Here is a 523157-nt window from a genome sequence, read left to right as displayed (position 1 = left end):
AGAGCGCCAAGGGTGGTGGTAAGCTGGGGCTTAATATCCCTTTGTTTCCCTACATAGAGAAAAAAAAAAAAAAGCAATCAAACAGCAAGAGAGAGAATCTGTCACCACCAGCCCTGCCCAGCCACTGGGTTTGCAGTTTAGGCATCTTTGCTGGGGATTTGATAGCAACTGGCTGGCAAGAGAATTCTGTGAGTTCTGATTTCCTCAACTCTTGTGACAGAGGAGAGGCCTGAAGCCCAAGAGGTACAATACCAGGCAGCTGCTGGAAGGATATATATGGCAAAGCTCAGCTGGAGCCTCTACAGGAACATTTGGAGGGTGGGGGAAGGAAACTCACCAGGCTTTATGGGAAAGTGTGAAAGTATTAAAAGAACCATGGGGTTTCTGGATCAGCAGATGTCTTCAGGCATTGTTACAGCCCATGACAAGGCTCAGCCCCATGCTTCCTTACAAGATGCAAGGCTCACTGTGAGAAGCAGCTGAAAAATGCTCCTGTTCAGCTGGGTCACATCAACGGCCACTTTCTCTCTATTTCATCGAGCAAGATCTAGCTGAGGCTGTGGCTATTGTAGCCACAGTTCTTAGGCTCTGGGTAGGGGAAGATGGCCAGGGCCAAAATTGAGGGATTTTAAAACGTGGGCGCAAATCTTATTTGAGTTCTCAGCTACTCAAATTGAAAGATTCTTTACTGATCTGTGCTGTGTTCTGTGACTGAAAGACCAAATACTTCAGATGGATATCTAAGGCCTGAATCAGGGTCAGGAGTATAATTCTCTCAGAAGCTCATAAATCCACAGTATGGTCCAGCTTGAGAGTGCAGTCTCACAAATATTCTGCTTTTTTTTTTTTTATTAATTGGTGAAGGCTGCTGTCTATAAACAGGAGAAGAAGCCTTGAGAACTTCAGTTCTGGGGCTGCCTGAGAGTCCTGTTTTGCTAACCTTTAGAGCACCATGCCAAACTATTCTCAATCGAAAACATTAATAGAGAAGTTTGCTACACAAACTCAGAGGCCCTGAGGGCAGTAAATGTGATTTAAGTTAATGTAATAAGTAAATGATGACTAATAGAATTGCTTCTTTGATTGCTCAGCCAACTTGTTTCCCAGGTTGAGAGTTAGGGGAGGCAAGGGGCATGTAAGTAGGGGAAGGAGAAGAAAGAAGGGGGATGGCAAAGGGGAGGAGTCTTAAGGAATGCATAAAAAGAGACCAAATTCCTTAAATAAAAAAGAAGTACCACATGTAATCATTTAGATGGCACACAATTGAGAAAAATGGCTATTCCTTCAGTTGGTCAAGATTCTCTCAAACCCTCTTTCTTGAGATCATTGCCTGTTTAGTAAATTCCAGATTCTGCCTGACTCCTTTGTCATGTTTTTTGTTTTGCTTTGTTTTTTAACCTTAGCTCGGCTGCTTGGAGTTGACATTGCATACGGGTGGTTCAGGAGCTAGCCAGAGATTTGGGCAAGAGTTTATATCCGGAAATTGGAGCTCCGCTCTTCTGCCTCTCTCCCTTCGTGGATTTTTCTTCTCACTTTCCAGCTGCTGTGGTTGCCATGAACTCTGTACTTGGGTTCTTTGAGCCAAAAAACTATATCTCTCCTTAGCCAAGATGCAAACTGGGGTCTGCTCCAGGCAAAAGCTCTTAAAAACAAGAAACAAATTGAGGTTCTCCTCTTCCAGAATTAGACCCCACGAGGTTCAGAATCTGCCTTCTTTGGTAGATTTCTCTCTTGGTCAAGTTTTGACCTAAGGGAAAAAGGTCTAATGCAAGTCGCTTCGAAAACTAAACATCTATCAAGCTCCGGGCAGTATTCTGGAAATAGTGAGTATGGAGAAAAGATAACAGTCCTTTTCTTTGAATTGTTCATATTCTACCATGACAGACAGACAAGAAAAAGAACTTGTGTAACAGAGGCTACATCAGGAGCAGATGCAGGGTCCTTTCCAAGTACAGAGGAGGAAATTAGAAGGTTTAAGGTGCCTCTATGTGTGACTGGAAATTAGCCATAGAGAGTAAGAGGGAAGGGCATTATAGACCCAAGGAGCAGCACGTGCAACTCTCCAGCTACATGAGACAGCTTGCAAGTGGATGGTGGGCCAGTAGCTCAGGACGTCTGTAGTATGGAGTGTGCTGGGACCAAAGGCAAGAGAGATGGGTAAAGGCTGAAGATGAGGCAGAAGGGCTACTGGAATCCGAGGCATGCATGACATTACAAAGAATTTGGACACTATTCTAAAGATTATGATAAGCCACTGAAAGACCTTAAGGGAAGATGTTTGCATTTTGTATAAACATCTCTACCATAAATTCCTTATGGATATTTATCTAGTTCTTCATCCTCTGCTGGAATACCTTCAGGGCTGTAGAGCTCTTAACCTCCCAAAAATGTCCAGTTAATTATTAGATGATGATAAATTTTGGAAGGTTCTTTCTTACACTGAGCCGATGTTTGATGAGGCACTCTTCTTAATTCCTACTCATTGTGTCTAGTTGTGCTGTTTATAGCAACACATATGAAGTCATTGAAAAAAATATTTGAAGATATCTATCAAACCTCTCCTTAGTTTATCAAACCTCCCCTTAGTTTACAATTTTCCAAGGTAAGTACACACAGAGTTCTTTTGTTCTTAGTTTATTTTGTTGCTTCTGGGCTCACCATCCTGGCCACAGCTATCTGGATAAACATTATCAATGAATGCATCAATGCACCTTTTAGAATCTAGCACTAGAATTTCTCATCAAATAGGCTCTAAAAAACATGGAGCGCAGTGCCACTATACTGTTTCTTTTGAGCTGGACACTACACAACCAGCAGTGGTCCCAATGGTCCTTTGTTTGTTTCCAGTCATGTCTCACTGTTTTTTTGTTTTTTATTGTGGTAAAATACATCCAATGTACAATTTACCTTTTTAACCATCTTAAAGTGTCCGGCTCAACGGCATTTAGTACATGGACAATGTTGTGCAACCCTCACCATTATCTAGTTCCAGAACATTTTCATCAGCCCAGAGGAAACCCGTACCCATTAAGCAGTCACTTCCCTTTCCCCTTTCCCCAACCCCTGGCAACCACTAACCCTGCTCTGAATATTTCATATAAATGGAATCATACAATATGCGGCCTTTTGTGTCTGGTTTATTTCACTTAGTGTCATGTTTTCAAAGTTGCTGCCTGTTATAGCATGTATTAGAACTTCATTCCTCTTTATGGCTGAATGATATCCCATTGACATATATACTACATTTTTTTTTTAACCCATTCATCTGTTGATGGACACTTGGGTTGTGTCTACCTTTGGCTATCTTGACTAGTGCTGCAATGAACACTGGTGTACAAGGATCTGTTTGCGCTCCTGCTTTCAAGTTTCTTGTTTTTGTTTTTGGTATATACTTAGGAGTGGAATTGCAGGGTCATATGGTAATGCTGTTTAACTTATTTAAGAGCCGTCAAGCTGTTTTCCACAATGCTGCACCATTATACATTCCCACAAGCAATGTATGAGGGTTCCAATTTTTCCACATCCTCACTAACAGTTATCTCCCTCCTCCCTTTTTCTAAAATTATGATCATCCTAGTGATGTGGCCCAAAAAAAGCCTAAACCCTCTGCCATGGAGTTGATTCTAACTCATAGCGACCCCATAGGGTTTCCAAGGCTGTAAATCTCTAGGAAGCAGACTGCCACGTCTTTCCTCCCAAGGAGTGGCTGGTGGTTTGGAACCGCCAATTTTTCAGTTAGCAGTCGATCACTTTAACCGCTGCATCACCAGTGCTCCTTCTAGTGGTGTGAAGTGGCATCTTATTGTGGTTTTGATTTGCATTTATTATTAGGGAAATGCAAATCAAAACCAAGTGCTTCGGCTGCTAACCAAAGGGTCGACAGTTCAAATCCGCCAGGGGCTCCTTGGAAACTCTGTTGGGCAGTTCTGCTCTGTCCTGTAGGGTCGCTATGAGTCGGAATCGACTTGATGGCACTGGGTTTTTTGTTTTGTTTTGTTTTTTTAACTAATGTGGCGTAGTGGTTAAGAGCTATGACTGTGTTAACCAAGAGCTCGGCAGTTCGTATCTACCAGGTGCTCCTTGGAAACCATATGGGGGAGTTCTACACTGTCTTTTAGGGTCACTATGAGTCAGAATCAACTCCATGGCAACGGGTTGGTTGGTTTAATGACTAATGGTGTTGAGCATCTTTAGATGTGTCACTGTTTGCTTTCAAAGCCTTTGATTAACTGAAGCTTCCAACTCCTCTGCACATTATTTGGACTTTACTTTTCACTTAAATTTTACCTTGTCACTTTGAGACCAGCATTTCATCTTTTTAGGTTCATTTAAAACGTCTGATTCTCTTATCTATGATATTAGTGGGTGTTCTGGATTGAATTGTATCCCCCCAAAATGTGTGTTAGAATCCTAGCCCCCATACCTGTGGGTATAACCCCATTTGGGAATAGGGTTTTCTGTGTTATGTTAGTGAGGCCATATCAGTGCAGGGTGTATCATAAACCTAATCATTTCTGAGTTGTAAAAAGAGCAGATTAAATACAGGAGCAATGACAAACAGGGGAAAATAGATGTCACAGTGAAGATAGCCAAGGAGCCAGTGCCCTGAATTTAGAATTCTAGCCTCCTAAGCTGTGAGAAAACAAATGTCTGTTCTTTAAAGTCACCCACTTGTGGTATTTCTGTTATAGTAGCACTAGGGGACTCAGACAGTGAGCCTCCTGGCATATTTGGTAAACATCTTTGTAGGTTTTAAACCAATTCACTAATAAAAATTTTGACTAGGATAAAACTTGATAGCATTAGAGAACTTCTTCCCGTCTTAGCGTCTGCTCAGAAAGCTTCGGTTTCGCCTAATGGTCCACAGGAAACCCTGGTGGCATAGTGGTTAAGTGCTATGATTGCTAACCAAGAGGTCAGGAGTTCAAATCCGCCAGGCCCTCCTTGGAAACTCTATTGGGCTGTTCTACCATGAGTTGGAATTGACTCGATGGCAGTGGGCGGTGGTGGAGGAGTAGTCCACAATTCTCAACATTATTTGTGATGATAACCTTTAAGATTTATTAGACACTCTGTTTAAATGAACATACATTGCATTTGGCATTTTTTCCCATTCAAATCAAGAATGTATATTGTTGACTTCCTATCTGTATTAGGTGCTGAGGGTACAAGAATGACCAAGATACTGTTCTTTTCCTAAAGAGCTTACTATCTAGCACAGGTGACGGGCATATATATAAAATATACCAACTACAAATCAATGTATTTATAATTAAGTATGTATTACTTCTAATTTGCATTATATATATAATACATATATATACATATATTTGCTATAAAAGATAATATAACATTATATCATATTCTATGTTAGCAGTATGAATGAAGGATATTGAGAATCTAGAGAAAGGGGTGGCTAATTTCACCGGGGAAAAGAGAAAGGAAGGCTTCACAAAAGAAGTGACATTCGATCTGGGCCTTGAAGGATATGTAGGATTTTTGTGAGCTAAATGGGGAGTGGAGATGGGAAGGTATTCTGGAATAAAGAAACAGGATAAGTAACCCACAGAGACATGAATGTCTTCAGAATGATTCAGGAACAGAAAACAGTCCAGTGTGAGTGGAATGCCAAGTTCAGGGCAGTGAGTGGCAAGAGGTGAGGCAGCGTGTGAAAGGCCTTGAACGCTGTGGTAAGGAATTCAGGTTTTATCCTGCAGGTGGTGATGAGAAGTCTTTAAGCAGGAGAGTAAGCAGCATAATCGGTTTATCAGCTTCATAACTCTACACAACAGAATGAATTCAATTTAGCAAAACTTATTCTTAGTGAACCCATGTGGGCTCTAGTATTAACAACTTTAAAAAATCAAACCCATTGCCCTGGAGTTGGTTCTGACTCGTGGCAACCCCATGTATTACAGAGCAGAGCTGATCATAGGATTTTTTTGGCTGTGATCTTTGGGAAGCAGATCCCCACAGGCCTTTCTTCTGAGGTGAGTTAGAACCACCACCGCTTAGGTTAGTAGTGCAGTGTAAACTGTTTGCACCACCCAGGGCCATGTACTATCTGTAGCCAAAACCAAAAACCAAACCCACTGCCGTTGAGTCAATTCCAACTCACAGCAACCCTATAGGACAGGGTAGAACTGCCCCCTTAGAGTTTCCATGGAGCGCCTGGTAGATTTGAACTGCTGACCTCTTGGTTAGCAGCCGTAGCACTTAACTGCTACGCCACCAGGGTTTTCGTATTATTATCTCTAGTATGTGTTAAATGAACAGTCTTTTTTTTTTTTTTTTTTTTGGTGTATTTGTTTTCCTACTTCTTCAACACTTATGTGTTTCTTAACTGTAGCTTTGAACTTTTGACCACTTGCCTTTCTTTTCCTTAGGCATTTTTGTTTTGCATTCTTTTGACCTATTTATTGACCCACAGCTTGCTCTGATCTTTACTATTTAATGTGGACTCTGCCTCTGGCTTGATTAGTTGATACCGAGCCGTAGAGACACCCTGGCCCTCAGTCCTAGATATGGCTCCATTTTGGACTGCTCACCTGATTCCAGTTCCCCAGTTCTGCAGTGACCCCTGGAATCTCACCTGGCTTCATCCTTTGTGCTACCAGTCTTGCCCCAGCTCTTCTGTCTCACTTCCTGACCTGTAAATTGTACCTGTTTGCTCATTTTGTTTCCAATTCTGGTAACAAAAATGTTATCTTCTCTTTCTAGTTGCTGTGGTGTACCTGAGGATATAGGACTAACACATAAGAAAATATGTAAGTTTTGTTAAAGTGTAAAAACATCACAAAGTTTACTAAAGCAAAAAGAAAGTTTTATTCAGCATATATTCAAAAAAGGCAAAAGTAGGAAAAAGATAAGCATGCTGCTACACCCATTTCTGTCCAAGTTCAGGGAACTATTACAGAACAGACAAAAGCGGAAAATCAGACAAGCATGCTGCCACAGCCATGTTGCCCAAGCCAGAGGAACGTTACAGAATCATCAGTATATATTAACATCACAAATGGGCAAAACAATTGAAAGCTTCACCTTTTCACAGATTGGCTAGAAACTGCTAAATCTCCTTAATCCTACATTTTGAATTGTCTCTCGTAACAATCATTGGTGCATGTTTCTGTAATGACAGTCAGGAGGTTCTTCATTGCTGTTTTATTAGTTTATGTGAAAGATTCCTGAAAAGATGTTTTCCAAGATGGTCCTAGCTATTATCTTTATAACTCAGGGCCCAGTTGATTTGTCCTAGTGGGCCCTTGTGAGTCCAGCTCCAGCTGGGTCACATCCTTTATGCTCAAGGACAGGGAATAATGGCTCTAATTTTAATCTCTTAAATCAGTTTTAAGTGACTGATAAATTGGATGTAGTAACTAAAAGTGTAATATGAGTTTAAAGAAAGTATTAAATTCAAGAGCCTTAGAAGGAATGTTTCTTTCCAGGCAACTCCCTTTTAGAAAAGTTTGGATATTTGGGACACAAGCACTATCTTGGAGGAGAGGAAATGTAGGGCGGGACTTCCTCCGAACTTTCGTATCATTGGCTCCAAAGCTGCCTGTCTCAGAGGAGCTTCTCCTGTCTATGCCCTCTAGTGGTTACTGTCACCAGAACCTTTCCCGCCTCAAGGAGAGAGCAATTTAACGCCATTTCCAACTTAAGCACCATATCTACGGGGCGTGAAATTAGTTCCAGCAAGCAGCAAATTTGCTGCTAATAAAAATATTTAGCGATTCACTTGTCTTTAAATCAGCAGCAGAATATTCTTTACTTGCATCAATGCTTGTTTCTTCGAATTCTAATATTTGAGAATCAAGCTAGAGTTGTTTAGCTAAAGCTATGAAATAGCAAGTTCTTCAACTCTGCAAAAATTTGGGTCTCCTGAGCAGGAATTTTTATCTCCTTCTGTTTTAGTCAAAAATAGGCCTAACTGTTCTTTGGATCATGGAGATGTCACAGTTTCACTGGTTTGGGGGTCTTCGAAATAAGCCTTCGTTCTCTTGTCTGTCATCATTATCTTTTGAGTCGTTACATGTGGAGAATCTGGGACACTGAGAAGACACAATTTCTATTTCATATTTAGACACATCTTTACTCTGTCTCAGTGCCAAGCTTATTTTAATTCTCTTCTATTTCTTTTAGCCTCCATCTTTTCCAAGTCAAAAAAAAAAAAAAGCATTGCCGTCAAGTTGACTCCGACTCATGGAGACTTTGTACACAACAGAAGGGAACATTGTGTGGTCCTGTGTCATTCTTACCATTGCTGGCTAGTTCAAGTCCATCGTCGCAGCTAATGCATCTCACCAAGGGTGTCCTTAATCCTCACTGGCTCTCTACAAAACACAATGTCTTACTCTAGCTATTGACCCGTCCTGATGATATGTCTAAAGCAAGTGAGTTGTACAATGTTCTGTGTGGTCCATAGATTTTCACTGGCTAATTTTTGGAATGTAGATCTGCTAAAATCTGTCCACCTCAGGTGACCCTGTTGCTGTTTGAAATACTGATGGCACCGTTTCCAGCACCACAGCAACATACAAGTCATCACAGTACAACGCACTGACAGATGGGTGGTGGACCTAAGCAACCACATACTCTACTTTTCCTTATGGTAATACATTGGTTCATAAAACAGGCTGGCCACTTGATAGAATTTCTAAGGTGTTAGGTTGCTGGTCTTCATTAAAATTAGTTATCTAAGGGGTCATAGAGCAAGTGCCTGATTTCTCTCTGAGGAAAACTTAACCGACTCCTCACCTTACCATCAAGGATATGGATGGTTGAAATCAAGACTGGATCCCACATACTGAGAGAAGGAGTTATATGTGGTACAGGACTGTCAAAAGAAATGCCTCTGCTGGTAGGACAACCACACTCCAGAAATGGGAGGTCATTTGAAAAGTGTCAAAATGAGAAAAAGGAAACAATGCTTAGAGTCCCCTAAGGCAGCATGGCATTGTATAAGACTGCAGGCACTTGTGTCAAACTGTCAGGGTTTGAATCTCCGCTCAAGTCCTTACTGGCTGTGTGACCTTGGGCAAATTACTTAACTTTTCTGTGCTTTTGCTTACCCATCTGTAAAAGTAGAAAAAAGTTACTTACCTCAAAGTTTGTTTAAGGCAATAAAAGTCAGATATTAATACCTTTAGTAATCCATTCATGACAAATGTTTGTAAAGCTCTTCAAAATATCTATGTATATGAGTGCTCTCTGCTTGATGTGGAAACCCTGGTGGGCTGCTAACCAAAAGACTGACAGTTCAAATCCACCAGGGGCTCCTTGGAAACACTATGGGACAGTTCTACTCTGTCCTACAGGGTCGCTATGAATCAGAATCGACTCGACGGCAATGGGTTTGGTGTTTGGTTTTCCCGCTTGATGTAACTAGAAAACTTGAAATTCCGTACCAGTTGGATTTACTCTTCAGTTTATGCTGTTTAAGCATGGGTTGGCCTGTGCAATCCTCCTACCCATATCTTGTTGACTTCTTACTGAATTCCCTTAATAGTTGTTCTAAAGTAGGGTTTCTCAATAGCAGCACTATTAACATTTGGGCTGGATAATCCTTTGTGATGGAGGCTGTCCTGAACATTGTAGGATGTTTAACAGCATCCCTGGTCTCTGCCCACTAGATGCCAGTAGCACCACCTCTGAGTTGTGACAACCAAAAATGTCTCCAGACTTTGCAAAACATCCCCAGATGGCGAAGTTACCCTTGGTTGAGAACCTTGTTCTAAAGTTTTCCTATCTTCCTCAAACTCATGACCTCACCTTCCAATACCTACTTTCAGTTGGTAATTTTGCCTCCTGCTTTTCTGAGGAGAGCATCAGATCTAAACTTTTTAAATATTCCTTTCTTTCTGCTCAAAATTCATCTGGATTGACACCCACCCTTTCTTCCTCCCCTTCAGTCTCCAAGTGTCCTCTTTTTTAAGACTAGCCACTGCACTTAAACCTTTTATTAAAGTCCATGCCAGCTCCTCCAGTCTTCACTTCCATCAGTCATTGCTTTGCTCTCTGCTCCTTTAATCATTTTTCTGCTGAGGTCTTCACTTCTGTCTAGATGTAGTCGTAGTGGTTAAGAGCTCAAGTGCTAACCAAAAGGTCGGCAGTTCAAATCCACCAGCTGCTCCTTGGAAACCCTATGAGGCAGTTCTACCCTGTCCTATAGGGTTGTTATGAGTTGGAATCCACTTGATGGCAATGGGTTTTTAATCACCAACTTGGAGCCTCTGGGTGGTGCACACAGCTAATGGTACTTGGCTGCTAACTGAAAGGTTGGCGGTTTAAGTCCACCCAGAGGTACCTGAGAGGAAGGGACTGGCAATCTACTTCCTAAAGATCAGCCATTGAAAACCCTAAAAAAAACCCTATGGAGCACATTTTCTACTCTGACACACATGGGGTTGCCATGAGTCGGAGTCGACTCAAGGGCCACTGGAACTGGAAATCACTAACTCAGCTCCAAACTTTGCAGGAGAACTATAAAATTCCTCCCAGGATGGTCATGAATATCAGGTAATTTATCGGTTCCATATCTGTTCAGTTTTATTTTGTTTTTCCTGAGGATAGGCCACCTAAATCATCCCTCTTCCTACTCCAGTCTAGACTGGTTGATCTTTAGGCCTATGGCACTTCTTTGCATCCACATTTTGGGAATTCCTTTTGCTCCCCTCTTTTGTTGAATCTCTTATTTCCTGGAGTCTGTGTCTTCTTCTTTCTTAATTTACTTTCTTATTTTGATGAAGCAAATTTTCTCTAAGCTTTTACACAAAAAATTCACAGGAGATAAGTATCTTTTAGTGCTTGAATTTTTAGAAATGCCTTTGTTCTCCTATAGTTGATTGATAATTTGCCAGCATATAGAAATATAAGAAGTACCTCAGCGGAGCAAATGGTTAAGCACTGGCCTGCTAACTGAAAGGCTGGTGGTTCAAACCCACCCAGAGGTGCCTTGGAAGTAAGGCCTGGCAATCTGCTTCTGAAAGGTCATAGCCAGGAAAACCCTATGAAGCAGCTCTACTCCACACAGCTGGTATCAACTCAAGGGCAACTAATAACAACAACAAATAGAAATATTAGTTAAAAGTCATATTCCCTCAGAATTTTGAAGACATTATTCCACCATTTTTTTGCATCCAAGCCTGCTTTCCAGAAGTCCAATACCGTTCTGATTCCTATTCCTTTGTATGTGAATTTTTTTCCTCTCTGGGAGTTTTTAGGCAGTTCTACTCTGTCCTACAGAGTCGCTATGAGTTGGAATCTACTCGACAGCAGTGGGTTAGTGGGTGGTCCTCACCGTCTTCCTCTTCTTCTTTGTCATCTTCTTCCTCTTTTTCTCCTTCCCTTTTTTAAAAATGTAACAACTCTACTGAGATATAATTCATACAATTCATCCATTTCAAGTATACAATTGCATGGTTTTTAGCATAACAGAGTTTTATAACCATCACCACAATCAGTTTTAGAACATTTTTATTACCCTGAAAAGAAATCCTGTGCTTATTTCCCCCCATTTCTCACCAAGCCCTCAAGCCCTAGGCAACCACTAATCTACTTTCTGTCTCTATGGATCTGCCTATTCTGGACATTTCAGATAAATGGAATCACACAATATGTTGTGTACTGCAACTGGCTTCTTTCACTCACACAATGTTTTCAAGATTCATCCATTGTGTAGTATATTATTCCTTTTTGTTGTTAAAAAAACATTCTGTTGTATGAATATACCACATTTTGTTTATCCATCCATCAGTTAATGCACTTGTTATGAATAGAATTTTCTTTTATCCGTGGTCTTCTGAAGTCTCACGATGACATTCTTTGGTGCTGCTTTTTTTCACTGTTATACTGGGAACCCAATAAATCCTTTTAGTCTAGGGAATTATGGTCTTTAGTTCTGGTAAATTTCTCATGTTATTTCTTTGATAATTTCTTTCCACCAATTTTCTCTCTTCTCTTTTTGTGGAATTCCTATTAGCTGGATTTTGAGCCTTCTAGATTGAGCCCCAGATTTTCTTATGGCCCTTCTTTTTCCACTTGTTTTCTTTTCTGGGAGACTTCCTCAGTTCTTTCCCAACTCTTCCATTTAATGTTTTATTTTAATATTAAAAAGCTCTTTTTTGCTCCCTGCTTTTTCATAGTATCCTGTTCTCTTTTATGAATTCAGTAAAGCAGAAAAACCAAACCCAGTGCCATCGAGTCAATTCCGACTCAATATCTCCTCCTAATTCTCTGACAGTTTTAGTTATTCTATTTTTAATGTTTCTTTTTCTTTCTGCAGTGTCTGTTTCCTCAAAGTTCCTTTCGTTTTACCTCTGTCATTCATATTAGCTATTTTCCTCAATTTTTAGTGATTGTTGCCTATCCAATAGTATTTAAAATCAATGCCCTAAAAAGCAGTTCAGAGATTCTGTGTGTGTGTGTGTGTGTGTGTGTGTGTGTGTGTGTGTGTGTGTGTGAGCGGGGATAGCTAGGTGACTAGTGAACCTTATAGTAAAGGAATTGGGCAGGGATCTGGACATTCAGTTGTTTAGTCTTATCTCCTGAGCTGGTAATTTCCCCCCAAAAGAAATTCTCTAGACTTCTACCTGAAGAGGTGAGTTTAAGCCTGGCTGCTGACCTTTTGAGAAGCTAGCCAGGTAAGAGGACTAGGGAATCTCACCGTTAGGTATGTCATCACTCCCTACATCCCTCTGGTTTCTAATTGGCACCTCACTTCCACCTTCAGCTCTGACTGTTGACTCTGCAGCCTGATCCTCTCTAGTTCAGTCTCTCTGAGGATGTCCTGTCATCTGCTGGATATGGGGTGTGAGGTGCTAGGCAGTTACCTGGTTGCCTGTTTCCGCCTCACCCAGCAACTTGACCCTCAGAGGCCCCTAGTGCTTCCAATTCCATGTCAGATTGTGTTGACATCTCCAGTCTGCTGTTGTCTTCAGTCCAATATCCTTCGCCTTTGTGGGTTCATATCCTTTTTATACATTTACTATCATTTTAGCTGGAATTTAAGAGGGCATGCAAATAAACAAGTATGTCCAATCTACCATGTTTAACTAGATGACTTAGCTGCTTTCGACTGAGCGATTCCATCAACCTCATGCTCATCTCTGTTAAGGTTATTCCTCCTTTGGTTCAGTCTCTGGATTTCTGACAGGTTAATCTTTCTAAAGCATGGCTCGACTTATATCATTACTTGGTTAAAAATCCTGTACTGCTCCCCATCCTGCTACAGGATCGTAACATTAGAAAAGGCTTTATACTTTCTTTGGACCAGCTCCCTGTGGTGCTGGAGAGAATGCAAAGAACAAGATATATGCCTCTGTTGATCTTGGGCTGTTCCCTACCTAAGGTGGAAAAACATTCCTTCTGTTCATTCTCTCTCTCTCTCTCTGTCACACACACACACACACACACACACACACACACACACACACACACTATACCACTCCACCCCACATACACTACAGTCTTTTATTTCGACCTTCCCCTACTGGGTGGGGCGTAACTGTCTCTCTCATCAACTTGCAGCAAGAATAGACTTGAGCCAAAGCGGGTCCTGGCTCCCTGATTTTGGGGGGCTGCCCCATGTTACAAGGGTAAGAAAATGTAAGTCCTTGCCCATGTATCCCCTTCCCTCTTTTCTGAGTTCATTACTTGCTCTCCACTGGCCTGCAGACAGAAGATTAGCTGGTGTTTCCTTACAGAGAAGTGTGAACACAGAAGGGGACAGCTGGTGTCCTGTCCACCCAAAACCCAAGCCAAACCCAGTGTCGAGTCGATTCCGACTCATAGCGACCCTATAGGACAGAGTAGAACTGCCCCATAGAGTTTCCAAGGAGCGCCTGGCGGATTCGAACTGCCAACCCTTTGGTTAGCAGCCGTAGCACTTAACCACTATGCCACCAGGGCAGATGTTACGTGTTCCAAGTGTTTGTTTTGTGTTTGGGACTTTGGGGGCACATCAGTGAGTTGATCATACTCTTCATTTCATGGCATTCCCTCGTCAGTGGTTCAGTGAGATCTCTTGGTCAATTAGTGAATTCTTACTTTCCCCTCCCATTCCCCACACGCCCTTTTCTTGTCCATACCCAGGCTGCCATTCCTGAGTATTGAATGCATTTCTTAGCTAGGGTTTCTTGGAAACAAGCTCTAAAACAGGGAGCTGTATGCTGAACGTTGATTCAGGAGTGCTGGCAGGAGATACACACATGGAGGCAAGTGAGGAGGGCAGGACTGGACTGAAGGTGAAGTTGATCCCCATTGTGGATGCAACTGAGGACTCAGCTGGGCCCACAGAGCTCTGGGCCTGTCATAACCCTTCAGAGTTATTCCTGTATCAGCCAGCCATTGGCCACTGGCCCTACCCTAGGAGGGTCATAACCTTAGGTGAGGCAAAGGGCAAGTCCCCTGAGGAATGCAGCCTTGAGCTGCAGCAGCTGATATTTCTAGCAACTGGGGTGTGGTACATTTTCCACCCCCCACCCCAAAGTCCCAGAGGGGATCTAGATGGAGCGCCACCAACCAAACCAAACCTGTTGCCGTCCAGTCGATTCCGACTCATAGCAACCCTATAGGACAGGGCAGAACTGCCCCATAGGACTTCCAAGGCTGTAATCTTTATGGGAGCAGACTGCCGCATCTTTCTCCCCCAGAGCCACTGGTGGGTTTGAACTGCCAACCTTCTGGTTAGTGGCCGAGTGCTTTAACCACTGTGACACCAGGGCTCCTTTGAACATCACAGTATCCACTATAACGCATGTCCTTTTAATCCACCTTCCATAAGTTTATTCACCTACATATATATATAGGTCCTTGAAACATGTAGTGTTGCTTTGTGCCATTTAAAAAATGTATGCAAATGGTGGTGTACTATAAATCCATTCCTTTTTTTTTTTCTTTCCTTTTCCCACTCAGCTTTGTTTTTGAGCCCTATCCATGTTGCCATAAGTGAATCTATTTTATTCCTTCTTACCACCGCATGGAGTTTCATCATTAGTATTTACCCCAGTTTACCCTTCTATTCCCATGGTGCTGGACACCCAGGTTGCCACCACCATCAGCGATGTGATGAGCGGTCCTGTGCTTGCAGGGTTTTCCAGGGTACACACACCCACAAAGTGGCAATTCTGGGCCATAGGTGCTATGCATTCTTCACGGGACTAAAAACCAAAAAGCCAAACTCACCGCCAAGTCAGTTTCGACTCATGGTGATCCCACGTGTTACAGAGTAAAACTGCTCCATAGGGTTTTCTAGGCTGTAATCTTTACAGAAACAGATTGCCGGGCCTTTCTTCTATGGCATTGTTGGGTGGGTTGAGTGTAAACTGTTTACACAGCCCAGGGACCTCTCATTTCCCTAAGTACTACCAAACTGTGCTCCAAAATGGCTGCACTCGTTTTTGCATTTGTCGGCTTTCCTTGCCAGTGCTTATCAGGTTTTCCAATTCTTGCTGTTCTGTTGGATGTAAACTGGTATTTTATTTTTGTTTAAATTTGTATTTTCTGGTTATTTATCAAATTAAACATCGCCTCATATACTTGTTGGCCATTAGGTTTCCCTATGAACTACCTGTTTGTATCCTTTGCCCATTTTTCTATTGTTTCCTGTCTTTCTCTGAACATTTCCTTGTGATTGTTTTCTTCCAGGCATTACCCATTTGTTAACACTGTCAATGGTGTACTTTGTTGACCAGAAATCCTCACTTTCGATGTAAAATCCATCCGTTTTTCTTCTTATGGTTTTGCTTTTTTAGTTCTTGTTTAGGAAACCTCCCACCTCACGGTCACAATATATGATCATATATTTTCTTCTAACAGTTTATGGTTTTACCTTTCACATCTAGGTATTGAATCCACATTGAGTTTATTTTTGTATTTGGTAAGGAAATAGGCATTCAAATTTATTTTGCCATTTATAAAATAGCTCATTTTTCCTTTATGAGGCCAGATTTATCAAATGCCAAGTTTTTGTGCATTCATGTCTGCTTCTGCCTTTGCCCTTCCATTTCACTCATCTGTGTATCTGTTCCTGTGCCAGTACCACACTGTTTTAATAACTATAGCTTTGTAATACTTTTCAACATCCAGTATAGTGTATTCCTTCTTTTTTAGTCATGTTAGCACTAGTGGACCTTTAAACATTCTCATAAGTTTTAGAATGTTTGTCAAGTGATCTTCCCACCCACCCTCTGCCCCAAATTAGACTTCCCTCCCCTCAGCCAAATCTACTGGGATTTTGACTTGAATTAATTAAAACTACAGATTAATTTAGGGAGAACTGACTTTTTATAGGGTTAAGTCATCCTTTCCATGACTATGATAGATTATTCCATTTATTCAGGCATCCTTTTATATTTTTAAATAGGGGTTTAAATCTTCCTTCATAAAAAGTCTTGTATATTATTTGTTAGACTAGTTTTTAGTTATTATACCACTTTTGTTGCTATGATAAGTAGTATCTTATTTTACATTGAATTTTTTTTACTGATAAAAAGGAATGTGTGTTTTATTCTCTCTTGGTAAGGTAGATATTTCATGCAGTAGGGGTAGATACTGAAAAAATACGATAACTGACTCTTAACATTCGGTGTCAAATAATCACTCTGAAATGAGTGCTGAAGTTCTGGGAATAACTAGTGTCTAAGACATCACTAATTTATAACTATGTGCTGTTTTCCAAAAACTGCACATGTTTAATTGGAGCCAACATGCACCTCAGTTCTCTCTGGTCCTGCTTCCTTTCCTCCAGGGAACTCATATCCCAGAATATCTGACTGCGCAAGATCTGCCTGGACTTTACTTAGGTGGGTCCAGCCTTGACTGCAATACTGTTGATCGCAGAGTCGGGCCAGTGCCAGCGCAGGAAAAACTGACAGCCCTCTTCCCCAGACGCCTTTCCCAGCCTAAGTCAGAAGGGGGCCCTGGAGGGCACAAGGATGAAGAAAGCAGAGCTGGGCATGAACAGAGCAGCAGGGCTCTCCACATCAGCACCACCAAGGAGCAGGATTTGATAGGAGCCCTGTGGTATCTCGGAGGCTAAGCAAGGCACCAGCAGGCTAAATATGTGCTCCCTTTTGTACCCCTGAAAACTCTGGTGGCACAGCGGTTAAGCACTACAGCTGCTAACCAAAGGGTCGACAGTTCAAATCTACCAGGCACTTCTTGGAAACTATATGGGGCAATTCTACTCTGTCTTATAGGGTCGCTATGAGTCTGAATTGACTCAATGGCAAAGGGTTTGGATTGGTTTGGTCTTGTATCCCCTTCCTTCTCCTCTGTAAAGTGTTCTAAATGAACTGCTATTGAGTTGATTCTGACTCATGGCAACCCATGCGTGTCAGAGTAGAACTGAACTCCATAGGGCTTTCAATGGCTGTTTTCAAAAGGAGATTGCCAGGTCTTTCTTCCATGGCACCTCTGGGTGGACTCAAGCCAACAACCGTTTGGTTAGCAGCTGATTACGTTAACCTTTTGTACCACCCAGGGACTCTGAAGCCTTGTTAGGTTAAATGGTAAGAGAAGTGACAACTTTTTAAATCTCATTGGGTCTAAGCATGCAAATCCAAGAACCACCTGCCCCAAATTAGATTCACCCTTTATTATGCTACTATGCAAAAACCACTTTACAGCATTTTTAAAAATTCTCATTTTCGTTCTCGCTAATCCTCAGAGCCTCCCTGAGAAAGAGAAAAGCACACGTGTCACCCCTATTTTGCAGTTGAAACTGAGTCACAGACACGTCCAACGCAGCACAATGAATTATGTTCGGATTAGGCCCTAGAGCCTTCTGACTTTCTAGCCCAAAGTTCTCCCATCCTACCATGAGAAGCATGTTTCTCATATCTGATTAATGTTTGGAGCTCTTTTGAAACAGGAAACAAAAGTCTCTCAGACATCTAACATTGTCCTAAGTTATTTATATCATAATGCAACCTAAAGTTACAAACAAAAATAAGCATTACTTCCTAATGTTTATAGCACTTTTACAACTAAGAATTAATGAAATGTGAACAAAATTCTTAAAAAAAAAAAAAAAAAAGGTAAATTAACAGTCTCAGTCTAATTTGAACCATAATGTTGTCATCCTGGAACTGAATCGTGCTGTGGGTGAGCATCTGGTCCAGACCGCTCCGGAGGTTCTTTTTCAGTGCCGCGCCTGCCTCCTGTGGGCCTCGCCAGTCTTCTGTATGGGAACTTCTGAAGAATCTTTGCTTGCTGAAAGCACTCATGGCAACTTTTGGTCTTGGCTGGCCACGACTGCATCATTTCAGCATTGGATCTTCCTCTCTTCCTTGAGCTTTCAAAGTTGATTCCTTCTTAAGGAAAAAGGCAACTAGTAATTCTTATTAAAGCCAGCTTTCCAGCTTGAACTGTGGTAGGGCTGACCCTTTGCCTGATGCAATCGACCAATCCTCATAGCCAGAATTAAGCATTTCTAGATTTGGGGTATTAAAAAAAAACTTGTCGGATTTTTCTCTTTGAGGAAGAGTTATGAAAAAAAAGAGGAAGATAAATACTGAGGAGTTCAATTTGGCTCTGTGAAGGCCTTACTGATAGAGGAGACTATCTAGCAGGGAGAAAAATAAAAAAAACGCTCAGCACCAGTTGCTACCCTGATGAACCTCATCCAATTATTCAACAGGACACTGCCGCGTAGGCTTTTATTTTATTTTATCTTCTCTTGTTTGTCATTCCATTGTAAAAGTTTTGTTTTTTGGATAAAAACCCTATTTTGTGTCTATTATTTTTCATTTGGCAACTTTTTTTTTTTTTTGGCTTCCATATTTGTAACTGAGTTCAAAATTAATGTCGGATTTATTATTGATTTATGCATTTATTTCTTTACTTTCCTACTGAAATGTAGCAGCTTAGATGCCCACTTCTGAAAAGGATTTCTAAGGAGCGTCTGTGGCAGAGTTCCAGGTTGAATAAGAAGAATCAGGCAGAATGTGTAAATGTAAAGTACTTTAGGAAAATGTTAGTTACATTCTCCTTTCCTGACGGTGTTCTTTTTTTCAACATGAAGAATTGAGGCAAGGTGTTCTCCCAGGGGAAATTCCTTCAGACTGGTTTAGGCCAAGCCTCTGGGATTCCAATGAATGCAAAAAAAAGGAGGTGTTTTTCCTTGGGAGAGTCACTCTGATCCTGCCAAGCCCTGCTTCCTTCCATCTTAAAGTCCTTGACAGAGATAAGAGGATCTGCCTGTATCCCCCACAGAGCCCAGAGCCATTTTACAACCCTACCCCACAGCTGGTGTATACTGGTCTGACACTGGTGTGGTCAAGCTCTTTGGCATGTTTAGCTCTAGGAAGACATCTTCAGCCTGGACAGGCTTCCTGGGCCTGGCCAAGCTCATGACACATGCCTCCTCATCACTGCCCCAACCTCTCAAACCCCAGGGATAGGAAAAAACAAAAAAAAACCCAAACCCAGATAGGGTGGCCAGATAAAGTATAGGACAGCCACTCAACTTTGAATATCAGTTAAATAACTTTTGTAGTATGAGTATGTCCCAAGTATTGCATGAGTTACACTTATGGCCATGTTCTTCCCTCTCCTCTACCACGTACTCCCGGAGTTTGACTTTTCCTCTTCTTGCTCCCTTTTTCCTTCAAGCTTCTAACCTTCAGCAGTCTTGGATTCCTTACTTCTTTCCATCTCACAGGCCCCTTCCTGTTCAGGGTCACTGCTGGTATTTGCAGGCCAGGGCAAGGGTACATATGGAAGCCTGCCCTTCCCCACCCCAGCGCCTTTCTGCTCCTCCAGGAGCTTGCACACCCTTGGCCCCAGTCCCAAAATCTGTTCACACATTCTGTGCCCTCCCTCCCTGCCCAAACAGCCATCCCTTGGCTGGCCTGTGTACCTAGAGTGTGGTCTAGAAAGGAGAGAAGGACTTCCTGTGGAATGTCTCCTTGGACACGCCTGCCCCTTGTCCACAGGGAGAGACACGACTGGAGTAGAGCCAAAGACGGCTCTTATAACGTGCAGGGTCCAGGCAGAGACCTGGGAGTGGGCCCAAGGGTGGCACTACCTATGCCACAATCCTGGAGAGCTTACGTGGACATTCTTTTGGCCTTGGGACTTGTATTTGCTGGATTTCTGCATTCTTTCACAGAAAGTCCTGCTGGGATGTCTATGAACACCAAGGCATCCAGCTTACTATCTTGGCTACCCTGTTCTTCCCTCCCCCCTCCTTCCCTGGCCTCAGCTACCATCTCCCTCCCTCTACCAGTGTGGCAGGCTTTGGGATTCCTTTTCCTTGTACAACAGAACATTGCAGGGTAGGGAGGTGGAGTCGCCAAATTTAATTGAAAAGTAAGAGTTTTAATTTAGTGTATTGTAGACAGCACTGGGTTGGTTTTTTTTTTTTTTTTTGTGGAGGGGAGCAGGGAGGAACAGGTATGAAGAAGAAGTTAGCATGGGGAGAAGATTGTTACTTTGGAGAGAATTCAACCAGTTGTTTTTTACCCCCTACTCCCTTCACCCCCTGCTTTGGGTTGAATTCAGCTAGTGATTTTTCAGTCTGGTTGTGTGTGTAGACATACCCATAGCATCTCTGATCCCCTCCTTCCTAACAGACAAACTGCTGCCAAAGCTGAGGGCTTCATTCTCCATGGTGACCAAGCCCCTCATTTCCATTTCATCTCAGCCTCCACCTCCTCTCCACCCACCCCTTCACTTCACAAATAGCCGGGTTCTTTCCTTTCTCTTGTTTCATTTCCCTCCTGTCTCACTTTTTTATCCCGCACCTAGCAATTTTCTCCAGCGTTTAAGGACTCAGTGTCACCATGTCACTGGCTCCTTCCTTTATCTGCCCTCCTCCTTCTCCTTGCCCCTTTTCTCCGCTGACTCCTGACTCTTTGCTCTGCCTCAGACACATTCCTTCTAGTGCCCCCTGCCTGCTCTCGCCTCTGGCCTAAAGGACTGGAGAGGCAGAGGAGGGAGGAGGAAGGAAGGCACCCTGCCCCTCCTCCGTCCTTGGCTCAGCCAGGACTCAGGATTTTCCCTGGGGGGAGACGAGTCTGCAGCACCATCTCCTGGTCCATCTCCCACAGCTGGGGGTGTGGGGTCTGTGAGGGGTGGGGGTGTGTGAAGGGCTGGGAGGCAACCCCCTGACTTCTGTGGAATGATCCCTGGAATCAGCGGCCACTGGAACCCTCCCAGATGCCTTCTTCAGCCATTCTCTGTCGGAGACTCAGAGGCCTCCCCAGTAGGATAGTCAAGGAAGAGAGACCACCATTGCACCTTGCCTGGACTGTGGAATTCAACTCACGTCTTAGGTCTCACTGACAGGTTTCGAAATTCCATTCATAGCTAGCTCCTCTTTGCCAGGAGGGAGGCCTTCCTACTCTAATGGACACGCATCCCACAACTGTAAAATGGCACTTGTCCTTAAGCACTGTTTTTATGGCCCATTCCTTTACAGCATACAAAGCATTCTTACCAAAATTATCTTCTTTAATCCATTTGATAATTAATCAATTCATCGAGGAGTTGCTGGAAGCACTCAGCTACTAATTGAAAGTCTGAAGATTGAAGTCCACCCAGAGGCACCTAGGAAGAAAGGTCTGGCGATCTACTTCAGAAAGGTCACAGTCGTGAAAACCCTATGGAGCACCGTCCTACTCTGACACACATGGGTTCTCCATGAGTAGGAGTCCACTCCATGGCAACTTTTTAAAAAAAATTTATTGATGATCACGTGATTCTGATTTGTAGGTAAACTGAGGCCCAGAGGCGTTGAATAATACATTACCCAAGTATGTGGAGGAAGAAGTAAATGGTGGAGCTGGGACAAACACCGGACTTGTCATTCCTGGTTCATCACCCCTTCTTTTCTTTAGCGGTCTGTGAAAGGAAGGGGGGAAGGCCAGGGCGCTGCCCACTGCACCCACCCGAGGAGAGGTGTTAACAGGAGGGGTGAGTCTCAGTGGTTTCCCTTCTGCCATGTCCCTTCATGTCCAATTTGCATTACTGTACAGAGCTAATTCGTAACGTTCTTGTTAACGTTTCTTTATAGACGTTTTAGTTGTGCCTGCCCATATGTGAGCCTGATTTTTTTTTTTTTTCTTAGACTGTGAACTCCTTGTGGGCACTTTTCACTGCCCGACTGCCCACAGGGAGTTAGTTCCGGGGTCCACACGCGTCCAGCATAGTGTAAACAGTAGGAACACTGGGGCAGGGGGAGACCCGGCTGACTCTCTGGCTTTCCCTTCTTCCTGTTAAACTTCAGCCAGGTTTCCAGCCTCCTCGTTAGCCTTCGAGAGAAATTCAAGTTCCAATCATCAAATCAGCCATTGTAAATTCCCTTGAAGCAGCTCCAGAGCTCCAAGGAACTACCAAACCCCAGACCCAAATCCATGTCAAATTTCATAGATACAATTTAAGCAGGGATCATGGACCACACTAACCTAGTAACTAAAAAAAAAAAACTAAGGCTGCTCAAAATGCAGAGTTTATAGTCCATCTGCCACTCTGCTTCAGGGAGTCTGTATTAAATTTATTGCAAAGTAAAACAAATAAACCCAGGCAAAGGCAGGATGGAAATCTGCATACTCGTCAAAGAATTAGCGGTTCTCTCTGTTTTTTTTTTTTTTTTTTAGGAAGGCAGCTTCTCCATTTGCATCTCTAAGGAGTTGTGACTGGGCTGGATGGAGGCTGGGATGCTCGGGGCAGAAACGAGACTGGCTGCAGGACCGCCCCCTCGTGGCGGATTGCTGAACTGCTCCCGCTTGACCACGGTGGAGGCTGAGGTGGGGGCTCAAGAAGGCTTTCTAGAAAGAGAATCTGCAGCTGAAAAAACCTGAGAAGTGAAAATATTGGGAAAGAGTGGAATTGGAAGAGGAGGTAGCAGAGAGAGGAGAGGGAAGGGCACTGTGGGGAAGAAATTTCGATTTCTAAACTTAAGATTTGGAAATAGGGAAGGGGAGCAGGGGTGGGAATACACAGGTATGTATCTGCTATATTCTTATGTAACCATAGGTATCTCATCCTGTAATGTCGTGTGCCGTTGAGTCAATTCTGACTCATAGCAACCCTTTAGGACGGAGTAGACCGCCCCCTAGTGTTTCTCCTAGGCTGTAATCTTCTGGTTTTTGGAATCTTTGTGGAAGGTGCCCTGGTGATGGTAAAGTGGTTGGTGCTAAGCAAAAGATCTTTGATGCAAACCCACCAGCCACTCCGAGGGAGAAAGACTTGGCAGTCTGCTCCCTTAAAAATTGTTATTGCTGTTGTTAGGTGCCATTGAGTCAGTTCCAACTCATAGCGACCGTATGCACAACAGAACGAAACACTGCCTGGTCCTGCGCCATCCTTATAATCTTTGTTATGCTTAATCTCATTGTTGTAGCCACTGTGTCAATCCACCTCGTTGAGGGTCTTCCTCTTTTCCACTGACCCTGTACTTTGCCAAGCATGATGTTCTTCTCCAGGGACTGATGCCTCCTGACAACATGTCCAAAGTATGTAAGACGCAGTCTCGCCATCCTTGCTTCTAAGGAGCATTCTGGTTGTACTTCTTCTAAGACAGAATTGTTCGTTCTTTTGGCAGTTCATGGTATATTCAATATTCTTCACCAACACCGCAATTCAAAGGCGTCAATTGTCTTCCTTATTCATTGTCCAGCTTTCACATGCATATGATGCGATTGAAAATACCATGGCCTGGGTTAGGCGTACCTTAGTCTTCACGGTGACATCTTTGCTCTTCAACACTTTAAAGAGGTCCTTTGCAGCAGATTTGCCCAATGCAATGCATCTTTTGATTTCTTGACTGCTGCTTCCATGGCTGTTGATTGTGAATCCAAGTAAAACGAAATCCTTGACAACTTCAGTCTTTTCTCCGTTTATCATGATGTTGCTCATTGGTCCAGTTGTGAGGATTTCTGTTTTCTTTATGTTGAGAAGCAATCCATACTGAAGGCTGTGGTCTCTGATCTTCATTAGTAAGTGCTTCAAGTCCTCTTCACTTTCAGCAAGCAAGGTTGTGTCATCTGCATAACGCAGGTTGTTAATGAGTCTTCCTCCAATCCTGATGCCCCGTTCTTCTTCATATAGTCCAGCTTCTCATATTATTTGCTCAGCATACAGAGTGAAGAGGTATGGTGAAAGAATACAACCCTGACGCACACCTTTCCTGGCTTTAATCAGTATCCCCTTGTTCTGCCGGAACAGCTGCCTATTGGTCTATATAAAGGTTCCTCATGAGCACAATTAAGTGTTCTGGAATTCCCATTCTTTGTAATGTTATCCATAATTTGTTATGATCCGCCCAGTCAAATGCCTTTGCATAGTCAATAAACCACATGTAAACATCCTTCTGGTATTCTCTGCTTTCAGCCAGGATCCATCTGACATCAGCAATGATCCTTAAAAATTACAGCCTTGGAAACCCTATGGGGGCAATTCTACCCTTTCTATACGGTCACTACGAGTAGGGATTGACTCCACCACAGTGGGTTTAATTTACGGGAGCAGATCACCAGGTCTTTTCTCCTGTGAAGCCGCTGGTGGGTTCAAACTGCAACAGAGTTTATAAACAGTGCACCACCAGGGCTCCTTCACTAAGTGGATTTGAGAGTAACTTTGGAAGTGGACTTGAGCTCTTATGAGGTAGTCGAAGAAGTGAGAGAGATGGAGAGAAATAGAAAGTCAAGGATGACGCCCAGGTTTCTGGCTTATGTGACTGGGTAAACAGTACAGCCAAAACTTAATCACCTTCTGCCGCCTCATTCATTTGTCCACTCATTCTTTCATTCATTCAAAAATCTGTTGCCATCAAGTTAATTCCTACTGATAGTGACCCTATAGGACAGAATAGGACTGGTCCGTAGGGTTTCCAAAGAGCGGCTGGTGGATTAGAACTGCTGACTCTTAACCATTGCGATTCAACAGATGCTTATTCAGAGTCTGTTGTGGTTCAGGCACCTGGCAGGGAAAAGCAGGAAGAAAAGAGCAAGTAAATACTGAGAATGACCATGACGCTAGCCCCTTGCCCCTCCCCTCATCCAAGAGCTCAAGGACTTTATGGGGACGCTGTGGATACATATATAAATAAAACAAAGAAAGGAATGAGGTGATACAACGTGATCAAAATTTGGCTGTACTGTTTACCCAGTTGTACAAGCCAGAAACCTGGGTGTCATCTTTTTTTTTTTAACTTTTTCTTGTGCTTTAGGTGAAAGTTGGCAGAGCGAATTAGTTTCCCATTCCATAGTTTGTGCATAATGTGCTCCATGACGTTGGTTGCAGTCCCCACACTGTGTCAGCACTCTCCCAGTTTCCACCCTGGGCTCCCCATTTCCTTTTGTCTGTGTTTTCTACCCCTTCCTGTCTTCTCGTCTTTGCTTGTGGGCAAATGTTGTCTTTTTGATCTTGTAGAATTGATTGTTCTAAGGAACACATTCCTCTCAGGTGTTACTGTTTATATTACGGACCTGTCTATGGTTTGGCTGAAAGGTGGTCTCCGGGAATAGCCTCATTTCCAGAAGGGTGTCTTAGGGCCATATTCTCGGGGGTTCCTCCAGTCTCTGTCAGACCAGTAAGTCCGGTTTTTTTGCGTGAATTTGATTTTTATTTATTTATTTTAAGTGTACTTTAGATGAAGTTTCACAGAGCAAATTAGTTTCTCATTAAACAATTAATACACGTATTGTTTTGTGACATTGGTTGCCAATCCTGCAACATGTCAACATTCTCCCCTTCTGGACCTTGGGCTCCCCGTTACCAGCTCTCTTGTCCTCTCCTGCCTTCTAGTTCTTGCCTCTGGGCTACTGTGCCCATTGAGTCTCATTTTGTTTTATGGGCCTACCTAACCTTTGGCTGAAGGGTGAACCTGAACCTCAGGAGTGACTTCGGCACTGAGCTAAAAAGGTGTCCAGGGGTCATACTCTTGGAATTTCTCCAGTCTCTGTCAGATCAGTAAGTCTGATCTTTTTTGTGAGTTAAAATTTTGTTCTACATTTCCCTGCAGCTCCATTTGGGACCTTCTCTTGTGATCCCTGCCAGACAGGTTGGTGGTGGTAGCCGGGCACCACTAGTTGTGGGGATTCAGTCTGAAGGAGGCTATGGTAGTTGTGGTCCATTAGTCCTTTGGACTAATCTTTACCTTGTGTTTGGTTTTCTTCATTCTCCTTTGCTCTAGACGAGGTGGGACCAGTGGATTATTTTATATGGCCACTCACAAGCTTTTAAGACCCCAGACACTACTCACTTGTGAATTTGATTTTTTGTTCTACATTTTTCTCCCGTTCTGTCCTGGACTCTCTATTTTGATACCAGTCAGAGCAGTTGGTAGTGGTAGCTGGGCACTATCTAGTTCTTCTGGTCTCTGGGGCATGTAGGCAGTGGCTCATGTGGTCCATTAGTCCTTTGGATTAATTGCTCCCTTCAGTCTTTGGTTTCTTCACTCTTCTTTGCTCCAGACAGGAAGAGACCAATAGCTGTGTTTTAGATGGCTGCTTGCAAACCTTTAAGATCTCAGCTGCTGCTCACCAAAGTAGGATGCAAGACATTGTCTTTATGAACTATGTTATGCCAATTTACATAAATGTCTTGAGTCTATGGTCCTTTGCCTTCAAGCCTAGGAACTTTGTCCCACGAGGTGTTTGGTTATGTCTAAGAAGTTTCCATGACTGTGTCCCTTGTGTGCTCTATTGTCTATATTAATATACTTGCAGCACCTACAATTATGTATCTAGAAATATCCACAACCAAACCTGTATCTGCAGGTGGGTCTACTCGCTTACACCCTCCTACACCTCTTTAGCATACCTATCTACCTATGTATCCATTTGTAAATTATTGTTTCTTAAAACTCTTGTTGCGGGGTTAGAAATTACTGTACCCAGCTGCCCTTTATTCTTGCCTTCTTCTCAGTGTTTTGCTTTGCCTTGGTCATGTTGTGCTGACTTCCACCATATTGTGTTTTGCCTTTCCCTTCACCAAAGTTAACACGTGTCTTCTGTCTCCCTCCCCCTCCCATCCCTGATAACCATCAGAAAAAAAAAAGGTGTAAAACTTTTCTTATTTTTTTATGTTGGTGGTATCATACAGTATTTGTCCTTTTGTGATTGACTTATTTCACTCAGCATAAAGTCCTCCAAATTCATCCATGTTCTGAGATGTTTTACAGATTTATCATTATTATTTATTGTTTCATAATATTCCATTGTGTGTATGTACCACAGTTTGTTTATCCATTCATTGGTTGGTGGGCATTTAGGTTGTTTCCATCTTTTTGCTATTGTGAGTAATGCTGCAGTGAACATGGATGTGCATATGCCTATTTGTGTCATGGATCTTATTTCTTTAGGGTATATACCTAGGAATAGGATTGCTGGATCATATGGTATTTCTATTTCTAGCTTTCCAAGGAAGCGCCATACCATTTTTCATAGTGGTTGTACCATTTTACATTCCCACCAGCAGTCTATAAGAGTTCCAATCTCCCCATAACCTCGCCAACCTTTTTTTTTTTTTTTGGTTAGTGTCATTATTTTGGGGGTGAGATGGTATCTCACCATAGCTTTGATTTGCATCTCTCCAATGGCTAATAATTGAGAACATTTCTTCATGTATTTGTTAGCTGCCTGAATGTCTTCTTTGGTGAAGTGTCTGTTCATATCCTTTGCTCATCTTTTTTAATTGGATTGTTTGTCTTTTTGTTGTTGAGATGTTAAAGTATCCTATAGGTTTTGGAGATTAGACCCTTGTTGAATATATTATAGCAAATTTTTTTCTTAGTCTGTAGGTTCTGTTTTTACTCTTTTGGAGAAATCTGTTGATGAGCTAAGTGTTCAATATTTAGGAAGTCTCGTTTATCTAGTTTGTCTTCTGCTGTTTGCTTTTTTAGCTATGTTTGGTATTTTGTTTATGCTAAAAAAAAATTTTTTTTTTTTTTTATATATATTAGGGCCCCTAGCATTGTCCCTATTTTTTTTTTTTTTCCGCATGATCTTTATAGTTTTAGGTTTTATATTTTGGTCTTTGATCCATTTGAATTAGTTTTTGTGTATGCTGTAAGTTATATGTGTATGGGTCCTATTTTGTTTTTCTACATCCAATTGGATAGATATCCATTTTGCCAGCACCGTTTGTTAAAGGGACTCTCTCTTCCCCGTTTAATGGACTTTGAACCTTTGTTGAAGATCAGTTATCCATAGGTGGGTGGGTTTATGTCTTGTTTCTCATTTCTGTTTGGGTGTTATCCTTGGCTTCCTATTTCTCTCCATCTCTCTCTTACTTCTTATTCAACTACCTCATGAGAGCTCTATCTAGTCTACCTTCTAAATAACTGTCAAATCCATCTGCTGCTTCTTTATTCTCTCATGAAGCAGTACGTTTAAGTGGTTAAGAGTATGGACTCTGGAGCCAGAAAGACCTGAATTCTAATCCCAGCTCCAATACTCAAATTAGCCACAGGAACTATGGTGTCATTATTTAACCTCTTCAAGTCTGAGTTTCTCTGTGTTAAAAAAATAAAAAGACATTATATGGTAGTGGTTCAGAGTATAGATACCAAGCTATACTGCCTGGGTTTGTTTTGTGTGTGTGTGTGTGTTCTACAGTGTTTTTTTTTTTTTTTTTTAGTTGATTTTATTCTATTTTTTTGTTGTTGTTGATAATATACATAGCAGAACATACACCAATTCAACAATTTTTACATGTAAAATAAATTACATTTTTCAAGTTGTGCAACCATTCTCACCCTCCTTTTCTGAACTGCTCTTCTCTCATTAACATAAATTCATTGTCCCCTAAGTTTCCTAATATTTCAAATTGCTGTTGTCTCTTTGATCCCATACAAATAGCTCTTAAAAGAGCACAATGCTCAAGACAGATGTTCTACACTTGTTAAACTAGACTATTGTTTGGTTTGCAGCCCTGGTGGCACAGTGGTTAAGAGCTTGGGTGCTAACCAAAAGGTCAGCAGTTCAATTCCACCAGCTGCTCCTTGGAAACCCTATGGATTAGATTTTGTCATTATGAGTTGAAATTGACAATAATGGGTTTGGTTTTTGATTTATTGCTCGGTTAAAGATGACTTCAGGGAATATTTTTGGTTTAAGGTTTAAAGGTTATCTCAGGGCAATAGTTTCACAGGTTCATCCAGCCTCCATGGCTCCAGAAATTCTGGATTCCATGAAACTTTTTAAAAATTCTGTTGTACATTTCCCCCTTTTGAACAGGATTTTTCTATAGGCTGTTTGATCAAAATGTTCAGTAATGTAGCCAGGTATCAGACACTTCTTCTAGTCTCACGACAAAGAAGGCAATTGTTCACAGAGGCAATTAGCCACACCTTCTATTTCCTCCTCCTACTCTTGACTCTCCTTCTTCCTTTGTTGCTCCAAGCAAATAAAGACCAACTCTTGCACCTTGGATGGCCATTTGCAAGCTTTAAGACCCCAGGGACTACCGAGTGAACTAGGGAACTAGGAGGTGGAACAGAAGCACTGAACACGATATTAGGCCAATTAACTGAGCTGTCCCATAAAACAAAGAAACCAAATCCCATGAGGTGTTTGATTGTGCATAAGCAGCCTCAGAAACTGCTTTTGTTGTTGTTGTAACTATATCACACAACATTTGCCAACTCAGCTTTTTACAGGTGTACAACTTATTGACATCAATTACATTAATCATCTGTGCAACCCTCACCCTTAATCAATGCGGTTTTTCCATCACCATAAACCAAAACTCAGAGCTTCATAAGCAGCAAACTTCCTCTTACCCCTCTCTCTTATACCTGATGTCTTAGTTATCCAGTGCTACTATAACAGAAATACCACAAGTGGTTCGCTTTAACAAACAGAAATTTATTTTCTCTCAGTTAGGAGGCTAGAAGTCCAAATTCAGGGCAAGTCTTTATGTTTCTGTCAGCTCTGGGGGAAGTTTCTTGTCTCTTCAGCTTCCATTCCTCGGCTCCTTGGTGATCTTCATGTGGCATGACGTCTATCTTCCCCCATCTCTGCTTGTTCACTTGCTTGTTTCATCTCTTTTATATCCCAGAAGGGATTGACTTAGGACACACTCCTACATTTTCGTACTGTTTCATTAGCATAACAAAGAAAACCCATTCACAAATGGGATTATAACCACAGATATAGAGGTTACGATTTAAAACACATATTTTGGGGGGACACAATTCAATCCGTAACCCCTGGTAACCACTAGTATACTAAAAAAACTACCCGGGTTTTAATTCTGGCTTCTGCATTTGTTAGCCGAGTAGCCCTGGGCAAGTGACTTAATCTTTTGTGTTGGTTTCCCCATCCTGGAATTAACAGGATCTACTTTACTTTAAAGGTTAAGAGTTAATACACATAAAACCCTTAAAATAATACCTGGTACATGGCCAGCATTAGCTAACTCAGTAAACACTAAGTGATCATTAACAAAAAGCAAAGGAATTTTGCCAGAATGAAGACAAGCACCTGAAGAAGCGGTTGTCCCAGAAGATGCTGAAAGGCAATTAGAAAATTTATTCATGAAAAAGAAAAGCCTTTCTACCCAAAATGTATGCAGATATGCGAAAGGTAGATTTAACTGACTAGGGTGGCAAGAAAAACTGGCTACTTCTCTTTACCTGCAGAACCCAAGTTGAGTTTTTTTTTTTTTCATCAGAATCAGAAGCATCAATGGGGTGAATCCAAAGTTTTAAAAGGTATAGCAGCTTCATGAACAACTGCCTCCTTTGCCATGAGACCGGAAGTACTGGATGATGCCAGGCTACCATTACTGAATATCTTGAGCAAAGATTCCATAGCAGAATCCTGATCAAAAGGGGGAAGTTGCAGAACAGAACTTCAAACTCTCATAGAATCCAGAATTTCTGGAGCCATGGAGGCTGGATGAACCCCTGAAACTATTGCCCAGAGATAAGCTTTAAACCTTAAACCAAAAATATCCCCTGAAGTCTTCTTAAAACCAAACAATATTTTATCTTAATTGTAAAGAACGTGTGCCTTCAGCAGTGTGCATTTTTTCCGGATCTATCTAAATGAGATCAAATTCACAACAGCAACTTGAAAATGGTGAGATAGGAGACTTAGAGGGCAGTGAGTTTATGTTAGAGAGGGAGAAACAACTCAGAAATGGAGGGTGAGAATGGTTGCACAACTCAAAGAATGTAATCAACTTCACTGAATTGCACTTGTAGAAACCGTTGAGTTGGTGTTCTTTTGTTCTTTATATATATTCTCAACAACCACAACAAAAATAAATTATTTTAAAAAAGAAGGTATAACAGCTTGTTCTCCTTCAGGGTCTCCAGGGGAGTGTTCACTCCCCTTACCCACTCAACCTTGCTCTTGCCACTCTTCCTTTGATACCCCAAGTTCCATAACCGTATCCATAATGAGATGTGTTTAGCTCCTCCAGCTTGCTCTGTCTTACCTCAGAGTCATCACAAGTGTAGGTGTCCTACCCTGATCACTCTTCCCCTCTTTTCACCTGATTAATCCTCCTGACCCTTCCAGACTGAATTTAGATGTCAAGTCCTCAGAGAAAGCTTCTCCCATCCCATCGACTGGGTAAGGTGCCTCTGCTCTCTGCTCTCATAGCACTGTGGCCTTCCCCTATTTTATCACTTATCACAGTATATCGTTATTGTGTTTTAAACTGCCTATCTCCCCCCATTAGACTATCAGTTCCACAAGAGCAGGGCCTTGTCCATCGTTTACTTACATGTTCCCCACCTTTCAGTCCTCACCCATCTCCTTGCTCATAGCAATGACTCTTGCATATTTGTTGAGTGAGTGATGAACGAATACATAAATTGGCCAATCACTTGTGATGATCAAACAGGTTTTAGAAACATAGGCATTTAGATATTATCTAGTTTAGGTTCCTCATTTTACAAAAGAGGAAACCGAGACATAAGGATACTTGCTAGTTAGTGGCAGAACGAGGATCGGAAGGCAGGCTCCCTCCATACTGCCTGCTACTCTAAGCCCAGTGCTCTTTTTCACTTGGAAAAGGGTTGTCAGACAGCTGTATACACTGGTGACCCTATTTAAACTCATGCCCAGTTTCCTTGCAAAGAAAAGTTCTCTGGTCTCGTATTGACAAGCAAAAACGCTTCCTCACTGTGTCACCACCCATCTGTCAGCTTGTCGCACTGTGGCGGCTTGAGTGTTGCCGTGATGCTGGAAGCTATGCCACCAATATTTTAAATACTAGCAGGATCACCCATGGTGGACAAGTTTCAGTAGAGCTTCCAGATTAAGACAAACTAGGAGAAAGGCCTGGAGATCTACTTTCTCAAAAATTAGCCAGTGGAAACCCTATGAATCACAACCATTTCATATTGTCTGACATAGTGCTGAAGATGAGCCCTTAGGTTGAAGGCACTCAGAATGAACGGTGGCAGCAGCAACGGACTCGAGCATGCCAGCAATCGTGAAGATGGTGCAGGACTGAGCAACATTTAGTTCTGTTGTACATAGGGTGGCTGTGAGTCAGAGGACACTCAACTGCAACTAACAACCACATGTCTCACTTGTCACACTTGCAGGTTTCTTTTCATCCTGGTAATCTTTAAAAAACCAAACCTGTTGACGTTGAGTTGATTCTGACTCATAGCGACCCTGTAGGACAGAGTAGAACTGCCTTATAGATTTTCCAAGGAACATCTGGTGGATTCGAACTGCTGACTTTTTGGTTGGCAGCAGAGCTCTTAACCAAGTACTTTGAATACTTTCCTCTTTTATTCTGGTGAGGAGTGAGCTTCTTGGATCAGGTGGACACTTGAGACTGTTGGCATCTCCTGCCTGGAGGGGAGATGAGAGGGTAGAGGGGGTTGGAAGCTGGCAAAATGGACACAAAAACAGAGAGTGGAGGGAGGGAGTGGGCTGTCTCATGAAGGGGAGAGCAAATGGGAGTGTGTAGCAAGGTATATATAAGTTTTTGTGTGAGAGACTGACTTGATTCATCACGTTTCACTTAAAGCACAATAAAAATTTATAAAAACAAAACTTTCCTCTTTCCCTTCTGGTTAGGGGCAGCCACACTTCGTCTGCTTTAGGTCAGGGACTTCCTTACCATAGATTTTCATTCCAGGCTGACAACCAGTGTGAGGTTCTTTGGATTTCTGCTACTTTGCTAATGGAGTTTGTTAATTGTCATTTGCTTATGCAAATCTACTTCTTTCTGCATTAAAATGAACCCAATTATAAAGGGAAATTTCACAATTAAACCACTTAGTGAAGGACATTAAGGGACCAGAAGGAATTGATTTGTGAAAATTTCAGCGATAATTACAAAGTATTTCTGAAATGTGACTAAGTCCTAGGTTTTCCTTTAAACAAACATACGGACTTGCACATTTTTACATACATACTGCACAGACACGTGTGCATATTTTCACACACCTGGTTTCCATCTTCTCACTGTGGGACTTATTCTTGCCCCTTCTCTGGGTCTAAATTTTCCCCAAATAGAGGAAATTCCACCAGCCATCAGATCATGTCTGCAAAGTTCTTGGAAAATTTCCAAGAGAAATGGCCACTGGGCTGAGGAAGCTGGGGTAGGCAGGAAAAGGGAAGAAAGTGTATTGGTTTTAATAAAGTCTCGTTGCCACCTTGGTGATTGATGGATGTGTTTTGGCATTTGCTTCCCAGCTCTGCCATAATCAATAGCAGTTATAGACCGAGGAGCAGGAAAGAGTGGGGATGTGGAATGGGGCTAGTATTGATTGGTCTTTACAGGAAAGAGCGAATACAGCGCTAGGGCCACTAGAGACTGGACCTCCCTGTGCCAGGGATAGGTTACCTAGGCTACCTTTCCTTACAGCTCCCCAGCAAGAAGGTAGGGAGTTTAGAAGCCTGGAGGTGGGTAAGGCCGGCTGGGCATCCCCCTAAAAATCATCCTTTCTAGTATTTGAAGGACCAAAGTCATGCTTACCTTCTGCATCACACCCACAGTTAGAGGGTGAGCAAGACAGTCTCCTGGGGTGGTGCAGGGACAAAGTGGGAAGGGTCTTTGAAGTTGAGGGGTTATGATATGCTTGTGGATAGGTTCCAGGTCCAACTACCTTGGCAGCATACTTCATGCTCATGGAGAGGTGACTGTAGCATAGACTCTGGAGCCAGATTGCCTGGGTTCAAACCCCAGCCCTGCCATTCCTGTGCAACCTGGGGCAGCTGTCTTAGTTTCCTAGTGCTGCTGTAACACAAATACCACAAGTGGGCGGCTTTAAAGAACAGACATTTATTTTCTCACAGTTCTGGAGGCTAAAAGTCCAAGTCAAGGTCACTGTGTGATTTCCTTCCTTGTTGATAGCCCAAGGTGTTCCTTGGTTCCTTGGCGTCTTTGGCTTGTAGACCATCCTCACATGGCATCTGTCTTCGCCCATGTGCATGTCTCTGGGTCTATTCTGGTCTTTTCATAACTCAGAAGTAATTTGGTTTAGGATCCAGCCTACACTGGATGACCTCATTAACCAACAAAAGAAAACCCTATTTCCAAACAGGATCATATCCACAGGTACAAGAACATATTTTTGGAAGACACACTTCAGTTCATAACAACAGGTTAATTAACCTTTCTGTGACTTGGTTCCCCATCATCAAAATGGGGCATATAACAGTACCCATTTCATAGGGTTGCTATGATAGTTATGAGAGTTAATGAATGCAAGGCACTTGGAAGAGTCCTATCATATAGTAAATGCTATGTATGTGTTACTATTATTATCTGATGGGGGCGGACACCTGGCCTGACATCCATGATTTATGGGTGGAAACTTAAGGGTACGAGTTTCTCTAATCAAACAAGGTCATCGCAGCATTTGCCTTCTTGAGACGAGAACACAGGGCTGAGGACCCACCATCTGTTAAATAATTCTCTTAGTACGTCAGCTTATTAGCTACAGGGTTTCTCAACCCTTTTTAGATTAGCATTTTTTTTTTGAAGCATTAAAAAATAAGGACCAGGTCTAGATACACAGGAATAGAGGGATAGCTTCAGTACCTAAGAAGTGAGAAGGGGGAATGGATAGCTTCGTTGCTCAAGAAGCCCACCTAAGAGAAGTATTTATTCGTTCAACAAACGTCAGACTCCTACTATGTGTAAGCCAGTTTCAACTGATGTGATGAATTCTGTCTTGTGAACCCAGACTTAATACTGTATGTTCAGGTGTACGATCACCTGTCTGCAATGTCATGAGAAGCACCTTCAGTGCGACTGGGGAGCTAGCCCTCTGTCTAGAACAATGTGCTCAAAATGGAAAATGGTTTGTTTAAGAAAAAACATTTGCCACTTAACATTTTTATTGAAAACATCTTCATTTTTGAAAGATGGTTTTATTTTCTTTTATTGACATGGATTGGTTTTTAGTTTTTAGACATTTATTATAACACATGAAGTGACTTTGGGGTTTACTTTCCTTCCAATCTTAGAACTGGATGCTGTGACTAGTAGGAGCCAGCAGACTGGCAGGCAGGTACTAAGAAATCCGTGTTGAGAAAACCAGGGTGAGCCCCTGAGTCATTCACTGGGCACTGGTGCCAACACATTGGCAGGGTAGCAAGCAGCTAGGATTCATCGGTGGGCCATTTCCTGAGCCAGTGGGTGAACTGTCTTTAGGTAATGACACCCCTGGTGAAGTCACTAAGATTTCTGATAGTGCTTCTAGTCAGAGAATCTTTTATGTGCCCCCAACAATGGGTCCTTGCCCCCTCCATAGGGTTGCATGACTTATTTTCTTTGACTAAGATGTCCTGCAACAAAGTTGGAAAATTTTCACCTTCCATTATGGCCTCATTAGCATTTGTCCTCTTGTTCTTTGCCATCCTGTGTTGTTAGGATTTTAATCCTAAAAGGTTAGAAATGGAAATGGACCATAAAGAGCATCTATGTAGTTGTTCTACTGCTGTACTGGTTCATTCTCTTCATTTTAAAGATGAGCCCAGGAATGTGGAATGATTTTCAGGGCCTCAACTAGAACCTCGGTCCCTTGACTGCAAGCCCAGTGCTATTCCACATACCATGAACTAGTTGATGTCCTCCCTCCCCCCAACTCTGTATCAGGCCCTTTCCCTTTTTCAAATCTCATCTGTTCTCAGGCTTGTATATTAGGACAAGTTGTTATTTGACTATTCAGTTCAATTCAATGAGTGGCAAGCATTGTGTTAGGTCCAAGCTACAAAATAATACGTGAATACCACCCACCATCAAGGAGATAGTAGTAGATGATATTATCGTAACCTATTATTTGCTGCCTCTCCCTCTGAAATGATTATACTTATCTCTGCTGTTGACATCAGACTAAGTCATATGACTTGCTTTGGGCAATGAAATATGAGTCATTTCTAAGCAGAGGTTTTTAGGGACACTTTGTGGTCCTACCAACATTTTTTGTTTTCTATCTCGCAGGACAGCAAGATAGAAAGTCCATCCTTCAAATAGGGGTTCAAATAGGGCTGTGCTTCCAGCTTGTTCCCACCATGAAGAGAAGATGTGGAGTGGAGCCAGAGCCACAGCCAAGAAATCAGCCTTTATGTGGGGAGCCACTGGGATCTTGTGATTCTTTTTCCTGCAGCATAACCATCAGAAGACTATAGAGAGGATCAGAGTCCCTGCGTGGTGCAAATGGTTAACATGCTCAGCTGCTTTAAAATGGTAGCATCTGAAGTCCTCTAACTTCACTAAAACCCATTGCCATCGAGTTGACTCCATGTGCCTATAGGACAGAGTAGAACTGTGAATTTGAACTGCTCAGCTTTTGGTTACCAGCTAAGTTCTTAACCACCAGGACACCTTAACTTCACTAGGGGGGAGGATAATCACTATCAGCCCAAACCTGATTCCAACGAGGTGGAAGTCAGACATACCTCCAGTCTTCAACCTTTTTACCAGTTCCGACACCAGCCACCCCTCCCACGGCACTCTTTACTTCTCTCCTGTTTGTTGCAACAGCCACACAGAACTCACAGACCACTCTCAAAATTATGAGGTTTATTAGGGAAGTATCAGGTTACAATTCAGGATCAGGATCAACTTGGAAGTAACAGGAACAACTCAGGATCAGTTTGTCAATCAGGTCAGCTCCCAACCTCTCAGCTCCTTTTCTACCATGCCCACAGGAAGGCAGGTCTCACTCTCAGCCATGCCAGCTCTTGGCCTCTGCCCTGCTCGGGCAAGTGTTACAGCTCTTTAGCTGTGCCAATAAGTGCCCAGAGGCACCCCACTCTCCCAGGAAGCCTCCCCCCAAAAGGCGCTTATCTGTCTTGTTCTGTGGGTGAGCGGAGTCTACTGCAGCCATCTTGTTCTGTGGGCTGGGAAGCCCACTGCAGCTGTCTTGCACCAGTCTCCTGATTCTTGCCTGTTATGCCCCTACCATCTCATGCCACCACCAGTGTTACAGCTCTGTCTCCCTGGTCTAGGAGGTTCTTAGCATAGGGACTCCAAGTCTAAAGGACATACTCCACTGCTGGCTGTTCTTGATGGTAGTAAGGTCTCCCTCACCTTCTGTAGGATTGGCTTTTTTAAGCCTAGCAGGATGGCAAAACCGACCAATCCCATTGGTAGGCCACAGTCATCATATTTACATAGTTGCTGTCCAATCCCTGCAAGAGTCTTATACACTTTATTTGCATAATTCCAGCCAATCTTTTATGGGAGTTACAAGACCATGGCTAGAAAGACCAAATAGAAGCAATTCGCTGCACATCAGCTGCTAACCAAAAGATTGGAAGTTTGACACCAACCATAGGCACCTTGGAAGAAAGGCCTGGTGATCTACTTCCAAAAAACCAGCCATTGAAAACCCTACGGAGATCAGTTCAGCTCTGACACACATTGGATAGATTTTTTTTTTTAGAGGGTCATAGATTAGTTAGAGACTTTGTTTATAACTGAAACGTAGTGTGATGGGTGCTTTGCTAGATGTACACATAGAAGATTGAGAAGTAGGCCAAAAGAAGGAACAATTAACTGTCTGGGGAGACGGCATCAGGGAAGGCTTTCTAGAAACTTATAACTGATAACTTAGAAGCATTTTTTAAAAATAATATTTCATTGTGTTTTAGGTGAAAGCTTACACAGCAAACTAGGTTCCCATTCAGCAATTTTTACACAAATTGTTCCATAACATTGGTTACATTTTCACAATGTGTCAGCATTCTCATTATTTGTATTCTGTTTGTTCTGTTTCCATTTATCTAGTTTCCCTGCCTCTCCTTACCTTCTCATCATTGCTTTAGGGTAAATACTGACTGTTTGGTCTCATTTAGTTGATTATTTAAGGGAGCACAGTACTTACAGGTGATACTGTTTATTATATAAGCCAATCTATTATTTAGATGAAAGGTGACCTCCAGGAGTGGCTTCAGTTCCAAATTCAAAGTGTATCTTAGAGCAGGAGTCTAGGCGGTTCCTCTAGTCTTTATTGGTCTGGTAAGTTTGGCCTTTTTTTTAGGTTTTGAGGTTTGTTCTACATTTTTCTCCCATTCTATCTGGGACCTTCTATTGTGTTCCTGGTCAGAATGGTTGGTATTGGTAGCTGAGCACCATCTAGTTCTGGTCTTAGGCTAGATGAGGCCATGGTTCGTGTGGGCTATTAGTCCTGTGGACTAGTTTCTTCTTTGACTCTTTGGTTTCCTTCATTCTCTTTTGTTCCAGAAGAGCAGACAACAATAGTTGTGTCTTAGATGGCCGCTACCAAGCTTTTAAGATGCCAGACGTTATTCACTAAACTAGGATGTAGAACATTATCTTTTTGAACTATGTTATGTCAATTGATCAAGTTGTCCCATGAGACTATGGTCCTATGCCTTTTAACCCAGTAAACCAATCCCATAAGGTGTTTAGATATGCCTAGGAAGTCTCTGTAACTATGCCCCCTATATCTTTACTATATGTATGAATATATATGCAGCACACACAAACATGTATACCTTTGCCTACAGATACACCTATACACGCACATGCACATAGTCACATATCCTTTCTATCCACATATATACATACATGTCTACCTATGTAGCCACACATATGTTTTTTGGTTGTTGTTACTGTTGTTGCAAAATTGTACGTTATAACATTCATCAAAATTGTCCCTTATTCTTGCTTACTTCTTGGTGTCTTCATTTACCTTGGTCAAGTTGTGCAGACTTCAGCCATATTGGGTATTGCCTTTCCCATCACCAAAAATAACAAGTCTCTACTTCTGGAAGGTGGTTCCCCCTCTCTCCTCCACCATCCATGGTAACCATCAAAGAATGTTGCTTCTTGTGTGTATATCTATTCTTGATTTTTTATAAAAGTGAGACCATACAGTATTTGTCTTTTTGTGATTGACTTATTTCACTTAGTGTAGTGTCCCCCAGATTCATCCATGTTATAAGATATTTCACAGACTCCTAATTATTTTTTATAATTGTGTAGTATCCCATTGTATGTATGTACCACAATTTGTTTATCTGTTCATCCGTTGATGGGCACTTGGGTTGTTTCCATCTTTTTGCTATTGTGAATAATGCTGCAATGAACGTGGTGTGCATGTGTCTATTCACATCACTACTCTCATACCTTTAGAATATTATATCCAGGAGTGGGATTTCTGGATCATAAGATATTTCTATTTCTAGCTCTTTGAGGAAGCATCATACTGTTTTCCATAGTGGTTATACCACCTTATAATCCTACCAGCAGTGTATGAGAGTTCCAATCTCCCCACAACCTTGTCAACATTTGTTGTTTTCTGTTTTTTTTGTTTTTTTTTTTTTTTATCATTGCCATTTTTGCAGGGGCGAGATTTGGTACCTCACTGTTGTTTTGATTTGCATCTCTCCTTAGAAGGGTTTTAAAGGCTGAAGAGAAGTTCACCACATTTGTGAGAGTGAGAGATTTATTTACTGAGGCATTCTAATTGGAGAGACATACACAGACAGTGAGACATGAGATATCATGCTATGTTTGAGAATTTCCTATAATGTTCGTAACTGTGGTTCACGATCAGATTTCTTTATCTTTGAATAGTATTGGCCAACAACCACCATGTTAGGTCCCCAAGAGGTATATGTAAACACTGAAATAAAGATAACCCAGACCAAGATGCCTCATTTATTTTGGTCAAACCTTTGGCTCAAATCTTCATCTGACTGTGTGTGAGCCATAAGCACCCTTTTTAAAAAGTGTAATTTTAATTTTAATCGAAAAATACATACATATAGTTTAGAAATTAGTAGTTGCCTTTACTCACCCCTCCATACTTCCAAGTCCCTTTCCCCAGAGACAGTCATCATCAACTCTTCTAGATCATTTGTCTTTTGTATTTATTTTTATGTTTCCAAATAATACACTTACACTGCTATTTCTTGATTCACCAATTTTAGAAATTATTGACTTCCTGCCATGAGAGAGGAGGGCTCAATTCTCCCACTCCATTATCCCCCAACTCCAACGCTGCTCTTTCCCTTCTATTATCTCTCTAATAAATTTATTGTTTCCAGTATTTTGTGTTTACATAATAATGACTATGCAAATATGGTGGCTCAGTGGTTAAGCACTCAGCTGCTAACCAGACGTTTGGTGGTTTGAACCCACCAGTGGCACTGGGGGAGAAAAATGTGGCTGTCTGCTCTCGTGAAGATTACAGCCTTGGAAACCCTATGGGATAGCTCTACTCTGTCCTATAAAGTTGCTATGAATCAGAATCAACCGGACAGCAATGAGTTTGGTTTGTTTTCTTTATGCAAATGGTATTCATTACTGGGCCAAGTGTCCTCATTCCATGTGTTCTTTTTTGTACAACCATTTTTTTCTCCTGGAGTTAATAATTACCTCTTTTTTTTTTTATTAATCTGTTTTAGGCTTTCCTTACGTATCTGGTGATTCTTGGTTGTTTATTCATATTTAAGAATCAGGCACTGTCTTGGTTATCCGGTGCTGCTATAACAGAAATACAAGTGGATGGCTTTAACAAACAGAAGTTTGTATTCTCACAGTCTAGTAGGCTAAAAGTCCATATCCAGGGCGTCAGCTCCAGCAGAAGGCTTTCTATGTCGGCTCTGGAGGAAGGTCCTTGTCATTAATCTTCCCTTGGACTAGGAGCTTCTCCACACAGGAACCCTAGGTCCAAGGGACATGCTCTGCTCCTGGTGCTTTCTTTATGGTATGCGGTCCTTCACACTCTGCTTGCTTCCCTTTCCTTTTATCTCTTGTAAGATAAAAGGTGATGCAGGCCACACCCGAGGGAAACTCCCTTTACTTTGGATCAGGGATGTGACCTGAGTAAAGGCATTACATCCCACCCTAATCCTCTTTAACATAATCTGATCTTGCCTTATTAACCACAGGCTGAGATTAGGATTTACAACACATAGAAAAATTACATCAACACAAAATGGGGAACAGCCACACAATACTGGGGATCATGGCCTAACCAAGTTGACACATATTTTTTGGGGACACAGTCCAATCCATAACAGGCACTCAAGCCTGATTTGGGGAACTTGGCACATAAGTGGGTAGAGCTTGTTCACTGGTGGGCTTCACATTGGATGATCACGTGACAAGCCACCTTTTTATCAAGGGACCCTTGGATATCAGTAACTGAAATTCTTCTTCTCTCTGGGGCTGTTCAGTTCTTCAGAGAAGAATTTTCCAGTCTACTGGCTAGGGTTGGTGGTATGGAGGAGTTGCTAGCAAGGCCAGACAAAGGGCTGAAGGTCACATAGTTCAGTATGCATCTCCTTAAGTTTTCTCTTCCTCCGTAGTACTGAGTGTGCCCAAATCTAGTATTATTCTTACACAGTTTCAGCAAAGAAAAAAAAAATGTCTCATTGCCTGAGGGGTAGAGGGGGGTTGTTGACGGGCTGAGTGGGGAGGGTGGAGGACCTCCTCTATAAACAGCCTTTCCTCCAGTCTCTCTTGTCCACTCAGGTGCCTGACCCCAGCTGCACAGAGCTTGGTGCCGCTGAGGACAGAACCTCTCAGAGTTCTGCAGAGGGAGTCAGCCCCACCACATGCACTTAGCTCGTGACCTCCTCTCCCTGCCGGGCCAGTTACCACTCTTCCCTCTGCATTCTGTCAGAAGAACAATTGTGAAACTCTTTAGTTCGCTGCTTTTTCCTCTCCCCATCTTGTTCTTGATAAATGCCTCTGTGATCTCTAGTTTCTGGAGGTTGGGCTGATGATTCACAGGCTTTTCTGGGGTAATAGCCACAAAGCTGGAGGAGAAGCTGAACGCGTTGATTGGGTACCTGCGGTGCACTGAATTACTTAATATGGCCCTTCTAGCCATAGCTTTGTGACTCACATGCAATGATTAAGTGGAACTATGATTTTTTTTATGCAAATAAAGTATATGGAACCCTAACAAGGGGATTGGTCAGTTTTGTCATCCCACTAGGCTTAAAAGGATTTATCCCAGAGGCCGGAGGGGAGAATCCAGCCACCACCAAGAAGAATAGCCAGGAGTGGAGTATGTCTTTTGGACCCTGGATCCCTGTACTGAGCAGATCCTGAACCAGGAGACCGAGAAAGACAGACAGACAGAAAGAGAGCGGTAACACCGAAGACAGCAAGAAGCAGGAGCCGAGAAACGGTGGCAGCAGAACCACGAGACTGGCAGGATATGGTCTGGCCCATGGAGACAGCTGAGTGCCTTCAGGCAAGAGGCTTGCTGAAGGAGTAGTGTACCTCTGGGCACTTGGTGGAGCTAGGTTTGCCAACCCAAAGAGCTAGCATTGAGCATCTTCAGGTATAGGCTTACTGGCAAAATGGGGTGCCTTGGGGGCACTTACCAGGAGAGCTAAAAGAGCTTTGTAACACTGCCCAGGCAGGGCAGAGCCAAACACCAGAGAGAGACCTGTCTGTGGGCATGGCTGAGAAGAGGCGGTCCTGATGGAAGAACTGTATCCTGAGCGTCCCTGAACCTGAGTTATAACCTGTTACTTCCCTAATAAACCCCACAACTTCAAGTATGGTCTGTGAATTCTGTGTGGCCATTGCAACGAATTATCGAACTCAGTAAAGAAGGAAGTAGAGAGTGCCATGCGAGGGAGAGTTGGTGTCAGAATTGGTAAAGATGGCAGAGAGAGAAGGTATGTCTGACTGCAGCCTCATAGGAATCAGCCTCGGGCTGTTGATCTCCATTCTCCTTCCCCCTTGTGAATTCAGAGGAGATCAGATGCCACCCCCACGCCATTTTTACAGCATCATTCTGGGTCTCACGGCTCTCTAAGGCATGCCTCAGTTTTCCTTGCAGGCGCCTCGTCTATGCGCTACCCCTTAAATATTGATATTCCTCAGGTTTCTGCCCCATAAAGACTCCTGTTGTCCCTTTAACATAAGCTGAAAACTGGGGGCAGGAGCATGATCTACTCCTTGACCCCCTTTCCCTAAGATCACATTCACTCCTGGACTGGAAAGGAGGAAGAAGAGAAGACAGAGAAGGCAGGGCTGGCCTATGCAAACTGCTGAAGACCTCTGGACCTTAGCTCCTTTGTCCCTGCCTTGATGCCTGCCTGGTCCTCCAGTGGTTTTGCCTGACCGCATACAAAAGGGTCCTAGTATGGCTGAATTACACAAGTCACGTGGGAGGGCAGAGATGCAGAGAACACCCTTGTTTCTTGGTCCAATTCTTTTCACTCATTCCAGAATAAGCCAGACACTGCCCTAGGTGCTGGAATTATATTTATGAGCAAAATAGAATGGATTCCTACCCTCATAGAACTTATAATGTAGTCCCAGGGAAAATGATAGTGACAGCAATAACAACAAGAGTAGCAAAACAGAAACACGCTACCCTTTACCCCATAGCATGGACGCTCTGCTGTGTCACTGACACCCATTGGCTTCTTAACCATTACTGAGTTCTTGTCTCTTAGGACTGGGATGGGTGGGGTAGAGGGGGTCATGGGAAGGGTAGGGAGGTTTTGAGTAGGTGGTCAATACACATCATGCTATTTCATGTTTCCATGTCATTTTGCACATGTCATTCCCACTAGATTAAGTTCCCACTCCTTGTCATTTTGTCCAATGCCATTCATTATTGAAAACTGTTCAGTGATCTCTTCCTATGCAGTCTTGCCTGTCCCAGCACTCAGAGTTAACTATGTCCTCCTCTGTACCCCTCCATATCTATAAAATCAATGGCTTCATGAGTTAAGCACTGCTTCAGGTGTTGAAGACACAAAGATGAGTGAAACTCTGAGCAGTGGTCAGGGGAACAGGCATGCGTCTGGAGCCTCACTTTCTTGGGTTGAGTCCCAGTTCTCCTACGTACTAGCTTTGGCCTTGGGCAAGTGACTTAACCTCTCTGAGCCTCACTCTTCTCATCTGTGAAATGAGAATAATAAAAATCTACCATGAAGCATAATGGTAGAGATGAAATGATTGTAACTTGTCTAAGAAACTAAGCCAGCTGTCATCTAGTTGATTCCAACTCAAGGTGACCTCACATGTGTCAGAGTAGAGCTGTGCTCCATAGGATTCTCAATGGCTTATTTTGTGGAAGCAGATGGCCAGGCTTTTCTTCAGAGGTGCCTCTGAGTGGATTTGAACCATTAGCCTTCCAGTTAGTTAGTAGCCAAGTGCTTAACCATTGGTGCCAGCCAGGAACCCCAAAAGTGCCTAATGGGAGCTTATGATTGGCCATTGGCACTTACCGACTATTAACTCCCTTTTACCCTTTAAGAAGCTTCTGGCCTAATGAGGGGAGAAAGACAAGCAAACTAAGACATGTAGCAGCTTTTCACATGTCCTGTGATAAAGACGTGCATGATAAAGGATCATTAAGTACTTGGTACTGATTGAGTCTACTTCTCTGTCTGACAGCAGGCCCAACGATTCTGCCCTACACAGCCCTGTGTCTCTAGCATCTAGCACAGTGCTTGGCTCAGAGTAGGTGCTCAGTAAGTGTTTGAGTAGATGAGATGAGAATAACTCCTCCCTTCATTGATCACGGTTTGATGGTCAGAACCACGGCCAGCATTGCCTTTTTTTCTTTCCAGCAGCTCTCACTTTCTGTCTCACAGAATGGAAAAGGATGGTTTCAGCTACCAGGGTGAGAATCTTCTCTCCTCCCTAGAGGATAATTTTTTCAAATATTCTCAAGGTTTGGGATGTGAGCAACCCCCTATCCTTGTAACGTGGGCATGGATGTCTGCCAGAGATGAGGGGCCGCTCATCTCCTAGCCTCCGGTGAGTGAGGCTGGCCTCACTCTGCCTCCCGCACTCTGAGCATCCAGACAGGCAGACTTCCAGCAGCTTATCCATCCTGGTCAAATGAGTCTGTCTCCCAAGAACCAAACATTTTCTCTCACTGGCACTGACTTGAAATGAAACAACTTAGCCCATAGACAGTTTTATGGTCCCTCGCCTTCCATTCTTCTTGTAGAGTTATCGCATTGGTGCGAACCCAGCCCAGGCCCTGATTTATACAGCTCTCCCAGGCCCCTGTTGAATTCCAAGTCTGGAACAATGAGACAGGGCTATTCATCACCCCTTTGCACAGGTCTCCCTGGACTCACTGGGAAGGAAGGAGGGGTGGGTGGCGGAGAAGACAGCCTCAGGGCTTCTGCCCAGAAAGCATTTGTCACATTGATCGAATGTGCAGAAGGGGGGAGGATGGAGGCTTTTTATCTTCCCCCAGGCCTACCCTGTGACAGCTAGGGACCAGGGTGAGAACATGCATAGGAGGAGGGGCAAGAAGGGAGTTAGAACTCAGAAGGCTGATCCTGACTAAGGCTGATTCTCGCCCCACCTGCCCCAGCTGGGAATGCAGCAACCACTGGTCCAACCATGTTTGACTACCACCAGCTTATCCATCCTATTGTGCCTCATGGTACCCCAGCACCTAGTACAGTGCCTGGCTCATAGTATGCATGCAACAAAAGTGTGTATTTGCTGATTAATTAAGCCTCTGTTACCTCCTTACTCCTTCAGGTAAGTCCCTACACACTTAAGCTTCCTGCATCTGTGCGTGTGTGAAAGCATGAGTGTGTGTGTTGTTTGTTTATATCTGAGGAGGGCATGTGTCTGCCTGCTGGCCATGGCACAGGTGTCCACAGGATCCCATGTAATACGCAGACCTTCCTGAGAGTCAGGGTTCTTCAATTCTAGAGTGGATGGCCCAAGGGAAACCATGACTTTGGCTTCTGGGCAGAATTGAGTTATCTAAGCCTGGGGCTGGGAGAGGTGTTACTCTGCCAGGGAGGGAAAGAATGAATGGGCTAACCTCTAAATGGCCTTCTATGCTTTCTGAGCTCTGCTCAGCCAAAGCAGAAGGGGGCCGTTAAGTGCTTATCATCTGTAAACAACTTGACATCGCCTTTCTGAGAAGTCCCTGCTCCTTTGAACTTGGGGAGTACTTCCCCAGAAACAAGTTGCGGTGGGGATGGAGCCCGGAGATTTGAGAACAGTGACTCCCTCAGCACCTCCCCACGGAGAGGAAAGACTCAAAAACATGTTTGCCACTTCTAGCAGAGTGCAAAGACCCAGGGGAGAGCATTTTGGTTGTCAGGAAATTAGAGGCTTTGCTCAAAACTTGGAAAAGAAAACCAACGCCCAAATCTAGGAGGGGAAGAAAAGAGAAAGCAAGGGCCGTGGCACATTTGTGGCTTTGTTATTCTTTTTCTTTTAGGGCTGTCGAAGCAATAACATCTAATGACCTGAGCACCGCTGCCTTTCTGTTGCCAGCTGCCTCCCAGAGCTTGGGAAGTTGGCTGACCTGAGGAGAAGCCAAGGGTGGCTAATGAGTCATTAAGAGTCTTTATCGAATTAGGATTATAATCCATCTCAACATGCAGTGGAAAGTGTTTCAAATTATCTACTTTCTTAATTGCAACTCGAAGATTTGGCAGGCAATTGTCGTGAGAGATAAAGTCTGGAAATTGACGGATTGTGCTGGTGTGTGTCTAAGCTTCTATAATAGCTGGAGAAGCCATCCTCACATATGTGCACATGGTTGCACTGATCTTGTACGCACATATGCCCCTGCCACACACACACACACGCAGAGTGATGTCTGTACACAGTAGGTCAAGGTGCCAGCATTTGTTAGGCAATTTAAGCAAGGTGACATTGCTACCAAATGCTGAGCTATTGGGAAGGAGAAGTTAAGATACAAAAGAAACAGTTCAAAATCTAGTCAGAGAGATAATGCATAGAGTGGACATTTAAGCACAGGTACCCCGAGTGGTGCAAATAGTTACCCAGCTCAGCTGTTAACCAAAAGGTTGAAGGTTTGAGTACACCCAGGAAGAAAGTCCTGGCCCTCCACTGCTGAAAAATCAGCCACTGAAAACTTGATGGAGCACAGTCCTACTCTGACACACATGGGGTCACCACGAGTCAGAGTTGGCTTGATGACAACTTTTTTTTTTTTAATTAATTTTTATTGTGCTTTAAATGAAAGTTTACAAATCAGGTCAGTTTCTCATACAAAAATTTACATACACCTTGATATACATTCCTAATTGCTCTCCCCCTAATGAGATAGCACAGTGCTTCCCTCCACTCTCTCTCCTCATGTCCATTTGGGCAGCTTCTGGCCCCCTCTGCCCGCTCATCTCCCCTCCAGACAGGAGATGCCAACATAGTCTCATGTGTCTACTTGATCCAAGAAGCTCGTTCTTCACCAGTATCATTTTCTATCCCATAGTCCAGCCCAATCCCTGTCTGAAGGGGTGGCTTTGGGAATGGTTCCTGTCCTGGGTTAACAGAAGATCTGGGGACCATGACCTCTGGGGTCCTTCTAGTCCCAGTCTGATCTTTAAGTCTGGTCTTTTTATGAGAATTTGGGATCTGCATCCCACTGTTCTCCTGCCCCCTCAGGGGTTCTCTGTGATGACAACTGTTTTTGTTTTTAACAAAGCAACATACAAAGTGCATACTACTCTAGAGGAAATGAGAGTTCATAAATTGAGAAGGCTATAGGACATAGGTGTCCTGGATTAAATGGAGTTTCTAGAGTGCATGAGTTCTGATTTGGGAGTGGACATTACCACGCTGTGTTGTGATAATAGCCAATGGACATGGGGGCAGAAAAAGGCATATTGAGTCCATTGAGAAGACCCAGGTAGCCAAGCAGTGATACAGCGTATCTGCAAAATCTCCAGGATGGGTGGGGCCGGAGAACAAACCCTGGCTCCAGGTGAGAGAATCCAGGCTGACACCTACTTGCCCATTAAGTCAGGAGAGATATGAATTTCTCTCCTCCCTTGCTCCTCCTACCAGGCCTCAGTTTCTCTGCCTGTGGAATGGGAGTGAGATCTGAAGGCAGACTTTGCCTTTTCCATGGCTCTCCTGGCCCTTGAAAACCTGTAAGATTTCTGCCTGTGAGATGTCTGTGAGTTCAGGGATTGTGGCTGTTCATCTTTGCGGCCTCAGGGCCTACCGCAAGCCTGGCCTTCTGGATGCTGAATAGGAACCAATGAGCTGGTGTGTTTCCAACAGGCTCTCACCATGTGTATGTTGAATGAGTGAATCCGTGAACGAATTAATGAATGAGGGGGTGAGGGAGTGACGAAGCAATACACAACAGTGGTTTGGAGTGCCGATTCTGGAGGGAGCCGTGAAGATTTGATGAGGAATGCATGCCATGCATTTAGCACCATGCCTGGCACAGAGTAACTATCAACACATATTAGCTATTGTTACTTCATTTTGTTTTTCTTATTAAGTAGCCCATGCTCCCTGTGCCAGGTAAGCTCGGTGTATCTTGCTCCTTCATTTGGTCACTCCTTCTCACGCTTCCCACACAACTGGATAAGACAGGACCAGCTGCTCTGGGGGATGTGTTGGTGCTTGATGCCCTGCGCCCTGCATTCTGGCTGCTGAAGGCCACGGCTGCCAGACGGAAGTTGGGAGCCCAGCCATGCAAAATCCTAGGCTCAGGAGGGCTTAGAGGTTGGATGCAGCATCAAGGCTGAAAATGCTGCTAGGGTCATCCCTGGGGACATAGGATGAGCAGGAGGATGCAGGGAGGCTCTGTAAGAGGCAGTGATGGTGAGGGTGGTAGGAGTGGGCATAGGGTCAAGGAAGAAGACAGTGATGGTAGGGATGATGCCTGTGATGAGGATGAAGATGCTGAGGAGGAAATGGGGATGAGGCTCAGAATGGGTCCCCTAGTGGGGATAGGAAAGGAGGTCTTTATTTGCAAGGGTAGAGGTGTCAGGGAAACCCTGATGGTGTAGTGGTTAAGTGCTACAGCTGCTAACCAAAGGGTCAGCAGTTCACATCTGCCAGGCACTCCTTGGAAACTCTGTGGGGCAGTTCTACTCTGTCCTGTAGGGTCGCTATGAGTCGGAATCAACTGGACGGCACTGGGTTTGGTTTTTGGGTTTTAGAGGTGTCGGAACCCCATGTAACCCTGAGGCGGGGCTGGGAGATGGTTCTCAGCAACCTCTGTGGCCTGGGGGAGGCACAGCATGTCCTGATGGCCATGCTGTCTCCTCAGCTGATTCTGTGTGGTGTTGGTGGGAAATGGAAGAGACTGGAGAGCTGGCGAGCCAGAGTGATACATAACAAATGATAAGTGCTTCAGCATGCAACCATAGCCTATATCAGGACAAAAATGAAGCCCGAAAGAGAGGCTTCAACAAGAATAGAATGCAAGTCATAGAGTGATTTAAAATTTTCTGGTAGCCACATGAAGAAAGAAGAAGAAGGGCACATCAGCCCAGGGGCAAGGACTAGAAAGCAGGAAGGGACAGGAAAGCTGGTAACAGGGAACCCAAAGTTGAGAAGGGAGAGTGTTGACATGTCAAGGGGTTGTTAACCAGTGTCATGAAACAATATGTGTACTGTTTAACAAGAAACTAGTGTGTTCTGTAAACCTTCATCTAAAGCACAATAAAAACAAACAACAAAAAAAGAAAGTAAAAGAAGTAGGTGAAATTAATTTTAATAACACATTTCTCTGTAACACAATGTATCCATGATTTTATAGTTTCCATATAAAAGAGTATAAAATAATTATAAATAAAATCATTGACATTCTTTAATCTGCTACATTTATTACACTTACTGCATATCTCAATTTGAACTAGCCACATTTCAAGTACTCGGCAGGTACATGTAGCTAGAAGCTACTGTACTGGGCAACATAGGTTTTTATCTTCCCTTCTCAAGTTTTTGTGGTCAGACGTTTGGGATGCCAGTTCCCAGAAGTGACTCTTTTTGGAAATCATTGTAAGTGTCTCCTCTTCTCTTCCTGAACAGTCCAGATATTCACTCCTTCAATCTTTGTCTTTCTCAGTTCTTTCAAGCCGGGCTGTAAAACTTCCCATCTCTTGTTGGAACCTGGAGCAAACTACTGACTCAGTTAAAACTCCTGTCTTTCCTTTCCAGCCTCCTCCCAGGGAGGAGCCATACCTCCTTGAAGACCCCTCCTCTGGAACTGAGCTGCAGGGTGGCCCTAAGATGGGGCAGCTCCCACCTGAGTGCCTGAATATTTGGAGTGTGTGTGTGTGTGTGAGAGTGTGTGTGTGTGTGTGTGCGCATGTGATGGAGCCCTGGTGGGACAGTGGTTAAGCACTTGGCTGCTAACTGGAAGGTCGCTGGTTTGAAACCACCAGCTGCTCCATGGGAGAAAGATGTGGCAGTCTGCTTCCGTGAAGAGTTACAGCCTCAGAAACACTATGGGGCAGTTCTGCACTGTCCTCTAGGGTTGTTATGAGTCAGAGTTGACTGGATGGCAACAGATTTGAGTTTTTTTTTGACGTGTGTGTGTGCACATGTGAAGGTCCCTGGATGGCACAAATGGTTTGCAGTTGATTACTAACCTAAACGTTGGCAGTTCGAACCCATCCAGTGGTACTGTGGAAGAAAGGCACGGTAATCTCCTCCCATAAGGACTATTACCGTGGGGTTGATTCCAAATCATGGTGACCCTATGTGTTAGAGTAGAGCTGCTCCATAGGGTTTTCTTGGCTGTAATCTTATCAGAAGTTGATTGCCAGGCCTTTTCTTCTGCCAGGTGGGCTCGAACCAGCAGCCATTAGGTTAGTAGTCAGTGCAAATGGTTTGCGCCACGTAGGGACCTTCCATAAAGATTACAGTCAAGAAAGCCCTATCGAGCAGTTCTACTCTGTAACACACAGGGTCGTCGTGAATTAGAATCAGCTCCACAGCAATGGGTTTGGTTTTTGTTGTTGTTGTTGTTGTGTGTGTGTGTGTGGAACCCTAGTGGCACAGTTGTTAAGTGCTCAGTTGCTAACTGAAAGATTGGCGGTTGGAACCCATCGGCTGCTCCATGGGAGAAAGATGTGGCAGTCTGCTTCCAAAAAGAGTACAGCCTTGGAAACCCTGTGGGGCAGTTCTATTCTACTCAAAATAGACTCCACAGGAACGAGTTAATGGGTTACGGGTGTGTGTTTGTGTGGTGGTGGTGGTGGTGGGGGTGCTTGGAAAAAGTAAGGCCTGGGGAGGAGACGGTGCTTGAATAAAGTTCCCATAAGTACATCGGTACCCTAAGATCGGTATTTTGAAAGGCTTTGGGGTATTAGCAGAGCCCTCGTGGTGCAGTGGTTAAGAGCTCAGGCTGCTAACCAAAAGGTCAATGGTTGGCGCCCATCAATCGCTCCCTGGAAACCTTATGGGGGAGTTCTACTTTCTCCTATAAGGTCACTGTAAGTCGAAGTCTACTCAGTGGCAGTGGATTTGGTTTGGTGGGACAGTGGTTAAGAGCTCAGGCTGCTCCACCACCTGCTCCTTGGAAACCCCTTGGGGCAGTTCTACTCTGCCCTATAGGGTCGTTACGAGTCAGAATCGACTGGACAGCAATGGGTTTGGTGTTTTGGCTGGGGATTATATTGCTCCTGTATTAGAAAATCTGGCTGGAAACATGACCTGATTGACTGCTTCTTGCATGCCCAGAGGACAGGCTTCATCCTGTTACTGGAATAAGGCTCTTGACTCCCACTGGTCAAGAATGAGCAGGTAAGGCACGTAGTTTTCCACACAAGCAAAGCTTTACTGAAGAGGCTTGCAGCAAGCACAGACCAGGAGGACCTAGAGCAACGCATACCCTCATCTCACAGAACAAAAGATAGGCCTGAGTTTTTAAAAGTTCTTGGGCAGGAGAAGATTCATGTTTATTCATAGGCACAGGCAGGGGTATGTTAACCAAGGTGTTCCCAGCAGCAGCTTTCCAAGATGGCTCCTGTCCTGGTGGCCTCTGGGATTCATAGCAGGACTTATTATGGGGTGTCATGCCTGCACAGCCTCTCGCTCCCTGGGTTCTATTCCCTGGCTGGGGCTGTAGCCCCTCACTGCCCCTGGTGGAAGGTCACCCAGAGGTCACAGGTGCATGTTCTGCACATGTCCCTGGGCCTGGTTTTCCCCAGCTGCTTCTGAAAGGCAACTTTAAAGAAGTTTGTGGGCTATTTTTAGATACCCTGTCCTATTGTTCTCGGAAATGGCTTTGTTTCTGTGCCCTGGTCCATTTCTTGTTATTTTGTTTGCAGATTTGGGGGCCCCTCTGTTCCCTGTCTTACTAAGTCTCTAGGTCCACACTCAACCCCCTATTACCTCCCCTGTAGTATGGTCTATTTCTGTTTTACTTGTTTCTCCTCTAAACACACCAGTCTCTGCTATTTCTCAAACAGACACCCTCTGATCTCAGGGCCTTTGCTCCCTGTTTTAATCCCCCATGTTCTGCAGAGTGGGAGTGTAGTGGGGAGCAGAGAGGCTTTCCCAATGTAAAAAAAAAAAAAAAAAAGAATCAAAGATGAGCAAATGACTTAGACATCCTGACTTCCACCTCAGCATAATCCTGGAGCCCAACCATTCAGAGGATTTACTGTCTGTGAGTTTCCACACCGTGCAGCCTCTCTCTCCCTCCCCGTCCCTCTAAGGGACGCGCCCTTACGCGTTTAATCAGGAATGGAATCTTCCTCTTTCAGCCTGGCTCCCTTTTGCACCACAGTCTCACCTGGCCACAGGGTCAGGGTGAAGGGAAAGGTAGAGAGTAAGCGTCTCCCTTCCTCCTGTTCCTTGTTTCCGTTATCAGTGTTTACAACCCTCAGGGCCTGTCATTATCTGTAAACAGTCTCTTTCTTCCTCAGGCCAATTAAATAAGCAGTATAATAAAAGTACCAGGCAAAGTGCTGTGGAAGGCCTGGGTAAAGGGCTATTAAATCTAACGTTGTTAGGTGCCATCCTGTCAGTTCCCACTCACAGCGACCCCATGCACAACAGAACAAAACACTGCCCGGTCCTGCGCCATCCTCACAATGGTTGCTATGTTTGAGCCCATTGTTGTCAATCCATCTCATTGAGGGTCTTCCTCTTTTTTGCCCACCCTCTACTTTACCAAGCATGATGTCCTTCTCCAGGGACTGGCCCCTCCTGAGAACAGGTTCAAAGTGCATAAATAGAGTCTTGCCATCGTCCCTTCTAAGGAGCATTCTGGCTGTACTTCTTCTGACAAAGATTTGTTCTTCCTCTGGCAGGCTGTGGTATATTCAATATTCTTTGCCAACGCCATAATTCAAAGGCATCAATTATTCTTTGGTCTTCCTTATTTATTGTCCAGCTTTCACATGCTTATGAGGTGATGGAAAATACCATGACTTGGGTCAGGTGCGCCTTAGTCCTCAAAGTGACATCTTGGCTTTTTAACACTTTAAAGAAATCTTTTGCAGATGATTTGCCCAATGCCATATGTCATTTGATTTCCTGACTTCTGCTTCTATGAGCATTGATTGTAGATCCAAGTAAAATGAAATCCATGACAACTTCAATCTTTTCTCTGTTTCTCATGATGTTGTTTATTGGTCCCGCTGTGAGATTTTTGTTTTATGTTGAGATGTAATTCATCTAAATAAATCTAATGGCCACCATTTATTAGAGAGCCTCCCATGTGCCAGGGACTGTGCTAAGCTCTTTACTTTTATTTCATCTCCATGGTCACATGAGCAGGGTACCATTATCATCTTCATTTCACAAATGCAGAAACGGAGACTTAGAGAGTATCAGTAACTTCCCAGATACAAGACTATTTTGTAACAAATGAAGATTTGAGCTAGGTCCACACAACACCAAAGCTTGTGTTCTCTGCTGGAAGATCCAAGGAGGCTTTGAAAAGAGGTGACATATCAGCTAAATCTTGAAAGCAGGCAGAACTTTGGAAGGTAGAGAAAGCGGAGTGAAAAATCAAGGCTACAGGGCCAGTTGGAGCAGGAAGGTTTGAGAATGAAGGTTGGTGTGTTCTGGGATCCAGAAGTACTCTGGGGTTGCTAGAATAGAAGTCCCCAAACTTCTCAGTGGCAGAGACTTTAAGAATACAGATTCTTGAGCTCTTCTCCAGACCTACTTTCCCCAGGGGTGGTACTGGGACTTGAATTCTCCAGGTGATTCTGTTGCAGGAAGTCCATGAAAGCACTTGGAAATACTGGAGGGCAGTAGATTGGCCTGAAAGGCAGATGGATCAGGGCCAGACTAAGAGGAGGAACTTGAATACCATGCTAAGGAAAGTGACCTTCAAAGCCCACCTATTTATCATATGACCCCAAACAACCTTTCAGGCTAAACCTTATAGGCAATGGAAGGCAACTGAGGGTTTTGAGGGGACATTCACAGTGTGATCCAACCTTTGTTTTAGGAAGAACATTGTGGAAGGATTGGGGAGACTGGAGACAGGGTGACCAGGTAGGAAATCATCAAAATATTCCAGGTGGCTAAACTAGGACAGGGGCAATGATGGAGAAATAAGTTCCATTCAGTTTAATTCAAGAAACATTTATTTAATACGTCTTCTGAATTGGCACTGTACCTGGTTTTAGAGATCCTAAGATGAAATGCGAGCCCTGGTGGCACAGTGGTTAAGAGCTCAGGCTGCTAACCTAACGGTCAGCAGTTTGAATCCACCAGCCACTCCTGGAAACCCTATGGGGCAGTTCTACCGTGTCTTGTAGGGTTGCTCTGAGTCGGAATCGACTCGACAGCATCTGACGACAAAAACAGCAAGACGAAATGAGGGCAGTGGTAGAATTCTCGCCTTCTACACTAGAGACCGGACTTTGATTCCAGCTGATGCAACTCACGCACTGCCACCACCCATCTGTCAGTGAAGGGTTTCCATGTTTCTATGGTACTGAACAGGTTTCAGTGACGCTTTCAGACTAAGATGGGCTAGGAAGGAAGGCCTGGCGATCTACTTCTGAAAATCAGCCAGAGAAAACCCTATAGATCACAACAGTCCGATCCTCAACCCATCATGGGGATGGTATAGGACCGGGCAACACTTCATTCCATCATGCATGGGTTCTCCATGAGTTAGGGGTTGGCTTTATGGCAGCTAACAACAACACAACATGATAAAATAAGATGTTCTCCCTGTTCGCAAATTGATCACAATCTGTCAGGTTTCATTAAAAATAATTAAGCTGAGAGTAAAGAGAACTGGTACTTGGACAAGTTTTAAATTTTTATTCATTGGAGGATACAGGCAGGATTCAGGTTAGGCTGTTCATTGTACAGGTCTGGAGCTCGAGGAGACAGCTGGGCTGGCGTGGGCTGCTTATACGACCAAGAAATGAAGCACAGCTACAGTGAGAAGAGGGGAGGGAAGCAAGCCTTATGAATGCCAAAGTTTAGAAATGCTAAGATTACTAGTCACTCCTGTTTGGTTATAAGGTTGATGCGCTGATGACATAAGACATGTACACGCCTCTCCACCCTCTTCTTCATCCTCAGAAGGGTGAAGGGGAAAGGACTGTAGAGAATCTAAAATGAGCTCTCTAATTAATGAGACATTAACGACTTAATTTGTGCTCTATCGCTTCTCTCCTCACTGACAGAGCCAATATTTAAAATATTGGCTACTTGTGTTCATGAACTATATATACTGGCCTGTGTCACCTATTGGACTTTTTGTATTATTGTCATGTAATATTCTACAGGTTGTGACATTGTCTTCCTCAACAGAATGAAAGCTCTTTGAGGATAGGAGCCAAACTTGAGCTTCTTTGCTTCTGTCCTTTCTCCCTAGAACTATTACTTGGCTGAGCTTCCCGTGGGTGCAGAATATTTGCCTCGAATAATTGTAAAAAAAGATGGTTGCCTTCTAGGTAATCATTTGTCAAACTTTTGCAAATTGAAAAAACAGTCAAAGCAAGATATAGATTTATTTAAAATTGCAATGTACATTTAAAAAAAAATCAAAAGTGGAAATCATGGTATATTTAAAAGAGTCCAACAAATCACAGTTCATGGCAATGGGTTTCCCACATGAAGAAAGAGTTGGGCACCAAACTGGATTTCAGAAAACGAGGGGCCTGACAAGTGTGAATCAGTGATGCATGGCTGTGGCCTGCAGTACTATTTATGGCTCACTGACACCTCCCTGATGGGGTTAAGTATTTATATGCAGCCTGAATCTCCCTTCTGACTGCAGCCTACAGCAACTCACCAGAGCCATGGGAAAGAGAGAAAGGCCTCCTTCCAGGGGTCCTGGGCACGGGCAAATGAGCCTCCCTTCCCCCGCCTGTGTCTGAGGAGAGCTTCCCTCTGAGAGTTTATGGCAGCCTGACCTCTAGCCTCTGGCTTGGAAAATCAGGTGGCTTCTCTACTACGTAAAAAGGGCAAGTGCATTCATGATTATTCTATTATTATACAATGTATAATATAAAATAGCAAATATGCTGTCAGCAGCCAGAGTCTCTGACCACAGATCAGAGGCTGGGGTAACATAAATCCACCAAGCGAAGTCTTTGGAGGTTCGATGTGAAGGTGAGCGGCTTCAACTCTCACTGTAACAGGGGCAATCAGTGAGGAATTTGGGCCACTTTGGAGGGTGAGGTTGCGGGTACTGGTGGGATCTGGCCAAACAGTAGTTAGTATATTTGGGATGTGATACAAAAGAGATTCTAATGGCTCCTCCCCCCAAGCCATGGAACCTGAATAGCTCTCATCCTTGCCTGTGACTGAGGCAGGTGAGGAGTGACCTAGAGGCTCAGAGAGAGCTAAGGGGCAACCTTCAACTTCTTGGGTCACATTCTTTACTGAAAACCTGGACTGCCTGGGTTTCACTTGCTGCTTTCCCTGCTTACATTAGCTCCTTTGTCTGGGCTTTATCCAGGCCCCCTGCCTGATCTGAGGTCAGAGGATCAATCGCTGCCTGACTGGCTGAAATGGCTCCTCTGTGAGCAGAGGGGAGCAGACTTCAAGGGGCAGAAGGGCTTCTCTGTCCTTTTATGCAGAGAGGCGCGTGCTAAGTTGTAGAAGCAAGCAAGCCTTCGTTTGTAGATGGCTGTGGGCCTATACCTGGCACATAATAGGACTGTCATCTGCTGAACGAATGAAGATACATGCCTGCCTTGGTCTTCTTCTGTAGGAACATAACCAAACAGGGAGTTACTCTAAATCCTCACTTAGGTGAGGAGCCAATTTCACTCCCTGAGGTAGATGAAGCCACCCCACCAGGCCCAGGCCGAAACAGTCCAGCTGGTCTTTCCTTTATATTATAGCACCCCAGCCCCGCCCTCCACCCCCACCCCCAGGACTCACTGGTTTACTAAGGACTTTTTAGAATGAAAATAGCAGTAGCTTGGAACAGGCTTGCCTGATATTTGCAAAGAGGTGATTTACTGACAAAGCCTCTACGCCCTTTCATCTCTCCCCTACCCCATTACACTCTCTCCCTTTCTGCCAACCTAACGCCCCAGGAAGCCCACAGCAGAGAAAGCTCTTGAGAATAGGAATAACTAACCAGAGTGTCATCTGAGCACCTTCTCTGGGGCCAGGGTAATGAGAATTATTCAAATGCAATCATAAAATGAGGCCAGGCTGGCAGGAATGGGGGGGGGAGGAGTGGGGGTAGAAGGAAGGCTTCCTCGCTAGTCTAAAGTCTTATAATTTCTTGGGGAGTTCTCTTGGGGTCCACAGAAAATTTCACCTCATCCCTGTCCCCTCAGCGCAAGGATGTCTTGAAACCCTGCCTGAATTGTTTGCTGAGGAGGACTTAGAATGGGGAACAGTGCTCCTTAGTCACTTGGGGGTCCGCTGCGCTCCTCCCTCAGAGGCAACCCTCACATTTTGAGCCTTTTCCTCAGGGTGGTTCTTGCCTCCCCGCCAGCAGGAGCAGGCCGGCGTCTGACGTCTTAAACGAGCCTCCAGTAGAGGGAGACACTCCAGCAGCGCCTCCGACTTGGAAGCGGCCGGGGCCGGGAGTGGGTGGGGGTAATGGGGGGTGGGGAGGAAAGGGGGAGTGGGGAGAGGGGAGGTGTGTAAAGGGGGGCCTCGGGGGGCGGGTCCCTGTGCCGCTGACGTCCCGAGCAGTGCTGGGAAGTATAGGCTGTGTTGTCACGCCGGTGTCAGTCTGATGAAGATTGGCATCAGGTAAGCTGTCATTCATTTCCATGTCAGAGACGCTTTTGCAGGCGGCGGCGGCGGCGGCGGCGGCGGCGGCTGCTGCTGCTGCGGGCGGCTGCCTCAGAGCGCGTGTGTTTTATTCCAGTCCCCAAGCCAGAGTATTATTCATTGCGACAGGGCAAGGAGGAGAGAGGGAGAGAGGGAGGCAGCAGGGAGGAGAGAGAGGGAGGCAGCAGGGAGGAGGGAGGCAAGGAGCAGAGAGAGACGGCGGAAGCGTGCAGACAGAAGCTGGGGGAAGCGCCGGGAGAGCGCGGAGCGAGGCAGCGCGAGTCGCGGCGAGGCCGGGGGAAGGAGGCGGCCAGAGACGCGCCGCTTGCAGGCGCCCTGGCCGGGCGAGCGCGCAACCCTGCAGCCGCAGCCGCAGCCGCCTCCGCGCCGGGCGCGCATTGTCCGCGGGTGCGAGGAGTCGGGCTGCGGACTCGGGCGACCGCGGGCCCAAGAAACCGTAGTGGAACGGGCGGGGAGCTGCGCACCGGGAGCGTCCGGGGGACCCGGGACTAGGGGCGGCGCGCGGTCGGAGCTCGGAGCCCGGGTTGAGGAGGCTCGGGCTGGGCGCTCCGTGGGGCGAGGCTGGGAACAGTCGGCTCCAGGTTGGCTTTCTCCGGGCTTCGGACGTCCTTGGGGCCGGCGCTTACTCGGCGCCACCAGCCTGGAGCTGCCTTCGAGTGGCTGGAAGCCGGAGCGGCCCCAGGCTGGGGCCGGGTGATAGGAGTCAAGGAGCGGTGGCCAGCCAGGCCTGGGGAGCCGGGACGAGTGGGAGGTTGCGGGCAGGCCGGTGAAACCCGGGCCAGTGAGCTGTAGCGTGGAGAAGCCAGGCTCCGAGAAGCCACTCTCAGGGACGCTCGCCCCGGGAGGAGCGAGAATCTGTACGGTCACTGGCTTTCAGCGGATTGCTGGGGGGATTTGGTGAGGTGGGGGGAAGCGGAGGGGCCCGTGACCGAGGCTTGGGAATTGGGAGCTCTCCTGGCTCGAGAACTAGGGGATGAGTTCGTAAAACAGGGGGGTGAAAAGCACCCTAACAGCAGAGAGCTGAGGGGGATGGGGTAGGGTCCTGGGTCTGCCGCGCAAAGTTTGCGTTTCTTTCTCTCTCTCAGCTCCCGGCCCCCAGGAAGAAACAAGCGAAGCAGGCCGCCTTTTCTCGGGGCTCTTAACAGGAGAACCCGGGGTTCCCGCGCGGTGGGGAGACCCGGGCTGGGCATGGCGGGGGTGGGTTGTGGATCAGCCCTGAATTAAAGCTGGGCTTTAGGGCCAGGCTAGAGTTTGGCGTATAGGATTCAGGCTGTTTTCAGAAGCGGAATTAAAGGGTTGCTGAGTAGTTTAGGGATCGAATCCACACCCCGGCGAGATCAGCGGGCTGGAGGTAGGAGTCGGGTGCCCGGGCTTAGATCTGAAGCTGGAGTCGGAGGAACGGGTGGCGTTTTTAGGGTTCGGTCTCGGGATCACGGCTCTTTATTGAGGTTGAGGCAATTGAAATTTGGGGAGGGTCGCGCGCGCGCTGGTCTTGACGCTCGGTGGGTGGGAAAGCGTTTAGGGAGGTGACGAAAGTAGTTGATCCGAGCCACGGCAGGGGAACCCCGAATTCCTATTCCTTCTCCCCGAAAGCGGATCTTTAGGAGGAGAGGGCTTAGGGCCCGCGGAACCCAGTTTTAGGAGAAAGATTCCGGGAAGCCGGCAAATAGAAGGGACGTTCTGGGCGAGTGACTGGGCAGCTGGAGGGACTCGGAGTGGATCCTAGGATGATCCGATGTCAGCTCGGCGGGCCCCGGGAGCCACTTGCGGGCTGCGGGCGCAGTGCGGTGGGGCGGGGGCGGGGGCGGGGGCGGGTGGCCCGGAGGGGCTGCGGCCTGCGCTGGGGTGGCTCTAGCAGCGAGTTCCAGCATCCTGCCCAAGGCAGGGCGGACTCGAAGCTGGGCGCCCTGGAGGGAGCTGCCGCCCCTCAGCCGACAGGCGCTGCCTGCTCTTCCCTTGGCCGGCCCTGGAAGCTCACACGCCCGCCGCCGGTGCGATGTTCCGCCTGGTGGAGCGGGAGCTCAGGATTCCTACTCTCACCCCACTTGATCCAGGACTCCGCCAACGTGTTGTTGACTTTTTGGATTTCAGATGCTCCCAACTAGTGGAAGTCAAGAGCCTCTCATTTTAGGCAGGTTTAGGCTACTTCCCCCAGCCAAATCTGAGAAAATGATGGTGTTCAAAAATAACATGATGTTAACCAAAGCCCCAGCCCTTTGCCCTTCCATTTAGCCCGCCATTCTGGCCTCCCCAAGGCCTCAGGACCTTCGGGGAAGGGCGATCTCCCGTTTCTGGACTCATCTCCCATTCGAGCTGCACCCCCATGGCTCGGGCCTGGCTCGGAGGTGGGGGAGAGGTCTCGGATCCGGGAGGGAGGTATCCCTCTGATCATATAGGGAACAGTGGGGTAGGAGGAAGGTTTGAGGTTTCTTCCTCGCAATTTTGAACCCACCCTCCCTGCCCCCGACACTCTCGCTGGGCCAGCCAGGCAGCCCTTCCGGTCGCAGAAGACGCGGGACCCACGCGAGGCCCTGGAGGTCCCGGGAGTCGCGATCCGCCGCGGCCGCGGAGCTCCAGGGCTGTTGTTTTGCAGGCTTGGAATTCGTGCGCTCCCTCTCCCGCCGAGAGCCTGAGGAGGGAGGGAGCCCTGACCCCTACGGAGACTCCCCGGTCACCGCCTCCCTTTGTGAGCTCGAAAGGAATGAAAGCCAAGAGAAAAAGAAGCTACTCAGAATAAGGGGCAGGGGGTTACTGGAGGGAGATAGGCCCGGCCCCCGCTCACAGTAAAATGCCTCGTGCAAATTGCACTGAAGTGTACCCAACTTGAGACTGGCTGTTTTATGATCCTTTCTGGGAGTTTACTGCTCTCTGCTTTTAAGTCTATAGATTGCTTTAAGTTAATGAAAGTGCCGCTTTTAAAAGGGGCTTTTATGGTGTGGCAGCGGTCTGTCCAGTACCTCCCCTTTACTTTTCCAAAATGGGCATGTTTAGAAAGAAGGAACTTGCTGGAGTTCCCACATGGACTGAGTGTGGAGGAGGAAGCCATGTGACAATAAGGATTAATAAAACCCAATGTCTCTAATTCAGAAAGATGAGTTTTCTTCTTTTCCCGTCCAGTTTCGTCTGTACATTCCTGTATCACCTCTCGGGCTTTCACTGAGTCTGTTACTTTACATGTTGCTGGGTGCCTCACCCACGCTCCCCCACCCCCAATTCCTAATATGTAGGCCTGACCTTGTTCAATTAAACCCGAACTGGATTTCAGTATTTCAAACCCAGTGCCAATTCAAACAGCAACTGAAATATTTACTTGGGGGATTTGGGGAGGGGCTTTGCCTTGCATTTGGGAAGACAAATGTGTTAAAATGGCAGGGAGAAAGGCTGGGCACCTTGCTTGAGAAGGAACATGGCAGGCTGTTTTTCAGCTCTTTTTTTTTTTTTCTTTTTCCATCTATTTGGCACAAAAGGTGAGATGACAAGGTTTTTGAACCAGGTCCTAACACAGAAACTACAGTGGGGCTGGCCTGTGGCTTTGACCGCATGTCATAACCATTTAAACTGTGGTTACTTGTTCAAAGCTCAAAGCTTCTCCAAGCTGGGTTTCATTAACTCTACACCAGTTGCCTGGAAGTTCAGTAGCAATAAATTGTATAAACACATTTGAAGTGAGTTAGTGATGAAATAAGGAGAATTACTGTCTTGTGAGTGGAGAATCCTGAATTCATGGTGTTCTAGCTTAACTGGAAACATACCTTCTCTCCCTTGGCTTGATGTTTATGGGTGCACCAGAGTGTGTGTTAAATTTCTTTCTGCCATGTCCATCTTCAACCTGGGACTGCAACTCATTAGAGACCAGGGCATGCCGAGAAAGCTAAAAGGCAGAGTTTTAAAGGGGCCTCTATTAGCCTGCTTTAGGAACCAACTCACACTGATCAACCTGACTTTCTTATCCCACATGAATGCAATGTGCAACCTAAACAGCAGCAGAGCAGAGGCAAATTAGATTTTTAAATGTTAGAGGCTTAATACTGCTGTGTTGTTAAAATTTGAATTTGTTGTTATTAAAGAAACAACCTATAACATTTATAGGCTTCCAACCAACGTGTTGCTAGATTTAGCCTCCCCCCCCCTTCTGAAATTCTATCTCCAATATCAGACTTTTGTCCCTGATTTATTTAATCTGGAGCACATTTTCTAAATTAGCTGGAGGAAGGTGAGAAGGGCCGTTATAAGTTTTCCGTTTCCTATGCTGCATGGCACGAGGACTGGGGTGCTCTAAGATATATATAAACGTGTGATGCAATGGCAAGAGGGGAAACGTGTGATGCAATGGCAAGAGGGGACGGCACGTGAAGCAAAGTGTCTAGATCAAACAAAATGTAGCTCAGAGTATTGAGAGAGTGAAAATGATACCACCCAAGAAAAACAGAGGAAGTTATATGGAAAAGGGAATCAAGAGCCACCGTTAGCCTTGATTCTAGCCAACACACTGTGCTTTGCAAAAAACACTTGACATGAGATCCGTGGCTTATGGCAGATTGAATTATATTGAGATGCAGAATTTAGCAGGAGGGGCTGCACTCACCCAGGCTGTGTGGCCAGGATGTGTTGCAGTGGGGATCTGCTAATTTAATTAAATTTAGTACCTGGTGGGAAGTGGCCAGGAGATAATCCAAGTTGGCAGATCAGCAAGCTGAGCTAGTGTATAGACTGAAATTTGGGGACTTGGTAATTTTATACCCTTTTACGGCCTGGCTTTGTGACTCCAGTGGGCCTTCAGCTTCTGAACCTGGGTTTCTTCATCTGTAAAGTGGGATGTGTCTGTTACACAGATTCTTCATTAGGCTGTGAGGAGTGAAGGACACAGCAGAGTCCCACACAGGGTTCACACTACATAACAAAGGACATAGGAGGCAGAAGGATTCTCTGCAACAAAGTCACACCCTTGGGTGTGTTTTCTTTCCCTGCCTGGTCCCAGAGCCTTTCCCCACAACTCTCAGGAGTTCTCACCTTGGTGAAGGGGCTGAACTCTGGCCTTTCTTTGCATACTTGAATTTGGAAACCCTCCTGTGATTCCCAAAACCACCTGCACTCTATCAGTTGGGAAAATTAAGGCTGAGTCGGGGAACCAGGCTGCTTATTCCCAATGGTGCTCCCTTGAGTAGTTTTCATACATCCGCTGAACATCAAATCGGACTTACCAGAAACCCAGCCCCTTTTCTTTGTGTCACTGGGGAGGCCTGAACCCTGACTGTTATGTGACATTTAGTCAGGTTGTGGGGACGCATACTGGTCTGGAGCTAGCCGCAGCCTGGGCCTTGCTTAGCAGTCTTCATACTGGCAGATCAAAGCAGATTCTGGGCCAGAAGGCCCAAAGAGTTACACCCAGCATTCACATCAACATGTACACTGCACTTATACGTAGCCTCCTTTCGTTCCAGTCCCTGATTTTTAAAAGCCACCCCTGATACTGCAGACGTAGCTCCTGTGGAATGTGTTTAATTCTCACTAGTCCACGGTGACTCCTATGGGTCAGTTTTTTGTCCACACACTTATCTCGTTGCAGGCCACATCTTAGTTTCCATTTCGACTGCAAGTGGGAGCGAGCGCCTGGGGTGGCGGGGGTGGGGGAGTGGTGGTGGTGGTGGTGGTGGTTATAGACAGACTTGGAGGGGGGATAGAAAAAGCAACAGTTTTGCTGAGACGATGCATGACAGTAGGGGAAGAAAGACCCTCTACCAGAACTTGGATTCTCCTTGATTCCAGAGCCTCCAGGAGTGCAGGGAGCAAGCGCTGGAGCAGTTCAGTGCATCTCATGCCGGAAAGAGAAGCTCGAGAAGAGCTTGCTGCAAACGTGTTGTCTTCTGGGGGATCTGCTGTTTGGCTTGGATGCCTCCCCGCAGGCCTGCCTGCCTGGGTTTCTAATTACAAGAAGGACGTTTTCTGCTAAGACCTATCTCACTAAAAACACATCCCTGCGTGTAATAAGAAACCTTAAACCAGGCAGGATATTTTAAAACTGAAGCCATGAAGATTAGATTAAGTCTCCACCAAACAGCTTCGTTCTCGTATTATTTTTGGCTGGAATGTGGAGAAAAGCAGCTGGCCCTGGGGCCCACGGCAGACTCTTGAGGCTTCGGATGGGGCCGGACTGGGTGGCGTAGCTGTTCATTTCTCTGCCTAATAGGAACGTGGCCAATTTCAGTGTGGCTCAGTCGAGGTAGGGGGGTGCCCAGTGGCGGATGAGGGAGGCTGGGGGAAGGGACCCATTCAGATGGGCCAGACAGCGGCCCCAGAATCAGGTCACAGAGCAGCAAGAATGCTTTTAAATCACCCACCCAATGAGTTCTTACTCTCTTGTGTTCAGCTTTTCCTTCTCTTCCCACCCCCCATCCCATTCCTAGTAAACCCAGCCATCTTCCAAGTGGCCTTTGACGGAACCTTAAAATATTGGGTATTTGTCTGGGTGAAAAGAGGGAGCAAATAGCTGTTCAGGATTTCCTGCAAGTAAAGCCCAGTAACCTTGCTTCCTGGGCCCTTGTCCTGTCCTGCTGGGGACACACAGTGGGCAGCATCCAGGCCACAGTGTTGACTGACCAGTTGCTCAATGTTTGGTGATGGTGTCAGTGACCTAAGGAAGGGCCCACACCAAGCCCTATGGAAGCAAAAAACAAACCACATCCTATGGAAGCCACAGCATGGTATTGACTTATTCCTTTGTTCCTTCACTCAGCAAATTGGCGTAGAGTGTCTTCTATGGTCCTGGGACCATCCTAGGTGCTGAGGATACAGCAGCAAAAACAAAGCAGATACATATAGCTGGAAGTTCCTGTCCTCAAGGAGCTTCCTGGCTGTGGCCTAGTGGAAAGAGTACGGCCGTTAGTATCTGCCAACACTGCATTTTGAGCTGAGTTCTGCTATTTACTAATTGCATGAATTTAGACAAGTTGCTTAACATCTTTGATCCCAGTTTCCCCATCTGTAAATTGGGAAATGAAAGTACCTAGCTCTTAGGATTGTTGTGAATGTCAAGTGGAGGGAGACTTTGTAAAGTACCTAGCAGAGTGTAAGGCACATAGTGGACTCCATCTTGGTAGACTCTCCTCCCCCATGCTGTTTGGGAACTGATGGTCCAGTTAGTGGATTATCCAACTTGGCCTTTTCTTTTTGCTTCCATAGGATGTGGTTTGGGCCTTCCATTAGGTCACTGACACCATCAGATGACCATCACCAAACATCAAGTAAACGGCCAGTCAACACGGTGGTCTGGGTGCTGCCCACTGTGTGCAGAGCAGGGCAGGGGCCATGAAAGAAAAGAGATACAGGGTCCTTGCCCTCAAGGAAGGTGCAGCTTGAGGGTAGTGGTGGACAAGCCCAATACACAAATGCATGGGAAAGGACATGTGGACACGTAGAGGTGACATAAAAAAGGAATGAACCAATTGTCACACAAAAAAGGCAAAAGAGGGGTGGAATGGTGCCCAGTAATCAGAACAGAGTGGAGGCAAGCTCCGTTAGAGGAGCGGAGGAGAGGGGAGGGCTGGAAGAGCTGGGCTGCAGGGGGAGGGGTGAAACATGAGACTCCTCTGTCCAGTCATGGTGCTCTGGTGTTGTCATCAGGGATTGCTGGGGAGCAGCTTGAACTAGAATGAAGATTTTGGCCCCCTCTGACTTCTAAGTGGCCAAAGTGGGCTGCCATTGCTTCAGGAGTACAGCCTGGGCCTCCCTATTGGGGATTGGCTTCTTTTACACATTGAGGGATTTCTCAAAGGACTTTTCTGTGTTGACTTCTCAATGGACACAACTTAGGCTAATGATTTAGTCTACAAAGCAAATGAACTAATTTCCTTCCTGACTACAACACAGCTATTCTACCCAGTCTCCTTGCTTTTCCTAAGCTAAGAGAGCAGAGACTATAGGCTCCACATCTGGCCCTTTCATCTTTCAGGGACCATAAGGCTGGACAGATGTCAGTGTGGTTGGGATGTGGCAAGAACAGGAGTCTGTGCTAGAAGGCAGAGGGCAATGGAGTCTACTCTAGACTCTGTGTGACCTTCAACAAGCGACTTACCTTCTCTAGATGTTTTCTCCTCACCTATCCAATAACGGGCTTGAACTTGCCCTCAGAGGTCCCCTTCAGCTCAAAGTTCCATGATTCTGTGTTTCGTACCAACTGGATTGCTTCATAAATAGTCAGTCATTTAAACAACCACTACCTCAGGAAAAGCAAACAAAAGCAGACTGCAAGTGCTTGTTCCCGGGGTTGACTTGTGTTTTAGGGTCTCAAGAACAGTGAGAAGTTGGGCTTTGACTTACTTGGTGGTCTTCTTGAAGAAAATAGATGCACCCTAGCTATAGAGGTTAGCTCCATGAGGACAGCATTTTCAGTCTGGAGACTCACCTGCCTGCTTATAATAATCAACATTTGCTTCTTTTGTTTAGACAGCCTCGTGTTTCGGGGAAAGAACACAGGTTTTGGAATCAGTGTCTAGGTTCTGATCCTGCTTCTGCTACTAATAAGTTGTGTGTCCTTGGGCATATCACTTAACCTCTCTGAGCCTCTGTTTTCTCAGCTATAAAATGAGGATAATAATAACACTGAGCGTGTAGGACTGTCGTCAAAACTCTGAAGGAAAATATGTAGAAGTGTTTGGCACAAGGAGAGCTCACGGTGAATGTTAGTTTTATTTCCTAATGAAGCACGCCCTCACATGGGCTCTCATTTGATCCGTACAACTTTGTGGAGTCGGTAGAATGGGTATTGTTATACAGTTTTACAAATGAGGAGAACTGAGGCTCAGAGAAGGGCTCCACCTATTCCTTTTTTGAGAATTTCTTTAAAGGAATAAACTGAAATTCCGTGGCCCCCCCAACCCGTTACCCATACCTTTGGTTGGCAAATATCTGGGAGAGCTACTGGCTGTTATGGAAACCAAAACCTAGAAGAAGAGCTATTTTTTTACTTCCACAAAACCTTCAGTCACAGGTGGGGGCTGGGCTGGACAGCACAAAGTGGTAGAAGTAGATTTAGGGGCACATAGGTGTAGTAGCCATGATGGTGGCGGGGGGGCAGGTGGCAGAGCAGTATGGCCTTTGCCCTTCCTTGATCTGCCCACCCAGGCTGTAAGCTGGACTGGGAGCCCCATGAAGAGAAGCCCTTGGGGGCCCACACCCATGGTCCACTGGCTCAGAATTCTGACTGACACCAAGGATCACTTAGCCCATTAGTGGTAGGGCTTGTCTGGGTCCTGTTAGGTGAAGGGTGGGCACAATCTCCCTCCACTCAGGGTAGCACAACGGGTCTGTGGTAGAGTAGGGGGGCAAGCCCCACTGCAGAGGTTCCTCTACCTGTCCTCACTCTAGCAGTTCATGTTTACTGAACACTAATTCCAAGGCCTGTGTTATTAGGCCTTTGGGAGTACAGCATTGAATACCATATGGTCCCTCTTAAGGAGCCCTTCCTGCCCATTTCTCAGGTGAGACCGCCCTCCACGAAGACTGTTAGTTCCAGCTCCAGGTCAGAGGCAGGGAACAGCCCAGAGAGACCCCAAGGGTATGCCCAGGGGCCCCATGATGACAAGTGCTGGTTCTCACCCCTGAGTCCTCCCTGTGGGTCCATCCACCCGTCAACAACCCTGGCCTGAGTACACTATTTAATTAATGCCCAGTAGTGTGCTATGTATGGAGCCCTGGTGGCACAGTAGTTAAGCGTTTGGCTGCTAACCAGAAGGTTGGCGGTTCGAACCCACCAGCAGCTTTGTGGGAGAAAAATGTGGTAGTCTGCTTCCATAAAGATTTACAGCCTTGGAAACCCTGTGGGGTGGTTCCACTCTGTCCTAAAGTGCTGCTGTGAGTCAGAATCAACTCCACAGCAATGGGTTTAGTGTGCTATGTAAAGAGCCTGTTGACTGAAAAGTCCACGGTTTGAACCCACCAGCCACTCCCCAGGAGAAAAGACTTGATCTGTTCTCATAAAGATTTCAGCCTAGGAAACCCTATGGGACAGTTCTAGTCTGTACTATAGGGTCACTATGAGTAGAAATCAACTCAATGGCACACAACAACAGCAGCGTGCTAGGTATTTCTAGGTGATGCAAATAATTAACGCACTTGGCTGCTAACTTAAAGGTTAGAGGTTCCAGTCTGCCAGAGGCTCCTAGGAAAAAAGGCCTGGTGATCTACTTCTAAAAAATCAACCACTGAAAAATCTTATGAAGCAAAATGGAATGTGTGGCTAATCGCCTCCATAAACTACTGCCTTCTTTGCCATGAGACTAGAAGAACTGGATGGTGTCCAGCTACTACTACTGAATGTTTTGATCAAAGATTCTATAGAAGAATCTTTGGTCAAAAAGGGGAAAATGCAGAATGGAATTTAAAATTTTCATGGAATCCAGACTTTATGGAACCATTGAGGCTGGATAAACCCCAGAAACTGTTGCTCTGAGATAATCTTTAAGCCTTAAACCAAATATATCCCCTGAAGTCTTCTTAAAACCAAACAATAGTATAGCTTAATTAGTAAATAATGTCTGCTTTGAGCATTGTGCTCTTTTAAGAACTGTATATATGGGATCGTACTGACAACAGCAGCTCAAAAGATTAGATAGGAAACTTAGGGGGCAGTGAGTTTAAGTTAATGAGGGAGGAAGAATTTGGAAAAGGAAGGTGACAATGGTTATACAACTTGAAGAATGTAGTCAATGTCGCCGAATTGTGCATGGAGAAATTGTTGAATGGCGTAAGTTCTGCTGTGTGTATTCTCAACAACAACAACAAATTATAATAAATTAAAAAAAGAAAACCTTATGGAACACAATTCTACTTGGACACATATGGGCTCACCATGAGTTCAAGTCAACTTGATGACAGCTGGTAACTGGTAACTTCATGAAAGCATCCATTATACCTCGGGAACCTGGTAAATACTTACTGAAGATTTCTAAAGTAAACATTCGAAAACTGGAAAAAAAGAAGTTCTATGGAGCACAGTTCTATTCTGACACACTAGTGGCCACCATCAGTCCTAATCAACTCAATGGCAACTGGTTTTTAGTGTGCTGTGTGGGACTCAGAACCCTATTCTTTTGTTGGGGAGACTGAACTAATGCACATCAAACTGACAACAGGCAGCATGACTTTTGAGAGGTCTCAACTTCTTTGGGTCTCAACTTCCTCACTTTACACAATGGAGAGATTAGGCTAGATTAACTTCGAGTCCCTTCCAGGTCTGCTATTCTGACTCTTTGGGCCGTAAATGCTAGTGTGTGGCCAAGACCATCGGGCTCCTCAAGTTTAGAGAAGGTTTCTTGGAGGTGATAGGACAGCTGGGCCTCCCTTCTTTAGATGCAGGGGCCTGGGAAAGCTGCAGAGAGAGACCCTTCTGAATCCTCCAGTTACCAAGAGGAATATTTGCCCCAAGGCCATGGGAACAGAAATCAAGCAGGAAAGCTCTGTTGGGGTAGAGCTCAAGAGCACCGTTCCCCCATGGCCGGGGTAGCAGTGGGGTGGCTTTGCTCGGCTGCCATGCAGAGAGCCCCTGTCCTCACAAGTCCAGGGAGCCAGGCCTCCTCTCTCATTGTGCCTCTCCCTGCCCTGGGAGGAGATCACTAGACTCCTAGTGGGCAGCAGTCCCCTGGGGACCCTCCTCATTGCCGAGTACCATTCTGGAGGAAAGCCAGGAAGCTTGGTGGGATTCTTTAGCGTTCTCTGGAGCCTCTTCCCAGGGAAATTGACTTTGGTTCTTGCACTGGCATGGCTCTTCTTGGGAAGGCACGCTGTTCATTACAGCCTCTCAGTTGCAAAGAGATGGGCACTGCTAACGCCTGCTGGCTTCCAGATTGTTGGGGAAGTCACCTTCCAAGCTGGACATCTGGTCTCCTGGAATACTTTAAAAAGTCATTTCCATTGGATTTGGAAAGGAAGAATGGAAGGAGAATTCAGTCCTAGGCTACTCTGGGGCATGCCTTTAGCTGCTGGCAGGGACACCAGGAACTTCTCCAGCATTCTTTTTGCACAGAGTGCTGGCTTTGGTGTCCTGGCCTGGCCCATGGTGGATCTGCATCCGGGGAGGGAGGAGATAGGCTGCCACAACTAGCAAAGGTAAAGGCAGGAGAAAGTTTATTTCCTGAGCTCCGTGGTTTCTGGAGAGCTGTGGAAGACTGCGCGCACAGAGGCCACACACAGCAGAGACTCCTCCACTACAGTGTGCTGGGCCCTGGGCAGGGAGCTCTCACCCTTTATTTTACTGCGTCACCACCACAGACTGAAGAGGGAAAGTAGGCTCAGAGAGGTAAAGACAGTTAGACCAAGGTCATGCAGGTGGGTTTTGTGTGACTCTAAGTCTTTCTAGCACAGCTTGCTGGAGCTCTAGTTGTACATTTTAGGAAAGCTGCTGGCTTCCTTGGTCCCTTCTTTCTCTATCTCTCATCTTCCAACCCCAGACCTCACGCTTTAGTTCCTCTGCTGTAGCTCAGTGTAGGATGCAGGACCCTGGATTGGCTAGGTCATGTCTAATGGACTGTGGTATAAGAGGATAAAGTCTGGAGATTGAGGCAGAGTCGTGCAGAGCAAGACTCTAGATTCGATGCCAAGGCTTGGGGTTGAGTCTTAACTCAACCATACACACAACTGTGTAACCTTAAAAGCTAGCCTCAATTTTCTTGTCAGTAAGATGGGGATAACAATGCCTCCTGTAGGGGCTGTGGAGAAGATCAAATGAGTTGATGCGTTTGGATGAGTCACACGCGTTTTATAAACATAAATGAGAGCGCCTACACAGTGCCCTACATGTAACACATGGGGGAGAAATTGGCTCGCACAGAGATATGTTTCTTATTAGTTTAAAATAGAGCACAGACACAAACACACACTCCCTGCCATACTCATTTGCAGAGTGATGACAGCCGTGTTTATGTGATTAAAAGCTGGCAGGGTGGCCCTTCGTGACTGTGCCCCACAGCTGGGGCCTGATGGTCCCCTCTGGGGCCCCTGAGTACCTGGTGGTTTTTCAGATTCCAGCTTAGAGTCAACATACCTGAGCTGTGTGCTTACTATGTGCTCTGGTATGGGTCAGCCTCTGCCTCACAGTCCTGTCAACCTGAACCAGCCTTGGGTTCCTCACTGCTGGTGACATTCAGTAGACTTTCATTGATCACCATCTATGGGTCAGATCCTATGGAGGCAGTAGGGCTATGACTGTGAATTAGACAGATGGGATCCATCCTCAGCAGAGCTTATAGCCCATGGGGGAAGGCTGTGATAGGAGCCGTGAAGAAGTCCAGGAAGCTGTGAGAGCATATCACAGGGGCTGTAACATATTCCACAGAGTCCCTAGGTGGTGCAAATGGTTAATGTGATTGGCTTCTAACTGAAAGGTTGGAAGTTCAAGTCCACCCAGAGGTGCCTTGGAAGAAAGGTGTGCTGATCTACTTCTGGAAGGTCACAGCCATTGAAAACCATCTGGAGTGCAGTTCTACTCTGACACACATGGGGTTTCCATGAGTTAGAATCAGCAACTGGTTTTTAGCCTACATTGGGAGCCTTGGGGAAACCCTGGTGGCATAGTGGCTAAGTGCTATGGCTGCTAACCAAAAGGTTGGCAGTTCAAATCCACCAAGTGCTCCTTGGAAACTCCATGGGGCAGTTCTATTCTGTCCTATAGGGTTGCTATGAGTCGGAATTGACTCGTCTTCGCAAAGCACGAGGTTTAAGCTGAGGTGTGAGGGTAGAGGAGTTACAGTGAGGTAGGTGAGGAGTTGGAGCAAGAATTCTAGATACCTTGTGGGCTGGCCTTGCCTGACCTCAAGCTGAGTTTTGTCCCTCAGACAAGGACCTTCCCAGAGAGACCTTTGGTCAGCCCCTCCATCCCTGGCAAGGCAGAACAAGGTGAGGGGAAGACAGCCGGGAGCAGATGATGTGTCCTGGGGATTTGCCCTCACCTGAACATCTCTATACCAGCTGCCTGGCACAGTAGAGTGGTTGCTGTTTCCTGCCTCCCGCCAACCCACCATTCCATGCTCCCAGAGGCACAGCTTTCAGAAGGAGCCTTTGGAAAACATAGGCATCCCTGCCTTGTTCTTCCTGCAGCCCCAGCTAGGCCCTGATGACATCATGGGGGTACCTGGTGCTGTTCACATGCATATCTTACCTGAGTGTGATTTCTGGAAAGCCATCATGGGCCCTGCTTTGAAGTTGGGAGGGATGACTCAGCCCTTCCTTCTCAGTACCAGCCATGGATAGGACTGTTTATTTGAAAAATACAGAAAATTAAAAAATATTGTTCAGTGACCACGAGACCTAGGGCACTCATTCATTCTTGCATTCAATTACTCTTCAACAATTATTTATTGGACACTTCTCGTGTGTGCCAGGCATGTGTCAGTGCTGGGGATAGGAAACACAGATACAGATACAAGTGAGTTTACATCTGACTGTGGGCATTGATTGAAAAAAAAAACAATCACACAAATAAACATGAGAATGCAAGTATAATAAGAGCTTGGAAGGGAAGAGTGTTCCAGGCAGAGGGAACAGTAGGTGTGAAAACCTGGGGGAGAGAGGAAGGATGACGTGTACAAGGGTCTGGAAGATGCTGGGCCGGCTAGAGCAGAGTGGTTTTGGTGTGAATCACAGAGCTGTGCCTTGGAAGAGTTTGGGAAAGAACCAGGGCTTTGGACTGGTTCATTCTGGTTCAAACCCCTACTGAGGAATTTGCATTTCCACCCCAGATATACTGAATCAGAGTCTATATTTTAAAAGATCCCCAGGTGATTCTTATGGATAATAAGTTTTAAGAACCACTGCTGTACCACTGGTTTTCAAAATTGGTCCCTAACCAACCGTATTAACATCGCCTACAAATTCTCAGCCTCTAGTCTAAATAGTAATACAAGACAGAAATGCAAGACACATCATGAGGTAGTGGTGTGAGGTCAAGGGAGGGGGGTTCACTGAAGGCTGGGGTAGCCAGGACAGCTTCCTGGAGGAGGTGCTGCCTGAAAGAAGAGGAGTGTGGATAGCAGGAGAGAGGCTTAACCCTCTTGGTTCTCCATCCTCATGTGGAAAGGAATGGTGTTTAGGAGTGCCTTGTGAGGCACTGAGGTAAAGATGTGCCTCCTCCTCCCTTTATATGCACAGTTGGAGAGGACAGACAGGAGCAGGTGCCTACCAGCTGCCCAGTGAAGTCTGGGAGGAGAACCTGGTACCAGCCTTAACTCCTTCCCTCATAGGACAGTTCTCCATGGGCTTGTGTCATGGGGACTACCTAGCTCAGGTGAGGAGCCTCCTGGGCAAGATGCTCAGAATGCAGACTTATTAAATGCTTGGGGGATTCCAAGATTGTGGCTGTTCCATCTGTACAGTGAGGTCGTATTCCCTCTAGTATGTGGTTGTAGTAAACATTTGATGGGGGCAGTATCTATAAAGAACCAGCTCATTTGGCTTCAGTTACTGAGCTTGTCCTCCCTTCCATCTGTGTCCCTCCCCCAAGCCCCAGCTCAACCTAGATTGGTTACTCTTGGTCTTAGCCTCAAGCTGGGACACAGAGAGGAAAGTTCTATTTGATTCTGTGATTCAGCCTTTTGGGGCTGTGCTGGGGACAGGCCTAAAGCAACTCTGCTCAGAGAAGGAGTTATTGATAATGTCCTTTGATTATGTTTGCATTCTGAAAATATATTTACTCTTTTGGGAGCCACAAAGAATAAGGATGCCTCAGTCACAGGGTGACCAACTGTCCCGATATGTTTGGAGCCATGCCAGTTTTAGTGCTGAAAGTTCCATGTCTGGGGAAACCTCTCAGTTTTGGTCATAACCAGAGTGGTTGGTCACCCTACCAGTTGGCCAAGAGGAAGCAGATGCAGTGGGACTGAGGACTTGTCCACCATTGAAGGCTATCCCATTGCTTCCTTCATTTGGCATCTGAATCTCCCAGTGATAGAAGCAGAGGAGCCTAGTTGAAAGGGTCAAGGCTCAAATCCCACATCTGCCATGTACTATTAGCTTGACCTTGGCCAAATGTTTTAACCCAAGTCTCACTTGTAAAAATGGGGATAATAGTAACTATATCTGAGTGTTCTTTTGGGACTCAACAGGCTTAATGCATATAAAGTACCTGGCACACCCGTTAAAAAAACCCATTGCTGCCGAGTCTATTCCAACTCATAGTGATCCTATAGGACAGACCTGGCTGGTTAACCACTAAGCCTCAAGGGTTTCTACCTGGCACACAGTACCCAAAACAAACCAAACCTGTTGCCGTTGAGTCAATTCTGACTTATAGTGACCCTGCTGGGCAGAGTAGAACTGCCACACAGTATTTCCAAGGAGCTTCTGGTGGATCTGAACTGCTGACCTTTTGGTTAGCAGCTGTAGTGTTTAAGCATTACACTACCAGTAGGTGGGTACACATAAAGGACTAAGCCATCTTAGCCACTACTTTTATTCCCAATGTTGGGGATGGTGTGGGAAGGAGTAACTACTTCCATTCCCTCAGAGTGTCTGGGCTGAAGATAAAGCTTTCCCAGTTTCTTTGGCCTGCTCCATGGGCTTGTCCTGGCCTGGCAGCAGCTCCAGAGAGGGCCCGGTGAAGTACCCATAGCTTTGTTTGTGGGGAGAGAGATGAAGACAGGCGACACGCTGTTGTCCCTGTCCTTGAGGCTGGGCTGATGGCCAGACTCCTGGGGCTTTAAATGTGTCTTTTCCCCTTTCCCTGACTCATTTGACTTTCTGGCAAATAGGAAAGTTCATTACTGTTTGGAAGCAATGAAACTTGCAAGAGGGACCTTGGAGAGCCTCTAGTCTAATTTGGCCTTCTCTCAAATAAAGGCCTTGAGGTCCAGGGAGGGCATGACTCATCTAAGGCCTCACTGCTGGTTAACACTCAGGCACTCCCAACCCCTGGCCAGAGTGCCTCCTTGTCCCATACTCTGGGGACATCCTCTAAATCCTGAGGGATACAGTGCATGACAGTTTCTGCTGTTGTTGTTAGTTGCCATCTAGTCAATTCTGATTCATGGGGATCCCATGTGTGCAGAGTGGAACTGCTTCATAGGGTTGTCAAGGCTGTGACCTTTTGGAAGCCAATCATCAGGCCTGTCTCCCTAGGACGACTCTGGATTGGTTTGAACAACCAACCTTTTGACTAGTAGTCCAGTGCTTAACTGTTTGTGCTCCCAGGGACAACTGCAGCGGGCACCGAATCTGTTTTCCCACAGTGGATCACCTGCTTTCTGGATCATGGGTGACATATTTACAGTTGCTGGCCAACTCTCTCGGCCACTTTAGCCTTCTCCTGGGCCACCTCTCCCTAATGCAGGGTAAGCTGTGTTCATGGGACATTGCCTTTTTTAAAAATAAACTTGTATACATTGACTTTTTTTTTTTTTATTTTGTGTTTTCAGTGAAAGTTTACAGGGCAAATTAGTTTCTTGTTAAAAAATTTAGACACAAATTGTTTTGTGACATTGGCTGTAATCCCCACAGTGTATCACCTTTCCATCCCGGGTTCTCTGTGTCCATTTGTCCAGTTCTCCTGTCTCTTCTTGCCTTCTTGTCTTTGCTTTTGGGCAGGTGTTGCCCATTTGGTCTTGTATAATTCATTGAACTCAGAAACATGCTCCTCATGTGTTCTTGTTTGCTTTATAGGCCTGTCTAATCTTTGGACATGTCATCAGGAGGGACATCATGACATCATGCTTGGTAGAGTAGAGGGTCAGAGAAGTAGAGGAAGACCCTCAGAATAAGATGGATTGACACAGTGGCAGCAACAATGGGCTCAAGCATAGTAAGGATTGTGAGGATGGCGAAGGACCAGGCAATGTTTTGTTCTGTTGTACATAGGGTCGCTATGAGTTGGAATCGACTCGATGGCACCTAACAACAACAACAACAATCTTTGGCTGAAAGGTGGACTTTGGGAGTGGCTTCAATTCTGAATTAGCAGGGTGTCCGTGGGCCATAGTCTCTGGGATTCTTCTAGTCTCTATCAGACCAGTAAATCTGGTCTTTTTTTGTGAATTTGAACTTTGTTCTACATTTTCCTCTCACTCTGTCTGGGACTCTTCTTTTGTGATCCCTGTCAGAATGGTCAGTGGTGGTAGCCGGGCACCATCTAATTCTTCTGGGCTTAGGCTGGTGGAGGCTTATGTGATCCATTAGTCCTTTACACTCATATTTTCCTTATGTCCTTGGTTTTTTTTAATTCTTCTTTGCTCTGAATGTGACAGGACCAAGAGATGTATTATTTTTTCCTTTTCTTTTTTTATTGTGCTTTAGATGAATGTTTACAGAGCAAGTTAGTTTCTCATTAAACAATACACATACCGTTAGTGACATTGGTTGCCAACCCAAAGATGTGTCAACACTCTCACCTTCTTGAACTTGGGTTCCTCATTTCCATCTGTCCGGCTTTCCTGTCCCCTCCTGCCTTCTCATCCTTGTCCCTGGGCTGGTGTGCCCATTTAGTCTTGTATACATGGTTGAGCTATGTGTATTATTGTTTGTTTTATGGGCCTGTCTAATCTTTGGCTGAAGGGTAAACCTCAGGAGTGAATTCAGTACTGAGTTAAAAGGGTGTCTGGGGGCCATTCTCTCTGGGTTTCTCCAGTCTCTGTCAGACTAGCAAGTCTGATTTTTTTTTGTGAGTTAGAATTTTGTTTTACATTTTTCTCCAGTTCTGTCTGAGACCCTCTGTTGTGATCCTTGTCAGAACAGTCACTGGTACTAGCCAGGCAACATCTAGTTGTGCTAGACTCAGTCTGTTTAGTGCTGTGGTGGTTGTGGTTCATTAGTCCTTTGGACTTATCTTTCCCTGTGTCTTTGGTATTCTTCATTCCGCCTTGCTGCAGACAGGGTGGGACCAGTGGAGTGCCTTAGATAGCCACTCACAAGCTTTTAAGACCCCAGACACTGTTCACTAAAGTAGGCTGTAGAACATTTTCTTTATAAACTATGTTATGCCAGTTGAGCTAGCTGTCTCCAGAGACCATGGTCCCCCGCCCTCAGCCTAGTAATTCAGTCCCTGAAGGAGTTTGGCTATGTCTGTGAAGCTTCTATGACTTTGCCTTGGTCAAGTTGTGCTAACTTCCCCCATATTGTGTGTTGTCTTTCCCTTCACCAAAGTTAATACTTGCCTACTATCTAGTTAGGGATTTCTCCTCCCCACCCCTCCCCTCTCTCATAACCATCAAAGATTTTTTTTTCTGTGAGTAAAGCTTTTCTTGGGTTTTTATAATAGTGGTCTCAGAAATATTTGTCTTTTTGTGATTGATTCATTTCATTCCACATAATGCCCTCCAGATTCATCTAGATGTTTCGTGAATTCATCATTGTTTTTTGTTGTTGCATAGTATTCTGTTGTGTGTATGTACCATAATTTGTTTATTCATTCATCTGTTGATGGGCACTTAGGTTGTTTCCATCTTTTTGCTATTGTGAATAATGCTGCAATGAACATGGGTGTGCACATGTGTATTCATGTATTCATGTGACAGCTCTTATTTCTCTAGGATATATTCCTAGGAGTGGAATTGTAGGGTCATGTGGTATTTCTATTTCTAGATTTTTTAAGGAGGTGCCATATTGTTTTCCATAGTGGTTGTACCATTTTACATTCCCACCAGCAGTGTATAAGAGTTCCAATCTCCCACAACCTTTCCAATATTTTTTTTTTCATGCCAGTAATGTTGGGGTGAGACGGTATCTCATTGTAATTTTGATTTTCGTTTCTCTATGGCTAGTGATTGGGAACTTTTCCTCATGTGTCTGTTAGCCACCTGTATGTCTTCTTTGATCAAGTGTCTGTTCATATCCTTTGCCCATTTTTTAATTGAATTATTTGTCTTTATTGTTGAGGTGTTGAAGTATTCTATAGATTTTAGAGATTAGACCCTTGTCAGATATGTCATAGCCAATTTTTTTTTTTCCCCGTCTGTAGGTTCTGTTTTTACTCTTTTGGTGAAGTCTCTTGATAAGCATGTTGTTGTTGTTGTTAGGTGCCATCGAGTCGATTCCGACTCATAGCGACCCCATGCACAACAGAACGAAACACTGCCCGATCCTGCGCCATCCTTACAATCGTTGTTATGCTTGAGCCCATTGTTGCAGCCACTGTGTCAATCCACCTCGTCGAGGGTCTTCATCTTTTCCTCTGACCCTGTACTTTGCCAAGCATGATGCCTTTCTCCAGGGACTGATCCCTCCTGACAACATGTCCAAAGTATGTAAGACGCAGTCTCGTCATCCTTGCTTCTAAGGAGCATTCTGGTTGTACTTCTTCTAAGACAGATTTGTTTGTTGTTTTGGCAGTCCATGGTATATTCAATATTCTTTGCCAACACCACAATTCAAAGGCGTCAATTCTTCTTTAGTCTTCCTTATTCATTGTCCAGCTTTCACATGCATATGATGCAATTGAAAATACCATGGCTTTTTTTTTTGGGTCAGGCGCGCCTTAGTCTTCAAGGTGAGATCTTTGCTCTTCAACACTTTAAAGAGGTCTTCTGCAGCAGATTTGCCCAATGCAATGCATCTCTTGATTTCTTGACTGCTGCTTCCATGGCTGTTGATTGTGGATCCAAGTAAAATGAAATCCTTGACAATTTCGATCTTTTCTCCTTTTATCATCTTGTTGCTCATTGGTCCAGTTGTGAGGATTTTTGTTTTCTTTATGTTGAGTTGTAATCTATACTGAAGGCTGTGGTCTTTGATCTTCATTAGTAAGCGCTTTAAGTCCTTTTCACTTTCAGCAAGCAAGGTTGTGTCATCTGCATAACGCAAGTTGTTAATGAGTCTTCCTCCAATCCTGATGCCCCGTTCTTCTTCATATAGTCCAGCTTCTCTGATTATTTGCTCAGCATAGAGATTGAATAGGTATGGTGAAAGAATATAACCCTGACGTACACCTTTCCTGACTTTAAACCAATCAGTATCCCCTTGTTCTGTCTGAACAACTGCCTCTTAATCTATGTAAAGTTTCCTCATGAGCACAATTAAGTGTTCTGGAAACAAAGTAAAGTATTATAATGACATGTGCAAAGAGCTGGAGATGGAAAACTAAAAGGTTTGGTATACGCTTGGTATTTCTCAAGCTTAAAGAACTGAAGAAAAAACTCAAGCCTCGAGTTGCAATAGTGAAGGATTCTATGGGGAAAGTATTAAACGACACAAGAAGCATCAAAAGAAGATGGAAGGAATACACAGAGTCATTATACCAAAAAGAATTAGTCGATGTTCAACCATTTCAAGAGATGGCATATGATCAGGAACCGATGGTACTGAAGGAAGAAGCCCAAGCTGCTCTGAAGCCACTGGCGTAAAACAAGGCTCCAGGAATTGATGGAATATCAATTGAGATGTTTCAACAAACAGATGCAGCGCTGGAGGTGCTCACTCGTCTATGCCAAGAAATATGGAAGACAGCTTCCTGGCCAGCTGACTGGAAGAGATCCATATTTATGCCTATTCCCAGGAAAGGTGATCCAACCAAATGTGGAAATTATAGAACAATATCATTAATATCACACCCAAGCAAAATTTTGCTGAAGATCATTCAAAAACGGCTGCAGCAGTATATTTACCGTGAACTGCCAGAAATTCAGGCCGGTTTCAGAAGAGGACGTGGAACCAGGGATATCATTGCTGATGTCAGATGGATCCTGGCTGAAAGTAGAGAATACCAGAAGGATGTTTACCTGTGTTTTATTGACTATGCAAAGGCATTCGACTGTGTGGATCATAACAAATTATGGAAAACATTGCAAAGAATGGGAATTCCAGAACACTTAATTATGCTCATGAGGAACCTATTGATAAGCACACGTGTTTAATTTTTAGGAGCTCCCAGTTATCTTTTAGTGTTTGTACTTTGTTAATTATAGTTTGTATGGTATTTATGCCATGGATTAAGGGCCCTATGATCTTTATAGTTTTAGGTTTTATATTTAGGTCTTTGATTATTTTGAGTTAGTTTTTTTGTATGGTTTGAGGTGTAGGTCCTGTTTCATTTTTTTTACAGATGGACATCCAGTTTTCCCAGCACCATTTTTTAAAAAGACTTTTTCCCATTTAATGGACTTTGGTCTTTTGTCAAAAATCAGCTGACTGAAGGTGGATGAATTTACCTCTGAGTTCTCTACTCTGTTCCATTAGTCTATGTGTCTGTCGTTGTACCAGTACCAGGCTGTTTCGATACTGTGGCTGTGTAGTAGGTTCTGACACCAAGGAGTGTGAGGCCTTCCATTTTGTTCTTCTTCAGTAATGCTTTGCTTATCTGGGATCTCTTTCCTTTCCATCTAAAGTTGGTGATTAGTTTTTCCATCTCATTAAAGAATACTGTTGGAATTTGGATTGGGATTGCACTATTCCTCTAGATCACTTTGGGTAGAATTGACATATTCCCAATGTTGATTCTTCTTATCTATGAGCATGGCATATTTTTCTATTTATATAGTTCTCTTTGGGTTTCTTGCAATACTGTTGTATAGTTTTCTTTGTATAGGTCTTTTACATCCCTGGTTAGATTTATACCTAAGTGTTTTAGTTTTATCTTTTAGGGGCTATTGTAAATGGTATTACTTTCCTAATTTCCTTTTCGAAGTTCTCTTTGTTGCTATATAGGAATCCAACTGATTTTTTATGTTGATCTTGTATCCTGCCACTCTGCTGAGTCTTTCTAATAGTTCCAGTAGTTGTCTTGTAGAATCTTTGGGGTTCTCTATGTGAAGGATCACATCGACTGTGAAAAGGGTTAGTTTTACTTCTTCCTTTCCAATTTGGATGCCCTTTATTTTTTTTCCTGCCTTATTGCTCTAGCTAGGACTTTCAGCAGAATATTAAATAGGAGTGGTGATAATGGGCATCCTTGTCTTATTCCTGTTCTCAGGGGGAATGCTTTCAGCCTCTCTCCATTGAGAATGATGTTAGCTGTTGGTTTTGTATACCAAAAAATCCAAACCCAGTCCCACTGAGTAGATTCCAACTAATAGTGACCCTATAGAACAGAGTAGAACTGCCCCATAGAGTTTCCAAGGAACACCTGGCAGATTCAAATTGCCGACCCTTTGGTTAGCAGCCATAGCACTTAACCACTATACCACCAGGGTTTCCTGGTTTTGTATAGATGTTCTCTATTATGTTGAGGAGTTTTCCTTCTGTTTCTATTATATCGATAGCTTTTATCAGGAGCGGGTGTTGTACTTTATCAAATGCCTTTTCTGCATCGAGATGATCATGTGATTCCTTTCTTTCATTATATTCCTGTCGTGGATTACGCTGGTTGATTTTCTAATGCTGAACCATCCTTGCATACTTGGTATGAATCCTACTTGGTTGTGGTGTGTATATATATATATATACATATATATATATATGTATATGTATATTTGATATGACACTGAGTTCTATTGGCTAGAATTTTTGCATCTATATTTACCAGAAATATTGGCCTATAATTTTCTTTTTTTTTTTTTTTTGGTGTCTTTGCCTGGCTTTAGTATCAGGGTTATGCTGGCTTCATAGAATAAATGTGAGATTATTTCTTCCTTTTCTATCCTCTGAAATAATTTGAGTAGTACTAATGTGAGCTTTTTTCTGAATGTTTGTTGTACTTCTCCAGGGAAGCTGTCTGGGCCAGGGCTTTTTTTGAGGGGATTTTTTTTTTTTTTTTTTTTTGCCTCTTTTGCCTCTTCAATATCCTTTCTTGTTATAGGTCTGTTCAGATTTTCTATGTCAGTTTGTGTTAGTTTAGGCAGGTGTTGTGTTTCTATAAATTTGTCCATTTCCTCTAGGTTCTCAAATTTGTTGGAGTACAGTTTTTCATAGTATTCTGTTTTGGTCTTTTTTATTTCAGTTGGGTCTGTTGTAAGGTCTCCCATCTCATTTCTTATTTGGGTTATCTGCTTCCTCTCCTGTTTCCTTTCGTCAGTTTTGCCGGTAGTCTCTCTGTTTTGTTGATCTTTTCAAAGAACCAACTTTTGGTCTTGTTGCTTCTATTGTTTTCCTGTTCTCTATTTCATTTCTTTCTGCTCTAATCTATTATTTTCTTTCTTCTGGTGCCTGTGGGCTCCTTTTGCTGCTCTCTTTCTATTTATTCGAGATTTTTGGCTAATGTTTTGATTTTGGCCCATTCTTTTTTGATGTGTACATTTGTTGCTCTAAACTGACCACTGAGCACTGCCTTTGCCATGTCCCAAAGGTTTTGGTATGATGTGGTTTCATTCTTTGATTCTAGAAATTTTTTGATTCCCTCTTTGATTTCTTCTCTTACCCACCTTTTTTTTTAAAGCGAGGTGTTATTCATTTTCCATATACTTGATCTTTTTTCCTTGAAAAAAAAAAATTTTTTTTTTCTTCCTGTTACTGATTTCTATTTCTATAGAATTGTGATCAGAAAGAATGCTTGTTTTATTATGATGTTTTGGATTTTGTTGAGGATTGCTTTGTGGCCTAAAATGTGGTCTGTTCTAGAGAACGTTCCATGTGTGTTGGAAAAGACTGTATAGCTTTCTGCTGTTGGGTGGAGTGTTCTATATATGTCTATGAGGTCAACTTTGTTGATTGTGGCTTTTAAATCTTCTGTATTTTTGTTGAGTTTCTTTCTAGATGTTCTGTCCTTTACCGAGAGTGGTATATTGAAGTCTCCTCCTATTATTGTGGAACTGTTTCTTTCTCTTTTCAGTGCTGTTAGAGTTTGTTTTATGTATTTTGGAGCTATGTTTTTGGGTGGGTAGATATTAATTAGGGTTATGTCTTCTTGGCGGATTGTCCCTTTAATCATTATATAATGTCCTTCCTTGTCTTTTATGGTTGATTTTGCCTTAAATACTATTTTATCTGAGATTAGAATTGCCACTCTTCTTCTTTTTTCATATTGTTTGCTTGATGTATGTTTTTCTATTCTTCGTTTTTTAATCTATTCATGTGTTTGTGTCTAAGGTGTGTCTCTTGTAGACAGCATATTTATTGGTTGTACTTTTTTAATTCATTCTGCCACTGTCTCTTTACAGGTGCATTTAAGCCATTTATATTCAGTGTGATTATTGATACGTATGAGTTTATTGGTGTCATATTGTGCTTTTTTTTGGTTGTGCTAACATTTTCCTTGTTCCTCTTATTTTCCAGTGTTGAGTTCTTTTTGTTGTGAGTTTTCCTTTCTGTTATTATAGATTTTGTGTTTACTGTGTCTTTATGATTTTCTTCTTTTTTATTTTGATGAGTAGGTTTGTTAACTTTCTTTATGGTTACCTCATAATTTACTCTCATATTTCTAAGTTTGAACCAGTCTTTTATTTCTCAGTATTGCCTTGACTTCCTCCCCATTTCAAAGTTCTATATCTGCACCATTTATTCCCCCTTTTACTGCTTTGACTTTGTCATTATTTGTAGACTGACATTTCTGTTTCCCTATTTCAGCTTTTTTTTTTTTTTGTTATGAAGAGTTCTTTACCTAGGTTGGTATCTGGCTGATGCTGTCCTGTGTCCTAGACTATGGTTGTTGTCTGATGTTGTTGGTTCTCTTACCAAAGGACTCCCTTTAATATTTCTTGTAAGTTTGGTTTGGTTTTTACAAATTTCCCTATTTCAGTTTATCTGAAAATGCCATAATTCCACCATTGTATTTGAGAGAGAGTTTTGTAGGATAGATTATTCTTGGTTGACAGTTTTTTTTGTTTCTTTTGAGGTCCTATATATGTCATCTCACTGCCTTCTTGCCTGCATATTTTCTGTTAAGTAATCACAGCTTAATCTTATTGTTTCCTCTTCATAAGTGACTTTTTGTTTTTCTTGAGCTGCTCTCAGGATTCTTTCTTTGTCTTTTGTCCAGGTGGGTAGGAAAGCAGCAGCAGGTTGAACCCACTTTGCTGTACACTGGTTTGGCGTGGTGGCTGAGGGTGGACTGGATGGGCATTGTCTGCCTTCTGATGTTGGTCCAGTGGTGTGGGAGCATTCAGAGCCCCTCTGTGATAGGTGGGGGCGTCATACGGTGAGTGGTATGGGCTCATTTCCCTCCTTTCAGCAGCTGGTGGATGGTGTGAGGGGAGAGCCAGTACAGGCCAGGGATGCTCTAGCCATGGTGGCAGGGTAGGGCCCAGTGGGAAGATGGGGTGGCATATGGGCCTAGTTGGGGTAGGGAAGAAAAGAGAGAAAGAAAAAAAATAAAGGTAGCCAGTGGGTGGGGTGGGGCAGACTTGGAGACTAATGGGAAGAGGGACAGATGATCTGTCTCCTGTTGGGAGCTTCATGAAGTTGACTTCTCATACTCCTTATCTATGGTCATTGCTGGCTGTGTTCCACAGTGGCGACACTGTGCTATATTAGTTGGCAGGAGACCTCCACTCCATATCTCTCTTGGTTCTTTGATTTCCATTAGTTTCTTCTTCCATTTGGTGTTTGATCTAGTTCTTTATCCTTTCATTTAATGCTTTGGATTCCAGGATTGACGTTTCTATCTGTTTTATGTAACTTTTCAGATCTTGGAGGCAGATGGTTGGCATGGTGCGACTGTCTATGCTGCCATGTTGGCTCCCAGGAGTGAGTCTGCATTGACTATTCTTGATGTTCAAACTAAACTAAGATAATAAACATAATTTCAAAATACATCTAAACTTTACAAACAAAAAGAGGTGCTCCCCCCCTCCCCAGATAAACTATTTTCCTGGATTAGCCACACTACCATTGACCCTAATGAACCAGGGACATCAGTGAGTTTAATTTGTTAGTGAATAGAGTGTTCATTAAGTGCCCGTATGGCAGGGAGCTGTTACATCCAGAGCAGAAAACATGAATGGGCTGTTACTCTCAGAGCTGAATGTGTTCTGCTTCCTGTGGGGTTTTCCCCTGTTGTCTGCGGACCCTCCATTTGCCTCAGATATATTTTCAATTTATTTAGCACCCACTGTGTGCTAGCCACCATGGAGTAAGACAAAAGATGACAAAATTTGGTCTCTACGTGAAGGAACTTACAGTTGAAGTGGGAAGATAAGCATGAAAACATGGAAAGTTAAATGATATTGGAGTGGCTAAATAATAATACACAAAAGTATATTAATAACAAATAATAGCACATGAGAGTATATATTACATAGAAGGAGATGTTACAAGGCAGATGGGATTAATCATCAAATGAGTGAAACTATTAAGAGGGAGGTTTGTAGAGGAAGGAGAGATCAGGTGGGCTGTGGGGACCAAGGGAGACTTCACAGCAGAGGTGGGTGTGCCAAACCCACAGCAGACTAGTAATGGACAGTAGAAAAGGTAGGGTGTCCTTAATTAATTTTTCACATAAAATGAAATGGAACCCAGAGAGTCTAACCAAACAATTGAATCTAAACTTCTTTCAACTTTGAACTCAATATCTATAAATGTTGTTATATGTCTAAATACTACAGTTAACTCAGTGGTAATCAACACTCTTGTGGTGATTAGCTTTATCAAGTAACTCCACCCACAGGGGCCTAGATAATTCATAGTCAATGGTTACTTTCTTCCTCAAATTTCTGGGTCACTAGAGCTGTGTAAAATCCTCTTCTGGACAGTGTTATGAGGCCGGCTAGATGGTCCATATGTCTCCCCTCATCTTTTTTTAAAAAAGAAGTGCCTGCATGAGCCTGGACCAGAGACTCCCAATTGGCAGGGGTGGCCACCAGTTGCCATTGAGTCGATTCTGACTTTTGGCAAACCCATGTGTGTCAGGGTGGAACTGTGCTCCACTGGGTTTTCAATGGCTGAATTTTAAGAAGTAGATCACCGAGACCTTTCTTCCGAGGCACCTCTGAATGGACTTAACGCTCCAGCCTTTCAGTACCCTGCAGGAAGTCCTCAGGTGCTCTGAGTCCTGGTGCTGCGTGCTAATCCTTGCGATGGATAGCAGAGGTTGCTGTGGATATTTGGACCAGGAGACTCCTGCACACAAAAGCCCAGATCAACCCAGGGCAGGGAAATGTCTGTGTTTTTGCTCTCTTGATTGCTTAGGTTGACTTTCTTCTTTCTTTTTGCATCATTTTCTGCATTTTAGTTGGGAAGAGGGAAATGGATGAATCATTTCCCTGTTCCTTCTGTCCTGTTGGAGTAGTTTCATTGACCTTCCACTGGCAGTGTTGCCATTAGGATGCCACTTTCATGTTTTCCACACAGATTAGAATCAACCGTTCATGATGAGACTTTCCCGAGCTGCAGATGGCCGCAGGACAGACCCACCAACGGGTACTTTTATTTTATTTAAAATTTAAGAACAAAACCACGGGAAGTGGATTAGATCTGCCTTCTTTTCTCCCAACGATCAGTTCTTTTTAGAGCAGGGCTTTGAAACAGTTCGTTCTGGTTTGAGCTCCAGCTGAGAATCTGTGTTCCCACCCCCAGATATACTGAATCAGAATCTACAGGTTAACAAGACTCCCGGGTGATTCTTTTGTATAATAAAATTTGAGAACCACTACTCTACTAGTGGGTCTCAGAATTGGTCCCTAGCCAGCAGCATCAGCATCCCCTGGGAACTTGTTAGAAATGCAGAGTCTCAGCAGGGATTCGAAACGGAATGAATGGGTTTGGAGCCCTGCTTTAGCGTAAATTTAGCAGGTTTTTTTTTTTTTTTTTGACTCAGTTCAATGTAGTAAATATCTTTGTGCTAACTCAGATAAGATGCAGTTCTTGTCCTCAAAGAATCCAAAATCTGCTGCACCACTCAGCTGCCACAGATACTGCAGGTCCCTTTCAGGCCTTACTTCTTTGTTGCTCAGTGCCACTTCCTCCCTTCATCCTCCTGCCTGTCCCCCTAACTCCCCAATTTTCCTGTCTTGCAGGCTTGAAACCTTGGAGTCCACCTTTGCCCTCCGTTCCTTCATTCTCTGGTCTCTGATACAGACAAACCATACATCCCAGGCTGCTGGGGACAGTTCTGGTTTCAGTCTGCCTTCCCAGTGTAATTGTTAATAGCTCCTCTTTCACTCTTGAAAGTGTCCAAGTTTGGACAATACATTAAATGGCCAATCTCTAACCTATCAGAGGCCAAGGCTGTCCCCACATCCTCACTGCATTCTCGCTGCCATTTGTCACTTCCTGCTTGGATTACTGCAGTTGCCTTCTCTCTGGTTTCCTTACCTCTTGTGCCTCTCACTTCCAATCCGTTCTGCAAATCATTGCCTGATTAATCTCAGAGTACAGTATTCCACAGCTCACTTCATCGGTTCCTTACTGCTTATGGATACAATTCAAACGTCTTAGCCTCACACTTAAAACCTTTTGAAGCCCAACCTCTGCTTCTGTCTACTGCCTTCCTTCTTTCTGTTTCTCAGCATGACATCTCATTTGCACTTTAATCGATTATGCTCTGTCCTCTGTCCCTGCCCTTTGATGACCACCTGTAGACATTTGCTTGCAAAAGTCATGCACTGGCCATTTCCACAGATGCAAATCCAATGCATCCTTCAAGCCCAGGTCCAATTCTCATCTCTTGAGTACAGTGTTCTGTGACCAGCGCATCCTTAGCACTCTCTCCTCCTCTGAACTCCACAGCCTGGAGCAATTATTGTCTGCACAATTCATTTGATATCTAATCATGTGCCGCCTCATAACTTTTCATATATTGCTATCTTGAAATAGCACCAAAAGTATTTACTGTAATTTCACTTTTTGTTCTCATATGCCTTTCTCCTTGATTAAATTGTAAGTTCCTTGAGGACAGGAGCTGTGTGTTATTCGTCTTTGTCTTCCTCATGGCACCAAGTGCTTAATTATGCATAAAATAAGTACTTCCCAGAAAACCTGAATAAGTATTTACTTAGTTTTAGTAATCCCAGGACTGGAAAGACCCTTATAATTATGTGGTTCAAACTCTTGTTTTGAAAATGAACAAAAAAAAAAAAAGAGAGAGAGGAGACAGCAGAAGTTAAGAGACCTAGTTAATGCAAACGGCAGAGCCAGGACCATACACAGACCTTGTCATTCTAAGCCCAGGGGTGTTGCCACATCACCAGGCTACCTTCTGTTCGTTGATTTCATTTATGTTAAATTGCATCCACTTTCGAGGATGATAAATAGATAGATAGGTAGGTAGGTAGGTAGATGATAGATAGCTGATAGACAGACAGACAGACAGATAGATAGATAGTTGCTGTTGAGTAGACGCCAACTCATGGTGACCTTATGTACAACAGAACAAAACATTGGCCAGTCCTGTGCCATCCTCACAATCGCCAGCATGTTTGAGTCCATTGTTACGGCTATTCTGGCAATCCGTCTTACCAAGGGTCTCTCTCACCCTCGTTGGCCCTCTACTTCACCAAACATGATGACCTTCTCTGGCAGTTGGTCCCTCCTGATGACGAGTCCAAAGCAAGTGAGCCAGACAGTGTCCTATTGTCATCCATAAGGTTGTCACTGGCTTATTTTCAGAAGTAGATTGGCAGGCCTTTCTTCCTTGTCTTAGTCTGGAAGTTTCGCTGAAATCTATCCATCATGGGTGACCCTGCTGGCATTTGAAATACCAGTGGCATAGCTCCCAGCATCATAACAACAGGCAAGCCACCACAAATGTGACAAACTGACAGATGGATGGTAGGTAGAAATTTAAAAACCAAGAGGATGGAATGGCATTAGTGAAATCTCAGAGGTGGGAATTTGCTTGGCATATTTTTTGGCGATAACAATTAGGTCAAGATAGTTCATATGGAAGAGGGTTATTGAGGAGAAGTAGATAAGAGAAGACCTTCAATCCCATGATTTTGGGTTTGGGTAGTAGGATGTCTACCACTTTCCAGTGCCTTAGATAAATATCTCACTTCTTGACTTCACTCTTCAGAGGCTGAGGTGGTGTGTGTGCTTGGGGCGGGGGATGGAGTGGACAAGTCAGGAGGACTTGGGGACGTGGGGAAAATGCTTACTTGGAAGTACCAGGCTTTTACTTTGGTTTGTAATGAAATCTGACTTCAGTGGCATTGGAAAGCACCACCAGTTATGCTGTTATATATAGCTTTTGACTTTAATAAGCTGTTGCAAAACTGAAAATACATGCACAGGCAGTCCCCGGGGTTACGAATGCCCGACTTACGTACAACCCGTGGTTATGAACCAACCCCCATAAAGCCTATTATATTAAAAATTTGAGGTATATACGATGGTTCATAATACCAAATACGCATCAAAACATTATTATTATTATGTTAAAGATGTTTTAATGTATCTAGAAGCGTTTCATTAATATTTTTATGCATAGAAAGGTACACTACCAACTAAGACATTTGACTGACATTAGACATGAACTTAAGTACTAAGTGTTGAGACTTATGCACAAATTCAACTTCAAGACAGATTTAGGAATGGAACTCTGTAACCCGGGGACTGCCTGTAACTAAGACCACATTTCACTGGAAGCTTGCTCTCAAATCCCTCTCTACTGCTCCTGTGTGGTGCTTTGTGCTGTCAATACAGCTGTTAAAGCACAATGGAGTGTGGGTAATCGTGCGTTATATAGCTTTTGTTTTCCGTTATGAAATATTGACATCTGAAAAGAGAGTGGCATTATTGTGGCGAAGGGCACAGTGAAAGAGACACAGGAGGGAGGCTGGTGGCTTGGGCCGGAGTAGCGAGAGTAGCGGGAGTGAGTGGGAGGGGAGGAAGCTGGGCTTCTATTCCAGAGGGACCCTCAAAGCCTTGGTTTTTCTAGCCATAAACCTGAGGAAATTCACACATCTCACTGATGTGGAGAGGCTCTGAGCTGATAATCAGGGTTAGCAGAGGACTCTGGGGCCCTGGCATAATGGTGAGAGGCAAGGGCAGGGGCTGTAGGCTCATTCACGGCACAGCTGGCTGAAGAATGTGTCTGAAGGCAGCTGGGGGAGACAAGCGAAAATGAAGTCAGGAAACAGGCTCTGGAATTGTTTCCCCGGTAAAGCTGGGCCAGTGTGTGTCCCCGTAGCCCAGATGTCCTTTCACCTGATGCCAGGGGCCTGGCCTGAGGAGGGTCTGGAGAAGGTGGAGACTCCGCCTGGGTCACACTGTTCTCCCCCAGCAGGAGCAACAATAAAATCATAATAGCCACTGTTTATGGAGTGCTATATGGCAGGCGCTTTACATAGATTTTCTTATGTAGTTCTTGCAAGAGCCCTGGAAGGGAGGTGCTGGCCTCACTTTCTGGGTGGGGAACTGAGGCCAAGTTGGAGGCTTCTCTGCTTTGTCTCCCAGGTCTCTAGCCCTCCCTGATTCTGAGTGCCAAGCGCAGGGAGGGGCACATCGGAAGCACCTAGGAAGCCAAGGTCAGCCAGGTTGAAGGGCTTTGGCCTTGTTTTGGGGGAAAGAATCAGCAATGGTTGGCAGGGAAATTGACCATGAGCTGTCAATGGGCTATGGTGGTTTCTGCAAGGGGAAGGCTGCCCTGAGGTGACCTGAAGGCAATCCAGCCTTAGGAGAGCCTTGGAAGCACAGGGGTCATCTGGGACAGTCCCCTGCCTCCATACAGGTGAAGCATTTGCTGGGGTGGGTGCCTTTGGGGTGATTTCTCTCAGATGTGCGGCATCGCAAGGTCTGCCATTGAATTTGAGGAACGACCTCTCTCTCAAGATAGATTACATTTGGTTTGCTCAGAAGGCATTTATGGCTTTATAAAGCTCTTCAATTGGCTTTTTTCCCCCCTTCAAAACATTTCTTCAAGCTTACAAGGCCAGTTTTAGAATAGCAATTACCAGCTCCAATATCCCCCAGCAAACTCACGCTGTGCTGTTGTATATAAACTGCTCGGGACATTTGTAAGGCTGCCGCGCTCGGCTCTGCATGGCCGAGAGCCCCATCTGTGCAGAGGACGCCATGGAGGCCCTTCCTCAGCTCTGATTTATGGGCCACATAAAACTCGGTGAAGTTGCCCTGCATTTTTCTGAGGCAAAGTTGAGGTTTTTTTTTACTCTTTCAAGCTGCTAATTTTTTCCAATGAAGCCCAGCCTTCTGTCCCTGCCAGCATACATGTGTGCGTACAGGTTGGCTGCTTTAATTTATGTGCCTCTCTCTCTCTGTAATGCTCGTAACTTTCAAAGATGCGTAATATACAACCAGTTCTTCATTATTACAGGAGACGTGTCTGCTTTGTCCTGGGTCTGTGGTAAACTGGGACCCTCTCTCCACCCCGCTCCCCACACCCAGAGAGGCCGCCCCAGTGTGGAGAGGGACACTGGCCTGGGAACAAGAGATAGCAGGAGCGCCTTACCTGTAAAATGCCTGGCCTCATGAGAGGCAGCCCTGCGGAGTATAGGGGAGGAGACTTGGAGCAGGGGACTAGGCTTTAAGGCCAAAATGTAGCACATTCCTGATGTGCTAGCTGGGGCAAGCCATGTAACCCTTCTAAGCCTCAGTTTCTCCACGTTCAGAACGGGGGTGGCATTATCAATTTCTCACTGGGGTGTTGTGTGTATGAAGTATGCTAAGGACTGTGAAGGCCCTTCCTAAGCTAAGGCAATATCTGAGAGTGGGTTGTAGCTATTCCAAGCTCTAAACTGCTGGCAGGGCCCCCTAGGAGGAGAAACAGCCAAGAGCAATGTGATGGCTCAGGGTTTTCCAAAGTCAAATCTCAATGCCTTTGGATGAGCCCTGCCTCCTGCAGTCTCTGCTGAGCCCAGAGTGGAGAGCCCTTGTGTAAAGCAGGGCAGGAAACGGAAGCTCAGCTGACCCTGCTCCTCCTTTACCTTCAGGGCCCTCCAGGCTCAGAGGGATTTCTTATCCCTCCACATGAGCACATTGCCACCCCCTTCCCTATTCCCAGGCCAAAAACTACCCCTAACCTTTCTCAGGAGTCCCTGGGTGGTGCAAACAGTTAACTCACTTGGTTGCTAACTGAAAGGTTGGAGGTTCAAGCCCATCCAGAGGTGCTTCGGAAGAAGGACCTGATGATCTACTTCTGTTGAAAGCCCTCTGGAGACAGTTCTCCTCTGATACATATGGGCTCGCCCTGAGTCAGAGTTGACTTGATGGCAACTGGTTGTTAAGCTTTCTCAGGAGCAAGAATCCTTTCCTGGTCTTTGCTGATGCATCTCATTAGGAGATTACACAAGCTGGTTTTTATAGGCGTCTCCTGGGTTCTAGGCCCAGGAAATGTTCAGTAGGTTGTGAGCGATTCCCAGGCAGGGAGGTTTGCAGCTCCCAGTCCCCCCATCCCCACAGGAGGACCCTTATCCACAGCAGGGGAACTTTCCCCCTGGATTGAAATTAAGCCAGCTGATAGAAGAGAAGTTCAGTCTCTCCTAGGGGTTTTGGCGAACCCCTCAATGCAGAGGATTCCCAGATCCCACTCTTCAATGTCCCCCAAGGCCTCATTCCTCCTCTTTAATTGTTTGCTGCTGGAATGCTCCCACTTGGATATTTTGCCACTAATGCAAACTCTACGAGTTTAAAAACAGACTAATTCAACCCATTTTTATTGAAGGGAAAGATGCTGTCATCTCTTGAGCATTTACTATATGCCAGGCGGTGGACAAGGTGCTTTATGTGCTCCAGATAATTTCGTTCTCACCACAAGCCCTGCTAGGTAATAATAATATAAACGTATTCAGCACTTCCTATCTGCCAGGGTGCTGAGAGCACTTGGTGTCTTCTGAGAGTACTTTGCTGGAACTTGATCGTCACAATGCTCCTGTGAGGAGGTGCTATTAGTCCTCTTTTACATGAAAGATGATAAAACTTGCCCAAGGTCACACATCTAGTAATATGGGGAGCTGGGATTAGCACCCAGGTAGTGTGGTTCCAAGCCTGAACTCTTAAGCACCATATAAGAAATACTGCTACTTCAAGGAAGGTATTTCTTCTTTTTTTTTTTTTGTATTTTAAGTGAAAGTTTACAAATCAAGTCGGACTCTCATACAAAAATTTATAAACGCCTTGCCATATACTTCTAATTGCTCTCCCCCTAATAAGACAGTACACTCCTTCCCTCCACTCTCTCTTTTCATGTCCATTCGGCCAGCTACTGACCCTCTCTACCCTCTCATCTCCCCTCCAGACAGGAGATGCCAACATAGTCTCATGTGTTTACTTGATCCAAGAAGCTCATTCTTCCCTGGTATCATTTCCTATCCCATTGTCCAGTCCAATCCCCGACTGAAGAGTTGGCTTTGGGAATGGTTCCTGTCTTGGGCTAATGGAAGGTCTGAGGACCGTGACCTCCGGGATCCTTCTAGTCTCAGTCAGACCATTAAGTCTGGTCTTTTTATGAGAATCTGAGGTCTGCATCCCACTGTTCTGCTCCATCAGGGGTTCTCTGTTGTGTTCCCTGACAGGGCAGTCTTTGGTTGTAGCCAGGCACCATCTTGTTCTTCTGGTCTCAGGGTAATGTAGTCTCTGGTTTATATGGCCGTTTCTGCCTCTTGGGCTCATAATTACCTTGTGTCTTTGGTATTCTTCATTCTCCTTTGCTCCAAGTGGGTTGAGACCAATTGATGCATCTTAGATGGCCGCTTCCTAGTGTTTAAGACCCCAGACGCCACTCTCCAAAGTGGGGTGCAGAATGTTTTCTTAATAGATTTGATTATGCCAATTGACTTAGATGTCCCCTGAAACCATGGTCCCCAAACCCCTCCCCCTGCTACACTGGCCTTCAAAGTGTTCAGTTTATTCAAGAAACTTCTTTGCTTTTGATTTAGTCCAGTTGTGCTGACCTCTCCTGTATTATGTGTTGTCTTTCCCTCCATCTAAAATAGTTCTTATCTACTAATTAGTGAAAACTCTCTCCCTCCCACCCTCCCCCCTCTCGTAACCATCAAAGAATATTCCCTGTTTAAGGTATTTCTCCAGTTCTTATAATAGTGGTCTTATGCAATATTTGTCCTTTTGCAAGTGATTAATTTCACTCAGCATAATGCCTTCCAGATTCCTCCGCGTTATGAAAATGTTTCGGGGACTCATCATTGTTCTTTATCGATGCGTAATATTCCATTGTGTGACTGTACCATAATTTACTTATCCATTCATCCTTTGATGGGCGCCTTGGTTGCTTCCATCTTTTTGCTGTTGTAAACAGTGCTGCAGTGAACATGGGTGTGCATATATCTGTTTGTGTAAAGGCTCTTATTTCTCTAGGATATATTCCAAGGAGTGGGATTGCTGGATCATATAGTAGTTCTATTTCTAGATTTTAAGGATGCGCCAAATCGATTTCCAAAGTGGTCGTACCATTTGACATTCCCACCAGCAGTGTATAAGTGTTCCAGTCTCTCCACAACCTCTCCAACATTTATTATTTTGTGTTTTTTGGATTAATGCCAGCCTTGTTGGAGTGAGGTGGAATCTCATTGTATTTTGATTTGCATTTCTCTAATGGCTAATAATTGTGAACATTTCCTCATGTATCTGTTCGCTACCTGAATGTTTTCTTTAGTGAAGTGCCTGTTCATATGCTTTGCCCATTTTTTAATTGGGTTATTTGTCTTTTTGTGATTGAGTTTTTGCAGTATATGTAGATTTGAGAGATCAGACGCTGATCAAAAATATCATAGCTAAAAACTTTTTCCCAGGTTTTTTTTTTTATTAACTTTTATTAAGCTTCAAGTGAACGTTTACAAATCCAATCAGTCTGTCACATATAAGTTTACATACATCTCACTCCCTACTCCCACTTGCTCTCCCCCTCTTGAGTCAGCCCTTTCAGTCTCTCCTTTCTTGACAATTTTGCCGGCTTCCCTCTCTCTCTATCCTCCCATCCCCCCTCCAGACAAGAGTTGCCAACACAATCTCAAGTGTCCACCTGATATAATTAGCTCACTCTTCATCAGCGTCTCTCTCCCACCCGCTGACCAGTCCATTTCATGTCTGATGAGTTGTCTTCAGGGGTGGTTCCTGTCCTGTGTCAACAGAAGGTCTGGGGACCATGGCCGCCGGGATTCCTCTAGTCTCAGTCAGACCATTAAGTTTGGTCTTTTTATGAGAATTTGGGGTCTGTATCCCACTGATCTCCTGCTCCCTCAGGGGTCCTCTGCTGTGCTCCCTGTCAGGGCAGTCATCGATTGTGGCCGGGCACCAACTAGCTCTTCTGGTCTCAGGATGATGTAGGTCTCTGGTTCATGTGGCCCTTTCTGTCTCTTGGGCTCTTAGTTGTCGTGTGGCCTTGGTGTTCTTCATTTTCCTTTGCTCCAGGTGGGTTGAGACCAATTGATGCATCTTAGATGGCCGCTTGTTAGCATTTAAGACCCCAGACGCCACATTTCAAAGTGGGATGCAGAATGATTTCATAATAGAATTATTTTGCCAATTGACTTAGAAGTCCCTGCAAACCATGTTCCCCAGACCCCCGCCCTTGCTCCACTGACCTTTGAAGCATTCATTTTATACCGGAAACTTCTTTGCTTTTGGTCCAGTCCAATTGAGCTGACCTTCCATGTATTGAGTGTTGTCTTTCCCTTCACCTAAAGCATTTCTTATCTACTGATTAATCAATAAAAAACCCTCCCCCACCCTCCCTCCCTCCCCCCCTCGTAACCACAAAAGTATGTGTTCTTCTCAGGTTTACTATTACTCAAGATCTTATAATAGTGGTCTTATACAATATTTGTCCTTTTGCCTCTGACTAATTTCGCTCAGCATAATGCCTTCCAGGTTCCTCCATGTTGTGAAATGTTTCACAGATTCGTCACTGTTCTTTATCGATGCGTAGTATTCCATTGTGTGAATATACCACAATTTATTTACCCATTCATCCGTTGATGGACACCTTGGTTGCTTCCAACTTTTTGCTATTGTAAACAGAGCTGCAATAAACATGGGTGTGCATATATCTGTTTGTATGAAGGCTCTTGTATCTCTAGGATATATTCCCAGGAGTGGGATTTCTGGGTTGTATGGTAGTTCTATTTCTAACTCTTTAAGATAACGCCAGATAGATTTCCAAAGTGGTTGTACCATTTTACATTCCCACCAGCGGTGTATAAGAGTTCCAATCTCTCCGCAGCCTCTCCAACATTCATTATTTTGTGTTTTTTGGATTAATGCCAGCCTTGCTGGTGTGAGATGGAATCTCATCGTAGTTTTTATTTGCATTTCTCTAATGGCTAATGATCGAGAGCATTTTCTCATGTATCTGTTAGCTGCCTGAATATCTTCTTTAGTGAAATGTGTGTTCATATCCTTTGCCCACTTCTTGATTGGGTTGTTTGTCTTTTTGTGATTGAGTTTTGACAGAATCGTGTAGATTTTAGAGATCAGGCGCTGGTCGGAGATGTCATACCTGAAAATTCTTTCCCAGTCTGTAGGTGGTCTTTTTACTCTTCTGGTGAAGTCTTTAGATGAGCATAGGTGTTTGATTTTTAGGAGCTCCCAGTTATCGGGTTTCTCTTCATCATTTTTGGTAATGTTTTGTATTCTGTTTATGCCTTGTAATAGGGCTCCTAGGGTTGTCCCAATTTTTTCTTCCATGATCTTTATCGTTTTAGTCTTTATGTTTAGGTCTTTGATCCACTTGGAGTTAGTTTTTGGGCATGGTGTAAGGTATGAGTCCTGTTTCATTTTTTTGCAAATGAATATCCAGTTATGCCAGCACCATTTGTTAAAAAGGCTTTCTTTTCCCCAATTAATTGACACTGGTCCTTTGTCAAATATCAGCTGCTCATACATGGATGGATCTATGTCTGGGTTCTCAATTCTGTTCCATTGGTCTATGTGCCTGTTGTTGTACCAGTACCAGGCTGTTTTGACTACTGTGGCTGTATAATAGGTTCTGAAATCAGGTAGAGTAAGGCCTCCCACTTTCTTCTTCTTTTTCAGTAGTGCTTTGCTTATCCGGGGCTTCTTTCCCTTCCATATGAAATTGGTGATTTGTTTCTCTATCCCCTTAAATATGACATTGGAATTTGGATCGGAAGTGCGTTAAATGTATAGATGGCTTTTGGTAGAATAGACATTTTTACGATGTTAAGTCTTCCTATCCATGAGCAAGGTATGTTTTTCCACTTAAGTATGTCCTTTTGAATTTCTTGTAGTAGAGCTTTGTAGTTTTCTTTGTATAGGTCTTTTACATCCTTGGTAAGATTTATTCCTAAGTATCTTATCTTCTTGGGGGCTACTGTGAATGGTATTGATTTGGTTATTTCCTCTTCGGTGTTCTTTTTGTTGATGTAGAGAAATCCAAGTGATTTTTGTGTGTTTATTTTATAACCTGAGACTCTGCCAAACTCTTCTATTAGTTTCAGTAGTTTTCTGGAGGATTCCTTAGGGTTTTCTGTGTATATAATCATGTCATCTGCAAATAGTGATAACTTTACTTCCTCCTTGCCAATCCGGTTACCTTTTTTTCTTTGTCTAGCCTAATTGCCCTGGCTAGGACTTCCAGCACGATGTTGAATAAGAGCGGTGATAAAGGGCATCCTTGTCTGGTTCCCATTCTCAAGGGAAATGCTTTCAGGTTCTCTCCATTTAGAGTGATATTGGCTGTTGGCTTTGCATAGATGCCCTTTATTATGTTGAGGAATTTTCCTTCAATTCCTATTTTGGTAAGAGTTTTTATCATAAATGGGTGTTGGAGTTTGTCAGATGCCTTTTCTGCATCAATTGATAAGATCATGTGGTTTTTGTCTTTTGTTTTATTTATGTGATGGATTACATTAATGGTTTTTCTGATATTAAACCAGCCTTGCATACCTGGTATAAATCCCACTTGATCAGGGTGAATTATTTTTTTGATGTGTTGTTGGATTCTATTGGCTAGAATTTTGTTGAGGATTTTTGCATCTATGTTCATGAGGGATATAGGTCTATAATTTTCTTTTTTTGTAGTGTCTTTACCTGGTTTTGGTATCAGGGAGATGGTGGCTTCGTAGAATGAGTTGGGTAGTATTCCGTCATTTTCTATGCTTTGGAATACCTTCAGAAGTAGTGGTGTTAAGTCTTCTCTGAAAGTTTGGTAGAACTCTGCAGTGTAGCCGTCCAGGCCAGGGCTTTTTTTTGTTGGGAGTTTTTTGATTACCATTTCAATCTCTTTTTTTGTTATGGGTCTATTTAGTTGTTCTACTTCTGAATGTGTTAGTTTAGGTAGGTAGTGTTTTTCCAGGAATTCATCCATTTCTCCTAGGTTTTCAAATTTGTTAGAGTACAATTTTTCATAATAATCTGAAATGATTCTTTTAATTTCATTTGGTTCTGTTGTGATGTGGTCCTTCTCGTTTCTTATTTGGGTTATTTGTTTCCTTTCCTGTATTTCTTTAGTCAGTCTAGCCAATGGTTTATCAATTTTGTTAATTTTTTCAAAGAACCAGCTTTTGGCTTTGTTAATTCTTTCAATTGTTTTTCTGTTCTCTAATTCATTTAGTTCAGCTCTAATTTTTATTATTTGTTTTCTCCTGGTGCCTGATGGGTTCTTTTGTTGCTCACTTTCTATTTGTTCAAGTTGTTGGGACAGTTCTCTGATTTTGGCTCTTTCTTCTTTTTGTATGCGTGCATTTATCGATATAAATTGGCCTCTGAGCACTGCTTTTGCTGTGTCCCAGAGGTTTTGATAGAAGTATTTTCATTCTCATTGCTTTCTATGAATTTCCTTATTCCCTCCTTGATGTCTTCTATAACCCAGTCTTTTTTCAGGAGGGTATTGTTCATTTTCCAAGTATTTGATTTCTTTTCCCTAGTTTTTCTGTTATTGATCTCTAGTTTTATTGCCTTGTGGTCTGAGAAGATGCTTTGTAATATTTCGATGTTTTGGACTCTGCAAAGGTTTGTTTTATGACCTAATATGTGGTCTATTCTAGAGAATGTTCCATGTGTGCTAGAAAAAAAAGTATATTTTGCAGCAGTTGGGTGGAGAGTTCTGTATAAGTCAATGAGGTCAAGTTGGTTGATTGTTGTAATTAGATCTTCCGTGTCTCTATTGAGCTTCTTACTGGATGTCCTGTCCTTCTCCGAAAGTGGTGTGTTGAAGTCTCCTACTATAATTGTGGAGGTATCTATCTCACTTTTCAATTCTGTTAAAATCTGATTTATGTATCTTGCAGCCCTGTCATTGGGTGCATAAATATTTAATATGGTTATGTCTTCCTGATCAATTGTCCCTTTTATCATTATATAGTGTCCTTCTTTATCCTTTGTGGTGGATTTAAGTCTAAAGTGCATTTTGTCAGAAATTAATATTGCTACTTCTCTTCTTTTTTGCTTATTGTTTGCTTGATATATTTTTTTCCATCCTTTGAGTTTTAGTTTGTTTGTGTCTCTAAGTCTAAGGTGTGTCTCTTGTAGGCAGCATATAGATGGATCGTGTTTCTTTATCCAGTCTGTGACTCTCTGTCTCTTTATTGGTGCATTTAGTCCATTTACATTCAGGGTAATTATAGATAAATAAGTTTTTAGTGCTGTCATTTTGATGCCTTTTTATGTGTGTTGTTGACAATTTCATTTTTCCACATACTTTTTTGTGCTGAGGCGTTTTTCTTAGTAAATTGTGAGATCCTCATTTTCATAGTGTTTGACTTTATGTTAGTTGAGTCGTTACGTTTTTCTTGGCTTTTATCTTGAGTTATAGAGTTGTTATACCTTTTTGTGGTTACCTTATTATTTACCCCTATTTTTCTAAGTAAAAACCTAACTTGTATTGTTCTATATCACCTTGTATCACTCTCCATATGGCAGTTCAATGCCTCCTGTATTTAGTCCCTCTTTTTGATTATTGTGATCTTTTACCTATTGACTTCCATGATTCCCTGTTATGTGTATTTTTTTTTTTAATTAATCTTAATTTGTTTGTTTTTGTGATTTCCCTATTTGAGTTGATATCAGGACGTTCTGTTTTGTGACCTTGTGTTGAGCTGATATCTGATATTATTGGTTCTCTGATCAAACAATATCCTTTAGTATTTCTTGTAGCTTCGGTTTGGTTTTTACAAATTCTCTAAACTTGTGTTTATCTGTAAATATCTAAATTTCGCCTTCATATTTCAGAGAGAGTTTTGCTGGATATATGATCCTTGGCTGGCAGTTTTTCTCCTTCAGTGTTCTGTATATGTCGTCCCATTCCCTTCTTGCCTGCATGGTTTCTGCTGAGTAGTCTGAACTTATTCTTATTGATTCTCCCTTGAAGGAAACCTTTCTTTTCTCCCTGGCTGCTTTTAAAATTTTCTGTTTATCTTTGGTTTTGGTGAGTTTGATGATAATATGTCTTGGTGTTTTTCTTTTTGGATCAATCTTAAATGGGGTTCGATGAGCATCTTGGATAGATATCCTTTCGTCTTTCATGATGTCAGGGAAGTTTTGTGTCAGGAGTTCTTCAACTATTTTCTCTGTGTTTTCTGTCCCCCCTCCCTGTTCTGGGACTCCAATCACCCTCAGGTTATCCTTCTTGATAGAGTCCCACATGATTCTTAGGGTTTCTTCATTTTTTTAAATTCTTTTATCTGATTTTTTTTTCAGCTATGTTGGTGTTGATTCCCTGGTCCTCCAGATGTCCCAGTCTGCATTCTAATTGCTCGAGTCTGCTCCTCTGACTTCCTATTGCGTTGTCTAATTCTGTAATTTTATTGTTAATCTTTTGGATTTATACATGCTGTCTCTCTATGGATTCTTGCAACTTATTAATTTTTCCACTATGTTCTTGAATAATCTTTTTGAGTTCTTCAACAGTTTTATCAGTGTGTTCCTTGGCTTTTTCTGCAGTTTGCCTTATTTCATTTGTGATGTCTTGAAGCATGCTGTAAATTAGTTTTTTATATTCTGTATCTGATAATTCCAGGATTGTATCTTCATTTGGGAAAGATTTTGATTCTTTTGTTTGGGGGCTTGGAGAAGCTGTCATGGTCTGCTTCTTTAAGTGGTTTGATATGGATTGTTGTCTCCGAGCCATCACTGGGAAACTAGTTTTTCCAGAAAATCCGCTAAAAAAAAAATGCAGTCAGATCCCTATCAGAGTTCTCCCTCTGGCTCAGGCTATTCGGATGTTAATGAAGCCGCCTGGGGAGGGTGGGGGAGGGGACAGAGAGATAGGAGAGTAGCACCTCAGAATATAGCCAGAGTTGCTTGTCTTGCTTGGAATGACTATTATATCTGAGATTCCCGCGGGGCACGTCGCCTATGTGTGCTGGCTGTGTGGAGATTGCCCCCGGGGGGTCTGGCCCGCTGGAGTTAAGGTCAGATCCTCCACTTCCAGCTCCACGCCCAGCTTCAAGGCTCCCCTACTGGGATGGTGCACTCTCGACTCCAAAATCAGTCGCTGCCTCCTGGGGACTTCTCGTCCCTCCAGCCGCGTTGCCGTGCCGCCTCCGCGAACCTGTTGGGCCGCCTCCCGGGGTTAGTTCAGGTGGGTTGAGCAGCTCCCTGTGCTTGTGCCGTGACCGAGTGTCCCGGCTGGGACGCTGTTCTCCCCGCTCCAATACCAGTCGCTGCCTCCCGGGGACTTCTCCTACCGGCTGCGTCCCACGCCGCCCACGAGAAACCGGATGGGCCCCCTCCCGGGGTTAGTTCAGGGGGGTGGAGCAGCTCCCTGTGTTTATGCTGTACTTGCGTCCAGTCCAAATCCCGGCTGGATGGTTCCCTGGCTGGGACGCTGCTCTTCCTGCTCCAAGACCAGTCACTGCCTCCCGGGGACTTCTCCTACCGGCTGCGTCCCACGCCGCCGGTGGAACCGGCTGGTCCCCCTCCTGGGGTTAGTTCAGGGAGGTGGAGCAGCTCTCTGTGCTTGTGCCGTATCTGACTGGTACGCTGGCTCCAGGCTCTGAAAACAATCGCTGCTTCCCCATATTAGTTCGTTCTCCATCTCTAAATCTGTGTTTGTTGTTCAGGGTTCGTAGAGTGTTATGTATGAGATCGATTCACTTGTTTTTCCGTGTCTTTGTTGTAAGAGGGATCTGAGGTAGCGTCTGCCTAGTCCGCCATCTTGGCTCCACCCCCTTTTTCCCAGTTTGTAGGTAATCTTTTTACTCTTTTGGTGAAGACTTTGGATGAGCATAGGTGTTTGATTTTTAGGAACTCCCAGTTGTCTGGTTTCTCTTCTGCATTGTTAGTAATGTTTTGTATAGTGTTTATGCCATGTATTAGGGCTCCTAGCTTTGTCCCTATTTTTTCTTCCATGATCTTTATAGTTTTAGATTTTATGTTTAGGTGTTTTGAGTTAGTTTTTGTGCATGGTGTGAGGTATGGGCCTTGTTTCATTTTTTTGCAGATGGATAAGGAAGGTATTTCTTATTGTCCCATTTTATAGATGTAAAAATTGCTGTCCACAAGGTTTGAGGAGCTTGCTCAATAACATGTAACTAAGAAGAGGCAGAGCCCAAATTTGAACCCAGGTTGGTCTGGCTCCAAAACCTGTGATCTTTTCCTTATACCCTCTATCCTCTTGCTTATTAAGGAAAAAGACTTGGTGATCTACTTCTGAAAAATCAGACATTGAGAACTCTGTGGGGCACAGTTCTGTTCTAACACTCTATGAGTGTTAGAGTGGCAATTGGATCTTTTTACTTTGTAGTAGTCAGACAATGAGAGGAGAGGCAGTGAGGTCCAGGTTAGGGTAGAGGGAATGGAAAGGAGAGTGGGTTTAAGAGCTGTTCTGAAGAACCGGTGGAACCTGGTGATTGAACAGACACTAGGAGTCTAGTTTTGGGTGGAATCTCCAGGCTGAAAGGCACAGTGGATTGACATTCCATTTATGAAAATTAGAGAGATGTTCTTGTGGGGAAAGTGTCTCATTTTCAAAATAACTGAGTTTGCAGTACCTTGGAAACATCTAGCAGAGAAGACTTGGCAGATGGCAATGCCTGATAGTTTCTCCAACCTCCAAATGTATTTTAGGGGGTCAGAGTTCTTACGGCACGGGGTTTGGGTGTAGAGTTCTTAAAGTGTTTGGGCCATGGCCTCTTGGAGAATCCGATGGAAGGATGAGTTCTTTCCCAAGGAAAATGTGCATACACGCCATTCGTTGACAATTTCCCAGGCCCTGGAATCCCTCAGGCACAGGGACTCCAGGTTAAGAACGCTTGGTTGGGAGCCTCTGTCCTGGCTAACAGCATTCAGGCTCCACCACCACTTGTTGGAACACTGAGAGAATGGGCATCTGAGTGGTGCAGCTCCATCTCTGGGTACTGGGCATGGGGCCTGTGTCAAAATCCTTGGGTGTGCTGAGAGAAGACCTTTCCATTCCAAAGCATGCGCCTGGAAACAGTACTGGTGGAATCTCCTCTCTGACTCTGAGTGAACAAGAGGATCGGCTGAGTCAATTTCCCCAAGTTCTTGTTTCCCTCTGTGTGCCCCAAACTTGGCCCTGAGGTTTGTTCATTTTCCCTTTCACTCATTCACTCTGCTGAATGCCGACTGCTTGTCAGGGGCTGGGCTAGGCGTTGAGCTGGTTTCCCGTTGCTTTCTAAGGACTGTAGCTCAGAGTGGGGTCTGAAGCAGGGCCTGGGCAGAGGAGACCACCCCCCGCTATGTTGAGCTGCCTTCTGTGCACTGGGCTTTGACTGGTGAAGCCCTTCTATCACGGGGTCTCCAAAACACATCACCCTCTCTCCCAGACTGACTTGCGTATTTCCCTCTCTGTTGGGCTCCAATGTGTGCATGTCTAACCATGCTCTGGGGTGGGGGGATCAGGGTGGGAGGGTAGTTGTAGGGGGGAGTACTGCTATTCAGAGGCCTTCAGGGAAGGAGGGAGGTCTTGGTGCCAGTAAAGTAAAACCCAGACTCTGACGGTCCTGCAACAATTTCTTCTATAACCTTGGACAAGGTGCCTCCCCTCACTGGGTCAGAATCTTCTCATCAATAGGACAAAGGGGCTGGATCCAGTCATGTCCAAGGTCCGGCCATGTCAATCTTCCATGAGACGAAGTATTGGTATAGAGCTGCAGCTGGCCTATAGGGTTTACAGGAATGAAGTAGCTCTGCTCACTAGCAAGGATAAAAAAGCTCCCCTCATCCTGAGCAGGATGCTGGCTGGATTTTAGCCTCCGCTTCTTCCCTCAGTCAGTCACCTTTTTGTGGGCACAAACAGCACAGCTGTAGGTGCTGGGCCTTCTCTGCTTCCACCAGTGAGGAAGAAGGGGCCCTTGTGCTTTATCACATAGACAAACAGCCTTTGTACTAGTGCTGTGTAGACATGAAGAAGGCACTTACCTGGGACCAGTGGATCTTATCCTACTGGGTAAGAAGAATATAGTAGCCACTAGCTACGTAGCTATTTAAATTTAAGCTCTAAAATGAAATCACATTAAAAATTCAGTTCCTCAGTCACACTAGCTGCATTTCAAGTGTTCAATAGCCACATCTACCACTGCAGAAAGTTCTACTGGACAGTGCTGCCTAGAAGGTAGCCCCAGCCAGTGCTCCGGTTTCTCTAGGGGATGAAGACCTTGCTTGGTTTGGGAAGGCAGGTGTTTGCAGTAGTTAAGTAGTGATACTTTGGAAGTCCTTAAAACCAAAAAAGCCAAACCCATCGCTGTCCAGTGGATTCCTACTTATAGCAAACTTACAGGACAGGGTAGAACTGCCCCGTAGGGTTTCCGGGGAGCACCTGGTAGATTCAAACTGCCAACCTTTTGGTTAGTAGCTACGTTCTTAACCACTGCACCACCTGGGCTTCTGCTCCTTGTGTAATTCATTAAGTCTGAGATGAGAGGGGAATGATCAGAAGCCCCCAGCTCAGGGAGCTGAGATTTTTCGATTAATTACAGCCACTTCAACCTTCAGATTCACTGAATTAATGAAGTTTTGGGGGTGATGAGCAGCAAACCCAGGGTTGTACTGGCACCCCAGGGACTACACACATGGATCAGCTGGCCTTCCAGGTTCTTGAAGCCAAGGATCAGACCTCCCAGACCCCTGACTGGAGATCTCTCTTTCTGAACCCCTATTTGGCTGTGGCCCCAGAGAACTCTTTTTTCTGCTCCACAGGTGCCTGAGAAATAGGCTTTTTCCCCTGGGCTTCCTTGGGTATCCTCAACTTCCTGTCAAGGCTCCTCTGAGGTCTCAGGTTGGGAGAGTTCTTATGCTGGGGATTTCATAATAGTAAGTAACTCTACCATAACCCTTTCTCCTGCCCCAAAAGCAGGGAAGAAAGAGGCAAGGGCTAAGGCTCTGATGGAGCTGTTTCAGGAGCAATAGTAGGGGTGGGCTGCAGGGTCCCAAGGGAAAAGCGCACATCCCCAGGGTCCTGGGTTGCTATAAAGTTGAGGTCAGCAGGGGAGCTGGTCTTGTGCAGGCAGCAGCTTCTTGTGCATAGAGCTGGTAGGACTCCTGGAAAGGAGTCAAGGTAATATCAGGGTGGGTCATGTCTGCTCCCCCTCCACTCCCCCCTCCACACAGATGCTCTGCAGCTCCCGCTAGTTGTGAGAGAGACTCAGAATACTGTTATCTCTGTCAAACAGTGTGTTTAGCACTCGCTAATGCTTGGAAGGGGTCCCAGGGTGATGCAAACATTAACATGCTTGGCTGCTGAGATTGGAGGATCCAGTTCACCCAGCGGTGCCTCGGAAAAAAGGCCTGGAGATCTATGTCCAAAAAAATCAACTCATTGAAAACTCGGAAAAAAGGCCTGGAGATCTATGCCCAAAAAGTCCACTCATTGAAAATCCTACGGAGCAGAGTTCTACTCTGACACACATGGGGTCGCCATGAGTTGGAACTGACTTAATGGCAACTGTTTTTTTGGCTTAGATGCTTGGAACACACCATCTAGTACCAAAAGTTAAAAAACTATAACACGGCTAGTTGGGAGAGAGTCACTATGGTGTTATTCCAGTCAAACCATGTGTTTAGCACTCTCTGGTGCTAGGAACACGCTGTCTAGTGTGAGGGGCCTCTAGACACCACAACAACAGCTGGGGTCTCCCACTGGAAGTCACTGGGACATCTGGATTTCAGCTCCCTATGAAACACGTTGGAAACCCTGGTAGCATAGCAGTCAAGAGCTACAGCTGCTAACCAAAAGGTCTGCAGTTCGAATCCACCAGGCACTCCTTGGAAACCGTATAGGGCAGTTCTACTCTGTCCTATAGGGTCGCTATGAGTTGGAATCGACTCGACAGCAATAGGTTTGCGGTTTTTTTTTTTTTTTTTTGGTTATGAACCATGTTGGCCACATAACCCTTGGCCTTGCAGGATCAATAGAGGGGCCTCCAGCTGATTTTTTATTTAGCCCCTAAAGGCAGGCCCTTTGATGGAGAGGAGCTTGGGAGGCACTGAGCTTCCTTGACTGCATCTCCCAGCCCCATAGCAGGGGCATTGACCTGGATGTTCATCCTCCTGGGACTTGTTGGGGGCTCGCAAGTCTACCGACCAGAGAAGAGATGAGCAGAGTTCCGTGCCTAGAGTCCTACTTGCTTCCATCAACTTTTTTATAGCAAGGCCAGGAGGGCAAAGGTGGGGCTAGGGGGAGCATAAACACCACACTCAGTCAACCAGAGTTTTCAACCTTGAGTTCTCTCTTTGTTTGGCAGCACCGAAAGGGAGGGGCCAATTCTTCCTTCAAAAACTGCTTTCTGGTTCTCCTTCAATGTATTCATTTCTCTTTGTAGTAGTGTGGTAATTTGAGTACCACTGGGCATTGGTTGGTTTAGTGGTAGAATTCTTGCCCTCCATGTGGGAGTCCCAGGTTCTCATGCATAACTACCACCGGCTGTCGGTGGAGGCTTGTGCATTGCTATGATGCCAAACAGGTTTCAGCGGAGCTTCCAGACTAAGATGAACTGGGAAGAGAGTCCTGGTGATCTACTTCTGAAAATCAGCCAGTGAAAACCCTGTAGGTCACAATGGTCTGACCCATAACTGATCATGGGGATGGTGCAGGACCAGGCAGCATTTAATTCCATTGTGCATGGGGTTACCAAGAGTCAGGGCTGATACGGTACCAGCTAACAATAATTTGAGTGTCTAACTAAATTTTACTTCAGGACAAGTGAATTTGGGGGTCAGGCTTGTCACCACTGAGCAAATCCACCAGAGTGTGTTCATTTTTATCCTTTGAGCCCCTTTTACTTGTCACAAGGGTCTGCTCTGAGATGACCTTGAGTCCCGAGCCTGTCACCTTACCTCTGGACTCCTCAGACAGACAGTCCCCCATACCAACACATTCCTCCCCTCCTTCCTGTTCTTTTCTTTCTTTACAGATCCTACTCCCTCTCTTCTCCCCATCCTCTTTCTCTTCCTCCTTTTCATTGCCCCCCATCTCCTTCTCTTCCTTTTCCTTTACCTCCTTCTCTTTCACCTCCTCTGTTTCCTCTCTCTCTCCTCTTATTCATGGTTGTCAAGGTCTGTACCCCATCCTCTCAGCCCTTCCCCAAGTGGCACTTGATGGTACTTCTGCTCAGTTGACCCTCACAACTCACTCCTGTGTTTCTGAAGCGGCTCTCCCAGCCTCCAGGTCTACTCTAAAGAGGCGGAAGAGCTTCTGTGGAAGCAGAACATTCCTTTGTTCTCATGTTCACTCAGGTGCAGGTGCATCCCCCCCCCCCACTCACTTAGGTACAAATTAAGTTCATTATCCATCCAAGAAAAACCAAACCAAGACGTTAAATCAGTGATTGAAAAAACAGAACAATGTGATGCCTTTCCTTACCACAGATCATTGATCTGGGGCTTCTTGGCTGTTTAGGACTTTCTGGGTTTCTCCTTGTTATGGACTCGGTAAGATAAGCAACGTCAGTCTAAGAGTAAATCCTGGAACCAGACCACTTGACTTACAGTTCCAGGTCCAACACCCATGGCTGTGAGAACTCGGGCAGGTGGTTCAACTTCTCAGTGACTCTGTCTTCTCATCTACGTAATGGGGACAATTATGGCCTCTTAGAGTAGTATGTGAGGAATGCACTTGTATTGCTATACAGATATACAACACTGGGTCCTGGCTGCAGGCATCGCTATATCTCCCAAGAGGTAACTGAAGCAGGAGCCAGAGGGTCCCATGGCTAGTCCATTTTGTTCTCCATTCCCACAGTCCCACGAGGAAATAAGAAAAATGGATGAGCAAAGAGTTTTTCCCAAGGGTTGGAGTCAGGAAAGAGAAGAGAAAGGACCAGAGCAACTTGACCTCCTCTGCTCTCACCTAAGTCTGCCTCCCCTATCTCACCAAATAGCAGAAGATTCACCAAGTTACTCGAACTGAAAGCCTGGGCATCACCCTTGACTTTGATCTGTCCCTCATTTTCACGAAACCTGTCCCCAGGCTTTGTCAATTCTACCTACTCTATAAGGTGAATCTTGAATGTGACCACTTTTTGCCATTCCTAGCACCATGACATTAGTCCAGGCTTCTGCCCTCACTTGCCTGGCTCTTGCAATACCTGCTACTGGTGTCCTTGCTTCTACTCTTTTCCTTGATCGGTCCTCTCCACTGAAGTCAGAACAGTCCTTCGTACCCTGTGTCTTAGGCTGGGTTCTCTAGAGAAGCAAAACCAGTGAGATGTATACATACATACATACATATATATATAACTAAAAAAAAATTTTTTTTATATAGTTGTCTGTTATTATGAGGTGCTGTTGAGATGGTTCCGACTCATAGCCACCCTATGCACAACAGAATGAAACACTGCCCGGTCCTGCGCCATCCTCACAATTGTTGCTATGCTTGAGCCCATTGTTGCAGCCACTGTGTCAATCCATCTCTTTGAAGGTCTTCCTCTTTTTCACTGACTCTCTATTTTACCAAGCATGATGTCCTTCTCCAGGGACTGATCCCTCCTAATAACATGCCCAAAGTATGTAAGACGCAGTCTGGCCATCCTTGCTTCTAAGGAGCATTCTGGTTGCACTTCCTCTAAGACAGATTTGTTCATTCTTTTGGCAGTCCATGGTATATTCCATATTCTTTGCCAGCACCACCATTCAAAGGCGTCAATTCTTCTTTGGTCTTCCTTATTAATTGCTCAGCTTTCACATGTATGTGAGGTGATTGAAAACAACATGGCTTGGGTCAGGCACACCTTAGTCCCCAAGTGACATCTTTGCTTTTCAGTACTTTAAAGAGGTCTTTTGCAGCCGATTTGCCCAATGCAAAGCATCTTTTGATTTCTTCACTGCTGCTTCCATGAATGTTGTTTGTGGACCCAAGTAAAATGAAATCCTTGACAACCTCAATCTTTTCTCCGTTTATTATGATACACAGACAGACAGACAGACAGACAGACATTCATACTATATATATATATATATATATATATATAATATAAAGAGAGAGAGAGAGATTTATATCAAAGAAATGGCTCATGCAGTTGTAGAAGCTAAAAAGTCCCAAGTCCATGGGTCAGATATCAGACTGGAGGCTTCTCCTGACTCAGGTAGCTGCAGAGGCTGACGAACTCAAGATCAGCAGGCCAGATGGTAGGCTGCTGGCTCAAGGGCTGCGGAGGCTGGCAAATCCAAGATTGGTAGGTGTTTTAGTCATCTAGTGCTGCTATAACAGAAATACCACCAGTGGATGGCTTTAACAAAGAAAAATTTATTTCCTCACAGTAAGGTAAGTTAAAAGTCCAAAATCAGGGGGTCATCTCCAGGGGAAGGCTCTCTCTCTCTGTCGGCCTTCTCATCAATCTTCCCTGGACTAGGAACTTCTTCGCGCAGGGACCCCGGGTCCAAAGCACGCACTCTGCTCCTGGCAGTGCTTTCTTGGTGGTACGATGTTCCCCTGTCTCTCTGCTCGCTTCTTTCTTTTATATCTCAAGAGATGGCCTCAAGATACAGTCCAATCTTGTAGATTGAGTCCTGCCACACTAACATTACTGCCGCCCATCCTCCCTCATTAACGTCGTACCCGTAACCCATAACCCATTGCCATAGAGTCAGTTCTGACTCATTGCGACCCTATAGGACAGAGTAGAACTGCCCCATAGGGTTTCCAAGGAGCACCCGGTGGATTCGAACTGCTGAGCTTTTTGTTAGCAGCTGTAGCACTTTACCACTATGCCACCAGGGTTTCCCATTAACATCATAGATGCAGGATTTATAACATATAGGAAAATCACACAATACTGGGAGCCATGGCCCAGCGAAACTGGTAACACACATTTTTGGGGGGACATAATTCAAGCCATGACAGTAGGTAAGATGGCAGGCTGCTGGCTCGAGTCCCAAGAACTGGAGTTCAGATGATGATGAGCTGAATGCAGGATCCAGAGCAGAGCTTTGCCAGAAAGTCCATATATATTGGATGCAAGGCCACACTCCCAAGGAAACTCCCTTTCAACTGATCGGCTGCTCCTAGCAGATCTTATCATGGCGGAGATTACATTATATCAGATCTCATCATGGCGGTGATGACATCACTACATCACTCAAACCACTGAGAATCATGACCTAGCCAAGTTGACACACAACCTTACCCATCACACCCTGTATTTCTCCTCCATCAAGGCCATCGCAGTTTGCAGTCATATTTATTTGTGTGCCTTGGAGTTTACTACCTGGTTTGCCCATGAGACATGCTGCAGAAGGCCAGGGACAGTGTTTGTGTTGGTCATCCTTGCATCCCCACTGCCTATGATAAGTAACTGTTGAGCAAATGAATGAGTGATCCTGCCAGGCACTTGTTTTCTTGCCGTCTGTTGCCTCTCTTGCAGAGGAACTCCCCATCTGGAATGTGCGCTACACGTGGGCAGGGGTCTATCTATCTCTTTTGTACATTGATGCACCCTCAGAGCCTGGAGTGCCAGCTCATTGAGGATCTCAGTGAATTTATGCTGAGCGAACTGAGGGTCTCTGAACCAGAAGGCTTGACGAGCTCACTGAATTCAGACCATTCATCCTGGGATCACCTTCTCTGCAACATCATCCCTCATTCTATCTCCTTCTCTGGCCTCCCAGAGCCTCTCAGCTTCATGAGTTGAGAGTTTAGGCTGAGCTTAAACCCAGATTGCTGTTTAACCATGTCCCTGCTGCCACCCAAGGAGGCGCCCCTGCGTGGGGCAAATCCTTAATGCATTCTGCTGCTAACCAAAAGGTTGGAGGTTTGAGTCCACCCAGAGGTGCCTCAGAAGAAAGGACTGGCTATCTACGTATGAAAAATCAGCCACTGAAAATGCTATGGAGCAGAGTTCTACTCTGACACACATGGGGTCACTATGAGTCGGAATCAGCTCAGGGCAACTGGTTGATTTACTGTCAAGGAGGATCTTCCCTGTCACTTCATGTTTAGGACTGGAAGATGGGGGAGGAGTTCTGGGGACACTTGAGTGAAGTGCCATCCTTACTGACACCTGGGCCCTTGACCCGATAAGCTCCTTGGAGACCTCTGTGCCCCTCTGGAGCCTGTGTCCTGTGCAGCTAAATCTTTCCCACCTCTTCCTTTCTTCTCTGGTAGAAAGAAAAGCAGTATCTCTCCAAACCCCGTACAAAGTCTTGGAAACTCTTGGATATATGGAAAATGTCCCTAAGGATTTGACTACAAGAGAGGGGAAGCCTTAGAGTGTCCGTGCAGTTGTTGTTAGGTGCCACCATGTCGGTTCTGACTCATAGCGACCTTATGTACAACAGAATGAAATGCTGCCCTGTCCTGTGCCATTCTCACAATTGTTGCTATGTTTGAGCCCATTGTTGCAGCCACTGTGTCAGTCCATCTCATTGAGGGTCTTCTTTTTCACTGACCCTCTACTTTACCGAGCAGGGACTGGGTCATAAGTCAGGGAAGCTTAAGTGGCCCTATGGCATTGTGTGGTTCACACGTCTCAGTCCCTCTCTCAGCTGTGGTTTCCATCTGTGAAAGGGAGGCTGTGACACCTGTGTGGCTGCCAGGCCAGAGAGTATCAGAGATTCATTGGGAATGGGAGTCTGACAGCTGGAAAATGGCTATTTTTCATCTCAAAGTCTCAGGACACCCCAGACTTAGCCCCTTCCCTCTCTCCTGTTATTCATGGCCCCTTGGACCAAATTCCTCAGCCTTACTTCCTCAGAGGATTTCTCCAGAGCCTTATCTTCAGAGCTCCCCTCTGCCTTTTCATTCCTCTCCCGCTGTGTAGGCATTTCCCCCAAGAACCTGGCTAGTAGAGTTTAAAGCTTTGGGTTGGGGAAGGTGTGTGTTTGGGGCCGTGAGCTCGGCTGGGAGGCTGGGGGTCGCGAGCTGCCTTGTGGCTGCTCTGCGGGGTTTGGCCAAGCCGCTGCCTCTGGCTGTGACATACAGCCCCCTTCATGGAACCAGACAGAATTAAGCCTTTTGTTTCCTGTTTGCTAGGCTGGCTTAAAGAAAACACAGAGAGTCCATGAGGCTGGGGCTTCCAACAAGACGGCCTTTGTATTCATTTAATTAATCAGTTCGCTGAGGGGAAGGAGAGGAGGGAAGTTCATGTTATAAATACATGTTTTCTTTGGCTTTTTTTTTCTTTCCGAAAGACATGGCCTGAATGGCTTCCCCAAGAGAGCCCCCCTTCTCACCCCAGACATGCTGGGGGCCAGGGCTTGCCAGGCTGCAGTGGAACCTCCTTGCTGTTTGCCCCCCGCCCTCTTCCCTCGCAAAGGATCTCTCTGGGTCCTGGGGAAATATTATAGAAAAGGGGGAGATGGCTGCTAGCTTCCAGACCCCATTTCCTCCAGTCCGCACCTCCCCCCTCAAGCCCTGCACCCTCCTACATCCACCAAGGGTGAGGTGCCTGCACTGCCATGTGGGAGAAGTGGTCTGTCCCCTAAGAGAACTGTGCATACTGCAGGTGTATGGTGGAGGCGGGGGGCATGCTTCAGTGTGGAGTGATCTTGGTGCTTGCCCCCAAGGGCTGGAGTTGCTCCCTTTTCTTGGTGTTTCAGGCAGGGGCGGGTTAACCAGTAAGCCTGGTATGCGCCAGCTTGCATTGAGCAAGGTACTCGCAGGCTTAATTGTATTTACTTGCTAAGCTGTAGTGAGCAATTTCACATGGGTTTCACCACATCCATGCCATGGTGGGGGACAGGTGAAATTGTGCAGTGCAGATTGGTGGGAAGGCACAATTGGGCCCGTGTGTACCTTGCTTATTGGGTAATCTGGCCCTGGTTTTAGGCCTACTATAATAGAAATGGAGCCCTGGTGGCGCAGTGGTTAAGAGCGCAGGCTGATAACCAAAAGGTTGGCAGTTCAAATGTACCAGCAACTCCTTGGAAACCTTATGGGGCAGTTCTACTCTGTCCTATAGTGTCGTTATAAGTTGGAGTCGACTCAACAGCCACAGGTTTGGTTTGGTTTGAGTATAACAGAAATACCAAGGATGGGTGGCTTTCAAGAACAGAAACTTACTTTCTCACAGTTCAGGAGGCTAGAAGTTCAAATTCAGGGTGCCATTTCTAGGGGAATGCTCTCTTTGTATCTACTCTGGGGGAAAATCCTTGTCTTTTCAGCTTCTGTTCCTGGGCTCCTTGGTGATCTCAATCTTTCCCCATTCAAGTTTTCTTTTCTGTGCCTAATCTGCTCTTTTTGTATCTCGAAGTTGATTGCTTAAAACACATCTTACACTGATATGGCCTCGTTAATATAACAAAGAAAACCCAATTCCCAAATGGGATTACAGCCACAAGTATAGGGGTTAGGATTTACAACACGTGTATTTTTGGTGGTCATAATTCAATCTATAACCACCCACCCCAAATTGTTATGGGCACAGCACCCAGCAAGCTCCCAGGGAATGGATGCCTTTGGCCATCCAGGGCACGTTGTCCCTGTGCCTCATTTTGAGCCTTCTGAAGTGCAGGGGAAAATGAGGTGAAGAGGTCCCATTAGGACTCTTGGGGAGAGGCTGTGGTTGAGGAAATGTAGTGAGCCCTCCCACTTCCATCTTCTCAGAACTTTTTCTTTTTTAGAGACGGGCAGATTCACTTACTTTCCCTCACCCTCCTCTCTGCCATGTGTTTTTAGAGCTTAAAAACATTTCATTACGAGGTAAAATATTTGTAGTCTCTAATACGGCCCTCGTAATGTAATTTCACTGGGGTAAAGTTTTCCTCATGTGCCTTTCATTTCAAGTTTCAGCTGGAATGCTCTGGTACCTGGGAACCATGACGCTAGGTCTTCTGGACACAGCTGCCCAGAATTTCCCCAGACCTGGCCCAAAGGTAAAGGATCTAGCTAGGGCCTGGGCCTTGCCTCTGGACTCTAAGTGTTTAACTCGTCTCCTCAGGCCAGCATCCAGTGCCCTCTGAGGAAATCTCCACAGCCCCGACCTCCTCTCTGGCCTCTGTTTATGAGGACAGGGCACTGCCTCACAGACAGCACAAAGCCCCTGCTTCCTTCCTCCACCTCTTCTCTGGCTTCCTTGTCCCTCAGTGAAATGGGAAAACAGCGGTGGGCAGGAGAAGGGTAAAGTCTGTAAAATGCTCTGGAGGATAGGACTGCCAGGCCTTGGTTTTCTCTTCCCCAGCTTGAGCATTCTTCCCTTCTCAACCACTGGGGAGGCCCACACTTACAAACCACAAACCCCAATGACCTCCCTTCTGGTCTGATTTTTTTTTTTTTTTTGGAGCACAATCAAGCTAGGCGGAGCCCTCCAGGTGGCATGGTCTTTCTCTAGCGAACCATCAAAATGTCTGGAGTCATGCATGACTTGGGTTAGCAGCCTGTACTCAATTTACATACTATGTGCCCGGGGTGCGTGTCTGTGTGCATGTGCCCCCTGGAGCCCAGCACCCCAAGAGCAATGAATGAGGCTCCAAACCAGTTGCAGTCAAGTCAATACAGATTCTTGGGAACCCCAAGTGTGTCAGAGTAGACTTATGCTCCACAGGGTTTTCAATGGATGATTTTTTAGAGTAGATCACCTGGCCTTTCCTCTGAGGGACCTCTGGGTGGGCTTGAACCTCTAACTTTTTGGTTAGCAGCCGAGTGTGTTAACTGTTTACATCACCAACTCCAGACTCCAGAATTTCTGTGCCATCTTGTGTGTGTTCTTGTATCAGCCCCTTTTCTTCCCAATTTTTTATTTTCCCAAACCAATGCCTCACCTGTACCATCTGAGTAGGGAAAAGTACAACCCTGGTGGGTTTTTCTGACATGAGAGTAGGCCATAAGTTCAGGAAAACAAATCCATGTTGCCCTCTGCCTGGGGCCCTGGAGCTACCTTTTACTAGAGATCAATCTTTCTTCATGCCCTCCATCGTGACTCGCACACAGTGGGTTGTTAATCCTTGGAAGATAGGGCCTTGTCCTGTGTGCTCCTGCATTCCCAGACTCAGCACGGTGCCTAGCACAGAGGCAGTGTTCATTTCATGTTCATCACATGTGCATTACACATTACCCCTGGAAGGAGGAGTGAGTTAGGACATGCTCAGTGCATATTTTAATTATGAATGTTCTTTGCAAGCTGGGTTCTTGCAATTATTTCTACCTGGCACAGACCAGGGCTGGGTACTTTTTATTTTTAATGAGAGCATGCTCTTGGGCGTGGAGTCCCTTCTAAAAGGGAGGATGAGAGTGAGTTCTTGTGAAGGGCCCCAGTCTCAACCCGAGACTCTAGTGGGCTCTCTCTCCTCTACCCCATGGCCCACTGCCTTCCCTGATGGTGTCTTCAGCCTGTGGAGGGAGCATTAATTGACTATGGCCTTCAGTGTCCTGCAGGCTAGGCAGGTGGCTTCATGGCTGAGGGCAGAAAGTGAAATCTTTGGTTTTTTTATGCATATTTTATGATCTCCTTTTTCTGAATCCAGAGTTTTAATTCTATATTTTATTACATCCAAATAAATACAAATTCATTTCAAAGCCACTGGGTGACTCTCCTGCTGTGGGGAAGGATGAACAGAAACTGGGTTAAGCGCCTTGAGCACCAAATATTTTGCCCATCTAAATAGCCTCTATTTTAAAATCAGGGTATCTTCCCTCCTTTCCTATCATGTCTCCTACCCAAGCACACATACTGCAGCTCCACCTCAACTTTTCCGGATTGTGTCATATTAAATCACCATACACTTATTGGGCACATAAGACGTCCAAGGCACTTAACCCATTGCTGTCGAGTCGATTCTGACTTATAGCGACCCTATAGGACAGGGTAGAACTGCCCAATAGAGTTTTCAAGGAGCGCCTGGTGAAGTCGAACTTCTGATAATTTGGTTAGCAGCCGTGGCACTTAACCACTACGCCACTAAGACACTTAAAAGAACCAAACCAAAGTTGTTGTCATTGAGTCGATTCCGACTCATAGCGAGCGTATAGGACACAGTAGAACTGCCCCATAGAGTTTCCAAGGAGCGCCTGGTGGATCCGAACTGCTGACCTTTTGATTAGCAGCCATAGCTCTTGGCCACTATGCCACCAGGGTTTCCCCAAGGCACTTAGGAAGATAAAAATGCAAATGAAGCCTAGCCCCTAACTTGCACATTCAAGGAGTTTCTCCTCTAATTGGGGAGGTGGGTCATGAAAAGGAAAGTAACAATACTAGAGTTAAATAATAATAAAGATTACAATGGAAGCAATGTCACAAGATGGGACAGGATTAATTAATTACTGAATAAGTGGCAAAGATTCTACGTGCTGAGGGTATTCAGGGAAGAAAGAAATGGCTGTGTGCACTGGAGTGACCTGGAATGACTGGGGCCAGGCCTCAGCTGAGGTGGGATGGAGTAAGCCAAGGAAGGTAGAGTTCAGTAAATTATTTATGGAGCACCTGCTATGTTCCAGGCACTGTGCTAAGCTCTGCAGATACAGAGACGAGTAAGAGATAGTCCTCACCCTTGATGAATCTGTAATCTAGAGGGTAAGGAGTGTGGGGGCATCATAAAGGGACACTCAGCTTAGGCTGATGGTTCTTGGGAGGTTGGAAGGAACTGTCTTCTGTGACATCTTAGCTGACTCCAGTAGGAAGTAGTTAGGCAAAAAAGTTGGGCGGGGGAGGTGAGGGATGCTGTTAAACAGAGAGATTATTATGTGCAAAGACATGGATTCATGAACCAGCGTGGTGTGTATGTGAAAAGCAAACAGTTCAGGATCTCTGGAGCATAAGGCATGGTCCAGGGAGCAGCAGGATGTGAGTGGAGAAGCAGGCAGGGGCCAGGTCATTCAGAGCCTTGTACCCCTTGCTAGGGAGCTTAGATTTTTCATCTGGTCTGTGGGAAACCCTGGGAGAGGCAGTAGGAAGTAGTGGCTAAGAAGCAGACTCTGGAGCCAGATGCCTACCCTGCTCTGCCACTTGCTAACTGTGTGACATTGGACAAATTACTCAGTGATTCAATTGCCTCATCCGTAAAAGGGAATAGCAGCAGTGCTTGTTGGTAGTTGCAGTCGAGTGGGCTCCGACTCATAGTGGGTCTTACGTATAAAAGAACAATCCTGCGCCATCTTCATGATCCTTGCTATGCTTGATTCCACTGTAACAACAGTACTTACCTCACAGCTAATTAGCATCAAGGGTTTACAGGAGTCTTAGAGCAAAGAGAACACTCAGTAAATTATATCTATTGTTATTATTAAAGGCTTTTAGGTGAGTGAGTGACACAGGCAGATTTGTGTTTTAGAGGAATGACTCTGGTGGTACTGAGAAGCCTGGGTGAATGTAGGGTAACCCACTAGATGCAGGAAAACCAGTTAGAAGTTATTGCAGGACTTCAGGTAAGCAATGATGGGGCCTGGATGGAGGCAGGAAAGCTGTGGATAGAGGAAAGGGCCAGATTCCAGCAGTATTGAGAAGGAAAGATCTGCAGATCTGGGGAACTGAGCTAGAGATGGGAGGGTAAGAGAAACAAAGACTCCAAGGAGACTGCAAGTCTTTACCTTATATACTGGGTGCATGATGGCTCCAGCAACTGTGATGGCAAACACAGGAATAGGTCTTCTTCCCTCTTTTTCTCCCTTTCCCACTTCCTTCTTCCCTTCCTTTTTCCTTTTCTTTTAACATATTGCATTTCAGTATCCACAGGGCATTTAGTTGAAGGTGTCTATCAGGGAATTGAATATACATGTTAGAGGACATGGCTGGAGATAGAAATATGGGAGTCATTAGCCCATGGATGGTGGTCAAAACCATGAAAGTGAATGGGCTTATCTGGCAGGGTGTGTAGAGGGAGAAGAGCAGTGGACAAAGACAGGATCCTGAGGAATACAATATTTAAGGATGCTGATAGAGAATTCACAGAAGAGACAGAGAAGGTAGGAGAGTCAGGAGGAGAGTCTGGAAAGGGTGGTATCACTGAACCTGAGGAGTGGGAAGTTTTGTGATGGAGAATGAGACCACTAAGTTAGATACTACAACAAGAACAACAAAAATCCAGTAAGAGAAGGACTAGAAGAGTATTCATTGAATTTGTCAGTTTGAAAATCGTTGGCACCCTGAGGAGAATAGCTTTAGTGGCAGGTCGGGGTGGGAGACAGATTGGAAAGGGGTGAGGATGAATGGAAAGCGAGGAAGTGTTGGGAGCAAATGTGTGTGGGGCATTGCAGATTGCCAGTTGCCAGTGTTGACCTGGTTTGCCACAGGACTCTTGGACAGTAGGGAGCAAGTCCTGCATGTGGTTCTTGAATTGGAAACTACCAGTTAGACTTACTAATTTAGTAATTCAACAAATACTTTATTGTATAACTACTATGGATAAAAAAAAAAAAACTGCTCAATGTAATTCAGTAATGATATATGTTCAGTAGAGGAGATAGGATAAGGACATGGATAATAAACATCATAGACCACATGCTGTGAGTTTGGATAAGGAAAGATTACTTCCCTCTGGGATGACCGGGATATTTCAGAGGTGAGATGACTTTTGAGCTGACCTTGAAGAAGTAGGGTTCTAATAAATACTAGTGGAAGACAGGGATTTCAATAGATGGATGGGATGTGCAAAGGCCCTCGGACAGGTAAATATGGAACAAAACTGGGGAACAAGAAATATTCTAATTTATTTAGAGTGTAAGGTTGGCATAGAGGTAGATTGGAAGTTGAGGCTGGAAAGTTAGGTTGGGGCCGTGTCATAGGAAGCTTCCCATCCCAGGCTTAGGACTTTACGCTTTGTTCTACAGACCATGAAGAGCCATTGCAGATTTTTGATATAGTGGGTAACAAAAGCAAGCTTTGCCTTAGAAAGATCTTGTTGACACTAATATGCAGCGTAGATTACAACAGAGAGGGGTGAGTCAGGGAACTACTGTATTTGCCTGGGAAGGAAACATAATGAAGGATTAACCAGCATGTTGGTAGTGGGAAAGGAGTAGGTGAATATGGGAGACATATATTGGAGGAGTCCCTGGGTGGCACAAATAGCTAAGCACTGAATACTAATCAAAAGGTTGGTGGTTCAAACCCACCCAAAGGCACTTTGGAAGAAAAGCCTGGCCTTCTGCTTCTGAAGGTCACAGCCATGAAAACTCTATGGAACACAGGAACTCTATGGAATTCTGCAACACATGGGATCGTCATGAGTCAGAATTGACTTGATGACAACTAGTTTTTGTTTTGTTTTAACATGGGAACTGGACCAATTAGAACTTAAAAACCTGTGTTGGGTCTGGATTAGATAGGTGCTGAAATGGGAGTTAGGGGAGGAATATATTGAGTGATGGTGTGAGAGAAATCAACAAGGATTTCAAGGTTTATATATAGATGATTGGAAGAAAAGTGGTACCATTAGCAGAAACAATAAAGGCAAGAACATGAGCAGGTTTGAGGGAAGGAGAAGGGACAAGTGTTCCATTCTTTGGACATGTTGAGTTCATGTACGAAATGTGTGGCTGGACATGACTTGAGAAAGGCAAGGTTATGGAAGCTTCATAGACACATCCAAACCCCCTGAAGGACCAAATTACTGGGCTAAGTGCTGGGGACCATGGTTTCAGGGGACATCTAGCTCAATTGGCATAACATAGTTTATAAAGAATATGTTCTATATCCTACTTTAGTGAGTAGTGTTTGGGGTCTTGAAAGCCTGTGAGTGGCCATCTAAGATATTCTACTGGTCTCATCCCACTGGAAGCAAGAGATAGTGAAGAAAACCAAAGATACAAGGGAAAGATTAGTCCAAAGGACTAATGGACTACAACTGCCACCACCTCTGCCACACTGAGTCCAGCATAACTAGATGGTGCCTGGCGAGCACCACTGACAGGAATCACAATATAGGGTCCCAGACAGAGCTGGAGAAAAATATAGAACAAAATTCTAACTCACAAAAAAACACCAGACTTACTGGTCTGACAGAGACTGGAGAAACCCCAAGAGTATGGTCCCTGGATATACTTTTAACTCAGTACTGAAGTAACTCCTGAGGTTCACCCTTCAGCCAAAGATAAGGCTGGCCCATAAAACAAACAATAATACATGTAGCTCAACCATGTATTCGAGATTAAATGGGCACACTAGCCCAGGGGCAAAGACAAGATGGCAGGAGGGGACAGGAAACCTGGACGAATGAAAATGGGGAACTCAAAGTCGAGAAGGGGGGAGTGTTGACACGTTGTGGGGGGCTGGCAACCAACGTTGCAAAACAATATGTGTATTAATTGTTTAATGAGAAACTAATTTGCTCTTGTAAACCTTCATCTAAAGCACAATTAAAAAAAAAAAAATGTGTGGCTAGAGCTGGGGCTGAGTGTGTGCTATTCTCCTGGAGCTGAAGGTATTATTTGAGGTCCTGGAAAGAGTGGCAAGGGTGCCATTGGGAGTGTGAGAACAGCAGGGCCAAGAATCAAGGGCAGATCATTAGAGAAGCCACAGTCTGAAGGGGCAGAGGATACCGGGAAGGTTCCTTGGTGAACAGCCTCACCAAGGTCAAGGGAGGAAAAAGTGGGGGGAGGGGCACTTGTGTCAGATGCCAAGAGGGTCAAGGAGGGCTGTGACTGAGAAACAGCCATTCAGTGGGTGATTAGAAGTACTTGGTGAACTCAAGAGCAGCCTCACTAGAGTTGTGAGGTCATAAGCTGGGTTTCTTGAGATGAGAGAGAATGGGAACTGAGGAAGCAGTAGCTGTGACCACACTTGCTCTTTCAGAAGTTTGGCGGTGAAAGGAAAGAGAGAGGTTGGAGGCATAAATCCAGAGGGCTAAGAAAATTATTTGAAAATTCAATAACTCTTTGCATTCACATTACAATTTATAAAATACTTCAAGTCTGTTATCTTACCTGATCTTTAGAATATTTAAGAGAGTCAGGGTAGGAGCTATTACATCCATTATACAGATGGAGAAACTGATTCCCTGTGGACACAGGGCCAATAAGTGTCCCAGGTGGAATTCTGCCTCTATGCCAGTACTCTCCACTTCATCATAATGCCTATAAGAGCCTCTGGATGGAATGGTTACCCATCTTGACTGCTAACGAAAGGATGAAGGTTCGAGTCTACCCAGAAGCATATAAAGAAAAGCCTGATGATCTACTTCTAAAAAATCAGCCATTGAAAACCCTATGAAACTCAGTTCTACTCTGATACATATGAGGTCACCATGAGTTATATTCAACTTGATGGCAACTAGTTTGGTTTTTTTGTTTTTGTGTAATGCCTAGGGTCTAGGGGGACCTCTGCATGCTTGTAGATCACAGAGCTAGGGTTCAGGCGGTGGGGCGGGGTGGGTAGTTGAAGTAGAGGAAGAGATTGAAGACACACATAACACATACGTATAGTTGATGATGTACCAGGGATGGAGGGTCAGAGTCCAAAATAGGGTCAGCCTTGAGAAACAGGACAGTTGAGGCAGAAGGAAAGGAGAAGGAAGTTAAAGATACAGCATGTTGAGGAAGAATGGAAGGAAATGAGGAAAACTTATAAGACACAGAGCCAATGAACACTGAAAACACCCAAGGGAAAAAGTTGAAGAGCATTTAAAAAGCAACACCCCAACAAGCGTAATAATGAATGGGTGTGGGGATGGAGGGCAGAGGAGGAATACAGCAGGGTGTGGGTACCGATAGGTGAGCACCATCTTTGTAGTGGATGAACAAAGGAACGCAGGAGCAAAAGGGCCCCTTCCATATGGCCCTAGAAGTAGAAACCTTGAAGGCAGAAGGGAGTTATAGCCTATACAGTTCCACACTCTACCTCAGTGTCTTACTTCACTCCACTGTCACCTTTACTGGCTCTCTGCTGAGGTTTTGGGCTGCTGTTTATCTTATTCTAGCCCTAGCCCCAGGGAGAGGAATTCCATTAGCACCCACTCAGAGTCAGAGGTGATCCAGGATGGAGGTTGGCGGTCACTAGAGGTGAAGCATGGTTGGGGAGAACAAGGCGGACCCTGGACAGGTCTTCCCTATGGAGGCAGGAGAATGAAGATACACGGTAAAGGTTTTGCTGGCTGAAGAGAACCCCACGGAAGTGACCTTTCTCTCCCAATCTGTGCCTTTGATCTGGGAACCTGGGAGGGTTCATCCCAAAGGCCCTCTGGTACTTCTTGGTAACTTATTGGCCATTCTGAATTTTCCTCTTTGTGTTGGGGGAGGGGGTGTCTGGCTAAGAATGAAGCCTCATTGACTGGAATTCCAGGAATCCGCCCTCCTTGCTTTGGGGAGGTCATCTCATCCTAGTGATTGCAGTCCCTTCAGGGGAGGGGCCTACACTGTTCATACTCTGAGGCCAAAGTCTGCATCCAGGACAAAGGAGAGCCATGATGCCTCATAAGGTTGTGACCCCCTCTGTGCAGCGTGAGCTGGAACTTGTGTGTCTTGCCTGCAGAGGCAGGCATGGTGTTGGACTACATGCTGCCATGTGGCACAGACCTGGCTGGACCGTCCCCTGACTACAGATGGGAAGACGCGAAGATGTGCTCCTTCTAAGAAACCTGGGCACCCCCATGGTCTTTGGCTCAGTGTCCAGAGTGTCTAGCTGTGGCTGCATCCCACCTTAGATAACCGCCTGTTCCAGTTTGCCGAGGACTGAGGAGTTTCCTGGGATATGGGGCTTTTAGTGTTAAAACGTGAAAAGTCCCAGGCAAACAGGAACGAGTTGGTCACCCACCCCTACTTCTGGCAAAATGCAGAGAGGCCAGTATCTCTAAATCCCCTGCTTGCAGCCTGGATTTTCCCTTGGGCTTATCAACCCAGAGGAACAAACTGTAAAATCAACCAATGATTTTATACACATAAAATGATACTCTGAAATGTGGAGCCACCGTGTTGTGTAGATGTGGCTTTGGAATCTGTAAGCCAGGGTGGAAATCTCCTTTCTGTCACTTCCTAAGTGCACAAGTTAGGGTGAGCCTCAGTTTCCTCTTCTGTAAAATGGAGATAATATCAGTGTCACAGTGTTGCTGTGAGGATGCAGTGAGACAGTGTATGCTAGGTGTAGCACAGTGCATGGCCCTTGCAGGAGATAGCACCATCATCCTCCCTGGACTCTACCTCTCCTTCCTTGTATTGGAGTAGCTGGTAGGATGACTGATATCCATTCTGCAAATGGGGAAGTGAGGCTGACGAGCAGGCATAGTTTATTCTGGGTCAGAATGACAGCACAAATTAGAAACCAGAAACAGTCCTCCTAGCTCTGAACTGCCATTTTCCTACTTTGGAGTAGTCCAGGGATCCTCTTTTGGCAATGTTCCCTGCATGAGAGGAAAGGGAAGATTTTGTTTGCTCATTCATTCATTGATTCATTCAGCAAATATATGAGCCAGGTACTGTTCTAAGTGCTGGAAATACAATTGTCAACAGAATACATAAAGTTTCTCCCCTCATAAAGCTCGTCTTTGTTTTTGTGTGTTGTTGGGTTGATTCCAACTCACAGTGATTGTATAGAACAGAGTAAAACTGCCCCATAGGATTTTTTAGGCTGTAATCTTTATGGGAGCAGATTGTCAGGTCTTTTCTTCTGTAGAGCTGCTGGTGGGTTCGAACCATTGACATTTTGGTTAGCAGCCAAGCACTTAACCATTGCACCACCAAAGCTCCTTCAGGAAGCTTACATCCTGGTTAAAAAACAAACAGAGGCACGGCCAAGATGATAGAGTAGTCAGACGCTTCTGGTGGTTCCTCTGACAATAAAGACCCTAAAAAACAAGTGAATGGGTTATATATGACAATCTAGGAGACCTGAACATCAAAGGCAAAGTTGAGGAATTGGACTGAGTGGCAGGGGGAGGGAGAGATGGTTCAGAAGCAGTGAGGAGTTCCAGGCCTGACCTGGAGGGAACCAGCACTCTGCAGGCCAGATCAACTGATGAGCACGGTGAGGCAAGCAGTGGTGTTCAGGACATGTTTTCTACATCAGGAGAGACCAAGCAGTGGAGAGTCTGCTCAGCCCTCCAGAACCAACAAGAAGCAGCCCTCAATCAGCAAAAGATAAGTACCTGCGTGTAACCTACCTTGCAGACGAAAAACACCCTGTTTGGGAAGAACCTCTCTCCCTTCTCCCTCCCCACTCTGCACCTGTCCTGGCTGGCTTCAGTGATTACCAATTGCTGCTTCCCCTGGGCTGGAAGTAGGGCCCATCCCGCACTCTGAGCCATTCTCCCGGCATAGGAGAGGGAACAAATTAACAAACAGGAAAAAATAATCTGCCAGTTCCCCTAAGTGGGAACTCAGGGCAGGTACAGCTCTTTTGTCTAGGGACAGGCATAAGGGGTCCCTGGACTTTGAATGCCTTTCATCCCTGCCTAGACCTGCGTGGGTCCATTTCAACAGCAAAGGCCCTCAGCACAGTACAACACGGTATATACCTGAAGCCTAACTTCACAGTATCAGCTGTACAGTAGAGTGGCAGGTTTCTGACATTTGATACCACTCTGCCCATTAAGCAGAGTCCTTAGCTACCCACATCAGGGGCCTGAGGACTGGTGGCTCCATCCACACCACCTAGCCACCTGCAACAGGGGTCCAAGAATAAGTGGTGCCTCCCAGTCCTTACATCCAACAGCACTGAGTGGCCATAGGCCAGCTGCAAAGCCTGCTCACCTACGTACTCTGGGGAACAGGGACATGGTTTCCTCCCAGACACTCAGGGGCAGACATCAGCCCCCTACCTTGCTCAGTGCATGACCCCATATTGCAGCCAGATACCTGTGTGTACTCCAATCACCCCTGCCCATCTAGGACTGTAGGTAAGAGTCTGCACCACATGCTTGGTGACCAACTATCTAGATACCAGAGCTGAATCCATACAAGACAATTAAATGGACTTCTGGGCTCACATAAAAAACCAAACCAAACCCAGTGCCGTCAAGTCAATTCCAACTCATAGCGACCCTATAGGACAGAGTAGAACTGCCCCATAGAGTTTCCAAGGAGTGTCTGGTGGATTTGAACTGCTGACCCTTTGATTAGCAGCCATAGCACTTAACCACTATGCCACCAGGGTTTCCTGGGCTCACATGCCTAGTAACAAATCTAACCACCTGGTGACAGGACATTAGCACTTCAAAGGCGCCAATAATCAAACTAGCTCACATGAGCAGCCTAGATGGGCATATCAAAAAAAAAAAAAAGAAGAAGCTAGGACACAGTAAGCAAACATAAAATAAATAAATATAATAGCTTATTTATGGCTCGGAGACAACAGTCAATATGAAATCACATAAAGAGGCAGACCATGATGGCTTCAACAAGGCCCCAAAACAAAGAATCAAGCAATCTTCCAGAGGAAGAGAATTTCCTGGAATTACCAGAGGTAGAATACAAAAAATTAATATACAGAACTCTTCAAGAGATCAGAAAGGAAATCAGGCAAAACACAGAACAAACCAAGGAACATACAGACAAAGCAATAGAGGATCTTAAGCAGGTTATATAAGACCACAGTGACAAATTTAACAGGCTGCAAGATTCCATAGAAAGACAGCAAAGAGAAATCCAGAGGATTAACAATAAAATTTCAGAATTAGACAACTCAGTAGAAAGTCAGAGGAGCAGAATTGAGGCAATGGAAGTCAGAATTAGTGAGACTGAACATAAAGCACTTGACATGAACTTATTTGAGGAAAAATCAGTTAAAAGAATTTTAAAAAATGAAGAAAACTTAAGAATCATGTGGGACTCTCTCAAGAAGAATAACCTACGAGTGATTGGAGTACCAGAACAGGGAGGGATAACAGAAAATACAGAGAATTGTTGAAGATTTGTTGGCAGAAAACTTCCCTGATATCGTGAAAGATGAGAAGATATCTATCCAAGATGCACATTGAACTCCACATAAGGTAGATGTTAAAAGAAAGTCACCAAGACATGTTATGATCAAACTTGCCAAAACCAAAGATGAAGAGAGAATTTTAAGAGAGACTAAGGATAAACGAAAAGTCATCTACAAAGGAGAGTCAAGAAGACTAAGCTCAAACTACTCAGCAGAAACCATGCAGGCAAGAAGGGAATGGGATGAAAAGCCTTGAAAGAAAAAAATTGCCAGCCAAGAATTATATATCTAGAAAAACAGTCTCTCAAATATGATGGCGAAATTAGGACATTTCCAGACAAACAGAAGGTTAGGGAATTTGAAAAACCAAACAAAAATTATAAGAAATACTAAAGGAGGCCTCTGGTTAGAAAGTCAATAATATCAGATAAGAACCCAAAACTAGAACACAGGACAGAGCAACCAGATATCAACCCACTTAGGGAAATCCCAAAAATAAATCAAAGCTAAAATGCTCAAAACAGGGAAACAGAGATGTCATTATGTAAAAGATGGCAACATTAAAACAAAAAAGAGGGACTAAAAAATATAGTCATAGATCTTTTATAGAGAGAGGAAGTCAAGGCAACATAAGGAAATAAAAGATTGGCTTAAACTTAGAAAAATAGGGTAAATATTAAGGTAACCACAAAGGAAACTAACAATCCTACACATTAAAATAAAAACCAAGAATAACATAAAGACTCAGCAAATACAAAATCAACAACAATGAAAAAAAAATACATAAAGAAAAACGACTCAGCACAGAAAATTAAGTGGAACAAAGAAACCATCAACAACACACAAAAAATTACATCAAAATGACAGCATTAAACTCATACCTCCCAATAATTACACTGAATGTTAATGGAATAAATTCACCCTTAAAGAGACAGAGAGTGACAGAATGGATAAAAAACACGATCTGTCTATATGCTGCCTATAAGAGACACACCTTACACTTAAAGACACAAACAAATTAAAACTCAAAGGATGGAAAAAAATATATCAAGCAAACAACAATCATAAAAGAGCAAGAGGGGTAATATTAATCTCTGACAAAATGAACTTTAAAGAAAAATCTACCACAAAGGATCGGGATGGACACTATATAACGACTAAAGGGTCAACACACCAGGAGAACATAACCAAAATAAATATTTACACACCCAGTGACAGGACTCCACACAAAAACTCTAACAGCATTGAAAAGAGAGAGAGACAGTTCCACAATAATAGTAGGAGACTTTAACATACCACTTTCGGTGAAGGACAGAACATCCAGAAAGAAGCTCAATAAAGACACGGAAGATCTAAATGCCACAGTCAACCAACTGGACCTCATAGACATATACAGAACACTCCACCCAACAGCAGCCAAGTGTACTTTCTTTTCCAATGCACATGGAACATTCTCCATCATAGACCACATATTAGGCCATAAAGCAAGCCTTAACAGGATCCAAAGCATCAAAATATTACAAATAATCTTTTCTGACCATAAAGCCATAAAAGTAGAAATCAATAACAGAAAAAGCAGGTAAAAAAATCAAACACACAGAAAGTGAACAACACCTTGCTCAAAAACTACTGGGTTATAGAAGAAATTAAGGACGGAATAAAGAAATTCACAGAATCAAACAAGAATGAAACCACATCTTACCAGAACCTTTGGGACACAGCAAAAGCAGTGCTCAGAGGTAAATTTAGAGCAATAAATGCACACATACAAAAAGAAGAAAGGGCCAAAATCAAAGAATTATCCCTACAACTCGAACAAATAGAGAGCAGCAAAAGAAGCCCTTGGGCACAAGAAGAAAGCAAATAATAAAAATTAGAGCAGGATTAAATGAAATAGAGAGTAGAAAAGCAATTGAAGAGTTAATAAGACCAAAAGCTGGTTCTTTGAAAAGATTAACAAAGTCAATAAACCATTGGCCAAACTGACAAAAGAAAAACAGGAGAGGAAGCAAATAACCCAAATAAGAAATGAGATGGATGATATCACAACAGCCACAACTGAAATTAAAAGAATCATAACAGAATACTATGAAAAATTGTACTCCAACAAATTTGGAAACCTAGAGGAAATGGACAAATTTCTAGAAACACACTACCTACCTAAACTAACACAAACAGAGGTAGAACAACTAAATAAACCTAAAACAAGAGATTGAAAAGGTAAGTAAAAAACTCCCAACACAGAAAAGCCTGGGCCCTGAGGGTTTCAATGGAAAATTCTATGAAACTTTCAGAGAAGAGTTAACACTACTACTGTTAAAGGTATTTCAGAGCATAGGAAAGGATGGAATACTCCCAAACTCATCCTATGAAGCCAGTATAACCCTGATACCAAAACCAGGTAAAGACACCACAAAACAAAAAAAAAATTACAGACCAATATCCCTTAAGAATATAGATGGAAAAACCCTCCAAAAAATTCCAACCAATAGAATTCAACAACATATCAAAAAAACAATTCACCATGACCAAGTGGGATTCATACCAGGTATGCAGGGGTGGTTCAACATTAGAAAAACAATCAATGTAATCCATCACATAAACAAAACAAAAGCCAAGAACCACATGACCTTATCAATTGATGCAGAAAAGGCATTTGACAAAGTTCAATACCCCTTCATGATAAAAACTCTCAGCAAAATAGGAATAGAAGGGAAATTCCTCAACATAATAAAGGGTGTTTATAATTTTTTTTTATACAAAGCCAACAGCCAACATCATCCTAAAGGGAGAGAGTCTGAAAACTTTTCCCTTGAGAATGGGAACCAGACAAGGATACCCTTTATGATCACTCTTATTCAGCATTGTGCTGGAGGTCCTAGCCAGAGAAATTAGGCTAGAAAAAGAAATAAAGGGCATCCAAATTGGTAAGGAAGAAGTAAAAGTATCTATTTGCAGATGATATGATCTTATACACAGGAAACCCTAAAAAATCCACAAGAAAACTACTGGAACTAATAGACAATTTCAGCAAAGTGTCAGGATACAAAATAAACATACAAAAACCCGTTGGATTCCTTTACACCAACAAAGAGAACGTCAAAGAGGAAATCACCAAATCAATTCTGTTTACAATAGCCCCCAAGATGATAAAATACTTAGGAAAAAATCTAACCAGAAACATAAAAGATCTATACAAATAAAACTACAAGACACTACTGCAAGAAACCAAAAGAGACCAGCATAAATAGAAAAAGATACATTGCACATGGATAGGAATACTCAACATTGTGAAAATGTCCATTCTATCCAAAGCGATCTACCGATAAAATGCACTCCCGATCCAAATTTCCAATGGCATTTTTTATGAGATGGAGAAACAAATCACTAATTTCATATGGAAAGGGAAGAACAAATATGGAAAGAAGAACAAAGTGAGAGGCCTCACACTACCTGATTTTAGAACCTATTATACCACCACAGTAGTCAGAACAGCCTGGTACTGATACAAAAACAGATACATAGACCAATGGAACAGAATTGAGAATCCAGACATAGATCCATCCACCTATGAGCACCTAACATTTGACAATGTCCCAAAGTCCATTAACTGGGGAAAAGACAGTCTCTTTAACAAATGGTGTTGGCATAACTGGATATCCATCTGCAAAAAAATGAAACAAGACCCATACCTCACGCCATGCACAAAAACTAACTCAAAATGGATCAAAGACCTAAATATAAAATCTAAAATGATAAAGATCATAGACAAAAAGGAGCCCCAATAAGTGGCATAAACAAAATACAAAAGACCACTAACAATGCACAAACATCAGAAGAGAAACTAGACAACTGGGAGCTCCTAAAAATCAAACACTTATGCTCACCAAAAGACTTCACCAAAAGAGTAAAAAGACAACCTACAGACTGGGGAAATATGTTTGGTTATGACAAATCCAATCAGCGTCTAATCTCTAAAATCTACAAGATACTGCAAAAGCTCAACAACAAAAAGACAAAGAACCCAATTAAAAAATGGGCAAAGGATATGAACAGGCACTTCACCAAAGAAGACATTCAGGCGGCTAACATATACACAAGGAAATGCTCACGACCATCAGCCATTAGAGAAACGCAAATCAAAACTACGATGAGATACCATCTCACCCCAACAAGGCTGGCATTAATCCAAAAAAACACAAAATAATAAATTTTGGAGAGGTTGTGGAGAGACTGAAAAACTTATACACTGCTGGTGGGAATGTAAAATGGTATAGCTACTTTGGAAATCAATTTGGTACTTCCTTAAAAGCTAGAAATAGAAGTACCATGTGATCCAGTAATCGTACTCCTTGGAATATATCCTAGAGAAATAAGCGCCGTCACAAGAACAGATATATGCACACCAATGTTCATTGCAGCACTGTCACAATAGCAGAAAGATGGAAACAACCTAGGTGCCCATCAATGGATTAATGGATAAGCAAATTATGGTATATTCGCACAATGGAATACTATGCAAGATAAAGAACAATGATGAGTCCGAGAAATACCTCATAACATGGATGAATCTGGAAGGCATTATGCTGAGTGAAATTAGTCATGAAAGGACAAACATTGTATAAGACCTCTATCATAAGAACTAAAGAAAAGGTTTAAACAGAGAAGAAAACATTCTTTGATTGTTATGAGGATGGGTAGGGAGGGAGAGGGGTATTTACTAATTAGATAGTAGTAGACAAGAATTATCTTAGGTGAAGGAAAGGACAACACACAATACAGGGGAAGTCAGCACAACTGGACTAAACCAAAAGCTAATAAGTTTCCTGAATACAACCAAACACTTTGAGGGACAGAGTAGCAGGGGCAGGGGTCTGGGGACCATGGTTTCAGGGGACATCTAGGTCAACTGACATAACAATTTATTAAGAAAATGTTCTGCATCCCACTTTGGTGAGTGGTGTCTGGGGTGTTAAAAGCTAGCAAGCGGCCATCTAAGATGCATCAATTGGTCCCACCCCATCTGGAGCAAAGGTGAATGAAGAACACCGAAGGCACAGGTGAAATATTAGCCCAAGAGACAGAAAGGGCAACATAAACCAGAGACTCCATCAGCCCGAGAGCAGAGCTAGATGGTTTCCAGCTACCACCAGTGACCACCCTGACAGGGAACACAACAGAGAGCCCCTGCTGGAGCAGGAGAAACGTGGGGTGCAGAATATAAATTCTGGTAAAAGACCAGACTTAATGGTTTGACTGAGACTGGAAGGACCCCGGAAGACATGGTCCCCGTACTCTCTGTTAAGCCAGAACTGAAACCATTCCCGAAGCCAACTTTTAGACGAATATTAGACTGGACTACAAGACAGAAAATACTTGTGAAGAGAGTGCTCCTTAGCTCAAGTAGATACGGAGACTAAATGAGCAGCTTCTGTCTGGAGGCGAGTTGAGGAGGCAAAAAGGGACAGAAGCTGGTTGAATGCACATGGGAAATCCAGGGTGGAAAGGAGTGTGCTATCTCATTATAGGGATAGCAACTATGGTCACGTAGCAATGTGTCTGTATGTTTTTGTATGAGAAACTAACATGAGCTGTAAACTTTCACTTAAAGCGTAATAAAAAAAATAACAGCTAAAAGACAAACAAGCAAAAACCCATCTTGTTGCTGTTGAGTTGATTCCGACTCATGGCGACCCAATGTGGTACAGAGTAGAACTGTTCCATGGGGTTTTCTTGGCTATAATTTTTACCGAAGCAGATCGCCAGGCCTTTCTTCTGTGGAACTGTTGGGTGGATTCAAACCTCCACCTTTTGGTTAGTAGTCAAGTGCAAACCATTTGCACCACCCAGGGGCCTACATCCTGGTAGTGGAGATAAATAATAAACATCTATATATTATAGATACATACTATAACTGGTTTGGTTTTATTTTTATCTAAAAAAAAGAAAACTCTCTTTTCTTTTATATAAATTCAGTTGCTATTAGATCAATCCACCTCATGGCAACCCCACGTGTGTCAGAATAGAACTGTACTTGATAGGGTTTTCAAAGGCTGATTTTTCAGAAGAAGAGTGCCGGGCCTTTCTTCTGAGGCACTATATACTATATACAGCCATATTCTATAATGCAGAGTAGTCATAATTGCTTTTGAGGGAAAACAAAACAGGTTATGATGCTAGGAGGTGTCTGGGGCATGGGCATTGTTCCATATGGTGTGGTTAGGGAATATCTCCCTGAGGAGTGGATGTCTTAGCTGAGCCCTAAAGAATTTGGTCAAGGCCCAGAGGTGGGCCTGCCCTCCCTCATCCTGGAACTCCCAGCTCAGGCCCAGCTGCCCCAGGGTAGAGTCAGCTGCTGCAGAGAGATAGTGGGTCCCTGATCTGGGCTGAAGTGGTCGGTGAGAGTGCAGCTGTTTTCATCAGCTGTCCTTCCGCGGTGCTGACCCCAAGCTGGAGAACAGTACTGAGGGTCAGAATGCAGACGAAAATGATATAAACGGGATGCTCTGCCCTGCTTGGAAACACTCTACATCTGAGGACAAATCACAGTGCATTGGGTTCCCTGTATTGCTCTATTTCTTTGGGATTGCCGTTTCCTTTAAGAAAAAAAAAATGCACCCGTGTTTGGATTCCGTGCTAAATGATTTATGAACGTTATTCTTCTTCGTTAGTTCTACCTGTAGGAGCTGCAGCCCTCGCAATCCTTTTCATGTTGATTAAGTACATTTGAAAGCAAAAGGAGACCGTCTGAAATTGCTTCATAGTATTGACTAGCGGCTTCTTTGGGCCCAGGAGGAATTCCTCGTCTTCCCTTTGAAAGAGTTCGTTTGCAGCTGGTTAAGCAGGAGATCAGTCCAGAAACACGTAACCAGCCTGTGTGCCGAAGGTGGCAGAGGAATCGTTTTTGTCTGGAACTGGCGATTACGGATTTGAGATCCCAGAGTCATCCTCCAGGCCCTCCCTCCAGGAGTGACCTCACCTGGCATGTCCCTGGCAGGTCCACACTGGTCAGGAGGACGGGAGGGTGTTCTTAAAGGGCCTGTCAGAGCTCGGGGTCATCAGGGGATCCCACTGAATAGGAGGGGAGGGGGGAAGGAAGTCAGAACATCACAGCCCTGTTCTCTGAATGTCCCCCAGGCTAATGGAAGGTGCTGGGAGGGGAAACGTAACCCCCAGTCAGCTCCCTTGGCTGGTTCTACAGTGAGGACAGCTCTTGCTGCTAGGACAGTGACCTTCCCTAGTCTCTCCTCCACCCCTCATTTATTACTGGGTGTTGGACATCTCAGGCACACACGCTGTAGGTCAATGGAAAATTAAGGTTGTAGGCTCAGAATCCACTTGGACTTTGCCCAAGTTAACCTATAAAGGAAACTTCAATAGATTCCATTTCTCCCACTTATTCAGTCTCTTGCACCCCAGTCTGGATCAGTGCTCTCTTCTGCAGCTCTTCAGGTCAAAGGTGAAGGTCGGACAGTTTTCCCTGAACTCCTAGTCTATGTACACTGTTCCCTGTTCCCTGCCTCATTGACCCACAGCTGCTGTCAGCATTTGGTCTTCCAATACCAGACTCTAAAGGGGTAATGGTTAAGCACTTGGCTGCTAACTGAAAGGTTGTCATTTTGAGCCTACCCAACAGCTTCATGGGAGAAAAGACCTGTTGATCTGCTCCTGCAAAAATTACAACCTAGAAAACCCCATGGGGCAGTCCTACTCTTTCCTATAGGGTCACTATGAGTTGGAATAGACTCATCGGTACATGACGACTAACACAACAAAGTTTTATTCTCTCCCTTCTTCAAAAAGTTATTCTTTGTGACTGCCCTGTCTTTATAAGCCCCAGGTATCTTCCCATCTGACACCTCTCTGTGTCCTTTTCAGGGTGGTGTGGAGGTTATGTCTGCATTAATAAGACATGGTTGATAGTGAGAGAACATGGCATGGGGCCAGGAACCGAAGAGGGTATCCAGTCTTATCTCTGTTGCTTGCCTATTGGGTGGCTTTGACGAAGTCACTTAGTATCTCTGATCCTCAATTTCCTGACCTGTTAAATGGGAGTAAGACCACTCGAGGAACAGGTGACACTAGTTTTGAAAAATGCTTTGTAAATTGTATGTTATTGTCTTCTCAGGACAGAAGTTAAGGTAAACACTCACATACTTGAATCTGGTTTCATTTGGGACCTTCAGTCCCAGCTAGACTGGAATTACAGTCCAGCTATCTGGGGGAAGGGTAGGTGCTGCTTTACTGAGATGATATGCACTCAGGAAAAACCCAAGCTATTTGTATGGAGACATAAAGACAAGCACTGATTCTGCTAACTCTCCATGAATTCTCACAAGGGGCTTCTGGATTCCTGGCTTCCACAGCAGGGAGTGGGGAGGGGAGGGGAGCTGCTACTGTGTGCCAGACTCCCCGCTTGGCTTTGCCTCTGTTGTCTTGCTTCTTCCTATCAGCCTTAAGGTGGGTGTTGTTCTCCCCATTTGAGCAGATGTTGGATGGGAGACCCAGAGAGGCTAAGTAACTAGCCCAAGGTTACAAAGTTAGCAAGTCGTGGGGCTAAGAATCAAGCCCAGCTCTGCCTGACTCCAGCACCCATGCCTGTTCAATCGTGGGTCAGGACCCACTTCCTGAAGGGGGCCTCTGAGGAGAGCTAGACTCCCATCAGAGTGGCCTCCCCACTCTATCACCCCTGAACCCCACCTATCCCTTGAGCCTGTTGTTTTACCCTCAGCAATTTATCCCTCAGAGCTAAACATTTCCTCCTCTGGTTCTCTCTTGCTTTCCCTCTTGTTCCATTTCCCCGTCTCTTTTTAATGTACTCACTCATGGGGGGTTGCTTGGAAAGCATGGATTAGTGTTATTAGCCCCTTTTCTTTTGGCTAGAGAAGACAGTGGTTGTTCAGCGGGAGAATTCTCATCTGCCATGCTGGAGACCCAGGTTCAATTCCCAGCCAATGCACTTCATGGGCAGCCACCACTTGTCAGTGGAGGCTTGATGTTGCTATGGGGCTGAACAGGTTTCAGCAGAGCTTCCAGACTGAGACAGAGTAGGAAGAAAGGCCTAGCAATCTACTTCCAAAAATCAGCCAATGAAAACTCTGTAGATCACAATGGTCTCGTCATCTTGTGTGGGGAGATGGCTGAGAACTGGGCAGCGTTTCATTTCACTGTGCACGGGTTTGCCGTGAGTTGGCCGCTGATTCAATGGCAGCTAACACCAACAACTTCCTGGCTAAGAGAGACAGACAAAGTAAAATCTCTAAATCATGTACCAGGGAAGCAGCTGGTCCTGAAAGGGACAAACAGGAAAGTGGTGTCCATCTAAGACAAACCTAATCCCTTTCTCTGTCCTGCCTGGACCGGCCCTGCCTCTATGCAAGCTGAGCTAAGCCTGGACTCAACCTTGGTGATCCACACCCTGCCATCTGAGCCTCTCAGTAGCACCCCCACCGTGGGGAGGGGGGCACCCCCATGCCCATGCTTACGTTCAAGGCACATGCGCACACAGTCTCTCCTCTGGCTCTTGCTCTCTTCCCTCCCCCACCCCTGGATGTGTAGGGGTCAGCCTCACTGAAACTTGTGTCCACTCCGAGAGCCCCCCTCCCCTCTGAGTGGCTCAAAGGGCCTTTTGAGTGGGTAAACGGGCAGTCTGTGGGCCTGGGAGGAGAGAGAAAGGCACAAGATCCCCCGAGGTCCCGTAGGGTCAGCAGGCTACGTATCTGGTGACTTCTGAATGCAAGCCCCAACAAAGAGAAATCTATGGTGGGAGAGCCTCCGTGAAGGAAATAAAATCTCCATGAAAACAAACTTTTGTTGGAAGCTTTCTCCTCTTGTTTTGGCAGTGTTGCTAAGGCCTGGAAGGGGAAGACCACATCTTCCAGAGCAGTTGGGTAGGCTCTCAGATTATCCAAATATCAGCCTGCTACTTGATGACTGTTCTTCTCCCACCAGGAAGATGGGCTTGAGAGTTAGTACAGTAATCACTGGATTTCTAATCAAGGCGAGAATGATTGAAAGAAAAGCTGGGGCAGTGGAAAGAGCTCTGGAGTGTGAGTTAGGAGACTTGGAGGACACTAGCCACTCAGCAGGATGGTACTCTGTGACTTAGGCAGACCCTGCAATCCCTTGGTACCTCACTTTTCTCACCTGTAAAATGGAAATAACTTGCTTCACCCAAGGTCATTCAGCTAGAATAAGAGAGTCCGAGCCAGGATTTAAACTGCTCCGAGACCCTGTGATTAACGAAAACAAGAGGGGAGGTTAAGTGTCTTCTACAGGCATCATAAGACCATGGGAAGGTTTGATGTTGATGATTCTTTTGACCCATGGCCAGGTGGACACGTAGCATGCTCAGTCGTTTAGCTTCTATGTTGCATTTTGCTAACGTCAAAGAATCTTGCTCTTGGTGTGAGCTGTTGAGTCCATTCCAACTCATAGTGAGTCTATAGGGCAGAGTAGATTTGCCCCAGAGGATTTCCTAGACCGTAATCTTTATAAGAGCAGATTGACCGGTCTATTCTCCTGCGGAGGTGCTGGTTAGCAGGCAAGTGCTTAACCATTTCACCACCAGAACTCCTTTCAAAGAAGCTAGGGGATGATTAAAGAAGGGTCAGACATGCGTAGGTGTATCTGTAGGCATATATACACACGTTTGTGCATGCTGCATATGTATCCACATATGTAACAAACCACATAGGGATACAGTTATGGAGGCTCCCTAGACATATCTAAACAACTCATGGGATTGGTTTACTGAGTCAAAAGTCTTGGGACCATAGCCTTGGGGCACAACTTAGTCAATTGGCATAACATAATTCACAAAGATAATGTTCTACATCTGAGTTTAGTGAGTAGCGTCTGGGGTCTTAAAAACATGTGGGCAGCCATCTAAGATACAACTATTGTTCTCTACTCATATGGAGCAAAAGAGAATGAAGGAAATCAAAGGCTCAAAGAATAGTCCACAGGACTAATAGCCCACATGAACCACAGCCTCTTCTAACATGAGATCAGAAGAACTAAGTGGTGCCCAGCAACCACTACCAATTGTTCTGACCAGGGACTCAATAGAAGGTCCTGGATAGAATGGGAGAAAAATGTAGAACAAAACTCAAATTCCTAAAAAAGGCCAGACCTACTGGGCCAGTAGAGACTAGAGGAACCCCTGAGACTATCACCCTAAAAGACCCTTTGAACTTGGAATTGAAGCTATTTCTGTAAACACCTTTCAACCAAATAATAGATTGGCTTATAAAATAAACAATACACCTGTGAATAATGTGCTTCTTTAAACAATTAACCACGTAGACTAAACGGTCAACAGTTACCTAAAAGCAAAGATGAGAAGGCAAGGAGGCAAAGGGAAGCTAGATCAATGGAAATAATGAGAATGCTGACACATTGTAAAAATTGTAACCAATGTGGCATAGAACAATTTGTATTAAAATTGTTAAATGGAAACCTAATTTGCTGCGTAAACTTCCACCTAAAACACAATAAAATATTATTAAAAAATAAAATTAAAGATCACAGGTTAATCTTTAGTGATAAATTGGTCAGCTACGTAACCTCTCTGTAGATTGATATGGGGACATTGGGTACTCATGAGGTTTAGGGGATGCAGAAAATGAGGCTCTCCCCAGCTGCTGGGATGGTTTTAGGTTAAATAAGTATGGAAACCCTGGTGGCGTAGTGGTTAAGTGCTACGGCTGTTAACTAAAAGGTTGGCAGTTTGAATCCGCCAGGCGCTCCTTGGAAACTCTATGGGGTAGTTCTACTCTGTCCTATATGGTAGCTATGAGCTGGAATTGACGTGACGGCAGTGGGTTTGGTTTGGTTTTAAGTTGTTGTTGTTAGGTGCTGTTGAATTGATTCTAACTCATAGTGACCCTATGTGTGACAGAATAAAACACTGCCTGGTCTTGCGCCATCCTCACGATTGTTGCTATGTTTGAGCCCATTGCTGCAGCCGCTGTGTCAATCCATCTCATTGAGGGTCTTCCTCTTTTTCACTCACTGTCTACTTTACCAAGCATGTTGTCCTTCTCCAGGGACTGGTCCCTACTGATAACATGTCCCAAGTATGTGAGATGAAGTCTCGCCATCCTCACTTCTAAGGAGCATTCCGGCTGTACTTCTTCCACGACAGATTTGCTCGTTCCGGCAGTTGATGGTATATTCAATATTCTTCGCCAACATCATTATTCAAAGGTGTCTATTCTTCTTTGGTCTTCCTCATTCATTGTCCAGCTTTCACATGCATATGAGGCAATGCACCTTTGTCCTCAAAGTGACATCTTTGGTTTTTAACACTTTAAAGAGGGCTTTTGCAGCAGATTTGCCCAATGCAATGCATCCTTTGATTTCTTGACTACTGCTTCCATGGATGTTGATTGTGGATCCAAGTAAAATGAAATCCTTGACAACTTCGATCTTTTCTCCGTTTATCATGACGTTGCTTATTGGTCCAGTTGTGAGAATTTTTGCTTTCTTTAAGTTGAGGTGTAATCACACTGAAGGCTGTGGTCTTTGATCTTCATCAGTAAGTGCTTCAAGTCCTCTTCACTTTCAGAAAGCAAGGTTGTGTCATCTGCATAACACAGGCTGTTAATGAGTCTTCCTCCAGTCCTAATACCATGTTCTTCATATACTCCAGCTTCTCGTATTATTTGCTCAGCATGCAGATAAGTACAAGGATATTTTTTCTCTCTGGAGTCCAGAGAAAAGGGTAAGAATTTGTGTTGGGCCCAGGCCCCATATGATTGTCATCTTTTGCTCTGCTCAGGGAGAAGAGTCCTTGCACAGAGCTCAGAGGGATATGGAGCAGCAGGCAGTGGGGGATCCAGCAAGTTCTGTGAGCAGAGTTGTGATTTCTAATTCTCTCTGCCCCTGACAGGCAGCATGACTCTGGGAGAGGTGCCCCTCCCTGGCCCTGTTCCTTGCACCATAAACCCATTACTGGAGAGTCAGTTTCGACTCATAGAGACCCCATAGGGTTTCCAAGGCTTTAAATCTTTACAGAAGCGGACTGCCACTTCTTTGTCCTATAGAGTAGATGGTGGGTTCAAACCGCCAATCTTTTGGTTAGTAGCCAAGTAATTTAACTACTGCACCACCAGGGCTCCTTCCTCTCACCATAAAAACCCATAAAACCCGTTGCTGTTAAGTTGATTCCAACTCATAGCAACCCTACAGGACAGAGTAGAACTGCTCCATAGGGTTTCCAAGGAGCTGCGGGGCTGGTGGATTTAAACTGCCTACATTATGGTTCGCAGCTAAGCTCTTAACCAAGGCTGAAATGGGAGGAGTCCTTCTGGCCAGCAGCCACTTCCATCCACATCTGAGGGAGAAGTCCTTGTGGCAATAGTGCAGCTGAGGAAGGCCTGAGAGGGCTGGCGGGGGCGGCAGAGGGTGGAGGAGGGGTGTGGAGGCCCGGAGCCAAGCTGCCATCCTCCCTCAGCTCCCCTTTCCTCCTTCTTCCCCAGCCTGTCTCCCATCCACTAGCTCCAGGGCCAGGGCTGCTGTTACTCTCTTCTTCAGGAGGGCTGCTTATCAGCCGCATGTGTGGGTGTTTTGCCCGTGCTGTGAACGTCACTGAGAGCTGAGAGATGTGTCTTCCCCAGAGTTCTCCCTGACCAGAGGGGCCAGGATGTGTCTGGATTTGGGAAGGCCCGTCAAGGAAGGCCCTCTCTTCTTCCCTTCTCTGTCCATTCAGCAGCCTTCCCTGGTCAGTCTTAGGTAATAACAGAGACAGTAATGGCCAGTCAGAACTGCCAGCAGCAGGGGGGCATTGTTAGAGGTAGTTAATAGGTGAAGTCTCCTACTGTCAACCACAAACGGATTCCACATGGGGTGTGTTTAGGCTTGGCCTGGCTGACCAGGATGTGAATGTGTGGAGAAGGAGGCAGGAAGCCAGTTTGTGCTAGCTTTCCTCCTCCTATCCTACACACACAGACACACACACACACACACACACACACACACGGAGTCATGTATACATATAGGAGTATGTACGTACACTCTCATGGTGGCAATAGAGAGAAATATTTTCTAAGAATTTCTTTCCCCTCTCCCATTTCCTCCTTTCACCCCTCCTTTCCTACCCCTAGAGCTTCCTTCTCCTTGTTCCCTCCTGGAAACCCTGGTAGCATAGTGGTTAAGAGCTATGGCTGCCTACCAAAAGGTCAGCAGTTCAAATCTACCAGGAGCTCCTTGGAAATCCTATGGGGCAGTTCTACTGTGTCCTACAGGGTCGCTATGAGTTGGAATCAACTCAACAGCAATTTTTTTTTTTTTTTTTTTTGTCCCTTTCCTGGTCACCTCCTCCAGTTTTACCAACACTGAACAGAAGTCCTGGATTTTTCAGGCCATCCTTCATTTCAAATAGTTTGGAGGTACCATGAAGCAATAAAAAGAGCCCAGGTTTGAGAACCAGAGAGATCTGGGTTCAGATCCCAACTCCTCCACTTAAATGGGTTTATGACCATGGACAAATTAGGCAAATTGCTTAACTTCTCTAAGCCTTAGTTTTCTCATTTATAAAATTGGTCTAAAAATACAGCCTTGGAGGGTTGCTGTGATGAATACTCGTGCTAATAAGTATGAAGCAGTTAGTACAGGCCGGCACACGGTTATTGTTGTTAGTTACCATCAAGTTGGCTCCAAGTCAGGGCGACCTTATGTATAAAAGAACTTTGTCTGGTCCAGTGCCAGCTCCATGTTGCTGGTATGTTGAGTCCACTGTTGTGCCAATCCATCGCACTGAGGGTTTCTTTCATTTTTGCTGACCCTCTGCTTCACCAAACATGACATTCTTTTCTAGCTATTGGTGGTTCCCACCTCTCCCCATTTGCCCCCATAAGTATATTTATGCCTTATGGTTACCATATTGGTGTTTGAGGTAGAAAAGAGGCCATCCTAATAAAGTATTTGGTCTCTAAGTAGATTTTGTCTCATTTATCTGAGAGACTCATTATCTGATTTCTACTTTAAGGGGGAAATTCTTTAACTAACATTTATTGAATACTTCCTGTGTGAGACATTTACACCCATCTCATGTTCACAATAGGCTACCCCATCCCTTTTTCACAAATAAGGAAGCTGAAGCACAGAGGGGTTAAGTAATTTGTCCAAGTTCACACAGCCAGTAAGTGGCTAGGAATCCAGCCCCTAACTCCTAATTTTGTTGAAGTCGGTTATTTGATATAGTATTAGGGCTATTGGCATGGAGCCTGTCATAGTCTGGGATCTCTAGAGGAGCAAAATCAGTGAAGCTTATGTAAATATAGATAGAGAGAAATTTCCTTCCAGGAAATTACTCATGCAGTTGAGGGGGCTGGGAAGTCCCAAATCCATGGGTCAGGTGACAGGCTGAAGATCTCTGCTGGCTCAAGTTGTTCAGGGGCTGATGAACCCAAAATCTGCCCTTCAAATGGCAGGCCAGACATTCTTGTGGGCTTACATCCCAAGAACCGGAGGTCAGGTGACAAGAATAGTACAGAGTCCAGAAAAAAGAAAGCGAACTTTGCCAGAACATCCATTTATATACCGGAGGCAGACCACACCCCCAAGGAAACTCCCCTTTCAACTGATTGGCTGCTCACATCAAATCACAAAATGGAAGATGATTACATAATGTCTTCCAAACCACTGAGAAGCATAGCCTAGCCAGGATGACACATAGCGTTAACCATCACCGAATCCATGCCTAACATAGACCGCATTATTTAGTCTGGTAATTTAACAAGTCTCCTGCTGCTCTTCTTTGAGCAGGCCCACTTAAGGGGGGCCTTTCCTCTAGTCTGTATATAAATTGAGGTGGTTTGGGAAGGTTTGGCCCTGAGAGCCTGGTAGGGGGTCTGAGGGGGCATCTTTGAGAACAAATGAGATGAGGACAGGATGGCTCCATTCAGGCTTGCAAACACCTATTGGATACCTGCCATGTGCTGGGCACCAAGCCAGGTACTGGGGATACGGAAATGAAGAAGACGTTGTCTCCCTACCTTCAAGGGGCCCATGAGGAAGTGAGTGGAGCGGGGCTCAGGCATGTACAAAGGTGTACACACATGAGGTTAGTACAACCATTGAGGAATGTCTGACCTCTGCTTCATAGGAATCAGCCTTGGGCTGTCGATCTTGATTCTCCTTCCCGCTCTTGAAGTTAGTGGAGGTCAGATGCCATCTCCACACCGTTTTTACAGACATTGTCAGATTTATGTTTTAGGAATACTGGCCTTAGTAGCAATGCGAATGGTTTAGAGGGACCAGACTTTTGCAAGAAAAGCATTTGAGATGTGTAGCAGAATGCCTTTAACGTCTGTCTTAGTCATCTAGTACTGCTATAACAGAAATACCACAGGTGGACGGCTTTAACAAAGAGAAATTTATTCTCTCACAGTCTAGTAGGCTAGAAGTCCAAATTCAGGGCGTCAGCACCAGGGGAAGGCTTTCTCTCTGTGTCAGCTCTGGAGGAAGCTCTTTCTCATCAGCCTTCCCCTGGACTAAGAACTTCTCTGTGCAGGAACTCCAGGTCTGAAGGACGCGCTCTGCTCCTGGTGCTTCTTTCTTGGTGATATGAGGCCCCTCTGTCTGTTAGCTTCCCTTTCTTTTCATCTATTGAGAGATAAAATGTGGTACAGACCACACCCCAGGGAAGCTCCCTTTATATTCTATCAGGGATGTGACCTGGTAAGGGCGTTACAATCCCACCCTAATTCTTTAACATAAAATTATAATCACAAAATGGTGGATAACCACAGAATACTGGGAATCATGGCCTCACCAAGTTGATACACACATTTTTGGGGGGACATAATTCAATCCATGACAGCTGTCATTAACAATAAATCCAACCCGAAATGGCTTAAAGGGCAAGGAATTAATTTTCTTAAGTATTGTGAAGTTCGGGACCAGGACTGCTCTAAAAAAACAAGCAAACAAACAAAAAGTGGATTTCAACTCAGAGAGGCCTGCTAGGACAGAGTAGAACTGACTCATAGGATTTTCAACGAGCGACTGGTAGATTCGAACTGCCGACCTTTTGGTTAGCAGCCAAATGCTTAACCACTGCACCACCAGGGCTCTAGGACAGCTCTAGGGTGGATAAACTCAATGGATTAGTGATGTTAATGAGCACCCAAGTTCTTTCTCTGTCATCCTCTAGATATCAGCTCTGTTCTCAGACTACATTCCCTCTGGATCACAAGATGGTGATGGAAGTTCCGGGCATCACACCAGCATCCAAACTGGAATTAAAGAGTAAAGCAAGCAAATCTGTGAGGAGTAGTGGAGACTGCAGCATTCAAACTGAAAAATTTAAGAAGCATTGGAAAAATATTATAAACAAAGTCAAAAATTAAAAAATAAACGGGGAAAAGTCTTTTGCAAATCATATCACAAAGAGTTCCTAAAAATCAACAACAAAAAACACAGCCCAATAGAAAAAATGAGTGAAGAACACAGACTAGTCACAGAAAAGAAAATGCTAATGGCTCTTAACATATGAAAGGATGCTCAACCTCGCTCATAATAAGAGAAATGCAAATTACAATTATCCTGAAATACCATTATTTATTTACCTCTTAAATTAGCAAAAGTCCAAGAAGTTTGATGTCACATCCTATTGGCAAGGCTCTGGGTAAACAGACTGTCCTATAGTGTAACTCAGTACAACTCCTTTGGAAGGCAATTTGACAATACCTATCAAAATTACAAACCGACATACCTTTTGATCCGGCAATTTCGTATTGGGAAATTGATCCTAAAGATATACTTGTACGTACCTGAAATAATGTATGTACAAGTTTATTCTTTGCAGCAACATTATATGTAGTAGGAAATGATTGGAAACAACTCAAATGTCCATCAATTGAGGGAACAATTAGTTAAAACATGGAAAATCTTGACAATGGCATACCATGTACTCAAAAAGAGAAAAGGGGAAGTTCTCTTTGTACTGATATGGAAAGATCCCCAAAATACATAAAGTGTTAAAAAAAAGAAATTCACCAAGGTGCAGAAGAGTGCATATAAAGAGAGAAAAAGAATGTATATTTGGGTCTGCTTGAGCTGGTTGGGGACAGGAGTGGGAGGAAGACATTTCAGTGTATACCTTTTTCTGTTTTTTTCAATTTTTGAACCATGTGACATATTACCTTTTAAAAAAACCAAATCAAACTAAAAACATTGCATAAATATCACAAAACACATCTGGGACTGAGTTCTGCCAGAGCTGCTTTCAACCTCTGGGCTCTGAATTGCCCAGTACCGGTAGAAACGGAAAGGCACAGATTTGAGAAATATTTTTTAGGAGTGAAATCGACATGGGTTGGTTGTGGGGTGAGAGAGAGGGCAGAGATAGAGTCAAAGATGGCTCTCAGATGTGGCTAACTGGGTGGAAGATGGCACCATTCTGAGACGAGGCAGCAATGAGGCAACTTCAGGTCACCAGGGCCATCTGCCCTGGAGAATCATGTCACCTCTGGAGCTCAGTCTCTTTGCAATTCTCCAGTCACTCAATTCCTGGTCCCCTGCTTTGTCCTATTTCTCCATCCATCCGTAGTGGCAGTATTTCCTGGCTGCAAAAGCAGAGGGGCCATTCTTCCAAAGTTTCCCCATTTGCTAAATTCTACCCAAACAGAGACATGGGACCCACTCGAGGATACAGACTTCTGGATTGACAGTGGCATTCCCTGCTCCTGCACACACAGCCAGCACAGCCCCTAGGCGGCTCTGGGCTCTGCCTCAGCGTGTGGCCTCCCAGGGAATAGTGTCTGGAGCACTGAGAACATAGAGGAGGCCCAATTAGTGGGCATGAAGACAGGCATCTCAACCCCTTCCCACATTCCCCACGGCCAGAAAGACCTAGAGAAAGGGCAGGCCTTTGTGTTCCCTTTCCCAACCTCTTTCTAGTTCTCTTTGGCTCACCATCTTCTGTGGGAAAGAATTCTCTGGGGCTCTGAGCATGGTGCTTGGGCATCCAAGGAGACAATGGCCTGCATCCTCCCAGAATTAGTGGATACCCAGTGCACGGTGAGCCTGCACCTGGTACTGACAGCAATGGGGAGGAGGGAGGGAATGGGAGCCCAGAGGAAGGGCACTGTGTAGGCCAAATGAACATGTTTTGTGTAGCACTGATGTGAGAGGTACGGTGGTATGGGATATGTTTGAGGGGACATCGCTCCCTTTTGTGAGGATAGCAGTCCCCTCAGCTCCTTGCTCTGCTGCAGCCCATCCACAGAGTTGGGGGCCAGAATGAAAAATGGACTTAGTAGTTAATGGCAGCTGTGCTGTTTGGCGTTGGAGGCATTATGAGCTGGTATGTGAAATATGGCCACACTCTTGGTTTTACTTGTAGCTGGAAAGGATTAGAAGACAATTATAAATCATTTAGTGCCTTGAGTTTAAGTAACTTATTATTATGGGCTGCATATATTTATTATGCTTCACCGAGCAACATTGGCAAATTTCTTTTGAACGTCACACAATTTGTATGCAATTTGTTTCAGAAGGTTTTTTTTTTTTTTTAATGCATATATAAATTATTAACCTGCATTCCTCAGGACAGACTGCCAGACCCCTCCCTCACCATCCCTTATGAGTGTCATAAAAATTCCCTGTCCCCTAAATGCTGACAGTGCTGCATCCAGCGGCCCACTGTATAAGGGGCAGGGAAGAGGATGAAGGGTGGCTCACTCTCTCCTTGGATTAGGTAGAGACCTGAAGAGGTTATGAAGAAAACAGACACAGGGTTTGGGGTGATTGGCTAGAGGCTGGAGAGGAGCTGTTGATCAAAATCCTTTTTTTTTTTTTTTGATGAAAATTAAAGAAATCAGGTTGGCCGGGAGGGTCAAGCCCAAAAAACCTATTGCTGTTGAGTTAATTTCAACTCATAGTGACCCAATAGGCCAAAGCAGAACTGCCCATAGGGTTTTCTTTTTTTTTAAACTTTAAGGAACCAGACTGCCACATTCTTCTCCTGATGGGTTCAAACCACCAACCTTTTGGTTAACAGATTAGCGCTTAGCCACTGGGCCACCAGTGCTTCTTAGGGAGGGTCAGCTATTGAACAAAACTGGGAACCCACTGACTATGGGGCTGAAAGGATTTCAGCCACTGATGGCTCCAAACTGCTCACTGTATAGATGTGGAAAGCAAGGGCGACAACTTGCCCCAGGTCCACAGTGAGTCAGCGACATCGCTGGGCGATTCCTTCTCCCCACCCTCAGCTCATCCCTCCCTTACCTCTTCTGGCTGTGATTTTTCTGAGGCTGGTGTGGATGCCCCTCTTTCAAATTTTGTATTAGATGAGCTGAAGAATCTTTCTCATATTTTTCCAGGCCTGATTTTTTTTTATCCTTTTATTGTGGAGATATATGTATATATATATCTCTGTGGAAAGAGACAATGGAAAACCTCAATATCATCAGCCAGAACAAGGCCAGGAGGGGCTGACTATATGACAGATCATTAATTGCTTGTATGCAAGTTCAAATTGAAGCTGAAGAAAATTAAAACAAGTCCACAAGAGCCAAAATACGACCTTGAGTATATCCCTTCTGAGTTTAGAGACTATCTCAAGAATAGATTTGATGCAGTAAACACTAATGACCGAAGAACAGACGAGTTGTGGGATGACACCAAGGATATCATACATGAAGAAAACAAAAAGGTCATTAAAAAGACAGGAAAGAAAGAGAAGACCAAAATGAATGTGAGAAGAGAATCTGAAATGTCCTTTTGAACATGGAGCAGCTAAACAGAATGGAAGAAATGATGAAGTAAAAGACCTGAATAGAAGATTCCAGAGGGTGGCTTGAGAAGACAAAGTAAAGTACAACGACATGTGCAAAGACCTGTAGTTAGAAAACCAAAAGGAAAGAACACACTCAGCATTTTTCAAACTGAAAGAACTGAAGAAAAAATTCAAGCCTCAAATTGCAACAGTGAAGAATTCTATGGGCAAAATACTGAATAACACAGGAAGCATCAAATGAAGATGGAAGGAATACACAGAATCACTATACCAAAAAGAATTGATCATTGTTCAACCATTTCAGGAGGTGGCGTATGATCAAGAACTGATGGTATTGAAGGAAGAACTCCAAGCTACACTGAAGGCATTGGTGAAAAACAAGATTCCAGGAATCCACAGAATAACAACTGAGATATTTCAACAAACGGATGCAGCACTGGAAGTGTTCACTTGTCTATGCCAAGAAATTTGGAAGACAGCTATCCGGCCCACCAACTGGAAAACATCCATATTTGTGCCCATTCCAAAGAAAGGCAATCCAACAGAATGTGGAAATTATCAAATAATATCAGTAATATAACACAAAAGTAAAATTTTGCTGAAGATCATTCAAAAGCGTTTGCAGCAGTACATCAATAGGGAACCATCAGAAATTCAGGCTGGATTCAGGGAACCGGAGATATCATTGCTGATGTCAGATGGACCCTGGCTGAAAGCAGAGAGTACCAGAAAGATGTTTACCTGTGTTTTATTAACTCTGCAAAGGCATTCGACTACGTGGATCATAACAAATTATGGATAACATTGCAAAAAACGAGAATTCCAGAAGACTTAATTGTGCTCATTAGGAACCTGTACATAGAACAAGAGGCAGTCTTTCAAATAGAACAAGGGTTTAAAATTAGGAAAGCTGTGCATCAGGGTTGTATCCTTTCAGCATACTTATTCAATATGTATGCTGAGCAAATAACCTGAGAAGCCGGACTATATGAAAAAGAACACTGTATCAGGATTGGAGGAAGACTCATTAATAACCTGTGATATGCATGTCATACAACCTTACTTGCCGAAAGTGAAGAGGACTTGTTTGAAGCACTTAGTGATGAAAATCAAACACTATAGCCTTTGGTGTGATTACACCTCAACGTAAAGAAAACTAAATTCCTCACAACTGGGCCAATAAACAACATCATGATAAACGGAGAAAAGATTGAAGTTGTCAAGGATTTCATTTAACTTGGATCCATAATCAATGGCCATGGAAGCAGCAGTCAAGAAATCAAAGGATGCATTGCATTGAGCAAATCTGCTGCAAAAGACTTCTTTAAAGTGTTAAAAAGCAAAAATGTCACTTTGAAGACTAAGGTGGACCTGATCATGGTACTTTCAATTGCCTCATATGCATGTGAAAACTGGACAATGAATAAGGAAGACCAAAGAAGAATTGATGCCTTTGAATTATGGTGTTGGTGAAGAATTTTGACTATACCATGGACTGCCAGAATGAACAAATCTGTCTTGGAAGAAGTACAACCAGAATGCTCATTATAAGCAAGGATGGTGAGACTTCATCTCACATACTTGGGACATGTTTTGAGGAGGGACCAGTCCCTGGAGAAGGACGTCATGCTTGGTAAAGCAGAGGGTCAGCAAAAAAGAGGAAAACCCTCAAGGACATGGATTGACACAGTGGCTGCAACAATGGGCTCAAACACAGCAAGTATTATGAGGATGACACAGGACTGGGCAGTGTTTTGTTCTGTTGTGCACAGGGTCGCTATAAGTTGTAATTGACTTGACGGTACCCAACGACAACAACATATATGTATACGTGTGTATATACATATATATGTGTGTATATATATATTTGTATGTACATAACAAAACATTTGCCAGTTCAACATTTTTACATGTACAATTCAGTGATATCAATTACATTAATCACCTTGTGCAATTGTCACCACTAGCCTCTTCCAAATTATTCTACCACCATTAGCAGAAACTCAGTGCCCCCTAAGCAAAGACTACCCCTCTCCTCCTTCCTCCTACCCCTGGTTTTAAAAAAAAAAAAAACCTATTGCCCTAGAGTCAATTCTGACTCATAGCGACTCTATAGGACAGAATAGAACTTCCCCAAGGAGCACCTGGTAGATTTGAACTGTCGGCTCTTTGGTTAGTAGCGAAACTCTTAACCACTAAGCCACCAGGGTTTCCCCTACCGCTGGTAGCCACTAATAAACTTTGGTTTCTATCCATTTGCCTATTTCATATAAGTGAGATCATACAGTATTTGTCCTTTTGTGTCTGACCAATTTCAGTCAACATGATGTTTTCAAGGTTCATCCGTGTTGTAGCATGTGTCAGGACTTCATTTCTCTCTATGACTAATATCCCATCGTCTGTATGTACCATCTTGTTTACCTGCTCATCTGTTGATGGACATTTACATTGTTTCTACCTTTTGGCTGTTGTGAACTGTGCTCCAATGATCCTTGGTGTACAAGTCTTATGCTGTGTTTTGTTTTGCTTTGTTGTCATGTTTTGTTCTGTGCAGCCGTTCAAAGTTTTTTTTTTTGGTAATATGACATTTTTACTTGACTCCTGAATTGTTTTAGCCCTTCTCTCCACACCTTAAAGATTCCCCCCAAAATACCTAGATACTGAGTTCAAGGACACTCTGACTGGCTTATTCTTTTTCTGTCTAGATGCTTTTTCTAACATCTGTACAACATGCACCTATTGGTCACCTAATGTGCACTAGATGCTCCTGGTGTGTGTCTGGCTGTGTGTGTTTGTGCATTTGTGTGTAAAAGCCCCTGCCTTCATCATGCACATGCATTGTCGGGGTGACCCAGCACCCACAGGAGCCAACGCAGGTTGAATAAACGAATGAGCCAATGAGGAACGGTCACAAGCAGCTTAGGAACAACCACAGGACAACCTACAGGAAGAACTCAGCAGCTTGGAGCCATTGAGAAGGGGACTCACTTGCTGTTTTCCAAATAGCTAAAGGGTTACCTTTTAAAGTATCCCAAGAATGTTTTAAACATTACCTGTGGACGTCCTCCCTGGGTTCTTACGCAAATTATCCCGAACATGTTTGAGCTCTCTTCTTGGTCGAGACTCCAGGCCCTCTAGTCGTCCAAGCCTCTGTGTGACTTCTGGAGAAGCCCAAGCCACCTTCTCTTTTATTGCTTTTAATTGCCCAAGATACCAGATAATATAGCCTGTTAGAAATACTTTTAAAGTCAGAGTAAAGGAGCCCTAAGTAAAGGGCTGAGAGTTTCTTTTAGAAATAAAACTCATAAACTGTAGTGTAAGGATGTTGTGACATGTATTTTGACTGCTCAGAGTTTTTTAAAAATTTTTATTGTGCTTTAAGTGAAAGTTTACAAATCGAGTCAGTCTCTCATACAGAAATTTATACACACCTTGCTATATACTCCGAATTGCTCTCCCCGAATTAGACAGCACACCTTTTCCCTCGACTCCCTATCTTCCTGTCCATTCGGCCAGCTTCTGACCCTCTCTGCCCTCTCGTCTCCCCTCCAGACAGGAGATGCAAACATAGTCTCATGTGTCTACTTGATCCAAGAAGCTTATTCTTCACCAGCATCATTTTCTATCTCATAGTCCAGTCCAATCCCTGTTGCTCAGAGATTTTTAAAAACTGTTTTCTTTCTAGTATCTTTAACTATGTTGGATATATGAGGTTGTTGAATAGCTACGTCACATGCTGGTTGGGAAGGTATTTTTGTAATAGAAACTATTACCTGTCTGCTGGGAGGAGATAAATATAAGGAAATGGTAGGGCTGGCAAGGGAAAGCTCTTTGAGGCAAGGTATTTCATCTACTAGTTTGTGTTCAAGATGGTCATACTGAAAGTTCTCTGATTCAGCTATTTTAAACCACAAGAAAGCAATATAACTATGAGAAGGGCCCCTTGCTTATTGGTGATTTTGTACATCAGTCTTGAGAAACCATCTGCTGCAGTGGCCTTGTTCATCACCTCTTCCTCTTTGCCCCTGGAGGGTGTAGCTCTTCACTCTGTCGTGTACAGAGCTTCTTTTGGGTCTTCTGATGGGCGTCCTAGGCTGACCTTACTGCAGCCCAAAAAGAGCCCTGGAAACTAGCGCTGCCTCAGGAGACCTTTGCGTCCCCATCTGCGCCTGGGGAGAAGCGTCTATGCCAGCCAATGACACCAGTGAGCTCTTTTGCTGGCAGGTGCCATGTGGAGATAGTCAGGTGCTCAGGAGAGAGATTGTTCTGGGTAGTTACAGCTAGCAAGGGACACCATTTTATCTACCTGCCATCAAAATAATCTGCTCTCTGCTGGAGGCACCTCAGAGGAGAGATGAGCAGGTGAGGCGAGGCAGATGCCTGCTGCGCTCGGGGCGACAGCTGGCCAAGGGGAAGCTGCAGCCAGCCCTGCTCTGGTACTGCTAGGAGGCAGGGGGATGCGCTCCAGGTGAACTCCGGAGCCTCTCCCACTGCTTCCCTTCTATGTGGTAAAATGGAGTCTCCTTTAGGAAAGGCACAGTTTTCCTACTCTGTTTGTACTCAGACTGGTGTTATACCCCGGAGCCAAATTAGTGGCTGAGAACAATTGGAAACAAATGCTCTTTCAGCATCCTGCTGTGACTCCGAGATCCAGGTGGGGACACCAGCCGTGTTGTGTGGTTGCCTTCTCCACAGAGCCACCCCTCCACAGAGAATCAGCATCCCAGACCCATTCAGCACAGCCAAATTCCCTCATAATCAGCCTTTGCTGTGCACATCTGCCTAACCTCAGTTAAACAAGCTGGAGCCCTGTTAAGTTATTTATGAAACAATATTCAGGACCAGCCCCGGGAGGCGAGTTAGGGGATAATGAACGGCAAGTGCCACGGTGCTGTGCTCGGAGGCTGCTCACTACGGGCTCTGGCTGGCCTGCTGGGGGTGTGGCCGGATTTCCCCAAGGGTGCTGGTACTCCAAGGCTCCTTTGGGGTGGCTGCTGTGGTGCTACCCTTCTCTGAGCTGTGAGTGGCTATTGGCTTGCCTGGGGTTTGATAGTGAAGTTATTTCTGCTACCTCCAGCACCTGCACAAGGGAAAGCTGTGAGCCACCCGCCTCACCTGTTATCCTGAAGGGAGATTGTTAATATGAGGCTTTGCAGAGCTTTGGTGGGACAGCCTCCTCTGGGGTCCACACATACCTGCTGGATTACGCTGACCACCCAACCGCCTGATTGTCTATCTTCCCCATTAGACTGGGCCCCTTGGGGGCAGGGACCCTGATGTTCATCATTGATCCCCAGAGCCTAGTAAAGGGCCTGGCACTCAAAAACATTTGTGAAGGAATGAAGGGAGATACTGGTCTGACTTCCAGCCCTGGACTTGCATAAATACATGTCCATTTCTCTCTAAACCTGTTTCCTCAAAAGCAAAATGAGGAAGTTGGAAAGATGGTCTCTAAGGTTCTGTCCGGGAATCCTTGGGGGGTGCAAATGGTTAACATGCTTGGCTGCTAACCGAAAAGCTGAAGGTTCGAGTCCACCCAGAGGCACCTTGGAAGAAAGGCCTGGTGATATACTTCTGAAAACTCAACCCCTGAAAACCCTATGGAGCACAGTTCTACTTTGGCACACATCGGGCCACCATGAGTCAGCATTGACTAATGGCAACTGGTTTGTGTTTTTCTGTTTTTTAAGATTCTGTGGGTCGCAATGAGTCAGAATGGACTCGATGGCACTAGGTTTTTAGGTCCAGGTCCAGTAGTGCGCCTGGCTCTAACATGGAGTCGTGCACTCAGCTGGCTGCAAAAGCTTTGCTCCCTTGCTGCCTCTGGGTGGTCCCTCCTGGATTTGCACTGCCCATTTTAGCTACATTTCTCTGCATCCTGGTGACCCTGGCTTAGCCATTATGCCAGTTTCCAGTCTTAGTCTTGGTATCTGGTGGCCAAATGCTGTCCCTTGTTACATCCTGGTCTGTCACTTTTCTGTCACACGGTTGAAAATTTCCTCTCAAGTAAAGCCAGTTGCGAAATGAGGGCTTGTTGCCACAAAGAGATGCGTGTATTCTGCCCTGGGCTGTACCTCCGGGGGAGACTGTATTTACTTTTTTCCCTGGGCTAGACACCTCTCCACAAGGGGAATTAAGGGCCTCTTCATTTCCAATCAAATGAGTAAAAGCCAAGGGGTCAACCTGTAGAGCATCGGCTTCTCTTTTCATGTGGCCTTTCTCCCTTTGTCCAAGGAAATCATGCTGAGACTCACAGAAGGACCTGGCTTCTTTCCACCTCCTTAATGCCTGGCACAGAATTCCTCCGACTTCCTGTGAAACAACAACAATGACAATAATAATAATATTTACTTTTCATGACAGGAAATTTTAGCTTTTCAAAGTAGGTTATTATTTCATCTTCTTTTTGTAACATCTCTGTGTTGCAGGCAAGGCAGGAACAAACATCTTGATCTATTTGAGGCTCAAAGATTTATTGGTATCTAGTCCAAAATTTCTTGGAACCTTAGAACTTTTGAGCTGACTGTGAACCTAGTGAATATCTTAACGTCTCTGGGGACATGGACACCCTTGAAATCTTGGTAAAATTTGTAAGCCTTCCCGTAGAAAAAGGTACACACAGATACCATCTTGGATAAAATTTCAAGGGGATCGTGAACCCTGAAATCTTTATATTCCTCTTGTTCCAGGCCAGCCACTCAGTTTAATAAATTAAGAGATTGAGGCCCAGAGGGTTGATGCAACACGCACAAGGTCGTGGAGCTGTGGGGACTAGGACCTGTCCCCTAGGTCTTGTCTACCACTCTCTCCCCACTCTAAGCTGCTCACTGCCACATCAGATGAGGAGACCAAATCCCCTCAGCAGTTTTCAGCCTCCTGTTCCCTTCGCCTTTTAGAGTCCTTGATAGTCTTTCATTTCAAACTAGAGCATAGGTCTCCCTTCCCCCTTCTCCAAGTGTTTTCTTTTTCTTTTATTTCTTGTCTTCTTTCATTCCCTTTACTTTAAGTCATTTCTCCAGCATCAGTCCTCTGCAGTCTCCTTGGTTCAAATGCTCCCACTGGAAAGTCACTTTCCCTGTTGGCAGGCTGCCGGGTGTCCTCCTGTGAGGCGACCGGGGCCCCAGGAGCCTTAGTCCCTTCTCCTTGCAGCCCTGCTGCTCCCTCTTGCACTGTGTTTTCAGAGCCTCTGGCCCCCTGCTCACTCATTCACCTCCCTTGGCTCTCTTGTCCTCTGCTATCCTTCAAGTCTATTTTTATTGTATTCTTAAACTAACATTTTTTTTAACAATTATCACACCGTTTGTGCTGGATCTGTGGCACACTCCACAAAGGGCACTTCCTTGGAGAGACTGGGGAAGCTTTCTGACCCCTCTATTTTTAAAATACCCACCCCTCGCCTTTCTGGCTACTTCTGTCCCCTCACCTTTACCATCAAAGCACTTATCATCACCTGACATATATGTCTTTTTCATTTTTTTGTATTTTGTTTTCCCCTTAGACCATGAGCTCTGTGAGAGCAGGGACTTCTCTGTTTTATCCATTGCTTTATACACATACACAGTGCCTGGAATATATGCCTGTTGTGGTTGCTAGTTGCTGTTGAGTTGGTTCTGACTTGTGGTGACCCCGAGTACAACAGAACAAAATATTGCCCAGTCCTATGCCATCTTCATGACTGTCGGCATGTTTGAGTTCATCGTTGGAGCTATTTTGTAGTGCTTGTTTTTTTTTTTTTTTTTTTTGTTCCAGCCTAGGGGGCTCCTCTTTTTCCACTGTATTGGACAATATACTGCTGTGATCCATAGGATTTTCATTGGCTAATTTTCCAAAGTAGATCACCAGGACTTTTTTCCTAGTCTTTTAGTCTGGAAGCTTATTCTGAAACCTGTCCACCATGGACAGATATTTGAAATACCGGTGGCTTAGTTTCCAACATTGTAGCAACACAGAAGTCATCGCTGTAGGACAAACTGACAGATGGGTGTGGTATATGCCTAAAAAAACACAAAAAACTAAACCTGTTGCTATCAAGTTGATTCTGACTCACAGTGACCCTATAGGACAGAGTAGAACTGCCCCATAGTGTTTCCAAGGAGTGACTGGTGGATTTCAAGTGCCAACCTTTAGGTTAGCAGCCGTAGCTCTTAACCACTACGCCGCCAGGGTTTCCTATATATGCCAAAAAAAATTAAAAAAAATTTTTTTATATATGCCTAGGATACCATTAATAAGTGAATAAATAAATGACTGAGTGATAAATAAACAAGGGACTGTCCATACTCACAAGGAACTTAGATTCTGGTAGGGAGACACACATCAAAATAGTAATGTAAGGCAAAATACAGGGACCCTGAGAGGTATACAGTAAGATGTTATGAGAGCCGAGGAGGGTTGATCCAGGAAGTACCTCTGTGTACTGGGCAGGAAATTCCCAGGACAGTAATAAAACCTGCACTTTGCTACCACGTGATGATGCTTTAAATTCATTTTCCCATCAGTCTCCTCCACAGCCCTACAGTATAGATACGATTATCACCAATTTCCAGGTGAGAAACCAGGACTGAGAGAGGTTAAGGAACTTGCCCAAGGTCATACAGCTAGCAGAAGGCAGGCCTGAAGTCGGGTCTGGCTGCCTCCAAAGTCCAACCTCTTTTTCTTTCTTACAAAAATTAATTTTCTTTATTAAATTTCTCTTCAAAAATGACAGAAGCAGCAGTGCTCACTGCAACCAGTGAGACAAGGCAACATAATGAAAAATTAAAAAAAAATAATGAGCTTTTATCCCTGTTTCTGTTCTCCCCCACCCCCGCATCAGCACCAGTATTAACACTCTGGTGTGTATCCTTCCAGTCTCCTTGTTTGTGCCAACACGTTCAAATGGACACACTCATATTCATTCACTCAGTCATGCATTTAATCACTTGTTGGTGTCCTAGGCACTTGTGGGAGAAGTGATGGGTATCTCCATGTTCATGGCAACACGGTCAAATGGACATACTCACACTCATATTTAGAGTTTTCTTTGTTTTCACAAAAATGGAATCACACTCATTTTTCTACTGCTTACTTATCTTACTTTGAACATTACGGCCATCTCCTGTGGCAAAAGATGGTGATTTAACTCAGTCTTTCTAACGGTTGCATTTATTTACAATATAGTTGTACCATAAGTTATCCAGCAATTCCCCTACTGATACCGTATTACCTTATGTACTGGTCGTTCCTTCTGCAGGATAGATTCTCATGTTGGGGTTGCTCAAAGCATTCGTGTATTTTTGATTGTAATAGATACTGCCATACTATTTTCCCGAGAGATAGTAACAATCAAATGTCATGCTTTCAACTACTGCGGAGTTTCGGGCCCTGCAGACTGCCCCTCACTTCTTCCCTTCCTGCTTCTCCTCTGGATCAAGCATCCTCCAGGCTTATCCCAGCCCCTTCTGACCTAACCCAGGACTCTGCAGAAGTGCTGAGGGGATGCCTCTTCCTCTTCTCACCCTGTGGCCATTTATTGACCCTGGGAGTTGCTCTGTCCTCTCCTTGGCCAGTGAGGACTAGTCGTCAGAAGACCTGGATTGTAGTCCTAACTCTGTCACTAACTAGCCATTTAACCTTGAGCAGTCTTTTGGTTTTTGCCTGATTTTCAGAAGTTGATCGCCAGGCCTTTTTTCCTGGTCTTAGCCTGGAAGCTCTGCTGAAAACTATTCAGCATCCTATCAACATGCAAGTCTCCACTGACAGATGGGTGGTGACTGCTATGCCAGGAATCAAGCCCAGGGATCCTGCATGGGAGCTGAGAATTCCACCACGGAACCACCAATGCCCCCACAGATGATCTCTAGGCCCTCTCTTTCTGACTGGCCTTGCCCTGTTTGTACACCCTCAGAGCTGGCTCCTCCACCTCCTTCAGACCGGAGCCTGTGACTGAAGTAGAACACTGAGGTCTGTGCTCAGAGACGGTGACCGCAGAGGACAGAAGAGCCTTTCTCCAGCCAGCTTCCCTCAATAGTCTGAGGAGCACCTCCCTGCTGCCTCTACTGCTGGTTCTCTCAGGAAGTAGGGTACAGGGCAACAACCCCAGAACCAGACTGACCTCAGCAGAGAACCTTGGGCAGATTGCCTCACCTCTTTGAGCTTTAATTAATAATCTGTTAAGTGGGAATATAGAATGGCCTCAGGGTTCTAGAGCAGTGCTGTCAGTGACAACTTGCAGTGATGATGGGAATGTATCTGAGCTGCCTGCCCAGGACCGTAGCCACTAGCCATAATGGCTGTCGAAGCGCTTGAAATGTGGCCAGTGAGACTGAAGACTGAATTTTAAATCTTTAATTTTAATTAATTAGAATTAGAATTTAAATAACTACATGTTCTAGTGGCTCCCTTATTGGACCATGCAGCTATAGAAGATAAAATGGAACATAGCTTAGCACGGGCGTCTGGCACATAGTAAATGTTTGCTATCATTAGGTACCATGTGCCTTGCTTCCCTGCCTTCCACACCTGAAGGCTCTCAATGACACCCCACACTGGCCGTCCCAGGGTCACCTGGGTGAGGGGGAGGGCAGGAGCGAAGGTGTTGCTGCAGTGGTGCGTGTCCGTAATGAGCCTTGCACTAAATGTTTCTGGCCTGCTACTTTCCCTGGAGGGTCATGTGAGCTAGAGTGGTATGTGGCCTGCTTTGCAAGTGATTAACATGGTGTAAGCAATCTGCATAGAGAGAAAAAAATCCTGGGCTGGTATTCCATTATTCTATTAGAGTTTCAGAGCTGGGATTAAGTGGACATGATTTCTTCCTATGGGCCATTAATTTTGTTTTATTGCTGGTCTGATGGCCATTACCCTTTTTTGCCAATGCATTCCCCCATTAGGTTTGTACAATTAACAAAATATGTGCTGTTAGGGCTTTGATAGGAACAGAGAGATGGAAATAAAGGGGGGTGGGGGCAGCAGCCACAGAGCTGGGGGTGGGGAGAGGCTAGAGCCAGGGGTGGGCCTCTGAAATAAAGAGGGGTCAGACGCTTCAGCACCTGCCTTGTGGCCATTGCATTCCTGGGTAACTGCTGGGAAACCCCTTCTGAGCTCTCTCCTGGCTAGGAGCTGAGGAGCTGATGAGGTGAGAGGGAAGGACACCTCTGGGGGCCAGGGTGGGAGCCGTGCCGGCCTTTTCCTGTTCTCCTTCAGCCTCTGGCCAAGTACAGTGCAGCTGAGAACATAATGTGGCCTCTCCTCCACCCCCATCACCTTAAACCTGAAGCTCCTCAGCAGGCAAATGCATTAGCCTCCAGGAGCCTGGCCTTGTGATGGGAGACCTTTCTCTGGGGGCCAGCAGGAGGACCTGTACAAATCACAAGGAGGTGGCTGAGACTCAGCACTATCCAACATTTACCATGTAGAAGTGTAGGATTGATGCGTTAGGTCATCCAATATTTGGAGAAAAGTTAGAAATCTGGGTTTTTAAATGTGAAATTCCCAATTTTTAGATGTTGGCAGAGTTTATAAAAACACCGTATAGGTAAGAGTCAACCGAGGGACTGCCAGCTTGAAACCTCTGCCAGGCAGTGAGGAGTTCCTGGAGGATTTTCAGGAACGGACGTGATCAAATTTGTGTTTCAGAAAGAGCATGGACGGGGGAGTGAGTGTGACTGGTGGGCAAAAACGGGGCGAGGCTGGTGGACAGAGACCAATCAGGGGCCTTTGCAATAGTCAAGGAGCCCTGGTGGTGCAGTGGTTAAGCACGTGGCTGCTAACTGAAAGGTCGGTGTTTTGAACCCACCAGTGGCTCCGCAGGAGAAAGATGTGGCAGTCTGCTTCCATAAAGATTACAGCCTTGGATACTTTATGGGGCAATTTTACTCTGTCCTTTAGGGTTGCTGTGAGTCAGAATCGACTCGACAGCAGTGGATTCCAACAGTCAGGAGAAAAAAGAAGACAGCCTGGGCCAGGGCAATGATAATGGGCATGGGTAGAAGAGCAGTGAGATTGCTGACGGTGAATTATCAAGCTTGGGTCTTGGTGTAGTCACACTGCAGAGTATGTGCCCAGGGCCAGGGAGGCTCACCCTGTAAGTAGGTCCATCATGCATAGGGTTTGCCCCTGCAGAGGGCTTGCTGCAAGTGCTGTATTGAAGTCTTCCTCTTCTCTGGCTCAGAGGGTAAATCTGCTGTACAGAGGTCATTAGCTTTTCCAATTCCACCTCCCATATAGGAAAATCATTAGGATTAGCCACAGTGCCAACATTCCTTCTCCTTACAGGATTTCATATTCAATACAGGCCCAAGATTAGAGGCTTGGGTCTGGGGAGGACTTGGGGACATCACGGAGAGGGACATTTTCCAGGTTCTCTGCAACTGGGCACCCAGTGCTGCCTGTAGCCCATGGGGCTGAATCTGGAATTAGCACCCTTACTTACCAGGCTTAGAGAAAGGCTGTGCAGTATCCCTCAGTGCTGGTGGATGAGTCTCTTGAAGCCAAGTATTCGATGCCAGGTAATTATATCTTTATTAAATAACCCGTTACTGTGTAACTTAGAGCCTGGTGTTCAGGGGTTACAATGTGACTGACAACCACATTCAACAAATGCGAACAACTGGAAGCTGTGGTCAGGTGGGGCGGAGAGGGGACTCAGGGCCATGAGGGGGAGAGACGCAGGACACACTATCTGGAGGGGCAAGTGGGCATTCGGGTGTTTCCTCCTGGAACAGTCTATCTCACTTGGATTTTTTTGTTTAAGTTGTATTTCTTTTCTGGAAGTTTTGCTCATATGCTTATAGAGGGCTTTTCAGAGAAGAAGAGTGTCCAGGGGCACTCTTGGTGCCCAAATATGTGATGGTACAGTTTGGTCCTCATCCCAAAAGTCTGACTTGGACAGGGAAGCTTGTCACAGGCAGTGGGATAAATGTAGAAGTCCTCAGTCTTCTTGATTTGCCTCTTCTTTTTCCCTTTCAGTTCCTGCCAACTCTTACCTCATAACACTGAAAAACAACCCAGCAGCATTTTTGTTGTTAGCTGCCATCAAATTGGACTCTGACTCACGGCGACCCCATGCACGGCGGAACAAAACTCTGCCCAGTCCTACACCATCCCCATATTCGTTGCAGATTGTTCCATAGGGTTTTCGTAGGGTGATTTTAGGAAGGAGATCACCAGACCTTTCTTTCTAGTTCATTTTAGTCTGAAAATTCCCTGAAACCTGTTCAGTGTCATGGCAACACACAGGCCCCCACTGGCGGATGGGTGGTGGCCGCACATGAAGTGCCTCGGTCGGGAATCAAACCCTGGTCTCCTGCTTGGAAGGCCAGAATTCTACTACTGAGCAACCAATGTCTCAACAACAGTAAAACCAAAAAAAAAAAAAACCACATTGCCGTTAAGTTGATTCCAACTCCTAACAACCCTATAGGACAAAGTAGAACTGCCCCATAGGGTTTCCAAGGCTGTAAATCTTGACAGAAACAGACTGCCGCATCTTTCTCCCACAGAGTGACTGGTGGGTTCAAACAACTTTGGGTTAGCAGCCAAGTGCTTAACCATTGAGCCTCCAGGGCTCCAGAGTAACAATAATAGCCCCTGCTTATTAAGTTATTATCCTGTTCAAGGCATTGTGCAAAATATTGTCCATGCATCATCTTGTTTAAAAGTACTACTCTCATCCCTCTTTTGAAGAGGAGAAAATTAAGGTTCATAGATGATAATGTTGGGTAAGTGATGGACATAGGGCTGAACTCAGAACTGTTTGATTCTATCATCATTACTCAACCACAATGATACACTGAGCTACTTAGGAAGAGAATTAGAGCTTTCCCTGAGGGATTAGTCTGGGCAACCTCATAGGTGTGGAATTTTGTTTTAAGAATCATCTAGTAGTCCACCCTTATTCATTTTCCAAATGGGGAAACTGAGGCATAGAGTAGTTAAAGTTTCTTGTTCAAGGTCATGTAATAAGTTAATGACAGAGTCAGAGTGTGAACCCAACCCCTGTCTGGTGACCCCCAGTTTTGTGCTTTCTCTGTTAGACCCTGTCTTAGTCATCTAGTGCTGCTATAACAGAAGTGGATGGCTTTAACAAACAGAAGTTTATTCTCTCACAGTCTAGTATGCTAGAAGTTCAAATTCAGGGCGTCAGCTCCAAGGGAAGGCTTTCTCCCTCTGTTCGCTCTAGAGGAAGGTTCTTGTCATCAATCTTCCCCTGGCTTAGGAGCTTCTCTGCACAGGGACCCCAGGTCCAAAGGATACGCTCTGCTCTTGGTGCTGCTTTCTTCGTGGTATTAGGTCCCCCATCTCTCTGCTCGCTTCTCTCTTTTACATCTCGTAAGAGATTGGCTTCAGACACAATCTAATCTTGTAGATTGAGTCCTGCCTCATTAACATAACTGCCACTAATCCCATCTCATTTAACATCATAGAGATAGGATTTACAACATATAGGAAAAATCACATCAGATGACAAAATGGTGGACAATCACACAATACTGGGAATCATGGCCTAGCCAAATTGGTATGCAAATTTTGGGGGGACACAATTCAGTCCACGACAGACCCCATGGCTATGCTATGCCCAGGCTGATCTTCTTCCATCCCCTCAACTTCCTAGGTGTGCTTCCCGGATGCTCACACAGCAATCCTTGAGAACAGAGTCGATTTCCAGTGTCATGTGCGACTTCCTGTGGGAAGCTTTACTCTGTCCCTCTTCTCATCACTCTTCCAAACAAGCACGAGCATTCAACAACTCCCTTCTCATTTGCCATTTTATATTTATGAATGTGAATGATCTATCTCATTATGATTCCACTTTATTTTCATGGCGAATAAGACAGACTTGAGTTTAAACTCTGGTTGCATTATTGTGTGGGTGCTTGTGTGAAGGCTTTTGACATGATCATTTGCCTGCCAGGATCACAGCCTCCTGGCTTTGAAAGGCCCTAAAATATCATGAACATGGATGGTTCCCCAGCACACATCCGTGGAAGCCATTTCAGTAAGACTTTTCCACTGGTGAAAAATAAGGACAATGTGGAGACGGTGTGTGTGAGAGAGAGATGTTTTATTTATGGAAAGGATGGCCTTTTATTCTGAGATTTCGTTCTTCCTATTTTTGTTATACTGTGGTGGCTTGCATGTTGCTATGATTCTGGAAGCTATGCCAATAGTATTTCAAATACCAGCTGAGTCACTCATGGTGGACACGTTTCAGCAGAGCTTCCAGACTAAGATAGGCTAAGGAGAAAGGTCTAGTGACCTACTTCCGAAAATTAGTCAAAGAAAACCTTATGGATCACAACAGAACGTTGTCTGACTTTGCTGCCTTGAACCTGTCATGAGGAAGGATCAATTGCTTGAAGAGGACATCGTGTTTGGTAGAGGGCCAGCGAGGGCAAGGGAGACCTTCAGTGAGAAGGACTGGCCAATAGCTAGAACAATGAACCTGAGTATGCTGGTGATGTGAGGATGATGCAGGACTGGACAATGTTTTGTTCTGTTGTACATGGGGTCGCCACGAGTCAGAGCCAACTTGACAGTGGCTATCTATCTATCTACTTTCGGGGGTTGAATTACTTTATGAAATGATGGTGAAGAAGACACTATGAATATTTAATCAAAATTTAAGTTTGTCAACCCTATCAGTCTTCTAACATTTTTCAGCGTTTTACTGCTGGGTGAAACCCAAGTCTGGGAAACCACTGCTCTGGAGAAGCTTCTCACCCACTGCAGGATTATCCTTCCAGCGTCAGGGTGTTCACTACCTCTCGAGAAAGCCTAACTCATATTTGGATGGTCTTCATTGCTAGAGAGTTCTTTCCTGTATTTAACTGAAGATTGGCTTCCTCTAACACCCACCAATTTGTCTTAGTCCTAGCCTCTGTAGCAATGCAATTCTTCTTTCACATAGTTTCTCCGAGTATCTGGAGGATGGCCCTGAGGGAGAGGGATGGTGTTGCTTTTTTAGTGAATAGAGCTAGGACCAGTGGGTAATATCAGAGGGGAACAAATGAAGAGACATCTCTATACTCTTCCCATATCTTCTACCTCACAGCCTCCTAGTAGTAATGAAGGCAATAACAATGACAGCTAACATTGAGTGAGTGCTTATTTTGTGGGTGGCACTGATCTAAGCACTTTATAGTACATTAATTTCTTCAATTCTCAGAGAAACCTCTTTTTAGCCTTCTGTCATGGATTGAATTGTGTCCCTCAAAAATGTGTGTCAACTTGGCTAAGCCACGATTCCCAGTATTGTGTGGTTGTCCACCATTTGATCTGATGTGACTTTCTTATGTGTTGTAAATCCTACCTCTATGATGTTAACGAGGCAGGATTAGAGGCAGCTACTTTAATGAGGCAGGACTCCATTTATAAGATTAGGTTGTGTCTTAAATCAATCTTTTGTGAGATATAAAAGAGAACAGTGAGCAGAGAGACGGGAGGATCTCATTACCACCAAGAAACAAAAGCCAGGATAATAGAACATCCTTTGGACCCAGGGTCCCCACCCTGAGAAGCCCAGGGAAGACCGATGACAAGGGCCTTCCCCTGGAGCTGGCACCCTGAATTGAATTTGAACTTCTAGCCTCCTAGACCATGCGAGAATAAACTTCTCTTTGTTAAAGCCATCCACGTGTGGTATTTCTGTTATAGCAGCACTAGATGACTAAGACACCCTCTTTTACAGAAAAAACTAAGGCACAGAGAAGTTAAATGATTGCTTATAGCCATACAGCTAGTAAGGAGGGAAGCTGGGATTCAGGCCAGTGCAATCTGATTCCAGAGCCTAGACTTGTAAGCACTAGAATTTTTTTTTTTTTACTTGTGGCAAAATACATACGTAACAAAGCGTTTGCCATTTCAGCCATTTTCTCGGGCACTCTTCTTGGCACTAACTACGCTCACCATGTTGTTGCAAACATCACCCCTATTTGTTTCCAAATTTTTCCATCATCCTGAAAAGAATCTCCATGCCCCCTAAACAATGACTCTCCCTTTCCCCTTCCCACCCACCCCTGGTAACCACTAATAAACTTTGGTCTCAATGCATTTGCCTGTTCGAGGTAGTTCATACAAATGGGATCATGTAATATTTGTCCTTTTGTAGCTGATTTATTTCATTCTGCATAATAGTTTTATTCATGTCGTAGCATGTATCAGGACTTCATTTCTCTTTATAGCTGAGTAATAGTCCATTGAATGGACTTACGACGTTTTATTTATCCATTCATTTTATTCATCCAAATGGACATTTGAGTGGTTTCCATATTTTGGCTATTGTGAATCATGAGACAATGAACATTGGCATACAGGTATCTGATTGCATCCTGGATTTCACATTTTTAGGGTATACACCTAGGAGTGGAATTGCTGGGTCATTTGGTAATTACATATTTATCTTTTCGAGGAACGACCAAACTGTTTTCCATGGTGACTGTACCACTTCACATTCCTACCAGCAAGGGATGAAGGTTCCAATCTCTCCACATCCTCATCAACACTTGTGGTTTTTCATTTTCCTAATCATAACCATCCTGGCGGGGGTGAAGTGGTGGTTTTGATTTGCATTTTCCTAATGACTAATGACACTGAGCATTTTTTCATGTGCTTGTTGGCCATGTCTTCTTTGGAGAAATGTGTGTTCAAGTCTTTTGCCCATTTTTTGGTTGGGTTATTTATCATTTTGTTGATGACTTATTGTTCTTTATATATTTTGGATATGAAACTCTTATCAAGTACATAGTTCCCAAATATTTCCTTCCATTCTGTAGATTGTCTCTTCACTTTATTGATAACCACTGTGCTTTTAACTCATACTTTAATCATTAGATCTCTTCTCTCACCTCTTTTTCTACCCATTGCTGTCAAAAGTTTAAAAATATGATGCCAGAGTTATGGTACCTATAAAACTAATATGGAAAGGGCCACATAAATCAGAGACTACATCAACCTAAGACCAGAAGAACTAGATGGTGCCCAGCTACAACCGATGACTGCCTTGACAGGGAACACAACAGAGAACCCCTGAAGGAGCAGGAGAGCAGTGGGATCCAGACCCCAAATTCTTATAAAAAGACCAGACTTAATGGTTTGACTGAGACTAGAAGGACCCCGGTGGTCATGATCCCCAGACCTTCTGTTAGCCCAAGACAGGAACCATTCCCAAAGCCAACTCTTCAGACAGGGATTGGCCTGGACAATGATAGAAAATGATGCCGGTGAAGAATGAGCTTCTTGGATCAAATAGACACATGAGACTATGTTAGCATCTCCTGTCCGGAGGAGAGGTGAGAGGGCAGAGGGGGTCAGAAGCTGGAGGAATGGACACGAAAAGAGAGAGCAGAGAAGGAGTGTGCTGTCTCATTAGGGGGAGAGCAATTAGGAGGGTATAGCAAGGTGTGTATAAATTTTTGTACGACAGACTGACGTGATTTGTAAACTTTCACTTAAAGCACCATAAAAATTAGAAAAAAAAAACTAATATGGACTAATAAGTCCAGAGTAGAGGGGTTCTTTCACCCCTTGGTTGGATACCATATGACCATTAATGCAACCTAAGATCACTTTTAGTGGTTTGGGGCAGCAGCATTGAACCCTGGACTCATACTGAGCTTACATTTAACTCAATAACCCAGATCTTTCTTTCTTTCTTTTTTTTTTCCTTAGCCACAGGTAAACCAGGTCACTCCATCCTGTGTTTTTACAATTGATTTTTTTAATGTAAGAGCAGGACTTGGTGTATATCTTCTCGTCAAATTTTTTTTCTAAACTCTGTGCAAAATAGACTTGTAGACAGAAGATGTGATAATTTGATGGTTTGGAGGGATGCGATTATGGACAATTTTTCCAAATTATTTCATTTATGACTGTCATGATGTTATTGTGCTAGAAATAACTGGTAAGGGGGGGGGGAAAACTGACTTTTTAGTTTTGGCCAATCCTTTCAGGTGGTTAAGAGCTTCTTTACAACTTTGAATCAGTCTTCCCAGCAGAGAGAGTGTCCTTCCCAGCTTTGCATCATGTACAAAAGGGATAAGCAAGCCTGTCACGTCTTCTCAGTTGTAGGTGTCTTAGACGGACCCTTCCCAGAGGGCAGGCTTAGGGCATACAGCTCTCTGTAACTTAATCTAGAGACTTCTTGTCCTGGGTTTATGTAGCGCTCAGTATCTATGTGTGAAAAGTTTAAAATTATACAAGGTGAACCGTGTTGCTGGCCTGGGCCCGGTGCTGAGGTGCTGGTTGTGGATTCTGGTGGGAATTAACACAGTCCACTCTCTAACATTCAATAGACATTTACTGAGAACCCTCCATGAGCTGGTCACTCTGCTAGGTCTACGTGATCCTTTGTCCTCAAGGGCTTGCAGGCCAGAGGTATTGTCTCTGAGGTACCTCCATGAACTACTAGCCTGCATCACACAGATGTTGCTAGACAGCTCCAGAGGAAGCACCTCAGCCTGGTGGACACGACTGTGAACAAGAGGGGCATTTTCTTTCCATAAACACATTTCATGCCTGAATCTTCCCAGTGAAATTCCACCTCTTCCAAGAAGCCATTGTGCCTTAATTAACGGAAAAATGCTAAAGGCAGAGGAAAGCTCTTCCACTACGTTATTTCCTTGTTGAAAAACCTTCCCTCGTCCTCTGAACTCACAGCCCAAGCCTGACCTCTCTTGCCTGGCACTGCCAGCCCTAGATGCCCTGGCCCCATTCTCTTACTCAGCGTTATCCTCTCTTTAGTCTTTTTCAAGATTCCTGTGTGGTGCCAAGGGTTAATGCGCTGAGCTGCTAACCTTTCAGTTTGGAGGCTCTAGTCCACCCAGAGCTCCTTAGAAGAAAGAGCTGGTGGCCCACTTCCAAAATATCAGCCATTGAAAACCCTATGGAGCACAGTTCTACTCTGACACACATGATAACTGGTTTAGTCTCCTTCAGGCAGCCTCCACATTGTTCAAGGGCATGTCCTGTTTTTTCTCTCCTCACCCTGATTCAGATAGCTTCCCTTCCTTGGAATGTCTTCTGCCTCCCTTCCACCAGCCAAATCCTGCCTGTCCAGTCCTCCAAGGAGCCATTAAAGTTCTACCTCCCCCTGAAAACTTCCTTGACTGCTTCAACTCATGCTGACTTTGCTTCTCTGCAGAGAGAGAATTTATAGTCTCTCTCTCTTTTTTTTTTTACTACACAGCTTAACACCCCTTGATATATAATCTTGTCTTCTCTGATGTTGCTTCATATGGGTAATTTTATTTCCCCAATGACAGGGCAGCACCTGTGTAACAGGGCTCAGGTATTATATCCCTATCACACCTACGAGTGTAGATCATGGAGTGGAACCTGATGAATATGTTCTCGATGTGTTTGTTTTTTATTGCTTTATCTCTGAAAGAGAATTAAAAGCAATCGGGTTTTTTATCTTTCTAGTCTCGACCCATCGTTTTTCTCCCTGCATTCTGTGCTTCCAGTCCAACTGGACTCTACTTTTACTTGAAAGTTCTCTCCTGCATCAAGATTTTCCATAATCTTGCCATGTACAGTGCCATCAGTTTTCTTTGTTTGTTTTCAATATTCCTTATAGGGACCGTAAGCTTTCTCAGGGGCTCCTTCCACCAGGTGGGCAGCTCCAGTAAATGAATATGGCCTTGGTCAGCTCAGGGCACTCAACAGCCATGAGCTTTTGTTTCTCTGGGATTCCTGTAGGGAAGGGGATGAAATTAATAAGAAATTGAAGTACTAAGCAGGTAGAGGAGTGTTTGGCCCTGGCTCTCTATGCTGGTTAGATCTCGAAACCATAATGGTTTTGCACCAGAAGTTCCTTGCTCAGGAAACTTGCCCTGGCTTTGCTCCTGAACCAGGCCCACCTCTGGGTTTACCCCACCCCGACCCTAGCTCTGACTCTTAGCAGAGTCATGCACAGTCTATAAATATGCTTCGTTTTATCAACAGGTGAAGTCTGGAGCAGGACTCTGGGGTTCTCTGTCCTCCGTGCTGCTCACCAGAAAAGGGACTGTGAATTGTAAGTAACTTTGATTGGCATTTTCCACACTGACTCAAGAAGGTTATGGGCTAAAAGACCAGCCCTGAACCCAATCTTTAACAGCCATGCATTGTGCAGGGGAAACACTCAACAATGAACTAGTGAGAATGTAAACTACACGGGAACTCTAATTAGATTATGTCTGAATGTGACAAAGAAGCCCTGTAATATGACATCCTATTTAATTAGACTTTATTGATTGTGCATTACGGTAGACTCTATGTGTTACGTGTGTCAGGAGTGCTGGAGAGGGAAGCTCTTGAGTTTGCGAGGCCACCCGAGACCCTAGCCACTACTATCTGTGGGCTAAGCTTGGGAGGCAGTAATAGGAAGAAGTGCCAGTGTCAATTCCAAAGCTGGTCCGAGTTCATAGCTTGCAATTGCTTTTACATCTGGTTATATCTGGGAAGGTGTGAAGGAGGGAAAAGGAAATATTGCTGACCACTTCCTTTCCACTGACACAGTAATAGCTGTACCTTATACCTGTAATGGAGTCTCTGGGTAATTGAATGCTAACCAAGAGGTTGGTGGGTTGAAACAACCCAGAGGTGCCTCAGAAGAAAGGCCTGGTGATCCACCTTTGAAAAATCAGCCATTGAAAATCCTTTGGAACACAGTTCTACTCTGACATACCTGAGGGTTACCGTGAGTCAGAGTTAAACTGAAGGCAACTGGTATACCAGTAAGTAGCTCCACCTTATGCCTGTACTTATTTGCTCATATTGGTTCCCCTACTCAGCAAAAGCCTACTCATCTCTAGGACCTGGTCTAAGCCCAGCCTCCTTGGTGAACCTCCTCTGACAACTCCAGCTAGAAGCAAGTGATCTCTCCCCCCTCTGAAACCCTGCAGCATTCCCATACCATCTGGCTCTCCAGCGAGGCCGTGAACTCCTGGAGGGTCCAGTCTGGGATTCTCACTTCTTCATTTCCCCGTTGCCTCTTCAACCTGGCTGGCCACTGTTCAGTAAGTGGTAGCCGAATGGCTGTGTTGCCCTGGGCCAGCACGGCTTCTCCGTCCTGCTTCTGGCAGCACCGGAGGCTGTGCTGCTGCTGCAACTTTGATAGTACATTGGCTTCCAACCAGTCCATGGAATTATAAATGATTAACCGTTATCAGTGCACATCTTCACCTCTGTGTAAAAATAGATTGACTGTAATGAGTATTTGAATAAATCATAAGAATGGCCACCCCGCGATCGTCTAACATCCTGCCTATGGCTGCCCGGTGAGTGAGCAGGGCGCCGGCCCTCCCGCCTAATGGCCTGCGATTCAGTGCTGGTCGCCTCTGTGATTGACGGGCCTTAGCTCGCAGGGTACCTCCTCTCTAGCCCAGGCTCTAGAGTGGTCAGATCTCCAGGCTGAGGAGGGGGGAAGGTGCCTCCCTCCATCCTGTTCCAGGAAAGCCAGACTTGGAGACGGGAGGTGGGGGAAACCAGAGTAGAAGATAATGACCTTTGTGAGAATCGATGTCTCCTCGCACCGGAGGTTAGAGGGACCTCATAAGTCAAGTCAAGTATGAGAAAAGCAAGCTGAGCGTGAACCTTAATGAGAGAGGAGAGAATAAGGGAGATGGGTCTGCATTCCCTCCTCGTCCCTGAGGGCAGCTGGTCACTCACAGGAACACCCATACCTGGGGAAATCTCCCTCACAGGGAACGCACTCTCGGACCTCCACTGAGGAACTGGTTTCTGGGCTCGGACCTGGGAAGACTCAGTCTTTCAGGGAGTGGGTTGCCAAGACCCCCTCAGGCATGAGGATCCTGCTTTTTGGAGGAGGAGGAGGAAGAAAAGGAGGAGAGGCAGGTCTAGAGGAGCTGGGGTCAGCTGAGGAGGGAATAATCTGAAAGTCTGAAGTCTCAGAGAAAAGATCAGTGAGGGAAACAGCAAACATTCTGATTTAATTTCATGGTGTTCTAGTTACTGTGGCTGTGTAACAGACCACCCCAGAACGTAGTGACTGCAAACAACAGCAACTTTTATGCTCATAGATCCTGTGAGTCAGGAACTCAGAAGGCACAGAGGGGACACCTTGTCTCTGTGCCGAGATATCTGGACTCTCAGCTAGGGCAACTCAAAAGCTGGGTGCTGGATTCATCTGAAGCCTCATTCAACTGTAATTTTGTGGTTAGTGTAGTCTCAGCTGTTGGCTGAGACCTTACTGGGATTGTTGGCCAGAAGACCTACATTTGGCCTTTCCATGTAGCCTGGGTTTCCTCACAATATGGTGGCTGTGTTCCAAGGACCAGCCTCCTGAGAGAGCAAGAGCCAGGTGACCTCCCCTCAGAAGTCAAGCAATGTCCCTTCCACCAGATTTTCTTGAATGAGGCAGTTACAAAGGTCCAACTGGGTTTAGAGGAGAGACCACAGACCCCACCACTACTGCCCTCTCTCAATGGAGGACTGTCGGCATCACATTGAAATAACATGACACATAGGATATTCATTGCTGCAGCCATCATTGGGGACTGCAGTCTACCACAACTAGTATTGGTAATGTATCTGCCAGTGGCCTGGCACAGAGCAGCCTCATCTATTTCCCAGAGAGAATGAAATGGACCCTTTCTAGGTCGTGACCTGCTCCCCTGAGAAAGACAGGCTAAAGAAACCCCTGTCTTAGAAAAATCAAGCTGCCCCTGATTTCCAAGGGCTATTTCAGAGGCCAGGCTTGCCTTCATCCCAGGCAGGACTCCCCTAGGATACACCTGTGTTCCTGAGTTGTTGCTAGAAGGTTCTGCAGTCAGTGGAACCCCCTACATCATAGTCCATCTCAGCAGGAGTGGGTTTTGTTTGAAACCCACAGCTTGAAGTGCCAGGACTGGACGGGGACTTAGATGTGTGACCAAGGAATCTATAAGCCCTGAGCGCTTTCTTTGCTTTCAGGGCTTCCCACAGCCCCATCTCCATGGCCTTCTAAGCTGGGGAAGGTTTCAGCCAAAGATCAGGACTTATGAGGCTACAAGGGGAGTGTCCTGGGGCCTGGGGAAGTCTGGGTGGCCCTCTCTCACCCTCCCACTTCCACAGCTCCTTTCTTCCCCTCTGCCACAAAAGGAACCAGCTTCCTTCTGCTCCTCCATTTTCTTGACCCAGATGCAGCTACATTTTGGAAAGGAATCTGAGTGTCCTGGATGTCTTGTTGTGACTTAAGGAAATAGAAACAAAACCCAAGCAACCAAAGAGTGGAAACAGAGCCAGCCTACCTTCCCAAAGGGCAGAGATCTGAGAATGGCTAATGCAGAAAGGGAAGGGACGGGGAAGAGCGGGTAAGTGGGCATGCCTTTGTTGAATCTTGGGTTGGAGGAGAAGTTTTGGGTTCTTCCACAAGTCAGCTTAATATCAATATTTATCCCATTAATAGAAGACTGAGCACTTACTGCATGATAGATGCAATGCTAAGCACTTGTTGTGCATTTTTTCATTGAGCCCTTACACTACTTTATGAAACACTGTTATTATCTCTGTATTACAGAAGAGCGAAGGTTCAGAGAACATGAGAAATACCCTAGTAAGTAATAGTGTTCTGGTGGCACAGTGATTAAGCACTCAGCTACTAACAGAAAGGTCGGCAGTTCTAAACCACCAGCCGCTCAGTGGGAGAAAGATGTGGCAGTCTACTTCTGTAAAGGTTGTTTTTGTTTTTGTTTAGATTGTACTTTAGGTGAAGGTTTAGAGAACAAACTAGCTTCTCATTAAACAGTTAGTACACATACTGTTTTATGACATTGGTTAACAACACTGTGACATGTCAACACTCTCCGTTCTTGACACTGGGTTCCCTATTACCAGCTTTCCTGTCCCTCCTGCTTTCTAGTCCTTCTCCCAGGGCTGGTGTGCCCCTTTAGTCTCGTTTTGTTTTATTGGCCTGTCTAATCTTTAGCTGAAGGGTGAACCTCAGGAGTGACTTCATTACTGAGCTAAAAGGGTGTCCCAGGGTCATACTCTCAGGGTTTCTCCAGTCTGTGTCAGGCCAGTAAGTCTGGTCTTTTTTTGTGAGTTAGAATTTTGTTCTACATTTTTCTCCAGCTTTGTCCGGGACCCTCTATTGTGATCCCTGTCAGAGTAGTCAGTGGTGGTAGCTGGGCACCATCTAGTCGTTCTGGGCTCAGTCAGGTAGAGATTGTGGTAGTTGTGGTCCATTAGTCCTCTGGACTAACATTTCCCTTGTGTCTTTAGTTTTCTTCATTCTCCCTTGCCCCAATGGGGTAAGACCAGTGGAGTATCTCAGATGGCTGCTCACAGGTTTTTAAGACCACAAATGCTACTCACCAAAGTAGTATGTAGAACATTGTCTTTATAAACTGTTATGCTAATTAAGCTAGATGTTCTCTGAGACCATAGTCCCCACAGCCCCTCAGCCTAGCAGTTCGATCCCTCAGGGAGTTTGGATGTGTCTATTGCTTCCGTAAAGATTGTTGTTGTTGTTAGATGCTGTCGAGTCATTTCCAACTCATAGCGACCCTATGTACAACAGAACAAATCAACACCCAATTCCTGCACCATCCTCACAATTTTTGCTATGTTTGAGCCCATTGTTGCAGCCACTGTGTCAATCCATCTCATTGAGGGTCTTCCTGTTTTTTGCTCACCCTGTACTTTACCAGGCGTGATGTCCTTCTCCAGAGACTGATCCCTCCTGACGACATGTCCAAGTATGTGAGATGAAGTCTCACCATCCCCCTCTTCTAAGGAGCATTCTGTCTGTACTTCTTCCAAGACAGACCTGTTCGTTCTTTTGGCAATCCATGGTATATTCAACATTCTTTACCAATACCCTAATTCAAAGGACTCAGTTCTTCTCTGGTCTTCCTTATTCATTCTCCAACTTTTACATGCATATGAGAGAATTGAAAATACCATGGCTTGGGTCAGTTGTACCTTAGTCCTCAAAGTGACATTTTTGCTTTTTAACACTTTAAAAAGTCTTTTGCAACAGATTTGCCCAATGCAATATGTTATTTGATTTCTTGACTGCTGCTTCCATGAAAAGATTACAGCCTTGGGAACCATCTAGGGCAGTTCAACTCTGTCACGCGGGATTGCTATAAGTCAGAATCTACTTGATGGCAATAAGTTTATATAACAGGGAACTTATTAGCAATGCAAATTCTCAGTGGGGGTTTGAACCAGAATGAAAGGGTTCGAAGCCCTGTTTAGTAAGAGTTGGAACTCAAACCTAGGACTCTCTGATTCTAGAAACTTAACCACTTCATTGTGTTGCTCCAAGAGCCTCAGTTTACTCTCCTGTAAAATGAGGACATCTGATGACATCATCTCCAGTGTCACCTTCACATCTAAGATTCTTAATGTGCAGAAAGGATTCTGAGAATTTGCTTGGATATATTTAAAGCAGAGCCCCATGTTATGGAGATGGGTCTATATGAAACTGTAGAATGGTTTCCTGTTCTTTCTTTTCCTCTTTCATGGAGCTTATGCAGGAAACAAGTGTTTAATTTGGTCAGGTGAAGGAAGTAGATACATTTGTATGTATTCTCCAGGCTCTGACTTGGGAAAGGATGTTGAATATGAAGTGCAAATCTCATATTTGAATTCTAGCCTAAACTTAGCATCTTTATGACCCTGGACAAGTCAGCTAACCCCTTTGGCCTTTGGATGCCTCATCTCGAGAATGGAAATGGGATCGGATATACTTCCCCAATTACTCTGGGCACTAAAGGAAATCCAGCATGTAAAGGCACCTAGAGTTGTTCCTGGCATACAATCGGTACTCAATAATGAATCAGACATTCTTTCCGGTAGTACATACATGAAAAGTGGAGTGGGAAAAGAAGAGGATTCGTTTCCATTGCTCCTAAGAGAGATGGTCAAGAATCTTTCCTTTAACTGAACCTACCATAAAAGTTCACTCATAAACTATTGATATTTTAATAATACACATTAGCATCGTGCCCTTTGACAAATGAATATTGAATAAGCAATAACGAGGCAAAAGAGTAACCCGGGTATAAGGCCGCAGAGAGACTGGAATCGTGAGCAGTTGTCAGAGGGAATGCCCCTCTCCCTCTACCTTGTGACTCACCTCGCTCCCTAGGGGCCCCCAGGAAGCAGCTCTGAGGGAGCTCACATCCCAGCCCAGCCCAGCCCAGCCAGAGCAGAGTTTGTCCTAGTGTTTTCTTTCACTGGCTAGAGGGGACTTGGGAGAAGAGAGAAGAGGTTGTGAAAGAGCTGCTGAAAGGATGGATATTTCACCCACCTGTGAAACACCTTGGCTCTCTCCTCCAGCTTTGCTAAAGGTGTGGGTGTCTTCATAAAGTTGTTGTTAGTTGCCATGGAGTTGATTCCAACTCACAACAACCCCACGTGTGCAGAGTAGAACTGCTCCATAGGGTTTTCAAGGCTTCGAGCTTTCAGAAGCCTATCACCAGGCCTGTCTTCTGAGGCACCTCTGGGTGGGTTTGCACTGCCAACTTTGGTCTTGTAGTCGAGGGCTTAACCATTTGCACCACCCAGGGATTCCTACTCCATAAAGTAAATGTCTACAATTAGACAATGTGCCTGAAATAAGTTAGGCACCAAGCCTAGAAAGAACTCAGACCAGTTCCATCCTTCTCTCTCCTTTCTCTATCAGGTCTTGATGGGAGCCTATGCTTGGGGTGTGTGTTAAAGTTCACAAGACAGATTTTCTTGCTCCTCCAGCCCTACATCTGAACCTTCTTTTAGCTCCTTTGCCCAAGCCCACTCTGCAGACTCCAGTTTTTCATGGCCTCTGTCTGGGCGGGAGAGTCCTTGAGTGTGCAGAGAGCAGGGACAGGGACTCTTCGTTGGTCCGGCTTAATTGGTGTGATTTAATGGTGTTTCTGGTGGATTCAGATTTATATGGCTTTTTGAGCTGCAAATCTGCTTTCTAAATGTAGAATTTTTGTGGAGTGGTAAAAAATAATGGCTGTTCTGTGATTCCTGCCTCCCGAGCTAGGAGATTGCAATTTACATTATGCAAATAGACATTATGCAATCAAGGCACTTTAGCAGGAATCTGGCGGCAGCGAGGCCGCTGATGAGCTGCGAGGTCTGCAGCCCCCATTGGAGGGGCTCTGGAAAGTGGGTATGAAGTGGGGGTAGGGGGACAGGCGGGAGGAGGGAAGGCGTCTGTTCCATGGACCCAAGGAAGCAAAGTGGAGCCTGCCCGGAGATGAATACATCCAGGGAGCTGCCAAAGCGACTCTCTCAATTAATGGCTTTGTTTAATCATACCCCCTGTCCAGAGGAGTATTGTCTTACGGATAATTTCGTTTGCCTAACGAGATTTTGCTAATTAAATCTCCTTTCAGTTGGTGTGACTATGCCTGCCGGAGAGGGGCTATTTGGAGTCTTCTCCATAAACCTTTTTCTGGAGAGGAGCTAGGAAGGAGGGGAGGGGGTGGGGAGGGAGAGAGAAGGGGAGGGAGACCCTTCCCTACTGTGAGGAGGCCTGGTGAGGCTCTGAGCAGGGTTTGGAAACTGCTGGGGGATGGAGGACAGCTGCCACCCACCCACCTTTCCTCTCCCTTGTTCACTGACACCCAGAATGCAGGCACTCATAAATCTTTGTCCAGCCAGAAGGGGTTTCCCTCTATTTTCTTCCCCTGTGGCTTCTGTCATCTCCACCATTACCTGTGCTCAAGCTCTTCCCAAAATCTCCAGGGAGAGAAGAGTGAGGCTTATAAGGAGGTTCTGATGGATTTCCAAGTACTGCTCCCAGCACACTGGCTGGAGGGGGGTAGTGGTGGTGTGGGAATCAGCTTTCCTCCTCTTGCCTTTGCTGTTAGCCAGCCAGTCTGGCTCTTCAGAGAGGAAAGATTGTTCCCCAAACCAGACATTTCTTCAGGGTTAGTTGCATGAATCAAAGAGGGGAATACTTAGTCATGTTCATTTATCCTCAGAGTCCTTCAAGGGTCTCCTTTTTTGTATGGAAGATCCTAGCACTATGCCTTTTGATAATAAGACCTGAAAGAGAAATGAATGTTGTTGTTAGTATCTGACCATGTCACTCCCCTCCTCAGCTACCCCAGTGGCTTCTTACTGTCTACAGGCTCAAGGTCAGCTTCCTTGGCCTGGCTGACTTGACCATGGGCTTCATCATTCAACTCTGGTCTACTTTTCTTTTCATCTCCCACCAGCCCATGCCGTTCCCTCCTCCCTGTTACGTACAAACACTGAGACACACAGCGACGTGCTTACTCCTGATAGGCCACATATTCTGAATTTCTCAATTTCTCCCAAATACTCTCTGCTTTCGCACCTTAGTGCCTTTGCACATGCTGCTCCTCTACCTGGAATAGCTTCAGCCTGGAGAACCCCTGCTCTTCCTCTAATACCAGATCACATTTCTCATCTGTGAATACCTTTTTACAGATCTTCTTTGCCCTCTCATCCCGCCTGACACTGATGTACTCTTTTGTTGTCCTATATGTCAACACAGGACATCAAACATATCTATTTGTCTATCCAAGTTAAGGACCGAATCTTACTCTTCTCTTAACCCCAGTACCTTGAATAGTCCTGGTCACCACATGTACCCTACAAAGTTGGTTGAATGAAAGAACAAATGAATGGACCAAGGGGAGAAGGGGGAAGTGATAGAGAGGCACTCTCCAGGAAGCCTCCAAAACCCTGGTGGCCAATGATGGTGGTGAGGGACCAGGATGCAGTTCTCTGTTGAGGCTGTTCAGAGTTACCTGCCCATCCTTTACCTTTATTTCAAGGACAGGCAGGGTTGTTTGTTGATTCCCTTCTGCATGCTAGGCCCTGCAGTAGGTGCTCTGTGTCTCATTGCACACATTTGCGCACAGGCCCTGTGAAATAGATGTTATTTCTGCAGAAGGAACTGAGGCTCATTGTCTTAGTCATCCAGGGCTGCTACACCAGAAACACCACAAGTGGACGGTTTCAACAAAGAGAAATCTATTGTCTTACAGTCTAGTAGGCTAGAAGTCTCAAATCAGGGCATCAGCTCCAGGGAAAGGCTTTTCTCTCTCTGTTGGCTCTGGAGGAAGGTCCTTGTTATCAACCTTCTTCTGTTCTAGGAGCTTCTCTGTGCAGGAACCCATGATCCAAAGGACACATTTCATTCGCAGAGCTGCTGTCTTGGTGGTATGAGGTCCTTCTGTCTCTCTGCTCACTTCTCTCCTTTATATCTCAAAAGAGATTGACTTAATACAAAATGTAATCTGGTCAATTGAATCCTGCATCATTAACATAACTGTGTGTAATCCCACCTCATTAACATCGTAGAGATAGGGTTTACAACACACAGAAAAATCATGTAAGATGACAAAATGGTGGACAATCAGACAATCCTGGGAATCATGGCCTAGCCAAGTTGACAGATATTTTTGGGTGACACAGTTCAATACGTAACACTCATCTACTTTCCTCAGAGGGCAAGGCGGTATCTACCTGTAACTGGTCCCGCTCGCTGGTGGGGCTCCAACAGGGTCTCCCCTTAGAGAGGAGGAGAAAGCATCTTTGCACCCTAGCCTCTGCTCCTCCAAGCTGTCCCTCCTTCTCTCCATTCCTCCTAATCAGAACCTAATGGTCTAAGACATGCATCACACTTTTGTTCCCCATGGTTCCAGGGCTCACGCGCATGCTGGAACAGTTGCACTCTGAGTGTGTCCGTCTGTCTCTGTGTGTGCTGTGGGGTGAGGGGAAGCACAGGCCCCACAGGGTGGCCTTCAAAGTGGCTGCTGGTTCTAGACTGTTGCCCAGTCAGCAGTGGGATGTCAGGGGTGGAGCAGTCTGCATTCCATGCCTTGGAGGGGATGCCCAGGAGAAATGGCTTAGATCTTCATGTGTGATGTATGTGTGTGTGTACAGGCTGTCACGTGTATGCGTGCACGTGTGCATGAGAGAAGTCCATTTTTTGAGGAGAGTGGGTATGTATTTTTCTTGGCCCCTGAGTTTCAAGTGCTCTGCCTTTTGCCCTTGTTTTCTCCCTTTGGTCCAAGTCTGTCCAGTCGTTGTTTTGTCTCTTCAGACTTTTAATCATCTTAATATCCTTACCATGCTATGCTCTGAGTATATAGTATTTCTAGGTACACAGTAGTGCTCACCAAATGCACAAGTCAATGGCTGAACGAGCATGAACTTTGGTGCCAGAGAAACTTGGGTTTCAGCCCTGGTTCTGTTATTTAATAACTGTGACCTTGAGATTTAATTTTCTCATCCAAAAAGCAAGAATAACCCTACTTATTCTCTCTTTCTCCAAGGGTTGGTAGTGGAGGGTTATAAGAAATACGTGGAAATGTTTTATAAACTATAAAGCACTATACAAGTATAAAAAGTTATTATTATAATGGTTATTACACTTGAAGTGATCGTTGTGTTTGAAAATTAGGGATTCTGTTTTTAGGAATATAAAATCATCTAGGCCTGTGTCTTAGTCATCTAGTGCTGCTATAACAAGTGGATGGCTTCAACAAACAGAAATTTATTTTCTCACAGCTTAGGAGGCTAGAAGTTCAAATTCAGGGCGCCAGTTGTAGGGAAAGGCTTTCTGTCTCTGTGGGCTTTCAGGGAAGGTCCTTGTCTCCTCAGCTTCTGTGTCCTGGTTTCTTGGAGATCTCCATGTGGCTTGGCATCAGTCTTCCCCATCTCCTCTCCCTTGTTTAATCTCTTTTCTGTCTCAAAAGAGATTGACTCAAGATACACACTACACTAACCCTACCTCATTAACACAACAAAGACAACCTATTCCCAAATGGGATTATAACCACAGGCATAGAAGATAGGATTTATAACGCATGTTTTTGGGGAGACATAATTCAATCCATAATAGCCTGGTTTGAACTCTGAGACTTCTACTGGAATTGTTATAGGAACTGACTCCAGATTTGCCTCATTTTGGGAACTTTCAGGGGCTGGAGTCTCAGGGGCGACTGGCCTCTCCGCTCCCCCATGGGTTGTCACTGGGATTAGAGGCAGGCTCTAGGAAAGTAGCCCATTGTTTTCAGTCCACCTGTCCCCCAACTGGGACTATGTAAATGGCTTTCCCTGAGTCACTGCAGTCACGTAGCGGTTCATGCCTCATTACCTTTGCATATGCTATTCCCTCTGCCGGAAACCCTTTCCCTTTTTCTCCACAGGTCTTTTGGCCCTTTCATGCCAAGTTGCAATGCTCTCCCCAGGGCTCTAGGGTTACCAAGTATCGCATTATGAGGGCATTTATCACAGTGTATTGGTGACCATTACTGCCCATGTGTACCTCCAGGGCAGGTACTGAGCCGTCCTCATCTCTGCAGACCCAGGGCCAGGTTGATGAAAGGACAGATGGATGAAAGATGAAGGGAACGGCTGAGGCTTGGTAGATGCCCAGCATTGGAGCTTCTGAAACATCTTAATCTGAGGGGAAGGCAGGGAAGCAGTTTCCGAGAGATTAGCACTGCCTTGCAAATAACCCCCGGAAGTCTGAGATATTTCCCACCTACCGTCAAGCCCCAAAGATCAAATAGATTGATCATCTCCTAGGGTCATCTGGGCCTGGGGACCCCAATCCCATCATGGTGGGCAGTGAGGCCTCCATATTGGAGTTGAGCCTAAGGATGGGAAGGCATCTGTCTGTTGCTGACCCTACAGGTGAGCCTTACCCACATGGGGAGGCAGCCATTGCCTACCCCATCCACTATCCTTCCAGATTGTCTCTTGCCAGGTTTGGAACCAGCTGGCAGAAAATTTGCTGGAAGACTTCCCTGGGACTTGGCCTGCTCAACTTTTCTCTAGGTTTGGTGGCACCTTGTCCCCTGCATGTTTTGGGCCTCTTTTCCCATGCCCTGCCCACTCTCACCAATTCTCCTGGAGCCACAGGCAGCTTCAGCAAAGTGCCAGGGGGCTGGGAGGCTTTTCATTATCGAATGCACTGAACCTGTTTGTGAGCGTTTTGCAAAGTGTTTAATCCAAGGTGTTCCCTCAATTAAATTAGAGCAAACATCTGTGTCCCACATCCACCTCCATTTGCATTCTGTGCCATTTATTACAGTGGGAAATTGGAAAGCACCTCAGGAATACTTAGGACCGAATTAGGCTAGGTTGAGGTGGGTGTCTGGGGGAGGGAGGGGTGTCTGTGAGGCTGGTCCACAAGGCAGATCTGTTTCCAGTCTGGGACGTGTGGAGAAGCCACTTTCTGGTGCAGGAGAACACGTGGGGGAACAGTCAGGGCTGGGGACCACCTGGTCCAAGGGGGAGGCTGGGTGAGTTTAATTAATGCCCTGATGCCCGTCTGGGACCAAGTACCTGCGGAGGCAGGAGGAGTATGCTGCTGGTGTTTTATAACTTTAAATCCAATTAAAAAAAAAAAAAAGTGTATCACATTCAAGTGCCCCTCCCGGCGCTTCTGCTGGGGGCAGGGGCCTACCTATGGAAAATAGCACCTAGGGCAATTAGTGTTAAATTGCTGAATGATCTCTCCCAGCTGGTCACGGAAACTGTGATGGGCCATCGAAACTGCTCTTGGCGTCCCAACTCAAGCGGCGCCAAAGGCACGTGCCCCCTGCTATATGTTAGTGACACCCTTGCCCAGGGGAGCCCTTTCCTCCTGGAAAGTGGTATGTTTTCATCCTGGCACTACTCAGCCTTGGTGACTGAGCATGGGCAGCAGTGTCTCTTCCCTTATACCATGTGATGCTTCTGACCGTCAAGCACCTTAGGAGTGCTACCATTATGCTAACCTGGGAGGGATAGAGGAACAGTTTCTACTGTATGGCAGCCCCTGTAATAAGTGCTTCACGTGCATTATCTGTTGGGATCTCCCCACCAAGCCCCTGAGATAGGTCTTCTAAAAAAAACCCAAACCGGTGACCGTGGAGTTGATTCCGACTCTTAGTAGGATTGAGTAGAACTGCCCCATAGGGTTTCCAAGGAGTGGCTAGTGGATTTGAGCTCTTAACCACTGCGCCACCAGGGCCACCACAGGATAGGTCCTTTAATGAGAACAAACCAGGGAGCCACAGCTCAGAAAGGTTAAGCAACGTGCTCATGGTTTCACAGCTGGAAAGTGGAGCAGATTGGGTTTGAACTGGGCTCTGCATGACTCCAGAGCCTATGTGTTTTCCACTACTCTCAAACATCTCTCTGCAATATAGCAGCTGGGATTGGCCTTGAGTCAGGGACTTTGTCACCTTTCCCAACTCCCTGACCAGCACACCCTGGCCCAGTTGGACCTGGCCGGCCTGGCTCAGTCTCCTATACTCCTGTTAGGATGGCTTAGCCTGGGACTCTCAGGGGCGTTCAGATGGGTCACTCAGCCTGCAGTTGATAGGAGCCCTGGCTTTTGTGGGGTGGGTCAGGGGGTAATAGGACAAAGGAAAGTTTAGGGAGTGAGGAAAAGGCTCACAGGCTACTGAAAGGGACCACAGAAATTGCTAAATTCTTTTCATAGTACTGAGAAGGTAAACTGAGGCTCAATGGAGGCAATGACCTGCCTATGGCCATGGGATTTAGTTGGTGGCAGAGGCTGGACTGGAACTTAGGGCTCCCAACTTCTGGGTGGGGAATGATGTCAGGGCTTGGGAAGGTTCCAACAGTTTTGTAGGGAGGATGCTGCCTTCCTGGATGCAAAATGTAAAACCAGGCTGGAACAAGGAACCAGGGTAGGAAAGGCATGGGAGGCTGCTGTGGCCCTCCTCCACCCAGAATTCTCAGCACTCTTAACTGAGAACCTTCCGGCTCCTATAGAGCTGCTGGCCTTCTCCAGCCTGGGTCCTGGGGTACCTAGACCCCAACAGAAAGGTCCTAACTAACCCCTGGAGTTCCATCTAGGGACATCCAGGAGGAGGCAGAACCTGGGGAGGCAGAAGGGTACTCAGGATCCGGGTCTGCACATCCCCTTGCTGGCATCCATCTTCAGTTCCCCTCTCATTTGCCCTGCCATATGGGGCAAGTGAGTACAATGGAAGGATGATGAATTTGAATTCAGACCCCTGTCTTCCCACTTCCTCTGTTTGGGGAGATATGACCGTGTCTCGGCCTTAGTTTCCCCATCTGTTAAAGGGAAATGATAATCTCATCTCACAGGATTGTTGGGTAATTAATGGAAATAATAGGCAATGCTTGACCCAGTTTAGGGACCCAGTATACTGTTGTTTTGTTTTGTTTTCCTTTCTTTCCTTACTCTCTTTCTTTCTCAGACCCTGTGTGTCTGGATCCTGGGTTATTGGGCGGGAGGTGCTGTGGAGGTGAGGGTGGACAGCCTGTTTCAGGTCTTCCTCCCTGTCTCTCCTCTCTGCCCCTTCCTCCCTCATCAGAAGACTTTAATAAATGTTCCCAGCATGTGGCACTGCCTGGGGCTTTCTAAGAATGAATTGCTTATCCCAGCCCCTATTCCTTATAAATGACAATCTACAATCAGCAGACATTTATTAAATACCTACTGTGTATAGTGGAGCCCTGGTGGCACATTGGTAGACAGCTCAGCTGCTAACCAAAAGTCAGCAGTTCAAATCCACCAGCTGCTCTTTGGAAACCCTGTGGGGTGGGTCTACTCTGCCTTATAGAGTCCTAATGAGTTGGAATTGACTTGACGGCTATAGGTTTGGTTTTGGTTACCATGTGTAGTACTCAGCACTGAGCACAGTGTGATCTCAGGGATACTTCCAGCTTAAGAGCAGACCCCAAGGGCCTCTTACTTCTTGCCAGTACCTGAGTGGTTCCTGCTCTCTTTGGATTGGTCGGATCCCAGGCCCAGGAAACCCTGGTGACGTAGTGGTTAAGAGCTACGGCTGCTAACCAAAAGGTCGTCAGTTTGAATCCAGCAGGTGCTCCTTGGAAACCATATGGGGCAGTTCTACTCTGTCCTATAGGGTTGCTATGAGTCGGAATTAACTTGACAGCAATGGGTTTTTTTTTGGATGCCAGGCCCAACCGCCTTTACCACCGGGGTGGGGCCTTCTGTACTCTTGTGCCCTCCACTTCTACACATGAAGCTCTCTCTGCCTAGAGTGCCCTCCGCCACCTTGTTCCCTGGTTAGAACTCAGTTTCTGGGTGACAATTAGCTCTGTGACCACATCTCAGGTAGAATTTATCTTCCTTGAGCTTCCAGTGCATGCTGGCACACCTTCTGTGACCATTTGTCACACTGTATTTCAACTGCCACTTTACCAGAGATGCCCAGCTCTTCAGCTCTCCAGCTCTCCAAAGGTAAGGAGTTCACAAGTGTAGAACCCTTGAGCTAGAATGGGCCCTTGGGGTTGTCCGTTCTGTCTCGCTGCCTCTAGGCCAGATCGCGCTCAGTCCATCACCAGCAGAAGAGAAGGCCCAGTTATTAGAATGCCTTCCCCTCCCATTAGCCTTTGGCACTGCATAAATGCATGTTTTGTTGAGCGACTTCAGCAGCCTCCGTCACCACTGGCAAGTTTGAAGGGAGCCTGTCATAGCAGGCCTCCCTCTCTGGTTTCCAGGATGTTCAGTCTGAGAGCACTTCCCTGTCTCTTTTCTTTGCAATTCTAGTAAGTATTCTTCCCTCTCCCACCCAGCCTCAGGATATGGGATCTCCAGATGGCGCTGAGGGTAGGCAGAGAAGAATGACCCCCTTAATTTACTGCCCCTGTATCTTTGCCAAGGACATTTCCTTTTCCTGAAAAGTCTTTCTTCTTCCTCTGCGAGGCCGAACCTTACCCATTCTCTCCAGCTCCTGTGCTTTCTCTTCACAAAGTTTTCTTAGATCCCTCAGGAAAAGCAATTTCTCCCTTCCAGGGCACCTGGCCTGAACCTCCAACACTGACTGGTGTCCACCTGCATCCCAGGTGTATCCAGGCTGAGTTTTTTCGCCAAGCTGCATCAGTGCAGTATTCACAGCAGCTTTGCTCCTGTGTCCCTCGGTCCACCTGGCACTGTGCCTGGCACATGTGGCATTTATAACTATGAATGAATGAGTGAATGAACAAATGCACAAGACTCCTCTCTCAGAGGGAGTTGTCTGGGTTCTCCTCTCATCTTCCCCTTTGACTTTTCTGCCCCAGGTTTTAATGGACCTGGAGGTGCACATTTGTCACCAGTTACTGGAAACTAGATGCTCTGGTCGCAAAAGAAAAACAAGTGTTAAATTCTGCATGGTGTACTGAGCAGACTGGAATTACTTCTGCAGGGCAAACCTGTCAAGTCCCAGGATATAGTCTACACAGTAGTCTGCAAAACAGAGTGAGCAAGATGACCCACTGGAATAAGAGAAGAAAATATTACTTTATTTGTGCTTTTATCTCATCTTGTTTAGATTTCTTTTTTTGAATGTGTGTCATAAGACATATAATATATTGGTAGAATGTGTCTAATATATATACACTTTTTTTTATACATATATACATGCATGAGCATATATATATGTATGTATATCTTGAGAGGAGTCCCCAGGTGGTACAAACAATTAACGTGCTTGGCTGCTAACTGAAAGGTTGGAGGTTCGAGTCCACCCAGAGCATCTCCGAAGAAAAGCCTGGTGATTTACTTTTGAAAAATTGGCTGCTGAAAACCCTATGGAGCACAGTTCTACTCTGACACACATGGGGTCACCATGAGTCAGAGTCTTCTCAATGGCAGCTGGTAACAGGTATATCCTGAGAATGTATTAAAGTTGTTTTTATTGATACAGTTGTGAAAACATCTGGCTACCGTGAACTGAGGCCACAGGTCCACTGTTCGGGAGGTGAAACAAATACATATTTGCTAGTGTCTCTAGACACGTGTCCCACTTTCTATGGTGGCCTCACCTCATATCTAAAGCCTTACAGTTTGAGCCTCACTAGATGGCAAATTCCTTAAGGAAAGGAACTGGGAAACCCTATTCATGTGTGAGTCTCCAGGCCTGGACACATAGCATAGCAGGCACCCATTAAATAAGTATTGCTTGAATTGTATTTAATTGAATTGATTGAAACAACCTGATAATCTTTTGAAGTTTTAAAATGTGACTTTGATTTAATCATCTATTGTCTGCTTCCAAACAGTAAACTTGGTGACCAGAACCGTTATATAATAAATAAACAAGCATGTGCCTACCGTGTGGCAGGTCCTGAGCTAGGTCCTGGGGTGACAAACCCTGCTGGGGTAGTGGTTAAGAGCTATGGCTGCTATCCAAAAGGTCAGCAGCTCAAATCCACCAGGCACTACTTAGAAACCCTATGGGGCAGTTCTACTTTGTCCTATACGGCCACTATGAGTCAAAATCTACTAGACGGCAACAAGTTTGGTTTTCTGGACCTCAAATTACTTATATTCCTTTTTTCAAAAACAAACAAAAGAACCAAATGAAGTTTTTTATAATATAAATTTTCAAGCTTATTTTAAAAAAAGAGAACAAATAGTATAATGAACTCCATGTACTCATCACCCAGCTTCACTATCAACACTCCCCTCACCAATGGGGTTATTTTGAAGCAAATCCCAGACCTCATATAATTTCCTATGAAAATACTTCAGTACTCACAGCCTTTTAGGGAGAGACCAAAAAGCCCAGTTACAGTGGAGTTGACACTGACTCTTGGTGACCCCACGTATGTCACAGTGGAACTCTGATCCACAGGGTTGTCTTTGGCTGATTTTTCAGAAGTAGATCACCAGGCCTTTCTTTCAAGATGCCTCTGGGTGAACGCAAAGCTCCAACCTTTAGTTAGCAGGCAAGCATGATAACCATTTGTACCACCCAAGGACTCCATTAGGGAGAGACAGACCCATCCGCAAATGCAATAATGATGCAAGAGCTGAGCTAGACCGTTCTGTGCACGGCCAGGGCCCAGAGCAAGCCGGCAGTTACCCCCTGGGAAAGTAGAGTGGGGTCAGAAATGGTTTTTATATAGATAATGCTTAGGCTCTGTCTCTAGGCTTAATTTCTAGGCTCTCATGTTGAAATTTCAGAACCAATGAGAGGACCTATCGGATAAGGAGAGAACAGGAGATGAGGACACACCACTAGAGAAAGATGGGCAGGCCTTCACCAAAGACAAATCAAACACTCGAGTTTGACCTTAGAGACCTTAGAGTTCACCTCCCTAATTTCAAGACAAGAGAGCTGAGACCCAGAAAGCCTAGGTAGGCCTCTTGTTCATGGTTGCTCCAGAGATCAGCCCTGGGGCTCCTTGGCTGGGCGGGGCTCCTTGGCTGGGCTCCTCCCTCTACCTCCTTTCCGCACATGGAGGACTTGGTCTGGAGAGCCAGGCTAGGCTGCCTTCTCACACACCCAGGCTTCCGTGGCCAGGAATAGCACACACTGGGCCCCCAGCAGGCTCCGGGCTGTGCTCACCCTTCCGCCCTCCAGCAGCTTCCAGAGGGGGCCTGCGGCCTGCAGCCCCAATAGTCACTGTCTGCATGTTCCCTCTTCTTTCTTTCTGTACAAGTTGAGCACTTGCCACCCTGCTGTCTGTTTTTCCTTGCTAAGGTTCAGTTCTAATTATGTTGATTTTCTTCATCCCACCCCCTCCTGGAAGCTTATTAGGTTGAATATTTTTATTTATTATCATTTCGCCCAACTCCTGCCAGCATTTCCAATTACTCTCCCCGCTTCCTTGTAATTGTCTTTCTGTAATGGCTCTGAAACAATTGCGCTAAATGAGGTGTCTCCTGGAAGATGAGAGTTTCACTTCATTAAAGGCTAATGTATTCTCAGCTCCAGCTCTGTGGGGCTAGCTTGGAAGGAAGACATTTAAACAGCTTCTTTTATTTTATAGGGAGCAACTTTTCAGCGACGGAGATGTCTGTGGGGTGGATGTGTGTGTGTGTGTGTGTTGCCTGATTTTAATTTAAAGAAAGTTTATGAAATAGCATAAGTCTCCTTCCTGATGAGACCTTCTGTTGGCAGGTAGCTGAGATTTATGCAGATGGGGCAGTAGGCTCTGGCGCTGGGCGGGAAGGGGCAGTTGAAAAGGGTATTCTAATGCCCTCCCTGCCTTGCTGCCAGTCCCCAGCCCTTCCTGCTTCAAGCTTGCCAGGATTAGCCCCCAGACCCCTTCGTGCCTGCACCCTGTGTCTCTGCTGCCCACGTTACGTGCTCAGTGTCTGCTGTGGGGCTGGCCTCCTATTACGTATCGCTTTGTAGGAATCAAGTTTTTTTCAGTTTATATATTCAAATTCATTCATTCCTTTCTTGCTTGTCCATTTGTTATCCATTCAATACATGTTTCTTGCCCACTATGTTTTGGCATGTGGAACATTGATGGTTCAGTGGTAGACTTCTTGCCTCCCACGCAGGAGACCTGGTTCAATTTGCAGCCAAGACACCTCATGTGCAGCCACCACCCATCTGTCAGGGGAGGCTTGCATGTTGCTATGATGCTGAACAGGTTTCATCGGAGCTTCCAGACTAAGACAGGCCTGGTGATCGACTTCTGAAAATCAGCCAATGAAAACCCCATGGATCACAATGGTTGGATCCAAAACCAATCATGGGGATGGCCTGGGACTGGGCAACGATTCGTTCCTTTGAGCACGGGGTCACCATGAATTAGGGGCCGAACTGATGGCAGCTAACAGCAACAACGTGTTCAGGCATCTGTCTAGGAGCTAGAGCTCATAATGCAGCAAGAGGCAGAGAGGAATGACAAGTGAGCAGACATTCATCATACAGTATGATAAACACTGTGATTGAATAAGGACGGGTCACTCTCACAGAGCATAGGTGGGTATTGAATAAACTCTTGGGGGGCCGGGGAAGGCTTCTAGAGGGAGAAGGGTCTGGGTTGATACCTGAGGATGAGGAGTTGGCCAAATGATGAGGGAGTAAGGGGAAGTATTCCAGGCAGAGGAAACTTCATGAATAAAGTCCTGGTAGCTAGAGAGAGGAGTCCCTAGATGATACCATCAGTTAATGCTTCTAACCAAAAGATTTGAGGTTCAAGTCTACCCACAGGTGCCTTGGAAGAAAGGCCTGGTGATTGACTTCTGCAAAATCAGCCATTGAAAGCCCTATGGAGCACAGTTCTGCTTTGACACACTTGGAGTCGCCATGAGTTGTAATCAACTTGACGGCGACTGGGAGCTAGAGAGAGCTTGGCACATGAGGCAAGATGTGAAATTCCCATCTGGCAGGTGTGTTGTATGGAACAGGGGTCCTGCTGATGCTCCTCAACAGTGGAGATCACAGAGGGCCTTGAGTGGCAGTCTACTGAGTGGTCCTGAGGGCTGAGGTGGGACACCGAAGAGTTTTAAGCAGGGGGATTATAGTTTGGCCAGATTTGTGTTTTTGGTAATGTTGTTCCTGCTTCAATACGTAGAATGGATTGGAGGAAGGCAGAAAAAGAGGAGAGGAGACCATTTAGGAAGCTGTTCCAAGAGATAATGATGTCCTGCTTGCAGCAAGTGGCAGTAGGGAAAGAGAGCTGTATACATTTGTGGATGTTACAGATGAAGAAATGACACCATTGGAGCAGGAGGTGGTGGTGCGGGAGAAGGAGGCAGCAAGGATGAGACTCGGGTTTCAGGCTTGGGGTCCTGAAAACCAAGACATGCCTTTACACTCAGTGAGTGTTCCACATGGCTCCTCTAGGGTGTGGGACTAACAGGCTCTAATCCCAGCAAATGCTGGACACTCTGCTGCTGTCACCAATAACAGCTAAGGCTTCACCGCACCTTCACCAGCAGGGCCTCGTGGTTGCGCGTGAGCTCTAGCTAACTCCTTTGAGGGGTCAGAGACGGTTGTACCCATAGAGGTCTTTAAAGCACCCAGATGCTCTGAACTGAACAGGCCACCTCTTGGACCTGACTTCTATCCCAGGTAGCTACCATGCTAAAGAGCTGCCTCTTCTAAAGGGTTTTTCATTTCACAACCAGGAAAGAGCAGGAAGTCCTTCCGCATACGTTTGGTTTGAAAGTGAAGAATTTAAACTTACACCACGGAGAGAATCAAGTACAACTAGAAGTGTCTTTAAGCCTCTGAGGCATTTTTTTAGAGTTCCTAGAAGCTCCCTTGGACCTGAAAAATGGTAGTGATAATAGTAAAGATAACAGTTTTTCTCATTTATCGAGGGACTACTATGTCCCATGCGCTCTTTTAAGCACTTTCATGAAAACCCTGGTGGCGTGGTGGTTAAAAGCTGCTGCTGCTAACCAAAAGGTCAGCAGTTCAAGTCCACCAGGTGCTCCTTGGAAACTCTCTGGGGCAGTTCTCCTCTGTCCTATAGGGTCGCTGTGAGTCAGAATCAACCCGACAGCAATGGGTATGTATGTAGTATCTCATTTAGCTCAGTCCTCCACTTCCTGTTTCTCTTACTGCTCTTCACACCTATGTGTCTTTCAAGGCCCTGTACAAATGCCACTTCTGGAGCGGAGAACTAGTACTCCCTGATCTCTGGATCCCCACGACATATGCATTTCTTGATTGCAGGACTGCCAATTGGTAGTTATTTCTTAGCCTGTCTGTCACCTCAGCTCTACTTTGGGTTTTCCCAAATATGGGGTCTTGCATTACCCTTTATATCCTTGGCATCCAGCACTGAGTCTGCTGACACATAGTAGGCTTTCTGTGAATAAATGATATTAGGGATGTCAGGATGTCCAGAAGGGCTCTGGATGACTGTCATGGATTGAATTGTATCCCCCCAGAATATCTGTCAACTTGGCTAGGCCATGATTCCCAGTATTGTGGGATTTGTCCACCATTTTGTCATCTCATGTGATTTTTCCTAAGTGTTGTAAATTCTGTCTCTATGGTGTTAATGAGGTGGGATTAGTGGCGGTTATGTTAATGAGGCAGGACTCAATCTACAAGATTAGATTGTGTTTTAAGCCAATCTTTTTTGAGATATAAAAAGAGAGAAGCAAGCAGAGAGACAAGGGGACTCTATATAACCAAGAAAGCAGTGCAGGGAGCAGAGTGCATACTTTGGACCCAGGTTCCTGTGCAGAGAAGCTCCTAGACCAGGGAAAGATTGATGGCAAGGTCCTTCCCCCAGAGCCAAAAGAGAGAGAAAACCTTCTCCTGGATCTGGCACCCTGAATTTGAACTTCTAGCCTCCTAGACTGTGAAAGAATAAATTTCTGTTTGTTAAAACCATCTACTTGTGGTATTTCTGTTATAGCAGCACTAGGTAACCAAGATAAGATCAGAATAAAAGAGGATCCCTCATGCCCCCTCTCCATTTCAGGAGGAGCAAGCTGTCCAGGTATGTCCCAGATTAGACTCGATTCCCCAGGGAGACGGCCTGGCAGTAAGTGGGCAGTTGTTAGGAACAAAAGCCTCCCTCTACATTCTGGGAAACTGAGGGGGGTTGAGGTTAGTGCTCCTCCAGGGTGGGAGGCCGGAAGGAAGCGCTGCTCACTGGATGTTTGTTCTGACGAGGTGCTTATGTAACACCAGGCGTCCTTGGGCTCCCAGGGACTGAAGAGTGCACACGCCAAGGAAACAAACAAACTGAGGCTGCAAACCACTTGTGCTGTAGACGTCTCAAGTGACAAGGCGTACACAGCTGACATCTTCAGCAGAAGTTTAACACCAGGACAATCTCCAAACAGCTTTTTACAAAGAATCAAATGTGTTTTCAAATAGTCAAATGCAATGCAAGAAGTCACCCCTCTTGTTCTGATCGCTATTCTTCTCAGGCTGGTGCAGGGAGATTCTGCCCTCAGGGGGGACAGGGGTTGCCTCTTCAGCAGCCCTGGCCTCAGCAAAATGGAATGATGGCTCTGTCCATAACCCAATGGCAGCGAGGACCCCGGGAATGGAGGTGGAGAGCAAGGCGTCCTGGCTTTGAGGCCTAGTCACTAAATAGCTATGTGACATTGGGCGAGTAGCATAACCCTTCTGAGTCTCAGTTTCCATATCTGTAAAATGACGAACATAGTCAATTCTGCCCTGTCTAACTCACAGGTTGGTTTTGAGTATCTGAGCCTAGTACCAACGCACCAATGTATGGGATCATTATCACTTTGTGATGCTGTGTCTCATCCAAGTTGGGTGATGGGTTAAAGTTGGGTAACACAGAATTTCCTGCCTGCTCTGGCCAACTCTCTCTTCTGGAAGCTCCAGATTTGAGCAGAGTGTCCCTGCCTCACTTTCCATAGCATCGAGCACAGGGTCTAGCTGAATTCTAAGTCTGAGGCCCTGTGGGTCTCTTGGAGACAACAGACAAGTCCTCCTGGGTCCAAGGGAAGTGGGAAACTGACCTGTGTAGTGTAGAATGACGGGCAATTTATGTTAAGGAATCTTAGGCTCCTAGAGTGGTAGCTAGACAAAACATTACTTTGTTCATGTAATAAATATTTATTGGGCACCTACCATGTGCCAGACATTGTGTTAGCTATTGATATGTTGTTGTCATGATGTGCCCTTGAGTTGATTTGAACTCATTGTGATCCCATGTGACAGAGTAAAACTGCTCCATAGGATTTTCTAGGTTGTAATCTTTTTGAGAGCAAATCACCAGGCCTTTTCTTCCACAGAGCCACTGGGTGGGTTTGAACCATCAACCTTTTGGTTAGCATTTAACTGTATAAGGGCTGTGAAAGTCATGCTCGGGGTGATATGCTAGAGTTCTCACTATCAGGGGTGGCGGATTTGGGGATGGTGAATGGGGGTGTAGGGTTGTGCCCTTCTGGAAATTGCCCTGCCAAATGAAACAGGATTTTGGTGAGTTTCTACCCAGCTCCATAACACCAGAGTCTCTAAGCTCAGCATCCCAAAGAAATGGTATCAATACTGACAGAATCCCTACCCTACCTAGTTCCCTAACCCACAGCTAGAAGGCAACCAGCATAGGCCACCTCAGTTTCCATCCATATCCTCTTTGGACTTGTGTGACCCTGATCTTAGTTACCAGGTGAGTCCCTTAGTGGGTGGCCTCAGGACTGCAGGCACCCTGGAACCTCATCAGCAAGGGGCTGGGATCCCCCAAGCTACCTCATGATTTGGAAGCAACTAGACTCAGTCTTGACTGCACCTCAGGGCCCAGCCAAAGTCAGGAGCCTTCTTAGGGGCTGGACAAGCATACTTGAAAAGGCAAAGATCTGAACAAACCTGATGTAGGGACTTGATGGTCCACAATTCTGGGTTCCTCATTCCTAGGTGTGCCTGGGACATGAAGGGGTCACCTTTTCCTCCCCCCTTTTCCAGACAGGAATTCACTTACTCAACCAAGCAGATGAAAATCTCTCCTGTTCCTAAAAGCACCCATTCACAAAGTCTAAAGGCAGGCTCCACAGAAGGAATTTGATTGGGGGGTGGGGGGCACACTCAGGGGGAGTTCAGAAGACAAAAAAACAGGCCCTGGATTCATAGGGAGCTGGACTTCTGGATATGGGACCCCACTGAGTCTGCCTCTTCAGAAATCTGCCAGGAGCCCCTTTTGAAAGAAACATTTGGCTCATAAATCGAGTGTTCTCCCCGATCTGGGTCTCCTCCCCACTGCCTCTGAGTCCTGGCTCTGCAGCTAGGGGCAAAACTGGGAACAAAGGAGACAGTCCTGAGTGGGTGGCACTCACTGTGTGTGCAGGGAGGTGGGGAGAGCACTTCTCAGACACCGTGCAGCAAGTACCATGGCGTCTGCGAAGCCAGTCCTAGAACTGACAAGACCTCAAGCTCCTAAGGAGGCTTGCACAGCTAACTCCTGAATTGTCAGCTGAGCCTTCCCCACCAACGTTCTAATCCTTGGGCGCCAATCATTCCAGTTCCCTTTTTGTCCACCAATCCCCTGACTTGGTAGCCCCCCATGGAGACAACGCCTCTTCCCAGGTAGTTTGCCACTTCCCAATTTCTCAGCAGATAAATCCTTCTCCGGCTCAGCTGCTGTTGAGGTTGCAGATTTCTTGGTAATGATCTTCCTCCAGGATAGGGGTGACAGAGGGGTGCTGCTGCTGCTGGGCTGCCAACATCAAAGCCCTCAGCTTGGCTTTGGTAGAACGTTAAGAATTGAGAGATAATTAAGTTGCGTTTCTGTGCATTGTTTACTGTTGCTCTCAACCAATCGCTATTCCATAGGGGCTAATCTATGTGTAGGCTTTTTTTTTTTTCCTTTGCAATGCCTGTTTGTACCACATCCTTCATTATGCTTCAGTTACAATTTTAATTTTACTATTATTAAATCTTCCCCAAAGCTGTATTATTCGGCTCTTCTGAGCTGGAATTCCTGATTTGGGGACTGTTTGCATCTGGGCCTGTTCACAAATGATTGTTCTTGTTTACAAAAGAACAGACATTAAAACTCAGCCCTGGAGGAATCCTGGCTCCCTGCCCTCCTGCCTGCCTCTGGCTCACCTGGTTGTAGGAGGCAGCGGAAGAGGGGAAGTGGGGAGCAGAGGGACCTGGTGCTTCCTGAGGTTTTGCTATTGAAACATGGTCTTCATGGTCTAAAGTGGTGGTGGCGAGCTGAGGCTCAGTTTTCATAGCCTGCAGCAAACCAGTAGTGAAGGAGCTGCAAGCTTCTCCCTATAAGGCAGTGTGGTCACATGGATAGGAGCATGGATTTTAGAATCCGACAAATCTGGCTTTGAAACCTAACTTCTTCACCTACTAGGGATTTGATGTTGGGCATTCATGTAACTTTTCTCAACCCGTTTCCTTGCTTCAAAAATGAAGAAGATGCTGCTGCTGCCCCCAGGTAAGGATTAAAAGGGATAACGTTTTAGTACAGTGCCTGCCACGTAGTAAAGATTTAGTAAAGCGTAAATAAGGTTATGTCGTTGTTACCATCATCGTCATTATTATTATATCTACTATCTGTGTTGCCTCCTCCATCTCCTGTCTGAGGCTTGCTTGCTTACTTGGCTTTGCGTAGAGGGCTGAGGCCCAGCCCAGCCCAGCCTCTGGCCTCTATGTCACCACTTAACCAGCTGAGTGGAATAGGAAGCACTTTCCATGTGCTCCCAATGACTGGGTAATGGTAGGAATTCCTTACCTGCCTCTCCAAGAAGCAAAGAGTGGCAGGCTCTTTGGGGACCTGAGCTTGCATGTCCCAGGCCAGGGGAAGGTGGTCAGCTCTGGAGTTTTGAGAGCTTAGAGCCAGCTGCCAGTCCCCCTGCTGTCCCAGCTAGATCGCTGGGCCCCAGCAGACCCAAACCAGCCAGTCTCTCAGCTCTCTCCCAGTGCAGCCACCCCCAGCTTCCCTGCAGCCTCACCTTCCTCCCCGCCTTTCCTTAGCTTCTTTCTTCCTCTGTCGCCCCTGTGTCGCCACACACACACTAAAACCATAACTTTTTCCCCCTTTCCCATTATCTCTAACCCATATACTCCAGGAAGTTTAATTTGTTCTTGGTAGTAATCACCATTAACTAGAAATTGTCTTTCTCTGTGTAAACACGTCATTAGTGAAGCTGGTTTTCTGCAGGGTCCAGATTTCATTTTTATTAAAATGAAACACTTTCAGGCGCCTCACTGTGTCCAAGGAAAGAGAGTATAATTTTAACCCATTGGGTTGGCCACAGATAATTGGGCTGGCATTTGATTGGACGATTAGGGAAATATCTTCTTTGCATGCAGTATAATTTGCATTTTTTCCCACTTATATGAAGCTAAGTCATGCTTTCTTACACAGGCAGTTTTAATGAGCATTATAAATCCTAATGAATATATTTTCATGTTCATTTTATTGGCTTGTTTTTATTACTAGAGGTCTGAATAACAGGGCCAGTAAGGGAGCACCAAAGAGAGAGGCTCTGTAGCAGGCTCCCCCTCCCCGCCCTTCCCGCCTTCCCCAGGCTGCAAACCACTGGAGGACCCTGGCTGATGCGGGGAAGGCAGACTAAAGGGGTCATCCAGGTCCTTTTTAAATCAAATCATAAAGTTGCTCTGAACCCCAGGGGATGCGGAGAACATGGCTCTTGCTGGGGCCCAGTGGAGCTCCTTCCTACAGCCTGGCCCGTGCACAGCGTCAGCCTCTGAGGCAACAGCAACAGTAGCCATACCTAGAAGCTGTGAAAGCCATAAACTTGAATCCGTCATAATCTGGGATGGCGGGGGAGGAGGGGGGAAAGAAATATCTGCACAGTATTTGGCACAGAGTAGGAACTCGATGCACGTGGATCCAGTGGAACTGAACTGAATTCCGATTCATCAGGAGTTATTGGTACGGAGCTTGGGTTTTCCAAGGCTGCACTAAAAGGCAATCAACAAGGTGACTCTACAGAGCACAATTTTCTCCTGGGTGATTCAGGAGTCTTGTCAACATCCTGGGTCCTCGCACATCATTATGAATGATCGGATACAGGTTTCAGAGTTTTATCTCTAAAAATTTATTCATTCGTCCATTCATTCATTCAATAAAATTTTTTTGAGCGCCAGGAGACATACAGGGTGGCCCCAAAAATGTCTGCCAGATTCAACATTTCTTAAAATTCTGTAGTAAATGACCATGAGACATTGGTGTCCAGTGGCCTTTCAGTGGTAGAGCTCTACCATGAGAGAGACCTGGGCCCCATTCCCAGCCAGTGTACCTGCCTGATAGTGGAGGCTTACATGTTACTATAAAGCTGAACAGGTTTCAGCAGAGCTTTCAAACTAAGAGGGATTAGGAAGACAGGCCTGGTGATCTACTTCCGAACTTAGCCAACGAAAGCCCTATGGGTCACAACGGTGAAATCTGCAGCCCATCATGTGGATGGTGCAGGACTGGGCAGCATTTCATTCTGTTGTGATGGGGTCACCATGAGTTGGGGACCAACTCCAGGGAAGCTAACAACAGCAGCAATAAATTACTAATAAAGTAGCATTTTTTGTTCCAGTGTGTGGCTCTGGTTCCAAAATCACTCCGTGAATGCCAGAAGTTCAGCCTCTTTTCGTCGGGCACCCTGAGTATTTCTGGTGTGAGAGGATGGCCCAGGTCTCTTGCCCCAGTGTGTTTGAGCTTCCAGGCCTCTGAACTGAGAAGGCCTTTTGTAACTGCCCATGCACACTGAGCTTGGTCCTGGGGTCTTCTGCTTTACCCTTTGCTTCTTTGCCTCTAACTAAAGGGCACCGTTCACCTCTCTTCCTCTCAGTTTCCCTGAGAGGGCCTCCCTTTCTTTGCTGTGGAAGATCGACCGGCACTTGGCAGTGGGTCTTGCTGTGGGGGACCTGTCTGGAGTCCGCTCCCTTCTGTTGCTCAGCCGCAGACTGCTCTTCCTCACCAGATGACCTGCTCTCTGCTGACTGTCGCAGCCCAATCCTCATTCTTCCTACTTGCCCTCCCCTCTCCAATTTTTGCTTAATCAGAAATATGTTTGCTGCTCACATAGGTTGGGAGTTTTGAGGATGTTTTAGAAGTTAATTCAACTAAAAACTAGTTCAGTTTTGTTGCCACTATCTCTTCAAAATGGCAGCTCAGTGATTGGGGCAGTGGGTGTGACTGTCCCAACTGGAAACTGATGAGCCCTGCAGGCTTTTGCTACATTCCCTCCTTCGACCACCACCAGACATGGACACAGCTGAACATGTCTTCCTGTGGTCTTCAAGGTAACTTTAGGTTTTCCTGCTGTGCAAAAGATGTTCATTGAACAACTACTATGTGCTAGACTCTGTGAGAAACAGAAAAAATTAAGAGAGGCCTTGTTTTTATGGTGTAGTGGAATGAGTACAGCCTAGAGCTGAAGACTGCGGTTGAGTTCTTTGCTGTGTTCAACTGTGTAAGCTCAGGAAAGCCTTTCACTTCTTTCTCCTCATCTCTAACATGGGAATAATAATCACCACCTGTGTTAGAGGGGTGGTGGTCCCTGGGTGGTATAAATGGTTAAGGTACTCAGCTACTAACTGAAAGGTAGGACGTTTGGGTGCACCTAGAGGTGCCTGGGATGAAAGGCCTGGAGATCTGCTTCTGAAAGATCAGCCATTGAAAACCCCATGGAGCACAGTTCTGCTCTGACACCCATAGGGTGGCCATGAGTTGGAATTTACTCGATGAGGGTTGTAGAGATTTAAATGAGATAGTGATTATGGAAATGACTTAGAAATTGTAAGTGCTGAGCATCATCCAGGTGGAATGTGACCAAGTCCCCACTTGCTTCAGACCAGGAATCCTCAGTCAGGGCCCATCTCTCATCTGGGAAGGGCCGGTGAGGAAGAAAAGTGATGCAGGCAGGATGTCAGGGAGGTTACTGCTTCCTGGAGTTGGATATTTATGTGTCTGTCTTTTCCAAAGAGGAGAATAGAAGGGATGGTTTCATAGATCTGGCTTTGCCGTCACCATCGCAGTCTGCCCAAAGGCCCCGTCACTACCAAGGGAGTGCATGGACTTTGCCTCGGGAAATGGGCAGGGAAGCTCCTACTGGCATCTCTTCTTCTTTGTGTTTATTTATTTATTGTGTTTTAAGTGAAAGATTACAATTTAAGTCAGCCTCTCATACAAAAACTTGTACACACCTTGCTATGTAACCCTAGCTGCTCTCCCCCTAATGAGATAGCACACTCCTCCTCTCCACCCTGTATTCCCCGTGTCCATTCAACTAGCTTCTGTCCCCCTCTGCCTTCTCATCTCACCTCCAGGCAGGAGCTGCCCACATAATCTCCTGTATCTACTTGAGCCAAGAACCCCACTCCTCACCAGTATCATTTTCTGTCTTATAGTCCAGTCCAATCCCTGTCCGAAGAGTTGGCTTCAGGAATGGTTCCAGCCATGGGCTAACAAAGGGTCTGAGGACCATGACCTCTGTGGTCCCTCTAGTCTTGGTCAGACAATTAAGCCTGGTCTTTTTATGAAAATTTGAGGTCTGCATCCCACAGTTCTCCTGCTCAATCAGGGATTCTCTGTTGTGTTCCCTGTCAGAGCAGTCACTGGTGGTAGCTGGGCACCATCTAGTTCTTCTGGTCTCAGGCTGATGGTTGGCATCACTTCTTGCAGAGAGTTTGGTGCCTCGACTCCTATCACATCAGCAGTCAGAGTGGGCTGGTGCTCAGCACTGATTTGTTTGTAACTGCTCCATGTCAGAGGTCAGCCCTGCCTTTCTTTCAGACTGCAAACTTGTAGTGGACGGGGATCCTTGCCTGGACTTGCTCCACATGCCCCTCCCTACCACCAGGCACAGAGGCTCGGCGCAGGGTAGGGTGCTCAGTAAATGCCTTTTGATGACTAATTGGCTGAGGGGGTGGTACAACGCTCCTCTCTGCCAGTGCATTTCACCCTCAAATCAAAGCCAAGTGTCTGTAACTGACCAGCTGGTCTAAGGCGGGCAGAGGAACAGCACATCAGCTCCAATCCTGTCCTTGTCAGATCTGCAAACACAATATAAATACTCACCTGAGATATGAATTTTTATCAAAAAGGTGGTAAATGTAAAAGCAATCTGCTGGCCCATTGCAGAGCCAGGTATTCAGTTACAGGGTGCAGTAATGCTGGTGCAGTAATGCTGGTACATTCCCCAGCTGTTTACCGAGTCACTGGTCTGCGAGTAAAGCCTTCATAAAGAAGACAACCGCCCACCAGCAAAAAAGGGCAAGTGCGCAAAGCAGTCCTCTACTGGCCTGCAAGCAGCTGTGCTTGGGTGGCTGGTGGGGAAAAGGCTTACAGAGGGCACCAGTTCATTAGGATCAGTGAGGCCGGTTCTGGAGGAGAGAAGAGGGCCGGATGCTTACAACACTGATTTTAGACTCCATTCTAGATGAGTATAGGTTCACTATGAGTCAGAATTGACTCAATGGCAATGGGTTTCTAGATGAGGAAGGGCCAAGGAGGGAAGGGGCGGGGAGTTGGGAGATGGAGGAGGGGTGGAGCTGCTGAAGAGTCCTCTCCCTCAGCTGCATCTCCCCTTGAGCCAGCAGGGTGATGACCTTTAGGGGTGGGGACAAGGGTCATAACAAAGTGAGCATGAGGCGGGTCATGCTGGGGGAGGAAAAGGAAGCCTGTGTTCTCGCTGCTGTAGGAGGTCGACTGATAGGGCACCTGGAGGAAAAGCTATCTCACCTCTCTGGGCTGAAGGGGTGTTTGCTCAGCGTCCTGCTCAGATTAGCCTGGCCTGAGCCTGGAAGCTTCACACTGCAGCAGGGGCCAGGTTGGTGTGTTTGCATTAGGCCACTTGGGGAGCTCGAGGCATTATGGGATGGCAGGAGATGTCTCCCTGAAACCAATCCTAATATGCCTTCCACCTTTGCCCCTTCTCCCTTCCCCATTCCCTTCCCCCTCCTTTCTGACATAACGCTCACTATCCTACAACACCTTGTTTGGGGTGGGGAGGCTGTCTTTTCCCCTGCTCAACTCATTCTGTGTAGCTCCTCACCTCTCTGTTTTCTCCTTCCCTGACTTTCTCTGCCCCTCTGCCCTCCCCCGCCCTGCTCCCCAGCTCACACACACTTCTTCTCTTGATGTAACCCTCTTTCTGTTCCTATTATCAGTTTTCTGGCATTCCTTTTGTTGAGTGGTTAATGCCACCTCCACTTGCTTATGTCAGGGAGTGAACATTGGCTGAATGCTCCTGTCTGCACGGAGTCCGTGACTCTGGAGTGAGGGCTGAATTGCTGTAAGGGCTGCAAAGAGACCGCGCAGAGAGCAGAGCTGTGGCTTCCGCCTTGACCTGCTGCGTGGCTGGGGCCAGAACCTATTTTCCTCTGGACCTCAGTGTTCCCTGCTACACAATGGCGATGAGGCTGCCCTACCATTCAAGAATGCATCATGCTTCATAGAGGAGACCTCCTCTCTCTGGATTCAAGCATTCTGTTCTAACTGCCCCCTAGTCCTGCCATGGCCGACTCAGCCTTTCCCTTCCTGGCTGTGGAAGGGGGAGCTGTACGAGAATTAGGAGTGGGAGCAAATGGAGGGGATCTGCTGCTGGGACTAGTTTAGACAAACAGCAGGGATAGCTGGCTGCGGTTCCAGCCCCCACTTGAGCTGTAACAGCTGCGGTCCAGCTGCTGGCATCCCTGCTGGGGGAGCGTGCTAAACCTCTCCGGGGTCAGCACTGTGGTATGTCGGTTTCCATAGCAACCAGCCAACGGGCCACTTTCTCAGAACAATTCCCCTACTCAGCCGGGTTCTGGACTTAGCTCAGCCCAAGGGCATGTGGCTGAGGAGCAAAGCAGAATGGGGAGAGGCTGCCCCAGGGCCGGAATGGGCCCCACAGAATGTGGCTATCTCAAGAGTCTTGTCTTTGCATGGAGGGCGTGGATCAAGGACAAGACATGCAGACTCTCTTCCGGTCCTGGCTCTCACTGGTCCCTCTCCTTGCCACCCCGCCTCCACCCAGACCGCCCAGCTCGGCCAGGCTGGAAGAAGTAGTGGGTCTTTGTCTGGACAGCAGCTGCCTTGGCGGGGCTCAGAGCTGGGAGGTGAAAGTTCCAGAATGGTGTCTAATGAAGGAGAAGGAGGGTTATTGGCCTCCATCTCCACACCCTTCTGTCTAGCTCTTCCGGGACCATCTGATAGTCCATTATCCTCAACTCATCCACCCAACCCCGTGACCTCAGGGGACCAGCACAGGGTTATAATGTTTACAGGGTGGTAGAGATGGCCTTTCCCCCGCCCCTTAAGCCTGAACTCCCTGACCCTGAGCAGGATGGTGCCATGACTGCCATCCCTGATGTTGAGGATGCTGTACTCCTCTCTCTGAACACTTCCAGAAATAGTCTTTAGAGGTAGACATATAGACCAGGAGCTACAGGGCACCTGGATTCATTTTCTGGATGTGAATCACATGCCCCCTCCCTGCCTACCACCACACACAGTGCTAAGCACAGGGTGGGCCCAGATGGAGAGGCGACTGGGAGGAGTGGGAATGACGGCCCCATCCCTGTGCAGAGGGCAGTCATGTCCCAGCCTCTCCCCTCACCCAGTGAGCTCCATGGGTGCCTTCCTCAGGACTCTTGGAATGTGGCCCTGACTACTGTGGACTTGGGGACTTTGTCACTGGATATGAGCCTATTTCCGGAAGGGCACCATTAGCCAATGGGGAAACTGAGGTCAGGGATAGTATATCTAAGCAGGTCTGATAACTGTGGGGTGGGGCATTGGAGGCTGGGACTCAGCTTCCCGAGAAGTGACCTGAGTGGTCCCTGCTTAAGATCTGCAGAGGCCTGGAGTGCTCTTGGGGTGGCCATTTCTGTTACTGCCTTCTTAGTTACTCTGTTCAATGGCTCTTCATTTTCAAGGGGCCTCGTTCTTCCTTCCCCATACCCCACTTCGTGCCCCATTCCCTTAAAAGGAAGGGACAGATATCCTTTCTTCCATGTGCCACAGCTGCAGCCAGACGTGTTTTCTCTAAGCCCTGGAAACAGGTGTGGGCTAATTCTCAGCCACATATACTGGAGAGATGAGGAAGACTTGGGAAAGTGGCCAATTTTATAAAGCTGCACCAGTTCCCATCCTCCTTTGGCCCCACCTGTGAAATGGGAAGGTGGCCCCAAATCAGTTATTTCCCAAAGTTCAACTCAGTGGACTCGGGGGGTAGGGGAGAGGTTCCAGAGCCAAGCCAGCTGCCTCCTAAACCACATCTTGAAGAGTTATAGGGCTCATACTCCACTTTAACCTAGGTTTCCTAAACACATGTGAACATGGGAGTTCCAAGGCCTTTATCTGCTCCATGTCCCTCATTGACAGCGCCCAGCACCACAGATGACCTCGTGATAAGTCTGTCTTTGTATCCTTCTCTTGGTTGGGGGCATCCCCAATACTGATTTCCTCCTCTGCCTCCTCAGCCTAGCTGGCCATGTAGCTTCAACGGGACCGTTTCCATCCCAGCGACAGATGGAAATGCTGGTGTTGCAAAGAGATCTGTCCTAGACCTTCAGAGAGCCAGGACAGAGTGGACGCAGTGCAGGGCTGTTGTCTGTGTTCCTCAGTGGAGTGTAGGACTCACAGCCCCCCATGGCACTGTCCCCAGAGCTTTACAGGCCCCCGTGGTTTTTCTGCCTCTAAGAGCAGGGGAGAAAGCCCTGGCTGCCAAGTGTCTAGTCAAAGGACTCTGAATGGGAAGCTTAAAAAGGAAAAGTGCCCCTCTCCTCCCCACCAATCTGAACTCGCAGAGAAGTAACTTTACCTCACATTCTCCAGCCCTTAAACTTCCCAGAGGCCCGGAGCACATGACCTCATCCTCACATCAGGAGACAGCTGTGGTTAAGTGGAAAGCCTATGGGCTCTGGAGTCAGAGACCTGGGCTCCACCACAGCTCCACAACTGACCAGGGCTCTGCTCTTAGGCAAATCGCTGCACCCCGCACTGTTGTCTCATCTCTCAGAAGGGAGTGCTAGCCCTTCCTCACAGGGCTGTTGTGAAAATTGAATGAGAAATGCGGTGATGGCCGACACGCAAGAGGAACTCTAAGCATTAAAACTGAGCAGAATTAAACCCCCCATGAGATAACATTTTTCTTATGCTGGAAGGAAGAAAACGGAGGCTCAGAAGATAAGTGACTTGTCCAAAGTCACAGAGCTGGTCAGTCTCCTGACTCTCAAACCTCTCGGCCTTCCAACTTTACCTTATTTCCAGGAAAATGCCTCTGAAGTGGGGCTGTGTCTCGTTTTAGGAAGGCATTCAGCAACTGTGATTTCCTTTACTCTTGACCCTTTCACGCTTCCCTGCAAGGCAGGTGGAGGTGTGTGTAGGTAGGAAGGGGTTATTAGCCCTTTTGAAGACAGCTTTTTAAAAATAAAATGTTTATGAAAGGTAGGTTTACAAAGAGCTCCACCCCCTAAGACAAAAACAGTTGTCGTTGAGTTGACTCTCACTAATGGTGACCCTGTGTGTGTCAGAGTAGAGCTGTGCTCCATAGGGTTTTCAGTGGCAGGTTTTTTGGAAATGGATTGCCAGGCCTCTCTTCCAAGGCACTGGGGGTGGGGTGGGTGAGTTGAGGATAATGGACTATCAGATGGTCCTGGTAGAGCTGGACAGAAGGGTGCAGAGATGGAGGCTACCCCCTCATTAACCTCCAACATTTCAGTTAGCAGTCAAGTGTGTTAACTGCACTACGACCCCTGCCCCTGCCAGTCATCACCAAGAAGGAAGAGCATGTTCTCCTGACCTTTCTCCTTCCTGTCCCCTCAGACCCTAGACCTTGCCATCGAGTTCCTCTCATTCAGCACGTGCAGCTAGATAATTTCTTGGTGAGTTACCACCCTTGAGCCTCTTTTCTTAGAGCAGCAAAACCAACGTACACACATGTTCTAGGGGTTCAGGAAAGGCCTCACTGTTGTCTTCCAACCCCCAGCCCAGGTTTTAAGATCGTGTTTATTGCACAAGGAAGGGAGGAAAGAATAGGAGGAGACGAGAGAAAGAAAGGATGCCTAGAATATGCAGCGTGCTGTGCTCAGATCTGAAAACCTTGCCTTCTGCAAACTCTCTGCCTCCGTGGGGATTTGAGTATAGGTGAGAGAGAAACTGCTTGGAGCCCCTGGGAGAAAGGGGTTTTGTTCACGCCAGGTGTTACCAATGAGCTTGCCATCACTGTTTGTGTTGCTGTCATCAGCCACAGTGTGGACACTGATCGGTGTCTTCTTTTGGCTAAATCACCTTCTCATCTGCCACCTCCCTGCCCCGCCCCCCCCCATATCTGAACATTTCACAACTGGGTTAAGTTGGGAAGGATGAGTAGATGCGTTTGGTGATGTATGAACAACTGGTCTACCGAACTTATCTCCATGTGTTTGTGTGCAGCCTTCAGTGCCCATGTGGATCAAACTCCTGTCCCTGGACAGTGCTCTGATCTGGAGCAAACAGAAGGGCCAGGGAGGACGTGTTTGTCCCCAAGGCCTGGCAGGAGAGGTGACATCTCTGAAGCTGTTCGTTTTGCACTCATCCAGGCGTGCCCTCTACCTCGCTGGGGACTCTCTTTCCTTGCCCTTTTGGGAGGAAACCGTTTGAATTATGCTAGAGAGAAGAAGAAGGTACTGCTTAGAGGGTTTCTGCTCTCCAGACATTAAGCTGGGATGATTTCTAGCGCTGCGGGTCTCATTTAAAGGGCTGGCCTGACTCCAGCAGGTATCTAGTAGTAAAAAAAACAAACAACCCCAAACATCTCTCAGCGCCAGATCGATATCTCAGATCCCCACCACAGGTACGATTTCCTGCTCAGCTTTCTGACAGAGGGAGTGTGTGTTTTGTGTGTGTGTGTGTTCTCTGTTGGTTTACAGGCACTTTGTGCATCAGTAGACACATCAGGAGGAGTGGGACTGGGAGGAGGGATTGTCTTCGAGCAGAGGCCTAATTAGAACAAGGAGCTAATCAGCACTATTTATGAAGGTGTTTTGTATGGGAATTTGTGGTAAGTGATTGTTGACTGGGAAGATACTGAGAGAGAGAGAAAAGGGGGACAGTATAAAGCCCAGTCTTTGACAATTCAAAGCCCAGAGGATCAGAAAGATGTTGGGATTTCAAGGCCACTTTTCCAACAGTTCTCCTCTGAGGGTCTCTGGCCGGAAGGTCACTGGAAGTCTCTGAGGGAAAAAGGAACAAAGACACAGAGGCCCTGTCAGGTGAACAGAGAGCTCAGTCCCTAAGTTCACATTGTTTTCATCTTTCTCTAAGTCAACCATGCTAACTGGCCACTCAGAAACCAGGAAGCAAGGTGAAAGAGCGTCTGTCAGCCCAATTTTTCTGTTTACTTCCATGTTCAGTATTTTGGAAGGCATTTGCTGAAGAAGCTGCACCAAAACAGTGGAAAGAGTTTTGGTTTTGGAATAAGGAGAACTTGGGCCTTGTTGGGGTCCCTGGGTGGTACAAACAACATGCTCAGCTGCTAACTGAAAGGTTGGAGGTTCGAGTCTACCCAGAAGTACCTTGGAAGAAAGGCCTTGGTAATCTACTTCTGAAAAATCCATCATCGAAAGCCCTATGGAGCACAGCTCTACTCTGACCCACATGGGGTTGCCATGAGTGTCTACTCAGTGGCAATTAGCTAGGGGTGGGCCTTGTCACATGGCCTCTCAGAACCTGGGTTTTCTCCTGTGTAAAGTTTATTTTTAAAGTGAAGCTTGATAACAGCATCTTCACAGGGCCGGGGAGGGGCCAACGTGGTCCAGGAAAGTATTTCGTGAGGGAATACAGGTGTATAAAAAAAAATAGTTTGGCATTATTGTGAGTGAGTTTGCTCACCCAGGTTAATGCTGGGAGTGAGGACAAGGGCTGGATCCCGGAGCTGGGATTGAAGGAGAAGTAATAGTCCTAAAGTGACTCTCCCAGGTGTGATCTTCAGAAAATTATTTCTTCTCTCCAGCCAATTCTGTCTTACAGTAACACTGGAAGCACAGAAAGCCGATTTGGTGGGACTTGGACTAGAAGCTTCTAGAGGGTAGGGAGGGCCTGGGGCTGTGTGTGAGAGAAAATCTCTTGTTTCTATGAGAAATTAGTTCAGTGTGGAATTTCTCTATTTCCCATACCTACAAACCTGGGCTTAGGCAAGCACTTTAAACCCACAACTTGGCCTTGTCATCTCTGAGAGCTCCGTGGCCCTCTCTGAGTGGGCTGAGGAGGACAGGAAGTGCCTCTGGTCTCATAAGTCCTTCTGGCGCCAGAAGCCCAAGGACACTGGCTTCCTGGAGGGGAGTTGGGGGAGATGCCTGGGGTGGGGAGAGCAGAAGGACGCTGTTCTCATACCCTTTTTACACAGGTTCTGTTAAAGATGGTCCCTGGAACGGCGACGGCAAAGTGCCTCCTGGGTGGAGAGAGGATGAAAGAGATGGGAATTCTCTTAAATTTTTAATCTGAAAAATAAAGAAAGTGTGAATTAGAATTAATGCAGGTATTAAATATTTAAACTTTCTGTACTCACTTTCATTTTTAACATATTCCTCCTTCAAAAGCCTCGATAACGCTTGTCAGATTTGTTCTCGAGATGTCCCTCTCTCTCTACCTGCCCCCCAGCCGTAGTCCCAAAGTTAGACTGCAGGTATTCATCATCCTGATGGAAATTCTCATTTTATTTCTCCTCCAGGAACCATCTGATCTCTCTCTTTATATTTACGCTTTGTCTATATGGCAGTGTAAATAATTAATGCAGTTATAAACACATCCTATGCAAAATATTTATTAGAAAAAATAACTCTTTAATTTGGCGTGTCATTTAATTCCATTTTGTAATCATAGAACATGGGCTACAATCAGTGCGAGGGCTGAGGGAGCTGGCGTGACTGCTAAGGCTTGCAGAGGTGGGGTGGAGTGTCCCAGGGTGAAGCACCCTTGGCCCCTTGACTGTTTGTTGCTTAGGTGTATTTGGTTGGTGAAGGCAGATGGGGTCTGTTGTCCAGTGTGGGACTTCAGGTGAGTCTGGGCGCAAGACAGGCAAGTCGCTATTCTCTTCAATAGAATAGAGAGATGATCTAGGTCTCTTCAAGTACATTTGGCAGTGTGCATTCAAAAGGATGCCAGGTCATTTAGATGTAGGCTGTTTGTTACATCTTCTTGGGTGGGGGTGACTCTTAGAGTTTTGGTGAGTTCTCCCCAGTGGATTGGCTTGGGGGATAGTAGCATATAGTGATAGTTTTCTAGAGGTTGGGTTTCATGCATGCATTCATTTAACAAATACTTATTAACAAATACTTCATATGTGCTGGGACAGTTGTTGGCACTGGAGATATAACAGTTAATGAGGCAGAGGATGGAGAGAATATCCACAGTTCCCGAATATTCTGCTATTGCTCTGCTTCTTCCCTTTCCCTATTAAACAATTTTTCTGGCTATCTGAAGGAATCTGTTTACTTACTGGAGCAGCTACATCTCTAGTCGTGGCTAGTATTTGGATAACTCAGTGTTCTTAGACTTATCCATCCCTACATGCACTTGGCTGCTAAGCAAAAGGTTGGCAGTTTGAGGCCACTCAGAGACGCCTTGGAAGGAAGACCTGGCAATCTACTTCTGAAAGATCAGCCACTGAAAACTCTACAGAGCACAATTCTACTCTGACACACATGGAGTCGCCATGAATCAGAATCTGCTCAATGGCACCTGAAGACGGGTTTAATACAGCCTTGCAAATAACCTATAACTAGCACCAGCCCACTCTTCTGAAAAGCAAATGAATGACATCAGTGCTCTTTCCTCCTGGAGCCCAGTTGTGGCTCTCCCTCTGCACTTAGGTGAGTGGCTCTTTTTGGAGATCACTGATCCTGTCGTGACACGTCTCTCCCTGTGTCACCTCAAGAGCACAGGTGTCGAGCGGATGCCTTCTGGTTTTTAATTTTGGCTTTAATATGCCATTCATTAGTCTTTGCTCCCATTGACTATCTTCTCTAATTTTCCCCATGCCTAGTGTCATTCACAGTGTGCTCCTAAGCTAAGACTGGCTCATTCACTTGTGGTCCAACTGTCGTGAATTTGTTCATAGAATAGAGAATAATGAAGGGACAATGAATGCACTGGAAAACAAAAACTTTATTTTCAGTTAGCAGTTTGCCACTCTTCGTTTGGAAGGCAAGTGTGGCCTCCTCAGCCTTAATTCAGCAGAGAAGAAAATTAAAACAAATGGCACCCAGATCCCAAGCTACCTTTCCAAAGAGGCTCTTATACCTTCTGACAGGCTTTTATGCTCTCTGCCTTTCATATTTCCCAAAATAGGATGATGAGAAGAAACATGGAAACCATAACTGGCCACCTAGGCAGCCCCTGGGTCTGGGTTTACAATGAGTATGGGCTATTTAAGGAGAGTTTGACATTTGACTTGAGAGGCCCTGTGGTAAGGGTCTTTCAAGGTGTGTCGGGGCTGTCCCTTGGCTGAGGTCAAAGCTCCAGACATCTGTGTCCTTCACAGGGTCTGATGGTCCTGTTTAGAGATTTGGGGGCAGAAATTTGAATGACCTTCCCAGTTCCTTGCCTGTGGTGCTCATCTCTCTAAAGCGGTAGCCACAGAATTTCTACCCACAGACTGAATCCTACCCATGCTCTGGGATATATTTTGGTCTTCTTTCTCGGGAAGGATCTAAGGAGCCCTGGGTTAATTCTCAAATCTTGCTGCAAGTCCAACTTGACCATTTCTCCCTGCTTTTAGAAAAGGGGCTTCTACCTAATTCTAAGACCAAGTTCCAATTTGTACACTGTCGAGGCACTCATACTCTCTTGCTGGACTTCCTCCATGCTGCATGTAGCCTGAACATGGTGCTCCATGCACTTCTCTCTTAAATGGGCCTCTACTCCCATCATGTGCACTGGATTCCTTCCCAGCCCCTTACCTCCATCCCAAGTCAGATCTCAGCCCCACTCCTGCCTCCATTCATTTAACATTGAATGGGCAGATACTGTATCTCAGAGCACTCTGCCAGGCACTTGGCTTTCAAAGCAGACTCAGTCTGCACCCTCCAGAGGCTCTGCTTTCAGGTCTAGTTAGTCCTTCCGTATCTGTCCTGTCCAGAAAATAGCACAGTTAAGGGAAGGATAGCAGCAACTTGATGACCTTCTCAAGGAAAAACAAACAAACAAACAAAATCCTGCAAGACCTGTCAAGAAGCACCTTCTCTTTGGGCCCCAGAGCTCCATTGACCCCATGGAACCCGGAAATGGGATGATTCCAACTGGAGCCATTGAGGGACTCCCACATGCTGACAGGAAAGCTGCCCCTGCCCACCTGAGGTACAGAGGCCCAGCTGGCTCCCTCAGCTCTGCAATAAAATCTCCTCTTGTTTCCCTAATGTCCAGTGCCTAGGGCGGCAGGGCCAAGTACTACGGTGGCAAACCCAGAGAGCACCTTGAGTCCAGAGCCACTCAGTGCTTTTTATTAGACCTGACAAATATCCAATAACCCAGGCCTCTTGCTACACTCCTAGAACATTTGGAACAAATTGCATGGAGGCTTGGAGGGAAGATTATTTCAAGTCGGGAAAAGTGCTGGCAGTGTTGGTGGGATGGGTCTCAGAGAGCAGGGTGAGCGTACAAAAAGCTCTCCAGGTGTTTTTACCTAAGTCTGTCTCGATGTGGCTGATTCTGGATTCTTAGGTGATTGATCCACTGATTCAATGTCTGACTCTGGTCAAATAATGACAACCGACATTTATAAAGCCCTTTACCATTTACTGGAGCCCTGGTGGCACAGTGGTTAAGATCCCTGTTGCTAACCAAAAGGTCAGCAGTTTGAATCCACCAGGCGCTCCTTGGAAACCATATGGGGCAGTGCTACCGTGTCCTGTAGGATCACTATAAGTCAAAATCGACTCAATGGCAATGGGTTTGGTTTGGTTTTTTGGTTACCATTTACTAAACACGTGCACAGTTTTTTTTTTTTTTAATCTCATTTAGTGTTTACATCAACCCTGAAATGGCTTCTGTTGCCCCAACTTATAAAATTGAGATGACTGAGACATAGAAAGTTTAAGTGACTTGCTAAGGTCACATAACAAATATATGGGACAACCAAGACTCAAGCTCAGATCTTCTGGTTTTACATATCATGTTTTTTTTTTTTTATTTTATTTTTTGTGATAAAAATACGTGTAAGAAAAATATTTGCTATTTCAACATTTTTTACTTGTACAATTTAGTGAACGCCATGTTCTTTTGACTGCTCATTTTCTTCTGTGCCTGCCCTCCCTACCTCCGTTTACAATATGGAGGATTCAGGCCTTGCTCTACCTTGGACCCTGCCTGAGAAGGAAACAGATGTTCTTTAGGCTTTGATCTTGTCAACTAAATTGGGCATAATGACAACTCTCCGGCTTCCTTCAGGGGGAGCAGCCTTCTTTATGGTGCTTTCTCTCAGTGCCTTCAGCAATGGGTCCTGATGGGTGTCGGAGCGAAGCAGCAGTGAATCAGTGCTTTCCTGAGGCTGGTTTCCAAAGTGGGGGAATTGACTTCTCTACTCAAGCCTGCCTTGCTGCCTTAGCCCTTGTTTCTGGGGAGAATAGAAGTACCTCTGAGATGCCTCATTTCCTTAGCCCTTGTTTCTTTTTTTGTTTGTTTGTTTCTGGGGTGGCAGGGGGATAGAAGTACCTCTGAGATGCCTCCTCTGTGGTCTGGGCACCCCACCTGCCACTGACCCATCATTCAAGGACCTAAGCAAGCCAGCCTGCTGCATCAGTCTTAGATTGGAGAAAACTTGCAGCTTGTTTGCCTAAAAGCATCCTGAGCTCCCCAGAAGCCCAGGGTGAGAGGCCCTTGTGTCAGGCCAGGAGTTCATGGCCTCACTAGTCAGGAAGGCAGCTGCTGAGAGGAACAGCTTTCCCTGGTGAGGCTCAGAGGCCATGGATGCACGTTTGCCTTTGTAGCCCACTTTGCTTCTCAGCACTTGAAATTCTCCTAAAAACCCAGAGGAGCAGCTGAAAATATCGTAGGTAATATGAAAATGAATAAAGGCTCAGCAAACAGAGCCCAGCTTCTGAGCAAACAGCCAAAAAGGCAGGCAGCCCAGGCAAAACGAGGAAAGGGGAAGATGCAGAAGGAGGCGGGGGACATAGAAGAAAGAGAAGGAAGGTGGGAGGCGGGAGGCGGGAGGCAGGCAAGGTCAGGTCAGCCCACAGTTCTCTTGCTGTGAGTTGTTCTGTCTCCAGTAATCTCTCTAAGGGGTGAAGATGATGCTGCAAAGAAGACGTGTTTTGGCTTTGGGCTACATGGACAGAATTTTTGGTGGAAAATGTGTCATGGTCTGGTGTCTTAGGCAATGTTTTTCTACAGCAGAAGGGTATCTGGAAACGAGGTTAGGTGTGGGCAGTGTGCCTTCCTTTGAATTAGGAGGCCAGAGTTCCAGACCCAACTATCACTATGTGACCTTGGGTAAATTCCCATTTTTGTGGGCTATAGTTTCCTTATTAGCAAAATGAGAAAGTTGGCTTAGATGATCTCTGGGGGCTCCTTTCAACTCTAACGTTCTCTCTCTCTCTCTCTATATATATATATTTACCATAATCAACAAAGACTTTGATAAGTGTTTTGGTAAGTCAACTAGTTGAGTTGTGCAATTCAAGAGTGTATGGTTGTGGCTAGTGTTCTGGGGGAGCTTATCCTCTAAGACACACCTTGGATCCAGGGAATCATCCTAGCAGTAACCAGGAGACTAAAAAACTTCTGCATATTCTCGGAAAGACTAGAGGTGGGGGTGGGGGTGGGCCAGATAAGAAATTGTTTCCTTCTAATGATGTAAAGATAGCATTATGTTGGTCTGGGGCCAGAGGGTAGAATTGGGGCACCTAATATCTGACATGGAGCCCCGGTGGCCCAGTGGTTAAGAGCTCGGGTGCTAAGCAAAAAAGGCTGGCAGTTCAAGTCCACCAGCTGCCCCTTAGAAACCCTATGGGGCAGTTCGACTCTGTCCTATAGGGTTGCTATGAGTTAAAATCGACTCAATGGCAACGGGTTTGGTTTGGTTTTAATATCTACTATAGTTATCATTTATTGAGTGCTTACTCTGGCTAGAACTATAGTTAAGTACTTTGCCTTATTAACACATTTACTTTTATAATAATCCTTTGAAACTATTATTATTTTTGAACTAAATGTTATTATTATCTTAATTTTAGAGATGAGCCTCAGAGAATTCAGGTAACCTGCCCATGGTCTTACCTAAGTCTTAAACCAGTTGTCATTGAGTCGATTCCATCTCATGGTGACCCCAAGTGTATCAGTGTAGAACTGTGCTCCACAGGGTTTTCAATGGCAGATTTTGCAGAAGTAGATCACCAAGGGTTTTTTCTGAAGGCTCTCTGAGTGGGTTCGAGCCTCCAAACTTACGGTTAGCAGTGGAGCGCATTAACCATTTGCATCACCAAGGCACTCCTACCTAGGTCTTACAAGATAGTAATCCAGATCTTACCTAGGTCTGAATGATGCTGGAAGCTACACTCTTCACCACAGTATCACATGACCTTTCATGACCTCAGGATCCTTGGGCGGGGGAGGGGGAAGGATGGATGACTGGTTCCGGGAGTGAGAAGGATGAGGGTATTTGGCAGAAGTAGACCAGAGAAAGCCAGGTTACCTTACCAGGGTATAGCATGGAGTCATGACGTCTGGGGCTCAGGTGCCCCTGCAGAGCTGCTCCTGCTCCCTGGAGCTTAGTCAGTTCACATAGGAGAGCTGCTCATGAAACCGTAGCCTTTGCATCAGCTGGGATGTTTTTTTACCTTGTAATAAAATTGAAGAACAAGCTGTGGGGCAACCATGGCACCAAGAACGTAGGCAAGGAAGCGCAGAAGAAGAGTGTGGTGGCGCCAGAAGACCAGGTTGGGAGCAAGGAGAATTTGACAGGGCCTGGGGGCTGGGCCAGGCCTAGGCTGGGACCCTGAAGAATGGCACCAACCTTTCTTACCGATATTCTAGGATCTAGGAAAGCTGAATGACCACCTGTCAAGGATGTTATAATGAATGGAAGATCTTGCATTAGGGTGGAAGATCAGATCAGGGATGATGAAGGAATGCCCAACTCTGAGATGCTACACGTCCACATATATTTATTATGCACTGATTATGACCCAGGCCTGTGCAGGTCCTCTCCTGGGGCACAGAGATAAATAAGACAACAGAACCTGCCCTTAAGGAGCCCACAGCCTTACTCCTACATCTTTACCATATCTGGGGGTCTCAGAGTTCCCTGTGCCCCCACATCTGGGCACAAACTGCTTCCTTCAAGCAGATAATCGACAAATATTAATTAAGTTCCTACTGTATGCAAGGCTTTGTTGTACGTGCTGGGAATAGAGCTGAATAAGAGAGACAGTGCCCTTGCCATCAGAGAATTCATATTTTAAGTGCGGAGAGAGCCAACAACAAGACTCTCAACAAGGACACAAATATACACATAAGAAAGTGTTAGCTCCTGATAATGCCATGAAGAAGACAAAGTAGGGTCCTGTGGAAGAGAGTGGGAGAGAGTGTCTGGGCTGGTATTAGAGAAGGCTCTCTGAGGCCTTTGAAACTCTGAGGATGGGATATTTGCATTGAACCTGATGGAAGGGAAGGTGACAGCATTTCTAGGTAGGAGGGAAAAGCATCTCAAACAGAAGGAAAAGAAAGAGCAAAGTAGCTGAGATGGAACCAAACCAGTGTGCCTGGGAATCAGGAGACAAGACAGAGAATAAAGAGAAATGAGGTCAGAAAGGCAGGTAGGGGCCATGCAAAAGTCGTAGGAGGCCACGCAAAGGTGTTAGGATCTTACTTTACTTGCAGTGGGAAGCCATTGGAGGATCGTAGGTGGGAGAATGATGAGAGCTTACTGTGCTTTAGAAAGACCTCTCTGACTGCTGTGTGGAGCCCAGGAGGCCCAATGGGAGGTTCTGTTGACTTGGTCTAGGTCGTGGCAGTGGTTGGATTCAGGTGGTTCTACTCCCACTCACTTTGGGAGTAGAGCCAAGAGGACTTCTTCATGAACTGGATGTGGTTGAGGGAAAGGGAGGAATCAAGATTGATTTATAGGTTTTTAGCAACTGAGTAGAGAATGTACTTTTTACTTAGATGGGAAGGCTTGGCAGGAGGGGGTATTTGGATTTGAGGGGTGAAAATTAAAGATCTGTTTTGACTATGCTAAGTCTGGAATGCCTTTTGGACTCCAAAATAGAGATGTTGAATAGACAGTTGAATGCAAACATCTGGGGCTCTGGAAAGAGGTACAGTTGGGGACGTAAATCTGAGTGTCTAAGGAGGTATTTAAAACCAGAGGACGAGGTAAGATCAGGGAATGACAGAGGATGCAGGAAGTAAGAATGCTGAAGACACTCCAGCATTTTCAGGAAGTGTCAGTAATGGAGACGGAGAATGAGTGCCAGAGAAGTATGAGGAAAAACTGGGTGAGTGAGGTGTCATAGAACCTGGAGAAGGATGTTTTTTGAGAAGGAGCAATTGGCCAACTCTGTCAAATGCTACTGGGAGGTCAAGATGAATATAAAGAATTAGCCATTTACTTCAGTGAGATATAGTCATTAATAATCTTGGTAATAGGAGTGGGCTGAAAAGAGAATGGAAGGTAAGAAAGTGGAGACAGTGGGCAAAGACAACTCTTCTCAATAGTTTTGCTGGGAAGGGGAGCTTAGAAAAGAGGTAGTAATTGGAGGAAGGTGTGGGGTCAAGGGAGGGTTTATTTAAAGGTGGATGATATTGAGGTATGTTTGTATGCCAATGGGAAAGATCCAGTAAAGAGGGAGAAACGATGAATGCAAGAAGAAATAGAAAAGTTCCAAAACAAAGTTCTTGAAATGACCAGGGAGAATGGGCTCACAGCCCAATGAAGGTGCTGGCCTTGGATAGAAGCCAGGACTCTTCTTCTATTGGAATTGGGGTTGGAGAGGTGGCAGTGTGTTTCAATTCTGATGCAGATACAATAAAGGGCTTGTTGATGGGAAAATGAGTTAGCTCCCATCTTATAGAAATCTATTTTCTCTATGAAATATACTTCAAGGTCATCAGCTGAGAATGGGATAAAGGGAGGGAGTGTTGGAAGCTGGAGGAGAGTGAACGAAGTATGATAGTTTCCCCAGAGATTAGGAAATTGAATTTTCTAGGGAAGTGTAGTGTGTTTTTCTGGCAGTGTTGAGTGAGATTTGTGGCTATGTTTGCAGGGAGCCTGGTCAGTAAATTTGCGTCATTTTTTGTCTGGAATTATTCAGCTGATTTGGTGCAGGCCCAGAATAAGTGGATAGGCTATCAGGACTGGAGTTCTTCCCAACTAGCACAACAGAGAGAAAGATGCAAGAAGATTAAGGTTGTTGACAAGGAAGTAGTTCAAGTGTTGGACTGTGGAATCAGAGCTAGGTAAGAAAGGAAGTGGAAACATGCAGGGAGTGGTAGTGATGGATAATAGAAAAAGTGTTTTGTAAATGGAATGGAGGCCTAGATGAGGTTCAAGTGCCGGAGTAAGTGAGTGCTGAGGAGAGTGGCAGTGGCCATAAAGTGGGTTGTTGGAAATCTGCATTTCATAGGTTATTCAGTTATTGGTGTAATAAAGCCTAGGGAATGACCATGTGAGGGAAGAGAAGTTTATTGGAGCTAGGAAGCTCAGAAACCAAGAGGTCAGGGTATTGAATGGGTCATCTTTATGGGTGTCGAAGTCTCCAACAATGATGGCAGGAGTTGTGGTGAGAGGGAGTCAGGGATCCGAGCAGAATGACGGCTTCATATATGCAGGAAGTGTCAGAAGATCTGATGGCAAGCATTTCAAATAAGCTTGGGTTTTTGAAAGAAGGAGAGACAGTTTAGAAGCTGCAGTGGGGAGCGAAGAAGATACATACCCATTTCTGGATGCTGAAGTACTTGGGATGTGGTAGATATGACTGCCTCCACTGGAAGGGGCTTCTGAGGAAATGCATCCTCAGGGGAAAGCAAGTGTCACGGAAAGCAAGAAAGTGGAGGAGGCAGTCAGAGTGGACCAAGATCTACAGAGGGCACAGAGAAGGATGTGGGGAGGGGGAGGGTGGCGTTGAGATTAGGGAGATGTACAGAACAGGATGGAGCTGAGTGTCCATACGGTAGTGCGTGATGTGGGAGGCTTAGGCTTCTAAAGATGTCTCAGGTGAATGCGAAGCTGAGGTATGATGGGATTATTCATAGCAGTCTGTGGTTGAAGGCCTTGGGATGGCTGGTCTTGGATGTAATGGAGATGTGGAGGCTTCAGCTGAAGGCCAGGGGAGAGGGGCTGACTCAATGGAGTTAGTATGATGTGACTGAATATCTGGGTAGCTCATGTAGCCCACCAGTGGAGGTGTGTCAGCTGTCTGCATATGGTAATGGAAGATTAGAATCATGGTCACAGAGAATGTCCAAGCATGAAAAGCATTTTAAATATCCCCAGTCAACTCTTTGATTTTTCAGAGGAGGAAACGAAGGCCCAGAGAAGTTAAGTAATTTGTCCAAGGTAAGCCAGATTAGAATGCATTCAAAACAAAGGTATGTGTATATGTATTGCCTGTCTAAGGCTGAGTGAAAGAAAGGTGAAGTCAGTTCTACCAGCCTGGCTGCAGCTGGAGAGAGCACTTTGTCTTGTGTGTCTTTTCCCTCCTTGTGGTCTTCCTATTTTCTCCAAACAGGGCCATATACCTGGCTTGGCGGGACCCTTGGAAACCAGAAAGCTTGGACTAGAGTCTCCATTCCTTTTACTTCCTGTGGCCCCTTGGTCAAGTGCCCTGGCTTACTCTGCTTTAGGATCTCTACCTGTGATTGTGTGCACACCTGTGTGGCAAGAAGGTGTGCTGCCCTGTGAGCTGCAGTGGGTGAGGCAGTTCCCAAACTCTCAGGACTGGGCTGTGGCACCCCGTAGAATGGCTCCTGTCTGACCAAATGAATGAATCATTTACCGAGCAAATTAACCGTTTCCCTGTGCCCAGCTCTGCTTCCGTGAAGCTCAAAATCTAGTTGAAGAGACACTTGCCTGTAGAGATTCATAGACTTGGTGCTAAAAGATACCTTGAATTCAGCTGCCTCACATTTCAGATGCGAAAACTGAAGCCAAGAAGGTAGAAGCAACAGAACAAGGATTCTGCCCAGGCCTCTGAACGCTTGGTCCTCAGCTCTGTCACTGATGTGTGCAGCCTTCTTATTTAACTTGGAATATCTTCCCGGTGGCCCCAGCATCTGCGGGGCTACCTGGGAGCCCACCCATCTCCTTCCTGCAGAACACATGAGGAGTAGAATTCTGGGGGACTCCCCTCCCCCACCCACAAGCCTGGGGCAGCACTGAGTGCATCATGGTGCCTGGGTCGGGGGGCCCTCTTGCCACTCTGGATATGGTGCCAGTGAGCATGGCCCCAGTGAGCTGGCCCCTGCCTTCCAGCCCCTCTCTCCTTCCAGCCCGTGCAAGTGTTAAATACAGCATCAAATTAAGCAAAATTAAGTACATTTCCATGCAGCATTTTTCTCTTGACTGAATCAAACAATGCGGTTGCCATGGGAACAGCCTCTTCTGAAAAGGTCACCTGCAAGAAACTGTGTTTTAGGTACAACTCAAGGAGATTATAGGGGATTAACTCATTTTATACATATATATTAAATATATTTATTTTTCTTTAAAGGGACTGTTAGGAAGGACTAATATCCAACTGAGCTGGAAGATACTCACAGAAAAAAAAAATTTAAGTCCCTGATAAAGGATTTTTTTCCTTTCCTTTTTTTTTTTAACCAGCATGCAGTGGGGGTGATATCTGAAATGGCGACTCTGTGTTTTTACTCAGCTTTAATTAAACCTCAGTCGGGGCTGAGAAATGTGGTGAAGCGAGATAATTGCACTATTCCCAGTACAGTTTTTAAACTCCGGCTTTGATATGCACCTCGTGACAGCCTGAACCTGCACCCAGACTCCTGGGGTGCTTGAAGCTCAGTTTATAACCATCCCTCTTAACCTGTAGGCATCTGGGAGTGGCATTCGGGATCCTGAATGGAAAATGAAGGCTGGGGGAGGTGAGAGTCCATGCTCTCTGCACAGAAGCAGAGGGAGGCCATGTCTCCCTCCAAAGTTCATTCTTCCACTGGTCTTTAGAATCCAAAATGTCAGGAAGGACAAACACCCACCAGTCTAACTCAGACAGCGAATAAGATGGGTCTTCTCTAGCTTTCCCCCATAACTTAGAGAGTAACTAAAACATCTCTAGGAAATCCTCACTGGGTTTGAGTTAAAACGGGCTGACTGGCATGGGTTCCTGTGTGAGTGTTGTTAGATGCTGTTGAGTTGGCCCCTGACTCATGGTGACCCCATGCATGACAGAACGAAACACTGTCCAGTCCTGTGCCATTCTCACAATCAGTTGCAGATTGGACAGTTGTGATCCATAGGGTTCTCACTGGTTGATTTTTTTCAGAAACAGATCACCAGGCCTTTCTTCCTAGTCCTCATTAGCATGGAAACTCCACTGAAACCTACTCAGCAACAGCTATATGCAAGCCTCCACTAACAGATGGGTGGTGGCTGCACCTGAGGTACATTGGCTGGGAATCCAACTGGGTCTGTTGCATGAAAGGCAAAAAGTCTACCACTGAACCACCACTGACCCCTTCCTGGTCAATACGGAGGGGAAATACACGTGGGACTCAATGCTGTCTGGAAACTAGTTGTGGAAGTGGTTGTGAGCAGCCCAGGTGGGGTCCTCCCAAGGAAGAAGCTTGATCACAAGGCTCACAGGGCCGACACGGTCCCACAGCTCATCCAGTAATGACACAGGAGTGGCAAGGTCCTGGCTGTTCCTGGTGCCAGAGTGCAGGACATCTGAACCTAAGTTGTACAAAGAGAAGGCCTGGCCTCTTCCCTCCCACCCAGGGAGGCAGAGGTTATGCCTTCTGTCTTGGGCCAGGAGGCAGAGGGCCTCTAGCAGAAGGAAGGTTAAAATAGATGGGGAAACAAAAATATCTTGGGATCTGTGCTGGCTTCCTGGGCATTAGCTAGACAGCTTTTCTGGAACAAGTTAGAGGTAATTCAGAGCTTGATGGCCAGGGCTGACAACTTGAGATCTGGCCACTTGCTGCGCCCATGCCTTCCTTCTCTTTGGGCCTGTAAGAGCTGACAGCCAGCGGCAGCTCAGAAATAGCTCAAGAGGAAAGAGATTTATAGCTTAGGATATATATGTGTGATAAGGTCAAATATGACCCACAATGGGTAGACCAGGCTCAATGGGTGGAACAGATGCTCCCAGAAATATTCCTTCCCTTCCTGGTGGCTGACCTGCCATCACATGGAACTTCTTTCCCCTTCCATATTTATTAGACTGCTATGCCTTAGATCTTGCATTTACCCCAGCCACCCCCCCAGGCCCCAGTCCTTTCTCTTAATTTATCCCAATGCTAGACACAGTAGGGTTGTGTGGTGTTGTAGAGAGTGAGAACTTTTGAGATAGACAGACCTTGGTTTAAATTTCAGCTGATCACTGACCAGTTGTATAGCTGTATGCCTCTCTTGCCTTATCTGTCAAATGGGGATAATAATAGCTACTGTCTTAAATAACAGACCTTCATAGCGTTGTTCTGAGGATTAAATGAAATGACCTGAGGGAAAATATCTGGATAACACAGGTGCTCAACGGATGTTTGTTGAATATTTCAGGAATGTACCTTTTGTACAAAGCAAACTATGTGTTTCCTTTTCTGTGAATCCAACTTGCCAGTCTAGGGACTATCGCCGATATTAAAGAAGGAACAGTAATTTCTAGCTCTAATCCCCTAATACAATCACTGGAGGTTTTCTTGAACTCTTAAGAAAATCAAATCTGCAGTTATCCAGGGAAGAATTTTTATTTATAGATCAATTCAGATCCCTGAATTCACATATGTTCTTAAAACATGATCCCCAGGTACCTGGACAAACTAGAAAAATTTGGAAAAAGACCATCGTCCAGAGTAAAGAAGACCTGGACTTTGAGTTTCCCACATTCCCCTTATTTAAGCCCATTCAGAGCAAGGAGGAGCTGCTGTTGGCGTAGTTGCTCAGTGGGAGCTTGGCCACGTTTCTTTTCTGGTCCTGGGTCCTGCTGCTGAACTTGACAAATGAGGAGAATCTCCCAAGTCCTTTCAGAAGACAGTCAGTAAGGACAGCTCTCTGCCAGCTCTGAACCAGCAGGTGTTAATACATGGACTTTGGAGTCAGGCACACCTGGGTTTGAATCCTGCCTCTGCCAATTTTTAGCTGTGTGAGCTTGGGCCGCTTATTTCCTACTCAGGACTCCAATTTCTTTTCTGTAAAATGGGAATAGAATGTTTATCTCACAGCATTGTTGCCAGGAATAAATGAGATAATATTCGTAAAGTGCTCACCATCATGACTGGCACACAGCAGTCTCCCAATACACAACATTATTCTCATACCTGTACCCATGTATAGCAGGTGCCAGAATCACCTGGAGGGCTTGTTAAAACACAGATTTCAGGGCCCAACCTCCAGAGTTTTTGATTCCATAGGTCTGAGAAGGAGACTGAGAATTTGCATTTCTAACAAGTTCCAAGATGCTAGCCCAGGACCACACTTTGAAAAGTATTGGTTTATACCACCAAAAGCAAGGGAAATATTTGACCACGATCCATTAAACCTGAGCCTTATAGGTATCCAACCTAGTTTATGGATTCCAAGTGGGTTAGAGGACTGAATTATCTAGACGTCTGTGTCTAGTGGAATTTTCTGCAATGATGGAAATGTTCTAGATCTGTGCTGGCCAGTTCAATAGCCACTAGCCACATGTAGGTATAAGCACTTGAGATGTGACTATTGCAACTGAAGAAGTGAATTTTAACTTTTAAAGAGCCCTATGTGGCTAATGGCTACCATACTGGACAGTGCACACTAAATTCACATAGATACAGCTAATTTTTGTTGTTAGTTGCAGCTGAGTTGCCTCCGACTCATGGTGACCCCTTGTACACCAGAACAAAATGTTGCCTAGTCTTGCGCCATCTTGTTTGAGTCCATTGTTGTGGCCATTGTGTAGTGCCTTCCAACCCGGGGGCTCCTCTTCCACCACTAAATTGAACATTATTCTCTTGTGATCTGTAGGGTTTTCATTGGCTAATTTTCAGAAGTAGATTTACAGGCCTTTCTTCCTAGCCTGTCTTAGTCTAGAAGCTCTGCTGAAACTCATTTACCATGGATGACCCTGCTAGTATTTGAAATACCAGTGGCATAGCTTCCAGAATTACTGCGGTACACAAGCCACCGCAGTACAACAAACTGAGAGACGAGTGGTAGCTTAGGGAAGACATATATATTAACCATAAAAATGGATGGTTATTGGATGACAACTCAAAGACCAATGCTGGAGTTAGAACACAACATTGTGGGCACCTGCTCCTTCAGTGACCTCCTTCAGAGACTTTAGGAGCCAAGTAATGAAGCTTCCCCCTTCCCTCACATACCTGCACATCTAGGTATGCTGCTCTCTGGAAGGGCAGCAACAATTGAAATATATGAAGTACAGCGTTTGAACATCCAAGTAGAACACAATAGTGATGGGCATCTTAGGGACAATGACAGAGAACCACAGGAGTGGAGGAGTGCCAGGGCCATGACCAGTATGTTTCAGAAATAGAATAAAATGAAGACATTTCCTGGAAGGAAGTGGAAGCAGAAGCAGAGTGATTTGTTCAGGGTTAGAAGGTGGAAGAATAGAAGGGTCAGTCTAAAAGGAAATATAATGTGATGTAAGGCAAAACAGCTAGTAATACCTTGAAAGAAGGGAGGTGATTCTTCACAGTGGTAGACCGTGGGAAAGAAGGAGATGGTGTTTGCAGCTAGGATGGAGAGATGCTGATTCAGGATGTTTCTGTCAGTGGGAAACCAGGAAAAAGCTACTATTCAAGAGTCACTCTGACAAGGTTTACCTTAAAATCTTTCATCTCAGGTTGTGTCTACTCTGCTTGGGAAGGTGCTGTAACACAGCGGTTAAGATCATTGGTTCTGTGAGTCACAAAGATCAGGTTCAAAACTAGCTGGGCCATTCACATGCTGTGTGGCTCTTAGGCGAACTACTTAACCTCTTGAAGCCTTGGAATCTCCATCTATAAATGGAAATAATACTATTGCACACCTATAGGGTTGTTTTGAGAATTACATGAGAGATTGGATCTCAAATGCTTCACACAATGCCTGGCACATGACAGGTGCTTTTTAAGATGGAAGCTATTATGTTTACACCCACCCTGACCTCATGCCAGGTCTCCCTAGTGAGTTTTCTAATGAGGGAAATGGGTTTTCTAACGAGGGAAGTATAAGAGCTCAGACCCTGGGAGGCCTTCTCTGAGGGAGTTGACAAGGAGCGGGTGCCCTAACCCAGACCCCGTGCTTGGGCAGAGGTGATGTCTCAGCTCACCAACTTCTGGAATGTACCATCACTCTACAGCAACCACCATGATGATTTGTGGTGCATGTTTGAGCTAAGACACAAGAAATAGCATCACCAGAGAACCAACTTAAGCCTGGCCTGATTTAGTACAGAGAAAATGACAGCTGCTGTGCTCGGCTGGCTTCCACCCAGCAGAAGGCTATTTTTTGCAAATAAAATGGTAAGTTGCTAATCAGAAAGATAAATTAAGAAGCATTAAGATAATGATGGTCTAATCACCGTCCACACGGAGAATTGCTAGAGTGAATATCCAGGCTACCAAGTGCTTGAACGCCTTTGGTGATTATTTGTATTATGAAGAGAATGATGGATTCCAGGCCTGGAATCAATCTTGCCTAGGAAACCCACAAGACCGGGGACTTCTGGAGGTCATCTGATCCCCTTCCTACCCTCGCCCAATCTATTCTTCATTTCTAGGTGTTTCACCGTTGAGGTTCCCCAGCTTCTGTGCGGGCACGTCTTCGTCCAACTTTTTAGGTACCCAGTATCCTCCTGGAGTCCCTGGGTGGTACAAACAGTTAATGCATTAAGCTGCTAACTCAAAGATTGGTAGTTCGAGTCCACCCAGAGGTCCTTTAATAAAAAGGCTTGATGATCTGCTTCTGAAAAATCAGCCATTGAAAACCCTATGGAGCACAGTTCTACTCTGATACACTTGGGTTCACCATGAGTCAGAGTCAATCCATGGCAACTGGTTTAATGTGCTTCTGCTTGGTACTGGTTGGGTGGGAGGATCTGCTCTAGTTTGAGAACAATACAAGAACACTGTCTGGTGGGGAGCCAGCCACACTGCTGAGAATGGAATCTAGGAATGCCCTTTCCATAGGTTGTTGGGCAGAAATGCTAACCCATAGCAGCACAGAGCCTGGACCTAACAAGACCATGGAGACCGTTTGCTCCCCTCATTCTTCAGCTGAGGACTCCAAGGCCTAGGGAGGGTGATTTGTACAACATCTCAGAGACACAGCTAAAACTAGAACTCAGCTGGTGCTGCTATCCCTACATATGGTCTTCTGCCTTTAAAAGAGCTCTAACACCAGGCTGACTCTGAGAGAACCTACCCAGGTCTGCAGTTCCACCCTGATGCCTCATTGGGGATGAGGGTATCCATTGGTGTTGAGAAATGAAATTGCATAAATAAAGAAGGCTCAGCTGATACAGAGCCTTAACAGTTAGGCTGAGGCATTTAGATCTGATCTATTGTTGGGCTATAAATCACTTAACTTCTCTTATACTTCAGTGTCGCCTCACCTGTATCCCCATCAGTAAAACAGGGATACTGAATAATCTAATCTATAGGTGTCTTAGTCATCTAGTGCTGCTATAACAGAAATACCACAAGCGGATGGCTTTAACAAAGAGAGATTTATTCTCTCTCAGTCTAGTAGGCTACAAATCCAAATTCAGGGCGCTGGCTCCAGGGGAAGGCTTTCTCTCTCTGTTGGCTCTGGAGGAAGGTCCTTGTGATGCATCAGTTTTCCCTTAGTCTAGGAGCATCTCAGTGCAGGAACCTCAGGTCCAAAGGACACACTCTGGTCCCGACACTGCTTTCTTGGTGGTATGAAGTCCCCATGTCTTTCTGCTTGCTTCTCTCTTTTATATCTCAAAAGAATTGGCTTAAGACACTAATCATGTAGACCTCATCAATATAATTGCCACTAAAGCATCTTATTACATCATCGTGATAGGATTTACAACATATGGGGAAATAACATGAGAAGATAAAATGGTAGACAATCATACAAGGGAATCATAACCTAACCAAGTTGACAGATATTTTGGGGGGACACAATGCAATCCATGACACTAGGTTTGCTGTGAGGCTTAATTGAAAGGCTGCATTTGAAATACTAAACTTGACATCGTTACTACTAACTCATTGCCATCAAGTTGAATTCTGACTCATAGGAACCGTATAGGGTAGAATAGAACTGCCTTATAGGGTTTCCAAGACTGTAAATCTCTACAGAAGCAGACTGCTGCATCTTTCTCCTGCCGACCTTTCAATTAGCAGCTGAGCACTTAACCACTGTACCACCAGGGCTCCCTATCATTACTACTACTGTGAGTATTTGCGGCAACAACAGCAGTACAACAATAAATACTAGTAGTGGTCATGGCAGCAGTAGCCGTAGTTAGGATCTAAGTGGTGGTGTGCTGGAGACAGCTTGTACCAGCTTACAAAAGCTGATGGTTGAATTCTCAGGGATTTTGCCACTCAGTTGCTAAGCACAGTACTAAATTAAGTTATATATAAATTAAATTATATAAACTTGCAAGTAAATAAATCATATTAAAAACAAAGATAATAAATATTGAAAACTCGTGCTTCCTAAGAATTTTCTGCATTTTACTCTGACCTGTGCCCTCAAGGTTATTTACGTCTATCATGTCTGAATGGTGAAAATACAGCATGCGACTGCTCCTCTCAACATCCCAACTCCACATTCAGAGTTAGCTCACGCCAACATTGGTAGCTTGAAATGGACCGTGGTGGGAGTATTAGTCCAGAGAACCAGTTGTTAAACATTTACCAGCACACCTCTGGCTGTAGGTATGGGATGGGCTGTGGCGAGAGTCCTGGGGTGAGGATTAATGAGGGTGTATAGAAAAGCCCCAGCCCAGTGCGAGGCACTGATGTGACTGAGGAGACATGGGTGGAAGAAATCAGTGGGGGAGACCAGGGACAGGGGACTAAGGCTTACAGGTAGATTTCAAAAATGCACAGTTCGTGACTAAAGGAAATCTTAGTGCTTCACAAATTTGAGTTCCTGAAACCTTCTGTCAACTGAGTTTTTAAAAATCAAATCGTAACTTAAAGATATTAGGAAGCTGTCACTGAAAAGTCCCATGACATAATAAAATCTATTAAGAAAATATTCTGCATCCCACTTTGGAAAGTGGCATCTGGGTTCTTAAATGCTAGCAAGCGGCCATCTAAGATGCATCAATTGGTCTTAACCCACCTAGAGCAAAGCAGAATGAAGAACACCAAAGACACAAGGTAATTATGAGCCCAAGAGACAGAAAGGGGCACATAAACCAGAGACTTCATCAGCCTGAGACTAGAAGAACTATATGGTGCCCAGCTACAACTGATGACTTTTCTGACAGGGAACACAACAGAGAACCACTGAGGGAGCAGGAGAGCAGTGGGATGCAGACCCCAAATTCTCGTAAAAAGACCAGACTTAATGGTCTGACTGAGACTAGAAGGGCCCCGGAGGTCATGGTCCCCAGACCTTCTGTTAGCCCAAGACAGGAACATTCCCAAAGGCCAACTCTTCAGTCGGGGATTGGACTGGACTATGGGATAGAAAATGATACTGATGAAGAGTGAGCTTCTTGGATCAAGTAGACACTTGAGACTATGTTGGCATCTCCTGTCCGGAGGGGAGATGAGAGGGCAGAGGGGGTCAGAAGCTGGCTGAATGGACATGAAAAGAGAGAGTGGAGGGGAGAAGTGTGCTGTCTCATTAGGGGGAGAGCAACTAGGAGTATATAGCAAGGTGTATATAAATTTTTGTATGACAGACTGACTTGATTCGTAAACTTTTAGTTAAAGCACAATAAAAATTAAATAAATAAAACATTAAAAAAAAAAAAAAAAAGCCCCACGACAAAAAAACTGTAGACTAGGTGTATATCCAAAAGACTAGTAAGCGGGAGAAAAACATAATTTTACACCAATGTTTGTTGCAGCATTATTCACAATAGCCAAAAGGTGGAAACAACTCAAGTGTCCATCGGTGGATGAATGGATAAGCAAAATGAGGTATATCCGTACAATGGAAGACCATAAAGAGGAATGAAGTTCTGATACATGTTATGACATACAAAAAAAAAAAGAAAAAAACCAAACCCATTGCCGTCAAGTCAACTCCAACTCATAGCAACCCTACAGGACGCAGTAGAATTGCCATCCAGTTCCCGAGGAGCTACCGGTAGATTCGAACCACCAACGTTTTGGTTAGCAGCCTGAGTTCTTCATCATTGAAAACTTCATGTTGAGTGAAATAAGTCAGATACAAAAGGACAGCTATTGCATGATCCCACTTATATGAAACCTATACAATGGCGAGGGCATAGAGGTGAAGGATTATGGGTGGTTACCAGGGGCTGGGGGAGGGGAGAAAGAGGAGGAAGTGCTGAAGGAGTACTGAGTTTCTGCTCCAGGTGCTGAAAGACTTTGGAAATGGATAGTGATGATAGTTGTACAATGTAGTAAATATAATTAATGCCACTGAATTTGACACTTAAAAATGGTTAAAACGGAAATAATTTTGTTATAAATATTTTATCTCGATAAAAAAAAAAAATTTTTAACATAGAGGAAGGAACCCTTTTGAAACATAGTCAATTTCTACCCCAATCTCAAATTTTGTGTAAAAATGGATTTTTACCAAGTTTCTTCAAAGTTTTACGAGGAGTCCCCAGGTGGTACAAATGGTTCAGGAGCTCACCTCCTAACCAAAAGGTTGGAGGTTCGAGTCCACTCAGAGGTGCCTCAGAAGAAAGGCCTGGAAATTTACTTCTGAAGAATCAACTATTAAAGATTCCCATGGAGCACAGTTCTACTCTGACACACACAGGGTTGCCATGAGGTGGAGTCGCCTTGACGGCAACTGGTTTACCCAGTAGAATTGTGCTTCATGGGGTTTTCAATAGCTGGTCACCAGGCCTTTCTTCTGAGGTACCTCTGAGTGAATTTGAATCTCCAACCTTGGAGTTAGCGGCTGAGTATGTGTTCATGAAAATATTGTGTGTGACGTACAGGTGGACACTGCACAGCCTCTGCCCACTGCCCCGACACTATGCCAGTGGAATAAACGTCTGACTATACCACCCCCTTGTTGCTTATTGAGGTTTGGGAAGAGGTGTACTGACCCCCTCCTCCCCACCACCGAGGGCTGGGGACAAACCTGGCCTGTTGGGCTTCCCTGGGCCTCCCAGCTCTGCGCCCTGCTGGTTGTAGCGAGGGGGTGACCGGTAGCTAGTATCAGTGCTTTGCAGCCCCTCTCCCTCTCCCTCCTTCCCCTCAAGCTCCCTGAGAATCGGGTCTTTGGTTTCGGCCGGGACCGGCAACTGGAGGCGTGAACCTCAGCCCTTTCCTGTCCCAGGGGCTAACATTGCTGTTTGGCCAGAGTCTCCCAGGGATGATGTGGCCAAACTGTGTGGGGAACGGACAGCGCGTGTTGTAATGTTCAGGGAGAGTATGGCCTGTAGGCTGTCCTTGTGTCTTCCTAAGAGGAGGTGCCTTCCTCATGCTTCCATCCTGGATGAAAGAGTGGATCCTCTCCCCGCTCTCATGTTGTGAGCTCCATACTGTCAGGGAACCTGCCAGCTGGGGAGGCTCTCTGTGTCTCTTAAACTTTCTCTCCCTCAGGCAGTCAGTAATGATAATCTCACCACATTAATCCTCACCGTCACCTATGAAATAGATAGTTTATCATCCCCACTCTGTAGATGAGACAACTGAGGCACAAAGTGGGAGGGAGGTTCACTTGCCCAAGGTCTTGTAGCTACTAAGTGGGGGAACTGGGACTCAGCTCCAGGGCCGTCTGGCCCCAGAGCCCACGCCTCACCACAACCACGTGGCTCACTGGCAGCAGCCAGGGGGAGAGGAGGACCGGCCTTGCACTTCCAGGCGGAGTTCAAGGTGAGGGCTCAGCTTGGGCCCTATCCATCCAGGCCGCCCACCCCCAAGTCTACTCTCAACTTAGCAACTCTGATCTGGTGGGGCAGCTCTCCCACGGCAAAGGACAATAACACCCTGCTCAGAGGCTCCACGCGGCAGCCTTAGGAACGGATGTGGTCACCAGCCAAATACTCTAGGGTCCCTGTGGAAACAGGGCTTGACTCCTTCACCCCATGTTGGCAGGGAGGAAGGGTCCTCAGAGTCTCACCATCTCCTCTCCCTCTCAGCCCCCTCCCAGCAGCCTTCAGGCAGACGTGGAGCAACATGTGGCTTTGGGCTATTTCCAGGCTGAGTGGGTGGGGGAGGAAAGGGGCTGGAAATGCCTGAAGACTCGGCCTTCTGGGGAACAAATGAGTCTTCTTCCTCCCAGGTCTCCTCGGCAGCTGCTGAGCTGCAGAATTTATTGAAGCCCTTCACGCTTTGTGACAGACTGCTAATGAAAGGAGGCCCGGGCTCCTGTGTCTGCCTCCTCTGGTTTCTAATTTGTCTGGGGAGTCTACCCCCAAGAGGGGGCAAGTGACTGGGAAGCCCAGAGGCCCCCCAGGGCCCTGCAGCCTGTCAGCAGGGCTTGGCTTGAAAGGCTCCCGCCGTGGGCCACCCAGGGGGCTGCTCCCAGCTCCAAGTACCTGCCTGGGATGTGAAACATGCCCTGGGATTAATGGAAACCAGATGGGGCCGGACAGCCCCACCACCTGGCCTTTCTACCAGTGAAATGTTCAGGTTTCTGGCAGAGTGGTGAAGATTTTCTTGGTATTCCTTTAATTCTGGTGTTCGCTCCAGGCCACATGCCCAGGAATAGTGGAGCAGAGCTAAGAAGCCAGGAGTCCTGGTGCTTTCTTTCCAAACAAAAATATGAGGAAGCTAGTGGGGACCTTAGAGGTCACCCAGTGCAATGGTTCTCAACCTGGGCTGTATACTAGAATCACTGACGGCTTTTCAAAAATATCTCGGCCTGAGCCCTGCCCTAGACCACTATGTAAAAATCTCCTGGGAAGAGACCCTGGCATTGTTTTGTTTTAAAAGCCCCTCAGATGTTCAAATGTGCTCCCCAGACTGAGAACTATGGAACTATTCCACCGTCCTCATTTTACAGAGGAAGAAAATGAGGTCTGGATTGAGGAAGTGACCAGGCTAGGGCCACACAGTTAATACTCAAAACAGCATCTCTATCTCCAACTCCCAGCCTGGGGTGGGCTCTGCAATGCTTTGACGGCACCCTCTTCGGTGTCTCCATGACCCATCTGCCCCACAGTTTCTATTAAGGCTTGGAATAGCCTTTTTTATTCTGCTTTAGAAGCCCTGGTGGCACAGTGGTTAAAAGATCGGTTGCTAATGAAAAGGTTGGCAGTTTGGATCCACGAGCCACTCCTTGGAAACCCTATGGGGTAGTTTTACTCTATCCTACCAGGTTGCTAGGAGTCAGAACCAACTCCACAGCAATGGGTTTGGTTTTTTTTTTTTTTTTCTTCCTCCTCTGAACAATGCATAAATGCATCTCCCCTAGCTCCTCTGACTTTTCATAATATGGGCCATACATTGCCTGGCTACTCAAAGTGGGGTTGAGGACCAGCTGCATCAGCGTCATCTGGGAGCTTGTGAGAAATGCCTCAGCAAGTCTCAGCCCCCAGCTCTGATCTACTAAATCTGCATCTGCATTTTAGCAAGATCCCCAGGTGATTCACAAGCATATTAAAGTTTTCCAAGCACCAACGGTCATGTTTAACATGCACTCTATCAGATTGGTTAGTGTAGGTTTTGTCTCAACAATAAAATTACCTTCTTGAGAGTGTGTCTTCTACAACTCATAGCACAGCACTATGCATGTGTTGCCGTTGTTGTTAGTTGCTGACAAAGCGGCTTCGAATCATGGCAACCTTATGTGTAACAGCACGAAACGGTGCCCAATCCTGTGCCATCATCATGATCGTTGATATGTTTGAAACCATTATGGCAGGTATTATGTCAATCCATCTCATTGAGGGTTTCTCTCATTTTCCCTGACCCTTTACCAAACATGATGTCCTATTCTTGTGATTGGTCTTTCCTGATGACATGTCCAAAATAAGCAAGTTGAAGTCTTGCCATCCTCGCTTCGAAGGAACATTTTGGTTGTATTCCTTCTTAGACTGATTTGTTCACCCTTTTGGCACTCCACGATATGGTCAATATTCTTCTCTAGCACTGCAGTTCCAATGCATCAATTCTCCTTCCATTCCTTGGCACATAAAAACAAAAACCAAACCCACTGCTGTTGAGTCGATTCCGACTCATAGCGACCGTATAGGACAGAGTAGAACTGCACCATAGAGTTTCTAAGGAGCGCCTGGCGGATTCAAACTGCTGACCACTTGGTTAGCAGCCATAGCACTTAACCACTACGCCACCAGGGTTTCCCCTTGGCACATATGCTTTTTACCTTTTTGTTGACCTGGAACAACGTCTTCTGGCTGTCCATTGTGTAGAGATGTAGAGCGTGGACATAAAGTCAGGAAACCCACAGCTCTTCAAACCGAATCCCCAGCAGACATGGATTGTGTTGGCCAAGGGAAACCATCTCAGCTCCCAACTGGGAGTCTCCCGCAGTGTGACGAGCACTGAAGCAGGGATGAAGGCAATGAGCATCTGTTGGCTGCCAACTCTGTGCCCAGGGCTGTGGGTGGCCCTGCTGCCTTCCTTCTGCCTTGACCCACTGACTAGCCTGCTGTGTGAGCCAGGTGACTCCATGCAACTTTTTGCTTCCGTTTCCTTTTCTCCAAAATGGGAATGATAGGGTCTGTGCCACAATATTCAAGGCGTCACTGAGAAATTGGAGCACTTAGTAGGCATTCAGTAAATGCTTTGAATGAGGATCAAATGAGATAGCAGCTGTGCAAACACTTTGATATCCTGAAACCAAGAAACCAAACCCATTGCCATGCAGTCAGTTCCAACTCATAGTCACCCTGTAGGACAGAGTAGAACTGCCTCATAGGGCTTTCAAGGGGCGGCTGGTGGCTTTGAACTGCCAACCTTTTGGTTAGCAGCCATAGCTCTTAACTAACCACTGCACCACCAGGGCTCCATTTGATACCTCTAGTGGTTCTGGCTTAGTCTTGTTTAATTATAAGGTCATTTTCTTATTCTTCCTTCTCCCATTGTCCTGATGAGCAAACTGAGGCTTTGTCCTCAGCCTAGAGCTTTCAGATTCTGGGTCAGATTTCAGCACAAACAGTCACCCCTGGTGCTGCAACTGGAGTCTCCATTGCAGAAGGGGGCAGAACAAATGTTACCCAGGGCAGAGCATGGCGTTAGCCTGACCAGGTCCTAATAGGAGAGGAGATGGAAGCGGGACAGAAGACCAAAGCCTTAAATCACTTCTTTAAAAAAATTGCTGCTCACCACCAGCATGTCACCTGGTGCTCATTAAATGTGTAAACACCTTCACAGAGGCCAGGCGTCTTCTGAATGCTTTATCCTTTGCCCAGTAACCGCTGATCAGCCCATAGCAGCAGCACCAGCCCTGCGAGGGCTGGGTCTTGCTTGGCAACGGCAATCTGTTCCTGTTTCATCTAAAAAAATAAAATGGGTAGGATGTTGTGTTCCAACCCCCGACCCAGCATGAAAGCCTGGAGGATCAGAGCCCTCTCCCAGCCCCCACCCCGACTCCTTCATGAAAAATTAACCAGCTGTGCGAGAGGATGAATCCCTAAAGGGAAATGAGGTCTCTAATGTGAGCTGGGCTGGATTCTGGGAGCTCGAAATTCCTCCTGGTCGTTCATTCTCCCGCCCGTGGGTCCTGCGCGCAGGCGCAGCAGACAGGTGTCTACAGCATGCTAATTGGCCACTCTTCCAGCAGCCAGCCATGCCCAGCAACTGGTGGAACAGAGAAGGCCCCGGTCAGTTTTGCGATGTGGTGCAAGTCCCTGGGTGCTTTGGGGGAAATGAAGCCGCTCGCAATACGTCTTGTTTACTTCTGTCTTCACCTTCTTGTCTGTGGGCTTCCTGAAGACAGAAGCCGAGTCTTATCAGTATCTGCCCCTCAGTACCTAGTACTATCTGACACACAACAGTGACTCTAATGAGTGAATGAATGAGTGAGTGATGAATGAATGAAGGTTTAACTTTGAGCCAAGAGCCTACTCCTAGGCTCGTCTCAGTCTTTGTGATACCATTCACCCATTCACTCATTCAGTCAATGAACATTTACTAAGCCGCATGGTTGCTCACAGTTTATTCATTTTTCTCATTCATACATTAATTCATCTACAAAAAAAAAAAAAAAAAAAACACTAGGTAACAAGCCTTGTCCTGGCCCTGGGGATACAGGGATAAAATTCTCTGCCCTCAAGACAATCACGATGTGGTAGGGGAAAGAGGTTAGCAGGTTGACAAGAAAGGGAAGGGCAATGGTAGAATTCTTGCCTTCCATGTGGGAGACCTGGGTTCGATTCCCAGCCAATGCACCTCATTCCAGAGACCTTCTGTCAGTCTATGATCCTGAACAGGTTTCACTGGAACTTCTAGACTAAGATGGATTAGGAAGAAAGGTCTGGCAGTCTACTTCCAAAAATCCACCAACGAAAGCCCTGTGAATGACAACTGCTTTATCCCCAGCTGGTCTTGGGGATGGTGCAGGACTGGGCATCGTTTTGTTCCATTGTGTGTGAGGTGGCCATGAGTCAGGGGTCAGCTCAACGGTGGCTAAAAAGAATAACAATCCTTCTGGAACTTGCTTAAAAAAAAAAACAAGAGTCAGCCCCCTAAGGCTCTGGAGGAGCCCAGAGGAGGGCGCCCAACTCCTCTGCAGGGACAGAGGGCAGGTGTCAGTGGAAGAGGTTGAGGAGAGGACACCTGAGCTGAGCTGAGCAAAGCAGGTAGGAGTTAGCCAGGTGAAGCTGATGAGGGAAGGAGGATTCTGGCAGAGAGAACCGAGACACAGGACAAAGCTCAAATACTGATATCATGACAATCGCAGAGCCAGCTCTGCAAAACGGTAGAGCAGAAAGAACGGGGGACAGGGTCAAGAGGCTTAGGTCCAGTGTCATGGGATCTCAGGGTTTCACTTTGCTTGAATGTAAATAGGAGCCAGGTGGCTGGATCCTTAAGATTCCTCTCCCTCCTCACCCCAACCCCCAGCCTGTCCCTGCAATTGTAGGTTTACAATGGGCACTCTCCCAGGTTCTGGTGGTACCTGGGGGATGGGCTCAGAGGGTCGAACCTCTTTCTCCTTCTTCCCACTTGGGACCTGAATGTCCTTGTGATCTTCCCGGACCAATGTGCTCAGGACCCTGTCTCCTAAAGCGGAGAGTGAGTCATCCTCTTAAATCTTAGACTAGCTTTTACAGAAGACCAGCCAATCCATACACTCTCTGCTAGACCCTCTGCCCACCTCCCTGGCAAGCTCTCCACCCGCCCCCACCCCCCCCCCCCCCCCCCGCAGGACTTCTCTCAGCACTGAGTTCTGCCAGGCCTGCGTGTTTCATTTTTGTTTTTATTTCCTACGTCCGCATCTGTTACCACCAGGATCTGTGATTGCTCTCTGGGGCTCATGCCTTGACAGCAATCATTTGTACATGTAAATCAGAGAGCCAGGGACAAAGCTTTCATGACAGTCTCTTTGGTAGCAGCAGCGGTGGCAGCAAGATGAGCAAGTGGCAGCCCCTGCTGAGTCCCCCATGGTTCTGAGCCAAGGGGTGGGAATGGGGTGGGGGGGCTGACCCTGTCTGGTCTTCGTGGTAGTAAAGTGAATCCTGGATTCTGGGGCTCAGCCTTTAAAAATGCCCTTGAGTGGAAGGATTCATTTTTAAATCCTCAGTTCCTATTACAGCCAGATACATGGTGGGCACTCAGTTTCGGACTACTGGAACTTAGCAAGTGGAGCCACGTAGGGGAAGGCAGCTCTTCTTTTCAGCAACCTCTTCTCTTCTCCTCCCTGAGAAGTGACTGCCCCAAAAGAGAGGATGGACATCAGTTCAAGATCGGGGACACTTATCAACTCTTTTTTTTTTTAAATAATATTTTATTGTGTTTTTGGTGAAGGGTTACACAGCAAGCTAGGATGTAGAACATAACTTTATGAACTATATTATGCCATTTGACCGAGTTGTCCCACGAGGCTATGGTCCTAGCCTTCAAATCCAGAAAATCAATCCCTTGAGGTCTTTGGTTATGTCTAAGAAGTATCTGTAATTGTGCCCCCTATATGCTTTATTGGAAACCGTGGTGGTACAGTGGGAAAGTACTATGGCTGCTAACCAAAAGGTCAGCAGTTCGAATCCACCAGATGCTCCTTGGAAACTCTATGGGGCAGTTCAACTCTGTCCTATAGGGTCGCTATGAGTTGGAATCGACTTGAAGGCAATGAGTTTGGTTTGTGTTTTTTATATACATATACATATCTATACACATACATACCTATGCACATATATGCCTACCTACATACATATATACCTGCACATGTATTTTTTGGTTGTTGTTGCAAAATTATATATGCCACAGCAATTACCAACAGGCCCTTTTCTCTTATGTACATTTTAGTGACATCGTTTACCTTCTTCAATCTGTGTGCACTTCACCCTCATTTGATGCTACCTTCCCCATTACCTAAAATAACAAATGTCTACTATCTAGAGAATGAATTCCCCCTCCCCCCCATCCCTGGTACCACTAATGAACGTCGTTGTCGCTGTTAGGTGCTGTCGAGTCAGTTCGGACTCAAAGTGACCCTGTGTACAACAGTACGACACACTGCCCAGTCTTGTGCCATCCTCAAAATCATTATGCTTGAGCCCATTGTTGCAGCCACTGTGTCAATCCGTCTCGTTGAGGGTCTTCCTCTTTTTCACTGACCCTCTACTTTACCAAGCATGATGTTCTTCTCCAGGGACTGGTCCCTTCTGATAACACGGTCAAAGTATGTGAGATGTAGTCTCACCATCTTTGCTTCTAAGGAGCATTCTGACTGTATGTCTTCCAAAACAGATTTGTTTGTTCTTCTGGCAGTCCATGGTATTTTAAATATTCTTCACCAACAACATAATTCACAGGCATAAATTTTTCTTCTGTCTTCTTTATTCATTGTCCAGTTTTCACATGCATATGAGGCAATTGAAAACATCATGGCTTGGTTCAGGCTCACCTTAGTCCTTAAAGTGACATCCTTGCTCTTTTAACGGTTTAAAGAGACTTTTGCAGCATTGCCCAATGCAATGCGTCATTTGATTTCCTGACTGCTGTTCCAATGGGCGTTTAATGTTAGTTTCTAAATGTTTACCTGTTCATGCCATTTCTTAAGAGTGAGAGCCTACAGTATTTGTTTTTTTGGTTGACTTATTTTGCTCAACATATGTCCTCCGAGTTTATGTTTTAGGAATTCATTTTTCTTTATAGCTGAGTAGTATTCCATTGTATGTACGTACCACATTTTACTTATCCATTCATCCATTGATGGGCACTTAGCTTAGTCCATCTTTTTGATATTTTGAATAGTGCTGGGATGAACATAGGTGTGCATATGTCTATTCATGTCACTTGTATTAGACCTCTAGGGTGTACACCTAGGAGTGGAATTGCTGGTCAGATGGCAGCTCTACTTCTAGTTTTTTGAGGAACCACCAGACTGTTTTCCACAATGGCTCTAACATTTTGCATTCCACCAGCAATGCGTGAGGGTTCAAATTTCTCCATATCCCCTCCAACATTTATTTTCCTTTTTTTTGTTGTTGTTGTTGTTTTTAATCTTAATCATCCTAGTGGCATTAGCTCATTGCAGTTTCAATTTGCATTTCATTGATGACTCATGATGTTGAGCATCTTTTCATGTGTCTGTCGACCATTTGAATATCTTCTTTGGTGAAGTGTCTGTTCATGTTCTTTGCCCAGTTTTTGATTGGGTTTTATGTCTTTTTGTTGTTAAGTTGTAGAAGTTTTTTATATATTTTAGACATTAGGCATTTATTAGTTATATCATTCCCAAAGATTTTTTCCCAGTCTTACTCTTTTGACAAAGTCTTTTGATGAGCATAAGTATTTAACTTTTATGAGGTCACAGGTATCTGTTTTGTTTTCTGTTGCTCATGTTATTTATCAACTCTTGATGTACATATGTGTCTTGGTTTCCCAGGGCTACCATAACAAAATTCCACAAAGTGGGTGGCTTTAAAGAAGAAGAATTTATTGTTGCACAGTTTTGGAGGCTAGGAGTCCAAATCAGAGTATTGATTCTAGGGGAGGGCCCTTCTTTCTGTAGCCCCAAGCATTCCTTGGTGTTCCTTGGCTTGTAGTAGGTTCTTCACACAGTCTCTTCACCCTGTGCGTGTCTCTCTGTGTCTGTTTTCCCTTTTTTTAACCATAAGGCACTACTCAGAAAGAATTAGGTTTAGGACCCACCCTATTCTGATAATAACCTCATTGACGTAACAGAAGAAAAACTTTCTAAGTAGGGTCACAGTTACAGGTACAGCGGTTAGGACTTCAACATATGTTTTGAGGGGACACAATTCAATCCATAACACCACGGCTTGGAATTGGGAGAGGGGCTGCAGGAGAAGCCAGAATCCACAAGTGGGGGAAACTGTGCATGTCATTAGGCTTGTTTAGGGGGGAAAGTGGGGAGTCACCATGAACCACCTCAGCTTGTTTATGGGCCAACACCAAGGGGGAAAAGGCAAGATACAGAACAGTTGTTGTAGAGCATGTTGCCATTTAGGTTAAAAACATACAGGCTTGTATGTGCATAAAATATCCCTCTGGGAGGTAGACCTGAAACTTATAACAGTAATTGCCTCTGGGGGACGGAGCAGAGGAAATGGGGGAACTCAGGATCAGAGGTAGGAGAAATATTTTCCTTTTACTATATATTCTTTTGTACTGTTTAAATTCTTTACTGTGTGATTTTAATTGCCTAATCACAAAACCAAAGTTTAATAATTTATTTTATTTTTGTAGTTGTTGAGAGTATACACAGCAGAACATAAACCTATTCAACAGTTCCTACATGTACAATTCAGTGACATTGTTTACTTTCTTTGAGTTGTGCAACCATTCTCACCCTCTTTTTCCAAGTAGTTCCTTCATCATTAACTTAAAGTCACTGCCCCCAAAGATTCCTATCTAATCTTTCTAGTTGCTGTTGTCAGTTTGATCCCATATACCATATTTTAGGTAAACAACATGTGTGTTTTTTGTTTGGCAACTTTGTCCTCCTCCTGGGAGGTATTTTCATACTTTTTTTTTTTGCCATGCTAATCTTTAAACAGCACAGTGCTCAAGGCAGACATTCTTTACTAGTTAAGCTCAACTATTGTTTAGTTTTAAGAATACTTCAGGAGATACTTCACAGGAGATATTTTTGGTTTAAGGTTTAAAGATTATCTCAGGGCAATAGTTTCAGGGGTTCATCCAGCCTCAATGGCTCCATGAGATTTTGAAATTCTGTTCTGCACTTTCCCCTTTTTGATCAGGATTCTTTGATAGAATCTTTAATCAAAATGTTCAATAATGGTAGTTGGGCACCATCCAGCTCTTCTGATCTCATGGCAAAGGAGGCAATTGTTCGTGGAGGCAATTAGCCACCCATTCTGTTTTCTCTTCCTATTCCTGACTCTCCTTTCTCTGTTGCTTCAGTCAAATAGAGACTAATTGTTGTACCTTGGATGTCCACTCCCAAGCTTTTAAGATCCCAGGCACTATGCAACAAACTAGGAGGTAGAACAGAAGCACTAAACACACTATTAGGCCAATTAACTGGTATGTCCCCTGAAACCATGACCCTGAACCTCCAAACCAAGGAACCAAATCCCACGAGGTGTTTGGTTGCACATAAACATTCTCAGCAGCTACTTTTTTTTTTTTTTGTCATTGTTGTTCAATATATCTATTACACAACTTTTGCAAATACAACTTTTTACAGATATACAACTTTTTGACAGCAATTACATTAATCAGCTGTACAACCCTACCCTTAATGTGATGTTTGCATCACTGTAAACCCAAGCTCAGTACCCCTATAAACAATTTTTTTTAAGGCAAACAACATGCATTGTAAGTGGGCAGGTGGATGGCTCCCTGGGAAACAGAGTAAACTGTAGCTCTCCTCCCCTTGATGTCTCTCGGTGAGTGTTTTTCAGAGGGAAGCTGGAGAAGTGAGGAGCTGCTCTTTTCTCCCTGGGGAACTCACCAAGGGTTAAGTGTTACTTAAATTTCCTTCTCTGGCATTTGGAGAAGAGATCTTTCCTTTTCAACAGTCTATTTTTTATTGTTGTTGTTCTCATCCAACCTGGTTTTACACCTGGAGGATCCCCCCTCTTACCCTCTGAGCATCCATGTTTTATTGTCCCGGCCTCTCAAGAAAACATCCCTGTTTGACTTTAAATCTTTTCAAATTTTGGGAAGAATCTGTCCTCATCAATGACCACACTCTTGTGGAGTTCCTTTTTGTTTGAGTAGTTGTAACGCGCGCGCGCGCACACACACACACACACAGAGCTTCTCCCATCTCCCTTACTCCAATGCCTTCAAAATGGCTATGGATATTACCTTTAATCTCATTTCCGCACTACATTGGTTGAGGGAGGGAAAAAAATCAGAATGTTTGAGAATATTTTGTGCAATGGAAAACTCTGTGTTAGGAAGGAAGTTGTCTCCTGAACTGAAGTCTGTAGTTCACTGTCATTAATGTTGTAATAATATTTTTCTTAAATAACAAGGCTTCCTAACATTACTGTCCACTTAGTTTGTAATTTCAGAAAATTATTTCCATATTAACTAGAGGAAATTAATACATTACACTGAAATACAAATGATTCTTGCTTAAAGTTGGTTTGAATATTATTGTTAAGGAATTTGCTGTTATCTCATTTTCATTTCCACATTTTATGAACTGTTGCCCTTGGGCCTAGCATTGAACATGGGATATGCGGAAGCCTGAGACAAGGCCCAGCTCTATGGAGCTTACAATCTTAGTGGGAAAGCAAGACTGAAAGGCATGAAATAAAGAATCGTGGAAGGCCTTCTATAACTATATGGCCAGAGGAGAGGTACAGAAAATAACTGACTTGTGCATGAAAAGAAAGGAGAAATCAATGCTGACTGGAGAAGCTGGGAAAAGTCAGACTTCGTGGAGAAAGGAGGCCCTGGGAGCTGGGCCATAAAGGATATAGGGAGGAGAGGCTCAGCGGAAAGGGTGGGGTTGAGAGGCTGCACGGTAGGGCACTGCAAATGAGTAGAAAAATACGAGCCAAGTCTCCACAGTGGAAAGACTGGTGTGTATGCAGGATACAGCACGGTAATGATGGAAAGGGTGTGGGCTTTAAAGCAAGAAAGGCTCAAGCGCGAATCCCGCGAATCCCGGGTCGTCTACTAATAGCTCTGTGACTGCCACTCTTACTAAGAACACTTTTCTTCATCTGCAAAATGAGTATGTTAATATCTAGCTTGTAAGGTTGTTGTGAGGATTAAATGAGATAATGAAAGACACATACCGAGTGCCCAACAATTGCTGACTCTCTCCACCCCCTGCCTTGAGTGGAGAACTGGAGTCCCAGTAAGAGCTAAGAGTGAGACCAGTTACAGGGGAAGGAAAACACCAGGGTGAGGAATTGGAACTCTGTCTTGGTAGGCATGAGAACCCACCTGCAGTTTTGAACAGAGACGTGAAACAGTAAAGGTCATGCTTTAGGAAGATTAATCTGGCAGTGGCCTTCGGGAGGACCGATGAGACAGAGAAGCTAGAGGCGCAGCCATGGTGTTAGGTCATGTGATATAAGGGAACATTTCTGAGGAAGTAGGAATAAACCAACAAACCAACCAATCCATTGCCATAGAGTTGATTCGGACTCATAATGACCCTACAGGACAGAGTGGAACTGCCCCATAGGGTTTCCAAGGAGCTCCTGGTGGATTTGAACTGCTGACCTTTTGGTTAGCAGCCACTCTTAACGACTTAATCAATCAAACTTAATTACTTAATGGATGAAAGCATGGAAAGGAGGAGGAAGCCAAAGGTGGATCTAGGGCTTGGAACAGAGTGATGGGACAACCATGGTGCCACTGACAGAACAAGCAAAGCAGGATGGAAGGCTGAAAGAGGGGAACAGCACTGATCACATCTTGAACGTGGGACAAGAGCTGGACATTCAAAGGAAAATGTCCAGTTGAGAAGAAAGTCTTTGGGGGTGTGGTCAGTTCTAGATATATAGATTTGAGAGTCAAGCATTCTCATATATCAACTCTGAGGTCCAAGGGGGAAAGGTGGGTGAGTGTGTATGTGTATGTGTGTGTGTGTGTGCGTGTGCACATACACCCACATCCACTCTCAGAGCCAGAGAGCAGAGGAAGAGCTCAGAAGTGCACTTGGGTGGATGCCTGTGGTTGGAGGAAATGGACACAGTGAATTGGGGCAGTAGGAGAGGAGGGAGGAGCAACGTTACGGAGCAGCACTAAGGATGCTATAGAAAGGGGACTTACACAGACTAGGGTAGATCCTAGTGTCAAATGTGAGAATAAGTTACAGAAAAATGAGGTCTGAGATAAGGTCATTGGGCTTGACAAGAAGATGGCCTTCAAGAAGGTGATTTTGGGGCCTAAGCCAACATGGATCCCTGTCCTTCGTGACCACTCACAACCCTCATTGTCTGTACCATTTCAACATGTTTCCATTTGGTTTATTCTTTCATAGATTGCTCTCTTCTATTCTTCCCTCATTATGTGCCATGTGTAACTCCCCTGCTCCCCATCTTCATTATGTTTATAAGCTCTTTAGAATGTTCTTTTGTCCTCTCCACCCCTGATCCATGGAAGACAGCCATCTCAGTAAATGACAAATCCATGCTTCAGGTTGCTCAGATAGGATACCTTAGGGTCATCCTCTTTTTTTCTCACACTCCATATCCATGTCTTCAGGAATCTTGTCAGACCTAACTTCTCACTATTTCCATTGCTCCCACTCTGGTCCATGTCACCATTAGCTCTTGCCTGGATTATTGCAATAGTCTCCTAACTGGTCTCCTTGCTTCCACCCTTTTCCTCTTCGGTCTGTTCTCAACCCAACAGCCAGAGTCTTCATTTAAAATGTCAATCAGATCATGTCGTTCCTCTGCTCAAAACTCTCTGTTATGGATTGAATTGTGTCCCCCAAAAATATGTGTTATAAATCCTAACCTCTGTGCCCATTTGTGAATGAGTCGTCTTTGTTATGCTAATGAGACAGAATTAACATAGGGTATGTTTTGAGTCAATCTCTCACAAAATGTAAAAGGAGCAGAGATGGGGGGAAGAGAGATGCCAAGCTACATGGAGATTGCCCAGAAGCTCAGAAGAGGCAAGGAGAGCCGAAAGAGAGAAAGCCTTCCCTGGAGCTGGCACCCTAAATTTGGACTTCTATTCTCCTAGGCTGTAAAGAAATAAATTTGTTTGTTAAAAGCTACCCATTTGTGGTACTTCTGTTATAGCAGCACTAGATAACTAAGACACCATCCAGTGGTTTTTCATTGTATTCGAGTGAGACTTTAAATGCCCTATGTAATCTGGGTCCTTGCCGGTCTGCCTCATGTCCTAGCTTCAACCACACTGGCCTGCTTGCTGCTCCTCCAAAATGCCCCCTCTGTTTACACATTCTTCCCCCAGAAGCCTCTGCTCAACTGTCCTCTAATCCATGAGGTTTCCTGACTACCTTATATAAGATATAAGAGAGCAAACACCTCCCCCACCCTAAACTCTCTATCCCTTTTATTTTGGCTTTTTTTATTTTTCTTCCATGGCTCTTAATCTCCTCCAATGAGAACAATGCCCTATGAAGACAAGGAGTTTGTTTTGTTTACTGCCTGGAACCCAGGGCCTAGATTAGTGCTTAGTACATACCAACATGAGTTGAATGAAAGAGAAGTGAAACTAACCCTTACAGGTATTTTCTACGTGCTAAGTTGTGGTGTAGTGGTTAAGTGCTACGGCTGCTAACCAAGAGACCAGTAGTTCAAATCCACCAGGTGCTCCTTGGAAACTCTATGGGGCAGTTCTACTCTGTCTTGTAGGGTCGCTATGAGTCGGAATTGACTCGATGGCAGTGGGTTTGGTTTTTTTGGTTTTTTAAGTTGTGTCCTAAGCACTTCCACCTCTATCATCTACTCCTCACAACAATCCTCACAGTATTATTATTCCTCTTATCTGGATGAGGAAACAGATGACTGTAGATCCACGTCAGTATTTATTTACTTACATTGAGGGCTCAGGATGGAGGGAGATAAAGTGGAGTCAGTAGATCACTTGGCTTCATTTTGCTCTGGTTTATGTATCCAAAAATATTTATTAAGTACCTGAGTATGCCAGGCCCTCTGCTAGTTTCTGGAGATCTAAAATTGCATAGAAAACAATTCCTGGTCTCTAATACAGTGGCGGAAACAGCTATTTAAACAAAAACTTAGAGCAGTGTGGTAAGTGCTGCAGTAACCTAAGAATGTGTCATTCAGAAAGCAAGGGTAAAAAAGTACTTAATTCTGGGTAAGTCAGAGAAGGCTTCCTGGAGATGGTGACATTCGAGGTGAGTCTGTGAGTGAAGGCTAGGCACTCAAGAAAATTGGAAGGATGAAGACCAAGCTCTTGAGCTGGGCATATGGGACCTACATAACTCAGCTGCTCCCTGCCTCATCAGCTTCATCTCCTGCTACTTCCTTATCATGTACACAAGCTTCTCCTTATTCCCTGCGTATACTATGCTATCTCCTGCCTTTGCACATGCTACTTCCTCAGACTGAATGCCCTCTACCACCTCTTTTTACTCCTCAAGGCTCAGCTCAGTGTCATCTCCTCCCCGGGATGGACCCAGTGCCCTCCTTTGAGCCTCTATATCACCCTCCCCCTAGATTAGCTCATTGTTATTTCTATAACTCCCTCCAAACTACAATCTCTTTGAAGACAAACTGTCTCAATCACCTTTGTTCTTGCTAGTATGTAACCTCATGGGACCAGTCACACAGTGGACACTCAACATCCATCTGCTCAACCAAACTGTACCAGCACTAGAGGAGAAGAGAGTTCCTAAGGCTTGGGAAGGTCCATGCATATTGAAGGAAGCTGGGGACCAGTCAGTTGAGGAGGCAGGATTGATAAGTAGTAGCATCAAGGAAGCAGGTAGAGGGACACCTGGGCCACAGACATATAGACAAGGGTAGATGAAGGAGTCTGTGCAGGATACTCTTAAAGGTGAGCACTGAGAGATCGGAAAAAGCAAAGCATCCAGTTGAGGGAAATAACCCTTGTGGGCCCACCTTATGTACAAGAGTTACCTGGGCTAGAGACCCATGTGGGGCACCTTGGAGCCAGCGGGTTGGTCACAGGGCTGTGGGAACATTATTGCCTCCCTCCTTACACACCTGGGCTGGCTTAGCCCTCAGCCTGGCCACCTGAGTGACAGGCTCTTTTTAAAACTATGCTGAAGCTCAAAAGCAATAGTTGGGGGGTGGGAAGCCTGACTCTAAGGTGGGTAAAAGCAGAACCAGTGCCTCCTTTCATATACTCGCCTTGGCTGAGTGCAGGCAGGCCTTCCAGTTATCAAGCTCTGAACTCCTGAAAGGACAGCCCTTAGCACAATGTCAGGTACCTAACAAATACTTGGAGTGAATGAATGAATGAACGAATGAAGGAAAGCGAAGCTGAAGGGCCAAGTCAAAAGTGGCCAAAGCTTGGCCTCAGGTTGTGACTCCTGAGCTTGAACCTATTTCTCAGGGTCTCCTCAAGCCATGTGATGTGCCGTGGCCATGTCCTGTTCTTCCCTTTCTCAGTCCTTACCTGACCAGTGATTATCATGTCAGAAGTCTAAGAAACACCTATCAGATTTCCCCAGCTCAGGTTTGAAACCCAGCAATAGTGTGAGTGGGTAACCCTGATGGCTACCAACCTCTCTGAGCACAGGATAAAGGAGCCATTGAATGAGCCCCTCGACTGCTTCCCTGGGGAGATGGAGAACTGACCATTCAGCCCAGGGTAAAGGGGCAGGGTGGTGGGGTGGAAGCTGTGCTCACTAGGACTTAGGACATCACCACTTACTCATGACCTTGGGCAAGTCCTTAGAATCTCTGAGTCTCAACATCTTTGTCTTAGGCTGGGTTCTCTAGAGAAGCAAAACCAGTAAAGCATATAAATATATATGGAGAGAGATTTATATCAAGGAAATGGCTCATGTGGTTTTAAAGTTTGGAACATCCCAAGTCTGTGGGTCAGGGTAGAAGCTTCTCCTGATTCACGTAGCTGCAGGGGCTGATGAGCCCAAGATCAACAGGTCAGAGAGCAGGGCTCTTGCTCACAAGCTGCCAAGATCAATGAATCCCAAGATAGGCAAGCAAGATGGCAGGTAAGCTGCTAGCTCAAGCCCCAAGAACCAGAGACCAGACGAACAGCAGCCAGCTCCAGGATCTAGAGCGAGCAAAAGCCACAAGCCTTTCCAGAATGTCCACTTATATTCAATGCAGGCCACACCCCCAAGGAAACTCCTTTTCAACTGATAGACTACTCACAGCAGATTCCATCAAGGAGGTGATCACATTATATCAAATCTCATCCTGGAAGTGATCACAACACCATATGACTGCCAAACTACGTCATAACTGCCAAACCTCTGAGAATCATGGCCCAGCCAAGCTGACACACAATCTTAACCATCACAGTCTTCATCTGCTAAATGCGGTTGGTTATATCTGCCATAATTATCTCAAAGGATTGTTGGGAGGAATTACAAGGTGTGTAAGCAACTTCATTTTGCAGATGGCAGTGGTTTAAGTCTGAAGTTGCCGCCTGGAGCCTCCTTATTCACTCACCTGGAGAGGGAGAGCTGAATCCCCTCCGAGTAGCGCGAAGAGTGAGAGTGGCCAGTCTTGGGATTGGGGCTGAGCCAAGTCCCCTCCTGTCCTCCTACTTGGGCTGCTTGGCAACTCTTACTTCTCTGCTTTCCACCTGGATTTTCTGGGTGCAGTTTGTGAGCCAGAAGTCACAATGCAGCTCCCCAACTGCTGTGAAGCAAACCCAGAGGAATAAAAGGCAGCTTGGGCTCTTCCCATGACCCTCTTGCCACTCCGTCCATTTATTCCCAAGACTCTCTCACTCCTCCTTCCCCTCAGGACTGTGCTCGTGGTTGGGAGAGGCTGGGCCCTGGGCCTGGGGGGAGGATGACTCTCCCTTCTCCATCAGTGCAGACTGTCATTTATCCCTGCGCTGGCTGTCCAGGCCAGCGTTGCCTCTGCTTGTGGCCCTAGAACCTGCCCAGGGAGGGAGAAGAAGAAAGACGGTGCCTGCACTTACCAGCTGTCAGACCCCCTGCAGCAGCGGTATGGTGGGTATGGAGACAAGAGGGGGCTGAAATGAGTGGCTCGTGCCCTGATTTTGGAACGGTATCTTTGGAGAGTCTGCTTTGAAATGAGCCAAGCTGGCCAAGGCTAAGGCTGGAGACTTCTCTTTTCCCACTCCTCTTTATCTTTTGCCTCTTCCTTATCAGGTCTTCCAGTTGCCATCAAGGCGACTCAATTCATGGAGACCCCATGTGTATCAGAGTAGAACTGTGCTCTATGGGGTTTTCAATAGCTGATTTTTTCAGAAGTAGATTGCCAAGCCTTTCTTCTGAGGCACTTCTGGGCAGACTCAAGCCGCCAGCCTTTCAGTTAGCAGCTGAGTGCATTAACTGTGTGCACCATCCATGGCCTTCCCTATTAGATCTAGATAATAATGATGATGATGGTAATAGCAGCTAGTATTTTTTTTGAGTGCGTACTATGTGTTAGGCATTGCGCTAAACATTTTACGTGATTATCCCATTTAATCTTACGTAGAGGTATTATTGGAGCCCTGATGGTGCAGTGATTAAGAGCTTAGGTTGCTAACCAAAAAGTCAGCAGTTCCAATCCACCAGCCACTCCTTGGAAACCTTATGGGTCAGTTCTACTCTGTCCTATGCCGTCGCTATGAGTCAAAATCGACTCGATGTCAATGGGTGTTTTTGTTTTGTTTTGTTTAGGAGTATTATTATTATTCACCCCATTTTACAGATGAAGCCTTTGACTCACAGACAGGTTAAATAAGTTGCCATGGTCCTCAAGCTGGCAAGTAGTAGAACCAAAATTCAAACCCTGGCGTTTAGACTCCAGAGCCTGCACTCTTAACAATTGTTCCCTGAAAATGAAGGAATTCTACAACAACCTAAAGGGCCTCAGGTGATCAGTGTGTTCAGGAGGGCTGGAGTACAGGCGAGTGTATGCATGTGTGCGTGTGTGTGTTAGAGAGAGAGAGCACCTGTAAATGCCTGCTGAAGCTAGGTATTGTTTGTCCTGATGGGACCTGCCCAGGTGTAAACTGGCAGAGCCTGTCTCTAGGGGGCAACCTGAAGGCCTAGCCCCCAGGACTCAGGAAAATCCACCCAGGGCCTGAACACCGTGCCTGCCACATTGCAAACATTTAGTATTTGTTAGATCAATTTCTGACCTAGGGGTCAAAGTAGGAGGTTTCAAACTCTAACAAGATGCCAGTGTGTGCCCCTGGGCAAGTCTTGTCCTCTACATAGTCCCCTTCTCCGGAAATGAAGGTGCAGTTCATAGATGCTTATTTCAGCACCAGGCTGAGGTGTGCTGCGGAAGTCAGGAATCTGAGCTCGGAGGCGCCAGCCTGCTCTGCAGAACTCCAGGGCCCTGGGCTGCCTCTGGCTCAGGAAGCATTTGTTTGGGCTCAGATGCTCCCAATCTGTGGCTGGGACTGTCTGGAAGAGGACAGTGGACAGAGGGGACCGAAGATCATAAAGAAGAAAGGTGTCGCAGTCTATCCTGGACACCCCAAGTGAGCAGGACCCTTCAGTCCAGGCCTCCCTTGACTGTGGATAGAGCAGACATAGGGTCCTGAGTGCTCATCCCAGAGATCCTTGGGTGAGGACAGGCCCCCACACAGGGCCGACTTCTGCATGCCAGAAGCAATGCGGCATCTGATTTCACCTCCCACAGCCAGCAGCATAAAGTCGATATTTTTTTGTGGTGCAGACAGAGTAAAGAGAAAATAAAGTGTTGAATTGTTTGGCATTATCAAGGATTTCAGCTCCCCAGGACTCCTGCATAAAGAGATGGAAATTTTAGCTACCAGAGCCAAGAGACACACAGAAGTATATGAATTTATTATATATTATCTTTCCTTCTTCCAAACAGCCCTGGAAATGTCAAAAGATCATCTATTGTTTCATTGTTGATAAAAAACAGTTTGAGTTTGGTGGGGTGTCGACTCGGGCAGGAGGCAAGTAGAAAGCCAGTCGGAGAGGAAGAGAGGGGTATTTTCCCAGGACACCCTCCAGGGGCCCCAGCCTTCTTTGTAATTCTCCCTCTCTGGTTGCGAGTTTCACAAAGGTAATGCAGGCCAGGCCAGGCATGTGGTTACACATTGTCTTCCACCAGCATTTACTGAGCACCTACTGTGTGCAAAGTTCTGCATACAGTGCTACTGGAGACCCCAGTATGTGTTGACAAGCTCAGTGTTGCCAGGAGCTCAGGGCCTGGTGACTGATGATGTGCTGAGCAGTCATGGCATCTGTGCGGCAGCTACCTTGGCCTGCCTGGAGAGTCCAGAGGAGGGAGTGGCTATGGCACCTGGAGAAGGTCCAGGAAGGCTTCCCAGAGAAGGCAGCACCTGAGCAGAACCTGAAGGATGACTGGCTTTCTACTGGCAGCGAAGGGGAGCAGACACATTGGGGGCAGAGAGAACAGAGTGGATAACGTGAATTGAACGGCCACATTTAGTCATCAGACCTTGAAGTTGGGCCTGGAAAGGCAGAGAAGCAGTGAGCCAACTCCCTGGCCCTGAGCTGACCCAGGCCCTGGCAATCTATCTGTGTAATGGAGGCCAGGTCTGATCAGAGATCTGATTTCTGAGCTCTCGCCGATGCTGATATGGGTGTAATTCTCCACCTGTGAGTTTCACACTGCCCACCACCCTCATCGCTGCCCATAGCAGGCAGGCCTATATCTGCAGCTGGACTCTCAGACCTCCAGGGAGGAAGCTGACCTTTGGCTTACCTCCCTGCTCTCTCCTCATTTGGCTGGAGGGAGGCCGACTGTTGGGGAACTGCTTGGCCACCCGGCATGTACTGGAGGGGCTGTAGGGCCAAGGGAATTGGATCAGGCCCTCTTTCCATTATCACCAGCCCCCAGGGTATTGTGGGGTGTTTAAAACAAGGCTGTTTCCAACAGAGCCATGTTTGCCAAGAGCGGTCAGTCTCACATACATTGGTGCCTGCGACCAGCCCTGAGCCCTCTGGGCAGAAGGGCTGACAGCACCCCTGGCTTCTCCTCCCCTGGTTGGACACTCCCTCAAAGGGAGGCTCTGTATTCCTTCCACATGCCCTTTCCACCTCCCTTTTTCCAGGGCAAAGGTACAGGGGGAACCAGTGTCCACGAATGGGGACTGTCCGAGCCGTGAGAAACCCCAGCGATAGAGAACCCATCCAAGGCAGCCTGTTGTTTAGCTTCAGCCTGGACACGACCAGCTGGAACCACCAGCCAGAATCCCCAGCTTGCCACTCCACAAGGCGGCCCATTTTGTGGTTGGTCTGATCTTCCTTTGGTTAGGCTGAAACTGTCCCCCTGGTAGCTTCTCCCAGAGAGGTGAGTGTGGGTGAGGCCCACTTACTCAGAGGCCAGACCTCTGTTGGTCCCTGCCCTCTAGATGGGAGACAGAAGAGAGGCCTGAGCTCGTTTCTTGATTTCACCTACAGCTCCTTTCACTGCTCCCTTGCTGAGCACTGGGCACCAGTTGGAAGGGAAGATTCCTTTCACAGACCTCTATTTATCAGCCTTTTCTTAAACCTGAACCCCCAGGTGGTTCAGAGAGACCCCAAGCCCAAGAAATAAATATAATCTGCATCTGTTACTTTTGATTCCTGCTTCTCAGTTTTCCTGGCATTTTCACGTGTATTCCTCTTGTGACCCTCAAGCCACCCAGAGGACAAGCAGGAAAGATTTGTATCACCCTCACGTTTTCAGATGGGCAAGTGGGGTACAGATTGCCTGAGGTCATGGAGCTAAATTGTGGCAGAGCTGACACTGGGACCCAGGTCTCCAAACTTTGGCCGCAGGCCCCAGCCTCTCAGGCCATGTCCCCAGGCAGGCCTCAGGCACAGCATGGATCCCTGCGCAGCGGTCAGGCCTTCTCTGTCTGCAGCCAGTGGCAGCCTGAATCTGTGGGTGGGGAGACCCCATAGCCTCTGAGATTCCTTCCAACCCCAGTGTTCTCTGGTCCTGTGATTCTGTCACATAGGTCCTCCTTCTTGATCAGAAGATGGCCACTTAATCATTTCTTCTTCTGTTTTGGGGGAACAGTTGACAGAATGAAGAATAGAGCCAAATCAGCATCACAGACCAGTGGAAATAATTGGGATTATGTACAAATGGGCACTAGAAGGGCACTGGTGGTTCAATGGTAAAACTCTCACCTTCCATGTGGGAGGCCCAGGTTCGATTCCTGATCCATGCACCTCATGTGCAGCCACGAATCTGATCTGCCAATGAAGCTTGTGAAGCTTACGTGTTGCTATGATGCTGAACAGGTTTCAGTAGAGCTTCTAGACTAAGATGGACTAGGAAGAAAGGCCTGGCGATCTTCTGAAAGTCAGCCACTGAAAACCCTTTGGATCATAGCAGTCTGATCCCTAAACGATCATAGTGATGGCATAGGACTGGGTGGCATTTCATTCCATTGTGCATGGGGTTACCATGAGTCAAGGGCCGATTTGATAGCAGTTGACAATAACAACAGGGACGAGGCATGTAGTCTAATGGGAAAGACAGGTTGTAAGGCCGTCCTACATAAACAAATCAATGGTGGGTATGTTTCTGTCTACATGTCCAGTGCAAAACTCTCTCCTCCCACTTCATCAGTGCTCCCTTCCTCCAGCCCCCCCAGAGAAATCCAATCCTAACTGAGGAGGAGTAGGTCAGTGGTGCTTAATGTAGGCCAATCCCAAAAGGCTTCTTAGAGCCCACACAGAGGTTGCTGGGATCTGGAGGTGGCAAGGGGTAGCTTGCCGAGCCTCAGTGGCCTGGTAGACCAAGGAAACATCTCTGGGGCTCCACAGAGGAGACTGCCTCCTGGGGCTGCTTGAAATGGGCTGACTTGGGTGGAGACTGAAAGAGCTGATGCCCTGGACTACAGCCCCAGCCCTGAGGCTGGTCCCTCTCAGCTCTGGCTTGAAAGGAGAACTTTCCATTCCCCTTCCCTAGGAACCCCCTGACTTATGGGAAGCTGGGTGTTATCTTAAGGTCTGTAAACTGCCTGCCTGCTTTTCCAGCTGGAGCTGTTCATTCAGAACAATTAGCAGGCAGTTTAGAGCTGGAATGAAGCATATGGCAGAGGGTCCTCAGGAGTGAACCTGTGGCAGCCCAAGAAGGAGGGAAGCAACCTAGAGAGGGGCATGGGGGAGCGTTTGTATAACAGGAGGGCTGCGAGTCTGCTGCCTTACCAGGTACACCTGCTTTTAGTGTCTGAGGAAGCAGAAGTGAGGGCTGCGCACACTCCCTTTGCAGCTCAGGGCTTGCATGCATTCAACATCGCTTAAGCATTTCAGGTCAAGAGACTTGAAAAGTGCCCCATAAGCCAGGCAATGTCCCAAATATCCATGGGTCTGCACTGGGTTGAGGGTGGGAATATTGGAGACCTCATATTTATCTAGGCACTCTTAGGCATTTATTCAGTAACTGTTAAGTGCCTGCCAAGCACTGTTCTAGGCACTAAGAATCCATCTGTGAACAAAGACCCCTCCCCTTCTAGAGTTTGCATTTGAGAGTGGGGAGTCTTAGTTATAAGTAGACTGCTCAGGAAGTCAGAGGGCGTGTTAACGTGGTTCCCTCAGATCAACTGCAGTAAGCATTTTGTTATTCCATTTTCACATTTGAGGAAACGGAAACTCAACGAGTTTAAAGAAAGCTTGCTCAAGCTCACTGAGCAAGTAAGAGGTAAAGTCAGAGTTTAAATCCATCCGGCCCAATATTTGCAGCATTCATCTTGTCTAGAGAGAGAGAGGGATGGATGAGATGGCCACCTGAACGACCTCCAATTTACAGCTCTGGATGGTCTGAACAGGCGATAGACTCATAGACTCACAGAGCCCAGAGAGATGAGCTCTCTGGCCTCAGCTTTTTACAGAGGAATAACGACCTCCAGAGATGTAGGGCCCTGTCTAAGGACACACAGCCAGTCAGAACATTCACTAAACTAGAAACTGGAAGTCCTGACTGTCTGGACGAGAGTTCTTTCTATCAACAATGCTAACTTGCTTAGGACTTCTCAGCAAGCCCACCATGTGTTCTCCTGCCGACTCCCGGTGCCCCTTTGTGCTTCAGAGACACTGCACAATGCCCCCTTCTCGGCTCCCTAGCCTGCACTGCCTGTTGCCACATCAGGGACACTCACGATTTATTTGGTGGCTGACTCATGGAGCCCCCGCAGGGCAGTGATCTGGCACAGCTGGGGAGGGGGACTCTTAGCAGCACTGCCACCCTGCCCCTAGCCTGAGTTTTAATGTGCTCAAAGGAATGGCTGTAAACAGGTGTTAGGTGTCTTACAGGGTCAGGAACTAACAGCACTCTGTCTGGAAGAAAAATAGCAGTAACAGTACTGGGGGCGACTGCAAAGATGGAGGGGAGGGGAGAGAAGAAGCAAACTGACTGTAATGCAGTGGTTATGAGACTTAAATTGGAGCCTAGGGCAGGTAAAGAACAGAGCTATAAATCCAGCCTCCTGAAAGAATATTCCAGAGGTAGGAGACACACGCTCACTTAAAATCTGCCTGAGATGAGAACCCAAGATCGTTATTTTTGAGCAAGGGTATAAAATGCTAAACACCTCCTTTATTAGTCCTTTCTTTTTTTTTTTTTTTTTTAAAAGCCAGGTATAGAATACTGCCATCCCCAAGACAGGGTTTTCTTTTTTTTTCCTGTTTCTTTTATTTAATGGTAGAAGTTAAAATCTCCTTACACCATTAGCCATCACTCCCAAGGTGAGCCCCCAAAGCGGTTCTCACAGGAAACCCCCTCCACTCAGGAGGGATGCTAGCCACCCCAGTAAGCCTCCCATGCCCCTTGCCCACCTTCTTTTGGCCCCAATTGGCACCAAATGCCTGCCTGGCAGCAGGTGGCTGAAAGGCTGAAAAGTTTATGGGTCTGCCCCGGTAGACCCTGTCTCTCCCCAGCTGCCAACTTGGCCAGTTGCTTCTCACTCACAAATACCTAACACGAAAGATATTCAACCCACTGGAGCATGGCCAGGGCAGGCCTGCCCCCAGAGTGAGCAGCGCTCAATGACTCAGCTTTAGGTGTGATCGAATGACACTTCTGCGCCCAGGGACGCTTCTCCCTGGACCGACTCTTCTTTTTCCTTTCCCACTGCCTTTCTTTCTTTTTTCTTTTCTTTTCATCAAAGGCTAGTGCTACCAGAGAAAAAGTTCATAAAAATGTTATGTCCACCATAAAACCCCTAATGTGGCATTCTGCATGATCCATGCATTAACATTAACATTTCCCAGACAGTTATTGTGAGATAATGGTCCCAGCTATAATTCAGCAGAACGTTCCTTCGAGCAAATGTTATGGAGGAATAAATGACTTGCCGAGTGTGCTGCTGCGGCGGGGGTAGGGGAGAGGGGAGCAGCTAGACACGGCAGACTCTGGACTTCAGAGACCCCAACATGACTGTAGAGGGGCCTGGGATTCATTCTTGGGCTGAGCACAGACTCTCTGTGGGGTGCGACCAGGCCCATCTGCTCCCCTGCTTCTGTTTCATACAAGTCCTATTTTTCCTCCCAATGTTCTATTGGGAGAATTGCCAAGAAGAAGGATTCAGGGTCACAGGTCGGGCTGAGAGGGTGTCGAGTGGCTCTGGCATTTATTTTCACCAGCATTCTTCTCCCCATCATTCCCTCACTGTGGTCCCAGCACACTTTACACTCACCTCTCAGAGAGCGCTTACTACCTTGCCTTCTTATTGTTTACATCTGTGTCCCCTGCTGCAGCTGTGCTCTTCTTAAGAGCAGCAGACACATCTTAGTCTTCTTGGCAACCTAGCACCAAGCAGATATTCAATAAATGTTGGTTCAAGTTATGGATGGATGGATGGGTGGATGGGTGGGTGGGTGGATGGAGGGAGGGAAGGAGGGAGGGAGGGGTGGATGGGTGGGGTGGGTGGATGGATGGATGAATGGGTGGGTGGGGGGGATGGGTGGGGTGTGGGTGGGGGTGGGGTAGGTGGGGGGGTGGGGGGGTGGGGGTGGGGAGGTGGGTGGGTTGGTCGGTGAGTGGGTGAGTGGAGGGATGGATGGAGGTATGGATGAGTGACAACAGAAAAAGATCCAGAAATGAAAGCAGACCATACAATGAACGGGATTTGACATTAGTAATAAAGGAGAAAGCACCCCAAAACAATATTTATTGAACAAAATCATAAGGGTGCCAGCCTGAATGGACCTTAGGATCTGCCATTACACTCACTTTACTCTTCAGGAAAATGAAGCACAGAAGACTTGGTATCCAAGCAGCACTAGAACTCTGGGCCCCAATTTAATGCTCTGCCAGCTACCATCTTGCCTCTAATATGCAAGGCTGCTAATATACAAAAGAACCATTGTCTCCCTAAAGGAGTTTGTCCCCTAGTGGAGGGGACACATCAGGTACACACACACTCACCATAATTCAAGGTAGAAGATGAATGTTGCAATGTGAAATGTCTTCAGTTGGAAGACTAAAGAGGTAAGGTATGGGCCTTGGAGGAAGAACAAGACCCAAAAAGGCAAACATGGGGGGAGGGAGAGCATTTGAGGCAGAGGAAGCAATGTAAGTAAAGGAACAGTGGTGACTGAAAACAAGAATTCCTCATGGATATTTAATTTGTATCAGTTGGTGTTATGGTACTGGGAGAACCATTTGGCTATTGGGATGGTCGCCCTAAAAATATGCCCCATTACTCCCTCTTGCTACTTGCTCTGATGAATTATCAGCTCATGGTTCATGCTGTTGACCACAGTGGTCAGCTCTTTGGACCTTGCCAGCCTCACTGCTGTCCAACCCATTGCCTCTGAGCTTGAGGAAGAATCTCCTCAAGAGGATGGCAGCCACGTCCTTCCTGTTTTTTTCCCAGTCCTGCCTATACCTCAGGAGAAGGTTAAGGGTACAAATGGTTAAGGCACTCAGCTACTAACTGAAAGGTTGGACATTTGAGTTTACCCAGGGGCACCTCAGAAGAAAGTTCTAGTGATTTACTTCTGAAAAATCAGCCACTGAAAACCCTGTGGAGCACAGTTCTACTCTGACACACATGGCGTTACCAGGACTCAGAGTCAACCTGATGGCAGCTGGCACAAACACATTCCTCCCAGAAATGTTAGGAGGGAGAAAATTCTGTGAGCAGCCCCTTCAGCCACAGATTAGACAGGCCTATACAATAACACACATAGTTCAACCATACCTACAAGACTAAATGGGCATACCCGCCCAAAAGCAAAGCCCAGAAGGCAGGAAGGGACAGGAAATCTGGATGAATGGAAATGGGGAATCTGAAGTCGAGAAGGGGAGAGTGTTGGCACATTGCGGGGTTGGCAACCAATGTCTCAAGACAATTTGTATGTTAATTGTTTAACGAGAAACTAATTTGGTCTGTAAACTTTCCCCTGAAGCACAATAAAAATAAATAAAAGTTAAACATGAAAAAAAAGACAACCATGAGAACCAGAAGGGAAAATGTTGGCTCTTTTCCAAATGCCACATGCCATGGCCACCATGATCTCTCCCAAGAGCAGTTTCCCAGAATGCAGGACCAGATTTATTATACAGGTAAAGGAGATGGCCACCTCTACAATGTATTCGAAGGACTCTGGGGAGGCTTCGCCCCCATCAGAAGTATCTTCCTCTCCCGAGACCTCATAATGTCCTAGAGCTGGAAGGGGTCTTGGAGACCAGCTGAGCTAACCTGCCATGCTATGAAGGTATCTCCAATGGGCAGGCTTTTGTTCTCTTCCTGAAGGTTCCCAGAGAAGGTAGCTCTTCCATCTGGGGCAGATTTCACTGGTAGAGCTCCCTCACACAAGGGGAAAATTTGTCTCTGTCACTTCCACCCTTCTGTCTTAGTTCTGCTCTCCAAGCAGCACAGTGTAAGACCAGTACCTCTTCTGCATAACAGTTCTTTAAATATTGAAGACAACACTCATGCCCCTCCCCAGGTCTTCTGTTCTCCAGGTATATACCCTCAGTTTCTTCAGCATCCTAGCCTTTCCCCCCAGATGCACTCCATATGATAAATATTCCTTGAGGAAGTAAACATGGTCTTCCATTATGGTCTGAACCATTGCCCCTTTCATCTGGACGCTAGCCTTGCAATAATCCAGCCAAGATTGCAGCTGCTTTTTTTTTTTTTTTTTTTTTTGGCAGTCACATCACCACACCTATTGAATTTTCCATCAACCCTCCTTTTTTTTTTCACATGAAATGCTTTTAGGCTCCATCTCCCTCACTTGTACAATTTGTGTTTTTTCCTACCAGTATAAATTTAGGTTTTTCTCTACTCCACGTTATCTCATTGCTTTTGGCCTGTAGTTCCTGCCTCACAATTCCTTTCTCGCCCTGATGCTGTCTTTAAACACATTAACTATAGATCCAGTGCATGGAATCAGAATGATAAGCACCCCTTCTACAACATCAAGCAAATTGTTGGTAAAAACACTCAACAGTACAAAACTGGTTACTTCACCACGAGAGACCTCTCTCCAGACTGAAATCAACTCTCAGTACTGATAGGTACAATCACTCATCCAGCTAAACGTTCACCTACCTGTTCTCCCATCCAATTTCCTTTTTTCCATTCTATCCAGAATGGTTTCATGGAAGACATTGTCATATATATTGCTGAAATCAAGATTCTCCTCCGATTTTCCCTTATCTACCAATCTTTTTACCAATCTAGGAATCCTGTTTGTTTGTTTTTTTTTTAAAGGGCAACAGAGCTACTTTGCCATGACTTTTTTTTTATGAAGCTATTCTGGTCCTCAGCCATCACTTCTTTCTTTCACAAATAATCCAATTAAAAAATTGTTTTAGCAATTAATGTCAAACGTGCTGTTAAATAGCTTCCAGAATCTGATATTTACCACTTTGTGAAAATAGGGAAACTTTTGCCTATTTTTGTATCTAAAAACCATTTTGTTTTTCTCCCTTCACCAATAGCTAACAGCGGCTCTGCAGGCCCATCTCTAAGTTCTTTCTCTACTCCAAAATGTAATTTGCTGGTGTCTGTACTCCTGACTTTATTTAAAGCTGTCAGATACTTACCATCTCCTCACCTATCTGAAACTTGAATGCTTTTAAAATCGTGTTTTTGGGTTGATGATTGTTGTCCTTGAAGAAAACAAAGCAAAGTGGGAGTTGAGTCATTTTTTGCTTTTCTTATGTCATCTGGTAAACTCACACTGTCTGCCCCAGGCCGTCACTACCTGGATCCCTTCTTCGTCTGTGTGTATGTGTGTCTGTGTGTGTATGTGTTTGCGTCATGTACTGCTTTGTAAGAGAAAGAGGAGACAGAGAATCTGTGTGTGCAGCGGGGGAGGTGTTTCCAGACTCCAGTTGATCCTGATCTTTGCCCTTCACAGCACACTCCAGGCAGGCTGCGCTGCTCTTTTGTATTGCTTCTTGTTTATAAGCCCCTTGTTTTATCTTCTGTGCGTGTGCTTTTAAATCATCACAGACCTCCGATTTGAAAATGCCTACAAAAAGTGTGATGTCCATTACATTTCACATTCACAGTAGAGGAAAACATGTTAAACCTTATCGTCTTTTCCCAGTCCTTCTTAGAAATAGGGAACAATGGAATCCAACCCAATTAATATTTCTTGATCACCTCTGATGCCCAAGGCATAGTACTGGATGGTGTGGGTGATCTAAAGGTGAGCAAGGACTGTCCCTGCCTTAGTCCCTGTGAAGGAGGCAGACACATACATTGCCACAGCCCCACGGAAGGAGACAAAACTCGCAAAGCTGGTATATACAAAGTGCTGTGAGAACCCAAAGGAAGGAGAGGACATTTCTGCCTGGGCAAATCTAGGAAAGATCCATGAAGGAGGTAGCCCTGAAGCGGTCATGGAAGGCTGAGTGGAATATCAGAAGTCAGAGATGCAGAGAAAAAAACAAAAAAACCAAAACCATTGCCGTCAAGTCAATTCCAACTCATAGTGACCCTATAGGACAGAGTAGAACTGCCCCATAGAGTTTCCAAGGAGCTCCTGGTGGATTTGTTTAGCAGCCGTAGCACTTAACCACTATGGCACCAGGGTTTCTGAGCTGTAGAGAGGGCTATAAATTCCTTATAAAGGCACAAAGGTAAAGAAGCAAGAATGTGTAGATGGTGTTTTGGAAAAAGCAGATAAATTTCGTGGTGAGATCATATGGTGGACAGAGGGTAGACTATAGCTCTAGACATCCATTGCAAGCCTTCTCTACCCCACTGTCCCATTAAAACCTTGAACACAACACACCTCAAATAAGCTATCAGCACCTTCTCCAGACCTATTCTTCCTCTACAATTAACACCACCATCCTTTCAGTAATCTGAACGTTGGACTTAGAATCAAAAGATCTGAATTTGAGTCTAGGTCTCAGCACTTGAGATGTGATCTTGGCCAAGTCCCTTAATTTTTCCAAGCCCCTATTTATTCATCTCTAAAGTGGGGAAAACAGTGCCTAACTTACCTCCTCACATAGGAAAGTCACAAGGTGGAATGGCAGAAAGGGGCAGGCACTGCTTTGTAGACAGTAAATGCTATGTACGGATAAGAGTGATGTTAATACGATATTCTGCCCCCGATCTGTGCACCTTGCTGTAAATTCTCTGTAATGGAATGAGGCTTCCTTTAGGCAGTGCCTAGTGCTCTCTGTAGGGTCCCTATGAGTCGGAATCGACTCCACAGCAATGTTTTTTTTGGGGGGGGGGGCGGGGAGGTGCTCTTTATTGGTAGAATGCCTTGTGGAGGAGGCTGGAAAGATGAGCAGGGCAGGGTTGGGAAGGCCAGAGGCAAGGGGAGGAATGTTGGAAAGACTGGTTTGGAGATCACAGACCAAAGCCCATTTTGGTTGGGGCTGAAACAGGTTGTTGTTGAGCTGCTCTTCAAAGCTGTCAGGGTGAATGCTGAGTGCCAGGCTCTGTGGGAAGTCACCCCATTGTGCCTCAGGAGAGCAGGCTGTGAGGTGAATCAGGAATGTCTGCACCACCTTTCCCTACAAGCCTCCATATGCAGAGAAAGGTGGTGTGGAGATGGGGATAGTGGGGGAGAGGGCAGGGGCAGGAGGAGTATCAAAGAGAGAAACTGATAGCAGATATCCGATTGGGGGGTTTGATTTGGGGGTTTTCTTACCCACAAAACCAAATATTTACTGAATTTGAATTCCAAAAATATGGCTGGGTGGAGGGCCAGAGACCATCTTAGGGCCTGTTATCAGATAACCTCAGTAAAGGGAGGAGGGCAGAATTCTATTAATTGTGATCAGATTAGCCATTGGTTGGTCTTCTATATTTCTCCCTTCTCTTCCCTTTATAAGCCTCTTTGTACCTAGCTTCTTCAACCCATTTGCTTTTTCTGGACTCAAAGTGGTCTCCCTATATGCACATAGAATAACTGCTCAGAATAAACTTTATGCTCAAATTTTGCTGAGTTCTGTTTATTTTTAACAGGTGCTTTAGCTCTCCAGAGAACAGCTGGTGCAGCACCCCTGCCCCCTCCCCTCCTCCCTTCTCCCCTGGGTCACACACAATGCAGGCACGCTTGACACAGATGGCAAACCCACTGTCTCTGACCTCAGAGGACGCAGTCTGATAGGGGAGACCCACTGACCTATAATTACAATTCAGTATGGTGAGCAGAGCCACAAATATGTGTTCAAGAATTGTAGGAGCACAGACGTGGGAGTCACTATCTGCCAGAGGGGAAAGGATTTCCAGAAAGGTAACCCTGAGCTGAATCTTTAGGACTGTGTAGTTGTCTGAGTAGAAATCTATCTCTCTATCCATCCATCTAGCCATCTAGCCATCTAGCTACCTATCTGTTAGCTATATCTATTGCCTTCGAGTCAACTCCAACTCATAGCGACCCTATAGGACACAGTAGAACGGCCCCATAGGGTTTCCAAGGAGCAGCTGGTAGATTCGAACTGCCAACCTTTGGTTAGCAGCCAAGCTCTTAACCACTGATAAGTCAGGAAAGGGCATTTCAGCAAGAGGAAATGGCACAATCAAAGCACAGAAGCACGAGAAAGCTCCTGGAAACGCCTGCTAACGTGGTGTGGCTGGAGCATGTGGTGTGGGAGTGTCAGGAAAGAGCCGCAGAGGGGGCTGGGGCCAAGTTGAAAGCTTTGTATGTCACACTATAGGCAGGGCAATGGGGAGCACAGATAGTGGGGGTGGGAAGGGAGGACCGTAGGTGAATCATTGGAGGAAATATCATCTTGTCATTGAAAGTGAAAGGTGAGACAAGAGGGGTGGGGGAAAAAGAGAAGTCGAGGGGGTCTCTAAGCTTCCTGCTTGAGTGGCTGCAAAGATGACAGTGCCATTCATCCAGAGGAAGAAACACAGAGAAACAAATGGGGAAGGGGCAGGCAGAATGAAGATATGGAGTCCATAGCCAGGCTTGGTTGAGTTTAGGGCACTGTAGGATACCTAGGTGACATCCTACATCATTCAGTTTTACACCCAAACTCCCTGTTTCAAGTGGAATTTATTTTGTCTTTCAGCTGGATTAGTAACACCTTGAGGGCAGAGACCAGGCAGATCTTACTCACCTTTGTGCCCTTCAAGGCATCCCTTGCATCCTCCTAGATTTAGCACCATGCTGGGATGCAAAGTCAAGGTTCCATGGACTCGTTGATGACATACTATTTCTTTACTTCCTCTGGCCTTCATTTCTTCACCCACATGATGATAGTTCCTCCAAGGACAGCATCGTGGAAGGGCACATGTGCCCTAGAGCCAGGAAAACCCAGTTTGAATCCTGGCCATGCCCTTTACTAGATGGGTGAGCTTGAGTATGTTTGCTTGACTCCTACGCTCCAAGTCTTTGGTGTCCAATATGGTAGCTGCTCACCAGATGTGTCTATTTAAATTAAAATTAAATTAAAAGTTCAGTTCCTCTGTCACACTACCCACAATTCCAGTGCTCAATAGCCACATGTGACTGTATTGGACAGGGCCAATATGAAGCATTCCCATCGTCACTGACAGTTTCTGGGATAGTGCTGGGCTAAGTCATATTTCCTTATTTGTAAAATGCAGATATGAGTACTTACCTTACAAGGCCATGTGAGGGTTTAAGGAGGTCACTGAGCTTAACGGCTGGCTCACAGGATAACATTCAATAAACATTAGCTATTCTTAAAAAAAAAAATTTTTTTTTTTTTATATTCTTACTCTGAATGATTAGAAGAAATAGCTGTCCATTGTTTGAGAGCCTCCTTGAGGTATGCAAGGCCACAGCAACCCTGTGGGGTGTAAAGAGGTGACTGGCCCTGACCTTGGGCCTGGGTCAGTTCCTGAAGAATGAATAGGTTAAGGTGGGGAGAGTCAAAGGGGCTTTAATGAGCAGGTTGAGAATTTGGGATTGATGTGTTGGGCAATTCCTTGAGACCTTCCAGAAAGGTATTTTGAGTACTTTGGTGATTCTAAACTGACCCTCCTTGGAGCCGAGGGGGTGCCCTCACTCGCTTGTGATGTCACCATGGCTGGGTGTTGACATGGCTCTGGGGAGGGGCCTGGGCAGCTCTTGCTCAGAAGTCCATCTGCGTAGCAATAGGGAGAAGACACGGAGCTCGGCGTCCAGATGGCCCAGTCAATTTCTCTTCCTGAAGGCATGCTGCTTCTCTGCACACTTTTGCCCATCTTTTGTGCCCTGTGTTGGGGGCCAAATGAGCAGGATCCATCACTGACCTGTCGCCAGCAGGGAGGGGAGAGGATTGTTGCAGGAGGCCTGGCCAGATGGAGCTGATGGCTTTGCGCTTCGTTCCCCAGAGCTGGCTATGTGCCAGCAGCTGGGAAGGGCTTGTGGGGAGAGGCAGATCTGTGTCCCAGCTCTGGCAGGGTACTGAAAGGCTCCCTCTTTCTCAGGGGGCCATCGCAGAAGCCTGCCTTCCCCCACCACTTCCTAAGCCCTTCCCTTCCCAGAGTGGGAGCTGGAGACAGCCTGAGCCAGAAGGCAGTGATTTTGGTCCTCCATCCAAGGGGCAGCCCTGGCCCAGGCCTGGGGACATACATTAGATTACCCCTGTCAGCAGCTCCCCTAAGGGGAGGGAGGACAGTCACTTTGAGTGGGAGAAGAGGCAGTGTGGGAAGGGACTTCTGGTGTGATAGGAAATCCCCTGGTAGGGGGCATCAGGCTGGGTTCCAGCTGAGCACTGTCACTGGCCCTTTGGGGGCTGTGTGGAAGTCACACCCCTCCCTGGCCTTCCAAATAAGGGCTAGGCTAGACATCTCTAAGGCCCCTTCCTGCTCTGCTCTGCCACCGTGGGGGGAGTGCAGGCTGAAACCTGCCCAGAGACAGGAGCCTCATCTCATCCCACCCGCTCCCTGAAGCCTCCTCCTCTCCCTCCTCCTTGTCCTCCTCCCTAGTAGGATGGATGGAGCCAGTGCTGAGAAATCCGAATAACTAATCAGAGTCCTCATTAACCCCCTGCCGGGATGCTCAAACATTCACTTTGCTGTTTGTGAAGCAGAAAAAAAAACCTCTCCCTGCATTAAAATTGATGCGTTATTAATCCCCCTGTTCCCGACCTGGTGGGCCGCCTCACCCCCACCCTGCCCCAGGCACCGCGTCTGCTGCTCAGGCCATGTAGACTTTCTATTATTTATTGGCCCAGCGCAGAGCAGCCTGTCTTCACAGGGAGCAAGTCTGAGCCCCAGCTCAGAAGTAACTGCTTTGTTTTCTCCTTTGCTCAGCCCAGCCCATGGCCCCTCTGCTCTGTCCAGGGCACAGAATCCAGTTTGCCCCCAGGCATCTGGAGTGGAGTGAGAGCACCCACGGTGTGTCTTTCTCCAGACCTGAGAGGGTGGCCTGCTGTTTGCTCAAAACAGGCAGCTTCTGAGTCCAGTGAGGGGCTGGACTTTGAAGGTCTTAGCATTTGTCTGGCCCAAGAGCTGACCCTTACTATACACCTGAGACCACAGTGGGAGTCCCTGGGTGGTGCAAATGATTAACACAGTCAGCTACCAACCATAAGGTTGGAGGTTCGAGCCCACCCAGAGGTGCCTTGGAAGAAAACCTTTGAGATCTACTTCTGAAAAACGAACCATAGAAAACCCCGTGGAGCACAGTTCGATCTACTCTGACACACATGGGCTTGCCATGAGTCAGAATCAACTCAACAGCAACTGGTTTTCCTGGTACCACAGTGCCCCCACGGCTGCTCCCTGGAGCCATACCACATGCAGGCATCCCCATATTGCACACTCTTCACATAAGGACAGCAATCCACAGGTCCCTGATCTTGTGCCAGGAGCTGTGGGGGATGCAAAGACACAGTCCCTATCCTCAAGGAGATTACATTGCAGTCAGGGACAAGGTGTCCACACATACAAAGATTACTATACGACAGGCAAACGAATGAATAAATGAACGTGGGGGCCACAGGAGAAGAAAAGCTTCCTCATGGTTCTCATGGAGACTTCAGTGCTGTGGGAAGGCAGATGGAAGAAACAAGGCCTACTGCAATACCATTCCTGACTGGTTAGTGCTGGCTCCACTCTTTTCGTTGGTTGTTGATCTGCCCTAATATGGGTCTGTCCACATCTGTTGCCTGCCTTGACCTGTGAACCCACAGCCAGCGACTGGGCTTATGTAACCTCCTTTATATGGTCTTCTGTGCAATAGGCCCCTAAAGACAGCTGAGGAAAAGCTGAAAGAAAAGAACGAGAAGAAAGAGGAATTTAATCTCTAGCTTTTACATCTAATCACCTTCCTTCACTGCATAGAGGAAAAGTCAGAGATTGCCTTCCCCAATCTTTGACTCAATTTGGTGAGGATGACCACTCAACTAATATTTTTGAGTGCTCCTAGGCGATGGGATTCAAGGTGAGCAAAACAAGCTTGGTCCAGATGGAGTTTATAGCCTAGTGGAGAAAACAGGCCTTGGTCAAATAATCACAAACGAAGGTATATAATTACAAACTCAATTACTAAGTGCTCAAACTGAATTAAGAAATGCAGTATAACAAAGGAGGCTTACCTGGCTGGAGAGGTTAGTATAGTTTCCCTTAGGAAGTGACTCTTGAGCTGAAATGTGAAAGAGAAGCAGGTTGTTACTAGCTGAAAATGGGTGAGGAAAGAGCGACTTCCAGGAGGATGGGATAGCTTGTACAAAGGCCCTCTGGTGGGAAGGGACAGGGGAGTCAGGGAAGCAGAAATGTGGGATTACCAGAGTGTATCAGTCACTATATTGGTCTGTTGTGCTGGCGTTCATGCACAATGACACAGACATAAATTGTGCAACCTCAATTCCCTGCTCAAGAGCTTCCTCTCATTTAGCTAATGGCTCCTCCGTCCTTGGTGACTCTACTTGCTACTAAGAAATTGCTTTTGTCTAGTTTAGGGAGAAAGTTCTTCCTTCTTTCACTTCAACAAACATTCATTGACCATATTCTAGGTATAAGAGTACTCTGAGGGTCAAAGACACATAAAACACTGCCCTTGTCCTTGAGCATGCTGCCTCTGGGAGAGAGAGATATGTAAACAAGTAACCCGTAGAAACCCAAATGAAATAAGCACTAAGGGCAGAGTGACCATATGACCTGGTTTGCCTATAGTGGTCTCTTTTGAAGCTGACAGTTGCTATGTATTAATACTGCTGTCTTTCATTCTCAAAATTGTTCTAGTTTGGATGATAAATTGTGTGGTCACCCTGGCAAAGGTGACTGTGGCAGTAAAGAGGTATGAGTACTACCTTGTAGGGATTCAAGAAGATATCACAGAATAAATAAAACTGAAGCTGAGTCCTTGGAGAATGAGCTGTGTTTCAGTTATTAGAAAAGGGGAGGAAGAGCATCCCACTTTTGGAGAGTAGAACAGCAAAAGTGTGGAGGTATCTGTAAGTAGAGTCTATAGGAGAGGCTGAGTACAGTTTGACTATGACTACACCAGGGGTCAGCAAACTTTTATGTAAAGGTTTACGTTTTTTAGGCCATGCGGTTTCTGTTGCAACTACTCAATTCTACCATTATAGTAGAAAGTGGCCAAAGACAATAGTAAGTGAACAGGCATGGCTGTGTTCCAATAAAACTTTATTTACAAAAACAGACTGCCACAGGATCTGGCCCATGGATGTAACCATCCACCTCCTGTTCTACTTGAAAGAGAGTCATAAGAGTTAAGCCTGGAAAGTTGGGTAGGAGCCGTATAAAGAAAAGTCTCAAATGTCTGGGCTGAAGACTTATTTTTAAAATGTAATAATGTTCGGAGCATAGGAGTGGATCATCTTGGGTCTGAGGGTTTATTGTCAGGTTTGGAAGGGTACTGGAGAAAAACAGGGAGCAACAGTGAGAATACTGGACTGGCTTTGGTCCTGGACCCCTTCTTGGAGGCAAGTCTGTGAGAATGTAGGAGAGCACTGGCCTCGCCTTCCTGAATCTTCCCTTTTGTGCTGTACTCCCCTCGCACTCCCCATCCTCTTGTCTTTCTGAGGGTGCTATGGGACCTCACACTGGCTGACTATCCTCTGCCTCTCCCATAGAGTGAAGGCAATGACCCCTTTCACCTACCCTCTCCCCATTCCACCCCAGTTGGTTGATGTGGTGTTTAATCTTGACAGAGCCCAGCAGCTCCTGGGCAGCCAGCACCTCACCCCCAGAACATCCCATGGGTTCTGGCACCTCCACAACCTAGTTACTATGGCAGACACGGGGATGCACAGCTGGAAGGGGAGCAGATAGCCTTCTGCTATCACCTGCGTGTCCTCCAAGCCCTCTGACTGCTGGGGTCACCTTTCCCTTCAATATCCCCGTAGAGCAACTTGAGATTTCCTCCCACGCCGCAGAAAGCCCAGCATCTTCCTCCAGTTTCCAAAGATCCCTAGAGAGGAACAGTGTTTATGTTCTCCTGGCCACGTCTTGCTACAAGGTCCGCTTTGGGAACAAGTCCTGCTCCCCTTTCTCAGTCTTGCGTGTGGTGCCTTCTGGCTCTCCCAGCACAGCTTTCCCCATTCCTGGGGCAGCCCCTCCTCTTTCATTCCCAACACAAAGCTGGGGCGCATGCACCTTTTTCTAAAGACAGGGTGCAGGGCTGACTCAAGTCAAGCCTCAGACAGCAAATTTAAGAAGCACCAAAAAACCCAATCATCAATGCAATATTAAAAAAAATCAATACGAATGCAAGAAAAATCCATGAAAAGCAAAATAACAAAATTTTAAAGAAAGGCAAGATCACTATTACTGATTTTTCCTTTCTCCCCAGGCTCCAATATTACTCAACAGGGCCATGGTACTGATGCGCTTGTACTCAGTGTTTTGAACTACCCCATAGAGTTTCTAAGGCTGTAAAACTTTTGTTTGTTTGTTTTATTTCTTTTTTATCGTGCTTTAGATGAAGGTTTACAGAGCCAATTTGTTTCTCATTAAACCATACACATATTGTTTTTGTGACATTGGTTGCCAACCCCAGGACATGTCGACACTCTCCCCTTCTTGACCTAGGGTTTCCTGTTTCCATTCATCAAGCTTTCCTGTCCCCTCTTGCCTTCTTGTCCTTGCCCCTGAGCCAGTATGCCCATTTAGTCTCATATACATGGTTGTGCTACGAGTCTTCTTGTTGGTTTTATGGGCCTATCTAATCTTTGGCTGAAAGGTGAACCTAGGGAATGAGTTCAGTATTGAATTAAAAGGGCATCTGGGGGCTGTACTCTTGGAGTTTCTCCAGTCCCCGTCAGACCAGTAAGTCTGGTATTTTTTTTGTGTGTGTTTGAATTTTGTTCTACATTTTTTTCCAGCTCTGTCCAGGACCCTTCGTTGTGATCCCTGTCAGAACAGCCAGTCGTGGTAGCCAGGCACCATCTAGTTGTGCTGGACTCAGTCTGGTGGAGGCTGTGGCAGTTGTGGTCCATTAGTCCTTTGGACTCATCTTTCCCTTGTGTCTTTGGTTTTCTTCATTCACTCTTGCTTCGGATGGGATGGGTCCAGTGGAGTATTAAATGGCTGCTCACAGACCAAAGTAGGATGTTGAACATTTTCTTTATAAACTATGTTAAACTGATTGAGCTAGATGTCCCCTGAGATCATTGTCCCCAGCCCTGAGCCCAGTAATTTGGTTCCTCAGGGAGTTTGGATGTGTCGGTGAAGCTTCTAAGACATTACCTTGGTTAAGTTGTGTTGACTTCCCCAGTATTGTATACTGTCTTACCCTTCACCAAGGTTACCACTTATCTATTGTCTAGTTAGTGTTTTTCCCTTCCCACCCCTCCCTTCCCTCATAACCATCAAAGATTGTTTCTTTCTGTGTGTAAACCTTTTCACAAGTTTTTATAAAAGTAGTCTCATACAGCATTTGCCCTTTTGTGATTTACTTATTTCACTCAGCATAATGCCCTCCAGATTCATTCATGTTGAGATGTTTCAACGTTCATCATTGTTCTTTACTATTGTGTAGTATTCCATTGTGTGTATGTATCATAGTTTCTTTATCCATTCATCTGTTGATGGGCACTTAGGTTGTTTCCATCTTTTTGCTATTGTGAATAATGCTGCAATGAACATGGGTGTGCATATGTCTATTCATTTGATGACTTTTGTTTCTCTAGGATATATTCCTAGGAGTGGGATTACTGGATCATATGGTATATCTATTTCTACTTTTTTAAAAGAAGTGCCTTGTCTTTTTCCAAAATGGTTGTACCATTTTATATTCCCACTAGCAGTACATAAGAGTTCCAATCTCCCCGCAGCATCTCTAACATTTGTTATTTTCTTTCTTTTTTTTTTTAAATTTGTGCCAGTAATGTAGGGGTTAGGTGGTATCTCATTGTAGTTTTGATTTGCATTTCTCTAATGGCTAGTGATCACAAGCATTTCCTCATATGTCTGTTAGCCTCTTTGGTGAAGCATCTGTTCCTACCCTTTGCTCATTTTTTAATTGGATTATTTGTGTTTTTGTTGTAGAGGTGTTGGATTTTCCCGTAGATTTTAGAGATTAGAACTTCGTTGGATATGTCATAGTCAAAATTTTTTTCCCAGTCTGTAAATTCTCTTTTTACTCTTTTGGTGAAGTCTTTTAATGAGCGTAAGTGTTTAATTTTTAGAAGATTCCCGTTATCTAGCCTAGCTTCTGGTATTTGTGTGTTGTTAGTTATGGTTTGTATCCTATTAATGCCTGTACTAGGGCCTCTAGTATTGACCCTATTTTTTCTTCTATGATCTTTAGAGTTTTTGGTTCTGTGTTTAGGTCTTTGATCCATTTTGAATTAGATTTTGTGTATGGTGTGAGATATGGGTCCTGTTTCGTTTTTTTAAAGATGGACATCCAGTTTTGCCAGCACCATTTGTTAAAAAGACTGTCTTTTCCCCAGTTAATGGACTTTGGGCCTTTGTCAAAGATCAGGTGACCATAGGTGGATGGATTTACATCTGGGGGGAGGGTCCAAGATTCTGTTCCATTGGTCAGTGTGTCTGTCTTACCAGTACCAGGCTGTATTAACTACTGTAGCTATATAGTAGATTCTGAAGTCAGGTAGTGCGAGTCCTCCTACTTTATCTTTCTTCTTTAGTAGTGCTAACCATCCTAACCAGGGCCTCTTTCCTTTCCAAATGAAGTTAATGATTAGTTTTTCCATCTGATTAAAGAATGCTATTGTTATTTGGGGAAACCCTGGTGGTGTAGTGGCTAAGTGCTACGGCTGCTAACCAAAGGGTCAGCAGTTTGAATCACCAGGTGCTCCTTGGAAACTCTATGGGGCAGTTCTACTCTGTCCTGTAGGGTCAGTATGAGTCAGAATCGACTTAACGGCACTGGGTTTGGTTTGGTTTGGTATTGTTATTTGGATATAGATTGCATTATTGCTTTTGGATAGAATTGAATTTTTCGCAATGTTGAGTCTTCCTGTTCATGAGCGTGGTATGTTTTTCCATTTATTTAGAATAGAATATTGTCTTAGGCCACAAACCGTTTATGTAGGCCACAAACTGTTTATGTAGGTCTCTTTTTGTTTCTTGCAGTAGTGTTTTGTAGTTTTCTTTGTATAGGTCTTTAAAATCCTTAGTTAGATTTATTCCTAAGTATTTTATCTTTTTAGGCAGTATTCATAAATGGTATTGTTTTCCTGATTTCCTTTTAGTAAATCTCTTTATTGGTATATAGGAATCCAACTGATTTTTTTATGTTTGTCTTGTATCATGCTACTCTGCTGAATCTTTCTATTAGTTCCAGTAGTTTTCTTTTGGAGTTCTTTATGTATAGTATCATATCATCCACAAATAGGGATAGTTTTCCTTCTTCCTTACTAATTCGGGTGCCCTTTATTTCTTTTTCTTGCCTTCTTACTCTAGCTAGGGCTTTCTGCACAACACTAAATAGGAGTGGTGATAAAGGGCGTCCTTATCTTGTTCCTGTTCTCAGGGGTAATGTTTTCAGCCTCTCTCCATTAAAAATGATGTTGGCTATTGGTTTTGTATAATGAAAAAAAAAAAAAAACAAGCCCACTGCCATTGAGTCGGTTCCGACTCATAGCGACCCTATAGGACAGAGTAGAACTGCCCCATAGAGTTTCCAAGGAGCACGTGGCAGATTTGAACTGCCGACCTGTTTGTTAGCAGCTGTAGCACTTAACCACTATGCTACCAGGGTTTCCTGGTTTTGTATAGATGCCCTTTATTATGTTGAGGAATTTCCCTTCTATTCCTATTTTATTGAGAGTTTTTATCAGGAATGGGTGTTGGAGTTTATCGAATGCCTTTCTGCATTATTTGAGATGATCGTGTGATTATTTTGTTTTATTTATGTGGTCACTCAGCTATGGTACAGTAGGGCAGGTCCAGTGGGAGGGAGAGATGGTGATAGGCTATCTGCGGCACAAACTGGGGCCAGTGGGGTGTGGCAGGGGTTCAGTCTGAGGATGCTGTGCTCGGCACATGCTGCATATAGGCAGGAGGGAAGGGAGAGGATATGATATGCAGAGCTAAGTGGGTGACAGAAAGAGGAGAAAGAAGAGAGAGAAACAAACAGAAGCAACAAAAAAGCAAAAAACTGAAGATAAAAAATGAAATGGCCGTGCGGTGGGATTCGGCTGGTGGGGCAGGGCAGATCCAGAGAAGCCATGTGCTCGTGGCTTTCTAGCCAAGCGGTACAGCTCGGCCTGTTGAGAGAGAAGAAACAATCAAAACAACAAAAATGGTGATGGGGAGACTGTGTATCAGCGGATCTCTAGCCATGCAGTACAGCACGGCCCTTCAAGAAGGGGCGGGGTTGGCGCATGGGGCTAGGCGGGTTGGAGACAGGGAAGGGAAGAAGGAAGAAAGAAAGAAACAAAACAACAACAACAAAAATGGTGCTAAGGGAGCCAGCCTGTAGGGGCAGCACAGACCTGGGGAGGTTGTGTGCCAGTGGCTCTCTAGCCAAGCAGTGCAGCACACCCTTCAAGAAGGGGCAGCAACACATGGGGCTAGGTGAGTGGGAGAAAGGAAAGGAAGACAGGAAGAGATACAGAAGAAACATCAAGAACAAAGCAAAACAAAACAAAATATGGTGCTGAGGGATCCAGCCTGTAGAGGCAGCACAGACTTGGGGAGGCCATGTGCCCATGGCTCTCTAGCCAAGCAGTGTGGCATGGCCCTTCGAGAAGTGGCAGGGACAGCGCACATGGCTAAATGGGCAGGAGAAAGGAACAGAAGGAAGGGATAGAGCGAGAAGAAACAAAAAAGCACAAACAAAAAAAAATATGGCACTGAAGAAGCCACCCAGGGGGGTGGCATGGACCCAGGAAGGCCATGTGCTGGTAGTCATGGGGTACAGCACAGCCCATCGAACAGGAGCGGGGACAGTGCACTGGGCTAGGTGGGTGAGAGAAAGGAAAGGAAGGAAGGCAGAGAGAGAGAGAGAAGAAACAAATGAAAAAAGCCAAAAAAAAAAAAAAAAACAATTAAAAGAAAATATATATATGGTACTGGGGGAACTGGCTGTTGGGGTTAGGGTGGACCTGGGTGGCAGTGAACTGGTGTCTCTCTGGCCCGTTGGAAAGCAGCAGAGGCCACATAGAGGAAAGAGGGTGGGGGATGGGAAAGCTTGTATCCCTAGTTACTGGGTGCTCTGTCTCCTGTTGGGAGCTCCATGAATTTGACTTCCTGTAGTCCCTGTCCATGGTCCTTGGTGGATGTAGTCCAAGATGGTGAATCTGCACCATGTTAGCTGGTAGGGGACCTCCACTTGGCAGCTCTCCTCTCTCTATTCTCTGTCAGTTTCTTATTCCACTCAGTGCTTGATCGAGTTCTTTATCCTTTCATTTGACACTTAGGTTTCTAGGATTGATGTTTTTATCTGTTCTACTTAGTTTTTCAGGTCTTTGCTGAAGAGGGACAGCATGGTGCTTCTGTCCACAGCACCATGTTGCCTTCATCTTCCCCCAAGACTGTAATCTTTACAGAAGCAGACTGCCACATCTTTCTCCTACAGAGCTGCTGGTGGGTTCGAAAAGGTGGTCTTTCTGTTAAGCCAAGTGCTTAAACAATATACCATCGGGGCTCCTTGAACAGACAGTAAGGGAACTTTGTTGTCGTTGTTCTTGTTAGGTGCCATCAAGTCTGTTCAGACTCATAGCGACACTGTGTAAAACAGAAGGAATCACTACATGGCCCTGCACCATCCTAACAATCGTTGCTATGCTTAAGCCCATCACAGCAACCACTGTGTCAATCCATCTCATTGAGGGCCTTCCTCTCTTTCACTGACCCCCTATTTTTTTTCTTTTTTTTTTTAAATAGTTTTTATTCTGCTTTAAGTGAAAGTTTACAAATCAAGTCAGTCTGTCACATATAAACTTATAGACACCTTACTACGTATTCCCATTTACTCTCCCCCTAATGAGTCAGGCCGCTCCCTCCTTCCAGTCTCTCCTTTCGTGACTGTTTTGCCAGTTTCTAACCCTCTCTACCCTCCCATCTCCCCTCCAGACAGGATACGCCAACACAGTCTCAAATGTCCACCTGTTACAAGTAGCTCACTCTTCATGAGCATCTCTCTCCAACCCATTGTCCAGTCCCTTCCAAGTCTGGTGAGTTGTCTTCGGGAATGGTCCCTCTCCTGGGCCAACAAACGGTTTGGGGACCATGACCGCCGGGATTCTTCTAGTCTCAGTCAGACCATTAAGTCTGGTCTTTTTATGAGAATTTGGGGTCTGCATCCCACTGTTCTCCTGCTCCCTCAGAGGTTCTCTGTTGTGGTCCCTGTCAGGACAGTCATCGGTTGTGGCTGGGCACCATCTAGTTCTTCTGGTCTCAGGATGATGTAAGCCTCTAGTTCATGTGGCTCTTTCTGTCTCTTGGGCTCATAGTTATCGTGTGACCTTGGTGTTCATTCTCCTTTGATCCAGGTGGGCTGAGACTAATTGACGCATCTTAGATGGCCGCTTGTTAGCATTTAAGACCCCAGACGCCACACTTCAAAGAGGGATGCAGAATGTTTTCTTAATAGAATTTATCTTGCCAATTGACTTAGAAGTCCCCTTAAGCCATAGTCCCCAAACCCCTGCCCTTGCTCCACTGACCTTTGAAGCATTCAGTTTATCCCGGAAACTTCTTTGCTTTTGGTCCAGTCCAGTTGAGCTGACCTTCCCTGTATTGAGTATTGTTCACTGACCCTCTGTTTTACCAAGCGTGATGTCCTTCTCCAGGGACTGGTCCCTCCTTATAACGTGTCCAAACTTCATGAGACAAGGTCTTGTCATCCTCCCCTCTAAGGAGTATTCTGACTGTTCTTCTTCCAGGACAGATTTGTTTGTTTTTCTGGCAGTCCATGGTATAGTCAGTATGCTTCGCCAACACTTTAATTCAAAGGCATCAATTCTTTTGTCTTCCTTATTCATTGTCCAGCTTTTGCTCACATATGAGGCAATTGAAAATACTGTGGCTTGGGTCAGGCACACCTTAGTCCTCAAAGTGACTTTTCAACACTTCAAAGAGGTCTTTTGCAGCAGATTTGCCCAATGCAATACATTGTTTGATTCCTTGACTGCAGCTTCTATGGGTGTTGATTGTGGATCCAAGTAAGGTTCAAATCCTTGACAACTTCAGTATTTTCTCTGTTCATCATTGTGATGGCTAATATTGTCTGTCAACTTGGCTGGGCCATGATTCTCAATGTTTATGTGTAATCATTTCCATGATGAAATCTGCGGTAGTAGCCAATCAGTTGAAAGGGAATTTCCTTGGGGGTGTGGCCTGCATCCAAATATAAGCAGACATTCTGGCTTTTTGCCCACTCTGGATCCTGCAGCTGCCTCCTGTCTGTCTGGCCTCCAGTTCTTGGGACTTGAGCAATCAGCTTATCTGCAGATCTTGGGATTCATCAATTTTCATAGCCTGAGCCCTGCTTGCCGACCTGCCTATCTTGGGTTCACCAGCTCCTGTGGCTACATGAATCAAGAGAAGCCTCTATCCTGATCCACAGACTTGGGACATTCCAGACTCTACGATCTCGTGAGCCATTTCCTTGATATAAATCTCTCTATATATATTTATATGCTTTACTGGTTTTGCTTCTCTAGAGAACCCAGCCTTAGACAATTGAGCTGTTGCTTATTGGTCCAGTAGTATTTTTTTTTTCTTTATGATGAGGTGTAATCCATACTGAAAGCTGTAGTCTTTGATCTTCATCAGTAAGTGCTTCAAGTCCTCTTCACTTTCAGCAAGCAAAGTTGTATCACCTACGTATCACAGACTGTTAATGAATCTTCCTCCAATCCTGATGCCACATTCTTCTTCATATAATCCAACTTCTTGGGTTATTTGCTAAGCATACAGATTGAATAAGTATGTTGAAAGCTTACAACTCCAATGTACACCTTACCTGATTTTAAACCATGCAGTATCCCCTTGTTCTGTTCAAACAACTGCCTCTTGGTCTATGTACAGGTTCCTCCTAAGCACAATTAAGTGTTCTCGAATTCCCATTCTTCACAATGTTATCCATAATCGTTATGATCCATGCAGTCAAATGCCTTTACACAGTCAATAAAGCACAGATAAACATTTTTCTGATAGTCTCTGGTTTCAACCAAGATCTATCTGACGTCAGCAATGATATCCCTTGTATCTGTCCTCTTCTGAATCCAGCTTGAATTTCAGGCAGTTCCCTGTCAATGTACTGCGGCAAATGCTTTTGAGTGGTCTTCAGCAAAATTTTACTTCCTCTGATATTAATGATATTGTTAGATAATTTCCATATTCTGTTGGATCATCTTTCTTTGGAATGGGCACAAATATGGATCTCTTCCAGTCTGTTGGCCAGGTAGCTGTCTTCCATATTTCTTGGCACCTCCAGCACTTCATTCATTTGTTGAAACATCTCAATTGGTATTCCATCAGTTCCTGGAGTCTTGTTTTTCACCAATCCCTTCAGTGCAGCTTGGACTTCTTCCTTCACTACCATCAGTTCTTGGTCATATGCTACCTCCTGAAATGGTTGGACATCTACCAATTGTTTTGGTACAGTGACTCTGTGTATTTTACCATCTTCTGTTGATGTTTCCTATGTCATTCAATATCTTGTCCATAGAATCCTTCAATACTGCAATTCGAGGCTTGAATTTTTTCTTCAGTTCTTTCAGCTGACCCTCTATTTTGCTTTTCTAATTCCAGGTCTTCACACATTTCATTATACTTAGTCTTCTAGAGCTGCCCTATGAAATATTCTGTTCAGCTCTTTTACGTCATCATTTCTTCCATTCGCTTTAGCTGCTCTACATTCAAGAGCAAGTTTCAGAGTCTCTTCTGACATCTGTTTTAGTCTTTTCTTTCTTATCAATGACCTTTTGCTTTCTTCATGTATGATGTCCTTGATGTCATCCCAATACTCATCTGGTCTTCAGTCATTAATGTTCAATGCCTCAAATCTATTCTTTAGATGGTCTCTAAATTCAGGTGGGATATACTCAAGATCTTATTTTGGCTCTCGTAGGCTTGTTTTCATTTTCTTCACCTTCAACTTGCATACGAGCAATTGATTGTTCTGTAGTCAGCCCCGGCCTTGCTCTGATGATATTGAGCTTCTCTATCATCTCCGTCCATGAATATAGTCAATTCGATTCCTATGGATTCCATATGGTGAGACCCACATGTATAGTTTCTGTTTATGTTTTTGGAAAAAGATATTTGCAATTAATAAGTCTTCCGTCTTGCAACATTCTATCTTGTGATCTCTGGGGTCATTTCTGTCACCAACGCCATATTTTCCAACTGCTGGTCCTTTTTCTTTGTTTCCAACTTTTGCATTCCAATCACCAATAGTTGTCAATGCATCCTGATTGCATGTTTGATCAATTTCAGATTGCAGAAGTTGGCAAAAATCTCAATTTCTTCAACTTTGGCCTTAGTGGTTGGTGCATAAATTTGAATAATAGTCATATTAACTGGTCTTTCTTGTAGGTCTATAGATATTTTCCTATCACTGACAGCATTGTACTTCAGGATAGATCTTGAAATGTTCTTTTTGACAATGAGGGCAACACCATTCCTCTTCAATTTGTCATTTCTGGCATAGTAGACCATATGATCGTCCAATTCAAAATGGCCAATACCAGTCCATTTCAGCTCACTAACGCCTAGGGTATTGATCTTTATCCATTTCATTTTTGATGACTTCCAATTTTCCTAGAGTCATACTCCATGCATTCCATGTTCCAATTATTAATGGATGTTCGCAGCTGTTTCTTCTCATTTTCAGTCATGACACATCAGCAAATGAAGGTCCTGAAAGCTTTGCTTCATCCATATCATTAAAGTCAGCTCTACTTTAAGGAGGCAACTCTTCATCAGTCATATTTTGAGTGCCTTCCAACCTGAGAAGCTCATCTTCCTGTACTATATCAGACAGTGTTCTAGGGCTATTCATAACGTTTTCACTGGCTGATTTTTTTAGAAGTAGGCTGCCAGGTACTTCTTTCTAGTCTCTCTTAATCTGGAAGCTCTACTGAATCTTGTCCACCATGGGTGACCCTGCCGGTATTTGAAATACTGGTGGGATAGCTTCCAGCAACACAGCAACACACAAGCTACCACAGCACGACAAACTGACAGACCAGTGCTGGGAGGGAACTTTAAATCCTTAATATTCTATTTCCTTTATTTGCTTTTTCTCCTTTGCCTTTATCATTATCTTACATGCTTTATTGATACATCTTGCTATTATTTATAACCCCCATAAACACTGGGATTGTTATCTTTTTTTATTCACAACTGTCAACAGTTCCTGGCACATAGCAGATGGGTACTTAATAAACATTTCAGTGGATAACAATTTAGTCCCATTTTCTTGAATCTTCCTCCTGTCAGACTAGGCTGGGCCTTTTCTTTAATAGCCACAAAACCTGTTAAAGCTTTTTCTTAAATGAAAGAGTCAGCTTTCTTGGGCGTCCACCCCAAACCATGCAAAAAGCCAACAGAAGCTTTGAAATTATGGTAATCACTTAACAAGTCCCAACCTAGGCAATAGAAAAAAAATATTTTCTAGAGCAAGCTTCAGAATTTGCAAGATGTGTTGTGTGTGTCGTTGTTTTTATCCCCCTTTAAATAGGGAGTAATGTCCAGGGGATGGTTTGAATTCCATGTAATTTGAAGCAATACTGATTCTTTCTGCAAACTTTGCCAAAACACTTGAGTCTCAGTTTTGCTTGTCTTGCCTATAATATGGGCATATTGATTTCAGCGCTACCAACTTCGCAAAGGTGCTGTGAAACTCAAGCTGAAAGCTAATGGATGTGCTTTTTAAAAAATATTTTATTGTGTTTTAGGTGAAAGTTTACAAAGCACATTTGTTTCTCATTCAACAAATTGTACATGAAGTGTTCCATGACATTGGTTAAAATCCCCACACTGTATCAGCACTCTCTCTCTTTCCACCCTGGGTTCCCCATTTCCTTTCATCTGCCTTCTCATTTTCACTTTTGAGCAAATGTTGTCCTTTTGGTTTCATATAATTGTTTGTTCTATGGAGCGCATTCTTTTTGGGTGCTATTGTTTATTTTATAGGCCTGTCTATTGCTTGGCTGGGAGGTGGTTTCCAGGAATGGCTGCAATTCCAAGTCAGAGGGGTGTCTTGATGGACATGCTTTAAGATGTACAAATCTCCTTGCAAATTCAGAGGTTTGTAAAGTGTTATGAACACTGGGGCCAGGGTAGAGCAGGGGTCTCCTGATGCAGACTATGATGGGAGTGATCAGGCCTAAACTTCTCATTTTACAGATGGAGAAACTGAGGCCCAGAGAGGAGATGTGCCCAGGGTTACATCGAAAGCTATGAGGCGTTATGGATGGAAGCCAGGTTTCCTGGCTCCCAGTGCAACCTCTGACCTCTCTAAGTTCCTCAGATTCTGATTCCTTCAGAACAGGGCTCCTTGGCTCAGCGCCCAGGTCAAAATTACCATGACCGGAAGTTATTTCCTGATTTTTGGATATCCGTGAAAATCCCAAACCTTCACAAACGGCCTAGGGAGGGAGGCATTTTAAATAAAATCCTTTTGCTATTCCTGAGATTCATTTCTGAGTGGCATCTGAATGAGGACTTTACAGACATTTCATTTTCCTTCCTTGCTATCATTCCTTTGTGGTCCTCCAGAATCTGATTGTGACTGATGCCTGTGCGAGACACAAGGTATAAGTCTTTCCTGAGTGAGCCCCTTGCCTTGGGCAGCAAGTCACTAGATTGGCAGCATCTGCATATTAAGTGTGGTCATTGAGGGAGGGGAGAGGGCCCTGAGAAGGGCGGGGAGCCACAGAGATATTAATTTCTTCAATGTTATGCTTCCTGTATGTTCCTTAATGACGGAAATTTCCTTGTAAGAGGATAATCACAATTTCCCCTAAAAGGCATGGAAGGGAAAGGCAGAGCCACCAGACTGTTTTGCAAGTAGGTGTGTCCATAGGGCTGTGTATTGATCTGATGTGGAATCTTTTGGCTTCTTCCATTATGAGGCCATGACCATGAGCATGAACTGGAATCTGTGCTTTCATGTGTCCATGACAATGTCTCCGTGATTACTCCTCTGTGTGTGTTATCACTGGTGTCTTTGTGACTATGTGTAGATCAATGTGTGCCCCTTAATAAAAAAAAAATTATTTCTCATTTCCAGCATAAATTACTCCATGTGAAAGGCCATCTGAGCTCAATTCCTGGCATCCTTTTTCAATAAAGCAATATTATCAGATCATAGTCCCAAAACTTGTCCCAAGAGAGGTTCTTCCTAGATTCTTTGTCAAACGAAATGTCACCGACTCACCAAATGATGAGAAGAAGTATTCTTCTAGTTTATTTCCCAGGTGAGGAGAGCGGAGGCAGCTCAGCCTCTTTACAGCAGCCCTTCGACTTGTGCTTTCCCTGGCTGGGTGTCCAGTGGGCAGGGGTGCCCAGGAGGCCACAATAAAATCCTTGAACCCTAATCTTTCACTTCACCCCTTAACTACCTTGTGACCTTGGACAAGTCACTTAACCTTTCTAACCTCAGTTTCCTGTTTTTAAGATGGGACAAGTAATGCCCACTCTATAGGGTTATTGCAAGGATCAAATAATAAGATTTGAACTGCCAACCCTTTGGTTAGCAGCTGTAGCACTTAACCACTATGCCACTAGAATGTCCAATTTATATACCCAAAAAATTATATATATATATATATATATATATATATTCAAGGATTTTACTGTGGCCTCCTCAGCACCCGTGTCCACCGGCCAACCAGCCAGGGAAAGCACAAGTCGAGGGGCTGATGTAAACAGGCTGACTGCCTCCACTCTGCCTCATTAAATACATATAGAAGTAAGCGTGTGTGTTAGTCATCTACTGCTGCTGTAACAGAAATACCACAAGTGGATGGCTTTAACAAAGAGAAATTTATTTCCTCATAGTAAACTAGGCTAAAAGTCCAAATTCAGGGCGTCAGCTCCAGGGAAAGGCTTTCTCTCTCTGTCGGCACTGGAAGAAGGTCCTTGTCCTCAATCTTCCCCTGGTAGAGGAGCTTCTCCGAGAAGGGACCCCAGGTTCAAAGGACACGCTCTGCTCCTGGCACTGCTTTCTTGATGGTATGAGGTCCTCAAAACTCTCCTTACTGCCTTTCCTTTTATCTCTTGAGAGATAAAAGGTGATGCAGGTCACACTCCAAGGAAACTCCCTTTACATTGGGTCAGGAATGTAACCTGGTATGGGTGTTACAATCTCACCGTAATCCTCTTTATCATAAAATTACAATCACAAAATGGAGAACAACCACAGAATACTGGGAATCATGGCCTAACCAAGTTGATACACACATTTTGCAGGGAACATAATTCAATCCATGACAGTGTGTCCATAGGGCTGTGTATTGATCTGATGTGGAATCTTTTGGTTTCTTCCATGTATGTGGCCATGACCATAAGTATGAACTGGAATCTGTGCTTTCATGTGTCCTTGGCAATGTCTCTGGGATTATTCCTCTGTGTACATGTGTGTATGAGTGTGTGTGTGTGTGTGTGTGTATGCGCTCTGTGTATGTGTATATACTCTGTGTGTGTGTATGTATATATATATTTGTTGTTGCTGTTAGGTGCCGTCAAGTTCATTCCAACTCATAATGACCCTATGTACAACAGAACAAAACACAGCCCAGTCTTGCACCATCCCCATGATTGTTTTTATGCTTGATCCCATCGTTGCAGCCACTGTGTCAGTCCAACTTGTTGAGGGTCTTCCTCTTTTTCACTGACCTTCTACTTTATCAAGCATGATGTCCTTCTCCAAGGACTGATCCCTCCTGATAACATGTCCAAAGTATGTGAGACATAGTCTCGCCATCCTTGCTTCTAAGGAGCATTCTGGCTGTACTTCTTCCAAGACAGATTTGTTTGTTTTTCTGGCAGTCTATGGTATATTCAATATTCTTCATCAATGCATAATACACACACACACACACATATATATATTTTTACTCCATTCAACAAATATGTATTGAACACTTAATACGTACAAAACACTGCTATGCTCCAGGGAGATATATAGGCTTAAAATACAGTTGAGGATTATGTAATCTAGTGGGGTAGACAGACTGGTAAATAGTCCCAATTCAGCAGGATGAGTGCTAAGAGAATTGAGCATAGAATGCGCTAAGCTGCTAGAACCATCCCCACGGTAGTTAACGTGGGGATGGAGTAGAGCACAGAGAGGTTGATTAGAAGGCTGTTGCTAAGCGGAGGTGAGTGGCAATGGATTGGAGAGAAGAAAAAGGATATAAAAGAGGGAGAATTGTTAGGATGAATTCTTACTGGATTAATGTAGCTCACCCATTCAGGAGGAAGGTACAAAAAAAAAAAAGAATGATTAGATTGTACCAAGATGTACTTTCCTTCTCCTGCCCCTGGAGAGAGCTTTGGTGCTGGGAAGCCTGTCTCAGAGCCAGTCATTCAGCAGTCTGCCTGGGTGATGAAGCAGGGTGTCAGAGGTGGGTCTGACCCCAGGGGAAAGGAATGGGAGGGGGGTAGTAGAAGTGGACAGAGCACAGGCCTGCTAGTGAGGAATCCAGGGAAGAGGAGAGGGTAGAGATGTAAATAATTAATGCACTTGGCTATTAACATAAGGTTGGAGGTTCGAACCTACCCAGAGGGACCTTGGAAGAAAAGCTTTGGGATCTACTTCCAAAAAATTAGCCATTTAAAACCCTGTGGAGCACAGTTCTACACTGACACACGTAGGGTTGCCTTGAGTCAGAATTGACTCTGAATCAACTTTTCTGTGTCTGGTTAAACTCTGCCCAGGTCTCTTGACGGCTTTTGGCCTTTCTACTCATCCATTCATCCCTTTATTTAGTGAACACACATTGATCCTGATGCTAGGCCCAAGCTGAGAGCACAATGGTGAGGACAACAGAGCCCCTGCCATCAGGATCTCAGAGCCTAATAAAAAGCCCAGAAACCAAGCCTGTTGCCATCGAGTCAGTTCCGACTCATAGTAATCCTATAGGACAGTGTAGAACTGCCCCCATACGGTTTCTAAAGAGCAGCTGGTGGATTCAAACTGCTGACCTTTTGGTTAACTGCTGATCTCTTAACCACTGGGCCACCAGGGCTCCTCAGAGCCTAATGGGAGAAACAAATATAGGAATTGTTGTTATCAGGTGTTGGTTGCCATCTGTTTGGCTCCAACTCATGGTAACCCCACATACAACAGAACAAAATGTTGTCCAGTCCTGTGCCATCTTCACAACTGTTGATATGCTCAAGTCATTGTTGTGGCCACTGTGTATTCTGAATGCCTGCCGACCTAGGGGCCTCCCCTTCCAGCACTGTGTCAGACAATATTCTGTTGTAATCTACAGGATTTTCATTGACTAATTTTTGAAAGTAGATCGCCAGATCTGTTTTCCTCATCTGTCTTAGTCTGGAAGCTCTGCTAAAACCTGTCCACCACGGGTGACCCTGCTGGTATTTGCCATATCAGTGGCATATCTTCCAGCATCATAGCAACACGCAAGCCACCGCAGTACAACAAACTGACAGGTGGGTGGTGGAATATGTTGTTAATTGTTATTGTGTCAGCTCTGACTCATGGTAACTTTATGTTATAAACACTGCCTGGTCCTGTGCCATCTTTAGGATATCGTTGGTATGTTTGAGTCCATTGTGGAATATAGGATTAGATAATAATAATTCTAGATACAGCCTGGAGTTCATGACTAAAAAGGGGTTGGACTTATAAGAGTAATGGTCCCAGTTATTTGGAGGGAATGATTAAACTTGGGTGGGGTAGAGAGTATTCAGAGAAAATTTTACAGAGCTGAATCTCGAAGAATAGGATTTTCCTAAACTGGATCTAAACAAATTATTGTTACTATCGTTATCATTAACACAAAAAGACAGAAAGAAAGAAAGATCAATAGATAGATAGATGTTGTTGTTGTTAGGTGCCGTCAAGTCAGTTCCGACTCATAGTGACCCTACGCACAACAGAACGAAACACTGCCCGGTCCTGTGCCATCTTTACAATCGTTGCTGTGCTTGAGCTCATTGATGCAGCCGCTATGTTAATCCACCTCGTTGAGGGTCTTCCTCTTTTCTGCTGACCCTGTACTCTGCCAAGCATGATGTCCTTCTCCAGGGACTGATCCCTCCTGACAACACGTCAAAGTATGTGAGATGCAGTCTCGCCATTCTGGCTTCTAAGGAGCTTTCTGGTTGTACTTCTTCTAAGACAGTTCTGTTCGTTCTTTTGGCAGTCCATGGTATATTCAGTATTCTTTGCCAACACCACAATTCAAAGGCGTCAATTCTTCTTCGGTCTTCCAAGCTTTCACACGCATATGATGCGACTGAAAACACTACGGCTTGGGTCAGGCGCACCTTAGTCTTCAGGGTGACATCTTGGCTCTTCAACACTTTAAAGAGGTCCTTCGCAGCAGATTTACCCGATGCCATGCGCCTTTTATTTCTTGACGGCTGCTTCCAAGGCTGTTGATTGTGGATCCAGGTAAAATGAAACCCTTGACAACTTCAATCTTTTTTCCATTTATCATGATGTTGCTCATTAGTCCAGTTGTGAGGATTTTTGTTTTCTTTATGTTGAGGAGCAATCCATACTGAAGGCTGTGGTCTTTGATCTTCATCAGTAAGTGCTTCAAGTCTTTTTCACTTTCAGCAAGCAAGGTTGTGTCATCTGCATAATGCAGGTTGTTAATGAGTCTTCCTCCAATCCTGATGCCCCATTCTTCTTCATATAGCCCAGCTTCTTGGATTATTTACTCAGCATACAGAGTGAATAGGTATGGTGAAAGAATACAACCCTGATGCACACCTTTCCTGACTTTAAACCAATCAGTATCCCCTTGTTTGTCTGAACAACTGCCTCTTGACCTATGTAAAGGTTCCTCATGAGCACAATTAAGTGTTCTGGAATTCCCACCCTTCTCAATGTTTTCCATAATTTGTTATGATCCACACAGTTGAATGCCTTTGCAGAGTCAATAAAACACAGGTAAACATCCTTCTGGTATTCTCTGCTTTCAGCCAGGATCCTCAGCAATGATATCCCTGGTTCCACACCCTCTTCTGAAACCACCCTGAATTTCTGGCAGTTCCCTACTGCAGCCATTTCTGAATGATCTTCAGCAGAATTTTGCTTGCATGTGATGTTAATGATATTGTTCTATAATTTCCACATTCAGTTGGACCACCTTTCTTGGGAATAGGCATAAATATGGATCTCTTCCAGTCAGTTAACCAGGAAGCTGTCTTCTATATTTCTTGGCACAGACGAGTGAGCACCTCCAGCGTTGCATCTGTTTGTTGGAACATCTCAATTGATATTCCATCCATTCCTGCAGCCTTGTTTTTCGTCAATGCCTAGAGCAGCTTGGACTTCTTCCTTCAGTACCATTAGTTCCTGATCATAGACAGATAGCTAGATGATAGATAGATAGACAGACAGATAGATAGATGCCATTGAGTTGACTCTGAATCATGGTGAACCCATGTACAACGGAACAAAATTCTGCCTGGTCCTGCATCATCCATACAATCTCCAGGATGTTTGAGTCCATCATTGTGGTTATTGTGCCAGTCCATCTCACTGAGTGTCTCCCTCACCCTCGCTGACCCTCTACTTCACTAAACATGATATCCTTCTCCAGAGATTGGTCCTCCTGATGATGTGTCCAAAGCAAGGGAGCTGGACAATGTTCTGTTGTGATTCACACACTTTTCATTGGCTGAATTTCAGAAGTAGTTCACCAGGCCTTTCTTCTTAGTCTGTTTTAATCTGCTGAAACCTGTACACCATGGGTGCCCCTGCTAGTATTTGAAATACTTGTGGCATAGCTTCCAGCATCATGGCATCACAAAAGCCACCACAGTGTGACAAACTGACAGATGGGTGGTGGCTAATGACAATTAAAAAAAACCCACCAAACCTATTGCCATCAAGTTGATTCCAACTCATAACGACCATTAATTAAAGGCTTAGTCTATGTCAATGCTGAGCCTTGACTCTTTCCTAAGCACATCATGGATACAATATAATACCATAAAATTCTAATAAAGACCTTGAGGCAGAGGTATTATTATTATAATTTTACAGAAATAGGAAAACTGAGACTTACAGAGATCACACAGCTAGGAAGAGGGAGTGTTAGAATTCGAATCCATTTGTCTGACTTCAGAGTCTTTTTATGCCACTAGCCTGTCTTTTCCAAGTTCATTGCTAATACCAGTGCAGGAGGTACATGAAATAACCTGTTGGCCAACTAGCTCTCAGTTCAGGGCACGTTGGAATTTAGAGAATTGTGATATCTTTGGCAATAAATAATAACTAAATAGGTAAACTCTCAAAGAACTGATTAAGCATTGATCTGGTTTCGTATTTTCCAGTAGTAGGTCCTCTTCATGTGATAAGAAAATACTTTTGATTATCTACACGGTTACAGTACTAACCTAGGTAGGTATGGATGGCATAAGAGAATTATAAGACACAGTCTTGTCCTCAGACATTTATGATAACACTGAAAAAAAAAAAAAACGAACCCATTGCTGTCAAACCAATTCAGACTCATAGCGACCCTATAGGACAGAAGAGAACTGCCCCATAGAGTTTCCAAGGAACGCCCGGTAGACTTGAACTGCTGACCTTTTGGTTAGCACTCATAGGTCTCAACCATTATGCCACCAGGGTTTCCATGATACCACTGAGGAGACTTTAATTAACACAGAAAACAGTTCATAAAATAGAGTGAGATTAAGGGCTAAGGATAGGGTAAGGGCCAAAAGGCTGATTTCTTTCAGCTGCAGAAGTTCAGACAAAGTAGGCCTTGGGGCTGACTTTGAAGGCTGGATAGGACTTGAATGAGCGAGCACAAAGCACCCTAGAAAGGTATGATGGTTTGAGCAACAGGTGACAGAGGGCTCAAATTTGTTCGCTAGCCAGCGGCAGCCTGCTGTGGCCAGAGAAAAGGCTCGGTGTGGAAGTAGCAGATTAGGTAAGAGAGGCAGGTTCAGGCTGACCACGAAAGAAAAGAATAGACGGTACAGAGGTTTGGATTTTATTTTTCTAGGCCCTGGAAAGCCAATATAGATTGTTGTTGTTGCAGTAAAATTTATACAACCAAACATTTGCTATTTTAAATATTTTTAAGTGTACGACTCAGCAGCATTAAATTCATTACCATTTTCAAATGTTTTTCCTCCTCCTTCACAGAAACTCAGTACCCATTAAGTATTAACTGTCCATTTCCCCCTCCCCCAGCCCCTGGTAAACCCAAAAACCAAACCCAGTGCCGTCGAGTCGATTCCTACTCATAGTGATCCTATGGGACAGAGTAGAACTGTCCCATAGTGACCCTATGGGACAGAGTAGAACTGCCCCATAGTGACCCTATGGGACAGAGTAGAACTGCCCCATACAGTTTCCAAGGAGCACCTGGTGAATTCGAACTGCCGACCTCTTGGTTTGCAGCTATAGCACTTAACCACCAGGGTTTCCCAGCCCCTGGTAGCACTAATAAACCTGTCTTTATGCATTTGCCTCTTCTAAGTACCTCAAATAGGTGAGGTATTTGTCCTTTTGTGTCTGACTTATTTCACTCAGGATACTCTTTTCCAGGTTTATTCATGCCATGCCATGTATTGGAACTTCATTTCTATTCATGACTGAATAATATTCCATTGTATACATATTCCGTATTTTGTTTATCCATTCATCTGTTGATGGACACTTGGGTTGTTTCCGCCTTTTGGCTATTCTGAATAATGTTGCAATGAACATTGGTGTACAGGTATCTGAGTCCCTGCTTTCAAGCCTTTTGGGTCTATACCTAGGAGTGGAATTGTTGATCATATGGTAGTTCTATGTTTAACTTTTTTTTTTAACTTTTTTTTTATCGTGCTTTAGATGAAGGTTTACAGAGCAAACTAGTTTCTCATTAAACAGTTAATACATATATTGTCTTGTGACACTGGTTGCCAATCCCACGACATGTCAACACTCTCCCATTCTTGACCTTGGGTTCCCCATTACCAACTTTCCTGTCCCCTCCTGCCTTCTTGACCTTGCCCCTGGGCTGGTGTGCCCATTTAGCCTCATTTTGTTTTATGGGCCTGTCTAATCTACGTTTAACTTTTTGAGGACCTGCCAAGCTGTTTTCCATGCGAGTTGCACCATTTTACATTCCCTCCAGCGATGGATGAGGGTTCTAATTTCTCCACATCCTCATCAACACAAATTTCCCATTTTCCTGATATTAGCCATCCTGGTGGGTATGAACTGGTATTTCATTGTGGTTTTGATTTGTATTTCCTTAATAACTCATCATGTTGAGCATCTTTTGGTTATTGGCCATTCATTTATCTTCTTTGGAGAAATGTCTAATCAAGTTCTTTGCCCATTTTTTGATTGGATTGTTTGTCTTTTTGTTGTTGACTTGTAGGAGTTCTTTATATATTCTGGATATTAAACCTTTATCAGATACATGGTTCCCCACATATTTCTCCCCTTTTGTGGGTTGTCTCTTTACTTTCTTGATAAAGTCCTTTGCTGCACAAAGGTTTTTATTTTTGATACAGTCCAGTTTATTTTGTCTTTTGTTACTCAGCTTTTAATGTCATATTTAAGAATCCATTGTTAAAGAGGCAGAACAGCTGAGTGGTTAAGAGCACAGACTTGGAGCCAGGCTGCCTGAGTTCTAATCCCATTTTTGCCGCTTACTTAGGTTGGCCAAGTTGTTAATCACTCTGTGCCTGTTTTCTTGTTTATAAAATGACAATAAAAATGCCTACCTCACAGAGTTGCTGCAGGACTTAAAAAAAAAAAAAGAATCCATTGTCAAAAGTTAGATCTCAAAGCATTACTCCTATATTGTCTTCTAGGAGTTTTATGGTTTTAGTTCTTATATTTAGTTCATTTATCCATTTTGAATTAATTTTCGTATGTGGTATGAGTCAGGGGTCTAACTTCATTCTTTTGCAAGTGGAGATCCAATTATCCCAGCACTATTTATTGCAGAGACTTTTCTTATCCACAGAATGGATTTGTCACCCTTGTAAAAAATTGGTTGACCATAGGTATATGGGTTTATTTCTGGACTCTCAATTATATTCCACTGGGCTATACGTCTATCTTTATACCAGTAGCAGACTGTTTTATTTACTGTAGGTTTACAGTACATTTTGAAATCGGAGAGCGTGAGTTCTACTTTGTACTTCTTTTTAAAGTTTGTTTTGGCTGTTCAGGATCCTTTGCAGTTCCATATAAATTTGAGAATTAGCTTTTCCATTTCTGCAAAAAAGGCTGTAGGAATTTTGACAAGTATTTCATTGAATCTCCATTATAGATTTTCGAGCAGGGGAGAAACAATGTAAAGAAGTCTGTAAATAATTTTAGCTTCCAAGGAGCCCCTGTCTTCCTAGAGGATTAGAACCTGGTCTCCATTGCTCTGGTGAAATTTGAGGCTTTCCCTGGAATGACAATTGAGTTCAATAGCTGATCAAGGGTAGTCAGAGAATGGAATCAGAGAATGTCATGGCTGGAAGGGACCTGAGACACAATTTGGTCTAGCCTCTTGTTTACAAATGACAGAGGAAGATTGATGAAAATGATGATGTAACAGAAGTCAACGAGGTGAAGGATTTTGTCCAAACTCACAGAGTAAACTTGTGGCAGAGCTGGTACTGGCTGCCATTGTTTCTTAGCTCCCTCCCCAGCAGGGAGGTTGGAGGAGCCTACAGGCTGCTGCCACACTGTCCACTATTGGGAAAATGCTTTAGGGTCCTTGTAGGCAAACCTCACTTCCATCATTGCACTTATAGAAAAAGAGGCCCTTGGCTGGGCTCCAGTGTGAGAACAGACTCTTTCAAGGCTCTTAGGCCAATCTGGACAAAGACCTTGGTGGGGTTTTTTGCTTCTGTGATAGTTACCAGGATGGGGTAACTTCCCCAAAGTGGACAGAGGACAGGTCATTGATCTGGGCCTTTGGTCAGACTTCAGATGCTCAGGCCTTCACCACCGTTCTCCTCATCTGAAAAAGCACCAGTTGCCCTCCTGGCACAACAGGCAAAGGTGTTCTCTGGGAAGCTTACCCTTCCCAGTCAGAGGAGGTGCCCTGGTAAAATGAACTTGGATGGGCTGGGAAGGGTTGATCTAAGAATGGAGGGTAGGGCTGTTCCATTTCTTGGGAAGACTGTGGGGTCAGAGAGGGACTGTATCTCCAAGCTGAAGCCCTTGCTTCTTTCCTTCTCTCCCGAAACCTCTGGGCCATCAGGTTGCACAGGACCCGTGTCTTCCTATCCATCTCTCTCTCTGTCTTTCTGTCTTCATGGCCCTGCCCTGCCCGTCAGGCTGCCTGTTAATTGGGCAGTCTGGGACCCTGAGCTCAAGCTTGGGATCAGGGCGGTAGTGTTGCAGCCAGTACTTTAGCCTCTTAAAGGGGAAGAACTTTGCGTGGTAACAAAAAGGATAGTGGTGAGGTCTCTATTCCCAAGATCTAAAAAGGTGGGACCAGGCCCCCTTCTTCCAGGGCAAGGGAGGTGTGAGTGTGGAGGGGTGTGTGAGGACGGCTGTGGCCCAATGGCAGTCTCCTTCCCCTGCCATCCCCAGACTGTCTTTCATTCTTCTCAGTGCTTTCTGTCATGCAAGCTGCCCTTCTTATGCTCAGAGGAATAGCTGGCAGTGACAGAAAGGAGATTACAGGCTGTATTTCTGCCTTGAAGCATTCTCCAGGCTGTTGAAAAACAAGTGGAACCAGGTAGGTTGTTAGCTCTGGAAGGGAGAAATCTGTGTAGATTGTAGCCCTGGAGCAGCGCTCTGCACAATGGCATACCAGGGTCACCTCTGATCTCCCTTCCTATCTCCAATGTGCATTTGATTAATTTCTGAGTCGGGGGTAGGACTTGCTTCTCTTCCTAATAGTGGCATGATTCCTTTCGGAGGAACTCTGCTTTCCTGATACAGTCTTGGGCTAGTGGTGGGCAGAGGTACAGATAGAGCAGAAATGCAAAAAGCATGGGGCTACCATAGGACACCGGGAGGGAGCTCCGGCCCCCCAGTGCCAGGAAGGACGTGACTAGAGGCAGAGGTTAAGGACACACCAGGCAGGCAAAGCTAGACCCAGACAAGGCCTGCCTCTGGGGGTGTGGGCAGAAGAGGGAAGAGGTAGAGGAAGGGGTGGTGAGGCCATCCACCTGAGGCAGCATCACACACATCACATATTACAACTATTTCCTTACCATCTAGCTTTCCCAGTAGACTGTGAAAACCCAGGAGGCAGGGAGGCCCTGTGTGTGTGTGTGTGTGTGTGTGTGTGTGTGTGCGTTTCATCCTGTATCCCCTGGCCCCAGCACATGGTAGATCTTAACACATGGAGGCTAAATGGAAGCAATTTACACCTGCCCAGAAGAGCAAAGCTACCCAAGAACAGATCTCTAATCTGCCAAGTTGACCTCAGACACCTGGAAAATGAGGTGGGGTGTGGGGCTGACATCATCTAAGCTCCTCCTTTTCTTCTGAACAACTCAGGGCACATCATTTTTGTCTTCTTCTTCAGGGAGCCCAACATTTTGTTGAGCATTTACTACTCCAAACATGAGACCATTGGTGGTTCAGTGGTAGAGTTCTCACCTTCTATGGTAGGACTCGGAAACCCTGGTGGCGTAGTGGTTAAATGCTACGGCTGTGAACCAAAAGGTCGGCAGTTCGAATCCGCCAGACCCTCCTTGGAAACTCTATGGGGCAGTTCTACTCAGTCCTGTAGGGTCACTATGAGTCAGAATTGACTCGATGGCACTGGGTTTGGTTGGTTTTTTTATGTAGGAATAATGGGTTCAATTCCCAGCCAATGGACTTCATGCATAGCCACCACCCATCTGCCGGGCTTGTGTGTGGCTATGATGCTGAACACGTTTCAACAGAACTTCCAAACTAAGGCAGACTAGGAAGAAAGACCTGTCTATCTACTTCCGAAAATCAGCCAATGAAAGCCCTATGGATCACAACAGTCAATTCTCAACCAATCATTGGGATGGAGAAGGAGCAGGCAGCATTTGCTGTCATTGTACATGGGGTTGCCATAAGTCAGGTGTCCATTTGATGACAGCTAACAACAACACTCAAAGTGATAAACTAAGATTGGGAAGAAATACAAGAGCTAAGAGGAACAAAGAGTTTTGAAGAGCAAATTGAGTCAGAAGACACACCACTTGCTGGCTAAGTTCTTAGGCTTGTTTGCTTGACTTTCCTAGACCTCATTATCCACATATATAAAATGGAAACAACTACCTGGCAAGGAGACAGACATCTACACTGCTGATAGGATGTCAATGGTTGTGACCTTGCAGAACCATTTGGTAATGCCATAAAAACTCTTTCAAATGAACATACCCTCAGACTTGGCAGTTCCACATCTAGAAATTTATCCTGAGAAAATGATCAAGGCTGGAGCAAAATTCAGCTACGAGAATGTACATTATTTGTTGATAACGGCTAGAAATAATCTAAACAACAAATGAGAGAAATTTGGCTAGCTATAATAATTCATAAATAGGATATCATATAGGCAATAAAATTTTAATGTATATTTCCCTTGCATGCAGGCATTTATGACATATTAAATGAAAAAGGCCAGTTATAGAACAGTATATACAGTACGATGCTTTTTTAAGAAAGAAGAGTTTTGCTGCAAATACTAACCGCGGTTATCTTTGTATTGCAGGACTAACCAATAACCAATTGCCATGGAGTTGATTCCAACTCATGGCGGCCCCGACTCAGGGCAACCCTGACTCATGGCGACCCCATGTGCGTCAGAGTAGAACTAGGCTCCATAGGGTTTTCAGTGGCTGATTTTTCAGAAGTAGATCCCAAGGTCCTTCTTCCAAGATGACTCTGGGTGGGTTTGAACTACCAACCTTTTGGTTAGCAGCCAAGCATTTTAACTGTTTGAACCACCCAGGGCTCCATTGTAGAATTACAACTAACTTAAATTTCCCTCTTCTTCTTATCTATACTTTAGAAAGATAATCAAATAAGTTATTGAATAAAATACTTATCTCTAAAGTTTGTTTTGAGGGTTAAAGAATATACTGCACATGAAATTACTTCTGAACAACTCAGGGCACATCATTTTTGTCTTCTCCTTCAGGGAGCCCAACATTTGTTGAGCATTTACTACTCCAAACATATAATGCAAATTATAAAACAGGGTCTCTACCCATGAGGAGCTTACAATTTGGAAAGAGAGATGAAAGATGTGTAAGAAGACAGCTAAAGCATAAGGCAGGATGTGAGAAGAACTTTCAGGGCATTATAAACAGCATATTACTTGGACGTACAGAGGAGGTAGAAATTACATCCGGCTGTGGAGGTAGCGGCATTTGATCTGAACATTGAAGACTGGTTAGGGTTTTGTCACGTAGCAATACAGACTTGGGGCAGCGTGAGAAGTGGGAAACTGTGGACCAGTTTTGGAGAATGGAAAGTGGCTGTGTGTGGACATTGGGTAGAGAGCTTGAGGGAGAAGTGTAGATGAGCCTAGAAAGGCACTTAGGGGCCAGAGGGCAGGCACCTCGAATGCCGTACTTGGTATAATGCAACCAGCAAATACTTGTTGAGTGCCTTCTAAGCATAAGGAGTTTATTCTGGGGACAGTGGGGTGTCCGTGACCATGCTGGCGGGTGCTAACACAACTGTAAGCCCATCGAGGGTGGGGAGATGCTCATTGCTGCATTCCCAGGGCATAGAACTGGTTCTTGATGGGTGCAGCATGCAGGCGTCTGCCTCTCTGGAAGCTCAGTCTGGAAGCTGCAGTGTGCAGACATGCTGGAGGGGCTGGCAGGGAGGAGGGTTCTGGCAGGCATGACCACAGAGCTGGGCCCTCTCTAGATTTGTGTCACTGAGTAGGAAGGGATGGGAAGTGAGAGCCATGTGAAAACGAGGTGGGGCTCAGCAGAGGGAGGGATCAAACCTATCTCTAGATTTGCTCCTAGGCAGCCAGAGAACTGGGGGTCATTCACAGAATTCGGAGAGATGTCATTTGGAGGAGGAGCAGATTGGGGCGAGGTAGGCGGAGGAGAAAATCGGAATCCTCTCTCTCAGTTAGTCCTGATCTCTTGGTCTCCTCCCTGTGGCTACCCCAGGGCAGGCAAGGGCCCCAGGACCTGAGATGCCTGCTGCTTTATAAGTGTCTCCATGTCCTTTATCTCCTCGGTCTCTTCTCCCTGGATACGGGTTTGGGGGGCTGGGGGTGGGGTTTGTTTCGATCCAGAGAGCTTTTGTTGATAAAAATTCATTAACTAGTCTGCCTACACTTGGAGCTTCACTCAGCTCAGCCCATCCATCCTCCTAACACGCTCGGCTTCCCGGTTTCTGCTACTGGGAATTCATACCTCCCTTAGGATCCCGGATGCTGTCTCTGCCATCCTCACCTACAGCAGCACGCGCTCGCACCGCCCCCCCCCCACCCCCACACACACGCATACGCACACCCTGGAAAGGAGGCCGGAAAGTCTTTGTGTTCAGGCAAATGTCTAAACCTCCATGCCCCTGCTGCAGCTTCCAGCCTGGACCACTGTTCAGCTCCCCCTGTTGTCATGTCACTAGTTAATTACACTCTTTACTGAGGTGTGAATGTGTTTTTGCAGGGAGAATAAGATGGTGTTAACTAGGAAGGAACTGTTGATGTTAAAGATGCATTGCCTTCTGGCGTAGGGCTGGGGCTGTTGGCTAGAGGATCGCCCCAATGTCGCCCTGAAAATGGAGCCAGGGCGCTGGAGTAGCCCTGCCACCCAGGCTCCGAGCACAGCCTACTTGGGGTAGTTATTTGACCCTGGTCAGATTAGCAACTCGATGCACCAGGAAAAATTAATGTCTGTTTAGGTAGTGTCAGGCCAGGCCTATGACAAGATGACCACTCAACCTCAATTTCCAGGCACCTTGATCTGCTTCAAATATGGATGAAGTTTATCCATTTACTTTAAAAAAAAAAAAAAAAAAAGTTATACAGCTAAAGCCACCTTTAGGCCATAGGTTTACTGCTAATTTCTGCTCTTGGTCCATTCCCTCTAGACTCTTCCTCCTGCCCCTCGGCCACCTGGCCCCACCCCATCACTGTCTGTCCAGCCCCCAGACAAAACCTGCAGATCCCAGGAAGGATCTGTAACTCATCTGCATAACTGAAAAAGCTGCAACTGCCACCCCTTCCTCTTGAAATAAGGTATCAGCTTTGGCCTTCCCGATGCCCAGAAATCACGCCACAGAAACACGCCCACACTTCAGGGAGAAGGCAGCGTGTAAGCCTGGTGGCAGGAAGCCTGGTTCTTCATTGGTGGCAAGGGGTGGGCTCTAAAATGGCCTGGCAGGCCTAAGCAGCCACTCCAAGGAGACAGAGCTGATGGGTAAATATGGTAGAGACATCTGTGAAGGAAATGAAATTTCTCCGTCAGAGCAAGCCTGGGCCGGAGGAGAGGGGTGAAGGAGGGCCGGTGGTGAACGGAGCGGGAGCCCCTTGTTCTCTGGTCACCACTACACCTCTAACCTTCCCCGCTGAGACCTGGTCTGCCCTTTTTTTTTTTACAGGAACTTGGGCTCTGGCTGACTGGTTTTCTGGCCCAGCTGGGAGTGAGAAGAAGGGAGGAAGTCTCCCGAGGACTGTCTCAGAGGCTGCCAGGATCACCTAAACAGTAAGAAATGGTTTTCCCTCCTTCAACACACAGTCAAGTCCCAAGGTAGATTCTGTTTTCTCCTGAAAGCCACAAGAATCAGCTCATCATGTTAGCTGACACTTAGCATGTACAGCCTTAGAGAGCAAAACGGTGTATTACCTTTCTCATGTCTTTGTTTTACTTCCTCTTCTTGAGAACAAGGGTCATGCCTTATGCATGTAGACTTCTCTTTTTCTTCTATGTATTCTGTAAGCAATAAATTTCTGTTGGTATAGATGGTTGGGGCATTGTTTATATTCGTGAAAAATGATGACATTTGTACCACCCTCTGGAGCAAACCTTGTTTGTGTTGTTGTAAGTTGCCATCAAGTGGATTCTGACTCATGGTGACCCCATGCATGCAGAGTAGAACTGGCTCCACAGGATTTTCAAGGCTGTGACCTTTCAGGAGCAGATGGCCAGGTCTGTTTTCTGAAACACCTCTGGGTGAGTTCAAACCATCAACTTTTTGGCTAGTAGTTGAGCACTTAATAGTTGGCGCCACTCAGGGACTCTAGAATAAGCATTATCACCTAAGAATCACCTGCAGGTGATCATTTCAAACTCAGTTCCTGGACCCCACAGCTAGAGGGGTGGGTCCAGGGTAAGACCCAGGAATCTGCACCCCAAGTGTTTTTGATGAACATTGGGGAAACTGTATCCCACGTGTTTCTGATGAACTTTGAGAAATAGTTCTTTAGAATTTATAAGGCATTTTGAATAGAGAATCTCATTTAATCTTCTTATCGGATAGGTTTTGTTTTTAATCTCCTTAATTCAATAACTTCCTAATCTCACAGTCTCAGTATAGGCAGGGATTTTCAATCCAGTTATCCAAAACAACCTATTTTCTTTCCAGTGTGCCGCGATAAGGGCTGGATCTGTTACAGATGAGGTTGGGCTTGTAACTCCAAGGGCCCTGCCCAGGATTTAATAAGTCTCCCTATATCCTAGGGCCACCATGACCTTAGAGTTCATCAGCCTTTATTTTGGGGGCAATTCTAGAGTAAGATGTACTAGGAAGACAGGCCTGGTGATCTACTTCCAAAAACCCGCCAATGAAAACTCTATGGATCCCAACAGTCTGATACACAACTGGTCATGGGGATGGCACAGGACCTGGCAGTATTTTGTTCTGTTGTGCACGGGGTTTTCATGAGTCAGGGGACAACTAACAACAACAACAATTATTGCCATCACTGTTGTCTGTCAGTTTGTCCTACTGCAGTGGCTTGTGTGTTGCTATGCCATCAGTATTTAAAATATCAGCAGAGTCACCCATGGTGGACAGGTTTCTGCAAAGTTTCCACATGAAGACAGACTAGGAAGAAAGGCCTGGCAATTTACTTCCAAAAATCAGCCAGTGAAAACCCTATGAAACACAATAGAACATTGTTAGACTGACTTGCTTTGGACACATCATCAGGAGAGATCAATTACTGGAGGAAAACATCATGTTTGGTGAAGGAGAGGGCTAGCTAGTCCAAGGGGGACCCTTGTTGAGATGGACTTGAACATGCTGATGATCATGAGGATGACACAGGACCAGACAACGTTGCTGGAGGAGAACATCACGTTTGGTGAAGCAAAAGACCAGCAAGGGCAAGAGAGGCCCTTGGTGAGCTAGATCGGCAAAACAGCCACAACAGTAGACTCAAACATGCTGGCAATAGCGAGGATGACGCAGGACCAAGCAATGTTTCCTTCTGTAGTACACGGAGTTGACAAGAGTCAGAGTCAACTCAATGGCAGCTAACAATAGTCACTGCTGACTAAAGATGGTTTTTCTGGAGCGAGGGAGAGAGAAAGAAACACAAGGTCAATGTTCCCAAGCCTGACTCTCCACACCGGTAGACAGTAAAGCCATGAGTATCAAAAGAGGACCACATTTCAGAAGATGACAGAACTGGCTAGCAGTGATTGTCCTGCCTCCTGTCCCTTCCACCTGTGTGAGAAGCATCTAGAGCATGCTGTACCCTTGAGGTGGAAGCTGGAAGGAAGACTCATCTAGAGGGGGTCAAGACTGCACTAAGTATGGGTAGGGGCAATGCCTGTTTGGGGGACAGGTTAACAGTCTTGTTAATAGCATTTGGGACCTGTGTGCAGGGTGGAGTTGAAAGGAGCCCACGGTAGACCGTGGCTGTGGTGAGAGCTTGCAGAAGGTAGGGGAAAGTGAAAAAGGAAAAAAAGGACAAGGGTTACAGACTCCTGGCAAAACAGTTGGCAAGTGTATTGTTGCCCAAGTCCAGTGGCTTTCTCTGGGACTGGAAATAGAACTGAGCTACCTGGGAGAGCCCTATTTCTCTCTAGCCCAAGACTGCGGATCTCCATGGGTCGGAATTGACTTGATGGCAGCTAATAACAAGACTGTGGATGCTGGAATCCAAACAAGCCAGACTGTGCCTGGGAAAATGGAAGTGCCCCTGCTATCACCTGCAGGGTAGATTAAGGATGAAAATAGACTGAGTGACTGCTACCTCCTGCTGTGGGCTGTGTCTTTCTGTAGGATGGAAGATGTCCATGAATGGGAGAGAGGCAAGCTCTAATACCACCCCCTCCTCCCTGACACATGAATACACACACCCACTGACCACTGAACAGTCTTGACAAGTGAGTGACAGTATAGTCTGTCCTGGGGGCCAGATACAGTTGACATGGTTGCTGTGGATGGGTGCAATTGGCAAGGACGATTTTTGCAACGAATGCTGGAAGCGTGGCAATCAGGGAAGCTGCCAGCTGTCTCACTTAAATTCTTAGCTCTCTCACTCTTTTTTTTTTTTTTTTAAATCGTTTTGCTTACATAATCCACCCCCTTTTTATTTTCTAATTCTCTCCTTGCAAAGCTGGCACCGGAGGGAAGGGCTGGGGTGGATGGGTAGCAATTACACACCAGTTTGGGGAGCATTTACATTTCGCAATTACAATTTAAAAATAAGCCTCGTTAATGATCTCCACGTGTAAACGACAAACCTAACTGACACACATACTCTCTTGGGCCTGCCTGCTGCCCCCTGAAGTCAGAAGCTCAGAGGAGGCAAAGGTACCCAGGGAGGCATAGAAGGAGGCTGGGCTAGCATCTGAGGGGCGACAAGAGCAATTAGTGTGCTTTGGAGGTGGGTAGGGGACAGACCTGGGACAGAGAACCTGGAAGCCAAGAATTCTGGACGGCCAGCTTCTGTCCTCCTCTTTCATGCTCAGTTCTAGCCCACCTCCTTCCAAGTCCTGCCACAGCAGGTCTTTGTCCTCAGGAAGCAGGGCCAGTGCTCAGAGCTCTGGGAAAAAAGAAGACCCGACTGCGAATATTCTCCAAAGCGGGAATTTTTTAAGTCCTATAGGGCAAAAGCAAATTCTAGTCCCTAAGACCATGCCAGTGTACCCAGATATTCACGGATTGGGAAAGGGGGTGATTGCATATGCAGATTCACGAAGGAAACGGGAGGAATGGTATTTTAGCTCAGGAAAATAATTTCTCCTCTTGCCAATTTGTCCTTAGTTGCCGTAGGGTGTACTCCAACTCAGGTAACCTTGTGTACAACTGAATTAAACATTACCTGGTCCTGCACCGTCTTCATAATCATTGGTATGCTCGAGCCCACTGTTGCAGCCACTTTGTATTTTGAGTGCTTTCCAACCTAGAGGGCTCATCTTCCAGCACTGTATCAGACAATATTCTGTTGTGATCCTTAGGATTTTCACTGGCTCATTTTTGGAAGTAGATCTCCAAGCCCTTTTCCCTAGTCTGTCTTAGTCTGGAAGCTGCATTGAAACTTGTTCACCGTGGGTGACCCTGCTGGCATTTGAAATACTGTTGGCATAGCTTTCAGCATCACAGCAACATGAAAGCCACCACCGTATGACAAACAGACAGGTGGTGGTCTTGTCAGTTAGCTGACATACCTATCCAAGCCCTCTGATTCCTTGAGTAGTGTGAAGAGCAGGGGCTTGGGAATCAGACCATCCTCGACAGGACTAGACAACCAGCTAGATCAGGTGCTAGCTCTGCCATTTGCTGGCTGTGGGATTTGGGGCGAGTTATGTAACTTAATTTTTCTAACGGACATTCTCTTTATGTAATTAGTATAATCCTCCTTACCTCACAGGGCTTCTGTGAGGATTAAATGAGATAGTGTACGAGAAAGCACTTACACAAAGTCTGGCACATTGTAAGTGCTCAGTAATTGTCAGTCCCTTTCCAAGCCCCTCCCCAGTAGCCCAGCCTGCTTCCTCCCTGCCCATATGACAGCTGCTGCTTTTCCAGCTTCCGTGCACACTAGGGAAGGATGACCTGTTCTCATTTCTCCAGGTCTCCCCCCTCAAAGCTAAGCCATCTGAATTCTGAGCAGCGCCGAAATGGGTACAACCCTCTCTCTCTCATACACACACACTCACACTCACAAACACACCCACACCCTCTCTCTCATACATACAAGTCACCCACACACACAGTCACACCCACACTCAGCCACACACAGTCACACACACACATGCTCTCACACACACACACTCTTACATGCACGCACACACTACACACACTCTCACACAGTCACACACCCTCTCTTTCATACATACACACTCACCCACACACACACCCAGCCACACACACTGTCACACCCACACAAACATGCACAACCCTCACACATACACTCACACACACACTCTCACACGCAAGCACACACTACACACTCTCTCACACAGTCACACATCCTCTCTTTCATACATACACACTCACCCACACACACACCCACACCCAGCCACACACACAGTCACACACACACTGTCACACCCACACAAACATGCACAACCCTCACACACATACACTCACACACACACACATATGCACACACGCATACAGTCTCACACATTCTCCACAAACTTAGCCACACTCACTGTCTCACACCCACACACACGCACACACCCACACAACACTGTCACAAACTCACACACGCGTACCCACCCCTCTCTCATAATACACACCCACATACACACACACACTCAGCCACACACACACTGTCACGCTCACACACCCTCTCTCTCTCACAAACACACACACACACACACACACACATCCCGATAGGAATCCCTGCAGGGTCTTCACGTCAGGTTTCTGATCCAGCCCCCAGCTTCTCATCAACTTTCCTCCTGACTCTAGCATTACGAGCCCAGTTCTCTCTTTTCTGGTCACTAATTCACCCGTGTGACCTTTTAGTGGCCACTGGCCCTCTCTGGGCTCTGGTATGTTCCTTATCTGTGAGATGAGGAAGGGGGACTGGGAGCCCTCTGAGGTGCCTCTCCGTCCTGACATCCTGTATCCTTGGCTTCCCTCCACCAAGCGTTTGTGTATAAAGTGTTTTTGTTTTTCTTTTCTTTTCTTTTTGCAGGAGGGAGGCTTACAATATAATCATTTATTTAGTTCTGCTGTTTTTCTTCTGGGCCTGGCTCAACTGATTTGTCTAGGCTCACTCACACAATGACAGTATAAATTAGAAAACCTATCAATGTATTAAATCGCATTAACAAAAGGGGAAAAACAAAAAAAAAAGGATCATCAAAATAGATTCCAAAAAAGCACCGAGTAAAATTCAACCTCCTTTCATAATTTTCCAATAAAGCCTAACAAGAAACAGAAGAGACATATAAGATATTTCATCTCTTTTACATCTTTATTCTGTCCAGTCTTTGGGTGTATCACATACAGTCAAGAGTTTACATTTGTTCCTTAAAGCATATATAACATAGCTCCTAGCTACTGCAAAAACAGGGCTGTATCTTACAAAAACCTGCCAGAGGGAAGATGTTCCAGAGGCAAGTTGCTTTGCATAGGGCAGAGAAGATGGAAAGGGAGCTACAGGCAGGGGTCTCCTTGAAGAAAGGGACTATGTCTTGTTTGGGGTTTCTATTTTAACCCAACTGAGATTATGTTTTAAATGCTGTTCTAAACACTTGTTTTTTTAACCTAAGGTTATATAACAGATAGCTTTCCAGATCAGTGTAATAAATCGGCTCCATTATTTTAAACCACTGCATAGTGTGGTTTTTAAATGATATGCGTATTAAACGACATAGGAAGCACCAAAAGAAGATAGAAGGAATACACAGAGTCACTATACCAGAAAGAACTGGTCAATGTTCAACCATTTCAGCAGGTAGCATATGATCAAGAACCAATGGCACTGAAGGAAGAAGTCCAAGCTGCACTGAAGGCATTGGTGAAAAACAAGGCTCCAGGAATTGACGAAATATCAATAGAGATGTTTCAACAATTGGATACACCGCTGGAGGTGCTCACTCGTCTATGCCAAGAAATTCGGAAGACAGCTTCCTGGCCAAACGACTGGGAGAGATCTATATTTGTGCCTGTTCCCAAGAAAGATGATCCAATCGAATGGGGAATTTATCGAACAATATAATTAATATCACATACAAGTAAAATTTTGTTGAAGATCATTCAAAAGTGGCTGCAGCAATTTATTGACAGGGAACTGCCAGAAATTCAAGCCAGATTCAGAAGAGGATGTGGAACGAGGGATATTATTGTCAGATGGATACTGGCTGAAAGTAGAGACTACCAGAAAGATGTTTACCTGTGTTTTATTGACTATGTAAAGGCATTCGACTGTGTGGCTCATACCAAATTATGGATAACATTGCAAAGAATGGGAATTCCAGAACACTTAATTGTGCTCATGAGGAACCTGTACATAGATCAAGAGGTGGTTGTTCAGAGAGAACAAGGGGATACTGCGTGGTTTATAGTCAGGAAAGGTGTGTGTCAGGGTTGTGTCCTTTCACCATACCTATTCAATCTGTATGCTGAGCAAATAATCTGAGAAGCTGGACTATATGAAGAAGAATGGGGCATCAGGATTGGAGGAAGACTCATTAACAACCCGCATTATGCAGATGACAAAACCTTGCTTGCTGATAGTGAAGAGGACCTGAAGCACTTACTGATGAAGATCAAATACCACAGCTTTCAGTATGGATTACACCTCAACATAAAGAAAACAAAAATCCTCACACCTGGACAAGTAAGCAACATCATGGTAAATGGAGAAAAGATTGAAGTTGTCAAAGATTTCATTTTACTTGGATCCATAATCAACACCCATGAAAGCAGCAGTCAAGAAATCAAACAACACATTGCATTGGACAAATCTGCTGCAAAAGACCTTTTTAAAGTGTTAAAAAGCAAAGATGTCACCTCGAAGACTAAAGTAGGCCTCGCCCAGGCCATGGTATTTTCAATCGCCTTGTATGCATGCGAAAGCTGGACGATGAATAAGGAAGACCAAATCGAATTGTGGTGTTGGCGAATAATATTGAATGTACCATGGACTGCCAGAAGAAGGAACAAATCTGTCTTGGAAGAGGTACAACCAGAATCCTCCTTAGAAGCATACTTTGGACGTATTATCAGGAGGAACCAGTCCCTGGAGGAGGACATCATGCTTGGTAAAGTAGAGGGTCAGCAAAAAAGAAGACCTTCAATGAGATAGATTGGCACAGTGGCTGCAGCAATGGGCTCAAGCATAACAACGATCATGAGGATGGTGCAGGACCTGGCACTGTTTCGTTCTGTCGTACATAGGGTCACTATGAGTTGGAACTGACTTGATGGCACCTGATAACAACATAGTGTTATACTGCATAGATGTTCCATGATTTATTATTTATTTATTTTAGTTAATTTTTGAATTAGAAGTAAAATATGTACATGGGGAAGAAAATCAAATGTAAAAAATGTTAGATAAAAAGTCTCCCTTCTTTTACCCTTAAGCCTTGAAATCCAAAGTCAACCACAATTAACAGTTTCTGATTATAGTTATTTGGTGGTCAACATTTATTATGTTAAATAATATACTTGTGTCTCTCTTTCTTAATTTATCTATGAAAGTTGGAGCCCTGGTGTAGTGGTTAAGAGCTTGGCTGCTAACCAAAAGGTCGGCAGTTCAAATCCACCAGCTGCTCTTTGGAAACCGTATGGGGCAGTTATACTCTGTCCTATAGGAAAGCTATGAGTTGGAATCTATTCAACGGCAGTGGGTTTTTTGGATATGAAAGTTGAAGAGTCCCTGGGTGGTGCAAATGGTTTTTGTGTTTGGCTGTTAATCAAATATTTGGCAGTTCAAGTCCACCTAGAGGTGCCTTGGAAGAAAGGCCTGGCGATTTACTTCTGAAAAATCAGCCAATGAAAACCCTATGGAGCACAGTTCTACTCTGACACACACGGGGTCGCCGTGAGTCTGAGTTGACTCAACAGCAACTGGTTAATGAAAGTTGAGGAAATTAGTACACATTGTTCCCTTCTCGATTTTTATGAGCTTGAACCGCTGTTTTCACAGTGTTAGGATTTAGAACATTTACATCCTGGGTTTTTTTTTTTTTATATAACTTAGTAACATCTGTATTCTGATTATAGGTTGATTTTAAGATGGAAATATATTAAAAAGCCTTAAACCTTCTATGGTTATGGAAATATCAGTCAACCACAGAATGAAATAGTGTGATTTGACCATGGAAATGAAAGTGTAATTCTCTGTCATTACAACATGGCAACCGTGGTAGGATCTTCAGAGCACCAGGTGTCATGACCTGTCTCTCATGTTCCCTCCAGCTTTCTTCCTTCCATTGGGTCACATTGAGCTGTTACTCTTTCTGTGTACAAGTTGTCCTCTTCCTTGGATTTCTTTGCTGGAGGGAGAACCATCTCTAGTTATTTTTTATATTGATGGGTAGGTAATAAACTCTGAGTTCTTATACGTCCAAAGCTGACTTTATTTTGTCTGCACGTGTGGTTAAAAATCTGATTGAACTCAGGATCCCAGGTTCGAAACCTTTATCTCTTAGAACTTAAAGATGTCGCTCCATTGTCTTATTTCCAGTCTTGTGGTGAGAATCTATGGAATGTTTTCATTTTCTTTCTTCTCCATTTTTTTTTTTTTAGCTTCAGAATTCTGAAATTTCATCACTGTGTGTCTAGGCTTGAATAGAAGTTTGCTTGCTCCTTTGTTTGTTAATCGTATTCAGTCATTTCATCCCTGTGTGTCTCAGCTTAAAGTTTAGTTTTTTGCTCCTTTCTTCATTAATCTTCTTCAGGCCTTGGAGTCCTTTTAAATCTGAAGTCATCAGTTTTGCTTCAGAAGCTCAGGAAACTTTTCATTTCATTCTTTCTTTATTCCCCTCAATCATCTCCCTTTTCTCTGTCTGGAAGTTCCACGGTCCAGCATGGTGCCTCGCACACAGAATGTGTACATACATGTTTATTGGATTTGTTATTTGGGACCTGGGTTCTAGTTAGGACTGGACTCTAACTTCCTTCACAGATTTGGACAAGTGTCTCGTGTGTATAAAGAAGAAGCCAGACCTCATGACTGCCCAGGGCCCTCTCTCTGGTTCTGCCAGTCTCTGATGCTCTGCTCAAGAGCCTTGGGCCCCCTGCTCCTAGAATTGGGGAAGAAGCAGTTTCCTGAGAAGTGAAGGGATGTTGAGGTCCAGCTGCGGGTGGATCCACAAAAACAGGCTTACCTCCCTCTGATCCTTCCGTCTCGTCAGCACCCCCTCTCCTGTCCATCCAGAGGACCTCTCTTCTTGACCGTCCCAGTCATTCTCATTCGGCTTTCCTTCCTCTTCACCTCCCTGTGCCCACTCCCCTGCTCCCCCACATCTTCTCATCCCTGACCATAGCAAATGCCTCATTAGGATCCTTTTTTACTTTTATAAACTCCAGGACACAGCCGCTGACTGCTCCCCCCAGTGCTGCAAGGCAGGGGCTCTGCCCTGAGATGGCCGGGCCTGAAAGGAGAAGTCACATCAGCCATAGCAGGACAGCTGCCCAGCCTTAGGCAGACGTGTGCCCTTGGGGAGCCATCTTGGGTGAGGATTCCAATTTACTCCTCTGCCCACCACCCTCTGGGAGGCAGCTCTGGGAGCAGACACCGCTCCTGGCTGCCCAGCTCTGCTGTGACTCTGGATGGAACTTCTGGGTCTGGAAGTCACGATGCTAGGCTATTTCTCCCTGGGCAGTCTTGGCCCTGGAAGATCCAGATTAACAAGCACTCAGATCCCAGCAGATGGTTCTGTTCTGAGACAGAGCATCCTAATTGGTCCCTGAGAGGCAGAGGCCGCTGTGCGAAGTCGTCTTCTCCTCCTCTTCCTGCAGCCCCTGGTCCTTGCCCTGATGTGAGAGGTGGGGTCTGCCTCACTGGAGAAGTATGGGAAAGTAGAAGCTCCATCTTAACTTCAAGCCCACAAAGATTCTTCTACTGAAGGCAGAGCTCGGTCTTTCCACGTGGTAGGAAATGAGTTGTCATTGCAAACGGAGGGATGAAGGTTTGATTCAAGTTACAATTTCAGGCAAGTTTCTAGCATTCAAAGATTCTGCTGCTAATATGAAACACTCCTTTGTATTTGCGTGCAGCTGGAGGGACCAGCATATGACTAAGTGTTTCCCTATTAGAAGCCAGAACTACAGACCCCCTTCCAAGGCTGGAGGTTGAAGGGGATGGGGCCTGGCAGCGGACAGCTGGGAGCTGGTGGGAGGTGGAGCGCAGCTCTGGTCCTCTGCCCTTTGTTTAATTGCTGCCTGCTGCGGGGCTGTGTGGAATCACCCCACTGCTGGCCCGCTGAGACTGCTGCTGCCTCAGAAATCTCTGGGCTGAGAGAGGAAGCAAAAGACTCTGAGAGGAAGGTGAGAAGGAAGGGGCTTCTACAAGGGGATAAAGCTAGTGCTGAGGGAGATACAAGAGTGGGGCACCCCCTAGGGACAGGGTGCCCCTAACTTGAGAAAAATTAGGCCCTGGGTGGTACAAACCATTATGCAGTCAGCTATTAACCGAAAGGTTGGTGGTTAGAATCTACCCAGAGACACCGTGGAAGAAAGGCCTGGTGATGTACTTCCAAAAGGTCACAGCCTTGAAAACCCTGTGGAACACGATTCTACTATGCAATAGGTGGGGTCACCATGGGTCAAAATCGACTCGACAACAGCTGGTTTATTGGTTTTTCCTTTGGAAAAATGAATACCTTCTCAACTGGACAGGCTTTCCAAAGGTAGCATCAGGTACTTCTCAGTCTGTGAGTCATGGACGTGTTTCCCTCCAGAACAGGGACTTCTCTGCAGCTGTGAGTGATCCCTGGGAAACCGTGGGTGGGGTGGGACAAGAAGGTCAAGCGAGGCAGTGACAGGAGAAGACTTACTGAATGTTCCTTTCCACCCCATCCCACCTGGACCCAGCAGAGCTCTGGGCTCAGGCTGACAAGCAGACACTGTTGGAATCTTAGTCACACATGAGTCCGAGCCCTGCTGCCAGCACTGCTGAATGGGGGGCTGGCACGGACAGTCCCAGTTTGCACACTGTCTGTGTTCCTGGAGTCCTGCTTCCAGACAGTGAACTCACCTGATCAAATTTCCAATTATACATTGACTTTCAGATGCAATCTTCAAATATGTATTTCCGTCATTTTGTATTTGTTCTTTAATTTTGTTCTTTCCCTTCATAATTGAACGCACAGCCCAGTGAGTCTACGATTGAGACTCAAGATCTACCGCTTTCAGCACGCTTGATGTTTTCCATCTTTGTTTCAGTTGTATTATGTTTATGAGACCTCGACTTCTTATCGCTGGTATCAGCACTTTCATTTTTCCATCTTCTACCCATTTTTATAAAATAATAAGAGCAAACTGCAATAAAATATTTAGATGATTTTGTACACATGCTGCTGTGCAGAGAAAGGTGACGGGACCAGCAGAGATGAACTCTTGCTGTTGGAGCAGCCCCACACAAGCTGTGTGCTCCCTACCTGATGTACAGAAGCCCAGATTTGGGACACAGAAGACATTTAGGGTGTCAGTATACACTGCTTTGAAATTTGGGGCATATGAAATCAAGGGCAGCCTACATTGCATGGCCTGACTCAGAGTTGGCAGCGTGTTTTCCTGACCAGCCTTGCCTTTTTGGTACTTTTCCCCTAATTTCTAGGGAGTCTCATTCCTCCTCGGGTATTTCCTACCTTCACCTTAAACTTCTAGGTTAAATGTTTGGACTCTGGAAATCAGACAGTAGGTAACATTTGGAAACTTCTCCACCCCTCTAAGCCTCAGTTTTCTCACCCAGGAATGGGGGTAATCATAACACCCACATCCATATGGCTGTTGAGAGAAGGAAACAAGGTTATCTGCATAAGAAACTTAGCAGGATACCTGGTGCGTAGTGAGGGCTCAATAAATGGTAGTTATTATTTTTATAGTGTCATCCCATACCTATCAAAATTTACTCCAGGGAAAGGGACTAACAAACTTATTCTTAATGAGGTGTCAATGACTGCCAAGACTTAAAGGGTTATCCTTCCCAGATGTTTTTAACAATAAGTTAAAGGAATCAAGTTGTAATGGTGTATATATTCAGGCTCCATAAGGAGGTTGTTGTTGTGTACCATTGAGTTAATTCCAACTCATAGCCACCCTATATGACAGAGTAGAACTGCCCCATAGGGTTTCCTAGGCTGTAATCTTTACCATGGAGCCACACTGGTGGATTTAAACTGCTGACTTTTCAGTTGGCAGTCATGAAATCATATGGCATAGGCTTTCTGTGGCTTTCCTTAGAAGGAAAATGCAATACAAAGCCATGACCTTTTCTGCTGGGGAACACAGGATTAATAGGCAAGATGGGACACATGATGGGAAGTAGATTTTCAGTGACCTAGGAACACACAAACCAGTTGCCACCGAGTTGCCTCCAACTCTGGTGACCCCATATGTATCAGAGTAATGGCTGATTTTCCTGAAGTAGATCGCCAGAGCTTTTTTCCGAGATGCCTCCGGGTGGACTTGAACCTCCAACCTTTGGGTTGGCAGCTGAGCGTGTTAGCTGTTTGCACCATCCAGGAAGGACTCCAGGAGCACACATAGTGATAATTAAAGCCACAGCGTCCCCATTGACACCTGATGGCAAGGCTCCAGCTGAGAGGACAGCCCTGGGGTGGGAAACAAATGAAGGCTTCCTGAAAGAGTGGCGTTTTGAGCAAAGTTTTAACGAAAGAAAGACATGGTTATGTGATACAGAGGGCCTTGCTGGCAGCGAGACGCACAGCAAAAGGCTCAGAGGAAACATGGAAAGTGATAGAGGGCATGTTTTCTCAGCTGGGGTTTAAGTAGAGACGGTAATGCTCAGGAGTGGACTCTGCCCAGCCTCACTCACGGCCATCCTAGGGGCTGCCTTTCCTGACAGGTCAGGGAAACAGAGCCCAATGTTGCTTCCCTCATTCCAAACAGCATTGAGGACAAAGGATGGAGGGAACCTGGCTGGGCATCTTGCCTCCCTCCAGCTGATCTCCATGGCTGTGGACTCTACCCTGGTCTCCCCTCCTTTTTCTCCTGAGCCTCACTTGGGCTACCATGAAGGCCCAGGGCAAGAACCTCCCTTGGCTGGCTAAGGAAGTGTCAGGGATGAGTGACTGCTCAATGGTAGACTGAACCCAGGCAGCAACTTGCTTCCACAAACCTATCTCCTGACCCCTTTTTCTGGAAGCCAGTTTAGAAAATTGGAACCAAGTATCATCCAAGGATAGTATCATCTGGCCCAGTCATTCCCAATGAGAAAAGGGACCTGTGACTCTCTGAGCATCCTCTGCTTCCAGGAGAATTCTCTGGCAGCCCCTCTTTGCTGAGATCAGTGCAGGTGATGGGTTGGTGGGCTGCAGGGAGCCTTACCCCTGTGGAGCCTCCTGTGGCAGCCCCACTGCTCCTGCACTCTTCCCACCTGCACCTTACTCCTCCTGCCCTCTCTCCTCTTCCCAGCTCCCAGGCAGTGCCATCTGCCCCACTGTGCCTTGGAGAAGGTCAAGGATTTTGAAAGGGAGGGAGGCAGGCTGTGCAGCAGGGACTGGCTGTCTTGATCCTAACAGAACAGAAGCCCTTCTTGGATGTGGGATCCCCAGCGTCTGAGCTGTTTGTCTGTCTCTGTTGAGTTGTGAGCCTCAGGGGCCTGCCCGTGTTGTTTTCTCAGCTCGGTTCCTGAGCAGTGGCTGCTGTCAGCTCTCTACAAATAATAATAAAGCTGGGAATCAGGTTTGTCGAGGGGGATTTCAGTCCCTGGGTTCATTTTTAGATTTGTTTCTCTGTGCATGTGCACATGATGGCGTCTCACGGGAGCCGGCTGGGCCCCCAGGTGCCCTGGCAACCCTCCTAAACAGCCGCCCCATGAAAGAGCTGGAGGGCTCTCCCATCCCTCACTCCTGGAGCTGCTTGGAGGCTTACAAGAAAAGAGGGTGAACAAAAGTCCTCCAGGCCCCTTTCCCTGTTGTGTCCCCACTCTCTCACTCATGTTATTGGGATTAAGGTGAAGGGGGCTAGAGGTGAGAAAGAGAGGACAGAATCCCATCTCTGGGTTAGAGGGTTGCCTGTGTGGTGGGCGGGAAGCATTGGAAACAGACCCAGAGAGAGGCACCACCGACTTGAACCTCCATGTGGCCTCCAACCCCAGGGTGGCAGTTATGGCCTCTGACCTCCATCCTGGGGGTGCCACAGCCAGGGGAAGGGTCTCCTGGAAAGGGGAAAATACTGGATAAGTAGAGCATCAGTGGCAAAAGGAGGAGCCCAATTGTGGGTGAGGGTGAAATCTGGGACCAAACTAACGATGCCCCTCTGGGACAGAGGTACACCCACTTTAGCAGCTAGAACGTATTAGAGGTCATTGCAACCATCCCCCTGCCTCCAGGCAGGAGAAGGTGCAAACCATCTCTCAGTGAGAAGGATTCAGGCTTACAACCAGCATGCTTTTTTTCCTTCCCTTTTTTGTTTTATTTTGTTTAAAGGAACCAAAGGAGGAAAAATTGCCAAGTTATAAAGTGCTTAAAGAGGAGATGAGAATCTTCATCAAAATGCTAAAAGCTGGAGGGGGAGAGTAATGTGAAAACTCTTGCCTGCTATTTATGGGATTGATTCTCAGATCAAGAAGAAGCAAGCAGTTGGATGAAAGGAATTATTGTTAAGCTCCTCGGTAGGAAGATCTAATGGACAATTGCCGCTATCAGGGGGAATTAAATTGCTGTTTCAGTTTGTAAAATATATCAGCGGCTTTTTGAAGCCAGCAGAGGTATGACAGGCAAGGCAAGGAGGAAGTGGTACTGGGATGGAGAAGCCAGGGCTGAAGCCGGGAAGGAGGAGTTTGGGAGCAGCCTAGGTGTTGCTCTCATAACTCTGGTCCATTTTTTAGAAGCCAAGTTGAAAATTAGCTGAATCGGGGGTAGTGAAAGAAGAGAGGCTGCAGCCCTGGAATTCTGGGCCCTGGTGCGCTGTGAAAACCCATGAATCCAAGAGGCATGTTAGGAAGGTATAGGACAGGATGGAGGGGCTTATCCTGGGAAGCCAGGCCAGGCCAGGCCGAAGGTCAAGGAAAATGAGCCTGGCCTTGAAGGGACTGCAGGTGAGGAGGGTGGTGTGGGTCCGGCCTTGCCAGCAGCCCCTTCAGTCCAAGGCTCAGAGCCCCTCCTGAAATCCCACCTTGTGTGACCACACAGCTCCACCCACAAAGTTGTGGACACAGAAGGGCCCAGGGTGAATAGAAGCCATCCCTCCTCCCAGAATTGGGTCTCTAGCAGCAAGCTCTTACTCATCTCTAGGCTGGGGGTCAGCACGTACATAAATGACCTGCTGACCTAGCCACATAAGGGGCATATCGTTATTCCAGACAAAGAGCAAACAATAAAATGGCTTTGGAGACAGGGAAAGGAGAGGAGGTGGAGGCCCTAGGAAGCAGGACTACGAGCCATTCAGAGGAGACCACGCTCCTTGGGATGGGGATGGGGGTCTCCTGTTTTCATAGAGGGCTCTTATCACTTCCAAAGGCCATTTTTCCCATAGGGCAGTTGAGGGGAGGCAGAGAGGGAGGGAGAGAGTGATTGCTTTCCACATCTCTCAGGGAGTCAGAAGCAGGTAGTCCCAGCCAGAGCTGATGCTGGCATCCTCTCTGTCCCTCTCTGTTCCCTGGAGACCAGCATCATAATAATAGGGTGTGACCTGGCACCACCTCCCAAGCAGGCTTCCCAGAAAGGTAACAAATGGTCATTAGTACAGAGAGCTGTGGGGAGCCAAGGGCCTGAGTTGCCTGCTGTCTTGGTTGCCCTCTCTGCTTCCTCCTGAAGTCAGTAAAGCAGGAACAGCACGGGCATCGGGGAAGTGGGCCTCCGGTGCAGTACCAGGCTCAGTGTCCCCTGGGAGCTGGGTCAATGTGGACCATTGAGTCAATCGACCTCTTAGCCAACCAGCCTTCAGGACACAGAGTGAGCAAGGGGACCAGATCCTAAGTGCAAATCTTGCTCAATTTCTCCAGCTCAATTCCTCCTTCAGTAACACAGACACAATTACTCTCCTGGCTCCCAGGCCCCACTCTGAGCACCTGCCCTGACCCAAGGCAGGAAGGTAGGTACAGGAGAGCAGCATCCCCTAGGGAGAGCAACATCCCCTAGGCCGTGACATTCCTGTTGCCTGAACTCTTAGGCCCCTGAGCTTCCTCCTGGCTCCCAGGGCACCTGGCAGGGGAACCACAGGGACCGTGATCCGTGTGCTATGAGCTGGGAGCTTGCCTCTTTTCCCACCATTCTGTGGGCCCCTCCTCAAAGACCTTTCACTTTTCCCTCATTTGGATACTTTTTCAACCAGACAACTGACTCAGGGGAACAGATCCCTGCTCACACTTTAAATCCACACAGCCCATGGGTGTGCCCTGTTTCCCACTGCACCCCCCACTACACCCTCATTATCCTCACCCTTGTCATGGCCCAGTCCTTGGTGCCAACCCCATATGCCAAGCCATGGGACCACTGAGTTTCCCTAAACACTCAGCTTTCGGCTTGTTGATTTTCAGCCCTTACAGAGAGACTGGGCGAGGGAGGGGTGCACGCATGCATTTCTTTAGATAAATCCACAGTCACATGAAATCAGTGACAGGCTGACACCGTTATTTCAAGATTCATCGCTCTGAGCTGCCAGCAGAGGAGAGCTAGCCAGTTCCTTCCCACCAACAGCACTTTTTTCCAGGCATCATTTATAGCACTGGGGTGAATTTGTTTCCAAAAGATGAATATCACACTATCAGCAACAGCTGCCTCTCATTTTTATTTGTTTTTAAATTTGACTCAAAGTCCAATTCTCCATACACATTAGAAGCTGTAAATCCTAACGCGACTGATTACATGATTTAGTAAACAGGTTACATTATATAATGCAATTAAAGTGGGTTCTGTGACGCCACCTACAGCCCGCTTGTGGGAAGGGAGCTGGACCAGGGACGGTATCAATCCGGACAAGGCTCTCCCTGAAGAAAAAAATAAATGGATCATCCCAGGGTTGAAGTAGCTGCTCCAGAGGAAAAAGTTGAAGCAAGCCAGGTCACTAAAGCTGCTTTTTGGTCCCTCCTGCTGAGTTCACTGTGTTATTTCAGCCTCCTGCAAATCTGTCTAGACATCAGAACCCAGGCCCGGGCAGCTGCTCAGAGGGGACAGGTGGGGGTGGGGTGGGGCCGGTAACCTGGGGGTGTCTGGGTTGGGGTGACTGAGAAGGGCTCCTAGCTTATGGATTCAAGAGGCCTCCTTCCTCCGCACTCAAGTATGAAGTGAGGAAGAGAAGAGAAATAAAGCTACAATCCAACAATTTGAGTTCAGCTCAACAAGCATTTATTGAGTGTTAAGGGTAGGCAAAGGCTTTCAGAACGGTCTGGTAAAGGCAAGGTGACTTGTGCAAGAGGCAGATAAGTGGCAGAGCTTGGGTGCCAGAGTCCGGACGCTCTGACCCGCAGGCTACCATCACGGGAATTAGGAACTATGGAGGAGCTCACGAATCACTGCACCCAATCCCAGCGTTTTGACAGACGAGGAAATTGAGACCCAGAGAGGGAAGGAAAATAATGAAAATATACTGCTATACAGGTTTCCCCCGCTATCTGAAAGTATAGTGTTCCCATGAAATTTTTCGTAAGCAGAAGTGTAAGGGAAGACGTAATTACCCTCAATTTATATGGGAATTTTTTTAGCATTCCAACACCTGCAAAATAACCTACAAATTATACCAGATGGCACATGAAACCTGGTTGGGAGCTGTAGAAGATGGTCCCAGAGGGCAGGTGGCCCAGGACGATGGAGTGCCCCCTGACGGTGGAGTGCCCCCTGACGGTGGAGTGCCCCAGGGGCAGTCGGCCGGGAGGTTGGGGGACCAGCAGCCACCACAGCCTCCCAGAAGCCATTGGAGAAAGAGGAGAAGGAGAGGGCGGCAGCAGAGGAAGGCGAGGAGGAGCCTCATGAGGGGGCGGGGGGGAGGAAGGAGCTGCTGGGCTTTCTGACCAGGCTTTCCCCAGCCGACCCCACCAGTCTGGACTGCGGCGCCCTGGACCTCGACTGGACCTACCACCCTTTGGGAGTGTCACATGAGACTGGTGCCCATCTAACCTCGCCAGCCTGCTGAGCCCACCATCAGTGGGGCATGCAAGCCGCCAAACCGGCTGTTTACAGGCAGGAACGCTATTTTCGCTTTTTGCGCCATTTTTGTGTAAAAGCGAAAATCCTCTTCGGGTTTCTTTCCTTAGCCAGAACAGGTGGTAATGTAGTGCTTTTGTAAAAGCGAAGTGGTGTAAGATGAACAGGCATAAGATAGTGGGAAAACCTGTCCCTGTAGTGTGTCAAGGACAGAGAAGACTCCTAGGAGACCCTCTATCGTGCCTCTTAGCAGTCCCAGGACCAGCCAGTGCCCTACAAACCCTCCCTTCCCAATATAACATGTTTGGATGAATTAGGCTCTGGGGCCTCAAGAGTTCGAGCTCCTCCAAAGTTTCTAAAAGTGAGTAACAAATAAACAAAACCAAACCCATTGCCATTGAGTTGATCCGGACTCATGGCTACCCCATGTGTTACAGAGTAGAACTGCTCTGTAGGGTTTTCTTGGCTGTAATCTTTACAGAAGCAGAACGCCAGGACTTACTTCTATGGTGTCACTGGATGGGCTCTAACTGCCAACCTTTAGGCTAGTAGTAAAGCTCAAAGCGTTTGCACCACCCTGGGCTCCTGGGGCTAAGAGAGAAGTTGGACCAGAGCAGAGTGTGTGTGCATGTAAGAAAGGCAGAGCATGAAGAAAATGAGCCTAGCCGAGTCCAAGAGGGTGGAAACATCACCCCCACCTCTGTGTCCTTGTGTTGACCACCCTCCCAGGCCCCAGTATGGGGTGGTGGACTGGGACAGCAAGGAACCAAAGGAAAGTCAGCCCCTTTCTCCCCTCTCCTCCCTCAGCACCGGATACAATTTAGTTCCAGTCAGCTAGGGTCAGGGGGCAGGAACAAATGCTGTCAGGCCAGCTAGCCAGAGAGGTCCCAATTAGACTTTGTTTCTCATCCTTAAGGCCCCAAGCCCCCAACCCGGGCACCCCGGCCCAATTACTGCTGGGCAGCATTAACCCCTTGGTGCCCCAGGCCGTTAATGGAATGTTAATTGGTCTAATGGGTTTCATGTCAACAAGTCCTAATGAGCTCCTTCCTAACAAGCTTGGCATTTTTTTCTAAGCCAGTTTGTCAGCATGCTGGAGCTTGGGCTACAGACGGAAGACCTCAGCACACAGGGATGTGGAGGAGCTAGAGTTAGGGAGACAGAGGGAGCTGGGTTCCTGGTGTCGGGACATGCCCACTCACCTACACCCAGCCTACGCACGCTGCATCACTCAGGTCCTGAAAGTTGCAAAGCGGTGCTTTAAGCTTCTTCTGATGGTATCAGTGACACATGATTCCTTTCTGTGTATCATTGTGGGGTCGGGTGTTGCATTAGATTGTTGTTTTTTGGTTTTTGTTTTCTCCCAGCTGTCATATAAAGATTTTTCAGCATTAATAAAACCTTTCCACGTGAGCCCCTCCTTGCCGGGAAATTTCTCGTTAGCTAATTGTCCCTCATGTGGCCTCCATTTGCAGTCTTGGCTCTGCTCCGTCGAGTGCCCTGGTGTCTGGTAACAGAGCCACCGACTAAGCCTCAGAAGGCTGGGCTGGGTTTCCTGGAGCTCCCTCTCCCGAAGAAAGGGCAAAAAGGGCAGGTTTCCCCACAAAGGGCTAGCAGCTGCAGCTACTGCTCCAGTTTGGGGTGGTGGGTTGGGACGAGGAGCCACAGAAAATCAGTCCCTCCTCCCTTCTCCTCCCTCAGCACTGGATTCAGTTCCAGTCAGCTAGGGTCAGGGGGCAGGAACAAATGCAGTCATCTGTGCCCCATACCCTGCCGCAACCTCAGCCTATCACGAGAGGAGTCCAATCCCAAAGTTCCTCCCCAGGATGGCTCCACGTGGCCCCCCAGGATGAGCCTCGCTGGCGGGTTTTCCCAAGGATGTGGATGGAGGCAGTGCAGACAGAGGCGTTTCCCCAAGGTGGACACACGGTCTTAAAGGAGCTGAACCCTCTAAGTGTCACATTGCCGGAGGCATCTGTGCCTGAGTGGGCAGAGAAGGGAACTTAAGCCCCTGATGAAAAGGCCTCCTGTTCTCTTGCAGGAGCCCCCAGAGGGCAGTGGGGCAGTGGCCTAGTGGCCTATGGTGACCTGCAGGGGGGGAGGGGCAGGAGGAAAGGCCATCTGGGTCTTCAGAAGTTTGCCCCTGTGTCCCCTGGGGAGGCTGCCCCACCCTGCCTGCCCTGGGTCTGAGCTCAGGACTGAAGACTCTCCCCTCGGCCTCATCCATGGTTGTCTCTGGGGCAGACCCCTCTTAACCTTCCCTCCTCACACCCAGACAGCGCAGCCCCGTGTTCCTGCAAATGTTTCCAGGGATCCCAAACAAACAAACCAAACCCAGTGCCATTGAGTCAATTCTGACTCATAGCAACGCTATAGGACAGCATAGAACTGCCCCATAGGGTTTCCAAGGGAGAGCGGCTGGTGGTTTTGAACTGCTGACCTTTTGGTTAGTAGCCCAACGCTTAAAATGATTCCACCTCTCAATGGGTGGTAAACAAAAGAATGCAAAGGAAAGACTCCCTTATTTAGCCTAAATTCTCCTCATTGTGCTTCCATTGCTCTGCCTTCAATATGACTTTCTTATCCATGGGATGAGATTACCAAAGACTCACACCCCAGATTTGGCAAAAGGGAGCTAGTTGCCCCTCAAACCAAACCCATTTTGCTGTCGAGTCAATTTCAACTAGAATCAACCCTATAGGACAGAGTAGAACTGCCCTGTAGGGTTTCCAAGGAGCAGGTGGTGGATCTGAACTACCACCTTTTTGGTTAGCAGCTGAGTCCTTAACCACTGCACCACCAAATCCCTTTAGACTAAGCTGCCACCTCAGACTCTGTCCCCAGGCTCCCTCTTTTGGTGACTGCCGACACTACAGCTTTCTACTTTTTTCCCCCCTGACCATAGAACATCTAAGATGGGTGCTTCCAGGGAAGAGATTTCCCCTGCCTTCAGGGCCCTTGGGCCCCACCCAGAGAGCCTGGCACACTCGTGAAATATCCCTATTTCCTTTACTCCTCAGAGTCCAAAAGAGAGATTCCACACCCATTTTAATATCTCAGAAGTCTTAATCCTGGGAGGTTCTTTCTGATATCTCAAGGAGTCTGTTTCCTCTTTTTTTCCTCTAGAACCCTCTCCACTCTGCTCTTGTCTTTTTTGGAGCTTACCACCATCCAGACAAAGATGCAGCCATGAAAATAAGCACTTATTTCCCTGCCTGAAGAGAGAGACTCCCCTCCATGGCGCCCTTCTGGGCCCTTTGCAAAGTAGATCATAGATCTCCGGTGTCCAGTGTGCATGACACAGGAGAGACCCTGAGTGCTCTTGTTACAAAAGAACCCTAGTGACCCATCTTCAGAAATAAGGCCCCGATACAGTGGGGTATAAAATGCAGCCAGGCCAATGAAAATTATTCTGCAGTTACCACGTTTTTAGCACAGCCAAAGTCGTCACTCCCTGCAAAATCTCCATTTGTACCATCTCGGTTTCTTCCTTCCTGCTTTACTATCACTGCCTTTATTGACAGAGAAGACCTTGGCTCATCTCATCCAGCCTCCCACATCCCCTAGCACAGTTCTCTGCATGTGGGTGCTACATATCTGTTGAATGAATAAGTGAATTTCCAGGATTCTCCCACATGCACTTAAGGTCAACGCATCCTTGGTACCTGAGAGCTGATCTTCCCTGCAATTCCTAAAAAAGAACAGAAAGAACAATGTGCTCACACACACATATAGGGCCTGGAGACCCACCCCTTTACTTAATGACAGCTCCAAAACACCCTCAAATTCCTGCAGAGTTCAGATGTGTGAACATTTTGGAAGACTTGGGGTGGGAGGGGGCATCAGGCTGAGAGGATGGGGGCATCAGGCTGAGAAGATGGGGTATCAGGCTGAGGGGATGGGGGGCATCAGGCTGAGAGGATGAGGGGCATCAGGCTGAGAGGATGAAGGGCATCAGGCTGAGAGGATGAGTCCCCACAGGGAGAAGGGAGGGAGGGTCTAAGTGCTGTGCTCATAGCCTTCCTTGCACCCAGGGTGGAAGGACAGAAGGACAGGTTGTACACCCCACAGAGATTCTTAGGAGTCTCCACAGCCCACAGATGGGCAGGCCTGCATCAGGCAGCTAGCCTGGGGTTTCTAGCTGTAAATATCTCAGAGCATCTACTGTAGCAAACAGCTCTCTGGGCATGCTGTTTCCTTGGGTGGCACTGCCAGGCTGTCTCTTCTTACAGCACCACACTCTCGAGGTCCACTGGAGACAGCTCACTTCCTGGTGATGGAGGGAGGGGCAGGGGTGTGGCACAGTGGTGCAGATGAGGAGCTGGGAATCTGGAGATTTAGGTTCCATCCCCACTCCACTAGCACCCCCACACTTCACCTCTGCTGGCTTCCATCTCTTCCTGGGTAAAGAGGGGAGGTGGACCACTTGGCTCCTGATGTCTCTTCCAGCCCCAAGTGCCTGTGACAATAATTAGCCAAAAGCAGCCCTTGGTGGCACAATGTTTAAGCTCTTGGCTGTTAACTGGAAGGGTGGCAGTTAGAATCCACCAGCAGCTCCACAGGAGAAAAGACCTGGCAATCTGCTTGCGTAAAGATTACAGCCTAGGAAACCCTGTGGGACAGTTCTACCCTGTTCTATAGGGTCATAATGAATCAGAGTTGACTTGATGGCACACAACAACATAATCAACCAAGGCTAAGGAAAATCTTCCTTAACAAAATGCACAGATTCATCCATACGCTCACACTCACAAGACACACCTAGAAAAGCCTGAGAGGTGACCTGAGTTCAGTCCCTGGCTCTCTGGTTGTCTTAGTCATCTAGGGCTGCTATAACAAAAATACCACAAGTGGATGGCTTTAACAAAGAAAAATTTATTTTCTCAGTCTAGTAGGCTAGAAGTTCAAATTCAGGGCATCAGCTCCAGGGGAAGGCTTTCTCTCTGTGTTGGCTCTGGAGGGAGGTCCTTCTAGTTAATCTTCCCTGGACTAGGAGCTTCTCTGCACAGGAACCCCGGGAGCAAAGGACGTGCTCTGCTCCCAGTGCTCCTTTCTTGGTAGTATGAGGTCCCCACTCTCTGCTAGCTTCCCTTTCCTTTTATCTCTTGAGAGATAAAAGGTGGTGCAGGCCACACCCCAGGGAAGCTCCCTTTACATTGGATCAGGGTTGTGACCTGGTAGGGGTTTTACAATCCCACCCTAATCCTCTTTAACATAAAATTACAATCAGAAAAGGGAGAACAACCACAGAATACTGGGAATCATGGCCTAACCAAGTTAATACACATATTTGGGGGGGGGGGGAACATAATTCAACCCATGACACCGATGTTTCCCTGCCTCTTTTCCTTCTGCAAAGACCTCAGAGTAGTCCCTCTTGGGCCCCTAGCTCTGTTCTTCTGAGGAAAGGGCAATGGCTTACATCCCTTTTCACCACTAGGGGGTGTGGTGAGCGCACTTGAGAGGGGCTACCTGGTGCTTGGAGATCTCGAGGCCAGGAAGGTGGGAACTGGAGCGCGTCAGGGTGAGGCCTTGCAGCCCCATGTGAGTGCTCGTGGCTGCCCCAGAAAGGCTGGGGAAGGGTGGGGTGAGAAGGACCCTTCTCATGTCTGGATATGAAGACGCTCAGGGCACTCTTGGCCAGAAGAAGAAAAAAAAAAACACCAAACCCATTGCCGTTAAGTCGATTCCGTCTCATAGCGACCCTATAGGACAGAGTAGAACTGCCCCATAGGGTTTCCAAGGAGCACCTGGTGGATTTGAACTGCCAACGTTTTGGTTAGCAGCAGTAGCTCTTATCCACTGAGCCACCAGGGCCAGAGAAGAGGGATGTTGAAATGGTCTCCAGTCCCCCTCTTCTGCCACCAGCCAAGCAACGCTCCCTCTCCAGCCCCACCCCCTGCCCCAACACACACATACCAGGCCAGATGCTGAACAAAGCATCACTGAGAGTGTACAGGTTGTTTTACACATGGCTTGAATACTGTTTCTTTCAAGTCAAAATAGCACAGCAAGGCCTCTCTACCCTGACCTCTCCTATTAGCTCTCATTTGTTTCCCTAAAGGGATTCCAGCCCCTGCTGTATCCAGCCAGTCCAGGCGGCACAGCCTGAAAAAATGTGGAGCTGGCTGGTCCCCAGGGGTCCTCTGTGCTAAGTGATATTAACGGTGCGGCCCCCTCTCTCCTGCCCACAGATCCTCCATGTGAATCAACCCCATGATGCAACATGCCTCCCCAGCCCCAGCTCTGACGATGATGGCCACGCAGAATGTCCCTCCCCCACCCTACCAGGACGGCCCGCAGGTGAGTGCGTGAGGGGCGCTGCCTCACAGGTCCCAGGAAGAACAGGTGAGGGACTGTGGGGGCCTTTAGAATCCTAATTTCAGTTTGGACTTCCTGGCCAAGGCTGGGATGGGTATTCCGGGGGTGGATGGGCAGAGCTAGGCCTCCCTCAGCTGTAACCTGGGAGCTCTCTGGGCTGTCCCCCTGGCAGGACTGAGGAGGCCTCTCTGGAGAAAACCCCAAAACACAGACTCCTGAAGGAAGGCATTGCCTCTGATAACACACTCTACTTGGCTAACTCTGACACCAGCACGCAGGACCTAAGAACTAGTCCCATAAGATGTAGGACCTAGGACCGTTGCCTAGAGCACATAGTCATAGTCCTGTCCCTGCCCCCAACCCTGCTTCACAGTCACAGACATCAGACAAATGTAGCCGAACCCTTTAGACGCGATCAGTACATAATCCCCACTCAGGTACAAAGTGCAAATAGTTTACCTTCAAGTGTTATATGAAACTTCCTACTTAGGGATTCTTTAGCTCCAGACCCACCTGTTTGCTGGTCATTAGAGCCATTTTGTCTGGTCCTTCTCTGCTGACCTACTGGAAGAATCTCCATTCTCTTCAGGACTCTGCCCAGTTTTTACCCAGAAAAAGCCAGGGCTCACTCTCAAAGTCCTTCAATCACTTCCCTCTGGCCCAGTTTCCATCCCTCAGCTCAGGGATGACACGGCAGTCCCCCAAGTTCTTTTGAGACTCCAGCCCTGGACGTAACACCTACAGAAGGCCCCATCACCTCATGGGCAGTCTCCTCACTGCTATCCTGTGGTCCCCTCTCCCTGTCTGGAAGCCTGGCTCAGCTTTGGTGGGTGGGGCTCCTGCAGTCCTTGGGACTCATCACTCCAAGTCTTTGCTTCCCTACATGTACCTCCCATCCATGCTCGGTTCCTTTGGAGACTCAGAGACTGTGCTTTCTCAGAAGACTCCTTCCTCTGACTTCTAACTTCATGCTCTCTTCTTTTCTCTACCCTAGCCTCTCAAGACAATATTAGTTTAAAGATTATTACTGAGTACCCAGCTAGAACCTTCATTCATTCATTCATTCACTGGGCAAATGTGCAGTGCGTGCCTACTGTGTGCCAGTGGGAGATCCTTCTCACCCTTTCCCCGTAGCCTTCTTGGCCCTCCCCCTGTTGTTCCTCACTCGTGAGAATTTCAAACACAGGGGAGATCTGTGCGCCATGAAAAGGATATTCAAGATGCAGACACAGGGTGGGGCTTTGCTCACATTAGGTCCTGGCTTAGACACCCCCAGCCTGGAGTATGCACATAGTAGCTGCTCTATCGTTCTTGTTATTCCTCCCCCATCCCCAGTGAAATTACCAGATGATGGGGTCACTTGGTCACTTTTCAGTGTTGGCATGTGACCACCATTGACTCTTCGGCTCCTGAAAATACAAAAGCACTGGCAACTCATGACCTTTAAGCCCATGTCCTTCTCCCCACCCCTGCTTGTCCAATGCAACATGCTCCTTCCTCAGCCCTGCTGAAGCTTTCCTTGTAGTCTGTGACCCCTCTGCCAGTTAGTCAGTAGCTCTCCATGGTGACCCCAGCCTGGACTCAGCATTTCCACGGCTCTTCTGTGGAAAGCTTCCAGCATCATCACCATGTTAGGCCCTTCTCAGAGCCCCAGACTCAGATTGAAAGTACAGAGGGAGCCCAGGAAAAACTGAAAAAGAGAGAGAGGAACCTAGGGACCATAGTGGGGAAGCCGAGAGTCCATCCTGCCTCAGTAGAAGCAGACTCATCTCTCATCTCTCAGCCAGTGTTGGACACCCCTGGGATATTGATTAAGAGACAGGAAGTTTGGTTCCATTTCCTTTGTAACTGGCTCCAAGCTCTCCAGGCTCCGCAGCAGGTATGAGGAGCAGAGAGGCAAAGACCCACATCCCCATACCTCACTCAGCTCAGGGTTAGGTTAGGTTCAGGCCAAGAGGTCAGAGAATGCCACATTGGCACAGCTGGCAGCTGCTGCTTCTCTCCTTCCCTCCTTTCCACCCCGTTTTGCCTGCCCAGCAGCTGGGAGAAACTTTGGTTTGGCGGGGGTTAACAGGAGCGCCGTAGCAGGGGCCTGCGCTGCCCACGAATACTGAGCGGGCGTAGTTAAGTAGAGGAGCCTAATGCAAAGCTCAGCCTACAGCTGGACTAACATATCCCCAAGCCACCTCTAGCCTCTTGTGGGGGAAAAGGAAGTTCCAGTTCCCTATCAAGGACCTCAAAGCAGAATCTGGAATCAGGGACCATTCCAAGGCTCTCCACACTGAGACTTATCAGGATGTCACCACTGAAAATATTCACATTTACAGCAAAGGAATATTTGCCGTGGGAAGGAACAGCTCTACTTGTATGTCCAGAGGTCCAGGAGTGAGGTGTCTGACAAGGAGCGTCATTGTCCACAGTGAAGTGACCAGGCCAAAGTCTTGGGGTCTTTGTGGCCCTGGCTAGTTTGCTAGGCTATAACTACATTGCCATTGGCCTTCCCTGAGCTGAACTGGTCCCTAAGAAACTGATCAAGGCGGGAGGATAAAAGGAAGGCATTAGGGGAAGAGATGGAGTGGATAGGATGGAGGAGATAGTGGGGCCACCAGAACAAAGGCTTCTGACCCACGGGGCAGGCGGAGGCTGTTCTCTCCAGAGAGAGCTGAGCTTTGAGGCCAACTGGCCTGACTTTGGGGGTCCGTCTTCTCATTCCTTAGGACTTTTAGGAATGGCTCCCTCACGGAATGACTCTTCCATGTGCACCTGGTCACTCGAGTTTTGTTGTGGCATCTTGCCCAGGTCCTCCTGCCTCCTTCCCTTTATTCTTTCAAGAGGCTGGTCCCAGCTTCTCAGGGGAAAGCTCTGCTCTATTTCCTTCATAATGTTCATTATCCCGGAGAAGCAAAAGACCTCCACCACTCAGTGTCTTCAGGAAAGCGGCACCTAAGGAACATGGCTCAGACATACAGGGGATACCAGGCTATCACTTCCTGAAGGGGACTGTCCCCTCCCTGTTCCTTTAGCTTTAATGTCATTGCTTTTGGACCCTGTATTTCCTGCTTCCTCAAAGCCTGGACAGCTGAGCACACCTCTGTATACCTCTTCAGAAACCCAGGTTCTTCCACAGGCAAGAAATGGACAGTCCCTGACATGAAGTCCCCAAAATGAAATAGGAAGCAAGCAGCACAGCCCTTCCTCTGAGACCCACACAGTCGTTTTAATAATGTTCCCGTTGTGCTAAGGGCTAGCAATACCGAGCATAATCTATTCAAATGCACAGGAGAATCTCATTTTGGAAAATTAGGGATCTGCATTAAAAAAATTCCCAAGCCCCGGACCTTCTTTATAATAAATTAGAATTTCCTTTTTTTTTCAAGGGAAGTTCTTAACTTGGCAATTTCATTTTTGAAGTTTGGGGAATAAAGTTATTAAAAATGAGGGAGGCTTTTTTTTTTTTTCCTTCCCAATTTAGTAGAAAGCATTCATGGTTATGGCCACATGCTATTTGGGCACAAGCCAAATGGTATGATGGCCAAGGAGTTTCTAGCCCCTCAGTTCTGCTTCAGTCCATCCTGGGGAAACTCTGTGATTACTTGTAAGGATGTCACTCTGTGTTTATTAGGCACTGAAGACTGACTGAGTTTAGATAGTACAAAAGCAACAGCCCACTGGAGCCTTCTATACAGCCTACTTCCTCCTCCTGATGGCATCTGATTAAATTCCCTCCCATCAGAACAGCAGCGTCCTCTACCATCTAATGATGCCGGAAGCTATGCCACCAATATTGCAATACCAGCAGGATCACCCATAGTGGACACATTTCAATAGAATTTTCAGAATGAGGCAGTCTAGGAAGAAAGCCCTGTCCATCTACTTCCAAAAACTAGCCAATGAAAACCCTATGGGTCACAAGTAGGTATTGTCTGATACAGTGCTGGAAGATGAGCCCGCCAGGTGGAAGGCACTCAGAATGCACCGTGACCGTAACAATGGACTTGAGCACACCAACAAGTGTGAAGGTGGCACAGGACCAGGCAACATTTTGTTCTGTTGTACATGAGGTCATCATGAGTCAGAGCCGACTCCATGACAATTAACAACAACTACCGTAGCTGGGTCCTTCATCTAGACCCTCACGTTATGCTGCGAAAGGGTAGGGGCAAGTCACTGGGGCAAATGGAATGGTATAATTAATGAAAAAACTATCTCTGGTTACGGTGTGAACTCTCAGTTGAGTGTGTTGTGTTGATTCCTCCATCCCTCCCTTTACCTTCTCCTACATCTCTGCCACTGCCTGACCATCTATCCCCTGGACTTTCACAAGGCCCTCCTGGCAGGCTTCTTGCCCCAGTGCCTCCCACTAATCCTAATGGAACTGTCAAAGTTATACTCTCTGCTGTCGCTCCCCTCTCCCCCACATTCATAGAATCCCCAGGAAGTGCCCCTCCAGTCTCCCTCCCAGACAAATACCCTCTGTCTCCTTCCACGCATATCCCCTTCACTCAGGTACTCTCTCTCCACCTCTGACATGTTATTGAGTTCTCCCATTTCCTATAGCGCTCCATACACACTATCACCCACCAAGCAAACTTCTTTCTTCCATGGTTCAGCAACGACTCCAGAAAACCATCTTAAAGTCCTAGTGAAGGAACACCTTCTCCACAGTCACTTTACCCACACACAAAAAAACTCCTACTATCAGCAACCCCCATCCTCCTCAAGCGTAGAGACATACCTACTGTTCCACAAATATAATTCACCCTTGGCTTATAGGCAGGACAAATATTTCATCTGGTCTATTTGTGTATATGTTCAATATTTAGTATTCCCCTGTCTGCATGTCCCCAGCATGTCAGGCTGTAGGAGTATTTGACTTGAAAGCAGAAATCCTAGTGGGTACTAGTCTGACCCACTAGACACACACCCTTACGAACGTGGATGCTCAGCTAATAGTTGAGATTAAGAACAAACTGATATGTAGGTAGATACATGTTTACTTAGTGTGACTTGATGATGAGCAATATCGAGAGGGTTTTGCCAACTCACCCAGGATGCGGCCTCATTATTGACCAGAGGGAGACAAGACAGGCAAAATCAGAGCTCCTTACTTCAAGACCAGGGTGGTGAGCTCACTGCACAAGAAAGTCAAGTGTTTGCTCGGGACCCTGTGACAAAAGTTATGTTTCCCATGACCCACCCAGGGCCCTGGGAGACTGCACTTGGAGGCCTGGGGTCAAGATAATGTTATCTCACCTGCCCTGCAAGGGGAAGGTTAAGGCTGGGGCCGGCCTCATCAGGAGAGGCCAGTCCAGCCTCTCTTGCCCCTTCTCTCCCTCCCTGTCCTGACACCATCCCTACTCTAGGCAGGGCCAAGGGGGCAGGCATCTTGGGGAAGCTGGATGGGCTTTGATCAGTCATTAGGATCCCCATGCTGGTTTCATTAACTGGAGGCAGAAGGGGGTGGCTGGGCCACAGGTTATGAATTGGCAGCCTCCAGGCCAGCAGCAGAAGCGGGTTCAGATGTTTTCACACTGGCTTTGCATTCTTCTCATCTCTTTAAGGGCTACAGCCCCCTGCCTTGCAGGCCCTCTGCTCAGCTGCCTGTGAAACACATTCACTCTGCAGCAATAGAGTTAATTCAGCAGATTTTCAAGTCCCCCTAAGCCTTTTCTGTGGCTGTGATTGACGGCTCCCTGTGCCCCTGGGGGCAATGCCCCAGGGACCATATGGGAGACCTACCTTCTCTTGCTTTGACTCATTCAAAAGGGACTCTTGTCTTTCTTTTTATGTTCTGCTGGGCCTTTCTTTGCTTTGTGAACAGTGACCTCTCTCCTTGCCCTGTTTGGGCCACCCATGTCTTTAAACTGGACGTACCCCTGAACTGCAACTCACAAGAGTCCTGGACTCCTCATTGTGTAAAAGGCAAACACAGCCTGCAGGTCCCATCAGGAGGACTTTCTGCCCCCATTTAGTAGACGGTTGTCTCAAAAAATGACTTTTAAGCTTGCAAAGAAATCCTCACTCTAATGACCTCGTCTAGGCTTTTTATTTGATGAATTTACTACCTCAGCTCTGATATTTACCAAACAAAGAGATTATACAGCCTGTTCCCCTGCCTCCATGCATCTTAAATGGCCGCAAAAATAGTTAACGGCCCAAGGACACAAGCCTAAAATAAATCAGGGAACAGGTGATCAAAGTCAGGCGGTGGGGCTAATGAACACTTTAACTAGTTTGCCTCTCTTTTCTGTGTAATCTTGGTGGAGCTCCGAGGTCTGTGGGTGGCCTAGCAGGAGGGGGCCGGGGATGGGTGGGTAAGGACTGAAGGATTCCCCTTGTCCCTGGAGTTGGAGTTTTATGACCTGGAGGAAGAGGAATGGGATGACCCAATGTAGTAGAAACTCAGGAATCCCAGGCCTGTCCCATCTCCCCTGCTGATGAATTATACAAATCTAGGCCAGTCATTTCAGTACGATTTCTTTCATTCACTCTTTCTGTAAACATCGGGCACTTTCTGTGGCTTTTTTAGACTTCCTGCTATACTAAAAAAAAAAAATTGCTGCCAAGTCAATTCCAACTCATGGTGACCCCCTGTGTTACAGAGCAGAACTGCTCCATAGGGTTTTCAGTGGCTGTGGTCTTTTAGCAGCAGATTGTCAAGCCTTTCTTCTAAGGGACCTCTGAGTGGATTCAAACCGCCACCCTATTGGTTAGTAGCTGAGGGCTTAAGTGTTTGTGTCACCCAAGGATTCCTTGTGCTATGTACTGGGGTTACAAAATTGACAGAGTTCCTGCCCTAAAGGGCTTACATTCCATTTGGGGCCTTTGTGTCTACACTTTAAAACAGCAATAACTTCTGCCCCCCACCCCCCAGGCACAAATGAGAGCATGGGTGTGAAAAATAGAGCTGTGCTTCATGGCCCTTTCACCCATGCCCCTGACATTGATTTTTTTTTTTCTTTAAATAATTTTTATTGTGCTTTAAGTGAAAGCTTACAAATCAAGTTAGTCTCTCACATATAAACTTATGTACACCTTACCACATACTCCCATTTACTCTCCCCTTAATGAATCAGCCCACTCCCTCCTTCCGGTCTCTTCGTTCGTGACCGTTTTGCCAGTTTCTAACCCCCTCTACCCTCCCATCTCCCCTCCAGACAGGAAATGCCAATGTAGTCTCAAGTGTCCCCCTGATGCAAGTAGCTCACTCCTCATCAGCATCTCTCTCCAACCCACTGTCCAGTCCAATCCACTGACATTGATTTTTTACTCTCTTTTGCACACCTCCAGTAGTCAAAGTCAAGATTAAATTCAATTTTAATTACCCAACTTTTTATGAGGAACACAATAAATTCGTCGTCGAGTTGATTCCGGCCCATAGCGACCCCATTAGAACTGCCCCCATAGGGTTTCCAAGGAGCAGCTAGTGGATTCCAACTGCTGACCTTCAGGTTAGCAGCTGGGCTCTTAACCACTGCACCACCAGGGCTCCTTGGAACAGAGTAGACGTATCAGATATGTTTTTCCTGCTGTAAATATCCCTTACACACACACACACACACACACACACACACACACAGAGAGAGAGAGAGAAACATACACTTGGTGAGATTCCAGGATAGCCCCTAAGCCCTGGTTTGGGACTGTTAGTAAAGTTAGGTGACCTCCAGAGATGGAGGAGCAGACGATCCCCAGGAAGTGCACAGACCTGGGAACTGGGAAATTTGGATGGATATCTACAGCCTTCTTTTATTGGCCACAGGTCCGTAAACACCCCAGGAAGACAGGGAGGCCAATGAACATTTTATAAGACGTATTTCTTAAACCTCTGCCTGCAAGCCCTTTTAAAATTAATTGATTAATTAAACCCCCATTTTACATCATTAAGTAACTTTTCTGTGGTTGGCTTTAACCTGTCAGCTGTGGACCAGAATGATGGTGACCTAGGCTGCTTGTCCAGGGAGACTCTGGACTGACCTGGCTCTGCTGCCAGCCCTTCCCCTCTCTGGGCCAGCCAGGGTGCGGGATATTTTGAGGTGCCCTCTTTGACCTCTCCCCTTTTTGATCCTTGATGTCTTTAGCACATGACTCCTTGCTTCACACATTCGGTTGGCTATCGTGTCTTTTAAATGTAACGGACACCTGGGAGCTCGCCATGAGCAGGCCATGGCGATGGGAGCCAGGGACACAGGCTGTGCCAAGGGGCTCTCAGTCTGCTCAGCACAATGAACATACAAGGGCCCTGCAGGGTTACAGGTTTTGTGCTTAGTGCATATGTAAATGAGGAAAAGGCCATCTACCTGGGCTGGGGCAGGTGTGGAGATTCTAGCCAGGTGATGCTCCAGCGTGTCTTGAGAGAGGCATGGTTTCACGTGGTGGGAATGGAGGCAAGTAGGGGGTGGCGTGAAGCAAACACATGACAACATAAACCAGTGAGGACACTCAGGCAGTTCTCAGCAGCAGGGTACAAGCAGGTGCAGGGCGAGGGTGCTGCACAGAAGACAAGATCATCAGCAAATAGGCCCAGGCCTAAAGCCCCACCTCCCCGGGTTGTACCCCCTGCTGCCTCTCACCTGTTCAGGCCAAACCCACGTAAATGGCTTCAAGCCCTGACCTCCTCCCAGGTCCCTAGACTCTCCCCTGGTTGCCAGGAAACCTGATCCTCTACCCAGCATGCCCTGGCACGGGAGGGAATGCCAGCTTCCCTGCAAGCTTAGCCTAGCTGCTGGAGCCTTAGTGGCCCCTAGTGGGCCAGTCTAGGCACAGCCCCTGGTGTTCTCTGTGACCTAGAGAGACAGGCACTGGGCCTGGTCAGCTCTCACCTACCTGTGCCAGGTGCAGGACTCAGCAGAGGGGGTGTCTTCTTAGGAGGAGTATCTATGCTGAGTGCTGAGGAGGTGCAGGCTTAGGTTGTCCAAGGCTTGCAGAAAGGGACCCTGTGAGAAGTATGTGGCTGTACTAGCCACAAAGAGCAGACTGTAGATGGGGGAGGTGTGGGGGCTGGGGCCTCTGGGGCAGGGATAGGGACAGGATGGGGGGTTTGGATTCAGAGGGAAAAGCTAGAAAAGTAAGCACTGAATGTGGTACTTTATATTAAAAATGCTTAGAAACCAAAATGTACAAAGCATTCACTGTGTGCAATGCACCTTAACATCCATGGTCTCAGAGTGGCCACGGGGGAGGTATTATAGCTACCTTTTTACTAATAGGGAAACTGAGGCTTGGAGAAACTGAGTTATTCACCCAAGGTGACGTAGCTGGTGATTAGTGACGTCTCCTTTCACTACACCACAGGCCCCTCTCCCTGTGCCTGAGCCCATGTGTGCCCCACACCCCTGAGTGCTTATGGAAGGGTGGGTTCCTTCAGCAGGGGCAGCCCAGGCAAAAGAAACAAATGCAGCGGCCACCTCGGAGTGTGGGCTGCAGCTTGTGCGGATTATATTAATGATAACAAACCCTGGTGGCGTAGCGGTTAAGAGCTATGGCTGCTAACCAAAAGGTCAGCAGTTCCTCCAGCCCCTCCTTGGAAACGCTGTGGGAAGTTCTACTCTGTCCTATAGGGTCATTATGAGTGGGAATCAACTCGACATCACCGGGTTCGGGGTTTTTTTTTTTTAACTATACATCCACAAGGAGCCCTGGCGGTGCAGTGGTTAAGTGTTTGGTGGCAACACTGGTAGTTCAGCAGTAGAATCCTCACCTTCCATGTGAGAGGCCTGGGTTTGATACCAGCCAATGCATCTCACGCACAGCCACCGCCCGTCTGTCAGCAGAGGCTTGTGTGTTGCTCTGATACTGAACGCGTTGCAGCAGAGCTTCCAGACTAAGACAGACGAGGAATAAAAGCCCAGTGATCTATTTCCAAAAAAAAGCAGCAAATGAAAGCCCTATGGATCACAATGGTCTGACCTGCTATGATCATGGAACTGGCACAGGACTGGGCAATGTTTTGTTCTGTTGTGCATGGGGTCGCCATGAGTTGGGGGCTGGCTCAACAGCAGCTAGAATCAACAACCACATATTGGATCTCTCTGTTAAGCGCCCTTGAAGACTAAGGTGTGCCTGACCCAAGCCATGGTATTTTCAATCACATCATATGCATGTGAAAGCTGGACAATGAATAAGGAGGACTGAAGAAGAATTGACACCTTTAAATTGTGGTGTTGGCGAAGAATGATGAAGATACCATGGACTGCCAAAAGAACCAACAAATCTGTCTTAGAAGTACAACCAGAATCCTCCTTAGAAGCAAGAATGGCGAGACTGCATCTTACATACTTTGGACGTGTTGTCAGGAGGGATCAGTCCCTGGAGAAGGACATCATGCTTGGCAAGGTACAGGGTCAGCGGAAAAGAGGAAGACCCTCAATGAGGTAGATTGACACAGTGGCTGCAACAATGAGCTCAAGCATAACAACGATTGTAAGGATGGCGCAGGACCTGGCAGTGTTTTTTTCTGTTGTGCATGGAGTCACTATGAGTCAGAACCGACTCGACAGCACCTAACAACACAACATTAAGTGCCAACTGCTTTGCATACATTATCTCATTTAATTGTAACAATCCTGTCCCTCAGGTATTATTGTTCCCATTTAATAGATGAGGACCTTGGGTCAGAAAGGTCTAAGTTACACAGGCAGAGAAGGTCGAATCCAAAGTAGGTGCTCACCCCTCCACACCAGGCTGTGTGCCCCATTATCTCCCACTCCAGGTTGGACACCACAGGGACTGTGGACTTCTCTATGGTGGCCTGAGGCATTCAGCATCAAGAAAGTAAATCTGCAGCCAAAAAAAGTACCATTCAGTGGGAAGGCCAACCCACTTTGTGCCCATTATTCCTTCATTCTACAGGTATTCTTGGACACTCTCTCCATCAGACACAGGGGCTACAGCTGTAAGCAGGAAAGACAGGGTCCCTGCCCTCAAGGATCTTACAGTCTATTGAAAGAGAGGGATAAGTAAGCAGACAAGTCTAAACAGTGCGATATGAGCCATGACATACAGAACAGAGGGGTCTAACCCAGTGCCAGGTGTTCTGCCAGCATGCACCAAAGGCGACACAAAGCTCACAACAATGGAAGGTAGGAGGCACCATTCCTATGTTACAGATGAGAAAACTGAAGCCCGAAAAGGTAAAGCAGCATGTCCAAGGTTACACAGCCAGTAAGTGGCAAAGAGGGACTCAAGACTCACTGTAGGATGCCTAACCTCTGCTCTGCCACCATGCACACTGTCTCCGGGAGATGGGAGAAAGACTTTGGCATTGTCCCCCATTCTGAACCATCTGCTCCCACCTCCCAGGAGCAGCAGACAGGAGCTCTGAATGGAAGCTGACAGGAGGCATCAGCTGATCCTGCTTTGGAGCCCAGCACCCTGAAGGTTCAAAGCCCTGTGTGGTCAGGTTTTTCTGGCTTCGGGTCTCAGGCCCCCTCTGCAGACTCTGGGGAGAAGTTAACACAGCAAGGGAGTCATCTTTCTTCAGTTAATAAACCACCCATGACTGTCTACTTGGGTTCTGCATGGAAGGTCTGTTTCTGGCACAATTAGCACTTGGGGAATTGACTTGAATTTGTATGCCAGAGGTTTGTTAGGGGGTAGGAGAAGCTGGGGCCAGCAGTGAGGATGGGGTGAAAAAAAAAAAGTGACCCAAGAGCATGTGCTGGAAAGTGAAGCTTCATTCTAACCAGGACCCCTTCCTCTCTTGCCCCTTTTTTCACTCAGGAAAAAAAAAAAAATCATCCTATTTCTCCTTTTCAAAGAAAACTAATTAAATACACTAATTCACTTAGTGTGGTTTTTCAGAAAGGCCTAGGTTCTGGCCCCAGGCTTTGCATAATCTGGCTGTGATCTCCAGCAGTTACTTTCTCTCTGTGATCGTCTGTTTTCTCACCTGTAAAATGGGGGTGATACTAACCTACTGCACAGGATTGTTGTTAGAATGGCAGGAATGTAAGAATGATTTGTAGACATGAAAGCCTACAGAAATCTTTTCTTAGTTCCTGAGAACGTAATGTGCCACGGTTTTCCTGTGATAATATTTTCCGAAAAAAGATACAGATTTGGGGAAGGGCAATACTAAGCAGAAGACAAAACACTGATGGAACATTTTGGGTGTCAGAGGGTAACTGAAATAGGCAGGTCAGATCTGCCTCCAACTTCTCTACTCCATTTTAGGCTGAGGGTGGGGGTGGTCAGGACGTTTATCTCAATGTGTCACAGAATCTGGGCAGGGGCCCTTTAGCTCCAAGCTCAAGACAGGGCTGGTCCTAGCTAGATGACGGAAGGAAGTCCAATGCTTATAGCATCCATGGGAGGGAAGAGCATGGAGGTGGTTGCTACAGAGTCTTTTGTCCCGAGGAGGGACCCTTTGGGTAAGAGAGGAGATAGGAACCATAGAGCCCCATGTAGGTGCTGGGCACAGCCTCACAGCCGGAAGCTGATAGGGCACACTAACACCCTTTCCCATCCGTTAGACTAAGGTGAAACATTTGTTAGTCCTACCTTGTTCTCTTGATTAATCCTCATGGCCTGTAAAGTGGGAAACCAAGGGCCAAAGGGGTCAGGAAACATGCCCCAAAATCATAGCTAATAAGTGGCAGAGAAGCATCTAGCCCAGGGCCTCCCACTGCGGTCCTCTTCCCCTTCCACTCTGATCTCTTCTGATCTCCCAGATAGCTCGCAAGACATCATTCAACTTTGACCCTCTTCCTCTGTGCCTCCATTTCCCCATGTTGGAAAGGGACAACTCTCCATGTTAGTGTTGATGCCATACCCACCCCACCCCCTACCCTGTCCCCAGTGAGCTGCTGGGCAGGGTCTCCAGGATGCTCTGAGCTCTCCTCGTGGAAAGCCCCAGAGTCTGGGGTGGCCAGTTCTGGGACCAGCTGTGAACACACCCAGTGGTCTCCTGGAGTGTGTAAGGCTAGTTTCTTCATGTGCCAGAGGGAGGAGATGCAGAGAAAGCCATGTGGGGAGATGCCTGAAATCAGCTGTGAGCTGGTAACTATTTAACTACGGGCTCTCTGAGGGCAGGAGGGCCCTGACTTAAAGCATTTGCCAATTCCCGTGGTATGAATGTTCCCACCATGGCCAATTTCAAGCTACCAGTGCATTGTCAACCAGTTTAAAATTCCTGCAAATCTAACAGTCTGGTTTCACAGGCCAGAAAAGGCGTTCCAGCCAGACACTTAGCAGCCTCACCCCTGGTCCACCCAGCTCTCCCTCCTCCTGCTCTAATGGCCATGCTGCCCAGTAACCTCCCCTTCCCCCTAAAGCTTACCTCAAGTCACCCCATCCCTTTACCCCTGGACCCTGCCGTAGCTCCAGCTCCTCTCCCTTTGAGTTCTGGTTGTGGGGAAGTAGAGGTTTCTGGCTAGAAAAGAAGTCTATTTAGAAATAAACCGTCCTTTTTCCAAACCTAGAGGAAATGCAGAGTTGCTGAACTGGCTCCCAGGGGCTATATAAATGTGAGTCCTCATCCTCCTAATGCCAGCTCTGCTGTCTTCTCCCCCACCACCACCTCTCCCAGCCCAGTAACAGCCTCTCAGCTGGGGCCTCTTGGGATGCTAAAGTGACTGCTTTTGATTTCCGTTTTTATTCCGTGCTTTCCTTTTCAACCCAGCAGGGCTTTCCCCCTCTTCTCCTTCCCCCCGACTGGTCCCCAAAGTCCCAGCTGAAAAGGGGAAGGTGAGAGGAAAAGAAGCCCCTCCCCTCATCTCAGTCTATCCTAGAATATCTTCTTGATGGAAGCCCCTGTGGGTTCCTCCAAGGACACCAGGAAATTCGCCTTTAGTCTGCACGGCAGAGCGTTCGGCCTACCCTGTATTTCACACTTCAACCAGCTATGTTGACCCAGCTTGCCTTGCTTTATGAAAGAAGTACATTTCTAAAATCTCGTGTTTAATAATATCCACTACCCTTCCACTGTGAAGGACTCAAGAGTTTTCAAAGCACGTTTACGTACTCTGCATCATCTAATCCGAGCCTCACCCCAACCGCTTGTGGGGATTACTAAACCACCCCCATGGCATCCGAGCCTGTCAGTGTTGGATGGGACCTAATCCAGCCACCCAGCTAAAGTTTCAATCCTCTGCACATGGTTTCAGCTGGTCAATTAATTTCTGCTTGACCCCTGCAGTGGTAGGAATCCCACCATCTCCTAGAGGCAGCCCAGTCCAGAAGTAAACAGCTCTGAGTCTTGGGCAGTTACAGTGAAACCTGGGAGAGACGGAACTCAACAGGACTGCCTTGTTTTTCTGGGTCTTGCAAGTCTTCCACCTTTGACAGGGTGCAGTCTTACCACTTTTCTATCACTTATTTTAGTGGAAAATACTTGCGTTTTCCTTCTCTGACAGCTTTCTACCTTACACAAGTTCCAACTTTTTCAGGTCTTACTGTATTGCTTGTGTTGATCCCAAATTTGTCTCCTTGTTCTAGATTCAATGGATTGTTTGTAGTTTGACCCTTTGGGGGTCGTACAAAACATAACTGATCTAAGTCCCTCTTTCAGATGTTCAAAGGATAACTCCTTATGTTCTCCTGCTCCCTCTCCCCCAAGTCTTGTTTGTACATTCTTGATCTTTCAAATATTCCTCATAGGGCATAGTGCAGAATCTCTTCACCACCCTGGTCAGTTCTCCTCTGAATGTACTGCCACACACTTGTTTAATATGAGTATGACAGGGTTGGAAGACCTGTTGTTGTTTTTGTCAGTTGCCATAGTCGGTTCCAACCCATGGTGATCCCATGTGTGCAGAGTAAAACTGTGCATAGGGCTTTCAATACATTCTCAGGTAGTATGGTGTAGTGGTTAAGAACTCAACTGCTAACCAGAAGGTTGGCAGTTTGAATCCACTAGCTGCTCCTTGGAAACCCTTTGGGGCAGTTCTACTCTGTCCTATAGGGCCGCTATGATTTGGAATTGACTCGAAAGCAATGGGTTTGGTTTTGTTTTCAGGTAGCATTAGTTTAGATGTTGGATTTTGTATTTTCTTTTTTTTTTTTTTTGACAGACACATTTCACTTTTGACATACTGCACGAACTGTCAGTTAAAACACTGCTGCTAAGCCATGTCTCCTCTGTTCTGTATTTATACTATTGATTTTTTTGGTCTAAGTGTTAGAGTGTAAAAATTCAACTTATTTGATGGAAATTAATCTTATTAGACTCAGTCTGTTGCCAAAATCTGTAAAGATCCTTTGGAGCCCAGTTTCTTGCCATCCATTAATTGGTTGAACATTTCTTTAGCCATCCTCCAAATAAATAAAGTTGTTGACTAATGAAGACTAAAGAAAAGTGTGTGGCCCTCCTCTAGAACCTTCCCATGTGCTGACACCTGTCCTTTCAGCATCATCTCAGGTGTAGCTGACTAATCATTCCATTGTCCACTGGGCTACCTTCCCCGAGTTTCCACAAGTTATCACAAAAGATACCTTGATGAGGTCATTTACACTATACCTACCACATTTTCCTGATCTACCAGTTTAAAAAAAAAATTTTTTTTCACCAGTTTAGTTGTTGTTAGTTGCTGTCAAGTCACGCCAACTCATGACAACCCCGTGTACGACAGAACAAAACATTGCCCAGTCCTGCACCATCTTCATGATCATTGTATGCATAAGTCCATTGTTGTGGCCACTGTGTATTTTGAGAGCTTTCCAACCTAGGGGGCTCACCATCCAGCACTATGTCAAACAATATTATGTTGTGATCCAGAGGGTTTTCATTGGTTATTTTTCAGAAGTAGATCACCAGACCTTTCTTCATAGTCTGTCTTAGTCTGGAAGCTCTGCTGAAACCTCCCCACCATGGGTGACCCTGCTGGCGTTTGAAATACTGGTGGCAGAGCTTCTAGCATCACAGCAACATGCGAGCTACCATAGTACGACCAACTGACAGTTTTGTAATCCTGTCAAATCCAGAAATTGAGCCTCCATTATAACTGGCCCTCGCCCTTCTGACTCCAGTGCCCAGCGCAGTGCCTCGTGCATGGCAAGGACTCAAGAGGCATTTAAAGAAATGGTTGGTTGCTGTAGCAAATGAGTGAATCCAGCCCAGATCAGTGTGAAGCTTGCCAGTATTTAGCTTTTCTGAATCTAACTTCTCTATTTTGAGAACTGGGACATTTGCTTCTACTTTCTTCCTTCTAGAATCTCTTTAATACTCATAGTCTTAAAGGTCACCAAGTTGATTACCGGCGAGAAAGTAGGAAAGTTGGGAAATAGAAAAATTAGAAAGTTAAGGGATTTGGCCAAGATCAAATGTTAATAAAGGGACAACTTAAGATTCAAGCAATTGTCTGTGACTTCCAGATGCCATGATGCTAGGCCTATCTTCTTACACAATGGCCTTGGGAACGTCCTCCCAATTCAGCCAACAAGGATATTTTTTCCTGACAAAAATGATAAGGATACAGCGTAGTAAATCAGACCAATTTCTTTTATAGTCTCAGTCTCATTGGCCCTCTGTCATTCATTAATTCATTGATTCAACAACTGTTTATTAAGTACTAGAATGGTACCAGACTATTCTGGGCCCTAGGAATGCTACTATAAACAAGCCCTCCTTGAGCTTAAATTATATTTCAGCTTGGGAGAGAAAATAAATAAGCAAATAAAAATATAACGTCAGGTCATGGTAAGGGCTATGAAGACAGATACAGCTGAGTGAGGGAGTACCAAGGGACGGAGGAGTTCTCTTACTCTGAAGAGGCGGCATCTGAGCAGAGATCTAAATGAAGGGAGAGAATGAGCCATTCAGATCTCTTGAGGATATCTACATCGGCAATAACGTACTTGTATTTGTGGAAGTGACAATAGATTTTTCTTCCAGAAAGCAGGGACCTAGATCATAGGATGAAATTCCCAGCTATAAAATATCTGATTCTTTAAAGGTATATTCATTCATTCATTTTTTTCCAACAAGTAACTTTATTAAGCATCTACTATGACATCTGTAGTGGTGCAAATGGTTAAAGCACTCAACTGCTAACTGAAAGGTTAGAGGTTCAAGTCCACCCATAGGCTCTTCAAAAAAAAAGGCCTGATGATCTACTTTAGAGAAATCAACTGTTGAAAACCCTATGGAGCACAGTTCTACTCTGATACACTTGGGGTCACCGTGAGTCAGAGTGGGCTGGGCAGCAACTGGTTTATGTGAACAAGGCAAGTGCCAGTGACAGACGAGTCTATCAAGCCTCAGAGCACAGCGTGATCAGTGCTATCAGGATGCTCTGTTCAGGCTGATGTAAGGAAACAGCTGAGCCATGTGATCATTTACCCTTTTAGGGATCCATCTGACTAAAGGAAATACAATGTCAAAGCATTTAATTCTGTAATGATGGTTTTCAAAATTTTTAAAGCCATTGAACCATTTCTTTACATAAAAAAAAAAAATCTCATGCTGACAGTCCAATATACAAAGATTTGCTCTGGTTGGCACAAAATTGGGAGCCCAGAAGCATCTTCAAAAATGTAACAAAATAACAAATGTTGGAGAGGTTGTGGGGAGATTGGAACTCTCATGCACTGCTGGTAGGAATGGTACAACCACTACAGAAAATGATATGGCACCTCCTGAAGAAGCTAGAAATAGAAATACCATACAATCCAGCAGTCCCACTCCTAGGAATATATCCTAGAGAAATAAGAGCCGTCACATGAATAGACATATGCACACCCGTGTGCAATGCAGCATTACTCACAATAGCAAAAAGATGGAAACAACCGAGGTGCCTATCAGCAGATGAATGGACAAACAAATTATGGTACATACACACAATAGAGTAGTACGCATTGATAAAGAACAATGATGAATCTGCCAAGCATCTCACAACATGGATGCATCTGGAGGGCATTACACTGAGTGAAATAAGAGAATCACAAAAGGACAAATATTGTATGAGACCTCTATTATAAAAAACAGAGAAAAGGTTTATACACAGAAAAAAACAATCTTTGATGGTTATGAGGGAGGGAGGGATGGAGAGGGAAAATCACCAACTAAATAGTAGACAAGCGGTAACTTTGGTGAAGAGAAAGACAACACACAATGTAGGGTAAGTCAGCACAACTTGACCAAGACAAAGTCACAGAAGCTTCCTAGACACATCTAAACACCTTGAGGGACCAAGTTACTAGGGCTGAGGGCTGGGGACCATGGTCTCAGGGTCATCTTGGTCAATTAGCATAACATAGTCCACATGTTTGGTGAGTAGCGTCTGAGATCTTAAAAGCTTGTGAGTGGTCGTTTAAGATACTCCACTGGTCTCACCCCATCTGCAGCAAAGGAGAATGAAGAAAACCAAAGACACAAGAGAAAGATTAGTCCAAAGAACTAATAGACCACAACTACCACAGCCTCCACCAGACCAAGTCCAGCACAACTAGATGGTGCCTGGCTACCACCACTGACTGCTTTGACGGGGATTACAATAGAAGTTTCCAGGCAGAGCTAGAGAAAAATGCTGAACAAAATTCTAACTCAAAAAAAAAAGACCAGACTTACTGGAGAAACCCCAAGAGTATAGCCCCCAGACACCCTTTTAACTGAGTACTGAAGTCACTCCTGAGGCTCACCCTTTGGCTAAAGATTAGGCAGGCCCATAAAATAAAACCAGACTAAATGGGCACACCAACCCAGGGGCAAGGATGAGAAGGCAGGAGGGGACAGGAAGCTGGTAACGGGGAACCCAAGGTCAAGAAGGGGAGAGCATTGACATGTTTGGGGTTGGCAACCAATGTCACAAAACAATATGTGTATTAATTGTTTAATGAGAGACTAGTTTGCTCTCTCAACCTTCATCTAAAGTACAATTAAAAATATATAAATGTAATGACTGTACCCTTACCCATACAATGGTTAAGGTTTCTTTCTGTCTTTGCAAATTCTTTAGCGGAATGCCTGTGATGCATCACATTCTGGTTTAATGCTCATTCAATAATAAAACTTCTTTCTCTTCAAAAAAAAAAAAGAAAAAGTTCTACGTCCTACTTTGGTGAGTAGCGTTTGGGGTCTTAAAAGCTTGCAAGTGGTCATCTAAGATAACATCTGTTGGTCCCATCCCATCTGGAGCAAAGGAGAATGACAAAATCCAGAGACACAAGGAAAATATTAGTCCAAAGGACAAATGGACCACACGAACCACAGCCTCCACCATCCTGACCCCAGAAGAACTAGATGGTGCCTGGCTATCACAATAGAGGGTCCCAGACAGAGTGGGAGAAAATGTAGAACAAAATTCAAACTCACAGAAGAAGACCAGACTTACTGGCCTGACACAGACTGGAGGAACTGCCGAGATTATGGTCACCAGACAGCCTGCTAACTAAGGACTGAAGCCACTCCTGAAGTCCACCTTTCAGCCAAAGATTAGGCCTATAAAACAAACAATAACACATGTGAGGAACGTGCTTCTTAGTTCAATCAAGTATGTGAGACCAAATGGACAACATCTGCAGAAAAGCAAAGGCAAGAAAGCAGGAAGGGGCAGGACAGGAAAACTGGACGAATGAACACAGGAAACCATGGGTGGAAAGGGGGAGAATACTGACACAATGCAGAGATTGCAACCAATGTCACAAAACAATTTGTGTACAAATTTTTGAATGAGAAACTAATTTGCACTATAAACTTATACCTAAAGCACAATAAAATAAGAAAAAGCCCATCTAACAGCGTGAAACCAGTGCCTACACATTTGTATGGCCAAGAACAGAAATCTTTCCATTGCCCACCAAAACCTGCTTTTCTCCATGTTACCAGGTAAACCAAATTTGGAGAGCCGTTTAATCATCGGTCAAAACCATTAGAACTGTTACCTCTAGCTTGCGTTAAACAAAGTAAATAAACCCCTGCCCAAATGAGACCTGATTTCAGCTACTGTTTTCTGCTCTTCAAAACCATTAAATCAAACTTATTACCGCCCAAATGACTCATAATTTAAAGGGTTCATCTTTTCTTTTTGTTTTTTTTCCTACTTCTGGTCAAAGGTCACAACATTCGCATCAAGGATCATCTCTTCTGAAGTGTGCTGGTCCATCACCTAGTATTGTATGGCCCTCACTTGTTCTCTCTAACTTTGTCATTTGAAGAAAGGGCTATTTTTCTTCCCACTGTAGTACATATGAGCCCTGGCGGTGCAGTGGTTAAGCGCTTAACTGCTAACCAAAAAGTCAGCAGTTCGAATCCACCAGGAGCTCCTTGGAAACCCTATGGGGCAGTTCTACTCCACCCCATACGGTTGCTATGAGTCAGAATTGATTCAATGGCAATGGGGTATAGGGTCACTATGAGTTGGAATCAGCTTGATGGCAATGGGTTGGTAGCACATATACAGATGGCGCTCATTGTACACTCCTGCATGCTCTTGCATACGTTCTCTTAACCACGCACACACCACAGACCAAGAGAGCCCTCACACCACAGCTCAGAAACCAGCTCTCCTGCTGTGCTAACTACCGCCTCCCCGTTCTTCTCTCTGCAGATGACAGCAACTGCCCAGCCACCCTCCAAGGCCCAGGCTGTCCACATCTCAGCACCCTCTGCTGCTGCCAGCACACCTGTGCCCAGTGCCCCCATTGACCCCCAGGCACAGCTGGAGGCTGACAAGCGAGCTGTGTACAGGTAGGAGACCCTGCAGCCGTGTCCAGAGCCCCAGCCAGCCTGAGAACCAGCTCAGCCAGAGTAGATGAGAGTGCAAGCCCGAGCTTGGCACAACAGAGACAATGGCCACCCATTGCTCTCCTCACCCTCTCTCTCCCTCATGTCAATCCAGAAACCCCTCAGCAGGCCACTGTGGGTTACTTGAGCTTCCTGAAAATGTTTCATGAGAGAGATGAAGTCCTGGGCACTAGCTCCCAAGAGGGCCCCTTTCCCATCCTAACTGGGGAGGTGGGCCCCAATGAGCGTCAGAAACCGCCAGCTGAGTAAACTCTACTTGCCCGTCTACACTGTTGCCTTCACTCCAACAAGCTCTGCAGAGCACTGGACATTTGACTGCACCATCTCAGACTTGGTAGTACTCACACTTGAGTATGCATAAAAATCACCGGGAGGGAGGGCCTGTTAAAGTGTTGATTTCTGGGCTCCGTGCTCAGATGCTGAATCAGTAGGTCAAACTATAGGAATTTTTTAAAAGCATCCCAGGTGAATGTGATGCAGCTGGTCTTTGGACCACACTTTGATTCATGGCTATCTTTTTTTTTTTTCTTTTTAGCAATAGATGTTGGCGTAGGTGTGTAGGTTCTGGCGCCCTGTCTCCAGATAGAGAGTTTGCTGCGACCAGGCAGCTTCTCTCAACCTGCCCTGCATCAGCCCTAAACGTCCAGGGCTAGGCCCTAAGCACTGCAGAAGGAAGGGGCTCAGGGAAATTTCTATCTGCCTTAGTCAACTCTGGGGCCCTTGGCGGCACAAGTGATTAAGAGCTTGGCTGCTAACCAAAAGGCCGGCAGTTCAAATCCACCAGGTGCTCCTTGGACACTGTGTGGGGCAGTTGTACTCTGTCCTGTAGGGTCACTATGCATCAGAATCGACTTGATGGCAACAGGTTTTTTTTTTAGTGAACTCCAGCTCTTGTGTCCCTGGCTGGGGAGAAAGATGTGCATACCTGAGAGCCAGCCTCAAAGAGGCTTCCACAGTACTTCAGTCACCATTTATCCGTGGAGAGCCCAGATCACTAAGAAAAGAAGCCCGTGCCAGCACTCAGCGTTGAGATTGAACCCTTGCTCACATTCACTCGTGTGGGAGCATGTATGTCCACATGTATCAACAAGCACAGCTCATCTATGGCTGGTATACACTCGCAGCATGTGTTAATGTCAGTAACACGTGGGATGATCCATTCAAGACAAAATGAACAGAAAGAGGACTGATTCCCTCTTCCCTCCTTCCTCTCCCCACCCTGGGTGACAGTGCCTTTATGGTAATTATTTCTGTTATTATCGTTATCATTGACATTATCTTTAGTTACTCAGATGACTGAATGCCTCTAATACCAGCAGATGGGAGCCCAGAGCAGTGGGCCCTGGTCCATGGATCCCAGCATCGGGGTCTTCCCCAGGCCAGAGGCCTGCCTGCAGGAAGAGAGTTCTGCCTTGGGCCCCCACAGAACTCTGGGATTTGGTCACAATCCCCGTCAGGAGATGCTGAGGGAGGCCAGGCCATGCTGCCCCAGTGTGGGAGGAGCCCCCCGCCCTCCCTCTCTTTCACACTCTTTCATTGTACCCTTGCTGTTAACATCTGCTGGCACTGTGCTAGACTCCAGGGGAAAGAGGGTGAACATATGAAGGTAATGCATAGGCCCTTTCCTTGTCTCTCCAGCAACTGATAGATATGCAAACCAGTGAGGCGGCACAGGTGAGGCAACTGTAAGTTTGGTCTTAAAGACTGAGTGAGAGGGTTCACCAGCTGGAGAAATGGGGGGTGAAGCTCTCCCAGGCAGAGAGGAGCCTGGTATTTCCAGGAACTGCCAGTGGCCAGAGCCACTGGATGTGGGAGAATGAAGCTGCAGAGCCATCTGGAAATTAACCTGGGCACCGTGCCTTTGCAGGGTGCTGAAGGAGAGGGGTAAAACGTGGCCTCTGGAAACTGTCCAGTGCCTGGTAATTTGGGGTTGACTCATCTAAACCCCCAGGTGATTCATTAGCACACTACAGACTGATCACCAGCTCCTTCCCAGACCTCTGGTAGTCACGGCCTATAGGGAGGTAACAAGAAGTTCCTGGAAACAAAGGCTTGAATCCTGCCTTCACCATATACTAGTCTGTCTGAGCTTTAGTTGCAAAATAAAACGGAACTCAGCAGGTTTGAAAGAATTTAGGTGTGTAAGTACCTGGCCCTGTTTCTGGCACAAAGCAGGTGACGGGAAAGCAGATGGGTCACCATGTCCCACGAATGGAATCCGTGGGCTCCCAAGCCCTTCCCAGGATTCCACGTCAGGCTCATACACTCCCCAGGCCAAACCACAGGAGAGGTGGGTCACCTCCCCCATTGGAGCTTTCCATCACGATATCACTTGAAGTATGAATGCCCAGATCTTCCTCAGCCAACATGATCTTCTGCTCACCTTTACTCCTGAGCTTGACCTTGTCCCATGGCTCACCCCAGCTCTTGGCATTTGCCCCAGTTATTCTTGCAGCTGTCAGACCCTGAAGAGGGACTCCCAGTGTGGGTGCCAACAAGTGCCCAGCCAAACATGGCCACCTTGGCACCTCTGGACCACTGAGGACATCTGTCCTCCCTCTGCCTCCTGGGCCAGGGGCGCCCCATGACCACACCTCTCCCGTTAGTACCAGCTGCCCTCTCGGCAGCCAGGGCCAGGATGACCGGGAGGAAGCTTAGCCTCCTGTAGGCTTACCCACCCAGAAAAACCCAGTGCCTGTAGGCTTAGGTAATTTTAATTAGATCTGCCTGCCTGGGGCAGCCCGACTGCTGCAGAGCACACTAGGAAGTCGGCATTTCTTGTCAATAAATATAACAAGGCCCTTTCAATTCAGATTAGTACCTGGCACTGACTTTTGGGAGCCCCTACCGCGGCCCTTCCCGGAGCCACAGAGGAAGGAAGGGTGGGAAGACCCCTCCGTGGCCAGGCCCCTGCTGGTTGGCCCAGGGGTAGGGTGACAAAATAGGGGGCACCTATGGGTGCAAGGAGCCTGCCAGTGCTTGGGAGGTTTTATTTGTATATGAAGATGTGCTAATGAAATGTGTGGGTTCCTTTCTGACGTGAAACTCGTGTGTGTGTCTGTCTGTCTGTCTGTCTGTCTGTCTATGGGGGGTGGGGTGAGAGGGAGGCCAAGTCTGCCTTTAATTGGATCATACCAGAGCATCATCTGGGCTAATCAGCAAGGCAACCAGGAGCTCCGGCTCAGATTAATGATTGCAGTATAATCTGAGCAGATCCCATGATTGGATGCACAGCATGGGTAATTGTGTTTGTGGCCCGGGAGAATGCCGAGGGGTGGTTCCAGGAGGGGAGGCTAGGGCAGTAGTGGGGGGGAGGTGTTCAGGTTTGGACTTCTGCTCAGTTCTTTTCGTCCCCACCCCCCACCTCAGCCCTGGGGTTTTCCTCACCCTGTGCTGGTAGGCAGTGTTGTGGAAGGTGAGTGCTGTTAGGTGCTGAAACCTGGGGATTAGGTTGCCTGCACAGCGTATACACAGGGCCAAGAGGGTGAGGTTAATCCAGCTTCACTCTCCCCGCCTCCCCTCCATCATCTCCCTCGTTCCCCTTTGAAGTGAGTGGGTTCCCATGGAAACCACGATGTCCTGGGGAGCAGAAGAGGGGCAGGGAGTGAGGCCTGACCGGGTGCTAGTGGGGGAGGAGGTTGCCTTTGCAGACAGACTGCTCTGCTAGGTATTAGCTCTCTCACTTGAAGGCTGGAAACCTCTCAGAGAGCCTGGGAAGTGCTGAAGAAGTTACCCATTAGTGATAAGGAAATGCTGGGCTGAAGGCCTGAGTGAGGAGAAATAGTGGGGCAGCTGCCATGGCACTTTGCTTCTCCCTTAAAAACAGGGCTTCAAACTTGGTTTCAGATTCGACACCCTGCTGAGAGTTTACATTTCCACCCCAGATGTACTGAATCTGAATCTACATTTTAACAACACCCCCAGGTGAGTCTTATGGATCCCCAGGTATGCATAAGAATCACCTGGGGATCTTGTTAGACTGTAGATTCAGATTCAGTATATCTGGAGTGGAAATGCAAATTCTCGGCAGGGGGGTCAAACAACAACAACAACAAAAACCGAACCAGTTCAAAGCCTTGAAAAAAATGCTAGAGAACTGAGCTGCAGGACAAGGTGGGGAGGGTGCAGTGGCCCTGCACCTGTTTCTCCTTTGTGGCATTACTTAGGACTGAATTAATTGTGTTCACGTTTGTATTTACATTGTTTCTGTTTCCGTCACTAGATTGTTAACTCCATGAGGGCAGCATCCATGTCTTCTTGCTCATTACTTTATTCCCAGCACCTTGGAGTCAGCAGCTTAGACGAACCAAAAAACCAAACCCATTGCCATCGAGTCGATTCCCACTCATAACGGCCCTATAGGACAGAATACAACTGTCCCATAGGGTTTCCAAGGAGCGGCTGGTAGATTCAAACTACTAACCTTTTGATTTAGCAGCCCAGGTCTTACCCATTGCACCACCAAGGCTCCAGCTTAGATGAAGTAGGTTCTCAATCAGTGCTTACTGAATGGAGTGAATTGATTCAATAAGATAAGCAGTACCCCATAAATATACCATGGTTCTATCCTGGTGTGCTGGTAAACTGGCTCTCTGGATATGGGGAAGCCCCGATTTATAGCATCTGCTGATTTTCGTGGTGTAAATACTCGCACCATGTCTGATGTCAAACTACAAGCATGATGCTACTAAACAGTTGGAAAGAGATATGCACAATCGTTCTTGCAAGCTGGTGTACAACTCTGGTTCCAGGTATGATGACAATGACTCTTATGATTACCACCGCGGGTGACCAACCACTGTCCCCATACCCAAAGACCATGCCGACTTCACAACTGGGTGAGGAAAATTTGAAAGTTCAAACCACACCCAGGCAGCCAAGCCACAGGTGCAAGGTCTCTGTTGTTAAGCGGGTCGCACATCTGATATGCCAAGTCTTGGTCATGACCCTATGTTAATTGGTCCTCGCTGGCCTGTGAGGTTCTAAATTTACAATGTTCTGTCTTAATGAATTAACACTTAGAACAGTGTCTGGGACAGAGTAAGTGCTTTGCAAGTGTTTGCTATCATTTTTTCCCACTGGAACCCCAAGGTAGCGAATATTCTCTCTCCTAGATTCTGTCTAATAGCCAACCGGTTGCCATCGAGTCGACTCTGACTCATGGCTGATGACCATGGCTGGCTGATTTTTCAGAAGAAGATCACCAGGTCTTTCTTCTGAGGCCCCTCTGGGTGGACTTGAACCTCCAACCTTCTGGTTAGCAGCCCAGGACGTTAGCCGTTTGCACCACCCGGGGATACTGCCTGTCTTTTTCCCTCTGGTTAAACAAAGCACAAGCTTCACCTCCAACTTCCCCACCTTCTCCAGTTAGCTTCTTGGCAGCTCCAGAAACTCTGCATTCTGCGGCCTCCTCTTCAGTTCCTCAGCTGTCAGAGCCTTGACCCTCCACACAGCTTTTCTAGCTCCTCACGTCAGTCTCATGTCCCCACAAACCACACCCCTAAAGCTTCCACCCCTGTGTGGTCTGTCCTCAGGTAGCTCAGACTTAAACGCAGCTCTAGCTCAAAAACAGCAATATGCAATTCTGATGTCCTCTCTATAGGACACCTGTTCCTGTCTCGTCCAGACTGGGTTCCTCTAGAATCCACACTCATTTGGGGGAGGGCTAGGACAGCGCAGTGGGCAGTATTTGGGGTGCTCCCCTAGAGACAATCCTCTGAAGATTACTGGCATTCGCGCTCCATCCTGATGGTCCTGCAGCTAAGGTTCCCGTGCAGCCCAGTGGCGATGCTGGGCAGTGGTGAGCTTGCCCTCTGGAAATAGACTTGAAATGATAACTAGCTTTGTCACCTTGGACAAGTTCATCTCTCTGAGCCTCTGTTTTCTCAATTGTAAAAAGAAAATAAGAATAGCTAGAATAAAATTACGGGGGCAATGGTGGTTCAGTGGTAGAATTCTCACCATCCGTGCGGGAGACCGGGGTCAATTCCGAGCCAATGCGCCTCCTACACAGCCACCACCCACCTGTCAATGAGTGGAAGGTTGCATGTTGCTATGATGCTGAGCAGGTTCAATGGAGCCTCCAGACTAAGATGGACTAGGAAAGGCCTGTCGATCGACTTCTGAAAATCCGTCAGTGAAGACACTATGACTGCGACAGTCTGATCTGCATTCTGCAACCAATCGCGGGGATGGCGTGGGTCTGAGCAGCTTTTTGTTCTGTTGTGCTTGGGGTCACCATGGGTCAGGAGTGACTCAATGGCAGCTAACAACAACAACATAATAAAATTAGGTGTGATAATACTTGGTACACAGATGGGTGTTTGCTAGGTGAACTGGGGTGGGGTGAGGCAGGGGGAGGACATGGGAATCAGCTGGTGTCCCTTTGACACTTTCAGGGCAGCCTGGGGCACTCAGGGAGGTGAAAGTCAGGCTTGCAGGGTGGCCTTTGGACTTAGAGCCTGGGTTCAAATTTTGGCTCTACCACTATTTCCTTTCTGTGTCTCAGTTTCCTCGTATGTAGAACAGGGCTAAAAATTCATTATCTCACAGTTAGGATTGCCATAAGGGTGCTTTATGGCAAGCTCGCCGTAGGTGTTAGCTGCTACTAGATGGTTGGGAAAATGCAAGCTGGGGTTGGTGAGGCTAGAAGGTAAATACCAAGAGGTAAAACTAGAAAGGACCCCCAGTCAGATGGTCTTCACACGACCCCTCAATTAAGCCTTCATTGAGTTCTGCTGTGTGTAAAGCATTAGGTTAGTTCTGAGAGGATTAGAGATAAAGAGGTAATGTTCAGGGAGGTGGGGAAGATAGACGGAGAAAGGAGTTACGAGCTTAGCACTTAGTATGTGTTCCAATAATATTTATGGAATTGACAATAAGGCATTCTGGCCTGTGGTGCGGGGGGGGGCGGGGTGCATTGCTTCTCCCAAGGGAGGTGAACCCCAAGAGAACTGACAGCTAAGCTGCTTTTTAAGGGGCTGGGCTGGCAGATGGGGAGAGGTTGGGCTGGACAGAGGGACTGGGCCCTGTTGTGACTGTTCTCTTTAGCAGCTACTTGATCAGGACCCTGGAAACTGGTACTTCCTAATGAAGTGTCTTTGAGGGAACTCTTCCACCCTGTGACCCAAGGGTGTTCTGACTCTGGTGAGTCGACCCTGAGACCTAACCCTATGCCTTTCCTGGCATTGCCCTTGGTCACTCCTGGAATGTGCTGGGTGAGGGGGCCTGAGAATGGTGTGACAGAATACAGCCACTCCAGGGGGAAGGCAGGACCAGGTGCCTCAGGCCAGGCCTCAGGACTAGGTGCTGGGGGCTGATGCTCCAGGCTGTGTTCTGGGCTGCACTCTAGCAGACACTCTCTGCTTTTTGAAGCAATTGTTTTCACCGGGGAGTCTCTGGGTGATACAAACAGTTAACATGCTCAGCTGCTAAGCAAAAGGTTGGAGATTCGAGTCTATCCAGAGGTGCCTCAGAAGAAAGGCCTGGCAATCTACATCTGAAAAGTCGGCCATTGAAAACCCTATAGAGCACAGTTCTACTCTGACACACATGGGGTCACCATGCTTTGGAGTCAACTCAATGCAACTGGTTTTTACTGGTTTGGTTTCACCACCATCAGAGTTAACGCATTTTAGCTGTTGACTATAGTCAGGGGCAAAGCCTGTTCCCGGCCCTTGCTGTCACGTCTGCAGGCTCCCCCACCCCAGCCCAGCCTCTGCAGGTGCAGCGGCTGAAGACGCCTGGCTTAGGGAGCAGGTGTGTTCAGAGGCAGTGGCCTGCTGCTTCTACAGCTCAGCACCTGGCCTAGGTAGAGCTGATCATTCCAGGTACCCAGAGTCTGGAATTGCACTCACAAGGTTATGTTTAACCAGTGCTAACAGCTGACAGTGCTTGGTACATAGAGGGCCCTCAATGAATGGTATTTAAATTTGTTTAGAAGCTACTCCTAAGTACTAGACTGGATCTGCCCCCTTTCAGGAGGGAAGACAACCTGCAATCTATTCCCCTCCCCACTCTACCACCATCCCCCCACTCCCGCCCATGTGAGTGGGACGGGATGGAGTGGAGTGGAGTGGAAGGAGAACCAGTAAGCAGGGCCTTTGAAGCTCCTATGGCCCTGGCTTCTCCCAGAGGCTGGACTAAGCCAGGCTGGTCCTTCTTTTAACCACAGTGCCACTCTCTGCTTCTCCCAGACACTGGCCCACTTCATGGCTGAGTGTAAAGAGCCTAAAACTAAGACTTCAGTCTGAGTGATGACTCTGCACTGGGGCAAATTGTTTCACCTCTCAGGAGAAGCTTTCCTACCTCACAGGGCAGGCATCAAATGAGAAAATCAAAGATCTGCAGAAACGGTAAAGCCCTTTCTGAACACACAGGAGTCTCGTTAGCGGAGGAGGTTCTTTTGGAAACTCAATTTGTAAGGCAGAGGTTCTCTTGTATGCAACAGCCCCGACACTCAAAGGGTAAGCTCAGCAACTGAGTCATGCCACCCAAGATGCATTATGACTCAAGGAGACAGTAGAGAGAAAAAAGGGGGGAGTATGAAGTGATCCCAATAATAGTTCTAAAAAGAACTCATGGAAAGAGCACAAGGTATGGAGTTTGGGTATCCAGATTTAAATCTCAATTCAGTTGCTTCTTAGCTTGATGAAATTATTTAACCGCCTAGCACCTCAGTTTGCTTGTCAGTAAAATGGAATAATAAGACTGTTGGAGTGTTTAAAACCAAAGAAAACCTAACCCATTACCATCGAGTTGATCCCAACTCATGACGAACTTGTACGTTACAGAGTAGAACTGCTCTGTAGGGTTTTCTTGGCTGTAATCTTCACGGACACAGATCAACAGGCCTTTCTTCTGAGGTGCCCCTGGGTGGGTTCGAACCATCAACCTTTAGGTTAGTAGTTGAGGGCAAACCACCTGTGCCACCTAGGGACCTCTTTAAATACAACTAGCACATAAAAGCACTTTGTAAATTAGTGCAGTGGGCCTGCTGCTAACTTACAACGTGCAGTCAAATGTGCGTGGGTGTGTGCTTTTAGTCTCTGCGGGTGACCATGGCATAATGGATAGAACACGCCCTACCCACACAACGCTGTCCCCTCAAGTAGTTTGCCTTTGGGGACTGGCTGAATCTCCAGGCGTTTGGATAGAAGCTCTGGCACCTGACCTCAGCAAAGATACTTCTTATTTCTGTGTCTGAGTTCCCTCTCCTTAAAAGGAAGGGGTGGGACATGAAAGCCTTACCAGGGCTCAAGTTTTAGTTTCTTTGTAATTTTGCACTTCCAGGCCAGCCAGCTTTAACATTCACGTTGTTGAGATTTCACATTTATTTTTAAAAAATTTTAAAAAGTGCTGGGAGGGGCGTGTATGCATGTGTGTGTGTGTGTGTATGTGTGTGCATGTGTGTATATGTGTATGCATGTGTGTGTGTGTGTGCACGCGTGTGTTTAGTGGGAGGGGAGGGGAACTGAGCAGACTGTGACCTGCCCTGTGCCCCACACTTGCAGAGAATGGTCCTGCCCACCCACCTGGGGGAGGAGTGCTGGATGGGAGCCCAGGAACCCTAACAGATGCGGTTCTAATTTAGTCACAAGAAGTCCTCTCCCAGGCAACCCAGGAGAACACACCGCCCACTGGGCAGGGCTAAAAATACACCCGCATGGTTTCAACGTCACACCTGAAGTAAAAATACATCCAACCCAGGGCTGCGGGCTTGTTCTTCCCCACCCCACTGTGCTCTCTCCATCTGGTGCCTTCCAGGGGAGGAGTGGCAGGTTGGGCAAGCACCATCCTCACTCACTCCCCTCCCTCCGGCACCCGACCCCACACCCACACCACAGCCCACAGCAAGCTCTAAGACAGGTCCTTTTTAGCAACTGTGGCCAGAAGCGGACAGATGGCAAAATCTGAAGGGACTCCGGCAGTAGGCGTGGATTCTGCGCCTGGAAGGACTTCAGGCTTGTTGCTCAGAACCTTCATTCCCATCATCATTGCTTACTTCATTTGTTTGTTTTATTCCCATTCATTAATTCGCCAAATATTTATTGATCCTCTGCTCTGTGCCACACATGGTGCTTGACCTTTGGGAGTTCTAAGACAAGGTCACTGATGGGAGGAGCTCACCAAGTAGACCGATATGATCCCAGGTAGTTAGTAAAATTCAATAAATGTCATCAAGGAAATAAAAATAAATTTTTATTGGCAGTGCTTTTTGGTTTAAAAATGAGGTTCTGAGTTCTGATAAATTGTAAACGGCTTCTCCTACTCCTTTCTTTATTAGAATTGGCACGTGGACTTGTTTTTCCTGCCAAATGAGTCAGTTGAGATGGGAATATACATTGATTGGAGCGGATGGTGGCAATGTTGCTCTGAATAAAAAAGGTACCCGCACATCCTTCCAGCGAAATGGAACAAGCATTAATTGATAGCTTACTAAGTGCCAGGCACTCTACAGGCGTCTTCACCTCATCCTCAAAAGAACTTTCATGGAAGGCGTTTTCCCTCTTTTATAAAAGAAGAAACCGAGGCTCAAGGACATTCAGAAACTTGCCCCAAACCACACAATTCTCTGACTCCAAAGCCTATGCTAGTTCAGATCACCAAGCATCCCACCCCAAATTGTAAGTAAGGTCAAGGGAGAAACCCCAAAGCATTTCCTGTGATGATTCAGAGAAGACCATGGTTTTTCTTGTCTGTAGGGAAGCAGGGGAGACTTCACAGAAGAGGCAGCATTTTGAGTTGGATTTGGAAGCTCATTAGAAGGGAGGCAAAGAGACACATAAAAAACAACAGAAACAGTTGCTGTAAAGTCGATTCTCACGCATGGTGACCCCGTGTGTGTCAGAGTAGACTGTGCTCCATAGGATTTCAATGGCTGAGTTTTTGGACGTAGATCAACAGGCCTTTCTTCCAGCGTGCACCTGGGTGGACTCGAACCTCCAGCCTTTTGGTTAGCAGTCAAGAGAGTTAACCGTTTGCACCACCCAGGGATATAGGAGTAGGCAATTCAGATGGAAGAAGCAGATGGAGCCAAAGTACAGGGCATATGCAGAGAATGAACTCAGCGTGTCTGAGCTAATGAAGGGGAGTAGTGAAAATACAAGCCCCCAGGGCCCCCGTTGTCCCTCTTAACTACTCCATTGTCTCCGCCAAGTCTGTCTAGGAGAAATACCGACCAGTAGGCTGAGGCCACGTCATGAAGAGCCTCGAATGTTCATCTGAGGAGTGCTGACTTCATCAGCACCCCGGAGAAATGTCACTGCTTAGTTCTCAGAGTGGGTGCTTGTAATGGGCCTTCTGACAGTGAACAGATGCCCAGGAAAGGGGGCGAGGCAGTCTTGGAAAGTGTCTCTAGGATATTGTCTTTGATTGTGTGACCCCCAGTGACCGTTAGCCTGGGGCACTAAAAATAAAGGGTCAAAATGCTAGCCCCTGGGTAGGATTTTTAGGGTTCTGGGTCTTTAGCGGAAACCCTGGTGGTGTAGTGGTTAAGTGCTACAGCTGCTAACCCAAGGGTCAGCAGTTCAAATCCGCCAGGCACTCCTTGGAAACTCTACGGAACAGTTCTACTCTGTCCTATAGGGTCACTATGAGTCGGAATCGACTCGATGGCACTGGGTTTGGTTTTTTTTGTTTGGGTCTTTAGCAACTTGAGACAGCAACATGTGTGTCGTTGGAGAGTCGGGCGGGCAGCTAGAAGGCCAGTCTGGCCACCGCTCTGACACCTCACAGGCCAACAGACAAATGTCCTCTGGAGTAGTCTGACCCTGACCAGGTCCGTGGTCCCACTGACCTATCACTGAGAATCTCCACATACCAAACCAAAAATCCAAACCAGTTTGCATTGAGTAGACCCCAACTCATGGCGACACTACTCGTGTCAGGGTAGAACTGTGCTCCATGGGGTTTTCAGTGGCTGACTTTTTGGAAGTAGATTGCCAGGCTTTTCTTCTGAGGAACCTCTGAGTGGACTCGAACTGCCAAGCTTTCAGTTAGCCGCCCAGCACTTAACCGTTTGCACCACTCAGGGACGCGATCTCCATGTGTTGTTGTTAGTGATTTTGACTCATAGCAACCCCAGAGAACTGCCCCATAGGGTTTTCCTAGGCTGCAGTCTTTACGAGAGCAGATTGCCAGGTCTTTCTCCCTCAGAGCTGCTGGGTAGGTTTGAATGGCCAACCTCTCTGAAGAGCCGAGTGCTTAACCATTGCACTACCAGGCCTCCTTTGCTCCCCTGCCATGTGTTCCACCCTCTGGATCATCCATCCTCGTCCCAGCTAAGACAGGCCTGGAGCTTCTGCCTCCTCTGTCCCTACTGGAAGAAGCAGCAGAGGCTCCAGTAAAGGGTGAGTTCAGATACTGGGCTCCCTCGCCCCACCTCCACCCGCCGTGAGGCGAAGTGCAGGAGGACCCTGGGGCTCAAGGTCACTCACAGGGAGAGGAGGTGGACAGCTCAGGCAGGCTGCCACACACTTGGCTGGACCCATGATTGAGGTCTGCAGTTCTGGCCAAGGTCACAAGGGAAGGATGGCTGAGAGGCTCAAAAGTGACGGAGTGGCATGACTGTGAATCACAAGGTTTATCACCCAGAAAGAGAGCTAAACACGAATGTCTCCCTCTGCCTGTGACCACCCTTCCCTCCACCCTCCCTCAGCTTTGGTGCTGTTTCTGACTACTGTGTCTCTTCTGTCTCACTCTTTGTCTTTCTCTTGTTCTTTGTATTTCTGTCTTTGCAAAGCTCTACATGTTTGCGTTCTTTCTGACTTTTTTCTGTCTCTATTATGGCTCTTAAAAACTGCTTCTCTGTTTCCACTTCTCCCCTAAGCAAGAAAAAATGTTTTAAAATTTTTCGTTTTTTAATTCAGATTGTCCAAAAAGGAAGGCAGATGGAAAAGGACCCGAGAATCTTTCCTTGAGTCCTTTTAACAAAAGGACGTGCACTTCAGCCATATACGGAACTTTAAGTAGAGATGAGTGGCCTATCAATTATAAGCATTACCAAGAGGTTGTGGCCTTCCATCCCAGGAGGTCTTTGAAAATGTTAGGGAAACCCATAGCCCAGTTTATGTTAAGAATATCTGCCTTGACCCATAAAACAAAACGAGACTAAAGGGGCACACCAGCCCAGGGACAAGGCCGAGAAGGTAGGAGGGGACAGCAAAGCTAGTAACAGGACAGCACGCGCTTGGTAACCAATGTCACAAAACAATATGCTTACTAATTGTTTAATGAGAAGCTAGTTTGTTCTATAAACCTTCATCTAAAGTACAATTAAAAAAAAAAAAAGAAACACCTGCCTTGAGGCAGGTAGGCTTCTCTCAGGAGCCACACCAGAGGTGAGTCAGGATTTCTTTGCCCAGAAGACAAAATGGGGCTTGAGCCGGGGATCTCAGCATTTCTGTTGATAGGAAGAGGATGGTGTTCACCTCTGCAAAGGGCTCCCTTGAAATCCTGCCCCTATCATCCCTCCCTTGAGTAGCCCCTCATCCTCTGGCCCCAAACTGGGCATTCCAGGCCAATGAATTTGGGTGAGATATAAAAAACACGAAGGCAGAAATGTCAGAAGTAATTAAACCAAACGATGGTTAAACCCCTGTAGAAATCAACACATCCGGTTTAATCACCTTCTTAAGCTAGCACAAGACGGCAAGCCTGTTGAGAGGGCTTCTTTATTTCTTCGGGTCGTTAAAGGGAACTGCATATCTGGAGCTTGATTTTAGTTCAGATGCTCCTGGGGCGCGGCGATGGGGGGTGGGGTGGGGTCGGGGGCTCAGAACAGAAAAAAGAAATAATCAAAGGGTGTTTGAGATCCTCTCCCTCCCTCCTGCCTTGGTCTGCACTCCTGGTACAGCACCCGCCCTCGCAGCGCCCAGGCGGAGGCACAGTGCTGAATGTGCTAAATTAGGCCATTAGAGAAATTCATTTCTCTTTATTAGTCTGTGTCAAATCCTTTTTATTAGTGGCTGGAAACGACCTCTCTTCTGCAGTAAAATGTCATGCCAGTTCACTCCTTTTATTTGTTCTGCACTGACGAGGCTCAAACTCTCATGGAATTAGTGTGTGAGATTTATTTCCTCCAAATTTTGAGCGGCTTAAGAGATATTGGGGTGGGGGGTGGTCAGGCAGGAGAGACTCGGAGCGGGAGTGGAGAAGGGACCTGAGAGGGAGAAGGGTGAGCTCCTGTGGAAGTCAAATGCCCCAGGTCCTTAGGAGATAAGGTCTAGTGGTCATCTTTCATATCTTGCTCATTGCCTAATGGGCACCGGGGCTGAGTTTCCCCATTCCTGCTTTTAGCCCTCTAAAGGGTATTCATTCAGAGTGGAAGAGACCTGGCTGGCAGGAAGAGGAGTTCCTTAAAAGCCATTTTCTAGTTGCACAAACTGAGGCTCAGGGAAGGCAGGAATAACAGAATCAAGTTACCACATCTGACTGGAAACCCCCTCCCTGGTTCAGCCATTCATGTCCCAGGGCACTAAGATGCCCAGCCCAGTGGTCCCTGCCCTGTTCTCTCCACTCTCCCCATAAGCCTGCAGCTAAGGCTGCTTGAAAGGACCCTTTGAGGGTGGCTGCCAGCCTCATTGCCAGTCTTATAGGGTGGTGTTGGAGGGTAGCTTAGGAAATAGAGGTCGACCCTTAGGCAGGCATAGGCTGGGCAACTGAGGAAGGGACACAGGACTGTCCCAGAACTGGACTGGGAATACCTTAGTAAAGCCTATGGTGGACCGCAGCCATGCAACCTAGCTGAGTCTCTGGGAAACTGAGCTTGTTTCTCAGGGGATGGGTAGTAGTCTGGGTTCATGGAGGGGTTCAGGTGCAGTGCTTGAGAGCCGAAGTCACCCCCTGACCCTGGCAGGGTCCATCGGAGAAGGTGTAGGTAAGCTTAGTGCCACCATAGCTCAGTGACACAGATGGGCTCCTGAGGTTGGGATGGGAGGTACCAGAGGCAGGAGCTGGGAGGCTGGGGTATAAGAAGGGAGGATTTGGGAGCTGATCATGCAGATGACTGTCCTCCACCCTGACTGCCCAGTCCTCAGGCCAGCAGGAGGGGTGAAGAGGGAGCATGCTAGCACCCATGATGTCTCCCTCCGCCCTGTGCTCCACAGACCCTTAGTTAACTTAGGGGGGAAGAACAGAAAGCATGCTTCCCTCCTTTGAGAGAGCAGAAAACACCCCCAGATATGTCTGCCACCCCACCACCCAGCCCCATTCTGGAGAGATCCGACACCTAGAACTGAAAAGGGCTTATGAAATGGGCCCATGCTAAGTGGCTCTGCATAGAAGGTACGTGTCGTTCCCGATGTAGGTGGCTACCCTGCCCACTACCCCGCAAGCCCAGCTCTGTCTGAGACTTCTCAGGGGCCTTATGACTGGACCCCTGCTTACCTCTCCATCCTCCTCTCCCTCCACCGCCCTCCTGACTACCTCGATCCACCCACACCCATCTGGGTTTTTTCCTGAAACATGCGGCTCTCATTGGTATCTCAAGTGCTTCGCTCCTGCTTTTCTCCTGCTTGGAAAGTCCCGCCCTCCAATCTCTGCAAGACTGCTTCCTCATCATTCGAGGCTTACCTTAAATGTCACCTCCTCGGAGAGGCCCTCCCTGACCACCTAAGTAAAGCTTCTCCCCCTATAGGGGCAAGGAGAGGAGCAGAGGAGACAATGCTCCTTTCCCTGCCCCAACCCTAGTGCTAGTGGCTGGGGGACTCGATCGCCACAGGTCCATTTTCCCCTCCCCACACACCACTCGTGCTGGGTGCACAGAACACACAATTCCCACACACAATAACACCTAGTGCAGGCACGCACACTGCATATGGTATACTCACAGCACACAAAATCTGCACCCAGATTGCAAACACGCAAGGTGTGCGTGCATACGTACTGCATAAATACAACACGGTGTGTGCACATACAGTGCAAACATACAAGACAGCACATACACACCACACCCCCACACTTGCTCTCCTTGACAGCGTACACTCAGCCAAGGTGCACACGCGTGCACGTGCACGTACACGCACACGCACGCACACGCACAAATAGACCTTCCCCTCTTCATTCAGCAGCTGCCCAGTCTCCCTCCAACCTGCGAGAGAGGAAGGTGCAGTGACCATGTGGCTGCAGCGGGGCTGGGGGCTTGGGGCTGTACTTCCACCACCTGGCACGATGCTGCAGATTATTAGTTCCTGGTAATTTAGTGCCCTTGTACAGAGTCGATTTGTGCCTTTCATTCCTAATTGATCTAGTGGCTGTTTAAATGGCAGCAGGCATCTGTTGAGAGTAGGAAGGTTCATAAGGCGCAATAATTCATAACACCGTCTGGAATTTGCCTTTCATGTCCCTCAGCTAAACCACTGCAGGGCTCTGCTTAAATTACAGCCACTGAGGCTTTCTTTGGTATTCCACTCAGGGCCAGGAGGATCTTGCATTAAACTGGGATCAGGTTAGATTAGACTATAATATGCTGCGGTATTAGTGGCTGCAAATGAAGACTTACACTGGAGTTTAACCCCTTCACCTGGTTTTCTCTTTGTCTTCAGCCAGATGGCTAGGCTAACCTATTGTTTTCCCTACCAGCTTCCCACTGGGGCTGAATCTATCTTCTAGCAGTTTGAGGCTGCAGATGGGCCACCCCCAATACTCACTTTTTACCGGCAGCCTGTGCACCCTGCCTGTAGCCCTGGGGCCCAATTGTTTATGTATCAGGTCTCAAATCACAGGTTGGGAGACCATGTCTGGGGACAGGTGCTGCCATACCAAGCAGCTCATCCGAAGCAGAAATTATCTCCACTTACCCACCACTGCCCATGAGCCTGATGTAAAACAAAACAGAAACACATCCATTGCTGTCGAGTCGATTCCAACTGGTGACCACCCCATGTGTTACAGAGTAGAACTGCTCCACAGGGTTTTCTTGGCTGTAACCTTTACGAAAGCAGATTGTCAGGCCTTTCTTCCATGGTGCCACTGGGTAGGTGCTAACTGCCAACCTTTTGGTTAGTCACCAAGTGCAAACCATTTGCACCACCCAGGGACGTAAGCCTGATTAGAAAGACCAGTAAGATGTGGGTGTGAGTGTGGATAAGAGAAGACATTCTCTGATTTTTGCCCAGAATTATAAGAATCTCAGAATGGGACAGGCTGTTAGGGGCTCCCCCACCCACTTACAAGCACATGTCAACTAGACGTTCAGCCCGTCTCTCAGTATGTTCGATCACGGTGTGCCAGAGAGAAAAAGCGTGGCCTGTTTTCTGCTTCAAGATTTACCACACTGTCCAATACGGTAGCCACTTGCCACACGAGACTATTTAAATTAGTTAATATTAAACCAAATTTAAAATTCGGTCTCCTAGTCATCACAGCCATATTCCAAGTGCTCGATGACCAGATGTGGTGAGTGGCTAACACATTGGACAGCAGGAATTATAGAGCATTTCCGTCACTGAAGAAAGCTCTACTGGACAGTGTTGGCTAGCACATCCCTTTTGGCAGAGGCCTGGGACCTGGCACCAAATATGCATTCTCCTCTTCTTCCAATAAGCAGGGCTTACCCAAAAAGATAGGAACTAGGTTTGGTGGTCCCAGGAGGCTGAGGAAAGAGGCCAGGGAGAGATGTGCAGGTGTGTTTTTGGAATACCACTGGAAGGGACTTGGCTCTCCAGAGTCCAGTGTCAACAGCCCATGTGCACACATGCACACATGCTGAACTTTGAGCTGCAGTCATTCACACGTGCTATGGAAATACACATGGTACACTCAGATGTGTACATTAAGCATACCCACAGGTAACATGTATGCATTCAACAAGTGTTTACTGAGAGCCACATACTCGGCTACACTCTGGCCGTGCAGTGATGAATATAGTGGGCTTGATTCCTGTCCTTACGCAGCTCACCATCCCGTGAGGAAGGCAAATGATAAAACAGACAACTCGGTGCTATCAGCGTAGACTGGGGGAATCAGGAAAGCTTCCCAGAACTGGTGATATCTAAGATCAGGCCCACAGAGTTATCTGGGTAAGCACTTCAGCTCACGTATATACATAGATGCATCGTAGAACCATGCAGACGTCCACACACACTCACCTACTCTTCCATTCATCGATTCCTTGACTCACTCATTCACCAACTACTTATTACGGGCTGCTCTGAGCATGCATGGCCAAGGGCCTAGGGATAGAATGATCATTAAGACAGGTACAATCTTCCAGGAAGACAGTGAACAAGTAACTATGCAAATAATCATTTAATTACAGTTGTGCTAAATGTGTAATGATGGAAAATTGCAGAAATATGTTACCACATGTAATTAGGGTGTGTGACCTCAACAGAGTCTGCCAACAGATGCAAGACAGGTAGAGACTGCTGCCCGCCATGTGTGGACAAGTAGTCTGGTCACACACACACCCCCTGCATACACTGTACAGACACACAGGCGTGCACACACGCTGCCCTCAGCTGGATCCAGACAGCCAGCAATTGGTTGTGACCTCTCACTGAAATTCATGTCCAGGACTTTTCTGGACACTTCCCACATTTCCTTCCCAGGGTGACCCTGAGCCAGAAATGGACACCTACTTCTTTGGAGGGTCATAACTCATCATCCTTCACCCTATCTGTGCAGCTTGTCTGACCACAGAGAACAGGCAGGCACCCATGAGTGGGAATAGAAGGCTTCTGAGGCCCCTGGAACAAGGAGCCTGGAGTCTCCACGCCAGGGCATGAAATGCTGCCATCTAGATTGACCACGGGGACTGAGAACGTTCTCAAGGAATGGGACCTTGGGAGAAGAAGTGATGGGAAATGTGGGCAAGGGGCCCTGGTGGCTTCTAAGCCCCGCCAGCAGCATGGTCTCTTTGTACACATGTGTGAGCTCTCAATGTCCCCGCAGGCACCCTCTTTTCCCGCTCCTGACGCTGCTGTTTGAGAAATGTGAACAGGCCACCCAGGGCTCTGAATGCATCACCTCCGCCAGCTTTGATGTGGACATCGAGAACTTTGTCCATCAGCAGGAGCAGGAGCACAAACCCTTCTTCAGCGATGACCCAGAACTGGACAATCTGGTAAAGACCCTCCAACCCCCACCCTGGCTAGGGTCTTCCTACCCTCTGATCCCTTCCTAAGCCTTAGAAATGCTTCTTTCATTAATTCATTCTACAAATACTTGCGAGCGAGCACTATGTGGCAGGAACTAGATGTTTTGTTCTAGAAGCTGAGAACCGTTTCTGAGTTCCTTAAAACTAGAGTTCCATGCAGAGGTTTGGCTGCCAAAATCCTCCCACTTTCTGTGTAGCACCAGCATCTCACTACCCACCCTCTTAGCAGCACAGAGAAGTCAAACCCTTGAGTTGATCCATGGCTACCCTAGAGGACAGAGTAGAACTACCCCATAGGGTTTCTAAGACTGTAATTAATCTTTATGGAAGCAGACTGCCACATCTTTCTCCCACAGAGTCGCTGATGGGTTCAAAGTGCTGACCTTTCTGTTAGCAGTGGAGTGCTTAACCACCGTGCCGCCAGAGCTCCTTAGAGAAGACTGAAGGAGGGTCATAACAGCCAGAATGTCTGGGGTAGATGTCTGAGGGCTGGATTCCTGGCACATTAGTTATCTGTCTTGGGCTGCCCAAAGAGGAGTTGATGGCTGCTGTGCTACGGTATGGACGGTGTTGCCAGGGTAACATGTTCAAGGCCATCAACAAAGAGAAAGACCTGGAAACAAGTCATGTGGAGAAGACGACCAGCACAGGTCTTGCCTATTTAGGGGTTCACAGTAGATCAGGTTCCCAAACCTAGTGTGCCATCCAGAACATCACTACAGATTTATGAAGTCCATCTTCTTGGGTCCCATGACCTGGAAGTTGTGATTCACTAAATTAGGTAGGGCTTGTGAATCAGCATTTCTTCAAGTTTCCAGGGCAATTTCAATCATCATTTAGACTTGGCAGCCACTGAGACAGATAACTTCTGAAATTCTCATCCATCCCCAGGAGCTGTGCTGGGGAAGAGCGATAGAGGGGCTTCTCTGTTGGTTCACACTATAGTCATCCTGGAATTATGAACCACAACTCTTGATTTTCTGTAGATGGATTACTCAGACTGTGCACAGTGAATTTGGAAACTCTGCAGAAATCTCCCCACCCTCCCCCCCACACACAAACACATTGATTATAGAGTTGACCTCTCACCTCTAGAGTTTAGCCTGTACCTGCTCCCCAAAGGGAAATGGAATTAGAAAAATAAACGTGGTTCCAGAAAGGTGGGAATAAAAAGCACGCACACACACAAACAGAGAGAAACACAGCACACCTGCAGAACAGATGCAAATAACTTCGGTATTATTCTACATTGTGAATTATCCACCCCACTGCTCCTCTCAGGAGTTGAACATGGTACTTTATGGAGTCCAGAAGAGCTACCGGGAAACCCCACACTGTCCTGGAAATTTGTGAAGTGTTATGTGGGGCCAGTGTTTAGAGGGAGGGAGCAGGACTCAGCCAGATGATAAGCACTGGCAGAGCAGCCAGGAGCCCTAGACTGCTCTGCTCATCCCTGGCTCCTCCTTCTCCCTTCAGGGACTGAGCAGACTCTCTTTCTAGGCAGCAGGCCACTGCCTCTCAGGCTGTGGCTGCTCCTCCCTGCCCCATCCCTTGGGAAAGCTCTCCCCAGGTAAGTTCTCCCCTTGATCCAATATGAAATGCAGCCTGGTCTGCCCCTGCCTTGTTCTGTGGCTGATTAGATGGCAGAACTGCAGGCATAAAACAAGTCTACAGAATCTAGGCCCACAGCAGCCATGATATCAGGCAGCCATCTCTGGGGAAGCTGGAATATACCTGGGGGGCCCGTGGCCCACTCCCCTCACCTTACGCTCACAAGAAACTGAGCCCTGGGGCGGTGAGGAAGTGCCTAAAATCAGACTGAGTAATGGGAAAGAATTTAAACCTTCTTAAGGGGAGTGTTTTGTTGTTCATCACATTGATTCTGACTCATGACGACCCCATGTGTGCAGAGTAGAACTGCACCATGGGGTTTTCTAGGCTGTGACTTTTTGGGAGCGGATTGCCAGGCCTTGCTTCCGAGGTGCTTCTAGGTAGGTTTGAACCACCAAGTCTTTGGTTAGTAATCCAGAGCTTCACCTTTTATGCAACCCAGGGACTCACCTAAAGGGTAGGAGTCCTGGGGCGACAAACTTCTCATTCCTCCGCCACCACCTGCCAGGTGAACTGTGGAAGACCCCCTGAGGAAAGCCTCCTATTGTAGTGAAACCCATTGCTATCTAGTCAATTCTGAATCACAGAGACCCTATAAGAGTGGCTGATGGATTTGACTGCCGACGTTTTGGTTAGCAGCCAAGTTCTTTACCACTACGCTACCAAGTCTCCCCTATTATAGTAGAGCCTAGAAAATGCCCAAAAGTGGTCAGTTCCTTCCTTTCCCTTGCCTACACTGCCCAGCTCTCAGGGTTCTCTTTAGCTCAGACAATCAGATTTTCTCCATTCAGTCCACAAACTTGGTTATGTGCTATGTGCCAAGCCTGACCTGGGGACATGGAGGTTGTAGAAGCTGCCCAAAGGGTCCTGGACCTCTGGTGTTCTCTGATCTTCTATCCCAGGTGGCTGGGCTGGGAGTGGACCTGCTCAGGCACAGGCCAGGTGGTAGAGCAGTACGCCAGACATTCCATCCTTCATCTGGACCTGATCTACCTAGCTGAGTTGGGCTGAGTCACACAGTCAATGACTGGTTGATTGATGGATTAATTAAGTGGAGAGATCTTGAAAGAGCACTTAGAGACGAAAAATCGGAGCCTGGCTTCACCACTTACTATCCTTGTGACTTTGATGACTTAGCTCCTTTGAAGCTCAGTTTCCTCATCTGCAGAGCTAATCATATCTATCTCACATGATTGTAGTAAAAAAATAAATGTGATGGCCTGTGGAAATAGTGTTAAAATTGCCCAGCATCCAGAAGATTAAACAGCATCACTAAGGAAAGGGCCTCCAGCTTCTGCCCTCATCGTCTGTCCCATCAAAGAGGCTGTGTGGCTTGGACATGGAAATTTTATTTAGGGAGTCAAGCAGTGCCCTTTGCCAACCCCCACTCCTAGTCCCGTGATGGGAGGGGGATGAAGAGACCAGCCACAGGAGCCATCATTAGAAGGAGAATCATGTCGCCAGCACAGGCGAGATGCACATAATTAGAAATTAGAAAAAGGTCAGATCGCGTCATTATCAGCTCAATCAGCTGCCGAGTGCCACAGTCAGTTAATTTGGCATCTGTATTTTTTACAACCCCGCACACGTAGCCCAACGGACTGTAACTCTTTATCCGGACAGATATACTGCGCAGCCGAGCAGGGACATAAAATGAGAGACCCCAAGCAAATGAGCTGAGATAATTGAGAGATTTATTTTTTATATATGTGTGTGTCAGGGCGGCTTTCCTTTGCCCTTGACTGTTGACTTTCATAGATGGGACTCTCAGGAGGGCACTCAGGTCCCCAAAAACTCTGTCACTCATAAGGTCCCATCCTTAGACCCTAGAGCCTCACTCGGGTCCCACTTTATCCCAAGCCCAGTAAGCCCGCCGTCTCCAGCCATACCAGACTCACCGTTCGGAGATGTCGTCCCCGCCCCAGCTTGTCGCCCTCCTCTCCCCCAGGCAAATTGCTATGTCATACCCTCCCGTGATCCTGCTTCTGGACAAGTTCCCACGGGAACAGCTGACTAAGCTCTCCTGGAGCTACCCAAAGATTCCCAGATTGTAGTAGACATTTCAGAAGAAACTTCTCTGCCCGGGTTACACAGCTGCTCCCACAGCGCTTCTACTGGAGGAGACAGAATCACAGAAAGTCGTTTTTATGTGCCGTCCAATTGATTCCGACTCACAGTGACCCTATAAGGCGGAGTAGAACTGCCCCAAAACAGTTTCCTGTGAAGTAATTTTTACGGGAGCAGATCGCCAGGTCTTTTCTCCTGTGGAGCAGCTGGTGGGTTCGAACTGCTGAGCTGTCAGTTAGCTGCCAAACCCTTAACCACTGCGCCACCAGGGCTCATCACAGAAAGCTGGGGAGGAGGATACAGCCTTAGAAACAGGAGTCCCTGGGTGGTGCAAACAGTTAATACGCTGGGCTGCTAACTGAAAGGCTGGAGGTTTGAGACCACCCAGAGGCACCTCAGAAGAAATGCCTGATGATCAACTTCCCAAAAAGCAGCCATTTTGAAAACCCTGTGGAACACGGTTCTCTTCTGACACACATGGGGGTCACCATGAGGGAGAATTGACTCAATGGCAACTTTTTTTTTTTTTAAAGAAAGAAACAAGTCTCATTTTATAGGTGGAGAAATTGACGTCTGCAAAGGATGAAGGGACTTGTCAGGACCAGAACCTAAGCCTCTGACTCCTAGGTTGTGCTCCTTTCATGATGTCACACCACCTCTCTTCCTCCTTCTGTGACATCACACCACGCCGTCATTTAAAAATAGCACCAAGTACTCCTCCCCCCGCCCAACACCCACTTCCACACACACATTCTCTGGCCCTTAGGGTAGCTTCCCAAGGACTAAGCTGGACTGCCCCCAGGGAGAAGAAAGGTCATCTCCATCCACCGTCCACTCCAATTCCCACACCCACCCAGCACTCCCCAAGCCTGTTTCTTACCTGGCCTCCTGATTCCCTCCTTGAGCCCAGCAGCCTCTGACTGGTGGTTGGTAAAGTTTGTAAAATTTGCAAGTTCCCCAAACCCCTTTGAAAGGCAGAAGCTTTTTGTTTTATAAAATCTGATTTACAGGCCCCAAGTGTAGGGCCAGGGTTTTATATATTATGCAAGATTTCAAACCGAGGCCGTAAAACGTACGGTTTCAGTTTCATGCATGGAATTTTTTTATGTGTAAATTTTTTAACATTTATGGGGCACGTTTTAATGAGACTCTCGTGTGACAGATTACTGCTCGAGGGACAGATTACTGCTGCCTGACCGCAAAGCCAGCTCCAAAATGGGGCTCCCCAGGTCCCTGGGCCCACTCCGCTCGGCCTATGGCTCTGAAGAGGCAGGGCCAGAGGCCTAGGCTGTGGCTAAGGAGCCACGTAAAGGAGCCAGCTCTGAGCTCTGGGTCCACAGGGACTTCGGGCCAGCCCCGTATAGAAAGAGAGCTCACTTCCGCCCTCAGTCCAGACTCTCCCTGCCTTGACTGAAGCAGAAAATCCTGCAGACACGGGGAAGGGAAAGGAATTAAGAATAATCAAAGCTAAAGATAATTAACATTATGGAGCACCTACTAGGTGCCAGGTGTCCTGATAAACACTTTACATGTGTTTTATTTAATCCTTTTTGCAAACCCACTAGGCACATATCATTATTATCCCCATTTTAAGGTGAGGAGATTGAAAGAAGAGAGGTGAAATACGAGGACAAGATCACACAGTTACTGCATGGCAGAGGTGGGAAGCACGTGCAGGTCTCCTCATCTGGTGCCCATGCCCAGCAGTTACGCTGCCCCAGGGCTGATATTTTTCTTAGATCTTTCTGTGTGCCAGGTCTTGTGCTTAGTTCTTTTCTAACCACATCTCATTTAACCCTCAGTGCAACTGTGGGGGAGCCACTATTATTGTCCCTGTTTTATAAATGAGAAAACAAAAGCTCGGAGATGATGTCAATTGCTTAAGGTCTCACAGTAAGCAGAAGACCCAGAACTCTCAGACTCCAAAGCCCATTCATTGTCCTTGAGCATACTTCTTTGCTATGTAATTCTCACAATTGCCCTGTGAAGTAGTCGTTATTATCCCCCATTTTATTGTTGTTGTTAGCTGCTGTCGAGTTGTCTTCCGACTCATGGCGACCCCAAACACAACTGGATTGGACTGTTGATCCATAGGGTTTTCATTTGCTGATTTTTTGGGAATTAGATCACCAGGCCTTTCTTCCTAGTCTGTTTTAGTCTAGAAGCTCCACTGAAGCCTGTTCAGCATCATAGCAATACCCAAGCCTCCACTGACAGATAGGTTGTGGCTGCACATGAGACGCAGGGAATCGAACCTGAGTCTACCACATGGAAAGCGAGAATTCTTCCACTGAACCACCACTGCCCCCTCTATCCCTATTTTACAGAGAAAGAAATAAAAAACTAAAGACCCTACAGCTAATAAGTTGCAGAGCTGGGATTTGAACCAGGGGTCTGATTCCCAAAGCCACACTGCTTCTCCAGGTTCTGAGGACATCAGAGAGGAAGTACCAAGCTATTGACTCAAAAGCGATTTAACTTGTCGAGCATGATGGTTTCCATAAATTTTTCATTCTTCCTTCAAATCACCTGTCAGTTCCCTCATCCCTGGCATTCACCTTTCTCTCACGGCCTGTTCTTTGTTCTAGTGACACCATACTTCCAACTGGTCAGGTTGAGCTGGTCCAGTCTGGAAAAATTCCTGATTAGATTTTAACTTGGCTGCCCTAAAGATCCACAGGAAATATCCAAGCCCTTTAAGGAATGTGTGTTTATAAACTTTCTTCATCTCTAAGTGGTGAAGAATAGTCCCAGCTTCCCAGCTTGCAGAAGAGGAAGGAGCCAGCGAAAGAAATCTGTCCTCCAGGGCAAGACTCACTCTAACTCTGTGCGGTCGAGTCGATTCCAACTCATAGCAACCCTATAGGACAGAGTAGAACTGCCCCGTAGAGTTTCCAAGGAGCGCCTGGGGAATTTGAACTGCCGAGCCTTTGGTTAGCAGCCGTACCACTTGACCACTACGCCACAAGAGCAGCCCCTAATTGCTACATGGAGTGGAGCAGGTTACCTAATCTCTGAACTTCAGTTTCCTCATCTCTAGGACAGTGAGAACATTGCCTAGCTCCCATAGGTTAGGAGACACAAACAAGATAATGGGGAAAAAAAAACAAATACATTTTGTACACTATAAAGTGCTCAATACGTAAATGTTCTGAAAGGCAAGGAATTGTGACTATTAAGTGAAGAGGCCAAGAGCCTGAAGGAGAGGAAACTTTCTTAAAAGGAATTGGTGGCAGAGGAAGGGGCACATTGGCAGAAATAATTGACATTTATTGAATAGCTACCATATACTCAGAGCATTTACATACATTGTCTTATTCAACTGTTACAACTCTGAAAGTTAGGTATTATCATCCTACATTTTACAAAGAAAGCTAAACCACCTGTCCAGAATACCCAGGCAGGAAATGGATTCAGGACATCACACCATCCATAACCCCCGTTGCCATCGAGTTGATTCCAACTCATAGCGACCCTATAGGACAGAGTAGAACTGCCCCATAGAGTTTCCAAGGAGCGCCTGGTAGATTCGAACTGCGGACCTTTTGGTTAGCAGATGTAGCTCTTAACCGCTACCCCACCAGGGTTTCCCATCACACCACACTACTTGATAAAAAACGAGGAGCCCCCCTCAAGGGTTGTGCCTGGGACTGCGGTGTGGTGTGGAACTAAAAGTTAAAGCTGAGGCCTATTTTGCTTTGTGGGACAGGACTTCTTAGAAGGCATGATCTGTGTTTTGAAAGGGAAGGGAGAGAGAGAAGCTGGAAGATAGAGGAAATGCTGGGCAAAGGAATTAGGAGCACGTTGGTCAGATTTGTTGATGATATTAAACAAGTGGAATTGCCTTAGAAGATTTGCAGTAACTTTCTACATGACCTTGGTCATTTAGAAAAAGCAGTTTTATAAGTCAGGATCACATTCTGGTAACTTTTTACATGACCTTGGTCATTTAGAAAAAGCAGTTTTATAAGTCAGGATCACATTCTGATAACTTTTTACATGACCTTGGTCATTTAGAAAAAGCAGTTTTATAAATCAGAATTACATTCTGCTTTAGAGGCAAAAATCCAAAATTGCAAACACATAGGCTGAAGGATGATTTACTAAACACAAACATAAAGGAAAAAGCTGAGAATGATTGTTTTCCACTGGCTGAATATGGAATAATTATAGAAAAGTCAACAGGGTATTAGAAATTATTAAAAGAGGTAAAAAAAAAAAATATATATATATATATGCGTTTTTTTCCCTGGGATTTATAAAGCACTTTCTCATTATTATCTCCCTCACCAGATCTTTTGAGTTGAGGACAATTGTTACCCCCATTTTACAAATGAGGAAACTGAGGCTCAGGGAAGTCGTGGAACTCGCTCAGTGTTGCCCAGTTAGTAAACAGTAGGCCTGGATTCAAATTCAGTTGTCTGACAGTGAACCCAGCACCTCCCCACCATGACTGCTTCCCCCGTGTGGCTCTCTAATGCTGAATAGGTGGGTCCTACATATTCACTGCCTCAGAATACCATTGTGATTTACTCTTCCTTCTTAAAGCTTTAAACCAGTTCTGTCAGCCCATAGAAAAGTCATCCTCTGACTGTGTTAATAAATACCAAAGGGTAGGTCCACTTTTGGCCACTGTGCTTTTCAAAGGGTAGAGGAAAAAACAGGCGATCAGGGAGAACAAAGGTAAGGAAGTCACTGTCACCAAGTGTCCCTACTGTAGGCCAAGTCTGCCTGAAACACACTGTGCTTGTAAACACAGTCATTTAAGCAAAGCTTGGTGGGTGGTTTCAGCTTTCTATTTTGTTTTACTTGTCCATACTTTTTGGTTCTTTTTATAATAAGTATACATTGGTAATTTTTTTGAAATAAATGAATACATATGTGCACTTTACCCTTTCTTTCTCTGTGTGTGTGTGTGTGTATTTATATATATATATGTATGAGCTTGTGTAAGACCTCAAAGAAAAAGTTTAAAAATAAATGAGTAAATAAAATATTGATAAGACATGAAAAATAGTCCAGTAAAGGAAAGTTCAGAGGAAGGAAGGAAAGGAAGAAGAAAGACAGGGAGGGAGGAAAAGAGAGGAAGAAAGAGAGAGAAAAGGGGAAAAAAAAGAGAAAGGCTTAAAGATTTAGGATTATTTCTAATCATTTCTGGAGAAGAGAAAGCTTATTGGACAACTTACTCAAGTCGGATGCTTCAACCAGTGTATGGCATAGAGTGAGACTCAGTATTTGTTGAATGAACAAACAGCTTCAAGGAAGATTATATTGATCAGAGGTACTAGACGTTCTTGGTGCCTACAGAAAGCTGGGTGAATTAAATTAATTACAGTGCTTACTTTAAGGCAGGAGAGGTTTGGGTTGGACGTGAGGGAGAGCTTTGCACTCGCAGGGTAAGAAAACACTTGAGAGTAAGGTCCTGACCTTGAGAGCCTCAGGAAGAGAAGCTGCACCTGTGTCATGGAGAGTGTGGACCATGCACTCACCAAGAGACTGGCCCACAGCAGCTCCACGGACTCCTCCCAGCACTCAGTGAACCGAGGACAGAAGTCCTGGTAGTGTTCCGAGAATCAGAAAATGGAAGAGATCCGACAGTCCCACCCTCTTTTTTGACACATGAGAAAGCAGACACCCATGCTGGTGAGAGCTTCTAACTCCTGGGGGCCAGGCCAGGAGCGGGAGACGGGTAATCAGACCAATGTGATTACATTACCACTGTGGCAACATTACCAGGGAGGAACTCAAGTAGGGAAACTGTAATGTTCCGAAAGCTATTTGGTTTTTCAGGAACCCCATACTTGCCTGTCACTGAGCCACTTTCCCCCCCAAACTCTACACCCTTTCCACTGCCATTTTCTCCTTGTACGTAAGTCCTGAAAGTCTGTATTAGGGTGAAGCAACACAGATTTAGGGAGGAGGCAACCTGGCTTCCTATTCTAGTTCTGTTACCAGCTGTGTGACATTAAGCAAGTCGAACTTAATATCTCTAGACTTCATTTTCTTCAGCTGTAAAACGTGGACAATAATAGTAACTACTTTCATAGGTGATCATGTGGAGCAAATGACATAGGGTATGGAATGGGCTCCACACACACCTGAGGCATAGTAATGTTTGGTGTTGTTACCCGTCAATCAACAAGTATTTAGTAAGTACCTTAGACTGTGCTGATTACTCCGAGAGACAAAGACCAAGATCTCCATGGCCAAAGCCAAGTAGAAAGCTTGGCAAGAGCTAATATTTATTAAATACCCAACTTCATTTTTTGGTACAAATAATCCATACCAGAGCCACCATTCTCACCTTTGCCTGGGACAGCCCAGTCTCCGTTGGTCTCAGCCCTGTGGAGGTGGCACTCCCTCAAGACAAGACCCTGTGCCTGAGCCCTGCATGAAGACTCAAGTTGTGCAGTTTGGTCTTTGAGGGACACACAGTCTAGTTCAGTAATCCAAGAGCTCTTAATTAGTTGAGCACAATCCCTGCCCCTCAATAACTTAAAACCTATCCCCTGGTATTGTGGGCCCCCCAGTTGAAATTTTAGTGAGGATCAGAGAGAGAGATATGCGGCACTTCCAGCCAAACAGCTCTACTCATATCTCCTAGTCAAAATTTTCTGGGAGAGACTCCCTTCCTTGCTTCCATCCCTGTTTATACTGTCCAAACGCTTCCCTGGGCCTTAGAAGCTGGTGAAGGTGCGATTAAAAAAAGACTCAAATATTGCTGTGCCAACATAAATGGGTATCACAAGGCAACAATCCCCCCTTTTTAAAACATTTTATTTTGACAGAATTATAGATTCACATGCAGTTATAGGAACTAATACAGAGAGATCCTTGTTCCCTTCACCCAGTTCCCCCCAGTGTTAACATCTTGCAGAATGATAGTGTAGTCTCCTTGCCAGGAAATGGACGGTAATACAATCCACCCGCCTTATTCGGGTTTCACCAGTTTTACATGCACTCACACACGCGTATGTATCTTTATTCTATGCCATTTTATCACATGTGTTGATTCAAGATGCAAAACAGTTCCTCCCCCCAGGCCCCCAACTCCTGACAACCACTAATCTGTTCTTCATTTCTATAATTTTGTCGTTTCAAGAATGTAATGGAACCATACAGTGTGTAACATTTTTAGATTGGCTTTTTTTTCTCTCAGCCTAATGCCCTTGAGATCCATCCAGGTGGCTGCATGTATCAGTAGTTCATTCCTTTTTTATTGTCAAGTAATATTCCACAGAATGGACATGTGACAGTTTGTTTAACCGTCCAACCGTTGAGGGGCATCTAGGTTCTTTCCAGTGTTTGGCTATTACTAATAAAGCTGCTTTGAACATTCATGCACAGATTTTTGCGTGAAAGTGTGTTTTTATTTCTCTGGGATAAATGCCCAAGAGTACAATTGCTGGGTTGTATGGTGAGTATGTTTAATTTTGCAAGAGACTTTCAGAGTGGCTGTACCATTTTACATTGCCACCAGCAGTGTGTGAGTGATCTAGTTTCCAGTTCCTCGCTGGCGTTTTGCATTATCACTATTTTGTATTTTAGCCATTCTGGTAGGTGTATGATGATATCTCATGGTGCTTTTCATTTGCATTTTCCTAATGGCTAATGACGTTGCACATCTTTTCATGTGCTTGTTTGCCATCTGTATGTCTCCTTCCAAGAAATGTCAGATCATGTCTTTTGCCCATGTTCTACTTGGATTGTTTGTTATTTTACTGTTGGTTTTGGAAGTTCTTTACATATTCTAGATACAAGTCCTTTGCCAGATAATATGGTTTGCAAATATTTTCTCCTAGCCTGTGGTTCGCTTCTTCCTCATTGTCACGAGGTCTTTCTCAGAGCGTACATTTTTAATTTTGATGAGGTCCCGTTCACCAAGCTTTCCTTTTACGGATTATGCTTTTGGCATCAAGTCAAAGACCTCTTTGTTTAGCCGTAGGTTCTGAAGATTTTTCTCCTTTTTTTTTTTTTTTCTAATAGTTTTGTAGTTTCATGCTTTATATTTACATTTAGGCCTTTGGTCTGTTTTGAGTTAATTTTTATATAAGGAGCAAGATTTAGATAGCGTTCTTTTTTTTTTTTTTTTGAATGTCCAATTGCTCCAAAACCATTTGAAAAAGCAATTTGGCAATATTTATCATTAACCAGAAGAATGTTCATAGCTTTTTTTCTGTCACTTCTGGGGATTCACCCTAAGGAAACAATGCATAAACATGAATAAAATCTGTAAATTTGAAAAACAGTCACTATAACATTTTTTCTAAAGTTGAACAATTGGAATGCATCTAAATGGCCAACAATAGCATGGTGGCTAAGTATGGCACATACATAGAATAATATACATTAAAAATATTTACTCAGTAACTTTCACTCATTCAACAAATACCATGTATCCACATGCACCAAGCCCTGGGTCAGTGCTGAGGCTACTATGGTGAGCGAATTAGACATCATGCCTGCCTTCTAGAAGCTCCCGGTCTAGGAGGGAGACTCGAGAAGACAGTTCTGCCACTTAGAAAATATCTGCTAAAAGAAAAAAACAGGAAACAGAATTGCATGCACAAGGTGATTGAAACACTGTTTAAATACATGCATGTAGAAAGGACTAAAAAAGAAAAAAAAAATTTTAAGGACTAGAAAAAAAAATTGTCCTTTTGTGATGGCATGTCCAAAGGCAGAATTTTTTTATCCCTATTTCCAGACCTCCCATTACATTGTTTTCTTTCTGTAATAATAACAATAAAGAGAAAAGCTTCCATTGAGAAATAGCTTCTTGACGTAAAAGTGTTAGGAGTATCCCTTTGAAGAGGTGACAGGCACACAGACGACAACCCAGAGGGCACAGAAAAGGCCACAAGAGACAGTTAAGTCTCCCAGCTCCAAGCTAAGTCATGCTGGATTACTCAGTCAGTCTGCAAGTATTGATAGAGCGTCAACAAGGTCTCCAGGTCACATGAATCACTTAGAATGTGTTCAAGAATAGATAGTCCCTGACATCTTTGGGCACTTTCAAGAAACTCTGATCTCAAGCTTCCTTATGCTTGTTCAGTACTTCACACTTTGTCATGTGCTATCATATACATTTCCTTGTACGATTCTCTCAACAAACCTGTAAAGTTGCTAGGGAAGGTATAATTTTATCCCCATTTGTGAGATGCGACAGTGCAGAGAGCTTAAGCAACTTTCCCAAGGTCACACAGATGACGAATGGCAGGCCCGGGATGGAGATCTAGCCTTCTAGCTCTAAGGCCAGCACAGTGCTCAGAGCATCACAACTGCCTCAGTAACAGCTGTGATAGCAGCAGGATCAGAGCAGGTGAATAGTCAGCAGGTAGGCACAATTAGAATGCAAAGGACGTTGGTGAGAAAGCATGTACCTAAGGTCGAAGAGGGTTGGTACAGGGAGCCAGGGCAGAGGATGGCCTCCTGTCCCCTGGTGTGGTTGGGGGCTGGGAGTTGAGGCAGTGAGGGGTGTGTGACATGAACACCTGGGCTCACTTCTCCTCCCTCTCCCCAGATGGTGAAAGCAATCCAGGTGCTGAGAATCCACCTGCTGGAGTTGGAGAAAGTCAATGAACTCTGCAAGGACTTTTGTAACCGTTACATCACCTGCCTCAAAACCAAGATGCACAGTGATAACCTGCTCAGGAATGACCTCGGGGGGCCCTACTCCCCCAACCAGCCCTCCATAAACCTGCACTCACAGGTAACACACAGGGCGGGGCCCTATCTCCTAAGCCAGGCCCCTAAGCCAGGTGAGTAGATATCTAGAAGTCCCATGGTGACCTAAGAAAAGGGGCTACACTCACTGAACCCTTTAACCACGAGGGCCCTCCTCTACTCAACTCCTTTTATTCATCCAGGCAGTAGTCCCTTCTTTTTTTGCCCAGGCCCGACCATGCTAGGCTATCAGTGATCCCTAGAAAATAGCCAGATCCGAGAGGGACAATGAGTAAAGGAGTTCCCAAAACTCCAACAGTGGCTTTCTGGCCTAAGAAATTAGCAGAGTTGGGGAGACAGAAAGCTCTCCTGGAGAATGGGGCAGGCACAGAGCTGGGGATGGACCCAGACATCCTGGCCCCACAAGACGGCTAAGGCTTGCTGAGCTCTCTGTGTTCCTGAGAAGGAAGGTTTGGGAAAAGTGGCCATTCCCTGAATCCTGCCCACCCAGCAGATGAAGACAGCTTCATCTGGTCTTCCGGACCGTTCTCCAGTTGCTCTCCTGAGCCTGGCACACCTGCCTCCCTAAGTTTCAGAGCGACTGTGAGTTCACCTCGAGCCACCCCCCTTTCAAGATTCATCTACCACCTCATCCTGGGAAGTGGGAAATGAGGAAATGGTAGCTACATGTTCTAACCTAGCATAAGCTTGTCTCTCCTCGGCAGAATATTTTCCCCAAACCTACAAACTAAGAAAGCCTCCTGGCAATGCCTTTTCCCCATCATTTGTGTCTACATTAGCCATTGGCTCACTACTTCGTTCCCTCCCACTGAGTTCCAGCCTTTACTTCACACCCAGGACAGAGGCACAGAGCCCTCCTTCACCCGTCACCGACAGTAGTTTATTGTGTTCACCTCTTCTCATGAGACAACTGGGCTTGGGGATAAGGGTCAACTCTCTAAGAATGAATGACGAGATGCCAGGAAGAGTGTCTGAGCAAGGCTATGCCATTTCTATCCCTAGGTCTTTTAAGGACCAACACATATCATCTATAGTTCCTTGAGTGGTACAAACAGTTAACTTGCTCAACTGCTAACCCAAAGGTTGGCAGTTCGAGTTCACCCAGAGGCACCTCAGGAAGAAAGCTCTGATGATCTACTTCTGAAAAAACCAGCCGTTGAAAACTCTGTGGAGCACAGCTCTACTCTGACATACATGAGCTGGAGTCAACTCGACAACAATTGGTTGGGATTTTTTTTTTTTTTTTTTTTTTTAACACATGGTCTGTCTCTCCAGGTTGGATAGAGGCAGGGGAAGGAACAGGATAACAACAGGCATAGAAGATATTCTCAGTATATCAACCCCACCCCGGTGGGATCTCTGTAGACTGGATAGTGGACAAGACACAAGATGTACTGCCTGGGACATGGGGCAAGAAGTTTATTTCCACTTCCCATAGCTTGAAATCAGCAAATCACTTTATTACGGATCTAAAAACAGCCGCCCAGGCTTCTGCTTGCTAATATTCTCTTGAAATAGACTCATTCCTTCAGAGTCTTATTGTACTTTCCCTTATGATCAAAATTAGCAAGAAACTTGCATAAAAGAGGACAATAATTGCTCAACGAGCATCTCGTTTGTAATTTATTAGTTTCTATTATTGTGGGTTTCCATGGCAACAGAGCGCAGCCCTGGTGATGGGAGAGATGCAAGATAGGAGCTGAGGAGGCTGTGAGGCCTCACCAAATGGAGATGCACATTTTTATCAGTAATTTTCATGAAAATAATAAGTGAGGAGTTAATGAGATGGAAAGCCATCCTGTGGCTATTGTGAATTTTTTTTAAGTGTTGATCTAATTAGAATGCATCGGTCAGGAAAAGTAATGAGGACTTAGTGCTCACAGAGATGTGAGGATCATATCAGAAAATTAGCACAAGTCTTTGGAAATAATCAGGTCCTTGGAGAGCCACCGGATTTCCCCTCCCGGGCCCTCCAACCCTACCTTGAGATGTGGAGTTGGGGGTGTACAGGGTGGTGGGGAGAGCAGAGGAGGGAGGGTAGTTAGCAGCCCTAGTGGCCCCTCTGGGCTGGGGCCTGAGGCTGACGGGTAGAGGAAGCAGGGTCCCTGGGGGTGGGGGTTTACAGAAAAGGAGAGAATGGGCTCTGGGTGGTCAAGGCTAAGAGACACCAAGTCCTAAAATCAGTCCTCCTGGGGAACCCCAGCACTCACGGCCTCTTTGCTGTGAGGAAAGAGAACGAACTTCGATTCTTATCATTGTAAGCATCAGATCTCTGCCTGAGGGCGAAGCTGACACTGCAGAAAGGCCCCTGGTCTGCTTGGAAAGAGGAGCCTAGACAATCAGGCAAAAACAAAGACACCGAGAAAGAGAGGAAAAGACTCTCGCCGAGACATTCCGACTTTAGTTCTCAAACTTGCCCCTTGGTTGCCTCTGACTGCCACCACCTGCTTAGTTCAGGCTTCAGTGGGTGAATAAGGTAATGACACACAGGCTGCTGCAATAGCTTCCTAGCCTGCCCCTTGCACTCTTGTCTTCTCTGGCTACCCCTCAGCCCTCCTACACGCACACACACACACAAACATGCGCACACACATTCCTGTTAAGCCTCTGTTGCTGGATTTATCTTTCATAAGCTGTATTCATATCCTTCTCCTACTCAAAAACCCCAGTTGCTCCCCAGAGTTTCCATATGTTTTCAGCTGACATTCAAGGCCCTCCTAGGTCTGGCCTCAGCTGACCTCTCTAGGAAAATCTGACTGCTCATGGTGCCGCAGCTATTCTTCCAGGCCTGTCCCACCTCTGCAGCCCTGTAAGACCAAATGCAGCCTCTTCCCCAAAGACAGTAACAATGCTGCTCCCCCTGGAGGTCCCTGGCCCCCCATCCAGAGTAGACTGTCCTTTATCCAACTAACTGCTAGAGTGCTTCGAGCCACTTATATGGTAAATTTCACCTATGGCTTTATATTAATTTATGTAAGCCTCAATTTCCTCTTCTAGATAATAAACATTTTTTGAGTACAGACAGTATTTTATATATTATTATAACCGAAACGCAAGGTGGCTACCATAGGGTACATGACAGAAGGTCAGTAAATATTTGTTGAAAGAAGTAATGTAACGAGAAAGATGGAAAGACAGAGAATAGTGGCAAGAGGAAGCCAAAGGAGAAAAGGAGAAATAGGAAGAAAGACGAATATAAAGAGTCAAAGTTCAAGGAGAGGAAGAGACAGAGTGAGGAACTAGAGGACAAGATAAACAGAGTCAGGAAGGGACGCCGACCTCGCGAGAGGGAGGTAAGGCAGAAGAAAGACCAGGCAGGAAAGGGGCGAGGAAGAAGGTGGGAAGAGGAGGAGCAGCAATGGTGAGATGATGAAGGTGTGGGGTCGGTGGAAAGTCTGGGGCATGTGGAGGGTGGGGGTGGTGAGCAGGACGCACTGTTTGCTGTCTCCAACATATTCCCAGGCCAGGCTCCTGTCCTGTCTCACAGAGGGAGGGACGGGGCCAGCATGGACTCTCCCAGGAAGGAGAGACCCAGGGTGTGCGTGTCCCCCGGGGCTGCCAAGGAATGAGCACCAGGGACTTCTCAGCGCAGGAGACAGGGCTGGGGGTCAGGGCACGGGGCAAGTGTGAGAGAGGAGAGAAAGAAATGTTTGGGGCGTGTGTGCGCACGCCTGTGCGCGTGTGTATGCATACACATTCGTCATGGTTCGACCTTAATCCCCCGAGCCTGAAATAGCCACGCTGAGCGCCAGCCTGGCCTGGGGAGGGGTGTCTTCCCTCTGGAACATGATCCTTGGGATCAACATTCCAGCCGCCTGCCAACTTTGTTGCATCCTGCTGGCTCAGGCTTTTCCCTGTGTGCTAATCATCCAGCCTTGTGCTGCAAAGTAGGAGACATTGTTGGTTTTCCAGTCGCTACCCGCCCCCCAGCCAAGAAACCACAGTCTGTCCAGCTCTGTGGAGTCTGTGCATATTCCCTCCTCGGCCTTCCATTTCTGTTTTCCAGTTTCTGTGAGGCTGGATGGAGGAGGGCAGTGGGGAGGCTGCTTCTACCAGCAGGAGAATTAAAACAAAGTTTCCAAGGACTTGGGCCAATCCTGGTTCTATCCACCCGCCTAGAAAGCCAACTGCTACTGTCTGCACCCAATAGCACCCAGGCTTCCTAACCCCTCAGGGCCCAGACTTTTGCAAGGGCAGTGTCCTCAGTGAGGAGACTCATTCTAGACCCCACTCTGGAGTTTCCTGTCTTTAACCAGAAGGCGCACACTAAACCATTGCCTTGGAGAAAACCTGACTCCCGCCTCTCTTACCTATTAATTTGACCTGAAATTCATTCCTCTTTCTCCACGGAGTTTTAAGCCTCAGCTCTAGTCCTGGGCAAATGCAACTGAGCTGTGGTTCTTATTCAGTTGCCAAGCATTTTTTGGCCACTTACCGTATGCACTGTGCTAGGTTCGCTGTGAACACAATTGAAATGTCCAGGAGGAGCTCCCAATCTCAGTGGGAGGGCGCTGTAAATCCCACCTGGAGATCTAGATAAATAACATGTGCCATAGAAGGCTCCGGCTCCAGTGGGCGCTGCGAAGGGTGGGAAATGAGAAGCTAGAGATGGGGAGAGGAGCCACAGGACAGGGTTCTGGATTGAGCAAAACATAGTGGCTCAAGGTTGCCCTCATCACCACTCAGCATCTTTGTCCCTCCCTAAGAGAGTGCCCAGGTCCCAGACCTGGCCTCAGGCCCTCGTGGTCAGGGTCTGTTCCTGCCCAGAGACAGGGTGAACAAACCTCAGTATGGGCTCCATTAGGCCAGCAGAAGAAGTTTGCCCATTGTGATTGGAGAAGTTATAGATTCGCTGGTCTTGGGAGGACTTCCTGGAGGAGAGGGCATTTCAGGCAGGTTTGGGGGAGGCTAGTGGACTAGCTGCCAAATAGGCCACTAAACCCGACGGCAACGGGTTTAGTGGCCTATTTGGCAGCTGCAAAGCGGAATGTTCCTAGTGTACAGGGAAATATAGGAGAAGGCAAGGAACCGAGACAGCCTTTCAGAATCCTCTAGGGTATTCAAATCGCTGGAGGGAAGGAGACGTGGCAGAGCGGGGAGCATTCATTCCTTCATGCCTCATCCATGCATTCAAGCATGGATTGAGCACCGCTGAGTTTCAAGAATATAAAAATGGATGTGGCACAGCTCCTGACGTCAAAATGTCCTGATGGAGTATCTTACAGCCAAATGGGGCCAGGGGTGTTTTGCTTTGAGGCTGATGATGGTGACCAACTGCTAAAGACTGTAAAGGTAGTGGAGAATGTAGGTAATAGGCTAAGGGTTGGAAACACGTTGGAGACAAATGAATTGAGTGGCCACATCTTGTGTTGCTCAGAGAAGAACTGGCAGAAAGGGGAGAAGGTCAACATTCACTGAGTCCCCTGTGTCTCCAACACTGTGCTAGGTGTCTTACTTATTTTATCTTATTTACTCCTCCCAAGGCTGCAAGGTACACATCATTTTCTCCCTTTTACACTCAAAGAAAGAAAAGCTCAGAGAAGTTGGGACCCTGGCTGCAGACCACACACAAGCAGTAGAGTCTGGGCTGGGTTACTTTAGAGCCCATGTTCATTTTCCTGTATCTTGGCACTTTTTATGTGTGTGGTACATAGGAAGGAAGGAATACCAGGGGTCCTGGGCCCAGGGGTGGGGGTGGGGGTGGGGAAGAGGAGTGACCCTGAAGGAACCAGTTGTTGAGAAGCAAGGCTTTGGATTTGCTAACTGAAAGTAGGGAGACAAGAGGTACAAAGTGAACACAGTTCTCAGATTCTGGACAGACATCAGACCAGAGAGTCAGAGTCTAATCGCTGCCATTTGTGGTCCTACCGGGACCAGAATGGGACTAGTCACATATCCCTACCTGGGAAAGAAAAGTATGTGTCTATTGACCCCCAAGGTCACCAGGAGCTTTACACTTTCCAGATTGGAAGGAGGTTTCGGGTATCACCTCAGCCAAGCTCCTGGAGGTTCTGCCCAGTGGCCAAGCATCTTAAGAATTTGACCACTAAGTTTCAAAGCAGGGTGGGCTAGGGAGAGGTGGTCTCCTACCCTGGGGGATTACCACTTGGATGGAAAGGGGATGCCCTCAGGCCAAAGTGACCAGAAGTGGAGTTCAGGGAGGCACATTCCTTGGCTCCTGCCATAGACATCAAAGTTGTTCCCCTACCAGTTCCTAGCCCCCAGCTCGCCAGCTCAGAAGCCAGGAGACCAGGAAGGCTGCCCTTCCCAGCAGGCTAGTGAAACCTGAGCAGCTCTCTTCTTTGGAGAACGTCTGTTCCTTAAGAGCAGCAGCTGCTACTTGTCCCCACAGGCCAGAACGGCCTTTCCTTTGAGACTAAAGCCCCCAATAGGAGTAGAACAGGGAACAGGACAGGATTAGGTGGCTTGTTTATGTGGGTTTGGCTTCCTCGAGTTTGGGAGCCCAGCTTTTCCTGGCCTAACACAGGACCCTGGCTCTGCCAGAATGGAGGGAAGCTGCCAGGAACAGGGTGTCTGGGGACAGGTGCAACCTCTCCATTTTCCTAAGGCACACACACACACACCATCCCAGGCCAGAGCCCCCTGGCCCAGTCGGTTCACACATTGAGCATATACCATGCACCAAAAAAGACCCCTCTTTCCCTCAAAAACCCTGCAATCAAGCTAGGGAAAGAAGATACCTGGCATAAGAAAGATTACCAATCTGTTGTGTGTCCAGTTTGTGAGGCAGACAGGAAGCATTAATTAAGGAGGATGGGCCATGGTCATGCCCTGGGTAGGTCAGGACAAGCTTCCCAGTGGAAGGGAGGCACTCAGAACCACCCCACCACCACCACCACCCCCCACCCAAAGCCCAAGCAAGTTAGCTGCCAAACCCGCCCTCCTCCAGTAAAGCCTGGGGAGGCTTTGGTGAGCGTGAGCTGAGCTGGTGGATCGGCAGAGACCCCTAGTGGCCTGGGGGGTGGATGGCACACAGCTGGGGCCAGGCTCAGCACCCGTCCAGCTTCCCCCTCAGCATACACAGTAAGTCCTGGGTATGGGCATTGGCTTTCTAAAATCCTAGTTGGAAAAACCTTTGCAAGGTCATCTGGCTCATTCCTCTGCCTCACAAAATTTTAAAATCACTTCAAGGGAAATTTTCTATAATTTCTTTCCTTCACCCTTTCATTTCTTTGTCCCATTACTGTTTATTCTAGAAATTTCTTCCTTCAGTAGAAATTAAGTCTCCCTGGGCCACTTAAACCCTTTCCCTGTTAACAGTGAAGAACTGTGATCCACAAGAATGACATAACTTCCTGGACGGACATCAGATCAGAGTGCCAGAGTTTGCAATCGCTGCCATTTGTGTCCTCACCCCCACCTCCAAATGTAATCCCATAGCCATTCACTTTCGTAGTAAGGTCTTCCTTGTTGAATAAGGTATGTTTTTGTGTGTTCCAAAGCTGAGATTTGGGGTAAAGCTCACCCAGTGGCCAGTGTGGTCCAGAAAGAAGGACTGTGGGCCACAGGGAGCAAGGGCTTTGAGGTTGGTTCAGTGGTGGGAGCCCAGGAGGCACAGGCTCTCAGCCATTCCAAAGCTGCTACCCTCCCTTGCTCTGAGAGGCTCTTTGTCTCTCTGTGCCTTAAGGGAACGGCGTACAAGAAACAGGCGTGGAACAGCTTCTGGGCATGCCCGTGGAAACTCCTCAGTTTCCATCTGACTCCTCTGTCACCTGGTCTGTGCCCTATAAAATGGCATTCCTGGAAAACGCCTATGAAATTTTTCAGCTTTTAGCCCATTTCCCTGGGTACTGCTAGAAGGCAAAACTTCAGAGGAGACCCCTCACTGCCCAGTCTGGGTGGAATGGCTCCATTCGGAAACCAGGAAGCACCCACAAGTCCCTGGCTTCTGGCAGTTTCCAGAGGATTAGGGACACCACTGCCATACTCCTGATGAACAAGACAAAGAGCTCTTTGGATAACCGGCTCTCAGCCCCTGGTTCCTGGGCAATCCAAACAGGGGTTTGGCTGCTGAAAAATGTCACTAAAATCGTACCAAATGTGCTTCTCACCTCTTTATGAGTGCTAAGGAGCCTGGAAGGAAACAGCTTTATTTAGGTCTAGACAGCAACATCCACCAGGTCTGTAGTCTGATAAGCCCCAAGGGAAGCTGTCGAGAAGATAATAATGCTGTGCGCTTAGCCAACAGTTTTTCCCCAGGTGTTTCTGCTGCTGCCGCAGTAACTCTCTCCTGAGACAAGACCTGTAAGCTGTTCCCAAAGATGCAGAGCCTATTGTCTCTACGCTACAAAGCCAGAGACTAAGGCTCCACCTGAAATAGCTGCAAAATCACATCATGGAGCTAGCTCAAGACAAGGACCCGGCTTAGAACTCTGGGGCTCCCCTTGGCCCAGGAACAGCCTCACCAGGGAGGAGGAATGAAGGGTGCATGTGGAGAGATGTGTACTACTGTGGCAAGAGACTGGGGGTGACCCCCAACGGAATCTCTTCTGTTGCTAAGTAAAGAGCCCAGGAGGTGCTAGGACTTCTGAGACAAGTTTAAAGTCCTGGCTGTGCCTCTTCCCAGTGGAGTGACCTTATCCAAGGAGGAAAGCAAAAAAGAGGAAGACCCTCAATGAGATGGATTGACATAGTGGCTGCAGCAATGGGCTCAAGCATAACAACAGTTGTGAGGATGGTGCAGGACTGGGCAGTGTTTCATTCTGTTGTACATAGGGTGGCTATGAGGCGGAACCAACTCGATGGCACCTAACAACAACAACACGGAGTGCCACGCACTGTGCTCATATTGGAGCCTGGCTGCCTGACTCCAAAGCACGTATTCTCTTTCCAAGCATCAGTTCTGCACTAAAAGCCAGGAGGCTTAGGTTTAGGGTACAGCTCTTTGACCCTGGAAACCCACTTCCACTTGCTGGACCTCAGTTCCTCTTCAGGCAAATGGAATCTCTCCTGCTGACCTCATAAAGGGCTGTTGTGAGATTAAAGTGAAACATAGTGGTGGAAGAATGCTCAATACTATTCAGTGTGTATGGTGAATAGGCAGTTTTCAGGCCCATCTGATCTTTGGCACCATCTAAGGGAGCTTATTAAAAATACAGGTTGCTGAGGGTTGTAGTCAGTGACTCTGAGAATCTGTGCCTTAAAAACACCCCAGTGGTACTAATGCTCAGACAGGTTTATAAACCACCACTCCAGCTCCTGTTTACAAATGTAAGGAATGAATAGCCTTTCCCTGGACCTGAGGGAGGCCAAGATTTCATTTCCTCTTTCTTGCCCCAGCTAAGACTTGCCCAGCCCTGGCCAAGGTCAGGTCTCTCCCCCAGAGGTTTTCCATTCCATTCCTTTGCTGACATAACTCAGCTGCCTTGCCGTGCCTCCCCATCAAGGTTCTTTAAACAACCAAAGACCCAGAGTAGGGTGGAGAAGGGCAGGAGAGAGAGAAGTCTGATTTAATGCATAAATTGCCTTAGTTACCCAAACTGGGCAAGCAGGCCTGGAGGCTGTCCAAGCCACAAGGTAGAGAACCAGCCGGAGTTTGAATAAGCAGATGAAGTATCCAGATGATGTCTCACCTGTTTGTAAAAATGGGGGCTGGTAGAATCTCAAGGGACACGTCTTGTAAAAATTTTACTGACTTCGCTTGTGATTTCCTAACCTGGCTGGGTACTTTTTTGGGGTAAAGAAAGACTGGGACAACTTTTTATGTTCAGAGTTCCCTAGCCAAAAAGGAGTGCCATGTCATGGCTGATTCCAAACAAAAGATTACTGAAAAGTCATTTCCATTGGTTTTGGGGTGAATGGCATGGGGGTGCCTCCTCCTGTGTTAAATTAACCTTCCAAGCTTGCCTCAGTTTCAAACAACATTAGTACTGGTTTACACGCTATGAGAATGGTTGGCTGAGATGATGGAATGAGGGGAGCTCAACCTTGGAGCAAACTCAGCTGAAAACTCAGGCTTAAGGGCTCATGATTGCCGGCATTGTATTAATGAGGAGGCTGAGGCCCAGAGAAGAGATAGGACTTGCTGATTCCCAAACTGACCTCTGTCCTCTTGTGCCCATGTGGCCTCTGTATCCTGGGTTTGAGTTGTTTTTGCCTCTTCACCTTGCTATCAGTAACTATTTATTGAACCCCTGTGATGCTCTGCACGTAGGGTGTACAGAAAGAGGCATGGTATAACCACAGAAACACCCTGCAGCCCAGGACCTGGCACAGCGTGGGTATCCAGCATTTTCTAGATAAAGGAGACCTGTGTTCTAGTCCTCTGGCTGCTGACCAACTGTGTGGCCTTGGGCAAATCACTCAGGTCTCTAAATATCAGTTCCTTCTCTATATATCAGGAAATTGACTTTTAAGGGCCCTTGAAGTTTCAGGCTTCTGAATGTTGGACTCAGTTTTAGATTCAATCAGCCTGCATGAGCTGGAAGGCCAAGAGTTCTGCTCAAGGAACAAACCTTACTGGCTGGGAGGCTCTCACAGAATCCCGGCCAGGGGATACCAAGGCAAGAGCCACCCTCTCTCTTACCCAAGGTCACAGCAGCAGAGGTGAGCCAAGAACAGAAGCCAGGCCTCCACCCCCTCACACACTGCCCTACCCACCTAGAGGAGCCAGACCAGGAGGCCCCAGGGCACCAGGTGGGTGAGGGAGAGCCTGACTCCGTTCCCCTAGAGCTGCTTATTTATAGGAGGTACACCTCCAACTCAGGGCCAGACAGTCCAGGAGGGAAAAAGGCAGCTCTGGAGGAGATGCCAAGGGGATTTAGCCAGCTGAATCAAGCGAGGTTTACAAACCAGCACCGACTTCCACTCTGAGAGGCTGTGCCTCTCCATGGCTGTCCACTGGGGCTGTGATGCTTTGCCTTTGTCTGTTGCTATAGGTAGACAGTCATTGGCTCCAGGTGCCTTCCGGACAGAGATTTCTCGTCACCCCAAACTCTAGGCTCCCCTGAGGACTGAAGGCCCAAGCTTCTTCCTGTTCTGAGACAAAAACTAGAAGCTAGGGGCCTTCATTTTACATCTATTTATTTTCTGAACTGCTTACCTATTCCCAAGTCTTTACAGCTAAGGTCTTACGATTCCAGCATTCGAACATGGGAATGGGAAAAGGAAAGAAAATGGGTTTGGGCCTAGAGAACGACAGCCCTGGATGCCGTTGGACCTGTTAGCTGATTCAGTCCTGATTTCAGATGAGGAGAGGGGTAAGAGGAGCCAAGAGCCCCGGGCAATGACAGCAGGCAGGCCCCTAGACACTCCTACCTCTACACCTCCCTCAACGCCTTTCTTGCTTCCTCCAGCCACGCCTAAAGGACACCAACCTCTCCTGTATCCAGTTCCTTCCTCACAAACTCTGAGCTTAGCCATCAAGCATAGGTTCCCGGGAATGAAGTCCCCATGCAGGAGGGCTCATTGTTCCTTCTTGGAGGCCTGCGGCCAAACCTCCTTCCCATGGTGGGAGGAGTCCCTCAACATAAAGTCCAAGGACTTCCTTGCCCCACTGTTAGAATGATGAGGGGCCTGGCATGCTGGAAGAAAATATCTCCTCAGCTGCCTTTGGCTGCTGCGAAAACAAACCGCAAGGATTGTCTACTGGGCTGACAGTGTTGGGCAATGGGAGGCTCTGCTTCCAAGGGAGCCTGGGGAAAAGGAAGGAATCAATGAAATGTGCCCAAGGGCAGCTGAGATTGAGGCTCATCAGAGACACCCTTAGGAGCCAGGTAATGCAGAGGCTAAATGGCTATTTTTTCTATTTAATAAATATTTTAGTGTCCCCTGTGTGCCAGGCACTGATAAAAAGTCAGGGTCCACTTTGTACATGGAGATTGGTGTAATAAATGGTGGGATGCAGGTATGTGAAGAAGAGAGGCTAGGGTGGGTGGTCAGGGAAACTGAGACAACTGAGCCTGAAGAACGAGTAGGCGCTGGTCAGGTAAAGCACAGTTCTTAAAGCTGACAGTATGTCTGAGTCACCTGAGGAATTTTGGGAGTCCCTGAGTGGTACGAACACTTAATGGGCTCGGCTGCTAACCAAAAACTTGGAGGTTCAAGTCCACCCAGAAGCACCTTGGAAGAAAGGTCTGGCAATCTGCTTTTGAAAAATCAGCCATTGAAAACCCGATGGAGCACTGTTTGCTCTGACTTACATGGCGTCACCACAAGTCAGAAGGAACTCAACAGCTGGTTTTGGGGGAGGTTTTTTAAAAATCCCAAGCCCAGGCCACACCCTTTGACCAATTAAATTAGAATCTTTGGAGTTGGACATCAATATTAGAGGTTCCAAAGTGTAGCTGAGGTGGGGGACCACTGGTTTTGGGGCTAATTTGGGGCTGAGGTTAGATAGGTGACTGTTGTTGGTTATCTTGTGTGTTGAGCCTTCTTAGCCACTCTTTCTAGGGAAGCCAAGAGAATTGCCTTCTGGGTTTGGGCCCAGGGTGGGAGCAGGAAGCAGGCAAGAGGGAAAGCAGAAGGGGAAAGTGGAGAGGAAGAATTTGGGGCTGTAGCATCTAAGCCCTCAGTGACATTGTCACCACACCACGCTTCCCTTACTGGCAGGACCTCCTGCAGAATTCTCCCAATTCCATGTCTGGAGTCTCCAATAACCCCCAGGGGATTGTGGTCCCAGCCTCAGCGCTTCAGCAAGGCAACATCGCCATGACAACTGTCAACTCACAAGTTGTGTCAGGTCGGTGCAGGGAACAAAGGCTGGGGGATATGGGCAATGCTCTGGGAGGAGGAAGGGCGACCCGAGGGAGCTGGGGGGATAGCGCACTGCACAAAGCATTGTGGGAAGCTGGAGGGGCATGCCTTGCCGAGGGAGGGCCTCCTAGCTTAGTTTCTGGACTAAAGTGTGCTGTACATTTGGAGATGGTTAACTCCAAGTCCAAATTGTGATGAGCATAGCAGTTTGGGGCAAATTTGGGTCAAATTCTCATGAGCCTACAAAGACCAAAGAAGGTTATCACCCCTTCCTCGAACAATTTGATGGCTAGAGTGCCTCCCCCATCCCACCTGTGACCTTGCTCTCAGCTGTTGACAACCCAGCCCCACTTTCACCCCAGACTTTCTTCCCACCCACTCCCCCCAGAGGCTGAATACCTACAGTTTTCAAGTGGGAAGAACACACTTCCCTACTCAAGACTCCAGAGTAGAAGGTCTTTTCATGTGAGTTCAAGTGAATCGGGGGCCCTGCTTGCCCTCCTTCCTACCCACCCTGGTGGCAGGGGACCCAAAACTGGTTGTCTCCTCAGGTGGAGCCTTATACCAGCCGGTTACCATGGTAACCTCCCAGGGTCAGGTGGTCACACAAGCAATCCCCCAGGGAGCCATCCAGATCCAGAACACACAGGTGAGTGTACAGGTGTGTGCACACGTGTGTGGGAATGGGGAGAGGAGTCATGATGGCTGACACTTTACACACTAACTCACTGAATCCTTGTTATGTGCTAGGAGGGGTCTTTATCCCCACTCTACAGATAAGGAGCTGGGTCTAGAAAAGGTTTTATTCAACTCCTGGGATTGTGCTGCTTTCTGGGCCTACATCAGAGGATGCTGGGCACTTCCTATTTCTGGTCTCCAGACCTAGCCACCACGTACCTCAATGTGCATTTGTGTAGAGTGCACACACAAGGCAGGGGGTATAGTAAAAAAGCTCTGAAATTCGAGGCTTGAGACCTGGCATTAGCTCTGTGATCTTGGGTAAGTCACCTAACCTCTCTGAGCCTGCATTATTATCAATAAAAGAGAGATTAATACTAAGGGTACACAGTGCTACCAACCCACAGACTGGATAGGAAGGTGCTTTGCAAACTGTGAAGTATCACAAAGATGCTAATAACTATTAGAAGGTTTATGGGAATTCACATCTTCTATACCCTCTGCATGACAGTTTACTCTGTCTCCTCTCTTATTCCCTCCTACCCCTCCCTTCCTTCTTCCTCTTCTTCCTCCTTTTCCTTCTCCCTTTCTCTCCCAGCCCCAAGCCTCATCGCTATTCTCTGAGAGACTGGTGTGGGGTTAGAGAGAAAGGTGTCCTCCCCAGGGCCCTGAAAATGAGCTGGGAAAGGGGGTTGGCAGCACAAGTCTGCCGTCGCTATGGCAACAGGTCCCTCGATGCTGGCCTGCCAGGCTACTGATGCTGCTTTTTTCTCCACATGCCCTGAAGGTTAACCTTGACCTCACCTCCCTCCTGGACAATGAGGATAAGAAGTCCAAGAACAAAAGAGGAGTCTTGCCCAAGCATGCCACCAATATAATGCGTTCTTGGCTCTTCCAACATCTCATGGTGAGTGTGTGTGTGTTGGGGATATGGAGTTGCAGTGTGGGGTATGAATAACCCCTTGGGTGCCAGACTCTATGGTCATGGCCAAACCTAGAGAGGGTGAGGCCTCAGAGGTAGGAGTAGCAGAGGTAGGGAGACCATCTTCCAGAGGCCAAGTCAGAGGGGAGGCTTCAGTAGGACTAAAGCTTGCTTTGTTGTTGCTGCTGCTTCTGCTACTTTCTCAAAAAAGGTGACATCAAATGAGGTAATGGGAACAAAAATATCTTGCAGAATTAAAACTGGGCAAGTGTACCATACTGTTTCATTAACAGTGAAAGCTCATGAGGGCAGGGGCTGCGGTTACCTGGACAGATCCTTCCTCCTGCAGGCAGCCTTCTCCTGTGGAAGAAAATGCTGGTTCTCTGCCAGGACTTTTGTTCTGTTTTCCCAGAGTCCTCCCTGCTCCATTTTGTCTGGGGAAGCAGGGTGTGTGTGTCCACCTTCCTCTGGATCAGAGTGGCCGACGAGGTACAGCGGAGGGGAGCATGGGCTGAGAGCATGGACTCTGGGGGGCACAGAGGCCTGACTGAAACCCTCGCTCCCTCACTTAGCCAGCTCTGTGACACAGAACAACAGAACTTTCTACCTTTGTAAAATGGCAACAATGCCTCATATTCAAATGCAATTTATAAAGTGCCTACCATGTGTCTAACATATGATGGCAGCTATGTGTTTGTGTGCAGAGTTAGTTGCAAGAGATAGGCCTTTGGTTGGACGTCAGGAATGACTTCAAAACTATAATTCAAGAGAAGTAGCAATAAAGAAAGAAAGGTCAGGGTATCTGTGTCTACGCTGGGTGTGTGTGTGTTTTGGGATTCTGTGACCACAGGTGGGCTCCCAGCAGCCTGTAAGCTCTTTGGCTGGCCCACTGCTATTCTCAGTGGATACACGGATACAAAACAAGTACCAAAGGACTATAGACGTGTTTAGGAGTCCCTGTGCTGTGCACACAGTTAAACGCTTGCCAACTAACGAAAAGGTTGGCAGTTCGACCCCACCCAGAGGCACTTCAGAAGAAAGACCTGGCAGCCTACTTCCAAAAGTCATGGAAAAATCTTACGGAGCACAGTTCTACTCTGTAATACATGGGGTTGCCGTGAGTCGGAGTCAACTCAGTGGCAATGGGTTTGGTTTTCTTTGGATTATAGACATATTGACCTGAGAAGTCTGGAGAAGAGCCAGGAGTAAATGGAAGTCTTGTTTTAGAGAGAAGGAGAAAATGCAAATGGATCATGAGAATGAATTAATCAATTCAGTCAAGCAACAACACTTTATTTGAAATGGGACCATCTCTGGAAACCATTGAGATTGGTCCATGGCTCTCAGACTTTAGTGAAGACAGAAGTCTTAGAGACCCTGCATTTCCCCCCAACTCGTCCATGCACCCATCTCCACTGACTGCTCCCCCCTCCCCAACCCCTACCTCCGCCCAGAGCATTGCTGAGTGAACGCATTTTGAAAATGGGAACAAATAATAACCAAATATGGAGAGAATGGGCTGAGGGTTCAAGAAGGAAGAGGAAGCTGGAGAGACCCCAGAATGTAGATGAAGAAGCCAGTGAAGGAGGTGAGAGGTCCAGCCTCAGGCCTTCTGGGGGCTGTCCTGAGGGAGCACGCGACGGGGATGCCCAAGCCTGCTGTCTGTCTGGTTTTCCAGATAGTCAGAATGTCGGTGGGCTCCTGGACTTGGTGGCCCCATGAGCCCAGTGTCCACTCTACAGCTCCCAGAGCTACAGGAGTGAAAGATTCGTGAGAGAAGGGGCTCTCTAGGGACAGACCCATCTTCTGTGAACACACCTGTGACACCCAAGATTGGGGCAGTGTGGCTCTCACCTCCTCATCCCCGCCATGGATCTAGATCTGGCTCCACTCATTGTGAGGCAGTGATGTATAAATAGGGGCTTGTGGGTGAGGCAGAAAGCTCGCGAGCTTTTGAGGCAGCCAAACCTGGGTTCAAATCTAAGCTTTACCTCTTACTCTGTAAGCTGACCACACTCATCTCGTGTGAAGATTATATGAATAAATGAGATACTTGCAAAGATCCTGGCACAGTGAAGGTGCTTAATAATTGTTAGTTCCTTCTCCTCCACCACTTCCCACCTTGAAGAATCTTTTTAATACTAGCAGCCTATTTATTTATTTTTGAACATTTTAGTGTGTTTTAGGTGAAAGTTTACAGAGCAAATTAGTTTCCCATTCAATAATTTATACACGGGTTGTTTTGTGACACGATCCCCACAACGTGTCAGCACTTTACCCCTTTCCCTTTGACTGAATTAATCAATTCAGTCTATCAACAACAATTTATTTGAAATGGGACCATCTCTGAAAGCCATTGAGATTGGTCCATGGCTCTCAGACTTTAATGAAGGCAGAAGTCTTAGAGACCCTGCATTTCCCCCCAACTCATCCATGCACCCAACTCCACAGACTGCTCCCCCCTCCCCATCCCCTACCCCCACCCAGAGCATTGCTGAGTGAGCACATTTCCACCCCGGGTCACCTCGATGCATTTTTGAAGACTGATGTGAGCACCCCAACAACCTCACTTCTGAAGAGGAGAAAAGGCAAGAGATGAGACTGCAAGACAAATTCACCTTCCGGGGAGCCCAGGCCAGCACCCCCTCACGGACTCCATCACCCCATCCTTGGCTACCTTCCTCTCCCCACTCAACGCTCACTCTTGAGTTAAGTCTTTAGCCTGAGACTGGATGGTCACCAGCTCAGTCCCCCCTGGCTGTGCCTCCCCTTTCTCCTTGTACCTAATTCACCCTCTTCTTTGTGAGGCTCCCTCTAGAGCTCAGAGTTTTTCTTTCCACTCCACTGCCACCTCCTCCACTCCAGGCTGAAGAAGGCAGAGGAATATAGAGGTGGAGGAGAGACAGAAGGCTCTGGCTGAGCACAGAACAAAGTGAAAGAAGGACCCAGAACACCTCTTAAGAAAAGGATCTGGAGCAGGGCAGGGGGCTTTGCTGGAAAGCTTCAGTAAGAGCTTTCTGCCTCCTCCTCCCACCCCTCACTGCTCTTGCTGTCTCAGGGGCAGGTGCTATTAATAAAGCACGTGGTCCTGGCAAAGACCTCCCCCCATTAATGCCTTCATCACAGAGGCCATCAAGAGATGAGAAGGGATTGGCCACTGGGCCTATAAAGTCAGGACTCTGAACTTCTGGACCAAAGGGGAAGAAGGGAATGGGGAGAAGCCCAGGCTAGTCTGGGAAGTAGGCAGATTACAGCTGTCCTCTTTAGACCCAGGCTGGGCCACATAGCCAGGGGCTTCCACCAGATCAACCCAGTTATCCATATGGACACACATCCCCAAACCCAGTTGTCCGTATGGGCACGCACCCCCAAACCCAGTTATCCATGTGGACACACACCCTCAAATCCAGTTATCCATAGGGACACACACCCCCAAACCCAGTTATCCATGTGGACGTATACTCCCCCAAACCCAGGTTCAGGATAGAGGTTATAATGACTCTTGGTAACAGGGAGCGGTGAAAAGAAAAGAGGCTCTGAAACCAGATAAACAACTGAGGCTCTCCCATTAATGATGTGATCACTCTGATCCTATTTCTTTGGAAAAATAAAAGATAATACCTATTTCCCATGATTGTGAAAACTAAATGAGCTAACATAAATAGCCAAGTCTTGGCACATAGTCAGAGCTTAAGAAATGTGAGTTCCCTTTGAACCTTCTAAAACAGTAGACCAAGGGCAAGTTTTTTGAGACTGAGGCCCAGAATCTGTGAAAATTACTTAGAGATGGATGGATGAGTTCAGTTTTTTTGATTTGTAGCATCTACTAATTTTACCTACTGGTCTGACCCTAAGACTGTAGGAGCTAATGCTGCTGATTACCTCTTCTGTGCAAAATCTGTGTGTCTTGTATCTCCAGCTCAGCCGTAGATTTCTCCTCTTCTGGTATCCCTAAAGCATTGATTCTCAAAATGTGTTCCTTTACAGGGTGCTAATAGGTGTTGCTCCCCAAGAAAGAGTCCATGGTAAAATATGTTTGGGAAAATTTCAATTATACAAAGTTTAGTGTGTTTCTTGATTCTTAGTGTACTAGGGGACATCGTGAATTTGCAAGAGGTGAGATAGTTTGAAAATTTTCCCAAACTTATCGGATGACTCTAAGTTACTGTTGTTTTTCCTGTTGTATTGGGGGGCAACCCTGAGACTAGACATGCAGTTGCCGTTGTTAGCTCCCATTGAGTCGGCCCCAACTCATTGCGACCCTGTGCATGACGAGATCAGATTGTTGTGATCCACAGGATTTTCATTAGCTGATTTTTGGGAGCCGATCACCAGGTCTTTCTTCCTAGTCTGTCTGGAAGCTCCGCTGAAACCGGTTCAGCATCACAACAATATACAGTACAACCCTCCACTGACAGACCGATGGTGGCTGCATGGGAGGTACATTGGCCAGTTCTTATGGTCTTGTGCGTAGAGGGCAAGCAGCTCTGTGGTAACACCACACGAGGTGTAGGAAAAAAGGGTAGAATAGGTATCAAGAAAGGACAGACCTCAGCATACAGAACCAGACCAAACCCACTGCCGTCAAGTTGATTTCGACCCATAGTGACCCTAGGGGAGGGAGTAGAACTGCCCCATAGGGTTTCCTAGGCTGTAACTCTTTACAGAAGCACACTACCACATCTTTCTCTCACAGAGCAGCTGGTAGGTTTGAACCAACAACCTTTTGGTTGGCAGCCTAACACTTTAACCACTGGACCACCAGGGCTCCTCAGTATAATATAGTAGATGTCCTCATAGCTGATGCATTTGAGACAACTCATTTGTTGGTTTGTGAATTGGAAAAGTTGGTTGAAGAAAGGAGCCAACCGTTAAAAAGATACACTTTATTTTAAAGATATACATACATTGGTTGGCTAATCTTTGGAAAGGCCCAAGATCTTTTTCTGATTGAAGTTTGTCATTTTATTTGCAACAAGCTCATCTATAATATAACATCTATAAACTCCATCTTTATTTTATTTGAAATGGAGTAAGAACTTTGACACTTGAGAAGAAACCTGGCTGTAGGGTCTTTCTGGATTTTTATTATGTTTTCCAGTTTTTCACATTTATCTCACCTGCTTTTAACATTATAGCATCTTAAGCAACTCTGGGGTCTTTCCAAAACATTCCACTTAGATTTCTTAGAAGAATAACTCACTCTTTTTATAGTTATATTTCATTAGCTTACAGAATAATTAATTAAATGACATAATTATAATAACACGTACAGCTGGCATAAACCAGTTTGGATGGAAACACTGCTGCCTCCTGGTAAGCAGCTCATTTAACTGGTAAATATTCTAGAAAGTAGTCTGTTGAGCTCGAGCATTCAGGATCCTGTGACAGCAGTTCTTAGGATTTGCAGGAGTGGAGAGTGTCGTATAATCTTCAAACATGGTTAAATCAAGCTTGGTTAAGAGACCTTCTATAGTAAATACTGATTTTTCCTGTTGTCTTCTTTCCTTTGGGCAGAAGTTAGTATTCTTTGGTTCCTTTTGTCCCGTGTCTGAGGTATCTTGTCATTTCCAGTGTTCTGTGGCATTAGCAGCTCCAGAAATATATTCAGATACCAAAACGCTCCTGAGATGAAGGTTGAATCTCGGAGTCTTTTTGTTGTTAGGCTGCGGTGAGGTTGGGATGGTTTCATCTCTTAGCTGCCAGCTTCTGAGCCCCTGAAGAATCCAGTGACATTTTCTTACTATTGCATTTTGGCGGAAAGAGGCTAAACCCCTGCTGGAAGCAATCATTCCTTAGCAAACCCAGGTCAGGTGAGAAACCCTAGCACAGGGTCTTTCCCCGTGGAGGTTGGAGAGGTCCCTCATGGAGAGGAGGGGGCTGCTCCTCCTCCCCAGCTCCTGTCCCCACCTCCTCAGCTCCAGATTCTGGCACCACCCTGACCTGCTCAGTGATTCTGAAACACCTTCTTTATCTGCTCATTTCCATCCTTCCTTGAAAATTCTGAAAAATGTGACGGTTCTGTATGCTGCTGCCACCCTAGAGGGGAAGCCCAGCCCCAGGAGGCCCTGCCATCCGTCACTGAGCCACTCATTGACAATACACAGCAGCGTGCCAGATTCCACACTCAGCTCCTTACACACAGCATCTCATTTAACCCACACAGTCACCCGACAGACACTGGCGCTTGCTGGTATTAGAAAATAACTATTATTGTTATTATTTTCATCTGAACAATGAGACAGCTGAGGCTCAAAGCAGACAACACATTTCCCAAGGTCACACAGATAATGAGGTCGCACAGGATTTGAACCAGATATGTGTGGCTCGGGGCTCTAGTCTCTTACTCACTAGGCTATACTGTCTCCACATTGATCCAAGAAATCACAGACCTCTCTCCGCTTCCAGGCAAAGTCTAGGGGAAGCAAAGGGGAACCGCGGCTTGCAGCCAAGGCACAGAGCCCTGTCCTGGGAGAGGTACTGGGTTTTCACACACCAGGCCTGGCATGTGACACTGCTTTACCATCTCTTCCCTTCCTCTCCCCCTCCCCATCCATTCTGGCCACAAGACTGACGTGGCACCAGCCGGGGCCAGAGTTGACTGCTCACTGCTATCCTACACCCTCGTCTTCAGGTGACTGTTCTTCCTCCCAGCCACACGGAGGCAAGGGCTTACTCCAGGGCCCTGGTGTGCCTTCTGCTGTAGTCACAAAAGGCAGAACCAGGGGCCTCGTTTCTCCACACAATATGTTTTGTTAAGATATAATTCGCATACCATAAAATTTACTCTTTTAAAGTGTATGGTTTAGTGGCTTTCAGTATATTTACGAAGTTGTGCAACTATCACCACTATCTAATTCCAGAACATTTTCGTCTTCCCAGATAGAAACCTCATACCCTGGCTACCCCTCATCTACTTTCTGGACCTTCATACAAATGAATCATACAGGATTTGTGTCTGACTTATTTCACTCAGCATGATGTTTTCAGGGTTCGTCGATGTAGTAGTGTGTGTCAGGATGACATTTCTCTTTATGGCTGAGTGATGTTCCGTTGGATGGATGTGGCACGTTTTGTTTATCCATTCATCAGTTGATAGACATTTGGTAGTTTCCACTTTTTGGCTGTTGTTCACAGTGCTCTGTGAACATTCGTATACTCGGTCAATGTCTCAGTGACAGGCCCTTTGTCAGGTCCCCAGTTAATCTCACACCCAGCCCTAGTGCCCCCCAGGCTGGGCTCATCCTGCCGGGGAGGCAGGGCTGCTGCTGCATGCTGCATACAGCACCAGGGCTTCTGCCCGCAGGGGTAAATGGAGGTCACATCAGCCCCTCACCCCTGCACCTTGATGTGGCCTTCAGTCACTCACCAAATATCCTGAGTGCCTCGCCACCTCCCCTGTGCCTGTTGTCATTCCTAGTCAGTTGCATTGTGATCCACAGGGTTTTTGTTGGCTGATTTTCAGAAGTAGATCACCAGGCCTTTCTCCCTAGTCTATCAGTCTCACCCAGAGCTTCCATAGGCTGTCCTGCCATGCGAAATGCTAAGAGAAATCTTGAAGCTTTTAGGGAGCCTGTGGAGGAAGATAAGAACCCCTAAGAAGCGGGAAAATGGCTCAGGGGTACTGACCCATTCTTGTGCCAGAATACCTTGCCTACTTTTGCCTTTAACTTCATCACACTGCCTGAAATTCCACCAATCAGAGACCTGCTTTAAATTACCCAATCCTTGTAAAAGCCACAGGCCTACGGAGAGGCTATGAGGCCATCTTTCATTCACAGCTTAGTACGAATTAGTGCCAAAGCTCGTTTTTCTACTCCCACTCAGCCAAGATCAGCTTCGTGGGAAGAGCACCAGTGCTTGTTGGTATTAGAAAATGAGGAGCAAAACCTTTTTGAACACAGCATTTTGAGGAGGCAAGCCAGAATGGGGAGCTTTCTAGCAGTTGTTCATAGCCTCTTCTAGGCTCCTGACTCCTTTGAAAATCTCATGAAAGCCTTATACACATAAATATGGTGAACATAGCTTCAGGGGAGTTGACCCAGCAGTCCTGATTCAGAATTCTTGCGCTGGGATAATATACGGGCCCACAGCTTCAGAGAAAAGGTGCTGGAAAGTGTCAAAGGATCACCAAAAAGGAGAAGCTGACAGAGTCCTGGCTCACCCATCTGAGAGTTGTGCCCAGGTATGGCTCTGCCCCAGGAATACTCCCTTATTTCTCCTTCTTGACCCCTGCATACCCTTCCCCCTCCTGAATGCAGACCCTTTAGTTAAATTGGCCTTTGGGGCTAGCCAAGTTTTTAAAACAGCTTGTTTCTATAGGAAAATGTGATCTAAGTTCCAAATGACATACCTATTCACTAACATCTAAATTTCAGGTATGAGACATGATTTCAGCACTCAGGGGGCTGATGATTTAATTGCAGGAATAAATTACACCCATAAACCATGAGAGATCAGGACATGATGTAATCAAGTGCTATCATGCAAACCCAGGTACTCTGGGGGTCCAGAGAGTGGAGGGATCAGCATAGGTGAGTGGACTCGGCCGTTTGTGCTGGGTAGACATGACCAGAAGACTATGTCCAGGACTCAGCGTCAGATTTCAAAAAGCCCTCTGACAAGTCATGTCCAGAGAAGGGCAGCCAGGAAAGGGAATGTTTGTTTAAGTCTCTCACAGGAAGCCAGTCCTGTGAGGAATGACTAAGGAGGCTGAGATGTTTGGCCTGCAGAAAATCACAATGCCACGTACAGGAAGCCTAACAGATGTTCTTTCAGGGCAGCATGGTGTTGTATAAGGAACAAGGGCTTAAGAGTCAGACACGCCTGAGCTCGATCCCAGCTTCATTTTTCACTTACTCTATGACCCTGGTGTTGTAGTGGTTAAGAGCTCGGCTGCTAACCAAAAGGTTGGCAATTTGAATCCACCAACTGCTCCTGGGAAACTCAATGAGGCAGTTGTACTCTGTCCTATAGGGTCGCTATGAGTCGGAATCGACTTGAAAGCAATGGGTTTTTTTCGCTTTTTTTTTTGAACTAAGCATATCAATTCACTTCTCTGGTGTTAAATTTCTCTTCATAAAGTGGAGATAATAATATTAATGAAGGAGTCCTTGGTTGCAGCAAATGGGTAACACGCATGGCTGCCAAACCAAACAGTTGGAGGTTCGAGTCTACCCAGAAGTGCCTCAGGAGAAAGACCTGGAGATCTACTTCCCAAAAATCAGCCATTGAGAACCCTATGGAGCACAGGTTTACTCTGACTCACATAGGGTCGCCACGAGTCAGAGTCAATGCCACAGCAACTGGTTGGTTGGTGATGGGGAAGATGATCCGATAACGTGTTAAAAGCACAGTTCCTGAAGGTGGTCCAGAGCAGTGGGAGAGTGGCCAGGGTTAAAGACACAGGTGCTTCGAATCCCATCTCTGCCACTTACTACTCACATAACTTGGGCGAGTATTTTTTTAACTGCTCTAAGCTTAGTTTCTTACATATAAAATGGGAATAATGATGCCTACCTCACACCAAAAAACCCATAGCCATCGAGTCAATTTCGACTCATAGCGACCCTATAGGACAGAGTAAAACTGCCCCATAGGATTTCCAAGGAGTGGCCGGTGAATTTAAACTGCTGACCTTTTGGTTAGCAGCCAAGCTCTTAACCACTGTGGCACCAGGGCTCCATCTACCTCATACTTTCCATGATAATTCAGTGAGGATACATGCCAAGCACTTAGCACAGTACCTTACACACTACAGGTATTTAATAAAAGTTAGCTAAAAATGGCAGTGGCTGTTGTTTATAGGTGAGAGGCAGTCCTGTTGACGTCTATGTAATTTCAGAGAACAGGCTGTTCTCCGTGGTTGAATGCAGTAGGGAAGCCAATTTGAGTTCAACAGAAAGCCCTTCCCAAGCATCAGAAAATGGGGCTGCCATACTGAGTGATGGTGACACTACAGAGCCAAGCATCCCAGCATTTTCAGGAAAATGATAGTAAGTCAGCTAGGCTGCTTGCCGCTGGAGACCATCCAGGGGACTCTTGGTGCCCCAGACCCTACCAAGTCACTCTGGGGCTGAGGACATCACTAACTCTGCTCACCTATACCTTGTTTGTGGTACCCCAGCTGAAAAGCCCTTGTGTAGAGGACTCCTACTTTGTAGGAGAGGCTAAGCTCAGGGACCCCTAGGGCTCTGTGCAATACTGAGATGTTGGTTAACAAGGTTTGGTGGAAGAGCTGGGATTTGGGCTGAGCCTTGAAGGATGGCTAGGATTTAGGATTGGGTAGGAAGAGCAGAAGGAAGAGTCATTTTGGATGAGAATTATCTCCTTAATAATCACCAGTGACCTCTTGAATCCCCTTACTGGCACTATGATTCTTGCTGTCTTAGTTATTGACTGCTGGTATAACAAAAATACCACAAGTAGATGGCTTTAACAAATAGAAATTCATTTTCTCACAGCTTAGGAGGCTAGAAGTTCGAATTTCAGGGCACCAGCCCTGGGGAAGACTTTCTGTCTCTTTTGGCTCTGGGGGAAGGTCTTTGTCTCTTAAGCTTGTTTCCTGGTTCCTTGGAAATTTCCAGGTGGCTTGGCTTCCATCTTCCCCCATCTTTCATCTGCTCACTTGTTTAATCTCTTTTTATATTTCAAAAGAGATTGACTCAAGATATACCCTACACTAATCCTACCTCATTAACATAACAAAGACAGCCCATTCCCAAATGGGATTATAACCACAGGCATAGATCTACACTTATTTGGGGGGACACAATTCAATCTATAACATCCTACTTTACCCTTTGGCCCCCCAAAATTCATGTCCTTGCACATGCCAAATACGTTCACCTCATCACATCATCCCAAAAGTCTTAAATCAGCTCCAAGTCTAAAATTTCATCTTCTCAATCATCTAAATCAAATACGGGTGAAACTCTAGGTGTATTCCATCCTGGGACAAAATTCCTCTTCACCTGCGAGCCTGTGAAATCTAGAACACAAGTTATCTGTTCCCAAGTAAAATGGTGGAACAGGCACAAGGTCGGTATTTCCATAACAAATGGGAGAAATTGGAGGGTAAGAAGGGATAACAGGCATCAAGCAAGTCCAAAAGCCAGCAGAACAAATTACATTAGCTCTCAAGGCTTGAGAAGAATCCTTCATTCACTGAGACCATTTAGGCAGTGTGGCCTTGGCCTCCAGACTCTGGGTGTTGGCCTTGCTCTTTGGATTCTGGGTGGAACTCCCTTGGCCCTTGGCTTCAGCTCTGCCTTCCAGGCCTTCTGGAATGGCAACTCTGCTTCCTCAGCTTTGGGCAGCCTCATTCTCCTAGTCCGTCTGAGCGGTGACCCACCCCCTCGGCCCCAGCAGGCCCCATTCTTCCGCCCCTTGGGCATGGCAGCCCCACTCTCTCAGCTTTGGGCAGCAGCCCCATTCCCCTGGCACTCATGAACAGCAGCCCCACACTTCTGAACCCATTTGGTGAAGATCTGGCTCTTTTATACCTAGGAGGCCGTGGCTCCACCCTTTAAAACAGATGCAGCCCAGCTTCCGTGCTCCTTCCAACAGTTCTGATGATCTCTGAGCTGCTCCAGAGATGGTCCTTTGCTTTTCCTGGAGGACAACAGATGTAGCTCCTTGGGCCTGTTTCCTGCCTGTAGAATTCCAAGAGGCAGATAGTGTTCTTTCCTTTCTTTCTTTCTCTGTCTCCTTCAGTCCAAGTCGATGGGTTTTCTGCTGTGGTAGTTGGTTAGATCCACCAGTCACTGGCTTAATCTCTTTAACAAACTATTATATAGCCATGTTCTTGGTGAACATCGTAGGACATGTGTCCTAAGTTTGTACAACAGAATTTTCCAAATCTTTAAGTTCTGTTTTCATTTTGCACAGTTCATTTTTAAGTCCATCTCTTCCCTCTCACATTTTACTGTAAGTGGCAAGGGGAAAACACACGACCCCTTTAAAATCTTGCTTAGAAATCTCATCCACCAGGTATCCAAGTTCATCACTTACAAATTCTACCTTCCACCAAACATTTGAACATATTTCAGACAAGTTCTTTGCCACTGCATAAAAAGCATTGTCCTTCCTCCATTGTCCAATCACATGTTTATCATTTTCTTTTAAAGCCTCGTCAGAAACACATTTAATGTCCACATTTCTAGCAATAGTCTGTTGTATTCTCTCAGACCATGGAGACTTTCTGTAGCTCTCCTCTCTTCCTTCTAAGCCCTCCCAGAATTGCCTTTTTTGTCCATAATTCTACCAACAGTCTCTTCAAGGCAATATAGGCTTTTACTGTTGTTAGGTGCTGTCGAGTCGCTTCCAACTCACGGCGACCCTGTGTATAACAGAAGGAAACACTGACAGGTCCTGCCCCATCCTCACAATTGTTGCTATGTTTGAGCCCGTTGTTACAGCCACTGTGTCAATCCATCTCATTCAGGGTCTTCCTCATTTTCGATGACCCTCCACTTTACCGAGCATGATGTCGTTCTCCAGGGACTGATCCCTCCTGATAACATGTCCAGACCACCTGGGATAAAGTCTTGCCATCCTTGCTTCTAAGGAGCATTCTGGCTGTACTTCTTCCAAGACAAATTTGTTAATTCTTCTGACAGTCCAGGGTATAGTCAATATTCTTTGCCAACACCATAATTAAAAGGCATCAATTCTTCTTTGGTCTTCTTTATTCATTGTTCAATTTTCACATGCATATGAGGCGATTGAAAACACAATGGCTTGAGTCAGGCACACCTTAGCCCTTAAAGTGACAGCTTTGTTTTTTCACACTTTAAAGAAGTCTTTTGCAGCAAATTTGCACAATGACATATGTCGTTTGATTTCTTGACTGCTGCTTCCGTGGGTGCTGATCGTGGATCCAAGTAAAATGAAATCCTTGATGTCAGTCTTTTCTCCATTTATCACGATGTTGCTTTTTAGTCCAGTTGTGAGGATTTTTGATTTCTTTATGTTAAGGCGTAATCCATACTGAAGGCTGTCTTTGATCTTCTTCAATAAGTGCTTCAAGTCCTCTTCACTTTGAGCAAGCAAGTTTGTGTCATCTGCATAACGCAGGTTGTTAATGAGCCTTTCTCCAACCCTGGTGCTGCATTCTTCTTCATATGGTCCAGCTTCTCAGATTATTTGCTCAGGAGACAGATTGATTAAGTATGCTGAAAGGTTACAGCGCTGACACACACGTTTCCTGATTTTAAACCACTCAATATCCCTTTGTTCTGTTCTAATGACTGCCTCTTGATCTATGTACAGGTTCTGCATGAGCACAGTTAAGTGCTCTGGAATTCCCATTGTTCGCAGTGTTATCCATAATTTGTTCATAATTCACACAGTCAAAGCCCTTTGCATAGTCAGTAAAACACAGTAAACATTTTTCTGGTATTCTCTGCTTTCAGCCATGATCCATCTGACATTAGCCATGATATCCCATGTTCCACGTCCTCTTCTGAATCCACCTTGAATTTCTAGCAGTTCCCTGTTGATGTATTGCTGCAACCACTTCTGAATGATCTTCTGCAAAATTTTACTTCCACGTGATATTAATGATATCATTCAATAATATCCACATTCTGTTGGATCACCTTTCTTTGGAATGGGCACAAATATGCAGTGGGTTGGCCAGGTAGCTGTCTTCCTAATTTCTTGGCATAGAAGAGTGAGCGCTTCCAGCACTGCATCCATTTGTTGAAACATCTCACTTAGCATTCTGTCAATTCCTGGAGCCTTGTTCCTCGCCAATGCCTTCAGTGCAGCTTGGACTTCTTCCTGCAGTACCATCAGTTCTTGATCATAGGCTACCTCCTGAAGCGGTCGAACATCAACCAATTCTTTTTGGTACAGTGACTCCATATATACCTTCCAACTTCTTTTGATGCTTCCTGCATCGTTTAATATTTTCCCTGTAGAATCGTTCAACGTTGCAACTCGAGGGTTGAATTTTCTCTTCAGTTCTTTCAGCTTGAGAAATGCCAAGCGCATTCTTTCACTTTGGTTTTCTAATTCTAGGTCTTTGCACATTTCATTATAATACTTTACTTTGTCTTCTCGAATTGCCATTTGAAATCTTCTGTTCAGCTCTTTCATCATTTCTTCCTTTCACTTTGGTTACTCTGTGTTCAAGAGCAAGTGTTACTATTATTAAAAAAAAAAAAAAAAACCGTTGCCATAGAGTCAATTCCAACTCATAGCGACCCTTATAGGACAGAGTAGAACTGCCTCATTGGGTTTCCAAGGAGGGACTGGTGGATTCAAACTGCCGACCTTTTGGTTAGCAGCTGATCTCTTAACCACTTACTATTAGGCACCTTAAAACTCTTTCAGCCTGTACCCATTACCCAATTCCAAAACCACGTCCACATTTTAGGTATTTGTTAGAGCAGCACCTCACCCCCATACCACATTCTGTCTTAGTCATCTAGTGTTGCTATAACAGAAATACCAGAAGTGAGTGCCTTTAACACACGGAAATTTATTTTCTCACAGTGTAGGAGGCTAGAAGTTCAAATTCAGGGTGCCAGCCCTACGGGAAGGCTTTCTATCTCTGTTGGCTCTGGGGGAAGGTCCTCGTCTCTTTAGCTAGTTTCCTGGTTCCTTGGAGATCTCCGTGTGGCTTGGCATCTGTCTTCCCCCATCTCTGCTCTGCTGCTTATTTAATCTCTTTTATATCTCCAAAGAGATTGACTCAAGATGCACCCTACACTAATCCTGTCTCATTAACATAACAAAAACAACTGATTCCCTAATGGGTTATAACCCCAGGCACGTTGGATCAGTTGATCCTTAGACCTCGAAGTGATGAGCACAGGCATAGAGGTTAGGATTTACAACACATATTTTGGGGGGACATAATTCAATCCATAACACTGGCTACAGGGGTTAACCTCTCCCTCCAATCTGATCAAGAAAACCTCTTCACCCTTATTTACACCTTTACTTTTTTTTTTTTTTTTTTGAAGCCCTGGTTGTACAGTGGTTAAGAGCTCGCTGCTAACCAAGAGGTCGGCCGTTCAAATCCACCAGCTGCTCCTTGGAAACCCAGTGGGGCAATTCTACTCTGTCCTATAGGGTCGCTATGAGTAGGAATTGACTTGATGGCAACAGGTTTGTTTTTGGTTCCGGAGCTTGGAGTCTTGCATGGCCACTTACCATGGCTGTTTTCATCCAGATGTGGCTCAAATAGCTATAAGTGCAGGGCTTTGGTGTCAGGCACACCAGCAGGCTGGAAGACAGGCCAACTGGGCTCTTGGCTCCTCCATTCATCACTCTGTACCAGAGAGGCATTAGGCCTCAGATTCCCTGCCTGTGAAATGGGTGTGCTTTCCCACCCACCTTCACTGTAGGTATATAGGAGAATAAACCCCCAGAACCTGCCCTCTGACTTCCGGGAAGGATGGCACAGAGTTTCAGCCATGCCCTGGAGTAGCCATAGTCTCAGGCTTGAGCCACTTTGGCAGTTTCAGTCTCCAGGGAAGGAGCCAAGATTTGTGTGTCTACATTTGAAGACAATAAGCCCATCAGCCACAGGGCTGGATGGACTGAGCTAAGAAGAGAGGGTGTGTTGGAGACTCCTGGATCGGACACAGCCTCTTGACACTCCACGGGAGCCTGCAGCACTCCAAGCTTCCACTTGAGAAATGGCCAGGGAAGATTTATAACCTCACAGCATCTCCCAAGAGGCACCCTTTCCTGTGAAGCCTGAGACTCAGTGAGTAGAAAACATACTGCTGGATGTGAATGAGAGCTGGAGTGGTCAAGGGCATCCAAGAAATAAGACCCATTTGAAAAAGGAGCACATTTATACATTTAAAGAAGGGGCTGCTGGAGGCTGCTGCCCTCGGCCAGAGAAACAACCTGTGGCTTTCACGAGATGGAGCCATGTGTGTCAAGCTGCAGACTTATTTGTTATTTATTTATTTAACAAACACTCAGAGTGTGCTAGGCACGGTTCTGAGTACCCTTCCAATATAAACTCATTTCATCCTTACAACGTGGACGTGGGTTGGGATTATTTCCCCATTTTGCAGATGAGGAAACTGAGTGTCTCGGCTTCCCAGTGCTGCTCTAACAGAAATGCACAAATGGGTGGCTTAAAGGACAGAAATTTATTTTCTCACAGTTCAGGAAACCAGAAGTCGGAATTCAGACTGTGGCTCTAGGGGGAGGTCCTTCTTTGCCTATTTCAGCTTCTTGCGGCTGGCAGTCCTTGAAATTCCTGGGCTTATTGGTTCATCTGCCTCCATCATCATCCAATAGAGGTGTCTCCCCCATTTGTCCTTGCTTCCTCCTCTAACCTGTTCTTTTTATAACTCAGAGGTGATTAGGTTTACGACAAAATCTACACTGATACGGCCCCACTAACATAACAACAACAAAAAAAAACCTACTCCCAAATGGGATTGCATCCACAGGTATAGAGGGTTAGCATTCCAACACGTATTTTGCGGGGACACAATTTAGTTTGTAACACTGAGTGGCATGCCTGAGACGGTAAGAGGCAGGACCAGGATACACACCGGGGTCTGGCTCTAGAGTCTATGCTCTTGCTGCCTTCTCACAGCACAGGACTCCTCAGAGAGCTGAGCAGTGTGCCTCCTTGTTCTCTCAAGTCTCTCAAGTCTCCCCTTCTCCTCTTCTGTCAGCTGCAGGAGCAGCACTATTGTAAGCAGGCAGTGGGTGAGTCTGAATCACTGACATGGCCTCACCCTCCCCATCCATCTCCACACCCACCAACACACACAAAGGAAGTGGTAAGGAGCAGTTACCCCTTAGGCCCTGTTCATTCACTAAACAAATACAAAGATTGTGCAGCCTGTCTAGTTGGACCACAAATACTAAACAGGCCATCCCTGAAGTGTGAGGAGTCCTGGGTAAGGCAGGCTATCAGAGCTCTTAGGCTTAAGGTGGGGAGTTGGGGAGAGAAGAGCCATCTAGCTCCAATGTGAAGGAGGGACGGAAGTAGAAGCCAGCAGGAGGGATGGAAGTAGAAGCCAGCAGGAGAGAAAATCGTTTTGAGATTGCAGCAGGGTGCAGAACAGGAGGGCAGTAGATTTTTACCATGAAAAACCATGTAACGGTAAAAAACCATAGAACAGTGAAAATGATTAACCACGGTTACACAGGACAGCCGTGGATGGATCCCACAACCATAATATGGAGTGAAATTTTTTTTTTAATTTCCTGGCAAGTCAATTCCGACTCATGGCAACCCCATGTGTGTCAGAGTAGAACTGTGCACCATAGGGTTTTCGATGGCTGATTTTTCCGAAGTAGGTCACCAGGCCTTTCTTCCGTGAAATGAAATACCACATACTGTATGGTTCCATTTACATAAAGTTCAAAAACCAGGCAAAAGTAAGCCGTAATGTTAAGAATGTAACATAGATCATAAAAGCGTAAAGAAAAGCAAGAAAGTGATTATCATAAAAATCAGGTTATCTTAGGGGAGGATGGGGAAGGGGAAGATAGTGACGAGAGGGGAGAGAAAGGGACTCCTGGGGTGCTGGTAGTTTTCCATTTCTTCACCCGGGTCATGGCTACATGGGCGTTTACCTTGTGATAATACATCAAGCTACACATTTTAGTTCTTTGTACTTTTTTGTGTGCACAAATTTTTTAAAGGTGTGTACAAATTTTTTAAAAGGTAAAAGTGAGAGGAAATAAGAGTGGAAAATCTGAGCCAGGGCAAAAACAGTTGGAAAGGGAAATTGCTGTGTGACTCATAGTACTTCTGTCGATTCTAAAAAGGTTCATTTTTTCCATTTTAGCGTCTCTAAAATCAGGGCATATCCTACCCTCGATGACATCTTCGTTTTGAAGGCATGTGGTCCTCTCAGGACCCCTTAAAATCCTGGCTGCCTCCCTTGTTCCCTGTCTATCATAGAGTGTTACCATGCCAACAGAGTTGTGGCCCGAAGCAGGCCACCTCCCCACAGAAGTTAGGAGCGAGGAGAAAGGTAGAGGGGCTCATGTTGCCTCCAGTGTGGGGCTGGTTATGGCAGGAAAATGGGAAAGGAAAGTTCACCTGTCCGAGTCATGCTCCAAGCCACACTCAACTGGCAGCACAGGGTCTACTGACACCAGCTTGCTGCTGGTTCCCATAGGTTGTGTCCCTTGATGACCTGGCTCGGTCTCATGGTTGGATCTGGATGGGGAGGAGGTGGGAGGACAATCTCGGGATGGGCTTGTGGTGAAAGAAGTGGTGTTAGGGCTTCAGTCTACAGGCCAGGCCAGGGACCTATGGACCACCCTGGTTAAGCTTCTTTTGGACCCAGGACAGGGGCAGAACCCACTCTTCAAACTGAAAGATGCCTTCAGCTTCAGTTCAGCTGAGATAAGACTTGAGTTACAGGGCTATAAGGGCACGTGCCAGAAAGAGGTGGGAAAGAGTTTAGGTTAGGTTTCAGAGGAACTTCCCGAGGGCAACTATGGTGCAACGAGACCGACTTAATGTAAGTACTCCAATTCCGTTCTCTGGAGACTTTGAATATTCAAGTGTGTGATGTGGAAGTCAATGGAGTACTATCTCATGCAGTCGGCCCCAAACACTAAGAAGCAGGCACGATTTTATTATTCTCATTTTAAGCCAAGCAAATTAAGAATTGGAAACAGCAAATAATGAATTGCTAAGGTCACACAGCTGGTAAGTAGTGGGTACAGTGCTTGGACCCACCTCCAAAGGCCATGCTCTTAACCCTTAGACCACACCGCCCAATCATCTGAGGCTCCATGCTGACCCGCAAAAGGATCTGTAATTTTCTGGTCCCTTCTGTACTCTTCTTCAGGGAAGAATTATCTGCTTCCAGAGAGCTGTTGTCTGGGCCCTTTCCTTCCACATTCAGAGTTCCTCCAAGTAGTGATCACAGAGTGGCTACCATGGCTTCATGGCTTACCATGATCTCATCTGACTCCTCTTCTCATACTTGGCCCTGAGCCGTGCCAATTGTGCTAAAAGTAGCACTGACTAAATGGAGGTCTGTCCAGGGTGAGGACTATTTTGACACTGTCCTCAGGAATCATCTGGTCTGAGGAGTGTACCAGCTGGACTGCTCCCACAAGCATTCAGATATGGTGTCAAGAATGTTCTGGCCGACACACCTGTCCCCGAAGCTGGGCCGAAAGCTGCTTCTCCCCCTATGGCCTCCACCATGTGCCTCCTGAGATACTGGTTCCGGGAGGCGTAGATGGATAGTGGGGACTTACACTGAAGAGAACAACCAGACAATTTTGGTGACACCTTTTACCCCTCTCCATTAAATGGTTGCATGTTAATCTATACATTTATGATATCTACTAGAAGAAGGGAAGCCCCTGAGAGATAGCAAACATTATCCATCCAAGGGAGGCTGGAAGCTTTTAAAGGTGAAAAGATCTTCATCAGCCTGGCTAAAACGTAAGTCCTAGCACAAGGCATCTGCCTGGAATGCCCATCCCCTCCTCTCTACTAGAATGCTTTGGCCATTCCTTAAAATCCAGCTCAAGTCCCAATTGCCTAGGGAAGCCTTCCCTGACCAGTCCAGCCCACCTCACCCTTCTCTTACCATCCATTGGGTATTTAGCACAGACAGCCCTTTAATGGAGTTTTTGTCCTTTGTCTTTGGCCTTTCCATCTAAGCTGTGAGCTCTTAAGGTCAGGCAACTTCCACTTGCTGGCTCTGGATGCAGCAGATGCCCAATATTGGTGCATTGTATTGGCACAGTTGGCAAGGCCAGCCTTCTGTGCTCAGCAAACAAGTCTGCCGTAGTCTTCTTGTGTTAGTTTACCATCTGTTCCACTCATGAATATTGAATGTTGACTCTTCGCCTGTCACTGGTCTGGACGCTAGAGATGCAGTGTCTAATAAGGCTGGATCCCTGCCTTAAAGCAGTTCGCAGTCTAGTGGGGAGGTATACATTGCCATACCAAAACCAAACCAGTTGCTGTTGAGTTGATCCCAATTTATGGCAACCCCATGTGTGTCAAAGTAGAACTGTACTCCACAGGGTTTTCAATGTCTGATTTTTTCAGAAGTAGACTGCCAGGCCTTTCGTCCAAGGCACCTCTGGGTGGATTGGAACTGCCAATATTTTGATTGGTAGCTGAGTGCTTAACCATTTGCGTTACCCATGGACTGTACCATCAAGTGGGCTAAATGCAATTACTGAAATGTAGTAGTGACTACTTTAGCCTCAGGGAGTTGGGGAAGACCTTACAGATTTGATCCCTGAGCAGGTCTTCACAGAAGCTCAGAAACGCAGGCAATAGGAAGCTGGGAGAAAGAGCATTCAAGTGGAGAGGATAGCCTGTGCAAGGGAATGAGGGCACGAAAGGGCCCAGTGAAGCCCAAGAAGGCCAAAAGCCGCCATGTTTTTGCTGTGTTCACAGACCAGCTGGTCCCAGAGAAGGTGGCTGCTTGGCTTCTTACAATGGACAGGGGAAGGTAGAATCCAAGAAGCCAGTGTCAGAACTACAGAGGTGTGCCTCCTCTGCCCCTTGGGGCCTGCAATGTCTCCTCCCGGTTTCCTGCTGCTTCTTCCTAGTTTGGATGAAATTGGCTCCTGTGACTTTGATGTGCTTTCCTCCTTGTTAGAACCTTAATATTGTATGAACCCCCAAGTCCCACTGCCCAGCCCGGCGGCCAGGGTCAGAGGTATGAAATAAAACAACACATGACCCTGACTGCCTTGGTCAGGGGCTGCTTAGGCCAACTGAAGGGGTTGCTTCCCTCTGTCACTGATGATGAGAGTACCACCAAGGCTGTTGATCTCAAACTCCTTCCTCGGAGAGCTTTAAGGACCTCGCAGGTTTCACCCAATCACAATGGCATTAAGAGCAACCTTTTCATCAAGCAGTTTACAAATATTATTTCGTTTGATCATTAGAGGACTTTAAGATGTAGGGTTAAGTGACGTGCGTGGGATCTCACAGCTCGTCATGATAGAGCCGGAATCTGAGTCCCGGCCTGATTATAAAGCCCAAGCACCACTTTCTAGTGCCATCCTGAGCATAAGGAATAATCCTGGCCTGAGAGATCTGGGCATGTTGATTCTCTGCCATCTGAAACCCCAAATCTCCCCCAGCTTCCAGGACAAATCTCAGACACAGTAGGACACTCACCACACCTTTATTATGTGCCCACCAGGTGTCAGGGACAGTGCTGAGGCCTGGGAAAGACACAAAGAGCCATAGACTCAAAATTACATTGATTAAGGTAGCAGTTCAGGATGAAAGGAAATGGAGAGCCTAGGACAGAAATGGGGGGAGGGCAGGCACTTTGTGGGGAATGGAACTAACGTCACGGAACGCTTAGCGTACCAACTATTGAATGGGAAACTAATTTGCTATGTAAGATTTCCCCTAACACACAATTTTAAAAAATCGCATTGATTAAGATAGAGCTGCACAGCCAACTAATGAAATTGCTGTTAATAAGTTGTATACCTGTAAAAAGTTGAATTGGCACAAGTTGTGCGATATATACATTTACAACAATGACAAAAAATTTTTTAAGTAATATAGAGTAGCTACTGAGGCTACTTTTTTACTGAGGCTACTTATATACAACAAAACACCTCATGGAATTTGGTTCCTTGGTTTGAAGGTTTAGGGTCATAGTTTCATGGGACATCCTAGTTAATTGGCCTAATAACATGTTTAGTGCCTTTGTTCTATATCCTACTTCAATGCATACTGCCTGGGGTCTTAAAGGCTTGCAAAGGGCCATCCAAGGCCCAACAATTGGTCTATATTCGCCTGGAGCAACAGAAGAAGGAGAGTCAGGAATAGGAGGAGGAAATGGAATGTGTGGCTAATTGCCTCCATGAACAACTGCTTCCTTTGGCATGAGACCAGAAGAGCTGGATGGTGCCCAGCTACTATTACTGAATATTTTGATCAAAGGTGTTATAGAAGAATCCTGATCAAAAGGGAGGAAATGCAGAATAGAATTTCAAATTCTCATGGAATCCGGATTTTCCAGAGCCGTGAAGGCTGGATAAACCCCTGCTACTATATTCCTGAGAGGTTCTTTAAATCTTAAACCAAAAATATCCCCTGAAGTCTTCTTAAAAGCAAACAATAGTTTAGCTTAACTAATAAAGGATGTCTTCCCTGAGCAATATGCTCATTTAAGATCTATCTACACGAGATCAAACAGACAACAGCAACTCGAAATATTAGAAACCTTAGGGGGCAGCGAGTTTATGTTAATGGAGGAGGAACAACTCAGAAAAGGAGGGTGAGAATGGTTGCACAACTAGAAGAACATGGTCAATGTCACTGAAATGTACAGATTGAGACTTGAACTGGTGTATGTTTTTACTGTGTATATTCTCAACAACAACAACAAAAATAAATTACATATTAAAAAAAGGAGGCATAGGCCCAGTTATGCGGCTCCCCACCCCATGGGAAGGACCCTTGTGTGGTAATGGAAAACAAATTTGGCCTTTGGCCTTGATTCCTGTGAAGTAACCCTGGGAGTAATTGAGGAGCCTTTATCTGAAATCTCCAGGCCACACCTGAGGATCTGTGCTAACATGTGGGGGCTGGCCACACCAGAAAAGGCACACTTGATAGGCCAAGGTCAACTAACCTCAGGAGGCATGATTTAGCCTATCATGCATATGCAGTGAGGGTTCAATCACGACTGGCTGAAAAAGCCCTGAGCATGGAGGCTCAGAGAGCTTCCTGGTTGGCAAAGGGAGAGTGCTGGGAACTCTCTCAGACCTCATCCATGCATCTCTTCCTTATAACAGTCCTGATTTGTATCCTTTTGCTATAATGAACCTATAATCATAAATATAGTGTTTTCTGTGAGTTCCATGAGTCTTTCCAGTGAATTATCATACTCAAAGCAGTAGGGGGAGCCAGCAGGTGAAAGTGAGGGGACCCAGGGAAGTCCCCCAAGCTTGTGACTGGCATCCATTCTGAAGAGGTAGTGGGAAAGCCTCAAATCAGTGGCCAGCAGTCAGAGGTTTGCAGTGTCATGTGACTCCCTAACACATGGCTTGCTTCAGCCTGTTTGGCAGCCTGAGGGACAGTGCATTTTAAAAGCTGTGAGATCTGCCTAGTTCCAGGTGGCTAGAGCCAGAGAGAGAAAGTGCCGTGTGTATGGCTGGGGTCAGAGATGATGGAGAAGTGGGAACGTGGGGATTTAATTACTCCTCACATTCTGGCTCTTAGCCACAGAACCCTCTTCCCACTGTCATCCAAAACTTGCCCATCCTTTAATGTGACCTGTTGATCTTTCCCCACCACCCAGGCCAACACCAGTCTCTCCCTCTTCTAACCTTCTAGAGCACTTATTACCCCAACTGCAGTGTCTGTCGCTTTATTTATGCTGTCTTTCACAAAGCAGTCATTTGCACATTTATTGTGTGGAAGACATCAGGGATACAGAAATTAATAGGACGTAATTTTTAATCTCTGCTCTCAGAGCCCTGGTGGCGCAGTGGTTAAGAGGTCAGACTGCTAACCAAAAGGTCAGCAGTTCCAATCTACCAGCTGCTTCTTGGAAACCTTATGGGGCAGTTCTCCTCTGTCCTACAGGGTGGCTGTGAGTTGGAATTGACTTGACAGCAACGGGTTTAGTTTTTTTGTTTGTTTTTTTAATTTTTGCTTTCATGAGGTGCAGCCTGTGGGAGGGAGACTAACATGTAACCAACATATGGACTGAAGTATACTGGAGACCACAGTAGACACCTTCAGCACTTAATCACTCATCTCCACAAAGGCACTGACTTAGCCTTGGTCTGCCTCGCATGAAGTAATAGGAGGAAGGCTGGCGAAGATCAGAAGAACTGAGTCCCAATCTGGGTGCTACCATCTGGGTGACACTGGATTAGTCATTCAGTTTCTTCTTCTGTAAAGTGGGGATATTGTTATTCCTACCTGCCTATCTTATATAGTTTCAGGGGTATGCTTTATTAAATGAAGTTGAGTACATGAAAACATTTTACAGGTTATAAAGTACTATACAAATAGTAGTTACCATTTTAGTTATCTTCTGTCCCCTAGGAATGCCTAACATAAATCTGGGTGCATAGTAGGTATTCAATAAATATCAGGTAATTTAAATTGAATTGGTTTGTACACTCCATTTACCTTGCTTCTGATAGCCTGTGGACTTTGAGGCCATAACGAATCCTCACACTAACTATATTGCCACTGGTGAGATAGCTGTGAGGACCAAGTGAGAAAGCCGTGCAAATATCTTAGAAACCATAAATATTAAACTGTACTCAATCTTGGGAAACCACCTTGGTCCACTGCCCCCGTTGTAGAGGGCTGGTAAGGTCGGGTAGGCCTGGGTGTGGAGTCAGGGCTTGGGGCAGCCTCCCTCCAAGCCCTAAATCTATTCTCTTTAGGAACGAACTTTCCCCAGTTTTGGTTCTCACACCACTCTAGTTGCCTGTGTCCATGATGGTATGTCCACCCCTCATTAGCCCTTCACCTCTCATTTCAGCACCCCTACCCCACGGAGGATGAGAAGAGGCAGATCGCAGCCCAGACAAACCTCACCCTCCTTCAAGTAAATAACTGGTGAGTTAGCATCACCTGCCCAAAGGCTCTCAGACCCTGGGGTCACATGCTTGGCAGAGGAATGGCACAGCAGGGAGAGGAGACTAGCTTGCCCAGTCCTGCCTCAGTCCCAGCCCAGCCTCAGTCCCAGCCCAGCTACCACACCAGTCCTGCCATTTGGGCTAGAAGCAAAAAGCCAGAATCCACATAGGCACCTGTGGCTTCATCTACAGCTTCTCAGCACCCTTTGCTGGGGAATTGTGTCAGAACCTCACTGGAAGTTTCTTGCTGAATAGAAAACTCGGCCCCACCTGCACTGCAGCACTAGACAGGATTGCCTGCATCAATGGATTGGTGGGGCTGCCAACGGTCATCTTGTCCACCCTCCCCACAGTGTGGACTGAACTCAAACTAAAACATTCTTCAAAGCTGGAGTGGGAGGAAGGAGGAAAGGTTGGCCCTTTAGACCCCACAGGGATTTCGGCTGTCTGGCTGGACTGTCATAGAGAGAAGAAAGCTCAGAGAACCCAGCCTGGCTGGATGGGAGTGGACCCAAGAGCAGGCCCTTAACTGATTCCTCAACCCCCTGAAGAGAAGTCAGAAGTTGGCGCCTGTGGCTAGGGCTCTTCCCACCTCTGTTCACTCCTGGTGGATCTGGAGCAGAGTTCTGAGCCCTCCCCATGCCTCCTTCCCTCGCGACTTGGAGGTCACCAAGCTGATTTCATGAGTGCCTAGTGCCCAGGGCTCTTCTCCTTGCTGGGCTTTTATACCCTAGGTCTGAACCCCAGTCTGGTCTGTGTAATAGATTAATAGAGAGTCTGAAAACGGATTAGCCTTCTCTGCACTCATTCCCTACCTCCCCACCCTGTATGCCCTGTCCCACCATCACCACCCCATTGGTAATTAACCAGGTCTCCGCCTTTAACCCTGCGCAGGTTCATCAACGCCCGGAGACGCATCCTGCAACCCATGCTTGATGCCAGCAACCCAGACCCTGCCCCCAAAGCCAAGAAGATCAAGTCGCAGCACCGACCCACCCAAAGATTCTGGCCCAACTCCATTGCTGCGGGGGTGCTGCAGCAGCAGGGTGGGGCCCCAGGAACGAACCCCGATGGTAAGAACTGGGGCTGAGTGTACTCTAGACAGAGGTTGAGTGGGAGGCCTTCTGGCGCTCCTTCCATATAGGTTGTGCAAAGATTCAAGGGCTGAACATCTACTCAGCTGAGTCCCAGCTCGAACTCTGTCATGATAATTATCCCTACCTGATCCCCATCAAAGATGTTCATATGCCTTGGGGAAGGGGCTATTTTGTCCATACTTTAACAAGCCAAAAGCAGCGTCACAAAATGAGTGGGAGTGGGTGGTCTTCTGAGCCAATGACTGCTCAGCAGAGCCTCTCCTCACTCCCACACTTGCCCCCAAGTTCCTCATCACCTTTCGGTGTCTGAACAGCTCTTTAAGAGCCAAGGCCATCTATAAATACCAAGGCAAGCAGCTGGCTTGTGAACGGAGGCCAGGGAGAGCTTTGTTTTCCCAGCTTCTACATCACACCCTTTTCTAATTGCCGATCGCCTAGTGCACAATGAATAATTCAATGAGCCAGACGTTTTATAGCTTGTCATGTGAAGATAGCTCCGTGTGGGAAGTGGGGAGGGCGTGTTTGTGTGCTAGCATACCTCTGCACGTATGTGTGTTTCTCTAGTTGTGTACAGGTTCCTATGTGGTGGGAATGATAATGGAATTATTACACAGAATAATGGAAACGAACAGATTTGGTACTAGACCAACTTGAGAGAGAATCCCAACTCTGTTATTTCAGGGACTCAATTCCCTCTTCTTTACAATGGGGACAATAATACCTGCCTTACGGGAGATTTAGGAAGTCATAAGTGCTTAACGTATTTATATAGAAGATGCTTGGTAAATGGTAGCTAGGATTGCTGCTGCTTAGGGTGGGGCAGAGAGTGGCAGAGAGTGAATGGATGGGGGCTTCATACCAGGGAATTGTCCATGGTTGGCTTAGGAACATTTAGAAACAAGGGCTCACCACCCCTTGAGCCATTCCGTTCCAACATGGTCCAACACTGAGGCTCCTGGGCTTGACTGGGCCCCTGCTATCCTGACTTTTGCTATTTTCTCTCATGTAGGCTCCATCAACTTGGACAACCTACAGTCCCTGTCCTCTGACAATGCCACCATGGCCATGCAGCAGGCTATGATGGCTGCACACGATGACTCATTGGATGGGACGGAAGAAGAGGATGAAGATGAGATGGAAGAGGAGGAGGAGGAAGAACTGGAAGAGGAGGCAGATGAGCTGCAGACGACGAATGTCAGCGACCTGGGCTTGGAACACAGTGACTCCCTGGAGTAGTCAGGCAGCCCAGATGGCACCGATCACCGAGCAGGAGAGGAGTGTCGTCAGAAGGGCTTCAGGGTGGGGGGAGGGGGACATGGGCAGGCAGCACTGGAGGAAGTTGGGCCCTAGCCTCCCACAATCAGCAGCTTGAAGAAATGCAGAGGAGACATCCTGCTCCTTCCCAACCACCAAGCTTCAATGAGAACCCCAACCCTACTTCCCTAGAACTGCCAAGGACTTCATTTGGCAGGGCCAGTCAAGCAGTATGGAAAGACAGGAATGAGATCTGGACTCACCCAATCCCTGATGATAAAGGGCACCCACAGGCACCCCCACTGAAGGACTTGACTTGTTTACAAGCCCTGCACTGTAAGGCGGATTGGTGCTGTTTGCAGAGTAAGCCTTTGCTGGAGACAGAACTAGGAAGAAAGGGGGAGACAAAAGGACCTGGGTTCCACCCCCAGAAGATTTTCAGCTCCTTTGAGAGACATTCGAGGGCTGAAGGGAGCCTAAAAGCATAATCAATGGCTGGAGGAGGGGGATGGGCTGAAGGCATCACATCTTGGAGGTCAGAGTGGGACCTGGATTCCACAGGCTCCAGCTGATTCCTCCAAGACCCCTGTTTCTGGGTACTGACAACCATGGACATGGCAGAGAGAGATGGGAACCAACAGAACCTCCTTCTCTCTCTCCTGGAAACAGACTGCAAGCTGGTGAGCTCAGACTGTAGGAAGCTAAGAGAAGTCCCTTTATTTGGGTTGGTTCCAGGGCCCCAGGAGATGGCAGAACCTGGGTTGGTAGCCATATGAAGGCAGCCCTAGACATTCACAGAACTCACCTCATGTAACAACAGGACAATGGTGTCTTACCCAGGGTGTCCCAGCCCTCAGTTGTGCTCCTCAGCTGCCCAGCCCTCCGCTGATCTTCAGAGAGGGTGAAGCCAGGTTAGCTTGGAGTCTTTCCACCCCTGAGGTCCACCATGGCCGTCCCTCTGCTCCCAAGCTGATTCCATAAGCCTGCAGCCTCCCTTCTTTATTCTCTCCTTCAGAGAAGGCAGAAGAAACATTGGAAAGATTTATCCAGACCAATGTGAAGCCAGGGGTTGTAGAAGGTGCTACATCCCTCTTCCAATCATATCCCAAATGTGGGGGAGGGCCCAGAGCAATGCACCCAGGAGCCTGTGGTGGAGCCAACAGCCCACCCCGCCTCGCTGTTCTACGCACCACCATTGCACACTCTACTGGAGGAACTGGGGCTCCCACCAGGAGGAGGCTTTCCATCCATCTGCCCTAACACGTCTTCCCACCCCGACTTCCAGCCCCCACAGTTGGCCCTCCCTCCCTCCCCCCACCCCGTCTCTCCCATGCCTGGGGCTGTGAATGACAGGACTGATCACGTGTGTTTTCCATTGGGTTTAATTTAATGGACTTGCCGTTTCATTTGTAAATTGTGCATTGGCCACTTCCTTCAGTGGCAGGATATGAGTAGCTACCTGGCTTTACTTGAGGGAACCCTCAGGACCCTCTGGGGCTTTCCCTCCCCCACCAGGTTGGATGGAGCAAAAGGATGGTCGCTCTCCTGAGGTCTCCCTGAAATGAATGTATTTCTCCCCAAAAGAGCTGATATTTAATGTTTTAATAGGGATTTTTGAGAAACAAATAACCTTATTTATAATCTGGGTGATCCAATCATTTTTTACTCCCTTTTGATGCCATGGGTAGAGGAAAGTCTAGCTTTTTTGGCGTGAGACTTTTGCAATGTGCAGTGGGACAAAATACATTTCATTTTCTGGTTCATTTTCTTGCTTAAACACACACACACACTTTGGACAGCATCCCCCCAACACAGGCTCACCTGCGTACACGTGCCCACGTATCCTCCTCCCAGCTCCTCCACCTGCCTAATGTTATGCAACCTCTTTCTGATGTATCCACCAAACCAGTACTGAATGTGGCCGAGACGTTTTCAGTAAATCTTATTACCTACCATAAATCTGGTGCTCCATTCTCTTTTTCTGTGGCTGCTGTAGCGATCCCTGCATTTTTAGTGGGACCAGAGGAAATCTGGGGACTTCGGGGTACCCCTTGTTGAACTGACTGTACAGAAGAGGACAAGATGGAGGGCTTTCTTGGTGGTCTCAGCTTACGTGTCTGGGGAAGAAGAAAGTCAAGTTTGGCACACTTGCTTTGTGTCTAGCTCTAAGATACAGAAGACTAGATGAAGCTCTATACTGCCCTCTCCTGACAGTTGTCCCCTATAGTAGGGGATAGTCCTGAATTTGGTCTTCTCCTGCACCATGTGGCACCTCCCTCTCCATCCTAGGCTCCAAGGGTTCTCATCATCCAAGCTTGTGTCACCACTGCCCCCTTCCATCCCTCACATACCCAGCCTTTCCCTCCCCCTTCCTTCAGATGAAAGGGAAGGAGAGGAAGTCTTGATTGCCCCAGTTTAATCCTGGAGCTGTGTCCAGAGGGGAGCCTGGCCTTTGGGTCCCAGGGTTAAACACTGTTTCTCTGGGGCAAGAAGGAATTCAGGAGCAGCTGATATTCCCAAATCAGTGAAAGGGAGGCTTTCTTGTTATTTTCAGACACTGGGCATTTTCCTGAGATTTCTCAGGCTTCCATGTTCAGAAGCAAGAGGGAAGGTTCTTTGTTTCTGTTTTTCAAACAATATTTTCTTGTGTTTTCAGTAAAGATTTACATAGCGGTTTAGGTTCCCATTCAACAATTCCTACACAAGTTGTTCAGTGACATTGTTACAGTCTTCACAATGCATGAACATTCTCCTTATTTCTGTTCTGGTTATTCCATTTCCATTAATCTAGTTTCCCTGCCTCCTTACCTTCTCATCTTTGTTTTAAAGTAATTGTTGACCGTTTGAGTTCATATAGGTGGTTTTTTAAAGGAGGATCGTACTTATGGGTGATATTCATTATTTTTTTAGCCAATTTTTTATTTAGTTACAAGGTGACCTTGGGTTAGTTTCAGATCAAGATTTGAAGAATATCTTAGGGCAAGAGTCTTGGGGAGTCCTCCAGCCTCAACCAGTCCAGTAGGTCTGGTTGGGTTTTTTTGGTTTGCCTTTTTTAGGAATTTGAGGCTCTGCTCCACATTTTTCTCCTATTAGGGTTCACTTATTGTGGCCTTAACGTAGCAATGGTTGTGAGGATGGCACAGGACCAGGGTGTTTCGTTCTGTTGTACGTAGGGTTGCTATGAGCCAGAACCAACTCGATGGCACCTAACAACAACAATATTGTGGCCTTGATTAGAATAGTACATAATGGTAGCGGGGCACCATCTAGTTCTTCTGGCTTCTGTTTTGTCCTGTAGACTAGTTTCTTCTTTGAGTCTTTGGTTTCCTTCTCTCTCTTTTGCTCCAGACAAGTAGAGACCAATAGTTGTATCTTAGATGGCTGCTCACAAGCTTTTAAGGTCCCAGACACTACTCACCAAACTAGAATGGAGAACATAAGTTTATGAACTATATTATGCCAATTGACTGAGATGTCCCATGAGACTAGAGCATTCCTTGTTCACATTCACAATGGTTGGAGAGGCTGCACTGACCTGTGGAAACCCTACAACCAGGCTGGAGATGGGGGCAGGGCGGTTATAGAGTCAAAATGAGCCCCTGACCAGCCTCCGATGGAGGATCTTTGGGTCGCTGCTTCCACAGAGCCCAACCTCGCCCATCACACCTAGAGAGCTCTGCAAAGGATGACAGAGTCCCCTGCCTCTAGGCAGATGGAGGAAGTCTCAGGATTCACAAGAAGATGATACCTTATAATCTCACCTCCCACAACCAGGAAGACAGTCTTCTAAAGCAGTGTTTGCCAAAGGACGTACTGTTAAAAATATGCTAGCCCCCCTCCAAAAAAAAATTCCATAGCCAAATTAGTGTAGGACTAACTGCATATTATATTTTGCTAGTGGAATTTCACAATGCACCAGTAACCAGCTGCTGAGGAGTCAGCTCTGACTCAAGGGGACCCCCATCCATGTCAGAGGAGAGCTGCACCCCGTGGGGTCTTCAATAGTTGGTATTTTGGAAGTCGATCACCACAACTTTCCTTCGAGGCCCCTCTGGGTGGACTTGAACCTCCAACCTTTTTATTAGCAGCCGAACATGTTAACCCTTTGTACCACCCAAGGACTCCTTATAATGCACGTTAGCATATTAAAGGGTCTGAAAAGTCCTGCAGGAAAGAAACCTGTTTAACTTTGTTTAACCTGATATTTCCCAAATTTATTTGCCTTTTTTTTTTTCCCCCAAGTAATATCTTTTCAAGTTATACCAGTATTCCACTGAACACACTTTAGGGAACACTATTCTAAAGAAATTATGGAGTAGCCTTTCCCACCTCCACCTATGTTTTTCTACCAAGCTCTGTCATCTTTTCAGCCGTGCTGCCAACTAAAAAGGGGTTTCCTAAATCTCTTGAGTTGTGGGTGGTTGGATTTTGAGGAGGCACCAACTTCCCTCTGGCATGACCCACATCCTTTCCAACCCAAGGAGAGGCTGTGCCACAATCCCTGTGGAACTAGAGATACGGGACAACGGGACAGCGATGATGTGTAGGGACAGAATAGAACTCTGATATCAGGGCCCTAGGGACATTCAAACTGAGTTCTGCCTCCAGGCCCCCTTCCATCAGGGCAGGCCTGGTGGAGATCCCTGCTCGTGGGAGGGGATGGCCAAAGCTAAACTTCTTTGGCCCAAGGAGGCCCCCTGCTGCCTTTGATATGGGCGGCTGCAAATGGGGGCAATGAATCTGCCCTACTACAGCCAGCTTGGACTCATCCCTAATGAGTCATTCATTCCACATGTAATTTATTTAGCATCGACTGTCCCAGGCATTGTCTTATTTATTTATTTTTGACTTTAAAGAACAGAAGTTTATTTTATGTCCAAATCAGGGTCTTGGCTGTGTTGCTTCCTTTCTTATAGGCTGTTGTCGTTGTTGTTACGTGCCATCAAGTCAGTTCCGACTCATAGTGACCCTATAGGACAGAGTAGAACTGCCCCGTAGGGTTTCCAATGAGCTAGTGGATTCAAACTGCCAACCTTTTGGTTAGTAGCCAAGCTCTTAACCGTTGTGCCACCAGGGCTCCTTCTTATAGGTGGTCCCGTGTACTTCCTGGTTCCTTGGCTTGTAGAGGATCCTCAAATGGTGCCCATCTTCCCCCGTGTGTGCGTATCTCTGTGTCTAAGTGCTCTTTTTAGAACTCAGGAGTGATTAAGTGTAGAACCCACCCTACTTGGGTATGATCTAATTGATATAGTGAAGAAAATCCTATTTCCAAATAGGATCACATCCACAGGTATAGATAGGGGTAAGGATTCCAACACATTTTTTGGGGGACACAATTCAATCCATAACAATGCCTTTGGGATAACAAAGCTCAGGAGTTTGTTTCTGTGGTTTCTCTTACAACTTCACACCTCTTCCCTGGAAACATGCCATACCTGAGTTTAGCTCTGAGTTTACTTATGATTCCCCCACCCCCACCCCTTATATCTTACTGAAAACCCTGGTGGTGCAGTGGTTAAGAGCTCAGCTGCTAACCAAAATGTCGGCAGATCAAATCCACCAGGTGCTCCTTGGAAACCCTATGGGACAGTTCTAGTCTGTCCTATAGGGTCACTATGAGTGGGAATCAACTCAATGGCAATGAGTTTTTGTTTTGTTTTGTTTCTTGGGGGGTGTATATTTTACTAATTCCCTCGAAATTGCTTTTTACTTGGGTCTTAATATGGAGTCAGGTAACTATCTTCTCCGTGTATTAGGTGATTGATGGATGAACCAGCCCTCCTTACTGAAAGCTGTAGCTGAGTAAATGGCCCCTAAGAAGGAAATGAGTGGTGAGGATTTCTGCCTTGAAGCAGACACATCAGGTTGATTGGTGTTTTGTATTGTTGGTTGCAGAGATCCTCCATTCCTTCCAGGGCGATCCTTCCTTCACAACTCTGAGCCCCTTCCATGCAACAGGGACCCACCCCCACACACACTCCCTTCAACCCTGAGGGATCCTGAGGCAACTCTCCCCTGAGAATAGTAACCTGACTTCTTGACCTCTGGAAACTTTGGGGATCATGTAAAGGCAAGAAAAAGAGTAAATTGTCCAAGGGAAGGGCATGGGTGGGAGGCAGCACAATTGCAGACTCCCAGTCCCGTTTGACCATGGAAGAACCAGTAGGTGGAAGTTCAAGTCCAGTAACGAAGGGACTGAGCAGAGGAGGCTGTAGGCACAGTGAAGTCTCCATAGACCAAGAAGTCAGGTTATTCAACCAAGACTCGATAAGAGAAAATGTTTCTTGCCACACTGATTGCAGATTTTCATCCTTGATGTAATCATGTCCATTCACCACCCATCAGCTTGTCCTTCTGTGGTGGCTTGCATGTTGCTGTGATGCTGAAAGCTAAGCCACAGGTATTTCAAATAACAGCAAGGTCACCCATGGTGGACAAGTTTCAGCAGAGCTTCAGACTAAGATTAGAAAGAAAGGTCTGGCAATATACTTCCACATATCAACCAATGAAAACCCTATGATCACAACAGAATATTGTCTGGTATAGTGCTGGAAGATGAGACCCCTAGGTTGGGAGGCATTCAAAATATACAGTGGCCACAACCATGGACTTGAGCACACCAACAATTGTGAAGACGATGCAGGACCAGGCTATATTGTTTCCTTGGGACACCCGAATCATATCAATCCAAAGACTTTCATCCTATCTCGTGTGAATATATCCATATAAAGTATGTGCCCCCATGGCTGGGGGTGTAGGACGTCAGCGACCAGCCACGGCCAGGCACAGTTTTAGATGCTGAGGATACGACTGTGAACAACAAACACAAAGGTCTTACCTTCTAGCAGAAGGCTGAGAATGCAAATGTCCTTGTACCATCCCTGTAATGGTTACAATATGATCTCATGCTGTAGGACAGTGATCTCAAACTTATCATTCAGGGTTGCAAACAGGAGGCTCTTGGGGCAAGTGTGCTGTTCAGGCCACATTCAACTTGCAGACAAATTTTCTTTGGACCATATGTTTTTACTACCTTCTTCTTTTTTTTTTTTTTTCCTTGCCAACACTTAAAAATTAGAAGATTGCACATTAATAGCCAGATTCTTGGTTTCTCTCGAAAAATCGGGCAATCAGGCAACTTGGGATCTCTACTCCCACATGGCCACAGTTGGGCATTGTTATATAATTGTTGCCCCTAAGGCAGGGTGTGCTTTCAGGCCGTGATGACACTAGCCCCCATGTGGCCCCCCAACTCTGAGGCTTAGGGTCAGTTGTCATTTGTTATCAGGCTGTGACAGTTAGGTTGGCTGGTTGGTTGGTTACTTACACTTCCTCTCTCCCTTTTTTATTTATTTCTCTCTTTCGTCTTCCTTTTTCACCTTTCCGTCCAACACTTGAGCAGTTACTTATAAGGAGGGAAATATTTCTCTGTACCCGTCACTCCATCAAGAATGAGAAAACAATATAGCCCAATATAGCCTTTGGGGGAGGGGAGATTGGAGAGAACATATTTGTTTATGGAGGTGAAGACACCCCTCCCTTTGACACGCAAACTGTATCTGTGTTTTACATCCAGATAGTTGCTGTCTTAAGCTGGGTTCTCTAAAGAAGCAAAACCAGTAAAGCATATAAATATACATAGACATTTACATCAAGGAAATGGCTCATGCACAGTTGTAGAGGCTAGAATGTCCCAATTACATGGTTAGACTGGAGGCTTCTCCTGATTCACATTGCCACAGGGACTGGTAAACCCAAGATCGGCAAGTCAGACAGAAGGGCTCTGGCTCACAGGCTGAGAAGACCAACAAATCCCAAGATCAGAAGGTAAGACAGCAGGTAAGCTTCTAGCTCAAGTCCTAAGAACCAGAGGCCAGGAGCCTGCTGCAGGATCCAGAGTGAGCAAAAGCCCGTTAGCCATGCCAGAAAGTCCACCTGTATTGGATGCAGGCCACACCCCCAAGGAAACTCCTTTGGAATTGATAGGCTGCTCACAGCAGATTCCATCATGAAAGAGATCACATTATATCAGATCTCATCCCTGAGATGATTACATCATCATACAACCACCAAAATCCATCATAACTGCCAAACCACTGGGAATCATGGCCCACACAAGTTGACACACAACGTTAACCATCCCAGCTGCCTATGTGGCCTCTATAGGCAATCCTGAGACTCGGGGCACACAGATCACCAGGGCTGCTTGTTATCTGTGTAGATTAGTCCCACAGCCAGAGCTCTCCCCAGATTCTGAAGCAAGCTGTCTGAAGACTTTGAGAAACATTGCTGTCAGAAAATAGGCTTCAGTTGCCTTTTAGAAGTTCTTATTTTATAGCTAGGAAGTCCCCAGGTGGCAAAAACCATTAAGTATTCTGCTAGCCACAAGGCTGGTAGTTCAACACCATCCAGAGGCACCTCAGAGGACAGGCCCATTGATCTGCTTCCAAAAGGTCACAGCCATGAAAACCATATGGAGCAGTTCAACTCTGCACACGTGGGGTCACCATGAATGGGAATTGATTTGACAGCAACTCACAACAACATTTTATGGCTAGGAGCCCCTGGGTGGAGTAAACTGTTGACACACTATTAATAGAAAAGTTGGAGCTTTGAGTCCACTCAGAGGTGTCTTGGAAGAAAAGCCTTTCAATCTACTTCCGAAAAATTAGCCATTGAAAACTCTATGGAGCACAGTTCTATTCTGACCCACATGTGGTCACCGTGAATCAGAATCAATTCCACGGTAACTCTTTTTCTTGTTATTTTTTTATAGCTGCTCCCTTTGACTTTCTTTGGCCGTATAGACTGCAACCCTCTGAGCCAGTTATTCATTCACTAACCATTTACAGCTGCCTACTGTGTGCCTGGAATCTTACTATGTGCCTGTAATCTTGCTGCGAACAAAGGATAATTGGACTTTGCCAAGTCACAGGCCAGGGGATTCGGTCCCAGGGACTGGCAGGCCAGCGGGAGGGAGTGCCAATGGCACCATACGCAGCGCATTTCCACTTTGGCATCTTATTTCCATCCTACAAATGAGGTAGGTTTTATTATCCCACTTTCAGGTGTATGTATCTTATACTTTTACATTGCCTAACCTCTCTCTGGGCCAAACTCATTTAGCCCCTTTGCAAATTAAATGCATCTCATTAAACTGAACCCATTAGGACAATACCCTTCAGGTGTTTGCATCTTAGTACATCTTTCATTTTAAGACAAGTGTTTGATTTATTTTTCATCTCATTACACTCTTTCAAATTATGTGCATCTCATTACACTCAGCCCACCGAGACGACTTATTTCAGGTGTAGACACTACACCCAGTATTATCAGGCAAGAATATGATTTTTTTTTTTTCATTTCATTACAAGCCTTACAATTTATGTACATCTCATTACAATCAGCCATTTAAGACAATTCCCTTCAGTTATGTACACCTCATTATACCTTTTCATTTTCGGATCTTTTTTCATCGTATTACACCCAAGCATTATTCAGAGGACTCAAATCAGGTGTGCGTATCTTGCATCCACCTGTTAGTTCAAGCGCGCTTCTGGTGGTCATCGCCCCAGTGCACTGCAACAATTGTATTATACCAAACTCATTTAAGACCAGGTCCCCCCACCTGTAGGACTCCCATGATGCCTTTGGGGGAAAGGAAGAACGCTGGGTTCCACTGGATGTGGTCAAGACTGGGCCAGTAACTCCCCCTCACACACACCAAAAAAGGGACCATTAAATCGACTTCCTCACTTGCACACTGAGGAAGTTAGAGGAGATGGTCACTAAGCTCCCCCAGACAGCAATCAAGGAACAGCGGGTCCAGCTCCTCCTGGGGAGCTCCTCTCTCTGGACAAGCACCCCCCATTCCTGCTGGGAGACTGAGATCACCGTCACTGCCCAGGCTTCCAACAGCCGGACCACTTCACGCTTCTGCTGTCCTTTGTCTGGATAACACCGTGCATCCATGTGCACACAATTTGCTCTCTTGTGATGGAACCTCCTCAGGGCCCCCCAGCCCCCATCCCAGGGCTCTCCATTGGGGTATTCCTTAGAATTGCTGAGCAGCCTTTTGGGATCTGCAGGTGCCTGAGTCCCACTGTCAACCTACTAAATCAGAATCTCTGAGGGTAGAGCCCAGGCAGCTGGATTTTCAATAGCAGCACAGGAACTCTGAGCCACTAGCTTCCTCCTCAAACCTGATTTCAGAAAAGCATCTGCAGTTTAGTCACCTGGGATGAAAAACCTGACACTCACTCTCAGTGTTGCCCCTCCCATTCATATTTGCATTTTAACAAGAATCAAAGCCTAGAGTAAAAAAAAAAAAAAATCATTTCTCAGTACTGGAAAGGCCATTAAATCCTCCTCACCCACCCAATGCAGGGATGCTATCTACAGCATAGTATAAACTGTCATCTACCTTCATCTTGCACCTCCGGCAATGGTGGGCTCACTGCCTCCCCGGGCAGAAAAACCAGATTGTTACACAGAGCTACCTGACCCCTCCAGCTTCTGCCCAGTGGTCTGAGATCTGCCTTCTGGAGACAGATGAAACAAGTAGAAGCCCTCTAGACTTTTTCATTGTGGTCTTTAGGCTTACTTAATAAGTGAGAGAAGTATTTTAGGAGCAATCGGCAGAGCCTTCTCGAGCCTCTTGAATTAATCCCCATGCGCTCAGCTGTCCCACGTAATCATAAAGCACCGGTGCTTTCCTGAGTGTGTCTGGGTTGGTGGCTTGTTTCCTCTCGTCCCCTACCTGTCTCCTTGCCAATGAAAATGGAATCTTTTGTCTAAGCTCAAAACGAAATGTAACTGTTCCCCAGCCCTCCTCTCCCGTTGAATGAACCTGCTGAGAAATCAGAATATGATCCAACCCCTGCCTCTTTGCTTTGCTTCCTTGTCCAAGAGTACCTGGAAGCCGCTGGCTTTAGAGCTAGCAAGTGCCAAGGCTCACTGGCCCACCACCAACCAGGATTTAATGAGGAAAAAGGTTAAAAGGCTCATTTTAGGAAAGCATAGTTTAAAGGAGCAGGGTCCACCCTGCCTTGGTTTTTCTTTTTATTTTCAGGTCTTCTGTATCTACTGAATTGAAAAAAAAAAAAAAATTGATCAGGACCCCAGGGCTAAAGAGGCCTTAAAGTCTAGCCCTTTCTGTATGCCAAAATAAAAAATAAAAAAAAGGCAAGCCATTGTCTTTGAGTTGATTCTGACTCATAGTGACCCTGTACGACAGAGTAGAACTGCCCCATAGGGTTTCCAAGGAGCAGCTGGTGGATTCGAACTGCCAGCCTTTTGGTTAGCACCCAAAAGCTTAACCACTGTGCCACCAGGGCCCCCTCTATATGTCAGACATTATTAGTGACTCAAAACAACCCTGCAAGAAGAATATTATTATTAATATTAGCATTCTTATTGTTAAAATGAGGAAACTGAAGCTCAGAGAGATTAAATAAAAATCTTGAAATTATTTAGCTAATAAGTAGCAGAGCCGGAATTTGAACCCAAGGCCAAAACGCATGCTTCTCCTACCAGATAATCTGCCTCCTTAAGCCTCAGCACATGGGTCACCATGAGTCAGACTTGACTCAATGGCAAGTAACAATAACAAGCCTTGGCTTGCCCAGGCTAGCCTTCAGAGTCAACGGATGGGCCCCTGTACATTGAAATTCCTGGAGGTGCCTTCATCTCTGCACCCCGTCTTTGGTTTTCTCCTCCTGGGTTCCCAGAAGAAACAGCATTCAAAGATGTGGATCCAAACCTTAGCCTGCTTCTCCTGAAGCAGAGCATCTACTCTGTAGACCCCCAGCTCCCAAGGATCTAAGTCCTCTGAGCTTTAGAAATTGCTCTGCATACTTTTCCAGGAGCTCCGCTGTGGGAGGGGGCCAGGAAGCTAGTCTTCAGAGCAGAGGCTGCTGCTGTCTATCAGTAGACTGGGATAAAGTCAATTGTTCTGTTGCTGATGGTGGCTCAGATGTGTTCTAGAGATTCATGTGTATGGTCAAGGACTGCTGGGTCCATGCGATGTCAATGATGACAGCTAACATACAAACCTTCTCTTCCAGCCTGTGTAGGTGATCCCTTTCCCTCCTATTCAGAGGGCAAGGCCAGGTTCCAGGTTTTCAGGCTTTACTGCTGAGAGTAAGGACGAAATAGTTCAGAAGATGGAGGAAGAAGGGCAAAGAGAAGGGAGCCCATCTCCGTAAGAGACGGCATAGAATGTGGTTCCCAGACAAGAACTGGGGGAGTCAGCTGAGAGCAGAGAATGGGCCCAGGGCCCTGGGGCATTTTCAGACCTCGCAACACTTTAATGGGCAAAAAGTTTCTGCCTCTGTTCAAGTAGAGGAGGAGAAAGGATGGAGTGGGAATGCCCTGGACTGGAATGCAGACACCTAGCTCTCCTACTAATGTACGTCTCTGGTCTTGGGATTCATTTTCCTGGACTCTGGCAGGTCAGGAGTGGAAGAGAGAGTAGGATGTGGAACCCTGGGATGCAGAAAAGAAAAGAGAGAGAGCGCAACCACATTGCCTGTGTCTCCGGGGTTTCAGACAGAACTATTATCAAAATGCCAACCAGCTCGAGCCTGGCCGATTTGCATATTCCATGCTGTGCTCTTTGAAGCAAGATGAATATGCATGAGGGTTTGGGCGGGCTGCGGAGCTGCTGGGCTGTAGGCTAAGGTGGCTTGTTGTTCTTTGGAAAGAAAGACACTAGTATGAAGCCAAAGCACCTGCCTGGTCAGCAGCGTGGCCTCTGCTTCCTTTCCCTGTTGAAGCCTCAGACAGAAATCCTAATGGCTATCCTCTCACCCTCTCAAGGAAATAAATAATCAGCTGCCATCAAGAACGCTAACATTTCACCTCCAAGAGCATCATTTAATCACTCTCATCTCTGCGCATACTAATCATGGAGGCCAGCTCAGGGTGAGAGCCACCTCTCCTGGCTTCCGCGGAAACGACGCCGTCTCTCCCCTCTTCCAGTTTCTGCTGCAAGGAAAGCTGGGCGCCCTGGGCTGCTCCCAGCTTTTTTCCTTTGGTGAGACCCATATCCCTCTCAGTGACTGGGCTGCCGTGGTGGGAGTAGGCGCTCAAAAAATGCTCATTGAATGGAAATTCTACATCCCATACAGTTTGGTTTATAACTTGTTTTGAGACAATTGGGGGATAATGCCATCTTGTTGATAGTTGCCATCTCTTCTTCCCTGAACCACTCGCAGGAGATAGTAACACTCTAGACATTATTATTCCAGTGAGTATGAAAAAGGTTTATTTAATTTAAAAAATCTAGTATGTCCCACAAACTTTAACTACAGCCACAAAAACCCTCCCTTTGGCTTTCTTTCTGAGATATCACGTCTGCTTCCCTTCCTGAAATAGTGACGGGGAACACGAAGATATTCCATTTGGAAAATGGTTTGTCCTCGCTTGATCGTTTGTTTCAACTCTGTACAAACGCAGGCTCTTTGGTGGAGTTTTGTTACCAGATTTTGGCCAGATTAAAAAACCAGTTGCTGTCAAGTCGATTCCAACTCATGGAAGTCCTATGTGTGTCGGAGTAGACTGTTCTCCACAGCATTGTCAATATAGCTGATTTTTCAGAAGTAGATCACCAGGCCTTTCCTCCAAGGCATCTCTTGGTGGACTTGTACTTCCAACCTTCCAGTTAGCAGCCAAGTGCCTTAAGTGTTTATACCATCCAAGGATTCCTTGACCAGTGTGATGGTTAAGGCTGTGTGTCAACTTGGCTGGGCCATGATTCTCAGTGGTTTGGTAGTTATGATGTAATTTGCCAGCTGTGTAATGATATAATCAACTCCATGATGAGATCTGCTATAAGCAGCACTCATTTGAAAAGGAGTTTTCTTGGGGGTGTGGGCTGCCTCCAGTATATAAATGGATGTTCCAGCAAGGCTGTCACTCTGGATCCTGTAACCAGCTCATCATCATCTGACCTCTGGTTCTTGGAAATTAGCTATCAACTTAGCTGCCAATCTTGGGATTCATCAGCTCCACAACCTGTGAGCCAGCAACCTGCCGTCTGATCTGCCGACCTTGGGTTCATCAGCCCCTGCAGCCTCTAGCCTGGCGCCTGACCCACAGACTTGGGACTTGCCAGCCTCTACAACTGTAGGAGCCATTTTCTTTAGATAAATCTCTCTCTCACTCTCTCTCTCTCTATATGTGTGTGTGTGTGTGTGTGTGTGTGCACAATTGGAGCCCTGGTGGTACAGTGGTTAAGCACTCAGCTCCTAGCCCAAAGGTCAGCAGTTTGAATCCACCAGCCGCTCCTTGGAAACCCTGTAGGGCAGTTCTACTCTGTACTATAGGGTGGCTATGAGTCTGAATTGACTTAACAGCAATGGGTTTTATGTATAAATGTATTATATATATATATTCAGCTTGAGAAAATATACACATTTATATATATATTTTTATACATATTTATATAAATATATAATAAAATAATATTTATAATAAAAATAAATATATAATTATAAATATATAATTTATATTTATATAAATATATTTATACAAACATATATAGTTATATATAAATAAACTGACTCAACAGCACCTAACAACAACTATATACATATACACACACATACACACTCATACATACACACACTTCACTGGTTTTTCTCCTTGGGTACCCAGCCTAAGACAACCAGAATGTTGTTGTATGCCATTGAGTTGATTCCAACTCACAGCGACCCTATAAGACAAAGTAGAACTGCCCCCATAGGGTTTCCAAGGCTGTAATCTTTATGGAAGCAGATTGCCATATCTTTCTCCAGCAGAGAAGATGGTTTGAGCCACTGACTTTTAGGTTAGCAGCTGAGCTCTTAATCCATGCCACGACCAGGACTCTTTCTTGACCAAACCAAGATTAGCAAATCTACATTGAGGCCTTTAATCGATGGAAACACACCCGAATTAAAGAACCTACTAGCCAGATCTACCTACCTACCTAGAGGGTACCCTGAAGACCATACCTCTCCACAGACCCTTAGCTGAGTGCGGACCTACTAGACCGGATTTGGGTTTTGCAATCAAGGCTGACCAGAGTCTCAAGTGTCTTACTGAATGGGGGATAAGGGTTGGGTTCACCTGTTAAACACACTGTAGGTGCTTTTCTCAGGTTCAGTCTGGAGGAGTCAGGGCTTGAGCACCTCTGAAAACCAAGAGCAAAGCTTCTCCAAACCTAAAAGTAAATACCAATCCCTGGGGATCTTGTTAAAATGCAGATTCTGATTCATAGGTCTGGGGTAGGGCCTGGGCTCCCAATGCTGGCACTGCTGCTGGTCTGAGAACCACACTCTGAGTAGAGGACTGGAGGGAAGGGCAATGCAAGAACAGGAAGGACTGATTTGCCATTCCCTCTGAGCTCCTGACGTGGACAAAAGGAGGAAGAAAAGAGGAGCCACAGTTCTCACCGTTCCCTGCTCACCTCCTCCTAAGCTGAGCGTATCCCTGACACTTGAGATTTATTTTTATCCACCAGCAGCTTTGATTAGCTTCTATCTGCTGCTTCAGACACCTGCTGGCAGGATAAATGGGGGGAAAGGAGTGGCTGACCCAGATCTGACAAACCCAAGGCAGGAAGGCAAGCTCTTGGGGATTCACTGCTTCTCCTTTTCTGGGAGGGGTTAAAAACCTCGTATCTGGCAAAGTGCTAAACTTGCTAATGACCTCATACTACCTATGACCTTTTGCACCTGCAGCCTTAGTAGCAATGAACTGCAGAATAAAAGTCACCCCTTTTTGTCAAGGGACTAATATTTATCCCAATTTGTGGACCCTGAGAATGCTGTAGGGGCCTTAGTCTTGCTTCTCTGTTCCTGAAGCAGTTGGAGCTCTGACTCGACACAAACCTTCTGCTCCATGTAGATTCCTGAGTTAGAGCCGGGTACTGGGGAGTCTTTCCTGGGAGGGTTGGTCTCCCTCACCCTGAGGTAAGATTGCCCTTGCTCCGCAGGACAGCTCACAGGAAAGCAGAGGCCCAGGAAGTGAGTGACCAAGCACCAAGGACACCTTTGATCACCGTCTTACCCAATCTCACCTCCACTGGTCCTGGAGTCTTCTGTGGAGTTGCCAATGTGATAAAGCATGGCTTTTCCAGTGGCATGCTCCATCAAAACAAACACTAAGTCAGTTTAATTGGGTAAGAAGCCTAAGTTCTAGTCTGACTCTACCACTTCCTGTGTGGCCTTCAATCAGGCACTTCTGGTTTTTAGTTTCCTCATCTGAAAATAGGACAATGCTAGTACCTATATGGAGTCCCTGGGTGCTGCAAACAGTTAATGAGGTTGGCTTATAACCAAAAGGTTGGAGGTTCCAGTCCACCCAGAGGCATTTCAGAAGAAGGACCTGGCACTCTACTTCTGAAAAATCAGTCACTGAAAATCCTCTGGAGCACTGTTCTACTCTGACACACATGGGGTTGCCATGAGTCAGAGCTGACCTGACAGCAACAGGTTACGTTAGTACCTACTTACCACATAGGGCTGCTTGATGTGAGATAACGTATACAAAGCAATAAGGCACATAGCACCTGCTCAGTAAAAGTTTCTGCTTTAAGATAAGGGCATGGGAATTGGCAGGGTTATTCCATTCAAGCCAGGTGGAAGTCAACAGAATTCAGGTTGTACTGGAATCATGCCAACATCCAGGATATGAATACAGCCTTCACCTGTAGGTCAGTCTGCCCACTACCTGCCACAGATGTCGGGGACAGGACATAGGAGTCAGAGCTGCTGGCCTTTTAAGACTGCAGGAAGGGACGGGGAAGGCATGCAAGGTCAGAGGACACTGTTCCCAGGGGTTGTTTAGGGCAGTCAGGGAGTAGTGGGGTCACTAACTGCAGGAAAGGAGCAGCAACCCCATGTTGGGAAGAACTCACAGCTGACTCCCTCCAGCCCTCCAAGCCTCAAGGTCTCCATGTAGGGCTGGAAGAGGCCTCCATGTCTGCTGACTTCACAGTCTCCCCACCTAGTCTGACGACCCTCTGACCAGCTAGTTCCAACAGTACAGCATTCAGCTCCCTTTAATGCTTCCAAGCAGCAAAGTCTCATCAGGAGTTCTGTGGACGGCTCCTCCTTCTGCCTGTACCGTATGCAGCCTCACTGCATCGCTACGACCCGCGACAGGGCATGCTCCTGGTTCTAAACACTGTGCTGGTTGCCAGGGGCCACGAGACCTCCCGTCAGGGCAGTTACATGCTCTTTCTCTAGAGGGTTTGGAACAGAGGGCCAATGGACATCACACTCCAAACACATGACAATTGTTAATTAAATGAGGTTTTATTTCAAAATTAGTCTTAGAGTGTAAACTGAGTTTAAGGGCTAGAGCCAGACTACATAATGAGTGGTGAAAGCACTTGCCCTCCTCCAGCGTAGGTGGAGAGGAGGCACTATCACCAGCCCCGCCCCTCGGTCATGCATCCAATGGTTACTAGGACTAGAAGCCAACAGCAAAGACCCCGCGTTGCTCATGTTTAATCCCGGTTAAGCTATACACGTTTAAATACACGTTGGAGGTTACGTGGTGTCATGCAGTCCCTGTGATCGAATGAACTCTTGCTCGGTGACCTCCTGCAGCAAGCTGTTCCAAAGAGCAAGGTTAGGTAGGACAGAGCACTGAAAAGAGAAGAGAGGAGAGAGGTCAGAGTGGAGCCACAGGTCAGCAGCTGTCAGCCCAGGGTGGCCCTGGCAGAGAGCACATGGCTTTCTCCAGTGTTCTGAGCAAAGAACTACCCCTTAAAGCAAGGCGGAAATTGCAGTCATGTATTGGGTCCAGGGAAACCCTGGTGGCATAGTGGTTAAGTACTACAGCTGCTAACCAAAAGGTCAGCAGCTCAAATCCACCAGGTGCTCCTTGGAAACTCTACTCTGTCCTATAGAGTCGCTATGAGTCGGAATCAACTCGACAGCAATGGGTTTGGTTTGGTTGGCATTGGGTCCAGAAGGAGAAAAAGACAATGATAGGTGCGTTGTTCAGTGTGAGGATTAGGTGTACAGTCTCTGGGTTCAAATCCTGGATCCGACTATTGCTAACTTCACAACTTCAGGAAATTCCTTAGCCATCTGTGCCTGTTTTTTTCTTCATCTCTACAATAAAATGTGCCTGTACTGACCTCAAAAAGTTGCTGAGGGGCATACAGAAAGTGCTTAATAAATGTTAACTATTATTTGTAAATTATTTGGCATTTCAGTGAATCATGAGGATAAAGTCTAGCCCTCAGACTCCCAGACTGCTATATAAGCCTCCTCTGAATCCTCCTTTGAGAAATTTACCGTTCTTTTAAAACCTTTTAAGAGTCAAATTTCTGGGCAATATTTCACCTAAATTCCTCCCGCTGAAATACAAGATTAATCTGTCTGATCCTTATGGATACAATATAGCTCCAGGGTTCTTAACTGAGGTCCACTAATCCTCTAAAACTATCCAAAGGTTTGAGTATATGTGGAGAAAAACCTAATAAAAGGATGAATCTGAGAATAAATGATGACCAACGTTATTAACATCACAAAAAGAAAGACAACCAGACTGTACATATCTCCCAGTAGAAGCTCGTAGCCATGCAATGCTTCTCAAAAAATTTGATGCTGAATCTAAGCTACCCTCTAGCTCTCCCAGCTAGCAGGAAATAGAGGAGATGGAAGACCATATTAAATTATACCATGGGGATGCAATTAGGAAAATCCAGAATGAGGAAATTCCACGGGACAAATGACCTGGTTTCTCCAACAAAAAAAATTTCAAGGAATGAGCAAGAGCGAGGAAATGGCAACCCATATACATAAAAAGAGACTTTCGACATTTTATCCAATTGCAATGTATAGATCATTTTTGGATCCCGATTCAAACAGATAAACTGAAAAAAAAAATTAGGGGAGAATTTGAACACTGATTGGATATTCAATGATATGAAGAAGTTCTTGATTTTTTTAGTTGTGATTATGGTATTGTAGTTATGTTTTTTTTACATCTTAGAAATGTAAACTGAAATATTTATGGATGAAAAAATACAATGACTAGGATTTACTTCAAAATGATATGAAGGAGAAAAGTTGGGTGGGGTTATAAATGAAACAAAATTGGCCAAGAGTTAACAATTGTTGAAGCTGGATGATAAGTATATCAGGGTTCATTATACCCTTCGCTCTACTTTTGTGTATGTTAAAAGTTTCCATGATAAAAGGTTAAAAAAAAATTTTTTTTAAAGGAGGTTATGCAAGAATGTAGATAATCATGACTACAGTTTCCTTTCAAGTACTTGAAAAGCATTCAAGTTTTCCTCAGGCTTCATTTTTTCCCAAGTAAATAGCCCAGACTCCACTGAATTTTCAAATCCTTTGTTGGTTTGGCTACTCCACATGTGGAGTCATTATGGTAACTTGGGGAAGATGGAATCTCCTTTTCAGGCCTCCTAGCACAATTCAACTGCAAAAATCATTCTTGTGAGGGCCTCACAATTGTTCACTAAGTTTCCTGCCCCTAAACCCCAGTCTGGCCTGACTAAGATGCTCTTGAATGGCTCGGATTGGGTTCAACACCTGGAGTTGAAATCCCAGGGAGGGTTTCTATAGAACCGTTTCTGCTGCAGAAGGCCTGGGGCTGCCCTTACCTTTTAAAATGTAGTCCGTTAGCAAAGAAGGCACCTTCTCATTGTCCTCCTTCATGGCAAAGAGAACTAGGGAAGGAGAGAGAGATAACTCAAGACACCATCAGGGTGTAAAGCTCGCTTGAAAGGCAAACAACCTACCAACCCAAAGTGAGTGAGAAATGATTCAAGGAAACCAGATATTCATTGAGTATTATGCTACCTGAAGTCTAGAAGTCTCTGTCTGGAGTCAACATTTGACAAGGTGAAGGTGGAGAGCCCATCAAAAGAGCCACAGCGGCTGTCTCTGGGGGGTGGGCCCATCAGTGACTTTACTTTTCCTTTTTAAACCATTTTATTTTTGCTCATCTATAATTTCCATATAATCTTTTAAGCATGTATCTTTAATAATCATAAAAACAAATAAAGCAGTTAGAAAGATCACTTTCAGATGCAGTCAATCTAACTCTTCAGGATAAGAATTGTCACATCACTGAATCACAAATAAAACTTTAAAGGTATTTAAAGACATTCTGTTGATACAAACAGACTTTTTTTAAAGAAATATCTCACCTCAAATTCATTATTAACAAAAGAATTTAATTCAACAAATATTTACTTTGTTAAATTCTACATCATGTACTATGCTGGAATTTGTGGAGATGCAAAAGAATTATGGACTCTCAAGGAGTTTTAAAGACTTCTTGTTAAAACAGTACATGAGCTATATATGAAGCAAACAAGAGGGAAGTTATTAAAGCCTAAAGACTCGTTATAAAAGTTTTAAAAATAGTTTTTCTGTTATTAAACTAAATAGTAGCTTCCTGCATTCATATTATGGAAATTCTTCAAGAAAGTAGCTGGACATTGTTTATAATATCAAAAAATGGAGGGTAGTGGTAGTGTCAGTCAATAGATCTCTTAAAATGATGATACATTTATTCAGGGTAGTTCTACAGCTGTATTTAAAAATTGAGCAAAACAGACTATCAATTGCTCACATGCAAGTTCATGCTGAAGCTGAAAAAAATTAAAATAAGTCCACAAGAGCCAAAGTACAACCTTGAGTACATCCCACCTGAATGTAGAGACCATCTCGAGAATAGATTTGATGCATTGAACAGTAATGACTGAAGACCAAATGAGTTGTGGAATGACATCAAGGACATCACACATGAAGGAAGCAAAAGGTCATTAAAAGGCAGGAAAGAAACAGGAAACCAAAATGGATGTCAGAAGAGACTCTGCAACTTCCTCTTGAACACAGAGTAGCTAAAGCAAACGGAGGAAATGATGAAGTAAAAGAGCTGAACGGAAGATTTCAAAGGGTGGCTCGAGAAGACAAATTAAAGTACTATAATGAAATGTGCAAAGACCTGGAGTTAGAAAACCAAAAGGGAAGAACACACTCGGCATTTCTCAAGCTGAAAGAGCTGAAAAAAATTCATGCCTTGAGTTGCAATATTGAAGGATTCTATGGGCAAAATATTGAGTGACACAGGGAGCATCAAAAGAAGATAGAAGGAATACACAGAGTCATTGTACCAAAAAGAACTGGTAGATGTTCAACCATTTCAGGAGGTAGCATATGATCAAGAACTGATGGTACTGAAGGAAGAAATACAAGTTGCACTGAAGGCATTGGTGAGAAACAAGGCTTCAGGAATAGGTGGAATACCAACTGAGATGTTTCAACAAATGAATGCAGCACTGGAAGTGCTCACTTATCTACGCCAAGAAATTTGGAAGACAGCTACCTGGCCAACCGACTGGAAGAAGTCCGTTTATTTGTGCCCATTCCAAAGAAAGATAATCCAACTGAATGTGGAAATTATCGAACAATATCATTAATATCACACGCAAGTAAAATTTTCCTGAAGATGATTCAAAAACAATTGCAGCAGTACATTGACAGGGAACTGCCAGAAGTTCAAACCAGATTCAGAAGGGGATGTGGGACAAGTGATATACTTGCTGATGTCAGATGGATCTTGGCTGAAGGCAGAGAATACCAGAAGGATGTTTACCTGTGTTTTATTGACCGTGCAAAAGCATTCCACTGTGTGGACCATAACAAATTATGGATAACACTGCAAAGAATGGGAATTCCAGAACACTTAATTGTGCTCATGAGGAACCTTTACATAGATCAAGAGGCAGTTGTTTGGACAGAACAAGGGGATACGGATTGGTTTAAAGTCAGGGAAGTTGTGCGTCAGGGTTGTATTCTTTCATCATACCTATTCAATCTGTATGCTGAGCAAATAATTTGAGAAGATGGACTAGATGAAGAAGAACATGACATCAGGATTGGAGGAAGATTCATTAACAACCTACATTATGCAGATAACACAACCTTACTTGCTGAAAGCAAAGAGAACTTAAAACACTTACTGATGAAGATCAAAGACCACAGCCTTCAGTATGGATTACACCTCAACATAAAGAAAACAAAAATCCTCACAACTGAACCAATAAGTGACATCACGATAGACAGAAACAATACTGATGTTGTTGAGGGTTCCGTTTTACTTGAATCCACAATTAATGCCCATGGAGGCAGCAGTCAAGAAATCGTGTACTGCTTTAGGCAAATCTGCTGCAAAATACCTCTTTAAAGTGTTAAAAAGCAAAGACATCATTTTGAGAGCTTAGGTGTACCTGACCCAAGCCACGGTATTTTCAATCGCCTCACATGCATGCGAAAGCTGGGCAAAGAATAAGGAAGGCTGAAGAGGAATTGATGCCTTTGAATTATGGTGTTGGCAAAGAATATTGAATATACCAAGGACTGCCAGAAGAACGAACCTATCTGGCTTAGAGGAAGTACACCCAGAACGTTCCTTAGAAGTGAGGATGGTGAGACTTTGTCTCACATACTTTGGACTTGTTATCAGGAGGGACCAGTTCCTGGAAAAGGACACCATGCCTGGTAAAGTAGAGGGTGAGTTAAAAAGAGCAAGACCCTCGACAAGATGGATTGACACAGTGGCTGCAGCAATGGGCTCAAGCATAGCAAGGACTGTGAGGATGGCGCAGGATTGGGCAGTATTTCATTCTTTATGTCGTACAAGGTATTGCAACAAGTCAGAACAACGCAACAGCACCTAACAACAACAACATGTGCGTGTGTGTGTATACATATATATATATATATATATATATATATGCAAGATGCAATTATTCAGTAAAAAAAAAAAGTCACAGAACATTATGTATTATATTTTTAACAAACAAATAAATTCTAATAGTCATAGGAAAAAACCTGGAAGAATGTGCATGAAATTGTTACAAGTGATTACTCTGAGTGTAAGGCTATAGGGAACTTTTCTTTCTACACTGTATTTTTATAGTGTCTGGCTTTTTTCAGTGAGCATGTACTACTTTAGTAAGCAGGTAAAACAATAAAGATCAGCTGGCACTGAAAGCTGGGGTCAAGAGGCAACCATGAAGGCAGACCATTTCCATGTCCTTACCCTCCACTGATGGCCTTGCTAAGTTTCAAGGCAGGATAACAGGACTTGAATCAAACAATCAGGAGCAGGGGAAGAACAGTGCCTGAGAGTGGAGTAATTTTTTTTTCACTTTTTCATATTTTCCAAGTATTCTAAATGATAGCCACATTCTAGCTATAATTGTTTTTTAATGAACTTGAAAAATGCACACAAACCCACTCAGAATATAAGCAAGTCTATTTCTTAATTAGAACGAAAGGATTTCACCCTGGATTCCTCAATGGGTATCTGTAATAGATAGCTTTTCCTTTTCTTTAAGCTCAAGAGAGAGTACTTTGCATAGAGCAACCTCTGTAATAATTTATTTATATTATTTTCCAAATGCTTACTATCTGTGAAAACACAAATGCCTATACGCGCCAGTTCATTTCTGTCTGCCCCTTTAAAAAATATTAGTGCATATCTATGCAAATAAAGGAGTTTAAAATGAGCTAAGAGCAAGCCAATGTATTTTGAATTTAAAATTGCAGAGTCTCAAGGACGCAGCGTCTTGAATATCTGCTGGCATAGGCAGGATTTCCATTCTCCAGAACGATACCAATGAACATATCTGGTCACCTTTGGCACTAGGTCCTCAGCTCTTCTGCCCTTCCCTGGGGATCAAACAGTCTTGCACGCCTTCCCTCCAGGTGCAGTGGGCCAGGCAGCCCTGTGCGTGTGTGACTCTCTGCAGTGTGTGGGGGCCGGGGAACCCTGTGTGTGTGACACCCCGCAGTGTGCGGTTGCCAGGGAAATGGGAGCTCTCATGATTCATTAAGCCTGTCACCACCTCTCAGTCTAGGGTTTTTCCCTTCCTAAAAGAGCCAAGCTGACACTGATGGCTGACACTAAGTGCCCCCAGCCCTTTGGGGGCAGTAATGTCTAATGTATATAAAAAGATGTTGCCCGTGAAAGGCTCTTTATTATATACTGCTTTCTCCCATAGCTCAGAAGGTTTATTAATATTTGACAATTGAGCCAAAGTGAAGGAGAGGAGGCAGTCATTTCCTGAAAGGAAAACAAGACTCTATTCATTCTAATCAGCCTTGCCCCACCACACCCATCCCTACTACCAGGCCTGTGACTTCTTGTCAAAACTAGAGCTGATCCTATAGGCCAAAATTCCTGCATCTGGTGCACCAGCCCTGGCTAGGCAAATTCGAGAAAAGGAGAACTGCTAAGGAAGACCCCCAAAGCCTTGCCAACTGCCAGGCAAACCACAAAAAGTCCCCCATACCTGTACTGGCCCCTTCCCCGTCCCTTTCACCAACTCCTTGTTTCCTGGCAAGTCTCTCCTTACAGGAATAGGGAATCACTGCAGAATGTTTTCATTTTTCCTATTCACAGAAGGAAGTGGGAGATGATATGGAGTGTATTGGGGGCCATCTAGAACTGGTCTCAGGAAACTGGAGCACCAGGGGTGCAACTGAGAGGCAGGGAGGGAGCAAACCGCGCAGCCAGTCTCTCTGGGAATAAGAGGAACTCACTGTTTGTCAGCATCTGCAGATCTTCTACTGACGGAGGGGCCGCTTTCTTCTCATAAGGGATGACTGTGTTCAGATACTACAAGAGAAACACAGCACACAGCGCTTGAGACACAAGACATGGCCCTCTGGGGCTGAGATAGAGTCGACGATTTGCACGAAGACTGTGCTTTTCTCTAAGAAACACACTTCATCAAATTTGACATTCTCACAACACCCATGATCATCTCCACACCACTATTTCAGCATCCTTTTTTCCCATTTTCAGAAAAAAGCTCTTTAAAAGTCAGACTTTGCTGTATTAGCCAGGATAAATTTTCTCCATTCCAACTTCTTCGTTCTTTCTATACTAAAAACTTTTTGGTTATTTAGGAATCCTGGTCGGAATCAACTTGACGGCAGTAGGTTTGGGTCTTTTTGGTTCGTTTTGTTTTTTGGCCAGCTTTTTCTCCTTCAGGCTGAGAGCACAGAACATCTTAAGAGAATTATATTTTCTTATCCTTTGCAGTACAATTTGGCGATGAATTGTCTATTTTCTGTTTTGTCAAAACTGCCTGCCGAGAACCTCCATTCCATCTGGTCTTGGGTGTCTGATTTGCTCCCTCTGCTGGACATGAGATGCTTCTGCAACAAAACCAGCGTCTTCCAAAAAAACCAAACCCATTGCCATGGAGTCGATTCTGACTATATTAACTCTATAGAACAGACTCACAGACTCATAGAAGCTCTATAGGACAGAGCAGAACTGCCCCATAGGGTTTCCAAGGCTGTAATCTTTATGGAAGCAGACTGTCACATCTTTCTCCTGTGGAGCAGCTGGTGGGTTCAAACCACCAACCTTCCGGTTAGCGGCAGAGTGCTTAAACATGGCACCACCAGGGCTCCTTTAGGCTGGAGAGACCTCAAAGGGTCATAAGGGACCCTGGGGTGGTGAGCAAGAAAAGCTCTAGACCAAGAGCCGAGAGGCTTGTATTTTAATCTTGTCTCTGCCAGGGGCAGTGTGGCTTTGAGACAGTGCCTAATCTCTCTGGGCCTCTAAAATGAAAGGGCTGGGTTAAAACCCCTTCCCACGCTACACTTCTAGAATCCTGACACTTAGGATTCAACTATAAACATGTTTGAAATGCAAACACATTTCATATACACTTATTCCACAATTTCAAGCAGGTCTATTACATACCTGGCACCTCTATTAGCTTGTGTACTGGATAAGAGCAGGGACCACGACTTATTCACCTGTGTACCCAAGGCGCCTGGAGCCCTGGTGGCACAGTGGTTAAGAGCTTGGCTGCTAACTAAAAGGATGGCAGTTCAAATCCACCAGCTGCTCCTTGGAAATCCAATGGGGCAGTTCTACTCTGTCCTATGGGGTTGCTATGAGTCGGAATTGACTCGACGGCAACGGATTTGGGTTTTCTTTTTGGTACCCAAGGGTCTACCAGAGCTGAGCACATAACAGACACTCAATAAAAGTTAAACACCGTATTAACAACCAGAAATGCCAGCTACTTCTCAGGCAAGTTATGAGCTAAATGGAGCCAAAGAGGAGATAACAAAGCAAGACAGTTGAAAATATAGTCTTGGTATTGGCATAATTGGTGATCCAATGTGGTAGAGTTGATTAAGCTCTTGAACGGGATATATCATGAAGTGGATTCCCTGTTAATGGATTTTCCTCTGAAAACAACTTAATCTGTAGGCCTACAAGTCACATTGACTTTAAATTTTATCCACATCCTAGAGTATTGAAGCTCAAAATAATGTTTACCTTTAAGAAGACATTTTCTGTTCTTTCTTAAGAGTGGAAGAAAATTTTAGGATTTTTCTTGCCCAAATGCTGAGATAATTCTAGTGAATCACTATTCCCACTCTTTGTTAAGGAGACCCAGTTGTAAGAGGCTGGGAACAGGGAGACCACCCGTACCTGTTTGTCGGTCCCCGAGGAGCCAAAGGTCTGGCGGATGCTGCTTTGCAGAATGCTGGAGATGCCCTCCATGCTGAAGCGCTGGGAGAGAGGAGAGAGACTCAGGAAGGGCAAATGCTTCCCGCTCCATAGTCACCCCAGAGACATATGTGTCTTCCCTAAATGACCCAGGCCAGCCTGTAATCACTCTAGCCCAGGCTTCTGTGACTAGAAAGTAAAGGTAAGACCTGAGCTAAAAGGCCAAAATTTAAGCCTGAACCTTGCAAGAATAACTAGTAGAATCTCAAAGACTCTGTCTCAAAGACCCTTACCTTAGTAAGTCCCCCAGAGCAACAAGACCCTCTTCCTTCCTCAGGTCTCCCCATCTCATCCTCCATTGTATAAACAGAAAAATAAAGCAATACAGTAAAACTTAAATAGATGGTGTTGCAAAGATCTTAGGCAGAAAAAATAAATGTTCCGCCACCAGGAAGGACAGGTTACAAGCAATTGTCCTTATCTGGGAAGGATTTTTCAAAAAGTGCATACATACGCCCAGTTGGGTCCCTGGGTGGCGCAAACAGTTAAACACTCAACTATTAGCCAAAAAGTTTGTGGTTCAAACCCACCCAGAGGTGCCTTGGAGGATAGTCCTGGTGATCTGCCTCCTAAAGGTCGCAGCCATTGAAAACACTATGGAGCAGTTCTACTTTGAACACATGGGGTTGCCAGGAGTTGGAATCAACTCAACAACTAACAAAACAACAAGGCCCAATTCAGTAGGTCCAGCATAGAGCTCCTTAGATGCCTCAGCTGAGCTTCCCTGGTTAAGGACCATTGGTTTGAAGAATTCTGTCAATGTGGCAATAAGGCATCCGATAATTTTCAATCCCTGAAACATTCTACACACACCCTAAAGAGATGAGTCAGGACTATAAGCTATGCCCATAGCAGAAATTCTGACCCAAAGTCCCAGGTGTATCTCCATTCCATTCGAAGACCTTCTCCCCACCTTCTAAGGTCTTGCCCACAGAGGACACATGCCCTATTCAATCATTTCTTAATGTTTACATCCTGCCTCCCCAGTTAGACTGTGAGTCCTCTGGGCACCATCTTCCCCACTTTGAGATCTCATTGTCTCTCATAGTGCTGCACTCATAGTCACTGCTCAGTAAATGTTTGTTTACAATGAGTCTACAGAAGGGTTGCGTTGGGACCTGAAATAGCCAGGGCTCCGTGTTGGAAACACCTAGTCCCTGGCTGGGCTTTTCACATACCTTTAGAGGCATCTGGTTTCCCTTCTCTATTCGGCTGCTCTGCAGGCTCAGTCCCTTCTCTTTCCGCCTCTTTTTCATCAGTTCTCGCTGCTCCTTCTGCTTATTCTGAACCTCAATAAGCACCGTGATGAAGGAGTTCTTCACTTCCTTTTCAAACTCCAGCTCGTCCCGGCGGGCCAGCTGTTGGACCAGCTCCTCTGAGAAGTCACGGATGGCCCCCTCCACCTGATCCAGCAGCTCAGTCAGCTCTGACCCTGACATATGCCTCAGTCCTGTGGGGAGAAACCATCCCGCAGGTAGCCCCTGCATCCAAGCCAGATCCCACGGGAGGCTCCTGGTGCCACCACTACGAGAGATAGGACTGCCCCTCAGGAGGAGAACCCTTCCAACTCTATAAGGTCCAGCAGAGACCTTCACAATTTAAGGGCATGCTAGGAAGGGAGGGGCCCCCAGGATGTCTTCCACAGAGGAGAGCAGCACTCTCAAGCAACCGAGGAGGAAGAAGAAACAGACCCCAAAGAAGTCTGCAGACTCTGTCCGCAAAACTGCAGCAGATCGTAGACAAACACATAGCTTTTTGACCCCTTGTTCTGTCTCCCTGTTTTTCCTCCTGTCTCCGTAATATTCCTCATGTGAAATGGGTCAAGAGTCAAGAAAAAACACCAAGAGGAGGTTTTTGGAGTCTGTGCTGAAGAGCAATAGAAAGGTGGTGTTTATTTCCAAGAACCAATGGAGACATCGCTGACAGCAAAACAAGCAGAGAGTGAGGGGAGGGAGAAGGGAGAGTCAGTGTTGAGGAAGCACTGGGTTTCTGTTTATGGCAATGGAAAATTTGGCAATGGATATTGGTGATGGCTCCACAACTTGATAAATGTAACTGATCCCTCTAAATTGTACACATGGACAATGTTAAATAGGCAAATGTTGTGTTATATATAATTTTACAACAATAAAAAATAAGTTAAAATCCTTGAAAAAAAGAAAAGCAGCAGAGAGATCTGAGGCCTTCTTTCCACCTATGGCTCTGTGTCATGGGACACGCATTCAACAAGATGTGGACTATGGAAGACAGCAACATGTACCTGAGAACACCTTGAGACCTAGCTAGTTGGTACAGGTGTTCCACTACTTGCAGAAAAAAGAGAAGGGACCCTGAGATCACTGGAAGCAGCAAGTATTTTAACTTCTTGTCCCCTGAGAGTTCTTCACTTAGAAGAGATGGGGGGAGTCATATTTTCAAATATGTCCCTTTCTAATGGTATCTTTTGTTGTTACCTCAGAATCCATTTTCCTTGTTCTTTCTGCTGGGGCCTGGATATTTGCTGACTAGGTTCAACTCTCCCCTTTATTTAGCTCTTTGGAGCTGTCCTCCTCCTTTTTTGCCATTTCACTCCGCATTTCAGCTGTTTTCGTGATTCTTTTGCTCACTGTGTCTATGTCTGGAGCCTTTGTGTGGCTGAGAATGGCACAATTGGGGCCGCTATGGATGCCGCACCTCAGCCAGCACCACTCCGTCCCCCCGAATAGAGTTGTTCTGCTGGCTGTCACCCTGCTCCCACTCCTCAGAGTCAGAGTTTAACTTTCAGGGTGCAGCTCTTCAGAGCATGCCTCTATTGCTCAAGAGTTCCCGGGTGGTGCAAACAATTAACACGCTCGGCTGCTAACCAAAAGGTTAGAGGTTTGAGTCCACTCAGAGATGCCTTGGAAGAAAGGCCTGGAGCTCTACTTTCAAAAAATCAGCCATTGAAAACCCTGCGGAGCACAGTTCTACTCTGACACCCAGAGTAAATGCAACACCAACTGGTTTTAACCCTTACTTGGACCTCTACACTGTGATCAGTCCACCTCCTCTCTGCATAATTTCTAAATCTCTGTGCCTCCACGAATGGGTCTGTTCTTTCTGGAGTACTGGCATCATTATCCCTGAAGATAAATGAACTTTATACTCAATTCTGCCTTTGCCATGTTAGATTTGTTTTCATTTCACATTTCAGCCAGCACTTTCTTAGCCTGATGATAATTACTATAAACCTGTGTTCCAAGAGTTAATATCACGAAGTGATGAAGAGTGTGGACTCTGGAGTTCACCTACCTGGCTTCGAATTTTGGCTCCACCACTTACAACTTGTATGTGGCTTTGGACAAGTTGCAAGTCTGAGGCTCCTCTCTAAGACTCAACCCAAGTGGGGCTGGGAAGGTCCCTGAGTGGTACAAATGGTTTGTTCTTGACTACTAACCTAAAGGTTGGCGGTTCAAACCCACCTAGAAGCACTGTGAAAGAAAGGCCTGGTGATCTCCTTCCATAAAGATGACAGCCAAGAAAATACTATGGAGCAGTTCTACTCTAACACATGGGGTCACCATGAGTTGGAATTGACTTGATGGCAACAAGTTTGGTTTCATTTTGGTTTAATGGGGTTGGCGTGAGATTATGCATATAAAGTCTTAGAACAAGATCTGCTTATAAAAAGCACTCCAAAAATATGAGATATTATCATTTCGTCTTGTAGTTTTTCCCCCTATTAATTTTATGGAAGCTTCACTCGTTGCCATTGGATAGTAGTTTCAATTTCTTCTACTTACTCTGCCTTTGTACTGTTCTGTGGTTAGTTTTACCACTTTACTTTATTATTTTTTTCTTCCTTTTTTTATTGTGCTTTAGGTGAAGGTTTACAGAGCAAATTAGTTTCTCATTAAACAATTAATACTCATCTTGTTTTGTGACATTGGTTGCCAACCCTGCCACGTGTCAACACTCTCCGCTTCTCAACCTTGGGTTCCTCATTTCTATTCATCCAGCTTTCTTGTCCCCTCCTGCCTTCTCATCCTTGCCTCAGGCTGGTGTGCCCATTTAGTCTCATATACATGGTTGAGCTATGTGTTTTATGGGCTTGTCTAATCTTTGGATGAAGAGTGAACCTCAGTACTGAATTAAAAGAGTCTCCAGGGGCCATATTCTTGGGGTTTCTCCAGTCTCCATCAGACCAGTAAGCATGTTTTTTTGTTTGTTTGTGAGTTTGAATTTTGTTGTACATTTTTCCCCAGCTCTGTCCAGGACCCTCTATTGTGATCCCTGTCAGAGCAGTCAGTGGTGGTAGCTGGGCACCTTCTAGTTGCGCTAGAATCAGTTTGGTGGAGGCTGTGGTAGTTGTGCTCCATTAGTCCTTTGGACTAATCTTTCCCTTGTGTCTTTGGTTTTCTTCATTCTCCCTTGCTCCAGACAGGGTGGGACTTGTAGACGTATCTTAGATGGCCACTCACGAGCTTTTTAAGACCCCAGATGCTACTCACCAAAGTAGGATATAGAACATTTTCTGTATAAACTATATTATGCCAGTTGAGCTCGATGTCCCCCAATACCATGGTTCCTAGCCCTCAGCCCAGTAAATTGATCCCTATGGGAGTTTGGACATATCTGTGATGCTTCTATGGCTTTGCCCAGGTCAAGTTGTGCTGGCTTCCCCAGTATTTTGTACTGTCTTATTTTACCATTTTACTTTAATTTTTCTCAGCTGCCTTAATTTTTTTTCAAAAGTGCTAATCCTGCTTCTCTCCCAAAGCCAAGTGAGAAAGATATTGTTGACAGTCAAGATTCATAAGACTCTGCTTTGGGGAAGTGATGGAGGTTCTATTGGGCTCATGTGAGATGGTGCCCAGAATAGGTGCTTCATCCCCACACACCTGCCCTGGGCCTCACCTTCGTAGGACCAGTTGTTGTTGAAGGTCTGTGTCAAGGCCTGCATCTCCTGTAGGAGGACCGAGTCTGCCTGGGAGGAGGTTTCTCCCCCATCCTCTTCTTCCACAGCCTCCTCTTCCTCCTCGGGGTCTGGGGAGTTCTGCATCATTTCCTCAATCTCCTCAATTACCTGAAGAAGGTACCGAAAAAGGGCTAATTCTGTTCTCTGCTAGAAGGACATTCTGGCTTGAATTTTGGTCAGCTAAGGAAGTTTCTAATTTGGCGTCTGTGCCATTCCAAAAGCAATAGCATTACTTAATAAATATAAAATAATAATAAAAATAGATCCAACCAGAGGCTTACATATACTTTTTCTTTAATGTAAAGCATTCCTTAGAGTAGAACCTCTTCCAAGAACTCCATTTAGATAAGTGCTTTTGTTGGAAATAAAGTATTCTTTCAGAAAACAAGGCAAAGCTGCCTGGAAGGGAATACTTACTTCAATTTGCTGAGCACTTTATTTCTAAGTGGGAGAATATTTTATCCTTTTAACTTTAATGCAAAATCCAGTCCGTTAATTGTTACAATACATATGACTGGCAAAACAAAGTGTTCCCAGGGCAAGTCAAAATGGGGAAGACTTTTTACACAGAGGAAAAAAGCTATTTCCCCAGAATTGACTTAGACATTGAAACTGCACAGCAACAAATGAGAATAAAGATAATAAAATGATAAAAGTACTGGTAGAGCCTGGAAAGCAGAAAATAGATAAGAAGCCCAGTTCTAATCCAGATTATTGACAGTGGATAGCTCCTAGAAATAGAGAACATAAATAGATACCTCCCAAAAGGAGTAAACCAAAAAAACCCAAACCTATTGCCATCAAGTCAATTCCAACTCATAGTGACCCTATAAGACAGAGTAAAACTACCCTACAGGGTTTCCAAATAACTGACGGATTCAAACTGTCAACCTTTTGGTTAGCAGCCAAGATCTTAACCACTGTACCACCAGGGATCCCCGAAAAGGAATAGGGGTGCATTAATTGTTCATACATGAAGAAAATGGAATAAGCAAAAGCCACCTCTGAAAGTAAACCTGTAGAAGAGTTTGGTTGCAAGAATACATTGATGCGTTTGTCTGCTTTCCATGCTGCGATGGATTCACACTCCAAGGCCACTGGACTGTGGACTTTGAAGTGAGTTTCTTCAAGTTGGATTGGACCAAAGATAACAGGGCTTAGGATCTCTTCCTTTAGAATAATTCCTATTTTTTTATTTCCAAGCCTTCTTATTTCTAGTCACAAATTTAGGGAACACCTAGGCTTTGACTCCTGGAAAACATTTCACAGCATTCAGCTAAATGACACAACCCACCTTTACAATTTTAAGGCTGAGTTTTGCTTTCTCTCAGATTAGTTATCATCAAATTTCTGGGATCCTATTACCCTCAAAAGGAGCCCTGGTGGTGCAGTGCTTAAGCACTCGGCTACTAACTGAAAGGTCGAACCCACCAGCTGTTCTGCATGAGAAAGATGTGGTAGTCTGCTTCCTTAAAAGATTACAGCTTTGGAAACCCTATAGCGCCATTCTTCTCTGTCCTATAGGGTTTTTATGAACTGGAATAGACTCAGTGGCAATGGATTCGGTTTTTCGGTTTTTAGTTCCCTTAAGAGCGTAGCTGTTAACCAAAAGGTTGGCAGCTCAAATTCACAAGCCACTCCTTGGAAATCCTATGGAGCAGTTCTACTCTGTCCTATAGGGTTCTTATGAGTCGGAATCAACTTAATGGCAACAGATTTGGTTTTTGGTTTTTAATTCCATCTACAATTTACAAGAATATCTATTAGCTCCTATTCTTTTTTTATCTAGTTCCCTTTAACCTCTTAATCTTTACCTATCTCAAATCCCACCCTTTTACGACAGATTGGCATAGTTCTGTCTTCTGAAAAGTACTTTGTGGCACTGAAGGCTCCTGACAGAGCTAATCTGAGAAACCTTGTATGGGGCCTTGTACAAAATTAGCATTCAGTAAATATTTGTTGGCGAAAAGGTTGAATAAGTAATCTAGGGACTCAATAATATCCTTCCTAAGTAATAAATTATTAAAACCAAAGTATCATTAATAAAATGTGAAGCACTATATCTTTTTTCATAAACAAAGACAGATGTGTCTCTAAGATCCTTTTAGAAGGATCAAAATTTTCAGTATTCTATGAAATATGAGAAAATATCCATCATACAAAAGCTTCATCTGCCATTTCTATTTGTGGAAAGACAAGTATTTGGGGAAGCCCTGGTGGTGCAGTAGTTAAGAGCTGAGCTGCTAGCCAAAAGGTCAGCTGTTCAAATCCACCTGCCACTCCACAGAAACCCTATGGAGCAGTCCTACTCTGTTCTACAGGGTTGATATGAGTCAGAATTGACTCGGCAGCAACGGGTTTGGTTTTAAGTATTTGGGACTCTCGTTTAAGTATCTTCAAGTCAATGAATTATAAGGACAGGCTCATCAGGAGGTGGAGCCAATAAACACTGAACCTGTCTCTGGCTGTTCTCAAAGACTGGCCCCACCCACCCCAGTGTCAAAATTGTGCTGAGTATTCACTGCAATCACATTGTAGCAGCTGAAAGCTGAGGCATAAGAGAAATGAAATCCCTTATCAAAGACGCTCTTCATCACAGACACAGCCACCACAAGACCATGTGTCTTTCTTCTGCCTTATGTGGATGTGGCAAGTATATTCTCTTAAACTTTTCCTCCATCAGAAGAATAAAAGTTTCAAGGAAAAATCTAGAGATACTCATACCTGCTCTGCTGTGAGTAGAGGCTCCTCATTGATACCAGAATCATTTTCACCCTTCTCATTGCACTCTTCCTCCTCTTTCTCATGGATCTGGAGGGGGGAAATGGAATTCTGAGAATGACCATCTGCAGGACTTGGATTCCCTCTAATCTTTAGAATAGATGGCTGAGAGGCTACTCTAGCTATTCACTGTCTAAAGAGGGATGCTGAAGAGGTGTCCAGAATTGCAAACGCACCCCAATCACACAGCACACGTCACGGAGTCCAGCTTGGTGAGAAAAGGACAATGAGGGATGATGGCCACCGCCATTCTGACTCACAGATCTTTAACTCACAGACGGGTCATTCTTGGGTGAACAAGGAACCTACTCAAGGTGGGTGATGCTACAACCAAATCTTCCAGCAAGGGTGCACTTATTGTATGAAGGAATTTCTATCTGGGTGTTTGTTTTCAGATTTTATTTTATTAGGCATTGTAAGGGGTAAAGCGTTCCAGCCCAAACAAAGGAATACCACCTTGTTCCTAGAATCCAGGTAAAATGTTGTAGCTGATGGAGCATTTAATGAGTCTACATGGGGCGTGCCACTGAATAACGCTGACCACACGAACTGCAGGATAAGATAAACAGCAACAGAAAAGGAGAAATCCATTTATCCTATTCGCCCAGTGTCTCCAAAATCCCATAAGCCTAAGTAATATTCTTTAAGTTCCTTACCAACTACATTCTAGATGTTTAAGTCCAAAAGAGAGCTTTATTAGTTTAAAGCAGTGATTACCAATTCTGGCTGCCCCTAAAACATCACTTGAGGAGATACAAAGAAATACAGATGCCAGGGCCTACCCTCAGCAATTCTGATTCAGCTGATCTGGGGTAGAGATCTGGCATCAGTATTTTTTAAGCTCTATAGGTGACTGTAATGTGCAGCCAGAGTTGGGAACCACTGGTATAAAGTAGGAGCCCTGGTGACACAGTGGTTAAACACTTGGCTGCTAACCAAAAGGCTGGCAGTTTGAATCCACCAGCCAGCCACTCCTTGGAAACCCTGTGGGGCAGTTCTGCTCTGTCCTACAGGGTCACTATGAGTCAGAATCAACTTGGCAGCAATGGGTTTGTTTTTTTGTTTGTTTTTTCATGTAAAGTAATCCTGCAGAAACTTGCATCCATCCAGCAGTTCCTCTCTTTATAGTTTCTGCCTGTGCTGGCTGCCAACTCAGTTATATCCAATGCTAGGTGTTCTGATTTTCCTTTCCAAAAGTGAGTAGGCAAGAGTGTATTAGAAGAGAAAGTAGATAATGCTCTTGATCACGAGATATCCATAGCACATCTGGCTTTACTTATTATATCCCAAACTTCCATATCCTGGCATTTATGTTCAAATCCCACACAAATAAACCACTAAACCAGGTAACAAGCTGTCCATGCCCAGAAGTTTGATTTGAAAGTCACGTAGGGGGTTGGCAAGAAGAGTCTCCAGGAAGTCTCCCAGCAGAGCCACCTCTCAACCAGGAATTAATTTTTACTTGCTCCCCAATAGGTGGCATGCTGATCTGCCTCTTCCCTGGGGAATCACACATTCCTACTCTAACAGGAAACACTCCAATTCCAAGCAACCATGTCAGAAAATTATTCCCTCCTTTGAGCTCCACCTTGGCAGACACCTCTAACCAAACACATCACCTTCTATCTCTATTTGCTTAAAACCAGGAATCTCCATATGGATTCCTTATCTTCTAGATCTCACTACCTCCATCTTCCTTGTCCCTCGCCTTTCTCTCTCTCTCTAGCTTTTGATTCTGATTCTCTCACTCCTCCTCACCCTCTCTAGGCCTGGCTCCGCATTTTCCCTCAATCCTACCAGGCTCTGTTCTGCTCCATTACCTTCTGTCACTTCTCAGCAAGCTCCCTTTCCTCTATACATACCACTTGCAGAGTCCCTAGCTTCCCTCAGTTACCAGGAAAATATTTTGTCCAGAGAATGGAGAGCCAAGGGGGAAATAAAAGAAAGAGCAAGAGAGAGAGAAAGATTTTTTTTAAATGACAGTACTTTTGTATCCAGATGGTGTTCTCAATTGCCTCAGATGCATGCGAAAGCTGGGCAATGAATAAAGAAGGCTGAAGAATTGATGCCTTTGAATGGTGGTGTTGGTGAAGAATATTGAACGTATCATGGACTGCCAAAAGAATGAACAAATCTGTCTTGGAAGAATACAGCCACAATGCTTCTTAAAAGTGAGGATGGTGAGATTTTGTCTCACATACTTGGGACATGTTATCAGAAGGGATCAGTCCCTTGAGAAGGATATCATGCTTGGTAGAGTGTTAGCAAAAAAGAGGAAGACCCTCAATGAGACGGATTGAAACAGTGGCTGCAACAATGGGCTCAAGCATAGCAACAATCGTGAGGATGGCGCAAGACAGGGCAGTGTTTCATTCCGTTGTACACAGGGTCTCTAAGTCTGAATCAATTCAATAGCACCTAGCAACAACAACATGTATGCGGATACTCTTATTCCTAGTATAGGGCATAGAAATTGCCACTGTCAGCTCCTTTAGCCTCCTGCACGGCAATAAGAAGCTGTGAAAATGTGAAGGCTACAGACGGAAACCAATCTTCAAGCCAGGTCGTTTGGGGCTGAGTTTCTCTGTGGGCTAAAACTGCAACTTGCTTCCACACTATTGAAGTAAATTATCCTCTTCCCAGAAAAATTATTCTTCCAAGTGACTTCTTCCCAGAATTGAGAGAAGACTTGGATCCAGAAAAGGGTCTGGCCATGCTATTCGTCAAGTTGTTTCCTCCTCCTGCTTTTGGTAAAGGGTGTCTTTCAGGCTGTATAACAATGGAGTTTAAAGCTTGAAAATAAATGCGAGAAACCTCCCAGCCCCTGGAGCCTGTAACATTTCTAAATTTTGCTTCACAGTAGTTTGAGTAAGGATTAACATTATGTTCGGTCTTCGTGTCCAATAATGACTATTAATTAGTGTCTTTTGTTAAAACATTTCAGATAATTCCATTCATAAGAAAAAAGGTTCTGCAGCATTTTTAGCTATTTGCATAATACTTTCCTCCTCTTACCACCATGGGAGGTTGCCTCCCTGACCAATATTAAAAGGAAACAAATGTACGTCTTCACTAGAGACCTCCAGCCTCCTTCCTGATGAGTTTCCCAGTTGCTGGCAGCCAGGTTCATTCTCCTCAATCAGAAGTTTGGAGGACTTTTCTCAGGGGATGTTGCCTCAAAAAAAAAAAAAAAAAAAAAAAGACACGTAGACACATACCAATATTTGGGGTCCCCAAACAAAATGACCAGGTTATTACTGGTCACTCTACACTGTGGTCGAGCAGGAAACAAGCCCTGACCCCACAGAAAAAGTTCAGCCTTCTAGGGCCTCACTTGTAAATATGAAAAGATGCCCAAGTATTGCCAGACAATGAAGACAACCCTCAACATGAAAGACAGGGACTAAAACAAATATACACAAAAGAAAAATCAAAAGCAATGTAGAAAGCAGAAGAAACACCTTCCAAAAAACTATTATTATTGCCCTAAGAGGGATAAACAAAAAAAATGAGTCCTTGAAACATGACCAATTTATGGGAATTCAGCAAAGAACTAAAAAGAGTTCTCAGAGATTAAAAATAATAGGGAAAATTAAAATGCAATAAAAGAGTTGAAGACAACTGATGACTGCCCTGACAGGGAACACAACAGAGAATCCCTGAGGGAGCAGGAGAACAGTGGGATGCAGACCCCAAATTCTCATAAAAAGACCAGACTTAATGGTCTGACTGAGACTAGAAGAATCCCGGCAGTCATGGTCCCCAAACCTTCTGTTGGCCCAGGACAGGAACCATTCCCAAAGACAACTCATCAGACACGGAAGGGACTGGACAATGGGTTGGAGAGAGATGCTGAAGAGTGAGCTGCTTGTATCAGGTGGACACTTGAGACTGTGTAGGCATCTCCTGTCTGGAGGGGAGATGGGAGGGCAGAGAGGGTTAGAAACTGGCAAAACAGTCATGAAAGGAGAGACTGGAGGGAGGGAGCGGGCTGACTCATTAGGAGGAGAGTAAATGGGAGTACGTAGTAAGGTGTATATAGCTTATGTGTGACAGAGTGACTTGATTTGTAAACTTTCACTTAAAGCACAATAAAAATTATTTAAAAAAAAAAAAGAGTTGAAGATAAGGTCAAGAAAATTCCCCAGAAAGTAAAACAAAAGAAGTAGATAAGAAAAAAAATATATATATATATATATACAGGAAGAAAAAAATAAGAGAATCAGGAAATAAGTTTAAGAAGCCAACACCTGAATACAGGCAATCCCCAGGTTAAGAATGAGATCGATTCCTGTGTCTTTAAGTCAAATTTGTAGGTTAGTCAGAACAGCTGCATATGGTTCTTATTTAGCCTTATTTTAGTGCAATGATTTAAAAGCTGCATGTGCAGCAAGTAAAGGTGACCGTGATGAATTTGTTGCAAATAGGGGTTGGATCAATCATTTCAAAGTGAGGGCAATTTGTATACCATTAAAGGTCAAGTACTACTTGTCTATTAAGTCCAACATTGTAACCTGGGGACTTACTGTAAAAGGAATTCCAGAAAGATAAAATAGAAGCGATGGCTACTTTCGGCAATAACAGAGTAATTAGCACTGAATTTACCCTTCCTGCCATAAACAGCTATGGAGTCACTGGGTGGGACCAATGGGTAACACACTCAGCTGCTAACCAAAAGGTTGACAGTTCATTTTGGAAAAAAATCTATGAACTAATTGTTTTCAGGCACTGAACAACAGGCAGTCCAAGGCTATGATATTGAAAGAAGGTAAACACATAAAATAAATAGAAGTTGAGAGAATCTGTCCCCTGTGAACCTACACTAGAAGAAATGCTATAGGAAGTGTTTTGGGCTGAAAGGAAATGATGAAAAATCTAATCATTTACATCCACAGGAAGGACTAAAGAGCACCAAAAATGGTAAATATATGGGTAAATGGCTGTCTAAAGCACTAATAATAATGTAGATTAAAGTAATATATATGACAACAAGGGCACAAAGGATGGAGGGAGTGAACTTATACTATTGCGAGTTTTTCGCAGTCTTTATGAAGTAGTCTAATGTTAATTCTAAGGAGGCTATGATAACTTAATGTTTACTGTAATCTCCAGAGCAACGATTTAAATAAATAAATAAATAACAAAGAAGTATACCTAAAAATCCAAATGAAGACATGAAATGAAATACTAAAAAGTATTTGATTAACCCAAAAGAAGGCAGATAAGGTGGAACAGAGGAACAAAAAAACAAATGAGACAAATAGAAATGCAAGATAGTACACCTAAGCACAGCTACAAATACTACACTAAATGTTAATGAACTAAACACTATGTAAATGAACTAAACACAATGAAATAAAAACCATTAATTGTCAGACTGAATTAAAAAGAAAGGCCCAATTAAATGCTGTCTACAAGAGACACATTTTAAATATAAAAATACATAGGTTGAAACTAAAAGGATTGAAAAATCAGTACACATAAGAAAGCTTATGTGTTTAAATTCATATCAGACAAATTGAATTTCAAGAGTAATACCAGAGATAAAGTAGGACATTTCATAATGATAAAAGGGTTGATTGATCAGGAAGACATAACAATTATAAAATTATATGCATCTGAAAACAGAGCTTCAAAACCTGTAAAGCAAAAACTAACAGAACTAAATGAATATACAAACCCATAATAATAGTTGGAGATTTTTAACACTCCTCTCAGAAGCAAACAGACAAAAAAACAAAATCAGTTAGGATATAGAAGAATTCAACAATACTATCAACCAATTTAATCCAGCTGACAATTACAGAACACTACAACCAACAATTACAAAATACACATCCTTTCCATGACACATACTTCCTTCTCTAAGATACAGCATATACTGGGCCATAAATCAGTCTCAATATATTTGAAAAGGCTGAAATCATACAGAGCATATTCACTGGCAAAAGTAAATTAGAAATCAACAACAAAAAGATAGCTGAAAAATCCCCACACTTGGAAATTAAACAATGTACTTCTCAATAACCCAAGAAATCAAAAGAAAAAATCCAAAAATATTTTTAAGTGAATAATGATGAAAACACACCATATCAAAATTTTGGAGATTCAGCTAAAGGCGTGCTTAGAGGAAAATTTATGTTCAAGACACTTATGTTATTAAAAATTAAGAAAGGTTTAAGACACAATCAAAGCTCCCACATTAAGTAGCTGAAAACCTGAGGGGCAAATTAAACTCCTAAGTCGAAGGAAGGAAATAATAAAGACAAGAGAAAAAAAAATCAACAAACTAGAAAATGGACAAACAATATTAAAAAAAATCAAAGAAACCAAAAGTTGGCACTCTGAGAAGATTAATAATAGCAATAAGCCCATAGACTGACTGATGACAGAAATAGAAACAGGTAACACAAATTAGCAATATCAGAAATAAAAAGGGTGATATCCCTATCACCATAGATCTTATAGGCATTAAAAAGAAAAATAGAATATTATAAACAACTTCATCTCAATACATTCAATGACTTAGATGAAATTAACCAATTCCTTGAAAAATGCAATTTACCAAAACTGACTCAGGAAGAAATAGAAAACCTGAATAGCGCTATATCTATTACAGACATTTAATTTGTAATTAAAAACCTTGGACAGAGAAAACTCCAGGCCAAGAAGACATTACTGATGAAGTTCATCAAACATTTAAGGAAGAAATAATACTTTTTCAGAAGATAGAGAACAATTCCCAACTCATTTATGACATTTCAAGGAAAGAAAAGCACAGAAATATATTCCTTATCAATGTAGATGCAAAAATCTTTAATAAAATATTAGTATATCAAATCCCACATTATATAAAAAGAATAATATATATCATGACTAAATAAACCTTATCTTAAAAATCCAAGATTGGTTTAATATTTGAAAATCAATTATGATGTAATTCACCGCATTAACAAAAAAAATCTCTACATATATAAATTAACTGATTTATAGATTCAATATCATCACAATCAAATTTCCAGCAAGATTTTTTTATAGAAATTGTCCAACTGAAAAAAAGAAAAGAAATTGACCAACTGATTCCAAAATTTATACGGATATGCAAAGGACCTAGAATAGCCAAAACAAATTTGAAAAAAAAAAACAAAGAACAAAGTTGGAGTACTTCTACTATTTTATTTCAAGACTTATAATAAAGCTACAGTAATCAATACAATATGATACTGGCACAAAGATAGACAAATATATCAATAAAACAGAATACAGAATTTAGAAATAAATCCATACATATATGGTCAACTGATTTTCAACAAAGATACCAACGGAATTTAACGGGAAAAGATAACAATTTCAAGACTGCTACTGAAACAATTGAATAGCCATATGCAAAAAAAATATGAACCTTGACCCTTACCTCACACCATATATAAAAACTAACTTGAAATGGATCATAGATCTAAATATAAGCTCTAAAACTATAGACTTTCTAGAAGACTGAAGATAAAACCTTAGTGACCTTGGATTTGGCAAAGATTTCTTAAATACAACAGAAAAAGCACAAACTATAGAAAGAAAAAAGCAATAAATTGGATTTCATAACATTTAAAAAATTTGCTATTCAAAAGATAATGTTAAGAAGATTAAAAGGTGAAGCACAGACAAGGAAAAAATATTTTCAAAACATATATCCAACAAAGGATTTATATCAGGAATACATAAAGAATTCTTACAACTCCGTGATAAAAACACAAACAACCCATTAAATAATGGACAAAAGAGTTGACAGAAACTTCACCAAAGAAAATATACAGGTTATAAATAAGCACATCAAAAGATGCTCAACCTCAGGAGTCATTTAAAAAAATATATTGCCTTCTAGTCAATTCCAACTCATAGTGACCCTATAAGACAGAGTAGAACTGCCCCATAGGGATCCAAAGAGTGGCTAGTGATTTGAACTGCCAACCTTTTGTTTGGCAGCCAGGCTCTAAACCACTGTGCCATCAGGGCTCCCAGTAGTCATTAGAGAAATGCAAATTAAAACCAAAATGTTATACTACAATATATCCATTTAAACCGGTTGCCATTGAGTCAATTCCAACTCATAGCGACCCTATAGGACAAAGTAGAAATGCCCCATAGAATTTCCAAGGAGTGGCTGGTAGACTTGAACTGCTGACCTTTTGGTTAGCAGCCTGAGCTCTTAACTACTGTGTTACCAGGGCTCCATATACACACTAGAATGTTTCAAATTATAAAGACTGACCATACCAAGTATTGGTGAGGATCTAGAGAAATTGGAGCTCTCAAACTGACAGTTGGATGGTTCCTTAAAAAGTTGAACATATTTGGTGAAGGGTAAGACAGTACACAATACTGGGGAAGCAAGCACAACTTGTACAAGGCAAGTTCATGGAAGCTCCATAGATACACCCAAACGCCCTGAGGGACCGAATTGCTGGGCTGAGGGCTGTGGGGACCATGGTCTCAGGGAATATCTAGCTCAACTGGCATAACATAGTTTATAAAGAAAATGTTCTACATTCTACTTTGGTGAGTAGCATCTGGGGTCTTAAAAGCCTGTGAACGGCCATCTAGGATACTCCACTGGTCTCACCCCTTCAGGAGCAAGGAAGAGTGAAGAAAACTAGATACAGGGGGAAGATTAGTCCAAAGGACTAATGGACCACATCTACCATGGCCTCCACCAGACTGAGTTCACTACAACTAGATGGTGCCCAGCTACCACCACTGACTGCTCTGACAGGGATCACAATAGAGGGTCCTGGACAGAGCTGGAGAAAAATGTAGAACAAAATCCTAACTCAAAAAGAAAGACCAGACTTGCTGCACTGACAGAGACTGGAGAAAACCTGAGGGTATGGACCCAGGACACCCTTTCAGCTCAGTAATGAAGTCACTCCTGAGGTTCCCCTCTCAGCCAAAGATTGGACAGGCCCATAAAACAAAACAAGACTAAAGGGGCATACCCGCCCTGGGGCAAGGCAGAAAGGGACAGGAAAGCTGGTAACAGGGAACCTAAGGTTGAGAAGGTAGAGTGTTGACATGTTAGAGGGTGGTTAACCAATGTCATAAAACAGTATGTGTACTAACTGTTTAATAAGAAATTAGTTTGTTCTGTAAACCTTCATTTAAAGTATAATAAAAAAATTTTTTTTTAATTTAATGACTGCATCAATGAATAAAGTTATACAGACACTTAAAAAAAAAAGTTGGACATATACCTACTGTATGACCCATCCATTCCACTCATAGGCTTGTACCCAAGAAAACAGAAGCACATGTCCACACAAGGACTTACACAAGGCTGTTCATAGCAGTTTTATTTATATTATTCAAAAACAGAAACAACCCAAATGTCCATCAAGAGGTAAACAAATAAGCAAATTGTGATATAGCCATACAATGAGATACTACTCAGGAATAAACTATTGATACATGCAATAACATGGATGAATCTCAGAATAATATGTTGAGTTTTAAAAGCCAGACAAACAGAAGAGTATATACTGTATGATTCCATTTAAAAAAAATTTTAGAAAAATGTAATCTGTAGTGACAGAAAGTAGGTCAGTGGTTGCCTGGGGATTAGGGGTAAGAGGCAGGGATGGAAAGGAAGAAAAACAAAGGGATACAAGGAAACTTCGGGGGATGACTGATATGGTCAATATCTTGATTGTGGTGATGGTTTCAAAGATATATACATATGTCAAAACATCAAATTACACCCTCTCCTCACTTACTGGCATGGAGTCATCATGCAAAATCAGCGTTATGCGAAAATGGAGGATGACCACATCAGATCACAAAATGGAGGATGAATACATCATACATAACTACCAAACTACTGAGAATCATTGCCTGGCCAAGTTGACACATAACCTTAACCATCAAAGCCAGCACCTCGGCATTCATTACTGCTAGACATATGTTATTAATATGCAAAATAGTCAACTGTTGTTGTAAATGTGAAAAGTTGTATAAGGAGACAGTCGATAAGTGAGGAGAAAGTGTACACACTTTAATTTGTGCAGTTTGTTTTATGCCAATTACCCTTCAATAAAGATATGGAAAAAAAGAAAAGAAAGAATGCCAAAAAAGAAAAAGGTAATAAATTATGACCAAATTGGGTTTCTCTCAAGAATGCAAGATTGGGTTAATATCTGCAAATCAATTCCTGTAATTCTTCACAATAGTGTACTAAAGGAGAAAAACTATATAATCATCTTAATAGACGCAGAAAACAGAAGGAATGAAGCTTCGGAGAAATAATACCAAAAAAATGCCACAATTTAAGGTCATGAGCTTCCAGGTTGGAGGAGCCCACTGAGTATAATGCACAATGAATGAACAAAAGCTCACTAGAAGCCACATTACTGTAAAATCTCAATTTAGATAGGAAAAAGAGAGAAGACCCTAAACGCTTCTCGAGAGAACTTAAAGAGAGCCACATACAAAGACTGGGAATCAGAATGTCTTTTGGGCTTCTCAACAGCAGCCGAAAGCTAGAAGACAAGACAACAATGCCTTCAAATTTTTGAGTAAAAACTTTTTGCAACCTAGAATAGCTAGCTATCCAGCCAAGCGCTCAATCAAGTATATGACAGGCAAATAAAGACATTCTCAGATATTTTAGGATCTAAAGAGTATATTCCTCTGCACCTTTTCTCAAGAATCTACTGAATGTGTTTCATCAAAACAAAATAAAAATATGGTAACCAGAGGACAGAAGAGAGATGCAAAAAGAATCCCCAGAAGATTACTCGGGAAACATGGCAGCAGCAGACCTAGAATACGACCAGATCAGCTTGTAGTAGGAAGATGGGGGTGGCGGGGGGGGCACTACTTTGGATATCTTCTGGAAAAAAAAAATTAAACTGGTAGAATACCTGATTTTTTTTAACTATATTATGAGATTTACTGTTTGATCAAAGAATGTGGGGTTGAACTAATGATAGGTACACTGCCATGCACCGCATAATGTCCGTCCGGGCAACATCTGGCTGCATATACGTCCGTGGTCCTATAAGGTTATAATAGAGTTCAGAAATCCCAATCAGAGAACATATTTAACATAACAATACAGTAATAATAACAATGTTTTGATGCACATTGCAAAGTCAAACCAAAAAAAAAAACAAAACCAAACCCAGTGCCATCGAACCGATTCTGACTCATAGTGACCCTTTAGTAGCACCTGTTTATTATTATGAACCATTATATGTATCTTGAATTTTTTGTATAATAGGCTTTATCGGGGTTGTACGTAAGTTGGATGTTCGTAACCCAAGGACTGCGTATATATAATACAATGTTCACACAATGTGCAAATCACATAACGTCCTATTTCACAGAACATATCATGGACATTAAGTGACCCGTTACCGTACAGGAAACTAAGCAAATAAGAAAACAAGGTAATTCTCAACTCCAGGCTAGACAAAAAGTTGTACAGGAGAGAAAATATTCTTAAAGAACACCACATGGTTCCTCTAGAGAGAGTACTTGAATAGTTATAAAAATGTGTATCTTAATACTGATTTAACTACAAATCGGTGACAACTGTATGTTAGAGGAGGGAAGGGGGAAGGGAGAAAGGTTATGGAGGTGATGTAAGTGAATTAAATCTTCATCTCCCGTAGTGCCAAGTTAACAGACAATAGCCAAAACTCAGCATTTAAAAAATCGAAATAGCAATACAAATGTGTTATTTAGAAAACTGGAGATATATGTCAGAAGAAACAGCTGAAAGAAAGAAAAGTGCTTGCCTCAGGTGTAGGGAAAGACAAAGCAAGGAATCGCTATTTCTCTCTCTCTTTTTTTTTTTTTAATCTTTTTAAGGATTGTACTTATAAGTATTATTTGAAAAGTATCATTTGACTTTTTAAACTATGTACATATGTTATTTTTATTTTTTTTTAAATCAGAAATGATCCTTTTGCAGTCATAATTTTATAGGTTCTTTAATTAAATTATGTAATTACAGTCACAGGGACAAGTATAAACTGGTTGGGGAAGAAACACAGTTGATTCTGAACAATGTGCCGTTTCAGTGGAAGAAGAGGTTTGAGGGCTTCCTAGAGAAAAGCCTATAGGTGGTGTGCCTTCAGTATGCCAGGGGCATTCCATTGGCAAGTTTTACAGAAGGAACACAGAGCACCTGTTAATCTGGCCAGTCATTTAAGCTGAGGTCAGTTAGAAGAGCTTCTACTGTAATGAACCCAGATAACACAGGAGGATGAAAAAAAGATAGCCTTAATCCATCCACTTTTGCTACCCTGTCATTTTCCCGTGGAAGAAATTTTACAAAGAATGGAGCTCAAGATCATCTTTGTCAAGGTCATTCAATTTGCCCTGAAATATTAACCCTCTTGAGGAAAATCTACAAATGAGAATAAATTAGTCCTTTTGAAGGGCAGGCTATCTTCTACATCCCTTGGCTTAAATCACGAAATGTGTTGGAAAGGTGGCAAAAGAGATAACAAAGCAAAATCTGCCTTTGAGACCACAATGGACCTGATTTAATTTCAGCAACTAGATTTATTCCAGTATTGCCTCCTTCTCCTTTGCCTTTCTGCAAGAGAAAATGAGCAGCGGGGAGTTCAACGCAGGATCTGAGACACAGCCTCCTGTATCCGTGTTGAGCAGGCTTTGCAGTAAATCTGTTAGCCTCAAAGTCACCATCTTACCTGCCCCCGTCAATGAAGTCTTGAGGTTTTGAGTATTTTGGGTTGCTAATGAGTCAGAATCGACTTGATGGCAATGTTTTGTTTTGTTTTTTAATTATTAAAGAAGGAGCCCTGGTAGCACAATGTTTAAGCATTTGGCTGCTAACCAAAAGGTCAGTGGTTCAAACCCACCAGCTGCTCCACAGGAAAAAGATGTGGCAGTCACTTTCAAGATTGACCCCAAGAACCAAACCCATCGTGTCGATTCCAATGCAGAGCGGCCCTATAGGACAGAGTAGAACTGCCCTGTAGGGTTTCTGAGGAGCAGCTGGTGGATTTGAACTGCCAACCTTTTGGTAAGCACCGAGCTCTTAACCACTGGCCACCAGAGCTCCCTGTAAAGATTATACCCTGGGAAACCCTGTGCAGAAGTTCTACTCTGTCCTATAGAGTCGCTATGCGTCGGAATCGACTCAAAGGCAATGGGTTACTTATTGAAGAGTTCAGCAGAAGATAGAGCCACGTTTTCAACAAATCAGCCAACCGCCGATCTCTTCGATGTCCTATTTTGGGCAGTAATCTACAGAAATATCTCGCAATAAGGGGAATCTGTTACTTGCTCTTACTTGGATTCAATTCTAGATATCCTAGAAAGATTAGATTCACCCCTCTCCCTCATTAGCTGAGTTCATAGGGCTGTGACAGCCCTTCCTAAGAAGAAATTGTCAAATTTCCTTCACAGCTGAGACTAGACAACCAAGTAAGGCAGAAATAGGCTTTTAACATGGACAGAGACATTAAATGATTTTGCCTTTCTATCACCTAAAAAAAAAAAAAAAATTTTTTTTTTTTTTGAGGGACAATTTAGATGTTCAGAAAGGTCATTCTCCATAGCCTTTGCAAACCAACTCAAAATAAGTATCCTCTTTGTTTCTCAGGGAAACCCTGGTGGTGCAGTGGTTAAGTGCTATGGTTGCTAATCAAACGCTCGGCCGTTCAAATCCACCAGGCACTCCTTACAAACTCTATGGGGGCAGTCCTACTCTGTCCTACAGGGTTGCTATGAGTTGGAATCGACTCAACAGCAATATTTTTTGTCCTCAGAAGCCCTTAGGCTACTTTCTTCTTTGGCATCAGTTATCAAAGAGTGTCACTCTGGTGCACAGCATGTCCCATTGGTTGAATTTCATAAAGAATTCCTTCCCATCGCACGGCCACCTAACCCAATATCCCAATATCTGGGCCCCAACTCTGGCTTATCAGCCTGACTCGGAAATATGGCAAGATTTGTCAGCATTTACTCTCAGCATTGTTATCAGTGTGACTGAACTGTTCATTTTACATAAGAAAACCTGATTTTTTTCAACCATACTGTATTGTATTGAATACAAAAAAAAAAAAAAATTTTTTTTTTTGTATTGTAAATGACTATCATAACCTGAACACAAAAGGAGTCTGTGATAGTCACCCTCTTCCCCTTACTTCAGACCACCTTATTTTGCATGTTGTACAAGTTATCAGTGTTGCACTTTTTACAAATAAGCCCTCCAATCGCCTTGTATACACTGGGTGTTCCCCTCACCTTGTTTTCACCCTCCTCTACCCTCCCACCTTCCCAGCAATGATTCTGAGCTATTGCTGAGCTTCCTTAGAAGATGGGGAAGACTGCTGAGTTACAGAATGTTTCCCTAACTGGAAACAACATCTTCTCGAGTCCTATTACACAGGGGGCCCCTGAGAGGTACCTCAGTGTCAGAGCTGTTGCCATTCAGAGCCTCCATGTTTGGGTCCCTCCAGTCTTCTGAGAGTGAAGGGATGTAATTGTCCGTCAGAGCATCCCAAACCCTGTAAACAAAGAGAAGCTCTCATTAGCACACATCTGTGGCCTGGCCCTGCCTGGAGGAAGGAAGAGCTGGGCCAGGGGAGGAGAGAGGCTTCTGTGTGTGCCAGGCTGAGATCATCTGCCCTTCAGCACGCAGGGCAAAGCAGCTTAAACACGGAATCAGAGGCCCTGCTGGGAAAGAGAGATCCAAGAGGATGGAGCCTGGCCAGGGGCTTCAGGGTAAAGGTGTTCACTGAGGGAGGAGGAACTCCTCGCTATGACAGACATATGGCAGAGTCTACAACACCACCACTAGCCCTGGAAATAAACCTGCCCCTCCACCAAACAGTTCATATCCTGTGAACCTAAGGAGTGCCCCCATGTTTCCTTTCCTGTGGAAAGAGAAGAGTTAAAAGAAAACCTGGGAAGATTTTCTGGCTGAATGACCCCTTCTCATTAAGATCAGGGTCATCGTCATCAAATTTATATGCATTTCAAGAGGCCTGCAGCCTAAAGTGTCAGGAATTAATGCCTTGGCATCTAATGTCGCTAAGGAATAATGCCAGTGCTGTGACTTTGTTTGCTTATTTATTTCCCAAAATGCTTTAGTGAGCCCAAGGGTGGCACAATCCTGCCCTCTAGCAATGCAGAGTCTAGGTGGGCTCTGTCTCCAGCACAAACGCTCTAAAGCAAATATATGAAAGTAATCAATAAATACACTTCTGTCTACACAAGTAGCTCTAGTGGGAGAAGAACAGTGCCCCTTTTTTTACACTTACCTTTAAAATTCTGATGTGTAAGTTATAAGGTTTTTCTACAATTCTTACCCCTTAACTCACCTGTTCAAGAAGTGTTTCTTTGAACTGTTGAATTGGTATATGTTATGCTGTGTATATTCTCAACAGCAACGACAAAAAAGAAAATAAACTTAAAAAAAAAAGAAGGGTTTCTTTGGGGGGAAAAAGGAGGGGCTTAGGGAAAACTATGAAGTCACAAACACACAACAGGAAAATGTATAATTAGTCAACACCAAGAGATAAATGCAAATCCGTAAACTCCTAAGATAACGCCATCCATGAGAGCCACTGGCACTGAAATTAATATTAGATCACAATAAGGGAGGGATCTCTGCCATCTCTTTTACGGGCCTGTGCGTGTCAAATGTGAGTACAACCATGAGACCAAAATACAAGAAGTATATTTTATTTAGATATACTAATATAAGGAAATAGCACAAAATATGTTGCACGATGTCAAAGACAAATGCAAAAAAATAAAAACCAGAGCAAAGATACTTGACATCAGACACACTCAATGATGGAGAGAAGAGGTGATACGGCCAACCAATCCAAAATCAGGAACGGTCTGTGCTGCGTGGGTATATAAGCAAAGACTTTTTCCTGGTGCTCATGCATGCAACTGGTGATGAAACAAACAAAAAGGAACCCAAGAAAACACAACTTAATGGCAATGTTTGGAGCATCCCTTTATTCTTTATTTTCCTACTATCTCGAAAAAGCCCTTGGAAAGAACAACTCATACAGCACTCATTAGCACAATTCCAGAACCTTCTTAAACCATGGGTAATAGCTCAATCTCTACCAAGCACTACTAGAGCTGTCCGGCTAATTCTAAATCCAAGTTCCATTAGCATTTAAAGCCAAGAGGCAAATATGATTTGCTGGCTCCAAGACACCATGCTCACTAGAAAGGTCTGTGGAGAATTATCCTTACATCACTGCTTTATGTTCTCTGCAGATCAGACCACCAGCAATGACCTCTCATGCCCTCTCTAGTCCCAGTCCTCCCCCACCCCCGCCAGAAAGAACAACATCCATGCAAGGCACTGACCTTCAGATTTGTCCCTGCAGAAAGTGCCTGGAAAAGTAAATTCAGCAAAGCCCAAAATAGGCAAGAGTCTTTCGTACCTCTCCTAGGCAGGAAGGAAACTGGAACCTTTAATGGGCTGCACTGATTATCTAATGACTTTGCGACTGTTTATCGCCTTAAAGACAGTCCTCACTTTTCTCATCTGAGCCTTCATCTGACATACTCTGGATTTCATTTTCAAATTCTAGATTTTTAGTGACAATCCCCTGAATCTTTATCTCCTTGGAATTTCAAGCTATCCTTGTTCTCTTTCATATTTTGTCCAGGTTTTCTTCTTCCTTTATGACTTAGTTTTTACCCTTTGGTGTTCATAAATAAACTTTAAGGTAAAGCACTCTCATCTCCTTGGAATCATTTGCAGACCCTTCCCATGGTCCTTCAGGGCACATTTGACAATGGTAACAACAGCCAATACTTACTGAGGTTTACTATTTATCAGGTAATTTTTTACCTCAAACTCTATATGTGGATTAATTCACTTATTCTTCACTACAACTCTATGGATTTAGAAAAAACTGAAGTACCAAGAAGTTAATTAACTTGTCTAAGATCACAAAGCCAGTAATGGCGGCAGTGAGATTTGAACCCAGGCAAAACAGCTACTCTTAACGAATTGCATGGTTGGCATGCCTGTTGCAGAATAATATATCAAGTTTCAGATCACAACCTAGAACAACAGTTAAGGAAGTGGCTTTATAAAAAATCTATGCCTGCATTCTGCATTCTGGACATGTGTCTTCTTCATCAGTCTACAAAAGGAGAATGGCCGGGGCAGCGGCTGCTTTCTGTCCAGGGGAGGTTAAGGAAAGACAAGGGCAGAACACTGCAGCAGGCAGGGGCAGAGGACTGGAGGGAGGGTTCACTAGCCTGGGGTGGGAGGAAGAAAACAAAGCTTTCTGTGAAGAAGAGGATGGAAAGGGCTTTTATCCCCAGAGAGGCCTTCTATCCTATCACAATAAACTGGGCTCTTAAGAGTGGATCTATCCCCTTTTATAAGTGCCCTGAGGTGGGCTGTAAAATTTCACTTCCTCGGCTAGCATCCTGCTATCTACTCTTGTCTGGGAGAATAGGGGCTTTGAAAGCTATCTACTGTGTCACTTATCAAAGTATAGATTAAACAGATCGCCCCAATTCCTGCCATCATTCTGCCCTGCCTTGATTCAATTTGCTCTCTCAGTCCCTATAATAACAGGAAAACTTTTCATGTGCGTATTTTATGGCTTTGGCTCAGATGCTTGTAGAATTGACTAAACTATCTTTCACCACAGAGGACTAGGGATTTGGAGAAGGATGGTGGCAGAGTATGAGCAAACCCAAGGGAGTGGGTTGTGCCAAGACAAGGGAATAAAGAGACTGGCAACATGGCCAGCAAGGTTATATAAACCCATGATATATTGAGAATGGGGATAGTGATGGTTCAGTAGTAGAATTCTCACCTTCCATGAGACCCACATTCAGTTTCCAGTCAACGCACCTCAACTGCAGTCACCACCCATTGTCAGTGGATGTTTGCGTGTTGCTGTGATGCTGAGCAGGCTTCAGCAGAGCTTCCAGACTAAGATAGACTAGGGGGAAAGGCCTGCAATCTACTGAAAAAATCAGCCAGTGAAAACCCTAAGGATCACAATGGTCCGATCCCATTGTGTGTGGGGTCACCACGAGTCGGAATCAACTCAAAGGCAGCTAACAACATATCAAGACATACGCACACACTATCTATCCCTGACGAGTATGATAGGCAGCTTAATAGGCTTCTGTTAGGATTCCAGCGTGGTAACCCTGCATTTCCTTAATACTCCATAGGCTGGTTACTACCATTGTCCGATGTTTTGTTTGTGCCCAGTCATGCCAATGTCCATACTTAGATGCGCATTAATATAAATACACCTTTGCATTTATATTGGCACATTAACACCTTTGAACAACTTTGTAGGTTCTTGCAAATAGGCTTAAATAGAATCAATACTATCTTTGCCTTTTATATAGTAAAACTGAACCTCTAAGAAGAAAACTACCTTTCCTAAAAATCAATTATTAGTCAGCTCTCCCTATCTGATTATTGGGTATTTACTTGTCTTCAGCTTAAATCATGGCTGACTACAAGCAGTTTACTTATCATCTGGACATTATTTTTAGCATCGTCTTTAACCCAAAAATTCTATCTAAGGAACAAGAAGCAACTATTGTTCTCACACATTTCACCCCTCTGTCTTCAGGGTAGTTGTAAGAGGTAGAGGCAAGAGGCAGGAGAAGGGCTGTCCATTCCTATACTGTAGAAGCCCTTGGAGGCTCCGGCCTCCAGGTCCTATTTCTTCTAGGAAAGGAAAAGGGTGATCACATATACACAAAGAAGAGGTTCTGGAATATTTTCTGAGTTCAAAAACAGAGAATATATATACAAATCTGACTCTCCTTTAATGCCTGAATTTCCATGCCCTGAAAAATCAGAGATAAGCTGATATCTTAGCCAACTCCCCATTAGCCAAATAGTTCCAAATGAAGACTAAATAAATCAAAGCTACTGAGGAAATCACTGCGTTTGCTTTATGAGTTGTGCGATATTTAAGGAAGTTGGCCTGACCAAGAATTTCATTCTTTTGTTTTTGTTAGCTGCTGTCAAGTCAACTCCACCTCATGGCGACCTCATATACAACAGAACAAAATGTTGCCCAGCCCTGTGTCATCCTCACAATCGCCATTGTTGTGGCTGTTGTGCCAATCCATCTCACCAAGGGTCTCCCACGCCCTCGTTGGTCCTCTATGCTTTTGTTTTAAGATTCTATTATTTAGGTCTATCCCTAAGGACTCACCCAAAACACCTTCAATTCATTTTTGGATGAAACATTCCCCTAAATACTGAGCAAGTTTATTACAAAAAACACTAGATCTTTGCCCGAGGCAGTGCCAACCAGGTAAGATATTAAGTCATTCTTCTCCTTTACTTGGTCATAATTTCACAGCTGAAATATGTGGACAGGTGTCTACAAAACACAGTATGTAATTTAATTGTGCTTTTTATTTGAAGGTGTAAAGAAGCTTTAGATACACTGAATGTCTAGAAAATGAAGTGTTAATTTCCCTCTTCCCAGCTTCTTCTCTCTCTCTATACCTGTCCCCAAATCATACTTTATCGCTAAGAAATTATTCAACCTTTGGTCTCTTAGCTGAAGCAGTCAGTGAGGCAGACGTGTCAGGAAAATCGGAATGAGAAGACCAATAATCCCATGTGACAGCAATTAACATTGAGTGGCCTCTGCTAATGTGCTACAAGAGAATAAGAACCTGCTCACTGGGCCTTCGTCCTCAATGAGGCAGAGGCATCTTAAAATGTCATTTTCAGAGCCCTGCCTGGGTAAGATAAGAAATTAGTTTCTTTGCAAGTCCTTAGCCCCGCTTCATCAAGATTGAACTCTGGAGGTTTCAAAGATGAGGACCCATGCAGTCAACTAGAGTTAAGTGACTTGCCCAAGGTCACACAGCAAGTTAGTGAGAGTATGAAAATTACAATTCATAGTCTTTGCGTTTCTAGTTCATTGCCTGGTGCGCTGAAGTGGAAAATAGTATAATAAAGCCCCAGAGCCATTCTTTTTTGACTTATTGGAGTCGAGCAGATAATAACAGGCTCAGAATCTAAAAAGAATCAGTTTGAAACTTCAAAATTGAATCAAAACACACAGCCCACAGTTATAGTGCTGGTCATCAGAGTGAAATGTTCTCTGTAATCATACCTTCAGGCTAACATTAATTAAAACAAAAAGAAGGAAGTGGTGTGAGTACAAAAATACATTAGATGTACCCACAAGGCTAGCTATTATCACTCACCAAACTCATCGGATATTCAGCATTTCATCCAAAAAATATTAGTTGATTACTTACTGTGCACCAAGCACTGTATTAGACAGTGGGGATACAATACTGAATAAGACAGACAGGTCTACAGTCCCTGTCTTTATAGCCTTAGTGGCCATCGATAAGCAACTATCTTCCAAACACCATCAGGTTCAATTCCCTAGGACATGCCTCCTTACCCCACTTATTTATATGCAACTTTTCCCACTTAAGTCCATAAAAAGAGGAACCGAAAGCACAGTCGCTCCGAACTTCTATAACCAACTACTTGGCATTTCTTGTGTGATTCTTAAAAGTACAACTGATGCACATTTAAGCTCTATTGGGAATTCATGCACTTTTTTTTCTAAATACCTAAAATACCCTTCTTTAATTTATATAACGTATAACAAATTGCCCCCTTCTTCTCTTTCTAGTCCCTTCTTGAACAGTAGTTTCCTCAGATCCCTTTTCTTGACTACTGTTAAGTCCCTAAAAAGATAGCTAATAGTAACACAGGGAATCTAACTACACCAAAGCCATGACACCTAATTATTACCTTTATTTGTCCCAGGCAATTCCCTGTGCTCACAATTCAATTTTTATACTTTCTTATTTGGACATATCTTTAACATTTCTAGATAATTTTTTAGGACCAAGGGGTTGTAAACCATCTGGAGATTTTTTAAATTCTGGTGTTTCTTGAAGCAAATTGATCCAATGACATAGCTTCCCCCATCACAACTAATTTTCTTTTCTGGTCCTCATTTCTTATATCTGGGTGGATTCCCACTGATATAAAGAAAGCTGAGGGTAGACAGATTTCCAAGTTTACCATGCTCCTGAAACTCTATTTTGTATCCAGGAAAACCTTCCTAAAAAACCCACTGCCGTCGAGTCGATTCTGACTCATAGCGACCCTATAGGACAGAGTAGAACTGCCCGATAGAGTTCCCAAGAAGCGCCTGGCGGATTCGAACTGCCGACCTCTTCCCATTACCTAAAAATCCTTCATTCTTCTAATGGACTTAGAACAGTGCCTGGCACTTTCTGCAGGCAGTCTAAAGCGGCATGAATAGAACAATGTCAGCAATTAGCAGGGCGCTGCCCCACTGAGAACATGAAAACATAAGTAATATGCTATAAACCTACAGATAGAAACAAATCCTATTTCAAGGAGACCTGGTAGAGCAACAGTTAAGCACCTGACTGCTAGCTGAAAGACTGGAGGTTCGAACCTACCCAGAGGCTCTGCAAGAGAAAGACCTGGTGATCTGCTTGTACAAAGATTACAACCGAGAAAACCCTATCGGGAAGTTCTACTCTGTCACATGGGGTCACTAGGAGTCAAAATGGATGGAAGGCACCCAACAACAGTTAAGAGCAACAATCCTATATCAAGGAGCTCATCTGAAGCAAGAGGGCAATTAAGACTTCTTACTCCTCATCCTGCAACGTCTCCTCCTCCTCCTGGATCTGTAGCTGGTTCTTCACAGGAGCCAGGTTCTCCGTCTTGGCATTGTAGTTCCGAAAGCAGACATTGAGCTTCTCGTCAAATTCATTCACAAGGTCCTCCATGGACTTGAAGCTGATGATTTCAGAAGAAAAATTCTCAAGCTCAGAGAGGGAGGGATCCTCTAGATGATGGGGAGATGTGCCATAGGAACACTGAGGTTTCTCCTCCTGTTCCTCTGAGCAGCAGGGCCGAAGATCCTCAAACTCTTCATCCAAACTCACCAATGGGGCCTCCATGTTTGCACAGCAATGGACCAACAGCAACTCTCAGGATTTGCTTGTCTAGGAGAAAATGCAAGGTACTGTGAGCTTGGTCTAGGCTTTTGTACCAGCTCTGCAGAGAGGCATTTAGAATATTGCCCATAACCGTATATTCCCTCACTCTGTGTCCCCCTAAAAACAGTGGTTCCACTTTACTGACACCCATCGCTTCTGCATGTCCTCACTACTATGCATTTAAGGAGTTCAGATCTCCCTGTCACTGTCACCACCACTAACCTAATGCAGTAAACTTCAGAGACACACCTGTTTCCAAGTCCTTGCTCCAAAAAACAATAATAATAAAGCTATTGTTTAAGTACACAGCCCCTATTTAATAAAGTCCTGTTTAAGTTTTTAAGTACCCAGCCAGACCACTCAGGTTTGAATCCCAGTCTGCTCCTTACCAGCTGTTACCTCAGACAAGTTACATACCTTCTCTGTCCTTCCTTCTATTTTTCTCAAGATAGAGATAATAATAGGACCTACTTCAAAGGGTTGTTATAGGAGGAAACACAGCTAACGTGCTTGGAACAATGCCTGGCAGGCAGATAAATACTCAATATTGCTTAATATATGTTATCAATTCTATTTATTATTATTATTATTTTTACCACCGCAGGTCCATATCTTTAGCCACGATTCCAAAAGAAATCTCTGAAAACTGCAAGTTTTTTTTTATAACTTTTTTGGTGATAAAACCTGACCTGACATACTCATTTGGTAACTAAACCTAACCTACAAAAATACGAAGCCGCTTATGGTTTCTATTTAGTGTGTTTCTGCAGAAATACTTTTTAAATTATACAGATTGCTGCCCCACATTCTTGGGAGTGATATGCAAAATACATCCTCTGTTATTACCTACCAAAATTTGAAGTAATCTGAATTCTGAAATACGCATAGCCCCATGGGTTTTGGATAAGGGTTCATGGACCTGGATATTACTACTCTTTCACTTGAAAACTACCAGAGAGGCTTTCCAACAAGGACCTGAGTTTTTCCGAGACACTGAGCATATGCCTGAGAGCAGAGAAATGGACTAGATGATCTGCTATAATCATGTAAAAGCCAGAACTCCAAAGCCAGACTCATCACCATCCGGGTCACTGCGTACTGGGGGGCTGTACACTCAGGCCTCCCTTCATTTCCCAACAGCTCCTAGACCTCTATGCCTCATGGGGCATTTTTCGTGCCTTGCCTTCAGCTGTGATTTATCTATTTATGTGTACCTCCAGGCCTGTTCCCAATTTTAATTTAAATTACTCGAGGGCACAGACGTCCTCTGGATAGCCTCCATAGCTCTTAGCATACACTGCCCTGCAGGGAGGCAATCCATCAGTGTGTGCTGATTAAAAATGATCTCCTGTCCACCACATACAGCTTCCCATTTTCAATTCCAGGCAGCACAAGCATTTCTGTTTATCATACCCTTCTCTACATACTCAGCTTTCTTCCCTGTAACACAGAAGGGCAACCAATCCTTTCTCTCCTGTCTCCTTGTTTCTTGATCCAGCTAAATGCTTAAATTGGAACAACTATGAGTCAGAATCGACAGCACTGGGTTTGAGGTTTTGTCGTTGTTGTTGTTTGTTTGTTTACCTGAGAACCAGAAAGCAACAAACATGGTTTGTGCCCTAGGAATGCCCGTTCTCCATCTCTGCCCACAAAACAAAACTCTAACTAGACAAGGCAAATAACACGCCAGGTGAGCAGCTAGACAGTTCTTGCTAGGGTCTTACTGGGACTAAGTCAGTTACCATAGCCATCAAAACATATTCTGATCATTCACAGTTTGCAAAGACAACATGATAGGTCCTTGGAATACAAAAATATATAAGAACAGAAGATTATCCTGGAAGGAACACAGGCTCCACGCCAGTGGACATGCCAATGGCTGGCTGAGTGACCAGCATCGTGGGTCCTGATTTCTTCATTTGTTAAAATGAAGGTGTGGACATAGCACTGACACCTTTTGAAGTGAATTTTATTTAATCCAATACAATTAATAATAAAGCATTATTATTCCAAATGCAATCCACATTAAAAAAAATATTAATGAGACATTTTGCATTCTCTCATCATACCAAGTCTTTGAAATCCAGTGTGTATTTTATACTTAAAACACATCTCCATCTGGACTGGCCACATTCAAGTATTCAGTAGCCACATGTGGCTAGTGACCACCATATTGCACAACACAGCTCTAAAGCACTGCATGGCTAATTTCCAGGCAGAGGTTCTTTCCTTGGAGTCCATAGGCTCCTAACAGCTCTTTGAATATAACTCTATTTCAATGTAATTGGTTTGCTTTGTAAGCCTAAGTATTTTACTCTATGCATACAAAAACATCGCTCTGAGAAGGATCCCACAGGTTTCTCCACATTGCCAGTGAGGACCATGGCACAATTAAGAAACCCTGAGCACCTAAAAGGTGATTTTAGAAGAAATCATAAGGTGCAATAAAGAATAAAAAAGGGATTTAAGTTGATTAAAGGGATAGGATAGCTATTAGTCGGAATCGACTCAACAGTAACGGGTTTGGTTTTGTTTGCTTTTTAAGTTGATTGAGGTGGTACTCTGTCCGTGATGGTTAGGAGCCTGAACTCCAGGGCTCTTGTCCTGATCCTGTTACCTCCCAGCTGTGAGATTTTATGCAAATTATCAGCCTCTTTGTGCCTCTGTTTCCTCATCTATAAAGTGGAGTCTAAAATAGCTCTTACTTTGAAGGTTATTTTGTGGGCTAAACGAGATAATCTTTAAAGTGCTAAGCACAATGTGTGGCATACAGAAAGTACTCAGTAAATGTCAACAATTCTAAGAAAATGGGGATAACTTCATTAGATGAAAATGTAGGCTGAGAGTGTTCCAATTAAAAGAAAACTTCCCTCGCCCTTGCTACGATCTTCTCAGCGTGATGCTTTCAAATGCGTATCAAATGAAAGAATTCTTGCTGAACGAATTATAACATATTTTTTACTAAGGCAACACTGATCTTTAAATTCATTTGACCAAACCTTCTTGGATCGCTGGTTTCATTCCAGAGAGGCAAGTAAGCTAACCAGCTTGCATTCCAGATATTTAAATTTCCTTTAAATGTGTACTCTTCGCAGGGAGGGGAGACTGGGATGAGAAGGTGACACCAGTAGCGGCTGATTTGAAATGACACAGTAGATACTGTTAGCCAGGAACAAGAGGCCGATGCGACCAGAATCTAGGGTTAAGATTACACTTCAACTGTTGGTACCAGACAGGTTGTGCTTTAGCACTTATCCTCAGCCCAGCCAGGCTCTAGAGAAAATGGATTTATCTAGAAGATTATAAAAGAAGAAATGAGTAACACAGCTCTAGAGTTCAGAAAAGGAGCCCTGGTGCAATGGTTAAGCACTAGACTGCTAACCAGAAGGTAGGCAGCTCAAATCCACTAGCCACTCCGTGGTAGAAAGATGTAGCAGTCTGCTTCCATTAAGATTACAGCCTTGGAAACCCTACTCTGTCCTATAGGGTCGCTATGAGTCGGAATCAATTCCGTGGCAAAGGGTTTGGTTTACAGGTAGAGTTCAGAAACGTGGCCGTTTGAAACAATCCATAGCATAGCCAGACGGCTTTTCATCAACTCATTACCCAGGAGTGAAAAGCGCTGGGTGAAGTACCAGCTAGAGATGAAGCCAGAGCTGAAAATCTTTGTTGGAAGTCTGAAATTACTCAAGACCCAAATGGAGCCTAACATTTGCAGAAAGACTCCAGGCTGGGGCAGAATCGAGAAGAGCCAAGTGTTCTGACCATCTCTGCCACAGCCTCAAGGCAAGTCTCTGGGCTGAGCTGGCAGCCTTTCCTTCCCACCAGCCAAGATTCCCTCTAGCCCACTTGTTTTTGCTCTTCTCTCTTGACAGGCTCCCTTTGTCCCCCAGCTAAATTTTCTGAAACAACCTCCTACTCTTCCATCCTGACAAGATTGCCCTGCTGTTCATTCTCCGTTCATTCTCAGGTTAACACAAACAATAGCTTATTCTCTTTCTCCATACTTCCAAAATCAATGTCAAAAAATAAACACAGGAACAATGACAGAAAGAAGGAACCATGAGAGGGGTCATCCTTTCTTTTTGTCTGCATTGTGAACCAGAGTGCAGGACTAAAGCTTGGTTATATCCTGTAATCTACCCCATTTATTTTGACTTCCATAGCGGTGTAATTTAGAAGACAGACCGGATGGGAAATGTATAAGCCTCTCCCTGCAGCAACTCGATGCACTAGCTGCAGCTTGGGACTGCAGTAGAAATTACCAGTCCCAGCTTTGCTGAGCTGGGCTGAGCAGAGAGGAGCAGAGCAGAGCAGAGCCCAGAAAAGCCGTAGAGATTTCGCCATGCCTCCCCCTACTAGGCCTCTGCACCCCCAGAAAGGTTCCATTTCATATCCCCTTTTACCCCATTACTTGTCCCAAAGATCAATTGATTATGTGCCCCCCCCCCATATTCATCTCAGTTTTCTCCTTAAACCTGCCCTCCACTGATCCACCTTTGGCTTCCCACTGCTTCTCAGCAAAATCCAGTCAGTGTACATGTTGGTGGTATCTTCACAGGTGGACAGAAAGGGAGGATTTCATTGCATGTAAGTCAGCATACCCCTTCGGAGTTCTTGCCCGATCCGCCTTCCTTCTGCAGCTCCTTTCACCTCCATCCCAGATCCCCCTGCACCCTCAGGTCCGTTGGGGTAAAGAAAGTCTCATCCAGGCAGCACAATGACTGGCGAGCGCCAAGGAAGCCAGGCTCCTCCGGCGCAGGCCGCGTAACATACTAGACTGCCCTTTTGGCCAAACAAGACCCGGACGCGGGAGTGGGATAGGGGTTGGGGATGTGGAGCAGTGAGGAGGAAGGATGGGCAAGAGGGAAGAGGGGCTGGGATAATACCCCGCAGAGCTGTCGAGAGCAGCATCCCAGAGCTCCAGAGGCCCAGAGCCCACTCGGCGGCAGCGCCCCTTTCCCCCGCCACAGCGTCCTTTCTCCGACCTATTTCAGTTGTAAAACAACTGCTCCCCCAGCGTCCGCAGCAGCTGCCAGCGGTTCTGACACTGCAGGAATGCGCGGCCCTGGGGAGCGGCACAGGTGGGGCAGGGCCAGGTTCTCAGGGTCAAAGATTACTTTGGGGCGTTTAAGGATGACCGGACCAAATAACGGTCCTGGCATGAGGTGCCGACCCGTTCCCCAACACCACCGCATCAACATACACACGCACGCGCGTACACACACACACACACACACACACGCCCCAGGCCGCTCTGAGGTCGGGCTTCACGTGCCCACCATCCCCCATCTCCCAGGCCTGGGCGCTGCATCCCCGCCGAGCTCCCGAGAAGGGCTGGGCAGGAGGGCGATGGGCCCCCAGCTTCGGCTTTCCCATCTCGGGATGGGGGCAATGGGCCCCGGGCTCCTCCTTTCCGATCCAGAGATGGGGTGCAGGCGGCTGCGGTTGAGGGCTGCGCGCCCCTACACCGGCCGGCTGGAGAATCCCGAGTCCCGGGCTTCCTTCACCCACCCCGGTCCAATCACCATCCCGGCAGTAGTCGGGCCCTGACTAAGGTCGCCCCGCGCGATGGCACCTGTGCAGCTTCTGGCGGAGGGAGGCGGATCCCGGGGTCAGCCGGACACCCCCATCCAAGGGCCGCGGCAAGCCGCCGGAGCGCAGCGCAGCGGCAGCGGCGAGCCACGAGCCAGCGAGCCAGCCAGCGCTCCCCCAGCCGCTCGGCAGCGCCAGGCTCTGCTCCCTCCTTCCACCCGGTCCCGCCGCCCCTCCCCGTGCTCGCACCCGCTCCGGGGCGCGCCTGCGCTCGGGCACCCGCCCCAACGGGTACGCGCAGGATCCAGACGTCATCTTCTCGTTTGCATTCCTGGCCTTCATTGGAGCACGTGAGCCTCCTTTTATTAATATTTATGAGTTACTGCCTCTCCCCGTTTCACACTAGGCTTTCCGCTTCGCTCATGAATATTCAATAGCTCCTAGATACAAGCGGAGCCACAACTACCAACATGCATAAGGCACAGGGCCTCTTTAGGTTCTCCATGAAAATGGAGGCTCCTGGATGAGTGGATGGCTGGCAGATGCTGGCAAACACTCTGAAAGATCCCTTTGCACCTTCTGGACTCTCCGTTGTACTGGGGGCTGGAATGGGCAAGCTGAGAGAGGCCTCCCACCACAAAGGTTCAGATCTCTAGCCCAAAGTGAAGAGGCACACAGAGGCGCTTTTTGTCAAGGTGAGAGTTGACCCAGGACTGGAAATCTGAGTGAGAAGGTTGCAGGCCCAGGAGAAGCACTGGAGAGAAGAGAATCAAGTGGTGGATTTAAGGAATTACCCTGGATCCTCATGAAAACTTACTCCTCATTCATTTATCTAGGCTACTGTGTATAAACCCTGTGCTTCTACCAGTTGCCATCAAGTGGATTCAAACTCATGGTGACCTCATGAATGTTAGAATAGAACTGTGCTCTGCAAAATTTCAATGGCTGCTTGTCTGAAGTAGACCACCTGGCCTGTCTTCTGAGGCACCGCTGGGTGGACTCAGACCTCCAGCTTTACAGTTAGCAGCTGAGCGTGTTAACCATTTACACCACCCAGGGAAAGTCCAATAATTCGTGAAAGTAGACAACTAAGGTAGCACTTGAGAACTGCAAGTATCAGGAAAACCATGTCTATTTGGAATGACAAGTACTTTTGTCAGTTTAGAGATGAAAGCAGAACAGGATTGATGGTGTCTGACGGTGAAGTGTATCTGGGCTAAGCTGAGAACTTCAGCAGAAAGCTCATTCATTCCACAAACCTTTCAGTGGTGAGAAGGACGCTAAGCAGAGGTATATCCTGATAAAATGAGAGGAAGAATTGGTAATTTTTCCCTTCTGGTGACATTAACCACAGGGTTTTTTTTTTTTTTTTTCTGTTAGAAGAAAAGACTACAGTGGTTAAAAGATCCCTGAGTCAAAATCACATTGATTAAGGGTAGAGTTGCATGGCAGGTTATTTTGTTCTTGTTAGGTGCCATCAAATGGGTACCAACTCATAGCAACCCGATGTACAAAAGACTGCCCAGTCTTGTGCCATTCTCACAATCATTGTTATGCTTAAGCACCACTGTGTCAATCCATCTCGTTGAGGGTCTTCTTTTTCGCTGATCCTCTGCTTTACCAAGCATGATGTCCTTCTTCAGGGACTGATCCCTCCTAATAACATGTCCGAAGTATGTGAGAGGTAGTCTCACCATCCTTGCTTCTAAGGAGCATTCTGGTTGCACTTCCTCCAAGACAGATTTGTTCCTTCTTTTGGCAGTCCGTGGTATAATCAATATTCTTTGCCAACAACACAATTCAAAGGCATCAATTCTTCTTAGGTCTTCCTTATTCATCACCCAGCTTTCGCATGCATATGAGGCTACTGAAAACACCATGGCTTGGGTCAGGCACATTTTAGTCTCCAAGGTGACATCCTTGCTTTTTGATACTTTAAAGAGGTCTTTTACAGGAGATTTGCCCACTGCATTGCTGTCATGGATTGAATTATGTCCCCCAAAAAATGTGTGTATCAACTTGGCTAGGCCATGATTCCCAGTATTGTATGGTTGTCCTCCATTTGGTGATTGAAATTTTATGTTGAGAGAATTAGGGTGGGATTGTAACACCAGCCTAACTCAGGTCACCTCCCTAATCCAAGGTAAAGGGAGTTTCCCTGGGGTGGGGCCTGTACCGCCTTTTGTCTCTCAAGAGATAAAAGGAAAGGGAAGCAAGCAGAGAGTTGGGGACCTCATACCACCAAGAAAGCAGCACCAGGAGCAGAGTGCTGGTCCTTTGGCCCTGGGGTCCCTGTGCCTGAGAAGCTCCTCAACCAGGGGAAGATTGAGGACAAGGACCTTCCTCTAGAGCTGACAGATAGAGAAAGGCTTCCCCCAGAGCTAACACCCTGAGTTTGGACTTGTAAACTAGTAGACTGTGAGAGAATAAATTTCTCTTTGTTAAAGCCATCCACTGTGGTATTTCTGTTATGGCAGCACTAGTGACTAAGACGAATACGTCATTTGATTTCTTGACTGCTGCTTCCATGGCTGTTGATTGTGGATCCAAGTAAAATGAAATCCTTGACAACATCAGTCTTTTCTCCTTATATCATGATGTTGCTTTTTGGTTCAGTTGTGAGGATTTTTGTTTTCTTTATGTTGAGGCATAATCCATACCGAAGGCTGTGGTCTTTGATCTTATCAGTAAGTGCTTCAAATCCTCTTCACTTTCAGCAAGCAAGGTGTGTCATCTGCATAACGCAGGTTGTTAATGAGTCTTCCTCCAATACTGATGTTCTGCTCTTCTTCATATAGTCCAGCTTCTTGGATTATTTGCTCAGCATACAGATTGAAGAGGTATGGTGAAAGGATACGACTCTAATGCACACCTTTCCTACCTTAAACCACACAGTATCCCCTTGTTCTGTTTGAACAACTGCCTCTTGATCTATGTACCGGTTCCTCGTGACCACGATTAAGTGTTCTGGAATTCCCATTCTTTGCAATTCCATCCATAATTTGTTATGATCCACACAGTTGAATGCCTTTGCATAGTCAATAAAACACAGGTAAACATCTTTCTGGTATTCTCTGCTTTCAACTAGGATCCATCTGACATCAGCAACGATACCCCTGGTTCCATGTCCTCTTCTGAATCCAGCTTGAATTTCTAGCAGTTCCCTGTTGATATACTGCTGCAGCCACTTTTGAATGATCTTCAGCAAACTTTTACTTGGGTGTGATATTAATGACATTGTGTGATAATTTCCATGTTTGGTTGGATCACCTTTCTTGAGAATAGGCATAAATATGGATCTCTTCCAGTGAGTTGGCCAAGTAGCTGTCTTCCAAATTCCTTGGCATAGACAAGTGAGCACTTCCAATCCTGCATCCATTTGTTGAAACATCCTGATTGGTATTCTGTCAATTGCTGGAGCCTTGTTTTTCACCAATACCTTCAGAGCAGCTTGGACTTCTTCCTTTAGTGCCATTGGTTCCTGATCATATGCTACCTCCTGAAATGGTTGAACATCTACCAATTCTTTTTGGTACAGTGACTCCGTATATACCTTCCATCTTCTTTTGATGCTTCCTGCATTGTTTAATATTTTCCCCATAGAATCCTGTCGTAGGATTAAAAGTTAATTTGTGTAAAGTACTTCCATGCACATAGGAAAGCCTGTTAATGTCGAGTCTATCCCAACTCATAGCCACCCTGTAGGACAGAGTAGAATTGCCCTATAGGGATTCCAAGGAGCTCCTGGTAGATTTGAACTGCTGACCTTTTGGTTAGTAACCAAGCTCTTGACCACTGTGCCACCAGGGCTCCATTGCACATAAGCAAGTAGTACATAAGTTTTGGCTAACCTCATGGTGCAACGGTTAAGCGCTAATAGTTAAGATTGTGTGTCAACTTGGCTGGGCCATGATTCTCTGTGTTTATATGTGATCACTCCCATGATTGAAACTGCTGTGAGTAGCCAATCAGTTGAAAGGGAGTTTCCTTGGGGGTGCAGCCTGCATCTGAATATAAGCAGAGGTTCTGGCTTTTTGCTCTGGATCCTGCGGCTGCCTCCTGTTTCTCTTGGGATGTTCCAGCCTCTACAATTGCGTGAGCCATTTCCTTGATATAATCTCTCTCTATATATTTATACACCTTACTGGTTTTCCTTCTCTAGAGACCCCAGCCTAAGACAAGCGCTAAGCTGCTAACTGAAAAATTGGCAGTTGGAACCCACCCAGCCACTTCGAGGGAGAAAGACCTGTTGATCATCTTCCATAAAGACTATGATAGGCAGTTCTGTTCTGTCACATGGGCTTGGTATGAGTTGGATTCAACTTGATGGCACACAACAACAACATTATCTTCTTTAGGAGAAGCTTGAGAGACTCTATCAGAAGCCACCTTCTGTCCAGATCTTCAGAGTGTTGGGTGCACAGGCTTGATGGGTGACTAGAATTGGCCAGATCTTTCTCAGTTCAAGACCGTGAGTTAGGATGTTTCTCCAGGCCACAAAATCTGAATTCCACACTGAAATCTTTGAGCACCATTACACATTTTTAATCAGAAGTGTTAAGATAACCAAATCAATTTGGAAAGATAATTCTAAATTGAGAATTTAGAGAATGAATCAGAAGTAGGAGAGTAGGAGGCAGGTAGCCAACAGTTCAGGTGAACCAACTGACACATTGCCATCGAGTCAATTCTGACTCATAGCGACCCTATAGGACAGAGTAGAACTGCCCTATAGGGTTTCCAAGGAGCGCCTGATGGATTCGAACTGCCAACCTTTTGGTTTGCAGCCATAGCACTTAACCACTACACCACCAGGGTTTCCAACAGTTCAGGTGAAGAAGGATAAATGAAAATGAAGAGCGAGTTCTGGAAAGACGTCTCAAAGGTAGTAGACTCTAGTAGCGTTGGAGACTCTTGGCTGTGGGGATGAGAGAAAGGGACTACTTGGATTCTCGCTTTGGGTGTGAAGGGGTGAGGGAAGGTCTGAGAAAATGGAGCAGTGAGTGGAGATTCTAGTTTTCCCATCAAGGAAAGGAGAGGTAGGGAACTTTAAGGGAAAAGCAGGTTTAAAGGAATGTTATCTTCAAATGGGAAGACTTAACTCTGGAAGGTGAGGGGGAGAAGCCATGGAAAAGGATAAGATGAAAATGACAAAATGATGAAGGAATAACTGAGAAAGCAAGATCCTTAGGAATAGGACAGATTGAAATTGAGGTTTTACACGAAATTGTAAGAAGCAGGTTTGAAAAGGAAAAAGTATATTTTTCCCCAAGACAGGTAGGTGGCTGATTCCTTAAGGATTGGAGCCTAGCAAACAAAAACAGCAATTATAATATCAACAAGCCTCAGTTTCACCCTTCTAATAAGCTTAAATACCATTCCATCTGAAAGGAGAGAATAAACACCAAGGGAAAGTGCACACAGGGAACAAAAGAACAACAACAAAAAAAAAAAAACCTAATTGATGCAACTGACTTAGGCATTGAAATAGAAGACAGTGGACATTCAATAAATGTTTGCCAAATTAATGAACCAAAACGTGCAAAAGGAGACTTGGGTCCCAGAATATGAGTACCTAGATTCCAGTAGCACAACATCAGCGTGACTACCAAAACTGTCTCCAGACGTTGCAAAATGTCCCCTTGGGGAGTTAGGTTAGTCTTTGTTTCTTATTTAATCTCTTTAACGGTTTCTACTTCTGGGAGTTTTGTGATGAGTAAGCCCCTTAGCAGAGGGGCTAGTACATAGTTACCAAACCCAAAAAAACCTTTGCCATCGAGTTGATTTCGACTTATAGTGACCCAATAGGACAGAGTAGAGCTGCCCCATAGGGTTTCCAAGGAGTTGCTGGTAGATTTGAACTGCCAGCCTTTTGATTAGCAGCCAAGCTCCTACCCACTTCACCACCAGGGCTCCCTAGTACGTAGTTAGCACCTAATAATAAAACTAGCTAATGTTTGTTAGAGGGCAGTGGCTGTTCAGTAGCAGAATTCTTACCTTCCATGTGACCACCCAGGTTCGATCTGTCAATAGAGGCTTGCGTGTTGCTGTGATGCTGAACAGGTTTCAATGGCAATTGCAGACTAAAACAGACAAGGAAGAAAGGCCTGACAATCTACTTCTGAAAATCAGCCAATAAAAACCCTATGGATCACAAGGGTTTGATCATAAGGATGAGGCAGGACTGGGGAGTCTTTTGTTGCATTGTCCATAGGGTCACCACGAGTTGGGGCTCACTCAGTAACAGCTAACAACAACAATAACAACGTTTGTTAAATAAGAAAAACTGAGGCTGGATCATATGCACAAACTGCAGGTTGTCGGAGATACAGGGTAAATAATCACTCCTGGAATCATGGCAGTACCACACTAGGGGTTTATTTCAAGGGTTGCTGATGAACCTGATATCAGAATCAAAGAACCTTAAATCACCTAGAGCATTTAAAGGCCATCCAGTCCGACCACCCTCCTCCCGCCCCAGTACAGATGGTGCTACAATTTCTACTTCAACACTTCTCGTGATGAGAAATTGGACCTCACAGGGCTGCTTGTTCCATTTTTTTAATGGCTTACGAGGCTAGAAATGGCTTTTTAAGGTTAGAAATTCTGTGGTAACGTGATACGTATTATGTTCATCCTGTTTGATCTTCCTTAGAAGAGTCTTTCTTGAAGAAGCCAGTTTTTCATGACATTCTAGAAGTGAGTTTCTGGTTCTTTATTGAAAACCTATGCCAGTCACAGCCAAGCCAAGCATTCTAAGGCTGCTTGATTTTCTCAAACCCCAACATTTAATTCAAGCCTGTATTCATCTCCATCCTTAACCTCCAGGGTTGATTCAATTCCCTGATTTGTTTCTACAAGGGAAATGGAATATTTCCCAGGGTTCAAAATCTATTCATAGCCATTTCGTCAGCAGGTAATTACTCCATGCCAGAAAGCAGGTGCAGCAAGAAACAAGGCCACATTACTTAAAAAAAAAAAAAAAAGGGCAGAAATATAAAAATCAACAATAAATCAGACCCAAGAATAAGTATCAATTCCAGAATAGTCACCTCTATTACCTGATGAAAAGTGACAAAATTACATGAAATATTTGGCAAATAAAGAATGAGACTCCTTAAGATAGTAGAAATTCCCATAAGCGTAAATGTTATGGCTAAAAAAATTCCATATGAGAAGGTAACTGGATATCTTGAGAAAACAGAATCACAGTTTTGATGGGAAAAGGGAAATGAGATCCCCTGTGTATGGAAAGCTTTCAGACCTACAGTGGTGTTATGGATTGAATTATGTGTTGTATATCCCCTCAAAATTATGTGTTGTATATCCTAACCTCTAGGCCTGTGATTATAATCCCATTTGGAAATAGATTGTGTTTTTTATATTAATGAGACAGGATTAGTGTATTTTGAGTCACTTTTGAGATATAAAAGAGATTATATCTCATTTGAGATATAAAAGAGATTAAACAAGCAAGCCGAGAAGCAATGGGAGAAGAGAGATGCCAACCCAAAAGAAGATGGCCCAGGACCAGAAGCTCAGAAGAGACAAAGACCTTCCTCCAGAGCCAACAGAGATAGAAAGCCTTCCCCCGTAGACGGCACCCTGAATTTGGATTTCTAGCCTCCTAAACTGTGAGAAAATAAATTTCTGCTAAAGCCATCTACTTGTGGTCTTTCTGTTACAGCAGCACTAGATGACTAAGACACTATCCACTTGTAGGCTTTCTGTTATAGCAGCACTAGATGACTAAGACACTATCCACTTGTGGTCTTACTGTTATAGCAGCACTAGATGACTAAGACAATATCCACTTATGGTCTTACTGTTATAGAAGCACTAGATGACTAAGACACTATCCACTTGTGGTAATTCTGTTATAGCAGCACCAGATGACAAGACAGTAACTGAGGAACAGGACAACCTTATTGGAGCTCTGCTACTTTCAGTAGAAAATAGAACCTAGGTAGCACCTAAGAGGCAGTGTCATGAGGAGACACTCAAGAGAAGCTTCAGCTTTATGAACCCACTTTTAGGTACTTTCTGGCTTTTTTTTTTTTTTGTAAAAAAGTATAAGTAACACAACATTTGCAAATTCAACTTTTTTTTACGTGAACAATGTAGTCACACCAATAACAATCACCTTGTTGTAAAACATCACCAATATCCATTGCCAAGTTTTCCATCACCATAAACAGGAACGCAGTGCTTCCTGATCAATGACTCCCCTTTTCCCCCTGCCTCCTGACTTTTTGGTTCTTCTTGAGAAAACCCCACCCCGACCCCAAGTCCAAGCAGGGATACCATTTGCATGTGCCCATGCTGAGCTGCCTCCCATTTGCCTTAATCTCCAGGCTAAGCTTCTCTATTTTCTTCTACCCCCAAGATGCCTGTGTAGATGATGATTGAGAAATGAATTTGAGGAAATGACAGTGTCAAAGAAAATTACCGTTTCACTGCACCAGTCCAGCCATATAAAAATCACTTCACCAGCAAGCCTCCAGAGTCCACCACGCAAAGGCTGCCCCCGGCCACAGCGGTCCTCATTAAGGCCTCAACTCTGAGCTGTGACGGCATGTTCAACCCTGGGAAAAGAGCTCACATTCCCCACAAAGTCTCATTTCCAGCAGTTAGTCTCTTTCACAAAGTCAGTATATCCAGGATTTAAATAGCCAAACTCTTCTAATTGTCACGTCTTCCAAGGTGAGAGCTTAACAACACCAAGCCCCCAGAGAAGAGGGTGGGTGATGAGGAAGGTTGCTCCCAAAAATCGACTAAATAGTATCCTCCAAAATGCTTGACAGGTACAATTGACGTGGCATTGTGACTGGGTTTTAGAGAGCTACGAGAGGAAAACGTGCTGCCGCGTATTGATCAGAATCTGGGATGTATGAGGAAAAGTTGATGCTGTAAAGTAATGGCTACTGTTTTGTGGTTAGTTGCCATCATCTGCAACTCCTGGCGACCTCATGTACAGCAGAACTAAACGTTCCCAGTCCTGCACCATCTTCGCAATCATTGCTATGCTCAAATCCATTGGTGAGACTACTGTGTCTTTTCAGTGCCTTCCTATCTAGGGGAAACCCTAGATTGTTAAGAGCTATGGCTGCTAAACAAAAGGTCAGCGGTTCAAATCCACCAGGTACTCCTTGGAAACTCTAAGTGGCAGTTCTACTCTTATAGGGTCGCTATGAGTCAAAATCGATAGCAATGGGTTTGGGTTTTTTTTTTTTTTGGTCCAATCTAGGGGGCTTATCATCCACCACTATATTGGACAATGTTCTTTGGGATCCATAAGGTTTTAATTGGCTAATTTTGGAAGTAGATTGCCAGGCCTTTCTTTCTAGTCTCAGTCTGGAAGTTCTGCGAAAACCTTTCCACCATGGGTGACCTTGCTAGTATTTGAAATACCAGAAGCATACCTTCCAACATCATAGCAACACACAAACTACACAGTATGACAAACTGACAGACAGGTGGTGGAAAAACCAATTGCCGTCAATATCTGGTCATTTAAAATCTGCTGATTTTGTAATTTTCATGTTTAAATAAATCCAGATTCTTCTCAGATTAGAATTCATTAATTCATTGTGTATGAGGGTTGGATGTGAATGGAATACAAAACATATAATTTAAAGAAACCTCACTCATTAGCTGTTAGGAAAGAAAAGATTACCCCAAAATCTGATATTGGCAACTCTCCTTGACAGATAAATAAGTAAATCTCGGGAACATCTAGCTCACTGGGCATAACATAGTTTATAAAGAAAATGTGTTACATCCTACTTTGGTGAGTAGTGGCGTCTGTGGTCTTAAAAGCTTGCGAGATCAGGTGGACACTTGAGACTATGTTGGCATCTCCTGCCTGCAGGGGAGATGAGAGGGTGGAAGGGGTTAGAAGCTGGTGAAAAGGACACGAAAAGAGAGAGTGGATGGAGAGAGCAGGCTGTCTCATTAGGGGGAGAGTAATCGGGAGTGTGTAGCAAGGTGTATATGGGTTTTTGTGTGAGAGACTGACTTGATTTGTAAACTTTCACTTAAAGCACAATAAAGATCATTTAAAAAAAAAGCTTGCGAGCAGTCAGCTAAGATACTTCTACTGATCCCACCCCATCTGGAGCGAGGGAGAATGATGAAAACCATAGACAAAAAGGAAAGGTTAGCCCAAAGGACCACAGCTACCACAGCCTCCACCAGACTGATTCCAGCACAACTAGATAGTGCCTGGCTGCCAACACCGACTGCTCTGACAGGGGTCACAACAGAGGGTACCGGACAGAGCTGGAGAAACATGTAGAACAAAATTCAAACTCACACACAAAAAAAATAGACTTACTGGTCTGACGGAGACTGGAGAAACCCCAAGAGTATGGCCCCCGAACACCTTTTAACTCAGTACTGAAGTCAATCCTGAGGTTCACCCTTCAGCCAATGATTAGTGGGACACTGGGTAAGCATTGGGCTGCTAACCAAAAGGTCAACAGTTCAAATCCACCATCTGGTCCTTAAAAACCCTATGGGGGTAATTCTGTGTCCTATAGGGTTGCTATGAGTCAAAATCGACTTGAGGGCAACGGGTTTTTACAAAACAAACAATAACTCAGATAGTTCAACTGTGTATATGAGGCAAGGACTAGAAGGCAGGAGGGGACATGACATGTCATCAGGGGTTGACAGCAAAAGTCACAAAACAATATGTGTCTTAATTGTTTAATGAGAAACTAATTTGATCTGTAATCTTTCACTTAATAAAATTTTTTTTCTTTCACTTAAAGCACAATTTAAAAAAATAAGTAAAAATTATTTTTAAAGTCTTTCATAAACCTTGTTTAGAATGAAAAAAACTTTTTTTTGATCCATATTAATTAATTCAACTCTCTACTATTTGTAAAACCTAGAAAGAATTCCCAGTTTAGTGTTTCATAAAATTGTGTGATTATGGCTAATCTGACATCTAGACCACATTAAAACAGAGAAAAATAAAGGAAATGGAGGAGAGGAAAAACGAGCAGAGGGAGATGAAGGGTAAGTTATTGTTATGTTGCTAAGTGCCTTCAAGTTGGTTCCAACTCATAACGACTCTATGTACAAAAGAACAAAAAACAACCCAGTCCTGCGCCATCCTCACCGTGGTTGTTATCCTTAAGCCCGTTGCTGCAGCCACTGTGTCAATCCATGTCGTTGAGGGTCTCCTTCTTTTTCGCTGACACTCTACCAAGCATGACATCCTTTTCCAGGGACTGATCCCTCCTGATAACATGTCCAAAGTATGTGAGATGTAGTCTAGTCATCCTTGTTTCTGAGGAGTATTCTAGTTGTACTTCTTCCAGGACAGATTTGTCTGTTCTTTTGGCAGGCCACGGTATATTCAATATTCTTTGCCAATGCCACAACTCAAAGGCATCAATTTTTTCCTCTTCCTTATTCATCTTACAGCTTTCACATGCATATGAGGTGATTGAAAACACCACAGCTTGGGTCAGCCACGCCTTAGTCTTCAAGGTGACATCTTTGCTTTTCAACACTTTAAATAGGTTTTCTGCAGCAGATTTGCCCAATGCAATGCATCGCTTGATTTCTTGACTGCTGTTTCCATTGTGAGTGGATGGTGGATCCAAGTAAAATGAAACCGTTGACAATTTCAACCTTTTCTCTGTTTATCGTGATGTTGTGTATCAGTCCAGTTGTGAGGATTATTGTCTTCTTTATGTTGAGGTGTAATCCCTACTGAAGGCTGTGGTCTTTGATCTTCATCAGTAAGTCCTTCAAGTCCTCTTCACTTTCAGCAAGCAAGGTTGTGTCATCTACATAACACAGGTTGTTAATGAGTCCTTCTCTAATCCTGATGCCCCGTTCTTCTGCATATAGTCCAGTTTCTCGGATTATTTGCTCAGTGTACAGATTGAATATTGGAAGACAGCTACCTGGCCAGCCAACTGAAAGAGACCCGTATTTATGCCTATTCCCAAGAAAGGTGATCCAATCAAATGCGGAAATTATTGAACAGTATAATTAATATCACACACAAGTAAATTTTGCTGAAGTTCGTATAGCAATATATTGACAGGGAACTACTAGAAACTCAAGCCAGATTGAAGACGACATGGAGCCAGGGATATCATTGCTGATGTCAGATGGACCCTAGTTGAGAGCAGAGAATACCAGAAAGATGTTTACCTGTGTTTTATTAACCATGCAAAGGCATTCGACCTTATGGATCATAACAAATTATGGATAGCATTGCAAAGAATGGAAATTCCAGAATACTTAATTGTGCTCATGAGGAACCTGTACATAGAGTCATTCAAATAGAACAAGGGGATACTCCTGTGTGGTTTAAAGTCAGGAAAGTTGTGCATCTGGGTTGTATCCTTTCACCATTTCTATTCAATAAGTATGCTGAGCAAATAATTTGAGAAGCTGGACTCTATGAAAAAGAAGGGTAAGTAGCCTCGATAAATTGGAAAAAGGTCCATAGACTGGGGTCAGGAATTTTGGTCTTCAGTGCCAGCTTTACTCTCAGCTAACTTTGTGGCCTAGGAAAAACTACTTAAGTTTCCTGAACTTGATTTCCTCATCTATAGCATATAGGGGTTGGAAAAAAATCCTTTCCTAGTCTTAAATTTAGTAAATCTAAAACCTCTACATTTTATTTAAAAAATCCATTGGAATACTTTGTTTAAATTGACTCCAAACTCACTGAGAAAACTTGGATTGTCTCTGAATTTCTTTTTTTTTTAAATAATATTTTATTGTGTTTTCAGTGAAGGTTTACACAGCATTTTAGATTCCCATTCAACAATTCCTACACAAATTGTTCAGTGATACTTGTTACATTCTTCACAACGCATGAACATTCTTATTATTTCTGTGCTGGTTGTTCTGTTTCCTTTAATCTAGTTTCCCTGCCCCCTTACCTTCTTGTCTTTGTTTGGTTCCATATAGAAGATTTTTTAAAGGAGTGCAGTACTCACAGGTGATACTCTTTATTTTGTGAGCCAATCTGTTATTTAGCTTTCTTTTACTTTTTTTTACATTTTTCTTAGACTTTTTTTTTGTGTGTGTGTGCTTTAGGAAAGTTTACAGAGCAAACTGGTTTCTCATTAAACAACTAAAACACATATTGTTTTGTGACATTGGTTGCCAACACTGCAACGCATCAGCACTCTCCCCTTCTGGACCTTAGGTTCCCCATTTCCGTTCATCCAGCTTTCCTGTCCCCTCCTGCCTTCTGGTCCTTGCACCTGGGCTGGTGTGCCCATTTGGTCTCATATAGATGGTTGAACTATGTTTGTTTTATAAAACCAGAAAAATCCATTGCCATCAAGTCAATTCCGACACATGGTGACCCTATAGGACAGAGTAGCACTTCCCCATAGGGTTTCCAAAGAGTGCTTGGTGGTTGGGAACTGCTGAACTTTTGGTTAGCAGCCATAGCTCTTAACCACTATTCCACCGTTTGTTTTATGGGCCTGTCTAATCATTGGCTGAAGGGCAAACCTCAGGAGTAACTTCAGTACTGAGTTAAAAGGGTGTCCAGGGGCCATACTCTTGGGGTTTTTATATTTTTAAAATTTGTTTGTAGAGTCCTTTGTATTCCACAGGGATATTATGAAAAACCGGTATTACACAACACTTAGTTACTCAAAACCCTATGGAAAGAACAAAGTAAATTAGCTCTACAAATTACCTTCAAATTCCAGTTTGTTCAGGGCTTTTCTCTAACAAAATCTCAGTTGCTACCCAGTCATAAAAATTATTTATGCCCATTGGATGTTGTTCTGTATGTTTTTATAATGCTCTCAAATCACATAAGGTATAAATCACTATTATGCTTTTAAAGTACATATGTATAAGCACTCACAATATGAACTTAGAAATAGAAATACATTTACCTTTATGGGGCTCTCTAACATTAATCATAAGTTATTAGAACAATGTGAGTCATTAGAAAGTTATTTACAAACTTTTTGAACACAGACATAGAAGTATGTAAAGTATGTGAAAAATGTAAACAACCTTGAGGTTGACTTTGACTGGCATGGCATGGTAAAAGAAAATATAACATAATTAATCTTTATGAACTAGCCTTGAGACATAAGTCTAAACAACTTCCCTAATCTCTAACCTTGAAGAGAAGATATGACATACTTTGGAGAGAAGACATAACATACTTTGACATCACACTGGCCTTTATCATGTGAAGATAACACCCTGTCTTGATGAAAACACTAAAGAAGATTGAAATAGAAGAGAAATTCCTCACTATGATTCACAGTGTATATGATCACCACTTTTATTCAATATTGTATTAAAAGTCCTAGCCAGATTAATAAAACAAAAAAAGAAAAGGTATCCAAATACAAAAGCAAAATTATCTCTATTTGCAGATGACATGATCTTATATAGAGAAAATCCCAAAAAGTTCACCAGAAAATTTCAAGAGCTAATAGAAGAATTTAGTAAAGTTGCAGGATACAAGGTCAACAAGGAAAAATCAATTGCGTTTTTATACACCAATGTCTTGTTATTTGACGCTGCTATAACAGAAATACCATTAGTGGATGGCTTTATCAAACAGAAGCTTATTCTCTCACAGTCTAGGAGGCTAGAAGTCAGAATTCAGGGTGCTAGCTCCAGGGGAAGGCTTTCTCTCTCTGTCAGCTGTGGAGGAAGGTCCTTGTCATCAATCTTCTTCTGGTCTAGGAGCTTCTTAGTACAGGAACCTCAGGTCGAAAGGACACTCTCTGCTCCTAGCACTGCTTTCTTGGTGATATAAGGTTCCACTGTCTCTCTGCTAGAGTCTTTCTTTAATATCTCAAAAGAGACTGACTAAAAACATAATTTAATCTTGTAGATTGAGCCCTGCCTCATTAACAGAACTGCCTCTAATCCTGCCTCATTAACATCATAGAGGTAGGATTTACAACACATGGGAAAATTACATCAGGTAACAAAATTGTGGACAATCACACAATACTTGGAATCATGGCCTAATCAAGTTGACAGATATTTTGGGAGAACACAATTCAATCCATAAAACAAACTCTGAGAAATCTGAAAGGGAAATTAAGTAAATGATTTCATTTACAATAGCATCTTAGAGAACAAAATGCCTAAAAATGAATTTAACCAGGGATGTGAAGGACTTATCCAATGAAAATTATAAAACACTACCAAAAGAGATTAACCAAAAACCAAACCCATTGCCATCGAGTCAATTCCAACACATAGCGATTCTTTAGGTCAGGGTAGAACTGTCCCACAGGGTTTCCAAGGAGCACTTGGTGGATTCAAACTACCAACCTTCTGGTTAGCAGCTGAGCTCTTAAACGTTGTGCAATGAAAGAGCCTAAAGAAGACTTAAATAAATGGAAAGTTGTTCAATGTTCATGGATGACTCACTTAATATTGTTAAGATCTCAATACTACCCAAAGAGATCTATAAATTCAATGTAATCCTGATCAAATTCGAACAGCCCTCTTTACAGAAATGGAAAACCCCAATTCTCAACATAATATGAATTGGCAAGAAGCTATGAATGGCTAAAGCAATGTAGAAAGGGAAGAACAAAGTAGGGGGACTCACACTTCCTGATTTTAAAACATATTATACAGCTACAATAATTAATTGCTGGTGATTGAAATACAAAAGTTGAAAACAAAGAATAAGGATTGGTAGTTGGAAAATATGGCCTTGGTGATAGAAACGACACCAGATATGGCATAACATTATTTTGCAAGACCAAAGACTTCTTTATTGCAAATACCTTTTTGAACAACATAAATGGCAACTAGACATGTGGGCCTCATCAGATGGAAAACACAGGAATCAAATCAACTACATCTGTGGAAATGGTATGGAAACGCTCAGTATCATCAGTCAGAACAGTGCAAGGGCTAACTGCAATGGAAGAGACCATCAATTGCTCATAAGCAAGTTCAAGCTGAAAATGAAGCTGAAGAAAACAAGTCCACAAGAACCAAAATATGACCTTTAGTATATCCCACCTGAATTTGGGGACCATCTCAAGAATAGATTTGATGATTTGGTGCATTGAACACTAATGACCTAAGACCAGACGAGTTGTGGGATGACATAAAAGACATCATACACGAAGAAAACAAAAGGTCGTTAAAAAGACAGGGAAGAAAGAACAGACCAAAATGGATGTCTGAAACTTGCTCTTGAATGTAGAGTAGCTAAAGCATATGGAAGAATATAATGAAGTAAAAGAGCTGAATAGAAGATTTTAAAGGGTGGCTAGAGAAGACAAAGTATTATAATGAAATGTGCAAACACCTGGAGTTAGAAAACCAAGAGGGAAGAACACACTAGGCATTTCTCAAGCTGAAAGGACTAAAGAAAAACTTCGAGTCTCAAGTTGCAATTTTGAAGGAAAAATATGGAGCCCTGGTGGCACAGTGTTTAAGAGCGCAGGTTGTTCACCAAAAGATCGGCAGTTAAAATCCACCAGCTGCTCCTTGGAAACACTATAGGGCAATTGTTCTCTGTCCTATAGGGTCGCTATGGAGTTGGAATCAATAAAAACATGGGCAAAATATTGAACAATTCAGGGAGCATGAAAAGAAGATGAAAGGAATACACAGACTCGCTGTACTGAAAAGAATTGGCCAATGTTCAATCATTTCAAGAGGAAGCTTATGATCAAGAACCAACGGTACTGAAGGAAGTTCAAGCTACACTGAAGGCACTGGTGAGAAACAAAGCTCCAGGAATTGACAGAATGCGAATTGAGATGTTTCAACAAACTGATGCAGCACTGGAGGTACTCACTCATTAATGCCAAGAAATTTGGAAGACAGCTACCTAGTCAACCAACTGGAAGAGTTACTTTTTTGTGCCCATTCCAAAGAAAGGTGATCCAACAGAACGCGGAAATGATCAAACAATATCACACTCGAGTAAAATTTTGCTAGAGATAATTCAAAAACGGTTGCAGCAGTACATTCACAGGGAACTGCCAGGAACTCAGGTCAGATTCAGAAAAGGACATGGAAGAAGGGATATCATTGCTGATGTCAGATGGATCTTGGCTGAAAGCAGGGAATAACAGAAAGATGTTTGTATTTTATTGACCATGCAAAGGCATTTGACTATGTGGATCATAACAGATTACGGATAACATTCCGAAGAATGAGAATTTCAGAACACTTCTTTTTGCTCATGCAGAACCTGTGCACAGACCAAGAGACAGTCATTTGAACAGGACAAGGGGATACTGAGTAGTTTAAAATTAGGGAATGTGTGTGCCAGGGCTGTATCTTTTCACCATACCTAATCAATCTGTATGCTGAGCAAATAATCTGAGAAGCTGACCATATGAAGAAGAACATGGCATCAGGATTGAAGGAAGACATGTTAACAAGCTGCAATATGCAGATGACACAACCTTGCTTGCTGAAAACAAAAAGGACTTGAAGTACTTACTGATGAAAATCGAAGACTACAGCCTTCAGTATGATTACACCTCAACATAAAGAAAACAAAAATTCACAGACCCGGGCCGGTTAAGCAACATCATTATGAAAGGAGGAAATTTTGAAGTTCTGCAAGGATTTCATTTTACTTGGATGAACGATCAGCACCCATGGAAGAGCAGTCAAGAAATCAAATGACATATTGCATTGGGCAAATCTGCTGCAAAAGACCTCTTTAAAGTATTGAAAAGCAAAGATGTCACTTTGAGCACTAAAGTACACCTACTCACGCCATGATATTTGCAATCACTTCACGTGCATGTGAAGGCTGGACAATGAATAAAGAAGACCAAAGAAGAATCGATGCCTTTGAATTATGGTGAAGAATACTGAATATACCATTGACTGCCAGAAGAATGAACAAGCCTCTCTTGGAAGAAGTACAGCCATAGTGCTTCTTGCAAGAGAGGATGTACCTAAATGTGAACACTAAAACCATAAAATTCTTAGAAGAAAATGCAGGGACATTGCTGTCGAGCCTATCTTTTAACAATGGATTATCTAAATATAATTACAAAAGTACAAACAACAAAAGACAAAATAAACAAATGGGACCTCATAAAAATTAAATACATTTGCTCATCAAATGACTCTACAAAAAAGTGAAAAGACAAGCTATGGACTGGAAAAACATCTTTGGAAACCACATATCCTATAAGAATCTAATAACCAAAACATATATAAAAGTTTGACAACTTAACGACAAAAGGACAATCCAATGATAAAGTGAGCAAAGGACTTGAATAGACATTTCACCAAAGAGGACTTTCAAATGGCCATGAAACGCATGAAAAGATACTCAATGTCATTCGCCATCAGAGAGACACAAATCAAAAACCACATTATATACAATTTCACTCCCAGTAAGATGGCTAAGATAAAGAAAAAGAAAGTAACAAATGTTGGTGAGGATGTGGGTAAATTGGAATACTCAGCCATTGCTAGTGGGAATGCAAAATGGAAGAGATTGTGGAAAACAGTGTGGCAGTTCCTCAAAAAACTAAAACTGGAACTACCGTATGACCCAATAATTCCGCTCACAGAATTGTTGGCAAATTGCCTCCATGAACAACTGCCTCCTTTGCCATGACACCGGAAGGACTGGATGGTGCTTAGATACCTACCATTTACTGAACATGTTGATCAAGGACTCTATAGAAGAATCCTGATCAAAATGGGAAAAATGCAGAAGGGAACTTTAAATTATCATGGACTCCAGACTTTCTGGAGCATTATGCTTATTTAAGATTTATCTATATGGGATCAAATTGACAATAGGAACTTAAAAGTTTATACAGGAATCTTAGGGAGCAGTGAGTACATGTTAATGGGGGAGGAACAACTCAGAAAAGGAGGGTGAGGATGGTTGCACAAGTCGAAGAATGTAATCAATATCACTGAACTTAATTGTATGTTTTACTGTGTGTATTCGCAACAACAATTACAAAAAGCAATGTTCCTAAATGATATCTTAATTGTCTTTGAATAAATCTTGTTTTACATGCCTGTCTCTCCTCTTGGTCTTCCCCTTCTGCACTTAAGAATATCTTGTGGGGAAGAAAAGAATGCCTTCTGTAAGTGGATGGCATATTTGGATATCTGCCTGACACTGACTAGACTGCCCCATGGAAAGTGGTAGGGGTGACAGTAAGGTGGGGGCTAAGGACAGGGATAGTATTGCCAGGAGGAAACTTAAAAAGAAACATTCCCATCTCTTTCATAGCTATCATTTTTGTACCTGATCATATCATGTAGGTCATAGACTGAGAAGCTATAAAATAAAACTTCATCAGTACATTTACACACAAAAAATTGTAAATAGGTGTTCATAACAGCTTTATTTATAATAGCTAAAAAGCTTGTGGGGTAAAGAATTAACTTTACTCAAAGAATTTGGCCTCTGCCCCCGGTTTCTGGAAAGCAACTTTTAAACCCTTGGAATTTCCCAAGTGATTGTGGTGTCTTTGTTATTAATGGAGGGTCCCCAGCCTGTACCTGACAGTTTATGTTAAAGAGATGACTCAGGCTGGGGGCTAGCCAGGCCAGAAAGACCCGCCATGCCATAACAGCCCACCCTCTGGGAAAGGGAGGGGGCTGGAAGTTGAGTTCAGGCACAAGACTAAGAATTCAATCAATCAAGCCTAAATAATGAAACCCCAATGAAAACCCTGGACACAGAAGCTCAGGTGAGCTTCCCTGATTGGCAATACAGGGTAATGCATCCTGACCACTGGGAGAGGACATGGAAGCTTTGAGTTTGGTACTCTCCTGGACCTCTTCTTATGGGGCCTCTTATTTTGGCTGGTTCTAATTTGAATACTTTTTTTTTTTTTTTTTTTTTTGCTATAATAAAGCTGTAACAGTAAGTATAGCACTATCCTGAATTTTGTGAGTCATTCTAGCAAATTATGAAACTTGAGCAGGTAGTGGGGGCCCTCAAATTTATAAATAGTTGGTCAGAATTACAGGTGGCCTGGAAACTCCCCAGCTTGTGACTGGTGTCTGAAATGAGGTTAGTTTTATGAAGGATTATGTCCTTAACCTGGGAAGTTTGGCCTATCTCTGGGTTCAGAATCAGAAGAACTGATTTTGCAAACCCAAATGCCTACCAACTGATGAATGGATAAGCAAAATATGGCATATTCATACAATGTAATAGTATTCAGCCCTGAAAAAAGAATGAAGTACTGATACATCCTATAATATGGATGAAACTTGAAGACATTTTGCCAAGTGAAAGAAACCAAACAAGCGAGGCTACCTATTGTATGATTTATTTATATGAAGTGTCCAGAATAGGCAAATCCATAGAGACAGAAGATAGGTTAGTGGTCACCAGAGGTTGTGGGGAGGGAGGAATGGTGAGTGACTTCCAACAGGCATGTAATTTCTTTTGGCGGTAATGAAAATGTTCTAGAGTTAGATAACGGTGATGGTTGTTGCACAACCCTGTGTTGTTAGGTGCTATCTAGTAGGTTCCAACTCATAGTGACTCCATGTACAACATAATGAAACGCTGCCTGGTCCTGTGCCATCCTGACAATCTTTGTTATGCTTGAGCCCATCTTTGCTGCCACTGTGTCAATCCATCTCGTTGAGGGTCTCCTTCTTTTTCGCTGACCTTCTATTTTACCGAGCATGATGTCCTTCTCCTCCTGATAACATGTCCAAAGTATGTGAGATGTAGTCTCTCCATCCTTGCTTCTAAAGAGCACTCTGGCTGTACTTCTTCCAAGACAAATTTGTTCGTTCTTTTGGCAGTTCATGGTATATTCAATATTCTTCACCAACAACATATTTCAAAGGCATCAATTCTTCTTCAGTCTTCCTTATTCATTGCCCAGCTTCCACATGCATATGAGGCAATTGAAAACCACTATGACTTGGGTCAGGCACGCCTTAGTCTTCAAGGTGACATCTTGGTTTTTTAACACTTTCAAGAAGTCTTTTGCAGCATATTTGCCCAATGCAATGTGCCTTTTGATTTCTTGACTGCAAGGAGCCCTGGTGGCACAGTGGTTAAAGCGATGAACTGCTAACTGAAAGGTAGATGGATGGAAACCACCAGCAGCTCCTTAGGAGAAAGATGTGGCAGCCTGCTTCTGTAGAGATTTACAACCCTGGAAACTCTATGGAGTCGCTATGAGTCAGAATAGGCTCAATTGCAGTGGGTTTGGTTTTTGGGCTTCCATGGGTGTCAATTATGGATCCAAGTAAAATGAAATCCTTGACAACTTCAATCATTTTTCTATTTATCATGATGTTGCTTATGGTGAAAATTTTTGTTTTCTTCATGTTGAGGTGTAATCCTTACTGAAGGCTGTATGTGGTCTTTGATCTTCATTCAGAAAGTGCTTCAAGTCCTCTTCATTTTCAGCAAGCAAGGTTGTGTCACCTGCATAACGCAGGTTGTTAATGAGTTTTCCTTTAATCCTGATGCCTGGTTCTTCTTCATATAGTCCAGCTTCTGGGATTATTTACTCAGCATACAGATTTTAAAAATATGGTGAAAAGATATAACCCTGAAGAACATCTTTCTTGATTTTAAACCACGAAGTATCCCCTTGTCCTGTTCAAAGGACTGTGGACTGTCTCTTGATCTATGTAGAGGTTCCTCATAAACAAAATTAAGTGTTCTGGAATTCCCATTCTTTGCAATGTTATCCATAATTTGTTACGATCCACACAGTCAAATGCTTTTGAATAGTCAATAAAACACAGGTAAACATCTTTCTGTTATCTTCTGCTTTTGGCCAGGATCCATCTAACATCAGCAATGATATTCTTCATTCTACGTCCATCCTCTTCCGAATCTGGCTTGAATTTCTGGCAGTTCCCTGTCAATGTACTGCTGCAATGGCTTTTGAATGATCTTCAGCAAAATTTTATTTCAATAATTTTCACATTTGGTTGGATCACCTTTTTTTGGAAAAGGCGTAAATGGATGGCTCACTTCCAGTTGATTTGCCAAGTAGCTGTCTTCCAAATTTTTTGGCATAGATTAGTGAGCACTTCCAGCACGGCACCCATTTGTTGAAACATCTCAACTGGTATTCTGTCAATTCCTGGAGACTTGTTTCTCTCCATTGTCTTTTGTGCAGCTTAGACTTCTTCCTTCAGTACCCCATCAGTTCTTGACCATATGCCACCTCCTAAAATGGTTCATGTCAGCCAATTCTTTTTGGTATGGTGACAGTGTGTATTCCTTCCATTTTTTCATGCTTCCTGCATCATTCACTATTTTGCCCATAGAATGCTTCACTATTCCAACTCAAGGCTTGAATATTTTCTTCAGATCTTTCAACTTGAGAAATGCCAAGTATGTGCTTCCCTTTTGGTTTTCTAACTCCAGGTCTTTGCACATGTCATTATAATACTTTACTTTGTCTTCTCTAGCCACCCTTTGAAATCTTCTGTTCAGCTCTTTTTCTTCATCATTTCTTCCATTTGCTTTAGCTATTCGATGTTCAAGAGCAAGTTTCAGAGTCTCTTCTGATATTCATTTTGGTCTTTTCTTTCTTTCCTGTCTTTTTAATGACCTCTTGCTTTCTTCATGTATGATGTCCTTAATGTCATTCCACAACTCACCTGGTCTTCAGCCATTAGTACTTAATACTTCAAAGCTATTCTTGAGATGGTCTCTAAATGCAGGTGGGATACGCTCAAGATAGCAGTTTGGCTCTTGTGGACTCTTTCTAATTTTCTTCTCTGTGCACAACTCTGTGGATATACCACTGAATTGTACACTTCAAAGGAGTGAATTTTGTGGCATGTGATTATATCTCAATAACCAAACAAAACCAAATCCATTGCTGTGAAGTTGATAGGAACTCTATAAGACAGAGTAGATCTGCCCCATAGGGTTTCCAAGGAGCGGCTGGTGAATTCAAACTGCTGACCTTTTTGGTTAGTAGCCTGAGCTCTTAACTACTGCATCCCCAGGGCTCCATATCTCAATAAAGCTGCTTTTACAAAAAAAAAAAAGTCAATGCATTAAAAAGAAACCAACAATGTCAGTCAGATCTCAGATGATGCTAAAGAACCACACAACAGAGCCAGCAGAATAATAAGAAACCAAAATGGTTGCCATTGAGTCAATCCCGACTCATACGGTTCCTGCAGGATGGAGTAGAACTGCCCCGTAGCGTTTCCAAGGAGCGGCTGATAGATTCCAACTGCCAGCCTTTTGGTTAGCAGCAGAGATCTTAACCACTACAGTGGCTATTATTTGTGTGCCTGCTAAGCAAGGAGGGGGCAGTGGTAGTTGCAGTGGCAGAATTCTTGCCTTCAATGCAGGAGACCCTAGTCTGATTCCTTGCCAATGCAACATCTGGCATCTACTTTCAAAAAATCAGCCAATGAAAACCCTGTGGATCACATGGGTCCAACTTAATGGCAGTCAAAAACAACTATGCAAAAGGAGCTTTACTTAACATTATTGTTTACTAAAATTTTATCTCATTTAATTTCCACAACAACATTATAAAGTAAGTATTACCATCCCCTGATTCTGGAAAAGAGAAAATGGACTCTCAGAGATGGAATAATTTGTTCCAGGCTCACATGGCTAAGGGGCAGGGCAGGGGTTGTAGCCCAGGGCTAGCTGACTTCAAAGCCCAAACTAACGCCACTTCACACTCTGTCAGAGAAATCAAGAATGACAGGGATTCCAGCTAAATCTAGAAAAGGAATGAGTGTGAGACCAACTACCTGCTGCTTTCTCTGCAGAGAAACCTCTTCAGTATTAGCTCTGTCCTCTTTCTAGTGGGCTTTTGTTTGCTTTCATTTTTGCTTTTGTTACATTTTCAGCCTTCCTCAACCTTATTGCAAAGATTTATTGCTTATTTCAGGTGCTGCTTATAAGTCTCCTCCTTGGTAGACGTCTTTAACAAAAGGCGCTTGGACTCTCAGAGCCAAACAAAAGCTCTGAGTGACATTTTGCCTGTAATCAAAACTTAATGTCAGAATTTGCTCACGGGGTGTGAGACCTTTTGCTATGTGGCTCCCAGCCCCTATTCCTTCCCTGTTGCTGCTGAGCCATACTTTGGAACAGAAAAACACCAATAGTTCTAGGTCTGGGTATCCAGAATTGTTTATAGCCCTGCCTCAAGACCCTCCTGCACTGGATTAAGGAGTTGGGTTTGAACTCAACAGGGGTTCCCTCCCTGGGGCCGTCCAAGGAGCTAAAGGCCCAGCTGGCCACCGTTCCTCCTCCTTTTCTCCCCTCAGCAGGAAGGAAGGTAGCCTCGCCTCCCCTTTTCCACAGGACTGCTTCCCACCACTTCCCTCCTCTTCCCTCCAGCTGCCTTTCACGTAGCTGCCTGGTTGCCATGCCAATGAAGTTCCCATGGTTACTAAGAAGGCCTGCTGCATTCCCATAGGCTGCACCTGCCTACCAAAGAGAAAAAAAAAAAAGAAAGAAAAGGAGACCATTATTGCCCCCTGGGCGAAAAAAGGGACTGAAGGGTCTCAGCCCAGTGGCTCTTTAAGGAGGGGTCGGTCATATTTAACTCTGATCTCGCCAGGCTGGGACTTGGACCAAATCCTGCTGCCTCCACTCAGTTGCTTCTGTAATTCTACAGGAGAGTGCCTGAACTAGTGCAAGTCCATTGTTTTACAGACTGTGGGTCCAAATAGGCACCACATTTTAAGGATCCTGTTCCTATGTCACTATCCTAATACGTCTGCACTCTTAGTCTAGCTAGGAAAAATAAACAAACAAACCACACAATCCAAAATGTGCTTTGCTGTCAGCCCAGTGAGCTGTCTAGTCAGGGAATCTGCTTTTCTCCTTGTGGCATTCCTCCCTACAGTGACCATTTTAAGCCACTTTACTTTTTTTTTTTTTCTTTTTTAAATAAATTTGGTTTTCTCTCAGCTATAAAGAAATGTATTTTAGTATAAAATTCAAAAATAAGAAAAAAATCATCCACAGTTCCAAAATCAAGATATGTATCTTATTTTTTTAATTTTTGTTTTTCCTGGCTTGTCTCACATAGTTGTAGAACATCAGTTTTGAACACAATTTACTTTATTCCAGATTTTTGCTCTGGTGACTTTTCTCTCTGTTTTCATCAGGAGACAAACAAAAAATGGCAGTTCTACAAAATGTTTCACGTAGAGTTACCATACGATACAGCAACTCCACTCCTTCATATAGGTAAGAAAAATGAAAATACAAAACTTGGACATGAATGTTCATAGCACCATTATCCCTAATAGCCAAAAAATGGAAACAACCCAAGTGTACATCAACTGATGAACTGATTGTTAAAAATAATCAAAACTCAACAAAATTTGAACAGAAGGTTTGTTCTGAGCAGTTGTACTATATTGCGTATAACCCGTGGCTGTCAATTCCCTTAGCAACCCTATAGAACAGAATAGAACTAACAAACTTTTTGTTAGCAGGCGGCTTACCACTTAACCACTACACCACCAGTGTTTCCATATGCATATAGGGACACCAATTTGATTTCAGAACAAGCCAATGGCTTGAAGAAGTTAGGTACAATGAGTCAGCTTGAAGAAGTTAGGTACAATGAGGCTTATAAAGAGAGGAGGAGGGAGAAATATAGAAGATCAACCGCCGGTTAATTTTAACATGATCGATTGAACCCTGCCCTCCCCCTTTTACTGAGATCAAAGGTCACAGGATGGTCTGGCTCTCCATTCAGCTATATATTCTGAAATTCAAATTTAAGTAAGCCTGGCTTTGAACAGGGAAGACAAAATTAGCAATTTTGTGGTACAGAAAAGCCTCTGTCAGGATCAATTCTGGTCCGAATTTCTTTGCAGTAAATATTTGGTTTAATGGATAAGAAAACCCCAAAACTAAAGCAAGGTGTCTGCTATCGGTTTCTCTCTTTGACATGATCAACAAAATGTGGTGTATACATACAAAGGAGTATTATTCAGCTATAAAAAGGAATGACATGCTACAACATGGATGAACCTTGAAAATGTTAAAGAAGCCAGACACATATCGTATGATTCTATTTATATGAAATGTCCAGAACAGGCAAATCTATGGAGACAAACGAAACCCTGGGGGCATAGTGGTTAAGTATTACAGCTGCTGTCCAAAAGGTTGGCAGTTCGAATCCACCAGGCACTCCTTGGAAGCTCTATGGGGCAGTTCTACTCTGTCCTGTAGGGTCACTATGAGTCAGACTAGACACGGCAACAGGTTTATTAGAGACAAAAAGTAGTGTATGCCTAGGGCTGGGGGACAGAAAAGTAAATGGGGAGAGATGGCTAATAAGTATGACTTCTTTGGGGAATGAAAAAGATGTTCTAAAATTAGATTGTGGTGATGGTTGAACAATTTAAAAAAAAAATACTAACAACCATTGAATTGTATACTTTAAGTGGGTGAAATATATGATATGTAAATTATATCTCAATAAAGCTGTTTGAAAATAAACTGGTGGGAAAAAAATAAGTCTTAACAATTTGCTGAACTCCAATAGCTCTGGGGGAGCGCTGATGGTGCAGTGGTTAAGAGTTTGCCTGCTAACCAAAAGTTTTGTGGTTCAAATCCACTAGCCACTCCTTGGAAATCCTATGGGGCAGTTCTACTTGTCCTAGAGGGTTGCTATGAGTCAGAATTGACTCCATGGCAACAAGTTTAGTATTTGGCTGTGAGACTGATAGGGTTAACTGTGCTGGTGGAACAAAGGAGCTGTTAAAAGATTACCATGTAAAAGGTAGGTAAACAAGAACCACACCCTGTCAACAGGAGATAAGGTTGAAACAACCCCTGAATTACTATCTCCTTCTTAGTGTTTTTCTAGCCCCTTCCCCCTTTAAAAAAAAAAAACAAAACAAAACCTCCCTTTACAGGCTTCCGCATGTGCAGAAGAACAAAGTGTGACTGCTGTTTAACCTTCCTTAGCCCTCTGAAGATGGTGATGTAGTGCCAAAGATCAGTGAGCTTGCGCTGTATCCCATAATAAGTGATGCCAAAGGCTGCCGAGAGGACTCCATCTTGAAAATCAGCAGGTTCCATCTTGGATTCCAGGTGCGCCTGCAACGGAATTAATATACACCGACATTCTGAAAAGTACCCACCCCTTGAAAGAAGCCCACTAAATATTCATTACTTGATCGTCTCCACCCTCTCCACTGAACCCATATACACCCTAGCCTTGCTTCCCTTTTTGAGTCAGTTTTTTGGAGAGGCTTAGATCCCCACTGACTCCTTTTGCTTAACTCAAGCAAAATAAAGCTTGCTGAAGATAAAGTTTGTCTTTAGCGTGTATTCTTACTCGGGAAAAGACAAGGGCCCTTTGTGTCAGATTGGCAGTTGGTAACAGCTGGAGTGGCACTAGCAGCTTACATAAAAAGTCAAAGACAGCAGGACCCGTGACCTGTATCTCCAGTTAACTAAAGAGAGATTCACTATGAGCTTATTCTAATGTGTCACCTCAACAAATTCAGTCCAGGCCCTTTATTTTTAACTCTGCCATAGATTTATTGCTTCTGTTTGAAGAGGAAAATTAATAATGGATATCGTACTTTGATTTTTAAGGTTTTTCTTGTCCATAAAACCAAATATTAACCAGGAAAAGCTTGACCCACACTTCAAAAGCCTGCCAGAAACTGCTCTACAGCAATGTAAATTTGCCTTATCCTGCTAGAAAAAGGACAGCCCTCAAACCATTACCTCCCAAATTTGGTGGAGGGCCAAATTATTAGCCACCAGGCCAGAAATAACCTGGTATCAGTTGATTTTAGTAAAATGGGAAGGGCAGGGTTCAATCAATCACATTAAGATTAGTCAATGGTTGATCTTCTATTCTTCTCCCTCCTCTTCTCTTTATAAGTTTCATTGTAACTAGCAACCTTGGAGCCATTTGCTTTTTTCTAGAATCAGAATGGTCTCCCTATATGCATATAGAATAACTGCTCAGAATAAGACTATGTGTGAGTTTTTTAAGTTTTGACTGATTTTTAACACCTTTAATTTTCTGGGTAAGCAAAGATGGAGTGTAAGGGAGATTGCTTTCCTAACGTTAATTGAGTGGAAAATTCCTAACATCATACTGTGCTGTCCTGGGCAACTTACTTCTCCTTTGCTTCAATTTCATCATATCTAAAATAGGAACATAATATAATTCCTGTTAACTCTCATAAGGAAATGTGGAATAAGCAAAAGAGATTTACTGGTTATCTTTGATTTAGGAAATAATATTGGAGCCGTTATTCCCTGTCCTTAAGCATAGAGAATGTGACCCAGCTGGAGCTGGAATCACAAGGACTCACAAGGTCACATCAGATGGGCCCTGAGGTATAAAGACAATAGCTAAGGAAATCTTGAAAAATATCTTTTAGGAAACCTTTCACATAAAGCCAATCAAACAGAACAGAAGAGACTTACCACTCTTATCTTTTCCTTAATAGAAAATCTGTTGGACCCATGAAGACCCTCCTGACTATCATTACTGAAGCCTGTACCAATGATTGTTAAGAAAGATGATTCAAAATGTAGGATCACAGTTTCTAGCCAATCTGTGAAAAGGTAAAGCTGTCAATGGTTTTGCCCATGCTGTAGCGCTAATACATACTGATGACTCTGTGATGACTCTGTAACTTTCTCTGGACTCTGGCAGACATGGCCTGTGGCAGCATGCTTGTCTGTTTTCCTATTCTTGCTTATTCTGTAACATTTCCTTGGATTTGGACAGACATTAGCTCTGATAGCATGCTTGACTGCTTCTCAACTTTTGTCTTTTTTAATAAATGCTGAATAAAACTTTCTTTTTGCTTTACTAATCTTTGTGATGTTTTTCACCCTACAACATCACCAATGAATAACACCTCCCCACCCAGTCCTTTAAGGTATACCATAAGGGGTTATCTGATTTTAAGCTCAACTACCAGCCAGGGTACCAGCCAAAAGGTTGTTACTGAAACCCACCCAGATATGCTCTTGTTGTTGTTAGGTGCCATTGAGTCGGTTCTGACTCATGGTGACCCTATGCACAACAGAACATAATACTGCCCTGTCCTGCGCCACCCTTACAATCGTCATGCTTGAGCTCATTGTTGCAGCCACTATGTCAATCCACCTTGTTGAGGGTCTTCCTGTTTTCCGCTGACCCTGTACTTTGCCAAGCATGATGTCCATCTCCAGGGTCTGATCCCTCCTGACAACATGTCCAAAGTGTGTAAGACACAATCTCGCCATCCTTTCTTCTAAGAAGCATTCTGGTTGTACTTCTTTTAAGACAGATTTGTTCGTTCTTTTGGCAGTCCATGGTATATTCAATATTCTTTGCCAACACAATTCAAAGGCATCAATTCTTCATCAATATACAATACGGAGAAAAGGCCATGCATAAATAAAGATTGAATTAATTAATTAGGTAACCGTTGAGCTGTTACAACCAGTTCAAAGGAGAAGTCAAAAATACACACATTTACAAGGGTAAGCCAAGGTGAAGGAGTGTAGGGGAGACTGCTTTCCTAAACCTGGGAAATCAGCCCGACAATCTGCTTCTGAAAAGCTACTGCCTTGAAAACTCTACGGGGGTCACTATGAAACCGAACCCCCACAGTGCTGTCTTCTTTACTTGGCTTCCTCTCCTACAATGTTGTATTACAAAAGCATCTCCTTTGCAGGGCTCTGCACCCCCACCCACCCACCCCACCCCTGCACCCCCAACTCCCCCACCCCTGCCTTTAGCTTTGCATCTGAATCCTGCTTTTGCTTGGAGGTTATACGTAAACCCCATTGCACCTGCGTGGTATGATTAAGAGTGTTGCTGACCTAACTTGTATGAACCCCGTACTTGTAAACCCTTTTAAAAGTAACCTGTCTGCCTGCCCTTGGCGAGCCATCTTCAACAGTAAGCACCGACTGACTCTATCTCCTTGTACAATGAGATAAAGATGCCTTTTTTGTTCTCCCACCTCGGTCTCTTGTTTATTGGCCAATATGAGTCATGTCGAGTAAGAACCTGGGGTTTCTACCCGGTAACAACCATGAGTCAGAATCCACTTCACGGCAACTAGGATACTCCATATAAATCTGTGCATCTTTAACTTCTCCTTTCAACTGGTTGTAACAGCTTTCCGGTTACCTAATTAATTAATTCAATCTTTACACATGGTCTTCTCTTCTTCTTTCTTTTTTTTTTTTTTATCTGTATGAGACTCATGTTTTATCTTTTATGAAAAATCCCCTTCTTTTTTTGAAAACAGGAAGACTCCTAGTCCTAGGCTTTTCCCAGTGCATCACAAATCTTGTAACCGAACAAGGGTTCTTGTCCTGTCCTATTAGCTGATGGAAAAAAGATGGATGCCACACCACCAGTTGCAAGGGAAACAGAAAGTGGAAATTTATTGTCTTTGCAGACAAGGTGAAACGCAGAATTTAGCGACCATAAGACCATGTGCTAGCTGTCTGAGGGGGATGGGGAGCTTTTTATTTCCAAAGGCATCTGGGGGTTGGGTTTGGTGCCCAGAACTCTCCACCCTTAGAACTCCCATGTCCACATTTGGAGGTCCGGTTGTTGAATCAGATCGGTGATGTTCAGGTCCAAGGACAGACAGGACACAGCTCTTCAGGTCCAGTGAGTGTGCCAAAATCTTGGTTTGCGCATGCGCAGGATTCTGGCACCAAATTCTAACTGTGGTTAGGGCCACAGGGTGGTCAGGCCAAACCTCGGTTAGAAGCTGTGGCTTGGTGGGCTGTGATGCGGGGGCGGGGAACCACAGGCGAGCAAGGGAAAGTCTTGGCGGAGGCTTCAATCCCTCCTTTAACAGGTTGCTTTTAATCTTAGAAGGTCTTATCTTCTGTAGCTTCTTCCTGCTGGCTAGGGGCGCTGGCATAGAAGTGGGCTCTAGCTGGAACCTGTTCGGGGGAGATGGAGTGATATCACCATCCCTGCATCATTTGCGGGTGTAACTTCTGAAGCCTGGAAGGTATTAACTTTACTAAAAGGCTAAACAAACAAGGCCTGAATACAAGCAGCAGACAACCATGGCCAAAGATCTTAGAAGGGCAAGATACCATGTTAAATTCAGGATTGTTGCCTTTACTATATCCCAGATATCTTGTGAAGTTGGGCCTTGATTAAACTTTTGTAGCCATTTATTACGGAGGGACTCGAGTCCTCAGCAAGGAGCCAGGAGCCCTATTACTGCACCTGCCCCAGTTAGGATTAAACCCAGTGCCCTCTTTAGCCTATAACCTGAGCCTCACCTGGAGACCCAGTACATGCAGACACTGGTGTCTGAGAGAAACAAAAACCCTAGGGAACATTGACTGGTGGTTGTGACAGGGCTGATGTAAGAAGCTGTCTATCCACAGCCAGGACAACGACAAGTTGGGCTGCAGCCACCCAGGCACGGGCCAGACCCACACACTCGGACACATCCACTGGGGGCACACAAAGATCCAGTGATAGCACAGCTACCGAGGGTGACACTAGCTTGTTTGAGCCAAGTGCCGCTCCACAAGTTCAGGGACAGGGGAGCACAAAGCCCAAGTCAGCACACTCGGCACTCAGGCTCTGGTATTTTTTTTTCTCATGGCATTGTAAATGTGTTTCGGAGGTAAATGAGTGTGCCCAGAGGTGTAGGCCCCATGTTGTTGGGCAAGCAATAGTCAAGTAGCAAATAAAAAGTTATTGGGAAATTCTTGGGGGAGTGGAGGGATGGGGGGTGGGGGGCGGGGGGCGGGGGGCGGGGGGCGGGAATCTGGGTGGAGGCTTCCTTCTCAGTTACACTGAAGAGTAAAAGTTTACTAAAGGTTTCTCCATAGGCTTCTTTTTCAACTATAGTTCTGACAATCACATCAAAAGTAATTTAGTCTTCAAATGTTAGATGTGGGTAGTTTGAGCTTACATTTATTGACGACTTAGTATGTTCCAAGCACCATTTTAAGTACTTTATTTGCATTATCCCTAGGAGGTAAGTACAGAGAACCAAATCGTCTATTCCCACACTCAATCTGAACACTGAAAGCAAAAACCACACCTCTCTGGCTATAATAAAGTGACTCTGCTGTTTTACTGTCTTCGTGAGCATTACTTTGCTTTGCCTGGACTGTCCTGTCCAAGCAAGCAGCTTGTACCTTATAGGGATTTCCCAAAAGACCCATTAACCCTTCAATGGAAAGCCTTAATAGGAAGTTTATGCCCTAAGATTATTAGATACATATTATTTGGCAATAACCCATTGCCGTCCAGTCAATTCTGACTTACAGTGACTGAATAGGACAGAATAGAACTGCCCCATAGGGCTTCCAAGGCTGTAATCTTTAAGGAAGCAAAATGTTACATCTTTCTTACTTGGAGCAACCTGGAGCAACTGCTGGGCTTGAACTGCCTACCTTTTGGTCAGCAGTCAAGTGCTTAACCACTGCACCACCGGGGCTCCTTTATTTGGTAATGAAAGGAAATGAAGTACGGATACATGCTGTAGCATGGATGGAACTTAAAAACATTATGCTTAGTGAAAAAAGCTAGTCACTAAGGATCATATATCGTATGATTTCATTTATCTCAAATGTCTAGAATCTGTAGAGACAGAGATGGTTACCTAAGGTTGGGGATGAGGTGGGGGTGGTGAGCTTAGGGGAAAATGAGGAGCAACTGCTAATAGTTATGGGATTTCTTTTGGGATAACAGATGCACAGGTCTGAATATATTAAAATCATTGAATTATATCTTTAAATGGATGAATTGTATGGTATCTGAATTATAGTGTGTCTCAACAGAACTGTTATTAAAAAAAGATTATGTATTGTATGATCCCACTGATATGAACTATCTAGAAAAAAAAAAAAAAGAATAGACAAGTATATTGAGATCAAAGTTTATTAGTGGTTACCTGGGAGAGGAGGGAGGGAGGGGACAGGAAGGCACAATGCTTAGGGGACACTGAGCTTCTGAAAAGTGTGGGACTGGTGACAGCTGAACAACACAATGAGCAGATTCAGTGTCATCGAACTGTACATGTGAAGATCATTGAAATGTATATTTACCACCAAAAAAGGATTATGTGGAATGTTATCCAGCCATTAAGAGAAACGAAGTCCTGATGTATGCCACAATGTGGATAAGCCTGGAAAACACTGTAATGGCTAAAATGAGTCAGACACAAAAGGACAAATATTGTATGACCCCGCTTATATGAAATAGCTACTATAGGCAAATGCAGAGACAGAAGTTTATTAGTGGTTACCGAGGGCAGGTGAGAAACAATGGCTTAGATGTCTACATATAAAAAAAAAAAAAAAAAAAACATATATAGACATCCAAAAATCATAAAAATAGTGCTGAATAAAGAAGAACCAGGCTGAGATCTATAACACAATTTATGTAAATTTTATATATATGTATTATCAAATGGTTCACATTTTATAAGAACATATTCAAATAAAATAATACATACCAAACATGTGGCACATTGTACAGGGGAAGACGGGGAAAGACAGTGGAGAATAAAGAATAAAGGAGAATGTATAAACGAATAAAAACAAGCAGAGCCTTGTCCAGACCAATGATGACAGTGAACCGTGAACTGAGAAATACAAGTAACTCAATGAGCTGTGACTGATATAAAAAAAATGTGAAAAAAATAAACTTAAGACTCCTTAGCAACTTCGTATGCCACCCACCCTTCATGATGAGCCTCGCCAACCTTACCACCTTCTCCTGACCCCTATGGATTCTGTGTTTGCAGCTTCCTGGATGCACTTTACCATTTCCTCCTCCTGAGCTTGGAATGGCCATTCCTCCCACCGTATGCAGAAGCTTCCCTAGTTTCTTAAGACCTCACACTTCCTCCAGAGAGCCTTCCCCGACATCTACAGCCAGGGTATAGAGCTGCCTTTTGAGTTTTCCTTTGTTGACATGCTCGCTTAAGTGCCCTTGCACTTGCACATTGTAATTATTTATTTACAAGTGTTTCCTGTAATGTTGTATTAACCTCTTAAACTATGCAGTAACCACACTTTCGTCAGCAGAGGCTTGTGTGTTGCTATGATGCTAAGCAGTTTTCTTAAAAAGTCTTTATTTTTTTGTTTGTGTTAAATAATATTTTATTGAGTTTTTGGTGAAAGTTTACACATCAAGTTAAGCTCCCACTTGACAACTTCCACATAAATTGTTCAGTGACATTAGTTCCATTTATCACAATGTATCAACAACATTCTTTTTAATTGTGTTCTGTTAGTTCCCACCTTCCAGTACTCCAGCTTCCTTGACCCTCTATCTTCTCATCTTTGCTTTCGAGAAATTGTTGATCTTTCGGTCTCATCCTGATGGTTTTTAAGTAGGTCAACAATCTTACCGATAATATTCTTTATTTTGTGTGCCACTCTGTTATTTCACTAAAACATGATCTCAGGGGATCTTTATTTGTTTTTTGAAAGAAATTTTTGCTGGGCATAGGATTCTACATTGACAGTTATTTTCTTCCACTACTTAAAAGATGAGGCAACATTCTCCTATGGCTTGGATTATTCCTGAAGAGAAGTTTGTTTTCATTCTTATCTTTGTTTCTTTGTTCTTCTGAACATAATGTTTCTTTCTTTTTTTTTTTTTTCTGGAGGCTTTTAGAGATTTTCTCTTTATCACTGGTTTGAAGTGTTAAAAATAATCAAAACTTACTAAAATTTGAACATAGTTTATTCTGAGCAGTTATTCTATATGCATATAGGGGGGTGATTTTGATTCCAAAAAAGTAAATGGCTCAAAGAAGCTAGGTGCATTAGGGCTTATAAAGAAAAGAGTAGAGAGAAATATACAAGATCAACCACGGACTGATTTTAACATGATTGGTAGAACCCTGCCCTGCCTCTTTTACTGAGATTAATGGGTATCAGTTCACAAGATAGCCTTTGACTCTCCACCCAGCCATATCTATTGAGATTCAAATTTAGTAAGCCTGGCTTCTAACAGGAAAGAAAAAATTTATAACTTCAGGTGGAAAAAAGTAACTGTCAGAGAGATTTCAGTCAGGAATTTCTTTAAAAGTAAATATTTGGTTTCCTGGGTAAGAAAACTCCAAAATCAAAGCACGATATCTGCTATCAATTTCTCTCTTTGACATAAGAAATTTCATTACAACACACCTTGGTGTAATTTTCTTCATGTTTCTTGTGGTTAAGCTTATTGAATCTATGGCTTTATGCTCTTGTTTACATATTGTGTCATCCGTGTCATTTATGAGTCTGTTTCTGTTGATCGATTATTCTCGTTTTGTGTCATATTTTTCTGTTTCTTTGCATACCTGGTTATTTTTTAATTGAATGCCAGACATCATGCCTTTTACCTTGTTGGGAACGGGATTTTTTTTTTTTTTTTTTAATACTTTAGATGAAGGTTTACAGAACAAACTAGCTTTTCATTAAACAGTTAGTGCACATACTATTTTATGACACTGGTTACCAAACCCAGGACATGTCAACACTCTCCCTTCTCAACCCTGGGTTCCTTATTACCAGCTTTCCTGTCTTCTCCTGCCTTCTAGTCCTTGCTCCTGGGCTGGATGCCCCTTTAGTCTCGGTTTGTTTTGTGAACCTGTCTAATCTTTGGCTGAAGGGTGAACATCAGGAGTGTCTTCATTACTGGGCTAAAAGGGTGTCCAAGGGCCATACTCTTGGGGTTTCTCCAGTCTCTGTGAGGCCAGTAAGTCTGGTCTTTTTTTGTGTGAGTTAGAATTTTGTTCTACATTTTTCTTCAGCTCTGTCCAGGACCCTCTGTTGTGATTTCTGTCAGGGCAGTCAGTGGTGGTAGCTGGGCACCATCTAGTCGTGATGGACTCAGTAGGGGTGGAGGCTGTGGTAGTTGCGGTCCATTAGTCCTCTGAACTAATATTTCCCTTGCATCTTTGGTTTTCTTCATTCTCTCTTACTCCCGAAAGAATGAGACCAGTGGAGTATATAGATGGCTGCTCACAGGCTTTTAAGATCCCAGATGCTACTCACCAAAGTAGAATGTAGAACATTTTCTTAATGAACTATGTTATGCCAGTTGAGCTAGATGTTCCCTGAGACCATGGTTCCCACAGCCCTCAGCCCAGTAATTTGATCCCTCAGGGAGTTTGGATGTGTCTATGGAGCTTCCATGACCTTGCCTTGGACAAGTTGTACTGGGTTCCCCAGTATTGTGTACTATCTTACCCTTCACCAAAGTTATCACTTACCTATTGTCTTTTTAGTGTTTTTCCATCTCCACTTCTTCCCTCCCTCGTAACCACCAAAGATTGTTTCTTTATGAGTGTAAACCTTTTCATAAATTTTTACAGTAGTGATCTCATACAAAACTTGTCCTTTTGTGATTGACTTATTTTACTCAGCATAATGCCCTCCACATTCACCCATGTTGTGAGATGCTTCACAGATTCATCATAGTTCTTTATCATGTCATAGTACTCCATTGCGTGTATGTACCACAGCTTGTTTATCCATTCATCTGTTGATGGGCATCTAGGTTGTCTCCATCTTTTTGCTATTGTCAACAATGCTGCAGTGAACATGGGGATGCATATGTCTATTCATGTGATGACTCTTATTTCTCTAGGATATAGTCCTAGGATTGGGATTGCTGGATCATATAGTATTTCTAGTTCTAGCTTTCTAAGGAAGCACCATATCATTTTCCAAAATGGTTGCACCATTTTACATTCCCACCAGCAGTGCATAAGAGTTCAAATCTCCCTGCAGCCTCTCCAACATTTGTTATCTTGTTTTGTTTTTTCATTCTTGCCAGTAATGCTGGGGTGAGATGGTATCTCACTGTAGTTTTGATTTGCATTTCTCTAATGGCTAGTGATCATGAGCATTTCCTCATGTGTCTGTTGGTCACTTCAATGCCTTCTTTGGTGATGTGTCTGTTCATTTCCTTTGCCCATTTTTTAATTGGATTATTTGTCTTTTTGTTGTAGAGGTGTTGGATTTTCCTTTAGATTTTAGAGATTAAACCTTTGTCTGATTTGTCATAGCTAAAAATTTTCTCCAAGTCTGTAGGTTCTCTTTTTACTATTTTGGTGATGATGAGCATAAGTGTTTAATTTTTAGAAGATCCCAGTTATCTGGTTTATCTTCTGGAGTCTGTGTGTTGTTAGTTATGGTTTGTTTCCTGTTAATGCCATGTATTAGGGCCTCTAGAATTGACCCTATTTTTTCTTCTATGATCTGTATAGTTTTGGGTTTTAAATTTATGTCTTTGATCCATTTTGAATTAGTTTTTGTGTATGGTGTGAGGTATGGATCCTGTTTCTTTTTTTTTTTTTTTTGCAGATGGACATCCAGTTTTGCCAGCATCATTTGTTAAAAAGACTGCCTTTTCCCCATTTGATGGACTTTGGTCCCTTCTCAAAGATCGGGTGACCGTAGTTGGATGGATTTACATCTGGGTTCTCAGTTCTGTTCCATTGGTCAATGTATCTGTCGCTGCACCAGTACCAGGCTGTTTTGACTACCGTAGCTGTGTAGTAGCATCTGAGGCCAGGTAGTGTAACTCCTACTTTATCCTTCCTCTTCAATAGTGCTTTACGTATGCAAGGCCTCTTCCCTTTCCATACAAAGTTAATGATTAGTTTTTCCATCTCTTTAAAGAATGTTGTTGGTATTTGGATTGGAATTGCTTTGGGTAGGATTGCCATTTTCACAACGTTGAGTCTACCTATCCATGAGCGTGGTATGTTTTTCCATTTATGAAGATCTCTTTTTGTTTCTTGCAGTAGTGTTTTGTAGTTTCTTTGTATAGGTTTGTTACATCCCTGGTTAGATTTATTCCTAGGTATTTTTTTTTTTTTTAGGGACTATTACAAATGGGATTGTTTTCCTGATTTCCTTTCTGATGTTCTCTTTATTTGTATACAGGAATCCAATAAATTTTTGTATGTTTATCTTGTACCTTGCCACTCTGCTGAATCTTTCTATTAGTTTCAGTAGTTTTCTCATGGAGTCTTTTGGGTTTTCTATGTATAGTATCACATCATCTGCAAATAGGGACAGTTTTACTTCCTCATTACCAATTTGGATGCACTTTATTTCTTTTTCTTCCCTTATTGTTCTATCTAGGACTTCCGGCACAATGTTAAACAGGAGTGGTGATAAAGGGCATCCTTGTCTTGTTCCTGTTCTCAAGGGGAATGTTTTCAGCCTCTCCATTAAGAATGATGTTGTTTGTTGGTTTAGTATAGATGCCCTTTATAATGTTGAGGAATTTCCCTTGTATACCTATTTTATTGAGAGTTTTATCAGGAAAGGGTATTGGACTTTGATGAATGTCTTTTCTGTGTCCATTGATATGACCATGTGATTCTTTTCTTTATGTGGTGGATGATGTTGATTGATTTTTCTGATGTTGAATCATTCTTGCATACCTGGTATGAATCATACTTTGTCGTGGTATATTATTTTTTTGATATGAGGCTGAATGCTACTGGCTAGAATTTTGTAGAATTTTTGCATCTATGGGAATTGGATATCTTTGTATTTATGTACATATTCTTGAGCTTTTTTTATGGAACATAATTAAGTTCCTTGGAAACATGTTGATACTTTTAAGCTTTGTTAGGCTGGACCAGAGCAGACATTACCCAATGGCTAGTTTTTCGCACTACTGAGGCAATAGTCTTCTGGCAATAGTCTACATGATGCCCCTTTAAATATGAAGTTTTTACACTCTGGCTAGTGGAATAGGAAGTATTTCCAGCTCTTTGTGAGGTTCAGGGATTATTTCCTCCAATCCTTTTAGGTGATTCTTTCTCAATGAAGGGTAATTTCCTCATGTATGTGTTGATGAGTACTCAGCTGAAGACACTGGGAAGACTCTTGGGCAATCTCTAGAGTTCAATCTATCTCTCTCACCATCCTCTTCTCTCTTTCTGTCCTATGGGCTGTAGCCATATTTACCTCCAAGGAGTCCCAGCTCCTTCTCCTCAATTCAGAAAAACTGCTAAGCTCCACCTTAGTTTCCCTTCTTTGTTCTGCAGCTTCCACACAGGAAGTTGGAGCAATAGTCTAGCTCATCTCATTTGTTTCCCCTCTCTCAGGTATCAGTATCCTGCATCACCTGATGTTTAATATCTGAAATCTATTTCTTCATGTATATTGCCTTTGTATTTTTTCCCTGTTAATATCTTGGCCAGAAGAGGAAGTCCTTTTCATATATATTTTAATTCAATTCTCAACATTACTCTGAACTACATAATTTTATCTCCAGTTACAGATGAGGCATCTGAAGCTCACAGAAATTAAATAAACATGTGCAGAGCTTTGCACAGTATGTCATTGTTTTTAGGTGCCATCGAGCTGATTCCGACTCGTAGCGACCTTATGCACAACAGAGTGAAACGCTGCCTGGTCCTGGGCCATCCTCATAATCGTTGCTATGCTTGTGCCCATTGTTGCAGCCACTGTGTCAATCCATCTCATTGAGGGTCTTCCTCTTTTTCGCTGACCCTCTACTTTACCAGGGACTGATCTCTCCTGATAACATGCCCAAAGTATGTGAGACGTAGTCTCACCATCCTTGCTTCTAAGCAGCGTTCTGGTTGTACTTCTTCCAAGACAGATTTGTTCGTTCTTTTGGCAGTCCATGGTATATTCAATACTCTGCCAACACCACAACTCAAAGAGGTCAAGTCTTCTTTGGTCTTTCTTATTCATTATCCAGCTTTCACATGCATATGAGACGATTGAAAACACCATGGCTTAGGTCAGGTGTATTTTAGTCCTCAAGGTGACATCTTTGCTTTTCAACACTTTAAAGAAGTCCTTTGTGGAATATTTGCCCAATGCAATGCGTCTTTTGACTTCTTAACTGTTGCTTCCATGGGTGTTGATTGTGGATATGAGTAAAATGAAATCTTTGACAACTTCAGTCTTTTCTCCGTTGATCATAATGTAACTTATTGGTTCAGTTGTGAGGATTTTTGTTTTCTTTATCTTGAGGTGTAATCCATACTGAAGGCTGTGGTCTTTGATCTTCATTAGTAAGTGCTTCAAGTCCTCTTCACTTTCAGCAAACAAGGTTGTGTCATCTGCATAACAAAGGCTGTTAATGAGTTTTCCTCCAATCCTGATGCCCCGTTTTTCTTCATACAGTCCAGCTTCACAGATTATTTGCTCAGCATACAGATTGAATAGGTATGGTGAGAGGATACAACCCTGAGGCACACCTTTCCTGACTTTAAACCACAACGTATCCCCTTGTTCTGTTTAAATGACTGCCTGTTGATCCACGTACAGGTTCCTCATGAGCACAATTAAGTGTTGTGGAATTCCCATTCTCCACAATGTAATTCATAATTTGTTATGGCCCACACAGTTGAATGCCTTAGCATAGTCAATAAAACACAAGTAAACATCTTTCTGGTGTTCTCTGCTCTCAGCCAGGATCTACATGACATCAGCAATCATATCCCTGGTTCTACGTCCTCTTCTGAATCAACCTTGAATTTCTAGCTGTTCCCTGTCGATACACTACTTACTGCAGCTGCTTTTGAATGATCTTCAGCTAAATTTTGCTTGCATGTGGTATTAATTGTTCTATAATTTCCACATTCAGTTGGATCATCTTTCTTGGGAATAGGCATAAACATGGATCTCTTCCAGTTAGTTGGCCAGGGAGCTGTCTTCCAAATTTCTTGGCATAGATGAGTGAGCACTTCCAGCACTGGATCAAATTGTTGAAACATCTCAATTGGTATTCAGTCAATTTCCAGAGCCTTGTTTTTTGCTGATGTCTTCAGTGCAGCTTGGACTTCTTCCTTCAATATCATCAGTTCCTGTTCTTATGCTACCTCCTGAAATGGTTCAATGTTGACAAATTCTTTTTGGTATAGTGACTCTGTGTATTCCTTCCATCTTCTTTTGATGTTTCCTGCATCATTTAATATTTTCCCTGTAGAATCCTTCAGTATTGCAACGGGAGGCTTGAATTTTATCTTCAGTTCTTTCAGCTTGAGAAATGCTGAGCATGTTCTTCCCTTTTGGTTTTCCATCTCCAGTATACGATCTATTTTTGTAGTTAACTGCTGTTGAGTCAGCCCTGACTCATGGTGACTCCATGAACAATGGAGAGAAAAGATGCCCAGTGCCACTCCCTCCCCATGATCATTGTGATCCATAAAGTTTCCATTGCATGATTTTCAGAAGTAGATAACCAGGTCTTTCTTCCTAAGCTTAGTTTGGGAGCACCCGTGAAACTTGTTCAGCATCATAGCAACACACAAGTCTCCACTGACAGACTGGTGGTGGCTTCACATGAGGCACATTGCCCAGGAATTGTAATTAATAATTGCAAGAATCAGTTTACCATTAAACCTCTTAAATCTCTTTATAACAAGATTTCTAAGCCTCAGCAGATGGTTTGCTCACTTTAATCAAAATATGATTCTAAAAGAAATAAGAACCTTTTCTGTGTAGTTGCTTATAATAAGCAGTTAAAGGGATTTATCAATATGAGGCAAAACCAGTTTAGGAATGTCTCCTCTTTATAATGACTTTAAGGATGAAGTAAATAACCCTGTTGTTAGTCAAGAAACCCCAACTTCACCGAGTTGAACTCCGACTCATAGAGACCCTGTGGGACAGAGTAGAACTGCCCCGAAGGGTTTCCAAGGCTGTAATCTTTAATTTAATTTTTTTTTTTTTTAATCTTTAAGGGAGCCGCCTGCCACGTTTTTCTTCAGATGAGTAGCCATTGATTAGCAGCGGAGCATTTAACCGTTGCATCACCAAGGCTCCTCCTTGTTATTTGACAGATTTACTAAAGTAGGAAATTTGAGAGGATATCCTTAGACTTGTTTTCAGTGAAAAGGAGAGCTTTGTCCAAGGCTGAAACAAATAAGATAAAAGGCCCCTCCCTAAAGGAGTTTACATATTTAAAACCTAGGTTGGCTCTGTATTTTAGGGATTCTACTCTTCTTTCTTGAGTCTTCAGAGTACTTCATTACCTCCTTCAAACTTGTTAGATCCAATTTCAAGTATCCTCTTCCTTATAAAGAAGGTAAAGTTTCAGCAGGTTCAGGGTAGGGGGCTACCTTGTTCTGGAATGGGGCTGGAAGCTGGGCGGTGGAGTAGGGGCCAAAAGCTGCCTTAGCCCACTGAACTGAAGGAGTCAAGACAGCGTATTTGTTCTATCACTTAACTTCTGAACTTGAGGTTTCTCTAAAATAGGAGGTTGCACTAAACAGCTTGTAGTTGTAAAAATCTGATTTTATAGGTGGCCCTAGCGCTAGCAGCTCCAAGCACAGCTAGAGGTGAAGGAAAATAGGCAGTGTACAGAAGAGAAGAAATGGTGGAGAGTGATATGAGGTTGGGAATAGGGTGAAAGAAGGTTATAGGTGAGGCTTGATGGTTCGATGCCAAGAAATTACTATCTTTGGGGTAGAAATTTGAAGCCCTGGTGGCGCAGTGGTTAAGAGCTCGGCTGCTAACCAAAAGGTCGGCTTCCAATCCACCAGTTGCTCTTTGGAAACCCTATGGTGCAGTTCTACTCTGTCCTATAGAGACGGAGTCGGAATCCAGAGGAGGGTAACGGTTTTTTTCTTTTCTGGGGGGTGCGGGTGGGTAGAAATGGACTGGTGGGGATGGAGATAAAACCATTATTTCTATTTACTTTATCGTTTCCATTTCAACCGTCACTTTGCCATCAGAATACACATCTAATACAGGCGACGTGGATTAAAAAAATAGGCGCTGTATATTCGAAATTATGAGGGGAACTTGACGATTTAAAGCCATCATTGCTTGTGCAGCATTGCTTTGTACCCTTTGATTACAGAAAATCTCCAACCAAATAAACCAAGGTGACCTCTGTATTTTAGCAGTTTCCTGTTTTTAGGCTTCATAGTGTGGAATGAAATTTGTATTGAAATATTGTTTACTTTTATTTCAAAAGGCCGTCTCTGATCTGCAAGGAGCCCTGGTTTCGCTGTAGCTAAGCGCTTGGCTACTGAAGGTCAGCGGTTGGAACCCAGCAGCCTCTCCACGGGAGAAAAATGTGGCAGTCTGTTTCCTTAAACATTACAGCCTTGGAAGCCCTATGGGGCAGTTTCACTCTGTCCTACAGGGTCCCTTTGAGTCCGAATCCACTTGATGGCAATAGTTTGTCTCTTATCCTCGAATTTAAAATTTCCTGACCCAAAATTAATCCTCCAATGGGTTTTTTCCTCCCCCTCTCTCACCCACAGTTGCTAATCCACTTTTCTTTCCTGTTCAAGACAAAAGAGTAGACAAAAACAAAACAATTAACTTGTGATGTTTTGAAAAAGACTTAGGTTCTTTAAATTTCCGGAGGTCTCAGGACTGTGGGTGGGAGAAGGGCCAAATCGTCTGGGCTGTTACCCTTTTTAATGTTAACTCAGGGGCCATTCAGGGGCCATTGGTACTTCATCACCATAGAAACCTGTGTTCTTTAAGCAAAAGTTTTTTACGTCTTTGTGAATTCTTCATTCTTTGGAAGCAGGATCCTGGTGCGTGAGGGGAATGTTCCCCTAATTTGCAAATTGCTTATTAAATCACAGAACAAGCAACCATTGCGTTATTATTTTGAATTCATACATGATGGTGTTTTTTAACAATAGGATTTGGAAGCCACAGTCAACCCCACGGAGGGGGAAAGGGCAAAGGACAGGAAGAGAGAGCTGCAAAGCAGGGGTCGGGGGAGGTAGGGTCGGCCTGAGCTTGTGCGGGCGCCCGGACTACATTTCCCAGGCTCGGGCCCCGCCCCCGCCGCCCCGCGCCGCTTCGCTTGGCGCGCCCGCCGGCTTCCCAGAGGCCCCCTGCGTCTCGGGCATGCCCAGTGCGGGCGCAGCGGCCCCGGCCTGGGAGCGCCCTGGCGGGAGCGGCGGCCACGCGCGGAGGAGCCGAGGGGGCCCGTGGCGGCCGAGGGCCGGGCCGGGGCCAGAGCCGCGGTGGCCGCGGCGGAGCTGCCAGGTAGGCCCGGATCCTGCCGAGCCAGGCCTCGGGGCCGCCGCGGAGCCGGCCTGGGCGGCGGGGTCCATGTGGGCGTGTGAGGGCAGGCAGGGCCCGAGCTGGGGGTTATGAGGTTCCGCGCAGGGGCTACGGGAGAGGTCATCGGGCGGGAAGGGGCCGCAGGGAGCGGGGAGGCAGGGCACCTGGACTCTGCTCCAGGTGCGACGCGGCTGTCTTCGGCTTTCCGTGTGACCGAAGGTGAGCCTGGGCGGCCCCGGCACCTGGTGCACATCTGTGTTGGGGGAGGGAGACTTGAGTTTCCAGCCGAAGGTGCCTGGGAGCCACGGGGGAGGGACGGAACAGTACTGGGGGAACACGGGGCCGAGCCGACCTGTAGGTTCACCTTTTCTGCACCTGGTGTGGGAAATGAGTCTGCTTCCTGCCTTCTGGGATTGGCTTTAGTGATTTAGAAACTAAAGTGCACAGCCGTGCCTCAGTAGAGGCTTGATGAGGTCTTGTGACTGTTTGATTTTAATAACCAGGTGTGTTTCATCGTGAAAGAGAGGTTGGTTGTCCTTTCGATACTCGGGTTAAAGAACAATCCTTATTGAGAGTTTGAGGAAAAAGAAGTCAGAACTGAGAGCTAGGGCACCATGGGTCTGAAGTTTTCTGTAGCTGCCTTTCACATACTGTGACCTTGGGCAAGCCGTTTAACTTCTGGGACTCAGTGCACCTTTCTGTAAAATTAGTGAACCGGGTACATCTTCGTTCCTCCCAGTCTAATCCTGTAGTTCCACCTGTAGCGTTCATTTTGTGTGTGGTCTCAAAATTGTGGCAAGTTACTTTTCTGTGTGCCCCTGTCTTTTGTCAAGCCAGATAGTTCACCAGATAATCCAGTAGAAAGGATGCTAGGATCTCAGTATAAATCGAAGTGGTCAGTAGGAACCCTGACATTTGGTACCTTACCGAAACCAGGTGTTAACTGGCCCAAGTTTCAGATGACACAGCTGTTCTTTGGACTGGAATAGACATAACTTCAGGCTCCCTGTCAGTGTCCTGTGGGAAATCCAGAGTAAGTAGTTGGTTTCCTTAAACTCAAGCTGGTTCATTTTTTAGTGTGTTTATATAGCATTTTAAGTTTTTGTTTGCATGTTTTTGCACTTCATACTCAGAAAACCTATTATGAACTTTTAACACCTTAATTTATAAATGAGAGGCGATTGAGAGATGAATCCCATAAAGTCGTTCCAAACTAGTACCTTGTATGTTTTATCTTGATCGAGCATTGGCTACCTGCCTGGCTCTGAGTTACCCTTACCACAACCCTGGCAACAGCGTCTGTATGGCTGCACTCGCATGATTGAGACTGGAGGTTTTGTTTTAAACTATCTTAAAAGGGAAGGGTGGAAATATTAACAAATGCTTCTTGCCCTAGAAACTTCTTTACCTGAAGTGAATGCATCTGTGTAGGATTTGACCTAAGCAGATGGTCATACAGTGTTGTGCCAGTGGTCTTACTGCCATATTCCCTGCTCCTCTAGTTCTGAGTGGCATTAGTCCAGTTGGGTCGATGAGATGTAGTTTGGTGGCTAAAGGTCTGGAGTGTAGATCAATTTGCATGATCATACCTTGATGTTTGAGGTTTATAAACTTCCTGTGAAATTCTGTCTTATTATATCACGATTTTTTACCTTAAATTGAGAACACCCTTGCTTGGTTTGTAGGAATTGAGAACTTTAGAATCTCAAGTTCTTAAAACGTTTCTGAAGATGGATTTTCCATTCACCTTAAAAATAAGTAAGAGCATTAGGCTTTTAAGAGTACATGTACACATGAACTCTCAAGTTCTTAATTTTTGAAAGTAGATTTCTCATTCACCTAAGAAATAAAATTGGACAACATCAGTGTTTTAAAGAATATTTGCACACATGAAGTCTTTTTTGGTCTAGTTTAAAAACCACTGTTCCTTGCATACTTATTAAAATTATATGTATATATTTGAAATTAGAAAACACAGGACGACGTATTTGGAGGTGCATTGTCTTAGATAGGCAGTTTCATGTAGTGCCTTAAACTTTTCTTTGTGCTGGAGGGCCCTGTGTGTGACGAAAGTGCATATTTAGTAAGTTTTGTAGGAACTTTTATCTTGCTCTTTTATTTTCCTTCAAGTGTTTGAGGGTATAAACAGGGTTTCCAACTGGTTTGAAATGGTTTAGTAATTGCCAGCATAAACAAGGGCAGCATATGTGTTGCGTAGCAACCAAATCTATGCTATTGCCTGTTGAATTTTGACCCCAGTAGGAAACAGCCAGCTGTGCCCACTCAAAGATGGCGGCCATCGCTCTACTTTGGATGTGTCGCTCTCTACAGTCTTGCCAATAATCCAGTCTCCCACGTGGATCCTGAAAATTGCAGCTGTTTGATGTGGAAGATTGGATTATTGGCAGGACTGTGGGGAACAACACATTCAAAGCAGCGGCAGTGGGCGCCATCTTTGAGCGGGACACTACTGTGCTGCTTGTTTCCTACTGGGGTCAAAATCCCACCAGCGATAGATTTAATTGCTGTGTGTTGTGGATTGAGTTGTGTCCCCCAAAAGCGTGTGTCAACTTGGCTAGGCCATGATTTCCAGTATTGTGTGATTGTCCACCACTTTGTATTCTGATGTAATTTTCCTTTGTGTTGTAAATCCTACCTTTATGATCTTAATGAGCCAGGATTAGAGGCAGTTATGTTAATGAGGCAGGACTCAGTCTACAAGATTAGGTTGTATCTTGAGTCATTCTCTTTTGAGATATAAAAGAGAGAAGCAAGCAGAGAGGCAGACCTCTTAGCACCAAGAAAGTAGTGCTGGGAGCAGAGCACGTCCTTTGGACCCCAAGTTCCTGCACTGAGAAGCTCCTAGACCAGGGAAAGATTGATGACAAGGACCTTCCCCCAGAGTCGACAGAGAGAGAGAGAAAGCCTTTCTCTGGAGCTGGCATTGTGAATTCAGACTTCCAGCTTCCTAAACTGAGAGAGAATAAATCTCTCTTTGTTAAAGCCATTCACTGGTGGTATTTCTGTTATAGCAGCACTAGATGACTAAGACACTATGCAATGAGTATGCTGCCTTTTTTGTCTCAATAGCTGAATCATTCTGAGCCAGTTCAAAGCCCTGGGTGTAAATCAAGCATAAATATTGCTTAAGAGGAGATTGAAATTTAATTATGACCCATCTCTAAATCCTCAAAAGTACCGGGAGTTTACACGAGGGGTAGTTAAGGAAATCAAAGCTTAGAGAAGAAACAGCTGGTGCAAGAACACATTTTCACCATGTGAAAGTGAAATCGTGGTGTGTGATTAAAAACCTGAGATTTCAGTTTTCAACAACTACAGGTGTGGCCTTGCTCAGTTGACTCTGCTAGTGTCTACTGAAGTGAGAGAGTCTATAACACTCCTATCAGAGCTAGAAGTATGTGGAAAATGTCATCACGCAGAAATGTACATAAAGTAACTTAAAGTAAACATTTTTACCGCAATGCGTTCATCTGTTTCCAGGCCCTCCATGATGAGAGATTTTGAAGCACTTCCCTCTCTTCTGTGTAGTTGATCGTTGGGGTGGTGAAGAAATGGCTGACAGTGTCAAAACCTTTCTCCAGGACCTGGCCAGGGTGAGTACATCTTGTTTCTAGGACATCATCTCTTGACCTTTTTGCTGAAGGAACTGATTAGGAGATCCTTCAGGCATTTGTGTGTGAGTGCGCGTGCTTTAGGTGAAAGTACAGTGCAAATTAGTTGTTTCTCATTCAGAAATTCATACACAAATTACTTTGTGACAGTGGTTTCAATTCCTGCAATGTGTCAGCATTCTCCTGCTTTCCCTTTCCACCCCAGGTACCCCGTGTTCATTCGTCCAGTTTTCCTGTCCTTCCTGCCTTCTTGTCTTTGCTTTTGGGCAGGTGTTGCCCATTTGTCCTCATATAAATTCCTCTTGTGTGTTGTTGTTTGTTTTATAGGCCTGTCTAATTTTTGGCTGAAAGGTGGATTTCAGGCGTGGCTTCAGTTCTGAGTTAGCAGGGTGTCTGGGGTCCACAGTCTCAGGGGTTCCTCCAGTCTCTGCCAGACCAGTAAGTCTGGCCTTTTGTGTGTGTGTGTAAGAATTTGAATTTTGCTCTATATTTTTCTTCCACTTTGTCCAGGACCCTCTATTGTGATCCTAGCCAGAGCAGTCGGTGGTGGTGGCTGGGACCATCTAGTTATTCCAGGCCCAGGCTGGTAGATGCTGTGGTTCATGTGGTCCATTAGTCCTTTGGACTAGTATTTTCCTCACGTCTTTGGTTTTCTTCATTCTCGTTTGCTCCAGATAGGATTTTACGAATAGATGTATCTTAGACAGCTGCTCACAAGCTTTTAAGACCCCAAATGCTACTCACCAAAGTAGGATGCAGAACATTTTCTTTATGAACTATGTTATGCCGATTGACGTATGTGTCCCCGGAGACCACGGTCCCCAGCCCTCAGCCCCAGTAACGTGGTCCCTCAAGGTGTTTGGATGTGTCTGGGAAGCTTCTGTGACTTTACCTTGGTCAAGGTGTGCCGACTTCCTTCACCAAAGTTAACAGTTGTCTACTATCTAGTCAGTGATTTCCTCTCACCACCCCTTCCCTCTCTCATAACCATCAAAGTTTTTTCTTTTTTTTTTTCCTGTTTGTAAACCTTTTCTTGGCTTTTGGCAACAGTGGTCTCATACAGTATTTGTCCTTTAGTGACTGGCTGATTTCACTCAGCATCATGCCTTCCAGATTTATCCATGTTGTGAGATGTTTAGGGATTCATCATTGTTCTTTATGGTTGCATAGTATTCCCTTGTGTGTATAATACAGTAGTTTGTTTACCCTTTCATCTGTGGATGGGCACTTAGGTTGTTTCCTTTAGGCATTTTTGAAGTCATCCGATTTGTTGGATCCTTCACATACAAGCTTTTATTCTAATTATTCTGTGTCTTGCAGAATCTTGGGACACCTGTCTAGTGAGTGTCACTCTAGTATTGAAATCCTGGTTAGTGAGCTCTAGAGCCTTTTTCCCCCATTCTGCAAGGTGCAGACGATGAGGATGCCTTAGCAGAATGCCCCATAAAGAACTATCTAGGGCCTGGTCAGCAAGGGTTTAAAACATTGTTATTTTTGCGTAAAAGAGGGGAAAATGAAGGCATTCCTTAGAAAGGTTAAAGACACTTTATGCAATATAATCTACTTTCAGTGTCCTTACCTCCTTGACTGCCGTTCTTGTGCTATAAAATTTTAGCCTTGCATCGGTTCTACAATACGCCTTTACGTTTGTCAGCCTTACTAAACTATATCCAAAGGCAGAGATCATGTCATCATAGCCCTCAGATATTTGAATTTAACTCTTAAATTTTTGAGTTAGCTGTGTAAGAAAATTCATTTTTGGAAAGTTTAGAAGCTAAAAGAAAAATGAAGACTAAAAATGACAGACAAAAGGTTAGGCACGCACTGTGGCAGTGCATCCCCCAGCAGATAGTCCATAAACCGGCCCATTTCTCTGCACTGTGGCTGTTAGCCCAAATTCGTTTTGACTCATAGCAATAGGTAAGAATGCCATCCTTTAATCCAGCTTGCCCACCATCTCCTGAATGCCTTTTTCTGTTTCTTCATGAGATTACCCACTCCAGTTTGGACATAAATCTGTTATAGTACTTACTTAATAACTACAGTGTAAGTTTTTTGGGTTTTACTTGTGTACTTTTTCTGTTAAGTTGTAAATTTCTTGAGTATTTCAACATGACCAGTGTCTGGCTCAGAAGATAGTATATGGGGTGGGTGGATGAATGAATGAATGAATACAGTTCTTTGGGATGAGTGACAGGGAATTCTGGTGTTTCTAGCACCAATAGAAATCTTCCTACTATTGGAGCTCTTTGAGTATGGTTGGCAAGTGCCCGTCACTGTCTTTATCATCTCAACAACACTCTTCAAGGACACTCTCCGCCAGCTACACTACCGTGTGGCTTCTGTCTTAATGTGAGCGACCCTTATCATAGGGCTTTTATGTGTCTTTCCCTATCCTCGCTCCAGCCTTAGTCCTTTCCAGAGTGTTTTAGTTATCCTTGTATATCTGTGGAGTTTAGGATACAGAGCATACAGTAGGCATTTAGTTAACACTGAAAGAGTAAAGGGAAGGACAAGCTGGCTTTATATTATTGATAAATGTTGGGGGATTGGAAAATCACTGTTTTGCAACCAGGTTATTCAAG

General features: G+C 45.1%; 3 protein-coding genes across 4 annotated transcripts in view; 2 read left to right on the top strand and 1 right to left on the bottom strand.

Moving 5' to 3' along the window:
• The first annotated feature begins 58225 nt into the window (after positions 1–58225).
• PKNOX2 (PBX/knotted 1 homeobox 2) lies at positions 58226–412414 on the top strand. The gene is made up of 13 exons (XM_023557078.2): positions 58226–58293; positions 167827–167896; positions 291869–291972; positions 316656–316764; positions 337266–337405; positions 356357–356528; positions 369763–369951; positions 382497–382626; positions 383192–383289; positions 384106–384225; positions 408702–408778; positions 409693–409871; positions 410905–412414. Exons 4-13 carry the CDS (start codon positions 316678–316680, stop codon positions 411129–411131), a joined length of 1419 nt encoding a protein of 472 aa, XP_023412846.2. The 5' UTR covers positions 58226–58293; positions 167827–167896; positions 291869–291972; positions 316656–316677; the 3' UTR covers positions 411132–412414.
• Positions 412415–428433: 16019 nt separating this feature from the next.
• Positions 428434–473145, bottom strand: FEZ1 (fasciculation and elongation protein zeta 1). The gene is made up of 10 exons (XM_010597148.3): positions 473051–473145; positions 467123–467478; positions 459887–459986; positions 445396–445482; positions 442611–442779; positions 438914–439185; positions 437658–437738; positions 435737–435812; positions 430780–430845; positions 428434–428788 (listed from the first exon to the last, which is right to left on the bottom strand). Exons 2-10 carry the CDS (start codon positions 467431–467433, stop codon positions 428772–428774), a joined length of 1179 nt encoding a protein of 392 aa, XP_010595450.1. The 5' UTR covers positions 467434–467478; positions 473051–473145; the 3' UTR covers positions 428434–428771.
• Positions 473146–516835: 43690 nt separating this feature from the next.
• EI24 (EI24 autophagy associated transmembrane protein) overlaps positions 516836–523157 on the top strand; it is a 15784-nt gene continuing 9462 nt past the window's right edge. The window contains exons 1-2 of one of the 2 annotated variants that reach the window (XM_003417425.4): positions 516836–516922; positions 520442–520554. In XM_003417425.4, the coding sequence (XP_003417473.1) occupies positions 520513–520554 (42 nt within the window). In that variant the 5' untranslated portion in view covers positions 516836–516922; positions 520442–520512. Of the gene's footprint in view, positions 516923–517294; positions 517974–520441; positions 520555–523157 lie in introns of those variants that run through there. The other variant, XM_023557076.2, reaches the window with a different exon arrangement.

The sequence above is a fragment of the Loxodonta africana genome, chromosome 15 (genome assembly GCF_030014295.1).
Source record: "Loxodonta africana isolate mLoxAfr1 chromosome 15, mLoxAfr1.hap2, whole genome shotgun sequence".
Taxonomy (NCBI): domain Eukaryota; kingdom Metazoa; phylum Chordata; class Mammalia; order Proboscidea; family Elephantidae; genus Loxodonta; species Loxodonta africana.
This window is presented reverse-complemented; position numbering and strand designations above follow the sequence as displayed.

Excerpts from the sequence above, each read along its gene's own strand:
- PKNOX2 (XM_023557078.2), top strand. The coding sequence starts at position 316,678 with ATGATGCAACATGCCTCCCCAGCCCCAGCTCTGACGATGATGGCCACG. Across the intron at positions 337,406-356,356 it reads GACAAGCGAGCTGTGTACAG|GCACCCTCTTTTCCCGCTCC; the intron begins GTAGGAGACCCT and ends ATGTCCCCGCAG. Across the intron at positions 383,290-384,105 it reads TCCAGATCCAGAACACACAG|GTTAACCTTGACCTCACCTC; the intron begins GTGAGTGTACAG and ends CATGCCCTGAAG.
- FEZ1 (XM_010597148.3), bottom strand. The coding sequence starts at position 467,433 with ATGGAGGCCCCATTGGTGAGTTTGGATGAAGAGTTTGAGGATCTTCGG. Across the intron at positions 459,987-467,122 it reads GAGACGTTGCAGGATGAGGA|GGTTTGGGATGCTCTGACGG; the intron begins GTAAGAAGTCTT and ends CTTTGTTTACAG. Across the intron at positions 430,846-435,736 it reads TCTGCAGATGCTGACAAACA|TTCTCTTTGCCATGAAGGAG; the intron begins GTGAGTTCCTCT and ends CTCCTTCCCTAG.